The 550,038-nt window shown below is 39.9% G+C and overlaps 2 protein-coding genes across 7 annotated transcripts; both read left to right on the forward strand.

Annotated features, from left to right (window-relative positions):
* The first annotated feature begins 97,680 nt into the window (after positions 1–97,680).
* Positions 97,681–394,989, forward strand: DOCK10 (dedicator of cytokinesis 10). Of its 6 annotated transcripts, none has more exons than XM_061148622.1 (56): positions 97,681–97,818; positions 225,534–225,653; positions 241,873–241,962; positions 262,768–262,850; positions 276,085–276,157; positions 276,423–276,545; positions 276,790–276,924; positions 287,169–287,352; positions 288,797–288,882; positions 289,158–289,241; positions 289,361–289,516; positions 298,018–298,239; positions 298,428–298,550; positions 300,556–300,638; positions 307,527–307,649; positions 310,001–310,080; positions 312,106–312,293; positions 312,792–312,857; positions 314,584–314,676; positions 319,503–319,626; positions 319,823–319,944; positions 320,322–320,408; positions 323,273–323,365; positions 323,803–323,921; positions 326,756–326,825; positions 330,157–330,270; positions 333,850–333,921; positions 342,867–343,013; positions 348,815–348,898; positions 351,587–351,683; positions 352,545–352,589; positions 353,670–353,845; positions 353,972–354,088; positions 355,787–355,898; positions 356,602–356,723; positions 356,810–356,924; positions 357,016–357,082; positions 357,307–357,354; positions 357,945–358,046; positions 360,450–360,574; positions 362,069–362,181; positions 363,953–364,090; positions 365,121–365,303; positions 366,073–366,183; positions 367,562–367,777; positions 369,293–369,350; positions 369,667–369,765; positions 373,290–373,396; positions 375,156–375,278; positions 375,399–375,512; positions 383,025–383,171; positions 385,274–385,484; positions 387,167–387,357; positions 389,200–389,300; positions 389,945–390,083; positions 394,235–394,989. In XM_061148622.1, exons 1-56 carry the CDS (start codon positions 97,696–97,698, stop codon positions 394,349–394,351), a joined length of 6,561 nt encoding a protein of 2,186 aa, XP_061004605.1. In that variant the 5' UTR covers positions 97,681–97,695; the 3' UTR covers positions 394,352–394,989. The 6 variants fall into 6 exon arrangements, with proteins under 6 accessions (XP_061004605.1, XP_061004608.1, XP_061004602.1 ...); XM_061148625.1 differs by lacking the exon at positions 97,681–97,818 and adding an exon at positions 111,316–111,444; XM_061148619.1 differs by lacking the exon at positions 97,681–97,818 and adding an exon at positions 163,779–163,975.
* A 33,829-nt stretch (positions 394,990–428,818) lies between these two features.
* Positions 428,819–439,205, forward strand: CCDC195 (coiled-coil domain containing 195). The gene is made up of 3 exons (XM_061147894.1): positions 428,819–429,074; positions 433,907–434,150; positions 439,094–439,205. Exons 1-3 carry the CDS (start codon positions 428,819–428,821, stop codon positions 439,203–439,205), a joined length of 612 nt encoding a protein of 203 aa, XP_061003877.1.
* Positions 439,206–550,038: the final 110,833 nt, after the last annotated feature.

The following is a 550,038-nucleotide window of genomic DNA, read 5'->3' on the forward strand; positions in this document are numbered from 1 at the left end:
AGGCATTTCCCTGAAAACCAGAGCTTCCTTGTAATGTTATCCTCAAGGTCCATATTAATGGTACACACAACACAAACAAAACCATGTTATAATGAATATTTTCGCGCACACTCCCAGAAACTCAAAACCTCCTTGGCGGGTATTCAAGATTGGCCCAACGCTTGATTCCAGCCTTTCTGGATTTCACGTTATGGTATAGTTCCACCCTGTAAATGTGAAATTCTCAATGAAACCATATGCAATCGTATTGCAGTTGTGTACATGACATGAAAGCTGAGCTGCTCTGACAACGTCAACAGAGAGAAAATGAAAATTCCATCTGCCACCTGGCTACGTGGGCTCTCAGACGGAAAGCAAGTGTGTATTTGGGATGACACAAAGACTATCTTATGAGAGACTCCTTTTCACTTTAGTACATTGTTGTGACATAGATGTAATCTTAAATTAAGGCACAGAAATTTGTTTTTCAAAAGAGACTATTCTTGAAAACCTCTGGATACTTGATCTACTCTTTGGGGTGGGGAAAAGCTTAAGTCGATAATGAGAGAAATGGGAAGTATTATGCTTTCATCTGGTCCCTGTTTTTTTTTCCTTCTCCCATTCATCAGCTTGATAAAGTAGTTTCAGTCATGATATATGAATGCACAATGCTGAAAGTATGTTTGACCCTTGTATAGAATCCACTCCACCATTTTTCCATCCCCAGATTAGCTCAGCTAGGTTCAGGGGGAAGAACAAGATTGGGAAGGAAGGCTGGAAATTTTGGACAAGGGTACAAATGAAATTAAGGAGGGCATGGTAACCCACTCCAGTGTTCTTGCCTAAAGAATCCCATGGACAGAGGAGCCTGGTGGGCTACAGTCTATGGGATGGCAAAAGAGTCAGACATCACCGAAGCAACACAGCATGCAAAAATGAAATCAGGTTATGGTGTCAAGCTGAGATTCCTCAGTCATAGTCACAACATCTTTATGCTAATATAGGTTTGATTTATTGAAATTAGCCCCATCAGTGTACCCTTCATATTGCAAATTCAACATAGGTACTTGTCACTACACCCAAAGTAAGAACACTTTAAAAACTCATTAAACTGATTACATTTGAATAATCAAACAACTTTTATAATGCACAATCCAAACTATGACTTTATCTCATTCTGTTTGTAGCTATCAAGATTACTGATGGATATATGGCTGAGTCCCTTCAGTATTCACCTGAAACCATCACAACATTGTTAATCAGCTATATCCCATTACAAAATAAAAAGCTAAGGAAAAAAAAAAAAAAAGATTACTAATGGAACCTCTAAACAGTCACTAAGAATGCATTCCATAAAGGAATTTCCCAGTATTGCTCCTTAGTATCTACTTTGTTCTCAACATTAACCTTAATTCAGAAAGACTTTCACATGACCGCTGTTCAATCTTCACCAAAATGCTATCATGGCCCATGGTTTTATCAAAGGTCTGATCAAATGAGCCACTTAATGCTATCGATTTATCTATGGCAGATAAGCTTAAAGGACAAAAGTCAAGTACTTAGAGAATATAAGAGAAATACCTTAAAAAATGTTTTTCCTTGAGATAATTCTATTTTTAGGTTGAGTATTCTCTTAAGTTGTATACCAGAGAACCATCTGTGCAATACAGGTCAAGCTAGACATCATCCACACAGCATCAGCAGGGAACATAGTCGGTGGAGGTTTTGCGACTCCAGTGGACTCACATGCTATTTGGAAAAACTGAGTAGAGTGCTGGTTACCCGGTGCAGCTGTGGTTGCCATAGGGATGGACTCCTGTGAGTATCCCATCTGCTACAAGAGGGACAGCTTGGAAACCCCTCATAGGTCTTAAGAAGAAATGAAGCAAACAAATGATTCATCTGGTTAGGAAGTCTGGTTTTGTCTAAGGAGCTATTTCAGCAGATTTCAAGCATATGCGTACCATGAATCTTTAGTCAAACCAGAAAAATCTTCAATTTTAAAACGAGTTGCAAAAATGATCCAAATTTCAGTCAATTTCTTTGAAAATGTACATGTTCCTCAAGCACACCGTGTTGCAACCTTTTTGTGTTAAATTTAGCAATTGCACTTTTATTTGTGTTTAAGTCACATTTTCCAGAACAATTAATATTAGCTTCTAAACAAAATGAAGGGCTCATTGAACAGGCTCATTTAGGAGAACACAGCAAGAACAGACTTGTGTGAGGAGTCCATATGGAATGTGGGGGTCTCGCCCATGCTGAAAAATGTTAACTCAAAGTTGTCTGAAAGTATATTTTCAGCATTGTCCCTCATTAATAAGCAGAACAAATGATAGAAAACTTGGGCCAGTGCTCATACTATTTTTAAGCACATACACCCATGCAAACTTGCAGAATTAAATAAGGTCCAGTATAATGCATTTTGAAGAATTAGAGCAGTTCCTGTTTTTTAAGTTCTTGAGAAGAAACCAAATATTCTAAAGGGAAATTGGGTTGTCAGACACTGATGTTTCAGAGAACATGAAATATTTGAAGATGTGAATGAGAATGCCATCACTGTACATTTCTCTGACCTAATAAAACAAGGTTTTTATAATTGTGTAGTGGTGGAAATATAATAACTCCTGACTCAGGTGAATTTCATTTTAAATAAATGTGCAATTACCTCATATGGCTAATGCAGCAGGACCATGTCTAGATAAACTGGATCCTCAAAAAGTTTCCTCTGGAAAAGTATATCTGAGTAAAATATGTTCTTTTAGAAGTTGTCCCCTGAACAGCTTAACCATTCAAATATATCAACCAAAAATTAGATGTTGTTTGAGAGTTCTTTTTATTCAAAATGATACCTCCACAGGCCACCTCGCCAAGCTGACCCTGAGCAAATTACCCTGCCTTCCTAGGAGGCAAAGAACTTAGATTCAGAGACTCACAGGAGAGGCAGAAGGGATATATGTTTTTGTTCAATCACAGAAAAGAAAAAGCTAGAAAACAGTTATGTTCTCAGTATGCCATCGTGTCCAACTCTTTTGTGACACCATGGAATGTCGCAAAACAATTTACATTATATATATATATATATTTTTTTTTTATTAATTCTCTGAAAATTCATGATCCATTCATGACTAAAGGGAGTTTACTGTTTCATGGGGAAGAAAATCAGAAAGACAAGGCTTAGGATAACCAGGGACTAGACAAAGATGGCCAAGTTATTGGCTTGACAGTTTTATAAATATGAAGGTATGTGTTAGTCGCTCAGTTGTGTCTGACTCTTTGCGACCCCATGGACTGTAGCCTGCCAGGCTCCTCTAACCATGTAATTCTCCAGGCAAGAATACTGGAGTGGGTTGCCATTTCCTTCTCCAGGGAATCTTCCAAATCCAGGGATCAACCCAGATCTCCTGCACTGTAGGCAGATTCTTTACCCTCTGAGCCACCATATATGAAAGGGAGAGATGAAAGGAAAACAAGGGAGACTTAACTCAAAAGCAAATAGTGAAGAAACCAATTTTTGTAGGATTTTATTTTAAACAATTAAGCTTGACCATCTTCAAAAAAGAGGGTGGGGGAGTCAAAACAACATCAATGAAACACTTTAGTAGAGATTTGACAAAACAAGGCAGAGTGAGCAAAGATTTGGGTCTATCAGGATTCTAGAAGGAATGTCCAAGGTAACCAACTGTAAATAAAATCTTCCTCCAACACTGACCCCTCCCCTCCTCTTCCTCCTCCTCCTTTCTTCCTCTCCTTTCCTTCTTCTCTGTCTTCTCCTCCTCTTTCTCCTCCTCCTTGTTCTTCTTCTCTCCCTCTCTCCATCTCTCTCTCCTTTCTTCCTTCTTCCTCTTTCATTCAACAAATATATTCCTCATGCATACAGTTCTAGATACTAGGACCCAACAGCCAAATTTCCCTTTCTCCACAGTTATATTCTAGGTGGAGGAAGACAGACAATTAACCACATACTCTGTGCTGATAAGTGCTATGAAAATTGGTGGCCTGTGTAAGGGAAAGACATTGTTAGAAGCAGAACTTTCTTAAATACCTTGATCAGAGAAGACCTTTCCAACGAAGGGATATTTGAAGGAAAGAAAAGGAACTGAACCATAAAGGTATCTGTGTGAAGCATCTGGAATGCAGAGGGAATGAATGGTACATTCAGAGGTGCAAAGCAAGCACATTTGGTTCTTTGAAGAAGAGCCAGGAGGTCATTGTGCCTGCAGCATAGTGAGCAAGGAAGTGCTGACCAGGGATGAAGGAGTACAGGTCACGGGGGGCCATACTGGGAAGTGTTTCTAGGCCAGTGTGAGGATTTTTCTTTTTAATGAGTAAAGTAAAAGTTGTGAGCAGAGGAAAATGGGGTACTGGTTTCCATTTTTAAGGGAACTTTAAAAATTTTACCTAATATTATTGAATCTCTAAATACCTTTATCTAAAATCTCATAGAAAAATATCAATTAAAATAATTACGTTATGGAAATAGACGTGAAAGTGATAGTAAGGAATGTCACCATATGCACACATGAAAAGATTGCAAAGAAATTGTTTTTTAAAAATTAAGACCTAGACCTTAATTAACAGCCAAACACAGACCAGTTCAGTGTTTTTGTTGTTGCAAGGGCCCAACAAGAGGGAAGCTGTGGATCTCCTAATCTAACACTCCCAGTTCATTGAGGAGGTAGTGCAGTCCTCGAGAAGGGTACTGCTTCTTTGGTGGCACAGACAGGAAAGGTAGATCCCCAGACAAGCCCTCCAAGCTCTCCTCTCCACCCTGTTTCTCATTCCAGAAAGTAAGGTAATTCTTTGCGTATCCTGAACACACAGGTCGGAATAGATACAAATTAACTCAAAAGCCAAAGTGAATAATGTTTTTGCAGAATATCTATCAAGCAGGACCTTAAATTCTTCTATTAGAACCCAGATATTATACAGATTTGTTTGCCTGTTTGTTTTATTTAAACAGAATCAATCAATGGAAGTTTGGAGACTAGGGCTTTGACTTCCTAACCTCTCCTGTCAACTTTGAACTATTAATTAATAGCTAATGCCTTTTTTTTTCCAGAGATGGTGTTCATGAATCTCTGTGTAGAAAAACCAATATGGAAAGGCAAGCAAGAGTTTGCCAAAGACAATGCCAATACTAAGAAAAAAGAAAAAGAAAGAAAAAAGAAATCAACAGTAAAACTTGATATTTGTATTACTTTATTGATTTTAAGTTAATGAAAACAAATTATTGGAAGAGCATTATTTTATTTATTTATATTTAAAAGATAAAAGAAAAAATTGACTCATTGACATGCAATATTTAAAAACCTATTTAAGAGATCAATATTTATAGAAATTTATTTAAAATCATAACAAATAAAGACAATTTTGTAAGCTTTTTTGGTAAGGCAAAATGTACATTATGGGTAAAAGATTAATTGTGACAATAAGCTATTATTTTTTCCCCTAAATGGCTACTCAGCATCCAAGCACAGAATAGCATAAAGAGCACCCAGTAATGGCTATCAGCCCAAACTTCAAAATTACACTCAAGATTTTATTTGTACTTATGATTAGACATGACAGAGTTCACAGCCTTCAAGATATTGAAGTTGGTCTTCCAAATATTTTAAAACAGTTAATTTTCTTGTAACACAGATATAATAATAGTCATCAAAATTTGCATAGTATATTAAGCTGAAAATGATGCCAGGAGTATATTCTTTCTACCTGCTAATTTTTTTTTTTTTTTTACTAATTGTGAAGATGAAAATAGAATTATAAATATTCTAATACCAATTACATAGTATTATGTATTTATTACTCATTTATGTACTGATATATTGTGCATTTACTATATGAATTTTGTGTATGTACTATGTATTCTGTATGCTGTATGTGCTGAACTGAAGTGAAGTGAAAGTCACTCAGTCATGTCTGACTCTTTGTGACCCCATGGACTATACAGCCAATGGAATTCTCCAGGCCAGAATACTGGAGTGGAGAGCCTTTCCCTTCACCAGGGGATCTTCCCAACCCAGAGATGGAACCCAGGTCTGCTGCATTGCAGGTGGATTCTTTACCAGCCAAGACACAAGGGAACTCCTCTGTATGTACTAATTGCATAGCTTTTCATATTTTCCAAGGTTGTGGGGAAAATTCATTGTTTGTGGACCAAGGACTTACTCAACTACAATCTGGTGTTTCAGGGATGAAGACCTCAGGCATTCTAGGTTTTCTAGTAAACATTAGTGTAACTCTAAAATTGCATGGCATGAGCATTTAATAACTTTCAATCCTTAGTCTTGTATTATTTTAATGCGTATAGTGTACCTACATGAGCAAGCAAAGAAAGGAAGCGATTTACAGAGATCATAATTAGAAAAGAGAATGTAATATCATTTTTGTATCATTAAGGTTTCAATCTCATGTTATGGCCTCAACTGAGTATTTCTATGCAATGATTATTACTATTATTACACTACTGTCACTGTATTAAATAAACTTGGATGGCTTACTACAGGTGTTAAAGCACTTTCATCTGTGTATTCTCTCACTTGATATTTAAAACAAGCAGTTGGAGTAGATATTATCATCTCCATTTTAAACATGAAGTTATTGAAGTTGAATGACTAACTGGTACAGTGAGGATTCAGAGTGAAGTTAGTACAACTGTTCTTTTTGGGGTTATCTGATGGGAGCTTTGTGATGGCTGTAATAGATGTGGGAATGCAGATGCATGATCCACAGCACCTATATTTAAATAATTTATAATACAGTTGGGAATGAAGCACAAAAATTCCATCTAACAGATAAGAATATACTCAATTAATTCATCCACTTAGGTTCTTAGTAATAAGCAATAGTAGAAAAGTTGAACAGTGCAAGCTGAACATGGAAGTGAAACATTTTCCCACATGCCAACAATAGGCTACTGGAATGTGAAACTGAAAACACAATATAATACCACCAAAAATGAAATATTTTGGTATAAATCTAACCAAAAATATATAGGATCTATGTGTGGAAAACTATAAGACTGATGAAAGAAAGAAAAAAATGTTGGTGGGGGAGGGTTCCAGAGAAAGCACACCTTAAGAAATCTGCCAAATAGAGAAGATAAGAAAAATTAAGAAAATCTTACTCAGTCATAGAAAGAAATGATGTTGTACCATTTGCAGAGACATGAATGGATCTAGAGACTGTCATACAGAAGGAAGTAAGCCAGAAGGAGAAAAACAAATATCGTATATTAACACACATATATATGTGTGTGTGAACTGTGGTGTTGGAGAAGACCCTTGAGAGTCCCTTGGACTGCAAGGAGATCCAACCAGATCATCCTAATGGAAATCAGTCCTGAAAATTCATTGGAAGGACTGATGTTGAAGCTGAAACTCCAATACTTTGGCCACCTGATATGAAAACTGACTCATTTGAAAAGACCCTGATGCTGGGAAAGAGTGAAGGTGGGAGGAGAAGGGGATGACAGAGGATGAGATGGTTGGATGGCATCACCGACTCTATGGACATGAGTTTGAGCAAGCTCTGGGAGTTGGCAATGGACAGGGAAGCCTAGCGTGCTGTAGCCCAAGGGGTTGCAAAGAGTCGGACACGACTGAGCGGCTGAACTGAACTGAACACGTATATGTGGAAATCTAGAAAATGGTTTAGGTGATCTTATTTACAAAACACAAATAGAGACACTGATGCAGAAAATGAAAATACCACAGGGGAATGGGGGGATAAATTGGGAGACTGGGATTGATATACATACTCTACTAATACTGTGCAGAAAATATCAACAGATAGCTAATGAGAACTTACTGTATAGCACAAGGACCCCTACTCAGCGATCTGCGGTGACCTAAATGGGAAGGAAAACCTAAAAAGAGGGGTATATGTAAACACAGAGCTGATTCACTTTCCTATGCAGCAGAAATTAAAACAATATTGTATGTTATACTATATTTGTGTGTATATATATAATACTATATTTATTAGAGCAACTATACTCCAATAAAAATTAATTATAAAAACAAACAAAAAGAAAATTACAAGTCGGGGAAAGGGTGAAACTGACAAGATGCCAGAACAACCTATGCAAGCAATCTAAGTTGTATCATTGTAGACACACTCCCATCCTGACACACACACATTTACTGGTTTGTCCACCTGGAGAGGAGGGCATTGATACACCCATGGAATCATAGCTAGCTGTGATTGTTGTATGCTCTCCAGTGAGGAGCAGGGGTGGGGAGGTGCTCACTTAAACACAGAAATTACTCGGACATATTCAGATCCTCAAAGCTTTACACTGCATGCACTTTGGGGTAAGTGAGAGCACATTTTGGATTACTATCAGTTTAGCAAGATCAAGGAATAGCATGTTCAAATTATCTTTCAAAGAAGAGGTTCTTGTTAGAGAGAGGTTAATAGGAAAACACTTCAAAAATGATGAACAAAGCTGAGTATCAGGATGAGGTAGATATTTTTCACAGAAAGATAACTAGCGGTGGAATAATGAGAATTCATGCATAATCAAAAGCTAACAAAGAGAGATTAAAAAACATTTTAATGTGTTTCACAATCCAATTTTTAGGGGTAAAAGACTGTATTCGATACTATGCTATTGAAAGATAGCATTTTTCCTTTCAATAAATAATTGTATGGGTTTCCCTGTTGGCTCAAACGGTAAAGAATCTGCCTGCAATACAGGAGATCTGGGTTCATTCCCAGAGTCAGGAAGATTCCCTGGTGAGGGGAATGGCTATCCACTTCAGTATTCTTGCCTGGAGAATGCCATAGACAGAGGAGTATAGTGGGCTACGGTCCATGGGGTCACACTTGGCAAGTTAGTAGATTTGTCAGTGCTAAAAATTATTATTGTTTTCACCAATAAAAAGGACACAGGAGAAATTCAACCACAGAGGGAAAAGAAAAACAAACATAAGACATGACCCTACTCATCATGCTACCTTTTCTAAAATATAAATTATTTGTGAATCACATCTATAGTAAATTATGGCAATGATAGTTTATATCTACTCAGTGATTGTTTCCATTTTGATTTTCTTTAGGAAACTGTCCCTTCCCTCATCCCAAGTGGTTCTAATAATATGAAATAAAGTGTCCGTTCATCCCCCTAGACAGAGGTGACCATATTACCCAAGTCCTGTCAATCATGGTGCTACATCTCCCTGTCAACAGTAATTGGTTCAAGACGTGGGTGTGTACCACAACCAGGACCAATCAGAGAACTGTTATTCTATTTATTGACCCTGAGAAATAAAGAGCTTTTCTTCCTTTTAGGCATCACCTTGTACAGATACAGTTTTGAGGGTCTCCACAATTCTCTTTACTGCAGCATGAGAGAATGAAGTTAACCAGAGAAGAGCAAATCTAGAGATGGAAAGAAAAAGATACTGGGTAATGTTATTTTGATTAAACTACTGGATCAATCACACATAGACCTCCTGGCTTTATGGGGCAAAGTCTATGAGTTTGGATGTTTTTTAAAATATTTTTTGTGTTTTGTTTTGTTTTGACTTAAGCAGAAGTTTAGGTTGAGTTTCTGTCAATGACAGCAAAAATTGTCCTGATCAAGAAATAGGTTTCCTTGAAAGTATGACTTTTAAATGAATATTAATAAAGCAAGATAATAACAGAGTTACTATCAGAGAAAATTATAAAAGAAACTCAGAGCCGGTTTGGTATAGCTATAGCATCATTAGGGTCCACATCTATTCTAATGGGTCAATAACAATGCTCAACCAATTACTGAATGCTTTAGATGTCTCCTCTGAATATAAACTTGAAGAGAGAACAGAGAGACTTTATATGTAAGATTTATAATGTTTTGTAAACTATAAAATGCTGTAGAAATATTAAGCATTGATGATTTCCTTCAGATAATCCATAGGACTTATACTTCTTCATTCTCTGAGAGTTTGATAAGGAAATGCATCTCCAAAGAGAAGCAAGTTTCTCTGACACAATCTCAGCTCTTTCAGTGCCTCAGGCAGGAGAATGGATTCCTGATGCTCTTGCAAGTCAATTGATGACAAACAGGAAGACTCATTAATCCAAAGTAAAAGTATTGATAGTTTGTGGCCAAAGCAGTTTGATGAATTCTTCTACGTTCTGTTCTTTGGAACATACTCCAAAATGCATTACTGTCCAGTTCATACCTGGGAAATTAACACTTCCCATGAAGTCAGGTACTAACCTCATGATTTTTAGAGGACTATTCACTGAAGTCACACCTACTTTCTCTTTTTGAAATAAGTATGCTATTAGCATGTTTATTTTCTCATATTTTTGTCTTTATAATACTACCAAATTTTTTTCTAATGATTGCTCTCTATTCATACTTTTTATACATTCATGTATGTATGTGTAATCTTTATATTCTTAAACTATAAGGTAAAGTCAACTCCTCTTTTTTCTTAGTCTAGCATACATACTTTCTCACTATCCCAAACAAATGATCATTTTAAACTAAAACCTTTGTATTTACCTGTATACTTTATTTGTGCCTTACATTTACTTCTGAATATATCCTTCTTTTTGAAGGTTTTTACATCATACTTTGACCCTATTTTTACATTTTTGTAATTTCTAATATGAAGTCTGCAATTCAATCTACTTACAAGTTGACATGTGAACCTAGATATTGATGATTTACACAGGATAAAAATAATTTAAAGCTTTCTCGTGAAGTTACCATTATGTTTTCTAACATTCTAACCTCTTTTTAAATGAGATATGATATAGTTTTCTAATCCTTTGTTCATGAAGATAAATGCCATTTTTAAAGGATTCAATGTATTTCCTCCCACAACCCCTATACAGCTGTAAATCTATTTATTCTATGTATTTGCTTCTTTAGGGATCCTTCTTGTTAACTTGGAAGACAGACAATAATACCACCTGAGCCCTGTCCCATCAGTGGTCAATAGTCAGCTGGGTTTTCAAGCATAAAGAAACTAAAAAATCAAACCTATAGCCTTCAATGTTGTGTCTATAACACCTGATGTTAAGATACTTAACAAAAGCTACAGCATCATACATAAAAGGAAAATCAAATAAAATGAAGAAAAGAGTTCCTAAAGTTTCTTTTTAAGTTAGGACAGCATAATGATACCAGATCTCAGATACTCTGGCAGGAGTTCAGATTATTCAAACTACGTGGAAGAAAGACTGGGCGGGCCTTTGTATATGAATTTATGTTTAGTCCACATGTGCAAGCAATGGAGTCGGGTTCTCTTCCCAGTGCAGTTCATGCTGTGTCTCCCTGTTGAGACAGAAAGCAAAAATTGAACCATGGGTGATTTATATCCTGGACATTCCAGTCGAAGCTACCCCATGCTACCTTTAAGTCAAACAGCAGAAAAAATAAAAAAGAGGTTTCTAATGTTAGACACACTGAGAGTAGTCTATACAATATTGAAACAACTGATAAAGTGAAAATTTTGCTTAACTTAGTTGTTTAGTAAAGGAAGCAATTGCATAGGGACCATTGTTATAGCACATATCATGTCTATGTGTCTGCTTCCATCACTAAACTACCATTTTTAAGAAAAGGCTTTTGTATAACATTTAGTTCTACTGCCAAAATTCCTGGCAGGGAGGCTGGTTGATAGTAAGTATTCTACAATTCATTACTGGATAAATGGATGAATGAATGAGTGACTGAAACATTGCTTTCACGCACCTTACTGTTAGTTTAAACTAAATTTTGTCCTTATTTTTATGCTTAGTGTCAGTCAACAATTTTAACATGGCAGTCTGCCCAGAGACCAATATGCTAATGAATCAAGAGTCTAGGTAACCATTTTTAAGTGATTCAGAATGTGAATGCCATCATGGCGAAAAAAAATTAAGCCACGTCAAGCATATGAGTAAAGGATATACATTTTTTTCCATTAGCCATGAAGGAAAAGAGAGGGGAAAGCATTAAAAGGCTCATCTTCAAACAAATCAAATATGAGACGCTCGCAAGGGATCTGTTTAAAAAAGAAATTGTCTTCTCTGACCTTTGCAACATCCATGAAAGATAATACACTCCAAGTATCAGAAAGATCAAAGGTCTGTTTACTAAGAATTAAAACTAGTAACAGAGCACAATTTTACTTTCCAACTTTGTTTTGTAAAAAGATCTTTTCGCTCTGACTTATGAAACGTTGGATTAGAGAATACTGTACCTGTCTCTGACCAGCATGGAGGTCACACAATGCAAAGGCTAACACCATATAAAAATGGCATATTTTAGAGGGAAGAGAACTTTTAAAAGATAATCAACAAGCCTGACCTTTGGAAACACTCATTCAGTTTTCACGGTTTAAAAGCACTGATGTTTGCTTACTTCTCTTTTCGCTCAGAACCTTTCTGATTACTAGAAGAGAGCACTTCCTGTCCCAACACTAATAGGTTTTGTCTTATATCTCTGCCTGTTAATACACACACATGCACCCACAAACTACCAAGGAATGAAATATTTTAATTCTCTAAACCAAAAGGATAGGAAGATTTCTTTCTTATTCAAATCAAAACTCCTTTAAAAAGTAGACTACTCCTGTTAACTCAGTCTTCATGTTCTCTATAATTTATTCATCAATAAATATTTGTTTTGGACTTAATCTGTGTTAGAAATTGTTGTCTGTGCTGGGAGATCAACAGTAAGCATAACAGACAAAAATCCTTAGACATAAATGAAGGGGTTAGACAGCAAACATCATAAATAAGCAAAGCATCTAATACATTGCTTCCATGGATGAAAAGATAAATCACGGTAAGCATATTGGAGCTCTAGTAAGGTAGTAGCTTTGAATAAAATGCTTCTAAGGTGAGCTAAGACTTGACGAAGGTGAAGGATTTAGCTAAAGGGATAGTAGAACGCTCTAGACAGAAAAGCCAGTGCAAAGCCGTTAAGGTGGAGTGTGTCCTTTGAGTTTGAAAAATAACAACAGGACACCAGTGTGGCTAGAGCACTTGAGGTCAGAGAGGACAAGAAGACACCAGAAAACAGACAGTCTTGTAGGCTACTGTAAGGACACTGATTTTACAAGATTTTAGACAGAGGAGTGAGAAGATCTAGCTCAGTACTTTAAAAAATTTGTCTTAATGTTTCAGGTAGCATTTAAGAAATATCAAACCACCCTAAACGTAGTGGCTTAAATCAATAACCACTTCTTCAGGTCACGATTAGGAGGGTCAGCAATTTGAGCAGGATGGAGCTGAGCTGGTCTTCCTAGGTGGTGCTGGTGGTAAAGAATCTGCCTGCCAGTGCAGGAGACATGAAGAGATGCAGGTTCGATCCCTGGATCGGGAAGATCCCCTGGAGAAGCAAATGGCAACCCACTCCAGTATTCTTGCCTGGAGAATCCCATGGACAGAGGAGCCTGGTGGACAGCAGTCCCTGGCGTCGCAAAGAGTCAGACATGATTGAAACAATAGCAGGCACACACAACCGCAGAGCTGAGCTAGTCTGTGCCCCCGCTGTCTCCAGTTCATCGGTGTGTGTGTGGTCAGCGGCTGGTCAGGTATGTGGCTGGGCTTCTGGAGGTCACGCAGTTGTTCTTTCACAGATAAAATATCTGCATTGCTTTCTGAAAGCCTAGCCTTCCCAATTCTGCTCCCTGTGGCTTTATCTTTCATGAGCATCACTCCAGAATCCACCCCTCTCATTCTCAACTCTGTCTCAGCTTCTGCTTCCAGAGAACTCAGATTGATACACTAGCTCATCAGCAAAACACCCATACAAGCATGATAATTTAAACAAATCATTTGTAGTATTATTGCTAACTTTCAATCAACAAATAGCACATTTACATTAAATATCATTTTTAAGGGCTTCCCAGGTGGTGCAGCGGTAAAGAACAAGCCTGTCAATGCAGGAGACACAAGAGAAGCTAATTTGATCCTTGGATTGGAGAAATCCCCTGGAGGACGGATTGGCAACCCACTCCAGTATTCTTGCCTGGAAAATCTCCGTGGACCTAGGAGTCTGGCGGGCTGCAATCCATTGGGGTCACAAAGAATCGGACATGACTGAGTGACTAAGAAGAGTATACAGCATTTATCTATCTCTATTTGTACTCTTCTTCTTGGACCATAAATATTAGAGATAAGTCAGGCTAGGAGAGAGACGTGGTGGCCGTATTAACAAACATTACATCACAAAGAGAACTCAAGTACTCCCCAAAGTCTGTAAAATACTGTCATATTTTACAGATTGTTTACCTTCTATCAGCCACACTCCATCCATAGAAAATACTTAGACTACCAATCACATCGGAAATAACTTTGCGATGCTCCAGGCAAAGAAAGATCCATAAGGGATTGATTCAGAGATGCCTCATTCTATTAATGAATCTGAATTTAGTGGGAAATTACTTTGTGCCTTCCACTATGGCAGGTGCTGTGAGCATGCAGAAGATGTATGAATCACAGCATTTAGACCCCAAAATGGCTTATAGTCTGGCCGGAAAGAGAAGATTCTGAAAAGTCAGCAAAGTGGTGAATGACCCAGGAGAGAGGTGAGAGTGCAGCCCTGAGTGTCATACAAACTACATGTGCAAATTCAGCTTCTGAAGCTCAGTAATCCTTGTGCATAACTCAGCATAATGCATCATATAATCAGATATGATGTCGCGCTTACCGACTTTGGAACCCCTCCAAATAGTGCCCTCTCCTTTTCCAAATCTGACATGCAGCTCCGTCCTTAATCTTAGGAGAAGTTGGCTTCAGACAGCATGAGGGAAGCCTTCCCTCAGTCACCCTGACATTAGTCTCCATATTAATCATCTCGGGAATGAAAAGGAATTTATCTGCACAGATGACTTGAGCCCTTTACAGGAAAGCTTGTAGGTAATGGCATCTTTTTGCTGACTGCAATAGTAATTTTTTTTTTTTTTTCAGATATGAGCTCTTAGTTATCTCACAGTAAGTGAATTAAGATTAGAAGCCCCTTTCACTAAAGCAACCAGATAGCTTCAGTGTCCAGTCAGTACCAAGTCCTGTTTCCAGCAGCTTCTTCACCGGTGCCCCAGCACCTCCCTGCCGGGAACAGAAGGCTCTTATTACGAATACTTTCTTTAGAAAAGTGGTACTGATGAACCTACCTTCAGGGCAGGAATAGAGATGCAGACGCAGAGAATGGATCTGTGGACACAGAAGAAGAGAGTGAGACAAATTGAGAGAGCAGCATTAGCATCTATACACTACCATGTATAAAATAGCTAGTGGGAAGCTGCCATGTAGAACAAGGAGCTCAGCTTAGCTCTCTGTGATGACCTACAGGGGTTGGGATGGGGGTGGGTAAGAGGGAGGCTTAAGAGGGAAGGGACATATGTATATGTATAGCTGATGCAGGTTGCTATACAGCAGAAATTAACACAACATTTAAAGCAATTACACTCCAATTAAAAAAAAAAAAAAGAATCCTTTTTATCCCTTTTTCCAAACTCCACACTCTCCCTCTTTAATTTATAAACATGTCTTATACATGCATCCACATCTGAAATTATAAGACCATCTATTTTGGTTCACAAAATAGCCCATGAATGTTTTTCTCTTATAAGGAGAACAGTGAATGAAACAAACCTAAAATGCTATGATTATACTGTAGACCATTGGTCTCCATCTCTTTCCCTGTTTTGAATTCATAGGAGGGACAGAGATCATAATAGGTCCTTTCAGAAGGGGCGGTAGCATTTCCTAGGTAGCATGATTCCCCTTCAATCATGATCTTGGATAGTCATTCAGGGCAAGGGAAGGAGCAGTGAAGCTTTCAAGATACCAAACAATTTACAATAAACTGTATCCCATTAAACTGTAACACTATGCACTGGTGTGAAATTCAGAATCTTTTAGGCTAAAATCTAATGCAAGGTAACCTGATATACCTGAATGATCTCATCTCCTGAACCCAACACAGACTTGCTGTGCCAATTTCAAAGTTTCTGATCTGTGTTTACCTTATTTCAAATTAGAGCTCCTAGCCCTCACCCAGCAGAGTTGTTGGGAAGTTCTCCGATGTGATATAAAAATGCTCAACATAACATCTAATTTTAAATAGTAGGTGCATTTAGAAAGAATAACAACTTGGATATACCATGCAATAGGCATCATGCTAAATGCTTTTCACAAATCATCACATTTAATCGAATAAGAATCTTATGAGGTAGATGCACCTATTATCCTAGGGTTGCCAGATAAAATCAAGGATGCTTGTTAAATTTGAAATTAACATGTCATGCAATATCTGAGACATACACTTAAAATTCATCGTTTACATAAATTCAAATTCAACAGGCTATTCTGTTTTTATTTGCTAAATCTGATAAGTCTCTATTATCCCCATCAAATGACTAGACACAGGGTTCTCAAGGACACTTTCTCAGGTCACAGAGCTAGAGAGTTACTGAAAAGAGATTTGACTCCATCAGGGCACTGAAACCCTGCACTGTCTTCCTACTGTCCTTGTTATGACAGGGCACAGCAGCGATAACATGAGGGGGCCTAGAGAACTCCTCACTGTGGTAGCTCAGCTGGTAAAGAATCTGCCTGCAGTGCAGGAGACCCTGGTTCTATTCCTGGGTCGGGAAGATCCCCTGGAGAAGGGATAGTCTACCCACTCCAGTATTCTTGGGCTTCCCTGGTGGCTCAGATGGTAAAGAATCCACCTGCAATGCAGGAGACTTGGGTTCAATCCCTGGGTTGGGAAGATCCCCTGGAGAAGGGAAAGGCTACCCACTCCAGTATTCTGGCCTGGAAAATTCCATGAACTGTATAGTCCATGGGGTCACAAAGAGTTGGACACAACTGAGCGACTTTCACTTTCACTTCAGGATGCCAGAGAAGTCAGTCTCTGCTCTTCATAGTCAGAGATTCCTGATGTATAGAATTGCAGTGTGAATCCAGGCAGTGTTGCCAAGGAGTACAGAACACGAGAGATCGTGTGAGTAAGCATCTTAACATTCATCACTGACACTGACTTGACCGAGGCCAATGGAAAAGCTAGAGACCAGTCATCTAAGGGCACTCTTTACCCGATATTCTGATTTCCTATCACACACTCCAACTTCATGAGTGTTATCAAATATGGCCAGCACCATCAAGTTACTAAATAATAGTATCAGGTTCTAAACAACTCTGAATACTTATCAACACAATTGATCTGGAATATCCTTCTTCAATTTTAAGAAATGGACTTAAAAATGGCAACCCACTCCAGCATTCTTGTCTGGGAAACCCCATGGGCAGAGGAGCCTGGAGGGCTACAGTCCATGGGGTCAAAAAGAGGAGGACAAGACTGAGCCACTGAGCACACATATCCTTCTTCAGTTTTAAGAAACACAGCAAAAGCCAAAGGCTGTTAACAGCTGTTACTATTTTTTAAATTCATCATAGGGAGTTTCATCCTAGTCCTTGCCCAATTCCAATGATCATATAATAAACGCATCCAGAAATATTTCTCGGCAGCTAAATTGGGTCCAGTGACAGAGACAATGTGTCTTCTCTGGGTTCAATCTTTTTGTTATATTTCAAAAAACCCATCTTTGAGGAGGAGAAGAATTAAAGAATGATATTTTACTAAATGTGATACTTACTGCAGGGGCTTCCCAGATGGCTCAGGGATAAAGAATCTGCCTCCCAGTGCAGGAGATACAGGTTCAATTCCTGGGTCAGGGAGATTTCCCTGGAGAAAGAAATGGTAACCCTCTCCAGTATTCTTGCTGGGAAAATCCCGTGGACAGAGAAGCCTGGCGGGCTACATTCCATGGAGTCAGAAGAGTTGAGTCCAACTTAATGACAAAACCACCACCACCACCACCATACTTACTGCAGTTTTAGCCTACAACAGCAAATTGATGTTTGACTCTTCTGTGTTCAATTCTCCTTTAGCTTTGCTCAGTCACCCAGGCGACGGGAGGACCCTCTCTCACATGAAAATCCCTGGGACTTAGAGACTTCCTCCATCATGAAGAAAAGGAGTAATTAATGAAGATTTTTCCCTTGAATTTGAAGGAAATATGAAATCACTGGTGTAGAGAAACCACACAAAACTTTCACCCACCCAGGGGGACTGCTGACTCTGCCAATTGTGATAAACTAGGAATTGATAGAAAAAAAAAAGAGGTAGCCAGAAAATGCCGAGAAAGCTTCAAGCTCCATTCTGTGGCTTATTCAATCATGAGGGGGAAATAACCATTTGTTCCAGCCTCGTATATCAGATGTCTTTTCCTAGAGGCAAAACCACAAGCTACAGCCAGTTCAGTGATTTCTGTCCGTCCTTTCCTCTCAGTTCATATGAATTATAGCAACTTCTTCTAAAGTGTTGGCTTGTGCCGAGACATTCTTTTAACCTCATAAAGAATTTCACAAGCATTTAGTAGATGTCACAGTGTCTGAGAAGCAAACTGTGCACCAAGGCATGCTGCTGTCTGTTATTCATTTTCAGCTATTAACAATAAGAACTTGGCTGGAAGTCTTGAGGAGCTGTGCTTCTTTGTATCATCTTGGACAAGTCATCTACAGGAATGTCTCTGGAATGTGTGTACACACACACAACATACATAGATTTCTTTTTTAACTGTATGTGTCACGAGTCGAATTGTGTCTCCCAAAAGGCACACTGGAGTCCTCATCCCGAGTACCTGTAACTAAAACCTTATTTAGTTTCCCTGATGGCTCAGACAGTAAAGCATCTGCTGGCAATGCAGGAGACCCAGGTTCGATCCCTGGGTCACAAAAATCCCCTGGAGAAGAGAATGGCAACCCATTCCAGTATTCTCATCTGGAGAATTCCATGAACAGAGGAACCTGTTGGGCTATAGTCCATGGGGTCTCCAAGAGTCGGAAAAGACTGAGTTACTAACACTTTCACTTCTTTCACAAAGAGGTAATCAAGTTAAGATGAGATCATGCTGGATTAAGGTGGTCCTTAAATCCAGTGACTGATGTCCTTATATAAGAAGAAGGAGATACAGAAGCAAACAAAGATGGAAGAAGACCATGTACAAACAGAGGCAGAGACTGGAGATAATGCTGCTAGAACGCAAGGAAAAGCATTTTTCTGCAGAGCCTTGAGAGGGGGTTTGGCCCTGGAACACCTTGATTTCAGACACTTGGCCTCCAAAACACTGAGAGGATAAATTTCTGTTATTTTAAGCCATCTAAAAGTGAAAGTCACTTAGTCATGTCCAGCTCTTTGCAACCCCATGGACTATACAGTCCATGGAATTCTCCAGGCCAGAATACTGGAGTGGGGAGCCTTTCCCTTCTCCAGGGAATCTTCCCAACCCAGGGATCAAACCCAGGTCTCCCACATTGCAGGCAGATTCCTTAGCAGTTGAGCCACAAGGGAAGCCCAAGAATACTGGAGTGGGTAGCCGTTCCCTTCTCCAGGGGTTCTTCCCAACCCAGGGATCAAACCCAGGCCTCCCGCATTGCAGGTGAATTCTTTACCAGCTGAGCCACCAAGGAAGCCCTCTAGTTGTGGTAATTTGTTGTAGCAGACCTGGAAAATATGCAATATGCATACACACACATATGAAGTATATGCAAAAGATAAATTTTTTTTTTGGTTGTGGAAAAGTCATAAGAAAAAATATACTGTCTCTGTCTTCGAGTTTTACAATCTAATTGAGAAACTTGGTTAAATTAGCAAAATTGCCAACAAACAATAGCAGTGCAAGGTAGCATCATGTGATAGACTTTATGGGATCCATTAGGACCATAAAGTACAAACTGCATTTTTACATGAAATGGGTAAGTAAGTCAGTATGGGGCTTCCCAGGCAGCTCAGCAGTAAGGAATCCCCTTGCAGTGCAGAAGACTTGGGTTCAATCCCTGGGTTGAGATCCCCTGGAGAAGGGAATGGCTGCCCACTCCAGTATTTTTATCTGGAGAATTCCATGGACAGAGGAACCTGGTGGGCTAGAGTCCACAGGGTCACACAGAGGCGGACATGACTGAAGTGACTTAGCATACACACAGATCAGTATACTACAAGATCTAAAATTTCAAGTGCTTCTTCAACATCTTTGAACTTCACAGGGCCCCAAAGACTCAACCATGATGTATTCTCCCCAGAGATGCCCCCTCACCCAGCAGAGAAGACTCTTCACCCACTAGTTCCCTATCTGCAGGACAAGCTGCTCTCCTCCTGGTCCTCACCCCCCAGGGTCTCCCATTCCATCCCTGACAGCCCACAGAATTGTTCAAACAAGATAATCACATCTTCCCACAGGAACCAGGTACCCCACCCTCCAGAGCCAGCAAATCCTGCCTCCGCAGACTCTGCAAGTCCACTCCGTTCCCAAGCGCAACCTCCATGTGGCCCTGTATGGTGTACACTGTTCTTATCCCAGAGCCTTTGTGTACGTGCGACAAATAAACTGCTGTCAACTTCATCTGATCTGTGCCACGTATCCTGTGCCCAGCTATCTCTAGAACCCTCAGGCAGGAAGTTCTCCTTCATTAATGAGATGAAGAGGCAGCAAATAAAACAGTCAGGGAAGATCATTCATTAGCAGAAACAAAAGGAGCCCTAGGTGAAGTAAGGTCTTCTCTGATGGCTCAGGGGGTAAAGAATCCACCTGCAGTTCAGGAGACCCAGGTTCGATTCCTGGGTCGGGAAGATCCCCTGCAGAAGGGATAGGCTACCCACTCCAGCATTCTGATCTGGAGAATTCCAGGGACCATGTATAGTCCTTGGGGTTGCAGAGTCGGACACGACTGAGTGACTTTCACTACCATTATTGTCCAATACATGTCACTACAAAAACAAAAAATTTTGAAAAAGAAAAACCCTTAAACTTCTGGGTTCTCCTGCAAGAAAACAGCATCAGTGTATGCTCAAAATGACAGTCATTATCTTCATTTTAGTTGCCAAGTCATGTCCAACTCTTTTTGCTACCCCATCAACAGTAACTCGCCAGGCTCCTCTGTTCTCTTGCCTCTTTATCAGGCAATACTGGAATAGGTAACCATTTCCTCCTAAAGGAGATCTTCCTGATTCAGGGATGGAACCTGTATCTCCTGCTTGGAAGGCAGATTCTTTACCACTGAGCCACCTGGGAAGCCTCAAATTGACAGTGTTCCACTTATATTTTTCTACTTATTATAACTCTGAAATTTTCTGTTTTAATGAATGTAATTTACTTGTACTTTATCCAGAAATTGAGTTCAGTACTTATGTTTTTTCTTTGCTTTTTTACATTTGAGGGCAATAGAGAATAAGGTACATTTTCCTGTTTTCAACTTTTCAGAACCACAGAGAGAAGTTATTAAAATATCCTTTTAGGCCAATAAACAGTCATAGCTTTTTAAAAGTAGAAAAATGGAAATATTGTAATATCCTTTGCATTTTTGTCTACCATTTTTCAAATGTGTTCTATGAGAATTATGAGGTAGCTACAATAGAAGCAGCTAAAAAGAGAAGGAAGAGAATTAATGGAGCTGATTGAGTCTAAATGAATAGGTTCAAGATAATATTCAATAAAATCAACTTTGAAAAAGTAAAAGTTGCTTGGTCGTGTCTAACTCTGCGACCCCGTGGACTGTAGTCCACCAAGCTCCTCTGTCCACGGAATTCTCCAGGCAAGAATATTGGAGTGGATAGCTGTTTCGTTCTGCAGGTGATCTTTCCAACCCAGGGATTGAACCCAGGTCTTGCACATTGCCGACGTATTCTTTACCATCTGAGCTACCAGGAAAGCCCAAAATCAACTTTACTGAGGTATAATATACCCATGGACAAAGGAGCCTGGAGGGCTATGATCCATAGGGTCACAAAGAGTCGAACACGTTGGAAGCAACTTGGCATAGCACAGCATAATTTACCTACAATACAGTGCACCCATTTTCATTGTAAAAAATAAATAGAATTTCTCAGATCTGCCACCCAGAATTTGTTAATATCATACATGTGATGTAAATATATCCATATATTTGCAAAATATATATCATATGGATATTATACTACATCTGAATGTATTTTTATAACTTCATAGATCAGACTTCCCTGCCAGCCTACACAATTATTTTTAAATGTATACACATAACTACATGCATATATTATATTACATGTGTATATACTATATATGTGTACATGTATATATATATTTACATAATTCACTACATGTGTATATTATGCTTATAATTATACAACTTCTAATATGATGTACTATAATATAGCCCATCTTATAGATTTCACAAGTTTGGTAAGCATATCTTATTTTAAAATTGCTAATATATAGTTATAGAGAATAGAAGGCACATAATATTATCCATCATATACGTAATAGAGAGTTTTTAATACATGTGTATACATACATATACCTATGTGTATAATATAGAGATAGATGGATAATAGATCAATAGATAGGTAACATACATGCACCTGAGCATGCAGTCTCCTGCTTTGGAAAGTATTGATGATTGATGACCAATGAGTTTCAACCAAGGTTTTGAAGGACTTGAGCTCTTCAAATGTTGAGCTCAATGAAGCTCAACATGATGAGCTCATAATGTTGAGCTCTGTGAAGAGCCCGCTGCTGTCCCAAATTGAAAACATGTTTGTCTTCAATTCACCATCTTTGAATCTAAAATTTCTAACATGGTAGAGGTTATTTCATTCATTTTCACACCATAAAGTGGAGTAAAACTCTTAACAAATCCTTTGGAGAAGAAGTTCTACCACTAGGATTTTGAAGGATGAGGGTCAATCCATAGATAAAATCATATTTTCATGAATTCAATAAGCCAGGGTGTTTTTAAGTGTAACAGACATTTTATGACTAGTTTCCACAACCCACATGATTAATTTGTAGCCATATTATCATAGTGAATGTGTCCTGAATTACATGGTATGCTGTAATCTTTTTTATGCCTTATTATATCTCATAATTTTTCCAATTTTTCTTTTAGAGACTGTAATATTAAAAGCATGCAAGAGAATGCTTGGTATTAGTTATAAATTGGTTTGAAAACTCCAGAAACATTGTCTCCATCATTTGCTAACATTAGCATAATGGCTTTCTTTGGTTCCTTTTCTTCCCAGATAATTATATTAGAATATCTTTGTTAAACGACCTTTCAGAAAGACCCTTGGACTTAGTTGTAATCATTGGTAAAAATAAGGCCACATGTAACAAAGTGAAGGAATATCTCTTTTTCAGCATTTGGAAGGAATATAAGTACAAATTCTAGATTATAAGGGCTCATCACCAGAAACTACCTCCTTATACAAGCAATAAAGAGACAGGGACAAAAGCAGCAGTTGTCAAGCTGTATCTGCTAAGAAAGTTCATGTCGTTGCCTACCCCCTGACAGAGGTGGCTGAGAGAATACAGGGTGAGATGTGCAAAGATTTGATTGGTGAAACTGGCTATTTCCAACTCACAGACCGACGGTAATGTGTCAGAAGGCACACAGACCTAAAAATCCCCTTGCCTTATCAATGACGCTAATACTATTTTTATTATTTAATCAAAATAATATAAACTTATTCTTAAATTTTAAGCAAGTATCTTTATATCTTGGAATAAATCGATGTCATCAGTTCATGACTCACATTTATCAGTTCATTTTTTCCTCATTTTAGATGCTTTTGTATTTTTATCATGTGGCTGTATAAAATGCACAATAGCTTTGAACTTCACATTTATATTCTATATGTATTTTTTATTATTTTGTGTTTAAACTATTTTTTCCAGTGTTAATCATTTGCTTTTACTTATTTCTGTATTGTCCTAATATTTTCTACTGATTTGTCCAAGTGTCCTTTACAAAAGGTTTCCAAAAAGTTCTCTCTTGCTGTTCTACTATGGTATAACTGAACTGTTAATTTTTTTTTTTTAATTTATCTCTCTGCTTCCAGCATTTTTTTTCAGGATGATGGTCTGAAATTTTTTACAATTCATTATTTCTTACAGATGCCTTTCCTAGAGTGATCTATGCTCCCATAGTCTATTGAAATATCTCACATGTTTTTATGTTCATTTTATGTTTTTAATGCCTGAATTCATTAATATCTCTTAATTTTATGCTATTCCTCCTCTTTTTTCCATTAACAAAGATATTTAAACCACCTATTGCTATGCAACCTCCTAATTATCATCTCTTCATCAGTATGCCGTCAGCTTCAATTCGGGTTAGTATATTAATTCAGCCTACTTGTGAATGAAGAGTATGTAAATATACTTTGCAATGAAAAATAGCATAAGATTTACAACTAATACCAGATACAGGTTTTAAAATAGTGAGAGAAAAAAAGAAAATGATATGAAAAAATATATGACAGATTCTCTTAAAACATGCTATTTTATATCAAAACATGATTTTGCTATGTGCCTTTATAATCCATATATTCCAATAAGACTTATAAAAGATAAAGCCCTAATCTGTAGATAGAGTCATATTGGTGAAGAGGTGTGGTCTTTTAGTGAGCAGTAATGGCCGCCTTTCATGGGCTTGCCATACAAAAGATAAACCTTTCTTCATAGAATTCAGTGTATCACCTTTCAAATGGAGTGGCTTTATTTGTATTACTACTTACCACAAGGATTGCTCCATACAGTAAATTAATGTGCGGTATTACTTATGGTTTTTTTTGCGCTTAATTATAGTTTCCCCATTTAATTACAGATTAAAGACAGTGATCAAACCACTGTCTAAGGCTAATGAATTTTCCTATCTGTCACAGAGGGAAGCTTCCCTGATCCATTTCCCCACCCCCAGACCAGGTTGAGTGTCTTTCTTCTATGTTCTCATATAAAACAACACACTCCTCTTTCATAGCACTTAATACAACTATAATTGTTTTCTTTTCTTTGTTATTGAAGTATAGTTGATTGACGATGTTGTGTTAATTTCTGCTGTACGGCAAAGCAATTATTAAATATATATATATATATATATATATATATATACAGTCTTTTCTGTGTTCATTTCAATGATGGTTCATCACAGGATAGGTGAATATAGTTCTCTGCACTATAGAGTAGGTCCTTGCTGTTTATCCATCCTATATATATTAATAATAGCTTGCATCTGCTAACCACAAGCTCCCACCCCATCCCTTCCTGCCTCATCCTAAGCCCCATGTAAGCACAGAGTTAATCGCCATTCTGATTAATGCATGCCAGTGATAATAGCTCAATAAATACCTGCGCACTGAATGTGGAATCAACTTCAGTGGTAGGCACCCAAAATCATTCCTACAAACTTCTGTGACAGCACACTTTAGGGCAGCCAACAAAAGATACTTTTGTGAATTAAACTATAGGTTAAAACGCTTCCCACCTAACTAGAAACACTCAGCTTCTAATACCATAGCAAAGAGTCAGCATCTATCATATTTCACCTGTGAGGAACATTCTTTCATAGGATTTGAGTAAATGCATTTATTATAAGTAGATGGAGTGAATAAACAAACAGAAAAGAGAAATTTTGGCTAAGAAATCTGTTTTAGTTCAGCCCAGTGACCAGTAGTATACAATTTAAGCTGGTAATCCCTCAGAGAGAAGGTGGTATTATACCTGGAAATAATCATTTTTTTGAATGGTGATTCCCATTACAGAACACAAATCCAGTCTCACAGCTGGTCACTCAACAAAAGCCTTCTGAGAGACATTCATTAGTTCTTTTGTGTGGTTTTGCAGTGGGCCAAGCACTATTCTCGATGTTTCTCTCTTCCTTTCATGTTATGTGGATACAAAATCTCAATATAGATGCTTATATAGTTCACTCTATAAAGCACAGCTGTGAGATTACTGCTTACTATCACATTAAAGAAAGAAACACAATCGCGAGGCCTGGATACAGTGAATAACTGATGAGAGCTATGATTGAAATGCCTTTTCCTCACTTTCACATTTCCAAATGTAGTAGCAAAAAAGGAGGTCATTTGCATACACCACGGGAGTGGAATACAATCTTAATCGTTTGTATACTTTAAACCAAAGCTGATTTTTGCTATGATTATCTTTGTTAAACAAACTGAAAGTTCATAATTTCTTGTTACTATTACTCCAGTCTCTATCCTAATATGTTAAAAAGTTGGAAGGAGGGGATCATAGACATTATTTAAAATCAGTTGACATACACATTTCACTGTTGAACCAGCTCTTCCACTTACAAAATGTAAATAGGTTATCAGGCTTCTGATGTCAGAAAGAGAAAGAAGAAGGGGAAGGAGGAAAGAAAGGAAGGAAGGAATGAGAGATGGTGGAGGAGATAGAAGTAGAATAGGAAAGGAAAAAAGGAAGGGAGAAAGCATTCTGAAGTCCTTTAGCAAGCGAATGTAAAACTAAAGCTAGCCCTCTGCTGCAACCTGCTGGCAGACTGCAGAACTACACATGAAAAGATAGTATCAGCAATAGCAATTTTATTGCAAAATTCCTTTTAAATCCTGTAGTCTTCATAATTTGATTATAAATCATCCAATTGGGTATACTTGAAACAAAGCCATCTGTATTGTTTCTCAGTTAGAAAATAGATTTACTCTTTGTAATAGAAAACATAAGTATAGTTTTATACTTCCTAATAGAGGATAGAAATTGATACTTCAAATCAGAACATAATAACCTGGAACTCTAGGTGCAAGCAGACCTGAGGCTTTGGGTCAACTTTTACTCTGTTCTGGCAAGGCTCACTGGCAAATCCACTTAGTCAAAACTCAGGAACTCACTTACTCACCAGATATCGGTGAGGAAACAACCAGAAAAACCACCACGTAACCACAGGTCTAATAATCTAGAAGGCTTCTTAATAATTAAGAAGGCTTCTTAAAAGTAGTGGAGGATTTTCTGTCGGGGACACACACACACAGAATTACTTTATGCAATTTTATGATTTTCCTAGTAAGCTGAAAGATAAGACTTTAGAGCCGGGAAAAATAAGAAGAGAGGTTAATCTTGTTGGCAAGGCCCCTGCAGACATGATGGTGCTCAGGACTCCAGCAAAGAAAAGCACCCAAGAGGTCCATGCATGGCCGTGGGAGCAGGCCCTTTCTTTTCCGTGTTGCTAGTCCCTTATGATACATTCACATTTTTAGTTCAGCTTTAATGACTGCAACTGGTTGAAATCTTAGTTTTCAGAATGTAATAAGTGGAGCACCGACTTCTGAATTTTTCCTTAAATTTCCTTAAAAAGTTAAATATGCAAGAACCATAGAAATGGATGAGGGACCCAGGGAACAGAAGTTGAGTACACGATGGCTTCATTTCAAGAAAAAGAAAAAAATAAAAGAAGAATCTTCAGTTTATTATTGAAGAAAAAATTGTTTTCATGAAAAGAAGAGTTCTTTGTGGATTAAGAGATTGAGGGTTTGAATGAGATTTTAAAATTCTCTAGTTCAAAGGAATTATAATAAAATGATACAAATAGTATCATTTAATGACTAAGCAGTTGCTCAGGTGATGAAGAACCTGCCTGCCAATGCAGGAGACATAAGAGACTCGGGTTAGATCCTTTGGTCAGGAAGATCCCCTGGAGGAGGGCATGGCAACCCACTCCAGTATTCTTGCCTGGAGAATCCCATGGTCAGAAAAGCCTGGCAGGTCCATACGGCTGCAAAGAGTCGGACATGACTGAAGGGACTTAGCACGCACAGTATGTCCATTCTTGAACTAACGTTTATAATGATCCTCACAAAAAGTTCTATGAGGTGCCCTTATACACTTTCACACACAAGAAAACTTGGAAGGGCAACACTCATCCCCTAACCTCAGTATCTACACAGTGATATTTCTATGCATGATCACTCTAGTTTGTTTCCTCCAAAAGAACAAGGAATCATTCTGAATTTTCCATTAGACATTATCATCTTAAGCCCTTTTTAAGAAGGCGTGGGAGATATATATATATATATATATATATATATATATATATATATATATATATGTATATAATCTCTTCTGGCACTATTTGGAATAAGACAAGATAAAAATTGACTATAAATATATAAATGATTTATTGTATATTAACTGAAACATTATTTTACCTGTAATTAAGCTTAAGAAAACTATATAACCATTTGTAAAATAAATTAGAATAAAGTGGTAAAAAAAACAATTTAAAGTTAATTTTGACAATGATGACTAATTAATGAAATTCTATCACTATGGTGGTGTTAAAGAATCCACCTGAAAATGCAGGAGACAAAAGAAATGAGGGTTCGATCCCTGGGTGGGGAAGATCCCCTGGAGGAGGGCATGGCAACCCACTCCAGTATTCTTGCCTGGAGAAGCCCATGGACAGAGGAGCTTGGTGGGCTACAGTTCATAGGGTCACAAAGAGTCAGACACGACTGAAATGACTTAGCACAAGCACTATCATTATACAGACACGGAAAACAAGAGAAGAGGCTGATAGTTTTATAGCTTTTTTCTTTCTCAGAATGTTGCTTTATGTTATAATCCTTGTACAATAAATAAGTAGATGGATACGCATCTTTTCAGATGCTCTGAGTAGGAGATACCAAGACTGGATTTAACACATGAGAGGTTTTTTGAAACAATGCTTGTCTTCATCAAAAGATAAAGACACCATGTAGGGATTATAGGAAGGAACCACGAACTGCAATCTTCGAAGTCTCACCCATGGAGCAGACCTGCTGCCTGGGACCCTTTCCCATTTGTGCTGTGACATGGGACTTCCAGCGCTGTTCAAGTCTGGATGTTGGTCAAAACCCAACTGGGTGATGTATCCCCTGCCCTTTTTGTTTCTCTTTTAATGTTAGTATATTGAAAGTAAGCTAGCTAATTCCCTAATAAATATTTGTATTATTTTTTTTTAAAAAAGACCCCAGGTAGACAGAGTCTTCAGACAGTGATGCAATTTTGACACCTCTGAAGAGAGAAGGAAAGGAAGGTGGATGGGTAGGAAGAGTCTCTGCTGCTGCTGCTAAGTCGCTTCAGTTGTGTCCGACTCTGTGCGACCCCATAGACGGCAGCCCACCAGGCTCCTCTGTCCATGGGATTTTCCAAGCAAGAGTACTGGAGTGGTGTGCCATCGCCTTCTTTTGGAAGAGTCTCAGACTGCTGTTATTCTAAAATAGTTTGGCCCACACGAGCGGAGAGTCCTCAAGCCAGAGTCACCAGTTAGAGATGTCCCATGCTGGGCCGGAAAGTAACCTGCATGGTCATTGTGGGGAAGAGTGCAGGGGACATGTGGCCTCAGGGTTTGACTGTGGAGGTGGATCTGAAGGCTCCTGGGACTCCCATTTGCCGTGTTTCCCCAGCACACAATCTGAGCTGCCGCAGGGCACACCTACATCATACTAAAATTTTAAGATAAAATTTTTGCCTCCTTCCGCCATGATGACACTCTGCCCCAATCCTTCTGGGCGTTTGTTTCTTTCTCCTACACTTTAATTATCTGGAGTAATAAATTGGCAATTCATAGAGTATATCGTGTGCCAGTGATTTTCTGTCCTCTCTAGTTTCAGTCCTGTGACCTGGTATATTAATTTAATAGTATGCCATTTATTTAAAATGACAATTTTCTAAGCTTACCCATAAAGGGATTATGCAAAGAATCATTAAGTCAACATGAAAGAAGAAAAAAGTGAAAATAAAAATCAAGAAATCAAACGGAAAGAATGCATGTCAAGGGCTTAGGAACCCTACAATGTAGGGAAAAAACATCAGTTACCTATTATATTTGACCTCCAATGTTTCCAGTTTACAACAATTTTTTCCTTTACTGCTTTCAGGTTAGAGACAGCTTCTGTGCTCCTTGGCTTCTGTAATATCTTGTCAGTAATACTGGTGCCTGGAAAGTGACCTAGAAAGGACCTCGCATGTGTACATGCTCAGTCAGGTCCAAATCTTTTCGATCCCATGGACTGCAGCCTGCCAGGCTCCTCAGTCCATGGGAATTTCCAAGCAAGAATACTGAAGAGAGTTGCCATTTCCTACTCCAAAGAATGTACATTGAATATCACAAATTTTGTTTTTCTAAATCTAACAAGGCAGCTCATTCACATACACACCGTTTCTCTCCTCCCTAAATAGGGAACCAGCTATGGTGGAGAAGGAAACTTGCAAGTTTGTTAATACAAAATTCATCTTAAATACCTTCTATGTACCTTTTAATACTAGATGGGAAAAGGAAAAGAAATAATTTTCTCCTCTTTTTAATTGTTGTTCATTTGAGACAAGTATTTCTTACTTAAAATAATTTTCACGGGTAGCCAGACAATGAATCTTCTTTCTTAGTTGGGCTGTACCAAATAGAGATACATGAGACATAGAGATTCTGCAGTTCCAGACATTAAGAAAGTCAATCTGGAGAAATTTGTCAGGTTCTGAGACTAGGTGAAAAGACTTGGAACAAATTAATGATATACCTCAGTGGTCTCTGAACTTTCAAGCTTTTACAAGTGTGTGTGGGTGCTCACACATGCTCAGTCACTCAGTTCTGGTCAACTCTTTGGGACGCCATGGACTGTAGCCCACCAGTCTCTGCTGTCCATGGAATTTTCCAGGCAGGAACACTGGAGTGGGTTGCCATTTCCTTCTCCAGGGGATCCTCCCAACCCAGGGACTGAACCTGTGTTTCCTGCGTTTCCTGCATTGGCAGGCAGATTTTTTACTACTGTGCCCCATGGGAAGCCCATTTTACAAGAGTGCTATATTCTAAAAGAAAGGCCATGCTCTGCCAATTGATTTGACCCACCCCAAAAGGGAAGTGTCTCTTGGCATGCTCAAGAGGCAGCGATTGACCTCTTGGGTGATACATCAGTGATGCTGCACAATGTCCAGCAATGCCTTTTGATAAGGAAGTTGCTTGTGGCTCATTATGATTCCTTTCTAAGCATAACATTTGTCTTTAACTGTGAAGGTCCTTTTGAAATCTTTTTGACAACAATGTTACTTGTGCCTGTTCGCGCCATGAGAAATGCAACCTTGATGATGCCACCTCTGGTTTTTGTCTCTTCTTTTTAGCAAGAATAAGTTAATCAATTAAAATTTTGCTTTTCTTGATCAAAAAATATTGATTGGTTTGTCAGAGATGTATGTCATTACACAGTTTTGTGGAAACAGTTCATAAGAGAAAGAAACCATGCCACTGCTTAAACAAATTCATAGTAGAGAAACATTGGGGATGAGGAGAAATGGAAGGAATGTGTAAATTGCCCACATTTCAGTTCAATTTCTCTTTTTCACTTGTGAGTTCATCTATCATTGTCGGATTCACATGTACAGATACCATTTTTACTTGAGTCCTGAGCACTCTTTCTGCATGTAACATAAGTTTTGCTTGTAGATATCATTTTCATCACTGTTTTATATCAGTACTTTAATTTTGTATGTATTGATTCATCTTTGAGAATTGTGACACAGTGAAAATAAACAATACCTAACAATAATGCAAATTATCAAATGTAAACAATTGAATAAGGATTACTGAGAAAATGTGTTAACTTAAACTTTCCCCTGTTATCTGAGACTATGTTAAGTGAAATTTACTAGTTAAAGCAGTCCTTGTAGCACATGTTCAGTTATTAAAAGTGGAACTATTAAAAATGTAAGCAGACATCTGCTAATGTCACAATTAATTTCACATTCCAATGTTATTAAGTGTATGCGAAAAAAAAATTTTGTTGTGTTTTCTTCTGTCAAGAACAGCTGGAAAAGAATCTGCCTGCAATGCAGGAGACCCCAGTTCTATTCCTGGATCAGAAAGAACCCCTGAAGAAGGGAACAGTTACCCACTCCAATATTCTGGCCTAGAGAACTCCACGGGCAGAGGAGCTTGGCAGGCTATAGTCCATGGGGTCACAAAGAGTCAGACATGACTGAACGAATTTCACTTTCACTTCTATCAAGAACAAAGTACCTGCAAACTCTTGTTTGAGCACCTAGAATAGTCACAGACCGGAATTTTTTTTTAAGTAGCACTGCCATAGGGCAATTGTTATTTGTGGACATTTAATGAATTGATGAAGGGGAGAAAACTATGCAGAATATGAATTTAGAACATTTCTGGGGGATTCCCTGGTGGTCCAGTGGTGGGGACTCTGAGTTTTCACTGCTGAGGGCCCAAGTTCAATCCCTGGTTGCAAAAGTAAAATCCTGCCAACCACATATAGTTGCTAGTATTTTAACTAAAAATATATATTTTAGTTTGCTTAGATAATGAAGTTTTTTATCCATGAATGTAAAATTTTCATTTTCATTCTGGTCAACACTTTTTTTTTAACATATGTAATCAGTTTCAGAGATCTGGTCCTTAGCATGATTTTTATGATACAGAGAAACCCAACGCCCTACTCATAGTCCCTGTAATTCAGAAGCCTCCCCTCCCTTCCTCCCTTCCTTTCTTCCTTTTATTTCTCTCTCTCCCCTCTCCTTTCTAATGAAGTATTTTTTAATTTAAGTATTTACATTGTTTTTTCAACATAATGCTACTGCACATTCATGTGACTTGCTTTATTGTGATATTCAGACCACTTTATTGCAGTGGTCTGGAACCAAACCTGCAATATCTCCAAGATATGACTGTATTTTCTACAAAACAAGTGGGAAAAAAAGTAGTTTCAGACTTCATTGTCAAAAGAATATAAGCATTACTGTTTAATTCAAGAATAAGAGAAGAATATTTGCCTGGAAGACTGGTCTGTGCAATTAAAAACCAGTATAAGTCTAGACATATTTGGAGGGGGGGCAAATTTTATTATCTGGAGGTGACATCACAGACTAGAATATTCAGATTCACACTCTAAGAACAAATTTGACCTTAATCATGAATAATTCAGTATGGATGGTTCCTCTTCCTAATTCTTTGAGCTCTTCTCTTTTTATTACCTTGTTAGACATGCATAGACAAGCAATTTTTTAAAAATTACAAACTAATTAAATGAGTGGGTATTTTCACAGTAAGACCTACTCAATCAGCTGTGACAACAATGACTTGCAGATGAGCATTCACATTTGAGTCGATATTATTTTGGAGATTCTTTCTACTGTCAGGACAGTGACTTGAGTGTTAGCAAAAATGATGGAGGGAGATAATGAATCAAGTATCAGTCTTATATGTGGGGTTTTCATCGTTTTTCCCAGAAGTATACTCTAAGACAAAGATTCAAGTGTATATAGTTAATTTTGCAGTTCCAGGGCACACAAGTGAGTTTCGGGAAGTCAAACAAAGAAAGGCAGGCAGTCAGGAATGGGTTATTACTAAGCCAACATGTACAAGAGCTTCTTTCCCGGTGGCTAAGACAGTAGAGAGTCTGCCTGCACTGCAGGAGACCCCAGTTCGACTCCTGGGTTGGGAAGATCCCCTGGAGAAGGGAATGGCTACCCACTCTGGTATTCTTGCCAGAGAATTCTATGGACAGAGGAGCCTGGTAGGCTACACTCCATGGGGTCACAAAGAGTCAGACATGACTGATGTAACTTAGTATGCCTGGACACATCCAATAGGCCACCGGAGCTTACAGGGAAATTTGAGGAAACAGATGTTTCAGAATTACTCTGCTGGAGTAGCCAGAGGTGTCGAGTTTTTATACATCATTTCCTGGAAGTCATTGGTTGAGAACTGATGGGTGGGGAATAAGAGTGGGTGGTATTAATGCCCCCGAATTTCCAACTATTCCAAGTGTAAGCTAGTAGCCTTCTATGGTTTGGGGGAAAGCCCTCACACTTAGAGAAGCAGATTTTAGCTACTGGGATTTGGTTCAAGGATGCTGAAATGCTGTGAGATCTGAGTCAATGGGGATCTGAGTTAAAGATCTGAGTCACTTTGTCCAATAGATTGGACAAATTCAAGGGCTACTCCTTTGCAGGACCACTGGTTTATTATGCTAAGATCGGAAGGATGTGGTGGATGATCCGCAACATGACAAGGAAATCTGATCAAGGGACAGTCATGTGGGGCTAAACACACATGACACATCTCCCAGGAAACTCGTAGAAATCCTCATGGCATTCCTTGCGAGGAGGAATAGGATTTATAGAGGTCATGTGCAGCCCCCTAGTACCATGATCTGAATATACCAGAAATATGACCTTATTTATAGCCATGGAAGAAGGATACCTAGAAATATGATTTACATAATAACAAGATGGCTTGGAGTTATAATATTCAGAATCTGTAAACTGTGGAGAGAAAGGAATGAAGAAGCTAGATACGAACATCTGTAAAAGCTACAACAACATTAGATTTATTGGCTAGCCGAAAATCAAACTATGTGACAGTGGCCCTAGGATTTACTTGGCTTTTCAGCAAATATTAAATTTGGCTTACCTAATGGGCATGACATAAAATTAAATTAAGTCATTAAATTTAACAATTTCAATTGACATTCTGTTAGGTTCACCCATGTGAAAAGAGGTTGTTTTGAGGAATATAAGAATGGTATTTTATGACTTTTTCAAATGAGGCAATAAAGCCTATGGGTTTAACCACATCTGACACATAAACCACTCATAGGCAGGAAAAATAAAAACAAAGGTTCTTCACTTGGATGAAAAGAAAAAGGCTTCTTAATCACAGAACAATCCAATTTAAATGGAAAAATAAATTTAAAAAGAAAACAGAACAGAATTTTCTAGCAATATCTTCAACATAACCTTGAAACACTGCCTCCTGTTATTCTTTTTTCCTTTCCTCTGCTTCAATAGATCAGCTGACAGCTAAAATTGGCCTATAAACCCCCCCTGGTTTGACTCCTCTCTGACCCAGTTCAGGCTCCCGAGAGGGGGATGGACAGAAGCAAAGCCAGCCCTCGGCATTTGTTTACATCTTTGTGTCTCAGCACAAATGATGAGAGCACTAGAAAGAGTCCGGGGAATAATGTTTCTTTGTTTTGATGTAGCTTGCGCACCTGTGGGGTCAGTGCAGGCATTGTTTTGTGGTTTTCTCATATGCCAGACCAGATGAGAAAGCAATTCTTGTTATTGCTTTGTGATTCAATCTACCAAGCTATTCTTATTCTCACAAAATGTGGGTAGAAATGAGTATGCAACTAAGTGCATACTTCAGAACTCTAGGCAGTTATCAATTTTTTTTTTCTCTTTTACATTTTCTAGCAGATGTTGATTAGGAAAATTCTGGACTGAAATGTTAATCCAGTTGCTATGAGATCCTATCAGTAAGTGCTGGTTTCACCATTATGTTCTGAAAAATTGCTTCTCTGAAAAAATTCTTCAGAGAATTTTAATGCATTTTCCACCATTCTACAGGATGGTTTTTTCCCTAACTTCTCTCTTTGTGGTTGACCAAATAGAAGATTTTTTAGGCTGTAACAAATCGATCTGGAGAAATGCTATTAAAACATTAATTGAAAAAAATTGTTAATGTATTTATTTAATGATGCATTGCATATTTTGGACAGTTCACTGGTATATATAAGTACAAAATTTACTACCCCAAATTATTGCAATTTATATTGCAGCTCACTGGACATAAACCAATTATAGTTAACATGCTGAAGGCATTCGTGGTAAACAAGGGGCCTGCATTATGTATTTCTTTAAATGATGACCTAGAGTTGCTCGAGGCCATTGTGATTGTAACCTAGAGTAGAACATAGGAAATACACAAGCAGAATGCTCCCAGTCTTATCAGCAGTCGAAAATTGAATTTGGCCTACCTACTAGACTTGACAGTGGGTAAGGAATCCTCCTGCAATGCAGGAGACCCCAGAGACTGAGTCATTCCCTGGGTCAGAAAGATTCCCTGGAGAAGGAAAAGGCAACCCACTCCAGTATTCTTGCCTGGGAAATCTCATGGACAGAGAAGCCTGGAGGGCTACAGTCCATGGGGTCGAAAAGAGTCCGACACGATTGACGCAACTGAGCCCAAGTGCAAACACACACCAGACTTGAGATACAGTCTACCCCACTCCTAAATTCTGAACATTTCCACTGTGGGTTCAATCTCCCTGCTGTAAATTGCTTGTCTCTTGGGGGCCACTGAGAATTAACAGTTGTCACATTTTGGGGCAGTTTGGGAAAAACACCAGGAATAACAGTCTCCCATAATCTAGCGCTGACTGCTAACATTCATCCTAAGCATTTCTCAAACAATGAAACATCTGTTTCACTTGTACCACTGTTGGTAATCTCGGGCCTCAGGGATTTCTGAATCTCACAGATGTGACAGAAATCAGATATCAACAGCTTTAGAAATCAAAATGTTCCTTTATATGGGTACAATTTCCTATTGCGTATATCTGTATTTTGTACAGACTTTTTAAAAGAGAAGTAGCTACTATTTGAAAGCAATTATTTGATTTTGTTAAGGATAGTTAATACCCATGACACTCTGCTTTGTTGGGAATTACTCAGTCTTTAAGCATTTAAGAACAAATCTGGATTCCTGTAGTGACTCACCAGTAAAAAAATCCACCTGCAGTGTGGAAGACTTGGGTTCAATCCCTGGGTTGGGAAGATCCCCTGGAGAAAGAAATGGCAACCTACTCCAGTATTCTTCCCTGGAAGATTCCATGGACAAAGGAGCCTGGCAGTCTACAGTCCATGGGGTCACAAAGAGTCACACACAACTTAGCAACTAAACAAGAACAATAAGGACAAATCCATGAAATGCAGTTTAGAATAGCAGGAGGTTTGGAATCAGCCAGAACAAAATTTAAATCTAGGCTCTCCCATTTAAGAGTTTTCTACCCTTAGACAAGATATTTAAACTTACCTTTCAGTTTTTTCATGTTTTTTTTTTTTTTTTTTTTTTTTTTTAGTTGGAGGCTAATTACTTCACAACATTTCAGTGGGCTTTGTCATACATTGATATGAATCAGCCATAGATTTACACGTATTCCCCATCCCGATCCCCCCTCCCACCTCCCTCTCCACCCGATTCCTCTGGGTCTTCCCAGTGCACCAGGCCCGAGCACTTGTCTCATGCATCCCACCTGGGCTGGTGATCTGTTTCACCATAGATAATATACATGCTGTTCTTTCAAAACATCCCACCCTCACCTTCTCCCACAGAGTTCAAAAGTCTGTTCTGTATTTCTGTGTCTCTTTTTCTGTTTTGCATATAGGGTTATCGTTACCATCTTTCTAAATTCCATATATATGTGTTAGTATGCTGTAATGTTCTTTATCTTTCTGGCTTACTTCACTCTGTATAATGGGCTCCAGTTTCACCCATCTCATTAGGACTGATTCAAATGAAATCTTTTTAACGGCTGAGTAATATTCCATTGTGTATATGTACCACAGCGTCCTTATCCATTCATCTGCTGATGGGCATCTAGGTTGCTTCCATGTCCTGGCTATTATAGACAGTGCTGCGATGAACATTGGGGTGCATGTGTCTCTTTCAGATCTGGTTTCCTCAGTGTGTATGCCCAGAAGTGGGATTGCTGGGTCATATGGCAGTTCTATTTTCAGTTTTTTAAGAAATCTCCACACTGTTTTCCATAGCGGCTGTACTAGTTTGCATTCCCACCAACAGTGTAAGAGGGTTCCCTTTTCTCCACACCCTCTCCAGCATTTATTGCTTGTAGACTTTTGGATAGCAGCCATCCTCACTTGCGTGTAATGGTACCTCATGTGGTTTTGATTTGCATTTCTCTAATAATGAGTGATGTTGAGCATCTTTTCATGTGTTTGTTAGCCATCTGCATGTCTTCTTTGGAGAAATGTCTGTTTAGTTCTTTGGCCCATTTTTTGATTGGGTCATTTATTTTTCTGGAATTGAGCTGCAGGAGTTGCTTGTATATTTTTGAGATTAATCCTTTGTCTGTTTCTTCATTTGCTATTATTTTCTCCCAATCTGAGGGCTGTCTTTTCACCTTACTTATAGTTTCCTTTGTAGTGCAAAAGCTTTTAAGTTTCATTAGGTCCCATTTGTTTAGTTTTGCTTTTATATCCAATATTCTGGGAGGTGGGTCATAGAGGATCTTGCTGTGATTTATGTTGGAGAGTGTTCTGCCTATGTTCTCCTCTAGGAGTTTTATAGTTTCTGGTCTTACATTTAGATCTTTAATCCATTTTGAGTTTATTTTTGTGTATGGTGTTAGAAAGTGTTCTAGTTTCATTCTTTTACAAGTGGTTGACCAGTTTTCCCAGCACCACTTGTTAAAGAGATTGTCTTTTTTCCATTGTATATCCTTGCCTCCTTTGTCAAAGATAAGGTGTCCATAGGTTCGTGAATTTATCTCTGGGCTTTCTATTCTGTTCCATTGATCTATATTTCTGTCTTTGTGCCAGTACCATACTGTCTTGATGACTGTGGCTTTGTAGTAGAGTCTGAAGTCAGGCAGGTTGATTCTTCCAGTTCCATTCTTCTTTCTCAAGATTACTTTGGCTATTCGAGGTTTTTTGTATTTCCATACAAATTGTGAAATTCTTTGGTCTAGTTCTGTGAAAAATACTGTTGGTAGCTTGATAGGGATTGCATTGAATCTATAGACTGCTTTGGGTAGAATAGCCATTTTGACAATATTGATTCTTCCAGTCCATGAACACGGTATGTTTCTCCCTCTGTTTGTGTCCTCTTTGATTTCTTTCATCAGTGTTTTATAGTTTTCTATGTATAGGTCTTTTGTTTCTTTAGGTAGATATACTCCTAAGTATTTTATTCTTTTTGTTGCAATGGTGAATGGTATTGTTTGCTTAATTTCTCTTTCTGTTTTCTCATTGTTAGTATATAGGAATGCAAGGGATTTCTGTGTGTTAATTTTATATCCTGCAACTTTACTATATTCATTGATTAGCTCTAGTAATTTTCTGGAAGAGTCTTTAGGGTTTTCTATGTAGAGGATCATGTCATCTGCAAACAGTGAGAGTTTCACTTCTTCTTTTCCTATCTGGATTCCTTTTACTTCTTTTTCTGCTCTGATTGCTGTGGGCAAAACTTCCAACACTATGTTGAATAGTAGTGGTGAGAGTGGGCACCCTTGTCTTGTTCCTGATTTCAGGGGAAATGCTTTCAATTTTTCACCATTGAGGGTGATGCTTGCTGTGGGTTTGTCATATATAGCTTTTATTATGTTGAGGTATGTTCCTTCTATTCCTGCTTTCTGGAGAGTTTTAATCATAAATGAGTGTTGAATTTTGTCAAAGGCTTTCTCTGCATCTATTGAGATAATCATATGGTTTTTATCTTTCAATTTGTTAATGTGGTGTATTACATTGATTGATTTGTGGATATTAAAGAATCCTTGCATTCCTGGGATAAAGCCCACTTGGTCATGGTGTATGATTTTTTTAATATGTTGTTGGATTCTGTTTGCTAGAATTTTGTCAAGGATTTTTGCATCTATGTTCATCAGTGATATTGGCCTGTAGTTTTCTTTTTTTGTGGCATCTTTGTCTGGTTTTGGAATTAGGGTGATGGTGGCCTCATAGAATGAGTTTGGAAGCTTACCTTCATCTGCAATTTTCTGGAAGAGTTTGAGTAAGATAGGTGTTAGCTCTTCTCTAAATTTTTGGTAGAATTCAGCTGTGAAGCCATCTGGTCCTGGGCTTTTGTTTGCTGGAAGATTTTTGATGACAGTTTCGATTTCCTTGCTTGTGATGGGTCTGTTAAGATCTTCTATTTCTTCCTGGTTCAGTTTTGGAAAGTTATACTTTTCTAAGAATTTGTCCATTTCATCCAAGTTGTCCATTTTATTGGCATAGAGCTGCTGGTAGTAGTCTCTTATGATCCTTTGTATTTCAGTGTTGTCTGTTGTGATCTCTCCATTTTCATTTCTAATTTTGTTAATTTGGTTCTTCTCTCTTTGTTTCTTCATGAGTCTTGCTAATGGTTTGTCAATTTTGTTTATTTTTTCAAAAAAACAGCTTTTAGCTTTGTTGATTTTTGCTATGGTCTCTTTAGTTTCTATGGCATTTATTTCTGCCCTGATTTTTAAGATTTCTTTCCTTCTGCTAGCCCTGGGGTTCTTCATTTCTTCCTTCTCTAATTGCTTTAGGTGTAGAGTTAGGTTATTTATTTGATTTTCTTCTTGTTGCTTGATGTAAGCCTGTAATGCTATGAACCTTCCCCTTAGCACTGCTTTTACAGTGTCCCATAGGTTTTGGGTTGTTGTGTTTTCATTTTCATTCATTTCTATACATATTTTGATTTCTTTTTTGATTTCTTCTATGATTTGTTGGTTATTCAGAAGTGTGTTATTTAGCCTCCATATGTTTGAATTTTTAACAATTTTTTTCCTGTAATTGAGATCTAATCTTACTGCACTGTGGTCAGAAAAGATGACTGGAATGATTTCAATTTTTTTGAATTTTCCAAGACCAGATTTATGGCCCAGGATGTGATCTATTCTGGAGAAGGTTCCGTGTGCACTTGAGAAAAAGGTGAAGTTGATTGTTTTGGGGTGAAATGTCCTATAGATATCAATTAGGTCTAGCGGGTCCATTGTGTCATTTAAGGTTTGTGTTTCCTTGTTAATTTTCTGTTTAGTTGATCTATCCATAGTTGTGAGTGGGGTATTAAAGTCTCCCACTATTATTGTGTTACTATTAATTTCCTCTTTCATACTCGTTAGCGTTTGCCGCACATATTGCAGTGCTCCTATGTTGGGTGCATATATATTTATAATTGTTATATCTTCTTCTTGGATTGATCCTTTGATCATTATGTAGTGTCCTTCTTTGTCTCTTTTCACATCCTTTATTTGAAAGGATATTTTATCTGATATGAGTATTGTGACTCCTGCTTTCTTTTGGTCTCCGTTTGCATGAAATATTTTTTTCCAGCCCTTCACTTTTAGTCTGTGTGTGTCTCTTGCTTTGAGGTGGGTCTCTTGTAGACAGCATATTTAGGGGTCTTGTTTTTGTATCCATTCAGCCAATCTTTGTCTTTTGGTTGGGGCATTCAACCCATTTACATTTAAGGTAATTATTGATAGGTGTGGTCCCGTTGCCATTTACTTTGTTGTTTTGGGTTCACGTTTATACAACCTTTCTGCATTTCCTGTCTGGAGAAGATCCTTTAGCATTTGTTGAAGAGCTGGTTTGGTGGTGCTAAATTATCTCAGCTTTTGCTTATCTGTAAAGCTTTTGAATTCTCCTTCATATCTGAATGAGATCCTTGCTGGGTACAGTAATCTAGGTTGTAGGTTATTCTCTTTCATTACTTTCAGTACGTCCTGCCATTCCCTTCTGGCCTGGAGGGTTTCTATTGATAGATCAGCTGTTATCCTTATGGGAATCCCTTTGTGTGTTATTTGTTGTTTCTCCCTTGCTGCTTTTAATATTTGTTCTTTGTGTTTGATCTTTGTTAATTTGATTAATATGTGTCTTGCAGTGTTTCGCCTTGGGTTTATCCTATTTGGGACTCTCTGAGTTTCTTGGACTTGGGTGGCTATTTCCTTCCCCATTTTAGGGAAGTTTTCAGCTATTATCTCCTCGAGTATTTTCTCATGGCCTTTCTTTTTGTCTTCTTCTTCTGGAACGCCTATGATTCGAATGTTGGGGCATTTCATAGTGTCCCAGAGGTCCCTGAGGTTGTCCTCATTTCTTTTGATCCTTTTTTCTTTTTTCCTCTCTGCTTCATTTATTTCCACTCTTTTATCTTCTACCTCACTTATCCTATCTTCTGCCTCCGTTATTCTACTCTTGGTTCCCTCCAAAGTGTTTTTGATCTCATTTATTGCATTATTCATTTTTAATTGACTCTTTTTTATTTCTTCTAGGTCTTTATTAAACATTTCTTGTATCTTTTCAATCTTTGTTTCCAGGCTATTTATCTGTAACTCCATTTTGTTTTCAAGATTTTGGATCATTTTTATTATCATTATTCTAAATTCTTTTTCAGGTAGATTCTCTATCTCCTCCTCTTTTGTTTGACTTGGTGGGCATTTTTCATGTTCCTTTACCTGTTGGGTATTTCTTTGCCTTTTCATCTTGTTTAGATTGCTGTGTCTGGAGTGGGCTTTCTGTATTCTGGAGGTCTGTGGTTCCTTTTTATTGTGGAGGATTTACCCAGTGGGTGGGGTTAGACGATTGGCTTGTCAAGGTTTCCTGGTTAGGGAAGCTTGCGTCAGTGTTCTGGTGCGTGGAACTTGATTTCTTCTCTTTGGAGAGCAATGGAGTGCCCAGTAATGAGTTTTGAGATGGGTCTATGTGTTAGGTGTGACCTTGGGCAGCCTGTATGTTGACGTTCAGGGCTATGTTCCTGCGTTGCTGGAGAATTTGCGTGGTATGTCTTGCTCTAAAACTTACTGGCTCTTGGGTGGTGGTTGGTTTCAGTGTAGGTATGGAGGCTTTTGGATGGTCACTTATTGCTTAAAGTTCCATGTAGTCAGGAGTTTTCTGGTGTTCTCAGGTTTTGGGCTTAAGTCTCCTGCCTCTGGATTTCAGTTTTATTCTTCCTGTAGTCTCAGGACTTCTCCAACTATACAGCCCTGATAAGAAAACTTCTAGGTTAATGGCGAAAAGATTCTCCCCTGTTAGGGACACCCAGAGAGGTTCACAGAGTTACATGAAGAAGAGGAGAGGGAGGAGGGAGATAGAGATGAGCAGGAGGAGAAAAAGGGGGACTCAAGAGAAGAGAGACAGATCTACACAGCTGTCTGTTCCCAGAGTGTTCTCCGTAGCCCAGTCACCTACAAAGATTCACAGAATTGGATTGGGAAGAGAAGGGGAAAGGAGGAAATAGAGGTGTTCTGAGGTAGAAAACAGAGAGTCAAGATTGGGAGAGAAAAATCCTCGGTTTAAAAATAGGGCTTCTCTTCTTTTTTTTTTTTTTGTAAGGTTATAGTGTATTGAAAATGAAAATTAAGGAGTAGTAGAGGAGTACTAGAGGACTTTAAAAGAAATAAGAGAAAAAGAAAAATAGAAAATAGAAGAGAAAAAGGAAAGGGAAAAAAAGAAGAAAAAAGAAAAAAAAAAGAAAGAAAAAAAAATTTTTTTCCCCTAATTAAAAAAATCGTAAAAATCTATGGAAATGAAAATTAAGGAGTAATGGGGGAGTAGTAGGGAATTTTAAAGAAAAATAGAAGAGAAAAAAGAAAAAAAGAAAAAAAAGTAAAACTATATCTAGGAGTTTCTCTGGAGCTGTTGTGGTCAGTGTGGGTTCGGCTCAGTTTCAGATAGCTCCTCGTTCCAGCTTACGCTTCTCGATATCTACAGTCCCTTTCCGGTGTAGTCGGTGTTTTCTACAGGGATTATAATCTGTTGCACCAGTCCCTTCTGAAGCGGTTCCCTTTGTTTATTTGGCTTCTGTTTGCCGGTCTCTTCAGAGCCTCATTTCCGCCCTGACACAGGCGGGCGGAGGTGGACTCTTATTCAGGTAGCTAGTTCCGTCGCTCTGCGGAGAGGGGCTGGCGCTGCGGGGAGGGGCTGGCGCTGTGGGGACGGGCTGGCGCTTCATCTGTTTTGAACACTTAATAGGTCTAGGCTTGTTGCGTTTGTGCTCACTCAGTTATGTTCGACTCGTTGTGACCCTGTGAACTATGTCCTGCCAAGCTCCTCTGTCCGTGGGATTTCCCAGGCAAGAATACTGGAGTGGGTTGCCATTTCCTTCCCCAGGGGATCTTCCCGACCCAGGGATCGAACCCAAGTCTTCTGCATTGGAAGGTGGATTCTTTAACACTGAGCCATCATGGAAGCCCATACTAGATCTAAGAGTATGTTTAAATAATACATGAAAGCATCTAGTGTGCTGAAAGCATAAAGTCCACACAGCGTAAACAGTGACGCAAACCGAAATGGGGAATGTGCCTACCAACAGCTACCATTTCTGCCTTTGGAGGAGAGGATGGCCACAGGGCAGGTGTCCCAGCTAGGAAAGGCAGGATCTGCGGCATCATCCACACTGCAGAATGAGAAGAGAGGGAGGTAAGCTGCTCTGCAGAACTGAGCCTAGAAAGAAAGGGGGAAGGGTGTTCTTTTTGAGCTTGAGATGTTAATTTCATATAAAAATGATTTGGGGGTAAAGCTGGAGAGGAGTCAGAGGATGCCAAAGGTGGGGAACCAACAAGATAAAAAAAAAAGAGGGTCTCTGGATGAATAAAGGTCACAGAACCAGCAATAGGCTATGACCTAACAGGTGGAGCAACTGAGGTTAATGATTTTCCTGTGCCAAAGTTCAGCTTCTAGACTCTAGAAATGATGATGTCTGATACCCAATTTCTATGGTTGTTGCCCTGTGTAACAGTATGCTCTGTCACTTACCATCCTCTGGTATTCAGTAAAGTCTCATCAACCACTAATTTCATGCTGGTCTTTCAGGTAGCTTTCAGGATTAAAGAGAGGAGGTTATGATGATGTTGGAACAGGAAGAGGGGTCAGGAGAAAACTGGATCATGAGGAAAATTCAGCCATGAGCTGGCCAGCTGCTGCCAAGGAACCCAAGAACAGCTAGGACCAAAAGTTCAGTGTGACAGGCCACAAACACGATATAAAAGCAACCTCTGAAAATTTATCAACGACAGTGACAAGGATACTGAATTTCTTACAGTTTCATCAGGGTGAGACTCATCACGTTGTAAACTGAAAAAAAAATAAATAAATAAACCCTAATTTCAGGAGAACTTGAGGACCTTTCTGTTACATAAAGTTTCAGTAAATTAAGAAAAAAAAAAAGCTTAAGTAAGAAATCTTTTTCAAAATCTGCAATCAAGTTGATTTAATAGGCCTCATTTGGTGTTATTCAATGCTTTTGAAGGGTCAGTAATCCACCTACAAGGCAATTACATCAAAAGAGAGAGAAGAATGAAAATAAATGATACTGAGCCCTTTCTCTGTGCCAGTCACCTCCGGTTATCTCTTTTTGCTCTTAAATCATTCCTACCAAGGGAATCTTATTTCTGTTTTAGAAATGAGACCACTGATGCTGTGAGAGGCTAAACAACATGCCTTGGTGAGTCATTAGTGATGGCAGAGCGGGGATGGAAGTTGAGGCCCTTTGACCTTCACCTCCCTGTGTATTTCAGGTCTCCCCAGTGAACAAGCAGCATCCCACGTCCGGAAAGCAAGGCTGGTGTCTCATCATCACGAGGGCACACAGATTCTTTTAATCTATTCTAATTGCTCCCAGAGACGACCGAGTCTAACTTCATTCTCCACTAATACACAGCTATATGAAACATATGATAATACATTTTCCAGTTTAAAAGCAGTGCTTCATCATCACCAAATGCACTAGAAAACATTTATTAACATCTGAATTGCACATAATAATGATACTATTCATAGAATACTTACGAAATGCCAGACACAGTATTCAGCGATTCACGTTTATTATATCCTCTGAAGCTTACAAAACCCATAAGGTTGATATTACTCATTTCCCTGTTTTATGTCTGAAGACATTGAGATTCAGAGGGGTTAAGCAATTTGTTGAGGGTCACGCAGCTAATAAGAGTCACAATTAGAGTCTGAGTGCAGAGCTCACACTTTTAACCAACATGCTAGAAATCCTCATATAAAGCTTTACCAGGTATTGGGCACAAAGTCTAAACTCACTGGTTCTCCTGTGGAGCAAAACTGACACAAAATATAGGGAAAATGTTACTTTTATAGATATTCACAAAAATGGACTAGAAGAAAGGGAGAGAATATGAAGGACCTGTGTTACTACTGGGTTCTCCCCCTTCTCCTCCATGCCCCTAGTTCCTCAGTCACCCTGTTTCTGCAGATGAAAGCAAGGGAGATTGGAGATTAAACAACTTGCCCAAGATCATCGACTCAGAGCCAAGTCTCTTGACCTGCAGGTCAAAGGAACTTTCACAATATACCTCAAGCCCTGATAGAAGTTAGACTATATCCCAGCAAAAATCCAAACAGTGGATTATGTTTTCAGAACTGTCTTTTGAAGATAACTTTGTTTTAGAAAACTGTCCAGCAATCTTCTCTTTATTTAGAAAGGTTTGTCAATGAAATGGTTGATTGATGATGGTTGTATTTTCGTGCTTACTTTAATATGACAACAATTTTAATTCCAGGTCTTGACATGCTCAGGAAGAATAGAATGGCTCTTTTTTTTTTTTCCTCCAGCAGAGGTGTGATTTTATGATTCCAAACTCTATTATCAACTCAATCCAGGTTGTAAATGGTAGTATTGTGTCAAGAAAGAGGAAATTTCCTACAGGATTTCATATTTTCTTCTATAAGTTTGGGTTAAAAATTTTCTTCCCATGATATTGAACAAGTTGGCACTGAATATCTGATGCACCTTCAAAACTTGAGTCCTGAGGTATCTTTGGTCTTTGGGTCCAGATTCTGACTGACTTCATTACGGATTCATCAGGGAGTTGTTTTTCAAGTTGGTCCCATTTACAGAGATTTTATACCTGCAATATACCTTCATCAGTAGAATGACTATGGATCTTGATGATAATTTCTGGATATGATGATAACTAGCCTTCCAAACTTAACAACCCTCCAGTTATATTTCTTTACATCTCCTGCATTTCCTAGCATATTACAATAAAATCCTCACAGTAGATTGGAACAGGATGGGAGAAAAAATAGACCAATACTCTGTTATAGAAGTATAGTAGAGACTACTAATTACTCCTTAAAACTCATTCTTCATTTGTAGTAATAACATTTAGTGTCACACTTGGCTGCCAACTTACAGACAACATTTCTCAACCACCTAAAGCTAGATGTGGTTAGACGATTAAGTTAAAGCCAATGGGATTGAATGTGGATGATGTTTGCAATTTGTGGATCTTCAAATTAAAACACAAACCATTTGCCTTGGAGTTCCTCTCTTTCTCTGTTGTTCTGTAAAATAGACACAAGTGTGATCCAGCCCTCACTATGTAGGTGAAAAGAATGCCTTAGGAGATAGCAAAGCACCAAGTTGAAAGAAATTGTTCATATAAGTAGTGCATGCTAAGTCACTTCAGTTGTGTTTGGCTCTTTGAGACCCTATGGACTATAGCCCACCAGGCTCCTCTGTCCATGGGATTCTCCAGGCAAGAATACTGGAGTGGGCAATTATTCTCCAGGCAAGAAGACATGCCCTCCTCCAAGGGATCTTCCTGATCTCTCAGAGATCGAACTCACATCTCTTATCTCCTGCATTGACAAGCAGGTTCTTTACCACTAATGCCACCTTGGAAGACCTCATATAGCAGAGACACCTCCTAATGTGAACTACTCACTTCAAAACCCTTAAATGAAGAAGAGATACTCACTCGGTATTTGAGGTCCATTGTTATGTAAACTTAGATTTTACCTTCACTCTAGGACTGCACCTAAATAAAGGGTTAACTCCTGAATTCCTATACCCGATGATGCATGAGCATGATTCACTGTTTTTATTAATATTAGTAAAAAAGTAATTATAATCATTTTATGTGAAGTTTTATTTTCATTGGCATTGTTAAATAAATACCTTCTCTACCAAATGTGAGGAATTAAAATGCTAGCTAAATGACCTATTCAAAGTTATGCTGTCATAAATTTATTTTTTTTTCAAACTACGCTAGCACTTGCTTTTATGGCCAACTGATTTCTTTACTCGACATTATTAATAGTATAACAGAGTATTTTTAAAGAAGAAAACATAGCACACAATAAATTAACCCAATATTTCATATTGAAGTCAAATCATTATTATGACTGAAAGATGTTAATGGAGATAACCTGTGATATTACTCCTATTAATGTTTCTCTTTAAAAGATAAGTAACAGATCTCATTAAAGTAAAATCATTTGAAAATCAACAGATTGAATCATGTGAAGATCTGAAAACTATATAATAAATACAACTACTGGGAAACTGGAGCAGGACAAAGAAATTGGTGCAATATCTACAGTGCTGGTTTTATTAATGGCAAAAGTTACTACTTTTCCACCTATTAGCCTCAGGTATTACTTTTATAATTTTATACATTTAAAGAAATCAGATGCTGTTATAAAAGTAAGTCTAAACCATCCTAATATTGACATCATTCAAGGGTAAACACATGTCCAAGAAATAATTCTAAACTTTGTATGGAAGCTCAGAAGAAAACAATCTTGGGAAAGAAGACCAGAGTAAGAAGAACCACATTCCATGATTTCAAACTATACTATGCAGCTACAATAATCAAATAAAGATTTCCACAAGATCAGACACATAGATCAATGAAACAGAATAGAGAGTCTAGAAATCAATCCACATATATGGTCAATTAATCTATGGCAAAGGCGGCAAGAATATAAAATGGAGAAAAGATAGACTCTTCAATAAATGGTGTTGGAAAAACTGGACAGCTACATACAAAGAAATCAAATTGGGCTACTTTCTTACATCACATACAAAAATAAATTCAAAATGTGTTGAAGACTTAAATGTAGGACCTGAAACCACTAAATTTGTGGAAGAAACATGGCAGTGCTCTCTGACATTGGCCATAGAAATATTTTTTCAGATATGTCTCCTCGAACAAGGGGAAAAAAATCAAAAGTAAACAAATGGAATGACATCAAACTAAAAAGCTTTTACATAGTGAAGGAAACTATCAACAAAATGAAAAGATCACACACAGAATGGGAGAAGATACTTGTAAATGATATATCTGATAAAGGACTAATATCCAAAATATACAAAGAACTCATGCAACTCAATTTTTTAAACAAAAACTGATTAACAATGAGTATAGTACCTGAATAGATATTTCTCAAAGAAAGATGTACAGAAGTTCAATAGACACATGAAAAGATGCTCATCACCACTAACCATCAGGGAACTTCAAACTAAATTCAATAAAATAGGTAAAATAATAGAATTAATCTCTTAGGGTTAGAGAGAGAATTCAGTGAATTTCATAGGGTTTAACAGAATGTTTATCCTCTGTAATTTTTCAATGAATAGTCCTCATTTTACTATCACTCACCATGTTTATGCATACCCTGTTCCTCATGTACATTTTGTCACCAAAACTTGTAAAGAAAACAAGAAAATACATCCTCCCTCCCCACCTCCAGAAAACACTTACCTAACAATGAAAGCTTACTGAATAGACATAATAATTTGAACATCTAGTTATCTGTAGTCTCTGAAAAACAAGTAAAGCTGCATTCATGAAACACTCCAGCTCCCTGAGAAACAGGGATAGTTTGAGAAAATAAGGTAACACATGCAGCTTTGCATATCTTTCATTCTCTCTCCACTGCTCAGGAGCTTATGAATCAAAGAGCAAAAGCTAGGAGAAGAAGACAATGATGTAGAAGAAGAAGGAGAAGAAAAGTTTTCTAGACCAAATAGACAGCTGCAGCCATTCCCTAGGGCTGTGCTATGCTATTGCACAAATTGAAGGGCTCCACTGGGGTCCATCACACCAGTCCATCTGGGCGGGATGCTGCAAGGCTTCTGCGGAGCTGCGCACTACAGGGTTCCATTATTCCCTGGAGTGGGGCCAAATAGTGGCCTGGGCTGACCTTTGACCCCTTAGGAATTATTGTTAGTCACAGGGCATTTTCCTTACTCCGTCTCAGTCCTCCTTGACTCTTCCCATATTTTCTCTAAGTCCAGTATTAGAAATATCAGAGGACAGCTGGGCAGGAAGCAGAGGAAAAATAGGTGTCACTCCACACTCTAGGGGTGGTCACTTTGGGAGGAGAAATGCTCAGAAGAGGCTGAGGGTCGGGCTGGCACGGAACACTTGGCATGTTCCAGAGTGTGCTGTTCCACACCTGCCAAGAGTTCCAAAGGACCACACTGTGGATGCTCAGGACAGAAGTAAATGCCATTCTGGTTCCTTTTAGAAGCAAAGGTAAGTGCACCAGCCTGCCCCCATCCCTGCTATAAATTAAAAGTAGGTAAATACACACTAACAGCAGACAGAGAGTCAATCCACTTTATCTTTTTACTCATATGCTCAGTCGGGACAGATTATGCCTCTTAAACAACGAATAAGAGGGGGGAGAAGTGGGTAGGGGTCAGGAAAATAGAGATCTACGAAGAATGAAGTAACAATGGCACTGAAGGATCCAGAAGAAGGTGGCTTCCTCCATAAAATACAATAAGAAAATAGCAAGGTAGCATGCCAGGGAAGATGGATGAGATAAAGAAGGATTTCAGGAACACTAAAGACACAATATAGGAATGAAAATTAAGCTGAAGCAGAATGGATGCTGTTTTAAATTAAATTAATTTTGTGGAGAACAAACATGAGCCATTCTCCCAGAATAAAAATGACAAGGACCAGGGGAAGACAATGGTCTGAAAATAAGAGAAGAGAAAAATCTAGAAAAGGACTGAGAAGCAATCCAAAACAATAGGCAGTAAGTAAAAATAAAATACTGAAGTGGTTTGCCATTCCCTTCTCCAGTTTTTCCTTTCCCAAATAGGAAAAGGAGTATGTCAAGGCTGTATATTGTCACCCTTCTTATTTAACTTAAATGCAGAGTACATCATGAGAAACGCTGGGCTGGAGGAAGTACAAGCTGGAATCAAGATTGCCGGGAGAAATATCAATAACCTCAGATATGCAGATGACACCACGCTTATGGCAGAAAGTGAAGAAGAACTAAAAAGCCCCTTGATGAAAGTGAAAGAGAAGAGTGAAAATGTTGGCTTAAAGCTCAACATTCAGAAAACTAAGATCATGGCATCTGTTCCCAACACTTCATGGGAAATAGATGGGGAAACAGTGGAAACAGTGTCAGACTATTTTTTTGGGCTCCAAAATCACTGCAGATGATGATTGCAGCCATGAAATTAAAAGATGCTTACTCCTTGGAAGGAAAGTTATGACCAACCTAGATAGCATATTAAAAAACAGATATTACTTTGCCAACAAAGGTCCATCTGGTCAAGGCTATGGTTTTTCCAGTGGTCATGTATGGATGTGAGAGTTGGACTGTGAAGAGAGCTGAGTGCCAGAGAATTGATGCTTTTGAACTGTGGTGTTGGAGAAGACTCTTGAGAGTCTCTTGGACTGCAAGGAGATCCAACCAGTCCATCCTAAAGGAGATCAGTCCTGGGTGTTCATTGGAAGGACTGATGCTGAAGCTGAAACTCCAATACTTTGGCCACCTCATGCGAAGAGTTGACTCATTGGAAAAGACCCTGATGCTGGCAGGGATTGGGAGCAGGAGAAGAAGGGGACGACAGAGGATGAAATGGCTGGATGGCATCTCCAACTCGATGGACATGGGTTTGAGTAAACTCCAGGAGTTGGTGATGGACAGGGAGGCCTGGCGTGCTGCGATTCATGAGGTCACAAAGAGTCGGACATGACTGAGTGACTGAACTGAACTGAAAAATAAAATAGAAGAAAAGATAAAATATGTGAACACATAGAAAGTGATCTCTGTACTCCAGGCAAAATTTATGGAAAAAAAGAAAAAGAATATAAAGAGGAGATAAATGTTTAATCATTTACATTCTAAGAGTATTTCTGAACTACTAGCCTTTCATTTAAGGATGAAATTTTTCATTTGGGCAAAAACACCACCACTACCACCACCACTTCCTTCAGAAAGAATAACAGTAATAACAATAAGTAAACCTTATTCACAGCGAGAAGACAGGAAAGTGACAGTGGCTTAGGCCAGCGGTTCTCGAAATTTTCATTTCAAGATCCCTTACTCTCTTAAAAATTATTGAGAAGCCTCACACTTTGAGGACCACCACCTTAGGCTAGAGGATATTTATTAAATAAATAACAAAACTATGGAGGGAAAGTGAGCCCAGGGTTGCTTATTTCCCTGGCTCATTGACATAGTTAAGAACTCAGGTTCTTTCCATCTTGACCTCTGTGCCATTCCACTGTGTGCCTCTCCTTATCTGGCTTCCTTGTCCCCCTAAAGCTGCCAGAGTTCCAAGCATTAACCCTCAAGACCAGAAACAAAAGAAAAGTTCTATTTTATGAACACATTTCACAGTGAAGAAATAATTTTAAGATGCCTAAAGCAGACTTTCTTTATGCTTATAGACCAAAAATGAATAATGCATCATTCTTTGATCGATTAGTTGGATGAAATCACCACAGTTGAGCTTTGTACACACACACACACACACACATACACACATACATACACACACAGACATACATACATATTTTGAGATACACATATTCCCTTTGAATTTACAAATTTATTTCTAGGTATTTATCCTAACGCAATCATCAAATATGTGAAAAGAAGAATGCACGTTGATGTTTCACATAACACTTCAATATTAGTGTATAACTTTTAAACTCAGTGATCCAATCATAAAAAATCAGTTGAAGAAGTAAATTTTTTGTGCTTCCATCAGTGAAATGCTCCCAAATCACTGGAAAAAACAATGAAGAATTACACTTATTAGCATGGAAGTCTGAGCACAGCATATTGTTAAATAAAAAGTAAAATTTACAAAATACTGAACATGGTTTGAGCCCACTTTTATAAAATATGTTCACCAGTGTGTGTAGAAATACGTCATAAAGACTATATATAAAAACAGTAATAGTAGTCAATCAATCTGGTCATAACGGAGATCATTGGTTTCTCATACTTTCTGAATTATCTGATTTAATGATGAATAATATTTTTATGAATATGAATATTTTTATAATAATTTAGCAGAGCTATATTCACTTTAAAAAGTGAAGTAATGCAGAAATATTTCTAGTTCACTAACACCATGTAAATAAATTTCATCTAAAGAAAGAGCTATTATCCCTAACTCCCCTTCCTTCTCAACATAGGAAAAATGTTACAGTTTTTTAAAAATTATTGTGCTCATGTTTTTAACTGATTTAATGTGACCAATTTATATCCTGTGTGATTTTATAGCAATAGCAACATGAATCGTAATCATCAATCACATTTGAAAATAATGTGTCTCTAACTCTCATTTCCTTAACTCATAATTAAGGTTAATCTTAGGCTGTAAAAAACAAAACAATGCCTTCAATCTCTCTATAATTGGTTTGAAAGAACAGGAATCACACCTTTACTTGAGGTCAGGATGTGTTTGTAGAATTATGACCTCAATATCAAATATAATCCATTCACTGGATTTAAGCACCTGCAACACTTCATTCAAGAAATGCTTCTTTAATTTACCTGCTTAGCAGTCAAAATAATTTCTAACTTCAATTCACTATTGATTTTTTTTCAAGTCCAGTACTGTCTACCTCTGCCTAGCATTATTCACTCATTCAGTCCCTGAAATTACTAACAACCTAACATGTTCTGGGTACAATAATGGGCCCCAAGGGTACAAAAGTAAATGAGAAAAGTCCTGCTCAGACAGATGTGAGAGATGGGGCTGGTGAAGTGGTGCTTTTATTGTTGCTGTTTTGCTTTTTTTTTTTTTAATCTGAAATGAGAAGGAAGCAATGGTGCAAATATGAGTCAATTTGTGGAGAGAAAGGCTGAGGTTAAAGAGAATATAAGCCTGAAAAGTATCTATCTGCTCTGTAAACTGGGAAGAGGTATCCTTGGCTAAGACTCAGTAAAGATGTGCCTGTCCACTTGAGTAGAAAGTTGAGACCATGGGGTTTTCTCCTGGGATAAAGAAAAGGATGTGAACCAGAAACAAGAAAATAGGTAAGTGAACTTGAATTCTCCGAAACTGTCATGGGGCGTGGGAGGGGCTTTCTTTGCGGCTCAGCTGGTAAAGAATCCCCCTGCAATGCGGGAGACGTGGATTCAGTGCCTAGGTTGGGAAGATCCCCTGGAGAAGGGAAAGACTACCCACTCCAGCATTCTGGCCTGGAGAAGTCCATGGACTTTATGGTCCATGGGGTCGCAAAGCATTGGACACGACTGAGCAACTTTCACTTCACTTCACTTCAGAACAACTGTGGGGATAGTGTGATTATGACAGAGCAAGAAGCATGAGGAGGTTCCTTTGTCCGTGTGATTTTCCAGGCAAGAATACTGGAGTGGGTTGCCATTTCCTTCTCCAGGGGATCTTCCTGACCCAGGGATTGAACCCGCATCTCCTGAGTCTCCTGTATTGCAGGTGGATTCTGTACTGCTGAGCCATCAGCGAAGCTTCTTCTATATAAAGTAATGGTTGCCCATAACGGAATTAGAGAAACTTGTTTCTCGTAGAGAAAGACTAAAGAACGTTTCTATGGTAAAAGAGAGAACAGCCCACATTGTATAACAGGGGTTCACCAACAAGTAAATACTTAATAAGTATTTCCTGAATGGAAGGAAAGAAAGAAAAAAGGCAGAATGGATAAATGTACATGCATGGCTGAGTTGCTTTGCCATACACTGAAATTATCACAGCATTGTTAATCAGCCATACTCCAATATAAAATGAAAAGTTAAAAAAAAAAAAGAATAAAAGGAGGGAGGGAAGGGGGAAGAAGAAGGGAGGGAGGATTTTTATGCATAGAGGTAATGTGCTGTTTACCAACAGCCCTGTACTAAGCCACTCTGCTAAGATTTAAGTCTTTTTCCTATACATCGAGAAGGAAAGGGATGTGCATTTTAATAGGGATTTGGGGAAGCCCTTGAGATTCATACTCCCTATTAAATAAAAATAGAAAGGAAAATAAAAAGGAAAAGAACAGACAAGGAAGCACAGAGTTTTCAGGGAGCTGCAGTGTCGCTTCTGAGAGCTCAGTACAAATAACAACAGTCATTACTGTGTCATTGTAAAACTTTCTATCTCTTTTCTTCTTGTCCTGAGGTCTTTATAAATGCATTAATAATTTATGCTAGCATTTAAAAGTAAAGTTTAATTTAAGAACAAACTACAACTAGGTGATGTATCATTAATTAGAAAGTGGTGATTAAATTAAAATAAGCAGTGAAAACAGTAGACAAAAACATCTGTAATGTTAATCATAAAACAGGATGATATTTTGCCAAGAAAATACATTTTATCTTAATGTATTTTGGTAATTATGAGTAAGGATTAAAAATAGCACTATACTTCTATAGAAAAAAGCTGGATGTTAATATTAAAGCTTTAGAAAGTCATTAAAAATGAGGCATTTGTATCAAAATGTAAAATCTTAGTGTTCTAAAGCAGTTGCTTGCCTGAAAACAACAATTTATAAAATGGAAATGGAGATAGTTTTATTTTGGTGCTGCATTTTTAAGGGTCCTGTATTTCCTACCATTTATCCTTAAGGAAACCTGAACTTCATTCATCCCAGTGAATAAATGGCAGATGAACAGGCTAAAGTAAAATGTTTACATATCAACAGGGAATAAACCATTTGTAATAAAGTAAGGAATCATAACCTTTGGCCAAGAGAGGAAAGGTGATGAATTGAAGAAAGATCCATTCATTTACAAAGTAGCTGAGTATGTTAGTAAAGTGAGTCTTCAGTAAGTACAACCTTAAAAAATTCTGTTCTAATTTTGCTATTTGCTAGATATTCCATATAAAAATGAGCCCATGCCACCTCAAACTAGGGTGACCAAACATTTTCCAGAGACTGAGTAGGGCCTTATGATGCTGGACTTTTATTTTTAAAATCAAGACAATCTTGGGCAAAACAGAACCCACTGGTCACCCTACCTAGAGATTGGTCAAAACGTGTAATAAAAATGTCAGAGAATTTCTTTCTCAAAATCCGCTTCTTTCCTCAATTCATTAATGAATGATAGCAAGCAGAGTGCTTTGACATAATAATGAACAATAAATTTGTAATCTGCACTTTCACTCATAATGTCACCATGAGCATCAACTTCTAATATAGAAACAGTCTTTCAAATTGAAGATGAAATGGAAGTTTTATTATTGATGGTAAATATATTATGATAAAAAGCTTAAAAATAAGACAAATTTAAAAGAAAGCGATTTTAAATTCCATTTTTTTTTGGAAATATACATGAACTTCTATTAACTGTGATTTAGATGATTAGAATATTTCAGTTAGAATGATTAAATAGGTCCATTAACAGATTTTTAAATAATATTTTAAAGTTAATGTGTCTTTAAAACCTGTTTCTCCCAGCAGATAGTCACTAATTGGAAAAAGTTTGTAGACATGCTCATTTGTCAAAGTCAGTGTTTAAAAAAAAAAAGAATAAATATTAATTTTAATCTACTTTGGGATCATTTTTAGATCAATTACTTTAAATATCTAGTTATTCACAGATTCTAGACTCACAGTGGTCTGACCTTTAAAGACTCACAGTTCTTGATCCATGTCTGCAATAACAACATCTTTCTCTTACTTGAAATTTTCAAATATTATTTAAAAATTAATTAGGTGACAAAGCCACAGATAGTTCAAGAAAACCTATCTGGCAACACTAGAGTGAAAAATCCATTATGATAGCTTGCAAGAAGCCAACAATATCTAAAATTCAGACAATAAACAACTTAGTAAGTTGGAAAGAACCTAGGACTGACAGAAAATCTGAGTCCTAGTCCTGACTCTGATATAAATTAACTGTGTCCTTTTAGGAAAAGCTCTTGGCCCCTCTTCGTTGCATTTTATTTCTATATAATAATGAAGTAAACTATAGGATATTTAAGTAAATTAATATATTCACTATTTTTCAAATGTATTTTATAACACCCATAAATTTTAAGAAAAGCTATGTACAATATTGTTTTAAAGAAAGGGACGACTTTGTAATGTATACAAATACCCATAATTTTTCAATCTATTTATTTTTCTAATTTTAATTATGTAGAAGGATTACTAGAAGGATTATTACTGAATGCTGACTATACCTATTTCTGAGTAATGGATATTTTTCTTTACTTCCCTCATTTTTAGTTTTTATTGCTGTAAGTTTCTGTATCGATTTGAATGTTTTACACTGACCATGTGTTGTTTTTTCCCCACTAAAGTAACAAAATTCCTTCTTATTTAAAAAAATAAGTTCATCAGCTATTAAAAATACTATTTAAAAAACTATTCTGATAAAAACAAACCTTCAAAGATTTTAAAATCCAAATAACTACAAGTCTTATAATCAAAAAGAGAAGCTTATTGCTTCTTCTCCTTATTAGTGCCGCCTCTCAATAGCTCATGAAGATCTCCTCCTTACTTCCCAGAGGCAAACACTTCCAAGTCTTTTAAAACTTTTTGCATTTTTACCCCCCTTTCTAGATTGAACTGGGTCTCCTGCATTGCAGGGAGATGCTTTACCATCTGAGCCACTGGGGAAGTTCTGTGTGTATGTCAATACCAATTTTCCAATTTATCCCTCCCCAAGTTTATCCCCTGGTAATCATGAGTTTGCTTCCTACATTCATGATTCTACTTCTGCTTTGTAAATAAATTCATGTGTGCCCTTTTTTGTAGATTCCACATATAAGTAATATCTTATGATATTTCAAATTACCGCACAATTGCACTCATCTCACACACTACGAAAGTAATGTTCAAAATTCTCCAAGCCAGGCTTCAGCAATACATGAACCGTGAACTTCCAGATGTTCAAGCTGGGTTTAGAAAAGACAGAGGAACTAGAGAGCAAATAGCCAACATCCAAAAGATCATCAAAAAAGCAGGAGAGTTCCAGAAAAACTTCTATTTCTGCTTGACTGATTATGTCAAAGCCTTTGACTGTGTGGATGACAATAAACTGTGGAAAATTCTGAAAGAGATGGGAATACCAGACCACCAAACCTGCCTCTTGAGAAACCTGTATGCAGGTCAGGAAGCAACAGTTAGAACTGGACATGGACCAACAGATTGGTTCCAAATAGGGAAAGGAGTACGTCAAGGCTGTGTATTGTCACCCTGCTTATTTAACTTATATGCAGAGCACATCATGAGAAACGCTTGGCTGGAAGAAGCACAAGCTGGAATCAAGATTGCTGGGAGAAATATCAGTAACCTCAGATACACAGATGACACCACCCTTATGGCAGAAAGTGAAGAATTAAAGAGCCTCTTGATGAAAGGGAAAGAGGAGAGTGAAAAAGTTGGCTTAAAGCTCAACATTCAGAAAACTAAGATCATGGCATCTGGTCCCATCACTTCATGGCAAATAGTTGGGGAAACAGTAGAAACAGTGGCTGACTTAATTTTTTTGAGCTCCAAAATCACTGCAGATGATGATTGCAGCTATGAAATTAAAAGACGCTTACTCCTTGGAAGGAAAGCTATGACCAACCTAGATAGCATATTAAAAGGCAGAGACATTACTTTGCCAACAAAGGTCCATCTAGTCAAGGCTATGGTTTTTCCAGTGGTCATGTATGGATGTGAGAGTTGGACTATAAAGAAAGCTGAGCACCAAAGAATTGATGCTTTTGAACTGTGGTGTTGGAGAAGACTCTTGAGAGTCCCTTGGACTGCAAGGAGATCCAACCAGTCCATCCTAAAGGAGATCAGTCCTGGGTGTTCATTGGAAGGACTGATGCTGAAGCTGAAACTCCAATACTTTGGCCACCTGATGCAAAGAGCTAACTCATTTGAAAAGACTCTGATGCTGGGAAAGATTGAGGGCAGGAGGAGAAGGGAACAACAGAGGATGAGATGATTGGATGGCATCACTGACTCAATAGACATGAGTTTGGGTGGACTCCGGGAATTGGTGCTGGACAGGAAGGTCTGGTGTGCTGCAGTCCATAGGGTCACAAAGAGTCAGACACTACTGAGCAACTGAACTGAACTGACTGATGATATCTGTCTTTCTGTGTCTGACTTACTTCACTTGGTATGACAGTCTTTAGGTCCATCCATGTTGCTGCAAATGGCGTTATTTTGTTCTTTTCATGATTGGGTAATATTCCATTCCATTGTGTATATGTACTACACTGTTGATGGGAATGTAATTGGTATATCCACTGTGAAGAATAGTACTGAGGCTCCTTGAAAAACTAAAAACAGAACTACCATATGACCCAACAAATTCATTCTTTGGTATTTATCTGACAGAAAATGAAAATACTAATTAGAAAAAACACCTGTGACCCAGTGTTCATAGAAATCATTATCTACAAAAAAAAAAAAAAAGAAATCATTATCTACAATTGCCAAGATATGGAAACAACCTAATAAACAACCTAATTGTCTATCAATAGATGAATGGATAAAGATGTTTTGTATACATATATATATTATCTAGGCTTCCCTGGTGTCTCAGATGGTAAAAATCTGCCTGTAATGCAGGAGACCCAGGTTCTATGCTGGGTCAGGAAGATCCTTTGGAGAAGGAATGTCTACCCAATCCAGTATATATATATATAAAATACAATATAATATAATATATATTATACAATATAATAGATATACACAATGGAATACTACTCATCTGTTAAAAAAAAAAAAAAGAAATTTGCACCAACATGGTTGAACCTGGAGACATTATGTTAAATCAGATAGAGAGTGATAAATACAGTATGTTATCACTAAAATAACCCAATGAACATAACGAAAAATATACAGATTTGGACAGATATGGAGGACAAACTAGTGGTTACTAGTGGGGAGTGGCAATGATCAATAGAGAGGAAGTTCCCACCTTATGAACCTTATAATGAAGTGAATTATCCAAAGACATACAGCAAATAATTATACCAATACAAACCATAACCACCCATCCCAACTATTCAGATCAGAGCTTCTTCCACTGTGTGATGCTGGTCTTTTTCTCAGTGTGAGAGTGATGGTCATGATCACAGTATTTAAATAGGAAACCCTCCTTCCTTCCAAATGTCCCTCCCACTCCCCACAGTATCTCTTGAGTATCACAGCCCCCTAGTTATAACATCCGTACAGCCCATATTTATCTGAATGTGTGCTTATATAAATAATTGTGTATTTATTTAATACCATCTCCTCCAAAAATACAAACTCCGACAGAAATGTATCTTGCTTCTTTCACTGTCATACATGTAGCTTCCAATGCAGTGTTTCGTGCAAGGTCAATACTCAAAAATAACAGTTGTCTAACTGAATGGATATAAGCAAATCTCTTTCTAAACACTATTACTATTGTTTTTTTTGCAGATTATATATATATATATATATACATGGAGTGGGTGTGCATGATTAATTATAAGCATGTGCGTGATTAATATATATAGCGCACATGCGTGCTTGCCAAGTCATTTCAGTCATGCCTGACTCTGCAGTCCTATGGACTGTGGCCTGCCATGCTCCTTGGTCCTTGGGGTTTTCCAGGCAAGAATACTGGAATGGGTTACCGTGCCCTCCTCCAGGGGATCTTCCCAACTCTGGGATCAAACTCTTAACGTCTCTTATGTCTCTTGCATTAGCAGCAGGTTCTCTACCACTAGCACCACCTGGGAAGCCCACATAGTGCATATTAGCTACATCTAAAATGATTAAACAGCATTTTCTTGTTAATACAATAATGGAGAATCAAAACTCTCCAGGAGCTATGTGGCATATTTTCTGCCCAATGACTAATACTATTTATAAACCAAATACAGAAAAGTTTGAAGATTATAATAAAAAGTGAAGCAACAAAGATCCCAAATAATATGGATTCAAATCCTGGCTGTGGTACTGGCTGTGTGATTATAGAATGACCTATTTAACTTCATTGAGGGCAGTCCCATCTACAATGACACTAGAAACATCCTTAACTTCAAACCAGCATGTAAACTCAGTAGAGGAAAAACTAGGATGTAGTGTTAGGAGCAACGCTTGAACGGAAATTACTATAAGTTGGCTCACTTAGCAACCATGCCAACCACTTTGTCATAGGCTAACACAGAGGACAGAAAGAAAAGTACTCGGCCCCTCACCTCTCAGAATAAATATAAAATAATAAAAGGAGACAGTATCAATTGACAAGAGTCTTCAGTAAAGTTCAGAAGTATGAAAGTACATTGAAGTGGTTGTCTTGGAGTGTGTGGCTGCTCTGTGGACAAGGACATGCTGAAGAAGAGAGAAGAAGCTGAAAATGAGCCTAAATACCTAGCTGGCTACTCACTGAAGTTTGCCTGTGACCAGTTTAGCCTAGGGTACCATCTCACACGCAGAAAACCACAGTAGGCCCCAGGATAAAGCCCTCAACTTAACACCAAGCTCCTCTCCTGCCCACACAGAACAAATTATGGTTGTCAAGCAGCCCCACGCATATTTACAGAGTTTGAAATCAACCTACAGAACACAACTCTAGGTCTACTAAAGCAAGGTGGCCCAGACTGCTTACTTGAACACTCGACCAGGCCGTCCTTCTTCAATCAGTTCAGTTCAGTTCAGTCACTCAGTCGTGTCCGACTCTTTGTGACCCCATGAATTGCAGCACGCCAGGCCTCCCTGTCCACCACCAACTCCCAGAGTTTACTCAAACTCATGTCTGTCGAGTCGGCGATGCCATCCAACCATCTCATCCTTTGTTGTCCCCTTCTCCTCCTGCCCCCAATCCCTTGCAGCATCAGGGTACTTTCCAGTGAGTCAACTCTTCGCATCAGGTGGCCAAAGGATTGGAGTTTCAGCTTCAGCATCAGTCCTTCCAATGAACACCCAGGACTGATCTCCTTTAGGATGGACTGGTTGGATCTCCTTGCAGTCCAAGGGACTCTCAAGAGTCTTCTCCAACACCACAGTTCAAAAGCATCAATTTTTCGGTGCTCAGCTTTCTTCATAGTCCAACTCGCACATCCATACATGACCACTGTAAAAACCATAGCCTTGACCAGACGGACCTTTGTTGGCAAAGTAATATGTCTACTTTTTAGTATGCTATCTAGGTTGGCCATAACTTTCCTTCCAAGGAGTAAGCGTCTTTTAATTTCATGGCTGCAATCATCATCTGCAGTGATTTTGGAGCCCAAAAAATAAAGTCTGACACTGCGTCCACTGTTACCCCACCTATTTCCCATGAAGTGATGGGACCAGATGCCATGATCTTAGTTTACTGAATGTTGAGCTTTAAGCCAACTTTTTCACTCTCCTCTTACACTTTCATCAAGAGGCTTTTCATTTCCTCTTCACTTTCTGCCATAAGAGTGGTGTCATCTGCATATCTAAGGTTATTGATATTCCTCCCAGCAATCTTGATTCCAGCTTGTGCTTCCTCCAGCCCAGTGTTTCTCATGATGTACTCTGCATATAAGTTAAATTAGCAGGGTGACAATATACAGCCTTGATGTACTCCTTTTCCTTTTTGGAACCAGTCTGTTGTTCCATGTCCAGTTCTAACTGTTGCTTCTTGACCTACATGTAGGATTCTCAAGAGGCAGGTCAGGTGGTTTGGTATTCCCATCTCTTTCAGAATTTTCCAGTTTATTGTGATCCACACAGTCAAAGGATTTGGCATAGTCAATAAAGCAGAAATAGATGTTTTTCTGGAACTCTCTTGCTTTTTCGATGATCAAGCAGATGTTGGCAGTTTGATTTCTGGTTCCTCTGTCTTTTCTAAACCCAGCTTGAACATCTGGAAGTTGACAGTTCATGTATTGCTGAAGCCTGGCTTGGAGAATTTTGAGCATTACTTTACCAGCGTGTGAGATGAGTGCAATTGTGCGGTAGTTTGAGCATTCTTTGGGATTGCCTTTCTTTGGGATTGGAATGAAAACTGACCTTTTCCAGTCCTGTGGCCACTGCTGAGTTTTCCTGGGATTAATATAATGTCATAAAATTGTACAGCAATTAAAAAAAAAATCCAAACCTATTTCTGCCCGGAGTTGTGAGAACAAATTGAAAACTAAAGTTATCTTTGGAAGAGAAAAATGAGAAGAGGGAAAAGTAGAGTAATGGGTGATGGCCTCATCTTTCACTTGCAGGAGCTGAAAAACCAAGAAGTTACAGTGTAATCATATTAGTGTGAAGTAGTGATATGTAGGCTCCCAAAAGAACTAAAATAGGAATGCTGAAAGGAGCTACATCTGGTTAAAGCAGTGAGGTGAGGCAAGGTGGGTACGAACCAGCTTTTTGTCATTAGCTCCTCTATATTCTTTGGCTCTTTTTCTTTGTGTCTATTATTTGATATCAAGTGTTATAAAAGAGAAATGGACTATTCACTGTAAACTTTTGAGGGCAGAATGTGGGTCTTGGTTTTTTTTTTTTTTTTTCCTGCAAAATTATTTTCTTTTTAATTTGAGAACATATCTTTAAACGGAGGTTTTCCAATTTCTCTTCCAATGTTATCATTAAAATAATGAGCAATTCTGTGAGTTAAGAATAAATCATTCAGGGGTTGAGACACTGGAATGAAACAATCAAATTACCAGGGGAAAACTGAGGTTCTCATTTAGCTACCATATATGCAAAAATATCCAAACTTTAAAACCATATGAATAGTTTCAAATTAAGAATCGATTCTGCTGAATTAATTGCAAAGTATTCCTCTTGATCAGAGAAGTGATTCTGTGCTATTTTTATCTTGTTTTTCTTTTAAGTTTTTCATCCTCATCTTATTATAAATGGGCAAATTAATATTTGAGCAGATACAAATAAGAACATTCATAATCTGCAAAATAATATTTATCTCTAAAAGACACTTAGATGCCACTTCTACTTATCAGTCAATCTCCTAAAAACTCTAATCTCTCTACCCAGCCTTCATTTCTTTTCCAGATAACTGCCCCCGACCAACTTTATTGCCTTTTAATCCTCAAGGTTTCCAGTGAGCTATTCTTTGTTTGGTTGCTGGTATTCATGTATCTCTTAGCCACCATGAGACACAGCTGGCCATCCTCCACTTCTCCATCCTTCCCTTCTTATGGTATCCAACCTGATCCACGTTTTTGGGACAACACAACCCACAGGGCACATCCACAGTGACTTATCCCTTTCCCCAACTTCCAGATCACTGCTGGATCATACCACAACCATTCCAGATCTTTCCAGACTTAAAGTTTCTCAAAGTAACAGATCAAATATCCAACCTTGCTTCTTTCTCACATGGTGACCAGTACAGTACTGGGTAGGTAATAGGTCCATAAGATAGCGAAAGTGAAAGTGATAGTCGCTCAGTCGTATCCTACTCTTTGTGACCCTATGAACTGTAGCCCACCAGGCTCCTCTGTACCTGGAGTTCTCAAGGCAAGAATACTGGAGTGGATTGCCATTCCCTTCCCCAGGGAACTTCTTGGCTCTCCAGATTCCAAACATCTGTATTCTAGCTCAGTATCACAGTCCTGGTCAATCCATCAAGCAAATGCAATAGTCTCTATTTTTGTGTAATTGTTTTCTTCTCCTTCAATTTATTTTATTTAACTTTACTTGGTTTGACTTTTCTCAGTAACCTGAATATTTTCAGAAAATTGATACCTTCATGGGATGTATAATGCATACTAGCTTTCTTTTTCAAAGCATCATATAAAATAGCATGCAAATGCAAATCCAAAATACCAAATATAAATCATTTTATAGTATTCCAAACTTTTTAAAAGGTATAATATATATCCTCATCAGATTTTCAACAGTATCTGACTTGACTTGCTACAAAAAAAAAAAAAAAACTTGTATCTAATAAGCTTATTTAAAATGAAATAGATTTTGGAAAACATTTTAGATGCTTTCCAAAATCATGAAAGATGAAAAAATTTTCATGAAGATGAAAAATTTCAGAACAAATATCTAATTTGTATTTTTTTGGCAAAGTAAGTTTTGGCTTCTTTTTTCTTTTTTTAGCTTGGAAGTGATATGATTTAATGATCATTTTAGAAAAAGTAGTCTTCTGATGTTAAAATATCTGCCCATGGATCTCTAACTAGTATATGGAGCAGTTTCAACCTGGAGTCTAAGCATGAAAAGATTTCATTTTGTTCCAATAACTGTTCTCTAATTGTACTGTATTCATCCTACCTTTTCCACTGTGTACTTGAATGACACTTTGGCAAGATTCAGTAATTTTCCACTCAATTTCACTCCTTTGAAAGGTCTTATTTTCATCAATAAATAGTCAAGACTCTAGCCACTTGTGAGTAGGACGGGTTGGGGAACTGCTTGGAGAACGGGGCTGCAAGTCAGAGGAGGGGGCTGATTTCAAACCCCCTCTCACTCTGCCCTCTTCTAGGGTAAGCTGGTCCATTGTGTTGGGATGAGGAGGAAAAGGAGGTGATGACAAGACCAGCCTCTCTCTCCTGGCTGAGCAGGTAGCTTCTCCTCAGTCAAGTGACCTCTATTCCATCAAGGTCCTTCATGTAGCTATTAAATAGTTCCCAAATGTTGCCACTCTTATGTGGATGGACCTCTTTAGGGGTCTCTACCCTAAAAGAGGCAGTTGATAGTCCTCTTTCATCAACACCTCAGTGCCTCTGGATGGTGGACTTTCCTTACCCTGGGAGTGATCTCTTGCACAAAGTACCTGAGAAAGGCTTTAGCTCAGTTGTCTGTGTGGTGTCCACTTGATTTGCTGTGAATTTATGTATTCCTGGCATGCCTCACCCAACTTTCTACCTTGTAATCTTACTAGTTCTTCTCTGCTCTGAAAACAGAGAAAAATCAGGTCCCCTTGCTAAGCAACCAGAAACACTCCCTAGACTCAAGAAAAAGGAAGATTTTTAGTGCGCTGTGAAGAAGAGAACAGATTATTGAACCTTATTTAATGTATGTTTTCAAATTTTCACTTTAGCTACAGTATAGAGAAGAATTCATAGAAGGGGATAGACAAGAGGGCAAGGGAGAGCTGAGGTCCAGGCAGCTTGATCTCAAGAGATGAGGCTTTACAGAAAGAGTTCAAGGTACCAAGAAGTAGCCATCCTGGAGGAATATGATGAAAATAGTCATCTTAAGGGGATATGATGAGCAAATAATTAAGTGGGTAAGAGAATACAATCATTGTGATGAGCATCAAGCCTATGACAGAACAAGAAAGAACAGACTGAAAATTTGAACTAAGCCAGAGAGGTGAGTAATGTCAAGAACAGGATGTTAAGGATTTCACCAGAAACAGAACTGAGTGATGCATCTGAGTTGGTGGAAAATCCAAAGTATGAGATCAACAGAAGGAATGCCTTTAGGAAATCAGAACCTGTCTGTAATATGAATGAATGCCATAATGCTGGGCAAGAAAGTCTAGGATAGGAGTTTCTTACATGATTCTTTGGAGAAAGGAACCACAATTAAGGCAAGAAGCACAGAGTGACACCCTGCCACACCCAAGAGGTACTTCAAACATGTACCACATCACCAAAGTTTCCGGGGTCATTCACAGAAAATGGTGAAAATAAGACTCTGCTGAGGGTCCACTGTTGACACTCAATAATACTTTTTGGATGCTTCAAACCATCAATGCCTTGTAGGAAGGAAATTAGGAAGCTGAATTAAGGATTTCTCCTGAGGAGAACACAGATAATGAAGTTACGGTGAATATACACCAAAATCAATTAGTTCTCCAGCACTGTTGCACGGTTTGTAAATTCCACTGATGCAGTTTGAACCAGCAAAATGAAAAACACTATAAACTTATTTATGAACACTAAAACAAGTGAGTTGTAGGACAAACAAGCTATCTTAACATTAATGGCATGTCAAATAATAAATCTTTTATTACATCCGTGCTATCTTGTTGTGAGAAACAAACCACTAATAATGAGATCTCCAGTGCCCACTCCAAAGCTTCACAATGATCCCCTTGCCCCCAGTATAAGCCCATCACAAAACAGAAGTAGGAGTCTCTAAAATTGTATGAGTGATAATTGCTGCTTCACTGCCAAACTTAAGATATGCCTCCTGCTTTGATGGAACTACCTCCTCCAACTCTTAGTTTGCAAGGTTTGTGTGAGGCCTCAGTATGGGACGCAAGGGCAAAGCATGTGACCTTAGGTTAGAGCAGTCAGTATTTTTCTTCCCAGTGGTTGGCTCAGAGATGGGAACATAACCCAGGATACCCAGAGAAGGAGTGTACTTGGACTTCCATTGGAAACTATCCTGAAAGACTGTTCAGCTGGACTTCTAATTAAAGGAGTGAGGTTAAGAAGGCTGTAGTCTCCTTGTACCCCCAAGTTCAGAACCCTATTGCTGATGGAGCCAATTTGGAAAAGTAGAGTTGAGAAATGGAGAGAAACATGCTGAAGCCAAAAAGCATGCCTCTTGACTTTTCATTACATGAGATAATGCATTTTCCTTTTTGCTTGATTCAGTTTGGTTTGGTTTTTCTACCACTATATGAGAAAATACCTTGATTCAGTATTCAATCCCTGGTGGTTCAGATGGTAAAGAATCTGCTTGTAATTCAGGAGACCTGGGTTCGATCCCTGGGTCAAGAAGATGCCCTTGAGAAAGGAATAGAAACCCACCCCAGTATTCTTGCCTGAAGAATTCCATGGACAGAGGAGCCTGTTTCACTTTCACTTTTCAATACAATTGAAGACATCCCGCAGACATTACTCCCACTCTTCACATCTCCATGGTATCTATTAGATGTTGACACAGTTCATGATCATGGGGTCTCACAGCACACTTGAGGAAAGGGTATTTGTAATATATAATAAACAAGAAAACAAGCCAAGAGTGGTTAAATACCAGATGCAACGTGTCAGCAGTGTGGTGAGCACCAAAGTTTCAAGAAGATACAAGATGGTGCATAGGATTCACCAAACCCTTCCACCATGAGAGTTGTTAAGGTTAGCAAACTTGACTATAATGTTTACAATCCATGGGATTTTGCGTTTGTTCAATTTGGGGTATAAATAGATTAAGTAACTCCCTCATTGTACATACATAAACATCCAATAACGTCACAAGTTATAATGTATATCTTCTCAATCCATCTAAAACTCTTAAAAATAACCTACAGCAAAAAGAGAACAAAAGAAAAGTAACATACAGTAAGGACTTGAGTTTCACTTCCTTAAATTCCACTGAAATTTTAGCAACCGCAGCTGGGAAAATGATTTCTTATAAGTTTTTGTTCTGAAATAATCACAGATTCAGAGGAAGTTGCAAAAGAAAAATGTACAGAGAGATCCCACATACTCCAGCCTCCCACAATGACAGTATCCTGTACAACAAGGGAACAATATCCAAACCAGGAAACTGACACCAGCATGATCTGCGGAGCTCATTCGGATTTCATCAGCATTGCATTAAGCACTCACTCGTGTGTGCATTGCAGTGGGGGAAGGACATCCTATGCAATGTCATCACTGGTGAAGATACAAGAGCCATTCCCTCACCATGAGTTTTCCTCCCACTGCTCCTCTCCAGCTACATCTGCTTCCATCTTCCATCTCTGGCAATGGCCAATCTGTGCTCAATCTCTACAATGTTGTCATCTCAAGAATTGCATACAAATAGGTAAAGAATCCATCTGCCAATGCAGGAGACACAGGTTTGATCCCTAATCTGGGAAGACCCCCATAGCTATTGAGCCTGTGCTCTAGAGCCCTGGAACTTCAACTACTGAGCCCACGCGCCATAGCTACTGAAGCCAGCATGCCCTAGAATCCATGCTCTGCAACAAGAGAAGCCACCACAATGAGAAGCCTGAGCACTGTAACTAGAGAGTAGCCCCTGCTTGCTGCAACTAATGAAAACCTGTGCAGCAGCGAAGATCCAGCACAACCAAAAATAAATAAATAAAAATTCTTCAAAAAAAGAATTACAAATGACATCAGGTAGCATGTAACTGTCTGTGACCAACTTTGTTCTTTCAGCATAACTCCCAAAGATCCACCCAAGATGCCATAGGCACCTTGACTTCAAACCCGTGTACTGAGCAGTATGCATAGTACGGATGCACCTAGTCAGTTCAATCATACACCCATTAAAAGGACACTTGGGTTACTTTCAGTTTGAGTCCATTATGAACAAAACTGATATAAACTTCCATGCATATTTTATACATATTATTGTGAGAAGTCAACTCTTCATTTCTCTGAGATAAATGTCCAAAAAGTGCAAATAAAGAATGACTTTTAAAAGACTGTCTTCAATCACCTTGCATCCCTCCAAAACTTCACTGTTTTGACATTATTGGACTTAAAGGGCAATACCATAGCTGGTCTCTTTAAGTTCACCAGATACAACATCTAAAACTTGGCTGAGGTGAGCAGGGTAGCCTGATTTTCTGATTCTGTATTTAGTATGGGGAACATTTTCTGACTCTGCTGCATGGAAACAACAGCTGGAAGTGGAATGATCAGATCTCTTTGTTCCACCCAGGCCCACTTCATTGGCTGGAAACAGCCACCAAATTGTGGCTCATGCCTCACAAGCTGGTAGTTTATAACTCTGCAGTAAAGTCGGGCTTCTCAGATGCTCAGTGGTAAAGAATCTGCCTACTAAGGCAGGAGACACGGATTCAGTCCCTGCATGGGGAAGACCCCCTGGAGGAGGAAATAGCAACCCACTCCAGTATTCTTGCCTGGGAAATCCCATGGACAGAGGAGCCTGGCAGGCTACAGTCCGTAGGGGTCTCAAAGAGTCAGACATGACTCAGCAGGCACACAAGGTATTTTTGAGGTCTCTTATCGCTACCACCTTCTAATATTTGAATTCCCAACATGATATACAACAGGTACCTAGTAACCTCAGTTCCTTCTTTGTCTTCTGTTACATCTCCCCAAAATTCTATTTATGAGCAGAGAGGCAAGTCACTGAGATGTGATTCAGTTGTTGAGCCAGCAATGAATTTCCTTTCTACTTTGGATTATCCCTGTTCACTGCTCCGCTGAGACACGAAACATTTCACTTGCATCCCAGGGGAAACACATTCAAAAGGCCAGAGGAGGAGGAAGAATGCATTTCTTCAAGTGCACAAGGTTTCCACTGACTTTATTAACAAAGCAAAGATTGTCTGTCTTACTCCTTGTTTTTTATGCTTGTGTCTGAACAAAGACACATACACAGCTGGGTTCTGGGTGTGGGCTGATGGAGTGAACCTTGCATATTCAGATACATCCACCCAGGTCCTGATCATGCAATGTGCCAGACGAAAAGGAGAAAACACAGATGCAGTCATTTCCTCCACAAGCAATGACTGAGGGCTGAGCTGCTCAGGCCCTGTGATAAACGCGGGTGATTCACAGTGGTGAGGAGAACAGATCACCTGCCCTCCTGTGGATCAGGTAGAGGTCAGATATCTGGGGACAGAGGTACAGAGTGCTGGGAGTGTAGAGAAGAGACGGGAACTTGAGTCGGTCAGTTGAAATCTTCCTGGAGGCAGTGAAAGGTAAGCTGACCTCTGGGGGCTGAGTGGGAAATAGCCAGGTGAGGGGGATGGGAGATGGGAGGGCAGAAGGCACATTTTGCAGGGAAGGTGGAAAAGGCACAGAGCCTCACGGAAGTTTTTTCAGCAACTGTAAGTGGTCTAGGCGGGGCGGGAGAGGACTGAGATGTAGGTGGACAGGAAGCAGGAAGCAGAGTGTGAACAGCCTGTGAGGTTGGTGAAAAGAAACTGCATCTATTATCTGAGCTCAACTCTTACCCAAGGAAGGGAATTTGTAAGGTTTTTTTTTTTTTTTAACTATTTCCTAAATATATCATTACTGGTAAATGAAACACATTGACTGAAAAAATCCAACCAAGATAAAACAGTGTTAGATTGTCCTTTTAGATTAAAAACCAAAGACTTAAAGGATGGGCAAAAAATCCACTGAATCAAATTCTTTTAAGCCAAAGTCTTCTACGTGGAACTCTACTAGTCTTGAACTCTGCTGCGCTCCACAGCCCCGTGTACACACCACATCTCTGCCTCTACACCAACCCCACCCACCTCCACGGTACCAGGCCCTCCACTCCTCAGAATCAGTAGCTCCTTTCTATGCCTTCCCAAAACATTTTACACATTGTTATGAATTAATGTAAAATAATAATAACCAGAGTAATAACTATTATGATGATGCTAATAATCATTAATATTTTTAATGAACACTGATGATTATGATAATATAATAATTAAATATTTGATTAATAAATTAACAACATTAATTAACACATGTTAATTAACACATAATCAGAAAGTACTCTAATGATTTTATCTTGGTGTGTCTGCCTTCACTGGTAGGCTGAGCTCCTTAAAGGAAGATCACATATGTATCAGTTCTGGATGTTCATTCAATCATTCATTAATTTAATAAACACTTATTGAGAGCCTGCTATGAGCCCAGCATAGTCTCAATTCAGGAGACACATCAGTGACCATGTGGTCAACGTTTCGGGTCCTCTTGGAGTCAAATTATAAGAAGCACTTGGCCGGGAGTTGGAAGTCTCAGAAGGCATCTTGACTACAAGGAAGGGCATCAAGAAGGACTTCTAGTTGTCCACCCCTGCTGGCAGGGGCTTCTTGAGGAAAGTGTGGTTTACATATCAGTATTCTGTTCAGTCCAGATAAAGGCATTTTAAAAGCTGATGGGCTTTCCCACTGAAAACCTTCTCCTCCCCTTCTGCTTTTCCCTTGTGAGAAGTGAGACTCATGATCTCAAGGCACTATGGGCCACAGGAGGGTCTGGGGCCCACATGGGCCACTGGAGATAATACACCTATCTCTCCTGGGCTGTAAGCTGCCCCCTCAGCCAGGGAGCAATGAGCCTACATAGGTCTTGAAAACTACATGCCAAATTGATCAAAGTTCTTTGGATCAAAGTTCTTAGGAGCCCCTGGTGGCTCAGACAGTAAAGAGTCTGCCTGCAGTGCGGGAGACCCAGGTTTGATCTCTGTGTCGGGAAGATCCCCTGGAGAAGGAAATGGCTACCCACTCCAGTATTCTTGCCTGGAGAATCCCATGGACAGAGGAGCCTGGAAGGCTACAGTCCATGGGGTCACAAAGAGTTGGACACAACTGAGCGACTTCACTTTCTTTGGATCCTATTGAGAAGTTAGTTCACTAGCGAGAAGGTCTACTCCCTGGGAGGCCTAGAACAAGTCGAGTTTCAGCGCCTGTGAATTCAGGGATTTGCCATTCTTTCCCAGTTCTGTGCATGGGCCAGTCCATGGCTCTATTTACCCATGTGATAATCTGACTGTAAAGACCTCACTACCTCTCTCTGCCTATTAAGTCTTGTGAAGGTAGGGTTTACAGATTCATCTCAGTAAGTCTATCTAACTTTCATAGTCTCCTGTTTGAGAGTTCAGGAGTCCATCCCTTCACTTTAGGCTCTTGATCCTTCTGCAGTTTCATCTGATCCCTCCCCGGAGCTCCATATTAGGAGGGGCAGTCTTTGCTTGTCCCTAAAGGAATGGATGACAGCTTCCCTTATTGCCCCATAACAAGAGATGCCACCCAGAAGATTTTTATTCCAAATAAATCTTCTCCAAGTTGAATTGCCTTCTGAAATCTCCAAACATGGAAATGTATACAAGCTGTTTTCTCTTCAAAGCCCACCTCACCATATATACCCTAATATGATTCCCAAGTTGCCTTAACATTCGTAAACATGTTTAATGATAGCAACCACCTGCACCACTTTAAAACAGATTCCCATTCTCTTCGCCATTCAGAATATGGTTTACTAAGTTTGCATGAGACCAAAGAATCCACACTTCTTAACAGGACCCCAAGTCATTATTATCACCATGTGAGACTAAGAAACCCTGCCTTCAGCAGTCATATGCTGGGTATTGATTTAAAGTCCCTCATGAGGATGGAAATAGAGAATGTTTATGTGGAGTGCATATGAGCTTAAAACATTTAAGAGTTCAGATATCGCTCCAAATTACTGATTTCATTTCTTTTGGATATATATCCAGATGTGGGACTGCTGGGTCTTATGTAGTTCTATTAGCAGTTTTTTGAGGAATTTCCATACTGTTATCCCTCATGAAATGAAGTGAAATTCGCTCAGTCATGTCCAACTCTTTGTGACCTCATAGACTATACAGTCTATGGAATTCTCCAGGCCAGAATACTGGAGTGGGTAGTCTTTCCTTCTCCAGGGGATCTTCCCCACCCAGGGAATCAAACCCAGGTCTCACATTGCAGGCAGACTCTTTATCAGTTGAGCCACAAGGGAAGTCCAAGAATACTGGAGTGGATAGCCTATCTCTTCTCCAGCAGATTTTCCTGACCCAGGGATCAAACCAGGCTCTCCTGTGTCACAGGTGGATTCTTTACCGCCTGAGCCATGAGGGAAGCCTGTTTTCCCTTAGAGCTATACCAATGTATACTCTCACCAACAAGTGTACAAGGGTTCCTTTTTTCCACATCCTCACCAACCTTTAACCCTTGCTTTTTTTATGATAGCCATTCTTATAGGTGTGAGGTGTATCTCATTGTGATTTTGCTTTGCATTTCCCTGATGATTAGTGAGGTTGAGTATTTTTTTCACATGTCTGTTGGCTGTTTGCATATCTTCTTTTAAGAAATGTCTATTCAGGTCTCCAGCACATTTTAAAATCAGATTATTTGTTTTCTTCCTATTCATTTGTTTGAGTTCCTTATGCATTTTGGATATTAACTCTTTATCAGATATTATGGTCTGCAAAGATTTTTCTGACTCCATCTCTTCACACTGCTGATTGTTTGCTTTACTGTCCAGAAGCTTTTTAGTTTGATGTAATCCCATTTGTCTACTAAAGGAAAATTTTATAAAAGATCTCCCAATTCTTAAATTTTTAAAATGTCAGTGTAGTAGAAAGTACATGGGATTCATATTTAGGAAAACCTTGATTCTAAGCTCTGGTTTCTTCCATTTACAGATTATATAACCTTGACCAAACACAAACCTTTCACACGCATTTACTGAATAACATTCTTTGCCAAATGCTAGGCTCCAAGAGTTCATGGTCCAGTAGGAGAGACAGAAAGTAAGCAACTACCACAGCGAAGTGTTATATTTGCCAGAATGAAGCTTTCAATGGGTTTAAGGTACTTACAAGGCAACTTATTCAGACTATGGAGCTCAAGGAAGTCTCCTGTGAAGAAGGGATGTCTCAGCAGATTTACTGCAGCAGCCCCCAAACTTTATGGCACCAGGGACAGATTTTGTGGGCTTCCCTGGTATCTCAGCTGATAAAGAACCCGCCTGCCAACACAGGAGATGCAAGAGACTCGGGTTCAATCCCTGGATCAGGGAGATCCCCTGGAGAAGGAAATGGCAATTTGCTCCAATAGTCTGGCTTGGAGAATCCCATGGACAGAAGAGTCTGGTGGGCTACAGTCCATGGGGTAGCAAAGAGTAGGACATGACTGAGTGTGCACTCACACACACACACAGTTCACCCAGTAATGCGAGCAATGGGGAATGGCTGAATTACAGGTGAAGCTTTGCCTACTGGCCTGCCACTCACCTTCTGCTGGGTGGCCCGGTTCCTAACAGGCCACGGACCAGGAGCAGTCCATGGACCAGGACTTGGGGACCCCCGATTTCATGGATCACCAGAGCCTCATTTTCCTCCTTCTGTAAAATGGGAATAAAAGCTTTACTGCACAGAGTGGTTGTACAGCTTAAATAAATTAATCTAGCACATTATTGGCACTGAACAAGTATTAAATAATCTCCCCCTGCCCTTTTAGGTTAAGGAGTTCTAAAAGCCATCAATGAAAAGGAATACTGAGAACATATCAGAGAGAGAAGCTTCTCCAAGTATAATGAGGTATAAAGCAATAATAACTAATGGACCTAAGCCTCTCATTCTAAATATAAAGTGAAGTCTCCCCAGGTGCTGCCTTCTCTGCTTGGTCTTCATTTAATTGTACATTATTTCAGAGCAAGAATTGCTTCCTCTATACTCTGTGCCGGGCTGTGCCCATATCCAATATGCTGTTGGATGGGACTAAGTAAATTTTATTTAAATTAAACTGACATACACACTCATCGTCCATATTTTTCAAGTCATGTCTAATCATTAATCCAATCAAGAACCCTATAAGGAGGTTATAGTCTTTCCATTTAATTATTCCTGGTTTATAATCCACAGTTGAGGAAATCCGGCGACTGAAGCCCTCTTCTTGGCCTAATCAGTAGCTAATGAAGATTTAAATGAAGGCTTCCTGGTTTCTTTTCCTTTAACGGAGATGCCAGTCCATTTTTTCACTTGATGGCTAGTTTATTAAGAAAAGTCATTAAAAGGAATTAACAATTCTATTCTCCTCTGATAGACCCACATTTTCATTTCAGAAGTCGACCTCAGCTTGCTTCATGTAATAACAATAGATCATCTTTAAAATTTGCATGCTGAAAAACAAGAATAGATTTTAAAGCTGCAAAAAATTCCTTTAGTAAAATAAATAAAAGTCAGTTTCTATGTAATACTAAGTGGTTGGTTTTGTTATTTTAAGGCTTTTGAAGTAGCTGAAGATTTTAGATAGTTGGAGATTTTTGGTTTTGTCTGGTTTATCATTTGTTGATTTTAGCTTTTATGCTGTGACCATATTTATAAGACATTGTTGGGGACAAAAGAAGCATGTTTCAGAATTTTTCAATCAAAACTTTGCTGAATTCATTATAAAACAAATATACCTAGAATAAGCTGGTGCACAAGCTTAAATTTTGGAGATTCCACCTAAAACAGTAAATTTCTAGCTTCTCTTGAAAAATAGTATATGTAGCAACACAGGGTTCACATTCCTGCATGAATACTTTTTGCTGGAGCTGAGTGGCAGCTACCTCTGTAGACGGGGTAAGTAATGGGTCATTAAACAACTTCCTTCTTCCCTCATCTACTGGTCCTTTCTGCCTGAAGGTAGTCTGAGTTTGGATCACCAGCCCTATCCTGACACCCTCATGTTGCCAAGAAGGAAATCTATCCAGAGGAAATAGAATAAATGACTTCTAGGGCTTGGATACTATTACATAATAAAGAACCTCCAAAGCTGAGCAACAAAAAAACAATAAGCATGTGTTTTGCTCATATGTCTCAGGGTCAGCCAGGCTGAACTAATCTAGGCTGGGTTGGTCTGGGGTGGTTTGGCTTTTCTCCACTTGTCACTCATTCTCCTCCTGGCAACAGCACACCAGTGAGGCAACTTCTACTCAAGGCAATGACAGAAATGGAAAAGGTCAAGGGAAACACAGGCTTCTCAGTTGGCTAAGTGATAAAGAATCTGCCTGCCAATGCAGGAGACATGGGTTCGATCCCTGGGTGGGGAAGATCCCCTGGAAAAGGAAATAGCAACCCACTCCAGTATTCTTGTCTGGGAAATCCCATGGACAGAGGAGCCTACAGCCAATGAGGTCGCAAAAAGTTGGACATGACTGAGCGACTGAGCACACACAAAGCGGAACACATGAGCTCTCATACCATCTAGGTTCATAACTAGTAGCCTTTGACATCTGTCTCTTTCAAGTGAGTGAAGCAAGTCAGGTGGCTGATAGCATGTCAAAGGAATTGGGAAATGTGCACTGCCCCTTTAACAGTGGAATTTCCAAAGCACATCATGGATGGAACAAGGGTAAGGTTAAATAAATAGAGCCAGTAACCCATCTACCACTGAAGGGGTACTCAGTCATCCCTTGCACAGTCTCCGTCAAGCCTACCTTCACTCATTCATCTTTCACTTCCTCCCCGAGCCATCTGATTTGGAGACAGCTGGTCCTATCTCATGATATAGACAAGGAAAAGAGACAGAATCAGAGCCCTGAGAAGAACCTACCTCTTAACCTAGTGTTCACTTCTCAATTTGATGACAGAGCACTATTATTTAACCTGTGTAAAGTAAAACAATCGCTTATAGATTTTGCCAATAGAATTTCATATCTGGAAAGAACTACATTAAAGCTTGAAAGGCATTATAAAGCTGGGCTACAAATCACTCATTAGAATGAGTTCTAAGTACTCAAAGCAATCTTTTCTTTAATAATTCTCAGAGTCTGATTGCCCCTTATATGGAAATGTGGCACTAGAGACCTCCATTTGGGGAAAAAGAAACTCCTACAAATTGCACGGCATCATTTACTTTACGCTGAAAAATCTCAGCAGGCTTCCCTTTACTTTCAAAATTGTAGTTTTTCTTGTTCTCTGCTTCTAACACTTGATACTTTTTAAAAAGCACTGTACTTAAAAAGCCAATAAAGCATTGAATCAGTAATGAATGAAGAAAGGAGAAACAAAGCTTAGTAAATGAATTTTAACATGCCAGTCTACTTCTGGTTCAGTTGCTCAGTTGTGTCTGACTCTTTGTAGCCCCATGGACTGCAGCACGCCAGGCCTCCCTGTCTATCACCAACTCCTGGAGTTTACCCAAACTCATGTCCATTGAGTCAGTGATGCCATCCAACCATCTCAACCTCTGTCCTCCCCTTCTCCTCCCGCCTTTGATCTTTCCCAGCATCAGGGTCTTTTCCAGTGAGTCAGTTCTTCACGTCAGGTGGCCACAGTATTGGAATTTCAGCTTCAGCATCAGACCTTTCAATGAATATTCAGGACTGATTTCCTTGCAGTCCAAGGGACTCTCAAGAGTCTTCTCCAACACCACAGTTCAAAATCATCAGTTGTACAGAACTTTTGCTATCTTTATAGTTCAACTCTCATATCCATACATGACTACTGGAAAAACCATAGCTTTGACTAGACAAATCTTTGTCAGCAATGTAATGTCTCTGGTTTTTAATATGCTGACTAGGTTGGTCATAGCTTTTCTTCCAAGGAGTAAGCGTCTTTTAATTTCATGATTGCAGTCACCATCTGCAGTGATTTTGCAGCCCAAAAAAATAGTCACTGTTTCCACTGTTTCCCCATCTATTTGCCATGAAGTGATGGGGCCAGATGCCATGATCTTAGTTTTTTGAATGTTGAGGTTTTTTTTTTTTTCAATGTTGAGTTTTAAGCCAGCTTTTTCACTCTCCTCTTTCATTTTCATCAAGAGGCTCTTTAGTTCCTCATCACTTTCTGCCATAAGGATGGTGTCATCTGCATATCTGAGGTTATTGATTTTTCTCCCAGAAATCTTGATTTCAGCCTGTGCTTCATCCAGCCTGGCATTTCACATGATGTACTCTGCATATAAGTTAAATTTAAATAAGCAGGGTGACAATATACAGCCTTGACACATTCCTTTCCCAATTTGGAACCAGTCTGTTGTTCTCTGTCCAGTTCTAACTGTTGCTTCTTGACCTGCATACAGATTTCTCAGAAGGCAGGCAAGGCGGTCTGGTATTCCCATCTCTTGAAGAATTTTCCACAGTTTAACATGCTAATTTGGACAATAACCCATAAATGGCCATAGGGATCCCTTAATTCCTTACAAGAGAAGTTCCATTCAAACAAACAGAAGCTCCTTTTCTCTGGAGTCTGAGTGTCCACACAGCCCCACCTCCTCTCTTAGCATAGGGATGAGCAGTCCAGGAAAGGTCCCTGAGTTCTGTATGCTGACCTTAGGTGCTGGGTACTTTAGTCTCTAAGTCATGTCCAACTCTTTGGGACCCCATGGATTGTAACTCGCCAGGCTCCTCTGTCTGTAGGGTTTCCCAGGCGAGAATACTGGAGTGGGTTGCCATTTCCTTCTCCAGGGGATCTTCCCGACCCAGGGATTGAAGCTCGGTCTCTTGCATTGGCAGCTGGGTTCTTTACCACCAAGTCACCAGGGAAGCCCATTAGAAGCAACCCCCAAATACCCAGCTTCCACTGTTTTTCTAGGACCCAACCATTGTAGCTTTAGCTTTCTAGAGGCACTCTTGTCATGCAGGCAAAATTGACCTCCCACCCCACAAAACGAAGAGGCACAAATATAGTAATCAGAAAACTGGAAGGTGCCAGCAGTTCACAAGCTCTCAAGCTTCCAAAAACATCCCCAGTCCAAAAGTTCATATGTGGACCACCCTCACCACCTTCACACACCTCGCAGTGATCAAATCCTTTCAACGCCAAGACCTATGATCCCCCTCCAGACTTATTTTGTTTTGTTGGCGGGAGGTAGACTGCTGAGGAAGCAGAAAAGACAAATGGCAGTTTCTGTATCTCTCCTCTCTGCTTCCAAGTCTAGAGTAAACTATTTTTCTTTCCCTAAAACCTTTCCTACCTGTGATATAAATATTGGGTTGATAGCTTTGCTGGTTCGAGGCTTTACACATTAGCCAACCAGTTGGGTCAGGCCATGGTGCCTCCTCGTGGGCTTGGCTCACACCTCCGTCTCCTGTGAGTACATCACGATAACACCACCCTCCCCCAGGGATCGTGAAGTGCACGGAGGTACGAAGCTCACCTAACACCTGCACACTGAAGAATTCCCCAAGGAGTGTGTCCCCCCATGAATTTCAATATATCCAGCAGGAATGAGAAAGAGAATTTAGAGATACAGCACTTTATTATCTGCTTTCAAGGATTTGAAATCACTTAAACCACACAACCAGGGACCTTCCTGGTGGCTCAGATGGTAAAGAATCTGCCTGCAATGCAGGAGACCCAGGTTCAATCCCTGGGTCAGGCAGATCCCCTGGAGAAAGGAATGACAACCCACTCTAGTATTCTTGCCTGGAGACTTCCAAGGACAGAGGAGCCTGGTGGGCCCCAGGCCATGGGATCACAAAGAGTCAGACACAGCTGAGCAGCTAACACTTGCAAACCACACAACCAGGGAGAAAATCAGCATTTTCCTTTTGCAAACCAGGTGGGGAGGAGGCTTGAAGTTGTGAGACATGAAGACACTTTTTCAAAGTCACAAACATAGTTGGGAGCAGAGCTTTCACCACAGGGTGGAGATGGGTAGGTGGAGGAAACTCCTGGACCCTGCCAGTCCCCTTTGTCCTTGATTAAATTCTACAATCATAACTTCTGTTAAACTCGCCTTTCAGTGTCTGTAAATATAAGTAAAGAGCAAAATCAAAGCTCTCTTTCTTACAAAACATTTGATTTTGCCATTATAAGCTTATACTTTTGCTGGTTTGTTTCTCTGAGATGGTTTCTGTACGTATTTTAAAGATATTTGGAAAAGCATTACTGCTGCTTGACTATATTTTTCTACAAGAATTCTTTAGGACAAATTGGTTGGTGCCAAGAAGTCTAGAATCTAGGAGCAGAGTTTTCCCGTGTCTTGGTTTTGGATGATTTCAGAAATTGTGTCAATGTGTATAAAACCTGCCTTCCTCATTCAACAGTGAGAGAGACAGACAGAGGAAGAGACTGAGAGTGTGAGTGTGTGATGAGCAAGGTTGAGAAAGGCTTGCCATACAGCTCACAGTCCTGTGGTTTAGATTTCCTTCTGTTCTTCAGCAGCCAGGGTGACGCAGGAAACCAATGACCAAGCTGTCCTGGGCATGGTTGCAATAAGACCTTCACCACTTCACCACTGCCTTTTCCTACTTTTTTCTACCATTAAAGATATACTTTTGTAAGAAAGGAGTAATAACATAAAATTTTGTGACTATGAGAGTCTTAGTCCTAGTTTTGGTGCTAATGGGAAACCTCCTCTAAAATCTAACCACAGTCTCTAGATCCCTTTTAGCTATTTGGCCTGCTTTGTAAACTTCTTTGTACTATGTGAAAGCAATAAACATGCTGATTAATAAGACTTAATAAGAAAGAGGCAATCATAGCAATGCCTTTGTGGGCTGAGTGTGGGTTGGTCTGCTGACTTGGTCTAACCCAAAAGAATATGGCAAAGAAGATGGCCTGTCTCTTCCATGATTATACAACATAACATAGTGACTTCCGTCTTGCTTGCTGACTCTCTCGCTTTGGGGCTTTGATGAAGCAAGTTGAATTACTGGGAAGGTCCATGTAGCATGAAACTGATAACAATCAAGGAACACTGTCCAGTATCCTGAAAGATATGGAATTCCACCAATAACCATGTGAGTCTGGAAGTAAATCCTTTCCACCATAACAGTGAGACTCCAGTCACTATATTTTGATAGTAGCAGCATAGGAGATTCTGACTCTGAGACACCCAGAGTTAAGTCTAGATCCTCGACTCATAGAAATAGTGAGATAATAAATGTGTGCTTTTTTAATCCAGTAAATTTGGGGAAAATTTTTACACAGCAATAAATAATGAACACACTTAGCCTTAAGCACAAAACATATATCAACTACCTCTTGAACGACAAGTACTTTATCTTTTTCTCATACTCTCGAAAGGACAAACAAAATTACTGGAATTGAGTAATGGATAGGAAAGTGGCGATACCCAGATAAGGCAGGAATGTTTTAAAAGGCCTAAAATGTATACAGATAGCAACAATGAATTGCTGCAAAAGTTTGATGTAAACTCACTAATTGAACATCAAGATGAATCTGGGCAATGCAATGTGAATTTTAGGCCCAACTACCTAGTCGCTGAAAGTGATATCATTGGCTCTCTTTCTATCAATATTGTAGCTAAAAAAAATTAACCTAATCCTGAAACGCCTTGAGAAAAAAAAATTTCCCTTAATTACATTCTTATCAGAGCCCAGAATTTCTATTGCTTCTTAAAGTAAAAATAAAGGCATACATCAAAACCACTTAAGGTTAATGACCTACATACATCAGGATGAAGAACCCTGAAGATGCTTGAATTCTTGCCTATGGATTCAGCAGATGGTATACCAGATCTGGCTTTGTACCAGCTCATAAGCAACAACTGTATATACATACACTATGTTATGTTTTGTATTGTCTTGGTAGCTTGAATTTGGTTATAAGAGGAAAATAATATATGGCAGGCAAAGCAGAGAAGCAGACAGAAACTGGATCCCAGAAATAATTCTGAGCCAGTAAGTTAATCAGGCCTGGAAAGCTGCTCTACATCTGGACCTTCATCTAGTTACTAAAACAAACAAAATATCCTCTTCATTATTTTTGCATATTTGAATTGCATTTTCTGTATCTTAGTATCTTAAACTGAATACACCTCAACAGACACACATGGAGGAGAGGATAAAAATTAAACATGTACTCTTTTTTTTTTTTTTAAGTTCCAAACCACTGTCTCCTCTGTGCAACTTGCCTTGTTAATCGCCTGTCGCAAGGTGAAAATTTGATTCTAGGTCACAGTTTTAATGGGAAACACTAAGGATAATTCTAAGATGAGAGAATCAAAGTTGCTTCTAAAATGATAGTCATAATGTTTCAGTATTGGAAAGTAAGTATAACATTAGTTTGGTGTGGATATTTTAACAATTTTTTTTTTATTCTTGATATGGCTTTTCCAATACCCTCAAGCAAGCGTGTAAGCAAGATTTACTAATTGACAAAAGAATCAAATATTCCCCAGTGAGAAGAGAAAATATAGAACTTGGTCTTGACATAGCTCTATGGTAGGAGCTTATGAAAACCACAGCTATCAATTCCATTTTATAAATGACAACATGATTCTTGACTATCACTGTTTTTCAACTGGAAAAAGATTAAACATACATGTTAATCCTCCTCCAAGTGGAGATAAGAGGAAACTTATTAGTGAGGTCAATAAAACAAAAGGCTATTTTGAAAAAATAATTTAAAATATATTATCAAATGAAAAAGTAAAACCTAAGCATTTAGGTTGCTCACAAAGTTATAAACATAATATATGGGAGTAAAGAGATACATTGCAGGAGGCTGAAAAATGCCCCACCCCTCTCCTTCCCCCTCTCCCATAGATATCCACGTTCTAAACCCTGGGACCTGTGGATGTTACCTTATGTGGCTAAAAAACAAAAATGTCTTTACAGATGTGATTAAGAATCTCCAAGATGAAAACCTTAGGTTGTCCGGATGGGACCCAAATGCCATCACAGGTATTCTTTTGAGAGGCAGAAGGAGCTCTTAGACAGGGAAGAGGAGAAAGTCGTGTGAATGGAGAAGAGAGAGTCTTAATGATGCTAAGTTGCTGGCCTTGAAAATGGAAGACGAGGACGTGAACAAAGGAGAGCAAGAAATGCAGCCCTAGAAATGGACAAGGCAAGTGAAACTAACTCTGGACGTCTGACCTTCAAAACTGAAAGAAGATAGAAGATGCCTTTAGCTAGAACTAGAAACCACATCAAGTCTGTGGCACAACAGCAACAGGAAGCTAATAGACATTTTTTTTAAGTTTACAAATAAGTTTTTCTTCAGGCATACTTTTACTACACCCAGAGATTTACAGCATGTGACTCTTTAGGATCCCATCAACTTATGGGGTGTCCTAGCAAGTTCAGTTCAGTTCAGTCACTCAGTTGTGTTCAACTCTTTGTGACCCCATGGACTGCAGCACGCCAGGCCTCCCTGTCCATCACCAACTCCCGGAGTTTACTCAAACTCATGTCCATTGAGTTGGTGATGCCATCCAACCATCTCATCCTCTGTCGTCTCCCTCTCCTCCCACCTTCAATGTTCAATGGGAACATCATCAGGGTCTTTTCAAATGAGTCAGTTCTTCACATCAGGTGACCAATCGCCTGGCTGGACAGAGAGGCAAATAATTCCTTAAAAACAAATGCTGGACTTTGTAAATATTTTTCTGCTATAAAATTAAAAATCATAGAGAAGTAATGAAATATTTGGGATTTACTGTTATAAATACTTGAAAATATTTCTTCATGTGATAGCAATATCTGTCTCAATTGGATTTCAAACAGTAATGGGTTGGAACAGATAATTTCTCCCAAACCATCTTTGCATATATTCATCCTCGAATTTTGGTACTTAAAGAGATACTGTCTATACTGATGAACTAACTATCAAGTTTAGACTGTTGTTAATTTTTACTTCTAAAGTCTAAATATCTAAATCACTCCCTAACCTGTTTATTTCATTTTCAAAGGTTCTGATAGAGCTATCATTCTTAAATGACAGAATTGTGAAAGTTAAGAATGTGTTCTTCCATGTCTCTATTTTTGTGGCTGAATGGCAGCTTTATTTATTTATTCCAAAGGTGATACCAAACTCTGATTTCTGACTCTCAAGGAAAAGAATATAGGATGCAGGCTGCTCTGAACTCCACAGGAGGCCAATGCAGTTCCCACCATGACACAGTCTCCTAACAATAATTCTTGACAACACCTGCCACAGTTATTACTAATAATCAACTCTGCAGTTACTTATATGTTTTTCTTTATCAGCATGGTGCCCAGGAGAGGAGGATGCATACATATCTCATTTACCTTTTATCTTCAATGCCTAACATTGCTGACCCAGGGATCAAACCCGGGTTCTCCTGCACTGTAGGCAGATTTTTTACCATCTGAGCCACCAGGGAAGCTTCTAACATTGCCTGGCACCTAATATTTATCTGTTGAATGAATGGTTACAATAAATATATGATGTTGTTGCTTCTTGAGTTCCCTAAGTTATACATTATTCCTGATATTAATAATTGCATCAATGGGTGAGAAAGTTGTGTCATATGGCATTTCCCCCACTTGAGAATATATCAATTTTAATGATACATTTAAAAAAAACTTTATATTATTTGGATATTACAAGGAGGATAAAGTCAGGAACATTGGGGACAGGTATTAAACACATCATGAACAAAACATTACATGACATAGAGAATACAGTATCAGTGTCTAGCACTGTGAATTTTAAATTAATAATGTAAATGCCAGATAGGGATTTTAATCTCAAATAATTTACAACCTCATAATAAATGAGCATTACATGGCTTTTTATTCATATATATAGTAAGAAAATGTTATTTTATCTGCTTTTAAGATAGTTAAAGTAAGCTCCCAAAGTAAAATATTTATAAATCACTGTAGTCAAATTTTGATCATGACAATATATATTAATAACTACTCAATAAATTTACATTGGATGAAAATGATATATAAAGATTCTGTAGAAGATACCAAGAAAGATGACATCATTCTTGCCACAAAGAGATGAAAATTACTCACTAGTCTATGCCATTCCCCCTTTCCTTCAAGCAAATGTTCATCTAATCAAGCTCCTACTCAGACTTCAAGATGTGCCTTAAGAGGGACCTTTCCGAACTGGTTTCCTGACTGCCTAGCAGGACTACTGACTTCCTCCATGTCATCGTTCTCTTGTTCAGTTCAGTTCAGTTCAGTTCAGCCGCTCAGTCGTGTCTGACTCTTTGTGACCCCGTGAACCGCAGCACACCAGGCCTCCCTGTCCATCACCAACTCCCAGAGTTTGCCCAAACTCATGTCCATCGAGTGATACCATCTAAGCATCTCATCCTCTGTCATTATTTCCTCAAAGACAGAACTTTTCTATACCAACACCTAAAATGGTTACTTCAAATACTGTCTACTAAATAAATGTTTACAGCATCAATGGATGATAAAGTTCATTTAGCAGAATTATAATGGGGAAAGTGGGAGATTTGGTCAAATTCCCTCCAGCCTCAATCTTTTCTCCTATTCATGCTGGCTTATGGTTTTCTGTGGTTTCTGACACTGTGTTTCTCCTGCTCAGATTCAGAAATTATATTATTATATATTAAGTTATATTATGTTATTTCTAACTTGGCTTAGCGTTCCCTGTTCCTTCTTCCTGCTCAGATTAGTGACAAAAGGCCACATGGAAAGAGGGGCCGTAAGGAATAGTCCGAAGGCAGCTCAGCAGCAGACATGTGAGTCTGTCTCAGACGTTCCAGCCTCAACAAGGCTGCTGGCTGAATGTAGCCACGAGTGATCCCAGTCAACCAGATGAGGCAGAAGAACTGATTCCAACCAACCCCAGAATCATAAATAATAAATCACTGCTGTTTCAGTCCACAGGGTTTTGGAATAGTTTGTTATATAATAATAGATATGGGAAATACCACTTTATCACTCTGGGTATTTCAGGGGAAAAAAAGAAATGTAATAGGGAACCTAGTTTTACACAATCATTAGAAGGGCAAAATGAGCCCCTCCTGGACTACGGAGTCTGAGGTTATAGAAAGCTCCTAACTGTCCAGATATCAGGACGATTCCATCGCTGCTACTGCAGTTGTGGACACAACTGCCTCTCAAACCTCAAAGCTGGTGATTGAAAACTGGGCTCTTGAGTTGCCTCTACATACTCATGTCCCCCCAGCTTTCAGCTCAGCCGCCACAGTGGCTGGAAGATGGCTCATGTCATTGCTGCCTTCGGGATCTCTCACAATGGCATCTAACCAGCACACCTCCCATCAGACTCAGAATGCTAGATTCAAGAGATTTGGAAAAATGTGGATTTCAGCTTTCCAACCTCAGAGGCTGGAAGGAGCATGGAATGATGAGAGAAGTCTAGTATCCGTGACCACAGCCCTCTGATTCTGAATTTAGTCAGAATGACACACAGAAACGACGTAGGAAGGGGACTGTGACACATCTGATTTCCCATCCTGGTTCTGATGCTAATTAACTGTTTAAACTTTGGTTGGTCAGGGAACCCTCATGTCTGACTTGAAGGGTTTTTCAAGAACTCAACACAGTTTTCATAAAGTTCCTGGCACATAGTAGGTACTCAGTGATTGATAATGGTTATTTTTAAAAGAGGAGAGGACAAGTAAACAAAAAACTACAATTTACAGAAAGTATTGTTTGATAGTATAAAAAAAGATATCTAACAGATTGGGAGAAGGAGAGAAGACGTCTTAAAGAAGGTGATGTTGAAATTTGAGATCAGTCAGTTCACTCGCTCAGTCATGTCCGACTCTTTGCAACCCCATGGACTGCAGCACACCAGGCCTCCCTGTCCATCACCAACTCCCGGAGTTTGCCCAAACTCACGTCCGTTGAGTCGGTGATGCCATCCAATCATCTCATCCTCTGTTGTCCTCTTCTCCTCCTGTCCTCAATCTTTCCCAGCATCAGGGTCTTTTCCAATGAGTCAGCTCTTCACATCAGGTGGCCAAAGTATTGGAGTTTCAGTTTCAACATCAATCCTTCAGTGAACACCCAGGACTAATCTCCTTTAGAATGGACTGGTTGGATCTCCCTGCAGTCCAAGGGACTCTCAAGAGTCTTCTCCAACACCACAGTTCAAAAGCATCAATTCTTCAGCACTCAGCTTTCTTTATGGTCCAACTCTTACATCCATACATGACTACTGGAAAAACCATAGCCTTGACTAGATGGACCTTTGCTGACAAAGTAATGTCTCTGCTTTTTAATATGCTATCTAGGTTGGTCATAACTTTCTTTCCAAGGAGTAAGCGTCTTTTAATTTCATGGCTGCAATCACCATCTGCAGTGATTTTGGAGCCCAGAAAAATAAAGTCAGCCACTATTTCCAGTTTCCCCATGTATTTGCCATGAAGTAACAGGAACGGATGCCATGATCTCAGTTTTCTGAATGTTGAGCTTTAGGCCAACTTTTTCACTCTCCTCTTTCACTTTCATTAAGAGGCTCTTTAGTTCTTCATTTTCTGCCATAAGGGTGGTGTCATCTGCATATCTGAGGTTATTGACATTTCTCCCGGCAATCTTGATTCAAGCTTGTGCTTCTTTCAGACCAGGGTTTCTCATGATGTACTCTGCATATAAGTTAAATAAGCAGGGTGACAATATACAGTCCAGTATATTATTGTTCCATGTTCCATGTCCAGTTCTAACTGTTGCTTCCTGATTTGCCAAGAAAAAATGGCAGAAAAGAGAGTTCTGTATGCTGAGGTCTCTCTCTGGCCCCATCCATAATTCTATAGGTAGGGCCATGACTCCAGTGGTTATATGCTTATTTCTATAACACTTCATAAGAATGGCAATTAATTTAATGTCATTAACCTCTGATTTTCTCCCTTTCATGTTTCCAGCTACATGGTCTAGCATTGGAACAAACATTGGACTAAAAACATATCTGGGTATCAATCCTACCTTTGCCACCAAGTAATTCTGTCAGCAGCTTATTGGAGATACAGCACTTAGCTTCTGAGTTTTCACTTCCCCTTCTGTAAACAAAATCAACAGTTAAAAAAGCAAAAACAAACAAATAAGCATGACTTAGATAATTTCTGTGACCACTTCCAACTTTGATAGCCTCAGAAATACCTTGATCCATTTATCCCCAAGCACAGTGTGGTAGTTTTTATCAGCTGACTCACCATCCATCCATCAGGCACTCTGCCCCCACTGAAAACAGGACTCCAATGAGAGAATATGTATCCAGCAATGAGATAAAAGCCTATTTAGTGGATTTCCATATTAACGACTAGGTTTGGCCTTCACAGATATACTTCATCAAACTGATCAATATTGGTTGGATAAATGCTGGAGCCAATGAAAGAGAAAAAAAAGGTAGTAAAAATCTTCATGACATGCGTTATTGATCCTCAAGAATCATACTTAGATGCTTTCAAGTAGATTCCATCCAAGCATCTTTTTAACAAAAAATAGGGTATTTGGCAGGTGTTAGGAAGCCTCCTGTTAATGTGAGCTCGGAGCTTTGTACCCATGGTGATGCTAATAGTACCCTTTTAAAATATACAAAAAGTACTTTGACTTTATTAGGGTTTTTTAGACTAGTTGCATAATCATTCTCCTATTGCTTTGAAAACATCTATAAAAATAGCTATTTTCTTCTTTTTTGCCCCTCTAGCAAAGAAACAAGCAAGCAGAAAGGGGAGAAGACTCAGGATTAGCTCAGAACAGAAATATGTTTTCAAGTCTACACATGAGAAAATGCTAGAAGGTAAAGCTAGAAAAATCTTAATCTAGTCATATTAATAAATTCAAATGATCATGTGGGGAAGAAAAGAAGCCCACTGGCTTCCGTTTGAATAGATGTCCTCAAGACTAGCCAATCTACCATTTTTGTTTCAGTGTTTGGAATTGTAGGCACAGCGTGCATTGTTTTTCTCCCTCCGCTTTCTCCCTTTTCAAGAACTGAGCTCTAGGCAATGCTGTTATGTTTCTATCTCACTTCTTTTTAATGCATGGAGGGCAGAGGCAAAGCAGAGCATATGCACAGGAAATGGGTTAATGTGAATGCAAGCACACACCAAAACCACATGCCTGAGAAAAGACAGTGACAATGTCAGATACATTTAAAAAAAAAAAGAAAAGAAAATTTTCCTGAACATAAAATAGCTTTTTTACATCAACTACATCCACCAAAAACATTTTTCTCCAACTATCTTCCACCCACCTAATCGTGGTACGGAAGTAATGCTTTGAAAAACCTAAATGAGCATAGACTAAATATCAGTATGTTTCCTTTTGGGGCTACCTCTTAGGGAAAAAAACCCCACATCCTTTATCTCCTTTAAATAGTTACTTCGTATTTGTTAAGTATATATTTGGTGTAACATTCTTTTAACTCAAGGAAAAAAAAATAGCAAATGGTGCCATGATTTCTGATTAGTGTTATCAACTGCTGCTGCTGCTGCTAAGTCACTTCAGTCGTGTCCGATTCTGTGCGACCCCATAGACGGCAGCCCACCAGGCTCCTCTGTCCCTGGGATTCTCCGGGCAAGAATCCTGGAGTGGGTTGCCATTTCCTTCTCCAAGTGTTATCAACATGCAATAGTAAAAACAACAAATCATATATACATACATATTTGACTCATATCCAGAATATATACATTAAACTTTAAAATAAATAAGAGAGATGGACAACCAAATTTAAAATGAGCAAAAACTGAAATAGATTTTCTTTTCTAATTCAGAATTTTTCTCTTAAGAATTTGACTATTTGAGATATTTTCCTTGTCAATTGAGATATTTACATATCAGAGATATTCACTTTTCTTATTTTTTATTATATTTACCCAATTCTATTATTTGCCCATTGGCTTTTATTATTTCTTCTGCCAAAGTAAAAATTTAAGTTTTTATGTATTTAAATACTACATTTTCTTCCTTCTATAATATCTGGGATTCCTGTCTTCATTCAGAGAATATCTTAATTAAACTATCTAATAATGAAACAAATAAACAGTAAAATACAGTTCAACTAATAAAATCCAAAACCAGTTCTTTGAAGAGACAAATATAATAGATAATCCCCCTGAAGAATTCAATTAAAGAAAAAAAAGAAAGTTAGAAATTCAAGATTCAGAATGGGAAAAGCCTTTGGAGATAAAGAAACAAATTAAATGTCAGTGAAAAGAAACAAGGGGCTTCCTTCCTTCCTTCCCACCAGGAAGCCATGACCTTCCTGGTAGCTCAGTGGTAAAGAATCTGCTTGCAATACAGGAGACACAGGAGACGTGGGTTTGATCCCTGGGTCAGGAAGATCCCCTGGAAGACGGCATAGCAACCCACTCCAGTATTCTTGCCCGGGGAAATTCCACGGACAGAGGAGCATGAGAGCTACGGTCCATGGGGTCACCAAGAGTCGGACGCGACTGAAGTGACTCAGCACAGCACAAAACGAAATAAAACACGCAGGACAATGAAGTTAATCTCTTCAATAAGTTCATTCATGTTATTAATATTATCAAAAAGGAGGCAGAGAATGGCTTTAAATGAAAGACTTGAGACATGACAACCAAATCAATGTATCTTCTATGATTAAATTCTGGGTTGAACAAAGTAGCTCTAAAGAAGCAGCATTTGGGGAACAATTGGAGAAATTTGAATATGAACTGGGTGGCAAAAGTTATTAAGAGACTGATTTCAGTGTGTTAAATGATATTGCAGTTATGTGGAAGAACATTTTTACTCTCCAGAGATAAATGCTGAATTATTTAGAAATGTAAGATCATGATTTCGCTAATTGAAAATGGCTAACTAGAGCTGGGAGTTATATGGATGTTCATTGCACTCTTGAAATTTTTTTGTGCTGTGCTTACTCACTTCAGTCATGTCCAACTCTTTGTGACCCCATGGACTGTAACCCACCAGGCTCCTCTGTCCATGGGGATTCTCCAGGCAAGAATACCAGAGTGGGTTGCCAGGCCCTCCTCCAGTGAAATTTTTTAGGTTTGTTTAAAATCTTCATAATAAAATTTTTTTTAAAAGTCAGTAAGGGGAAATAAATATATGTTAATGCTATAAAGGTCCGTCTAGTCAAGGCTATGGTTTTTCCAGTGGTCATGTATGGATGTGAGAGTTGGACTGTGAAGAAAGCTGAGCGCCAAAGAATTGATGCTTTTGAACTGTGGTGTTGGAGAAGACTCTTGAGAGTCCCTTGGACTGCAAGGAGATCCAACCAGTCCATCCTAAAGGAGATCAGTCCTGGGTGTTCATCGGAAGGACTGATGTTGAAGCTGAAACTCCAGTACTTTGGCTACCTCATGCGAAGAGTTGACTCATTGGAAAAGACCCTGATGCTGGGAGGGATTGGGGACAGGAGCAGAAGGGGATGACAGAGGATGAGATGGTTGGATGGCATCACCGACTCGATGGACATGAGTTTGAGTAAACTCCAGGAGTTGGTGATGGACAGGGAGGCGTGGCGTGCTGCGATTCATGGGGTTGCAAAGAGTCGGACATGACTGAGCGACTGAACTGAACTAATGCTATGTGCAATTCTAAAGCAAATGTTTTTAAAACCTGGAAAAATGGTGATAGTCTTAGAAAAATACAAATTCTTAATAATTAAAAGAAGATGTATAAATCTTGCCTAAACACATTGCTACAGAAAAGATTTGAAAGTGATTATAGATCGCCTACTTAAAAAAATGTACCAGGACCAGATGGCTCCACAGCTGGATTCTATTCAATCTTTGGAGACCAAATGATCCCAGTGTTTTTTAAATTATCATCAGCCATGGAAAGGGACAGAAGTTGCTCCAATCCACTCCAGGAAGCTAAAGTCTTTCTGGCAAAATGTAATGAAGTCACTTCCAGAAAGGAAAAGGTGACCCATCTCAATCATGCAGATAGCTGCATAATTCTCAAAGACATAATAGAAAACAGACTCATTTTTCTGTTGCTCTCTTTAAAAAAAGAAGTAATTAAGTTATAATTTGGTAAGTGTGCATGCTCAATCTCTTCAGTCATGACCGGCTCTTTGTGACCCCATGGACTGTAGCCCGCCAGGCTCCTCTGTCCTTGGGATTCTCCAGGTGTTTGCCTTACCCTCCTCCAGGGGATCTTCTGGAACCAGGGATCAAACTCAAGTCTCCTGCACTGCAGGCAGATTCTTTATCCACTGAGACACCTAAGAAGCCCATAATTTGTTATATAAGGTGTATTTCTGTGAGAATAGTAAGTAACCAACATATTGGAGAAGCGAAGGAGGACCCTGAAATGCCTAGAAGAATAAAACAATACAAGGGTTTAATTATGCATGGAAGCAATTGAAAAGTTCCCATTCTATATTTACTAACCATTTCCTTCTTCCTCATATCAAGGCAAAATCTGCCTCCGAGTAATTTTTACAGATGGAGAAATAAAGGTCCTGGGACATTAATTCCCTAAGGCCAGACTACAAATTAAATCCAAAGCAGGATAGAAAACCCAGTGACTGGTTTCCGTCCAAACTGTTCTTTTCTTTCAAGCATGTGCCTCTCTTTGAGATATGCCCCCAAGGATTCTGGTGGACTTATCATGCTCTGCATGTGGCATGTGGGCAGAATATATAGTCTGGCAGAGAGTTTCACATTCAAATCATATTAGGGTAAGTGCAGTTTTCTTCCAAGGAGTGATCTGTCTTCTAAACACCATAACAAATCCATATCAAATTTAATTCCTTTGCCCATAAACAACACAGAGGCACTCTGCTTTGTCAAATGGCTCTGGCAAGGACTAATAGATGCCCATAAATATCACACCTCTCAAACCATATTTTCCCTGTTGCTTTTTAATACTCCCTTGGCAAAGTGAAGAAAAATGTACCTTATGAAATAGGATTCAGCCAAAAAGCCACTGGATAGAAATCCAACTGTTTAATTTTTCTCTTTATATTAGAGAACAAAGAAATGTTTATGGTAAAGTCTTTTTCTTATATTCTTGTTTGCAATTCTGATATACCCACTCCAGGATTCTTGCCTGGAGAACTCCATGGACAAGGAAGGCTGGCAGGCTACAGTCCATGGGGTTGCAAAGAGTCGGACACAACTGAGTGACTAACACACACACACACACACACACACACACACACACACACACCCCAATTATAGTCACTACAGTGTCAGGGTAAGTCACCTACTTCTGTGAAACTCTTTTCCTATGATTAAAAATAGGATAAATGTACTTTTCCTTTAATAGGGAAACAGGGAGGAAGACTTGATAATATCCCAGAATCATTTTAACTTAGATATTTGTATATGCCTTCTCTATTAATTAACAAAATGTTCCTCTTTCTAATTTCAATGTTATTAAATTATCTCTCAATTTTATCTTATGGATGATGGGGGCAATAATGTATGCTTCATCTGACTTTTAGAATGAATGACTTTTAGCATGGCTAAACTTCACCTAGTTTAGGATGAATCATTTTAAAAACAAACAAAATAGTGATTATATTTTGTAAATTGTGTAATACTAGGCAAACAAATAGTTAAGCCTTGAGACAGGCTGATGGTCAGGATGACACCTAGGATGCAATGGACTTGGTATCACTTAGGAAAGGTGCCTTAACCTCATAGAAATTAGTACAAGGGGTATTCATCCTAGCTTCTACAGTCTCTTAGTATCAAAACCTGGACTCACACCCAGGTCTTCAGACACCTGGACCAAGACTGATGAAATTTTCACACTATTATATCTCTAGATATAGTAAAGATGGTACCGTTTTCTCATTTATATTTATTACTGATAAAGTGTCTAAAAGCTTTCCTTACTCATAAGACCAGTGTAATCAGCCCTGGACAAAGTCAAGGAGAAGGATGGTAGGAGGGGACTACTGACAATTTCATTTTCCTAGTTGTAAAGAGCTTCAAAGTGTATGAGGACAGGTAATCAGTGCTTGTGTGTGTGTGTGTGTGTGTGTGTGTGTGTGTGTGTGTGCGCGCGCGCGCGCGTGCACTCAGTCGTGTCTGCCTCTTTGCAACCCCATGGACTGTAGCCTGCCAGGCTCCTCTGTCCATGGAATTCTCCAGGCAAGAATACCAGAACGGGTTTCCATTTTCCAAACCAGCAGATGTTCCTGACCCAGAGATTGAACCCACATCTTTGTCTCCTGCATTCGTGGGTGGATTCATTTACCACTGTGCCACCTAGGAAGCCAATCAGTGGTTACTGCACCTGAAAAAAAACCATTGATGCTTTTGAATAAGAAGGGAGAGTATCTGAGCTTTAAAGAAGGAAAGCAGGGAGGGAGGGAGAGGAGGAAGGAAGGAAAAAGCACCAGAAACTCCCATGAGACATTGTTTTTTCAATCTTAGAGCCATAAGAAAATAAAAGATGTTAATATGGGTCCTATTGGATAGGCACCATTTCCAGAATATTACAGCGCACACGCCTAACTAGTGTTTTATAAATCAGTTTCTCTATTTGAAATTAAGTTGTTTGAATGTAAAGACCATTTACTTTGCTCTCTGCCCCATGGCTTAGATTGAGATCCTGTCCAGAGTGGATAATTCATAAATGGCTATCAAAAGTGGGGTTATCTCTTTCTGATTAAATGGCTTGGTCCAAGCCAACTCAAATAAAAAAGGAGAGTTAGAACTTGATAAAATTTGATTGCAGACTATGTGTTCTACATACTAGAAAATACAGAACAGTAAAAGCTTGAATTTAAGGTAATTGAACAAAATTGCCACTTCATGACATTTTTTAACTTTTAAAAATTTTATTGAATCTGTAGTTAATACCCTTTTGTCATTTCAATATTATTTTGTAAAATATTATTTTATTTACTTGTTTGTGGATAGCTTATTATATATGTGATACAAAATCCAACAAACACATAGAGTGTATGGTAATACATATTAACGTGTATATTAATAATATATATCGGCACGCCTGTCCTCCAACTGTCAAGTTCCCCTTCCCAGAAACAATAACTGTAATCTGTTTCTTGTGCAACCGCCAACACGATGAATTTTAGAACATTTTCATCATCCCCCAAAGAAACTGTGTACCCATTAGCTGTCACTCCGCATTTTCTCCCAACTCCTCCAGTCCTAAGCAGCCACTAATCTACTTTCTGTATCTAGATTTGCTAATCCTGGGCATTTCGTTTAAAAAAGGTATCATAATTGTGTGATCTTTAGTGACTACCTTATTTCATTTAGCATAGTGTTTTTAAGGTTCATCCACGTTGTAGCATATACTAACATTTCATTTTTTTATTGCCAAGGAATATTCCATTGTATGAATATACCACATTTTACCCATTCAGTTGGAGGATATTTACATTTTTTTCACTTCTTAGCTATTATGAATAAGACTGCTGTGAACATTCTTGTAAAACTTTTTATCTAAATGTATGTCGTCATCTCTCTAGGAGCAGAATTGCTGGGTCCTGTGATAACTCTATGTATACCATTTTGGTGAACTGTCAAATTGTTCCAAAGCAGCTGTGCCATTTTATACCTCAACCACCAAAGCACAAGAGTTCCAATTTCCCCACATCTCCCCAACACTTACTATTTTCCATTTTTTCATTATGGTCCTCCTAGAAGGGGTGGCATCTCATTAGGTATCTCGTTGTAACTTTGATTTGCATTTCTCTGATGACTAATGACATTGAGCACTGGCTATTTACATATCCTCTTTGGAGAAATGTATGATCAAATCCTTTGTGGATTCTTCCATTAGGCTATTTTTTTTTTCCATTAGGCTATTTTTATATCCCCTACCAAGGGAGTACATTTGTTACAATTGATGAACCTACATCAACACAGCATAATCATCCCAAGCCCACATTTACATATATTAGGATCTTCATGGCACCTTCATAGATTTGCCTTTACGAAGCATCTTAGCCACGTCTCTCCAGGGAGTTGGGAGATGAGTGACAAGCAGAGTGTCAGAGAATCCCAAAGTAGCAAATCTGAAATTATGGTTCTGCAGCAAAGAATGTCTGTGTCTATGCAGACACTCAGCTCTCTGTCCTTGACATCCAGAAGACGGTCTAGCTGAAACGTACATGACTGTCAAGGACCAGGGAGAGTCCCAATATGTATCATTACTGAAACGCCCTGATGATAAGTCACTTACATTTACCCTCCTTTTTGGTGTGACCCATGGAATAAACATCATACAGGGTACGGGTAGGACAAATTGGCATTTGTTCATCAAATCCTCTCACACCAGTGCTCTGGGTAACTATTACTATTCGTAGTAATCAGAGAAGGGTGAGTGACTTTCTGTTACTTGATACAGTTGAAGAATGCATTGTATGGGTTATTCAGGGTTTTAGAGAAGGTCAATACTTCACCTGCCATACTGAGGACACATCCTGAGGAATTCTCATTTACATCAGCCTTCCCTTCCCACACACCTTTCTGTCTGTCTATGCTTTAGGTAGGCTGAGCTCTCTGAGAGTGCCAGCCCGTCTAAGCCCCTGGGAAAGTCATCCACAAACCAATATTAGCATGCAACTCCGGTGTGCCATGCAGTGTTCTGAAACCAGGGACAAAGACGAGATGCTTTCTCTTGGGAAACTCAAGTTCATTCCAAAGTGCTCAATGAATTATCTCCCTGAAGAAAATATGCATTTGAAAGTATCATCACAGGGCACACCTGTTAGTGGAGGGTGTGGTTGGAGGGAGTTATTCCCACAGAGATCTTCATATGTCACCACAAGGCAACCACCTACTTTGCTTACACTTAGAGGTAACATATTGGTCTCGTATTGGCTACCCGTGTGAAAGCATATAACGCCAGACACAGTAGTTTATTACACAGGGTATCGGAGAGTCGACTGATGCTTCATATGGCACTTCTCAAGTCTTCCAGAGTCTCTGCCTATCATGATTTCTAGAATGTACCAAAACAATGCCCCATCAGTATCTCTGGCTAATCGAATCCCAGATTTCAGAGAGCTCACCCACCTCCATTTATCAGCCACTTAAGAATTCTTTACACCCAAATGCAACCTTGTGTTAAACCATGTATTGGCGTGGGGAAAACCTCAGGGTCACAGATTTATAAAAAACTGTTGAGGAAACCTAGAATATTTGGAGTGTCGGTACTTCAGCAGTTGTCCGATTCTTTTGCAACCCCAAGGACGGTAGCCTGCCATGTTCCTCTGTCCATGGGATTTTTCAGGCAAGAATACTGGAGTGAGCTGTCATGCCCTTCTCCAGGGTAGTGCACTGCAGGCATATTTTTAACCGCTGAGCCACCGGGGAAGCCCAGAATACTTGGAGTGGCTGTCCCCAATCTCTTCAGACTGGTATCCTAGGGGCTGCGGAGCTCGTCTCCATCCCAGCCCCACATATAGTTGGAGAACCACTCAGGATAAGAATTCTTAGAAGACTTTAATCAGATAGCTGGGAACAACGTGCAGGCCAGATGAATGTGGGGCAAGAGTGGGAGCAGAGAAACAACACAGATAAGTTCCACCCCATACCTGACCCACACTACCTGGTAAAACCACAGTCCGTTCTAGACAACTCACCCCATGTGATTCCACCCCCGCTTCCCAGCCTCTTACATCACATTACTCCGACTTACTGGTTTCTAGCTTGCATCATCCGAAACTCCCTTGTTCACAGATTCGTATTCTTTATTAATTTGGTTATTTGCTGCCTCCCACCCCCAACTCAAAAGCCTTATCACCCCCACCGCCTTAAGATGGGGCTTGTAAGCTCCTCTCTTGGTCCCGTTTCCAGAACAAGGTGAACCGGCACATAGTAGGTGGTTCCTGAATACTGGCTGAGGCATGAATGAACTGGGGCACTTATTCCAGAGTCCTGAGTGAGGCGTTTTAGGCAAAGGAGACTTGGAAAGCCTGACGGGGGAGATGCTGCGGAAATCCCAGCCATCAGACCCTTTTTAAGCCTCTGACCTGTCTCCATGGCTGGAAGGGCGAACGGGCTTGGCCCGCGCCCCCTCGCTAGCCCGGGGAAAGTCGGCCAAACCGGCGAACGCGGCCAGAGCGCCAGCCCTGCGAGGAGCCTCCACATGGGGACGAGGGCGGCGGGCAGGCCCCACCCGGAGCCCCGGGGCGGCGGGCACAGCCCCGGGTGGCCTGCCGAGCCCGGGGGCGGCGCGGGCAGGAGCCGCCCCACGCGCGTCCCGCGGCCCCCGCTCCAGAGGCGCAGCCGCTGGGCCGGGGCCGCTCGCCGAGTTGGCCGCGCGCGCCCGGAGGAGCGCAGAGTTTGGAAAGTCGTCGCGAAGCTTCGGCGGAGAGCAGGGGGTGGGGGAGTGGGGGTGCTAGAGAGAAAAACCCGCCTCTTGCGAGTAGAGCGAGGAAGAGGGGGGGAAAGGCGCCGAGTTCCGCTTCCTGAACGGCGGTGGGTAGAGGAGGTCGGCGCGGGCCAGGCCGGCGGGACGCACACTCCGGGCCCGCGACGGGCGATGGCCGGCGAGCGGACCCGCAGGTTCACCCGGAGCCTTCTGCGACCCGGGCAGGCGGCCGAGCTCCGGCACAGCGCCGCGTCCGCCGCCGCCGTGGCCGTCAGCAGCCGGCAGCAGCAGCGGGTGAGTGCCGCGCGCCCCCTGCGCCTCCCCCGCGCGCCCCGGGCGGCCGGGTACCCCGCTCCCGCAGCCGGGTCTCCGCGAGCCCCTGGGCGCCCCTGCCCCGGCCGCCCCCCGCTTCCCCTCCCCCGCAAGCCCTCCCCCAGCCTCCTCGCCCTGCGCCCCGCCGCACCACCTCCGCGAGGCAGCGATGCGGACGCCTGGGGACCGAGGGGGCGCGTTTGGGGACCGGGGACATTCCGAGGAGAGACCGCGCGGACCGCAGAAGCGCAGCGTGGGAGAGGATGTGCCTGGGTTGGAGGCGTGGGGGCGGTGAGAAGGTGACGGGAACGCATCGCGAGTCACACCGGTGCTAGGTTGTGGGGTCCCAGAAGCTCGAGCGGTGGGCGAGTCTACGGAGTGGAACCCCTCGGTCCACAGGTCTGCGCGCCCCCTCCACCCCTGGCGACTGGTGCGTCGGAGGGGAGGAGGCGATCCGAGGTCCTCGCCCGGGCTAAAACCTGGGAGTCTCACCTGAACGCTATCGCAGAAACAAATGCACTTCTCACCCACCTCCCTCCACGGGGCAAAACCCCACAAACCGCTTGATGGTACTTCAGAAAGGGCTGAGGGAACCAGACTGGAGGAGACGTGGGTCATTAAGTATCCAGTGGTTTCTGGTATTTTTCTAAGATGTTCGTGGGGTTCTCCCGCCAAGATCGCTTTACTGGTTACTTCCTTATTGAAACGCCTTCTAAGAGAGCGGGGTGATTGCCGCGGGAAATCCCTGGGGCAGCCTCCAGCCGTGCTCATCTGATTCCCAAATCATATCCATAGCTTCCCAGAGGCTCAGAAGTTCCAGTAGGTGACACCCTCCAGGGTGGAAGTCTCAGGAGGAGAAAAAAAAAAAAAAAATCTACTCTGGTGGGAAAGGGAGACGAGTGGCAACAGCCTTAAAGCAAGACTTGGGTTCAGCAGCCACACTCTTGGCCTCCCTCTCTGGACCGGAATCCCACTCTGTGGCTTCCATTTTCCTTTTTGCCAGGAAATATCGTTAGGAATTAAACGGCTTCTTTTAAGACTGTCAAAGAAAGTGTTACTCTTGCCAGTCACCCATGAGGAGGGAGCCAAGGGCTACCCAGAGCCAGTTCCCACAGCCAGGACTTTTCTTTAGAGCCATAGGTCTGGAAGTTAAACAGAACGGAAGCTAATTGCCTGGCAGAGGACTAGGCATCGGATGCCCAAGAGGGTGGCGGTGATTGGAGTGTGAAATGAGTAGGTGGCCATACCTTCTCTCTCTCTCTCCCTTACCACTCACTGGCTGCAGTCTGCAGTTACCCAGAGGGAATTCAAGGCTTAGCAGAAAAAGCGGCTGCCCTGATTTTGATATCAACATGGACATTTTCAAGGCAGGAAGGATAAACCATCAAAAAGAACATTTTTTTTTTTCCTGAAAAGAAGTTTCAATTGGAGTAAAAATAGAGATAGTAATATCTTCCAGCATGCCTAGAGAATAATTTTTACTTTGAAATGGTTATTCAGGGTGGTGGCTTTGTCATTCTCTGGCATGTGCCTTAAGATAACTTTATTTTGCTATTAATTCATTTTACCAAATCTCAGTAGTGATCCTGTAGAGAAATGCAGCGAACTAAGTAGCATTCAATTGGAATAAACAGCCTAAATGCCGTTTTTGATTTGGATTTTGTTTTCAACTGGGTTCTCCTGGAGTTTTTGTAGCACTTGACTTTCTCTAAAGAATATGTATCCTAGATACTTTTGTATGCAGACGCACACATTATTTTCTCCAAATTTATGTCAGATTTGAAATCCTGGGGAGTCTTGTCAAAATGAATAAGCTCAATGTCTTAAAAAGAGTTGGGGCAAGGGGTGATTCGCTGGCAGAGGCCTCCCTGCCTCCCTCAGCTCACTTCAGCACCGTGGCCAACACTCCTGAACAAGCTTTTGCCAAGACATTTCAAGGGATCTTACGCATCTAGTCAGGCAGCTTGGGCAGCGATTTTGGCAGCAGGAAGCCATGTGCTTGGCATCCATCCTATCACTTCACTCTTTTTTTTCTTTTTTCAAGTGTCACGTTAATTTTTTCATCACTATACTTTAAATCTCCATTGTACAAAGTGACCAGGAAGTGTGCCCCCGTAATCGACCCACCTCTGAGGCTGTACCTTTCATACCAGTGTCTTCTTGGGCTCTTTTGATACTAAACACGTTTCTCATTCCAGTGAATTGAGATGGGTTGGTTTTCAGGAACTTCGTAAAAAGAAAACAAGGATATTGTACCATCTTTATTTAGTAATTTAAAATTTCTTTCTTTCCCAGCAAATAACTACCTCATTGAAGTTAAAAGTTCCAAACATAACTTATTAATAGTCTTCAAATTTGGCTCAGATTGCCCAAGATGAAAATACTCTGCTAAATACAGATACCTTACAACAGCTTTAACAGTTAATTGTCTATAACACACACCAAGGTTTTTCCTAGACTAATTTTAAGGTGATCCATTAGTATTCCTTATACAGGTGAAAAAATGATCCTCAGTTTTCTTGGTTTTTTTTATTTTTAATATTAACGTTGGAAGGGACATTCAATTTGCAAGTCACCACCATCAACTTAAAAAAAATATAGTCTAGTCGTCATCAGCAGGTGGAGGTAAACAAGCTGAATTGCGTAACTCCAGGAGGTAGGGCCTTCAGTTTATATTCATGTATATATGTGCATGGGCCTTCCCTCGTGGCTTCCACAGTAAAGAAACCTCCTGCAGTGCGGGAGACCTAGGTTCAATCCCTGGGTTGGGAAGATCCCCTGGAGGAGGGTTTGGCAACTCACTCCAGTATTCTTGCCTGGAGAATCCCCATGGACAGAAGAGCGTGGCTGGCTCCAGTCCATGGGGTTGCAGAGTCAGACACAACTAAACTGAGCACACATACGTATGCATAGAAGAGTTCAGTGTTCCAACAGAAAAAAGAATTTGTCAAAAATAATTAACTCTTAAAAGGAGACAGGAAGATGATGCATTCTCTGAGTTGGCACCCAAACTCGATGGGATTCTGTGAGGCAGAACATCCCTTTTGAACCTAAGACCCTGTAACTGGACAATCCAGTGAAGATGAAGGCTAGCTTACATCGATCCACTTCCTTAAGACTCTTTGTGTTCCTTCAAGTCCTCAAATCCTAGTTGTCAGGGGGAGAAAATGAATAGACTCGGGGAAGAAGATTACCGGCAGCCCACTCCAATACCACAAGTAGAATTGTGTGTATTGGAGCAAGCTGTCATCTATTGAAAAAATATTTGAGAGACACTAGAAGGTCTTGCTGAAAAAAACCTGTCTCGCTGCTAGATTCATAGAGTACCCTTTATGAAATCTCTCTTTTGGGGGCCAGAATCATCCAGAGTGTTATGGAGGGATTGCTGTAGACTTTGATAAGGATAATAAGAGGTTATTATAAGGAGAGATGAGGTTGTCAGACAAGGTTTTGGACTCTGTGTCCTATAAGCATAATAGAACAGGAAATCTTCAAACTGTGTTTGAATTATGGAAGGATGCTGAATGAGGGCACTTACTAAGGGGCCTGCTTTTAGGCCAGTTGCTGAGGGAAATAGAGGTGGGTTCCAAGGCAAGCTTGATTTCAGTTTTAACCCAAGACACTGCAGAAGCTCATGTGCAAGCGGACTCCTGGTGAGGACCCACCTTATTCTGCGTTCCTCTTCAAACAATAATGCAATTATCTGCACCCTCAAGTTCATTGCAGCATTTTTCACAACAGCCAGGATATTCCATTGCAATGGATTTGTAATTTTCCATTGTGTATGTGGATACCCACAAACACACACACATTATTTAACCTTGTAAAAGAGAGAAATAGAAGGAAGTCCTGCCATTCGTGTGATTATATTAAGTGGAATAAGTCAGACACAGACAAATACTGTATGAACTCATTTCTGTGTGGAATCTAAAATGGTAAAACTCACAGATGCAGAGAGAGTAGAACGGTGATTGCTGGAGTGGGGAGAGGAGTGGATGAAGAAATGAGAAGCTGGTCATCAAAGGGTACGGACTGGTCAGTTCTGCTTGATAAATGAGTTCTGGAGCTCCAGTGTACAACATGGTGACAGTAGTTGAAAATACTGTTTTGTACACTTGTCATGTACTCAGATCTTACCTCTTCCCAGCGCACACACACGTACAAGATGGTGACTGTGTAGAGGTGATGGATAAGTCATTTCATTTCATTGTGGTGATCATTTCACAATCTGTACATACATCACAGTGTCAAATTGTGCTCCTTAAGTATATACAGTTTTTATTTGTCAAAGACATCTCAATGACGTCTGAAAGAAAAAAGGAGTAAGAACAATGAAAAACAGGAACGAAATATACATTTTGAAAAAGTATATGTTTCCTCCTTAGTTATCCTGAGATTATTTTTCATAGAAAACAAGTGAATCACAACTCATGCAGAAGCCAGTCTCAGGATCAAGTGAAGCTGAAGTATTTTCCTGAACCCCCCATTTATGGTAGTCCAAGCTTCTCTAGTGAGGAATCTCAGTTCAAAAATGATTAGGAATATTTCTCCCACGTCAGGACTAGAATCTCTTATTGTTTTGGTTGAATATACCTACTATGTTGGCCTCAAAGTTGTAATGCCATTAATTAGAGATTCTTTTTTGATAAGAAGTTCTTCCTTTAAAATGTATAAGGGGATTTGTACTTTCACATGAATTAGTTCATTTAGATAGCTTTCTACTGTTCATTAAGGGCTTCCCTGGTAGCTCAGATGGTAAAGAATCAGTCTGCAATGCAGGAGACCAAGGTTCGATCCCTGGTTCGGGAAGATCCGCTGGAGAAGGTAATGGCAACCCACTCTAGTGTTCTTGTCTGGAGAATTCCACAGACAGAAGAGCCTGGCTGGCTACAGTGCAAACTGTCGGACACAACTGAGTGACTAACACACACTATTCATTAATTATAAATAAGATTGGTGCTCTTTTATCCATATATGTTCTATTTGATAGCAATTCAAAAGAAAAAAATTAATTTCTGTTAACATCGCATCAGATCTGTCACTTTGAGAGATAGGTACTCTAATGTGTGGAACGTAATTGGTCAGAGTAATGGAAGGCTGAGTAACAGAGAGGGTAAGGACTGGCTAGGTAAGAGCCTGGCTAGGGTCAGATGGTGGGAAGGAAGTACAGAGGCTGGTGGAGGTTTCTGCGTGACTGCGTGTTAAGTCACTTGAATCATGTCCGACTCTTTGTGACCCATGGACTGTAGCCCGCCAGGCTCCTCTGTGTATGGGATTCTCCAGGCAAGAATACTGGAGTGGGTTGCCGTGCCCTCCTCCAGGGATCTTCCCGACCAAGGGATCGAACTCAAGTCTCTTATGTCTCCTGCTTTGACAGGCGGGTTCTTTACCACTAGCAGCACCTGGGAAGTCCTGGTGGAGGTTTATCGAAACCAAATAATCATTTGGTCAGTTCTTGCTTAAAGCCTTTTATGTGGTTCCTCGATGGGAACATATCAGTTTGTTTACATGTATTCTTTAGGACCTTTATTCTGTCATTACATAGAAATTTCTTTGCACCTCATGCTTGAACTGTATCCAAATTTATTAACTTCTTTTTTTTAAAGAGGAAACATCCTGCCAGAAGAGATTGTACTTAATCAGTATGTTTTGTCCCTCCCCATCCAGCCAGAAAGGCCAAGTGGTAAAGAATGGACAACATTAATTCAGTAATCTCCCAGATTCCATATCCAAACTTTGGTTTTGATGCTTCCTAACTTCCTCTGTTCCCCAGTGATACTCCTTTTGATATTTTAGAGAGCTTTGAATAAGAAGCAGAACCTTTGACCTACTGAAGATCTCTGATTGAGAAGGAGTGAATATGTAACTGTGTTTACAGGGGCAGGAGGAATTCTTAGAAGGAAGAAACTCCCCTCTAAACTTGGTGATATTTAGGTAGTTGAGAGTAGGAAGGGTTTTAAGAAACTGAGTGGGAGATACTAGAGTTTCTGAAAAATCCCATGCTGGGAGTGAGAGTCAGTGAGAAGATGCAGGAAATGATAGTGAAGGAAAATGAAGCATTTGTTTTACTGTCAGTATCTAGAATGAAAGCAATATGCAAAGCACAAGCCTGTTTGTTTGGCATTCCCTGCATCCTTGCTTTGTTTTCGTTTTTCTCCACGGGATTCTTCACAACAAGGGTGTTTACATTTTAGCAGAAATCACAGGCTTTAGCAGAAATTCCAGTCCCACGTTTATAGTCTCAAATGAGGAAAGTCCCTTGCCTGGTGAAGACGTCAACCCGAACTTAGCTGACAAGATCAAGGTTGAATGTTTTTGACTTCTCAAGGGCATTGCACAAGGAGCAACAGTGGGCTCTAGCAAACTTCTACATGGGTCAAAAACTGAAAGAATGAATAAACATGCTCACCTGTCTTTTTCTTTACAACCTTCTTCTCTAAGGCCTAACATAAAAAAAGAGCAGTCATAAACGTTACATAATAAACCATTTGTTGAGAACCTCCAAAATGCCTGACACAGCATTACGTGTTTTATTTAATTCTCAGAGCAATCCTATGAGGAAGTCATTATAGTTACAGATTACACAGGAGGCCATTGAGACACGTAGGGTTAATAGATTGCTCTGAGTTAAGTAACTGACATGGAGCCTCTTTTGCATCCTGGATAACAACCAGTTTTGTAGCTGCTTCCAGTAGCATCTCTAAGTTGGAAGACACCGGACGCTGACTTCGCCTTCTGATGGGCAGCGCAACCTAAAGAAGAACTCTGTCCTTCCCTCTGGCATTGCAGAGCACCCACGAGTGTTCTCTTGTGTTTTCCTCTGAGGTTAAAAGCCACAGCAGAGGCTGTTATAGTTACCTGTATTAATAATAGACCCTCCCAAGGCAACCGGAGCTCAGTTATTAAATCCTTAAAATATGAACTCAGTCATCTCCATGCCATCTATCTGGCAAAGCCATAAACAAATTGTGAAAGAGGGTGGGGTTACTTGTTCTCACATCCTCTTCTCTCCCAGGACGGGCTGCTTCTCCATTCTCGGTCATTTCACACACTCCTGCAAGTGCCTGAAATTTTCCAGTGTATCGTGTGTCCTTGATGATGCATATTTCCATTTGACTAGGCTGGGCTGAGAGTCTTTTCTCACATGCTGTCTTGTTTGAAGGAGTGATTCTAAGTGTCTTACAAAGATTGATGTAAGACCGCAACAACCCAAAATATAGTAAAGGGGAAAAAAATCAATATTAGCAACAACAACAAAAAGCCAGGTTAGGAAAGGTGCATGTAGTCAGGAGTAGGTTAGTGAAGTAGGATCAGTATATGAAACGTATAACCATAGTCTTGCTAAAGGCGCATCCTAGCGACCAAGTCAAAGACGAAAACATGATGATTCGACATGAGATTAAGACAGCGTTGAGATAAAAGAAAATAATTCGCTCTAGACATGGTCAAGTTTTTTTTCTTTTAGTCTTCAAATAAGCACTTTATTATCAAATAGTTCAACATCAGAACGATATTTCTAATTCCAAAAGAAGTTTCTTCACGTAGTATCATATTGTGAAATACGTTAGGGGTCTGACACTAAAGCCCACATCCCGTTCCAGTTTCTCATATGTAGTTGGGTAACTTGATCTATAAAGTATAAATTCATCTCATTCTTAGTAGCGCTTAGACATGGTCAGCTTTAACTGGACTGAGATTCTGAAAATTTCTGTAATTGTTCACAAAGGACATCATGATGCTATGATGGATCGTCATTCCTTAGAATGTGGTCCAGGGCCAACAGCATTGGCATTGCCTGGATGTTAGAAATGCAGAATCCCTAGCCCCATACTTGACCTATTGGATCAGAATATGAATTTTAACAAGATCCTCTGGTGATTTGTAAGCATACTGAAATTTGAGAAAGGCACACACACACAGCTACACGTTTAGACTATTTTTGCAGTGTATTGTCAGGTAAAGGCAATTGTCTGAGGGTCTAGTATAGTGCAGACCTATTATAACTCTTTGAAAGAGTCTCTCGAGGCAAAGATAAAGATCAGACCACCTAGGGATGAAAATGAGATTGATTCATTGCTAAGTGACTTTAGAGAAGTCCCTTGCTCATTTGCATTCTGTTTGCTTCTCTAGCTAACAGCATAATTGTAGAGTGAGATTAAGGAAAACTCTCTACAACATACATGACAGAGTTGTGATTGGAGTCTATGAAAGTTCTCACCTTGATTAGAACACCAAAGATGGGTCCCAGGGTGAGGCCAGGGTCACCCCACTCACCAGAGAATTTGAAAGCAAAATCACTCCAACTCAGGTAGGACATGCAATGGTGATTCCTTATTGGTTTTTTTTTTTTTTTTTTTTTTTTTTTTATGTTGCCATCATACTGAAACTTTTAGTTATTTGAAAATAAATGGTTATATCAGAAAATCTGACTGCTGGAATCAGAAAAGGATGAACCTTTTCTTCTTTCAGTCATTGATTCTCACAAAAAAAAAGGCTTTTCTTGTTCACGGTTGAATGTCCTAAGGATGGGATTCCGTGGAGTTAAAGCCCTTGATATCTCCACAGGTTGCAACAAATGTGGTCCAGGAGCCCTGTGATTGCTGTCCTTCACCACCATCTTGAGAGACCCTTTCCTCCTCACGACTGTCCAAGTTGAATTTCCTTCATGCACTTTGAACAACTTGGCCAATTTGGGATTTGGTATAGGAAATATCAGATCCTATTGAGACTGGAGACCAGAATTCCAGCCCTGTCTCTGGGACTCTTTGCAGAGTCACTTCCATTTTTGGAGTCTCAGTTTCCCCATCTGTGAAATTAGGGGACTAGAGAGAGTCCTTACATTTGCCGTGTCTCTGCCCTGGAGTTCTCACGGCTTCTTCTCATCCCTTGAGTTCTTGGCTGTCACCCACTCAGGAAATTCATCCTGAATTCCCAGATGCAAGCATCTTCTCCAGCCTCCTTCTACTGGAGTCGTCTCTGACCCATTGCTGTGCTTCACTTTCCTCATTCTTGTTTCTCTTCTCCAACCTTTCTGCCTTCATATAAGCGCCATTGAGAGAAACTTGTCTGTTTCACTACTTTTAGACTATATTTATTATATGAAAATGGCTTCCCTGGTGGCTCAGTTGGTAAAGAGTCTGTCTGCAATGCGGTAGACCCTGGTTTGATCCCTGAGTGGGGAAGATCCCCTGGAGAAGGAAATGGCAACCCCTCCACTATTCTTGCCTGGAGAATTCCAGAGACAGAGGAGCCTGGTGGACCACAGTTCATAGGGTCACAAAGAGTCAGACACAACTGAGTGACTAACACTTTCACTTTATTATATGAAAATAAGGAGGGGGAAGTCTCCGTTCCCACTGCAAATGAGCATTTAAGGAAAGTCAGGAGAGTGGGCTGGGTGTATACCAGTGAGGGATCGCATGGAATTATGACTTCAAAACCAGGTTGTCAGTATCTGCTAAGGATGTTCCTTAAGTCATCTTCTTCACAGTCTACTTGGCAAGTGATGAAAATGCAATTATATAGAAATATAGTGACCACATCGTAAATGGTAGGTACCTGACTTGTATAGTCTCTCTCAACCCTCATGACAACTGTGTGGGGAAGAATTGGTGTTCTTATTGTATAGATGAGGAAAGAGATGCCTGGAGATCAGAAACTTGCCCCAGATCTGGTAAATGACTGGTAAGTGATGAATCCAGGAGTCACATGCAGGCAGCCTGACTCTGGGTCTGCATTCACCACGATAACTCCGTTCTGCAGATCGGCAGGCAGGCAAGCAGATCTCATTAAACATGCCGTTAGCATCCATGCGAGAGAGGAAAGAGAGAAAGGAAGCCTCAGAGTACCAGCCATAGGAAGAGGTTTTGAAAAAGAGTTTCTGAACGAGAGAAGGACTGAGGTTACTTTTGCTCTGATGAACGATTTTTCATTTATGACCTCTCAGCAGAGTCGGATACTGAGAGTGACACCACCTCTGACACTGTCAGTGCCGTCCTTTCCCAAGAACAGGACTGGCACGGAGTATGTTAAACTTCGCAAACAGTGGTCCCTTCATCTCTTGAAAGGGGCATCATTTGATTCTTCTCCTTCTTTGGAAATACATTTCTGGCAAGATAAGCATAGAGTAGTTGGATTGCAGCATGACGTCTGTTACTTTGTCTTTTGTGGTCTTGATTTTAATGTTCATGTTTACAAAGGAGAGGGCTTTTTTTTTTCTCCCCACTGAAATGAGATTTGTTCGCCTCTTGTCATTCGCAGCAGCGTCAGTGGGCTGGAAAGAAAAGAAATGCTTGTGTTTGCTGGACTCGACATGCTGACCTACATTAAATGATGTAGAAATAATAAAATTTAATGAATGTGACCAAGTTAGTGGCAATAGAGCAAAACACTTGTCTTTGAAAACATTAATATTTTGCAATTGGATTTTGGTGGGAATGTCTGCCTCTGAGAATAGCAGAATTAATGGACCCAGATCATCAAAGGTTCCTTTAATTGTGCTGCTAAGTGTGAGAATAGTCACTTTTCCTAATTCAATTTCAGCATAACTCCCTCTCCTGACATATAAAAGTGGGGAAGCGAGTCAGTTCTTTATGTTAAACACCCAAATGGCAGAGTTTAATAACAGGAGATGGAGGAGAGTCTATTGAAAAAGGTGAAACCATTTATGATGACCACAGTGAGCTTTTCTTCATGTAATTATTTTAGTAATCACCAATCTAAATGACTCATTAAGGCTGTCAAAATGACCAGTGCTGTTTGGGCTTTCAGATCACACATTCTATAAACAGAACACAGGCCTGAACATCTGACTTGGCAAACAAGCAGACAAAAAACTTGACAAAATGTACTATTCAATGAAATATGATAATTAAGTTATTTTTGAACACTCGTTGTTTATTTGATTAGCTCTTAAAAGTCCCTTTGTCATACTCTTCAGAAGGAGAAAATGGGAATTAACTATAGCTGAGTAACCTTCACAAAAATGAAAGTGCTATCAGAGCTTAGGAACTTTTTCGAAAAAGAAAATTCAAATCTGGAGAACTAATATTTAAAATCATTTACGTTCATGTTTTTTACCTTATTTTAAAATCAGACATTTATTCAAAAGAGGATTTTATTTTCCAATGTAAAGTGTTCCATTTTGATTTAAAGTATGTCTACCTACATAGCTATAAAACTTCCCTGTGAAACTGCCAGTAATAAAATTTATTGGCATACCCGTATGCACAGATAAGACTCTTCTAGGACCTTTCTGAGTGCTAACAGGGAAGGTTCATTTATTAACTTCCATTTTTTGAAGTCAAAAGCCATTATGTGGTTACTAGTCAATCAATTTGAAAAATGTATCTTTTTATCATTAGGAAGCAGTGGTTTCCAGGCTGTGTAACCTTGGCTGTGTCTTTAAGCTTCTTTGGGTTTCAGTTTCCTTGTCTTTAAAATTAGAATGTTGGACAGTAGGAGCTTTAAAGATGCCTTAGTCCTACAGATGTAGGGGATTATTCTTCTTCTTAAGATGTTGAATAGAGGATTCATTGTTTTCATTTTAACAACAGTATTATTGATTAAAATAGCTGATTTTAGCAACTGAAGAAATGACTCCAAATGACCTACAACCAAAGTTGTACTTCAGAGATGAAAATGGTAACATAAAGTGGTTATTTGAGGATGTGATGAAGGGAAGAGCTGTTTATACACAGAGCATGGGGCTAGTAGCATCTGAATTGGCAGACGGACAGGCAGCAGTGACTGAGGCAGGCAAGACACACTCCTCTGACCCGGTAAAGGCTCAGAAGCTAGCATGTCAACTCATTTTCCGTTTTCTGTTCCTGCAGAGAACAAAGATAGGCTTCATCTGCTTTAGGATCATTTCTCTGGTTCCCATGTCCAGTCTTGGTAGCAGCTCTCTGGCTTCACATCTGTCCCAGGCTCCTTTTAGCACCCACGTGACTACCATATAGACCAGGGTGGGGGGAGTTTGAGCCATCCCTCCACGCTCCACGCCTTCTCCTTGCCATCAAAAAGCAGCCAGAGCCTCTCTTTTTCCAGTTTCATCCCTGTCACCTCTTTCTCCCACCTGAGAAAGGTAATATGGGCTGTCCCTGCCCTGGTGTGATTGCCGAGGTATTGAAAAGACAGCAAAGTTTGCCCTTCCCAGATCACTGTCTTTAACAACCTAAACCCTAACGAGGTCCAGCCTATTTCATTCAGCAGTTAGAAGTCAACCTTAAAGACACAAGATGGTCATTGACTTAAATTCATGCTAAAGTGTAAATCCATTTCCCAGCGGGTATAGCTCAGACAGTAAAGAATCTGACTGCAATGTGGTAAACCTGGGTTCAATCCCTGAGTCAGGAAGATCCCCTGAAGAAGGGAATGGCTACCCACTCCAGTATTCTTGCCTGGAGAATTTCATGGACAGAGGAGCCTGGCCGTCTAGAGTCCATGGGGTCGCTAAGAGTTAGACACGACTGAGCGACTAACATTTCACTTTTTTTCTTCATACCTTGGAAAGAGGCTTTAGGGGAAAAGGGCATAAGAATGTGAGGCTTGTACCAGAAATAATGGCCCTTCCTTTATTGGTAACTGGTAGTCTAATCTCTGGCATGTAAGTACACGACAAATGTCCAGTTGCCTTCCCTGAACCAGGAGGATGAGTTTCCAAAGCCCTGAGATACTTTCCAGGATAAGCTCCGTGGTTATTGTTTCTATATTCCCAGGATAGCGAGATGTCTGGCATACATACAGTAGGTGTTTACTAAATGTTTGTTAAATGTAAGAGAGAATGTCCCCCTTGGAGATGGCAGAAGTACAGGTTAGGTTTGTGAAAGGGAACCTAAATGCCTGGTTTGCAGTGAAGAAATTCTCAGGTGTGTTTAAGAAGAAATACTTTGGCAATAAAATACGGGCATGCGGTATCTGCTGATAGTCACAAATTGAATTGACGTAAGCTGAACAGACTTGAGGGGCTTCCCAGGGGCTCTAGTGGTAAAGAGCCTGCCTGCCAATGCTGGAGAGATAAGAGACAGGGTTTGATCCCTGGGTTCGATCCCTGGGTCAGGAAGATACCCTGGAGGAGGACATGGCAACCCACTCCAGTATTCTTGCCTGGAGAATCCCATGAACAGAGGAGCCTGGTGAGCTACAGTCCATAGGGTCACAAAGAGTGGGTCAAAACTGAAGTGATTTAGCATGCACGCACTAATGGAATTGAATTCAAGATTCTCACCAAAGGCTATTTGAAGATTTTTTAAAAAAATTAGAATGTCAGTTGGTGTGAGTAGATGCTCTTGGATAGGAAAGGCTCAGCCCAGCAGTTGTGCAGGCTCTTTCGATACCAGCTCCTCCCCCGAGGGCACCCTGGTGACACAAACAGAGCTCACTCTTTGGCCAGGGGTGGTGTTGTCATTCCTTCGGATGCTGTTAGCTGTCACGAGACTGGGACAGAATAAAACTCTGGGCGGGTTGCAGAAAATGATTGATTAAAATGCAGGAAGTGTGGGCGACGAGTTTTGACAGCAGTCTGATCCCAGTCCCGTGACGGAGTGTGGTTTGTTTTCAAGAAAACTCATCGTAAATCAGCAGAGCTATATGATTTTATCAGCGAATGTGAGTGCTATTTTAGTTCTTTAGAGCTCCGCTTCTTCTCTTTAGGTCAAGGAACATTCCTGACGCTGTTTCTGAGGGTTGTAATAACTGTGCTCTGTATTTTCTTTTTAATTCCAATTTTCATTGAGTAGTCTCTTTTTACAGCTCTGCTTTGAAAACTTTTATTAAGTTAATAACTCAAAATATAAAAAATAATGGGGGAAAAAAGCCAATTTCTTTTTTTTTGTTTTGCGCCACCCACTGGTAACGGGTTTCAGAGTGTTTATTTGAAACATTTGTCTGCTCACAAAAATATTCTTTGACACACGTTTAAGTTAGTGTTGACTATTTAAATGTTTAATGTGTGATTCAAGCTAAATTTTATCCTGAGAATCCTTTCTTCTGGGTGTGTATGTATAGCAACTCCACATGAAATGTATGTTGGGAATAAAAAAAGAGAAATTGCGCTACATTTCTTGGTGTCCTACCATCACAAACAGTTAGACCTAGAGGAACACTTAGTCTAAAATAATCAGGAAGTTGAGTCACAGGGAGGTTTAAGTGGACATGGTCAGGGTGACAGAGCATGGTTGATGGTCTCAAACCCACTGCTTTTTCTCCCTCAGCCCAAGGCACCATCAGCAGGCAGAAGTATAATTTAATGTCATAAAATGAAAGTCTAGAATTTTACTCATATTTCCGTGGGACTTTCCTGTAAAAGTGAATAAGCCTTAAACCCAACAGAACACTGCTTTCAAAGGAGTTTAAACAGTGAACATGCACTTAACCTGAGTGTGCACACGTGGCTTACTTCCTGAACATGTGACATGGGTGTTCCCTGTTGCTGCTGAGACTCTGTGACCTGTGTTTGGCAGCAGGTTGAAGTTGTGTGCCTCTGATTTGTGAGTGCAGAGAAGGGTGTGGTTGTGTCTTTGGGCTTGTGTCACTCCCGGAAGCTGACACGATGCGTTTTGTCACCACCTGGAGTGATCTGAATGGTGACTTGTGACAGCCCGGGCATCTGTGGCTTTATGGAGACACCAACCCTATCGCTAGATTTCTAAAGCTGCCATGACAACATTGTTACAGACTTGTGCTTAAAGAACACATATGTATTATCTCCCTGCAGTGTGGGTAGGAGGACTTCCCCAGTGGCTCAGATGGTTCAGAAACTGCCTGTCATGCAGTAGACGCAGGTTCAATCCCTAGTTTGGGCAGATCTCCTGGAGAAGGGCATGGCAACCCACTCCAGTATTCTTGCCTAGAGAATCCCATGAGCAGAGGAGCCTGAAGGCTACAGTGCATGAGGTTGCAAAGAGTCAGACACGAGTGAGCAACTAACACACACACACACACACACACACACACACACACACAACAGCGTGGGTAGGATGACCACAGAGGTCTCGCCAGGCTAAAAGCAAGGTGTCCAAAGGGCCGCATCTTTTTCCACAGACTGGAGGGCAAAAGTGTTTCCTGCTCATTCAGGAGGTTGGCAGCATTTCTTGTGACTGTAGGGTCAAGGTGCCTGTTTTCTTGCTGGCTGTAAACTGAGGGCCATTTCCAGCTCCTAGAGGCCAACACATTCCTTGACCATGGCCCCTGCTTCCAGCTTCAAGTCCAGCAATGGTGGATTAAGTCCCGCACATACCACATCTCTCTGACTCATTCTTCTGTTTTCTCTCTTGCTGTGAAGGACTCGTGCGATTACTTTGAGCCCCCTGGATAATGTAGGATCACCTTGATCACATTTGCAAAGTCCCCTTTTCTAGGAAAATTGGCATATTCCTGGGTTCTGGGGTTGTTGTTCAGTAGCTCAGTTTTGTCCAAGCCTTTGCAACTGCATGAATTGCAGCACACCAGGCCTCCCTGTCCTTCACCATCTCTGGGAGCTTGCTCAGACTCATATCCTGTGAGGAAGTGATGCCATCCAACCATCTCATCTTCTGTTGTCCCCTTCTCCTCCTGCCTTCAATCTTTCCCAGCATCAAGGTCTTAGGAGGTAGACATCTTTGGGAAGCCTATCACAAATGTGTTTAGAAGAATCATTAAAAGGACACATTTCTCCCCAAGTACTGTCTTCTGATCCTAACACAAAGAGGATGAAACAGTGTTTTGTAAAAGACTTCACTTCCAGACGTGGACCTGTTCTATTTGAATGGTATTGGTTAGATAATAAACCATAGCTTTTCTCCTTGTAAAATAAGGAAATGCAAAATTCTCACGAGGGTCAAATGATACCAATGACTTAAGAGGTTTTAAAGCTACCTTCATGTGCATCGCCGTAATCATCATCCATCTAAGGAAACATTGCTCATTTGTCTTTGTGCTCATCTGCGTAGGAACAGGCATCTTGGAATGAGGATCTCTGTGACTCAGTCGATGACAGAGAATCCCCAAATGTGTCTGTAGGGGGCCTCCTCTGGGCATTCAAAGGACTCTGAACCCTGTTAGAGTTCAATTTAGGACCTAGTCTCTGACCAGGCCTCATGATTTTATGTGAAAGTCACTTTGATCCATGATAGATCTCACACCTACCAGACCTTGAACTTCCTTCTCCATGTTTTTTTTAGTATCATGTATTGAGGAGCTTGGTGGACAGGAGCAGACACTGTGCATCAGTTCCTAGCAAGCTGTCTATAGTTTTGTGTATAGGACTCAATAACCATCAGTCAGAAAGACAGGCTGAAACTACCTTTTAACATTTTACCAAATGGCTAAAAGAACCATTTAACACAGGCAGTTTTATTCAAAATGATACCTTTGATTCATTAATAAGCAGAGCCTCTGTATGGTTTTGGTCATGGAAGAGTGGATCAGGAATTCGTCAGTATGTGTTCAGTTCACAGACTACCTCGAGGGGAAATGGACCACTTCATGTTGAGGTTCACCAGGGGTCTAGCCTTACTCCTTCTCTCAGCCTCTCCCCCAAAACCTCCGTCTGTGGTTCATCTTGCCCCACAGATTCAACAGCTCACCCAGGCACTGATGTTTCCATCTCTGCCTCCACTTCATACTCTGTATCTGATCCCTACCCATTGACGCTTCTATTCTGGGGTCCCCCGAGTTACTTCAAACTGGACAGGATCCATATCTAATACATTTATCCTCGCCTCATAAATCTGTTCTTTTTTCCCCGAGTTTCACATCCCAGTTGATCCTTTAATCTCAAACTGAAACCATGCTGAATTCTTTCCATTCTCTGCCACCCCGTGGGGGATTTTGGTCCGTTGCGGACAGCTCTGCCTCCTAAATATTTCAAGCTTCTCCCTGACCTTACTAATCCAGGTAAGTCACTCATGATTTCTTGCCCAGATTGTCTTTTTCAGAGTTCTTGAAGGGTTTTTTTTCCCCCCAACATTCTCACTACTTCCCTTCTCTGGTCTCCCCACCCAGTCAGCCACCTTCCACACTTTGTCTCCCTTATCTGTTGAGCACCAATTCTGATCATGATGCATTTCTTCCTGTGTGTCCTCATGCTCTTGATGACTGCCTCAAGGGATTAAATCCCACTTGGTTCCAACCTGTCTTTCCAGCCTCATTTTCTAGAAGGTTCTTTCTTCTTTACACACTACAGCCACTTAAGGTTCTGGGCATTTCCCATGGATGCCATGCATTTTTATGCCACCAGCTGCTCTTCTTTCTCTTCTTGTTCAGCCTCCACTTGCCTTTCATGACGCAATTCATGCTTTTCTTCACCTGTTACCCTCCCCTGAGTCCATAGACAGTCAGTCCCTTCCTCTTCTCTGTTTCCATAGCACTTCTTGAATATGTGACTTCGTTTTCATTGTAATGGTTTAATTATTGTCTCATCAGTTATAATTTTATTATAATGTAATAAATGATTCTTTGTTAGATGGATAAAGAGATGTCTGTGCATATTGACAGCTCTTTTAAATGTTCTAACCACTCCATGGCCTTTAAAAGGAAAATGCACTGCAAATATTGCCTTGCAAGAGAAGCAGTAAGGCATTATCTTCCTCTTCCTTACTTAGATGCTTAAATATTACCTAGCTTTGGAAATAATAGCCCAGCATTCAGTCCAGTACTTCTGAAAAAATGAAACAGGTTCAGAGATCTTTTTTTAAAGGACTCATTTTAATTATTGCCTTTCAGTGAATGGCTGTGACTGTGAGGAAAAACTGCATTTTATCTCTGCTATTTCTTTATTTTTCAAAGGGCACACCCTATCATTTTTCATTGGAATTTTTAGCTCCTCGCACATTTCTAACATTCTAAATATTTTTTCTCATTGCAATGAGTTAAAATAAATTGTACATTAAATTTTTTTTATGAATTATCCAGTTTCCTGCAGGAAATAATGGAGACTTTAAATTGCTCCAGTGCTAACATTGAAAATCTTCAGTGTGACAGTTCCTGACTCCAGCCTAACCTCGCCGCCTGGGTCAAAGGTCCAGGGTGCCTGGTGTGCAAAACATATCTGGCCAAGCATGACCTTTCATTGGTCATTCCCAGCCCAGAATGCTCTTTTCTCCTCATCCGTCATTTCCTCCAGCAATCCTTCCCTTATCTCTAGCCAAACCCTCGTAAGCCTGAATTGTACTGGGTACCCACCTCCTGTGGCACATACTGGTTTCCTGGTTATAAACTGTGAAATGCTTCATACATAAAAAGAATATCTAGAACATACATTTACTCCTGGAAGACTACAATTAAAGTATTGATTGTGAAATGCTGCAAGCAGCACCTTCGAAGGCCTCTACCTGCCTCTGCTCACCCTAAGCTCCTCCTCCCTGAGAAGCAGTCACTAAACAAAAAGTGCTCATTATTCATTCTCCTGCTTCATTTTTCTTTTTACTTTTTTAAAATTTTGGTTTCAGTGTAGGTATGGAGGTTTTTGGACGGTCTCTTATTACTTAAAGTTCCTTGTAGTCAGGAGTTTTCTGGTGTTCTCAGGTTTTGGGCTTAAGTCTCCTGCCTCTGGATTTCAGTTTTATTCTTCCTGTAGTCTCAGGACTTCTCCAACTATACAGCCCTCCTTTCGAAGACAATGGGCTGCTTTTCTGGGCGCCTGATGACCTCAGCTAGCGATCAGAAGTTGTTTTGCGAAGTTTGCTCTGCGTTCAGTTATTCTTTTGATGAATTTGTAGGAGAGAAAGTGGTCTCCCCGTCCTACTCCTCCGCCATCTTGGCTCCTCCCCACTTTTTTAAAATTTTGAACAGTGCTTAGATTTATTAAAAAGCATATAAAAATAGTGGAAAGAATCTCATATCTACTTCTCACCTAGATTCCCCAAATGTTTACATCTTACCACACTTAAAACTATTGTTTCTCTCTACCCCCCCAAGCTCTTTTTGTCTCTCTCTGTCTCTTTAACACATACACACATAAATACACAATGTTTTTGTCTCTCTCTGTCCCTTTAACACAATGTTGTTTGAGAATAAACTGCATACATAATGCCCTTTTATCTCAAAATACTACTTCAGGTGTATTTCTTAAAGCAGTTCTCTTTGGTACCTAGACTATAATGATAAAAATCGAGAAATTAACAGTGGTATAAATATAGTATCTAATTCCATCCCTGGATCTTTCTACTCCCTGGAGTAGGAAATGGCATCCCACTCCAGTATTCTTGCCTAGAGAATTCCGTGAACAGAGGAGCCTGGAGGCCTACAGTCCATGGGGTTGCAAAGAGTTGGACATGACTGGGTGACATACACACATAGACTTTATTAGGATTTTGCCAATTGACTCACCATTTCTTTTTCTGGCCCAGGATCCAAGGATGGCATTACTTTCTGTCACGTCTCTTTAGTCTTCTTCCATCTGGAACACTTCCAGTTTCTCAGTCTTTCTGCCTTTCTTGACCTTGACGCTTTGAAAAGCACAGTTCCATTGCTCTGTAGAATGGCTGTTAGTCTGGTTTTAGACAGATGCATTCTCGTGATTAGAGTCAAGCTCTGTCGGGCAGCTATGTAGCAGAAGCCATGGGGCATCTTCAGTGCAAGCCTGCGTGGGTGGCAAGGGGTAGGGGGTGGACAGGGTGTCGGTTATCCCATTGCTGGTCAGTTAGCTATGATGGTGTCTGCCAGGTTTATCCTCTAAAGTTACTAGGTCCCTGCCTTATTCAGCTTGGACTGCTATAACAAAATACCATAGAGCAGGGGACTTAAGCAACAAATGTTTATTTCTTACAGTTCTGGAGGTTGGGAAGCCAAAGATCAAGGCACAGGCAGATCTAGTATCTTATGAAGCTTCTCTTTCCCCTCTAGGACCTAAATTTCTCCCAGAGGCCCCATCTACAAATACTAGCATGTTGGAAGGCTAGGGTTTCAACATAAAGGATTGGAGGCAGGGGACACAAGCATTCAGCCCATAGCAGTTGCCTCTGTAATTAACCAGTCACTTATGGGGAGACCTCTGAGACTCCCCTGATTCTCCTTATACATTAACCATTGTCATAGCATTTGCAGTTGATATTTTCCTAAAGCAGTTACTGCTGTGAATGGACATTTCTAATTTTCCTTCTGTTGTTTGCTATTTTAAGTCTCCTGATGCACAAATGCGGGAACTTCTCCAGGGCACATCTTCTTCAACTTTAGCAATGCTGCCGCATTGTCTCCAAAAAGACCCTATCGCTTTCTACTCTCACACATACTTCCTAAACTTACTGTCAAAACTTTTTGATTTTTGTTGGTTTTCTGCGTGTCGTATGACATCTGACCTTGCTGATTTCATTTGCATTTCTCTGTTTGCAAAGTAGAACATCTTTTTATCTATTTACTGACTATACTTGTTTCCTTTACGTGCTGACAATTTAGCATGTATTTGTAAGACTTGCATTTAATATCAGCGAGTGTTCCAGACATTAATGATTGGATGATTATTTGAAATTATTTTGCAGAGGGAATTTTTTGAATTTAAGTTGCATTTTGAAGTTTTCAAAGCTGTTCTCAAAACTATGCTGGTAATTAGGATCAGTCCCCTTCCATCATCAAGTTCATGGACTTCATTATTCGGCACATAAGTGTCCTGTATACAGTTCTCATAATGAAATTCACAATAGTAAATGCAAGCAGGTATCTCCATTTAAGAAAATTCCATGTATTTGCACTTTTGCCCAAATCTAGGGATAGAAAGGCTTTTTGGGCCACAGAGTTTCCTGGCCTCAAGCATCTCTTGTGCAAATGTTTTGTTTTAATCAAACAGAATTCCTCAGTATAAAAATGTCTTACTCATTCCCTTTGACTTGTATTCAGTCATAGTAAATGCCCAGCCTGAAGTCTCAAATTTTTCCAGGCACAAATTCTAATAGTAATATATAGTTTCTATGTTAGAATGTTCCTTTTGACTCTCAGTTTAGGTTAAATTCTACACTTGTATGACAGTGTGTGTAGGGATGACAGAGGATGAGATGGTTGGATGGCATCACTGACTCAATGGACATGAGTTTGAGTAAACTCATGAGTTGGTGATGGACAGGGAGATCTGGCATGCTGCAGTCCATGGGTCGCAAAGAGTCAGACACGACTGAGTGACTGAACTGACTGATGACAATGTGTGGTTGTGCAAGTGAGTTTGATATAAAAGAAGACTTGTTTTTACTGCCACAAGGTTGCTATCAATCAGGACTATGATGTGGAACTGGGTGTGGGAACCCAATGGTATAGCTTCTTGCTGACAAAATTAAACCTTTGAGAATAAGCGAAGGGAGGGCAGAAGTGGAGCTGGCAGTTCACTCTGACCAGCCAGAGAAATGGGCTGAATGGTTAAGTAACTTACTAAAGATTACACAATTTTAAATGGTAAAAGAGAGTTCATAATCTTAGCCACTGTGTTGTAAATACTATTCGTGTAGGTATGGATATTACAACATTATACATTTTAGAGCATAATGGTAAAAGTGTAAAATCAGGAAAATACCATTTTGAATGTTATTTGAGTAGAGACTCCAACCTGATTTTTGTCCTTTTGTCACTTACTAAATGGAAAAGCAATTTCTGCAAAAGTTCCTTAAAATAACTTATTGAAATGAAAATATGTATAACTTTGTAGAACATCCTAAATTATTTCATGTCTGGGTCCCATCTTCATGTTATGCAGTGAAATTCCAGCTGACTTGAGTTTCCAAAGTGAACCCTCCTAGTGTTGTTCTGCTGACATGACAGTTTATATCTAGGAGTGGCCTTGAGATTCCTGAAGACACTCAAATTCATATGTCTTGGGGAAGAGCTGGGAGAGAAATAAAACAAGCAAACAAAGCAATAACAAGAAACCCTTCTGACTCTTTCTTCTACCATCTATCACAACTGAATTAGGAAATCAAACTTCAAATTCAGAAAAGCTGCAATCTGCCAATATATATCATCATGTATAGGAAGTAGCAACCTGCTACAAATATTTGATGTGCAAACCTCACCATAGAATAGAATGAAGCTCCACCCTGTGGGGTGCAAAAGCTTCAGGGATAAATCCTTGCCTGAATTTCTTTTTCCTATGTTTCTCCCAGCTCCATAACATGTTTTAAACACTTCATGTAAATAAATAGAGTAGTTTGGAATGAGGAAATAGTCATAAACGGGCGTCCTGAGTGAATAGGTCAGGCTATAGATTGAGATGAGGAGGCATTTGTATTTGCATAGCTTTAGCAGAAATGAAAGACTGATGGACTGATGATTTATCCACTGTTTAACCAACTGCCTAATACTCTTGTCAAGTTCTCTGATGGACATGGCATATACTGCTGAATACAACATTTAGGATCCCTGCCATTTATGGTTCTTGTCACTTCAGTTGTTCAGCACAAGACAAAGTTCTTCAACTCCCCTCATATATAGCAAACTTCCTTGATTTTCGCTCAGCTCTCCCCTAGAGTGCAGTTCCTGAAACAAATTGCTGATTGTTTCATCTTTGCAAGATGTGTTTAAAGCCAGTGGGTATAAACAATATATATCTGTGTCACATATGCATTCTATCACATTTATGGAGTCGTCTTCATACAATTGCATGAAGGGTGTGTATGTGTCTGAAACACAAGATCCTTGGGAATGTAAACGAATTTAATGTTCTTTAATAGGAGGAAATGCTCTAGTGTGTCTTAGAAATTAGATTGTCCTAAGTGATAGCAAATGTTTCATTCATCTCATGTTGAAGTGCTTGCAAGACGTTTTTAGAAAATGATATCATTTTATGATTGCCATCAGCTTAATTGTCCTTTGGAATCAAGACAGCTACCTCTACTCAGAGGAGAGAAAACCTGCAAAACCTATCGTAGACATCAATGTCACTTCTGTTCATCCAAATAATGTAATAAAATAATATTTTTGGAGAACAGTTATAATAAAGCAAAGTATAGGGGAAAGTTGCTTCTAAAATATTATGCTGCTGAGTTGTTTGGCAGGGAAAATATCCTTTGTGATTAGCTCATGATTTTTCCACTGCTTTGCCAATATATTCACCGTCTTGCTGCAACTCATCTGTGCTGCTCTATAGAATACATTGACCACAGAGGAACATAAATGTATGTCCTATTCTCAATAAAATGTTAAGAATGTATAGTTAGAATTGTATGGCTCCCCTTTTAAAAATTTGGCATACTTTAATATTGATATCAAGACTATCCATTTATGAATCCTTACCAATATGAGGGTGGTAAAACAGGGGAGCAAAATAGTGTTGGATTATTGACAGTCTGAAATTATGAAAAGACATAGAGGTAAGTGGCCTGCCTACATAGACAAATAGTTATGTTTATGTTGAGTCCTTATCTCTGACTGAGCTAGATTCACAAGGAATTAGGCACTAGTACAACATATGGATGGCAGATACGCTTGTAATTGACACCCGTGTCTTCAGGGCTTTAGCTTGTTGGTTTACATTTGTCAATTGGTCACATCGCTTGACTGAAAGCATGGGCACTTACCTAAATTATACTCATATTTTGGCTGCCGATCCTCATCGTAATGATCGTGAAATCAGTAGACCATGCTTTGCAGAATGAGAGCTGAACGTTAAACACTTTCAATCTTTTTTCCACTCTCACATTCCACCCTGATACCCAAGCCAGAGCTCATGGTTATGTTCGCTGAGGCACTCCCAGAGATGAGAGGATGAAACCGCCCACTTCAGAATGGAAGATCTGGCAGCAGAAAAATGTGGATCAAGCCTCTCTGTTTGACAGAAAATAGTAGGCATTGAACAGCTGGGGCCAAATGGAAGCCAGGAGGGAGTAGACGCCAGGAGTAGCAAAAAATGGGTTTAAAGAAGAAAACCAGGCAGGAGCATGGGGCACTGAAGTGGGGTTGGCTTGAGGATTTGTATCTCAGCCAGAAAAAAAAAAAAAAAAAATTAAACCACACTCTCTTGAGCTTTGAAGTTGCCAGCCCCCAAATTCACAGTTGTCTTCTTTTTCGTTAACCATGAGACTCTGCTTCAGATCTTGGAAACCCAGAACGTGTATTAGTTGGGGAGTGTGGTATTTCTCCACATCCATTCAGGAAGCTATCACATCGTGTGGTCACGGTGACAGCCTTTGCTCATTCAAAATCCCACACACCATAAGAGGGGTCCTGAGGATGTGGAGGGCTGCACAGGCAGAAAACCTGATCAGCAACATGTCAGATGATTGGTCTCCACTGTGGCCCAACCCGTAGGGCTGTTTCCTGTCTTACATTACTACCTAAATGCTCTTAACAGTTCAAAAGGGAAGGTTTAGAAAATGGCAGCCACTCAAAATTAGATTGTTGCTAATGGGTAACAGAGCTTTACGTACATTTACACGAGAGCTTGGAAAGACCTAGAATTCCCCCAATTTCGGCTGCAACTCAGTGCTCTTCCATGAAACCAGCTGAATGCCCTGACCTAGGGAGAGAATGATGGTTAAGATGAAACATGCATTGCTCACTGCACAGGCCCCTGATTCAGTCCTGCAAGGAACAGCAGCTTACTCCACAGCAGTCTCCGGCTCTGTGCTTCTCCCCTCCAGCTGCTCAGACCCAGAGATAAACAATTTAACCCCCATGATTGCTATGACACAGAGAAGAGAATAGAGGAGAGTGAATATTTTGTTAAAAATCATGGTTATCAAAAAGTCTTCTTCATGCACTGTGTTTTTCTTGGAAAATGTCTGAATTCAGCACTTGGAAAGCAAGTTGTCACCTCGGTAAAATATTCCTCAAAGCTTATGTTCTATAGAAAATTCAGTCAAACATGAGATGTGGCATCGCTCTAACCTAAGGGCCACCCCACCATGACCGTGCGTGCATTATTCCAACAGAGTAGCTAAGGAGGAGGGGCTGGCCGTGGGGCCTGGCAACCAGACAGTGGCCTCTGTTCTCTGCTGGCAGGGGTAAGGAAGAACAGATGCAATTATAAATAGAATTAGAGCCCAAACCAGGATTCCTTGGAAAACTCAGTCAACACAAGGTTTCGTTTGATTCAATTTTCTAGATGATTTCATCAATGATTAGCCTAACTTTGTTAGTGGACATCTAACCGGAGAGCCAGCTTAAACATATTCAGCAAGGCCAGCATTTCCTTTCTGCTTTTCTTTGAGTGGGAAGTGTATCTCCAGTTTGGCTTCTTTGGCTAGGCAGTGCTATCCACATCTTTTTTTTTTTTTTTTTTTTTTTTACAAAAAAAGTCACTTAGAAACTCTGGAAATCTGAAAGAAAATGGACAAGCTGGAGAAGTATGCTGAATAATTACTTTAGATGTTTTACCCAAATGGTATACCAGGCCAGACTGCTGAATCAACTTGTCAGTCTCTGACTGTCTCTGTTGCCGTTTCTCTCACTACATGCCAAGTCACTTCAGCTGTGTCCGACTCAGTATGATCCCATGATTGTAGCCCGCCAGGCTCCTCTGTGGGATTCTTCAGGCAAGAATACTGAAGTGGGTTTCCGTGCCTTCCTCCAGGGGATCTTCCCCACCCAGAGATTGAACCTATGTCTGTTAGGTCTTCTGCATTGGCAGGCATGTTCTTTAACACTCGCACCACCATTTTATTTCTACTTCTTTCCATGTAACTTATATCTCTTTGCATGAACAGTGAGACTTGTTTCTGTGGCCAGACTGTCTTCAAGCATAAAAGTTGGGTGGTTAATTCCATCCTACACTGATCTTTTTGACTGACTCATAATGAACAACCTTTGCAAATACATTTCATAACCAAAAGTTGGACTGAATCATTCAGCCACTCTTCCCATTTCCTAAAAGTGAAATTATTGGATAACCGTTTTGGTTAAGAAATCCTTTCAAAAATTTTTCTGGGTTTAATTTTAGTCTTCTTTGGACTGTAACTTAGAAAGTTAAAAATATAAGTAAGAGGATTTGCTATCTGGGGAAAGAATGTACATTTAAATAATAGCGTCACTTAGTTTTTAATAATGTATTTACCTTCTTGTTCATATCAATCAACATTAAACTGTCTCTTTTAGTCAAAAGTTTCTATACAAATACAAATTATGATATGTTATTTAAAACGACCCATGATTCGAGTATTAAATCTGAGAAGCTGTCTATGTAGTGTGTCGTTGTTGTTCAGTTGCTAAGTTGTGTCGACTCTGTAACCCCATGGGCTGAAGCAGACCGGGCTTCCCTGTCCTTCACTATCTCCCGGGGTTTGCTCAAACTCATGTCCATTGAATTGGTGATGCCATCCAACCATCTCATCCTCTGTCATCACCTTCTCCTCCTGCCCTCAATCTTTCCCAGCATCAGTATCTTTTCCAATGAGTTATCTCTTCACATCAGATGGCCAAAATATTGGAGCTTCAGCATCAGTCCTGCCAATGAATATTCAGAGTTGATTTCCTTTAGGATCAACTGGCTTGATCTCCTTGCTGTGGACTCTCAAGAGTCTTCCTCAGCACCATAGTTTAAAAGCATCAATTCTTCAGCTCTCAGCCTTCTTTATGGTCCAACTCTCACATCCATACATGACTACTGGAAAAACCATAACTTTGACTATATAGACTTTTGTTGGCCAAGTGAGGTCTCTGCTTTTTAATATGCTGTCTAGGTTTGTCATAGCTTTTCTTCCAAGAAGCAAGTGTCTTTTAATTTCATGGCTGCAGTCACCATCCACAGTGATTTTGGAGCCCAAGAAAATAAAATCTGTCACTGTTTCCACTTTTTCTGCATTTATTTGCTGTAAAGTGATGGGACCAGATGCCATGAGCTTAGTTTTTTTGAATGTTGAGTTTTAAGCCAGCTTTTTCACTCTCCTCTTTGACCTTCATCAAGAGACTCTTTAGTTCCTCTTCACTTTCTGCTGTTAGAATGGTATCATCTGCATGTTTGAGGTTGTTGATATATCTATCTAAGTTGTCTATATATTATAAGTGCAAACAAAAACAGAAAATTTTTTAACATGTAAACCAACTATTTTATTTTTACTTGTGTATTTTATATAGTAAAGGCCATGAGAAGACATTTAAGAAGAAAATTATATGCTAGTGCCAAACCTGCTAACTAGACCTATTAAAGCTACCTGACTCTAATGAAGCAGCCATGATACACTCGATTACAAACAGAAATAATGCATAATGTTTTGTGGGTTTTTGTTTGTTTGTTTTATTCTGGCTGTGTTGGGTCCTCATTGTGGCACACGGGTTGTCTCTAGTTATGGCACTCAGGCTGTAGTGGTCCAGTGGCATATGTGGGATCTTAGTGCCTGACCAGGGATGGAGACCACATCCCATGCATTGGAAAGTGGGTTCTTAACCACTCAGCCCCCAAGGAAATCCTGTTTTATGGCTTTATAGTTTGCAAATAATTTTGACGGCATTATCTTAAAATATTCCCATCTCATTTAAGCCTCAGCAAATACTCTGTGATGGAGAAGTTGAAGCCTAAGGAGGAGTGAAACTTCTTGCCCAAATATTCTTATTTTAGCTCATCAGTTTTCTTTTTCATCAATGACATTTTATTTTAGTTGACATTTCAAGGTCCCTCCTCCACCTTTTCAACTGCTATCAATGTAAAGATTTTTAAAAGTCTTTCAAATAAAAATAGAAAAGAAACACAAAACAGTAAGGGGGGCTGAAAACAAGGGATGAACTGAGGGAGTAGCATTGAAACATACACATTCCCATATGTAAAATTAGATAGTCAGTGAAATTTACTGTGTCACACAGGGAGCTCAAATCCAGCGCTCTGTGATAACCTAGAAGGGTGGGATGGGGTGGGAGGTGGGAGGCAGGTTCAAGAGGGAGATGACATATGTATGCTCATGACTGATTCATGTTGATATATGGCAGAAGCTAACACAATATTGTGGGCTTCCCTGGTGCCTCTAGTGCTATAGAACCCACCTGCCAATGCAGAAGACATGAGATGTGGGTTTGATCCCTGAGTCAGGAAGATCCCCTGGAGGAGGGAATGGCAACCCACTCCAGTATTCTTGCCAGAAGAATCCCTATGGACAGAGGAGCCTGGTGGACTACAGTCCATAGGGTTGCAAAGAGTCAGACATGACTGAAGCAACTTAGCATGCACACAATATTATAAAGTAGTCATCCTCCAATTAAGAAAAAATACAAGAAACAGTTAAGTGACAGAACTGGAAATAGAACAGAGGTATTGGCTCTGAATAATGGATGCTCATGCAAGGTGGACATCTGGAACCAGGCTCAAACCTGGGAGCCAGAAATTGAAATGGAACTCCACTGCCCTGAAAAAGCCTGGAAAAAACTGCCACCCCTGTCCCAGTCCTAAGAGTCTAAAACACAGCTTCTCAGCCTTGGCCAGTCTACCATCTGGCCTTGATCTTGGGTCTTTCCAGTAACTGTGTGATGGAGCCACCAAGCCCCAGGTGGAAGGTGAGATGGCCTCCTACTCTGACTTAAGTCTGTAGACTGAACTTGCAGAACGTATGAGGACAATGAAAGCTAACAAAATCAACAATCAAAAGTTGAATTTGGTCCTGATTATATGGAAATAATGCTGTAATCTGGAAAATACTTCCTTAAAGTTATAGTGAAAGTCTGCCATCATTGAAGTGTGGTGATCTAATAATGGTTCAGTCACATGAAGTGCAAAGTTGCATTACTGTAAAAATAATGAAATATATTTTGGCTGTCTTTTGGCTTTTGTAGGAAAAGTAAAAGGAAACTATTTTATATTTATAATTTTTAGTTATTGAGTATATTAGTAAGTTTTAAAAAATGGTTCACTATTACAGGTTTTGTATCACACACTAAATTAAGAAAATCCTGAATAATCATTAAGTGGTCACTTCCAAACTACACCCTCCTCCCAACTCAGATTCTCTTTCCAAGAGTTAATAAGAATTTTCTTCACCCTTCAGATGAGAACAAGCAAATGATAGAAATCAGTCACCAATTACATTCAGTTCAGTTCAGTCATTCAGTTGTGTCCGACTCTTTGTGACCCCATGGACTGCAGCATGCCAGGCTTCCCTGTTCATCACCAACTCCTGGAGTTTGCTCAAACTCATGTCCATTGAGTCAGTGATGGCATCCAACCATCTCATCCTCCGTCTCCCCCTTCTCCTCCTGCCCTCAGTCTTTCCCAGCATCAGGGTCTTTTCCAATGAGTCAGTTCTTTGCATCAGGTGGCCAAAATATTGGAGCTTCAGCTTCAGCATCAGTCCTTCCAATGAATATTCAGGACTGATTTCCTTTAGGATTGACTGGTTTGATCTTGTTGCAGTCCAAGAGACTCTTCAAGAGTCTTTTCCAACACCACAGTTCAAAAGCGTCAATTCTTCGGCACCAATTACATTATAATCATATTAAAATATTTTGTGTCTGCTTTCAATGGAGTTTACTTTAGAATATTCAGGGGGTAAATATAGTAGCTATATGAAGAATAATAAAACAAGTACATACAGATTTTTTAAATCATGGCGATGAAAGCCCCTGAAATAAAGGAATAAACTTCAGACTAGACCCAGTTCAAGAGACAACTCATGTATTCAAAGATAGTATTGAATTCATACAAAAGAAAACTCAAAGAAATTAAGGATATGAAAGAGAGAATTGATAAATTCAGTGATATTAAAATTCAGAAGAGAAATAAAATGTTGAGCTTCTCAACCAGCAGAGGAAAAAAAGAATTCAAAGCATATCATTCCTACCTAATACCAGAACTCCGCTAGGGGATCAGATGGTAAATAATCTGCTTGCAATACAGGAGACCAGATTTTGATCTCTGAGTCATGAAGATCCCTTGGAGAAGGGAATGGTAACCTACTCCAGTGTTCTTACCTGGAGAATTCCGTGGACAGAGGAGCCTGGTGGGCTACAGTCCATGGGGCCACAAAGAGTCAGACACAACTGAGTGACTAACACACACACATACACACCAGCCTAACACATAATAAGAAGAAAAATATACAAACAGAGGTCATGATTAGTAGACATCTCATAATAAAATTTTAGACATTAATATAAATATATCAGTAACCAATCATAATAAATATAAGCTGCACTCATTACAAAACAGAATACACTCAGTATTTGTACTAAAACTATGATATACTATAATATTCTACAGTAATAGCATAGCATCTTTTGTGTTTTAAAATCTTTTCTATTTTTTGTAAGTAAATTACCTCACTCTTAGTTGGAATTTTTCAATAACTGAGCTTTTTATCAACACAGAAGTGCCCAAAATATCGTTTTAAAATTATTCATTGTCTCCACAAGATATATGAGAAAATTATTTAGGCCACCATTTTATTTAGTTACCCTAGGAAGTAAGTGATATGATTTAAAAATTATCAGAGGCAAAATGTGGACATAATATCCATATTTTGATTTCAGAGGGTTTTTTTTTTAATGTTTTAAGTGTCTGTTTCCAATGAATTTTCAAGTTGTATTTCTTTTTTTAAAATAACCTTTATATTCTGACTTCTGGGAATTTTTTTTAATGATATCACCTACTTCTTACAGTTATATCACCATAGTATTTTATGTGATCATAATAGGAGCCAAAATATCATCATAGTAGCCAAAAACACTTTTCTGATGTATCTTTTGGAGACATTGAGAAATTTCTGAAATGACATTTTGGATGTTCCTGTGTTGAGATGAGCTTAGTGGCTAAAAAAATTCTAATTGAGTGAAAGAAAATTTTGGATTTTATCTAAAAATGCTCTAATATTAATATGTTAAGATGCGGAGCTAATGCTAATAAATTAGTTTTATTCTACAATTTGATACAATATAAATTATATTCAAGGAGAAAGGAATTCTAAGTATTATACATCTAAAATTCTGAAACGATTTCTTGGTGGCAGATGTCTTTAATATTTCATCATTATTACAACCAAATATCGTCACTAAAAGAAGAACTTCTTATCCTGGGAACTGTGAGGCCCTAGAAGAAAAAGAGGACATTCATTTCCGTGGAGAAATCAAGCTATTGTTTAATTTCTGTGCACTGTGATGAAACTCTGTCAGGGTGCCCTGTCATGCCGAGGGGCTCCCTTCCCTGGCTAAGCTCAGTGAAACTCTCCTGAAGGGGTCAGTATGGTTCTCTTATGGGGCGTCCGCCCATCCAAAGCAGTGTCTTCATAAGAGGAACTAAACAGGGATATTTCCTAAAGATTTTTTAAATCATGGCTGTTGTGTAAAGGGCAGTTTGCTAATATACACAGAAAGGGGAAGGAAGAAAAATATGTAAGGTTCTTAAATGCTTGGAAAGCTCAACATTTCTGGAGCAGTACTTTTCCTCTGCTATTCCTGCTACCTCCTCCCTCTCTCCCTCTCTCTCTCTCTCTCTCCCTCCCTCCCCATCTTTGCCCCTCTCCCTCTCTCCCTCTCTCTGTCTCTCTCTCACACACATACTCTCTCTCTCTCTCTCTCTCTCACACACACACACAGAGCCCTACAGCCTTGCTAAATTTTCCATCTCAATTTTATGATGTCCGTGTTTCTGGAGATTCAGTGTCTGAAGTGAAGAGAACCAGAGGCAACTGTAGATGATTCCTCTTTCAAAAATTGGCATTAAACACATCCAGGATGCCATCACAGATGCCTGTTATAAAGTAATATCGGGGCAGATAGATTAGGTTGCCCCAAACCAAGCAGAGTGAAGCATTGAAGTACTTATTTTCTAGATCAGGGATCTCCAACCCCCAGACCATGGACCAGTACCAGTCTGTGACCTGTTCGGAACAGCAGGAGGTTAGCAGCAGACAAGCAAGCAAAGCGTTATCTGTATTTACAGCTGCTCCCCATCACTTGCATTTCCTCCTAAACTCTGCCTCCTCTCAGATCAGTGGCGGCATAATAAATGTAATGCACTTGAATCATCCTGAAGCCATCCCCTCCCTTCCATCTGTGGAAAAATTGTCTTCCATGAGACTGATCCATGGTGCCTAAAAGGTTGGGGACCACTGATCTAGATGATTTGAGAATCTAGCTTGATTGACGCACACGTTCTAACTCTCCACTTCACTTTGGCCACAGCAATCTGACCTGTATTATTTCATTCATATCAGAATCATGATTTTACCAGTCAAGGGAAACACAGATTAATGAATGAGATTTATTATATTTCTCTTGGAACCCTTTCTGAGAGATATTACTTTAAAATACTCTAAGCCTCACCATACATTTTATAGAAGCACTTTTAAATCTTCAAGCACAATCTGTGTGCTTTTGAGGGATCAAGGAACTTTGTATTTGGGAGGTTTTGATGATGCTTGTTATCTAATATGTAAATGATTGTTTCCTTGTTTTCCTTTAGGGGTACTAAAAACTCTGTATATTTGCATTTAAAGGTAATGTCATTTGATTTTAACAAGCAAATTATCTATGTACTTTCCTTGATATTAATTAACTTGAAGAGTATTAGAGACTGAATTATTATTTAACTCTGTTGTAGCTAGTCAGAAAAATAAATTTCTAAATGTTTTTATTTGCAAAGAAGGCTTATGAATATTAGAGTCTATGTGACTTGAGGCAACTAACAGAACCTTTATGAACTTCAGTTTTCTTTTCTGTGAAAATGGGGTGGTAATTACACCTACCATAGAGAGTTTTTGTGAAGACTGAATTTTTAGAAAAGCAAATAATTTTTTAAAATTTTCTAACTTTTTAGATTGAAGTATAGTTAATTGCAGCATCACATTTGTTTCCGGTGTACAACAGAGAGACTTAGCATTTTTATAGATTATATGTCATTCAAAATCATCACAAAATAAGGGCTGTATTTTTCTGTGTCATACAATATGCTCCTGTAGCCTATCCATTTTATATGTAGTGGTTTGTACCTCTCAGCCCCCTTCTGTCCTGTTTCCTCCTCATCCCCACTGCTAACCACTAGTCTGTTCTTTGTATCTGTAAGTTCCTTTCTGTTTCATTATTCGTTCATTTTTTTAATTTTTTAGATTCTACATATAAGTGATAACCTAGAGTTTTTCTTTCACTAAGCATAAAACCCTCTAGGTCCATCCCTGTTATTGCAAATGGCAGAATCCCATTCTTTTCATGGCTGAGTAATATTCCATTGTGATATCTATACCACTTCTTCTTAAGCTAGCCTTCTGTTGATGGGCACCTGGGTTGCATTTCTATCTTGGCTGTTGTAAATAGTGCTGTTCTGGACATTAGGGTATGCATATTTTTTCAAATGAGTGTTTTTGGTGTTTGTCAACTATATACCCAGGAATGGAATTGCTGGGTCATATGGTAGTTCTATTTTTCGTGTTTTGAGAAACCCTCCATGCTGTTTTCCACAATGACTGGCTGCACTCATGTACATTCCCACCAACAGTGTACTGGGGTCCTTATCTCCACATCCTTGCCAGCATCTATTATTTGTTGGTTTTTGTGGTGGCCATTCTGACAGGTGTGAGGTGATAACTCATTGTGGTTTTGATTTGCATTTCTCTGATGATTGGTGATGCCTGACATCTTTCATGTGCCTGTTAGCCATCTGTGTGTCTTCTTTGGAAACATGTCTATTCAGGTCTCCTGCCCATTTTTAAATAGGGTTGTTTGGGGGTTTTAAATATTAAGTTGTATGAACCATTTATATATTGTAATTATTAACCCCTTATCAATCATACCATTTGCAAGTGTTTTTCCCTCTAAGTAGATTGTCTTTTCATTTTGTCAGTGGTTTCCTTTGCTGTGCAAAAGTTTTAAAGTTTGATTATTTCCCATTTGTTTGTTTATTATTTTGTTTCTTTTGATTTAGGACCAGGTCCAAAAAATATTGCTATGATTTATGTCAAGGAGTGTTATACCTATGTTTTCTTCTAGGAGTTTTGGTTTCCAGTCTTACATTAAGTCTTTAATCCATGTTGAGTTTGTGTCTGAATACGGGGTGAAAAAAATGTTTAATTTCATTATTTTGCATGTAGCTCTACAGTTTTCTCATCCCCATTTGTCTTTTCTCCATTGTATGTTCTTGCTTATGTTATGGGTTAATTGATTTTAAGTGCATGAGCTCATTTCTGGGCTCTCTATTCTGTTCCATTGATTTATGTGTCATTTTTGTGCCAGGACCATGGAGTTTTGTTTACAAAGCAGTATTATATTGCTTTGTAGTAAGTCTGAGGTCAAGAGTGTGAAACCTTCAGCTTTGTTCTTTTTTCTCAAGATTGCTTTGGCTATTCAGAGTTTTTGTGTTTCAGTATAAATTCTAGGATTATTTGTTCTAGTTCTGTGAAAAAAAAAAAAGTCATGGGTTTTGATAGAGATTGCATTTAATCTGTAGATTGCTTTGGGTAGTATGGACATTTTAATAGTATTAATTCTTCCAATCCATAAGCATGGTATATCTTTCTATTTACTTGTATCTTTAATTACCTTCATCAGTATCTTAAAGTTTTCTGGAGGACTGTCACCTCCTTGGTTAAATTTATTCCTAAGTATTTTATTCTTTTTACTTCAATTATAAGTTATAAATAGGTTATTTTCTTTAATTCTCTTTCTGACCATTCATTATCAGTGTATGGCAAAGCAACAGATTTCTGTATATCAGTCTTGTATCCTGAAAATTTACTGAATTTGTTTATTAGTTCTAATAGTTTTTTTGGTGGAGACTTTAGGATTTTCTGTGTACAGTATCATGTCATCTGCAAATAGTGACAGTTTTACTTTTTTCCCTTCCAGTTTGGATGCCTTTTATTTCTTTTTCTTGTCTGATTACTGTGGCTAGGACTTCTAATACTGTGTTAAATGGAAGTGGCAAGAATGGGCACTTTTGTCTTATTCCTGATTGTAGAGGAAAAGAAAAAGCAAATTGTTTTTAACATTGTATATTTTAAACAAAGTTCATAATTATTTACCATTATTATTGTTATTTATGAGCATCAAATGAGAAATGTGGTTTGTAAGTTGTAAGTGCCTTGTCAACTCTAAGGAGCTGTATATACTAGTTTTATTGTCAATATCTCTTTTTGATTATATGATGGAAAAGCTAATTTCTATGGGCACTGTAATTTTTTGAAAGCTGACTATAAAGCTTAGAAAACAGATGTTGCTACGCAAGTAGATTAAAGGATTTGGGAAATGTCTTCCTCTTTCTTACTTTGAAAATAAAGTGAAAGCAGATGGAATTGAGTATAAAATTATTACTGCAATAAAATGAACTTAGAAGTATATTTTGGATGATTTATATAGTTTCCCTAATTGTCATGCATGCCTCCAAATACTTTCCAAAGTTCTTTATTTAACAGAGAAGTGATTCAGGATACTTCCAGCCTTTGTGTGAAAGGATCCTTTGACCATCATGGTCTAGTCCAGAGCAGAGTCAAGTAACCTGGACAGAGAGCATTCAGCCCTTAGTGTAACCTATGGCCAGTCAAGTCAGTGTCTGGATCTCAAGCTTCCCTTCATGTAGTCAGATGGGAACTTTTTTTTCCCCCTTTGACTGTTGTGGATTTCAAATTCTGAATGAATGGGACCTCATTTTGAGAAATCTGGAGACATGGCATTTATAATATTGAATTGCTACTGATAGTAATAACACCATGTAAAGCCATTTTCAAGTTCTGTCTCCTTAATGAATTTGGGTGGCAGTTTTTTGGTTTTGTTTTCCCTCTCAGGGAGTACACATGAGCTAGTTTCCATTCAGATCATACCTGCATCAAGCTTGCTCCTCCACTGGGCTGTTCTCAGTGGGGCTCATCTCAAAGAGCAGCTCAGGGCCCATTGATTCTGCGTAGCTCTGCTCACGCTGTAGCTGAGAGCAGTTAGACCATTCTTTCAGAGCCTAACACTTTGGGTGCCTGTTTAAAATACCAGTGGCATTTGCATACTGATGTGGCCTCCCTGCCGGAAACCAGATGTCCCTCTAAGGTTCAGAGTCTTTGTTTCACTCAACTCCACCCAGATCTGGACTTGACTAAATTTCTTTCCTAAAACACAGAGACTCTTCTGTTTTGTTTACTCTGTAAAATCAGGGCTGAATAAATGTGTTTCATTTTTTAAATATATCATAAAAATTTCATTAGGAAAGCCATCGATATACCAAAATCATAACTGCAGACCTCTGTTTGCCTTCCCGTTGGTTGGTGACACTGATACCAATATTTCTGTAAGAGCTGATTGTTTTTCACTTGTTTTTTTAAGCTAACTTGATTATCCAACCTCTTTCCTCTCTGATTAATGAAAGGGAATCCCTTTACGAATCTAGAACTTCTGGTGTGAATACCTCTAGCAGGTTTGTTTGTGTGGCAGATACAATGCTTTTATTTAACTTTCTTCCAAGAAGCAAAGAAACAAAATGTTTCCTGTAACTTCTCCACTTTCTTTATGAAGCCATAAGTTCTTTCTGGCAGCTACTGTGACATTGCTTTTACTGGTTTTGTCATCATCTTCATTGGCATGAAATCTTTGAACCTGATCATTCGGCAAGACTTGCTTACTGTGAAAAGAACCTGGACTATCCACATATGCTATTACAGATATCATATCAATATTTTCCATCACTATTTAACATTATCGGAAAAGACATGCCCTGCTGTCAGGCAGAGTGAGTCACAGTCAGGCTCACTTCTGAGACTTAAAACATTTCCCTGTATTTTCCTTCAAAATATCTGACTTGTCAGCTGAGTGGATACCAGGCCTTTATTCACAACGGGTTTAATTTAGACCAGTGTGGATGACGGTGGATGATGGCCCATATGCTCTGGCTGTGCTGTGTCACTTAGCTACTCTGCTCCATAAAGCTAAACACTTCTTCAGAAAAAAATTTTTTCACGATTTAGCTCTGTTTCTAATCCTGGATTAGTTGATGTCTCTCCTATAGAACAACTTCTATTTTCTTTGCTGTATTCTTTTTTCAAGGTTGAATCAAAGTTCTCTTTATTGACACCATTTTATATTTCATCCTTAAACCATGTTGACCCCCAAATTGTATGAACTGTCTGGCTTGAACCAAGGAGTGCCTGATGTGCCTGAACTGATCTTGGAACAAATAAGAACCTAAAGCTCCTTCCTCATCCCACCTACGCTTCCTACAATGGTAGTTCTCAATGTGTTCCCTTCATCCCTTTTTTCCCAGTAACATCAGTATCACTTGGGAACTTGCTGGAAATGCAGGTTAGCCGTCCCAATCCATCACCTCCTAATTCAGAAAGTCTGCGGTAAGGTCCGGCTGTGTGTGTTGCAGCTTGATGAGCAATACAGTTGAGAGTAGTAAAGTTGGTTATCCCCATCCTTCCTTCTTTGGCTCTTTCTTTTGCTTTTCTGGTCCTTTTTCCATTTCTCAAATTCCACTCTTCAAAGGAAGCTGCTACCAAGTGTGTACCAACCAGTGCCTTGGATGTTTGTTTGCCCTGTGTGCCTTCTTTCTTATTGGACCCTGGAAGACTGTCCTCTTTCCTGGGAAATGGGGTGCATTAAGCTCCACAGTTCTTCACACATTCTGTATGCAGGTCCTTGGGGGTACATTTGCCCATTGACTCTGGGCTCAGAATCATGATTCACTTTGGCCAGTGAGACAGTAACTAACAATACACATACGGAAGCCTAACAAGCTCCTGAATGCCTCTGCTTCCTCTTTTATTCCTTTGCCTTCATGATGAGAAAATGCCTGGGCTGGCTTCTGGAAGGTGATGCCTAATGGAGAACAGGGGAATCTGCCAAGACCCTAGAGATTTGGAGAGCTACCTGGCTGACCTGTGGCTGACAGTAGGTCAGTAGATGCCTCCTCAGTCAATACCAAAAAGAGTCCAATACCAAAAGAAGCCCAGCCAACCCATTGGCTCCTTAGCAATAAATAATGGTTGCTTTTTTTCCTAAGCCACTGAGTTTAGGGGTAGTTTGTTACTCAGCAAAAGAAATTTAATGCCTCATCTAAGGGGAAGAAGGCAACACAAAGACCCTTCTCTGTCTCTCAGAAGTAATGTGCATAGCAGCTTGCGGGAATCAACCACATCGTTAAGTATGGGCAAAACCCTAGCAAACTCTTGAGTCAAAATGAAAATTCATAGCAGGTCTTTTTTAAGTCACTAGTTTGAATCTGTTGTTGTTGAAGAGGTTTCCTTCTTAAGCAAATTCTGAATATAGTTTTTCAGCCTTTTTTAAACCTTAGGACCTGCTTTTGTCCTCTTCCCCTTTACATCCTTCCATCTGTATATCTTCCCTGCAGTCATTCTGCTAACCTTGCCAAAGGCCACCCAGGTGAAATGAGATTTACAGAGATACATCTTTCACAGGAAGAATGATTGCAAAAGTCATCTCTCTTTTGGTTGAAGCAAATACTTGCATTCTGTGGATATTTTACACTCTTGTTTTTGAAATCTCAATGAGGGAAATCCCCTAAGCATTTTGACTAACTCAGAAATCCAGCTGAGAGTGTTTTATTGTTCCTACAGCCTCCCTGCCTGGGTTCACGCCTATAGAACTTAATATCATCTGGTTTCAATATTTTGAGTCAGTTATTGGTGTTTTATTTTGGTAGCTAGAATATTACATATTAGCTAAAAATCTAATACTTAGTTTATGGAGACTTCTTATGGGGACATGAAATTTTAACTAGACTCTATTTAAAGTCAGTCACCCATGACCCCTTACTTAGGAGTCAGCCTGGTTTTTCAAGTAGTTCTCCCTAGAGGGCGCCATTTGCTCACTTCACAACTTGGTCTGGAAAGGTTGGCTGCTGGCCATGTCATGTGAAGTTGAAGACGTTTAGGTTCAAACATTGGAATCTTTTAATAAATCTATCAGAAGTGGAGCCTTGATGTTAGCATAATGAATGCATAATTTACTGATGCATTTGGTTTGAGTGTTATAGCAAATGAGACACAGCTATGGAAGGAGGCAACAGTGTTTACTCGGCATGGTTGTTGTCGGTCAATTCTAGTTCATGTCTGTGTTGGTACACAGGGGCCTGTGGAATATTATGGATGGCTGGATAGAACACTAAGAATTCATTCAGTGGACCTGAGCTCTCATTCTCTGTGTCGCTTGTAGAAGGTACTTACCATATTTGTACTTCAGATTCTGTGGAAAGCTGATCTTGTTTTTCTTCACAATCCCACCAGCTTTATCATATGATCTTTGGTCCATAACAATAGTTCTGTACAGTTTGGTAGAGGAAGTGATACGATAACGGCTAATTCTAAGGAAATTTAGGTAGTTACCCAATGAGTTACCCACTGAAATTTTGGTTAGCCTGCAGGAAATATCTAAAATTTTGGGGGAAAAAATACAGCTTAATTATTAAAAGCCGTAAATGCCAATGAATATGTTTTTATTTCTCTTCTTAAAACATGAATCGTTTCATAAAATCAACATAAGATATTGGTATAATAGCTAGTTCAGAAGAACAAGTGTCAACTAGCCAAAACCTATCACTAGGCATAAGAACCAATCGGGTCTTCGCTCCAGAAATAGTTGTTGAATGAATGGCAAGGTGGCTAATTTCATTCTTGGTACAGCTTTTATTTTCTAGAATATTCTTTATTATCTTGAGCCAGAATTAATCTCTGTGAATTTCCAGCTGTGGCTTTAAATTTACTCCTTTGGATTGTACTGTATTTGCTATACCTAGAAAGTTACTTTTATTTTTTTCCCACCCCACTGCTAAAATGGTTGGATGGTAATAATTTCTGAAAGCATGTCCCTGGCCATACCTATAATTAGGCATAATTCTTTTTTATGACTATTTTCAAGTTTTATTAATAGATAGCAATCCTCTTATCTGATAGAGTTATTGAGTTGGCCACAAAGTTTATTCAGATATTTCCATAAGAATGAATGAACAAACTTTGTATACATCTTTTCAAAGCTAACCATCATTCTTCAGAGCTTCGCTACCCATGTTTTTTCTCGTTGTCCTCATTGCTGTCTTCTAAGAGCCCTGGTTTGTCTATATCCTTCCTACGCTGTCACTGAGAACTGAAGAGTTGTCAGTGTTTCATAAATGCCAAGAAAACCAGGATTACCTTCATCTGTGCTCTAATACTATTTTTTTTTGCTGATACAACTTTATGTTACATTCTTCACCAAAGGTTAGTTTATACTAATACCCAAGTCTTTTTCATGAATGCATTGTTAAATCATGTTTCTATATTATTGTGATTTTTTAAAAAATTATATTAGGATCTTTTCATCTTCTTTGAAGTTTATCTTCTTCAAATTTGTCTGCATGTGGGGACATTTTGGATTCTGTTTATATCCATCTGCTAATTACTTCTTTTGACTTCATGTTGTCTGTAGCAGAACTGCTCCTGTGACCTCATCCCATGTTCCGTATGTGTATGTGTGTAATTTAACAGAACTAAGAGAGCAGTGAGATTAATTCTGGAAACCATGCTCCAGGTTGTCAATAGAAACACTTTGAAGGTCTTTTCAGATAGCTTTATAAAATTCATCCCATCATTACATCTCAGGCCCGGGTAAAAGGAAACAAAATTATTGTGACCTGATTTGATATAAGTGGTCTATCTATATTGACTCTTCATGACCACCTTTTCCTTTCCTAAGAGCTGATAAACCATTGTGTTAATAGCCACTCTAGAAATTTGCTGGAAATAAACATAAAACAAGATGCTGGAAAGCAGAATGTACCTCATATTCCTTTTATGAATTTTGCGATGCATTTGTGCATCTCAAATCTTCTGGCCTGTCCATACATCTGCAGAGCCCCTAATGGCAGCTGAGTGAGTTCTCTCAATACAATACAAAGTAGTTTCATGGGCTTAAAGTTCAAGTCCTCAAAGCTATTGTTGAGGGCTTCATTTTCTCCGTTTCGAGGGTCATTTACCTTTTTTAGGCAAAGATCACTGATTCTGAGAAGACAGGAGCAGTATGAAAGATGAATTTTGATATCCATCCATACTTTTCTTCAGTTTTAAGCAGCAGGCTTATCCCTTGCTTGTTGCTTTTCTTTCCAAATGTAAATTAAAACTATCAGTTGTTTGGAAATATACTCAAATCACTTATGTTGGATGCTGTGTGCTGGGCATAAGAGGAGAATAGAGGGGCATGCAGGAGAGAGAAATAACTTTGGTCATAGGACCTCAGCAAATCTACTTTTTGGTTTAATTCTAGAATAATTACTTTACAATATTGTGTTGGTCTCTGCCATACATCAACATGAGTCAGCCATAGGTATACATGGAAAAATATGTGAGATTTTGACTGGAAGCATTCAGATGGACTCTAAGTGGGGAAAGTGGCAGGAGCAAAATCATAAACAGGAAAGTGCTTACATATTTAAGAAACAGCTAGGACACAATTAATTTGCCTAGTAGGTAAGATAATAAGGGCCTTGCAGACTGCTTCTCATTTGAATAACTTGATGGACTTAGATTTTAAAGGTTTTCAACTAGAGCTATGATGTAAGTGACTTCATAAACTTAACCTGAAAGATAGAAAGATAGCAATTAGAATTCAATAGTAGCACATGCCACTTCAGCTAAGAATGCAACAAATGGAAAGGAGAGAAACAGTCCATAATGTAGAGGCAGGTAGAAATGTGGACGTGAATTTCCTAAGTGGTAAAGAATCCATCTGTCAGTGCCAGAGATGAAAGAGACCCAGATTCGATCCCTGGGTCAGGAAGATCCCCTAGGGCAGGAAATGGTAACCCACTCCAGTATTCTTGCCTGGGAAATTCCGTAGACAGAGGAGCCTGGTGGGCTACAGTCCATGGGGTCGCAAAGAATCAGACATGACTGAGTGACTCAGCATACATACTTGAACAGATATTTAATATATATACATACATGTTATATTTGTCCTGGAAAGCTATTATTTGTTTTGGGAAATTTCTTTACCTGTCCCCCCTTAGTACTCTTTCCCAAGGTGTGAAAAGCAGACCAATGATCATTCTCAAGATTATTTTTGGTCATTTCCCACACAGCTTTAAATAACATTGAATCACACTATGAAAAGTTATTTTCTTTTTAGTTCTTTTTCAATACTTCTGGTTACATTGAGGATAAACATCTCAGTTTAGTGTTGGTTTCCTTACCACCTGCCTAACATTTGCTACTCTCTCACTTTTTACAGAGAGAGAGAGTGGGTTTGGACTTAAACTTTGGGAGGCAGTGGTATTGAACTAGAACTGAACGGTAACATTTCTTTAATTTTGCCCTCGTAGTTTAAAATTACCTTATTCTGTTTCTGGCAGCTGATACTATTCTGTTGATGGTCAATTTAAAGTAAATTTATGAAAAGAAATTAAATCATTGATTCAAATGGTTGTGTTAGGTATATAGCAGGTAATTCAATGATTTGGCAAAAATAAAAATGACAGTACATGTGTGACTAATAGTCAATCAGCCATGCTCTAGTATAGTACAGATGTGAGAGTTGGACCGTAAAGAAGACTGAGTGCTGAAGAATTGATGCTTTCGAACTGTGGTGCTGGAGAAGACTCTTGAGAGTCCCTTGGACTGCAAGGAGATCAAACCAGTCAATTCTGAAGGAAATAAAACCTGACTATTTATTGGAAGGACTGATGCTGGAGCTGAAGCTTCAGTATTTTGCCCACCAGAGGAGAAGAGCTGACTCATGGGAAAAAACCTTGATGCTGGGAAAGATTGAGGGTAAGAGGAGAAGGGGGCGACAGAGGATGAGATGGTTGGATGGCATCACCGACTCAATGGACGTGGGCTTGAGCAAACTCAGGGAGATAATGAAGGACAGGGACGCCTGGCGTGCTGCAGTCCATGAGGTGGCAAAGAGTTGGACATGACTTAGCGACTAAACAGCAGCAATGCTCTAGTAAATGTCCAGTTGGAATTGCCAGAACTTTACATTTTTTAAAGATTTTTTTCTCTCTACTGAATTCACCAATTATTGAAATCATGTTCTTGTGTCTCTGTCAGCTGGCCTTGTGCCCTTTGGAGAATGGATTGGAGTTAGATGTCCTCCTTGTGGGGGGACAGCAGTGGCATCCTGTTCTCCTTGAATCATAAAATCACTGTTTTGATTCCCAAAGATGCATCATTATTTTGTGGTGCTGGATTCCTTGCAGTTTGGTTCAGTCACTCAGTCATGTCCGACTCTTTGCAACTCCATGGACTGCAGGATGTCAGGATTCCCTGCCCATCACCAGGGAAAGGACTACCCTGGTGTAAGGTAATAAAAACTCTATCTCATGGCAAAAAGGTTTTATCCTAAAGAGAACGTGAGATCCCTGTTTCTCAATTCGCTTCCGAATTGATTCTAATATGTCTAATGACCTCTTTTCCAAAATTAGTTTCATGAAGGGCTTGATTGATTTCAGGCTCTTTATAGATTTAATTTAGTGTTCATCCTCCATTGTATTATGGCCCAGCATGAGTAAAGATGGTGTGTATGGTTAGAGAAACAAAGCAAGGCCAAGACTGCTCCTTTGGGGGTCAAGTGTAGAGCAGCTTTTATCCCTGACTCTGAAGCAGGGCCATACATGGACTGAATGGCTGATGGACAGACCCTAATGGCTCTTTTAATGCAAACAATTGATTCTGGAGGCAGGAAGCTTCTGGAAGGGCTACTCTGAAACTCTGCATCAGCACACTCTTGGCATTCTTGGTTTTTTCTTGGGAAAATAAATGCTCTCTAGACTGTTAAACCAGGCCTGTGGCTTTATGCTTAAAGCCTAGATTTTTGAGTTGGAAAGATGAGTTCAAATATGGCTTTGTTTTTTGTGAGTTTGCAAGTGCTCAGTCGTGTCCAACTCTTTGCAACCCCATGGACTGTAGCCCACTAGGCTCCTCTGTCCATAGAATTTTCTAGGCAAGAATACTGGAGTGGGTTGCCATATCCTACTCCGGGGGATATTCCCGACCCAGGAATCGAACCTGAGTCTCTTGTGTCTCTTGCATTAGCAGGTGGATTGTTTACTACTGCACCAAGCCTGCCATAACCAATAACCACAGATGGGCAACTTTACATTTAGAACAACAGGAATTTTTTACAGGCCGGAAGTGGTCAGCGAATCTACTAGTCAGCAACTCTGCACTCTTCCTGAGGCTCCTGGGGCAAATCGTTCTTGTGTCTTCCAGTTTTTGGTGACTCCAGGCATTCCTTGGCTTGTGACTGCAAACTCCAGTCCCTGATCCTTCTTCACATTGCTGTCTCTTCTTTTCTGTGTCTTCCCCTCTTCTGTCTTTTATAAGGACACTTCTCAGTGGGTTTTTAATATGCTGTGTAGGTTTATCATAACTTTCCTTCCAAGGGGCAAGCATCTTTTAATTTCATGGCTGCAGTAATTTTGGAGTCCAAGAACATAAAACCTGCTCCTTGCTTCTTGAAAGGAAAGCTATGATAAACCTAGACAGCATATTAAAAAGCAAATATATCACTTTACCAATAAAGGTCTGTATAGTCAAAGCTTTGGTTTTTCCAGTAGTCATGTATGAATGTGAGAGTTGGATCATAAAGAAGGCTCAGCACTGAAGAATGGATGTTTTTTAATTGTGGTGCTAGAAAAGACTCTTGAGAGTCCCATGGACTGCAAGGAGATCAAACCAGTGAATCCTAAAGGAAATCAACCCTGAATATTCATTGGAAGGACTGATGCTAAAGATGAAGCTCCGATACTTTGGCCACCTGATGAGAAGAGCTAACTCATTGGAAGACCCTGATGTTGGGAAAGATTGAAGGCAAAAGGAGAAGGAGATGGCAGAGGATGAGATAGTTAGATAGCATCACTGACTCAGTGGAGATGAACTTGAGCAAACTCCAGGAGATAGTGAAAAACAGGGAAGCCTGGCGTGCTGCAGTGCAGGGGATTGCAAAGAGTTGGACACGACTCAGCAACTGAACAACAACAGTCAGTGGGTTTAGGGCCCATTCAGATAATCCAAGATTATCTCATCTTAAACCTTAATTTAATTACATCTGCAAAGAACCTTTTCCCAGAAGACGGTTGTATCTGCAAGTTTCAGGGATTAGGATGTAGACATATCTTTTTGAGAACCACATTCAACCCACTATAAGAGATAATCATATGTGTACATCACAGATTAAATAAGAAAATGCTGAGCAAATAGGACATGTTCAAGAAATGTTAGTCATCATCAGTTTTAGGATTATCAAATAGCTTCTTGGATTTGTCATTATAATATTTACTTTTGGTAAGCTAGCTGAACTCAGGGGCTTACCTGGTAGCTTAGATGGTAATGAATTTGCCTGCAATGCAGAAGATCTGTGTTTGATCCCTGGGTAGGGAAGATCACCTGGAGAAGGGAATGGCAACCCACTCCAGTATTCTTGCCTGGAGAATTCTATAAACAGAGGAGCCTGGCAAGCTACAGTCCATGGGATTGCAAAGTCAGTCGAGAACAAAGACTAACACACACACAAGTAACTGAACTTAATGATGGGCTTGGTAATGATTAAACCTGAGGGGCAGGTATAAGAGTCTAGTTGTCTTTGAACATTTCATGGGAGAAAACATGGCTTCTGTCCCCAAACTGGTTTGGAAGTCATTAACCTTATATTATCAGGTTAAATACACATCATGGAACTCTAAAGAGACACTATTTCTTATAGTTTTAGCAGACAAGGAAGATCATTAGGGATTAGGGATACAAATGAAATACCAACTCCACAAAATCTGGAACAAGAGCTGCTTTTAGATAAAGCCTTTTATTTGAAACTAAAATAAGTAGAGAGTATCTCTGTGCTTTGAATATATACTTTTTTGAACTAAAGTTTCATTTGATTAAATGTGAAGTCAATGAAATCAATAAAGCATGACTTCAGGATTGTGTGTCTTTACTCTGATTCTGATTGAGAGCATTGTACTGCTAGAGATAATTCTACTGCTAAGATCCATCTTCTGGTGGGAGGGTGGAACAAAGATCCACCTTGCACCCTCAGGGAGCTCAAAATCTCCTTGAGGGTATAACTCCAAACTCCAACTCTAAACTATAATTGTAACCTCCTGAAATTCTTTTCCATTATTAATTAGAAATGGCATTTGTCATGTTACAAATTTTTTCCCTGGTCATTCATCGGTTCTTACCTGTCCATCCCACCCCAGCGGCACTGATAATGGTTTATACTGATTCTTCAGTGTGTTCTGGGCATCTCACAACACTCTAGACCCCTCCTGGGAGCTGTGAGTAATGAGATGCTCTCCACTGGTTCCTTTTCTTTACCCCAGATTCCTGGGGTATCTGTCCGCCTGAGTCCACGACCAGCTCCTTGAGGCATGGTCCAGCTGTTGTCACACTGTGATAAGTAGTCACAAAAACACTTTCTGTATTTCAGTCTACTCGCCAGTTAAAGAGAGCTGAAGAGTTGACCAAAAGTCAGCCACTAAAACCAAAGAAATAAATGGAAGTAGTTCTTTTTCACGCCTGTCAATAAAGGGCCCTAAGCAGAAGCAGATTTATTTCTGAGTAAAGTCATTGAGAAAGATTTGTGTGTGGTTCTTGTTCCTGTTGTTATTGCATTTCCTGGCTGATGCTTGCTTTTATTCATCATGCCACTTAGGGATGAGACCTGAAGAGATGATATGATGATGAAATGATACTGAGGATGACAGTAGGTTACAGACCAGTAACAGCAGAGGATGTTTGCACTTGAAGCCTCTTCTCACGATGGACACCAGGGGGCAGTGCTCATATTAAGAGATTTCTGCCTCAGGCAGGAAGTGAATCCATCTGCGTAAGTGCCATGACTCCAGGAGAGGTAGAGCCCTTCTTGTTTGAAACCCTTTTCCTCACTTTACTTTCCAAACATCATTTATTCATTCATCCTTAATGAGGCTCAAATCTCTTAGTCTCTAAGAAACCACATCTAAACTCTCCTGGCCCAATTGACTGCCCCCTCTCATCTTCCAGGCTTCTCTGGTGGTTCAGTTGGTAAAGAATCTGCCTGCAATGCGGGAGACCTGGGTTTGATTCCTGGGTTGGGAAGATTCTCTGGAGAAAGGAACAGCTACCCACTCTAGGATTCTGGCCTGGAGAATTCCATGGACAGAGGAGCCTGGCAGGCTACAGTCCATGAGGTCACCAAGGGTTGGACACGACTGAGCGATTTTCACTTCACTTCACTTCACTCTCATCTTTCATAGTACTTTGAATAAAACTTGACTTTAGGCTCTCTGTTGTATACAGTCGTGTACCTCTGGTAAGCCCCACCCCCGGATACCAACATCCCCAGCACCTGCTTTTGCCTCCTGTATACCTGTTGCCAAATGCACATACCTTGAAAGATTGGCAAAACTACTATTACTTGTACTGTTATCAGCTAACTTGCAACTTTAAAGCTAGTCATTTAAAAATGCTGATAAGACACCATTGCCCATAATAATCTTTGGCTTCCCACTGTTAATAGAAAGCAGCACTAAACCAGGTCAGCAGGTTAATTCCTTTAGTGCCAAATTAACTCCCCACTTTCGAGTAATTGCTTTTCTTTTGAGGAATAGCTAGAACACTGTTGTAGCCCCTCTCCCCAAAGAGAAGACAGAGAGGCCGTGATGCATGGATTCACCATTCCAGTCCCTACATCCTGCCCCACTCTTGGCAAAAAATACCCTCCAGATGTTGTAAATATGTTGAAATTCTGTTGGCTTCCTAGGCAGATTGGTGTTATTACTTTCTGTGAGCTGTGGACAGGAAGTGCTCAAAACAAAACAGTTTAAATGTGGAATAGGCTGCTCCAAGATATGCTTATTTCTTTTTTAAGTGGAAAAGGGGAAAGAAGGATTGCTAGGCAATGGGATGAAGTTCAGTTCTATCAGATTTGCTGTACTTCATTGTGTCCATAAATGACAATCCTATACTACTGTACACTTAAGCGTCCATTAGAAGGATAGATCTCATGTTGGCTGTTCTTATCAGAAAAAGGAAAGAGAAAAGAGAAGAGTAATTAAGTGGGTTGTTTCTTTCCCTGTTAAAGCATTTACCTTTTGGTCTTCCATACATGGAAAGCACAATTCCATTAATGACTGTAATAAACAGAATGTATATTTTCAAACTAAGAGTTTGGAAAACTAAGAGTTGCCCAGAGGTCATGATTCTTTCCTTGTGTTTTTAGAAACCAGATACACAAACCATTAGGAACTGCAGCAATGAGACTGAAGCATGGCCTGTAAAGCTAGTTACTGTGTGTGAGTGTGTTTGTGTGTGTATCTGTGTAACAGTTTCTTGGGGCCAGCTGTATTTTTGCATAGAATGTGTGTGATGTGAAAAGCCATATGCACTTACCCTTTGATAGTCTGTAGTTTTCAAATTTAAGATCACTTGTCAGTTTAACAATGATTGGATCAGTGCCTTGTAACACCAGGCAGGATGTATTCTGAAGAACCATCAGAGGGAACCTGTTACATCACACATAATAAAGCTTTCGGTCTACTGCTGAGCTTTCCCAAGCACTTGGCATTCAATAGAATAAGTTCTAATATTTACTGCTATATATTGTCAGGTTGTAATTATCAGGTTGGAAACCTAGGAGAAGTTGCTTCTTTGGACTTAATCTTTTCTCCTCTGAAATTTTGGACAGTGCACCAGATGGCGCTCATTTTAGGATAAAGAACCCATCCATTCTCTACATCTGCATCTCCTTTCTTACCCTGCAAATAGGTTCATCAGTATCATTTTACTGGATTCCATATATATGCATTGTTTGTCTCTTTGTGACTTCCTTCACTATGTATAACAGGCTCTTGATTCATCCTCCTCACTAGAACTGACTTGAATTCATCCTTTTTATGGCTGAGTAATATTCCATCGTATATATGTACCACATCTTCTTTATCCATTTATCAGTTGATGAGAGAGTGGGATGAATGGAGGAAGTAGCATCAACATACATACCCCATCACCTGTAAGATGGATAGCTGGTGAGAAGTTTCTGTGTAACATAGGGAGCCCAGTCTGGTGCTCTATGATGACCTGGAGGGATAAGATGGGGGAGGGGAGGGAGGCCAGCGAGAGAAGGGAAGTAGGTATAATTATGGCTTATTTGCATTGTTGTATGGCAGAAACCAACACAGCAGTGTAAAAATATATTTTAATTTAAAAAATTACAAATGATCCATTCAAAAACACCATTGTGGTATTTATGGGTAAACTTTTACTAATAGGATATTGTATTTTATTTGAGATTGACACCAGAATGTAATCCCCGAGGGGCAAGAGCTCTCATCTCCATCTTCACTGCCCTAGCCTGAGACAGTGCCTGGCATAGATTGACCTTCAGTAAATATTCATTAAATGGAGAAGATTTCTTCTTTTCCGTTCCTCCCCTCTCCCTTCCTTCCTTTCCTCTTTCCATGATTGTTAAGAAGGAAAGGACGGAAGGAAGGTTGACAGATTAACACTTCATTAAACTGAACCTGCTCGCTGGGGTAACATGCAGAAGCAGCCTTGAAAGTTTGCACATGAAATTTCATGCTATGGGTGATATTTCAAGAGCAACACTTTTGTAAGAGAAAAAAGTACATTGCAGGATGTCAGCCATCTTTTTTCCATCTAGAAATCACTGGCAGAGGTTATTGATGACCCTTTGGTGAAGAGAAAGAAGTCAGTGAAGTGAGTGTCAGAGTGTTAAGAGTGGATAGGAGAAGAGGAAGGAAAAAAATAGGGCCTTTAGATGATGCTTTCCAGTTGTTTGCCTGGAAGGGAAGGTGAGAGAGTTCAGGAGCCGTAGAAATTTCAGGGTTGAAGAGATGTTATTTTTGTTTGTATGATGTGTGGAAGAAGCTTTTATGCTGCTGAGGGGAAGGAGCCAGTAGAAGGGAGAGGAGTGATGGATGGAGCAAGATGCTGGAATTGGTGAGTGCACAGAGATGGGTCATTGCTTCTGACACTGAGGATGATGTAAGAAGGATGTGAGTAAATATTTACAAAGAACAACAATAATACAAAAAAAAAAAAAAACCAAGGTGCTGAGCCAAGTAAAACCAGATGCTTCCAAGTGATTTTAGTAAGTTCATTTGCCACTTATTCATTCATATTCATTCATCTGCTTGTGGTGACTCACAGACAAGCAGTAAGAGAAGCAAAATTTTAAGAAAATAGATGGAAAACATATAACTCATGTAACACTTATTGGGAATTGGAAATAGATTGCTGGGTTTTGTTTGTTTGTTCATTTGTTTGTTTTAGATTGCCATTTTTAAACCACCTATGTCTGACTCTGAGCTTCCCTGGTGGTTCAATGGTAAAACTCTGCCTGCAATGCAGGAGATGTGGGTTCATTCCCTGGGTTGGGAAGATCCATGGAGAAGGGAATGGCAACCCACTCTAGTATTCTTGCCTGGGACATCCCATGGACAGAGGAGTCTGGCGGGCTACAGTACACAGGGTCCAAAGAGTCAGACCTGATTGAGTGACTAAACAGGCCCGCACAATGACTGGCTCTTGGAATACCACGAGGCTGCAAGTGATAAGAATTAGACCTGGGGTGTGGCACAAGGTATTAAAACAAGGAATCTCACAAGTCTGTGGGATATCTAAGGGCGTACACCTTCACAGATTTTGGAACCTACACTGGAGAAAACACAGACCAGAGACAGCCAGAAAGACATGTATTCGATCCACGGAATGCTGTCTGTATCCCCAGCCCCACACACCCCCATCGCCCTCCTCTTCTGGAGCCCCCTGGGTTCTCCACTCTCTTCCGGACACCAGTCTTCCCTCTGGGAATCTGTCTCCAGATCTAAAATCCTCTCCGTTGCTTTGGACTGCATTGCATGTCTGGTAATGACTCTCTTTCCAGACTCTACTCTGGTCCTCCTTGGCTTGCTGGGAGCTCTGGACTTCCGTTCTTGTGCTTTACCATTCCTGAGATGAGCCCCCTGTGTCATCAAGCCTGGGTTTCACATATATTCCCTGCATGAGCTGTTCTCTGACCCTTGTCCTCCCTCAACCATGCTTACGAGCTGGGCTTGTTGCCTATTGCACGTGCATGGCCATGAAGAAGGAGGCAGCAAAGATTACCCTGAAGTCTGAGGAACAGTGGCGCAGCCATTAAAACCAACAGACAACTACTGTATATAAAAGAGATAATCAACAAGGATCTACTGTATAGCACAGGGAACTCTACTCAACAGTCTGTAATAACCTGTATGAAAAAGAATGGATCCATGTATATGCATCACTGAATCACCTTACTATACACCTGAAACCAACACAACTTTGTAAATCACTTATACCCCAATATAAAATAAAAATAAAAACACGCAGAACAGGACAGTGGCAAGGCAGAGGCTGACTCAGAAACAAGGCACAAAGGCAATATTGAACTTGGCAGGGAGCAGAATATCTAAATGGAAATGTGGAAATAGACCTTCACGGGGGTGGAGGTCTGATTTCTGCTGAAATCAGAAGTGAGGATTTACAGATCCCAGGTTAGAGGAATCCAAGTTCTCAAGAGGCCACATGAACACTGAGTTGGAACTCTTTCCTTTCCTTCCTCTGCCCCAACCTTAGTCACCATGATTAGTGAAACTTCAGATCTTGCTTTTATCATTCTTCCATCTAATGTCTGGGGCTCCCATCCCCTCCCAGCCTGGAATTTAACCTCCTTCCTAGCCAACCACCTCCATGAAGAACCAAGTTCCAAAGCTGCTCAGCACTTCTTATCATCATGTTCAAATTAGATCCCTTGACCCTTAAGTCCTGCTCATGTTGCTAACATTTATTGACACCGTTGTACCAAATACCTACCTAAATGATTTCACGTGGATTACCTATTTTGATTTTTTTTACCTGATTTGATTTTCATAGCAACCACGTGCGGTGCTATGCTGTGCTGTGCATAGTCGCTCAGCCATGTCCAATTCTTTGTGACCCCATGAACTATAGTCTGCCAGGCTCCTCTGTCCATGGGGATTCTCCAGGCAAGAATACTGGAGTGGGTTGCCATGCCCTCCTCCAAGGGAAACTGCCCAACCCAGGAATCGAACCAGGGTCTCCTGCATTGCAGGCAGATTCTTTACCAGCTGAACTACCAGAGAAGCCCCATAGCAACCATACATGGTAGAAATTATGACCAAGGTGACCATGCATCCAATTTTGTCTCTGCATAGTCCCTATTTATGCCTAATATTCTGGTGTCATTATTAATAGCACCCTCTACAAGGGTCCTGGTTTGGACCAGCAATTATATGGTCATTGTAACTGTTACCGTGCTTCCTTTCCTCAGTTTACAGATGACACCTAGAGACGTGAAGTCTCTTATCCATCATCATATCTCATCGCATCGCTGATCCATGGCTGAGCCAGGACTTGGACTCTGGCATCAGACCCCACAGAGACAGCCTGGAAACCACTGTGTTCTTATCCATGTTTGTGTGTGCATGTGTGCTAAGCAGCTTCAGTCATATCCAACTCTTTGCATCCTCATAGACTGTAGCCCCTCCCAGGCAAGAATACTGTAATGGGTTGCCATACCCTCTCCTCCAAGGGATCTTCCCAAATCAGAGATCGAACCCTCGCCTCCTGCGGCTCCTGCTCTGCAGGTGAAATTTTTCCTACTGAGCCACCAGCAAAGCCCCTGATTCATTTTTACTGGTCCCTTAAGTTTTGATGGATGACTGGTCTTTAGGATTTATTTTGCTGCTGATTAATTCTGATATTCTATGTCATACCAAGCAGCTTAGCCTTTCACCCCCTCTCCCCACGACTGGTGACCACCACGTCCCACTGCATCTGACCCTCAGATATAGGGTGAGCTTTTCCCACTTGGGGCTGGAATGGAGAGGAGCAAGATGGGGTGCTTACTGGAAGCTGTAGGAGACTTAAGAGAAATTTATTTTTAGGGATGTAAGATGTGAGCAATTTGGCTCAAAAGACCTGAGCAAGAATTTTATTGAAAGAGAAACGGTTAAGCCAAGTAATGTCCCAGGTTTTTATTTTGGACAGCTTGCCCATTGACTCAAATTATCCCACAATCAATGCCAATGAAGCAAATAGTATCAGTTACAATACTGTCTAAAAGGCCTGAGAAAAGCTATGCTGCATACAAGTGCACCTCATCTAAACAGACTTGGGTTTTGTCAAAATTGAATTTTAAAAGTCAACAGTGGTCTTTTCATGCAAAAGCAAGTTGATGGTCATGGGTGTGAACAATGCATACTTAAAATCCTTCCATTGCATACACCTTTTTCTTCCAAAAAAAATCCCAAAAAGTAAAAAATGCAACCATGGTCACTTTCCACATCCTGGAAACAGTGGACTTACTAAGATTCACACAGTTAACCAGGTTTTCATCACCAGTGTGCCAACATCCACTTCCTGTCATAACTGAAAGTAGCTTGCCAAGGGCCCTTCTGATCACACACCATCTCATCCAGACTTTGTCACAGGTGTGTGGCTCTGCCTTTTTGTGGAAATAGGTAGAAATCTGAAACCATAGCTTAATATCAATAGCAGGTGGTGTGATCTTGTGGCACTGTTCAGAACACTTGTTGACATTTCACATATGTACTTTTACACAGATTAGCTCACTTAATTTCACAACAGTCCTCTGAGGTGAGTCTGAAAGCAAAGAAGAGTTATGTGACTTGCTGAAGAGGACCAAGCTAAGACCCAGACCTGACTTCCCAAACCATTGCCAAAGGTTGGCAGAATCCTCCGTGTGTGTGTGTGCACGTGCTCGGTCCTGACTCTTTGTGATCCTAGGGACTGTAGCCCTCCAGGCTCCTCTGTCCATGGAGTTCTCCAGGCAAGAATACTGGAGTGGTTTGCCATTTCCTCCTCCAGGGGATCTTCCCAGTCCCATCCCAGACAGAGATTGAATCCATGTCTCTTGCATCTCCTGCATTGGCAGAAGAATTCTTTACCTCTGCACTACCTGGGAAGCCCAAGTCCTCCTCACCCAGCACATACACTACACAGTGCAGCCTCTGATGATGATACGGTTAAACTTGTTTCTCAAGCTTATATCCCCTTAGCTCCTTCAGAGGTGGTCATAATATAAATCTATAGGCTATTCCTTTCCAAATGAATTTGATATATTAAGTGAATTACAAAGTGATCTGAAATGCTGTGTCCTTGTTCATAGATGTGTAATGATTGTTTTTGTTTTTCAGTTGCTTAAGTCATGTCCAACTCTTTACAACCCCATGGACTGCAGCATGCCAGGCTTTCCTGTCCTTCCCTATCTCCCAAGGTTTGCTCAAGTTCATGTCCATTGAATCAGTGATGCCATCCAACCATCTCATCCTATGTCTTCCCCTTCTTCTCTTGTCCTCAATCTTTCCCAGCATCAGGGTCTTTTCCAGTGAGTCAGCTCTTCACATCAGGTGACCAAAGTATTGGAGCTTCAGCTTCAGCATCAGTCCTTCCAATGAATATTCAGGGTTGATTTTTTTTAGGATTGACTGGCTTGCTCTCCTTGCAGTAGAGGGGACCCTCAAGAGTCTTCTCCAACATCACAGTTGGAAAGCATCAATTCTTTGGTGCTCTGCCTTCTTTGTGGTCCAGCTCTCACATCTGTACATGACTACTGGAAAAACCATAACTTTGACTAAAGGGACCTTTGTTGACAAAGTGATGTCTTTGCTTTTTAATATTCTGTCTAGGTTTGTCATAGTCTTTCTTTCAAGGAGCAAGCATCTTTTAATTTCATGGCATGCAGCCATGACTGCCTGGCTACAGTCACTATCTGCAGCGATCTTAAAGTAAAATCTGTCACTGCCTCTACCTCCTCCCCATCTATGTGCCATGAAGTGATGGGATCAGATGCCATGATCTTACTTTTTTGAATGTTGAGTTTTAAGCCAGCCTTTTCACTCTCCTCTTTGTGTAGTGATAGACTACTTTAAAAGACAAAATATGTTCATAGGAAATTCCTTCTATTATCCCCCCACGTTGGGTGCAGATTAGATCTTTATTAAGATTTGTGCTGAAATATTTGGCATTGCTTTTGAGGAATGGATAGCATCATATCCTGATCACACTTAGATTTCTAAAGACCTAGGGGCACTTGCAGTTGAAGTTTGGGAAATTTCATCCTGTGCGGCCAGACTTACAGATTTTCAGAAGTAGAAGCTCACCAGTGTGGAGGTTGGGATCTCAGCCCCAAGTTATCCAGCCACCCTGAGAAAAATCATTGGCAGTGCAGCTTCATCCTCTGGCAGCTGGACCACGTGCTGGCCTGCTTCTAGGTCCAAGAAGGCAGGTATAGTCTAGGCTGATGGGAAACGTGCCACAAGTTGGTCGGGGCTTCTGTAGCCCCTCCCTCAGTGCAGAGCAGGGCTCCTGTGTCCTCCTTGGCTAGGGGTCAGAGTAGGCGAAGAGAAGAGAATTCAGTTCCCTGAAATTTGAGTCTTCCTTCTGTTCCTTTCTGCTAAATAGAAAACAGGATGACAATACTTTGCCTAAAGGGTAAACATGAACATCCTGTGTTCTGCCTTGCAGTCTTCTCTTCTAAAATACTGAGAGCCCAGAGATTTCTTCTGCTAGAGAAGGTTTTCTGCTTCTCCATGACTGCTACCATCACCCAGCGGGGAGAGGCATGACTGCCTCACTGGGTGTGTAGCTGTCAACTCTGAGAGTCCCTGGACAGAGCTTCTCTATTTATTGGGTCCTTACTCCGTCCTGGGGCTTCCCTGATGGCTCAGAGGGTAAAGCGTCTGCCTGCAATGCAGGAAACTCAGGTTCAGTTCCTGGGTTGGGAAGATCCCCTGAAGAAGGAAATAGCAACCCACTCCAGTACCCTTGCTGGAAAAATCCCATAGACGGAGAAGCCTGGTAGGCTACAGTCCATGGGGTCACAAAGAGTCGGACACAACTGAGCGACTTCACTTTCACTTTACTCCGTCCTAGGAACAGTGTTAAGTGTGTTAAGTGCTTCATTTGGATTATCTCATTTACTCCTTCTCATCCTTTCAGGTGGGTTTCCCAGATGGCACTAGTGGTAAAGAACCTGCCTTGCCAAGGCAGGAGACATAACAAACACAGGTTCGATCCCTGGGTCCAGTTGATTCCCTGGAGGAGGGCGTGGCAATCGACTCCAGTGTTCCTGCTTGGAGAATTCCATGGACAGAGGAGCCTCTTGGTGGTCTACAGTCCTTAGGGTCGCCAAAAGTCAGACTAAAGTGACTTTGCACGCACACACACATCTTATGGGGTAGGGATAAAAAACTATCATCAGTCCCATTTCGCTGAAATGGAAGCAAAGATCAAAAGGTTGTTTGCTTGGGGTCAGTAATCCAGGTAGTGACAAACTCAGGTGTATGGTGCACCAAAATGATCATATCATACCTCTGAAGAAAAACCAGCCAAGTCTTATTGTTACCATCCCATCAATCTGCTCCTGTTCCATAAGACATTGCTGTGTACACATTAGACCACATTGGAGTGATTATTCTGGCTACTGGGCTGGATCAGGATGGGGAGCAAGGAGATCCTACTGGCTTCTGACTTGAGAAATGACTTGATCACCAAGAAAAAGGAAATGGGTTCAGTTGAACCTCCATCTGCTCCCTCAATCCCAATATTTTTCTCTTCATGCTCACTAGTTAGAGTGCTTCTACCTGTTTTTCCACATTGCTTGTGATTCACTGTCGCCTTTTTAAAAATATTGGTGGGGAAATGAGAGAGATACCAACAACATCTCTTCCTATCTCTTCTCCACTCCAAAGCCCAGACATCCCTTATTGGACTTTGTGAATCTATAGATAGAGAAAGCTTTTAGATTCTAGACCTAGAAGGAACCTGAGGCCATCTCTTCTTACTCTCTAACTTTGTTGTTACTGTTGTTCAGTTGCTAACTTGTGTCCAACTCTTCCAAGACCCCATGGACTGCAGCATACCAGGCTTCCCTGTCCCTCACCATCCCCCAGTGAGTTTGCCCAAGTTTATGTCTATTGAATCGGTGATACCTTTCAACCATCTCATCCTCTATTGCCCCCTTCTCCTTCTACCTTCAATCTTTCCCGGCATCAGGGTCTTTTCCAATGAGTCAGGTGGCTAAAGTTTTGGAGTTTCAACTTCAGCATCAGTCCTTTCAAAGAGTATTCAGGGTTGATTTCCTTTAAGATTGACTGATTTGATCTCCTTGCTTTCCAAGGGACTCTCAAGAGTCTTCTCCAGCACTGCAGTTCGAAAGCATCAATTCTTAAGCATTCTGCCTTCTTAATTGTCCAGCTCTCACATCTGTACTCGTGACTACTGGAAAGACCTCTAACTTTATGGGCAAGCAAAGTTAGATCCAGAGAGACAGAAGTAACAAGACCTGTCTGAAGTCTTAATTAGCGTCAGAGCCCAAGCTCCATTCACTGCTGTTCCCATCACATCCCCCTGGGATGCGGGGTACCCAAGTCCTCCTGCAGAGCCGCAGTAGCTTCATTTGTCTGTAGCAGAAACTGAAGATAATAGGAACACCAACTTGAGAATCCACAGCCTGCAGTTTAGGGTTTAAAGAGAAGCTGAACATTATCTTATCAAGTTAATCTTTTGAATATAGCCCTGCCCCTCCTACTCCTGCTGGGTTTAAACCTTGCTTTGTCCTCATTTCCTTTCAACAGCCGGAGCTGGGAGCTTTGCACCAACCCTAAAATGACAATGTTGGGCTGCTCCCCTGAGTCCTGGCAAAGAATATGGAGTTGAGATTAGCTCAGGTTGACACCATCCTTTTCAGCTCTCAAATTGGTTTGGAAAGCACATTTGAAAATTACTTAAAAAACTGCTGTTTTCATGTTTGGAAAGCAGTTCATGATTATTGTAAACGAGATTTAACTTGGAATGTTTAGGATGTGGGTGGTTAATTCCTGCCACAATTCAAAGGGGAAAGAAATGAACACAGAAAGGAAAATAGAACAAGTACTGAAGGTACAGTTAATAGCTCATTGATCCAGCCACAGCAGAGAACACTTTTTTCATAGCTCACTTTTGAAGATCACATAATTGACCCCATTTAGTCATAAACTTTTAAGAATTAAAAGCAATTGCTGCTGGAAGTTTGTCTCGAATGTTTCACAGGTTTCTCTTCCTTCTGGAGCTGTCACGGATGGACATAATTTGACTTTTCTTGTTGCAGAGCATGGGCCCTAGGCACATGGACTTTAATAGTTACAACACACAGGCACAATAGTTGTGGCCCGCGAACCCTAGATCACACAGGCTTCAGTAGTTGTGGCGCATGGGCTAAGTTGCCCCATGGCATATGGAATCCTCCCAGACTGTGAATGTCTTCTGCATTGGTAGGCAGATTCTTATCCACTGTACCACCAGGGAAGCCCTAGCTCTTTCTTTTGTCAGGGCTTATACTTTTAAGTTAGTCAGACTCAAGCGTATACCCTGGGCTCAATGACTGGTGAAGAGGAGCCAAGGACACTTCCTACTGCATCTCACTCTAGACCTTGACAGTTCATTCTAGTGCCAAGACTCTCTTGCTGGTGTATTTATATGTGACTGTATTAGCATTGAACCTTGACTTACAGGTCTGTTACCTACCTTTTTTGGCTCTTTCTTGGAATAATGATAATAAATGTAATAGTTTTATTCAAAATACAGCTAAAAGAGTGATAAAATCTACCATTTATGCCATTGTTTTATTCATAGCATGTCTTTTGTTATAATAACTCTGCAAAAGAGAGCATCATGGTTCTGTTGTACCAGTTAAATAAATCAGGTTCAGAGGATTCGAACTCAGAATCACTTCCCAGGTACCAAGCTAGAATCATGCACCCTCATCCTTGCCCCAGGAACACAGTCCACAGTCCCATTTGATGGTGTGGGTCTTAGTTGGCTAGTTTAATTGCTGGGACCCTTGAAACGCTTTGAAGAAGTTAGAAGCTGTCCGCACCCCATCAGTTGCTTGAATCATGCACCCTCATCCTTGCCCCAGGAACATAGTCCACAGTCCCATTTGGTGGTGTGGGTCTTGGTTGGCTGGATTAATTGCTGGGACCCTTGAAACCCTTTGAAGAAGTTAGAAGCTGTCAGCACTGCACCCATCACGAGGGACATCCTTTCAGTTCTAAGTGGCTGTGCCCTATTCCCATTGGCCCAGGGCAAGTCACAGTTATATTGTGTCTGGTCAGAGGCTTTTGCAAGCTTCATTCAGCAAGGTCTTTGGAATCCTGTGTATGGTGGCTATAAGTGGTACAGGTATGAAAACCCCTTCTCTAACCCACTCCTGTAAGCATCCCAGATTAATGAATTGGGTACTGTCTCTTTCTGGCCCTGCAGAAGTTGTTTCTGTTGCTTCCCAGGACTTGGCTGTGATCAGAATAGTTGAGGTTGCAAAATAAGTGCCCTCTGGGTAAGTGAGGTATTATTATATTATTTTAAATGTGTTTACTCATGGAAAAGGACTGGGAAGGGGTTATGGAACTTGTCTCATATTACCATGGGACCCAACTTCAAAGCTCAGAGGAGGCATGCCCATTCCTCCATCACCCAGCAAATCGTGTGTCCCTCAGCAAGGAAGAGTCAGAGATTTCTTTTTTTTTTTAACCACTAGTAAAGGGGACAGGGAAAAAGTAAACAATGTCTGAAATCCTTAGATCTTTTTTCTCTTCCAGTAATAACTAACCCATGTGTATTGAATCCTTACTTACCATATGTCTGGCACTGTGCCAAGGACTGACAGAACAATTGGATCCTCATGAGTATCCATTCATTTGACAGAGGAGGAAACTGAGGCTTAAAACTTTTGTTTTATGCCACAAAGGTAGCAAGTATCTCAACTGGGGATTTAAATTCCCTGTCCACTTCCCAGGCTTTTGCCTAGCTGCTACACTGTACTGCCTTCTACCAAGAATAAGAAAGATTGACTCTGACCAGAGAAGAATGCAGTCAAATGCAGAAGCCTGAGAAATGTAAGGTGTGATATTGACGAAACATTGATATTATCCACGTACTCTGCAAGAAGCTGCTGAGGAAGCTGCTTGAGAGAGCAATGAAGGAAAATTTTCTGAAGCACTTAAACATACCAAAGAGAAATCTTCTTTTAGCTGCACTGGTGCCCAAAGGGAGGGAAATGAAAAAAAGACGCGCTTGGCAACAGCACTTGGATTTTTTAAATGAAAGAACAGTGTGCCTGTTTCCAAAGTGATTAATTGTACAACTCAATAAATGTCAGCAAGTGGAAAAGATGCCTGTAAAGGGGAGGCACTATAATTAAGTGCAAATGAAGAGATAGGAGCTGAAAGAAGAGAACTCTACAAGTCACAAATGGGGGGAAAGGGGTCATGGTTGTTATCAAAATTGACCTAAGTCCCAAGCTCTTGAGTTGAAGTAGCACCAAGAGAGGCAAAGATGCAAGTTGGTAAGGAATAACTGGGCCTCAGGGAGAATCACTTTGCTGGGTTGTGTTTTCCACCTTTTTTTTTAGCTAAGAAAGCACTGATCGACTCCCTCCTATCCGTTTAATTGAATTTATATACCTGAGGGGACTTACCCATCTGGAAATAGACAAGTTAAAAGATTCTTGCTAATCCCTGCCCTGGAAAATGGCCAAGTCCTTGAACTGGTTTTACTCAGCTTGGGGTTAAATCCTCAGTTGCCTTTAGTCTATGAGAGTTTTCCTCCTTTAGGGTCACTTTCACTTGGTCACAATTGCTGAGCCAGAGAAGCCCAACAAGATTCAGACCTTGATGGTGATAATAATGAGGAAGAGGAGTTTATTTTTACTCCGTATGGATTGACTGATTCACTCCACAAAGCACCGAATTCCCATGGAAAGGCTGTGCTCCAACTTAAAGAAGTGGCTGCAAGTTTCAACCCTTGCCCTTCGTCTCCAGTTTTCTGACCTCGTACAACTCTGTGTAGAATAGCGCTGGTGGTGAAGGAGGGGCAGCAAAGCCTGGAAGACAGTTCCACTCCACCAGCTCCAGAGTCCTCACCAAATTCTCACGCTGGCCCAGAAAAGCGAATGGCTCGTTCCCTGTGAACAGCGGTGTGTTCAGGCTGTCAGCTTCCCATGGATTCGAGGGCAAATGGTAGCAGGTTTTCTCCTGGAGCCAGGTCCAGGTTCAAACAGTGTCCTAGGGTGATGGCTTCATTCTTGTTGGACAAAAGCAGCCTCTTTCCTGGGGATATTTCAGTGTCAGCCAGCATCTTACATACATCTTTGTATGTAAGGACAGATTACTGCATCAAGGAGTAACAAAGGAGTCGATCATGATTTCATATTCCCACTATATGCTTTCAGAGCCAGCTTGAATAGGTGAGTGGTTTCTGCCAATGAATGCTTCACACAGTAAACACATCTTTTTAAGAATTCTCTTATCAAATTCATTACATTTTTAAATGTTGTAAGTTCCCATCAAAATGTAACTTAAATGGTCACCCAAAACATTCTGCTAACACTACTAGCTGCCTTCTGAAACTGTGATCCAAGGAAACATCACAGACTTTCCTATGAAGGACAAACCAGCTCTCAAAGGGGGTGTTCCAAGGTTGCCTCCATATACGTTGCCATGTGCCAAATAATATTTTTCTGGTATAAATCCACCTTTGGAAGATACAAGGTTTACTTGGCACATATTTGGCTTCAGAACTGGGTTTAAAAAGCTCATACCCTATAGCCAGATCTAGCTTTCCCAGTTACTTGGTGTGATTCTAGCAACAAGTTACTTAACCTCTCTGTGCCTCGGTTTCCTCAGCTGTAAAATGGGGATGATCAGATCATGACCTCATAATAGAGCTGTAAATGGATTGATATGTGTAAATATTAAATAGAACTGTGCTTGGCACATCATAAGTGCTATGGGATGGCTTACTTTATTGTAAATATTACTGTTATTATTCACTGAGCACCTACTTCATGGTTACAGAGTACATATAGTAAAGCAAGTACAAGACCAGCTCTTACAGAAAGGGGATGACAGCGCTTAGAAATGAAATCCATCAGAACGTATTTTCAGCTTGTTTGTGAGGAAGGAAACCCACAGGGTGCAGTAATAAGGACTGAGGTTCTGAACTATGAGGTGTGGTCTGTCGGAGATGCTTCTTGGGGAGAGGAGACCGATCTTCCACTCTCCCCATCAGCAGAGGTAGCCTCACATTTGTTCAGTGATTGATGAGGTAGCTTCATGGTAAAAAACCCTCCTGACAACACAGAAGAGGCAGGAGACTGGGGTTCAGTCCCTGGGTCAGGAAGATCCCCTGGAATAGGAGACAGCAACCCACTCCAGTATTCTTGCCTGGAAAATCCCTTGGACGGAGGAGCCTGGTCCATGCGGTCCATACTGTCCATGCGGTCGCAAAGAGTAGGAGACAACGGCACACACATACACATATTGATCTTTTCAGGTACTCTCCTCCCACCAACATCCTAACAGACGTTAAAGAATTATTTCCGTGTTACAGTGGATATTCTCAAGGCTCAGAGAGGTCAAGCAACTTGCTTGAGATGACACAGTGTATGGTTGGCAGAGCCTCAACTGAGCAGGAATCTGTCTGACTCTGCAGCTCATGGGAGCCTCTCTGCTGCCTTCTGCTGCTGCCTGTCCCACCAGGCTGCTGCCTGGACTAGACTTGATCTGTGTTGCCCAGTCAGTACGTTGCCAGTCCCGCTATGAATGAAAAGAAAAGTGAAAGTGAAGTCTCTCTGTCGTGTCCAGCTCTTTGCGACCCCATGGACTGTAGCCTTCCAGGCTTCTCCATCCATGGGATTTTCCAGGCAAGAGTCCTGGAGTGGGTTGCCATTGCCTTCTCTGGGGGATCTTCCCAACCCAGGGATCGAACCCAGGTCTCCCGCATTGCAGGCAGATGCGTTACCCTCTGAGCCACCAGGGAAGGCCTTCCCTCTGTGAATAAGTCCACATATAAGGAAGGACCCGCTTAGTTTGGGTCGCCTGAGTACTCTGCCCTCTGGCTCCAGGAACAAGAAGCAGAGCCCTGGAGGCCCACCTCTTCACGTGGTCAGCCCCATTCCTGCGCACAGGTTGACACGTGTGCCAGTTGCCACCTTCAGTGTGAGTGTGAGCCAGGTGTGCCGGCGGCAGACACGCCCGCCTCCACTGGCCAAGGGGTGCTGACCCCTGCGCTACTTGTTCTGGAAGCGTCTGCCGTTCTGCTGTTGTCACATGCTCTCAAGTTCTGTCTCCTGGGGTTGGTGGCAGGGCGGGTGTCAGTTAGCTACTTTCTCACACCGAGCTCCTACCTCCCTGGAACTCCGATCCCCTCCAGGGCTCTATTGAGCCCTGTGGCTACTCTTTCTGCCATGTCCTCCTGCTCCCGAAGTTCTTGCTCATCCTTCATTTTTAGTTATCGCTCAGTGTGATCAGGTTCACTTTTCAACTTTCAGAGAAACTTTCTGAAAACCCTCATCTGTTCAAAGATCCATCCCTCCAACCCTACTTTCTCACTGTAATGAATATATTCCCCTTTTATACTGCTTTGTTGAATTTTCACTTGGACTTTGGGAAGGAGGAAAGGAAACACATCTATTCATTTCTTAATTACAATATTTGCATCTGAGCTCATGTTGGTTTTCTAAGATAACCTCTTGTTATCAGCAACAGCATTCCATGCACATTTAATGTTTGAAGGCCAAATTAGTGATTCATTTTATTAATACTTCAAAGAAACTAGCAGATCCCTTCAGGGAATTGATTCTTCCTTTTAAAATATTTCCTGCGTATCAACATCTATGCCAAACATGAGGGGAAAAATGGACCTTATCTCTGTGGGTTGATCTGTCTCCTCCCCGACTTTGCCACATCCCTAGCTTAATTTCCTCTTTCAGACATCTCAGAACCCAATCCTTTTCCTGCACTTTTGAATTTGCGTGTTTGAAGTTTTTCATAAGAAACCATTGGACCATGTGTCCAGCTGTCATTCTCTGGTTTTCATCCTTCCAGCCTCTTTTCCATTGGATAACTGTGGTTGTGTATTGAATTCCCAAGAAACTAATTCTTGGAGGTTCCCTTTCCTTGATGATGGAAGTTAGAAGACAGAGAGAGAATTTGAAACTCCCATCAGAAATAGCAGTCCATCAATAATAGGGCTGAATTCCTCAGAGGCAGTTCAGAGATCGATGAACACAGGACTCTAATAGCCAGAAAGCACATGATTTATCTCCCCAAAGACTTTGGCATCTGCCAGATCGTCTGACTCCAGAAGCCACCCCAGAGGTTAGCCAGCCTTAGGGAGAGATGGCTAGAAAGGAGTTTGGGATGCAAACTGCCTCTTCCCTGCCAAGCCCGTGGTGTGCAACTTAGGGATCCACCTTCCCTTATTAGCAGCCCACAGGAGCTACCGGAATGTTTAAGCGCCTCCGGTCAGTGCCTTGCTGTATTCAAGCTCTCCGGCCCCGAGCAGATGACCAGAACCCGAGGGAATGACTGGAGGGTGATAGGTCATGGGGTATGGGAGTGGGTGGGCGAGGGTGGGCACTGACATCCAGGGAGCGCCGAGCAGCAATCAGATCTGAAAAGGCACATTCATAATCACGGAAGCCCATTCCATATTTTGTCTCTGGTGGGACACCATTTATATATATATATTCAATATGCAAGCCAGGCGGGCTAAATTGTAGCCTTTCTTCAGTAAATGCCCTAGTTGTTTAGAGTTTAAAAAAAAAAAAAAATGGTTTAGATTAGCACCCGGGCACTCTGACAAAGGTCCAGAGGGACTCAAGGGACTTGCCAGCATCATTAGCATTTTTTTCTTCTTTTTCCAGCCGCACTAAAATATGTTTGCTCAAAACAGAAAGAGATGAAAAACTACTTGCAGCCAGTACCTCTTAAAAGAAAAAAAATATTTTACTCCTCTGGCAAACATACCAATTATAACGAAGCTGTGTTGTGACAGATTACTGAGCAATTAATGCCTAATTGAGCCTTCTGCTAGATGCTTCTGTGAAACCCACTTTACTGAGGCCCGAAGTGGCCACACCTTAGAGAAAAAGAAACCTCCAAACTTCCTGTAACACCCTCTGTGCTGAGGGGCCCAGAAACCAAAGAAAACATTTTTACTCTGAATCTCCGAAGAGTTACACTGACAGGATTAGCTTGACAGAAAGATCTCGACATTGTAAATCCTGCTGGGGATTTCATAGTTTCCTCATTTGTAAGCAAGATCTATTTTCCATGAGATATTTTTAGTGCAAGCATCCCTGTTGTCTTATTTTCTTGCAGTATACCATTAGATCTTGAGGCCAGTCCAAGCCAGTCACGTGACTCCTAAGCATCTCACCGTTCCCTCCTAAGTGACTAGTCTCTCAGGAGTCAGGGAATACTAGACTCTTAACTGCCAGAGACCTTAAAGTCCTTCCTGAAGCCTTGAATTCTTATTGATAGGATGTGCAAATTCTTAACAGCTGCTCTTTTTTTTTTTTTTCTGAGAGGTCAGCTCAGCAAAGCTCGCTGCCTGACCTCAGTAAACAGAGATATTTTCAGCCATGCGAGCCGCCTATGTAAATATAAAAATGTATCAGGCTGCAGAACTGCATGTGTGGGAACAAAACAACCGAGCTATTGAAAGAAAATCACAGGGGGAACACTAGTGTCACTCACATGGCTTCGGTTAACGCGTGCATACTTCAGATAAATCATTTTGATTCAGCGGACTCCCCATTTTAGATGAGTCCATTTCATTTCTGGAACTTACGAGCTACGATAAGCAGAACCCCAATCACTTAGTGAGGTGTCTAGTAAAATTTCCTTCTGGAAGTTTTTACATTAAAAAGACAACAATCACTTTCACTCTTTATATGACACTCCTCTGCCTTGGAAAAAACATGTGAGTGTGAAGTCAGTTTTTCAGTTGTTTAATGTGAAAAAGAGTGATTTGTTTGAGTGTCTGAGAGGGAAAGATATCTTTATTCAGACCTCCAAAACGGGAATTGGAGAGAATCACTGTAATGAACAGGAAACATGCTCTTGAGATGAATTGAGAAATGCTCTGTGGGCAAAATGCTCTAATATTCTTGAGTGTGTTCAGTTTCAGTGGATCAAATCTTTCCCATCTCTGCATCCAAGCTATTTGGCGGTGATCAGATGATCAGAGCTCAAGGAAGTGATTGGAGAGTGAGCTGGCTGCAGCTGCGATGTAGGCTGTTTTCAGGGACAAGGAGCCACTGTTTTTCAAACATAGCATCCACATAGAAGTTATTTTCTGGGCTCCACGATGCAGCGATGGGCTGCACTGCCAGCATTGTTCTGCTTCAGGCTTTTCGCTCTGTGGTCCAGAGGAGCTGTCCACACATTTGTAGACGACGCCAAGAGGAACCGTCCCACGAAATTTTGCCTCTGGAAATTGACGATGAAATGAGTAGACCCAGAACCCTCATCATAATGGTATGGTATCTGTGGCAAAACAGCCTCAGTTGATGAAGCTGTGATTATAGAAATGAGGCTGTCATTTGGGATTTGGGTTTTCAGCTTTAGATAAAGAAATGTGTGACCAAGAGTTTACTACTGTGCTGTACTGTTGCGGGAAAATCTTTTCAGAATGATTTCATATATTAGTCACAAAACTGGTTTTCTTTCTCTTATATCTGTCTTGAAAATGTGCAGTTTGGAGGTCTGTTAGAAACTCTCTTCTGCCTAATGTTTTGTGTTGTTGTTATTAACTTTTGTGCAGAAATTTTTGAAGCCTGGTTCAATTAAGTGGATTTTATGTTGTGACTCTAATTTGAAAGTAGAGCCCCAAATAGGTATTTTTATATCACATGTGACTCATCCAGTTGTGTTGGCAGTTAGATCTCTAACTTCAAAGCATTTGAGGCTTTCATTTCTGGCGCTGCAAGGGAAATGCCTTTCCAAAATGCTTAACTTAGGCATAAAATCAGAATGAAGTTTTTGAGAATTTTGTGGAATGCATGGCGTTTTCATTAGAAAGATGTTTCCTGCCACTTGACAAATGACATTTTTGTCTGTGCTTTAATGATTATAGTGTTAACTCCTTCACGTGTATCTGGTTGATCAGCTAGAAAAAAGTGGAGGGTAGACTCTTTCCTTACCTTCGGTTCAGGGAGAGATCTGCTTAGTCACTGAAATCCTGTCTTAGGATAGAAGTGGTGTGCTTAAGTTTCCAAAATTGAGGAGGCATTGAAGTCTGCGTGGTTTCAGCACAATCGACTTTTTTCTCTTAGATTTCAATGTTCGGATATCAAGGATGCAGTAAATAATGAATGATAAATACCTGTTACACCAGAAGTTTTTAAAGGAAAGTCATTTGGCTTGAGCTGTGCGTCTGAGTGACAGAATACGAAGCTGTAACATTCTAGGCCAATCTCTCCAACAAATCAATATTTGATTTTCAAAAGGCAATACTGTCCTTCAACTATGGGGCTATGATTATCTCTTGGAGGGAATACTTAGTGGGAATATTTTCATTTTCTCATTATCCCCATGCTGTGTTGTGCTAAGTTGTTTCAGTTGTGTCCGACCCCATAGGCTGTAGCCTGCCAGGCTCCTCTGTCCATGGGATTCTCCAGGCAAGAATACTGGAGTGTGTTGCCATTCCCTTCTCCAGGGGACCTTCCCAACCCAGGGATCAAATCCGTGTCTCTTACGCTTCTGCATTGGCAGGCGGGTTCTCTACCAACCACTCTTGCCACCACACATTCTATAGCTATGTATTACTCAAGCCATCTAAGTCTTGAAAACATTTTTTCCTAATTTTACTAAATTTTTACAACTAGAAATTTGCCCCCAAAATCATATTTCAAAGTAATTGAGAAATAAAAAGTAATAATTCACCTAATAACAGTGCCCTGTTTTTTCAAAGATCCATTTATTCATATGATACTTTTATGGACATTAAATGAGGTGGTGATGATTTACTGATGAGGAAAACAAAGTTTAGAAAGATGGAATACCTTGGTTACATCACACGGCTGCCAAATGCCAGAGCCTCAAGTCACACTTAGATCAATAATTCCAAAAGCCAATATATTTTTTCACTCTCTTCATATTTTCTAAGGAAATAATGATAAAGCTGATAGAAGTGAATTTTTATGAGAAGTCTGATGGAAATGTTGGACCACTCAGAGTAAAATATGCTCATACAAAGTTATTTTGCATCTTGAATGTTTCCAAGGGGCCACTTAAAAGTTCACACACTCAACAGTTCCTGGCATGTTAGTTCTAACTGCTAAATACATATTTGTCAAGAGAAGAAATTATATACATACATATATGTAAAAAAAAAAAAAAAAAGTTCACACACTCTCCAATTGGGCTAACCACTGTTCTCGGTACTTGGAATCCATCAGTGAACAAACCCATCAGAGATCCCTGCCCTAAGTTACAGTGTTTTACAGTGATAGCACATTTTGCAGATCTCTTTATGGAATTACTATATTAGGGTTGTGATGCTTAGTGTTCTAATTTAAGTCAATGAAACTATCCCCTATCTTCCAAGATGGTGGTTTGAAAACTTTAATGAATTTCACAGTCACCTAGGAGTTCTTGTATATACAAATCCTTGTGTTCCTGGTCCCAGTGACTCTACATAAGAAGATCTAGAGTGGAATCAAGGATTCTTTGCTGTTAGCGAACTTCCCACCCCCAACCCAACTCCGGTTATTCTCAGGTTCTGATGGAGGAACAGGGTGGCTGACACACGGAGACACATCACTCTGGAAACTGATCCTCTAAACCCTCCACCTGGAGCCCCCCTTTAACCTGATATGCTAATTGTCTTCTAACTGGCTACAACCTTCTGAAAGTGGTGAAGTGTTAGTCACTCAGTCGTGTCTGACTCTTTGCGATCCCATGGACTATAGACCTCCAGGCTCCTCTTTTCATGAAATTCTCCATGCAAGAATACTGGAGTGGGTTGCCATTACCTTCTCCAGGGATCTTCTCAACCCAGGGACTGAGCCCAAGTCTCCTGCGTTGCAGGCAGATTCTCTGCCATCTGAGTCACCAAGGAAGCTCCACAAACTGAGTTTTTAAATTCTCTTACTTTCCCATCAACCATTAGTCACCAGATTTTGTATATTAATTGTGTGTGTATCTGTGTGTGTGTAAGATCACAGACGCTAGAGCCAGAGATTCTAGGTTGGAATCCTAACTTCATCCCTTTTTGACTGTGTGACTTTCTGCACACTTTTTAGCAACGCTGGGTCTCTTTTCCTCATCTGTAAGTTGGAGATAATAGTTCCCTCAACCCAGAGCTGTTGTGAGGGTTTAATGAAATAAAGGGTGTGTTAAGTGCTTAGAATTATATCTAGATATGTTAGTAAGATTCTTAATAAGTAGGATCTAGGACTCCCTAACTGAAAAAAGTGACATTTGCAGAAAAGACCTGAAGGAGGTGACAGGTGAGTCAGGCCACCCTCAGGGGAAATGGCTCAGGCAGAAGGACCAGCCAGGGTGAAAGTCCCTGATATGGGAAGAAGCTTGGGGTGTTTGAGGACCAGCGAGGAAGTCACTGTGACTGAGTAAGCCAAGGAGAAGGTAGTAGAAGAATGTTGTGGAGGTAATGAGGGACAGATCATGTGACGCTTAGCAGGCCAGGATAAAGACTTGGGCATTTTCCAAAAGTGAGAAGGGAAACCCCTGGAGGGAGCAGGCACAGAAGTTAAGAGCAGGCACTGGGCAGCCAGAATGTCAAGGTTGGAGTCTTGTCTCTGCTGTTCATTGGCTGTGTGATCTTCACTTGTCCTTCCAGTGCCTCATTGCCTCACTGATGAAACGCAGAGAGTCACGGTACCCACCCTGTAAGGTTATTGTGAGAATTCAGTTCCATTCTTGCAAAGAGCTTGTGCGTGGTGGGTAGTAAGTGCTATATTAACTATAAACTTGTTAATTTGGATGGCCTTGGGCAGGGCAGTGATAGGAACTGTGGTTGCCAAGGGTCCAGGGTAGAAGCAGAAAAAGAAAAAGTCACTCAGTCATGTCCAACTCTTTGCAACCCAATGGACTGTACAGTCCATGGAATTCTCTAGGCCAGAATATTGAAGTGGGTAGCCTGTTCCTTCTCCAGTGGATCTTCCTGACCCAGGAATCAAACCGGGGTCTCCTGCATTGCAGGTAGATTCTTTACCAGCTGAGCCACAAGGGAAGCCCAAGAGTATGGGAGTGGGTAGCCTATCCCTTCTCCAGTGGATCTTCCCGACCCAGGAATCAAACTGGGTTCTGCTGCATTGCAGGCAGATTCTTTACCAACTGAGCTATCAGGGGTAGAAGCAGGGAGACCATTAATCAAGAAGCTATTGTAATGATCCCCACAACAGACCTGAATAGTACTTGTTGAGATTATGACAAGTGGCTGGATTTAGATATATTTTAATAATAGGACCAGTAGGATTTGCTTACAAATCGAACACAAGTGAGGGAAAGAGAGGAATGAGGGATAAATATATGGTATTTTAGGGTTTTTTGTTGTTGTTTTGTTTTTTGGCCTGAATAGCCAGAAGACTGAGTTGCCATTCAAAAGGGGAAGCCTGCAGGAGAAGATTTGGCAAGTGAATCTAAGTTCACTGTAAGACATGTCAGGTTTGAAATACCTGTGAGGTCTATACATGGAGATTTCAAATAGAAGATTGGATATATAAGTCAGAGTCCCAAGGAAGAGTCTACAAAGAAGATATAATGCCTGGCACAGTGTAAATAGCAATTAATGATTGATGAATGAATAAAGGATCTCTCTACTAATTTTCTATAATACATATAGTGTGTCAATCCATTTGTAGCTAATTGTATCTTTACCTACCTTCATTGAACTTTTAATTGCTTACTTACTTTTCTATTCATATTTTTATCTCACTGGTAGATGGAAAACCCCATGTAGGCAGGAACTAAGTTGACTTTATGCCCTAGTGGTACCCAGTACAATTGTTTTTATAAACTAAAACTTAGTATCATTGATGATTTGAAATTTATAAACAATTGACCCCCATATGAAAAGCTCAGTTGATAAAAGCTGCCTTCTTAACTCTTCATGTAGTGTCCAGGAATAAGTTAAGAATGAAGACAGCTACTACAATAAATGCAAGGGTCTGAATGTTCTTCAAAACACAAGTCATCTGGCACACAAGTCATCATTATATCGAAGAATCTCATTGCTGAGTCCAAGTCCTGAGTCTTCACGGAGAGATCAGCTTTGGGCTGGCACTGATTATGGTTTGGCTGCAGAGTCCAAAATGAAAAGCCTGGTAGACATCAAAATAAATCATTGTAGGCCCTCGGCCTTTGCAAGGGACACGTGAATCCGAACAGCTGAGACTATTCCAATGGCCTGTTAAAATGCATTCAACTTTAACTGGGTAAAAATGAGGAAATTCCTTCAAAACTCTATCTCTTCAAAAATTTTTGCTCTGATGGGAGAATGAACAGAAACCCTTTCATGAATTATTTTTTCTTACATCCTTTATAGCATATTTTGTTGAAGGCCACAGACACTAATTTAATTTATGGAGATCTGCTATTTTCTGGGGAACGTCTATAATTTCTGATGTAATTCACTAATCACCAGCCCTGGAAGTTAACTTCCCTTTTAAGACCTATTTCCTCTCCTTCCCAACCCCCAAAGAATATTTATCTGTTTATATGGTGCAGGATAGGGATAAAATAGAAGGAGAGCAAGAAGCAAGTACTAGCCAGGCTCCTGGTCTCTCACTATATGACCAGCTCCTGTGCACAATTCTAGGGTCTAAACTCGAAAGTGAAACATTTTTTAAAATCCATGAACATTTTGGGGTGTCTCTGACATAGTAGAAACCATAAAATTTAAATTTTTGAATGCCAAGGATCTAGTGTATGTAACATGTCAAACATGGCTTTGACTTTAATTTTGATTGAACACAGGAAAATAGAGTCTAAGGTGGTGAGTTGGGAAGATGAACCCTCTTCTGTGAGTCACGGACCAGCACTTACAGGATTTGCATTTCAGGCCTGGGAATTTCAGGTGCTATCCAGACCTGCATTACAAGTCACCCTTTTGTGGCTACCAGGTCCAGGGCTCTGATGAACTATAGGTTATAGGTCAAATCCTGTCCACAGTCTTTTTTTTGTATACCCTGTTAACTAAGAGTGGTTTCCACAACTCAAATTTTATAAAACAAAAAAGGAAGAAAAAGAAGAAGACTATGTAACAGAGACCATATATGGCCCACAAAGCTTAAAGTATTTACAGTTTGGCCTTTTATAGGAAAAGTTTGCTGACCTTACTGTGGTGAATGATGTGGGCTCAACCAAAATGGAAACTTCTTCTTTTTTTCTTTTTTTTCTAAACTTATTTGATTTCTACAATGTACTTTCTCTCTGTTTGTGTGTGTGTATGTTAGTCGCTCAGTCATGTCCAACTCTGCGATCCCATGGACTGTAGCCCACCAGGCTCCTCTGTCCATGGAATTCTCCAGGCAAGAATACTGGAGTGAGTAGTCATTCCCTCTTCTGGGGGATCTTCCCAACCCAGGGATTAAGCCCACATCTCCTGCATTGGCAGGTGTATTCTTTCCCCTCTAAGCCACTAGGGAAGCCCTGGTCTTGGCCTACCTTGATGCAAAGGAACTTAGATTTTTCCTGGGCACCTTTTGTTCACCCAAGGGTCTGAGAACTGTTTTAATTCAATGATGAAGCTTTAGATTTGGAGTCAGAAGCCCTGTGTCTGAGTCTCAAGCCTGTCACTTAAAAGCCCATGTGATCCAGACATGATGATTTATTTGTCTGGGTTTCTGAAATGGTGACTACTATCTATTCTGTCCATTGGAAGCACCGGAGTGTTTATTTTTATGGATTCACTTTGTAAATTAGTGGGCATTATACTAGAACAATGGAGAAGGTAATGGCACCCCACTCCAGTACTCTTGCCTGGAAAATCCCATGGACAGAGGAGCCTGGTAGGCTGCAGTCCATGGGGTCGTGAAGAGTCAGACATGACTGAGTGACTTCACTTTCACTTTACACTTTTATGCATTGGAGAAGGAAATGGCAACCCACTCCAGTGTTCTTGCCTGGAGAATCCCAGGGATGGGGTCACACAGAGTCAGACACGACTGAAGTGACTTAGCAGTAGCATACTAGAACAAAGTCTTGCAGGTAGGGGGCTAACTTAACAGTATCAGAGATCCATTGTAGGTCACTCTCTCAGTGAGAGTTCATTATCCACTGAGTGACTCATCTGTGATACAAGGACACAGCTTACATTAGGGTTTTACTGTATTTGCTCCATCTCTACCCCAAAAGGCTGGAACAGTGAGTGTGGCCAAAAGAGAGGGAATTGTCAAGCTTCTACTTGACTAGCTTTGATTAGCTTGATCTTCAACAAATCTCCACATTTGTGTCCCCTCATGTAGAACAAGAATAATAGTCCTTCCTTCCTGCTCAAGTTCTTTGAGAACCTGAGATAAGGAAAGATGCTAAATGAAGGAAATGAATTATTTGTGAAACTAATGATGCCTTATCTTTGGAACTCACATTTGTTTACATTTATGTCATGAATAAAATCAGGATCAGAGAGAAATATACACTGGGTGCTACTTCAAAGAAAATAAAATAATTTCTATTCTTATTCTACAATAAATATTCTAATTTAATAAAACTTGTAACCAAAGGGATTTTGCCCAGTTTCAGCTTTATGCATTCAGAGGAAATGACTTCCAAACATTCTCAATCCTGAGTAAATGTTCTTATTTCATTTTAGAGAGGTTGAATTTTGAATATACTAATGTAAGATTCCCCTGGGAAAGGAAGTTTGTGTAATGGAGTGTGAATTGAAATGGTTTGCCATAGATAGATGGGTATAATGTGGAGCTTAAAAGCACAGGGAATCTTTGGCAGCTATTTTTCCTTGTGAACTGAATTTGAGCTGAATCTCAAAGCCACAGAAAATGGACAAATGAATTAAATGGCTTCTCTATGGATATAAGAATTAATTGAATGTAATTGAGGCTTAGTAATTAGCAACACAAATGTTTGAAGCCAAGGCTTACTAGACTCAAATTACATCTGGTCTCATCTTGTCCAAATAATCTTACATCTATCTAGTTATCCAAATAAGATATATTTAGAAATGATAATAAACAAAGACAAAATATTCCAAATGTAAAATTTAAAACTACCACACTGGTAAAGAAAATCAGAAAATCAGGTATATGGGGCAATGCAGAGACTTTCACCAAAAACAATTATCAAATTCAACTATGTGGAGATATAGATATATATTTATATTATAATAAAATATATATTAAAACATATAGAAAATTACGCCTTTAGTAGGTATAACTGTTTGAGGACAGACTGTATGAAGAGTCAAACAATTTTGTTGCAAGTAGAAATATGTAGTTATATGGCTAGAAAAAGTAAAGACTCAAGAAATAGTGGTAGCAAAAAGTTCTTTAACTTTTTAAGATACTCAAATATTAAGAAAGTCTGATTATGTTTCTTTTTGCTTTTATTTCTTTCTTTGCTTTCTAGAAGAGTAGATTTAAGGCTTATCTCCAAGTCCCAGGTTTCAATACAATGAAATCTTGTGCCAACTGAGTAATATACTTGGGGATAAAAATGCATATTTTGGCAAGCCAAATGCAAATAGAGTATTTTTGTCATGCTTCAGCAAATTTCTTCTAGAAAGTTGTTTTATTCTTTCATATTTTCTTTTCATGGAGCTGATTTACTTAAGGACTAAAGTCTAGGGGTTTTGAAATTCATTTCCCATAATCTATTCTGGAATGCATTTTATTCTCTTAAGACCTTGTCCAACAAATTCAACATGTTGTCAAACGAATTTGGATTGTTAATTATCTAAACATCAGAAATTAAGTAGACAGCAGAGAAACAACTGCACCTTGCCTTTGACAAGCACAGGTGGCAAGGGCTAACTACTGCTCTTTTCTCATGGAGCTTCGAGTTTGGCGGCAGAGGCAGAGAAGACACCAACAAATGTAAAACTGTAATCATGCTCAATGCTTCAAATGAAAGTTACATTCTACCTTAAGATTGTCTCCTTTGAGAATCCATCCTCAACCAGGCCACCAAGGAAGGCTTCCTCTAAGGAAGTAATAATGATAGAGCAGAGATCTGGAGAGTAGTGGAAGAACCCTTGGTTCATTGCCCCTATTCCACCTTCAAATTCAGCAGCACTGTATCGTCAAACAACTCTGACTCTGACCCCTGACTCTCCTACCTCCCTCTTTCACTTACAAAGGACCCTTGTGGATTACATTGGCCCCACTGACAATCCAGGACCATGTCAAGGTCAGCTGATTAGCAACCGTAATTCCATCTGCAGTCTTACTTTCCCCCTTGCCATATAAATAACATATTCACAAATTCTGGAGCTTAGGATATGGACATCTCTGGGGGACTGTTATCTGTCTACTAAAATATTTCATGGAGTTACTTTCAGAGTTCAATGAGTGAATACAAGTAAAGAATCTATAATGTACCCAGAACTTAGAAAGACCTAAGTTTTAGCTATTATGATTGCTTCCATTGTCTGGTTGATACTAAGAGAGGCTCACCAATTTAATATACTTTAAAGAGTTATTTTAGGAAAAGGAATTGAACTGCTAAAAGGAAACTTAATTTGTGCTTCATGGAATGTGGAAAAATGGAAATTCAAAGTTAGCTTATTTACAGGAGCACTGTAATACTTACTGAATAGATTATTCAAAGAACACCTACGCTTATTAGAGATTCTCTTCTGTGTTATCCATCAGTTGCCACTTTTCTGAAATTTAACTTTTAATTTCTTTTTGTTTTCACTTTATTATTTATGAAGGAATACTGCATGTTTCGAGTTCTCCAAATTATACCAAAGTTAGAAATGATAAGGAACAAAGAAAAAACATACAAAATTTTTTTTTAAAAAGTCTACAATTTAAAACCACCACAATAATAATTTTTAAAAAAGTAGAACATCATGTGAGAAAGAAAAAAAGATAATACTTTTAGGTTCAATAATGACAATTGAAGTTATTGGCTTACAGATAAAGAATAGATTGTATCTTGTCATTTTAAACCTATTTCAGTGTTTTTTGATGTGAGCAGATTTTATAATTATTGAAGATCTATAACATTAAGAAACTTAAGGGTCCTGGCAGTCCAGTGGTTAGGACTCTGTGCTTTTACTGCCCACTGCCAAGAACTCGGGCTCAGTCCCCGATAGAGGAGCTAAGATCCTGCAATCCACAAGGCCAAAAAGAAGAAAAGAAATTTAAGAATTTGAAACTATAGAATCTAGATTCTTCTACAAATTGATACTCAGTTAAAGGTTTGATGAGTGAATGTACGCTATCTCTGACAGGTCAGAAAATTCATAAAAGGAATCTGTGAGGGGGAAAAGAAGATATGAGTTCGTTTGGTAAATTACCAGCATCCTTGCCATTTATTGGTCCTATATGTTATCAAAGGTCTTCTTGGCTTTCCTGCACTTTAGGAGAACAAACTGAATGAATATCCCACAAAATAACTTCAGATTGTGTTTTATGAGTCAGAGAAAGTAAAGATGGAAATTGTGCCCACAAAATAATAGCTCTCTAGTGAGTTCTTCCAGCGATTTGTCAAGCACTTTGCTAACAACTTTGCAGTTATCGTTTCTTCTTGCCACAACAACCCACTGGAGGATATTATTTTTATTCCCATATCATTGAGGAAAAAACTGAAGCATACAGAGTAGCTCTGTCCAATTGAAATACAATGTGAACCACATAATTTTAAGTTTTCTAGGAGCCATATCTTAAAAAGAAAAATAGATGAAATTAATAATACATTTTATTGAACCCAGTATGTCCAAACTCTGGTTATTCTGGCATATAATCAGTATTCAACTATTAATGAGATATTTTACATTCTTGCTTTTTCTTAAGTTTTCAAAATCTGGTATGTATTTATACACATCACACATTTCAATTGGGATGCTAAATATTTATCACAAGTACTTGCACAATATTCCGATTACATAAAATTTACAGTTGAAAGAGTAAATGCACATAGCTAAGTTGTTTCAAAATCAAAGTTTTCCAGTAACTGGATAGAGTACAGTTTGTAAAGTTAAGCCAAAATTAATGAAGATGAAGTAAAACTAAAAATTCAGTCACACTAACCACATCTCAATACCCACATATAACTAGAGGCTGCTGTAGTGAACTCTGCAAGTATAGTGGTTACTGAACTCGCCCTCGATCACCCTCTGGTAGGAATTGAACTGGGATTTGAACCTGGGGCTATTGCTTGTAGCGATACTGCCACATTGCCTCTGCCTTGAAAGGCCAGGGAGTGGTGAGCAGCACCAGCCTCTGCCCACCTTTACCAGTGCATTCTCTATTGCCTTGCCATGGACCTTTGTTACTCTGATTTAAATAAAACTAAACAACAAAAAAAAATTCATTTACTTTCTTTAAAGCATGAAGGGAGTGGGCAGGGGAAGTGTATCTATTAATATGAAGATTTGGGGTGAATTAAAAATTTGTCTTTTTTCACCTGTCCCTAGTAAATTTTTCTAAGGTATGTAAATATCCTTATCAAGTTGGGAAATGAGTCAAATATATATTTTTTAATTGATTAATTAGTTAATTAATTAAAAATGGACAAGCTACCCAGGCTAGAGATGGAGTCAGGGACAACCCAGTGTGGCTCTTATTGAACATGCAGACTACCACTTTCCCTGCAACCTAGAGCCACCACCTCCCCACCCCCCCACCCCCCCAACCCCACTTTCCGTATCACCAACCTTCCTACCATCTCTGGCTCTCAAGCAGCCATGCCCACCCCACCAACTCCACCCACTTTTTCTTCACTCCTGCAGCCTGGTCACGCTCACTTTCCCCACCGCACCCTCCTGCCTTCTGTCTCTATCGATTCAGGTATCTGCTGTGGCATTCCTTTGCTGTGTCCAGTGTGGCAAGCTGCTTGGCAATTTTCTTAAAAATTCAGAGTTTTCCAGGTAGATTATACAGAATAATAACATGGTATGTTTGGGGGATGATAGAATCCAGTTGCTTCATTTGTAGGGTAAAAAACAGAGCCAAAAAGGTAAATGCATGTATCTGTGACTTTCATAAGGGTTGGTGACAGAACAAGGACCTTTGCCCGGATCTTAAAATTATGAACCTTCACTCTTTTAAATTCCACACTCTTCCTTTCTTAATCCAAAGATAATGGGCCAGAGCATGGGCACAGTTTTAGGTAAAACCACATAATTCCTAACTGCAGAATAGTTATGACATCAGTAGCCTAGCCAATTGTATCCAGTCTTGATTATTTTAGAAGAATAAATTTATATGGATTTGAAAATTAATTTTGTCATTTAGTAAATAAGGACTCTTACTCCAGACTATTCTCTTGAATTTCAGTTCAGTTCAGTCGCTCAGTTGTGTCCGACCCTTTGCAACCCCATGGACTGCAACACTCCAGGCTTTCCTGTCCATCACCAGATCCTGGAGCTTGCTCAAACTCATGTCCATTGAGTCAGTGATGCCATCCAACCAATCTCATCCTCTGTTGTCCCCTGCTTTTCTTGCCTTCAATCTTTCCCAGCATCAGGGTCTTTTCCAGTGAGTCAGTTCTTCACATCAGGTGGCCAAGGTATTGGAGTTTCAGCTTCAATATCAGTCCTTCCAATGAATATTCAGGGTTGATTTCCTTTAGGATTGACTGGTTTGATTTCCTTGAAGCCCAAGAGACTCTGAAGAGTCTTTTCCAACACAACAGTCAAAAGCATAAATTATTCGGTGTTCAGCTTTCTTTATAGTCCAACCCTCACATCCATACATGACTACTGGAAAAACCATAGCTTTGACAAGATGGACCTTTGTCAGCAAAGTAATGTCTCTGCTTTTCAATATGCTGTCTAGGTTGCTCATAGATTTCTTCCAAGGAGCAAGTGTCTTTTAATTTCATGGCTGCAGTCACCATCAGCAGTGATTTTGGAGCCCAAAAATAAAGTCTCTCACTGTTTCCATTGTTATCCCATCTATTTGCCATGAAGTGATGAGATCGGATGTCATGATCTTAATTTTTTGAATGTTGAGTTTTAAGCCAACTTTTTCACTCTCCTCTTTCTCTTTTCATCACAGGGCTCTTTCATTCTTCGCTTTCTGCCATAAGAGTGGTGTCATCTACATATCTGAGGTTATTGATATTTCTCCTGGCAATCTTGATTTCAGCTTGTGCTTCATCCAGCCCAGCGTTTCTCATGATGTACTCTGCATATAAGTTAAATAAGCAGGGTGACAGTATACAGCCTTGATGTACTCCTTTCCCAATTTGAACCAGTTCGTTGTTCCATGTCCAGTAATAACTGTTGCTTCTTGACCTGCATATCGATTTCTCAGGAGGCAGGTAAGATGGTCTGGTATTCCCATCTCTTGAAGAATTTTGCACAGTTTGTTGTGATCCACACAGTCAAAGGCTTTGGTGTCGTCAGTAAAGCAGAAGTACATGTTTTTCTGGAATTCTCTTGCTTTTTCTGTGATCCAACAGATCTTGGCAATTTGGCCTCTTGAATTTCCCTGAAGGACTAAATACTCAGAAAATGAGTTCTGGTTAATCTGCATAATAAACCTATATCCTGGCTGTCTTGGTAGTCCCAGAGCAGGAAGAGCAAAGGAAAAAAAAAAAAAAAAGATAAATCACTTTCTCGTAGTCTCTTCAGATTGAAGAGTTTACGGAGTTCTACTTTGAGAACAAAGTGTATCTGTTACCTTCCAGATCTCTGAACCACAAAATACTGTGCTGTGCCAGAGACAAGTATGTAATGACAAAACACGGGATTTGATGTCAGACCTGTGCCATTCAAAAAATGCGGGACTCTGGGAGAATTCCTGGCATTCTTTGAATCTCAGTGTCCCAGTTTGCAGCATGGCAGTGAGTCTTCACGGTGCTGTTGACCATCTAAATGGAAATTGAGGAAAATCACTTAGCACGGTGCTTCCATTCCCAAGGGGAACATACCTCTTTTTCATCAGTGAAGTGAGGAAAATATCCAGTGTGCACCTGCATCATAATCAAAGTAATAACTTTTGTAAGGGAAGTGTAATAACTTCTGTAAGTGAAAATTAACACTATTTGGTGTTAATTCCAAAGGAGACGTTTGGGTATGTTTGGCTGTTCCTCACTTTTCCAGATAAGGAAACTGAAACGCTAGAAGAGACAGCGAGTAAGCAGGGGGACTCAGTGAAAAAGCCAGTGAACCAAATGACATGCCCCCAGCAAAAGCCTTTGGGAGAAATAAGTGGACCAAAATCTAGAGATCAAGATTAAGGACAAAGAGATGTAGGCAGGGAAGAGGCTGACTGAACAGGGAGAGAAATGAAGTGTAAAATGCCTTTTCCTCTCTCAAATCCAAGTTGCATGAGGTTGTTAAAGGGTTCTTTTGTAAGGCTTGCGTAAAACCAGTCTGCTTTTGTACCACTGTCAAACTATGGAACATTTCAATCGGTGTCATTCTTCTACTCTGTTTTTGTTTTTTTTTTTTTCTTTTTTTCCATTGAAGATATTTGTTCTTTCATGATGGCTACCATACTTTGTCCCATTTTTACCCATGCTGTTGAAAAAGCATGCTGGTGGGTTTTCAGTTAAAGATTGTATTAGTATATCCCTCTTATTTCTTTAGTTATGAAAGTTGAGTGGAGCATGGCAGATCTGTAACTGATGAAATTGGAGTGGAATCACATCTTCAGGGTCTGATTAGAGGATTTTGTTTTGATTGACAATCACCAATTGTGAACCAATGAACACTTTTAGAAATGTCATCTTAATGAATATCCCTGTCATGCAAGGGAGGGTGCTAAGTCACTTCAGTCCTGTCTGACTCTTTGCAGCCCTATGGACTATAGCCTGCCAGCCCCCTCTGTCTGTGGGATTGTCCAAGCAAGAATATTGGAGTGGGTTACCATGCCCTTGTCCAAGGGATCTTCCCAATCCAGGGATCGAACCAGTGTCTCTTATGTCTCCTGCATTGGCAAGTGGCTTCTTTATCACTAGTGCCACCTGGAAAGCCCAGCCCTGTAGTAGTCATTTGCAGAAATGTGAGGAATAAAGAGACAATAAAGAGACGCTCTTCTTTAAATACATCCTTTTTGCTCACAGCTAAAATGAAATTATGAACTGTAGCTAAATTCATCACAAAGCAGTAAGCACCATTGGAATCACTTAAGTTCTCCTTCAGATTCTTTTTAGATCTGCCATAGAGACAGTGTATTTCACTACAGATGTGTTAAGGTCGTTGAGGATCATCAATACTGTAGATTACTTCTTTAAAGATTGAGATTGAAAAGAGAAACAGGATTGTGAAGTTATAGTGTTCCTAAGTAGGGCTTTTGTGGTGGCTCAGCGGTAAAGAATTCATTTGCCAGTGCAGGAGATGTGGATTTGATCCCTGGGTCAAGAAGACTCCCTGGAGAAATGGCAGCCCACTCCAATATTCTTTCCTGAGAAATCCCATGGACAGAGGAGCCTGGCCGGGCTACAGTCCATGGAGTTGCAGAGTCGAACTCGACTTAGTTACTAAACAACAACAACAGTACTAAGTCAATTCTAGAGCATTATAGAAGCCTCGGTTAGGGAGGACAGCTACTTCTTCAAACAGCTGCACATTGTTAAAACTCCCTTGGCAAAAGCAGAGAGCCCAGGCTCAAGCTGAGACCACAGAGAAGTAAACGGATTGTGGCCGAACAGCTTCGCCCTGGTGTTCTGCAGAAGCCACTGTGCTTCTCTGAAGCTTTGCTGCCTGGACTTGGCAAACCCTGCTTTCATTTTACCGCTGCAACTTTCTGCCTCTTTTTAATTGTAGTTTGTACCAGTAGATCTGTGTGCTTGTGTGTGTCTATGGCTCTGTTTTGCAGTCAAAGAAACTTCCCAACACTGTGTTGTCTTTAAACATTCAGCATCATTATACCCATATACACACAGTTAATTTACATGTCTGAATCCATGGAGCTGTATAAGCCAGATATGGATAGTATGTCAGTTAGCTAGTAGCCAGAGTTTTAAATGGAGCCTGGTGTGTCTGGAAAATGAAATCTACTTCCTTATTTAGCCATTTAAGACTGGATCTGTTATTTCAGAACCTTGTGATGATAAAGTCAATGTCAATAAAATTTTTGAGATAGAAATCTTAGCCGATATTTTCATCACCGACTCAATGGACATGAGTGTGAGCAAACTCCAGGGGATGGTGAAGGACAGGGAAGCCTGGTAGGCTACAGTCCATGGGGTCACAAAAAATTGGACATGACTGAGCGACTGAACAACAACAAAATTCTCATTTCGTCTCTTACATTATAGCAATAAATGTCATTTTATCACTATCTTACGAAGACCAAAAATGCAATAGCAAATGGATGTGTCAGTCCCAAACAGATTAAAAGAAGTAACGTGCTGAAGACCTCATAAGGAAGTGGAAAATGGAGTCTAGGGGCTGATCGGCTGTAGGAGAATATAGTGTAGACCCGGACCTCATACCTTCCGAAGCACAGCCGTTTCTGGCAGAGAAGGGCTTACTGAGCCCCAGTACTTGCCCTGACTTGGATTATTTTGTGCTTAGACTTTGTGCTTATGCTTTGTGGTTTAACGAATCCAGAGTTTAAACTATTCTTAGTTCCTGGAGGTTATTTTCTGATGCTCTTCTTTAAATACCACATGGGAATTATTTTAGTCAGTGAAACTAGACACACTATTTTCTGTTAGCTTTGTCCTTGCATTTTTGTTTCTCATGTGCTCGATTTCCCAGCCAATGCTCCCTTTTATGTGCCTGATCATGGCCGTAATTTAACATTGTTTTACTTTCCTGGTGGTTATCTGTCTCTACGTTGAAAGGTGCAGACTTACATGAACCCACTGAAATTCAGTTAGTGATTTCTATGTAGGTGTTTCCTCAAAATAATGACTAGAAAGCTCCAGTCGCAGAAGGGCAAAAGTCAAGGCAGAATAAAGTCTTATCAGTTTTTTCTCTTTTATATTTTTTTATTTCCTATAAATAAATATATACCATGTGAGCAAGGTAAATCATGTATATCTGTATAAAATGAAACAGTGAAAATACTTGAGGTATCTTACTCAAACCTCTTGCTCACATTTCTGCATTTCTCTCATGCCCCTACAAATAATCATCATTGTTAATAACATCTACATATATGTAGTTTTCCTTGTTTTGCAAAATTAATAAGGCTTTTAGTATGTGGTTCACCAAGAGATCTTTTCAATCACAAAGGTAAGCATGATTATGACCCAGAACACGAGGGCACAGAGTCAGTTTTTGGTCTAATTTCTCATTGCAGTTTGGCCAGGGGGCCTGTGATAGTCACTGATGTAACTTACTTTCTGTCATTTACTAGCAGTAAGTATTCGTGTGTGCTCAGACGTGTCCAACTTGTTGTGACCCTGTGGACTAGCCTGCCAGCTTCCTCAGTCCATGGGATTTTTTTCAGGCAAGAAAACTGGAATGGGTTGCCATGTCCTGCTCCAGGGGATCTTCCCGACCCAGGGATCGAACCCACGTCTCCTGCATCTCCTGCATTGGCAGATGGACTCGTTACCATTGAGCCACCCGGGAAGCCTCACTTTCATAGTCACCTAATTAAATGGCAATTTTGGATACTTGATTATAAAATAACACTTCAGATATATCTACCCATTGCCAAACCACTGGGCAAACCCTGAAATTTTCACTTATTATGTAGTTCTTCATATTAGATAAAGACTAACAGATAAATGGAACTTTATCTGTTTATCCTGTCATATTCTGTGCCCAATGAGTGGGGTCATTTCATGAGCTTTTACTATTTTTACCATCTACAGTATTTTGGACCTAAGTGATTTGTGTATAATTCCTGTGTCTTTCACTTTAAATGTGGTTAAATGTGAGCCTCTATGTTTTTACCTGAGTATCTGCTTAGGGTAAAATATTTAACTAGTTGGCATTGAAGAGTTCAATCTATGTTGTTCATAGCCTCAATACAATATAGTTGGCCATAAACCTGACAAAATAGTAAGGTCCATTTCCAAAGAAACTTGCTACATAGGCCATTATGATCTTTGTGACACTTAGCATTTTTCTGCAACTTTAGAATGAAAGTCATTCTGCTTTGTCTCGGGTGCACTGTGTGATACCTACATATGATCAGTTTCACAATTCACCTATAAGAGGCAGTAGTCTTATTGACTTCCAAAGGAGGAAAGAAACACTTAAGACTTTTAGAAATTAGACGCACACATTTCCTTTTTGTTGCCCTGGGAATTACCTTCAGGAACTTACAGGTGCAGAAAAGTAGAAGCTCAGAAAGTCAGTCTTATGTAAATCTTAATAGAATTTGTGATAATTTTATTATTCAAAATAGCCCCTGGATGGACCTAGAGGTTATCATACTGAGTGAAGTCAGAGAGAGAAAGACAAATATCATGTGGTATTTCTTATATGTTGAATCAGACTTCCCTGGTGGCTCAGATGGTAAACATGTGTAATATCATTTTACTGCAAGGAGGCCATGATTTTTAGAGTGGTTTATGTTATATCCTAAAGGAGATCAATCCTGGGTGTTCATTGGAAGGACTGATGTTGAAGCTGAAACTCCAATACTTTGACCACCTGATGCGAAGAGCTGACTCATTGGAAAAGACCCTGATGCTGGGAAAGATTGAGGGCAGGAGGAGAAGGGGACGACAAAGGATGAGATGGTTGGATGGCATCACCGACTCAAGGGACATGGGTTTGGGTGGACTCCGGGAGTTGGTGATGGACAGGGAGGCCTGGCGTGCTGTGGTTCATGGGGTCACAAAGAGTCGGACATGACTGAGCAACTGAACTGAACTGAACTGATGTTATATTCTAATGCAAAGAAGCCTTGCTTCTTATCAAACAGAGTTCTCTCTCTTTCTCTCTCTCTCTCTTTATTTTATTTTATTTTTTTGCCACAGAGTTTGTGGGATTTAGTTTCCCAACCAGAGATTGAACCTGGACCCTTGATAGTGAAAGCACAGAGTTCTAACCACTGGGCCACCAAGGTTGTCCCCAGGGTTCTCTTTCTAAAATTAGCATGAGGTACAGAGATAGGGCCATGACTGGGGCAACATCCATATATATTCTCCTAGCAGCCCACCTAATTTTTTGGTATTAAGAATAGGCAGCCCCTTCAGAAATGTCTTTTGAAAGAATTTGGAGGGAAAGAGAGGGCTGTGAGTGGATGGTTTATAAGCTGAGCACTTTGTTTGCCAAATATCTGAAGGCGTCACTGAGTCTGTTGTGCCCACTTGCATTTTTTCAGGATAATGTTAATCAATTAGCTCAATTCTGCTATAGATAGTAAGTAATTACATTCCCTGGAAACCACAGTGGCATGATTAATAATACATTCTAATTTCCAAAAGTAGCATTTCACTCAGCATTTAAATGTGGCTCTTTGAAAAGTAAGCTTTTTTGTATATAAGAAATATGGGTAGAGTGAAATTTACTTTTTTGAAAATAATCCTGTGAAAATGAAAATATTATAGTTTTCCATGAGGACTTCAGGCCCCTTCTGTGTAAATGAGTACAATTTAGGATGCTTCTTTAAGCATTTTCAAATAAGTTCTTAAGAAATAATGCTGTAGGCTTCAGAGTTAAGTAAACTACATGGGAGTTTTAGGGAAGCCATGTAAATTCTTAAGAATTATAGAGCACCTGCTAAATTACAGTTCTGAGACAAAGATCTCTCAAGGGTAAAAAGGTAATTAAGCCACTGGCTCTGTATCTGAGAAGATACCACAGCAAGAGGGCATTTGCCCTGTGCTAAATAAGTGAATACAATCTAAAGAGAAATAAGGTAATTACCACGAGAGAAACACAAAGAAACTGCCATGAGGTTTCAACAGAGGGATAAAGAAGGCAGGAATCCATCCTAGAAGAGCTGGATTGTGGACTATATAAAGCAGAGTTCCCCAACCTTTTTGGCACCAGAGACCAGTTTCGTAGAAGACAGTTGTTCCACCGACTAGGGAGATACGAACGATAGGGTGCGGCTGTAAATACAGATGAAGCTTTGCTCACTCACCCACTGTTCACCTCCTGATGTGCAGCCTGGTTCCTAACAGGCCATGGACTGGTACTGGTCCATGACCTGGGGAGTGAGAACCCCTGGTATATGGCATCGTATTGGTATTGGGAGATGAGGACAGATAAACAAACTGCCAACCAGTCATGTCTGAACATTGACCTTGCCATCGAAGGTGCTTAACAGTGGCTGTTGTGGGACATGCAACCAGTAAACATTTACTTAATATTTTCTACATGCCAAGCTCTGCCCCTGCCCCTACACAACATGAAATTTGGTCATTTTCGGCATTCTGACCAGATCTCCTTAAACTTTGCGCACGCTGTGAAGTTAAAGCCCTTGGCATTGAATAGGTCTGTTCTTCTATGCACGTAAAAGGTTGAATGATTATGTTTTGGGGAAAATGTACATTACCAGATCCTCAATATAATTGTGTCTTAAAGTCAACCTAATAATTATTAATATTTTTCAAGCAATTAAAAAGCTAACTAATAAGAGTTGTCTTCTACAAAATGAGTATCTCTTATCTGACATAGTGATGTTGAAATAACCCACCAAAGAGAAGCATTTTTGCTGTGGTCATCTACAGTAGAAGTAACTTGGCAGTATAAGTGGGCAGGACAGTCCCATCTCTCCCTATAACCATTCTGCGTTCTTCCTTCTTCTCATCTTGTGTTCATGAAATGTGAGTTCTTCGAGCATTGCTCATCACTTCTAATGGAGAAGAAAAGAAGAAAAATTAATGAAGAGAAGAGAGTTCTGCTTTTGTGGAGTGCATGTTGCTGAAAGGAAAATGAATTTGTTGATGATATTCAAGACCAGTAATCATATTTACCTGGAAATATTTGAAGGCCAAGATTTAAACCTATGAAATAATAAAACCAGGTTTTATTCCTGGTCCCTTGTTTCCTATGCTTCTTTAAGTCCTGAAGAAGGAAGTGGTGAATTGGGTGGTGTCTATTTCAAAGAGTTTTGTTGAAAAATTAAGCTATGTTGAAGAATCATTTGTATTTAGAAAATTAAATGTTGACTGCTTATCAAACAGCTTTTCGTTTTATAGCAGCTTATCATTTAAAGAGTTCTTCTAATTCACCTTAAATTCTATGGCACATTTTTTTTATTTCATCCATATAAACACAGAGATTCTTCTAAATTTCACCAAAGAAAATTCCCACAAGAGGCTTATTAACATGCTCTAGCCCACTGCATCCTTCATTGTCATCCTCCTCCCAAATATAACATTTTAAATAGGTATTTTGAAAATATAAGATGTAGAAAATTGCTCTTTCACTTTTAGATCAAATGGTAAAAACATGATGATTTCAGACCAAATCATCTTTATGTCTCTGAGTTCATACAGTTGTATCTCCCAGTAACCACACACACATCCCAAGTGCCTCCTTGCCTTCTTGAACTTTTCTGTTCTACTTTGCTCTGTTCTGCAATGGATGTGAATATTATATTATCCCTCTGCAGTTATATGCATATGAAACCTTGCTTCCCAGGCATTAAGAAACAAACAGGTTTTATAATAATGAGCTCCAGATATCTTTAGAGTGAAATAGTGCTTCCCTGAATCAACCCACATAGGAGTAACTGTACTCCTTACACTAAGGCCAACCTTATTAAATTTTATAGTAGGCAGATTAAATTCAAGCTGAGAAGTTGCTAATTGTCCATTGTTGATAATATATCAAAATGGTTTGGGGAAAATGGGCTTGAACCTGTACTGGAGAAATTCATTATAACTTTGGTTTTCTCCCTTTTCAGTCTTTCATACCATCATTACTGTTGTTATTAAAATAAAAATTTCCCATTCTATATTATACTAACTCCAAATTTTCAATTACTTGTCATTCATGGTTTAAGAAAAGCTGGGAGCAATGCCAGAATCCTATTAACATTCTTCCTCTTTATCATGGTTCTCTACATTTTTCTTTTATTTTCTTTTTCTTGAAGAGGGCAGAATTTGGTTGACAGTCCAACTAACTACTGAAACAGTGAGGCTAAGCTAGAAGCATTTGTCATTTAATACAAAAGATGTCAGCAAAAAAAGTTTCGGCATCATATTTGGATTAGACTCCTAGGACATTTTAAAGTTGTATTGTTTAGTATTGAGAACAGAGAGGCCAGAAAGGTACTCCACTGGGAGACTGGATGAGGCAGTGAGGGGTGACTCATTGTCTGATCTCAGCCATCGCAGTAGGGAAGCCATGACCCTGGAAATGGTGGAATGCGTGCGAAAATGGCATTGGTGCTTTGGAGGGAGGATTTCTGGGATAAATCCATTACTAAATAATCTCAGGCAGGAGCGATGGCAGCACAACTGTCTGAGTGAGCGAGTGCCTAGTCACTCAGTCGTGTCTGACTCTGTGACCCCATGGACTGTAGCTCTCCAGGCTCCTCTGTCCATGGGATTTCCCCGGCAAGAATACTGGAGTGGGTAGCCCTTCCCTTCTCCAAGGGATCTTCCTGACCCAGGGGTCAAACCTGGGTCTCCTGCATTGCAGGGGAATTCTTTACAGTCTGAGCCATCAGGGAAGTCAATACAACTGCATGCTGCTGCTGCTAAGTCACTTCAGTCGTGTCCGACTCTGTGTGACCCCATAGACGGCAGCCCACCAGGCTCCCCCATCCCTGGGATTCTCCAGGCAAGAATAGTGGAGTGGGTTGACATTTCCTTCTCCAATGCATGAAAGAGAAAAGTGAAAGTGAAGTCACTCAGCCATGTCAGACTCTTAGCGACCCCATGGACTGCAGCCTACCAGGCTCCTCCGTCCATGGGATTTTACAGGCAAGAGTACTGGAGTGGGGTGCCATTGCCTTCTCTGATACAACTGCATAGTTGCTAGGAAATGTGAGGTATGGCAGAATCAGCTCTTGGCCATCTTTAAAGGTGCAGGAAAAATACAACCATAACATATCTGTAAAGAGTACCATGAAACCATCAAATTATTCAAGACTCTTATGGTCTTTCATCATGACTTACATGATTATCCACATGAGGACCCTATATAAAGAAGGGAGAATTCTCTTATTTTTCCAAGGATAAATGTAGAGAATAAATAAAAATATTTGTTAAGCTTTCGTAGCTATGCTCTCATAATAAGGTTTTGGAGCTATCAAGTGTTTTCAAGATTATTTACAATGTCTTGTCTTTATTTCATTGAATGAGAAAAATGATCAACTCACTTGCTGAGTTCCTTATCCAGATATATGATATATTCCTTAAAATGTAGGGTGGAAATAATTTTAAGTTGATAAGTAAATAACTTAGTATCATGATAACCATTAATATTAAGTCTTTGATCTCTCCCTCATTGTTAATATTGCAGAAGAAATTGGCTACCCACTCCAGTATTCTTGCCTGGAGAATTCATGGACAGAAGAACCTGGTAGACTATACACCCCATGAGGCCTCAAAGAGTTGGACACAGCTGAGCAGACACACATGCACACACACACACACGCATTGTTAATATAAAATTACTGCTTGAAAAATGTTTGCTTCTTCTCTGAAACAAATATTTCAACACTTCTTAGCATTAGGTTCACATCATTTACATGAAGAGGTGATGAACCTTGCCACACCAATTTCTCCCATGAGCTGATTCGGCCACAAAGTGGCTTTTATCTGGAAAAATTACAAAAGACATTAGTGCACTATAATGCTTTCTATGGCTTAATCAGTGTCAGAAATATTCTCTTGTCCCATACACTCAAGGAGGGGGTATTCTGACAGAAATTTTAGAACCAAAACATTAATCTCATTAATTCATTCAAGATATTTGGAATTCTCAGGAGTAAATTAGGGATCTGAGATAGACCTGGGTTAACTACAAATCCACTGGCAGTAGAAATCTTGACGTTTGTCGTTTAACATACAGGGGTGAAGTAAGGCTCCAGAGATTATAGTTACATTAGTCTCACAAAAGTCATGATCTTTTTTCTAAATTTATTTTTTATTAAACTATAGTTGAATTACAGTGTTGTGCTATTTACTGCTGTCCAGAAAAGCTACTCAGTTATTTATATATATATATATATATATGTATGTGTGTGTGTGTGTATTCTTTTTCATATTCATTTCCATTATGGTTTATCACAGGATATTGAATATAGTTCCCCATGCTATACAGTCAGACCTTGTAGTTTATCCATTCTGTATATAATAGCTTGCATCTGCTAATCCCAAACTCCCAATCCAACCCCCTCCTACCTTCCTCCCCCTTGGCAACCACCTATTTCTCTATTTCTCTATTCTCAACCATCTGTTTCTCTATGCCCCTGATTCTATTTCTGTTTCATGGATAGGTTCACCAGTGCCGTGTTTTAGATTCCACAGGTAAGTGATATCATATAGTATTTTTCTTCCTCTTTCTGACATATTTCACTTAGTATGACCATCTGTAGTTACATCCGTGTTGCTGCAAATGGCATTATTTCATTTTAAACAGTATGACCTTAGATGTGACTTTAAGTCAGATGTTCCAAACTCAGATACCTACAGGCCTTGCAGAGAAAGTGAATCAGGTTAGACAAGGAGACAAACAAGAGTGGTGGGGAGCAGAGCGAACTGAAGAAACCATGGCTCATCTCCAGACTATGGCCATTGCTTCACTCGGGCAATTTTTTTCAGTGTCCAGAAGGAGGATTAGTTACAGCACAAGGAAATCTACTCAGTATTCTGTGAGAGAAAAGAATCTGTAAAAGAATGACTATTATGTCTATGTATAACTGAATCAATTGCTGTACCCCTGAAACTAACACTAGCTTCCCTGATAGGTCAGTTGGTAAAGAATCCCCCTGCAATGCAGGAGACCCCAGTTCGATTCCTGGGCCGGGACGATTTGCTGGAGAAGGGATAGGCTACCCACGCCAGCATTCTTGGGCTTCCCTTGTGGCTCAGCTGATAAAGAATCCGTCTGCAATGCGGGAGTCCTGGGTTTGATCCCTGGGTTGGGAAGATCCCCTGGAGAAGGGAAAGGCTACCTACTCCAATATTCTGGCCTGGAGAATTCTATGGACTGTATAGTCCATGGGGTCACAAAAAGTTGGACACGACTGAGCAACTTGCACTTTCCCTTTCACTTTGAAACTAATGCAACATTCAGTTCAGTTCAGTCGCTCAGTTGTGTCCGACTCTTTGCAACCCCATGGATGGCAGCACGCCAGGCCTCCCTGTCCATCACCAATACAACATTATAAATCAACTATACTCCAATAAATTGTTTCTTAAAAAGCACACACGTACACACACAAAATAAGGGAGGATTAGCATGACTAGATTTTAATTTTCCAAGAGAAGCAAATAGCCAAAGCTTTTTATATACAATCTTCCCATTTTTAAATGCTGGCAACTAACTAAAATATTTTAAAACACTATTGGCAGGAAAACACAATGGTGGGATGGAGTTGAGTCATAGGCTGCCTGATTGTCATTCTGTTACACATTTTTATTAGTTTCCCTTCAATTCAAGGTTCCAGCTTCAAGGAGCCAGTGAGAACTGCACTGCCTGTAATATGTTGCAGTATGTTTGGCTCATAGGAATGGAAAATGATTTTGATGTTAATGTCTGTATAGGGTTAGAGATTATATTTTGACTTCAAGAAATTGTGGAGTCCAACTCCTAATTCAGAAGGATTTCCACAGATATAATTGAATAATAACAGGTCAGACTATCCTTTCTTGACTGTAAAACAGTGAGAGGGGAATGTGGTTATAAATATCAGACACTTAATATAATTTTCAGCAACATAATGCAAGTAGAAGATGTGGCGACTAGTGCCACATCAAATGCAACAAATCCTTTAAAACCTTGTTTACAAACCAGACTAGAGATGTCACCCTTTACAGAAGGGAAGGGAGGAGGGCAGGGATGGAGAGAGGATTCAGATGCCCCATATTTTCACCTTAACTGGGTCATGAATTACTTTCCCTGCTGACTACCGGGCTTATTGAGTGCTTACTACACAACCATGAAAATCTGTGCTTGCCTTATCCTGTTAGGCTGAGATTTCACAGAGGCCCAATAAACTCAAAGCCACATACCTAAATAGATGTTACTTTTGGTCCAGTTTGCGGGGGGGGGGGGGGGGGGGGGGGGCGGTGCTGGTGGTCTTCCCTAGTGGCTCAGATGGTAAAGAATCTGCCTGCAATGCATGAAACCCAGGTTTGATTCCTGGATCCAGAAGATCCCCTGGAGAAGGGAATAGCAGCCCACTCCAGTATTCTTGCCTGGAGAGTTCCATGGACAGAGGAGCCTGACGGGTTACAGTCCAGAGGGTCACAAAGAGTCAGACACAACTGAGCAACTACACAACAATAACCCAGCATCTCCCCTCGTTCAGACTTTCCTCCTTCCTCACGTAAACCCCTGCAATTCCCCTCTACTCTGGAAAAGAAGCTGCTGTCACCTTTCTTTCTCAAATATATTAAATTCTTTCTTACCAGATGGCTTACTACAAATGCTGGTTGCAGAGACCATTCCCTGGGCTATGTGACACAGAATAATAAGCGTAATAAGTGCACTGTAAGAAAATGCTTCTGTGCAAAAATCAGTGTGGGAAATATTGTTGAGTACACACTCCTTGAGAGACTCACCTTGCACTTTGGAAATGTAAAGCTCTGAGACTTTTTCAGTGAGGAGTCTAGTTTAGCTTTGTTCCACCCATTGTTTCTCAAGTTTATTTGACATTGAATATCTTTTACTTGGAACGCTGGCCCACACATCTTGAATTTCTAGAGCGCACTTTGGGAAACAGGAATTTGGACAAGGGGGATGCCATCTAAGGCTTCTGAGCTGGGGAATAACATGGTCAGACTTGGCTTTAGACAGGAAAATGGCAGCAATGACAGGGATGATTAAGGGAACACATATAATCATTAGATTTAGTGATAGGCTGGCTATGCAGAAATCAATGGGAAAAGAATCTGAAAAATAATGGATATATGTATTGATATTAATATATGTGTAATGGTGATTGCAGCCATGAAATTAAAAGATGCTTACTCCTTGGAAGGAAAATTATGACCAACCTAGACAGCATATTAAAAAGCAGAGACATTACTTTGTCAACAAAGGTCCGTCTAGTCAAGGCTATGATTTTTCCAGTAGTCATGTATGGATGTGAGAGTTGGACTATAAAGAAAGCTGAACACCAAAGAACTGATGCTTTTGAACTGTGGTGTTGGAGAAGATTCTTGAGAGTCCCTTGGACTGCAAGGAGATCCAACCAGTCCATCCTAAAGGAAATCAGTCCTGGGTGTTCATTGGAAGGACTGATGTTGAAGCTGAAACTCCAATATTTTGACCACCTGATGCAAAGAGCTGACTCATTTGAAAAGACCAGGATGTTGGGAGAGATTGAGGGCAGGAGGAGAAGGGGACGACAGAGGATGAGGTGGTTAGATGGCATCACCGACTCAATGGACATGTGTTTGGATAAACTCCAGGAATTGGTGATGGACAGGGAGGCCTGGTGTGCTGCGGTTCATGGGGTGGCAAAGAATCAGACACGACTGAGCGACTGAATTGAACTGAATCAGTTAGCAGCACACCTGAAACTAACACAACATTGTAAATCCGCTACATTGCAATAGACAGTAATTCAATTAAAAGAGGAGAATCAGATACTCAACCTTATCACCTACATGGATGATGATGTTACTAGCGTGATGACAGTCATGTGAAAGGAAGTCAGCCCCAAATATTCATTGGAAGGAGTGATGCTGAAGCTGAAGCTCCAATACTTTGGCCACCTGATTGAAGAGCCGAGTCACTGAAAAAGACTCTGATGCTGGGAAAGATTGAGGGCAAGAGGAGAAGGGGGTGACAGAGAATGAGATGGTCAGATGGCATCACTGACTCAATGGACATGAGTTAGTGAAGGACAGGGAAGCCTGGAGTGCTGTAGTTCATGAAGTCGCATAGAGTCGGACACAACTGAGTGACTGAGCAACAACAAAGTCACATGAAATAGTATTTGGATGGAAAGGTAATAAGCTTTCGGTCGGTTTTAGCATTTAAAAGAATATTTAGGGTAAAAAGATTTTTCTTTGTTTGATTTTTAGGGTTTCTAATACAAATCTCCTTTTATAGCACATGCCAGATCATCTCCTCTAAGCTCTATGAAGGCAAAGAAGTTATTTTATTTTTCTGATTTCCCTAAATACTGAGCACAATATTGGTACCCATTTACAAAGAAAGTTAACAGATGGTGGCAAAAATTACACACTCACAAACAGAAAATAGCTTTAGCTGAATCAAGGGAGTAAAGAGTGAAGGTAGGATGAGCCCTGACCCATCAGACTGAGGCAGAACTCACTGAAGGCCTTGTAAATGCAGGAAGGAGGAGGGCCCACCCCATCAGAGCTGGAACGTGCAGGATTCAGGGAACCTTTGGTATAAGTCACAGTTTGGTGTCATTCTTCTCAAGGCTCAGGTTTAGAGAGAAGAATTTTCCTTTAATCCAGGTGTGGTCGGTCACTTGTTGGACATCTCTGGCAGATGAGGGGGGAGAGGAGATGCCCCCACAAGAAAATGAAAAAGTATCAGTAAAATGAGTAGGTGCAAAACCAGCACCAACATTCTTTTCGATGCTCTGTTTACAAACTGTGTCAAGGACAAGGTCACCCAGTGCGAAGGCACAGCTATTGACTTTTGAAGTGAAATCTAGCTGGAACCAGAGAGTGAGGCCCAGGCAGCATTTGGGGGTCACCATCTGGACTCGGCATGCAGAAAGAGGCGCTCTGACTGCACATTGCTTTCTTTTCCAGTTGGTCATTGAGGTTAAAATAAAACAGACATAAAGCTGACTTTCTCAGCCTGGTCATCAGACTATCTGAAAAGGGATAATATGAATTTTATTTTAGAACATAAAGATTTCAGAGATGAAAAAGGCTGTAGGTCAAAGAGGCCCAGAGAGGTTACTGCTTTGTCCTAGGTTGCTTAGACCAACTGTGAATGGTCTGGTTCTTCTTTTTTTTCCATTCTATTTTTTTAAATTGGAGGATAATTGTTTTATGATGTTGTGTTAGTTTTTCTGCTGTACAGAAGTGCAAATCAGTTATAAGTATGTATATCCCCTCTTGAGTCTCCTTCCTACTCCCACCCCCATGCCACCCCTCTAGGTCATCACAGAGCCCTGAGCTCACTGATTTCTTGAATACAAGCCTCCCGACTGCCATCGGATACTCTTCTCAGCATGAACACAGATGCATTCTGCCTAGAAGAACAAAAGAAATGGCTTCTCGGTGGCACTCACTCAGTAGTTATGGGCACAGAGAAATAAGACGTGAACACAAATTCAAAACTATTTTCTGAACCAAAACCCTGAATGCCAACCAAAGCAAGAGGGAGGCCAGTTTTAAATGCTGCCAAAGAGTTTTTGATACAGTCTCGGTAACAGATCTTCCCCATCTGTGACATCCTTGCAAACAGGAGCAAAGTCGGAATAAATGTGTCCATGTCAGTGTACTCTGATACCTTGCTGTGGCCTCGGAAAGTTGTGGAAAAGAAGAGAGAGGAAAGGAGAGCGCGATGCCATTTTCTCGGTTCACAACGTCAAATGGGTAATTACACTGTTGGTATTTGCCGCATGTCTGCAAGAGACTCAGCACAGTTCAGACATAAAGACAACACTGTTTATTGCTCTGGGAACTTACCGTCTTGCTTAAGGCAGAAAAGCAACCATGAAAAGATGAGAAAAGCATATGATACTGGTTAAATCTTGGCTTTCTTTAACTTCCTTGGCATTTGGGTCTTTTGTGCAGGATGGGGGGAGATGACAGAAATAGGATTATTGGAAGCTTTTGTAGTTGTGCACAGTGGGGATTTAAAAATGAAATCACCAGTACTGCAAGACACAGCACAAAGAGGTCAGTTGTGGAAGGATGGTGTGCGCATGGAGTGAGGGGATGTTTAGCCTACTTGTATATATCTGAGCCGAGGGGGGTCTCCTAGCCACTCCTTCCATTTCTGGAAGATCCTTTCCCTTTCACTGCCACGTTCAAAGTAGCTAGTGCCTTCTGGTGCCCCCACCCCACCTCTCCAAGCTCAGTGCATGAACAACTGGGACAGCTGTGCCCCCTCAATACACACAGCCCAGCTTATGACCACTCCTCAACACAACCAAACTTAGAGCTAACATCTATTGAGCATTTTCTTATATTCCAAACATTGAGCTAAACACTCTGCAAATATTCTCTTTTTAGGCCTTCCAGGTGGTACCAGTGGTAAAGAATCTGTCTGCCAATGCTGGATCCATAAGAGATGTGGGTTCCATCCCTGGGTCGGGAAAATCCCCTGGAGCAGGGCATGGCAATCTGCTCCAGGATTCTTGCCTGGAGTATCCCATGAACAGAGGAGCCTGGCGGGCTACAGTCCATGTGGTCATAAAGAGTCAAACACGACTGAAATGACTTAGCCCGCACTCACGCAGTCAATGAGGCAGATACTATAATTATTGCCACTTTACAGATGAACAGTTCATGTTCAGAGAGGTTGAGTAACTTGCCTGGAGACCTCCAGCAACTAAGTGGGGAAGGCAGGAATCAAACACATGCTCACTGACTCCAGCACAGTGGCCTTACACACAGTGGCAAACACCACACTCCCAGCTTTATCCTTCCCACTCTTAAAATGTGTAGCTTCATCTCCAGTTGCTTGGGGCTTGGCCTAGGTGACCAGCTTGCCACTTTTGAGGTGTCATGCTAAATTACTGAAGATTATAATGGCTTCAGATCTTTTCCATAAAAGTGATAGCTGCACTTTATTAAGAACACCTCAGAACAGAAACAGAAACCAGATTCAGAGACTAATTCTGATAGTGGGGTTTTGAAGCATGTAGAGAATAAGAGAGGGAATTGACTTGAAGCTTAGTAACCCCAAGGTTCTTCCAAGCAAGTGATTCTCAACTTGGCTTTCAATTGGAGCTCTCCATGATCTAAAGAGAAACCTACATCATCTGTCAGGAAGTCTCTGGACCTTAGTTGCTCATTTGTGTGTGACTCTTTGCAACTCCGTGGATTGAAGCCTGCCAGGCTCCTCTGTCCATGGAATTCTCCAGGCAGGAATACTGGAGTGGGTTGCCATCTCCTTCTCCAGGGGATCTTCCCAGGGATAGAACCTGGGTCTTCTGCATTGCAGGCGGTTTCTTTACTGTCTGAGCCACCAGGTTCTTCTGAAAGCCATCATCAAAGCAATACTGAGGCAGAATAATGTGCATGAAAATTTGAACGAGAGCATTTCAACCAGGAGTTATTTTCCCCTCCTCCCCAACTCTGAAGAGGACACATGATGATGTCTGTAGACATTGTTGGCTGACACAGCAGGGGGATGGGGGAGTTCCTGGCATCTAGTAGGTGGAGGCCAGCCAGGGATGTTATGAAACAAACTGCAATGCACAGGACAACTCCCTACAGAAAGGATGGTCTGGCCCAGATCGTCACTAATGCCAAGTTGAAGAAAACTTGTTTAGACATAACGGAGAGGCCAGTATGAGCTGGGTCGCAAAACTCCAAGCAGAGAAATGGCTAATCTAGTAAAATTGAAGGACGAATGGGGCATGTCTAAGGCCCAGTTTTTGACAACTGGTTACACTCCAGTGTTCTCTCCTCAACCCCACAAACGTTTACAGTGACAGAGCTGGTTAGTTGTGCCTCCTTGAATACACACAAGAGAAAGGGAAGATTTGATCTTATAAGTAAGACCTCAGTCTAGTGAAAAAACAATCGGCACTAGGAGTGATGCCCCTTCGGATACTAGTATATGATTTTTCTGGCTAAGAAAACAACTAGGTGAACCAGCTTCTGAATCTTCATTTCTCCAACTGTGGTCTGTGTAGCATCTTCAAATGAATCATGTGGTGTTTGTTAACAAAGTCAGACTCCTGGACCTCCTATCAGACCTACTGAGATCCTGGGTAAGTCTAGGAATCCACAATTTTAATAGCCTTCATTGGTACTTCTTAGGCTTCTCTGGTAGCTCAGCTAGTAAAGAATCTGCCTGCCATGAAGGAGACCCCAGTTCAATTCCTGGGTTTGGAAGATCCCCTAGAGAAGGGATAGGCTGCCCACTCCAGTATTCTTGGGCTTCCCTGGTGGCTCAGATGGTCAAGAATCCGCCTGCAATGTGGGAGACCTGGGTTTGACCCCTGGGTTGGAAAGATCCCCTGGAGGAGGGCATGGCAACCCACTCCAGCATTCTTGCCTGGAGAATCTCCATGGACAGAGGAGACACAGGCTACAATCCGTGGAGTCGCAAAGAGTTGGACATGACTAAACGACTAAGCACATCACAGCATGGGTGATTCTTGCAGACACTGGAAAACACGTGCTCTGGGGATTCTTATAAAGGTGGCTTTCAAAGTCCTACCATTTTTCAGGCCTGGACTCAGGTCTCTGTGCCTGTATAAAGTCCCCTCATGTGCTTTACTCATAGTCTTCACTTGACAGTTTCTGCCTTTTTATATTTCTGTAGTTATTTTGTGTGTACCTCAGTTCCCCCACCTGGACTATAGGTGGGCACTCTGACTTAATCCCTTCGATCACAGATACCCGGCACAAACCAGGGGGAAATGATTGACATACGATCAGAGCCTCTTCAGATTTGTACCTTTTCTCATAAACCAGATTCAACACACATGAGTGCCCTGTTCAAGCCATACAATCTTTATTTTCCTGTTCTCCTCTTTTGTCCACCTAGAGAGGTGCAGAACAGAGAGTGAAAAGTCAATTTGTCCTCTAGTTGATGAGCGATTGTATGTCCAAAGGTCAACAATTCACTCTGGTGTGCACAGCTAAATAAAATCCAAGTTAATTTTCTGCAAAACACAAAGACGCTGGCTTAGTGATAGAGTCGCCCTGCCAGGGCAGGAGACATAGGTTCAATCCCGGACCTGGGAAGATCCCACGTGCCCTGGAGCAACCAATCCCTTACACCCCAACTACTGAGCCTGTGCTTTAAAGCCCCGGAACTGCAACCCCTGAGCCCATGTGCCACAACTACTGAAGCCCGTGTGCCCAAGAGCCTGTGCTCCCCAATAGGAGACCGCCATGAGAAGCACCCACACTGCAACTAGAGAAAAGCCCAAGCAGCAACAAAGACCCACTACAGCCAAAAATAAATCATAAAAAATAAAATTAAATTTAAACCATTAAAAAAAAAACACGAAGAAACTCTTGATTGGAAAGCCAAGAACCTTCCATTAGTCTCCAATGTCTACAATACAAGGCACTAAACAAGGGCTTCCCAGGCGGCCCAGTGGTCAAGAATCCTCCTGCCAATGCAGGAGATTCGGGGTTTGATCCCTGAGTCAGGCAGATCCCCAGGAGGGGGAAGTGGCAACCCACTCCAGTATTCTTGCCTGGAGAATTCCATGGACAGAGGATCCTGACGGGCTACAGTTCATGGGGTCACAAAGAGTCAGACACGACTGAGTGACTGAGTACACACACAAGGCATTAACACTTGAAGTATCACATTGGCTTCGTCTCTCCTCCCAATAGAGGCCTCAAAAAGACACGAAAGCTTTACGACGCCATTAAAGAAATAGTTTGTGGGGCAGGGAGATTGCAGAAATTGCAGCCCGACTGTCAACTCCACTAGCGCGCACTCCTTGGTCTGAATGTTTGGCCACTTGGATGCTCAGGGTGTGGCATGTAAATTCTTTTTCAGAATTGCTTAGGTGAGAGTACTTCATTGCTCTCCCTTTGTAAATACACATCCATTTGCAGTTAAAAAAAGAGACTATCACAACACTGAAACATTTGTAAGACTGAAACATTTGTAAGATGCTGTATGGGCTTCCCTGGTAGCTCAGACAGTAAAGAATCTGCATGCAAGTCCGGAGACCTGAGTCCAGTCTCTGGGTCAGGAGGATCCCCTGGAGTAGAAAAATTAACCAGCTTTTGCATGGGAGCTTTGAAGAGTTGAAAGACCTAGGCTCTTTCATAAAACACATGATTTCCGAGGTAATTATTAAACATTGATTGGACATTCTTATTGAAAGCAAGGTAATTAGCAATTGGAAAGACCGCAGGAGGGCAATTTGGGTGCTTGTTTTATTTTAAAAGAAACAACTCAGGTCTCTAGTTGACTTTGCCAGCAGTGGGAGGCTGGGGTGGGATCCAGCCAGCCAGCAGAGGGATGCATGTGTCTTCAGGGGAAAATTACTGTCAGGCAGTAGTCCCTAGCAGATCAATGATAATGGCATTGATTCGGACCCTAGACTCCATTTGTGTGCCTTCATCTGATCACTTATGAGAGAAATTGTCTGCCTGGACCCAGAATGCCTTTCAGTCTTCTTTAAAAGACAGAGGAAGAAGAGTCCAGGGAAAATAAGCTGCTTGGGAACTGATGATGTTTTTAGTGGGAAAAGAATGCTATATTCTAGGTGAAGAATCAGCTGCATGTCTTTTAAAATAACTTACTAGAGAGCGTTAACAATCCAGGCTGGTTTATTCACAGGAAATATAAGCTTAGAAAATCATATAGAAGCTTTGGTGTGTTTGTTGTTGTTACTGTCATGGTGTTAGGCTCTGGCTCTGAGTTTGGTGGTGTGGGGGTGTGAGTTCAAATGTAGTCTCTATAGGTAATCTCCCTGATGGATCAGATGGTAAAGAATCCACCTGCAATGCTGGAGACACAGGTTCGATCCCTGGGTTGGGAAGGAGGAATAAGTTTCCTCCCTGTAGGAGGAAATGGCAGCCCACTCCAATATTTTTACCTGGAAATTCCCATGGACAGAGGAGCCTGGCAGATTACAGTCCATGGGGTCGCAGAGTCACGCAAAGAGACACGACTGAAGTGACTTGCAGCAGCAGCTAGCTTACACATTGCACTCCATAAGCGGGCATTCTTGCTTCTTAGGGATTTCCCATTCTGCCTCAGACCAAACTAAAACTGACTTCTGAAGAGTGGCTGGATGCCTTTAGCAGAAGCAGAAAAAACATCAACATGGGTGATGAGTATCTATATGTGCTTGCATACTAAGTCACTTCAGTTGTATCAGACTTTTTGTGACCCCATGGACTATAGCTCTCTAGGCTCCTCTGTCTGTGGGATTCTCCAGGCAAGAATACTGGAGTGGGTTGCCATGTCCTCCTCCAGGAGATCTTCCTGACCCAGGGACAGAGCCCATGTCTCATGACTCCTGCACTGGGATGTGGGGTTTTTTTACCTCTAGCACAACCTGGGAAGCCCCAAGTACCTATATACCCATCAGGAAATTGAGAAAGAGGGTAAAATTAAAATCAATGTTCCTCATTTCCTAAGCATGTCATTAAGATGCTTACTGGTAAGATATGTGAATATCTACAGGCCATAATATTTTTCCTGGTGGAAGGCTGTGACCAATGATAAAGTCCACAATGGAAAAGAAAAAACTAAAACCCCTTCTCTAGTTGCTATTAGATTCTAAGAAATGGGCTCACCAAACTGTGTGAAATGAGTTTCTTACCTACCTTGTCACCATCAAATCCTAATTAAGTGAAAATTCTTAACTCCTGAGGCCTACTTAAGTTCAGTAATATAAACAAATATGGTTACAACTTAATACATGTTAGAAGGGCCATGAATAACTTATTTTAATACAACAAAGAACGTTTATGCTTTGCACACAGACACTCAACAAACACACACACACGTCACATACTCAGCTTACACCACCATACACGCACACACACAAAACTGCAATCTGTTTTTGCATTCTCCCTTGGTGCAGTTCATCTTGCAGGGCTCTATTTTCTGTGAAGTTTCTAAATATCTCATGTTATTAATAAAACTAATGCCATTTGGATTAGAGGGTATTATTGTTTTTTAGTTTCTCAGTCGTGTCTGACTCTTTGCGACCCCCATGGACTGCAGCAGACCAGGCTTCCCTGTCCTTCACCATCTCCCAGAGTTTGCTCAAACTCATGTCCATTGAGTCAGTGATGCCATCCAACCATCTCATCCTCTGTCATCCCCTTCTCCTCCTGCCTTCTGTCTTTCCCAGCATCAGGGTCTTTTCCAATGAGTTGGCTCTTACTCTACAGACATTGCCCATTGAAAGCTCTACAGTTAGAAATAAGAGGTTTTATTGCATCCATTGAAACTCCTTCAAGATATCTAAGCCTCTCTCATCGCTAACTCTGAGCCATTCAGTCTTGACTTTTATAGTGGGAAGTAGTGAGCCTCAGTGCTAAAAGCTTAAAAAGCACTTCTGCCTGGGGCCAGGCTCTGGAGAGACCATAGAGAGGGAGGAAGTAGCTACTTGTGCTTTATTTCCTTTAAATAAGGTAGACAGTAGTGAGCAGAACCTAGAGAGGCACTGTGGACCAGCCTTGTTGTGTCCTATGAGAGAAAGGCTGAAAAGCACCCAAACTCTCAGGCAAAGGGAAAGTCTATTGGAAATGGAAGAGGAAAATGAAATAAAATGAGTCATCTAAACATTCTCTAACAAGGAAGTAGTAATGACAGTAAATGCTGAAAAGCTCTACAGGTAAAATAAATTGGAATAAACCTAAAGATGCTTGCTAGTAAAGAAAGCAAGTGGGAATGAACAGGAAGTACTTTACCAGCTGCTCAAATTAAGCTCTGTGGATTCAAGTATGATGTAGTGTGTGGTTGTCTAAGTCTTAACCACCAAGGTTTCAGTTACTCTGCATGCCTAACGGAACTTTCTGAGTAATTTTTGTTGAGTAGATTCAGATGCGTTGTCAAAGAAACAAGAATCTCTTGTCTTCTGATTTCTTCGATTCAGTGAGAATGTCATTTGCTATTTGTACAGCCTGTTCAAATGTACTAAAAACATAAGCATTTTAGAGGTGACCTCAGAGCTTGTTGCTTTAGTTTATTGCCTTTGTTTTCTGTGTTTATCACTTTGATTACTCTCCACCAATCTTCATTTTCCAAATTTGTCTCTTTGGTTCTGCCCTCCCTCCCCACAGCCACCATTCTCTCTCTCACCTTTATTTCATTGCCAACTTTTCCAGGATGTGACCTATAAGTCAAAAATATCTATTTCCTCTCATTCATTTCTTGGCTCCACTGCAACCTGCATCCCACCTCACTGTTCAGTAGAAACGGAACTCAAAGGTCAAGTATTGTCCTCACCTACACCTTCCTCTCAGTGCATTCTTGATGTTAACCTTGTCTTCAAAAGATAGGTGCAAAACCAAATTGTGATCCAGAATAAGACCATGTAAGAGACAGTTTCCTAAAGATACCTCTCCGCACTCCCTACAAGACTCTCTGGTGGTTCAGTGAAACACTCATCTTAGTACTGGTGTGAAGGGACTTTGTGTCACTTATCAGCTGACCTTAAAAGAGAGAAATTATTCTGAATTGTCTGAGTCCAACCAATTTAATCATATGGGGCCTTAAAGAGCTAAGGCCAACTAGAGTAGAAAGATGCCTAGGAGAGATGTTTAGGAGAGAAAAGAAAAAATCAGATTGAGAGTGTGAGAAGGATTCAACTCATTATTGCTGGCTTAGCAAGGGACAGTGAGCCAGAGAATGCAGGCAGCTGCTGGAAGCTCATAATTACTCCTGGCTGACAGACAGCAGGAAACTAAGACCTCAGTCCTATACCTGCAAGGAATTGAATTCTGCCAACAAACTGAATGAGCCTAGAACCAGGTTTTCCTCTGGAGCCTCCAGAAAGGGACATCACCCTGCTGACACTTGGATTTCAACCTTGTGGGGCTCTATGTAGAGAATCAGCTGAGCTGTATTATACCCAGATATCTGTCATACCCACAAAAACTATGAGGTCGTAAGTGAGTGTTGACTTAAGTCAATAAATGTGTGGTGATCTGTTACAGCAGCAATGGAAAACTAATATAGACTACTAGAACTTTTTCTCAAATTTTTAATATCTTAGTATTCAAATTTCTATTTCTTCCAAAACATGGTTAATATTTACCATCTTAATTATATTCCAAATATATTATCTATTGAAATCACAAACCTAATTTCTCTATCTGGACACCATGGGGCCAGACTTTGAATACACATGTAAGAATTTATACATCTGCGTATTTTGTTCTATACATGCATGTGCATATATAGGGGTGTCTATACATAAATACATACCTAGGCTGTTGTTCAGTCACTAAGTCGTGTCTGACTCTGTGACCCCATGGACTGCAGCACGCCAGGCTTCCCTGTCTTTCACCATCTCCCTGAGTTTGCTCAAACTCATGTCCATTGAGTCGGTGATGCCATCCAACCAACTCATCCTCCTTCTCCTGCCCTCAATCTTTCCCAGCATCAGGGTCTTTTCCAAAACCTAGGTAGACCTGGTAAATATCAATCACAGTCAATAAATAATAGTTTACATATACACATATATAGGAATCTTAGCAATTATAGATATACATATGTGTATTTTTCCACAATGTTAAGTAAATAATATTATTTTGTGACAATCTTGTAAGCTGTATATTAATTGCTTCATTATATATGTTAGACATAGGAAGACAGAGGTCATGTAGCTAGATAGAGTTCATCTAGTAAGTGGCGGAAGAGAATTCAAATATAGATCAGTCTGGATCTAAGACTGCAAGGTCCTTAGCTTTCATCTTGCTTATCTCTCATGCTGGATCAGGTCCTACACCCATCTCTGCCCAGATGCCTTGTGTCAGCCTCTTTCAGCTTCCTTCTACAGGACGTCTGGATGCCACACGACACTGCTAGTTTTCCCTCTGTAGCTCTATGCCTTCTCAGTTTCCTAAATTGCCTTCTATTTATCATATATAAAAGAATCTCGATTGTGTTGTCAATTTTATGCTACTCTCTTCTCCAAAAATTCAGTTTACTTTTAAACTCTCAATTGTAAGTCTTTCAGTGACTTTCAGCTTAATATCTCCAGTCCTGACTCTTCCCTGAGTTCCAGGCATGTGTATTAATATAACCATGGTGCTAAAAATGCCTGTTTTTCGAGCTTCTTGACATTTCTAAATCAGTATTTGTAGGAAAAGAAGTCTTCTCTTCTTGCCAGCCTTCGTCCCTCAGTCATATTATCCATCATTTTGGTGGCCAAGCTCAGAAGCCCATTAGCCTCTTTGGACCTCTCTTCTGGCTAAGAGCATGAGTTCTGGACTGGACTAACTAGGTTTAAATCTCATCTGTGTTACTTGCTTGGAACCTTGGACCAATTGCTAAACCTCTCAGGACCCAAGTATCTTCCTCTGTAAAACCAGCTGGTGATAAAAGTCATAGTAATATCTCACAAGGTTGTTGCATGGTTTAAATAAGACACTATATTTAGACCAGCACCCAGAACCCAGTCCTTGCTTGATAAATTTCAGCTCTCATTCATTTTCCATTTAATTGAGTCGGACACAACTGAGTGACTTTCGCTTTCACTTTTTTGTCTGTAAAGTCTACGGTTAAGTTTCTGATGCCAACTTTTCTGCCCACCAGCACTCCATGTTAATATCTGAATCAATGCAGACTACCTCTGAATCATATTCCCCAAAATCTAGCCTACATGTAATTATAAAATGAATCTTCCAAAGGCACTATTTTAATTATCATTCAAAAATCTTTCAATGGTTTTCTGTAACTTTCATGATACAATGGAAACTTTCATTATCTTGGCTTTCAAAGCCTTCCCTGAATTGGCCCGACTTCTTTTTTTTCTCTTTTTCCGACTTCTATTTTAAATTGTTTCTACGTTTCCTCTCCCACTCAACCTTTGACTGTAGACAGGCTGGACCTCCTCTTTATTCCTAAATATTAGTTATTGTCCTGCCTTTTAGCTTTTGTTTTTTTTGTTTGTTTGTTTTTTGTTTTTAGCTTTTGTGATAACTAATAATTATGGTAAATATGTGCCAGGTAATGTGTTGAAACTTTCAAGGGTGTCATCTCATTTGTCCTCACAAAAACACTATGGGTTATCTACTATACTATTCCTATTTTACAGATGAGAAGACTGAGGCCCAGAGAGGGTGATATCGGCTGAAGGATATACAGTTAGGAGGTGGTGGTGGACTCAGGATTTGAATCTAAGCTGATTCCAGATTCCTGGTTTTAACCACTGTATCTTATGACTTCTCTATGCTTCATTCCCCTTTCCTAGAGTGTTCTTTACTCTTTCCCTATCTATTTGACTCCCACATATTCAAAGTCTCCCTTATGTTCTGTCCTTACTATAAAACTTTCCCAGTCTCCTTTAAAAACTCTAGTGAACTCCTCTATCTACAAGCTTCTTGAGGCTAAGAAGGATGTTACATATTTCTCATGAAGCCCAGCAATACCTTGAGCATAGTAATTAATTAATTCTGATCATTAATTGGTACCAAATTTCTTTCCTAGTGAAACTTGACAGTGATTCCTTGTGGTGGAGCCAGCTGATTGATTTCTCTTTATTACCCATTTTTTCCCAGTGACTGAGTTAGGTTCTTTGATTGCCAACACATGTCTGAACTTAAGCAGAATAGGAAATTTTTTGAATGGTATCATGGAATGCTGAAACAGCAGACTTGGTCTGAAATCAAGGATAGCGCAGCCCAGCAGAGGTCCCCGACAGGGCAGCACATGGAACACTGAACTCCATGCTGTTGGATTTCCCCTCCTTCGCAGTCACCACAGGTTGTGTCTGTCTGGCCTCCCCCCCATGATGCCCAGCTATGCCTTTTTTTTTTGCCTGTGTTCAAGGGAGCTGCAATCAACAGCTTAGCAAGGAGAGAAATGAGTCATTCTCATATTGCAGAAGTTGGGGAGTGGGAGGGACTCCAGGATAAAGAACTGTGGCGCCTAAAGAGGAATAGAGGAGAGACGAGATGCAACTACTAGAAAGAGAGGAAGTCACTTATGAGTTGCTCAAGATTACCAAATGCTTTGTTATAAGACAACATTCCCATCTTCTAAAATTAGAAGTTGGGGATTTAGGGTAACATGAAGAAATAAGAGGGTCCCCCAGATGGGCTTCAGAGATTTGTGACCCCTGGCCACACACACACAGTTCCTGAGTCCTTACATTTCCTCAGTGAGTGAGTCCAGTTCCTGTTAGATTCTCAAATAGGTTCATGATCCAAAAGGGTTGTGAAATACTACTTGCAGCTATTGAAATAGAAACATAATCTTACCTCAGGACATCAGGTGACTCAAAGGCAGAGTCTCATAATATCATGTAAGGAAAAAGTTAAATTTGAAAATTCTGAATATGCTATAATGTACCTGCTCATCTAACAGATGCCAGAGTTACTCAGAAGGTCAACTCTCTTTAGAATGAAAGACCTACAGTGGAATTTCTATCTATCCCATGACCATGCATCAAAAGGGCTTCTGCTCTGTAGAATCCTTGGATGCCTTCTTAACCAATTGCAGAATAACTGTACAGCTTACCTCCTCAGTTGTTATTTTTATAGCATCTTGCCATTTTTCTCAGAGTTTTTGAAAGATCCTTCCCCAGTCTCCATACTTTGGCAGGGAATGAGCAGTATCTCTTTATACCTATCTCTCCAAATCTCTGCATGACAGGGTAGATAAGGGTAATGAGTAGCTAGAGTCTGTAAGAAGAAGAAGGCTCCTTGCAGATTAAATAATAATTAATAATGAAAGTGTTAGTTGCTCAGTTGTATCCAACTCTTTGCAACCCCATGGACTATAGCCCACCCAGATCCTCTGTCCATGGAATTCTGCAGGCAAGAACACTGGAGTGGGTTGCCATTCCATTCTCCAGGGGATCTTCCCAACCCAGGGACTGAACCTGGGTCTCCTGCATTGCAGGCAGATTGTTTACCATCTGAGCCACCAGGGAAATCCTATGAGGTTTATCAAACAAGCAAGTGGCATCTATTTAGTGCCGTGTCTTTTTGTTGTTTGTTTGTCCGCTTGTTTTTAGGTTTTTTTTCTTTCCCAATTGTATATGTATTTTTAAATATTTGTTTATTTTTGGCTGTGTCCGGTGTTAGTTGCAGCATGCTGGCTCAGTAGTTGTGGTGTGCGGACTTAGTTGTGCCAAGGCATGTGGGATCTTAGTTCCCCGACCAGGGATGGAACCCATGCCTCTTGCATTGGAAGGAGGATTCTTAACCCCTGGAGCACCAGGAATGTCTTGTCTTTGGAACAAGCTGGTTAAGTGGGAGCTACCTTGAGGGTCACCACCTTCATTACAGAATCAGAACTGTGTTTGCAGAAGTGGCTTCTCAGGGCGAGATGAGTGTCTTATCCATCATCTTAATGACCTGACTTTCCCCACCACCACCACCCCCACCACCAAAATATGGCGAGGGAGGAGCATCCAGTGTTTAGAGGGGAAAGCCGTGGTTTTAGAAGAATGGCAGAGAAGGCTTTCTGAGGAAGCGACATATGAGTAAAGACCTGAAGGAAGTTGAGGAAAAGCCACATGGATATGTGGGACCACTGACTTCTGGGTGGCAAGTTGGTGTCACCATGGCAGCCAGCCTGGGCCTGCGCCATTAAGTGTGTCAAGCTCTAGAAAGAGAAGAGAAGGCTCTGGAGCAAAAGCTCCCACAAAACCCACAACTCACTGTGCTAACTCATTGGTCCTCTCCTCTTGTCATTGTCCCATTTCCACCTGTATCCTCGGTTCTGCTCCAGCTAAGATGTGAGCACCAATAGCAGCCTTGTTATTTTTCTTTCCTACAGTTCAAAACTCACAGAACATTGAGAGCATTTTGCACAGAAATTGCCCTTCTGGTTGGACTTCTTATGTGTGTCTGCAGTGCTCACCACACTGCTTTCTGTGCAAAGATGCCCCCAACAAGTGTCTGTGAAACTGACTCCCTCACCTAAGAGTGGGCAGTTACTCCATAATGCCGCCTGCTCAGAATTTGTCTCCTGGGAGAGTTGGTTCAAACTTGTGTCTCAGTGGTCATGAAGATCAGTCCTCAATGGAAATATTCCTTCAACCATCTTTTAAACCTCAGATTGCTTCCTAGACAAGCAATGGTTCCTTTAGCACCTACCAAACTGATGAACACCCCCATTAAGGAGGTCTGTCCTGTAGATGAAGAAACAAACTCTTTAAGAATTTGAATGACAGTCTCACACAACACTTATTTTTTGAACTCATCTTTCTAATGTTTAATCTAATCAATTATTCACTAGTCCCATGGCCTCCAACTACTTATCTCACACACTTCATCACAAGTTCTCTCACTCTCAATAAAGTTACCTTTTTAAAAAAAAAAAAAAATAGTTGAATGCATTCCCATATTCTATGTTTATTTATAAACTATACAGTCCTTGCCAATAGCTAACATTTCAAAACACAGTATACATAGGGGACAAGTTCATTGTTAAGCATAAGGTATGCAAGTCCCTCAGTTCTTTTATTAAACAGTTATATACTGAGGATCTTCTGGAAGCAGACACAGTTCTGATCACTACACAGTGAACAAAGCAAACAAAATTCCCACACTCCTGTGGCACAGAATCTAGTGGAGGATGAAAGATCATAAGTAAAATAAATAAGTAAACTGTACAGCAGTGTCACATGACAGTAAATGCCATGGAGAAAAATAAAATAGGAAGGAGCACTAGAGTGGGTTTTAGGGGGGAAGTGCAATTTTAAATTGCGTCAGAGAAAGGGAGTAAAGATCTAAAGATTAGGGAATTAACTGGTGACTGTTTGTAACCATATGACATAGAGAATGAAGGTGTCCATGTCAATGCATTATATAAATATTAGTAAAGCATAGTTTCTTTTTTTTTTTTATTTTTATTAGTTGGAGGCTAATTACTTTACAATATTGTAGTGGTTTTTGTCATATATTGACATGAATCAGCCATGGATTTACATGTATTCCCCATCCCGATCCCCCTTCCCACCTCCCTCTCCACCTGATTCCTCTGGTTCTTCCCAGTGCACCAGGCCCGAGCACTTGTCTCATGCATCCAGCCTGGGCTGGTGATCTGTTTCACCCTAGATAATATACATGTTTCGATGCTGTTCTCTTGAAACATCCCACCATCGCCTTCTCCCACAGAGTCCAAAATTCTGTTCTGTACATCTGTGTCTCTTTTTCTGTTTTGCATATAGGGTTATCATTATCATCTTTCTAAATTCCATATATATTCTTTATTTAGATGACCAATATAAATGGAATTCTAATATTTTCCCTTGTGCCTAAGTGGAAAGACCACTGATATAATGAGCAACTGACTTAAACAGGTATATTATTGCAGTTCACTTTTGAGATCTAGCAGGTTGCTGTTTCCTTCTCCAAGGGATCTTCCCCACCCAGGGATCAAACCTGGGTCTCTTGCATTGCAGGCAGATTCTTCACCATCTGAGCCACCAGAGAAACCCCAAAAAAGATTATTGCAGTTCACCTTTGGAATCTAGCCACAATGATGAAGTTTGGATGGCTGTAGCACTAACAGATACAGCAGTGTAGAGTAAATTAGCTCTTTGATTCAGGCTCAACTTGGTTCCGAGGGCGAGTTTAAGATCCTATGGTTTATTTATCTGTGAGCAATTCTCTTAAACATCGAGAGTCATTTTGTGCTTTTTTGTCTTGCTTTAAAGCAGGTGATTAGGGAGAACACATGCACAAAAGTGCATCTGAACAGCTGGTGGTTACTCACTCACAGGAAGCGGTAACTTGCTTTTCTTTTCCTTTCTGTTGAGTTATGTTAATGTAGAATGAGCATTTCCCTTTTTACCAGAGAAGAAAAATTTGTTCGGCCTGGTGAAGCTTCAGGAGGGAGAGACTTAAGGGAATTGATATTTTTAAATATCTTGCTACTCAAATAACAGCAATACAATGAGCTTCCGAGGAAAGGTTTTTAAACGGGATCCCAGTGAATTTTGGAAGAAGAGACGAACAATGAGGAGAAAAAATCAAGAAGAAATCCACAGATTTACCTCTGTAGGTATCTGAATGTTGATGTTTGCTTTTCATCTTCTCTTCAATACTTTAAAAAGAAAAAAAAATAGTTCTGGCATGCTAATCTAACCTAGGGTGATGGGCAAAGTCTTAGATGGAACAGAATATTCAGCCCAGCTCATAAATATCCTTTTTTACTTACATCATTATTTTTTAATTGCTTCCATCATTATTTTAAAACATATTGGAAGAGGTTTGAAGTACTTAAAATACTACTAACTTATTTAGAATATTGGAACTACTACCATCATTATTTTAAAACATGTTGATAGAGGATTTAGAGAGTTAATATTGCTAGAATATTCTCCTTTTATAAAGAAACGTCTATAATTGCCTCAATTAAGAGCCCAATTGATGATGTGCTACAGTGGTGTTTTTAAAAAAGTATTACTGCTCTATTTTTATCGTATGCCACTCATGATTTGTTTTAAAGTTCTTAGAAAGAGCAACCCAAAATAGGAAAGGAAATGTAAATAACTATTTAATTAAGTGAGCTGAGGGAGAGAGTAAAAATCGGTAAGTTCTAAAGGTTAAAAAGATTTGGTTTTGTTTACTGTTAAAAATGTTTCTGGCCTAGGGTTGGTAAACAAAATGAGAGCTCTGAAAATGTGTCCTTATTACAGAATCCTAGATTTCTATCTGTCAGTATCAGGGCAGATGGTTAGAGCTTCAGTGATTCATATGTAATGTGGAAGACCCACTTTATATGATGAATGATTGGCTACTCTTTTTATAGGAATGTTTATTTTACCAGGTAGGTTTTTTTTTTTTGCTTGTTTTTCTTCAAGGCAAGGGTTCTTGAGCTCAGCACTACTATCATTTTGGGTTGGAGATTTCTTAGTTGTTTGGAGCTGTCCCATGCGTTGTGACCACGTCTAGTGACAGCCTGGGCCTTTACCCAGTAGATGCTGGTGGCAAACTCTCCCCTGTTATGACAAGCAAAAATGTCTCCTTACATTGCCAAATGTCCTCTCGAGCAGGGAGAGTGATGTCCAGGTTGAGAACCACTGCTCTAGAGATAAATAGTGTTTTTGTTCATATAAACATTTTTTATCTAGAAACAGAGCAACTTAAAAAACTGTATGTATTTGATCATATAATGGTTGTTTATGAATAGCCATTGAAAGAATATGAAAAATCAAATTAATGAATAGTCACTCAGGCTTTGATAGACCAAAATCAAGTACGGAATACTCCATCTCACGTAGCAGTGGTTCTCTTTATACTTACAATCTGTCTGGTGATAATTTAATGGGAGTAGAGTTTACTTGGAGATTTGGCTCAGAGCGTTGATGCCTTGCTGATTCTATCTCAGGATCTTAGTAGTACAGGTCTCCCATTGGCAAACATGGGCAAATGACCCCTTTGACCTGTTCCCATCGGATGTGCCCAGGTCTTTCCACTCAGTGTTTCCTAAGGAGACTATGCTGAGTTCAGACTCTAACCTCTTGGTCCCCACTGACCCCAAAGGATGCTCAGTTGTGACGTCTCCACTGGCCCCATAAAAGCCTCATCAGTTGTTTACCATTAGCCTGTTAAAGAGGATAAGTGTTTGGAAACTTGTTTGCCTTGAGATTATGTTAACCTTCAGACCAATCCAAAAAATGTGGTTTCCTAGCTGCCTATCTCTCAGTGAAATTTAAAAGTCCTAAGGTTATGTCACCACAAGACTTACTTCTTGTGTCCACTGGAAGAGATAACACACAGGAGAAGAATGTGTCTATCTTACAGAGACCACAAGAGAACAGGATTTGACGTTAGGACAGTCCCAGATGTCTCCCATATAATGAAACTAATCACTCCATGAGTTATCTTAATTGAATTGGAAGGTATTGCTACTGAAAAGTATGGGGAAAGCAGCCAGTAAGGATGGTGTGTTTTCCCACAGCATTCAGTAGCTGTGCATTCACATTTAATTAAGATCATTCATATAGTGATTAGCTTTCTTCTGTGGAAGGCGCTGGGGACTCCCTGATGCTGTTGCCTGCTTTTGGTCCTCCTAAGATAGGCATATCTTCTTTCACAGCTTGTCTCTTCTATTGAGTAGGGGATTGTAGTATTATCCTGGGACTTGGCTTTCATTTTGGAAAAAAAAAAGAGAGAGAGAGACTCCAAGAAAGTGAAGCATATAATTAGAGGGCTAGGGGGTCATTCTGACTGTCACCCACCATTCAGGTGACCTTGGGCAGTTTACTTAAATCATTCTGAGCCCTGCCTGGTTGCCCCTTTCATAAAATGTTCCTAATGATACCTGCCCTGTCTTAAGATTTTTTATTGGAATTCATTTGGATCTTATGTATTCTGAACATGGTTTGAACACTGTGAAAAATTATGAGCTGCAAGTGTTGTGGGTTACTAATAAAACCAAGTAAAATATCAAGGGCTAGGGAAGGGGGGGATATAATTGCAGAGTGAGACTGTTTTTTTCAGAAATTGAAACATTGAAGCCACTGGACTGTTGGTGACTCCTTCCTTCCAGGACCCTTTTTCAGTGACAGAGTCACTCAGTAGACAAAATTCTGAATTGCTGGTGTTGAGGGGGGGCTCTGACATCATTCTATGTGTCAGTGGGGGTTTTCTTTGAAATACCATTTCCCACCCCACCCTCACCATAGCCCAGCTTAGCTGAAACCCACCCAAAACCAGATTGGACTTTCCACAGCACACTCATCTGAGCTTTTTAAAAGTTAAACCAACATTTCTAGACCAGCTTCTGAGATGACTTGATAGGTGGTAAGGAAGAAGCAATTCAAACATCAGAGTGCCCAACAAATGAACATAAGGCTTACAGTTAGGTCAGAGAATAAAATGATTTCTTTTGAATTTTTAGATATACTCATATATTGTTATGAAAGGAGAAATAATGATCACTGGAAATAATTATCATAGATTGCAGTTTTATAATGATCATGTGTATTTTGAATTCCACAAATCCTTTGGTTTCTTTTTTTGAAAGTCGCTCAGTTGTGTCCTACTCTTTGTGACCCCATGGACTAAGTCCACGGAATTCTCTAGGCCAGAATATCTCCAGCGGATCTGTCCAGCCCAGGAATCACAGTAGTCTAGAATACTTAACTGGAAGTCTATGACTTCCTCAATGGTGTACAACTCAAACTTTATATTCTCATGATCTAGGCTAACAGTTTTGTTTGTTTCTTTTTCCTCAAATGCTGTTTAAAGCTGTTTATTTAACTCTGTTGAAATTTTTAATTGTTTTGGAAGCTTCCCTTATCAATCCAGTTTTCAACTATCTTGTCTAAGAAATCGCTTTCCATGTTTAAACCACTTATCACAGACAATATACAATATGAGACAGTGCAATAGCATTAAAAGAGAAGTTTGAGGAAAATGAAACTTACTTGTTAGATCATCAAGTAGAACTACTTCCCTTAATTTTTGAAGTCTGTTTGGTGTTCTGTAGTTGAAGTTTTTCTCTTTAACTGCCTTTCTATTTTTATTTTTCTTTTTTTATCCAATCACTCAGTATGATCTCTGGTGCATAGAATGAAAGTTAATAAAAAGGTAACTTCCTAAGTTTCATGTCCTAATCTGGATTAAGTGTACTATTAAGTTGAGTTATGATATCAATCATCTGTACTACCAGAAAAACGTGAAATTCATTTAAGTAAATGTGAGTTATTATTTTTACTTTGTTACTGGCTTGTGGTTAATTAATCTGCAGGATTTCCAAGTGTTTGGAAAATTTGAGCTACAAATGACAATTTCTCCTCCTCTTTAGTCGCTTAGCAGTCATGTAGCCTGTTAGCACTTTAATAGAAAATTGAAATTGTAGAAAGCTACAAAGGAAGTAATCTGAATGACTTTAATGTATCTCCCACATATGTCATGTTATTACATTTTGTCCTATTGTCTTTCAAGTCTGCTTTTTATCTTTACTCTTCCACGTTAATGTGGACAGCTTCTCCCTGATCATCTGTGTTGCCTTACTTACTGATACTTTTTTATACAAACATTCACTGTTACCTCTTGGGCCTATTTTATAATGAACCAGTTAGCTGAAAGGAAGCATGGGATGGAGACCCAGAAACCAAGAGGATGGTTCCAGGAAATGATGAAATGAGACTGAATCAGGGTTGAAATACAGCATAAAGCAGGGATGAATGCTATAAATGGACAAGGCAGAAGGAAGCCATGAAACAGGACTAAACGGGGGATCTGAATTCAACCCAGACCATGGAAATGGAGAAGTGTAAGTTGAAACTGGATCTGAGGACTCTGCCTGTGGCGGCAGCGATGGGGAACAGCTAGCTCAGGTGCCGCAGAGATGCAGAGAGGATGCTTTTAAGATGGACTTAGGATTAGTACCTGCAACTGAACCAAAAATGCCCTTACTTTCCTCAAGGCTGAGTGCCGGGAGAGGGAGATGAGTGAAATCCAGAGAGAGACCAAGTAGAGAACTGCCAAACAGGGCAAAGCTTGACTTCATAACGATGCTCTTTACAACTAGCTGATCAGGAAGTGGACCGTTTGTTGGGGCAGGGGGCAGGGGGGGAGGGTACAGTGGACAGGAAGTAATACCATGATCCCCCAAAACTCTTTAATTTCCCTAATGACAGCAGTACAAAACTTTCTTAAAACAGAGGTTCCCTCAGTTGGTGGCAGTTTCCGCTGTGATTTCTGACACAAATGTTACCTAGCATTCTCAGTGGAAAAAACTCAGTTTACTGCCTTTCTTTCTCTTCTGTGTCTCTTTTACTGCTCACACAGAACACTGCATTTCTGATGCTTCTAGTCACCGAATGTGTTGCGGTTTTCCCCCACACCAAGAAATTTTCTGCAACACTGATCTCAAGTGGCCTTGACCTTCTGTGGCTTGAAGCAGGATTTCAGTTCCCAACCAGAGACTGAAGTCAGCCTGAGGCAGTGTGAGCTCAAAATCCTAGCCACTAAACTACGAGGACAGATAGACAATGGCTAGGCCCTGGCCCTGAATTTCCACATAGAGACAAAAAGTAGTGAAATAAGTAAAGTGTTTATTAAGAGAAGAAAAGAGTACAGTACTTGTGGAGACCATACAAGTAGGGTCAGAGGAAGGATCATGCCCTCATGGTAGTTTAATCACTTCTATGGGGCATTTCTTCCTGGTTTTCTCTGGCCAATCATCTTGCTTTGCTTGGTCCTGAGTCTGTGTTTGATGTATCTCTGGGTTCTCCCAGATGTGCACGCATATCTCTTAGCCAAGATAAATTCCAGCAAAGAGGCCTATGGGAAGGTTGACATCACCTACTATGGGGTGACACCCCCTCCTTTTGATGTCCGAGGAGACTTTCTGTGCATGTGTGGTTGGGAAGATCTCCTTGACTTCAAGAATGAGGAATGTGTGGTCTTTGATCTCTTATCTGGGAGGACTCAGCTTCTCCTCCCTCCTATTTTGGAGTCTGTGTCCACAGGGGAGGAACTCCAGCTGCTCAGCCTGGGACTCATCTATCTCCTTGCCTCATCACCAGCTGGGTGTCCTAAATTTAACCCAGCTCTAACACTATCTACCTAGAGATTGCATCAGATCTCACATGTTAAGAGCTCAGACCTCCAAGGCAGCCCCCACATCCCACATCAGATGCCAGCCGTAAGTCTAGATTAATTGCCTGTGCTTCTGACCAACCCACTTTACTTTGGAGGTTCCAACCACCCACTCCTTGAACTTCAGACACCAGTTGCGAATCCAGGTTGTTACCTGTCCTTGTGATCCACTGGCTGTAAATCACAGGTTCCCATGATCCCTTCTTGGAATTGACTAATTTGCTAAAGCAGGTCACAGAACTCAGAGAATCATTTTGCTCACTAGATCATGGGTTTAGTATAAAAGGATATAACTCAGGAACAGCCAGATGGAAGAGATACTTAGAGCAGGGTATAGGAAAAGAGGACCAATCTCCCCCAGACCTCCATGTGCTCACCAACCCAGAAGTTCTCCAAACCCCGTCCTTTGGGGTTTTCATAAAAGCTTCATGACATAGACATGATTGATTAAGTCATTGACTATTAGATATTGATTCAACCTCAAATCCTTCTTGATCTCCCAGTGGTCAAGGAAGTGAAACTGAAAGGTCCAGCTCTCTTATCAGCTGGTTAGTTTTCCTGAAAAATCACCCCCTCCCCGCCATCTCTTCTAGGCTTGATAGGAATATTGAATGAGAGAAAGTGTTAAATACTTATGATAGGCCTTTCTGCTTGATCATGACAATAATAGTAGGAAAAATAAAAGCCATCATGAGCATGTGTGCTGTGCCTCATCACGTCCAACTCTGTGACCACATGGACTGTAGCCAGCCAGGCTCCTCTGTCCATGGGGATTCTCTAGGCAAGAATACTGGAGGGGGTTGCCATGCCCTCCTCCAGGGGATCTTCCCAACCCAGAGATCGAACCCAGGTCTCTTGCATTCTAGGAAGATTCTTCTGAGCCACCAGGGAAGCCCAAGAATAGGAGTGGGAAGCCTATTCCTTCTCTAGGGGAACTCCCAACCCAGAAATCGAACCAGTGTCTCCTGCATTCCAGGCAGATTCTTTACCACCTGAGCTACCCATTAGCGTACATGGGGTAAATGATTTTTAAATGGTAGTGTTTAAAGTTACTACTAGTATTAAATTGTTCAGTGTGCAGATGTTATTTCTACAAGTAAAAATATATGAATTGGTTTTAATACAGCAAATGTTTTAAGATGAAAATGGCAGAAAGAAGGAAGGTGATACGAGGCCAGCAATAGCTCAAAGGCACCTAGTCGGTTATCTGTAACACAACTTCCAGTGCAATCTGGCACCTCCTATAGAGAAAAAATTATAGTTTGTGAGTGTCAGCACTGAAAGAAAATGTGAATATAAACATTTTTTGGTCCCGGTTGCTCTGGTAACTAGGAGAGGGATGATTAAAATGGATTATGCTTAGTAGAAAATTAGAGATGAAAATTTTACTGAATTTATCACCTTGGAAAGCCAAGAAGGTATTTGTCGCTCATTCTCATCATGTGTGATGTCTGATGTATTTTTTATAGAGTAAGATGACATGAGACTTCTTTAGTAATACATGAGTTTATTAAACCTACATTCTGGACTTCAAGAAGTCATTGACTATAGGAGAGGTTCTCCTTTAAGATGATTCAATTCCAAACAAAGGTAAGTTGAGCAAACAGTAGTCCTACTACTGTAGGTGCTACTTCTTGTATTATTTCATTTTAGGTTTCTTTAATTGCAAGTAGGAGAAATCTTCCCTGGTAAACAAATATATCCAGAGAAGGGAACAGAAGGAAGAATGAAGGGACAGGCTGGCCAAGAACAGGAATGGACTTAGCAGCTCAGGGCAGTGGGAAACAGGAGCGGTCTTGGTGTTTGGGATTAATGGACTGCCCTGTGAGATTTTGGCATCTCTCCTTCACAATTCAGAGTTCTGGAGGGAAGATTTTAATGGGCTGGGGTCACATGTCCTTGACCACAGAAAAGCAGGACCCTTTTAATTATCACACCCACCAATGCTGCTCTTTACACAGAAGGAGAAAGAAGTAAGTCCTCAGAAGGAAATTTACATGCTGATACTAAAAGAAAGCAGGATGGATATGTGTGTGTGTGTGTGTTAGTCATTTAGTCCTGTCTGACTCTTTCCTACCCTATGAACTATAGCCCACCAGGCTCCTCTGTCCTTGGAATTCTCCAGGCAAGAATACTGGAGTGGGTTGCCCTTTCCTTCTCCAGGGGATCTTCTCAACCCAGGGTTTCCCGTCTGGCAGGCAGATTGTTTACCTTCTGACTTAGGTCAAAAAAACAGCAAATGTCCACTCTGCATGTTCAGTTTGAAGTAGCCAAAGGTTAAGAAAGGAAATAAAAGAATGAGCTGACTATCATTATGGGAAAAATGTATTAAAAGTATATAATTCGTGTTATTAAGTATTTACATTCATGTATATGTGTTTATGTACACACACACATACCCACATACCTCTCACATTTGATCTGTTAGTTTATTTGTGTGACTGTTACAGTACTAAAATAGTGTCAGAGTTTCAGCTGATGGCAGCTTTCATCACTGACTTCATGTAAATTAATCTAAAAATCTGGTCAGTTAGCTCAAAGACATTAATTTCCCTGGTGTCAGGAATACTTGTAATTGGGCTATGATGTATTTTTAATGATATTTATTATCTTTCAAGTGTTTCTAGAAAGCTAAGTGAGACATGTAATTTAATTTGATTTAGATCTTCTTGAATATTTTCTACTTCTTTGCAAGTACCAGTGTTAGGTGAAGATGCAGCCACTTTTCTTTTTTTCATTTGCTAAACAAAAATGAATGAATTTTGACATGCTAAGAGGTATATGTGGTCAAATTACCTTAAAAACATAAGACTGAGAAGATTTAAATTCAATTTGAAAGTATACCTTCCATCATAGATCCTATAAATCTCTTCAGTTCCTTGATTTTCCTAATGAATTTATGAGTTAATAAAATAGAACATCCTGATTTTCTAACTGTAGGGCTTCCTGGTGGCTCAGACAATAAAGAATCCACCTGAAATGCAGGAGACCTGGATTCAGTCCCTGGGTTGGGAAGATCCCCTGGAGGAAGGCATGGCAACCCACTCCAGTGTTCTTGCCTGGAGAATCCCCGTGGGCAGAGGAGCCTGGCAGGCTGCAGTCCACGGAGTCACAAAGAGTCAGACATAACTGAGCAACTAAGCACAGAATAGAATATCCTGATTTTTCTAACTATAAAAAACTGACAGGAAAATTTTTTCTAACACAGAAAATTGTGTTGAATAATATGATTATAATCATCCTATTTGCCAACAACAAGTTTAACCTGATTTATTTCACTGAAGTGGACCAGGACATTTAAAGAGTTGCTACTGGCTGATTTCTTCTGAGGTCTCTGTCCATTTTTGTTACCAAGGGAACCATTTCCAAATTCAGCTTAATCTGAGTTTGCCCAGCTGTACAGTTCTTAACTTTGAGTTAGCTGGTGTTTTTCCATTCTCACGAAACTGTGTGCTTGAAGACAGAGAAAAGGTTAAAGGGTCAGCATAAGATGCCTTATTCCTTACTTAATCATTTCCTGTTCCATAAGAAGAGCTAGTCTTGCTTTCTGAAACTCAGACATTTGAGAGGTTGTCTGGTGGAACTCCCTTTGATGAAAGGCTGAATTAAATCTGTCACACAACCACAGGCTGACAGATGTGGCCATGGATCCAGCTGTACACGCTCTCTGCAATTTTCTTGTTTGTTTTAAACACAAATAGTGTGGAAGTTGGTTCCATTCCAGTTACACAAAGGCCAAAGGGTCCTGATGAACTTAAGATCTAACGAATCCATGTGTCATTTATATCTTTTATTTCCTTTAAGAAATGTAATCCGTTATCTTGATAACACTGAAATTAATTAACAGCTGTGTTGTTTCTAGTTTGTTTTGGCGACATGGAGATTGGTTAGTTTTTTTTGTTTTTTTATTTTTTCAAGGTCTGTCTATAAAGACCCTGTGGATCCTCACCCTTAGCTATTTGTCTATGTGTCAGAATGTGAAGACAATGTTCATTTGCATCTCATGCCCTACAATAGGCTTCTGTATTGGTCCTGAAGTAAATCCTGTTTTTATTTGTTTTTCTGGGTCACTAGCCAGGATGAATAGTTTTGTCAGCTGACAAAGACATTCAGATATAGAATTAATTCTGTTATAAATACTCAAATTAGAATAAAGATCCGGATATCTGAAAGTAACAGGGGTGATCAAGGAAAATAGAGGAAGTCTAGACTAACATCACAGGAGGTACTGCATGTCACAGAAAATATATGAAGTATCTCAAAGGTAGGGGGAAAATCTCTTTGCATAATAATGTTTCTTGAAAAGATAAGATTTTTTTGAAAAGCAAAACCAAGCAACTAGTTTAGATCAACAAACTAGAGTAACCCTAATGTGAGTAACCAAGGTTTGGCTCCCTAATTACACTAAACAGCACAAATATGTGGCCCCAAACTCAAGGTGTTTGCTATGGAGACTGTTCTCCATTTCTCATCCCATCAGACCCATTTCAAACCCTTAGCCATCCTGTTAATTCTCTGTTGCTAGCAAACTTGACTTGCATGTATGTAGGTTAGAACTCCAGAAAGAAATTCTAACTTTGATTGTTGTCTAGATATTTATCTTGACATGCATGTAGGTTAGAGCTCCAGAAAGAATTTCTAACTTTGATTGTTGTCTAGATATTTATCTTGACATTCGTGTAGGTTAGAGCTCCAGAAAGAAATTCTAACTTTGATTGTTGTCTAGATATTTGTCTTGGCAAAGCTAATGAGTTTAATGCTAAACTAATCCTAAATTTAATCTTTTCCTTTTGATCTGAAAATATAAATACAAGAAAATTTTTTCTAGGCTGATTTCTCAAGGAAAATAAAAGGCAAAATTTCAAAGTCACTTTCATTTGCTGATATACATAATTAGGTAGATTGCCTTTCTTCTTACTGAGCATAGGGCAGCCTGACTTGATTCAGAAGATACTATACACAGAGGAGACACAGCCCTATTTTTAATTTCAGTGCTTTCCCTTATGTTATTACTTCTTTTGCTTCCAATAGAATCACTAAATATCAAGGATTGTTTGTTTCTAAAGGAAATTTAGATAATAAACATTAAAAGCATGTAGGACAGTTTCTAGCACATGAAAAATTTAGTATCGTTGGTTTGGTTGGTTTGACTTGATGTTAAGATATATTTTGGGGTAAACGTGTGTGGTTCTTTTCAATCGTTTTTGAGTAAAGAGAAATCTGTATTTGCCTGGCATTGGTGGTTCCCTTAACACCCTCACATATTTCGTCTCTTTGATCTTTTTAACAACACTGCCAAAAGCAGGAAGTTGCTCTTTGATTTGAGTCAGTCTCACTAAGTCTCAATTTAAATGACTGTCCAAGTTACTTAGCTGGGAGGTAAAAGACCCTGGGCTTCCAACTAGAGATTCTGACTTCTGATCCTTTACAAGGGGGTCCAATGCACAGAACTGTTTAAGAAACTTACCAGGTGTTTACAGTTCCCTACAGAGCTCAAAATACTTTCGATAATAAATTGCTAATTGTTTTTCCCTTTCTTGCTGACATTAGCTTCTAGAAGCACATACATAATCTGTAATTATTTTCCCTGGTCTCCTATCACCAGTGTTTTATCTCTCTTTTTTTAATTACTTGAAGTTGTTAGTGGTTCAACTTCATCCACTTTTCTAGTTTCCCTCTTTGGTGGATTTTCAAAGGATAAACACTTTTAAAACCAAGCAACTCCCCAGTGTTTTCACAGAAGCATGAGAGTGTTGAAAGACCAAGTTCATTTTCACCACGATGAAACAAATGGTCATTAAAGAAAATTTGGAAAATGCAAAAACTCAAAATAGCAAAATCCTAAATTCCCATCTAAATAGAATTGATAACATATGGAGATATATTTCTAGTTTTTTTTCCTCTAAATTTTTAAAATCTTGTGCAGTTATTCAGTGTGCAGTATTTAATCCCACTTTTACTTAGAAACAATGCATGAGAAATTTTGCTTGTTTTAACAAGCATATATATTTTTTCTTAGAATGGATGTGCTGTAATTTTCTAGTCATTCCTTACCTTTAATAATTTATTGTTTCACATTTTTAGCTGTCCTTGGCCTTCAGATTTTATCACCTGTCAAAGATCTAGGTGTTCTGAACCCAAATTCTAATGTCACGGTATGTGAGAATCTAGAACCATTGTCAGGATAAGTGTGACCTCCTTTCACTGTCTTTCCTTTTGCAGCAATGCCATATTGAACATGGACTCCAGCCTCCTCACATTCTCCCACGAAAGCCAATCACGTGCAAAATGTTGTGACTTAACTACCTTTACTGAATATTTGAAAAGTTACAAGGGGGAATCATGGCTCATGGCATGTACCACACAGTTACTCATTGATTTTTTTTTCCAACTCCTATCCTATTTTCAATGTCTTTTTAGATAGAGCCTCCACCAGCCTGCCTGCCTTTCTTAGCCCTCTTTGATTAAGGCAAATGTATTTTCTCTGTCTTGTTACAAAGGAAATATTGCAAAGATAGTCTTGTTTCATCTTAGATTATATGTGTGACTATTTCTTTAAAATTAATGTCCTAGATGAAATCATGAAAACTTATTTATTCAACATATGTTTATTGAATACCTACTATTTGCTCTCTGTATCCATTAAATTTACAAAAGTGCTTTAAATCTATGACTAGTGAAAATTTAAAACTCATGGCCTTTATCTACTCAACACTTATGTAATAAGTACTATGGGTATAGTGTTGTTCTAAGAGCATAGCAAATATTACCTCATTTAATCTTACGATGCAGCTCCTACTAAAAGGTCCGTTTTACAGGTTGGGAAACTAGAGGTACAGTCTGATGATGTTGTTCAATCACTCAGTCGTGTCCAACTCTTTGGGACCCCACAGACTGCACACCAGTCTTCTCTGTCCTTCACTGTCTCCCAAAGTTTGCTCAAACTTATGTCCATTGAGTCAGTGATGCCATCCAACCATCTCATCCTTTGCCACCCCCTTTTTCTCCTGCCTTCCATCTTTCCAGCATCAGGGTCTTTTCTAATGAGTTGGCTCTTCACATCAGGTGGCCAAAGTATTGGAGCTTCAGCTTCAGCATCAGTCCTTCTGATGAGTATTCAGGGTTGACTTCCTTCAGGACTGACAGTTAATCTAACTAAAAAAAACGTGTCCCAAATTCCATAGCCAGTAAGTTTCAATGCCAGGACTAGGAGCACTGAAATTCTGGTTCTGGAATGCATGTGACACTCTCTGTTGCATCTCAGCATGGAAAACATATATTCATATCTCCCTAAAACAAAGCTGGGTGGTCTAGGTTCTTTCTTAGATTATGGAGAAAGGTCTAGGTCGAACATTAAGTTACTGGATTTTTTATGCATTACATACTTCAAATGCTTAGATCCTCAGTGTCTAAGTACTTCTATACTCATTTGATTTTGAATTATAATTATGAAAATAATTCAGATCTTTGTGATGGAATATGCATTACATACTTCAAATGCTTAGATCCTCAGTGTCTAAGTACTTCTATACTCATTTGATTTTGAATTATAATTATGAAAATAATTCAGATCTTTGTGATGGAACACTGTGTTCCTGAAATTAGAATTTTTAGCTAAAGCATGGACAGTGCTTACTTGGACCAGTAAACAGCTCCTGGCAGCCTTGGTTGTTACCAAGATGGCAGGTTTACCAACTGCAAGGCTTAAACTTGGGCTGTTGTTCCATGAGAAGTTGTGGAATAAGGAGCAGGGAAGAAAGCATTTGTTTTCATGACAGGAGCCCATTCTTCTGCTGTGAAGGCGAATTGGAAGAGAGCTGTGGGTTTGGAGGGGGTAGATCAAACAAATGTCTTCAAACCATATCAGGAGAATAGCCCTATTCCCACGGCGATACAGCACCACTCTGCCACATAATAATGGGCACTGGTGGGTGCCTTTTCCCATGCCTCGAGTGATTTTTAGAACAGCTAATGAAATTCATTACTCATCTGAGAGGAAAAGAGTAAGAGTAAAAAGTGCTATAAAAATCCAATCCAATTCAGAGTAATCTTGGCACACACCTTCTCCCAGCTGGTGCATTTCCAAAAGCAAGAAGCACATTAAATTCAGGAGGGACAACCCAACCGCTGTAAAGCTGTAAATCTATGCTGCTCAGTTCCCAGTTTCACTCAACGTCTCTGTAAGGAGCAGTAGTGAGAAATTAACTGATCCCATCATCCTTGTATACATCTGTCTCTTTGACCAAAACACAGAACCAACAGCTCTCTTGCTCCAGAGAGAACTACTGGTTGCGTAACCTGGATTCTCACCATCACAGATGCAGAAAGCATCCTTGGCAGATATCACCAAATCCCAGGCTTTAGGTACTATGGAAGGTATCAGGGTTATTTTTATGTGTAAACTTCATATATTCCAAATAATGGAACATTAAACATCTTGAATATTACACACCATTTAACACATTCACTGGAAAGATAGGATTTTACTTATCCCTCAGAGTCCAAAACTTGATAAATTATATGAAGCAGAGCTGCTAGGCTTTGCAGCCCCAAGTCAGGACAAGCTCAGTGCAATGCTTTAAACAGGGAAGGTTTAATAATGTCATTCATTAATTGTCTGGCATGTCAGAGCCTGAAATGAATAAGTAAAAATATACCTTCCAACAGATGCTTACAGGCAATGCCATTTATTGTGTATATTAAGAAGAGTTTAGGATTTAGTTTTCCTATGGTCTTATTAATATCCCATGATTTTGAATTTTGGTTTTCCTATAGTACTAATTTAGGTGGGATTAATTTTGAATAGAGTTTGGACCCTAGTATAATAGATAAAAAGATCATCTTCTTTAAAAGGTATCCTTGACATGGGGTTGTTTATTAATGCTTGAGTTTTTTACTAATGGGAGATAAAATTAAAAGGAATGAGAACAAGATTGTAGAAGACCTTCTAGAACATCCTTATGTCATTTGCCTTAACCAATAAATTGCCATGTGCACCAAACCATACTTGCACACTCCTATTCATGCTGGTGTGAAAAAGGGAGAGAAAAGAGAAAGTGTTAGTAGTCACATCTTGAGCTGTTGGTAGAAGGACACGAGACACTTGATCTGAAGAAAGTGAGGAAACAGGGTGTAACCGACCAAGGTGATGGCAGAGATAAAACACACTAACTCTTCTATAATGCATTTTGTTTTACTTGCTACATTTCCTACACATTATTGGGGGGAGGGGGAAGAAGTTCCAGAATAAGCCAGGTGTTTCAAACTTGAAGGCTTATTGGGGCAGCTGACAATATAAATGTGACATTATGATACAAATGAACTTATTTACAAAACAGATATAGACTCAAAGTCTTAGAGTACTTATGATTACTAGGGGGAAGGGGCAGGGGAGTAAGGATAGTTAGGGGGTTTGCGATTGACATATACACACTGCTATGTTTAAAACAGATAACCATTGAGGTTATAATTTATAGCACAGGGCACTCTGCTCAATGTTATGTAACAACCTAACTGAATCACTTTGCTGAACACCTGAAACTAACACGACGTTGTTAATCAAATATACTCCAATATAAAATAAAAAGTTAAAAAAAATAAAATTAAATTAAAAGTTAGAAAAAGATAAATGCGATATTGTAGGGTAAGAGGCAATAGGCTATTGAGGACTATTGCTGACCTGTAATGATATACCACTACTCAGGCACTCAAAGCGAACTAAAAATATAATAAGTGAGCCAAAAGCCACATCTGGAGCCTACATTTGCCTCTTGAGCTATCAATCTCTGCTCCTTGGAATTAATTTTTGCCTGGGAAAATAAGCAATTGGAACTTAAAATAAGTCTATAATAGAATACTCATATCAAAAGGCAGGGAAAAGATAATAGAAGGACTTTTTTTTTTTTTAATTACCCCTCATGCCATAGTGTCTCTGTACCTTCTACTTGAAAATATCTTTCACTAAATAGATTATGTTGGGCAAGTAAATTTCTTCTTTTCTCCCAACTCCACATGGAGTTCTGTATTTTCATTTGCTAAATCAGCAATCTTAATTGAAGGGCCCTTCCAGAGTGAGTATTCACTTTTCATAGTCCTCAGTTTACTTAAGCATTTGTAGAATGGGTTTGGTTTGATTTTAATGCAGAAAGCACATAGAAATTCTTGTTGTTGGTCCACTGTGTTACATTTTGTTTTGTTTGTATTTGGAGAAAACATTGACCGCTACTTTGAGGAGCTCATTAGCAGTTATTAAAATATCGGTAACAGTTTCTGGAGCTTTACCAGCACAGATCTTCCAAAGAAGGCTTTAGAAATTGAAGCTAAATCTGCAGCTTTGCAGAGTGGGGAGGCATGGGGTGATGGGAAATGGTCTGTTGATGTCACTGACATGGCCAGTGAAGCAAATTTTTTTTTCTCATTTATGAGGAAAAGGGGGCAACAGAGGATGAGATGCTTGGATGGCATCACCAACTCGATGGACATGAGTTTGAGTAGGCCCCAGGAGTTGGTGATGGACAGGGAGGCCTTGCATGCTGTAATCCATGGGGTCACAAAGAGTCGGACATGACTGAGCACTTAACTGAACTGATGAGATCACTTTAGCATGGGTATTTCATGGCAACCACTCTAGCTTCCAGGAGCCCCCAAATAATCCAATCATCTCTTTTTATTTAGTTTGCATGAATGCTTCATCCAAGGGCTAAGGGAACGCAGACTGTGTCCTTGGTCTTCTGTAATATTTTATTCTTTATTTTGGACTCCAAATTTCTCACTTTGTGAGTTCTGTTTGGGATAAACACATCAACCACAGAATGAAACAACCACCTTCCTCCCACTGGCATTTATTTCTTGCGCAGCTTCTCTGAGGGAAGTGCTTTCCCCTTGGCTTCAGGACTATAATGTGATGAGATTATCTGGCTATTTTTTCAGACTCTTCTCCATTCTCACCACATTGCATCCATAATAATTGTGTTGTTCTATTTTACTAGAGAATTACCCAAACTTCTGTCTATATCAGCAAAGAGGCTTAGAGCCAAGCAATTAATCCTGACATAGGATCCATGTTTCAGTGACAACTAAGATAGTCTGTAATACTTTGATTGCTAGCGAGGAGACAGTGTTTTGAAACAGACCCAAGTAGACCTCTCAAGGAAGTAACTAATTCACCAAAAATGATGATGATCGTCGTAATACTAGAGCGAGTAAGCAGAAGGCCTTTCTTCATATTGACAAAGATCAAGTTTACACAACTGTCTACTCCAGGGATGTGACAGGGCTGAAAACCATGTGCATGAGGGGCTTGGTGCCAACAGCTTACGTTACTGAGTGAGATGTCAGGTATGTCAAGATCTCATATTATTTCAGATCTGGAAATAATACTTTGGTGGCTTCGCTCCAGATGTCTGGAGTCTGCATGACTCCCCTGGAAGGACTGCACTGTGTCAAAGCTTTGGTGGTTCTAAGAAATGAACTCCAACCAGATGTTGAGAAGAAGCAAGATTTTACCTGTCACTGGTTAATGTGATGTTTTCTTTGTCTACAGCAAGAAAAGCCTCGGCTTCTCGAGCCTTTGGATTATGAAACTGTCATTGAAGAACTTGAAAAGACCTATCAGAATGATCCCCTTCGAGATCTCCTGTTCTTCCCCAGTGATGACTTTTCAGTAAGTGTTATCTTTTCAAGCCGTCCGAGTACAGAAGGGCCCCACAGGTTGATATAAGATCCTCCCGTATTGGGTCACTGTCTTTCCTTATAGACTTGGGGAGCTCAGCCTTCTTCCTGTGGTCATCCTGTATCACCATCATCACGGAGGGAACTATCGCTATCATCATAGTGATGTCACTATCATTATATCTGAGGATAGAAAGTGCCCAAGGGCCTTCTAATGTTGGCAGATTAGAGGCTCAGTGATACAGTGGCCACTTGGGATGGGAGGGGCATGGGGTGCTGCCTGGCTCCAGGGGTACTTGTGTCCTTGTCAATATCTGGGTTTCTCACCACTTACCTGGCCTCACAGAGCACTCTCTCCCTTAAGCCATTTGTAACTGAAAGCTTCTAAGCAACTGAAACCAGCCAATAGAAGAGGTGGGAATCTCCTGGCCATAAAGATACAATTCTTTAAAAAATTCACCCTTAATCTTGGTTGTCCTTTGTTGAGTGTTGTGGACAAGGAAAGGTGGGCAAGTGTATCTTCATGGAAAGGTTTGTGATCTGAGACATGTCTCCTTTAGGACAATGCTCACAGGCACACAGAAGGTAGTGGAGTGAATGAATAAAAAGGAGGTTCATTTTGGAGACACACACAGTAAAATTATGGATGATGAGCACCCAGGTGTCCCAAACATTCCATCTCTGGTCATCTAAAACGTGTTTAAATTCTTAGTGAATATCTGTATAACAGAGATCTCAATGGGCAGATAGCGAGGTTTCCTTTTTTTTTTTTTTCCTAAGAGAAAAGTAGTCTTAAGCATTACAAACCTGATCATCTTAAAGTAGATGAAAAGGCAACTTCAAGGTAACCTTGAGAAACAGCCATTGTCCCTGGAAGCCTCTGACAAGTTGCTGGGGTCCCAGGTCTGACACTTCCTCATGCAGCCTCAAAGCCCCATTCTTTCTCGTGTCTTTGGGACACACCTGGCTTCTGGCTTCTAAAGGTTTGTTTTTTTCACATTTATCCATGGATTAATAAAAAAGTAGCTACCTGGAAGTCAACAATTTTCTCTTCCAAGTACCAAGTAATGGGAGAAAGGAGACAGATTTGTAGGCAATAAAAAGAAACTCTTCCAATCTGTTTTTTGGACTTTTAAATGTTTCTCACTTGAGCATTTGATACCTTTAAGAGACAGATTTGTAGGCAATAAAAAGAAACTCTTCCAATCTGTTTTTTGGACTTTTAAATGTTTCTCACTTGAGCATTTGATACCTTTAAGAGAGACTTATCTTAGGCAGAAATCTCATTTCCGTGGTCAGATCAGGCCACAGGGCCTGAACTGCTAGCACAAAGTTGAACCAAGTTTCATTTTTTAATTCCACATCCTCCTTTTTTTTCAGATCAAAGGTAAACTTTGATGAACAATCTCTTTTTGTCAAGCAGCATACACCAAAAAATTGACACAAAAATGGGAGCCCCTTTTCTCCTAGCTTTGTTATTGAGAAATATGTCGAAAGGTACTCCAAGTTCCCCCAACTCAAGAAGAGAGTTGAGGGACTTCCATCGCGGTCCTGTGGTCAAACCTTTGTGCTTTCACTGAAGGTGGCTTGGGTTTAATCCCTAGTCTGGGAACTAAGATCCCACATGCCATACTGCAAGGCCAAAATAAATGATATAAAATATATATTTTAAAAAAGAGAGTAGAGGCATGAGGGTTTCCCTGGTAGCTCAGCTGGAAAAGAATCTGCTTGCAATGCAAGAGACCCCAGTTCATTTCCTGGGTTGGGAAGATCCCCTGACAAAGGGATAGACCACACACTCCAGTATTCTTGGGATTCCCTGGTGGTTCAGATGGTAAAGAATCTGCCTGCAACGCGGGAGACCTGGATTTGATCCCTGGGTTGGGAAGATCCCCTGGAGGAGGGCATGGCAACCTACTCCAGTATCTTGCCTGGAGAATCCCCATGGACAGAGGTGCCTGGCAGGTTACAGTCCATGGAGTCACAAAGAGTTAAACACAACAAAGCAAATAAGCACAGAGGCATATAGATGCAATGTATCATTTCATTAATTTGAATTCATTTTTTGGCATCTTTCCACATTCATTTAAATAAAGCCTGGTCTGATTACATCCTTCGCTATCCTTAATGCTATAAACAAAGGATATCGAAACATACTTTGTTATTTTCCTGAGATAAACATTTCAATAAATACACTGAGTTCTTTCATCTTGTACGTGCTAAAGACCCTTCTATGACCACCCCCTTTGCCTTCCAAATGAAGTGCTTTGCAAGGGATTTTCCAAAATCTGGTACTCACCCATTTCTCAAAGCATGGTCTTCCTCCCCCACAGAACCCCTCCTACCCTGTCATACACAGTCTTCCTCAGTCCCAACTGGGGTAAAATACTAGCACAGTTCTGAATGGAACACTCTATCACTCTCACAAAATGTCCTTCCTTTATTCATTCAACAAATTACAAAATGTTATACCAAATGCTAGATATTAATCTCAGAATGGGAAAATAGCAGTGATTAGGCAAAAATTACCTTGTTTTAATGAAGCTTGCCTTCTGATAGAAGGAATCAGGCAAAAAAAAAAAAAGACAGTAAATAAATTAATTAGCAAGATAATTTGGATAAAGACCAGGGTTCTGTGAAGAATGAACAGGGCCAAGTAATAGAAATAATGAGGGGAAGAACTAAGCTGGACTGGATGCTCAAGGGCACCTCTGACAAGCTGACATTTGAGCTGAGGTCTGAATTCCCAAGGAAGACCAGCCCTGCTAAAAGCGGAGAAAGGAAGGAGGGTTTCAGGCTGCAAGAAGTTGCTGCAAAGGCCCTGGAGAGATCTGAGATTGAAGAGCGGTATGGGTGGACCAAGAGAGTGACCAGAGTTGAGGTTAGGCAAGGACAAGGTAAGACATTTGCATTTTATCTGAAAGGCAAGTGGCAGGTCACTGGAGTGTTTCAAGAACAGCAACACATGACCTGGTGTATGTCATTAAAAGCTCATCTGGTCTGTGTAGGGAACACACATAGCAGGGTGTAGATGAAGCTGGGAGTGCAAATGGGAGCATAGCTTGCAATTAGCAGGTGCTCAAGAGACATTGGATGCCATGCTCTTATCAGAAAATATCATATTAGACAAACAGCTAAATTTTCATTTGCATGAAGCAGTGTTTTGACAAACAAAAGGATAGTGTTGAATACTATTACATCAAGTTGCCGGCTTTTGAACAATATTCAGATGAATTGTTTTCCCGCTTTCCTACTCTAAGGGTTGACAAACTATTGTTTATGGGTGGCCTGCCACTGAAATTGGCATGTCTCATAACTAAGAATGTTTTTTATGTTTTTTGAAAACAGCACCCTATTGTATTTTCTTCAAAGAATTTTGTTAAATAGTTGAAGGGGAGAAAAAGAATATTTTATCATCCATGAAAATTATATGAAATTTGTATTTGGGTATCCATAAAGTTTTATTTGCACCCAGCGACCCCCTTTCATTCAGCTGTTGTCAGTGGCTGCTTTCATGAAATGGCTGCAGAGTTACCACAGAGGTGCAGCCCAGGGGGGCTCAGTGGTAAAGAATCCACCTGCCGATGCAGGAGACGCAGATTTGATCCCTGGGTCTGGGGGATTCCCCAGAGGAGGAACTGGCAACCCACTCCTGTATTCTTGCCTGTAAAATCCCATGGACAGAGGAACCTGGCGGGCTACAGTCCATGGGGTTGCAAGAGTCGGACAGGACTTGACCACAAGTACGAGCAGTAATTGCAACAGAAAGAGAGGGCCCTAAGGGGTTTACTATCGGACCCTTTACAGAAGAAGTTTGGGAATCCCCACTATACATCACCACCTCATTTGTTTTGGGGGTTTTCTCCTCTCCTTCTGTGTAAAGTGAAAAGTGAAAGTCGCTTAGTTGTGTCCGACTCTTTGAGACTCCATGGACTGTCCATGGAATTCCCCAGGCCAGAATACTGGAGTGGGTAGCCTTTCCCTTCTCCAGGGGATCTTCCCAACCCAGGGATCGGACCCAGGTGTCCCGCATTGCAGGCGGATTTTTTACCAGCTGAGCCACAGGGGAAGCCCAAGAACACTGAAGTGGGTAGCCTATCCCTTCTCCAAGGGATCTTGCTGACCCAGGAATTGAACTGGGGTCTCCCGCATCGCAAAGTGTAAAACCCTTCCTTAATTGCCCTCTGCCACTGTGTGCTCCATCCACAGCCTGCATCACATTCAGAGGTGTAGCTCAGCAACAGCAAGGCTTCCGTTTACCTGGCTAGGGTATCATTTCCCAGGCCCATTCTTGAGTAATGGGTAAGGATTCTCTGGGCTTCCCAGGTGGCGGCTCAGAATGAAAGGAGGGGAAGCAGTCCCAAGCTCCCCACTCTCCTTCCAAATGTCCTTTCCGGTTGTGCCTTATGGCTGGAAGAATCCGGCTCACTTCTGTGTTTCCACGTTACCAAGCACCCACACTGCAGCAGACATGATTCATCACTTGGTTTGTTTAATCAATATTTATTCAGCACCCACGAGGCGCTGAATATAGAATAGCACTTCCTAGACAAGAGAGACTGACAAGGAAAGCCAAAGCCCTGTGTTTAAGGAGTGTGTGCCCTAATATGGATGAAAACTAAAGTCGATTAAGAAGGCTCGTGGTGAAGAAATAGCAAGAGACAAGGGCTTGATCTAGTCCTCGATACCCCTTAAAGCAGATAATTTTTTACCAAGGCACTAGTCCATGTACACTGCTGGCCCAAGCCATTATCATCCTTTTTCACCTGTATCCCCAGAAATAGCCTTTGACTGGTCTTCCTGTGTCCTTCTTTTCCTTGCTTTGATATATTCAAAGGAAGCTTTTGGAAATACAATCAGATAATGCCATGGACCTGGAACAATGGACTGGTTCAAAATTGAGAAAGGAGGACATCAAGGCTGTATATTGTCACCTTGTTTATTTAACTTATATGCAGAGAACATCATGTGAGATGCTGGGCTGAATGACTGACAAGCTGGAATCAATATTGCCAGTGAATGACCAACAACCTTAGATATACAAATGATGCCACTCTAATGGCAGAAAGTGAAGAGGAGCTAAAAATTCTCTTGATGAAGGAGGAAAGCAAAAAAGTTGGCTTAAAACTCAACTTTCAGAAAACGAAGATCATGGCATCGTTGCCATCACTTGATGGCAAATAGGTGGGGAAAAAGTGGAAACAGTGACAGATTTTATTTTCTTGGGCATCAGAATCACTGTGGATGGTGACTGCAGCCTTGAAATTAAAAGACACTTCCTCTTCCCTAATGGCTCAGGTGGTAAAGAATCTACACAATGCAGAAGACCCAGGTTTGATCCCTGGATCGGGAAGATCCCCTGGAGAAGGAAATGACAACCCACTCCAATATTCTTGCCTGGAGAATTACATGAACAGAGAAGCCTGGAGGGCTATAGTCCATGGGATCACAAAGAGTCAGACACAACTGAGTGACAAATACTTTCACTTTCCTCTTTGGAAGAAAAGCTATGACAAACCAGGACAGGATATTAAAAAGCAAAGACATCACTTTGCTGACAAAAGTCTGTAGTCAAAACTATGTTTTTTCCAGTAGTCATGTATGCATCTGAGAATTAGACCATGAAGAACAGAACACTGAGTGCTGAAGAACTGATGCTTTGGAATTGTGCTGCTGGGGACGACTCATGAAAGTCCCTTGAACAGCAAGATCAAACCAGTCAGCCCTAAAGGAAATCAACCCTGAATATTCATCGGAAGGATTGGTGCTGAAGCTGAAGTTCCAATACTTTGGCCACCTTATGTGAAGACATGAGTCATTGGAAAAGACCCTGATGCTGGGAAAGAATAAAAGCAAAAGGAGAAGGTGGGGACAGAGGGTGAAATGATTAGATGGCACCACCAACTCAATGGACATGAGTTTGAGCAAAGTCTGGGAGATAAGGAAGGACAGGGAAGCCTGGTGTGTTGCAGTCCACGGGGTCACAAAGAGTCAGACACAACTTAGTCACTGAATAGCAACAACAGCTATGCTACACTTCTATTTAAAACTTTCCAGTGGTTTCCCATTGCCTTTAGAGTCAAATCCAACTTCTCATCTGACTCCTGATGATTGCTGAGCACTTATCTTCCAGTCATGTCTCCCTCGGTCACTAGCTAGTCACCTAGCATTCTTTGCGCTCACTGACCTTGCCAAGCCCACCTGCTCTGTGGGGCTTTTCTGCACTCTGCACAGGGAGTTCCTATCTTTCATTCCTGATTCAGTTCAAATGCTACCTCTTCAAAGAACCATCCTTGACTTCCAACCCACCTTACCCCAGCCCCACCCTGGGTCCCTCACATCCCCCATTTGCTTCTCTTTATAACACTTACCAGTGCCTAGAAATATCTCAATTTGCTTTTTCACTCCTGTCACGTGTTTCTCACCATCAAAGAGTAGCCTCAAGCAGGAATGTCCCTGTCTTGAACATGGCAAGGCCCCCCGCAACGGGAATGGCACTTGGCACCAAGCAAGTAGAAAACGAATATTTATTTTATGAATTATCTTTCAGACACATGTAGATTTTTTTATTTTTTATTTATTTATTTCTGGCTGTACCGTGTGGCGTATGAGAGCTTAATTCCCCGACCAGGAAATGAACTCGTGTCCCCTGCATTGGAAGCAAAGACTGTTAACCATCAGATTGCCAGGGAAATCCCTTAGGTTTTTGTTTTAGAATATAATTTTGAGTACTTTTAGGAACCGAAAAGGCCAGTCTGAAATGAAATTTGAGAATAAAGAGAATGAACTCATTGACTTTGTTGAGATCACTAATATGCTACTTTTGTCTTTGACATATCTTAACGTGTCAAGATCATAATCCTCTTCCCCAGAGGCTCATTCCGTGCAGTACACTGACTGGCACTTAGCCGCCATCAACGAAGGCTGATTTCCTCCCTGTAACAGCATGTACTTATTCACTTGCTTTCTGTTTGTTACTAGGCAAGGGAGAAATCAATTCATATCTGTATTTTAAGTACCCAACACAACACCTGGCTCATGGGCCTTCAATAAAGATTGTTGGACTTTGAATTAGTGTCGTCTTCTTCTAGGTTAAGGAACCGAAGTAGAAGTATTTTCCTCTTTTTGGCCCACGAGGTAGAAACACTTCCTCTGGTGTGTGGGTTCTGGAAGCAGGCAGTGTGATCTTCTGTAGTGCTCGCATCATAATGGTTTCTTAGAATAAGCCGTCTAGATGTGTTTCTTAACTCATTCATTTCAGAAACATGTATTGCTTCAATAATTCTGTTTGCTACTCTGTTTTTCTCATCTTTCTTTTTGAAACTAGTAGTAATAGAAACTGAGGACGAAAAAATAAAGAACTTAGTCACCAAATTGTGGCTTCACAAATAGGCAAGGAGAGTAGGGAAAAAAAACAGTTTCAAGGATACACTGAATCATATCGTAGAGTGATTCAGTTGAAGGAGAGGCTGACACAAAACAGCAGAACAAAAAAGTGAGAAAGCCAGAAATGTGTTTCTTTCTGAGCGAAAGATACAAAAAGCCTGAAGTGGCATCATTTCTGGGAGATGTAAAAACCTTATAGAAGAAAGTGCAGGGGTTCGAAAGCAATACTGATGCTGTGGAAAGGCCACCCTATCACCTGTATTTCCATCCTGCCCACCCCAGCCACACTGCTGGTTCCACTCAGTTTCCTGGCCCACCTTCTGTGAGCTATGTTGTAGACAGCAAGGATACCGGCATGACCAAGAAGCCGGTTTGAAAGGTTAGACTTTCAGCACTGGTCAGTGGCATTCTCAAAGTCATAGGTTTACATTACACTTCCAAAATAGCCTGTCAAGAAAGCTGACATGATCTTCTCAAATCCTTTCTTCATATCAATAGTTCAGAATTAGAGTCTCAGGGCTGACAAATACATCCGGCATTTTTCATGACTTATTAGCAGAACTTAGTGAGTTGTGATTTAACATTTGTTCTTTCATAGAATGTTTTTAGCTATAAAAAGCAACCTGGTATGTGGGGACTTCCATGCTCAACCACATGGGTCATTTTGTCAGAGGAAGCAGAAATACAGACCTTAATATGTCTTAAATGGAAAAGCAGAAAAGCCGTGAGTGTTTATTTTCTTCTTCTTTCGTCTCTTACTGAGACACAGCCTAACATTTTATAGGAATGTCAACCTCTTTTTAATCCTTGGCTTCTTAGCCTGAAATCAGACTTTAAATGCCTCTTGGTGTTCATGCAAGAACACTGATTGAAATTTAAAAGCTAAGTAAGATTCTTTGTCAAACTAGATTATTCTAAGTTAGAATATTCCTCTCATTTACAAGCTAATGAAGCTGAGATTTGGAAAGGCTCTTGTTCAAGGATATAGTGTAACTATGACGACAGAAATCAAGCATAAGCACCTTGATTTTTGCTACTAGAGTTTCTGTCTAAACAGCATGCTCTGAGCCAACTGCTTCTTATAAAAATAAGGTGCATGACTTGGGAGAAATATTAACCCCCTGAATCCCACAGTGAGTGGTACCATGGTAGTATTTCAGAGAAGGGGCTCTAGAGGGCTTACTTCAATTCAGTAAGGATTTGTGAAGATGAGACTGCTCTGGACTTGATTGTGCTAGGAATATATGTCCATATAAAGACTTTTGTAGGAATATTCATAGCAGTATTATTCATAATCCAAAGTGGAAACAACCCAAATGTTCATCAACTGAAGAGTGGATAAACAAAGTGTAGTATGTCTATACAATAGAATGTTATTCAGCCATAAGAAGGAATAGAGTACTGATACATGTTATAACATGAGTGAACCTTGAAAACAATCCAAACGTCCATCAAATGAAGTGGATAAACAAAGCGTGGTATATCCATACAATGGACTATTATTCAGCCATAAAAAGAAATGAAGTACTGATACATGTTACAACATGGGTGAACCTTGAAAACATGCTAAGCAAAAGAGACCAGTCTCCAAAGAGTACCCGTGATATGATTTCATTCACATGAAATGTCCACAGTAGGAAAATCCTTAGAGACAGAAAGCTGGTTACAGTTGCCTAGAGCTGGGGAGAAGGGAGAAGGGGAGTGACTTCTAGTAGATATGGAGTTTCTTTTGGGGGTGATGAAAATGTTCTAAAATTAAATAGTGATGATGATTGCATAATCCAGGCATAGACTTAAAACCACTGAGTTCATTTTGAAAGGGTGAATTTTACGGCAAATCAGTTATATTTCAATAACACTGCTATTTTAAAGATAAGGATGTTTTGAGGTGTTAAGATAGGTGTGATGTGTAGGTGGTCAGAGACAGGATACCAAAAAATCATAAAACCACATGTCTGCATTCAGGTACATCATTCTTTAAAAAGAATAAAAAAATATACCAGAGCCGCAATGAAGAGCATGGCAGTACATTTCATTTGTAGTAACATTTTATTGCCAAAGGGGATTTAATGTGGCTTGCTTACAAACAAACAAAACCACACATGTGAAATGACTGGCTGAGTTAATCACTAGCAAAGCTTGAGTCTAAAATATTCTTTAGTTTAGCTGCAGACTTCATGGGTGATACAGACAGTAAATGATATAGTTCAAAGAAGAGAAGATGCATGATGGATGAATTAGAATTTTCAAAAGAATTGATATCTATATTAAGCCTGAGATTAGAAAAGAACAAGGTAAAAGGAAGATTTTTGAGAGGAGAAGGAAAATGGGTAAGTCATGTGTAGACATGAGCCCAGCCTGAAGAAGTGTGAGCAGCCTTCAGAAACAGTGCCATGGCGAGTTGGCTGCGGGGGGTTGGCTTGTGTCTTGCATCTGTTTGCTCCCCCATGAAGCCTTGTCTGCAGGCCTCACAGGAATCAGGCTGTTCCCCTATGCTTCCTGGAGAGTGAGCTCAGACCACAACCTCTGAGTCTTTGCCAAGCGCAGACCCCGATGCAATATTATCTTTCTATTGTTGGAACACTGTGATCTATTAATACTGGGAGTTTTCCATACATAAAATGTTTTGTCCTTACTTCCTTGGAGGAGGTGAGACACATTTTGGAGCCTAGAAAATGAAGCACAGAAAAAGGAAGTGACTTGCTCAGTGGTTTGCTTGTCCAAGAGTAAAACGGTTTTGAAACAGATTTCCAAAGTTCCCTAATTATATACTTAAATACTATGGTGGATGAGTCATCAGGCTTGACTTGGTTGGATGATAACGAGGGTCCAGTTATGGGCAACTGCTCACCATTCGTGCATTTCCCATACAATTTAACTTTAGCAAAGCAAGAAGGACCTTTCCCTGAAAGCACATTGAAAGTATTAATGGGAAATGCTCACCTATTAAAAAAAAATTAAAATCACAATACTCTTCTGAATGGGGTAAAAATATATTTCAAGCAACAGATGTCATATAAGTGTCTGCTCTCTTAGGATAAAAAGCAGTATCAGTGTTTTAATCTGAGAAATTTATGTGAAGACTACTTTAAAACACATGCTTAGGTTGGAACTGACGTGAAGTGTTAGTTAATAGTCCTTATTGAGGGGATTGTTGACTTCTCAAGCTCCACTGATGGGTTACTCTAAACACCATCATTTTTGTCCACTGTTTTGAGCAGCTGGGATCAACGATGCTGTCAGAGGGATCTTTGCTCAACTCCAAGATAGGAAAAGCAACTTCTCTTTTAGACTCTTGACAGTGGCCTTTGGCTGATGAAGAAATGGCCTCTATGTGCTTGGAATGAAGTCTTCTGCAGTCCCCAGCAGAATGGTGGCTGTGACAAAGCCACAAAGACGACCCACTACAGAGTAAAAGGAAGCGGAGAGGGTCAGGGCTGCAGTGGAGGACGTCTGAATGTCATAGACCTGAAACTACACACACAGGCCTGCATGCCTTGTTTCATAAATAAAAGGACAGTTTTTATTTCCAAATGCCTAATCTCTGGACAATAGGCTCCTTATAAGATTCTACCACCAGAAGAGGAGCTTGGCTGAGCGCCAGTGGAGTCTCAGCTCCGTCTCATGCTGTTGAGCTCTGCTAATTGTCGACCAGAGGGTTTATAAAAGAGAACAGGAAGTCTGTTGTGGCCAAGGCAATTTGTAGTGGTCTGAAAGCATCTAATTCTCAGAAAAGAAATTCTTTGTAGCCATGTTAATACCCTTAACAAATATGACTCTGTATACTTTTCTTATTTGACCAATTTATTTTTGCTTCAACAGAGAGACATGAAAGGAATTAAAAATGAGCAAGATGGGAATAAGGGGTGAAGAGGTACAGACTGTTATGTATAAAATAAGCTACAAGGATATATAATACAATACAGGGAATATAGCCAGTATTGTGTAGTAACTATTAATGGAATATAACCTTTAAAAATTGTGAATCACTATGTCATCCACCTGTAATTTATATAATCTTGTACATCAACTGCACTTCAATTAAAAGTGAAAAAAGGGATTAAAAAATGAGTAGAAACTCTCCAATTCTTTTTTTTTTTTTTTATTTTACTTTACAACATTGTATTTGTTTTGCCATACATTGACTTGAATCCGCCATGGTTTAGTTCTTTTTAGTTTGTTTGTTTGTTCTTGTTTTTTGTTTTTTGTGTTTTTGTTTTGTTTTGTTTTTTCATTTATTTTTATTAGTTGGAGGCTAATTACTTTACAATATTGCCGTGGTTTTTGCCGTACATTGACATGAATCAGCCATGGATTTACCCCCTCCAATTCTTAAAGTGGAAATTTCGTGGAGGCCTTCTGCTTTTTCAAGTAAAGTCTCCAATATTATGACAAACTATAACTGAGGTCAATAGTGTCTTATTATACATTCCTTTTCTTGTATCTGTGTACTCTGTGCAAGGTATTAGATTTGCAAGTTGTAAAACATTGTTTTACATTTATCATGTGGTTACATGAGAGTGGCTCAGCCCTAGCTGCCTTAGTTAGTAAAGAACTAGCATCATCTCATATCTAGAGGTCATCAGGAATCACACGTAACCATTATACATATGATTAATTTTTATTACCCCAAATTCAATGAACTTCCAATCTCATACATCAAGTATGAGCATTAGCCTATATATTTGGGGCCTTAATCTTTACTCTGGTGACATCACAAATCAAATAATCGTGTGATTATCATTACTGGAAACCCAAGCCCACCTTCCAGAAACCTGCCATTAAGAAAAAAAAAAACTTCTTAAACCAGCTCACTATTCACTCTATTGAACTATACCACAGACTACTGATCTTAGTGGGACAACAGGCTTATGGTATAACTAAACAGGAAACTAAACTGCGGGCCTCTTCACTGTCCATCAGATTTAGAGTATTTTAGAGCAGCTATTATTTTTTTAAAGGCAAGAAATCAGTAAGAAACTTGTGGACAATGAAAAAGAGGAGTCTTGCTTTAATATAAAAGTTTTATTATAAAATAATGGTTGAAATATAGAAAAATTTTTGAATTAGAGAAAAATATCCTTAATCTTGCCAGTAGACCACAGTATGTAATGTTCCCTGGAAACCAATCAAGTTACATTGTGTATCTACAAATTATCTGTCCAAACAGGAAATAAGTTATCCCCAGATAATTGAAATCCAGCAATAATCCCCAAAGCTCACTTTAGGCACGGATTCTCATCTTCTACTCTAGCGTTTCAATGAAGTTTGTTTACTGTTTATATTCTACCAGAGTAAATAACATAAAAGAAACAATTTGAAAGAAGCAATTCAAAAGGAATAAAAATGTAAAATCTAAATAATGGTAAGTCCTACATTGACTCCCGAAATGTAGGACTTACTATGAAAACGCAAATTTCTGAAGTGCTCCATACTTTGGGGGCTTCCCAGGTGCCTCTGTGTGTCTATGTTAGTTGGTCAGTCGTGTCCAACTCTTTGTGACCCCGTGGATTGTAGCCCACCAGGCCCCTCTGTCTGTGGATTTCTCAGGCAAGAATACTGGAGTGGGTTGCCATTCCTTCTCCAGAGGATCTTCCCCACCCAGAGATCAAATCCACATCTCCTGCATTGCAAGCAGATTCTTTACTGTCTGAGCCAGATGGCGCTAGTGCTAAAGAACCCTCGTGCCAATATAGAAGATACAAGAGACCTGGGTTCAGTCCCTGGGTTGGGACGATACCGTCGTGTAGGAAATGGCAGCCCACTCCAGTAGTCTTGCCTGGAGGATCCCCTGGACAGAGGAGCCTGGTGGACCACACTCCATGGGGTCACAAAGAGCTGGGCACGACTGAATCAACTTAGCACACACACATTGGCCCCAGCGTGCTTCACGTGGGAAGTAATTATTCCCTGTATGTGTATCTACACTTGGCTTGAATCAATAGCCGTGGCCTCTGAGCACTTCCAAACTTCCTTCACACACTGCAGTCAAATCCTGGGGCAAACACCCTGACAGAGAGGCTCTTTATCTGTTTCAAGATGAGCTTTTATTTTTGCCATATGATGTATCTTGAATATAATCTTCTCATTATTTTGTGTCCCCTGATCATGTTATATTCACATGACATTCTTCTCAGGGTCCAAACCACATCTTGCCAATATGCACATACGTGCATGCACACCCACACACTCACTCACTCATAGATACACTCACACACTCACTCACTCACATGTGACACACACTCACCATGCACATACACACACTATCAAATACAGCCTACTTCCATGCATAGTCACACAGACACTACACACACATACACACACACCAGGCACACATCACACACACATGCATTCACACAGACATACACAACAGGCAACCACAGACACATACCACACACACTCAACAAGTAAGAATCTGAGCACCCAGCCAGGCACTGAGGTTATAACAGTGAACAAAACCGACCAGATTTCTTTCCCACCAGGAGCTTATATCAAGAGTAAAGAAAACATTGAAGAAAATATGAGCCTAGAATTAGAAGATAAGGAATGATTCTGCCCCTGGGGGCAGAGCTGCAGTTGCCATTGTGAACTCAAAAGACTAAATTCCCTGGACCCCTCTCCTTCCCATCTTCTGTGAAAGTAAGGACAGATTTTGAGACTCTCATCTACTTAAATAATATAGTCTAGAAAAAATGCCCTTCATCTGTTGTTGTTGTTGTTGTTTAGTTGCTAAGTCATGTCTGACTCTTTTGCAACCCGGTGGACTGTGTAGCCTGTCAGGCTCCTCTGTCCATGGAATTCTCCAGGCAAGAATACTGGAGTGGGTTGCCATTTCCTTCTCCAGGAGATCTTCCCAACCCAGAGACTGAACCCTTGTCTCCTGCACCGGCAGGCAGATTATTTACTGCTGAGCCACCAGGGAAGTCTGCGCTTCATCTAGAACAGCTCAAATGAACCCTGAAAGTGAAAATGTCAGTAGCTCAGTCGTGTTTTACTCTTTGCAGCCCCATGGACTGTAGCCGGCCAGACTCCTCTGTCCATGAGATTCGCCAGGCAAGAATATTGGAATGGGTTGTCAGTCCCTTCTCCAGGGGATCTTCCTGACCCAGGGCTCGAACCTTAGTCTGTTATGTCTTCTACATTGCAGGCGGATTCTCTCCCATCTGAGCCACCAGGAAATTTGTGCTATATGATTTGTAGATTTGACAGTGTACAAAATGAAAGATCCCAAATGTTGGTACCATGTATGCTAACAGACTCATCATCCCAGCATCCTTGTAATCACCAATGAGAAAAGACTAAAGGGAGCTGGTGGATGGGGTTGCTAGGTTACATGGCATCCCATAAGATAAATACAGAAGAAACAATCTCTGCATTACATTTGAAATGTTTTAAGAGATACTTTACCCTTTTTGTTAATGTATATTCATTTAATAAAAATTGGTTTGTTTAGCTTAAAGTTGAAGATGTTTTGTTTCTATGAAAATAAAGACACCAAAAACATGACTTATTTTCTTCAAGGTCTAGATTTACTGAATACCCTTTCTTCTCTCCCACCCTATCTGTGGCTATACGCACACGGCTTCTCAAAGGGGCCAGATTTACCCTGTGGATATTCAGGAGATTATTCACAGTAGGATTGACATTATGCTAATTTTGTAGGTTTTCTTATTCATTTCAAATGTATTTTATCATTAACAGCAGCAAAAGTACCAGTATAAATAGTCAAAATATACAGATGCCCAAATTTTGTTTTCTCCAGGGAAGGAAACAGCTTAAAATTGTGAGCTCCACAGAGAAAACAGTAATCTGTAATATCATAATCTTCCATTGTACATTGAGAATACATCCCAAGATGCCTATTGGATGACTGAAACTGTAGATAGTACTCTATACATACTATTTTTTCCTATACATGCATACCTATGATGATGTTTAACTTATAAATTAGGCACAGTAAAAGATTAACAACAGTAATAGTAAAATAGGAAAATTATACTATAATAAAAAATATGTGAATGTGGTCTCTCTCTAACAATATCTTCTTATACTGTACTCACCCTTCTTCCAGTGATTATATGAAATGATAAAATGCCTAGGTGATGAGATGAAGTGAGGTGAATGATATAGTGACATAGCATTAGGCTACTATTTATTGACCTTCTGACAATAAATCAGAAGGAGGGTCATCTGCTTTAGGTGATCCTAGATCATGGAACCCTGAGGAGGTCAATTAGGTAAGATAGTGGGGGCAAGCGGAGTGGAGTGGCTTGAGATACCATCATACATCTCAGAACAAAACACTAGAAGTTTCCATTTAATGTTTTTGGACCCTGGTTACCCACGGGTAACTGAAACCACAAATAAGAAGAGACTAACTATAATGCTTCCTGGTGGCTCAGACAGTAAAGAATCCACCTGCAGTGCAGGAGACCCAGGTTCTATTCCTGGGTCAGGAAGATACCCTGGAGAAGGGCATGGCAACCCACTCCAGCGTTCTTGCCTGGAGAATTCCATGGACAGAAGAGACTGGTGGGCTCCAGTCTATGGGGTCACAGAGTCTGACACAACTGAGTGACTAATGCTTTCATACTTGAAACTGTAATGCGAGTGGTGGTGATCAAAAGAGGTATGAATCTTCCCTCATAGTAATTCATGTAAATTCATGTAAATTCATGTAAATTGCTAAGAACTATGGACGTTTCTGTCTTCTCATATCCTCAAATACTGAGATCTAATACACTTTCTTATTGTGTCTTGGGTATAGTGGTCTGCACAATGCTTTCAAGTTGGAAGATTTAATTCCCTTTCCTTGTTCTTCTCAGACCACCACAGTATCTTGGGACATCCGAACCTTGTATTCAACAGTACCTGAAGATGCAGAGCACAAAGCAGAAAATTTACTGGTGAAAGAGGTAAATGCAATGCTTCCAATCCATTATTTTAAAAAGTTTTGTTTTCCCCTACGTAGTTCTTAATGCAACTTAATATTTTTGCTGTCCCCCTCGCTTTTTCAATAGAGAATTCCAAATGCAGTTGTTAGTTAATAACGTCTTTCAGCCTTTATTACTTATTTCCTGTGATTCGTTTTTCATTGTCTGGTGACCATTTGAGTTCTGGAATTTTAAAATTTTGTTTTTACTTAATTTAAAATCCCCACATTGAAAAATAATTGAGTATTCCTAACAAAAAGATTTAATTTTATTTTACTTATTTGGATTAACTTGTGGGAAATGCCATATTATGTGAGAATTTTGGATAGCAAAGTTTTTAAGAGAGATACTTCTTTCAAGTATTAACTATGGAAATAGTTAATGACTTCACTGGTAGCTTAGTGGTAAAGAATGCGCCTGCCAATGTAAGAGACGAAAGAGACACAGTTTCTATCCCTGGGCTGGGGAATCCTCTGGAGAAGGAAATGGGAGACCACTCCAGTATTTTTGCCTGAAGAATTCCATGGACAGGGGAGCCTGGTGGCCTCTAGTCCACAGGGTTGCAAAGAGGCAGACATGACTGAGCACGCACACACACACACAGAACTGTTTAAAAGGACAGGACAGCTTAAAAAGACTGATAAATTCTGTTGGTATAGCATCTATTTGCATTTAGTTGGTATATGTGTTAATCACTCAGTCGTGTTCAACTCTGCAACCCCATAGGCTGTAGCCCGCCAGTCTCCTCTGTCCATAGATCTCCAGGCAAGAATAGTGGAGTGGGTTGCCATTTCCTTCTCCAAGTTGGTATAAAACTGCTTCTTCTAGCCAGACTACAGACAGCTTTGGGGCAGGGATTGAACCCACACTTAACAGCTATTTCTCATTTGTTTGAAAGTGAAAATGAAAGTGTTAGTAGCTCAGTTCAGTTCCATCCGTGAGTCATATCTGACTTTTTGCAACCCCTTGGACTGCAGCATGCCAGGCTTCCCTGTCTATCACCAACCCCTAGAGCTTACATAAATTCATGTCCATCAAGTCAGTGATGCCATTCAAAAATCTCATCCTGTGTCATCCTCTTTTCCTCTGGCCTTCAGTCTTTCCCAGAATCAGAGTCGTTTCAAATGAGCCAGTTCTTCACATCAGGTGGCCAAAGTATTGGAGTTTCAGCTTCAGCATCAGTCCTTCCAATGAATTTCAGGACTGATTTCCTTTAGGATGGACTGGTTGGATCTCCTTGCAGTCCAAGGGACTCTCAAGAGTCGTCTCCAGCATCACAGTTCAAAACCATCTGTTCTTCGGCACTCAGCTTTCTTTATAGTCCAACTCTCACATCCATACATGACTACTGGAAAAACCATAGCTTTGACAAGATGGACCTTTGTTGGCAATGTAATGTCTCTGCTTTTTAATATGCTGTCTAGGTTGGTCATAGATTTCTTCCAAGGAGCAAGTGTCTTTTAATTTCATGGCTGCAGTCACCATCTGCAATGATTTTGGAGCCCAAAAAAATAGTCTGTCACTGTTTTCCATTGTTTCTCAATCTATTTGCCATGAAGTGATGGGACCGGATGCCATGATCTTAGTTTTTTGAATGTTGAGTTTTAAGCCAACTTTTTCACTCTCCTCTTTCACTTTCATCAAGAGGCTCTTTAGTTCTTCTTCACTTTCTGCCACAAGGGTGGTGTCATCTGCTTATCTGAGGTTACTGATATTTCTCCTGGAAATCTTGATTCCAGATTGTGCTTCTTCCAGCCCAGCATTTCTCATGATGTGCTCTGCATAGAAGTTAAATAAGCAGGGTGGTAATATGCAGTCTTGACATACTCCTTTCCCGATTTGGAACCAGTCTGTTGTTCCATGTCCAGTTCTAACTGTTGCTTATTGACCTGCATACAGATTTCTCAGGAGACAGGTCACGTAGTCTGGTATTTCCATCTCTTTAAGAAGTTTCCATAGTTTTTTGTGATCCACACAGTCAAAGGCTTTGGCATAGTCAATAAAGCAGAAATAGATGTTTTTCTGGAACTGTCTTGCTTTTTTGATGATCCAACTGATGTTGGCACTTTGATCTCTGATTCCTCTGCCTTTTCTAAATACAGCTTGAACATCTGGAAGCAGCTTGAACAGCTTGAACACCTGTACCTCATGGTTCAGGTACTGTTGAAGCCTGGTTTGGAGAATTTTGGGCATTACTTTACTAGCGTGTGAGATGAGTGCAATTGTGCGGCAGTTTGAGCATTCTTTGGCATTGCCTTTCTTTGGGATTGGAATGAAAACTGACCTTTTCCAGTCCTGTGGCCACTGCTGAGTTTTCCAAATTGGCTGGCATATTGAGTGCAGCACTTTCACAGCATCATCTTTCAGGATTTGAAATAGCTCACCTGGAATTCCATCACCTCCACTAGCTTTGTTCATAGAGATGCGTCCTAAGGCCCACTTGACTTCACATTCCAGGATGTCTGGCTCTGGGTGAGTGATCACATCATTGTGGCTATCTGGGTCATGAAGATCTTTTTTTGTATAGTTCTTCTGTGTATTCTTGCCACCTCTTCTTAATATTTTCTGCTTCTGTTAGGTCCGTGCCATTTCTGTCCTTTATTGTGCCCATCTTTGCAAGAAATGTTCCCTTGGTATCTCTTATTTTCCTGAAAAAAAAATCTCTAATCTTTCCCATTCTATTGTTTTCCTCTATTTCTTTGCATTGATCACTGAGGAAGGCTTTCTTATCTCTCCTTGCTATTCTTTGGAACTCTGCATTCAAATGGGAATATCTTTCCTTTTCTCCATTGCCTTTCAGTCCTATCTGACTCTTTGCAACCTCATGGACTGTAGCCCACGAGGCTCCTCTTTCATGGGATTCTCCAGGCAAGAATACTGGAGTGGATTGCCATTCCCTTCTCCAGGGGATCTTCCCAACCCATGGATCAAACCCAGGTCTCCAGCATTGTAGCCAGATTCTTTACTATATGCGCCACCAGGGATTGAATGAATAAATGTAGCCAGTCCTTCCTTTACAGAAAATGCATGATAACATTTAGCCGAGCACAGATCACACTGAAAGTAGTGGAATCTAAATGCAATCTTTAATCCTAAGAAAATAGTATATCCCAGTTAGGATTTAATTAAAGGCACATAAAGTAGCAAAACCCTTTCTCAACTTTTAAACATATTTGTATGAGTAGAAGCTTATTAATCAGATTATACCTAATCTGATTAATCATACATATTTTATGTTGGACCATTCAGTCCGCACCATCTTTGCCATAGAGTTGTCTTTTTCTCCCCAATTCTGTCATTTCCTTCGTATCTTCTCAAAGTTCACATTAAATTACAACATCTTCTAAGAAGGTGATGAGAAAAAATGAGTAAAATGTCATTCAGAAAACATCAGGATATCTGATTATACTCTTCTCACATTTACTGATAAAAGTATGACATCAGTTCCATGGTATTTTGTTTACAGTTACCTTAGAGGAAGTTTCTGTATCTCTTAGCCTGTCATTGTTTTTTTTCTTTTTTTTTTTAAAAAAAGCTGGTAAATCATTTTCTGCACAAGCAAATCAGAATCATTGAGACCAGGTCTACAAAAGTCCTACAAGTAAACCTGTGTTAACTTAGGTAGGACTTGAAATATTTATGATGTTGAAATTCCTAACAGGGAATATTTAACTAGGTCTTTTTATGTTTTCTTTACTAAACTATCGTACTTTTTGTTGTTGTTGTGACTCAGTAGCTCAGTCATGTCTGACTCTTTGTGACCTCATGGACTGCAGCATGCCAGGCTTCCCTGTCCTTCACTATCTCCTGGAGTTTGTTCAAACTCATGTTCATTGAGTCAGTGATACCATCCAACTATCTTATCCTTTGTCACCCCCCTTTTCCTCTTGCTCTCAATATTTCCCAGAATCAGGGTCTTTTCCAGCGAGTTGACTCTTCACATCAGTTGGCCAAAGTATTGGAACTTCAACTGCAGCACCAGTCCTTCCAATGAACATTCAGGGTTGATTTCCTTTGGGATGGACTGGTTTGATCTCCTTGCAATCCAAGGGGCTCTCAAGAGTCTTCTCCAGCACCACAGTTAGAAAGTATCAGTTCTTTGGCACTCAGCCTTCTTTATAGTCCAACTCTCACATCTGTACATGACTACTGGAAAAAGCATAGCTTTGACTATATGGACCTTTGTCAGCAAAGTGATGTCTCTGCCTTTTAATACCCTATCTAGTGTATTAAATACACTTTCTTCTTAAAAATCTTTAACTTTGTTGTTCAGTTTATTTCCACATATTTTATAGTATTATTGCAAGATTTTGAATAGGCTTCTTTTCTTACTACTTATTCCTGATATTTTTTTAAAAGCTACTAATTTTCAAATTTAAAATTTCTTTTTTCTAGTAAGTATGTTGTTTCCTTAATTTTTGCCTTATTATCTAATATCTCTAAAACAATATTGAATAATAATTCTAATCAGGCATCCTGTCTTATTCTTGATTTGGTGTTTTATGATAGTTTCAGAGACAAAAGAAATGTCTAAAGAAGGTCTTTCTGGTCTTTATCATGTTTAAGAAGGACCTTTTTTAGTCTCCACAGTGTTTATCAAGACTGGCTACCCTGTTTTATGAAATTCATATGCAGCCTATTGATATAATAGCTTTTTTGCTTGAATTTAGTGCTGTAATAAAATTAATAGGTTACTGTCCTATGAATACATACTTGTGTTTCTGGCTTAAACTTTCTTGTTCAAGTTGTATTTCTACATTAATTCTTTGCTACATTAGAATTGCTAGTTTTTTCTAATTTTTGCATTTATATTCATGAGTGAAATCTGGCACTAGTTTTCTTTTATTTCTTTGGTATTAGAGAAATGTTAACTCTTAAAAATAGACATTCTCCATCTTTCTCTGCCTTCTGAAATTTAAAAAAATAATAATAATAAGCCAGTGAAAGAAACCAGGTATTTGAAACAGACCCAAGTGCATATGGTTTCTTGATAAATGGTAAATGTGGCACTTCAAATTTCTGGTGAAGGGTGGACTGTTCTACAAATACCACTTGGCTATCCATTTTGGACAAAAGTAGTTAGAGCTGTATCTCACAGTACATGTAGAAATTAATTCCAGATGAATTTTTAATATCTTAATTTCAAAAACAGAAGCTATAAAAACATAGGAAGACATTTTAAAATGAAAAGTTATGAAAAATGCATGCATTTAACAAAGTCTTGAATTTTTATGATGAATGGTGCCATCAGTAAAGCCAAAAGAAATGGTTAGTGAATTTATTCGCAACTCATGATATCTTTTGCCACACTCCCCCACACACATTCCTAATACACAAAATTCTATCAATTAATAAGAAAAAGGTAAATAACCCAAGAAAATAGGAGCACAAAGAAAGGAGCAGGAAGTTCAAAAAGTGCAGGAGTTTTAAGTTGGCCCAGAGGAACGTAAAATTGCCAAGCTACACTTGTAGTCATAGAAATAAAAATTAAAACAAAAATGATGTGTAATATCTGAATGAAGAAATGAGAGTAGGCATATAGGGAGACAAACACTATCACATAGTGCTTCTAATTCTCACATGTCTGTGGCATTTAGAGATACTCAAATGCATATATATATACAATATACATATTAGAAAAACAAACACTAGAAATAAAAGTATAACTATAAGCTTGAGTACAGTGTGCATGCATGCATGCTCAGTTGCTAAGTCATGTCCGACTCTTTGCAACCCCATGGACTGTAACCGAAAGAGTCCTCCGTCCATTGGATTTCCCAGGCAAGAATACTGGAGTGGATTGCCATTTCCTTCTCCAGAGGATCTTAACCCGGGGACTGAGCCTGAGTCTCCTACATTGGCAGGAGGGTTCTTTACCAATGAGCCACCGGGGAAGCCCATGAGTACCAGACCAGTTTGTGATATCAGCCAATGTAAGTGGGGTTGAATATGTTTTGGCACATCTACATTTTATAATAATAAGTAGCCAATAAAAATTATATACATTTAAGTGCATTAACTGGAATGCCCAGTGTATATATTGTGTATTGTTGTGGTTACAAACAAATTTTGGTAACAAAAAATATTTTGAAAAAGTTAGAGTATATCTAAAAATACTGCCAAAATTGGAAACAACTTGAGTCTATTTCCTAAAATTGACTCCAAAAGTTAAAATCCAAGTATGCTTCCAGTCATTAGGTAGTCACTTGAGAGACTTCAACACCCTAAACTTCTCTATTGTGAATCTCAGGACAGAGCATCTGTCTTGATAGTGTGAATGAATCTTCTTACCATGTTTTTCCCACTCTTGTGGATCTAAGGTAGAAGAAAGTGGATGAAGCCTGGGAAGAAACTCTTTTATTCCCTGCTAATTTTTCCGGATCACTAACAGTGATCCTGAAGTGATCCTGTGAAGATCCCCAGAGTTGTACTTGTTTTTAAGGATGGAGATAAAGAGAAAACTTATGCCTTGGGATAGAAGACAAACATCACATGATGATAAAGGAATATGAATAGTCGAGTCTGGAGACAGTAGATAAAAAGAAAGGGTCCCCAGAGAGCTGGGTTAAGACTGAGAAATAACCCCAGAGAAGTAGGCTGCCAAGAAGTCTTGACCTCAGTAGCTAATAGCTGCTGATGGTTATTGACTAGTTACTTTGGGCCAGATACGCTACTCAGGCCTTTCCTTGCAATAATTACAAACATACGTTTCATCATCATCATCACCTTCTAATGATGAGGAAACTTTCATAGAAAAACTAAGGAACGTGTCCAGAATTATACAGCTGGAAACAGACGGGTCCAGCATCGCAACCCATGCTGTCCGGCCCCTGGCCTCTTAACCACAATGCCGACTGCCACATGTGCTTTGCTATAGCTGCCCTCTGGAAAGAACACTTGCCTCAGTCTTCGCCCTAACAACCCCCTGTAGCTTTGTAACCCTGATGCCTGTAGTTATTGGACCATACTTTGCAAAACACTGACTGAATTTTTCCAACCAGAGTAAGCCAGCCCTGAAGTGAATTCACATTGCCGTTTTTGTAGGATTTTGTAGAAACACGTGTCCCCTTACAGTGGATGATGTATTTTACTAAGCAACCTTTGGGATCCACCCTGTGCTCAGCTGCCCTGCTGCTCCCCACTAGGTGGCAACGATAAATGCCCTGATTGCTAGGCAACAAACTGGCATGAATCTCATTTAAACACCCCAAGTTCAACACTCATGTTGCCTTCTGCCTCTCTACACTCTACTTTGACAACTCTGAGCCTCTTAGGAAAGGCAGTGGACATTCTTTCCTTTTTCAAATTTTGAATGACTTTGTGCTTTTAATGGGAGTTTAAATACAATGGACAATCTCTTCCTTTACTGTTTTATCTGTTATTAATTCTCTTTTGTGTCCATGAAATGTAAGGTTAAGTATTCCCCCAGACAAGAGTATAGGTGTACTTCACATCCACTAAAACACTTCACAGTTACGTGAAACTAACACAAGTCAGAGTTCAGCAACATTCTATATATAGGTTAGATATGTAGGTATATATATGTATATATACATATATATATGTAGAGAGAGAGAGCATTTTATGTTACAGAACTGCTACCTCATTTTAAAGCATACAAAGCAGGTTCTGAATGATCAATAACTTGCCCACATTCATACAGAGTGGGAATTAACACCATGCTCTTACCCACTTTTACCTCTGACCCTTTGAAAAATACCTTTAAATCATGCTCTTAATATTCTGATCTAATGGGACTATTTTCACTGTGCACAAGGGAATATATCCTTCATTTAGACAAAGATTTCATCTTTCTGCCTCAGTTTTTCCATCTTTAAATGAGGATATTAATAATCCCAATACCATGTTTCTAGAAATAAATATAGCAATAGTATGAAAACACTTGGAAAATAACTGGGAAGCAATGTCTTTATCTGATCCTCATAAATAGCCTAAAATCAACATCTATAACTGTAAAAATTATAAAAGACTTCCATGATAAAACAAGCACCACTTCCTTCCACTGGAAGGTCAGGGGAGCAATTAAAGGGATCTATAAATAGGAGGCAGACTTCTCAAGCAAAACATTTACAGCAAAGTTTTCATTTTAATGTACACAAAACATTAGTTAACGCTAAGCTCTTGGTTTGGTCTCTCTTAACAAAGAAGATGAGCAAGTAGAGAATTGAGAATAATATAGTGACTCAACAGGAAGCAAGGGTCCAGGGACCACTTCATCTGAATAGCTAGGAAATATAGTAAGTACTAAGGTAGCAAGTTACTCTGCCAGCAAAGCCTTCTGTGATTTCTAGAAACCAACGTGCATCAGGAGTAGACTAACAATGAAGTGAGGCATAAGTCATGAATTCAAGAATCCAAGTCTCACTTTGGTCAAGACATAAAACACTCATAGATTCAAGAGTCGTAGAAGCATTAAAAGAATAGAAGCAAAATATCTATATCTACATCTGTATCTGAATATGTATACACACACATACACAATGATTATGTACTGTCCTCATCCAGAAAGTACTAAGTTACTGAGGCAAGGAAAAGTTCAGATTTTTAAACAGAGTTTCTAGACCAGAAATAATTGAATTTTCCAGGGGAAAAAAATGATAAAAGAACCCAAGATTGAATAGGGAAAACAAACTAGATTCAGAGAAGACAGAATAAATGTCATTGAAATCACTAGGCTTCCTTAGAAAATGCACAATAAAAACCAGGAAAAAGCTGATTAAGATCAGAGCAGACACTAATTTCACATAGGCATGGAGTGTTCTGCAGAAAGCCGGAACTGCAAGATGTTCATGGTCACAAACACCCACAAAGTTCCTTAACTAGCTAACATCCACAGAGTCTGCCTTCGAAGAGAATAATGGCATGAAATATTCCCCAAGATTTTTTTGACCATGGAGAAATTCTGCTTCCCCCCTGGGTATCTTGAGAAATGTCTCTCAGAAATGCCGATGTAAATCTGATGGAAGAAAATCAACAGGAATTGGGGGCACGGTACAGCTCAAGTCAAAGAGACTATTTTAATAGCCTAGTTGGGTTAAAGATCTGTACTAACATGTGGCAGATAATGGTGGTAACAGTAAAGACCTGTTAAGGAGATAGAATTCACAGGAGTTGGTGATGGAAAAGAGAGAACTGTGTTGGCGATGACGCCCACATTTCTGGCTTGGGCTATTAGCTTGATAGTTGTGTCAGTAGTTTAAATAAGGTACTCAGAAGAAAGTACAGATTGCTCAAGCAGAGATGGATGAAGAAAATAAGATGACATCTCTGGGTGATGTGCAGAGCAAGAGATTCAACAAGATACATACATAGGTCTCAATATAGTAGGAAGGGGTGGGCTCTGGCTCTGGCTTTAAAAATGGAAACTTTGAATCTGGAAGAGCTTGCCCAGGAAGGCCACGAAGCAGGTCCCTGAGTGACGTTCCCACGTAAGAGGCTGGGAAAGAGAGCCCAGCACAAGAAGTGGACCAGTGGACCAGGAAGTAGGAAGAAAACAAGGAGAAATGATTTCTCAGAATCAAAGAACTGTCAGGAGCGAGAGTGAGGCAATGATATAAAACACCAATGACGTGTCAAGATTGGGTAATTCACTGGATTTGGTAATTGAGAGTCACCAGTTGTTCTTTAACAGAGCAGTTTCATAAACTTTAATCACAACCTCATTACTGCTGGGTGAACTCTGAAGAGAAGTAAAGTGTGTTAGCTTATCAAAGAAGGTACATATTTGTCCCTTTACCTAGGAGGTGCCTTGAGACTAAACCCAGTAAAAGTATTGGAACTCTTCAGGTACAACTCTGAATTCTATAGTTAAAAATAGCTCAGTAGACTGTTAAATTATGTACCAAAATATTGAAAATGAAATTTCTTTCTCTTCTTCTTCTTCCTCTTCCACCATCTGGACTCAGATAAGTGGTGTTCAATTAATTCACAAGAAAATTACAAATAGTCAGGATAAAAGCTGCATCATGTTGAGAGAAGATTTTAAGCAACATGGGTCCTAGCATTTCAAGAAAATTATGGGGAGAGGGAGATTAGCCTTGATTTTAAATGTATTTCATGCAGTGTCATTTTGTTAACTGAAAGAAATATATCTAAACAAAATGAAATGCATCTTGTCAGGCAATTTCATTTCTTTTATGGTTAAAATAATTTTATATATTTTATCTTTAATTTTGTACTGCATATTGTGTACTTTTGATAAAGAAACCATTCTTTTGACCAAAATGCCTTTATACAAATAGTTTGAATCTTATATGTAGAATAATGTGCAATTAAACTTACCCAGAAATAAGAATAAGTCTTTCAATAAATAATTCCAGGGTTTCTTTGCATGTATAAATAAATTAAGTAAAAATATGAAAGCTGTTTTCTGAATCTGAAACATTGGGCAGAAAATGAGTGGTTCTAATGCATTCATTAACCTTGGACCAGAGCATAGTAAGCATGGTTTTCTTCAGTCTAGAACCAGCTCCTCTGCTGTGACATCAGGGGTACACGCACAGTTTGTACCAAGGGGCTCGCAGGAGTCCATTGGACAGCAAGATCAAACCAGTCAGCCCCTTTGCAGGCAGATGCTTTAACCTCTGAGCCACCAGGGAAGCCCCAATCCTAAAGAAGATTGACCCTGAATATTCACTAAAAGGACTGATGCTGAAGCTGAAGCTCCAGTACTTTGGCCACCTGATGCCGAGAGCCGACTCATTGGAAAAGACCCTGATGCTGGGAAAGATTGAGAACAGGAGGAGAACGGGGTGACAGAAGAGACGATTCAATAGTATCCCCTCCTCAATGGACATGAATTTGAGCAAACTCTGGGACAGGGAAGCTTGGCATGCTGCAATTCATGGAGTCGCAAAGAGTAAGACACGGCTTAGCAACTGAACACATTGGGGGAAACACAACTATCAAAATAACCTCTCCAAATTGCAAATAATTCACAATATTTTCTTAATAAAAGTAGTGCAAATAAAAAGATTTTTGTTTCTGTTTTGAAGAGGCTCTTAATTCATTAGTGAAGGTCTTGCTGGAGGTTAAGGGAATTTTATATTGTATGTACTTTTATAAGTATTTTTATAAGTACAGCCATATTTATTTTGCAACTTTAAGAATTTAATGGAAAATGATATCAAAATTTGTTAACCTGTATATAGACCTAGTTTATATAATGATTTTTTTCTGTCATGGTCAGGATTAAATAGATCATCCAATTTTTTCTTTTTTCTTTTACACTAAATACATGATAGTAAAGCTCAGTGATAAAGAATCTGCCTGCCAATGAAGGAGATGAGGGTTCAATCCCTGGGTCAGGAAGATCCCCTGGAGAAGGAAATGGCAACCCTCTCCAGTATTCTTGCCTGGAAAATCCCATGGACAGAGAAGCCTGGCAGGCTATAATCCATGGTGTTGCAAAGAGTCAGACTGAGTGCACACACATACACACACACAGAGAGATAAACATACAAATGTTGATTAGGGTAAATTCAAATTAATCTACTCTTTAGTGGCATTAGTATAGAATGTATATGGAAAATGCTATTTGAAAACAATGACATCAAAATTTTTTGTGTTTTACATTAACCACCCTGAAGAAATGTATTTCCTAGTTGTTCAATTCCCTAGAATAGTAGTCTTTTTTCCAAATATGCAAGTGTTAGTCATTAGTCATGTCCGACTCTTTGTGACCCCATGGACTGTAGCCCACCAGGCTCTTCCATGGAATTCTCCAGGCAAGAAAACTGGAGTGGGTTGCCATTTTCTTCTCCACCAAGTATGCAAAATGGTTCCAATTCTAAATTGACTTCCTCTTCTTCACAATAAGAGTCATCCTATGTTTGGTGGTAAGTGAATAAAGACAGAAATATAAGTCAGAGACCCTGGAACATAAAAAAAAAAAAGATTGCTCATAAGTTTGAACCTAAAATTTCAATTGCATTGAATTACAATATAATTTTTGAATTATGTGAAAAGAATGATTAAATCATAATTTTATCAAAGGTTTCTCATTTGTTTGTTGTTGTTGTTGTTTTTAGTACCATCCATTTGTTAGGTCCTGACAAAATACTTGGGATTGCTAGTTAGAAAATTAAAGTGTATTCCCCCAGATTAGGCACAAATATGACTTATGAAAGTCTAATTTTAAAGTATGTTCAGTTGCCTTAATGTAGCACATTTTGAAAAGACAAGCCAGTACCTTGATTCACTTTCAGTTTAGAATCAACCAAGACAGCAATTTAGGCTACTCTATAATTCAAACAAAATAGTTCAAAAATTATTTTCACTTATGGTTGGCCTTTGCTATGACATTCTGTTTTACACTGTATAAGCATATTTATATACATAGCAACATTATCTAATATCAAATAATATTTTTAAAAAACCAGACTCAAAAACCTATTAAATAAGATTCCATCATGACTTCTGAAACTGAGTCAGAGCTATAGTCACATTTATTTTCTCCATACTCATTTCCATTTCTCTCTCTAGAGTGTAGTATAAGTTTTAAAAGATCATTAGCAGTTCACCTTATTTTTATAGTGCAGAAATTAATGATTTAATTTTAAAGGAATATATAATGTGATAAAAGAATGCCTTTTCCTTTTTTCTAAAATACTGATGTGTTTATTGGGTGACCAATATCCTGATTTGCAAGAAGTTTCATGTTCTATCTGTTGGCCTGGCCAACAGCATTTCTTTTTGTTTTGAAGTGCCTCAATGTGGACAATAAATTATCCAGCCACTCTTTCAATACATAATTCACCTGAATTCACTTAACTTCATGATGCTGCATTTTTTAACATTTACAAAATCATCATAATTATTTCTAAATGTTATAAAGAATGGCATTAATATGAAAATTACCACCATCATTTTACACATACAGATTCATCCCAGTGGTAAATAAGGGCCAAAGAGAACACCTTTTGTGGTCGCATAAACCATCCTGGCAAGGCAGGAGTCATGTAATTAAGTAAGCCTTTCTAGCCAGGAAGAAAAATAATTTTGAATCTAAAAAGCCATCTATTGCCTGCTTATTACTCTGTAGTCAGAATCTAATAATCAGCCTTTTTAAGAGCTGGACAGATTACATTGCCAAACTCAAATTGCTGTTTGAGGTAGGTAACATGATTTGAATTGATTCTGATGATTTTTCTAAGTTGAGTTCAGTTCAGTCGCTCAGTCATGTCTGACTCTTTGCGACCCCATGGACTGCAGCATGACAGGCTTCCCTGTCCATCACCAATTCCCGGAGCTTACTCAAACTCATGTCCACTGAATCGGTGATGCCATCCAGCCATCTCATCCTCTGTCATCCCCTTCTCCTCCAGCCTTCAATCATTCCCAGCATCAGGGTCTTTTCCAATGAGTCAGTTCATTGCATCAGGTAGCAAAGTATCAGAGTTTCAGCTTCAGCATCAGTCCTTCCAATGAATATTCAGGACTGATTTCCTTTAGGATTGACTGGTTGGATCTCCTTGCAGTCCAAGGGACTCTCAAGAGTGTTCTCCAACACCACAGTTCTTTGGCAATCAGCTTTCTTTATAGTCCAACTCTCACATCCATACGTGACTACTGGAAAAACCATAGCTTTGACTAGACAGACCTTTGTTGGCAAAGTAATGTCTCTGCTTTTTAATATGCTGTCTAGGTTGGTTATACATTTTCTTCCAAGGAGTAAGTGTCTTTTAAATTCGTAGGTGCAGTCACCATCTGCAGTGATTTTGGAGCCCAAAAAAATAGTCTCTCACTGTTTCCATTATTTCCCCATCTATTTGCCATGAAGTGATGGGACTGGATGCCATGGTCTTAGTCTTCTGAATGTTGAGTTTTAAGCCAACTTTTTCACTCTCCTCTTTCACTTTCATCAAGAGGCTCTTTAGTTCTTCATTTTCTGCCATAAGGATGGTAACATCTGCATATCTGAGGTTATTGAAATTTCTCCCAGCAATCTTGTTTCCAGCTTGTACTTCATCTAGCCTGGCATTTCGCATGATGAACTCTGCATATAAGTTAAATAAGCAGGGTGACAATATTCAGCGTTGACGTACTCCTTTCCCGATTTGGAACCAGTCTGTTGTTCCATGTCCAGTTCTAACTGTTGCTTCTTGACCTGCATACAGTTTTCTCAGGATGCTGGTCAGTTAGTCTGATATTCCCATCTCTTTAAGAAGTTTCCATAGTTTGTTGTGATCCACACAGTCAAAGGCTTTGGCGTAGTCAATAAAGCAGAAGTAGATGTTTTTCTGGAACTCCCATGCTTTTGAACTATGGTATTGGAGAAGACTCTTGAGAGTCCCTTGGACTGCAAGGAGATCCAACCAGTCCATCCTGAAGGAGATAAGTCCTGGGTGTTCATTGGAAGGACTGATGCTGAAGCTGAAAATCCAATACTTTGGCCACCTCATGAGAAGTGTTGACTCATTGGAAAAGACCCTGATGCTGGGAGGGATTGGAGGCAGGAGGAGAAGGGGATGACAGAGGATGAGATGGCTGGATGGCATCACCGACTCGATGGGCATGAGTTTGAGTAAACTCCAGGAGTTTGTGATGGACAGGGAGGCCTGGCGTGCTGCGATTCATGGGGTCGCAAAGAGTAGGACACGACTGAGCAACTGAACTGAACTGAACTGATGCTTTTTCAATGATCCAACAGATGTTGGCAATGGATAACTTTCTAAAAATGGAAAGAAAAGGGAGAAAAATGAAATGTTTTGTTTATAGTGCTTTAGGATACCCTTTATAGTTGTCCAATCTTTTCTAAAGTATTTAGATAGTCAGAACTTTTAAGGTGTCCTATTTAGTTGTTTCTAAAGGAAAAAAGAACATGGAAGATTCATTCATTAAAAATATGTATTGAATGTCTCCTATCAGTAAAGGCACCATGCTGGAGCTGGTATGCTCCCTGCTCTTATAAAAGGCCATGCCTACTTGAATAACCCTGGAGCATCATCTCAGTTACTAGAATTCCCTCCATGAAGCTGGGACCCTAATGCTTTCAGTTCCTAGGCAGACAACATGTTAAGGACATAGTCATATTGTCACTCCAGTGGACTGATGGATTTCAAGGCCCCCTCTAGAGATTCTGATTCAGTGAATCCCCTATAGGGCCCAGGAACCTGCATTTTAATTAGTAACCCCCCATGGACACAACACAGTTTAGGAAATACTATCCTAATGGTTTAAGAGCCTTTGACCAAGTTGACCCTACTCAAATTTTTGTGTGTCTAAAAAAATAATAGGCAGAGATGGCAAGATAAAGGCTAAACAAGCAAATGTAATAAATGAATAAAATGTGAACCAGGGCATTGGTCTTTGGAACAATTAACCAGCTCAACAAACTTTTGTTGGACATCCAGCCTTCATCTTTGAAGCTGACTGTGGCAGCCCCCCCATTTTCAAGGGGAAAAGAAGTGGGTATTTTGAAACCAGTATTGTGGGCTAGGTATTAATAATTTTTAAGGAGAAAATAGGACCATTGCCTCATTGTAATAAGCAGAGTTATAGTCTGTGGCTTTGAATTTCAACAGGTCATTTCAGTTTCATTTTTGGACAAAGAGGAGTTGTTGTCATAATTATAATAGTTCTTAATGATCTTCTTAGAGTGAGTATGTGGGCTGGAACAAAGAATAGAGAATAATTTTCTATGTGTAACATTTCTAAAATGCCTAACTACGTAGGAGAAACATTTATATGTTTGTAAAATCCACTGGCTTCCTCAGACTCGGAGAAATCACTGATTTTGAAAGATTCCTGAGGGTCATCTAATTCAACCTAATTCAACCTAAATCTTTATTTACCCACTACCGGATATAAGAAACCTAACAAATAAATTCAGGAGTTTGATAAAAACAGAACACTGTGATTATCAGAGCTTAGATAGCTCTCTAAAACTATACTTGAATAAATCAAGAAAAACAAGTCATTATTCTCCACTACTGTGAATGTGATTTATAGATTGAGTCAAACTCACTGACAAAACTGATTTTTTTTAATCAAGTATTTATTGATTATTTACCCTCAGTTAGGTATTTTAAAGTAACTGAACCTAAAGAAGGTGGTATTATTTAGACAGATTAAAAAATTAGAGAAACTAAATCACTTAATTGAGTGGGAGGGGGGATCGGGATGGGGAATACATGTAAATCCATGGCTGATTCATGTCAATGTATGACAAAAACCACTATAATATTGTAAAGTAATTAGCCTCCAACTAATACAAATTAAAAAAAACTAAAAAGATAATTCACCATCTTGTATTAAAAATTTAAAAAAAAAAAAGAGATCTCCCAATTGATACCAAAATTCAAAACCAGGTCTGTCTGACTTCAAGACAGAGACAGAAACACCATAGGAAACATTTGGCTTGATCGTACAGATGTGATTTGGAAAAAAAAAAATGTCTGCAGTTATCAAACACTTCATAAATGACTTCAATAGACTTCTTAGGTCAGACAAATCCACTTTGAAATCCTATTTCTGTCATGTGTGGAATCTTGGGCAGAAGCCTGCGCCTCTCCTTGCCTCTGTGGTCTGTAAGATGGGAGTGACAAAATCTCATGTAGTGCTTCTTAAGATCGTATATAAAGCACCTAGTAGTACAGTATCCGACACACTTGCCACTGTAAAACAAAAGAAGAGGTTTTCACCAGGCTATACCTATGTAAGAAAGTCAGTCAGCTAGTCAGTTCAGTCGCTCAGTCATGTCCGACTCTGCAACTCCATGGACTTGCAGCACGCCAGCCCTCCCTGTCCATCACCACCTCCAGGAGTTGACCTCCCTGTATCACCACCTCCCAGACATGAGCTGAAACTTGTGTCCGTTGAGTTGGTGATGCTATCCAACCATCTCATCCTCTGTCATCCCGTTCTCCTCCTGCCTTCAACCTTTCCCAGCATCAGGGTCTTTCTTAATGAATCAACTCTTCATATCAGGTGGTCAAAGTATTGGAGCTTCAGCTTCAGCATCAATCCTTCCAATGAATATTCAGGACTGATTTCCTTTAGGATGAACTGGTTTTATTTCCTTGAAGTCCAAGGGACTCTCAAGAGTCTTCTCCAACACCATGGTTCAAAAGCATCAATTCTTCAGTGCTCAGCCTTCTTTATGGTCCAACTGTCACATCCATACATGACTACTGGAAAAACCATAGCTTTTTAGCCAGAACTTGTCAGCAAAGTAATTAATGTCTCTGCTTTTTAATATGCTGTCTAGGTTGGTCATAGCTTTTCTTCCAGGGAGCAAGCATCTTTTAATTTAATGGCTGCAGTCACCATCTGCAGTGATTTTGGAGCCCAAAAAAAAATCATCTGTCACTGTTTCCATTGTTTCCCATCAATTTGCCATGAAGTGATGGGACTGTATGCCATGATCTTAGTTTTTTGAATGTTGAGTTTGAAGCCAGCTTTTTCACTCTCCTCTTTCACTTTCATCAAGAGGCTCTTTAGTTCTTTGCTTTCTGCCATAAGGGTGGTGTCATCTGCATATCTGAGGCTATCGATATTTCTCCTGGCAGTCTTGATTCCAGCTGGTGCTTCATCCAGCCAGGCATTTCACATGATGTATTCTGCATATAAGTTAAATAATCATTGTGACAATATACAGCCTTGACATCCTCCTTTCCCAGTTTGGAACCAGTCTGTTGTTCCATGACTGGTTCTAACTGTTACTTCTTGACCTGCGTACAGATTTCTCAGGAGGCAGGTAAAGTGGTCTGGTATTCCCATCTCTTAAAGAATTTTCCAGTTTGTTGTGATCCACACAGTCAAAGGCTGTACTGTAGTCAATGAAGCAGAAGATACATATTATGAGACAGAAATTTCTAATCCAGTCTAATGTCCTGAATGTTCAGTTGCTAGGTCAGAGATCATAATAAATAAAATGAGTTACGAAAATCTTGTTGGAAGTCAATACTAGTTCCAACCCAAGAATGAAGCCCTGTAGTTCTTGGTTCAGTTCTATATCCTCTTTTATATTCTTATAAAGAGTATATATTAGTTTGGCAGGTTTTTTAATTAAGGATCTTTAAAATTCTTTGAACACTCTATCTTAAGAAAATAATCCAAAATGGATCAAACTTGGGGAAAATGAGAGGAATAAATGTGTGAAGAAATACTCTGAAGCATTTTTTTCTGCAATGGCACAAAATTTGAAATAGACTTAAGAATGACTCACTCATTCCCATTTATAGTGTTTGAGTTAGTTGCTTAGTCCTGTCTGACTCTTTGTGACCCCATGAACTATAACCCGCCAGGCTCCTCTATCCATGGAATTCTCCAAGCAAGAATACTGGAGTGAGTAGCCATTCCTTTTTCCAGGGGATCTTCCTGACCCAGGGATCAAATCCAGGTCTCCTACATTGCAGCTGATTCTTTATCATCTGAGCCACCAAGGAAGCCCTTCTATAAGCCTTGCTCAAATGTCACCTTCTTTGTAAGACTCACCCTAGTGATTCTATTTAAATTGTCCTCCTTCTCCCAGCTCTACCATCCTCCTTCATCTGCTTTCTTTTTCACACTACACTTACCATTCCTGGTGTGTTAATACAATTTACTTATTTTTGTGTCTGTTGACCAGCTTTTCACAAGGGCTTATGTTTTAAGAGGTCATGAATTTTCGTCCTTTTCACTGATATATTTGCATCACCAAAGAAAATTCCTAGGTACAGAGTATTGTTTCAAAAACATTTATTAACCATATTAATGAACTAAGAGACCAGGTTGATAAATTAGGGTATGAGACTTTATTCTACTTATTTAAAGTGTCATAAAATTTGAAAAGCAAAAGTAGAAAATCTTTAGAATATACCATTAAGGGAAGGATTGAAGGCAGGAGGAGAAGGAGATGACAGAGGATGAGATGGTTGGATGTCATCAGGGAATCAATGGACATGAGTTTGAGCAAGCTCTGGGAGTTGGTGATGGACAGGGAAGCCTGTCACGCTGCAGTCCATGGGATCACAGAGTCAGACACGACTGAGTGACTGAACTGAACTGATACCATTCAGTACCATACCATACTATTCAAATAAAAATAGTATTTCAATTCAAATATTCAAGGACAATTAGGTAAAACTATGCACCAGGATAAAAAAAAAAAAACACCATTGAAAGGAACTGCCAGAAAGGGATGAGTTTTACCTTTTTGTTTTCCATTTTGTACCATTTGAGAACCACAGCAAAGTGTTGAGAAAGGGAAGAAAGAAAATGAGAGAGGATGGGAAAGAATGATGAATTGGGATGCTGTGGGTCTTTTGCTCCTTGCCTGAATTCCTGGCATTTTTATCCAGAATGAAGATGGAACTTTCTAGCCAAAGAACATATCAGGGCTCAGATTTCCTCTTATTTCCAGAAACATGTGGTTTGCACAATTGGCTCGGAAATTAGCAAGTTAAAAAATTGCATATTAGCTACATATTCAGTTTTATTCACATTCCTCTTCTCCATCCAGAGTCAGCACACATCCGCTGGATTCCCTGTGGCTGTTATCCATGTCCATCTGTCTCATGGCGCTTGTGTTTTTATCTCTTCTTTTCTCCTGTCCTGCTGCCGCCACTCTCCCCCTCCTATCTTTGTCCTAGCCTCATGCATTGTTTGCCCTCAGCCCCCATTTGTGTGTGGCATTTCCCTGAACAAATAAAGCTATGGTATGAGAAAGTTCGAGGCCAGAGAAATCCAGAGCAGCTGAGGACTCCTAGCCCTTCTGCCTGCCTTCCCTGTTCATCTTGAACCAGGTGCCCACAGCCGGAGCTCTGCACCTACCCTTCTGTACCCATCTCTGGGCCATTCCCTCCCACCGTCTGTTCCTGCTGAGACAGGGCCAGTGCTCTCTTTGCTGTATGATTCTCACAAAGAGATCTCCTTGCCTGTCCCTTCTCGGTTACAAAGACAATCAGAGATCTTATCTCTCATATTGCAATAAGTTTATGACTCCTCGTGTTTTCCCACTAATGCTAGAGGACAGGTGTCCTTATGAGTGTGCTGTTGCTGTTTAATTCCCAGATTCATGTAATTTTAGAATCGAAGGGAATCTTAAAAACCAGCTAGTGGAATCCCCATTACCAGTCCACGGTCAATACTGTGCCAAGTGCATAGATGGTGTTTGGGGAATATTTGCCATCAGTGAATACCATAAATTCAGCCATTATGAACCACTGTAAGATGCTTCTTTTTGCACTGTTAACTCGGTGTTTTAAAAGGTTTTTGGTCATCTTTTATTCACATATATTTATTTAAAAGTCAATGAATGATCAGGGAGAAGGCTGGGCTCAGAAGGCAATGAGGTAAAGCTGAAAAACTAAAGTTGGCAACAGGGTTGTTATAAAGAGGAAAAGGATAGGTTTGCTGATGCAAGAACAAGAGGAAATAGGCTAAAATTATGATGAAAGGATGACATTTAACTAATAACATCTTTCACTACGAAGAACTGTTAAAGAAAGGATTGCCAAGAAAAACTGAAAAAAATGACAGTACTTGAGGTTAGTGACATATCCGGTTATGATTCAGCAAATGATTAAATTAGGCTTTCCTTGATGGAGAAAAGTAGAGTAAATATGTTAACTGGTTCCTCCTGTAAGAGTCTGGGAAGGGTTAGATTTCCCTTCCACTGAAAAATGAAATGATCCTAATGAGCATGTTCTTACCTACCTTAAAATCACTCACATAGCTACCTTAACATTAACCGGAGATTATGAACACTGAATTCACCTTGCTTCTTGACAGGACTGCTGATATTTGAATGATAAATTTTAACTGTCATTTTTTTCCTTTCAGGCTTGTAAATTTTATAGTTCCCAGTGGTATGTAGTAAACTACAAATATGAACAGTATTCTGGAGACATTCGACAGTTACCTCGGTAAGAACCTTTTACGAGTAATCCTTGGATTTTTCCGTATATAAACTATGTTCTCTAAGTTCTGTCACTGTTTATGAATATGTGTACATTCGTCTAATACCAAGGTATATTTAAAAAATTTAAAAATAAGAGTCACAAGAGAACATTTTGTTGAACAAAGTATTATTTATATCTTCACAGAATTGGGTGACAGATAAATATACTCATTTAGGTATAGCCTAGGGCTTCCCAAGTGGCTCAGTGGTAAAGAATCTGCCTGCCAAGCAGGAGATCCAGGTTCAATCCCTAGGTTGTGAAGATCCCCTAGAGAAGGAAATGGCAACCCACTCCAATATTCTTGCCTGGGAAATACCATGGACAGAGGAACCTAGCAGGCTATAGTTGTGTTCGATTCTTGTGACCCCACAGACTATAGTCCATGGAATTCTCCAGGCTAGAGTACTGGAGTGGGTAGCTATTCCCTTCTCCAGGGGAATTTCCTAACCCAGGAATCAAACTAGGGTCTCCTGCATTGCAGATGCATTCTTTACCAGCTGAGCTACCAGGGAAGCCCTGGCACGTAGTAAGCATGCAATAATTATTTATTGGATACGTAAACTGAGTGGATCAAAAATTTTTAAATCTAATAATCCTGGATGGGCTTGAAGTTGCTTAAATTCAAAAAACTGTGATGAACTGGAATCTCCCAACACACTGGTTCATCAAACTAAAATGATGCATATTATCCAGAAAATAAAACTTAAGGCAGAAATAAGTTAATTTTTTACTAACCCTTTCCTCAAGTGAGACTTTGAGGTCATACACATTGCACATAACTTTTTAATGGGCGCATGGTTTAGATTTGGGCACCACTTTCTAAGATCTCCCGTGCCCGCAGAAACATCTTTTCCAGACTGGAATACTTGGAAGTACTGCATTCAACTCCAAATGCAAAATTTGAAGAAGGTAGAGTTATGGAGTAGCACTGGGAAAGTGATATTTAAGCTCAGATCTGAAGGAACAGTAGCTACCAGCACTGTGATCTCCAGAAAAGGGTTCCCAGAGGAAATAACAAGGACAAAAACTGTGAGCTGGGAATCAGAGTGACAGTCAGAGAATCTGGACCTAAGGGTTGATTAAAACCCTGGAACCAGGCAAGGGACCTTGTGGGCCCTGGAAATGAGCTTGGGTTTTATTCTCATGTCAACAGAATTCTATAGAAATTGTAACCTAGAGTGTGACATGATCTAGTTTACCTCTTTAAGAGATGACCTGCTCTACTGTATGGAAAATGGGATTGTAGCAGTAAGAATTAAAAAAAAAAAAAAAGAGGGAAGGAGACCATTTCTTTGGAGTTGAGTTCCTGGGAAGAGCAAAGCAATGTTCCTCTAAAACAGCAAGTCTTTATTCAAAACAGTGAATGTTTGGTTTTTACCAAATCTCTGAACATTCCTTTAGATTCAGATCACTCCTAATAGATAACCTACTGTAATTTCATGTTGAGATGGTCTTATCACACCCTAAACTTTCATGAGTAATTATTACATTCAGAATGTCTGGACATTAGTCACGCACGTAGCTGCCATTGAGAAGCAAAGCATTTTTTTTACCATCAAGTCTTCCTCTTTCTAAAAATAGCTCTGAGAAGTGTTTGCAACTTGGAAGCCATGTCCAAGCACTTAGAAGACAGTTTATAAAGGGAGAGAGTGTAGACAGAGGTGTTTAGCTTTCATTTGGCATAAATGCCTTCCTACTGTCCTTAGGTCTACTGAACACTTTAGTGTCTTTATCTCCAAACACTTCATCTTTTCTTATATCCCTGATGCCATAAAAATATATGTTAATTTAAAAACTCACATGTACTATATTCTTCCTCCATTAAAAAATAGAGAAAGCGCCTCCAGTCAGGACAGGGTCCAGATGTCATTGCTGACTTGGAATTCTTGTAGAGCACAAGAAGAAATCCCATGAGAAGAAATGCAAAAGTCACTTAAATATTGCTGAGAATTTCTCTCACTTTAACTAAAGGATGTGAAAGTTGATACCAAGAAGGGAAAGAAGATTGCCACTAAGTAAGAAACTGTAATGAACTATGTATGTATATTCAAAATGAAAATCAGAAGTTCTAGAATAATCCTCACATATCCCCTAAACAAATGAAGATTGCAATATTGAATAGCAAAAGTATTTTTTTAATGATTTTACAAGGCTAGGCACTCCCCACTAGACTACAGATATTTAGGTCAGTAGTGGAAACATAATTTACTTGGGCCCTCTGAGGCTATTAGAAGTAAATCAGTTTCATACCTCCTGGATTAGAATTCTCCTATGTCTGCTACCAATTTAAACTGATCATTTCTTTTTATGGATTGCTGAGGCCATAAAATAAAAACTTACAATTATGGAGAAGTGAAAAAAGATGTCAGATTATCTCCCTCACTTTTAGTCCTTGAATTTAAAATTGTGTTATTATTAACTCTTAAGAACCTCAGTTTATTTGGTGTCTGTTCATAGGAAGATATTGGAAACAGACTCTATTTAAGGATAGAATACAAAAAGTAAAGCCTTCACAAATTAGAAATAAAAATCAGTACCGAAATTGGTGTTCCTTAGGAGACAAGAATGTCATTTAAAAATACATATGATGTCAAAGGAGCCAAGAATATAAATGGGGGAAGGATATAAACATTGGGAACAGTGACAGCCACAAGTGAAAGAATGAAATGAGGCTACTATCTTACACCATAGGTGAAATTAACTCAAAATGGATTTACTACTTGAGTATAAGACCAGAGACCGTAAAACTCCTGGGGTGGCGGGGGGGTGGGGTGGGGGGTAAAAAGAAAAGACATAGGTGATAAACTGCTTGACCTTGGTTTTGGCATTTTTTTTTTTTATCTGACTGGAAAAGCAAAGGCAACAAAAGGACAAATAAACAAGTGAGATTCTATCAAACTGAAAGCTTTTGCACAGCAAAGGAAATCATCAAAATAATGAGAAAGCAACCTACTGAATGGGAGAAAATATTTGCAAGTCATATATCTGATAAGAGGTTAATATCCAAAATGTACAAATAATTCATACAACTCAATGGTAAAAAAAGAAAGAAACACAATAATCTGATTTTTAAAATGAGCAGAGGATCTGACTAGACATTTTCCCAAAGAAGACACACAAATGGCCCACCAGTATATGACAAGATGGTCGGTATCACTAATCAGCAGGGAAATGCAAATCAAACCACAATGAATTGTCACCTCACGCTTGAGAGAATGGCTATAGTCAAACCACCCAGAGATAGCAAGTGCTGCTAAGGATGTGGAGAAAAGGGAACCGTTGTGCATTCTTGGTGAGTACGTAAACTGGTACAGCCACCATGAAAACTCGTATGGCGAGTCCTCAAAGAATTAAAATTAAAACTACCATATGATTCAGCAGTTCCACTTCTGGGTATTTATTGGAAAAAAACAAAAACACAAATTCCAAAAGAAGCATGCACCCCCCCAAGTTCATTACAGCATTGTTTACACTAGCCAAGACACAGAAACAGCTTAAGTGTCCACTGATGGATGATTGGAGAAAGAAAATGTGTCATATACACATAATGGAATACTATTAAGCCATAAAAAGAATGCAACTTATCAGTTTTGACAACATGTGTAGACCTTAAGGGCGCCATGCTGAGTGAAATAAGTCAGAGAAAGACAATGCCACTGGATCTCACTTATGTGGAATTTTAAAACAAAATAAAAAGAAGACAAGCTCACAGATACAAAGAACAGATTGCCAGAGGTGGGGTGAAGAAAATCAGTTGGTACAAACTTCCAGTTATAAAATAAGTGAGACCTGGAAATGGAATGTACAGTTTGGTGTCTAGAGTTAACTATACCATATGAAATATTCTAAAGTCACCAAGAGAGTAGATCTTAAAAGTTCTCATCACAAGAAAAAAAAATTTTTAATAGCTAAGTATGATGAAACTCCAACACTTTGGCCACCTCATGCAAAGAGTTGACTCATTGGGAAAGACCCTGATGCTGGGAGGGATTGGGGGCAGGAGGAGAAGGGGACGACAGAGGATGAGATGGCTGGATGGCATCACTGACTCAATGGGCATGAGTTTCAGTAAACTCCGGGAGTTGGTGATGGACAGGGAGGCCTGGCGTGCTGCGATTCATGGGGTCGCAGAGTCGGACACGACTGAGCAACTGAACTGAACTGATGATGACGATGTTAACTAGACTTACTCTGGTCATCATTTCACAATATATACAAATATAGAATCATTTCTTTGTACACCCAAAACTAGTATAACATCATCTATCAATTATATCTCAATTTAAAAACTATGAAACACACAAAAAATATGATGCCACAGATTTTGCTAATCCATGGGGTAAAATACAGGGATAATACCACATATTTAGAAGTTTTACCACAGATGGGTAGATATAAGGAAGAAAAATTCATAAAGTATATTTCTTGACAGAAGAGCAAATAAGAGCCGGTTTAGCTGGACTGATTTGGAACAAAAAAAAATTTTTTTAATAAAAGAATACTTCTTGTCGTACATTGACAAAACCCACTGCAATGTTGTGAAGTAATTAGCCTCCAACTAATAAAAATAAATGAAAAAAATAAAAAAATTTAAAAAATAAAGAATACTTCTTGAGTGTCAACTGTGAGCTGGAATGTTCTGGGTGCCGTTTTTACGTTATCTCATTTAATTTGCATGATCCCACAGAGTAGGAACTGTCTTCCTTGTTGTATAAAGGAAACCAGAACACTAAGAGAGTTAGTAATTTGCCGCCAACCTCACTCCACTCAAGTATCCCCACACTCCTTGTTTGGGGCATAGGACATAATTTGGGTGTAAAAATGAGAGAGAAGACTGACCAAAATGGCAGCTACTGTGGGTCCAGACACCAGAGGGTCTGCTGAGCTCTCTAAACCTGGAGCCCAAAGGCCCACAGTGCCACTGGGAGAAGAATTCTACTTTCAGCCAGCAGAGGGGCTTATCTTTGAATGATCTCCAGAAGAGAGACCAGTCATTGGTTAATGGCCCCACAGATGTGAGACTGAGCAGCGATAATCGTTACTTAAAAACAGGCATGCTGTGCCCTGTGGGTCAGTGGGAAGGGGAATGGGAAAGAAGAGTTCTCAGTAGCCCACATGCCTCAGCAATGGTCTAAAGGCTCTGCCAGCGCACTCCAGGGCATTTTCTTACAAGGCTGACCCCACCTCCTCTCTCCCTCCCTCCAACCCCACCAGCAGGGCACTCCTGGATGCTGCAAGCCTAACCTTCCTCAAGATCTTTGCTCACCATTCACTGTGCCAGAATGATCCCCCAGATCATCACAGGCACGGCTTCTTCTCCTTCTCAACAGAAACGGCCATCTGTGACCACCCTTTCTAAACCTGGCTTCTACCACCTCTACCTTGATCATCCTTTTCTCTTTGTTGATGTTGTTTAGTTGCTAAGTGGTGTCTGACTCTTTTGAGACCCCATAGACTGTAGCCCCCCAGGCTCCTCTGTCCATGGGGATTCTCCAGGAAAGAGTACTGGAGTCAGTTGCCATTTCCTCCTCCAGGGAGTCTTCCCAGCCCAGGGATCAAACCCATATCTCTTGCATCTCCTGGTTTACAGGCAGATTCTTTACAGCTGAGCCACCTGGGAAAGCCCTTCTTCTCTTTAATTTTCTTCAAAACCATTTCCATCCAGGGAAATTATCATGTTAATTTCTGCTTTATTATCTACTCTCTCCTTCCTTAGAGGGAGAGCCTTCTCAACTTGGGGATTTAATTTCTAATACTTGGTTGGCATTATCGCAGGTCTTCTATGTGACAAGTGCTGTCTGGTAACTGGATCATTTAGTGACAAGGAAGAACGCCTCCAAAAATTAAGACCACTCTCAACTCATAGTGAATTTGATCAAGCAAACTTAGATTTAAGAAAAGCTGACAGTGAAAGAGCATGCCCATTGACCTATCCCCCACCTGGGATATGACCTAAATTCACAGTCACTGATCTGCACGTATTTTTTAATGAACAATACGGTCTGCATGCATATCACTAAGGATTAGTGCAGTGGCTGAGTTTTGCTATAGACCTCATTTGTCTCTAGCAAAGAGACTTCATCTTATCTATCATATAATTTTTTGTATCATAATACTTAAGTGAACTAAAAAGGAAAGCTTAAAGAAAATTTGGTTTTTATGAAAGTTTTGAGACTTCACACGTTGTAGTATTGTAACATTCCAACTTGTGAAACTTTACAAATTTAAAACATACCTGTTTTCAATGTTTGTAGGAAGCCCCTTTCTCTCTTTTCAAAATCATCTGTCCTTGAAATACCAGGGGAAAATACTTGAGAAATTCATCCTCAGCATTTCTTTGAGAATAGTTGCATGTATTTTTGTATAATTTTTAATTAGTTATTATTGGAGTATAGTTGCTTTACAGTATTGTATTAGTGTCTACTCTATAGCAAAGTGAATGACTCATACATATGCATAGGTTCCCTTCCCCTCTTGGGCTTCCTTTCCATTCAGATGACCACAGTGGATTAAGTAGAATTTCCTGTACTGTACGATATGTCCTCATGAGTTATCTGTTTCACACAGAGTATCAATAGTGTACAATTTTTTAAAATTTTCCTTCGTATTAAAAAAATTCAAGAAAAAAAAAATTCAAGAGATGTCATGTCTATCACTCTTGAGATAATTTCTTCAACAGTTTTTAAAAAAATCCCCCCTATATTTTATTATGCAAATTTTCAAACATACAAAAAGTTTTGGAAAACTTATACAATGAACACCCATATTCCCACCATCTGGAATGTATCTTTTACATTTTGCTATCTCTGCTATATATGTATTTTATGACATTATCTGTTCATCCCCATCCATCTGGCCATCTATCAGTCCATCTTATATTTTGACCATTTCAAAGTGAGTTTAAAATATCAACATAGTGTATGTTGCCTTTCTAAACACTTTAGAATGCATACCATTAGCTAGAGATATGTATGTTTATAGTTTACTTTTTTTTCTTTCTTTTTTTTTATTTTTTATTTATTTATTTATTTATTTTATTTTATTTTTATTTTTTTTTTTCCAGTGGGTTTTGTCATACATTGATATGAATCAGCCATGGATTTACATGTATTCCCAATCCCGATCCCCCCTCCCACCTCCCTCTCCACCCGATTCCTCTGGGTCTTCCCAGTGCACCAGGCCGGAGCACTTGTCTCGTGCATCCCACCTGGGCTGGGGATCTGTTTCACCATAGATAGCATACATGCTGTTCTTTTGAAATATCCCACCCTCACATTCTCCCACAAAGTTCAAAAGTCTGTTCTGTATTTCTGTGTCTCTTTTTCTGTTCTGCATATAGGGTTATCGTTATCACCTTTCTAAATTCCATATACATGTGTCAGTATGCTATAATGTTCTTTATCTTTCTGGCTTACTTCACTCTGTATAATGGGCTCCAGCTTCATCCATCTCATTAGGACTGGTTCAAATGAATTCTTTTTAATGGCTGAGTAATATTCCATGGTGTATATGTACCACAGCTTCCTTATCCATTCATCTGCTGATGGGCATCTAGGTTGCTTCCATGTCCTGGCTATTATAAACAGTGCTGCGATGAACATTGGGGTGCACATGTCTCTTTCAGATCTGGTTTCCTCAGTGTGTATGCCCAGAAGTGGGATTGCTGGGTCATATGGCAGTTCTAATTCCAGTTTTTTAAGAAATCTCCACACTGTTTTCCATAGCGGCTGTACTAGTTTGCATTCCCACCAACAGTGTAAGAGGGTTCCCTTTTCTCCACACCCTCTCCAGCATTTATTGCTTGTAGACTTTTGGATAGCAGCCATCCTGACTGGCGTGTAATGGTACCTCATTGTGAGGGAAGCTTTAGGAGAAAAGACACAAGTTGTAAGTGAACCATTGGATGGCTTTGATTATGTACATACCTGTGCATCTGAAAACACTACTAAGATAAGGGATATAATCATCACCTGCAAAGAGCCCATTGCTGCCGCTTCCTAATCAATCCTCACCCCTACTTTCCTCTCTCCCCAGAGACAACCATTGTTCTAATTTTCTTCACTACAGATTAGTATTACTAGTTCTAAAACTTCATCACATTGGAATCATGCTGTATGTATTTCTGTGTTTCCAACTTCTTTGACTCAGCATGAGGTTTTTAAGTGTTACCCACATTGTTACACGTATTGGTAACTCCTTTCTCCTTCTGAGCAACATTCCTTTGTGTGGATCTACTACAGTTTATTTTTGGGCTTCCCAGGTGGCACAGTGGTAAGGAACCTGCCTACTATTGCAAGAGATGCAAGAAACTCCGGTTCAATCCCTGTGGAACTGTGGATACAGCATTTTGAGCTAAACTGCATAAGTCACTTTAAGATCATGCGCTTTTGTGAAACTTTGTCTGTCCTTTTAAGGCTATCTCAATTACCAGTTCTCTACTGAGAGATTTGTGGGAAAACCCTCACAAGCATTTAGCCTTATACATTTGAGATTCATGAAAGCCCGACTTTGTTTCCTTAATTCTTTGTTATTTCATTACTAATTTGAAAGGCTGTTCCTTCTCTCCTTTCTTTACACTTTTATAAGTATCTTTGCAGAAATGATAGTTGGACTGTAGAACATGGCCACTGTTGCAAGCCACAATTATCAATATCTATAAAATTATTCTTTTATGAGAAAGAGAAGAAAGGCAAAGTCACATGACAAAAGAGGACAGAATAAAGAATTCAGAAATGACTACTGTCCAGGTCAAAGGGAGACTGACAGAGAAGGACTAGCATATAGTTTAGGGCCACCGTGGAGCCAAATATTGACCTTTCGCGTTCAAAGTTGTCTTTGTTGCCATATCTTCAGTTTTCCCTACTCAACCCTTTATCTTTCATTTGGGATTTTTCCTTAATAGTGCCTTTACTGCCCTGCCATCATTTTAAGAATCCTGGAACACTCATGTCTCCTCCTCTACAGACAAAATACTTCAAGTAATTGCTCTGAAATCAGCCCTTTGAAAACTTGCCTTTGAATCTCAGGCAACCTGTCACCTGTCATGGGAGCAGAATTTGAGGAAAGGGTCGTGTTTCACGGTTTTCTTTTGCCAATCAAATGAAAAGGCGAAAGGAACTGATTCTGGTTCAAGGAGTGTCAGGATGTTGTTAAGGAGAGGAGGAGAATTTTGGGTGTGATAGAAAGAACTCAGGAGTCCCAAAGTAACAGTGTGGTCTGCTACATCAGTGTTCTGCCTTCTGACTTGCATGCATGCATGCTAAGTCACTTCAGTCGTGTTCAACTCTTTGCAACCCTATGGACCGTGGCCCTCCAGGGTCCTTTGTCCATGGGATTCACTAGGCAAGAAAACTGGAATGGGTTGCCATGCCCTCCTCCAGGGCGTCTTCCCAATCCAAGGATAGAACCTGTGTCTCTTACGTCTCCTGCATTGGTAGGTGGGTTCTTTACCACCAGCATCACCTGACCCTAACAAAAGAGGCAGAACAAGTTAACATCAGTGGCAGCTGGGCACAGAGAGACTTGAGTATCTCTAAGGTTTTGCAAGAAGCAGAAAAGAACTAGATACACCAGAAATCCTTTGGAAGAGAAAAATGGCTGCCATCATACTTAACATGCTTATTAAAGATGATTTGGACTAACCTGTCCTTAATTAAGAAGTAACATTTCAGAGATAAGGTGTCTGACCTCATCTCTTTCACTAAGTGTTTCTGTGAGTAACTGTTATGAACCTCATCTTCTTCGCAGCAAAATAGCAAGATTAGATGAGACATGGATTCCCAGTATTTGTTTACAAAAGTCTGATTATATATGTATACAATTTAATAAAAAGCGATGTGCTACTTCGGCTTCTCATGTGGCGCAATGGTAAGGAATCCGACTGCCAATGCAGGAAACGTGGGTTCGATACCTGGTTGGGAAGATCCCCTAGAGGAGGAAATGGCAACTCACTCCATTATTCTTGCCTGGGAAATCCTATGGACAGATAAGCCTGGCGGGCTACAGTCCATCGGGTTGCAAAATAGTCAGACATGACTTAGCAACCAAACAATAACAAATGTGCTACTTAGTACATATTAAGACTTTAGTACAAAATTTCTGCACTCTTGGTGTATATTTTTGAGCTTTCTAATAAATCATGGATGAAGAAGGTTGTATTATGTATTAATATGTTTTTGAAATTTGAACTAACACATACCCAAGCAAGTAAATTCATACACATTAATTAACAAATATTTATTGATCACTTACCATGTGTCAGAACCTGTGGGGATAATAATTTTGAAATACACATTTCCTACTACTCTTCTTTTAAACCTCCGGCTTTTAAATTAGACTGTTACTATTTACAGCTATTTATCTATGGGTGCTGGGATGTCCTAACAGGACTGTGCAACCAAAACAAAATAGAGAAATAAATTGGGATTAGGGCTGAACTGAGACTCCAGATGTCATTTATAATAATCAAGAACTGTGTGCACCAAGACAGCTTTATATTTATTAGTTATGAATTTTGGTAGCAAGCAACTTTCATTAATTTGAATTTATAAAATAAATTAATTTGAATTTATAAAATAAATTCAGTATTTATTTCTATAATAAATAATAAGATACTTTTAAAAAACCTATTGACAGCCATAGAGAACAAACATATGGACACCAAGTGGGAAAAGTTGAGGTGGGATGAATTGGGAGATTAGGATTGATATATATATATACACATTATTGATACTGTGTATAAAATAGATGACTAATGAATACTTACTGTATAGCACAAGGAACTCTGCTCAGTGCTCTGTGGTGACCTAAATGGGAAGGAAATCCCAAAAAGAGGGTATAGATGTACACAGAGAGCTGATCCACTTCACCGTACAGTAGACACTAACGCCACATTGTAAAGCAACTATACTCCAATAAAAATTAATTAAAAATAAATAAATAAAAGCCTATTTAACATGTTGTCTCAGGATTTTGATCACTCAGAATGTGTCCACTGCTAAAAAAGAATATCACCACGATCCCTTACAAAAACAAAGTTTTAAAGTATGCCTTTTCATACTATCCCTATTCACCTTGCTTATCAATAATTCAATCAGCAATGAATCTTGAGCACGTCTACAACGGGAAAGAAAAAAACTGAGATGTTGATGGGACTTCATTAGAGTCTCTGGCTTTAAGAAATGTCTAATCAGATGGAGGGCTAAGACAAGTGTCCAAATAGCAGAACCAGGCAAACATCATAAGAGACGTATACTCAGAATCTACAGGGAGAGGGTTCTAATTCTGTAGATCCAGGATACCTTCATGGAAACTACTTTGGGGGCACAAACTCTTATCAGGTTATGATGGCATATTACTCAGCCTGAAAAAGGAGTGAACTCTTGATACACTCTACTGTATGAAGGAACCTTGAAGACATTATTCTAATAAAGTAAGCCAGACACAAAAAGATAAATGTTGCATTATTCCACTCATAAGATGTACTTAGAATAGTCAAAAACCTAGAGACAGCAAGTAGAACAATGATAACCCAGGGCTGAGGAAAGGGGAAAATGGAAAGTTATTGTCTAATGGATACAGAGTCAGTTTGAGAATTAAAATGGTCTGGAGACGGTCAGTGACGATGGGCATATGATATGAATCTACTTAATGCTACTGAACCGTGCACGTGAAAATAGTTAAAATAGAAATTCTTCTGTTACGTATATTTTACCACAATAGGGAAAAAACAAAACAAAACATTTATCAGGTATGGAGACTGTGGTTCTGATCTCAGGCTTTTCACAATTTAATAGTGAGGTCAATGTTCTTTTTGTGCTCTGACTTCCTCTACTGTGAACGGGAATTGGACATTTCTAGGTCTTTCAGAAGAAGGGTAAAGGATATTTTGAATTCATTTGAATCCACTGAATTTCTATGTGAATGAACAGTTGGTGATTTTATGAATACCTGTGTAAATGTGCTTCCCTGATAGCTCAGTTAGTAAAGAATCCGCCTGCAATGCAGGAGACCCCAGTTCAATTCCTGGGTCAGGAAGATCTGCTGGAGAAGGAATAGGCCACCCACTCCAGTATTCTTGGGCTTCCCTTGAGGCTCAGCTGGTAAAGAATCTGCATGCAATGTGGGAGACCTGGGTTTGATCCCTGGGTCAGGAAGATCCCTTGGAGAAGGAAGTGGCTACCCACTCCAGTATTCTGGCCTGGAGAATTCCATGGACAGAGGCCACAGTCCATGGGGTCTCAAATAGTCAGACATGACTAAGTGACTAACACTTTAACTTTCATGTATGTATATACATATAAAAAGTCCTTGGTTATTCACCTTACTGTGTGAAATACCATCAAGATAGGAAACCATTTGCAATGGAATTACTGAATGTGCTCGTGACCTTTTTTCTCAGTAGTCAGATTCTGAGGTTGCTTCTACATAATATAAATGATTTCAAAGAAAAAAACTCTACCTTGCAAATCCTCCATGTAGGATTTTCTGGCTTGGTATAAAGGAATGCCTGAAGTTTGGATGATTCTATCTGGTTTCCATTCAACCATGTGTTATGAGATAGAATTAAGTCAAGGAAAGTTTATTTCTGTCTTATTTTACCATTTATAGAACCAAGTGAACACTCTTCCTCCTTTGGACTGGTCAGCAATGGTCTGACTGAGAGGTGTTTCTGTGCTACCGTGGAAATGCCTAAAGTGAGCATAAATGCCACTAAGTCACGTTGATGCAGACTTTTGGGAGACGCCAGGGCTGGGGAGCAGCACAGCCTAATGGCCAGAGTAGTGTTTGGTTTTCAAATGACCATCCTATAGCCTTGGGCCTGTCACATGAAAGCAAAGGGGAAAAAAAAATAATGAAAATATTGCTATGTTATATTCCACTTCAAAATGTGGAAGAAGAAAAATATAAATCACCAAGCCCTTAAAAATTGTCCCATTTGCCTTCATCTAATTAAAAAGGACATGTGTAAATCTGTGCAAATAGTAACTCTGTGATTTAAAATGGAGATTTATTTACTGGAGATAAGATATAATGGTGTAGGGGGCGAGTTAGTACTTCCAAAGAAAATGGCCCCACACGAAATTACATTATTTTATAAAAGTCTATAAGAAAGCCACCACAGTAGCTGTTACTCAGCTGAAAGCAATGTCTCAAATGACAAATCAGAATCTTTTTTCTTCTTTTTTTTTAATATCAGAGCAGAATACAAACCAGAGAAACTTCCTTCACATTCCTTTGAGGTTGACCATGAAGATGCTGATAAGGATGAAGTAAGTAAATGGTTGAAAGTGAAATGTTTAAAACATGAGGATAATTAGTTCCCGTCTAACATGTTTGAAATTCAGACTAGTTTCTCCTAAAGCTGCAGTAACCGTTGGTGTGAGGGTTTTTAGACAAAACGAATCACGTTTGTTTTGAAATTGAACATGATTATTTAAGATGAGTCAGAGAAAAAGGGAGTCTCATTTTTAAGTGCAGTGTCTAAGATCTGGGATTCACAAAAGATTGCCGTGATGCTAATGATGCCTTTTACAGGATACTACTTCCCACTCATCTTCCAAGGGCGGAGGGGGAACGGGAGGGACCGGAGTTTTCAAGTCTGGTTGGCTCTACAAGGGGAATTTTAACAGCACCGTGAATAACACCGTTACTGTTCGGGTAAGGAGACATAGAGACTCATTTTTGTTTCTGCCACCTTTCTTGACACCCACCCCCTCTTTAGTCACAAAACTGAGGTGAGCTATTTGCATTGAGTTTGTGTTTCATGTCATATTTTATTTATGAGAAAGGAAGATGCTCTTCTCAGAACAGTGCTCCAGAAATGTAGCACTCTTGAAGGGGTTAGAAAATTCTAATTTCCATGAATTTGAATTACCTCCTCATATTTTTTTCCTTTATTTAGTCATTCAAAAAGCGCTTCTTCCAGCTGACTCAGTTGCCAGATAATTCCTACATCATGAACTTCTATAAAGATGAAAAAATATCCAAAGAACCCAAAGGCTGTATCTTTTTGGATTCCTGTACAGGTGTAGTACAGGTGAGTAGAAATCTCTTTTTCCCTGAGGGTTTTTTTAATTGAAAAATGCATTCATCCAATCATCATTCATTCATTCTAAAAATATTTATGGAGTACCTGATATGAGCCAAAAACTATTTCAGACTCTTAAGGAAATTCAGTGGAGAGGGAACGCATCCTAGAGGCTTGCTTTCACAAAACGTAATTCAATAAAGTAAGGAAAACAGAAAATAGGCAGAAAAAAAAAGAAATGAACAGAATGGAATAGTTGGTAAAATCTGGAATAAAGAAAATAAACAAGGCTACAGAAAGGGGAGAGACAGATGGTGAGGTTGGAAAGGAATCTTTATGCTCCAGAAGTGATAGAAACATTTATGAAGAGAAAATATTTGATCTAGAGGTTAAAGCATGAGCAGGGGCAGCAAGTACAAAGGTCCTGAGGCCAGAGCAAGTCTGATATATGCAAGGACAAGAGGAAAATGACCACCTGTATAGCTACAGTGTAGAGATCCACTGAGCTAAAGAATGCAGTATGGTTATATGTAAATCGCATAGTTCAAAGAAAGCGCTTCATTAATGCTACCTTTATTATTAGGTAATATTGCAATTGTAAATTTACAGCGTATATACACTTCATCCTCCTTCTAAGAGCAGGTTTCTTCAAGGGCAAGGATTGATTGCATTGATTCTCAAGAGTTGAATCACAGAAACTGAATCTCAGACATGGCACTTTTAACCAACAATGCTCTTCTGCAGTAATTTGTCCTCAAATTATTGTCCTTAGTATTAAATTCGACATGGACCATTTTGGCAAGAAGAAGCAGAAAAATTCCATATGCCTCATTTGGACATCTTATTCTTTCTACTCTGATGATCAAACATTTTTATTCTTTCTCACTTAAAAATTGAAGCAATCAAGTGTTTTAGTAGTCTTCCCTCCAATTTAACATTAAATGCTGGCTCATTGAGATTGAGGACTCTGTTTGTGGTCACAAGCCACTAGGAACAATTCTTTGTGTTTCCAACAAACCATGGGCATTCACATAGCTTGCTACATGGTTTAGATTACCTCTTAGATTCATACCAAGGGCACTCAGACATAGGGATGCAAAATAGAATTCTCTTCAGCCACTTAAGCCTCATCTATTTCTGGATGGTTTAGCTGTTAAAATCTGGAATTTCTCCAGAAAGTAATAATACTGAACTTTAAAGGGAAAGAATTAATTAACTGTTGCTGAGCTCTCCACTAGAACTGAAAGATAATTGCTTTTTAACACAATGGCCAACTTTCCATATGGAAAGGGCAGTAAGGATCTTAATGGAAGATGGAGATAGTTTTCTATTGTTGGTCACAAAGGAGACTCTTTGGCTTTAGAAATATGAAGTAGGACTTTAACAATAGGGTTAAAGATCAATAGCTACATTTTATAGACATTGAGCTGAAAAACTGAATATTTTCTTTTCCCTTTGTACCTCCAAACTTGCTGTAACCAATGAGTCATCATCTTTTAAGAAGTATCATTGTATCCCTTGCTAGGTGTTAAGTTTGCAGAGACATAAATTCGTGTGTGATTTTTTCTTCCAAGAGTGGTATAACTCTGTTGAACACAGAGTCAGTTAGTGCTCTAGTCTGACCTTTCACCTCTTCTCCATCGCCTTTTAGACCATGTTTCAGTCTCTGATTAAGCAGTGCCTTGGAAAGAGAATGTCTCCCAAGGAAAAACATAAGAGTGGGGTGTATACAAGTCAATGTTTGAATTCTAATTTCACCCTTTACTATCTAAGAGCCTTGAATAAGTTACTCAAGCTGTTTGATTTCCAGTGTTTCATCTGTAAAACTAAAGTAAAAAGGGATCTGGGAGACAGTGTGTCTTCAGCCATCCTTTCCCAGTCTTTCCATTAATTATAAAACTCACAACTTTATGAGAGATAAATGTCCCATCTTGGGAAAGCCCTTCTAGAAAATACTGATTGACCTGGTAAAGAATCTGCTTGCAATGCAGGAGACCCGGGTTTGATCCCTGGGTTGGGAAGATCCCCTTGAGAAGGGAATGGCAACCCACTCCAGTATTCTTGCCTGGAGAATTCCATGGACAGAGGAGCCTGGCAGGCTTCAGTCCGTGGTATTGCAAAGAGTTGGACACAACTGATTGACTAACACTTAAAGCTGGCTAATTTATCCACTTCTTTCTTCATTCATTTATTCACTCATCCAACAAGCTTACTTAGTACTTATGACATGCTAGAAATGTGTTTAAGCATTAGGAATTCCTTGCCAAAACCATAACCAGAGGAGGACATAGGCTCATAACTATTACACAATTTCTCAAGAGCTATAATGGTTTCTATGGAATGTTCTAGGAGCACAGAACAGTGATAAACTCTTCTGGGTTGGCTAGAAGAAGGCATAGGGGGGAAAAAAAAAAAAACAGGCACATAGGTAGGAATTCCCAAGGTAGATTCTGCACGTTAAAGCAGAGTTGAATAATCCTACTTCATTTTCCAATAAATAGTCATTCACATATCTGGGATCATGCACTCTATCTTTTAAAGAGTTCAGCCCTATATCCCTGTCTTTATGTTCTTCTTTATCATAAGCTTGTTATCCTTTATAGAAGGAGGGACCTTTAGTTTCTTGAGATCCCTTTGGGAAGATAGACATCTAGGTCCTTGTCACCTTGTACCTGGATCCCAGTTCTTACATATTTGCTTACAGCTCTTTCTGACTTACAAGTTTTTGCATCTGGAAAGAAGATTCTGAATGATACAGTGCAAGTTTAGTCATTGTTCTAGCAAGCTTTCAGGTACAAAATGTGCCTGAAGATGAAACATGTACACACAGAAGCACAAAGCAAATGAATAATAGGATGAGTCAGACCTATTTTGTTAAGAATCACTGTCAGTTTCACTTGAATAAAACAGAGAAGAAAAACAAAGAGTTTGCCTCAGAAAGTGCTACCTACCACCCAGCATTCTCAGTGCGTTCCAGCTCATAACACTCTTTTGTGAATAAGCCGTTAATAGTTGCTTCATTCAAACCCATCCTATAGCACCATGCTTTCTTAGGAGTATACCTTGGAATTCTCAGAAATATTTTCAAGGGTTACTTCAAGTAGAAAGAGACTCCTACCCAAAATTCTCAGAGACTGCGAGCATTAGTCACTCAGTCCTGTCTGACTCTTTGCTGTCTCACAGACTGTAGCCCACCAGGCTCCTCAGTCCATGGCATTTTTCAAGCAAGAATACTAGAGTGGGTTGCCGTTTTCCCCCTCCAGGGGATCTTCCCAATCCAGGGATTGAAACCGAGTCTCTTTTGTCACCTGCATTTTAGACAGATTGTTTACCTGTTGAGCCATCAGGGAAGCCCCTCAGAGACTTTAGGTGATGTTTATGGTTAGGAATTTCCTGATCTTGGTAAAATAGAGACCTAATAGTAGTTTTCCACTTTTTTGTAATGTCATGAAACGGTACTAGATCTGTTTTATACCCCTCATTTCCAGTCTGAAGCAGAACTTCCAACTTTTGCTATTTCAGTTTTGATCTGAGACTAGGGCTATTTAAACCTAATGTATCCTGTCTTGTTCCTTCAGAGTCTTCTCATTTATTCATTCATTCATTTATCCATCCATCCATCCCAGATCCTGCCACTGTGAATAGAGTAAATAGCCCAGGAATCCCATATACCTAGTGCCCCAATATTAACAGTCACAATGACTGATGTCACTTTATACATAAAGGCTTAAAGCTGAATGGGCTTCCCAGGTGATGCAGTGGTAAAGACTCTGCCTGCCAATACAGGAGACCCAGGTTTGATCCTGGGTTGGAAAGATCCCTTGGAGAAGGGCATGGCAACCTGCTTCAGTATTCTTGCCTGGAAAAATCCCATGGACAGAGGAGTCTGGTAGGCCGCAGTCCATGGGGTAGCAAAGAGCCGGACACGACTGAGCACGCACGCACGCATGTGGAACTGAACACTGTTAATTTCCTCCTAGGTGCTGGATCTGCCACCTTGTGGATATAGGTCCCAAAATAATGGCCTTTGAGGCTTAACCAAAGTCTAAAAATTCAGATGGTTTCTGCAGCACAGGCCACTATAGGAAGGAAGCAGAGTCACTTCCTTCTCCTGTTTGAGATAACACAGAGCATCTTAGACTGTGTGTGCCCACATAGAGACAGTCATACTGGGAAGGGAAAAAAAAATGTGTACCTGCCAATGAAAACAAATTTAGAAGTCACCTATAACCTATAAACCCCCCAGCAAACCTTGGTGGTTAAGAATCTCACTTCCCGTGATAAAAATAAAAACCAGAATGACACTTGTAATCTTCTTCATCTAATATATTATTTGACAACTGTTCGTGGAAAATGCATTATTATTGTCTCAATTTATTAAAATAAAGCTCAGAGAGATAAAGTGACTTGCCCAAGCAACAGAGCTAATAAGTGGAAAAATTAGATTTGAGGCTGAGGAAAATCCAGATTTACAGAAAGATGCCCAAGGAAATACTTTGGTGATCATATATCTAGTGGGTATGCTTGCATAGATACATATTAATACATTTATCCTACATAAGCCAGCAGGCAGAAGAAACACTCTGAAGATAGATGTGTGTCATTTTAAGCCATGAAATTTAAATGTAGGATTTATTTCAGCAAATATTTATGGAAAATTTTGCTACATGCGAAGCTTTGTGAAAAAGCAAAACATAAATTAGATGTGGTTCCTGTCTTCAAAGAGCTTCTCGCCTCTGGGAAGATGCACCAAAAAAACACAGAATAAATATAACGTGTGCATGAGTAATTAAACATGTGACACATCTCAAAAATTAGGTTCTGATATCATATGCAAGAATGATATTACCGCATGATACCACACTATATTATACAAATGTGTGTATGTGTACTCAGCCATGTCCAACTCTTTGCGACCCCATGGACTGTAACCTGCCAGGCACCTCTGTCCACAGGATTTTCCAGGCAAGAATACTAGATTGCCATTTCCTACTCCAATGTGATACATATATTACATATATGTATTTCACATTATATTGCTTGTTTCCTGACATTACATTGCACTAGGATGTAAGTTCCATGGGGACAAGCACATCACTAGAACATTTTTTAATGCTCTCTACCTAGCACATAGAAGACAGCCAATACATTTTTGTATGTATTGAACGAGTATGTATTTGACTGAAAGAACATACAGAAAATGGAAAGGATTGCATGGATGGTAGCCAGCAATACCAGTAACCTGAATTTGATATTGTGTGGCTCTTCTCCTATTTCTGCAAAATTCTATAAAAGATGCTAGCGACAGGTACAATGGCATATTTTGCTTGGATAACTCCCTTCAATATTCCATCCTCCATTGGCTTTAGTGGTTTCATTGGAGTATCTATTTCAAAGCTTTTCTAGGTGAGCAATGTGAAAAGCAATCCATTTGCCACAACTCATTAAGCACATCGTATGGCATTAGGACGTATTTCCAGTTTCCTTTTATTTATGAAGTCATGTAGATAGACTGTGGTGAGCTTGAATGAACAAAGATGTTGCATCAGTCACCAGGGATACTGATTTCAGGAAAATAAAGGAAAATTTGAGGAGTGAGAAGAAGAATATGATTACTTCTTGATTATCATTTTAATGACTTAACATTGCATTTCACGGTTATTAAAGTGTCCCATTGGTTTTCTACTTCTGGCCCTTTCTTTTTTGCTGTTTTATATGCCATTATCTTGAAGATTACAGAGGGTGAGATAGAAAACCACTTAAGGCATCTTAATCTTCCCCAGCATAAGCTTCTCTGCACTGGAAGTAGTTCTCTTTCACTCCAAGGAGAAAAAGATAATTTGGCTTTTGAAAGAAGTTGTGAATAGAATGTTTATTTCATTTATAAATACCCCTTTTTGAGAAACAAGGGCTTGTTATATTTTGCTCAAATTTTAAAAAGTTTTTAATATTGTTGAAGTTGTCAGCCATATTTAATTCACTTAAAGTACAGAAGGCAATTTAGAAAATCATTTTTTGTAATTTTTTATTAGCTCCTTGACATCTCCATTTGAAAGTATGTTGCAGCTCAATCCACTTTTAATTTGGACCTAATACAAGCATTTTATACAGCTTTGCATCTACCTTTCCCCATTATTTACAGCATCAGATTAGTCAAGCAGATTCTTTCATTTGTTTGTTTTCAAGAAAACACTGAGATTTGTTTGCATTCTGCTGCACTCAGCTACTTTAGATCTGCTCTGAGCACTTCTATTTCTTTCCTGAGTGTCTGTTCTGTTCCCGTGGTGGTTTGAAGGTATAATACTGTCGTGGGAAGCATGTCTGTCTTTTATTCCTGCTCTCAGCCATCTCTCTTTGCCCTTAGACCCTCTCTGTCAGTTCAGGTCACAGGCAGGTTTATGGACCTCCTTCTTCAGCACCCAGGGAAGTATGTGGGAGGGTGTGTGAAGGAGTCTGGCCCTCCCTCATGAGGGGAGCATAGCTTCTAAGAATTTGCATTCTTAAAGAAACTACCCACATGTTTGCTTTGCATAAGAAATGTTGGGGTCACTGCCTTTCCAGCCACCGCCCCCCCCACCCCCGTTCTGTTAACACTGAAGCCAAGATGATCTCAAAAAGCTGGGTGTGGATTACATAAGTTTATGCACTTGTCAAAAGCTTGATTTGTGTATTTCACTCTATATAAATTTAACTTTAGTAAGGGAATTTATACAAATATATGTATATATATAAAACTGTGGCATTTTACTAGTCAAAGTTATCCTTTCTGTATTCTCACAGAACACAGAGGGTTCTGTAAGAATAGTAGTATTTTCATGTTGCAATTCTGATGCTGCAGTAAACAATCCTGTTCTCAAAATGAATGTTTATACCTTGATTTTTATTCCTCTACTTCAGTACATTCATACAGAAGTTAAGCACATTTCTCTTCCAATTTCACATTTGGGTGATGAATTGGTTAACACCTGTCTCCTTTGTCTGGGCAGAGACCTTGTCTGTTTTTGCCCAGCACAAAATACAAACCCAACAGAACCTCTTTAAGAATGAACACTATCACTGCACTGAGGATAACTAGTCACCTTCTGCCCTGTTCTCATGGGCTATTGAAAATGCCAGTCTGCAAGGGAATCCTTACAGGGCAAAGAAATAATAATAACTGACAATAATGGGAAAGTATGAATATGAGCAAAGCACTTGTCCTTGGCAGAGTCTAGAAAGTGCCACTTGAGCTGTGAAACCCCACAGTGAGGATCACGGTTAGTTTTTTAGCTAATTATTTTTCCTCCTTCAACCCCCAAATTTTTCTTTTTCCTGAGGCTTGTAGGAAGACACTGCCCCAATGTCTACTTTCAGAAACCAGCACCCCCAGGCATGGCTGCCCCTTTAGAGTGTGATAATGCCCAGCAGGTGGCAAAGAAGAACGGCAGCCAATGAACATCTTCCTTGTGCTGGGTTGTCTCAGTTCAGTTCAGTTCAGTCGCTCAGTCGTGTCTGACTCTCTGCAACCCCATGAATCGCAGCACGCCAGGCCTCCCTGTCCACAGCCAGCTCCCGGAGTCATGCCCATTGAGTCGGTGATGCCATCCAGCCATCTCATCCTCTGTCGTCCCCTTCTCCTCCTGCCCCTAATCCCTCCCAGCATCAGGGTCTTTTCCAGTGAGTCAACTCTTCGCATGAGGTGGCCAAAGTATTGGAGTTTCAGCTTCAGCATCAGTCCTTCCAATAGGGCTGATCTCCTTTAGGATGGACTGGTTAGATCTTCTTGCAGTCCAAGGGACTCTCAAGAGTCTTCTCCAACACCACAGTTCAAAAGCATCAATTTTTCAGTGCTCGGCTTTCTTCATAGTCCAACTCTCACATCCATACATGACTACTGGAAAAACCATAGCCTTGACCAGACGGACCTTTGTTGGCAAAGTAATGTCTCTGCTTTTTAATATGCTATCTAGGTTGGTCATAACTTTCCTTCCAAGGAGTAAGCATCTTTTAATTTCATGGGTTGTCTCAGGGGGTGTTAAAATATAAAGGGATTACTTCCTGTCTCCATCACTTGCTGTCCATGTATTCCAAGCAGGTTTTCATTTGTCTCCTCAAGCCTCAGTGTTTTCATATGCTAAATGGAATGATAACAGTGTCTCTCATAGAGTTGTTATGAGATTTAAATAAAAATGATGACTGTAAAATCCTCAGCACAGTGCCAGATATATAACTGGCAAATGTTTAGTGTCACGTTTGTAGTAGTAATCGTGCTATTGTGGAAGTTGAAAGGAGAAAGCTATTTTGGGAAGTTTCTCAGAGCATCCCAAAGGAAGAGAAGATTACCCGAAGTATATTAAAGATTATTCTCTTTTGCCTCCAAGAAACAGCAATCTTGTTCTCAGAAAGAGTTTATATCTTGACATTTAAGTTGTACCCCCACACTATAGTGACACTGTCGTCTTAGACTTCTACTCTTATTTGCATTTTACTTACTTTAATTGTATAGAGTCTTGCTTTACTACAGCTGTGAGTGCTCTTAGGCTTTAGAACAGTGTAGGTGAGAATTGAATACTTGTATCAGAGTTACCTGGGAGTGATTTGAAGATGTAATATCTTCAGGAATTCTTTCAACCACCCCAGGTTACATAACTCTAGTTATCATTGGGGGAAGTTTCTACTTTGCCTTTATATTTCTAATCTCATGGCAGAATGCTATAGTAATCTGCTTTTGTATCCCCACTACTTTAATTGTGCTTCTTTGATCTTTAAACAGCTCACTTCTTTTTATAGATTTCACCTTCTGTGAAAGTCTAATCTAAGATAATTACTCATCGAATCAGACCACTTCAATTCTCTGCACAACAGAGAATCTCTGTTTTTCATTTGTTAGTTTATTTCTTCAGTTGTTCATTCATTCCCAAGGATTGGAACCTCTTCTGTCCCATTCATAAGAAATAATTGTTTTGAATGCACTGTTGTTGAATCCTTCTGTGTGATGTCGCTGTGATAGCATGTAGTGGAACTCCAGCTCTCATGAAGGCAGTTATAAGGGAGGAATATGCTGTGCAAACAAACAAATGAAAGTGAATAAGCATGTAAATTTTGTGAGTACCCTGGAGGACAAGAATCCTGTCCCCAGCTAGGGGAATTGGGAAAGTTTCATTGAGCAAGGATAACTTTAGTTCAGATCTGAAGAGTGAATACAAGTCACCTAAGTACATGAAGGGCAAACATGGTGTTATGTGTATAAATACGTACCTGGTGACGGATGGAACGGTTGTTTCAGGCCTTTGTGGCAGCAACAAAGTCTATGATGGGAGCACAGCCAACGAACTAGAACAAAACCTCATGGGTTGGTCACAAAATGCAAGTGGAGATGTCAAGTAGGACGAAAGTCTGGAGGTTGATGAAGAAGCCAGAGGCAGAGAAAGGAATTGTGAGCCCCTGGCATGCGGATGTCATTTAAAGTCATTGGACCGGATAAGGAAGAAAAGAGTCTAAGGCGGAGCTGAGGTTAGCATGACAAGTCACAAAGTAAGCAAGAGCCAGTAGAGGTGACTGAAAAGTGGTGGCCATTCAGGAGGAAAGAACACTGGAATAGTGTAGTAATGGAAACCAGAGAGAGATGGGTTTCATGAAGGAGGAAGTAGCCACTGTGTCAATTCTACTGAAAGGTCAGCAAAGATTGTATAGCTCCTAGGACAGTACAACAATGTAGAGTTCGTTGGTGACCTTGGCAAGTGCAGCCTCTGGGATATGATGGGGTCAAAAGCGCAACTGGAGTGAGCTGTGGACAGAACACACGGTGAGAAAGTGAAGGTAACAACTCAAAGCAACTGTTTAAAGAAGCTTAGAATATACTTCCCCCATGCCTGAAGATGAAATGTTTGAGCCCACATGCTCACCCAGTCAACAGCAACCTTAAAATATCTCTTTGTACAAAAATCCTTGAAAGAAACCAAATAAAATAATTCTTGTAGATGTAGATGTGGTATACTCAGTCATGTCCGACTCTTTGTGATCCCATGGATTATAGCCCTCCAGGCCTGTCCCCATCCAGGGATCGAATCTATTCTCTTATGTCTACTTCATTGGCAGGCAGATTCTTTACCACTAGCACCACCTGGGAAGCCCCAAATAATTCTTACCCATCTAAACTTTTGTCTGTTTTGGAAAATCTAACTTGATGTCACCTCCTTGTGTGGAAAACCCCATAAAAAAATATCTCTCACTCTCTAAGACTTAGTTGGTGTTTTTTTCTTTTTATGCTGCAGAATAACAGACTAAGAAAATATGCCTTTGAATTGAAAATGAATGACCTGACCTATTTTGTGTTGGCGGCTGAAACGGAGTCAGATATGGATGAATGGATCCACACCCTCAACCGAATCCTGCAGATCAGTCCTGAGGGGCCCCCTCAGAGCAGAAGGAGCGCAGAGCTCACGGATCTGGGGCTGGGTGAGCACACTGCCCCCCTCCCTTGCCAACTGTGACCTGTGCATTTGGTTCATTTTAGCTGCCAGTAACCCTGGTAGCTGTCAGGTCTAGCTCGTCCAACCCTGAGCTATTTGCTCCAGGAAATCACCCTCAAACCTTTACTTTTACTGAATAGTGAAGGTCACCTCACAGATGTATGATTTTTTAGTTGACCGGCAATGATTTGAGGCCGACATCCAGCAAATGATATTGGGAATCATTGATCAGCAATACTAAAAAAAATGACCATGTCTAATGGGATGTTAGAGGGGAGATTCTGTGCTTTATAGATCCCATTAAATTTAATTAATGAACATTACTGTGTAATGACAAATATGCATCCTTTCCTTATAGTTGAAAAGCATCTTTCATGTGTGCTTTTGACCCCATGGAGATAAGGCAAGTTGTGAAAGTTCCATAAATTTTGCATGAGATCAGAGATTTTTATAAGATAAAAAATTTTTCTTCTGCCCATCCCAGTTCTTTCATCAGACTCTAATCCATTCTAGGCAAAGGGAAGAGAGCAAGAGAAAGGGGAAAAAATGGTGAAAAGAAGAGGAGGAAAACAGGTTTATATTAATAGTCATGTGGAAGACAAGTTTATTCTCAGACTCAGTCACTCCTCCCAAAGGAAAACTTCTAAGACATTTTGCACAATACCATGGTACATTAAAACCAGAGAGTCTTTATTTTTTTAGTTAATTTATTTATTTGACTGCACTGGGTATTAGTTATGACACTCAGACTTAGTTGCCCCAGGGCATGTGGGATCTTAGTTCCCCTATCGGGGATTAAACCCACATCCTCTGCATTGGAAGGAGGATTTTTAACCCGTGAAACACCAGGGAGGTCCCCCAAAGGGTCTTTAAGTTCTGGTAGCCTATCATGTAAGAGAGTCATGGGATAATTAAGAAGAGAATTAGTGTTGATTTTAACACCTGCTATATACCGTAGTAGGTGTTTTACACTCATGATTTACTTAATAATCATCAACTATAATATTAATGTTTACAGAGTCCTAGAGAGTTTAACTAACTGAAGCTAGAATGTAGGTTTTATGTTGATGGCCTGAGAGTCAGAATTATCAAAAATATTTTCATATTTAAGAAAGCTTTAGTATACATTGATGAAGTGAGACAAGACAACCCCAAGTATAAATGTAGTATTGTAAGGGTCCAGAGTTCTTATGGGCACAGGATGGTGTCATGAAGAGTGTCCCCAAATGATCACCAGGACATCCGATTTCCAGGCCCAGTTTTCCCAACTATATGGAGGACTAGAGCCAGGGCACAGTGAAGACATCTGCTCACCAGTGTCCCTCCCTCATTGCTCTCGAGTCTAACCCAGGTTCGACATGTCACAGGCTTGAAAAATGAGTGATTCATGAGGATTATTTAATGACCTGGTCTTGATGTATCTTTTCAAGATTCCCTGGATAATGCTATAACTTGTGAAAGCACACCGGAGGAAGCTGATTCTTCAGAGAACAGCCTGCACCCAGACTTCACGAAAGTAATAAAGCTGACATTTTTCTGTGCAAATAAACTCGAATTACTTTTTATTTATCACTTTCATGGAAAAGATGTAAATCCTTTCTTTTAAGATTTAGACTAAGAAACACAACAGTCAGAAAACAAAAAGCATGTTTCTGTAAGATTGCAGAGTGTTGATGGATGATATTAAAACAGTGTTAATACCAAGGGACTGTTTCTTAGCCACGTGTATGGGGCTGGGCTGTAGGTTTCCGGCCAAGTAGAAACTAAGAACTAACACTGTTTTCTCTGTAGTACCTCACAGAAACTGAAGAGACTGTCAAAGCAACTCGAAACATGGAGAGGCTAAATCTGTTCTCGCTGGATCCAGATATAGATGTAAGTCAGAATTCTCTTTAAGCAGACGTGAACTTGACTTGTACAGTTGGGGTTTATGATTTAGAAGCTCTTTTCTTATGATGGGTGTCTGTTGAGTAAAACTTTTCAAACTTTTTTAGAGCTTGAAACTTCAGAAAAAGGACCTTTTAGAACCTGAGTTTGTGATCAAACCATTTGAAGAGAAAGCCGCCAAGAGAATCATGATCATTTGTAAAGCTCTCAACTTAAATCTTCAGGGATGTGTGACAGAGAATGAAAATGATCCGATAACGAATGTAAGTTTCTCTTCTGATACATCCTGTACCCATCAGCCAACATCACACCACCCTTATTAAAATCTTTTCTATTCCTGATGATTCCAGGCACTGAGTTCACACCTTCTATTATACCAAGGAATGTGATTGACAGCATTTTTCCACTTGACTAAAGTGCACAAGTTCTGAAGTGGAATTGTCAATTACACTGCCACAAAATTTCCCTTTTAACATAGAGAAGAAGTAAGAAAGGGACTCTGCTTTATGGTTCTTTCCTTTAAATCAGCCCAATAGTTCAGAGTTTCCAGATATACTGTTTGTATCTTCCTAATGGAACTTGAGATAGCTTTTAAATCCACATTTTTATTTTAATGTTCATATGTTAATTTTAATGTATATTAGAGAATATTTATAATGAACAAATTAACCCTGTGATTTCACAGCTACTATTGCTTACAACAAGGCTAAATAGTGAGTCAAGTAGAATAATATATAAATATTAAATAAATAATACATACAAATGGTAGGGGGAAAAGGTGCTTCACTGATACTTGGGAAACATCACTGTACTCATTAAATCAATACAAGATTCCTCTTCTTACTAAATGGGCTCTCTTGAGAGTTCATTTTTAGTATTCTAGGGGACAGTTCTATACAAATTGTGAATGTGTGGGTGGGAAGGGCACATTTTGTTAGCATAAATATTATCAAAGTTTTAACTATAATGAAAGAAATAAAAAGTACTCAATCTTAACATCAAAAATCATTGTTACTATATTGGCGTGTTCCTTTTCATTCTTTTTTAATGCATTCTGTTCTTATTTCTAATAAATCATCCCTCAATTGTCATCTTTCACCTTAAAGAACTTATTTCCAAATCCATGATACAAGCCACATCTGCTTTTAGAAGGTAGAAACAGTATGACATTTTTCTGCAAATTGTACACACAATCCGTACACCTCTCTATTTATGATATCGGAAAATGAGCCTTGTTAGTTTGACGGTGAGTAGCGAGCAAATGGATGAACCCTTTCAGAAAGACTGTAATCTGCTTCCCTTGGGTCTTCAGGTACCTTAATGTTTCTCTGAGCCTCATTCTTCCTATTCTAGTAGCGGGGTAATGGTGTGTGCTGTAGACCTCAGGTTTAATGAGGAGAATTTGTAAATATGATGCATGCAAAATATTGATGTTTTCAGTGTTACCTATGAGATTCTTGTTGACAAATGAGCTAAAACAGAAATGTATTTCTGGTAAGAATCTTCCCCCCAAATGAAGCTTCTTCATATTTTATAAACTGTAACTTGCCCTAGGTATGTGACAGAGTGAAAGTAGTTAAAGTTGAATTTATTCATTCTCCAGCAAATACTTTATTCAGTGCACCTAATGGAGCCAGACTTGTTCTGGTTCATTTCAGTTCAGTCGCTCAGTCATATCCACCTCTCTGTGACCCCAAGGACTGCTGCACACCAGGCCTCCCTGCCATCACCAACTCCCGGAGTTTACTCAAATTCATGTCCATTGAGTTGGTGATGCCATCCAACCATCTCATCCTCTGTCGACCCCTTCTCCTCCCACCTTCAGTCATTTCAAGCATCAGGGTCTTTTGCATTGAGTCAGTTCTTCACATCAGGTAACCTAAATATTGGAGTTTCAGCTTCAGCATCAGTCCTTCCAATGAACACCCAGGGCTGATCTCCTTTAGGATGGACTGGTTGGATCTCCTTGCAGTCCAAGGGACTCTCAAGAGTCTTCTCCAACACCACAGTTCAAAAGCATCAATTCTTCGGCGCTCAGCTTTCTTTATAGTCCAACTCTCACATCCATACATGACTACTGGAAAAACCATAGCTTTGACCAGACAGACGTTTGTCAGCAAAGTAATGTCTCTGCTTTTCAATATGCTGTCTAGGTTGGCCATAGCTTTTCTTCCAATGACTCTTTGTGACCCCATAGACTATACAGTCCATGGAGTTCTCCAGGCCAGAATACTGGAGTGGGTCACTTTTTTCCCTCTCCCGCAGATCTTCCCAACCCTGGAATCGAACCGGGGTCTCCTGCATTGCAGGCAGATTCTTTACCATTTGAGCTATCAGGGAAGCCCCAGACTTGTTCTAAGTACTGGAGAAACAGCAGGGAATGAGATGAACAAGGTCCCTGGCCTCTTGGAGATTAGAATCTTTGGGAAAAGACCGAAGTAAATAAGGAAATAAATGAATTAACAAGAAACTTGCAGACTGCAGAGTTCTTTAAAGTAAATCAATACAGAGAGAGATGATACAGAGGAACTGAGAGGAGGGCTACTGAGGATAAGATGACCACAGGAGACCTCTCTGAGAGGGTGACATTTGAACAGAGACAAAGGTTGAGAAAGGGAAAGCATCAGGTCAGGGCAAAAGGTTCCAGGCAGAAGAAAGAACAAGTGTGAAGTTCCCTTAGACTGGAAAACGTTAGCAGATTCCAGAAACTGAAAGGAAATAGTGAAGGGAAGGGCAGACCAAGAGGGGATGGGAGAAACAGCACAGAGTAAGAGTAGAGAGCGTCTTCTACACTGTAGTGAAGTTTGGATTTATCCTTAGTGTAATTGGAGGCTATCCTAAGGTTTGAAGCGCTTTAAAATGGTTTGACCTAATTCTAATTCTTAATTCTAATTTAAGAATTTGTGTTCTTAAAACATCCCATCAGAGGAATGGACTGAAAGAAGCAGGTGACCAAGGAAAACAGAAGTTTATTTCTGTTCACTGTGAACTGAACAGTTCACAGTGTGGCTTGCTCTAGGACTGGCAAAGAGGAAGGAGAGGAATGGATGGATTTGACTGATGTTTTGTAAATTGAATTGACAGATTTTTTGGATATATGGGATATGCAGGATAAGGAGAAGAGAAATCTCAAGGATGAGTCTCTAGTTTTTGCTTTAGATGCTTATAGGCATAAGGGTGCCATTACTAGGAGGACAAGACTAGAGGAAGAGCAGATTTGGGGAATACAGGCCAAAAAGTACATTATGGACATGTGAAGCTTAATTGGCCTATTCAGTATCCAAATCGAGATGTCCATTAGGCAGATTCAAATACATGTTTGGAACTCAAGGGAATGGCATGAACAGAGATATAAATCTGAAAGGCTAGTCCAGGTGGTAACACACAGGGAATCATGTAGAAATTTATATGTATGTAGGAAATATTAAATGGATGAATACTGAAGTGACCAAAGAAAACTCAGAAGGAATGGTCGTTGATGTAGGGATAAACCAGGAAAGACTGACTCATGATGCCAAGAAAGAGTCAGCTGTGTGGAATGGTGCTAAGAAGCTGAGTAACATGAAGCGAGAGAGGAGCATGGTAGATGTGGCCACATGGAGGATGATTATAGCAGGAAAAATGTTCCTTTATGTGAAAGTGTTAGGAGGAGTATTCAGAACATATTTTCACTTGGGATTTTTTAAAAAAACCTAGAAACTTAGTCTTGAAACTATTTAGAAATATCAGAAAAATTTAACCTAAATCATAGTATCACTTAGTCAGTTTATTAAATAAAAATGAATTCTTTTTTGACCAAATACATCCTTGTGGTTGTTGTTTAGTTGCTAAGTCATGTCTGACTCTTCTGCAGCCCCATGGACTGTAGCCCACCGGGCTCCTCTGTCCTTGGGATTTCCCAGACAATAATGCTGGAGGGGGTTGCCATTTCCTTCTCCACGGGATCTTCCCAACTCAGGGATCAAACCCAGGTCTCTTGCATTGGCAGGCAGGTTCTTTACTGCCAAGCCACCAGGGGAGCCAAAGTACATCCTTAAGTGTGATTCAAAACTCAAATTTAGAAACAAACATCAAAGAGAATGGGCTTTCTTTCCAGTGCCAGGGGCATGTGACTCCCTCCACATGGATTCCTGTGTGTGCATGTGAAGTCATATCGGTTGTGTCCGATTCTTTGCAACCCTATGGACTGTAGCTCTCAAAGTTCCTCTGTCCATGGAATTCTCCAGGCAAGAATACTGGAGTGGGTTGCCATTTCCTTCTCCAGGGGATCTTCCCAACCCAAGGATTGAACCCGCATCTCTTAAGTCTTGTGCATTAGAGGGTAGGTTCTTTACCACTAGCACCACCTGAGGAGCCCGTTGGAGTCCTATCTTTATATTAAAGCCCATATTCAGAAGCTAAATGTTTGTATCTGGCGCAGTCTCGGGCAAGAGAATATGTCCAATTCAAAGAGCAGCTTTTGGGAGCGCTTTCATATCTCTCAGACCAAAGGGATAAGTTGTTTTCAAGTGCTCTGTATGTCTGTATTATTTTTAATTAATTTTGTAATTGATACAAATGCTAAAACAAAAACTAAGAAAATATCTTTAAGAATAATTTCATAGTGCTTATAAAAAATGTAAAAAACTGGTAAAACAGCCTCATCTGGACTCAACTTCAATTTTGTATGTAATGACATTGTTTTAAAAAATCTTTTTGTGATTATTCAGTGACACTCATTTATTCATGTCGCTATTTTTAAACTCATTGTTTTTAACTCAGCGAACATGCTTTTAAACTAATTGAAATGTTTCTCCAAGTTGCTGAAGAGCCAACAACAATGCAGTTGCATTTAATGAATGAGCTTTTAAAAAGACTCCCCAAAAGAACTTTTTCATGATGAGGAAACAATACTTGACAGCATATAATTTTTCAGTCAGTCAATTGAAAACCAACTTCAAGTTGATGGCTTTAGAGTATAAAATATTTCTTTGAAAATAGAAATCGATCCAAAAATCTGAACTAATGAAGCTGCTTTACAGCAGAAGTACATTTAGAATTTCATGTTCTTAAATTTTTTAAAGAGTACAGAGTTTAAAGAGTACAGAATTTTAAGCAAGAAACCTCTGATGATTCCTTGGGCTTTGTAGGTGCTTTGCTAAACAAATATTTATTGAAAAACCAGTGATTCAAAATGTAAGATGTGACATTTAAGTTGAAAAGGTGGATTGGAAGAAATAAGTGAATCACCATATGAGCTTTATTTTTGATTGATTATCAAAGCAGGTAATTTATTTCCGTTAACAAAGCAGAAGTGAAAATCAAAAGGCAGCAATCTGCGAAATAATAATAATAAGGATTTTTTCCTTTGACCTTCAATGTGTTTTGGGTTCCTACCTGAATTATTTCATTTAATTTTGTATTTTTCAACTCTTGGCAGACTACCAGTACCACAATCCAAGGGTTTTTCTAAGTTAAATTGGTAAAATATGAAACTTTTACATTTTGTCTTATTTTTTTTTTAATTTGTTGAATTTGATTTTATATGTATAATTCTAACAGTAAGGGATCTGCCAAACATTGCTAATATTAAGGAATTAAACTAATACCCTTATTATAAGCTAGCCATATTCTTGCATTTCAAAGAACACAAGATACTTATTAAACATTCAGCAAAATCTATGGCATGAGTGAGTCTGTACAGTGATAAACTTGCTCACAATGTATTTTTTGTATATAACCTACCTATCCACAGAATATCGGTGGATGAGAGGCATCAGTTTAAGATTAAGTAGCATAAAAAAAAACTTTAAAAACTTTTTATAAGTATATACATTTTAAGAAGTCTATAGTTAATTACATATGTATGTATTTACATATGTATATATATAATTAGTCATGTGTATATATGTACATATATCTGTGAATATAATTACATATCTATATTTCTGTCCTTCTATTTAAATTCTGTTGCATTTGACATTTTTCTAGTTGAAAATTATTCCTTTATTAAATCTTTCTTCTTCAGCGTCTGTGATACTCTGGCAGCATTAAACGTTTTTATCAACTTGTTTTAAAAAATCCCTCTCCACTCCCCAGTCTTCTTTGTAAACTGGTTTTCCTACTCCCACCTCTATCCCATGCATGCTCATATTTCCTAAGATGCCATTCTGCCATTTCCTAGGATTTTCTCTTTTTTTCTTTTCATGCTTGAACAGGAACCCACATACCCAAATCTTTCGTTTTCAGCTCTCCAGCCCAATTTCCTTGACTGAGCTCAACACCCATATACCCCACTGCTCCTGGAATGTCCTACAAATGACTTTCTGTACTGAAGAATTCATCTTTGTATCTTCATCCTATACATTAGTGAATGGCATTGTCATTCACTTGATCTCTATAGTCCCAAACCTGAGAATTTTCTTTAATTCATGCCCCTGTGTACCGTCTCTCCAACCAACCAACACACACACACACACACATGCAGTGAGTTTCCAAGGCTTCTGGTACCTAATGTACCTCCCTAGTGTTTCTCAAGTGTATTTTCTACAAACACATCCTCATGTTGTGTTTCCACTCTGATCTCACTCTAAACCTGTGTTTGTTCATGTCTTTGTGACTTTGCCTATGTCACTCCACCTACTAGAAGCCCTTATAAACTCCTCTTTACCAAACTTCTACTTTTTCACTCAAACAAGAAACTCTTCCTTCCATCTTCCTTTACGTTCTCATTTTCCCTTTATTCACATCTTCCTCTTCCTTCCTAGCATGGTAGCAAGAGGTCGAGGGGGCAGTCACACTGAGGCTTGGAGCTGGGTGAGCCCAAGAACCCCAGATGTTTCGGGGGAGAAAGCCACATGGAGACTCAGAGGTGCCTTGCCCTTGGACTTATCAGGAAGTGGGGCACTGTGCAAGGTAGTACAGAGGAGGCAGCTAGAGAAGATGCTACTATGATTGGGAGATTGGTTACTTTGAAACCAAAGGTAAACTGATTGAAGAAATAAGTAATTAATGATGTCAGGTTTTTCACGACTGGAAGAAATATTTACAAATATGAAAAAGGGAAAACCTAGAAAGAACCTTTGAGGATCTCGATTGGAAATGGAGCTACACAGCATGAACCCATGAGTTTTTCGCAAATATTCACATACAGATAGTGATAAAGAAATCATTGTTAACACAGGTTCATGTGCCTGAAGTACAGTGAGGCCGAACAAACTTAAACAGGAGTTTGGAGCAGAGAAGGGTTATTTCAAGGCCATGCAAGGAGACTGGTTGGCTCATGCCCTAAAAAGCCTCTAGCTCTCCAAAAGGTTTCAGCAAAACATTTTTAAAGGGAAGATGACAGAGGCATCTCAGGGTATGTGATCAGCTTGTGAACAGTTCTCTGATTGGCTGATTGTGAGGTAGCAGGGTCCTGTCACAGGGGTTAACATTATTCATCCTTAGGCTCCAGGAGGCCTGGGGTTATGTGCTCATGGTCATCAAGTAGTTCTTCCTTTTTTTGGTGGTCGCGGGGAGTTTCACATCTGCAGAACAACTCAGGAAATCTGCATGAAATACTATTACCTAGGGCTTCCCAGGTGGCTCAGTGATAAATGAATCTGCCTGTCATTGCAGGAGATATGGGTTTGATTTCTGGGTCAGGAAGATCCCTGGAGAAAGAAAGAAAGTGAAGTCGCTCAGTCGTGTCCGATTCTTTGCGACCCCATGGACTGTAGCCTACCAGGCTCCTCCATCCATGGGATTTTCCAAGTAAGAGTACTGGAGTGGGTTGCCATTTCCTTCTCCAGGGAAATCTTCCCGACCCAGGGATCGAACCCGGGTCTCCTGCATTGTAGGCACAGGCTTTGCCATCTGAGCCACCAGAGAAGGCCGTGGAGAAGGAAATGGCAACTTACTCCAGTGTTCCTCCTGGGAAATCCCATGGACAGAGAAACCTGGCGGGCTACAGTCCACGGGGTCACAAAGAGTTGGACACGACTGAGTGACTAAACAAGTATTAATATTATCTAGGTACTTCAGAGAGGTGCTAAAGCCAAGGATACGGGGGAAAGCCTTTCCTGGGAAGGCCCCATGGGGTCCTGCTCAGTCACATTTGTCCATCCCAAAGGAAATCAGTCCTGAATACTCATTGGAAGGACTGATGCTGAAGCACTTTGGCCACCTGATGGTAAGAACTGATTCATCTGAAAAGACCCTGATGCTGGGAAAGATTGAAGGCAGGAGGAGAAGAGGCGACAGAGGATAAGATGGTTGGATGGCATCACCAACTCAATGGACATGAGTTTGAGTAAACTCTGGGAGTTGGTGATGGACAGAGAAGCCTGGCATGCTATACTCCATGGGGTCACAAAGAGTTGTACACTGCTGAGTGACTGAACTGAACTGAACTTTCAGAAGGAGAAACTGTTCTCAAACAGGATACACTGTTGTTATATAATCCTTAGTACAGAGTTTAAACTGAGTTGTTGGTTGTGTAATCATCAGTTCTTGGTTTAAAGAAAAAAAAAACGTTTTATGTGACTAAGACTAAGGAATGTAGAGGGGAAAAAAAGACATTTGTCCTTTCCTCCTCCTTGAGAATTCCAGACCCCTATCTCCTCCTTGAGAGCCCTAGGCCCCTCTCTCCTCCTCGGGGACCCCAGACTTCTTATCAACCTGCCTAGGAATTGACTCTCTCAGTAGTATTTTATCTATAGTGTTATTAAATACTGTACTAAGGAGGCTATTGTCTGTGTAATGGTTTTATGTCAAAACCACCAATTCTTTCTTCTTCCCGCAGATTGAGCCTTTTTTTGTGAGTGTGGCACTTTATGACCTCAGAGACAGCAGGAAGATTTCTGCTGATTTCCACGTGGATCTGAACCACACTGCTGTCAGGCAGATGCTCTTAGGGGCATCCGTGGCTGTGGAAAATGGAAACATAGACGCTGTCACTCCCAGACAATCAGGAGAACCTCACATCAAGGGATTTCCAGAAGAATGGCTAAAATTTCCAAAGCAGGTTGCACTTCTGTTTATCTCTCATAGGAGGGAAGATGTTTGTTCCATTGTTCTTACCAATAGATTACATAAGATGAGCAGTTTTCTAAATAAAAATTCCCCTTAAAGTTGTACTATAAAAAGTAGAATTTTGTCTATGTCTTCATTGTGGTTTCCTAGATGCTTATTATTTGTTTTCTTTGTATACAGGCTATATTTTCTGTAAGCAATCCACACTCTGAAATTGTTTTAGTGGCCAAAATTGAAAAAGTTCTGATGGGAAACATTGCAAGTGGTGCTGAACCTTATATTAAAAATCCAGACTCCAACAAGGTAATGCATGATCTTTTTATAAATGATTTCAGTTACTTTCCAGAAATAAAAACCACACTGCTGATAGGTTACGGTGAACAATGTCAAATTCCTGATCTCCAAAGAAGATTTAGCTTTGGGACCAGTGACCAGGCTTGATCACCCAAGAGCTTTTGTGTAGCAGAGTTTTATTAAAGTATTAAAAGGGACAGAGAAAGCCTCTGACATAGGCATCAGAAGGGGGACAGAGAGTGCCCCCCTCGCTAGTCTTAGCAAAGGAATTATATACTTTTTCAATTGGTTATTACAATAAATCAAAAGAGTGTCTCAAGGTTGTAAAAATTTACCAGACCCACTCCCACAATTTACATTTTAAGATGACAGGATTAGAATTTAACAATAGAAAGATCTTACCAGACCCACTCCCGTAATATCCATTATATATCCATATAATCCATACCAGGATTAGTCAGAAGGTTTACAGGAAGGAAAAACTGTCCTCAAGCAGGATACATTGTTGTTATATAATCCTTAGTACAGAGTTTACACTGAATTGTTTGTTGTGTAATCATCTTAAAGAAAAAAAAAAGTTTTCTGTGACTAAGACTAAGGAATGTAGAGGGAAAAAAGACATCTGTCCTTTTCTCCTCTTGAGGATTCCAGACCCCTGTCTCTTCCTCGAGAGCCTCAGACCCCTTTCTCCTCCTCGGGGACACCGGACTTATCAACCTGCCTAGGAATTGACTCTCTCATTGCCTTGATGAATTATCAAGTTTGATAAATATGACTCTTGAAATAGTCCCTTGTTAGTGAAACAAGAATCCAGTTGGAAATTTTTAAAGTGTATAGTCTCAGCTTATGCTTTTTGATACAGTAATTGCAACTGAGAATCTATTGGTGAAAATAAATTTACGAGGATAAAATTTTAACCCCCAAGGACTGAAGTGTTAACAATAATGAAAAGTTAGGGTTAATCTGACTGGAAACAAGGAAATACAGTTTACTAAGACATCAGCAATGCTTATGCAGAACTAAGTGAAAAAGTAAAATAGTTGTTTACCAAGTTATAATAATACCTAAATGAAGAAAGAAAGAGGAAAGAAAATGCCATAAGTTCCTTAAATGGTGGGACTACAGGACATTGTTTCTGCTTTCTTTTTTCAATTACTGCATTTTTTAAATAATTGAGTATTATTATTTTAATAGAAAATAAATACAAAAAGTTTTTATTATCCACCTAAAGATGTATATTGGAAAATAATGTGTAATAATTGAATTTGAGGTTGTGTGACAGTTTAGGACCATGTCTAACGTATTTATGAGAGAGTGCTTTAAAACCCAGCCTGCCACCTATTTTTGTAAATAAAGTTTTATTGAAACACAGTTATACTGATTCATTTAAGATTATCTATGGCTGCTTCCCTGCTGTGGAGACAGAGCTAAGAAGCCGAGACAGAGAGTACATGGCCCGCAGATCCCTACAGAACAAATTTGCTGACTGCTGTCATAACAAATAAAAATAAATATAGGACAAACTGTGAATGTAAATTTGATAACTCTTTCCATTCAATATTTTAAGGTCTCTTAAGTCAGGAAAAACAGGGAGAGTGAAGTTGGTATTCCAAGATAAAAGTGTTTTCTGTGTTTAAAATTTCTAAACTAAGAAGAAAGAGAGACTTCCCTGTTGATCCACTGGTTAATACTCTACGCTTCCAAAGCAGGGGGCACTGGTTCGACCCCTGATCAGGGAACTAAGATCCCACATGCCACGCGGGATGGCCGAGAAGTAAAAAAGGAAAAAAGAGAGGATGTTTAAAAAGTAATTAAAGAAAGAAAAACCTTATGCAATAATTTGAACACAGACAACATCATTTTGCTCTTTATAGGATAGAATCTCTGGGCTAGTAAAGCAGGATGTCACTGATTTTCAATATGAGATAACACAGAAAAGTATTTATTCGCATTTTACATGGACTATTTCTATAGTGTTGTTCTAAACAATGTCTCTATTTATTTTTTTCCTTAGTATGCACAAAAGATACTAAAATCCAACAGGCAGTTCTGCAGCAAGTTGGGGAAATACCGCATGCCGTTCGCTTGGGCAGTGAGGTAGGTTGACAATTGCAACCAACAGAATAGAAATGCATTTATTATCTACATTGAAAGCTTCAGTTTTGAACATGTCTGTGTTACCTGTTATTTTTAACATGCCAACACCTAGAAGAATGCCAATATGTTCATCTTCATAAATAAATACCTGGAGTTCCGTAGAAACATGTGTTTTACAATTTAGCAAGTCAGCTCATAATAGACTGGGCCCATGACACGGGTGCATGGTATGCATGACCAGGTATCCAGTGGTCATAACTTCCATATTATATAATATTCAGATGGAAGCACTGCAATTTCTTATGCAGCTACATGTTTTCATCTGTGCAGAAAACACAGGTCTATATATGGATGGTCAAATGAAACCGTCAGATTGATCCCTGAAACTCTCTGATTTTGGTACTTAGTGTAGCCACGTTTATCAGTACCAGTTGACTCTCTGAGCGAAATGCCGAGTTATGTGGACACTAATTGTGGAGTCACCCACCTGGATATATACCTCTGCATAAAGAACAAAAATTGCCTTTCAGATCTATTTAAACATCAATTACTATTGTCTCTCGGTCTTCTTGTGTCTTTATCAGTACTTAATTTCTTAAAGGAAGAAGAGCCTGGCATAGACATGGCAAAAGGTCAACAGTGTACAAACTGAATGAACTAATAAGGATTAATTAGTGCTACCAAAAAAGAGCACCTATTAGGTATCCATATGAATATTGATTACACCGCAATGCAAAGAACTTTAAAATACAGGAGGAAGGGGGAACTGGTTAGTTATGCCATTTTCAGGTCTTACCGTATCCAATGAGGTGTTGAACCAGGGTACACTCACCAATATTTTTCATAACTTTGATACTGGTATTGAAAGTTGGAGATAGTCCTTAGGCACAGGGAGGAGAAGTGTGGAAATCTGGGGCAGCAGTAATCAAGGTAAACTCATGTAGTCTGTAGGAATCAGTTTGCCCTAAGGCAACCCTCTAAGGAGACAGAGACAAATGTGGTCCAGATTAGGAGCCACTTATAGACTGTAACTTTGAGTCAGTTTCCTTTCTGAGTCTCAGAGTCTCCATCTACAGAATGAAGCTGACAACACCTGCCTTGCGAACGGTAGTGCAATCATAAGCACAAAGGCATCTGTCATAAAGTGCATCATAAATATCATTTTATCTCCTTTAATATCTCTCCCCACTCTGTATGAAAACAGATGCTGTTTAGGAACTATGAACCCTTTATAATGAACTTAATTCTTTTTATTCCTCATAAGCTTCAAGAAAAAGGATAACTAAGATGCAGAGAACAAAAGTATAGACACCAAGAGGGGAAAGGGAGGTCGGGATGAATTGGGAGATTGGGATTGACATATATACATAATTGATACTATGTATAAAGTAGATAACTAATGCGAACCTACTGTATAGTACAGGGAACTGTACTCAGTGCTCTGAGGTGAACTAAATGGGCAGGAAATCCAAAAAAAGAGGGGATATATGTGTACATATAGCTGATTCACTTTGCTATACAGTAGAAACTAACATAACATTGTAAAACAACTATAATCCAATAAAAGTTAATTTTAAAAACAGGAAAAAAAAAGAAAAAGGATGACTAGTTATAATTTGGAAGCCAAACTTTTTCATGTTAGTAAGTATTGTCATTTCCCACAGGAAACTCAGTTTGGGCAAGTGGAAGGAAGGGCAAAGGCAGGATGTCCTTTTGCAAGGTGAAATATTCCAATGTAGCAAAATTATAATAGTGAACACATGTTCTTTTTAAGTATTGAGAATTATCCTGAGCATTGTTATAAATAGATACTTTAGAGCTAGAGCTGTATTCTAAGTCTCAACTCTATTTACCGGTCAAGTGAATTTAGACAAGAACTTATAGTCTCTGTTTACCTAGGTTTTTTCGAATATACAAAAGAGATGTGTCAATACCTAATTTACAATTTCAGGGATCAGCAAGTACAACTATGTAACCAACAAAAGATAGCCATTATTAGAAGTCATTAATCTGATTATTGAAGTCCTCAGACTTCCCTGGCAGTACAGAGTTAGGACTCTGCATTTCCACTTCAGGGGGCCCAGGTTCAATTCCTGGTTAGGGAGCTAAAACCCCACATGCTGCTCGGCGTGGCCAAAAAGAAGTAAAACAAAACAGACAAAATCCACAAACAGATAGTTCCAGAAAAAGAGCTGCAGAAGGATCCTGAACATGTGAGATGTCCATTCGTAATTATAATAAGAGACAAGAAAATTCTAAAAATAAAAGTTTTTAAAAATAAAAGTCTCTATAAAGATCATATTCACCCCCCAGCTAGTCTTTTCAGGTCAGTTTGGGACAGTGAATAATAATGTGGGAGAAAGAAGTGAAAGAATTGCCCATTATTGAAAGAAACTGAGCAGTTAGGAAAAGCAGCAAGATTTCTGCTTTGGAGTTGTCTGGTCAGATGTGCTGGAGGAAAGATAGATGAAGTTTCTAGGGAGGTTGGTGATATTACCAACTACTGAAGTATTTTTATCTAGGACAGGAAAGCCAACAGAACCACAAGTTCATGCCACATGAATGCCTGATCAGTGGTTTGGTTGTAGGTTAGGAAATACCAGCAATGTGTGTATATCAATATAGATTTACATTTACTGAAATCTCTCTAGCAACTGAGAAAAATGGTTAGCAGTGTAGTTTTCGAGATTTCCTGCTAGACCACTTGGGAAAGTGTTATTTAGGGGCTTCCCTGGTGGCTCAGATGGTAAAGAATCTGCCTGCCAATGCAGGAGACCCAGGTTCAATCCCTGGGTTGGGAAGATCCCCTGGAGAAGGAAATGGCAACCCACCCCAGTATTCTTGCCTGGAGAATTCCATAGACAGAGGAACCTGGCGGGCTACAGAACAGTTGAGAAAATCTAACCACAAAAACAAGTACAACATACAAACAAAGAAGATTTTAACTTCCCCTTCACAGTGTAGAAACTGCTTCAAATAAATTGTTGATCAAGTCAGGGGAGGGCTCCTTGCTACTCATGTCATTTTGACATGAGCCAGCCTGCTGTCTTATTTGAATACCCTATTGATACTGCTGGTTCTCTGACTCCTTTTTCTTTCCATTATATTTTCTTGATTGCAGCTCTGAGTGTACTCTAAAATCCTTTGGCCCTTAAAATCAACTGCCACTAAGAAGCCTAAAGTTGACAATAAGCTTACAAAGTCATAATATTTCTGCCCCGATGCAATCATCCCACCAGCTGCAAGACACACATATTCATCACTGTGAACATTTTATCTAGGGCTAATTTGGTGCATGATCTTATTTTCGGCACCAGCTGCAGTGTCATTTTATAGTAAAAAAGATTATATTGAGAGTAGGTAAAGAGAACACGTTCAGATGGCTACATATGGTGTTGTACACTCATTGATTCAGGAGAAAGTTGACCTTTACAAATGTGCCGTGCTGTTAAATCAAACTCTCTCCACCAAAGTAAGGCTCAGAATTATGTGGGCCTAAATCCAGGACAAGAATCTTTTTTTTCTTCCCAAACTTTAAACTTTCGATTTTGTATTGGGCTATAGCTGATTGACAATATTATCTTAGTCTCAGATGAATGGTGAAGGGCCTCGACCATATATATACATATATCCATTCTCCCTCAAACCCCCTTCCTATCCAGGCTGGCACATAACATTGAGCAGAGTTCCCTGTACTATACAACAGATCCTTGTTGGTTATTCATTTTAAATACACCAGTGTATACATGACCTTCCCAAAGTCCCTAACTTTCCCTTACCTCCAGAAACCATAAGTTTGTTTTCTAAGTCTGTGAGTCTTCCTGTTTTGTAAGTTCGTTTGTATCATTTCTTCTTAGATTCCACATATAAGGGATGTCATACCATATTTCTCTTCCTCTGCAGGACAAGACTGTTTTTGATTTCTTTTCTCTGTCCTATGCAACATTCCAGATGGACCAGAGTAAAACGCTGGATTTTCTTTAGAATTAAACAAGACTAAAACAAAAATTTCATTCTTTTATCTACACATTTATAAAAGACAGTGAAACAACACCCCCAACAAGTGGTTGTCCAACCTCTGTTCAGATCCTTCCAGTGTCAAAAACTCAAGTATGTCCCAGAGTGGTTCTGTCTTTTTATAGCTCTAACGATTAGACAGTTCTTCAGAGATATATATGTCTATATACATATGTATACACAGGGCTTCCCAGGTGGCACTAGTGGTAAAGAACCTGCCTGCCAATGCAGGAGACATAAGAGACACGGGTTTGGTTCCTAAATTTGAAAGATACCCTGGAGAAAGGAATGGCAACCCACTCCAGTATTCTTGCCTGGAAAACTCCATGGACAAGGGAGCCTGGCAAGCTGTAGTCCATATGGTCACAAACAGTTGGATACAGCTGAAGCTACTTAGTATGCATGCATGCACATATGTATACATATATAATATATACACATTTTTAAACTGCTTGATAGTCACTTGTATGTTTTGTCTTCCAAAGCCACAAAAATGTGCTTCAGTTCTTTCTGGGTTGTTCAGTCGCTAATCCCATGAACTGCAGCATGCCAGGCTTCCCTGTCCTTCACTCCCTGCTGGAGTTTGCTCAAACCCTGTCCATTGAGTCAGTATGCCATCCAACCATCTCATCTTCGGTCGCCCCCTTCTCCTCCTGCCCTCAACCTTTCCCAGCATCAGGGTTTTTTCCAATGAATCAACTTTTCGCATCAGGGCCAAAGTATTGAAGCTTCAGCTTCAGCATCAGTCCTTCCAATGAATATTCAGGATTGATTTCCTTCAGGATTGACTGGTTTGATCTCCCTGCTATACAAGAAACTCTCAAGAGTCTTCTCCAGCACCACTGTTCAAAAACATCAGTTCTTCATTCTTTCTATATATCACAGCTATTGATGCTTATGAATGAAGCTCTCATATACCTAAGCTTCTTTTCCTTTAGGCTAAACACAGCATTTTTTTTTTTCAATCACACCCAACACGTCAAGGCTTTGAGATCATTGCACACCAATCTTTGCTCCACTCTGGCAGTTGGAACGGGACATGTCTCAGCAACCCTGAAACCATCTGTGTAAATGAATGAGTTCTCCGCTTTCCTGCCAGTTAGCGTATTTATCAAGCAGGGACAGAGTGTGTGGTGCTGTGATCAGTGCTCCTCTGTGACACTGTGCTCTTCACAATGTTTCCAATGTAACTGAGCTAGTTCCACAACAGAGCTATGGATAAGAGCAAAAGTCAGTGATACAGCTCAAGTCTACCAATAGATTTCAGGTGACTGGTTAACCCTTAAAAAAAATACTCAATTTAACTTCCTCCTATGTTGGAAAAAATGACACATATTCAGACAAAAGTCCTGGATAATATATAAACGAAAATAATCCTTGAGTTAAATATTTTCATTTTGTCTCCCACAGTGTTATTTAAGAGAGGACCTTTTTTTTCTCTCAGTTACTACTTCACAAAAAAACAACAGGAGAAACGTTGAAGGATCCTAAAAATATCATTCTGAGAAATCCCTGGCCCAGCCCTTGTAGTGAAGAATCCACCTGCTATTGTAGAAGATGCAAGAGACAAGGGTTCAGTCCATGGGCCAGGAAGATCCTCTGGAGAAGGAAATAGCAACCCACTCCAGTATTCTTGCCTGGAGAATTCCATGGGCAGAGGAGCCTGGTGGGCTACAGTCCATGGGGCCGCAAAGAGTCAGACACGACTAAACACGGCACATAGCTGATTCATATTCATAGCTCCTGCAGTGTTATTTTACAGAGGACTTTTCTTTTTTTCTCTCTCAGTTGCTACTTCACACACACACAATAGAAAAACTAAGGAGAAAGGCTGAAATATTCTAAAAATATCATTCTGATCCTCTCTTTGCCCATTTTCTAAATTACCTGACACTGAACTCAATCTCTATGATCAGATAACCATTTAAATGACCTTCTCAGCCTATGTATTGAAATCTTTAGCTCATTTAAAGAGTAGTAATAGTCTCATTAAGGTTCTTAAGTTAGGAGAAATAAAAATTCAGCATTTCTCTAACTCTAAAGAAAAATCAATTATGCATATGTTTAATTTTTCTTCAGTGGGCACAGAGTATGATAAATTATAGGGAAGAAAAATGGCACTAGACTTGCTATGTAAACTTGCTTTTCAAGAAATGTTGCCTTGCATTACTATATTATTTGGATGAAAAAACTTTAGGCATTTTAACTAAATCTATATAATTCCATTGAAATAGATCAAGGAAGGAAATAAATTGTCCAGGTTCATGGTATTCTCTTTGTTTAATACAAAATGCTTACTCAGGTGTTTTCGATTTTATCTTTGTCTCTGTCCTAAACTTTAGGACATGGGCACCTTTATCTCCATGAAAATGTTAAAGAGTCCGCCTCTCTACACCCATATACACCACCTTATCCCATTTCCTTTACTCATAAATTCTAATGGCACCACCCAACCCAACATGACCCTAGCTTGCCCAGGAAATAATGAAAAAGTAATAACCTGTGTCCTTATTCCTCTCCACACTCCTAATACTCTATGGCTTTGAAGCATTACTAAACCATAAATAAATGTAATTAATATGAGCTGCTTTCACTTTAGATACTAGGTTGAAAATAAGAAATTAAAGATAACAAATACAGTATATAAATGAAATTTTTGTCAAAGAAGTTTTCTTGTCTCTTTACTAGATAAGTTCCTTGGAGTTTTTTCCATTTTAAGTGGGAAGGTGAATCACTTTAGTCAACTTAAAAATACAGCTTGGTAAACGATACCCTATAAATACCAAGAGGGGAGCATTGTGGTTCAGTAGTAGAATTCTTACCTCCCTCCCACACCAAATATCAAACTGAAAAAATATTGTTTTCTTTCAGATCAGTATTTAAGGACAACCAGGGGAATGTGGACAGAGACTCAAGATTTTCACCACTGTATAGACAAGAAAGTAACAAGATTTCATCTGAGGACCTCCTGAAACTAGTATCAGATTATAGAAGGTAGGACTTGGGGGATACTCTTGAAATCAACAAGAATCATTTACATTGCTACTGTTGATTTATTATTTCTGAAAAAACAACAATTAATTACCAGATTCTTCAAATACCAAGCTCCTTCAGAAAACAGATGCTTTGCAGATGACTTCACATATACCCAACTGACACCCTAAGAGTAAATTTGCCAGAATAATATAGGAGAGTGAAACATTAAACTGTATCAGTTATTGATAGCTATGTAACAAATCACCCCCAAATTTAGTAACTTAAAATAACATCACTTTTACTCTTGAGTCCATAGTTTTAGCATGGCTAGGTGAGACTTTGTCTCTTCTATTTATGGCATCAACTGGAAGAGGGAAAATGAAGCTAAAGGACCCATTTTTCAGATAGTGCATTTGATGACTGGCAAGTTGGTGCTGGCTGTTGGCTGGGAGCTTGGCTGGAACTGTGGGGTGGAGAGCTTGGTTCTTTAACATGGGAGCCTCTCCATCAGATGCTGTGGCTTCCTTGTGGCATGGTGGCTGGGTTCTAAGAGGAAGCATACCAAGAGACAGACAGAAATGTGATGATGTGATGATGTTAAGCTCTTTCATGATACATAACTTATCTAAAACTATTAGTACTCTGACACACTCAGGATGCTTGTACCCTCTGCCTCTTAACCAAATATTAGCTGTCTGCCTCTCCCATCTCAGAATCAATAATTTCTTATCAATTAATTTGTCTATCCAGAACTAAAATAATATACTACTATGAAACATGATTAATATTTTCTGTATCTTCAATAAATTATATATTTCTGTTTAACTAGAATAGAAGTTTGCCCAATGTCCTTTTTTGTTCTGGAAAAAATATAAACCTTTGAAAGCAAAATAAAAGTAGAATTGAGCCAATATTACTTTTTTGTGATTCTACAGGACCACTCCTTAAATGGGGAGACCCTCCCCTTTTCAAACTTCATGATCAAAACTCCTATAGCCACTAAGTAGAAAATAAGTATACTTTTCCTCTTTTCTTTTTTCCAAATGTATTAAAACATGAGAAGTTGTAACACAGCCAAAAGGAATGGGCAAAACGGAAGACCATATTGTCATGAAACCCATGTTATTGGTGTTTAGCAAAGAAAGTAATCATTATAACATTTAGAGGGCATCTAGAATACCCAGTGCCATACTGTGAGATTAAATTATTTCATAGATACCTCACATCTTATGACATGTATTCTTAGTAGTGTGCTGGTAAATGTCTACCCCTGACCCTCTGGCAGGGAAAAGCTGATTTGTACTGATAGCAAAATTCTATGGTGTAAATTCTCCTACCATTGCTGATTTCAAGCTACCAGTGGGGCTTCCAAACATGGAGTTGGGAAGAAATGTGCACACCATTATATGACATTTCCACCACACAGTTAGATGTAAATAACCTCAAGATCATGGATCATCTCACCATGTGGTAAAACAGTTACTAAGTGATTAAAGTTTACTTATTACCTTGGTGTTTAATGTAATGTGTTTAATGGTAAGTTTATATAATTTTATTTTTAATAATGGCTGTGTTTTATAGTTAGCAGGCAAAATAACTGAAAATATAACCATCAACTCTCATAAGCTGGAAAGAGCTGACTTGACCCACCGCTATAATTATTCTGCCTCTCAGAGTAGATTTCCTGAGAGGGGTAACATTTGAAACTGTGATCAACAACTTCTACCTTACTATAAAGGAAAATAGCGGAGAAGGTTTTAGGAAGGAGGAAGGGAAAGAAATTCAAGGACTCATAAATTAGAATGAATGCGGGAACAGGGTTAGGTGATGAAGAAGAGTCTACATACACTTTCAAGGGTGGAAGAAGAAGAACCAGGGTCAAGGAAAGGTCCCTTTTCCTCCTGGATTGTTGGTGAAGAGGGAAAAAGCAGTTGTAACAAAAAGCAGCCTTGCTTTAAAAAATTCTCAAAAAATTCCCCATGAAAGTGAATCATTTAAACCAATTCAAATACTACTACCTTTTATTAACAAAAGCTACCTACCATTTACCAAAACTAAGAATTTATATTGTACTCATTTGGCTATATAAGTGGTTATCTGAAGTGGTGCAAACAAGTTTAAAATATCCTTCAGAATATCTATAACTTGACCCCTCCCTGATTTTTAATTTTTATTTGCAAAATCACATACATTTTAGTTTTCAACTAGCTAAATGAAATTATTCACAGGTTATTTAGGGTTCCACTGTTTATTCTTATCAAAGCTCAGAATTACAGTTGACTGGTTTTTGTTTTCCTTGACAACTAGCATTAACTTATTGTGTGTTTGTATGTACGTGTGTGTGTGTCTATGCTGGCATACTTTCACAGAGCTGACAGAATAAGCAAAACACAGACCATTCCTGGAAGCCTGGATATTGCTGTCGACAACATTCCTTTGGAGCATGCAAGTATGATGATGATGTCATGGTTTCTTTGTAGTTTGAGTATTCAGTGACTTTTTGGTTGGTTGATTGGTTGGTTGGTTGGTTGGTTGGTTGGATAGATGGTTTGTTACAAAGATTTGTTTGGGATTTTTTTTCTTAAGGTTTGGGATAACTAATTCATTATCGTGTAAAAATTTGGGATTTCTTTCTCCATTAGGACAGTCTTATAAGTATTATAAGATAGGAACTATATTCAGGGTAACCTAGTATTCATCTGGTATACACCATACACCTAGCAGGATATTACACTATATCACTTAATCCTCAAACACTGAAGGGTTGCAAAGGAAAAAATTCAGTTTCAGTTTATTGATAAACCTAACCCACATTGGGCAATGCCACATTTTGCTGCCAAAGGGCTACTCCAAACGCCGTGTGCAGCCGCCCAGGTGGCCATGCCGTAGCTATAGCTGGAATGTTTCTAGACTCTCATTACACAGAGATCACGTATCTTTCTCAGAATATGGTCCATTTATGTTAGTGAAAATTTAAATTTCAGAAGCAATTTCATTAATTTATAAGTAAGATCTTCAGAATTTATTTATAAGTGGTGAGATTATTTTTTTTTCCTTCTTATTACGCTTTTTAGTGACTTTCTCGGTGGTGCAAATAATGAGTAAAGGCATTCAAAAAGAGCTACAAACAGGAAAAGGATCATTATCACAGGATATTTGAATTACCATGAGCACTATTAAGTTTTTCATTCTTATGATTTTTCCACAAGTCACTGTAATATGAAGAGAAAAAAAAAAAAAGCATTCTCACTTAACCCATGGCTCCAAATCACTTTTATATTGATTGGGGTGAAAAACCAGAAGATAAATTAAGCCATTTCCTCTACCTGATGTGTGGGACGTAGATGTTATTACTTAGGGAAAAGAAAAATAGCGAAAGAAAGCTAAAATAGTCTCTTTGAACGAGCCAGAGAACATCAGAGAAATCTAAACATACAATAAAAAAATTATAAATGATTTTTTGGGGGGAAAAAAAAATCTTGTAATCTGATTCCCAAGCATATTTAGCTAACCATTTTGCTTGTTTGGACACACAAAGATTCCAGATGGAGTAAAGGAAGGTATAAGGCCTTGCTGTCTTTCAGTACTGCAGGCTGAAGCCTCCAAACTATATAGTGACCAGTTTTGATTTATATATTCCTCATGGTCTTTTCCCCCTTTTAGGCTGTTTTTATAAGGTTAGAGTTTAAAAGATGGTAAAAACTGAAGAAAAAATTGTAACTAATAATGCAGGGGGTGATTACGACCAATGTTGTGAAGTCATTCCATAGGGAAAATTACTATTAAGCCCATTGGTACTATCAATAATAAATCCATTGGACAGAGTTGTGTTCCATCACAGATCAACTTTTATAGTGTTATGGTTAAGGTCAGTGGACTACTCTTTATCTTATATATGTTATTTGCTGAGTCATGTCTGACTCTTTGTGACCCCATGGACTGTAGCCCACCAGGCTCCTCTGTCTGTGGGATTTTCCAGGCAAAAATACTGGAGTGGGTTGCCATTCCCTTCTCCAGGGGATCTTCCCAACCCAGGGGTCGAACCCAGCCTGGTTAGTATGCTCAGAGGATCTCTAGCTAAAATTTACTTTTTATATGAAACTTACTACAAAAAGAAAATAGTTATAAATCCAAAAGATTTGCCAGTTTGTTTTTTTTTTTTGGCAAATCTTTTGGATTTATAACTATGACAAAACCCACTGCAATGTTGTGAAGTAATTAGCCTCCAACTAATAAAAATAAATGAAAAAAAAAAAGATTTGCCAGTTTTTTGAGACATTAGTTTTGATGTTAAATATATCACTAATTATCTGTCAAGCTTGCCTCCTGCAAATTTTTCATGCCAGCATAACTTAACGTAAATTGGTATACAAGTATGGAATTTCTGTTTTGAATAGATTCACTTTTAAATAGATTAAGTCTTGTTCACTTATGACCGTATTCAATGACAAACTTTTATTTCTGATTTTTAAAGACTGTGTAACATCGTCCTTTATTCCCGTCAAGCCTTTCAATGTGACGGCAAAACCAGAACCCACAGTGGAAGTGGAAGAATTTATTTATGACTCAACAAAGTGTTGCCGTCCTTATAGAGTATACAAAAATCAGATTTACATTTACCCCAAGCACCTCAAGTATGATAGCCAGAAATGTTTCAACAAGGTATGATATGTTTCTGAAATATCATCCTCTCTCGCTACCCTATTTAGACCATATTAAGATGGCTTCTTGAAAGTTCAAATACAAATTACTATGGGCCAACACTTTGGGATAGAAAACCATTTGAAGAAAATGTTTAATGAGAGGCAGAGATGAGTTTTACCTTAAAAGTGTTTAAGGATGCACATTTTGTAGTATATGAATAATCCTTTCTGAAATCAGCCCTAAATAATTTTGTTCTAGACTCTATTTTTAGTTTATTAAGAGAGACTCTGAAAATAGCATACCTGCACTTTCAATATGAGTCTTTTATTCCCTTTTAAATAATTTCTCCAAATCCTTCTGCTATTTCTAAGCAATATGAATAATATCACAAGAAAATGTTGGCTAGTCTACATTTTTCAGATTTAATTAGAAGCTACTTATTTGAGGCACTTGGATTGTTTTGTGATGCTATCTAACAGGAAATTACAATGTCCATTTCCTCTGCTGTAATTTCAGGCACGAAATATAACCGTGTGCGTTGAATTCAGAAATTCTGATGAGGAGGATGCCAGGCCCTTAAAGGTGAGCCAAGCCCCTGAGGGAGCACAGTATAAAGAGGGAGGCAGGTGCCCTGGTTCCCTCCACCACCGAGAGCCTTTTATTTTAGTGTGCTTAAAAGAGGAGCACTTAGTACTTTTGTTTTAAGTTTCCTAACATGTGCCTGATTGAATAGCCACCATTAACTAGGTCTATTAGAAATGCCAGTCTCATGGCTCCGCTTAGCTTTTCATGATTTGGAAAAAAGGAAGGCATTCTAGTGTGAAATCAATGCAAAGATTCCCCGCTGGAAGTCTTTGCCCTTTTCAGAGATTAGCCTGCATCTCATGAATTCACTGTACTTGATTTCAAATGCCACATCCCAGCTGGCCTTCATGTGGCCTGTGCAGAAGGGCTGATCCTACTGGCCTGATGGCTAATGCAGGTGCCCCGTGGGATGCTCACTTTTATGGAAGATGCATGTGGCCATCTGCCTGAGGACCTGGGAAATGGCCCTGGGAAGCTGTTCTCTGCTGTTGATCACATGATTTAAGAAGATCAATAAAACTATGAGGTTTGTATGAACTGGGCTGTTTGAACCTATAAAACTGCAACTAGATGGCTTTTTTCAGAGTTCATATTTGATGTGTGCTGTTTTTATTTTAGGTACTTCAAACAACATAAAGTAACCTATAAAAATAGAGTGGAAAATTCTTTTTAGTGGGCCTGCAGCCAGATCTTCCCAGTTTCAATGAATCAGAGGAAAGAGATAGTAAAGGACAAAACTAATTTCTAGCTAACCCCCACAATTATCTGAGATCATCTCTTAAAGCACTCTGTCAGGGACCAGTTGTATTCTCCAAACTCAGAAGGGTGGTAGCATTTTTCAGAAGAACAGTAATCAATTTGAGTGATTGAATGAATCATGCAGAGTAGAAAGAAAGAGTTCTTTAAAATTGTCCTAAGGTACTCTCAGCCTCCTCAGGTTCCAAGTTCCACAATAGCATTAGCAGCAGGAGAAAAAAACTAAAATGAAATGAAATTGTCAGGCGAACAATGGCAGTGAGCAGATGGCAAACACACCAGGCCTGTTAGAGCGTTGCTTATGAGGAAAATTCTTAAAAATGAAAAGTACTTGCAGGTATGTGTGACCTGTTTCACTGCATTCTAGAGCATTACTCAGAGATACAGCTAACTTCAGTAGAGGGACTCTGAACCTTGGGCTAAAGGGACTTTTATAACAAGGAAGTACCATATCCCCACCCGCTGGCCCCATTAGGACCTGGGATAGAAGAAAAATACAATATGGTAGAGCCTGGAACCAGCCCTAGGATTCCGGCATTCTTGGTTGGGGGCTGGCATGTCAAGTACTGGGGTCAAACCAAGCCTTGTGGTCACCCAGGACTGATAACCTTAAACTCTAGATCAGAGTTGGATACCATGGGCTGCAGGAATCAGAAGTGAACAGTCTCTTATCTCCAGTAATCAAAAGTTAGGTAGTGAACTGACACAGGTATTCAGTTTTTTGATGTAATATCTACAGAGTGAATTAAAGCCTTCATATTTTCTTCAACAGTGCCTCATTGTAGAATAAATACAGGACAGCAGATCAAAGAAGTTCAAGGTTAATTAGATGTCAGCTAAGCCTGGAAAGTTATCACAGAATTTATCTTTGTTCCAGAATGGGGAACTGAAAAATGTTGTGGCCTTTCTGTGCTCAGGGTTAATTTCAGACCCTCATAATTATTCAACTCATGATTTTTTTAAACAGTGTATTTATGGAAAACCCGGAGGGCCTCTCTTCACCTCAGCTGCCTACACTGCAGTTCTGCACCATTCCCAGAATCCAGATTTCTCGGATGAGGTAAGGGTCAAGACTTCCCTGCCCTCAGCAGCTCCTTAAAAGATGTGTGAGTGGGTGAGATAATACATGATGATAAACACTCTCTTTTGACTACACCTCCGACTCAGGACATTCCTTAGCAGGTGTTTACATAACCAAGCTTCCAAAGCTACATTCATTGACAGTTGCCCCAGGACTATGTTGAAAATTCATTTATTTCAGCATATGATTGTCTTTTTAAAATGTGGAATTTTTATTATATCATTCCTTTCAAATTAGATGAATTTTTTCTTTTTGTTCATTGTCTACTGTAACAAAGATCATGTTAGATAGTTCTTACCAATCAGTAGCAGCATTTCATGTATTAAGGAACAAAACAAAAAAGGCTAGAATATGAGCCAGCATTGTTGCTTATAATCTTTATAGTAATCGAAGGAGCTTGGACCCCCTCCCCTCAGGACGTGCTCTGCCGTTTCTTAAGACTCTTTTATTATGTGTCAGGCACCATACTGTCCTCCAAGTACGCACCATCTCCTTTCATCCACTCAGCTTTCTCCAGAGAACCAGAGCCAATAGGAAGATAGATAGATAGATATAATTTAGTACAAGGAGACTTAAAAGTCCCACAATCTATCATCTCCAGCTGGAAACCCAAGAAAGCCATTAGTGTAGTTCAAAAGCCTGAGAACTAGAGTGCGTATTGTGGATTCCAGGCCAGGTTTGAAGGCCTGAGAACCAGCAGCACCAAGGGCAGGAGAAGATCAGTGTTCCAGGTCAAGCAGTCAGGCAGGGAGGGAATTCCACCTTCCCCAGCCTTCTTGTTCTATTCTGTACCTCAATAGGATGATGGTCACCCATGTGGGGAGGGCCATCTACTTGGTTCAATTCAAATTCAAATGCTGCTCTCTTCCAGAAACAGCCTTACAGACACGCCCAGAAATCACATTTAACTGGCTATCTGGGCATCCCATGGACCAGGCAAGTTGACACATAAAATGAACCTTCACGCCTTCCTACTTTACAGATAAGGAAACTGGGGGTCAGGGAAGCAACTCTGCCAAGGGCATGTAACTATGAAGTGACAGTCAAAATATAGGCCAGGCCATGTGACTGCAGAGCCTGAAGCTTCACCAGTCTGCTATAACACATGTAAAAAACTCACTGGGAGACTTCCCTGGTGGTCCAGTGGTTAGGACTCTGTGCTTCCACTGCCAGGAACCTGGGTTCAATCCTTCATTGGGGAACTAAGATCCCATAAGCAGTGCAGCGTGGCAAAAAGCAACAACAATAACAACAACAAAAAAAACTTCATTGGGTTAATGGTAAATTACTAAACATATGTCAGCTGGTAGTACAAATAGCTTCAGAAAAAAAAGTTCCAATAATTAAATAATTTCTAACCATTAAACTAAGGTCTGAACTCATGAAACCTGTCAGTATGATGTCTGGGATTAAAAATATCACATCTTTTGTATTAATTTCCTGTTGCTGCTCTAAGAAATTATCTCAGTTTAGTGACTTAAATAACACACATTGATGATCTTGTAGTTCGTTGTGCAGGTCAGAATTCTGAAATGGGTGTCCAGGGCTGAAATCAGGTGTCAGCAGGGCTCCATTTCTCCTGGAGGCTCTGGAGAGAATCCTTACCTTGGTTTTCCAGTTTCTGGAAATGCCCACATTCCTTGGCGTTTGACCCTTTCCAGCAGTGTCATCACTCTGACCTCTGTTTCTCTCCTCACATTTCTTATGACCCTGAACTCTTCTGCCTTCTCTGATACGGACTTTTGTGATTACATTGGCTCTACTGGGCTAATCTGGTTTAATCTCCCCATCTCAAGACCCTTAACTTGGTCGCACCTGCAAAGTCCCTTTTACCATGTAAGGAAACATATTCGTATCCTCCGGGGATTAGGACATGGGGGACATCTTTCCATGCTAAGTTGCTCAGTGGTGCCCAACTCTTTGCAACCCTATGGACTGCAGCCCACCAGGCTCCTCTGTCCTTAGGATTCTCCAGACAAGAACACTGGAGTGAGTGGGTTGCTATGACCTCCTCCAAGGGATCTTCCCGACCCAGGGACCGAACCTGCATCTCTTATGTCTCGTGCATTGGCAGACAGGTTCTTTACCACTAGCACCACCTGGGAAGCCCTGGGGGACATTGGCGGGGGGGGGGGGGGGGGTACTATTATTCTGCCTATCACTCTTGGTTACACTCGGACCATTTTTAAACTTATTAAAAGAACACTGATGAAACCACAGACCTAAGGAACCTTTTCTCCTTCCTCCACATCCGTTTAATGCTCTTAATTTTTTCCCTATAAATTTAGGACAGAGGTGAAAAAAAATTAAGAGAAAAGTCTATTAGCATATTACTGAATATTTACTACAGTATTGACCCCTTGACAAAGCCCATCTGAAAGGCTCATTCTGTGTCGACGTATAAGATTAAAAGGAAAAAAAGGAATGTTCTTAGAGTTAAGTATGGCTTTTAATCTCTCTCCCTCTCATGTACTTCCTGGGATCCTTGTAAAAGCCCTGAGCTTCTCCACAGGAGAATGTGTATCTAATGAACAGCCTAGTGAACTATGCCATGCAGATTCAAAACCATTTTCTTCTTTGTATTGCAAAAAAAAAAAAAAATGATTGCATTAATTATAAGCATAGCTATCAATTCTTCTAAGACACTGTTAAAAATATAATGTGAATATCTGCAGTACTTACTTCTGAGGAGTATTTGCCTTAATATCTAGTTTAACTGGAATTCTTAAACACCTGTTTCATTCCTATGTGCTCTGGCTAAAAAAAGAAAATTTCATTCAACTGCATTGTTAGTTATTGCATGCTTTGAACTATATATTGGCTTTTGTTACCAGGTTAGCATGCTGGCATGTAACAAATATATGTAAGCTGCAAACCATTCTAATTTAGAAGTTCTCAAACTTTACCAGGTGTAGAATCACCCAAAAGGCTCGTTAAAACACAGATTACTGAAACCTCACCCCCCCCCCAATATTTGGATCTTGTATATGTATGGGATGGGGCCCGGGAATTTACATTTTTAGACAAGTTTCTAAGTAATGCTGATACTACTGTCCCAGGGATGACACTGAAAATCTATTAATAAATTCTCCCCTGAACAGTGTAAAAATAAATTGACTAGCTATATAGATGCACAGAGTCTAATAAATAAATTGGTAGATAATTTGCTTGGGTCTCTGGCTTTCCCTGGCGGCTTAGCTGGTAAAGAATTCGCTTGCAATGCGGGAGACCTGGGTTCAATCCCTGGGTTGGGAATATCCCCTGGAGAAGGGAAAGGCTACCCACTCCAGTATTCTGGCCTAGAGAATTCCATGGACTGTACAGTCCATGGGGTCACAAAGAGTTGGACACAACTGAGCAGCTTTCACTTCACTTTCACTATCACCTTATTGCTTGATTTGATGTTCTAGAAACTACCTAGTTGCTAATATTGAGCTGAATGTAGGTTACCTGCCTGGGATCCTGGGATTCCAGTGTGACAGATGTTCTTGTCCTGGAAGGTCCTAGTAATTACTGACGAGTCTGTCCTCCTAAATGACTCAAAGCCCCCTAACGTCTCTTGCCTTGGTTGCTTCCTCTGTACCATCCTACTTCACAAGACTGTTGAGGGAATTAAATGACAGAGGCTTAAAACCTGACAAGTATGACATGTAGAGGATTTCAAAACCTTTCTTTCCAGGAACAAGGAGGATGCTCCTCATTACATATTATGTTGTATGTATATTGTTTAGTCACTCAGTCATGTCCGACTCTTCTGTGACCCCAATGCCAGGCTCCTCTGTCCATGGGATTTCCCAGGCAAGAAAGCTGGAGTGGGTGGGCATTTCCTTCTCAAGGGGGTCTTCCCGACCCAGGGATCAAACCTGCACCTCCTGCATTGGCAGGTGGAGTCTTTACCACTGAGTCACCTGGGAAGCCGTTATTATGTATATTCTTCACCTATATCAATTTTATGCTTATGTTTATTTAGAATCACCACCTATAGAACTGGAGCATGACCTCTGCACAAAATGACTCACTACTTAGTTACCACAGTGTATTTTTTATGCAGTATACACCACATGTATTTTTGTGTTATTTTTAAAAAAGGGGTACAGTCCATCATGTCCAGCTACCATGGTTCTCAACAAGAGGCCTATGAGTCACCTGGGGATCTTGTTAAAATGAAGATTCAGATTCCATGTGTCTGGAGTAGTGTCTGAGTTTCTGCACATCTAACCAGCTCCTGAGTGATGCTTGTGCAACTGGTCCATGCACACCCTTTGGGAGGCGAGGACAACTTAATTCATGTCCTTGATGAAAAGTCCTTAATCTGTGCCTTATTTACATTGTACAGTTATGTCTCCTTGTGTGTTTTTCATACGTGTATATCTGTGTGTGTGTGTGTGTGTGTGTGTTTAATTCACGGCGGAATCTGTTGTTTAGTCACTCAGTCGTGTCCAACTCTTTGCAACCCCATGGACTGCAACATGCCAGGCCTCCCTGTCCTTCAGTTTGGAGTTTGCTCAAAACTATGTCCCAGAGCTTGCCCATGATGACATAAATTACCTAAGGAGAAAAACTGGGCAGTCTAAATTACCATCATCCACCACAATAAAGAAGTAAAAATATAATCTTGACGCATTAGTGCTAGCAGGATGGATAGTACTAAGAATTAAATCAGTACTTCTAGTGCTGACTATTAAACGTGGACCTAGATTTCGGTTAAAGACTTTTTAAAAGGTTAAAGTGCCTATGCTTTGTCTTGCCCTGACCCGAGGAAAATGATTTGAGTTTCAGCCCAGCTACTATCTTTTTCATTGCAGGTGAAGATTGAGCTCCCGACACAACTTCATGAGAAACACCATATTCTGTTCTCTTTTTATCATGTCACTTGTGACATCAATGCAAAAGCTAACGCCAAAAAGAAGGAGGCGCTGGAAACACCAGGTACTGACCAGAAGCAATCCGACATAGCCATACATGTCATCTCTGGGACTTGAATTGGAAAGTACTTGAAAAGCTCTGATTTATTTAGCGTTTTTTAACTAAGTTTTGTATTCATAAATGGTAAATCGCTTTGTTTTTACTCCTCACCGTGAAGGTTTGTACTGAAAAGTTTTCTCTCTGTTTTTCTTTTGTACAGTTGGATATGCTTGGCTTCCTTTGATGAAAGATGATCAGATAGCTTCTCAAGAGTATAATATCCCAGTAGCAACAAGCCTGCCTCCAAATTATTTAAGCTTTCAAGATTCTGCAAATGGGAAGGTACTGGGTAGCATATAACTTAAGAGAAAAGACACATGGGCAAAATGGCATGAGGTTATCTTCCTTTGGCTATTTAAATTAACCCCACCTTTATGTATTCATCCACTGTAATTAGGAATCAACTGTACCTGTAATATTTCAATACCTTGTTTCGTTTGTGGCCAGTAGAAATGATCTATTCAAAATGATCCCCTGATATCATATTGGTATCATTTACTAATACTGCCAAATGTATTTGCATCTCTCATTTTCCATCTCTATAGTAATGTGAACCTAATGGATCAAGGTGGCAAATTAACATAAACTAAATAACCTATTTATTGATATTTCCTTTCTCTCCAATTGCCGCAGTGACAGTAACAAACTCTTTTTTACAGCACGCTGGGAGTGATGTTAAATGGGTCGATGGTGGTAAACCACTTTTCAAACTATCGACATTTGTTGTATCAACAGTGAACACTCAGGTGAGCATGTTGTCCTGATATTATCCAACTGCAGACCAAAATTCCAGAAGTGTATTTATCAAGACGACATTTCCCTTGGAAGATGGTTTGCTTCCCATGACAACACCCAAGTGTTAAAAATGTGAAACATTTAAAATAAAAATTGTGGACCTTTCCCTTAAAACTCAGTCTAATTTCCAATGCCTACCCAAGCCTCCTCTCATGGAGCAAAGGCCATGAAGTGGGAAAAACTGTATCTGAGAGTCACTTTGGTCAACTGCTGACCCAGTGACTTTGGACAAGTCACTTCACCCCTGCAATCCCATGTCCTCATGAGGAAAATAATAACAATAAAGGAAAATCTCCACCTAAGATTGTAGTGAGGTTCAAAATGAGAAAGTGCATGTGACAATGTCTCATGAACTACAAAATGCTGTACAGAGGGAACGAGTACCACTGTCATATTGCCATAAAATTCACCCCTTCCCTTGCAAGGCAGCTTATTTTTAGCACAGTGGGAGAACTTTTATGATACTGATTATACACTACAAAGCAAACTGTTACCTGTACATAGAATATATATTACTCCTCTTTTAAATTCAATGTACATTTGGTTGTTGTAGTTGTGTATGTATGTTTTGTTTTGTTTTTTGTTGTTGTTGTTTTTTATTTTGTTTTTTGGTGTTTTGGGGGGGTTTTTTTTGTTTGTTTTTTTGTTTTTTTTGGTTCAAGGGGCTTTAGCACATACTTGGTTGCTAAGAAAAGTGAAATAATCCAGGTAACACCATTTATTGGATCAAAATGTCTTTCCATAACCACTGGTGCCTCAAGCCAAATTGAGTCCTCTTTCCCAGTCCTCTGTCCATAACTCCTTAAATCCTTCTTTTCTCTGATGCTGTCAGCCCCAGTCAAGTCCCACAAGATGATCATTCTCCACCAAATCCTGCGTTTATGTATCTCAGAATCCCGAATTTCTCTTTGTCTTGCTTCCAGCTACTTTCCTCCAAACAGCTCAGGTCTCTCTGTGACTCACCGTTACTTACCTTTCTCTACATCAGCTTCCACTGCCCACACACTCGTCGCCCTGGGGGACACCGTCTTCCTTCCTCCATAGCGGTAGTTACATCAGTTTTCGAAGACCGAAGGCCCTCTCATGCACTCTGCCCTCTGTCTGCTTCATTCCTCCAGGACACAGGGATTTTGTGACTCTCTGCCTTTCCTCAGCCAGGAAAGCTATCTCTCTCTCTGCCTCCCCTCCCCTCATCAGTCTTTCAGCTCCTGTCCATCCTTCAAATCTTGGTTCAAATATCATCTCCTCAAAGAAGTCTTCTCTGTCCGCTGACCCCTCAGATATGCTGTATCATCTTATCACACACCCTCTGATACCCTGTTTTCCTTTGAAGCACTTGTCTAATTGTGAGAAAATAGGTATGTGTGGAAACTATGGTGCAGTATCCATCTCAGGGGCATTATGGAAGGACCAGAGGAAGGGTGTGGGTTTTCCTTGCCCAGAGCTCTGTCCTCCGTGCCTGCTGTGGATCTGACAAATAACGTGAAACTGAAAATATTACTTACACACACACAAACCACAGATGCCCCTCTAGAGCTGACAAATGCCAGAGAAACACCCAGAAGAGTGTGAAAAGTCAAAAAGCTAGTTGCTCAGTCATGTCTGACTCTCTGTGACCCCACAGACTGTAGCCCGCCAGGCTCCTCCATCCATGGGATCCTCCAGGCAAGAACACTGGAGTGGGTTGCCATTCCCTTCTCCAGGGGATCTTCCGGACCCAGGAATTGAACCTGGGTCTCCGGCATTGCAGGCAGATTCTTTACCACCTGAGCCACCACGGAGTCTGTATCCTGCTTCCTGAGTATGTAACTTTGACCCCCGGCATTTCCCATGTGACATTTGCTTCAGGAAACAACATTAAAGGACAGATTGGTTTGTTCCAGCTGCCATTAGAAAATACCACAGATGGGGTTGCTTAAGCAACTGAAGTATATTTTCTCACAATTGTAGAGGCTGGTCATCTGAGATCAAGGTGTCAGCAGTGTTGTCTTCTTCCAAAGCCTCCCTCCTTGGCTTTCTTCTGTGTGTGAATATCCAAGTTTGCTCTTCTGTAAAGACATCAGTCATATTCCGGATTAGGACTACCATAGTCCCGTGGACGGAAGAGTGTGGTGGGCTACAGTCCATGGGGTCGCAGAGAGTCGGACACGACTGAGCGACTTCACTTTCACTTTTCACTTAACTACCATAATTACCTCTTTAGAGGCCTTATTTTCAAATTTGGTTACAACCTGAGGTACTGGGAGTTGGAACTTCAACACATGGATTTTTGAGGGGACACAATTCTGCCCGTAACAAAGGACAGGAGTCAACTTTTATTTCACGATGGCAGGTGGACTTCCTAATTTTTTTTATTAATGCTGACATTTTAAATCTGAAAATATCCCTGTGCATATTAAACTGTACCCATTCTCATGTGTATTAAAGAATATGTAAGAATAAATGATAGAAGTCTGTGGAAGAAGCAGGAACAGAAAGATGATAGAAGGCAATTTAAGAAAGAAAGAAAGAAAAAAAGAGGGAGGAAAGGAGGAGGAACAGAGCCCAGAGAAGGAGTTCTCTAGCCATTGTCACATGGCCCAGAAGGAAACAAATCTCTGAGAATGAAATAGGAAGGAGAGCAGACTTTGTGGTTCAGGTCAAGCCCTCGGTGTGCCAGAATATCCATGAAAATGAGAGGTCTGTCTCTCTGCCTTCTTGGTAAAGCACCTCACATCAAGTCATCTGTCCTGCAGAAGGACTGACCTCCCATCATCATGATTATTACACAGCTTATGTGTCATCAAAAATATCAATACTCTTTTTGCTGTTTCAGGATCCACATGTGAACGCATTTTTCCAACAGTGCCAAAAAAGAGAGAAAGATATGTCTCAGTCACCTACCTCGAATTTCGTCCGCTCTTGTAAGGTAACATGACGTGCAAATAGTTGCCGTGGTCTCCAGGATGGAAATGGGCAAAATAGACCTTTACATTTTGCATTGAGTAGCAAGCTTCAGGGTAATCATTCTTGAAGATTTTTAAACACCTTATCAATTCCAAGAAGAAATTATTTTATTTCACAGTTCCTAAAAGGTGTCTGTCTGTATAATGGAACAGTAAGCAAAGATCAGTTTCTCCAAAATAAAAATGATTGAAAATCAGAGTCAATTGACTCTAAATTAGTTAATTAGAAGTAGAGTCTTTGCAACATTTACCCTCATGCCTGTATGTCATGAGAAATGCCATGAAAAATAAAGCCAAACAAAGGTGAACTACTGCATTCATATTCAAGTCCAGATGAACATCAGTCAAATGTGCTTTAAATTTAATCAATGACTTTTTTTTTGTCCTGCCAATTTAACAGAACTTACTGAATGTGGAAAAGATTCATGCAATCATGAGTTTTCTGCCTATAATCTTGAATCAGCTCTTCAAGGTTCTGGTACAGAATGAAGAAGATGAAATAAGCACCACTGTGACCAGGTATTCATAGCAAAGCCTTGGGAGAAGAGATTTTATAAGCTGTGATGACAGGCAACTTTAATTATAACTGAGTGGCTACATAACTGTGTATGCTTACATTTTGTTTGAACACATAATGTCAAAGTTAAGTATGTCTCACTCTTGAGTTCTTACCTTCTAATCATCTATTATTATCATCCAAGTGGAATTTTAGACCTCTTTTTTTAACTTTTCCTTTGTGCTTTTTTTAATTATGCTTTTTATTTTGAGATAGTTATAGAGGCACATGCAGTTGTAAGAAGTAATACAGAAGAGAGCCCATGTTCTCTTTAGATGTTCCCAGTGGTGACATCTAGCAAAACTATAGGACAGTATCAATCCCAGAATATTGACATTGAAAGAGTCAGGAGATAGAACATCCCCCTTCCCAGAAGGATCCCTCATGTTGCGCTTTTATTGACACACCTACTTCTTCCTCATCTCAGTCCCCGCCCCTTATTCCTGGCAACTGCTAATCTGTTCTCCATCTCTAAAATTTCATTACTTTAAGAATTTTATATATACTATATTGAAATTTTATATGTAATATGAGTACACATATTTTTATATGTATATTTACATATATGTATATATGTAATACATTATGTATTACATTACAAGTTGATAAATTTATTGTATATGCTATTTTAAATTTATATGTGTTATATATTTTATATATATGAATATGGATTTATGAGGGCTTCCCAGGTGGCGCAGTGGTAAAGAATCCTCCTGCCAGTGCAGGAGACACAAGAGACACAGGTTCAATCCCTGGGTGGGGAAGATCCCCTGGAGGAGGAAATGGCAACCCACTCCAGTATTCTTGCCTGGAGAATCCCATGGGCAGAGGAGCCTGGGGGGTTACAGCCCTTGGGGTTGCAAAGAGTTGGACATGACTGAGCATGCACACACATACAGATACGGAATTATATGGCAGTGTGTAACCTTTGGGAATTGGCTTTTTTCACTCAGCATAACTCTCTGGAGATTCATCCAGATTGTTACATCAATCAATAGTTCTTTCCTTTTTTTGTGAGTAGTATTCCATATCATAATATGTTTAAAACTTACCTGTTGAAGGATAGCTGGATTGTTTCCAGTTTTTGGTAGATTTGGGGTGAACATAAGTTTCCATTTCTCTGAAATGAACAGTTGCTAGGTCACATGGTAGTTATATGCATTGGGTTTTTTTTTTTTTTTCATATTTATTTATTTATTGAGTCTTAGTTGTGACACACAGGATCTTTAGTCTTTGCTGCAGCATGTAGGATGTTTAGTTGTGGCATGCATACTCTTAGTTGCAGCATGTAGGATCTAGTTCCCTGCCCAGGAATTGAACTCAGGCCCTCTGCATTTGGAGCTCAGAGCCCTAGCCACTGAGCCACCGGGGAAGTCCCATATGTGCTGGTTTTAAGAACATACCAAATTATTTTCCAGAGTAGCTGTACCATTTTTTTCCCACTAAATCTTATTTTTCTTTTTACGTTCAATTTTTCTTTCACTGTTCTGGCTTTAAATTGCCTTCACTACATTCTTTCAACATTACTAATCTGTCTGGTGACTTTAGCAAATTACAATCTTCTCTTTCTAGAGATAGGGTTTTCAATTAATTATTGAATCATATATTCCTAAAGTTCATTTTTTTAAAAAATATTAGTCACAGCATTCTGGAAAAAAATTACTCTTGACATTGAAATGTCTCTAGTACCTTCATAATTCCCATGCATATTATTAGCCTCTTTCAGAAAGACAGTCATAGCTCAGCTGGTTGAGAATCCACCTGCAATGCAGGAGACCCTGGTTCGATTCCTGGGTTGGGAAGATCCCCTGGAGAAGGGATAGGCTACCCACTCCAGTATTCTTGGGCTTCTCTGATGGCTCAGATGGTAAAGAATCAGCCTGCAATGTGGGAGACCTGGATTTGATCCCTGGGTTGGGAAGATCTCCTGGAGAAGGAAATGGCAACCCACTCCAGTATTCTTGCCTGGAGAATCCCCATGGACAGAGGAGCCTGGCGGGCTAGAATCCATGGGGTCGCAAAGAGTAGGACACTACTGAGTGACTAAGCATAGCATCATTTTTAAAGTAAAGCTCTGAAGCTAGAAAAGTAAAACATCTCTAACATTTCTACAACCAGCCAGTTCTGGAGCCAGATTAGAAGTCCCCAACTGTGCCTTCAGGTTGTGCTCTTTTCAGCATGAGTATATGCATCTGTTGGCAAAACTCCTAAATATTGCAGCAGGTAGACCTGTTAAAATTCTGAGATATTCCTAAGCACTACAGCCATGGAGTAACTGCAAGTATTAATGTGAAGAAATCAACCTGTGCCACCATTGCTACTGGACTCTAACCCAGCTAAGGAGTAAAAGCCAAAAACTTACATCTTAAACTAAATACTTTTTCCAAAAGCACGTATATAACACCTCTAAGTTGGAAGACAAGCTCTTTAAAAACAGAATGTGATATTTAGGGGTTAAAGATCTTAGTTTTAATAAGATACTAAAAACAATTCCTTTTCCAAAAAGACAGGGTCAGCAGACACAAACTGTAATAGCATACACAACTTGGACAAAAATGTCTCCAATGCAATATGGTAGCCATAAGACATTACTTTTATCTTCGTGTTTAGAGATTTCAAGGTTGGAAATGGCTAATGGATGTTATAGATACTGAACACCCAGTACTGAGTTTGAAGTTGGTTCATTCATACATTCAGTAATGATTAAGTGCCTAGCTTACCAAGCACTTCAGTGACAAACCAAGTGGTATTTTGCTGCCTTCTCCAGAAAGACCACTCAACAGCTTTGCTTTTCCAGGGTTCTGACTGACATCGTGGCCAAGTGCCATGAGGAGCAACTAGACCACTCTGTCCAGTCCTACATTAAGGTACGAAATTGCCACTTGGGCGTTGATTGTATCCCCTTGTGCTGTGTGGCTTGTCTCATTTCCTGTCTGCAATAAGTGGAAAGTTCCCCTCTTTAGCCGAATGGTACCCACCCCAGTCATATTGAACTTTCCCTTTAGTGACTTAGAACTCCTTCTTTTTGCCTTGATGGGCTTGCTGCATTGTTTCAATGTATAAATAATGCATACATGTGCAAATGAATATTTATATGGGGAGAAGAAGCAAAGAAAGAGGAGGAGGAGAAAACGAACGTACGGTCTTTTGAAATCAGCATTAGAAATAAATGAAATTCCTCTGTAAGTTTAAGGAAGACGTCTCCTGTTGGTTTGTTGAATGCGCTGTGTTTCTTCTGTAATGTTTTCTTAGCTCTTTTTATTGTCTTCTCAGGCATTATTTCATTTTCCCAGTTACTGTCTATTTGTACCTGCTTCTGGTATGTTAAGTCCTTTTTCCTCCGGCATGAACCACCAGCCCATCCCATCAGTGTTCACTGCTTCCTCCAGTGGCCCTCGTCAGATGTTCACTTGGACGTGTTTATATTCCATTTTCAGTTGGCCTGTGAATTTATGCCAGTGAACTTGTGATGATGTTTGCACATTATAGTTCCAGCCTAAAGGTCATCTTCTTGAAGGAAAAGAAAAAACCCATCCAGAGATAAATAAAAGTATCTTATATTCCTTTATATATAAAGGACCTAAATTTCAACTTTTATGCATAGATTATCTCTTTTAGAGACATAAAACTTTTTAATTAAAAGAACCTGTTCCATGAATATATATAGGTAGACATACACCCATGTAGTTTAGATATCTGAAAAGGCAACCAGAGAAGAATTTGGGGTCTTTTCTGCTAAAATTTTGTGACAGCAAGAAATAACTAGAAATTTTATTCTGGAGTGAACCCCTCTGGGATATTACCAGTGAGGAATTACTCCCATTACAGTTTTATATTAACATGTTTTCTATCTGTCAGAAAAATTAAATGTCTTCCCAAATATCTAAGTATGAGTGTGTGCCCTTAAAATAGCCCATATACAAAAAATAGTAATTTCACTATAATTTCCCTGTGGTATGATTTTACCCAATAAGATCTACAACTCAATTGCCAAAGGCCAGTTCCACCTACAAATGCCTTTTTAGTTGGCTCTCTAAGAGGCATAGCTTCTTTTTATAGGGTATTGATGAATTTACTATTCAACAGAATCATCTATAGAATTTTCATTCTCTCAACCCTTATCCCAATTTTCCATTTCAAGCTCCAGAGGGCATGAAAGGAAAAGAATACCCCAATCTCTATCATACAAAGTCATCTCCTTTTCAACACACGTATTATTTACCTTGTTCCAGTAGAATTACCAAAAATTGTGTTTAGAACCCACAGATGTGACTATTTTTGTGACAGCCGAGGTTAGTTCCTGATGAGAGCCTTATATCAGCTCGTAGAAGCGATCTGTAATGCTCTTGGAGCAGTGTCCTGGCAGTGCTTCCTGGAGCAGTCTTTATTTTTAACCAGGATATTTAAAAAATCCTGACGAGACCATTTGATTTTGTGATGTAGGAAGATACTTATTGAGTTTGCTTTGTTTTCTCCAGTGGACCACGTTTTGTCAGTGTTTTAAATCTAGAAATACACCTACGTGGATTTTCAAGCGGATGACAATTCCTAAAGATGTTTCGTAACATAATTTCATATGTCTAAAACAAAGACAGACAAATACATATAACCAACTAAAATTTATTCTGGAAAAAGCACTAAAGTAGAAAATGGAAAACTAGATTCTAGTTAGGGTTAGATAGTTAACTCGGAGTGATCAGCCTGTCTGAACCTCACATTTCCTCTCTGTGAAGTGAGATGGGTGGACGAGATAAACATCCTACTATCTGACTCTGTGATTTGACTCCTGCTATAGTACATGGCTGACAGCCTGACCGTGACCAAGGAGTCTGATTTTTTTTTCACCCTTAGTGGAAAAAAATTATTTTCTAACATATACAATAATATTAAGCTCCACACCTAAGAGTTTAATGAAAACTGAGGTCAATACCTGCTTTGATGTCCTTGCAAGTGTGATAGTTGATTTGGTTCATACTTATTCAGAAATATACTAAACACCATTTCAAGTTCAGTGGTGCTAAATGCTGCTAACTCACTCCATCTACGATATCCAAAATGCACACATACACCCACCATGTCTTTTTCAAAGATGTATGTCTAAAGTCGATCTAATTAGATACCATCGTTTATAGCTATTCATGGGATTGACATGGTTTAGCCAAAATTTTAAAAAATTTCAGAGCTAGTCAAAATGCCCTTGGAGCTAAGTTACTGTGCATGGGATTAGGTAGTTGATTACATTACCCTCGTAGGAGTCATAATCCATGAGGGGGAAAATTGTACTACTCTTGATTTTAGTTAGTTTCATGCGTCTCTTAGCCTTATTTTTCTCCTTTGGGATGAGCTTGGAGAAGTCAGACGCCTCAGGAGATTTAGGCATCAATGTGCTATGAAGTCAAAGACATAACTATAGACCCAAATGCAAAGTGCCTCTCCTTTGCTTCTTGTCTGTCTTCACCCTTGACTATAGTGAAGTCCAAACTGTGAATATTATAAAGAAATCATCTTCCTTGAGGCAAACCCAACCCATAAGTAAAACATTATAAGCATTTTGTATTTTAAATACATGTGCATGAATTGATACTTAAAATATATGAAGAAATATGAAAAACTAAACTATGACATGCACTCACTGTGCCAACAACCAGTCTTTTAAGGAAAAAGCCAGCAGCATTTGTTATCTTACTGACGGCCAATGTTTATGAACCTCTTGGTTGCCGTGTCTCAGCACGAGATGGTAGTGGATCCTGGGCTTGTGGGCAATTCTCCTACTGGCCTCTGAAAGGCACCAGTTTCCCCACTTGGCTATTTGAGTGGGTGCTCTACCCTTTCAGGATGAAGAAATGCTACCATGCCACCCACCTGTTGCCAGTGGAAGGAAGGAGAAGGGGAAATGTGCCCTAAGTAGGTGGGTCAAAGCCCTCCGTGTTTCCTTGAACCCGCTAAATTGCTCTCTGATCTTCTTTTTGATTTCTACTAAGAGTGTTTCAAGGAGAGCTTAGGTGAGCAAGGCTCTACCTGTACAAAGCCCTCAGTAGGAGCAGGTGTGTATTACACGTACCATTGGGCCTTCATTTATTTCATGACAAAATCTGGCATGAGCAGATAATTTTGAGACATGAGTTATTCATGGAACATAATTTTTGACCCTTTGTGTTTAAGTATTTAACTTTTTTTCGCTGTTTGGATTTTCTTCAGTTTGTGTTCAAGACTACAGCATACAAGGAGAGAACTATACATGAAGAACTGGTTAAAAATATGACTGGTCTTTTGCAATCAAATGACTCCACAACAGTCAAGCATGTCCTGAAGGTAAAGAATTTAAAGATGGGCTTTCATTGGGATGGCTTACACTCAACTCTGAAGATGATAGGATTCATTGATTTTTATAAATCATTTCTCTTATGGTTCCTAGTATAAGCTTCGTGTTGGAACAGTAGCATGTAACCCCATGGACTGTAGCCCACCAGGCTCCTCTGTCCATGGGATTCCCCCGGCAAGAATACTGGAGTGGGTTGCCATGCTCCTCCAATGTCAAGAGAACAGATCATCTTTAAAAGTAGAATGAACTCAGGTCCTTTGGCCTAAAGGCAAAATGAATGACTCTTAAGAATGACCTAAAACATTCAAAAGTACTAAGTGTACCCAAAATTAAGTTTATGGGGTTTTTAGGCACAGTAAGAGGAAAAATACCAACAAAAGGGTTAATGGTGTATTAATGAATAGACTGACAGCAGAGAGGAGGCAGAGAAACAGCTACTCTTTGACCCCCAAAAGTTGCAACACATGCATTTGTAGTAACATAAAAGATGGTGAGAAGCTTATAAAGCTATAACTCTCAGTTATTATAGACTTGTGAATGTAATCCCCTGCTAAATTAATTATCTATCATGACTTGACAGATAGATGATTGATGAGTAAGTAGCTAGGGAGGGCTGAGGCTGGATCAATAAGCATCAGCATTTCACTAAAATCAAATTTGTCTAGGTCAAGTGGTTTGTTTAAGTTTAAATTAGCTGTATGAGTATATTCATTCAATTTATCCAGCAAATATGTTCCAAGTGCCTTCCATTGCAACAAACACCATCCTCACCATCCTTGGCACTTGGTATACATTTAGAGAATAGAATAAAGATCTCTGCCTTTGGGAAGCTTACACAGTACTGCAAGATGAAAAATAATAAACGACCCACATAATAGCAAAGTTAATTAAATTGCATGTTCAGGGGCTTCCCTGGCTGTCCAGTGGTTAAGACTCCACGTTGCCCATGCAGGGGGCTCAGGTTCAATCCCTGATTGGGAAATTAAGATCCCATGTGTGGCAAGGAGAGGTTGAGATGAACTGCAGGAGTCACACTGATATATATACACTACCGTGTGTGAAACAGGTAGCTAGTGGGAAGCTGCTCTGTGACACAGGAAGCTCAGCCTGATGCTCTGTGATGACCTAGAGAGGAGGGGTGGGGTGGGGGGGTTGGGGAGAAAGGGAGGCTCAAGAGGGAGGCAGTGTATGTATACAAACAGCTGCTTCATGTTGTACAGCAGAAATTAACACAACATTGTAAAGCGATTCTAATTTTTTTGTTTTAAAATAAAAAAATAAATTTAAAAGTTAAAATTTAAAAATCAATTTAAAAAAATCCCACATGCCAGGCAATGTGGCCTAAAGATAAAAAAAAATAAAAATAAAGTCTTGTGAGGTTTTTAAAAATGTTGGGAAAAAATTGCATGTTCAGCAGTGAGAAGTAGCATGGGAAAAGAAAATATCAGGCAGGTAAGGGGATGGGGAGCCCTGCAGGCAGAGTGAGGTTTACAGTTTTAAATAGAATGGTCAGGACAGAGCTTGTGGAGAAGGAAAGACCTCAGCAAAACATGTGAAGGAGGTGAGGGAGCTGGAGATGTTTAGGGTAGAACATTAAAGGGAGAGGGGAACACATATAGTACTTGTCATTCTTTGACTTATTTCACTAAGCATGTAATGATGGTCCATCCATGATGTCACAAATAGCAAAATTTATTTCACTTATATGTGGAATCTAAAATATAAAGCAAACAGGTCCGTCCATGATGTCACAAACAGCAAAATTTATTTCACTTATATGTGGAATCTAAAATATAAAGCAAACAAGTGAGTACAACAAAACAGAAACAGACTTGGTGATACAGAGAACAAACTAGTGGTTATCTGAGGGGAGAGGTGTGAGGGGAGGGGCAAAATAAGTGAAGGGGATTAAGAGGTACAGACTGCTAGGTATAAAATAAACTACAGCAATGTAATGAACAGCACAGAGTATTGCCAGTGTTTTATAATAACCTTATGAGGAGTGCAATCCATAAAAATATTGAATCATTATTTTGTACACCTGAAGCTTACATAATATTGTTAAGTCAACTGTATTTCAATTAAAGAAAATAAAGATTGAGTGGAAGAGCTGTGTAATGTCGTAAGGCAGCAGCACCCCTGGTGGACATGGCTAAAGGATGGCAGGAAGGCCAGTGTGGCTAGAGCCACTTAAGCAAAGAGAGGAGGCAAGATGAAGTCAGAGAGGCACCAGGAAATTAGGCGGGTAGCGTAAGGCCTGTGGGCCATTGCAAGGGCTTTGGCTTCTGCTGGGAGAGAAACTGGGAGCCATGAGAGACCTTTGAAGGGAGAAGTGACTTGAGCTGACCTTGGTTCAAAAGGATCTCTCTGATGACTGCATAGAGAATAGACTGTAGCGGGGTGAGGGTGGAGACAGGGTCACTGGAGAAGGCTGCCTACCTAGCATCCTTGGGTATTCTTTGCTGCTGTTTGTGCTCAATTGTGTCTGACCCTCTGTGACCCCATGGACTGTAGCCCACCAGGGTCATCTGCCCATGGAGTTTTCCGGGCAAGAATCCTGGAGTGGGGTACCATTTCCTACTGCAGAGGATCTTCCCAACCCAGGGATCAAACCCACATCTCTTGTGTCTCCTGAATTGGCGGGCAAGTTCTTTACCGCTAGCACCACCTGGGAAGCCCTGGGTATTCTTTGACCTTCTCCAAGTGCACCCCTTCTCATGAGACAAAGTGTGAGGGTAGTCAAAAGGAATGCCGCCTGGAGCTATAAGGATTCCTAAGAGCCCCCACCTTTAGAGCTTGTAGGTTTATTCCTGGGCTTGTAGGTTTATTCCTGGGCCAGCTTACACCTCTTTGTAAGTCTGTACTAAAGAGGAAAATTGTTGCCTGAGGGTGGCCCCAGAACCAAGGCAGGAGCAGCGTTTGATGGGAGAGAGGGACTGGTTTGTGGGCCGCACTTGGGCTTGCAGGCTGGACAATCACACCAGGTCCCTCAGGGCAGGACAGAGCCGCAGATGAGAGGAAGGGGTGGCCAGGGTCGTGCTCCTCCTATGCTCCCACATTCAGGTACAGTATTCCAAACTGTCATGAAGTTGTATTTGTCAAGGTAGGAAGATCCAACATACTTTATTTAACACTCAGTTAGCTTTTAAATACTTACACACATACAAATGCAGCTTCCGTTTTTTACTCTTGCCTCTACCCATAGTAATGTTAAGGGTGGGCCTGCTACAACATTTAGTTTTGTTTAAGGAAAACAGATAGAACACCCCATGAATAAGTATTTCCTAAGCTGACTGTCTAACCAGCCATATCAAGTAAGCCAGTGTCTTGTTTTATACAGTCTTTGAGATGACTGGAAACAGAAATATCTGGCATTTACATTTTCCTTTAGAACTATGTTAAGGATGATCCTAACGTAATGGAGACTGTATTATTGCTCTGATGCATTTAATTGCAAAGAATACATTCTAAGATAAAGATTTTGTAATATCACATGTTGTAAAGAACAGAATTATCATTACTTTGCCATAACATAATAAATTTCTGGTTGTCTTTTCTTTTCCCAACAGCATTCCTGGTTCTTCTTTGCAATTATTCTAAAATCCATGGCACAGCACTTGATTGACACAAATAAAATTCAGGTAAGATCACATGTAATGAAATAGCATCCAACAATTATGCTCATGAATATTCTCTTAATAATGAATATTCTCTTATTAATTCCATTTTTATTTGTTTTATAAACCTTACTGATGTATGCTCACTGCTTTAAGAATTTTTTTATGTGGGCCACTTTTAAAGTCTTTATGGAATTTGTTACAGTATTACTTCTGTTTTATGTTTTGGTTTTTTGATCGCAAGGCATGTGGAATGTTAGCCTCCCCCAGAGAGAGAGAGTGTGTTAGTCACTCAGTCATGTCCAACTCTTTGTGACCCCATGGAGTGTAGCCTGCCAGACTCCTGTGTCCATGGAATTCTCCAGGCAAGAACACTGGAGTGGGTAGCCATTCCCTTCTCCAGGGGATCTTCTCAACCCAGGGATTAAGCCTGGATCTCCTGCATTGCAGGCAGATTTTTTTTTTTTTTCCCAATTATTTTTATCAGTTGGAGGCTAATTACTTTAAAATATTGTAGTGGTTTTTGCCATACATTGACATGAATCAGCCATGGATTTACATGTGTTCCCCATCCTGAACCCACCTCCCACCTCCCTCCCCATCCCATCCATCTGGGTCATCCCAGTGCACCAGCCCCGAGCACTTGTCTCATGCATCTAATCTGGACTGGCAATCTGTTTCACACTTGATAATATACATGTTTCAATGCTGTTCTCTCAGATCATCCCACCCTCACCTTCTCTCATAGACCCCAAAAGTCTGTTCTATACATCTGTGTCTCTTTTTCTGTCTTGCATATAGGGTTATTATTACCATCTTTCTAAATTCCATATATATGCGTTAGTATACTGTATTGGTGTTTATCTTTCTGGCTTACTTCACTCTGTATAAGGGGCTCCAGTTTTATCCATCTCATTAGAACTGATTCAGATGTATTCTTTTTAATGGCTGAGTAATATTCCATTGTGTATATGTACCACAGCTTCCTTATCCATTTGTCTGCTGATGGGCATCTAAGTTGCTTCCATGTCCTAGCTATTATAAACAGTGCTGTGATGAACACTGGGGTACATATTTCTCTTTCAGCTTTGGTTTCTTTGGTGTGTATGCCCAGGAGTGGGATTGCTGGGTCATATGGCCCAGCAATGTCCAGTTCTATGTCCAGTTTTTTAAGGAATCTCCACACTGTTCTCCATAGCGGCTGTTAGTACATGTTAGTGCATTCCCACCAACAGTGTAAGAGGGTTCCCTTTTCTCCACACCTTCTCCAGCATTTATTGCTTGTAGACTTTTGGATAGCAGCCATTCTGACTGGCGTGTAATGGTACCTCATTGAGGTTTTGATTTGCATTTCTCTGATAATAAGTGATGTTGAGCATCTTTTCATGTGTATGTTAGCCATCTGTATGTCTTCTTTGGAGAAATGTCTGTTTAGATCTTTGGCCCATTTTTTGATTGGGTCATTTATTTTTCTGGAATTGAGCTGCAGGAGTTGCTTATATATTTTTGAGATTAATCCTTTGTCTGTTTCTTCATTTGCTATTATTTTCTCCCAATCTGAGGGCTGTCTTTTCACCTTGCTTATAGTTTCCTTTGTTGTGCAAAAGCTTTTAAGTTTAATTAGGTCCCATTTGTTTATTTTTGCTTTTATTTCCAGTATTCTGGGAGGTGGGTCATAGAGGATCTTGCTGTGATTTATGTTGGAGAGTGTTTTGCCTATGTTCTCCTCTAAGAGTTTTATAGTTTCTGGTCTTACATTTAGATCTTTAATCCATTTTGAGTTTATTTTTGTGTATGGTGTTAGAAAGTGTTCTAGTTTCATTCTTTTACAAGTGGTTGACCAGTCCCAGCACCACTTGTTAAAGAGGTTGTCTTTTTTCCATTGTATATTCTTGCCTCCTTTGTTGAAGATAAGGTGTCCATAGGTACGTGGATTTATCTCTGGGCTTTCTATTCTGTTCCATTGATCTATATAATCTGTCTTTGTGCCAGTATCATACTGTCTTGATGACTGTGGCTTTGTAGTAGAGCCTGAAGTCAGGCAGGTTGATTCTTCCAGTTCCATTCTTCTTTCTCAAGATTTCTTTGGCTATTCGAGGTTTTTCATATTTCCATACAAATTGTGAAATTATTTGTTCTAGTTCTGTGAAAAATACCGTTGGTAGCTTGATAGGGATTGCGTTGAATCTATAGATTGCTTTGGGTAGTATACTCATTTTCACAATATTGATTCTTCCAATCCATGAACACGGTATATTTCTCCATCTGTTTGTGTCCTCTTTGATTTCTTTCATCAGTGTTTTATAGTTTTCTATATATAGGTCTTTTGTTTCTTTAGGTAGATATACTCTAAAGTATTTTATTCTTTTTGTTGCAATGGTGAATGGTATTGTTTCCTTAATTTCTCTTTCTGTTTTCTCATTGTTAGTGTATAGGAATGCAAGGGATTTCTGTTTGTTAATTTTATATCTGCAGGCAGATTCCTTACTGTTTGAGCCATCAGGGAAACCCTTTAGTCCCCCAGTCAGGGATTGAACCCACACACCTTGCCTTAGAAGGCAAAGTCTTAGCCACTGGACCACCAGGAAAGTCCCTGCTCATTGCTTTCTATGTGGGAGACATGATTGTTGTGTCAGTACATGTCCTTCAGAGGCAGATGGCAGGACAAAGTTAGAAAAGCAAAATGACTGTAAAGGATAAGAGGACAGGCCAAAGGACTAGAGAAGTCTGATGCCTGTGAAAGAAGATGGCAAAGGAAGGAGGATTGGCTGGAAACAGCCTCGCAGTGAGAAAGTTTTAGCTGGACCAATGGGCTGTCTGAGAGCAAAGAATGTTCATGAGAAAAGTCCTGCATTGGGCAGATGATCTGACTCTGGTACCTTTGCAAACTTGGAGCAGCCAGGGAGAATGTGACCTTGGTGACCATGGCATGGTCTCTTGAGTACATCCCCAAAACTCCGTAGCTGTTTCATTCATCACAGCAGATTTTGTATCAAAGGAATATCTGAGCTGTGCATATCCTTGGCTGCCGCCTGTGGTCCACGGTCCACAGATTACACTATATTTTGCAAATGTCTCTGATTCTGCCCCTCCATAGCTTCCCTGGGCCTCTCTTCCCAAAAAATGAAGGCTAGTGGGACTTGATTAACTGTAACCTGTTACTATGGAGAAGGAAATGGCAACCCACTCCAGTACTCTTGTCTGGAAAATCCCATGGACAGAGGGGCCTGGTGGGCTACAGTCCATGGGGTCGCGAAGAGTCCGACATGACTGAGCGACTTCACTTTCACTTTTCACTTCCATGCATTGGAGAAGGAAATGGCAACCCACTCCAGTATTCTTGCCTGGAGAATCCCAGGGATGGAGGGGCCTGGTGGGCTGCTGTCTATGGGATCGCACAGAGTCGGACATGATTGAAGCAACTTAGCAGCAGTAGCAGCAGCAGCCTGTTACTATGGCTGGCCTCAGGACCGTATGTGGTTCTCATCGCCCCCCTCCTCTGCCATTCATTCTAAATTCCCCTCACCCTCAGCCAGCAGCTCTGAAGGTCTCTGTCACTTACCTGTGTTGTGGCCCAAACACTCATTCCAAAGAGGTCCAGAGTGGTCTCAGCCTTTAGAAAACAAACTCTACTCTACTCAGACCATTTGTAGTTACAATTGGGTAAGGAGGATCAAGAAGCTCCCAAGTGGATTCCCTGAGTTCCACACATATTTCTCTCTGTTCTCTTTGTGGGTAAGACCAAGCAGAAACTGCAGACACTATACCTCCTTCACTGGGAGACTAAATCAGAACAGTATTGCATAGGGTGGGGATGGTAGTGAATAGCGATATTTATACTCATTTATATGAGTATATTTATACTTCATTTATACTCTTGGTGGGGGAGGGGCAGTGTCCAAGGCCAAAACCTATAGAGCCCTTTGGAGAAGGACTTTAGAATCATTACATTAGACAGTTACTCAAGCTGCAGGACACTTTCTTTAGGGACCCTGTCTCCTCTTTAGTCAGTGTGTACCAGATTTGAGAACTGACTCAGGTCCACAAAGACAGAGGCCAAGTTATGCTTGGCCTCTCCACCACGATAGCCCCACAGGTCAAGCATCTAGTGTATGTTTACTCCAAATGCCAATTGTGTCAATACAAATTATACTTTTAGACCAGGTAAATGGCTGGTGGTCGGATCTTTGAACCCAGTGGACCTGCTGCTAACAAAACTTAGGACTACTTTATTAATCCTGTGAGTTTCTACTCTAAGTGGGTAGACATGATGGTATTTTGGTCTCCAGATATCAACATCAATTCAGATCCTGTGTCCACTAGAGCTTCAAATGTTTGAGTATTCCCCCTAGTGTAATCACCTAAGAAAAGCCCACAGAGTCCTTTGGAGAAGGACTTTAGAATCATTACATTCGACACTTACTCAAGCTGCAGGACATTTTCTTTAGGGACCCTGCCTCCTCTTCAGCCAGTGTGTACCATATTTAAGAACTGACTCAGGTTCAGGAAGATGGAAGAGTCACGGTTATTTGTTGGAACAGAGATCCTTGTCTTCTGATGGTCCATTCTTGTCTTATTGGTGGATATGAAGCAATGCCATTGTTGCCTGCTGCCTGTCTTGTCCCTAGGGATTCCACACATCATTAACCAGTCCTAAAGCTTCCTGAGAGTCAAGCCTCCTTGGCTGTGCTCCAGACTTCCCATCTGTCTTGATCATCACAGCCCTGGAGATTAGGTGCAATCATGTGACCTCTGTATATAGGTGACCATCATCCTCATGGCTGTTAGTGAGCCAACACTGTATTTGTCTCTCCCACCTGCAGAGGGGAGATCCCACTGAATGTCTTAGGGATGTCAGTCCCCACCTTCTGGATGGCTTTGGTGCATAGTGGGTCTTCTGGGCTCATATTTCCATTCCTATATGTCCACCTCCCTCTGCCTTTTTATTCCTTCCTCTATCATCTGCCAGGGCAACCCAGGTATTTTTCATCCTGCTTAAAATGAGCCATCTCCAGGACTCTTAAGAGCCACCTAACAGTGAGTGCTCCATTCCCTGAATTCTTGTTTAAGCCCAAGTCCTGACAAAGTGCCCTCAAGTCAATGAATTTGAACTTGTCCACTCTTTCATTCTGGCCATGTTGATCAAACACCCTCAACATTGTCTCAGTGGTACTCCCACATGGCCCTTGCTAGTACATGTTGTGCTGTTTTGAGTTGTTCAGTTGTGTCCAACTCTTTGCGGCCCATGATCTGTAGCCCATCGGTCTCCTCTGCCCGTGGAATTTTCCAGGCAAGAATACTGGAGTGGGTTGCTATTTCCCACGCCAGGTGATCTTCTCCCTGACCCAGGGATCAAAGCCAAATCTCTTGCTTCTCCTGCATAGGCAGGCGAGTTCTTTACAACTACCACCACCTGGGAAACCATACCTGGTACATGCTAGCTAAATCTTATTAACTCCTTGGGGTGTACATGCTTCCTTACCTTATTATGCTGAGCAGGTTCACAGCTGAGTTAGGCTGGGGTTTGACCCCAATTAATGGCCGGGGCTTCAGTAGAGGAGGAAGGACAGCTCCCAAAGGGTCTGCCTGTTGCCTTGCAGGCTTTTGCAGTGTCTTCCCACATGCGAGAAGTGCTGCCTCTTAATGGGGAGAGATGGGGCACTGAGGATTCAGGGGGCTCTGCAGAGCCACCATCCTTGGGTTTTCCATCCATACACCCCATCCACACCTCCAGCCCTCAGATCTTTCCAAACATGGTCTTGACATAGCATAAGAGACCTGCCCTGGCTGCACATCTGATCATCTCTAGTATTCCAGAACTCTGAATTCTTAAGTCTTATGTTTGCTTTTCAGCTGCGTCTGCTCTTCTACTTCCAGAGATAACAGCCTCCCACCTGGGAGCAAGAGAAAATCTAACATGAAGATAAGGATGATTCCTGTGTCTCTGTTGTTAAGCTATATCAGGACACCTCAGCATTATAATCCTTGCTCTGCCATTAACATGTTAGATGATAAAAAAGACACTGAACATCTCACAGCCTGCTTTCCCATCTGTAAAAAGAACAGATTGGACTAAAATCTTTCAGTTCCCACTAGTAATATATTTGCTCAAATCGATAGGTTACAAACATCCTATGAACAACCTTAGAATAGAACTTCTCATGGACAGCAGTTCACATTCACTGAGTCCAGTTCCCTTTTCATTACCCTCTTCAGGAGCAGCCACCACACCCAGTTTTCTTCTAAGGGCACATGACCATCTAATGTTCTAACCATCTCTATTTATCACATTAGGAGAAGACCAGATGCCATCATTTGACTTAAAAACTTTCTCAATAAGCATCTCCCAAGCTATTTGCATTTTCTTATTTTTTTTAAATTGTGAAGTGAATGGCTTTCTTCATTATTAAAAAAAAAAAAATTCCACTATTAGGAAGATTTGAGGAAGTCATATCCTCTAGTCTGGTCCTCTGAGAGGCAGGTAGCACCGCCCTGAGACCCCTGCTTTCTTGTCCAAGCCAAATTCCTATTTATTAGGGCTCCCCAGGTGGCGCTAGTGGTAAAGAATCTGAACCTGCCTGCCAATGCAGGAGACGCAAGAGACGTAGGTTTGATCCCTGAATGGGGAAGATACCCTGGAGGAGGCCGTGACTACCCTTGTGGTAAAGAACCCTCTGAGAAGCAGACAGCACCTCCCTGGCGCCTCTGCTTTCTTATCCTCGTCAATTCCTATTCACTAGGAAGTGCCGAATGCCTTCTCAACACTGAGCTCTGGTAGCAAAAGACTCCTTGCATTGGCTGCATGTTTTGTTTTCCATCACCCCTTCTTCCTAATGCAACTCTCAAATGCCTGAAACTCAGCCCCTGCATTCTGCACCGGGTCCTTGGGACCTCTGCCCTATCATCGCTCAGGTTTTCCAGCAGATTCCAGCTTGCAGCTGGAGATCCGACCTTCCTGTCACCTCACTGCCTTCCTCGCCTTCCTGAGACAGAAAGCCAACTGTCCCCAGCTTAGCAGTTCTCCCCTCTCAAGCCCTGGGGATAGACTTCTGGAGAAGAATTTAAAATACTACTCATTGGGAATTCCATGGTGGTCTAGTGGTTAGGACTCGGCACTTTTCACTGCTGGGGACAGGGTTTTGTCCCTAGTCGGAGAACTAAGATCCTACAAGCCATGTGGCACAACCAAAAAAAATTAAATTAAAAAATAAAAATGTTACCTGTGTATACTAATCAGCCTGTCTTGGGGTTAAGAGTGGGAGTAGGCTTCAAGGGGAATTTGAAAGGAAGGCAAAAAAAGGTGGGGGGGAGGAACAGAGGAATTATCAAGGTCCAAGATGTTAATTCATGTCCCTGTGAAGAAAATTTTGGCACTGATGTGTTTAATGTCTCTTAGAGGACTAACACAGTGAAAAGAGGGAAATGACAATTGTGCTTTGATTATCTAAAACCTGATTGCTGCTTTCACAGGTGAATCATTTACCCTTATTTCTCAAGGTATATGGAGCAGAATGAAAAATGATGTATGCAGTTAAATCCATTAGGTTTATTTGTTGTCAATTTAATTTTATTTCAGTAGTAAACTTTGAATATATACAGAGAGTAACCATGAGATTCTCAAAGTGACAGTCATTTCCTGGTAAAAATGGCTAAAAAAAAGCCAGCCGAAGTCAACTGCAACATTCTGTAGTTAATCAGTGTTGGTGCTACGCAGTTTCTGTAATTTTAGCCTCCATGGTTTTTATTCTTGCATCATGGAAGGTTGAATGCTTAGAATTTAAGAAAATAAAGGTTAGTCAGACTCTCAATTGTCTGTTTCTGTCTATAGTGAAATTGCAAGTCTAATTTTAAAGCCATCTTGTAAAGGTGAATGAATCTTACCTATCTTGTGCCAAGAAATTCTATAAATTCATGAAGCAGTGACAGGAATGGGAAAACTCAGCTGCCTGAAATTTTCCGAGTTAAAATAGGAGGGGTAGGTTTCTGGACCTGAGTGCACTCTTTAGGGGCCTATGAAGTTTTTCTCTGTATGTTGTATAATCTCACAGCCAAACCATTTTTTATCTTATGGCAAAAGTGTTTTGACAGTGAAGTCTCGCTGACACCTGCTATGGGTATTTGCTAAGACCATTGAGTTAAGACCAGCCGGTATAGACTTCCATCTATAAGATGAATAGTGTTTGAGCATCTAATGGAAAACATGGTGACTATAGTTGAGAGCACTGTATTGTATAAGTGAAATTTGCTAGGAGAGTAGAACTTTTAAATGTTCTCTTCCCAAAAATATGTATGTGAGCTGATGAATGGCTTAATTAACTAGATGAGGGGTGGGGATTCTTTCACAAATTATTATGTGCATGAAAACACCAGAATATATGGTTTAAATATGTTATAATTTTGTATGTCAGTTATGTCTCTTATAAAACTGAAATAACTTTTATAAAAAAGCTAGCTAGTACTCACAACTTAGAAAACATTTCAAACTAATATCTGTACTCATTCAGTTATTCATTCATTGGTTTCTTATAGTTGTTTATTGGAGGACCCTTATTAATGGTTTTAAAAATCAAAATAATTGATTTTTAAATTAGAAAACAGTGAATCAAAGAAAATCTAGAATAATAGTCATTGAACCATTCATAGTATTTATTTCCTGAGAAGGCAAGAAGGGGTATTAAGAGGTTATAAAAAATGTTACATTTCTATGTTGTCTGAATAGTTTGCAATTCACATATGTTATAATTTATAATGTGAAAGTTTTATTGGCCAAAATAGAAGAAAAATTCACTGACAAGTGGAAATCGTGACCTTGAAATTGAAATGGCTTCTAATTTCGCTATTGCTTTCAAGTTTCCAAAAAGACTTTTTGTTTGATAATAAATAGAATGAAGTAAGTCTTACAGGTTATGCTTTCCAGGCTTAGTATTTCACAGATCTCATTGTAAAGAAATGATCCATTCTTTCCTTAGCTTTCTCGGCCTCAAAGATTTCCCGAATCTTTTCAAAATGAATTGGACAATCTTGTCATGAGCCTTGCTGACCACATGATTTGGAAAAACAAAGACGCACTTGAAGAAACAAGAAGGGCAAACCACAGCGTTGCCAGATTTCTTAAGGTACCTTATACAAAGTCATGATTCTATTCAAGCCTGTGTGGTAGTGGCTATGAGATACTCTACGTGTTAAGTCACTGGTTCATTTATGATGAAAAGTCAAAAGACTACCATGATTAGATGAATGCTTTCATCTATATGTCTTTCTTGCTTGGAATACTTTCTGATTTTTTTTTTTTCCAATTTGGAGTCCTATAGAACAAAAATCAAGGTTAGAGAAAAATATTTGCTTGAATATTGCCAAATGTAGGACTTCTAAATATTTTTAAAGAGAAAAATGAGATTTTTTAAAGGAGAACCTGTCCTGAGGCAATATTTTTGTCTCAGACTTTTCTATCCTTGAAGTGATATTTTGGCACGGCTACAGCTGTCACAATGATGCCAAATAGCCACTTTGGAAAAACTTGGGGGAATTGAGCATTTTTGTTGTTTTACTTCCAGGCTCTTTTTTACATGATGAAAATATTATAAATTAGCTACATAAGAGGAAAATGATCAGTTAAAGTATTGAGCAACATAAAATGAAATATATATATATATGTATACATATATATATTTAGCAATATTTCTTTATATTAAATTAGGACGAAAAATGAGCTTAGTCCAAAAATAGCTAATGTAGAATGATGGTGTATCACTCAGCAGATAATACATCCAATCAGAAAGATAATGTTTTTCTTCTGTTCCTTCTTTTGCCCAACTATTGACTATTGGTGACCTTGATGAAGGCACTTTTCTTGATTTTTTTTAGTAGACACCAAGACATACTGGATAATTGTGGGAACTTATCAATAAATACTAGTAACAAAGAGACTATGGAGATAGATGGAAAATTAGCTGAAGTTGTCATTAGTGAATTTTAATTCAGTCTAATTTCTTTTTTGATGTATTAAATGCTATTTCAAATTATGTACTATGCATGTTTACTCTTGAATTTTCTTCTTTAGTGTCTTACATCTTATTGTTGCTTATTTCTTGCTTCAAGAAAGAGAAAGGTGGTCAGGATTAAGGAAGAAGAGAGTAAAATAGAAAAAAAATTTACTCTAATTTTCTACCACATTTTAAGACCTATGAGAATAAAGTTTGTTACTATTCTAGTAGTTTATTTGAAATGCTTGATGAAAAAGAAAATTTGGAGAAATGACATGTTGTCCAATTTGTAAGCACACTGCATTTAAGAAACATCTGCAGATTATTCTTCCCTAAATTGCAAAAAAAAAAAAAAAATGTTGCATAAGCAAGTCTCTTAAAAAGAGAAAAGACCCCTTATCTACCCTCTTTGGCTTAAATGTTGTGTACTTATTAGAAAAAAATATGCTTTCCTTGGACCTCATTTATGCAAAAGTAGCTTCTGGTGGTACATAAAGTAATGTCTAACCTGAATGTCCAAGGTGAAAAGAGACACAAAGTATACAGCTAATGGTGACACCGGTGGTTTGTGAAAGCTGTGGGTAAAAAAGCATGGATTGACAATAGATAAACAAATATAGTCTGTAAGATATATGGATCCATGAACTGCAAACTGAAAGCAGTACTTTTGTGAAGTTCATAAATGGAAACACTAACAGTATATTGTACATTATGAAAATCCACTGTACAAGCATTGTTTTCAGATTACTGTTTTGATGGAATTTGTTTGACACAGAAAGCTTTTTTTAAAATGTTTGTGAAGTTTATTGTATGAATCATTTGAATGTGGACAGGAAAAGAGAAAAGAAGATGACACAATTTTTTGATGTAAAATTGAATGTAGTCATTTGGCATAATGCACGTGAATTGATGAACTTTGAGTGTTCAGCTGCTCAACACTGCCCCTCTGTTGGCGTTATAAAACTTATATATTCCCAGAAAATACTTGTTCACTTAACTTGGGTTTCAAATGGCTTTTATCTCTTTTGGTTGTTGAATTCTACGTTAGTAATACTGTAAATTAGTTGTCATCAGAATTTAACAATTGAAGTATCATAACACCTTGGTTGTACCAAGATTGTTTTCCAAAAATGGAGAATGTGGTACCTCCAGGGTGACCACATGAAAGTGTCCTAGGTGAGAAAGTGTCCTGCTTTATCTTGCATCATGGGAAAATAATGTTTTTGTAGCACTTAGGCCAGAAACCTTGTCCATTTCTCTGACTGTTCTCTCCTAGAGATAAATAGGATGCAAATGCATCCATGGCTACATAAGTAGCTTCTGTAATTTTTCTTTGCACTGACAATCTGGGTCACAACTCTAATTTACCTTAGAGTACCTGTCTAGATACTCATCTCTTGCAAATATAATACCAAGGAGGTAGCAAAGGAAAGTTCATTCTGATTTTAATTTTCCTTCTTAGACAGCCATGTCTTTTTACCCACTCTTCTGACTATTCTCTATTTTATTTCAGTTTGCTTTTGGAAACCATTTGGCAATCATCTAATATAAAAGACAGATTTTGGTAGCAAAATATTTTAAAGAAACATCTGTGATATTTCTCTCTGAATATCAAAAAAAAAAAAAAGATGGATAAGCAAGTCTATGAAAGGGAAAGTCTTCATATTTACTCTGTTTCACTTAAATGTTCTGTGTTTGTGAAATAAATAAATGTTTTCTATAAACTCCATCTATGCAAAAGTTGCTGTAGCGGTACATAAGTTAATACCTAGTTAATGCAAAGTTAATACCTAGTAAAGTGCTGCATAAATTAATCCAGATGAAAAAGAAAAAGATGGACCAAGTGGTTTTTAAAATATAAAAGGAAAAGGGTATCAGATTGCGTGTTTTGTAATTTGAGTTCATAACTGATCGCTAAACAAGCTATAGAATAAAATTCTCATTGGTTCTCACAGTTTGTGAAACAAAAGAAATAATTTTTTATTACAATATATCTTTGCATGTTTAATTTAGAATATTTTCCTTTATTAAGCCAAACTGAGAAAAAGTCTGATAGGATATGTTATTCTTTATATCAACAATCTGCAAATTTTTTTCTGTAAAGGGTCAAATGTTAAATATTTTTAGTTTTGCAGACCATACAGTCTCTGTGACAAGTACCCAACTCAGCTAGAAACAATCATAGACCATTCTCTGTTAGTCACTCAGAGTTAGAGTTAGTCGTGTCCAGCTCTTTGCAACTCCATGGAGTGTAGCCTGCCAGGCTTCCCCATCTTTTGGGATTTTCCAGGCAAGAATACTGCAGTGGGTTGCCATTTCCTTCTCCAGGGTATCTTCCTGACCCAGGGATTGAACCCCGGTCTCCTGCATTGCTGGCAGACTCTTTACCATCTGAGCCACCAGGGAAACCCATAGAACGTTCACCATGACAATATATAAACAAATGGGTGCAGCTGTGTCCCAATAAAACATTATTTACAAAAACAAACAGTGGGCCAGTATTGGCTCATGGAACATAGTTTGTCAAAGCCTGCTATAACTCATTTTCTGCTAATATGGAAGGTTAATATAAATTATTTTAAAACAAAAGCAGAGAAACCCCTCCATGCCTTAACAATGAGTGAAAAATCCTCTGCTTTTGGGGTTAAGAAGATGCTGAAATGGGCCAGAAACAGGGTTCTGATGACAGGAGAGACACATTTGATGAAGCTTGACCCGCAGGAGGGCTCTCTATAGGAAAAAGGCTGATTCTACTGACTTTGTATCTTAGGAACAACCTGCCCCCCTTATCACTCACTATCCCTTGAAAAGAGGGTGACAAATTCACCACATAGAAGGTCATATCTCAAGAAACTCTGAGTTTTCCTAGACCCCAGGGTAGGCACCCTCCTCCTCATTTTCCCCATTCATGGGTGGTGGAGTTTGGTCTCCTTTGAAAGCCACCAGATTAACTACAGTAGCCTCTGGAAGGTGGCAACTGGAACCTTTCAATGACAGGACTCACAGATTCCTCCTCCGTCTAATCAAGGTGCCCTGTGACTTCACCAAAGTGCTTCTTTTCTCATGCTCTTTCTTGAGAAGGTTCTAGAACCCACAGTTATACTAGATGGTCTTCCTCTCTGCAAAGTGAGACCCAAGCTTCTTCCCAGCAGGAAGGAGATAGCAATAGCAGAGGTCTCCAGGGAGAGAGCTCCACATTGGGAATATTCCAAGGGTCACCAGTTGGTACTTCATTCTACAGATGGAGAACCTTAGAGAATGTGACCCACTTGCTGAAAGCCTGCATAGTGCAGAGGACATCAAAGCCCTCTCCCTCCCCTCCTCCCAAGATAGGTTCTCTACATCTTCTGCAACCTGTGATTATGCTCTGGTGTTACCTTTCATCACTGTTCTATTGGGAGATAGGAGGACCAGGGAGCCATTGACTTTTTTACTAAAGGGAGATGATTGAAAGAACTTAAATTCATACTGAAAATGAAAATATAAATGAAGTAGTATGTAATGAATAGGTACATGAAAAAAAACTCAGAATACAACATAGAAAAATGGAAAGGGAAACAACACAAACATATGATTGACCAATCAACTGGAAACATGTTACTAGAGAAGATAACTCAGGTTTATACATGGGCGTATTTCCGTGGGAAATCTTCCAGTTGGTATACTACCTATAAGGCTGTCCAGGTGGCACTAGTGGCAAAGAACTCACCTGCCAATTCAGGAGACATGAGACGCGGGCTCCATCCCTGGGTCAGGAAGATCCCCTGGAGGAGATGGAGGAGGGCATGGGAACCCACTCTGGTCCTGGCAGGCTACAGTCCATAGAGTTGCAAAGAGTTGGACATGACTGAAATAACTGGGCATGCACACACGCATACTCCCTATAACAGTATTTTATGTCCAGTCCTTTCTGAGAAAAGAGATATGTTTGTAAAACTGAGGAGAAACTAAGAAATGCAAAACCGTTACGATGGACCCTACTGGACTCTGGATGAGAAAGAAGCCTTCTATACTGAGTGATACAGCAGCTGAGAAATTTTCCCACATGATACACATGCTTGCACACTTGTGGATGGGTAGAATGAAACACACATGCAGTGATGATCTCCATAAGCTAATCTACTATAGTGCCCAAGATGCTGCATAGGAAACATGGTCCGTGCCCACTTCACACTTTTCCAGTGCAGGAACTGGCCCCTGTAGCTTGGTTACTGGTTACGTGGCCATTAGTCTTTGGGATAGAGAGTAGATGCTGAGCTGACTTGCAATGCTTGCCTGACTCCTCTAAACCTACCTACTGCTTGAGACTCTCCTTATTATAGCTACGAGAGTGTGAAGACAGAGTGAGACAGACAGTGAACAGCTCACTGAGAAATCTCAGGCTCTCTTACCTTCAGTCTTCAAATTCAAGCTGCCTTGGCTGAAAAGAAAAGCTATTGAAAGAGGCCAGTGAGATTGCAAAAGGTTTCCCTGACGTGTCTCTGCTGCCCCTGTTCCTATCTGATGTTGTACAGTTAATGATCTTCACCTAAGGAACTGTGGGGAAAAAATATTAAAAAACAATAATAAAATGTAGCAAAGTGGTTAAAAAATAGACAAGTAAAAGCTAAAAATTTCACAAAAAAAAAGAAAGCTAAAAATTTCTATATTAAATGGAAAGGGCTTTGCAATATCTCATTGCAAAGCTCCAAGAGATGTTTTATGAAAAATGATAAATATGGGTTTGTCACTTTCTGGTGTGTGTCCTATATCTGGTATTTTAATTAGCTGCCATATGTGGATGAATGCTTAAGCATATTGTAGATATTGTTCAAACATTCATTGTATAACACATTTAGTGAAATGTTATTTTGCTTCAATATTTTTAATCATCTTTTCTAACATCTTTAATGATCCTTAAAAACATCTGAATTTAGAATTTTTTTTTTTTTTAGCGCTGCTTTACATTTATGGACCGGGGTTTTGTGTTTAAGATGGTTAACAATTACATCAGCATGTTCTCCTCTGGCGATCCCAAGGTAAGAACCACATTCAGGGGTGATGGCTTTCTAAACTGTTGCATTACAAATAAATACACTGGTCTCTGTGTATAATCTGTCTAAAATAATAACCTATCCATTATTTGTATCAAAAAATAATTTCTATACAATGAAAGGCAGGCTTTTAAAATGGCTCATCAGTTCAGCAAGTCTTCCAAGTCCTCCCTTCATGGGGGACAAATGGGTATGGAGTTAAAAGTGTTTACATTTCATTTCTGTTTCTTGTGGGCTGTGAGAGGAGTGATTCTGGCTGCAATTCTTCTTCTTCAGGTTTGCCCAGGGCTGTCTTGGTTTTAGCAAGTTCCACTTCTCTGGAAATTTTCAGTCTTGGCAAAATGGAACAGTTGATCACCTTACATAAATATTGACTCTGTGTCGGGAGACAGGAGACAGTACTAATATCTAGGGAGCAGTGGTTCCCAAAGTGTGGTTCCTAGACCAGTGATCTCAGAGCTGAGCTACTGCGGGTGGGGCCCAGAAATCTGGAATGCAGCAAGATTCCTATCACCTTCAGGTGATTTCTGTGTTCTTTCAAGTTTGAGAACCACTGAGCTATATAATATGGCATATGCCAGAGGGACATAAGACTGGAAATGGGCCAGACTCTGAAACTTGTATCATTAAGCATTAAGGCTCTTTGTGTTGCAACCAACAGAAACTTACTCCAATTTGAGCAAAAGGGACTTTGTTAGAAGGATATTGGGAGAACTAGGCTTGGAAAAGAACAGAGACCAAGGCACTTCCAGGGCAAAAGAGTAATCACAAAGGATGAACCTGGGGCCAAGGTCTGCTGCTCCTTAAATAATGAAATGGGACCATTTTCTCCCTCTTAACACTCTGCTTACATGTATATAGTGGAATATTACTTGGCTGTAAAAAATGAAATAAGAACATTTGCAGCAATATGGATGGACTTCAAGATTATCTAAGTGAAGTAACTCAGAGAAAGACAAATACCATATGATACAACTTATATGTGGAATCCAATTTTTTTAAGATACAAATAAATTTATTTACAAAACAGAAATGGACTCACTCAAATTTATGGTTGCCAAAGAGGAAGCATGGGGGGATGTGATAAATAGGAGATTGGGATGAACATATACAGATGGTAACATATAAAATAAATATCTAATAAGGACCTACTGTATAGTGCAGGGAACTCTAGTTAATAACCTACTTGGGAAAAGAATCTAAAAAAGAATGGATATATATATATATTATAACTGATCCACTTTGCTGTACATCTGAAACTAACACAGCATTATAGATCAACTGTACTACAATAAAAAAATTTTTTTAAAGATTTACACTCCAGAGAGGAAGCATGTAACCGGTCTGCTTTGGGTCATGTGGAAGAGAAGGCACCTGAATTAATAGCTCCTCATTAACCTTTCCCCATCAGGAGGAAAATAAGTCCCCAAGAGAAGTCATCTACGTTTTGGGAAAGAATATAGAAATACATTTACAAATATAGAAATAGAATGTATTTACATTTACAGAAATAAACAAATATAGAAATTCCAAAAGTAAATGATGATCTTCTTGGAGCATTTCATGTTAGGCTTAGGAGCCTGAATGTTATTTTCTAGCTGTGGAGATTTAGCAAGGAGAACTGCGTGATTATATGTCATTCAGTTTTGAAAATCCAGTTCTCCCTGTAAATATTTTTTGAAAAAATGTCCTTCATTAGTGCTCCAATTATGCATGAAATTTGCAGAATATCCTTTTAGGTATGATTCCGGTGACCCTAAATTATATATCTTATCAAAGACCAAATGGAACATACTCAATGAAGAGTGATTACCATGTAATTTAATTATGTTCCTTTTCACTTTGATGTACAAAGGATTAAGTCAAATACTACCCTTGTTTGAGATGTCAGTATTCTAAATTACTGACTAAAGTTGTCACAAATTATGATTCTAAAATATCTGAGCAAATGAAATATATTTTATTTTGTTAGATGTTTTTAGTGAATACAATGAACACAAGCTAACTGAGTCTTAAAAATTGATTACTTAGTTTGCATGAAAACAGAATGGTTATGGACTTGCTAATTGTTCCTATTTATGCAGTTGTATTAAGCTGTTTTGGATCATGTTTGCACTTCATTTATCACTGTCCTACTCAAAACATTGAGATGACAGACCTGTTTGCAAGAGCAAGAAAGGGGTGGAATGAGATAATGTACTCTCAGAATAAATGGAAGATGGAGAGAGATTTACTCTTAAATTTAGATTATCTGCACCATTGTCTTCCTTAGCGCTGGATCTTAGAAGTTGATTGGAGTGATCTGTTCTTCAAGCTGAATGTAGTTGTACACCTTAGTACATGTGATGAGGCACTGTTTTTCTCAGAATAAATATATTTTGCTATATGCTAAAAGAAGTGAAAAAATAAAACTCAATAATATTGTGTCACATAGAAGCTCAAGGTAGGTTGCAAATGAAATCACTTCCTGAACAGGCCTTGACCAATCTCCAAAAATAGGGAGCCTGACTACATTTACCACTTCGGAGGGGACAAAATCCTTTAAACTTAACAATGATCCAGTGGTCATACAAAAGTAACTCCACTTCCTTTTTAGAGATAAGATTCAAGTGCAGATTTTCTATTGACTTTCTTAGTGTGTGAATAATAGTCATTCTTTTGCCTCTTTTTCAGACCTTATGCCAGTATAAATTTGATTTTCTCCAAGAAGTATGTCAGCATGAACACTTTATTCCGTTGTGTCTCCCCATAAGATCAGCAAACATTCCAGGTAATAAGTCCCAGATTTTTATCAGTTCCTACAAAGGGAACACATCTATTTGTTTGTCTTACCTTTTCTGTTTGTATTCCTGTTTCCTCAGTCTTGGTTTTGTCTGAAATTGTCACAGGGGCATTAGACCCAGGTAATCAGGTTAAAATGTAGAAAATGATAGCATGTGGTAAACAGTACAACACTGTATTTCTCAATTTTTGTTTATGTTTTCTTTTTCATCAAAGAGAAGCCCAACACAGCCATACAATTGGTGCTTGTAAATCAAAGAATATTAACTTCGTAACTAGTGCCAAGTTATCACTGCATTAGGCAGGCTGGTTAAGACAGTCAAGGGGATCAAAATCTGTTTCAGTCATTTGGATTCTCTGTTTACTATGTACTTCCCAGTAACTCAGCTAGGAAAGAATCCACCTGCAATGCAGGAGACCCCGGTTCAATTCCTGAGTCGGGAATTTACCTTGGAGAAGGGATAGTTTACTATTTATCAATAAGTAAAAGGGATTGTTTACTATTTATCAGTAGCTCAGAGACCTGGTAGTCTCTTTGTAGATCTGATATTTCAATAGTAAACATAAAAACATGTTTCATAGCAAGCAGATTTCTGATAGAAGGAAAAAACAGTGCCCAAGAAGAAGGCTAAGAATTAAAATAATTCTCTTCATGACATTCTTTCTTAAGAAAAGAAGTAAACAACCAAAGGTACTTGTCTTGAATAGCAAAGCTTTATTGAAGGAATTCACTTGTATTTTAGGACAACATATTTTAATTTTTCAGTATAAATTACACATAGTTAATGAATATGGTGTTTATCTGAATATGTATGTATCTGAACTTTTTATTTATTTATATTAAATTCAGATCCTTTGACACCTTCAGAATCAATACAAGAATTACATGCATCAGGTAAATGATTTTTATTTTCTATTACACTATCTCAGCATCAATAACCACTTTGTATTTCAATAATATTGATGAGTATAAACACTTCATATTTCCAGTTTCTAGATGTTAATAGTCATATCATCTAATCAAATATATAATCAAATATATAAAAATATCAAATATCATCTAATCAAAATAGTCAAAATTTGAGTGAGCTTTTCTTTTATCACAAATAATTAAATGCTTCCTTAGTTTGAATTCTTTCATACTTTATTCTCCAGAGTTTGAACGTTTTTTAATTTCCCAAAGCATCAGGAATTTCCTTAGTGTAACCATACATGAAATTCCTAATCATATGTAATAACATGCTTATTCAGTGAAACTATCTTTATATAATATTTCTATCAATAAGTCACAGCCTGGTTCTAACCCTTCTCTCAAAATTGAGATCATTAGGATCATATCAGTTTATTTTTACCCCAGCCAAGTTCATAACTTGAAATAGTCTGGGCAAATTTTTTTCTAGGTATAAATGGGCAATTTGCAAGTTTTGTTTTATTTCTGGCTCCTCACTGTTACTCAGTATTTCATGGAAAAATGTATTTAACCTAAGCCCTTTGATGTTAGTTTCCTGAACTTCCACATTCCCTGAACTTCTGCCTTCAACAGTATTTTCACAGACTGAAAAAAATCGATGTGTTTACTTTACTTCTGGTCAGATATGTTGTGGAGTGTTCTAATAGTTCATTATTCCTAACATGTAGTCCTGAGTCAGAAAGATCCCCAGAGCAGGAAACAGCAACCTACTCCAGTATTCTTGCTGGGAAAGTCCCATAGACAGAGGAGCCTGGCAGACTTTGGTCCATGGGATTACAAAAGATTTGGACATGACTGAAATGACTCAGCGTGCACACATGCACTATTTTGCATAAGAATACACAGTATTTACTGAATACCCCTCTTCACATTTTTCATACAAGACTGTATTGCTGAATCCCTGCTAATATCGAAAGGGGTTTATAGCTGCTTGTTCCACCTCTCTTGATTGTAAAGTGATCATTTAACTTTCAGTAACATGATCTTTTTACCTTCCTCACAAAGATATGCCTGAATATTCAGTCACGAATGAATTTTGCCGCAAACACTTCTTAATCGGAATTCTGCTCCGAGAAGTTGGCTTTGCTCTGCAAGAAGATCAAGATATCAGGCACTTGGCTTTAGCTGTCCTAAAAAATCTAATGGCTAAGCATTCATTTGATGATCGATACAGAGAACCAGTAAGTGATCTTTCTTTCTCCCTTCTCTAAACACCATTTAATGGTTCACTGCATTAAGTGCCTATCAAACCTACAAGTCTATTGATTTTTATGTGAATCATTTCTTTTGACTCCTTTTCTACCTAGGAAAAGCAGGCCCAGATAGCCAGTTTATACATGCCCCTCTATGGCATGCTTCTGGACAATATGCCAAGGATTTACCTGAAGGACCTGTATCCTTTTACCGTCAATACATCGAATCAGGTAAGTTTGCATACTATTCCAAGTGTCTGTTTTAATAAAGAGCTTGCCTTTTTTTTATATGTATATTTTTGGCCTGGATAACCATTTTCCCCTAAATGTGAGCAAACTAAGGATTAAACAGAACAGCGCTTCTTGCTCAGTGGTTTTTTTTGGGGGGGAGGGGGGCGGTGTTTGCTTTTGGTTTTTTATCTGTTTTTTTACTGCAGTATAACTGCTTTACACTGTTGTGTTACTTTCTGCTGTACAATGAAGTATGTCAGCCATATGCATACATATATTCCCTCCCTGTTAGACCTCCCTCCCACCCAAGCCCTTCATTTTGCCCGCCCCGGGTCGTCACAGAGCGACTCCGCTGCCTGTGTGACGCATGCAGCAGCTGTCTAGCTGTCTGTGTTGCACATGGGAGTGGACATACGGGGCTTCCCTGCTGGCATGGATGGCCCTTTCTCAATTCTTTCCACCCTCTCCATCCCCATCCCTCCTGTGTCCACACATCCATTCTCTACATCTGCACCTCTGTTCCTACCCTGCAAATAGGTTCATCTGTACCATTTTTCTAGATTCCATATATAAGCATTGATATAGGTGTTTTGAGGTGTTGATACAGTGTCTAGAAGTTAGGAACTATGTCTGAAATTTTTTTTGACCTTGGACCAGTATCAGTTACTATCTATGTAACCTTCAATAAGCTATTCAACTTTTTGCTCATTTATAAAATGGAATAGAATACCTCTATCACAGGATTCTTAGGAGGATTAAATGTGTAATAGAAAACATGCATCATAGAGACTGGCACATTATGAGTACCTAACATCTAGTTTTTAATAATAATATACATTTAAAAATCCATGATAATAATGATAATCTAAATGTAATCAATGAATTTATGATACCACTCATAGGTGGAATCCAAAACATACAACCAATAGTGAATATGACAGAAAAAATAAGCAGACTCACAGATATAGACAACAAGCTAGTGATGACCAGTAGGGAAAGGGAGGAGCCATAGAAACAGGGGTTAAGAGGTACAAAGTGTTATATATAAAATTATTATAATTTTATAAGCTATAAGGATATATTGTACAACATGAGGAATGTAGCCAGTATTTTATAATAACTGTAAATGGAGAGTAACCTTTAAAACTGTGAATCCCTATGTTCTATACTTATATAATATTATGCATCAATTATAGTTCAATTAAATTTTTTTTTAATCTGTGAATTTATCAATAACCATTATAGTCATTTAGTCCAGGGGTCCCCAACTTCTGGGATCTGATGCCTGATGATCTGAAGTGGAGCTGATGTCATAATAATAGAAATAAAATGCACAATAAATGTAATGTGTTTGAATCATCCCCAAACCATCCTTCTGCCTAGGGTCTGTGGAAAAACTTTCTTCCACAAAACCGAAAGGTGCCAAAAAGGTTGGGGACCACTGATTTAATCTGTATCTGAAAGACTTTCCACTACATAGTTTAAAAATTTAAAAATCACATAAGAAATCAAATTGTGACTAAGATTATGGTTTGACAGTATTCACTTTCTTTGCCTACTTTGGCAGAAGCTTTTGCAAAAATATAAAAAATCACATCTCATATCATCTAATTGAAAATGTAATGTAGAAAACATTTGTAGGTTTATGATGTTGAAATATGTTAATTCCCACTCATCTCTTCTGTGCTTTGAATACAGGGGTCTAGAGATGACCTCAGTACCAACGGAGGATTCCACACCCAGTCAGCTATGAAACATGCCAACTCTGCAGACACATCATTTTCTAAAGATGTTTTAAATTCTATAGCAGGTACTTCAGACCTTCCAGATGATCGTGTTTAACACTCATCTGTGTTTACATTGTATATCACTGTGCTTTTTACCCACTCATTCATTGTACATAATGTATGAGGCAAAGTATTCTGCATTTATATAGCTAAAGAGTCTTGTTACATGTTTCTCTGAATGTCATCCAACAACTTCCTCTTCTACTTAGTGTTCATTTCTACTTGGATTAAGAAGCAGTCTACTCCGATGTCATCAAATTGTTTCATTCTGGAAACAATCATGATGTTTTCATTGCATACAGCCTTTTAAAATATAATAGCCCTTCCACTTCAAAGATTATTTTTAAGAACTATTTTGGAAATGTCATCTTAATTTCTTACAAACTGTCAAAAATTGAAAGCTGCTTCCTCTAAAGCATCCTTAAGAACTTTTATTAAGCATTTCAAAACAGAAACGTTCTTTAAAAAGCTTTGTAAGAGATCAAAGGAGCATACTTTATTTCCAGTTATAATGGTCTAAATGTTCTTAAATCCTTCATACTGGCATGGCTGTTAAAATAATATTTTAAAAGTTGCATATCTTTCATGCCAATCCCAGACTCTATTGTGTCAGCCTTTCACAATACCTGAATGATCAGCATCTTTTTGGTTCATTTTAGCTTTGTGTGTGTGTGTGTGTGCCCATGCATCTCATTACCGTCTGTGTGCTGTGGCTTGTGTTTACAGCATTTTCATCAATAGCTATTTCTACAGTAACCCATGCTGATTCCAGAGCTTCATTAGCAAGTCTTGACTCCAACCCAAGTACCACTGAGAAGAGCAGTGAGAAGACCGACAACTGTGAAAAGGTACGACTTCCCTCCCGAACTTGCCAAGCGCGTTTCAAGTCAGCTGCCTCCTCCTCCTCAATCCTTGTTGTTTCTTTCACCCCTAGATCCCAAGACCCTTGTCTTTGATAGGCTCAACTCTCCGATTTGACAAGTTAGATCAAGCAGAAACCAGGAGTCTTCTCATGTGCTTTCTACACATTATGAAAACAATTTCGGAGGGTAAAGAGAGCTCTTTAAAATTAAATTTTAAGAAAAAAGGAAAAAACTTTGAACTTCCAAGAGTCTCATGCTACTTGGTGTTTCCTTTCAGAGACTCTGATTGCCTACTGGCAAAGAGCCCCCAGTCCAGAGGTGTCTGACTTCTTCAGCATCTTGGAGTAAGTTTTAGAGTTGATTACTTAAGACTTTTTTTCTAGAACCTTCAAATGATTTTAGTATACCATTTTTCATTCTAAGTATCATATGGTGAATAATCTATCAATAATAATGTATAAAGTATCTAAAGAAAACTGTATTTTTCTTTTAATGTACTTGGATGAACACTTTGTATAGAGAAAAAGGTATGAATAATTAGAATGTGACTTCTTTTTTTCCTTTCTAGCGTCTGTCTTCAAAATTTCAGATATTTAGGGAAACGGAACATAATAAGGTAATCATTTTAAAGTCCAAAAGATTAGTTTGATCTTTTGAAAAGAATCATAGTCCGATCTTTTGAAAAGAATCATAGTCCGATCTTTTGAAAGAAATCATATATATATATATGTTAGAAATCTTAAAATGCAAATAGGATTTTAAGGTTGACCTCACATTAAGCAAAGCATGTTTGATGATTACACTATACCCATAGTAGATCCAAGAATAGTTAACATTGTCCAAAGGAAAAGCACAAAACACACATTTCTGAAAAGAAACCACATTTCATGTAGCTTTTCAACCAATTTGTCTCCATATGAATGTAACTTAGAAGATGCATATTTAAGAAAATACTTCCAATATACTAAAAAAAACAGCTAATCCGGAATAACTGTGCGCTCATCCTTTCCCATAAGAGACAGCAGTGCCCCCCCACCCCAGCACATTCCCTAAATCCTCAATTTCCCATTCCCAGAAAAAAATGTAGTTTTTTCATAACATATGAAAGATTTCATTGTCCAGTAATCTCCTTGTCAGTTGCCATTTTTTGTTTATATATCAGTTGCAAACACTGAGCTAAGATTAAAACTTCAGTTTTCCTTGCAGAAAAATTGCTGCTGCATTTAAATTCGTGCAGTCCACCCAGAACAATGGAACTCTCAAAGGATCGAATCCCTCCTGCCAGACTTCTGGCCTTTTGTCACAATGGTACTGTCACATTTGCTTGATATTTAAAATTATATTGTGAGTGTATGTGGATGTGTATGTGTGTGTATATGTATTGGGTTCTCCGGTGGCTCAGTGGTAAAGAATCCGCCTGCAATGCAGGAGCCAAAGGAGACGCGGGTTCAATCCCTGAGAAGATTGCCTGGAGGAGGACGTGGCCTTCCACTCCAGTATATTCCTGCCTGGAGAATCCGTGGACAGGGGAGCCTGGTGGGCCACAGTCCATAGGGTCACAGAGTGGGGCATGACTGGAGCAATTTAGCACACACACACATATATATATATAGGGTGTGGATACCCACACTGTGTACACACACATGCATATGCATGTATATGTATATGTATATTTCATACATATGAAATATCCCTTCGTGGCTCCTGAGTTTGATCCCTGGGTCAGGAAGATCCCCTGGAGAAGGAAATGGCAACCCACTCCAGTACTCTTGCCTGGAAAATTCCATAGACAGAGGAGCCTGGCAGGCTACCGTCCATGGGGTCGCAAAGAGTCGGACACGACTGAGCGACTTTACTTACTTACTTATATGTATATTTCAAACCAGACACAGATTTCAAATAACTCTGTACGTTTCTAAGAAGAAACTTTGCAAGTACTTCCCTATCTGCCCCACTAACTTGTAAAGACCTAAGAAGCAAGAATTACGCCTTATTTCTGTGACCTTGTACAATGCCTTGTGTGGTTGTTGTGTGTACTGTCATGTCCGACTCTGTGACCCCGTGGACTGTAGCCTGCCAGGCTCCTCTGTCCATGGGATTTCCCAGGCAAGAATACTGGAATAGGTTGCCATTTCCTTTTCCAGGAGATCTTCCCACTCCACAGATTGAACGTGGTCTCTGGTGTCTTCTGCATTGGCCGGTGGATTCTTGCATAGGGTCAAAGAGTATCTTAATTTTATTAAGCCTGGAAAGATATAATTCCGATAATCAATGACTATCTTCATGTTTGCTAATCTCTTGGTGACAAAGTAAACTGTGAGGTCGTATCTCCCCTTTCCTTTCAGTAACTGTAATAATTTAACCATATTCTTAGAGTTTAATGTAATTTTTTTAAGGGTCAAAGGCAATAAGGAAGCATATCTGGCCCTATAAGCTCATGTTAGTTTTTTTAGTCATCAGACTGATTTGACTAGCATAAAAAACCTAGGATCACCCCTCATAAACTACCCTACAGAAAACATTAGCCTGAAATGCTGCCTTAAAGCTCCTCTGGGTCTAGTCAATCCAAATTCTTTGCTAAAGTTTTCTCCAGCTTGATTTATTCTTCCCAGGGGTATCATAATAATATACAATACGAAAATGGCTGTATTTTAGAAAGAACTTTAGAAAGTAATATGGAAGTAGTAAATGGCTAATAAATCATAGAATAAATTTTGCCTCTTTATCCACGGGGACCACTTGAGTGGCCCCCTTATGAGAAAGCAAATAAAAAATGTAATGGGCATGTTTTGACAATTGGTAGTAGGAGAGAGGACCATAAACAATGATTTTAATGACGATCGTAACCCAGCTGAGGTCACTGCTGTTTAGAGGATGTCTGGTAAGTTAGATTTCAGGGTCCTCCCTGAACACCTGATTTTTTCCCCAAATCCCTTCCCCCAAAACCATGGCTTTTCCTCCAGGAGTTACAGACAGAAGGAGACTGGAAGTAATTCAGTCCCAAAGTTTAAGCCATACAGCCCCAAACCCATTATTCCCTGGAGCTGCAGAAATGACCCAGACTCTCTTGGCTACTGAAAACCAAAGTCAGATTTCTTGAGCCCCGATCCACTCAGAGCACTTGATTTAGCCAGAACCAAATAAACCTTGAGAAGTAAGACAAAGAGAAAACCATTGCTTCTTTTTGAGGCTTGACTCTTTAGTATCTCCTCCTCTAAATACTAAGAAGAGACAAAGTGTTGTTTCAGACCAGATTTTGCTTTTTTATATTTTACCCCCTAAAAATAACTGATACCAATTGAGTTATGTAGTATTGTACTTATAAATGTTTATCAATATGCCTTTCTGAGCATCCAGTAGCCAACATAATATCTATGGAATCCCATGACTTCATTAAATAATAATGAATATGATTATGCAGAATTTAATTCTGTATCTATTATTTTGGCAGATGAATTCTTTACCACTAACGCCACCTGGGAAACCCATTATCCTTTAGTATCTATTATCATTCTGAACACTTTTTTGGCTTAAATAAAATTTCTCCAAAAGTACTTTTAAAGTTTCTGTCATCATGTCACCCCATAATTAATGGTTTTTCGTAAAAAGTCTCTATTCAAAATGTTAATATGACACAACCAAGAGAATTTGAACAAACATTTGGCTTTCATATCCCTACGACTTTAACCATTTTTCTCATTTCATTTCCAGGATGCACACCACTTCCAGTCATGAAGGACAGAAGCAGCACAGATCACAAACTTTACCAATAATTCGAGGCAAAAATGCACTTTCTAACCCCAAACTCCTCCAGATGTTAGACAACACCATGACCAGTAAGTAAACCGGAAACAATAGCAGCAAGATAGTTATCATTTTTCTCTAGACATGTGCAGGAAATAAATTCACTATGTTTCAGAATGTAGGGAGTGTTGCTGTGCTCCTCAGACCACTGGTTTTCAGGCTTGCTGTAGCCCTGGGAATGTTCCTGAGAGGAAAGAATCAGCAGGGAGTAGCTTGAAAACATAGTGTCCTGGGACTCCCTATTGGTCCAGTGGTAAAGACTCTGTGTTCCCACTGCACGGGGCATGGGTTTGATCCCTCACTTGGGAACCAAGTGACTCTGGGTCAACCTGATTATTATCCACTCTTTGGGAAGAGGGAAAAGTTGCCTGTGTCCCAGAAGCAGCAGGCGCACCATCTTGAATCCAGTGTTGCACACATTCTAGGTGTGAATGAGGTAAAAAATGAGATCCAATGTTTTCATATCATGTAAGTGTTCTTGATTATGGACACATGACCAAAGTTAGCTATTTGACAGTATTTGCCTTAACCTATAAATATATTTAGTACCTCTCTGAAGAGGTCATACGTGCATATCATCCACTCAGACTCTACGTTTGATCTATTAACCTGGAGCATAAAACTTGACCCAGACTAATTATGGAGTAAATATGACTATTCTGACAGCTGAACCAATGGAAAAAGAAGTGGGAAATAAAGAACAGACTACTCTGATTCTTTAGAAACTCCATACCTGACCAATGAAAAGGGCACACACACTGTCTTCATTGGTTCAAGCTACTAAAACAAGATGCATCAGACTGTGTAGCTTAAACAAAAAATATTTACTTCTCCTAGTTCTAGAGGGTAGGAGATCCAAGGTGAATGTGCCAGCAGGTTTGATGTCTGCTAGAAACCTGCTTTGCAAATGGCTACCTTATAGCTGTGTCCTCACATGGTGGAGATAGAGATGATCCCTCTGGTGTCTCTTTTTAAAAGGGCACTAATCCCAATCATGAGGGCTCCATCCTTATAACCTAATTACTTCTCAAAGACCCCCCCCCCCCAAATACCATCATATTGTGGACTAGGGCTTTGACCTATGAATTTGCTTTTTCATCCTGTGCTGACTCAAGGGACATGACTTTGAGCACACTCCGGGAGATAGTGAAGGGTAGGGAAGCCTGGTATGCCATAGTCCATGGGGTTGCCAAGAGTCAGACATGACTTAGTGGCTGAACAGGAACAACAGTGTGAATTTTGGGGGGAACACACATATTCAGTCTACAGCATCCACTGAAAACTCTGTCTAGTATTTTTGCTTTAGCCGATAAAGAAACTGTATAAATGAAAGCATTTTGATTTACTAAATTACTCATCAAAACACCAGTAAAGATTGTATGTCTATACATAGGATGTATATTGTATCTACATTGTACATATTGTATATATGTTGTATATGACTATGTTGTAATAGAAGAAAGTTTTTAATAGGGTACAAAGACTTATCTCAGACCTTTATGCATTTTCTACTTTGGACTTTGTAGGCAACTCTAATGAAATAGACATTGTGCACCACGTGGACACAGAGGCCAACATCGCTACAGAGGTTTGCCTGACTATTCTAGACCTGCTGACCCTCTTCACTCAGGTCCACCAGGTGAGTGTGACCACAGCATCTTCTGCAACAAGATAAAACTAAAGATGGAAAAGTCATGTGAAGTCAAGAATATGTTTTTAAGACATTTAATGAAACCCATTAACCTTCCATAAATCAACCTGTGAGTGGAAAGCATCTTAAAGATGAGATTCAGAATTTATCAGAAGTTGGCAAATGCACAGCTGATATACACACAGACATTTCATTATTTTCCAATAATAGACACTCTTTCATCCTTGTTTCTCCTGTTTTATGTCAGGCAAGCTGGGCTGAGTGAGAATGTGATCCTACTTTTTCAGTATCAGAGGGAGAGACAAATGATTCAACTAGATACAACAGATAAACAGACTCAACCGCTAGAGAAAACCGAGTGATAATGTTGAGCATCTCTTTGAATGCTTACTTACCATCTGTAGATCTTTGGTGAAATGATACCACTACCAGCTCTTAGAATGGCTACAGTTAAAAAGTTTTGGCAAGGATATGGAGAAACTGGAAGTCTCATTCATTGGTGGTGGAAAAGCAAAATGGTACAAACACCTTGAAAAACAATATGCTGAAATAAAAAATTAAACAGAATCTATCATGTGACCAGCCATTTCAATACTAAGGATTTACCCAGGAAAAATAAGTGTTTGCTCACACAAAGCTTTATATATGAATATTCATAGAAGCTTTGTTTTTAATAAAACTGAAAACAACCCAAATGTACATCAGCAGATGAATGGATATTCTAAAACAGTGATATAGCCACACAGTAGGATACTGGTCAGTCATGCTCGGTGAAAGAAGCCAAACAGAGCATATTCTATATAATTCCTTTTAAATAAAATTTTATAAAATATGAACTATAGAATTAGTATGTCGTTACACCTCAATGAAATTACTAAAAACTTTAGCTCAACCTAATGAGCTTTTGAATGTTAAGGGTTTAATTAGAAAAAGTTGAATTGGTAGAATAAAGACTATACCAAACAGAATGATTGTACCAAGAAAGTCCTACTTTCAAGTAAAAAGTCAGCATGATGGTAGAAAAATCAAAATCCATGTTTTAATTCTTTATTGCTCAATGGAAATGTCAGTCAAATCCCATACATCTTACAGACTCTTTTATCAGTGCCTTCAAGGACCTGCCTGTCTAAGACCTCTTCGTCTTCTACCTCTCTCCTGACTCCACCCCCACCCACCATGCTTTGACTACACAACAATTTTTTTCTCCACCTTGAACTCACAAGCTCCTTTTCAACTCAAGTCGCTGGTACCAACTTTTGTTTTTTAACTCAGATAGTCCTCCCAGATCTGGCCAGGGCTGACTTTTTCAGCTCGCCTGTCAATTAATCCATTAGAGGAGTCTCAACCATTCTACATAAAGTAATCCTACCCGCCCAAAAGCATTTACTTTCCTTCATATTATCCTTCTATTCTGTTTTTTTATTTGGTAACTTTTCAGTCACTACTGTATGTACGTTTCATTGGGAACAAGAATAAGACCTTATTTTGCAGTTCATTTCCAGCATCCAAAATTGTGCCTATCACATAGCAGATTGTTGTTGTTGAGTTGCTAAGTTAGGTCCAACTCTTCGTGACCCCATGGACTACAGCACACCAAGCCTCCCTGTACCTGACTATCTCCTGAAGTTTGCCCAAGTTCATGTCCATTGAGTTGGTGATTCTATCTAACCATCTCATAGCCAGTCCAGAGAAAATATTTTTTGAAAGAACACAGGTGTCCTTTCACTCATCCTAAATAAGTGCTGTGTTGAATTTCCAGAGACAACTCCAACAATCTGAATGTCAGAATTCAATGATGAAAAGGGTCTTTGACACCTACATGCTTTTTTTCCAAGTCAACCAATCAGCCACCGCACTGAAGCACGTGTTTGCCTCCTTGAGGCTGTTTGTGTGCAAGGTAAGAATCCAGGTTCCATGGAGAGCTCAGTGACATGTTTATTACTGATACTGAAAGTGGAAGTGTTAGTCACTGGGTGTGTCCAACTCTCTGTGACCCCGTAGACTGTAGCCGGCCAGGCTCCTCTGTCCATGAAATTCTTCAGGCAAGAATACGGTAGTGGGTTGCCTTGCCCTTCTCTGAGGGATCCTCCCGACCCAGGGATTGAACCCAGGTCCTCTGCATTGCATGCAGATTCTTTACCGTCTGAGCCACCAGGAGGCCCATTACTGACAATAAACAAGCATTAATCCTTACGTCTCTCAGTAGGGTGGGAAGAAGGTTTGTTTGATTCTGTTGATTTATTTGGTTTTATTAGACTGTTTGATTCATGGTTTCAGAATAAGTTCACAGCCTTGTTGGCCTATCTGCTGGATATCAAAAGGGGATAAAATTGGCATTTGGCTACCAATTCTTTGGGTTCTCAGTGTTTGTGGCAGAGAGTTAAGTAAAATGTACACCATCAACTGTGATGTTAAATTTTCCACTTCAGAAGAGTGCCCTTTGAGGACCTGTGATTTTACAATGTTGAGTGAACAGAAACTATCTCAAAGCTCTCACTGTGTTGCTTTGAGTAATCATCCATTATTGATGCAAAGGATACTTACAACATGTTATTTTGTCAGTCATGTCTAACTCTTTTGTGACCCCATGGACTGTACCCTGCCAGGCTCCTTGGCCATGGGATTTCCCAGGCAAGAATTCCCAGGAAGTGGGTTGCCATTTACTCCTCCAGGGGATCTTCTGGACCTAGAGATCGAACCTGCATCTTCTGCGTTGGCAGGTGGATTCTCTACCACTGAGCTACCATGAAAGCCCCAATACTAGCATAGACTTGGTAAATAAAATTATATCCTCTTCCACCTACAAATGATAGAAAAAGTCTAGGTTTAAAAAAAAAGGATTTTGTTCTAAGAAATTATCAAATATGAGAATGAACAGAGCAAAATGAAGGAATTTGCTCATTTCACCAGCACTTCTGTCTCCATAGTTTCCTTCAGCATTTTTCCAAGGGCCTGCTGACCTGTGCGGATCATTCTGCTATGAAGTCCTAAAATGCTGTAACCACAGGTCACGGTCAACTCAGATGGAAGCATCAGCACTTCTATACTTCTTTATGAGGAAGAATTTTGAATTTAACAAACAGAAGTCAATTGTACGGTCGCACTTACAAGTAAGTGCTGCCAGTTTTCATTAATGTTGTTGTTACAACCACTCATCTGTTTCAGCATTGATACAAGCTTCCTGTTTCCAGGGCAACCAGATCCCCATTCCTTCATCAGATTCCTCTTTAAGGATGCTCATCACACTCAGTTCTGATTCACAGAAAGAGGGCAGCTGGACAGAAATTAGCAAAGTCCATAATTCCACTTATACTTTTCCTTTTTTCTGCCAGGGAATAAATAGAATCATGTGGAACAGAGGTCCCCAACCCCAGTTTGGTCGATGGCCTGTTAGGAACTGGGCCACAAGGCAGGAATTGAGGGGAAAGCAAGCGAGTAAAGCTACATCTGTATTTACAGTCACTCCCCATCGCTCCCCTTACTACCTGAGCTCAGGAAAACAAGTTCAGGGCTCTCACTGATTGTTCACTATGGTGAGCTATATAGTTACTTCATTATGTATCACAATGTAATAATAATAGAAATAAAGTGCACAGTAAATGTAGTGTGCTTGAATCATCCCAAAACCATCCCCCCTGCCCGTGTCTTCCACAAAACTGGTCCATGGGGCCGAAAAGGTTGTGGACCACTAATAATAGAATACACAACTTGAGAAACCATGACTATTTCTAGGATGCCAAATTCCACCAGATTCTGAGCACATTCATTGGGCCTACAGGGATAAATTCATGATATATCCACCCAACTCAGTGGTTTTATTTACACCTACTATTTTAGAGTTACATACTTTTGAGGTTCCAATTTTCTTTTCTCTTTCAGCTCATCAAGGCCGTAAGCCAGTTAATAGCTGATGCTGGGATTGGAGGCTCTCGTTTTCAGCATTCCCTTGCTATTACCAATAATTTTGCTAATGGAGACAAGCAAATGAAAGTAAGAAATACATTGTGGACTTTTTTTAAAGAAATTGGGAATAAACTAAGCTGTTGGATTCTTTTTATGAGATGTCAAAATCCCAAAAAAACACAAATTCTGCATTTTGTTTATTGACACTTTGAGTCCTGACATTGAGTTTGCTTCCACTTTGACCATGTAATCTGTTAAGTGATATTACCAAGATATGGGGCTGAATGATATGGAACAATAAAACTAACCACATATATCAAATATATATATATATATATATATATATGCATATATATTTGTATATATATATAAAGCACAGTGATTCTCTCATAATCCTGTTCTTGATCAAATTCATTTTACCTTTCTTTTAGAATTTTGTGGGGATATCTCCTTCAATCATTATACTGAAAAGTTCTGGGGTAGAGCCTGGTGACAGGCTTGAGTGAACCCAGGGATTAAAATAATGTTTTCAGATCTCTTTCCCCTACCACCTCTATTTTTTTGCCTCTCTGTCTCTCAGTTCAATTTTCTTCTTCGTTTACTTCATTTACAGGTAGGCTGTCCCCATGAGCTTACTCTCTCAGAAATTCTGAGGACACTGGTAGTAATCTGTGAGTGGCAAATTAAAGTCCCTAGACCGAGTCTCTTTGATCCAACCTTGTATCATATGCCCAGTCCCTAAATCAATCACTACGATCTGGGGTATCAAAGATATGATTGATTGGCCAGGCCAGTATCATGTCCAGCCCTGGTGCCTGGGAAGGAAGTGGTGTTATTGTTCAGTCACTAAATTGTGTCTGACCCTTTGCAACCCCATGGACTGCAGCACACCTCTGTCCTTCACTATCTCCCAGAGTTTGCTCAAATTCATGTCCATTGAGTCAGTGATGCTATCTAACCATCTTATCCTCTGCTATCCTCTTCTGCTTTAGCCTTCAATCTTTCCCAGCATCAGGGTCTTTTCCAGTGAGTCAGCACTTCTCATCAGGTGGCCAAAGTATTGGAGCTTTAGCTTCAGCATCAGTCCTTCCAATGAATATTCAGGGTTGATTTCCTTTAGGATTGACTGGTTTGATCGCCTTACAGTCCAAGGGAAGGAAGCAGACACATGCAAATCACCTGAACCAGAGCCAGAGAGGATGCTAGCGGATGTCAAAGGACAGCTAGGATGCTATTACTAGAAGATAGGCTAGAAGACAAAGTGGACTCTACTATGACTCATCTTCAAATGTGCACAACCACAATCACAATATATGGAATTTATCCACAGAGAATGTACATATTTGTGAACAGTATACAGAATGCACCAGACCATGATGCCAGGCTATAGCTAAAAGCATAACTTGAAGTGAGTTAACTTATAAAATCTAAACAGATAATGACCCAGGCTCTTTGTTTTCCAAAGAACAGCAATTTCCCAGCAGAGGTGAAGGACCTGACTAAACGAATAAGGACTGTTTTGATGGCCACAGCTCAGATGAAGGAGCATGAGAAGGATCCAGAGATGCTGGTGGATCTCCAGTACAGCCTGGCAAACTCCTATGCCAGCACCCCTGAGCTGCGGAGGACCTGGCTAGAAAGCATGGCCAAAATTCATGCAAGAAACGGAGATTTATCTGAGGTGATCAGCGAAGACTCAGTCCTTCTTTGTCAGCATAGTCCTCTTTATCAGGACCATTGGATTGTCATTTACAACAGGAATATAAAAAGTTAACATATTCCCCCACTAATGTCAATATGATCTGATTTTATTGGGTCGACCAAAATATTCATTCGGGTTTCTCTCAAAGAGTAGATGGAAGACCCCAAATGAACTTTTTGGCCAACCCAATATGTTATGTGCAATACATTTGCATGTAAGATTCAAGGAAGCCTGACTCCACGTAAATGATATCAAATAAAAGCCAGAGTCTAGGGGGACCAGCTGCAGTTGTAGGATGTGCAGTGGAGACCAATGCTAAAGCCTGAGGCTAGGGAGGATGATTGTAAGGGTATCTGGAAATTAAAAGTTATATAAGTTACTGTTGTGTGTGTTAAAACTTCTTCCCTGGAATTAGAGTGAAGTGGGAAAACTTATCATCATGGTGAGTAAAGGCAGTTTCGAGTAATCTGTCCTCATGTGCATCTCATCGAACTAGCCATGGAAAGGTTCACAGTTCTAAGGGCCACGCTGATGAGAGCCCAGTGTGTGACAGTTATAAATCAATAGCTAGCTTTTCTATGTCTGTTTAAACCCTGGTGGATTTATGGGCAACAACTCATAGCACCCACGTGGGGCAGTTCCAGACACTCAGTGGGGAAATTCGACTTTGTTCCCAGAATTTCCCTGCTTTGAGAAGAGATGAGTTTGTCCAGGAAACCTGTAATTCTTCTAAATGCAGGTGAAGGGCTCTGGGATGGATGTAGATCTGAGCAGAAGCCTCACTGGATAGCAGTTTGGTGAGCACAAAAATGAGCGACTCCAGTTCCCTTGGACCATGTGGAGAAGTTCTCCACAAAACTTCAAAAGGAAATGCTGAAGTCATTTGGGTTCTTCAGCCGGTCAGCATCTAGTGTGTGTTCAGCAATGTTCTAGGGCTTTGCAAGAGATTTTAAAGAGCAATAAAATGTCACTCAAATAATCTGTTTGAAGAAAACATACACAATACATTAGGTCACACTATTTTATCAATTGCCTCCTCTTGAGGCTACCATTTTAAAGATGACAGAAATTCTAAGGGGGGCCATGGCTGGAGGTTAAAAAAAAAAAGTTAGAAGACAGCTTATTTTCACTTCCAATTTATATCCAGATGCTATTTAGAGAAAGAGGAGAAGCATAGATATTAATGCAGGAAGATAATTCTGTAGAAAAATTCTTCAAATCAGCTCATTCACCCACCTGGAAACTAAATCAAGAAAAGCAAACCAAAAAAAAAAAAAAATTCCCAAATATGCTTTTTATTCTTGAGGGTGTACTTTTTGGAAATCTAATTGATTCTTATTTTTGGTTCTACCATGAAAAGGATTTCTCTGCATATTCTGATTTGGAATACTGACCCACCTTGGAGGATTAATCTGAATTAGACTGATGGTAAAATCTTTAGTATGAGATAGATGGTAAAATCTTCCTCTCACACTATTTGCCTTTCTCTTACAGGCGGCCATGTGTTACATCCATATAGCTGCCCTCATCGCAGAATACCTGAAAAGAAGGGGTAAGACCATGTGTGGGGAGAAATCAACATGTCAAAACCTGATAAAGTAATAAATACAATGTATTTATTAGTTTTAAATTTGATTAATCTCAGTGTTTTAGCAGTGTTTATTTTCACAGATATTTCTAATGACGCTGTACTTTTAAGTTTTACCTTTCTCTTCATGCCATCATCATGTTAATTTTATGCACAACCAGGCTAACTGGTCCACTTAGTGCCAAATGAGAAGGCTTCACTGGTTAACGATTCATAGTTTCATAAGCTTAATTAACATAAACTTGTAACAATGTCCTAACTTCGTCTTGCACTGCCATAGGTTACTGGAAAATGGAAAAGATTTGCGTACCATCCCTGCTCCCGGAGGATGTCCACCCCTGTGATAGCAACCCATTACTAACAACTCCCAGTGGAGGAAGTGAGTGACTTAACTGGGCTCCTTTACCCCCAGGGCACGGTGTGGAGGAAACCAAGTCCTGATTCAGTTTCACGCCAATGGAACTTTTAAATGTATTCCCAAAAGCAAAAACTGTCTCGGACCTACATAACATACTCTGTCAAAACCCAAAGTTCTCAGCATTCAGAAATTCCATTATCAAACTTTATGAAGTTTAGGGACCTCAAGAGTTCTCAACAAACAGAAGTGCATCTTATATAATATGATGACCATGTTTTGTTACCAATTTGCATGCTAGACTGTCTTTGGGATTTTATTCTGAAATGGATGAATTGTTTAAAGTTGCAAGAGAAATCCATTTTACTGTTGAAATGTCATATAGTTATATGACAGTTTATTCAAAATAAGGAGTGCAGAAAAGTGACAAATAAATATAGTATATATACAGGACCATGGGCTTCCCAGGTGACTCTGTGGTAGAGAATCCGCCTGCCAATGCAGGAGACGCAGGTTTGAATCTTGAGTTGGAAAGATCCCCTGAAGTAGGAAGTGGCAACCCACTCCAGTATTCTTGCCTGGCAAATTCAATGGACAGAGGAACCTAGCAGGCTACAGTCACATGGGGCCACAAAGAGTCAGATGAGCAACTGAGCGTGTCCACACACATATCAGGACTATATCTATAATCTACATGTTTCAGTTTCTTTAAGTATACATTGATTCTGACAATTTATAACATATAGTAACTTACAGTATAATCTTCCTTTAATTAAAAATATTTCCATCTTTAACAGCTGATAAACATTTTGTAATAGTAACCAAAGACTTATTCTTTGTAAAAAAAAAGTATCCTTGTAAAATTTTGTTCAAACTCAGTTTATGAACTTCAGTCTATTTCATAATACTATCTTAACTTTCAAAATGAAATGGAAAACTCAGTGTATGAACAAGAGAAACAAATATTTAAATGTTTAGATTAAAATATCTAAACAAAAGAGAAATGGACTTTGGTTATAATATTTTGGAAACATAATTGGTCCTTTATTCTTTTAAATATGTATGTATCTCCCAAAGAGTTTCAGTGGATTTTGCAAATAAGATATTTGAAACAAATGACCAAAGTGAATTCTGAGACAGTAAGCTCATTTGTTTGAGGGCCTTGAAGAAGACACCAGACTTGGCCTCATGACTCATGTCCACGATAAAATTCAAGGGTCTCCTTGCTCAGTTTCGTGCTTCCTGTTTATACAGACGAGTCATCAAAACCATCCTCGTTTTATTTAACATGCCCTTCTTCCTCATCTGTTTTTTTCATAATCAGATACCATACAGTTCCATAAAAACTATTTTGAGAAACCTGATAAAACTAAGTGTCAGTTTGAGAAGTTGTGGGAACTTGTAGCCCAAAATGTCGTCTAAATCTTGAATATTCAAAAAAAGATCTAAATACATTTAGACCAGTGGTGATATTGGAATAATATACCCATTGAGAAAAATATATACATACTGACATTTGGACAATGAGAAGGCTGGGAACCCAACCCGCGGGGATAACTTTACAGTTGGCTCTACATATCCACATCCGTTGATTTGACCAACCACAGGCAGTGCAGCACTACAGTATGTACTTACTGAAAGGCATCTGCACCTAAGTGGACCCATACAGTTCAAATCTGTGTTGTTTAAGGGTCAACTGTATGTGTTTTATAAACTTTAAATATTGAAGGTGATTATTTGTGATGCATTAGCATATATTTGTATTCATTGCCATATATCTCAGCTCATTGGCGTATATTTGAAGTCCTCAATGTGTTTCTATGTTGTGATGTTCTAAGTCAGAGAAGTAAACTATCCCTTCACTACAGTGCATACATGATAAGAAGACAGTTGGCCCTCTGTACGCAGGAATTCCAGGTCTGCAGATTGAAACAACCACTCCATCAGTGAGAATCCACAGATACAGAGGGCTCATCATACTATGTCCTTTAAAATAAAGGTCTTGAGCATTTGTGAAAAGGAAGTTGTTAGTCCCTCAGTCGTGTCCCAATCTTCCTAGGCTCCTCTGTCCATGGAATTCACCAGGCAAGAATACTGGAGTGGGTAAGCCATTCCCTTCTCCAGGGGATCTTCCCGACCTAGGGATCAAACCCAGGTCTCCTGCATTGCAGGCAGATTCTTTACCATTTGAGCCATCTGGGAAGCCCAACATTTATTTGGTGGTGTTGGGTCTTAGTTGTGGTATGTGCGATCTTTAGTTGCGGCATGCAAACTTTTAGTTGTGGCATGTGGGATCTAGTTCCCCGACCAAGGATCAAACCAGGGCCCCTTTCAGAGTCTTAACCACTGGACCACCAGCATTTGTAGAGTTTAATATCTGCTGGGGGTCCTGGAATTGATTCTCTGTGGATATTGAGGAACAACTATAGAGGTGAATTTAGGTGACTCCAGAAAATACAGCTTCTTCAGTTGTACTAACAACCATCATCATCCAGGAAGTAGTATGTCATGACTTTTCCTGCTCTATTCAATCCTCATATATTTTAATACATTTAATTACCAAAGAAAAATGCTAATAAAAAATTAGAAAGTAGAATTTTTAATACAAAGATTCAATTGCAATAATTATTATCATTTCTAGCATGTTTTGGGGTGATAATTTAGTCACATAGCCAATGATCTGATTATTAAAAATGGAAATATCCACAAAAGTATTAATTATAATTTAAAATGCACTTGCTCCAAGGTAGGCAACTGCACTAAGTTCTGTGCTGTGGCAGTATGTCAATTAGTTGCTAACAAGGAGTCTATGAGTTAGATGCTGTTATCCCCACCTGTTTACAGGTGATAGGACCTAAAGAAATTAGGCAATCTGCCCCAGATCCCCCTGGTTAGCTTGTGATGGGGCCACGTTCAAGGGCTGGTCTGTCACTCCAGACTGTGCTCTTAACCTCTCATATTCCTTTAATGTTCTAATCTGACCCCTGTCTGGGCACATTAATCATTATCAACTATTTTCATATGCATCTGCAAAGTTCCATCTTTCTTAGTCTTGGTACCCATGAAGCTAAGAAATCTTGAGAAGTTTTCTAAATAATGCAAAAGAATGAAAGTTAGTGAGTACTGTGTATTGTCTTTAGAAGGCAGTGATGATAACCTGGTGTTTTCTCAAATACTAATGCTTTGAATCCTTTCAGCATCCTTGAGATTAGATATTAATGTCTCTGATTTAACAAACAAGGGATACAGACTCCAAAAAATTAATTAAACCAGAACATTGAAATACATCAATCCACAAGCCTGTGTTCTGTCCATATTCCCATAATAGCTCCTTAGAGAAAGCAGGTCAGCTGAGAACAATACAAAAATTATAAAAAAGGGAAAACTGGTTGCCTGGCAGAGTATTTATCAACAGTCATAATCTAACCATCTCATTGATTATGTGAGTGTTATAACCAACACATGTAACATCATGAACAAAGTCACTATCTAATCCAAGCAGGATTTGGCTCAAATAATAATGTTGCATTTTCCTTTGTCCTCTTAAGGCATGTTCTCTATGGGCTGGCCAGCTTTTCTGAGCATTACACCAAATATTAAAGAAGAAGGGGCAATGAAAGAAGATTCCGGCATGCAAGACACACCATACAATGAGGTTAGATGAAAATTATCGAATATATTGTAATTGAGTAAGAAGATACATTGAATTGTAACATTAAACTTAAGTATGGAGGAGAAGATTTCATTCTGAAATCAAAGTTACCTTATAAAATGACTTAGGCAAAATAAAATGCAGGCTAAAATTAAGCTAGATTAATAGATGTCAGATTCCACTGATAAAGTATAATGTTCAATGAAAATTTAAAGTAATTTTTAATTCTCTAAGATGGACCCAAATATATACAATCAGCTATTTTACAAAATATAAAAGCTCTGGTCTTTTGGTAAATATGGTAAGGGATGCTGAAAATTTTTTGAACTGGTCACATTTTTTAGTGCATTGGAAAATTTATTAACAAATAGACTTGAACAGAAAGTCTCACTAGTTTCTGCAGAAAACCTCCTGGTATGCAGACTACAGTTATTTTTCAAAAGAAGCTTTCTACCAGGAGTTACTTAGCAACAATTCAAGTGAAGAAAATAGAGCTCCCCTCCTCAAGTAAATAAAATATTTCAAAAGCTAATTTTTATTCATAATATTACATAGGTTTAAAAAAGGATTCAGAAAACAAATCTTGAGGGAGATGTTAGAGAAATCTTACATAAGGCTGTACATTAATTTAATGTACGTTGCAAATAGTAAATGTAACTACACATTTACATTAACTATTTCAAACCATTTAAAATCTTTTCTGAAAAGACACTGAAAACATTCCAACAGTATTATCCACTTGCTTTAGAAAGTACATAATTTGGTTCAGTTGAACATTTATTAAGCTCTCAGTATATGTGAGACATTGAGACAAAGATAAATAAGGCAAATTTATTTGGGGAGACAAAGATAATAAGGCATAATCCCAGTTCTCAAAGAGTTTAGAATCTTGTGAAAGATAAACATCCTTCAGGGTTGGGGTAACCAGTCTAAGACCCAGTAACTAAATCTAGGCATCATCTACAGCTGCAGTTAAAAAGGGAGTAATTTTTTGCATGACAATAATTAGAATACAGATGATGGAACATAAATAAAAGCTCTGCAGACTTTTGCACTGGGTCTTGACATTTGCTAGGACTTAAAAAGTGTCAAATGAGAAACTAAGGTTCTCAAAAGAGCAGCAGCAACATCACAGGCAAAAGTGTGGAAATTACAAAGCATCCTAAGAATGGTGTGGTACCATCTGGTACAGCCAAAGTGCCAAGTCCATGCCAAGGTGCTGAAGGAGAGGGCCACTGAAAGGGAGGTTGGTACCTGATTCTGGACCTCCTTCAATGTCATGCTAGAGAGTTTAGGCAGCAGTTTGTAGGCACTGGAAAGGTTTGGGACAGTGGCAAGCTCATGATCAGGTTGATGTCTTTGGAAGAAAGATTACTAGAGAGCTACACACAGGACCAAACTGGAGAGGGGAAACAGGTTAGCTGCAAACTATTCCATGGTGTCTGGGAGTGAAGAAACAGGAGTTTGATCTAAGCCTGCAACTATGGGAATGGAAAAAAAAAAAAAAACACTGACAGATCTGAATACTTTTCATAGATTTAAATTAGCAAGTTTGAGAGACTAATAAGGTTATGGAAAGAGGAGAATCCTAGAAGACACCACTGTACCTCCCGGGATGGATGTAACTGCCAGTTGCAAAGATGAGGAATGCAGAAATCCCACTATGAAAAAGATTGACAGTGCAATAGTTTTGAAAGCAAGTTTCAGGGGTGAGACACAGTCTTCATCGTGTAAAATCTCATTTTCATTTGGGGAATTGCAGAATATCCTGGTGGAGCAGCTGTATATGTGTGTGGAGTTTCTTTGGAAGTCTGAGAGATATGAGCTCATCGCTGATGTCAACAAACCCATCATTGCAGTCTTTGAGAAGCAGAGAGACTTCAAAGTAGGTGTTCTAAACCCAGGAGTTAGTTCAGATATCCTTCATTACACTGGAGAATTACTTAGGATTTTCTATTTTTTATGTTGGCATCATCTTCATGAAACTCTTTGTTTCTGTGTTCAGAAATTATCCGATCTTTACTACGATATTCATCGGTCATATCTGAAAGTTGCAGAGGTGGTGAATTCAGAGAAGCGACTCTTCGGTCGCTACTATCGTGTGGCATTTTATGGGCAGGTAAGTTTGCTACTAGTATGAGCTTTAATGTTGAGTAGTTGATTGCTGTCTTTCATTCTTAACAAGACATCTAACTATATGTGCCAAAGGACTCAGGGGGGGCGGTGAGGGTAGGAATATGTTTGGGTATATTTGAGTGTTTCTGTAGGTGTGAGGGTCTATATGTTTGGCCAGAGAAATGTACTAAATTGAAAAATAAATGAGCAGAGCCCTGCTTGTGTTCTAATACAGATCGTTAAAACAGTAGTTTTGAACTTCTTGGAGAAAGAGATCACTTCTTCTTCAGCACCCTCCTCCAGTTCTCCCCAAAACATCTAAATATAGGTTTGCATCATATTTGAAAGTGAAATTTAATTGATAAGCAATGCAACCCATAGCATTCCAGTAAATAAAAAGTTCCTAGGGGGCTCTACCATATTAAAGCCATGAACCTTTGACTTATTTTCTTTTCTCCTACTTTCAAACCATCACTGCTTCTCAGCAGAAAGTGATCTGCTTGTTTTGTTTCTTATACTGCAGGTCAATATTATTTCAAAGTGATTTTTCTCAGCTTACTGCATAAATAATGAACAAGATAGAAAATATTAGCTAGCCATAGCATTGGCCTAAAAGTAAAATGAACTTATGTTATATGTTAATTATGAATGTCTCTGAGCAGTGCTTTAAGTGGGATAAACCCAGGCGCCATCCTGTTTCTTTCCTGGAGGGCTTATAACCCCAATGTATTTCAGCAGCCATATTTCAGACTGTTACTTTCATGGAGAATCATTCCATCCCTTTGTTTTCACGTTGGAATGACTCTCAGCCCTCTGCCTTCCATTTTTTCCTCCCCTCATGTAAGGCACAGTTTCACATGGCTTCTTGTCCTCCTCAATATCTTTTAAGGCTGCAGACAAAGGCATCAAATTCAGCATGGTCATTCTAGATAACTTACCACCAAAGTCTTTTGGAAGATATACATTATCCTATAATCACCAAAGGCAGCTTAAAAACTAAAAATTTGAATTAATCAAGATAGCTGCTCTCTCCTTGGAAAGAAAAGTGTGGCCACTTACCATGAACAAATTAATCCAACATAGATTTCCCCCACTGCACAGGAGCATCAGGACTGTGGATACAGTCTACAGAAAGAAGCTAAGTTTGCACATTTCGGAATTCCCTGGAAAAGAATCTGAACTATCTGAAGTGAGAGTCTGTATTGGGAGAGAAAAAGGTGGAAATCTGCAGGAGAGGAGGAGAGAGAAAAGGACATGATCTTTCAAATCAGCAGTAAACAAAGAACAAATAACTCTTGACCTTAGTGAAACCTTTGCAAGAAAAATGGCAGAAAACCCCATCAGGAAGGGAATGTGGGAGCTAAGGGATTGTAGAAGACAGACAAGGGTTTTCTAGGAATGGCCACAAACTAACTAAGCAGTACAGAAGTGACAGACAAGATGTGAGGTCAGCAAACCTAGATTTGAGTCAACAACTGTTCAGGTGATCTTTCCAGTGAAAAAGTAATGAACTGCCATTAGTATTCTCTGGTCACAGAGACCAGATGCCTACCTGATGATTTCTCCAACTGGCGTCTAAGATGCTGGTTACTAGACAGGTGGAAACGAAACAATTATGCTCCTTTCCAATGAGATTTTAATGCAGATGTTTACTTCTTTCTTCCTTTGGTCTTGATTGTTCCAGGCTGTGGTAAGTTCTCTCTTCTCTCCATTTGCATGCCCTAATAAGCCTCACACTTCCCTCCGTATGGTTTTACTGAACCTTAACTTTTTTGTGCCAAATGAACGTTCAGTACCAAGGTAAGATAATCCCACTTCCATTCATTTTGGAGTCATCCTTCATTTCTGGAACTAAATTGTGTTTATTCCAGTTATCTGAATTACAAAAATGTATACTTTGCTTTTCATATCTAATATCTTTCAGCACAGAGGTCAGTGTAGTATGAAAAGCTATATACACACACATATGCACACAGCAAAACATGGGCACCACATGCTTGAAATATATGGATAGCAGACCTAACTGTTGGAACTTGCCTGCTCAGTTCAGGCCACCAGAGTTGCAGCTGGTTAAGAAGAGGGCAGTGGGCAGAATTTCAAAAGCTGTAGTGATGGCCATTGGTGGGTATCTTCTGGGGTCCTGAAAGGACTATGCCTTTTCCAAATAAAATGAGTATTGTGGAGAAATATGACTCTCTTTAGTAGTGAGCTCTGAGCATTCTTAAAAGTGGTGGTATTAATTCCCAGTACAAATGATAAACAGTAAACTCAGTAAATCAGGTTAAGTCTCCTGAGATGCGAAAAAAATCTATGTAAAAAAAATTGGAGGACAAGCCAAAGGCAGTAACATGACAATACCTAGAGATTTGTGACACAGGATTTTCCCTGTTGTTTTGAATTGTATGAACTTTCCCATATTCAACCATTTTTTACTTACAAAGATGGCAATTTCATGTGGCTCAAATAATTATTTTTGAAAAGAACTGGAAGTGAAAGTGTTCATAGCTCAGTTGTGTCTGACTCTTGGTGACCCCATGGACTGTAGCCCACCAGGCTCCACTGTCCATGAAATTCTCCAGCCTAGAATACTAGAGTGGGTAGCCACTCCCTTTTCTAGGGGATCTTCCCCACCCAGGGATCGAACCCAAGTCTCCTGCATTGCAGACAGATTCTTTAATGTCTGAGCCACCAGGGAAACCCAGCTGGCAAGGCAAATTCTTTCAATATTCACACATTGTCCACAGCTCTGCTTCTCTGACTAGTACATACTTTTTTGTAATTCTTAAATCCCTTTGCCCATCCATACCATATCAGTATTTTCTACCTTCATTTGTAAATTTGGGGTCATGGGTCCTTAACTCACCTACTAAAAGAATACTTGAAAACCCCTCTAACTAAATAGACTGGGGGGGGAAGGGGAAGGATGGGAGAGAGCTACTTTCAAATGTCCTAACCTTGTTCTTTTTGCAGATTTCTCAGTAAAGTGTGCTGACCGTGTACCTGACTATTTTGTGTGCTGCTAGTATTTTCAGTTGTCTTTGATTTGAAAGTCAAAGTGAGCTTAAAAAGCAAAGTGTCGTGTTAAATCTGCAGACCCAAGTACATGCCTGAACATGGTACTCTGTAAACTCACAGCCCAGCTGCCTTTGAACAAACGAGAACTAATGGAGGTCATTGTGATAAACAGCCATTTTGATGACTCCTCAGTCACCCTTGTTCAAATGATATTCAGACACCCATCCCCAGACACCAAACGGAGAACGTGGACTAGTGTGTTCAATGGCAGCAGACAGCGCACGTCACTTCATATTTGATGATAAAGAAATAACCGAATAGATTGGCACATACCTCGAACGTGTGCAGAATGAAAGGGCCAAAGATCTGAGAGAAACTCTTGACTATTTCACTAGCATAATCCCCATGGTCAGACATAATTTCCTTTTCATGATAGTACCTTATATCCTTGTAAAATTCACTTTTTAATATTCAAACTGATGTCTCAAAATCATGCTGCAAGGATTTTGGGAATACAATATGCGATCAGCTCGTTGCCTCCACAAAGGCCTTTGTGTAAATATTTTAGTGTCCCCTGTAGACGAGTGCTGTCTCTTTACAGGGTTGACTAGAGTAATGTTATGTCTGCAATGAGCCAGACCCTGGAAAAGAATTTGGAAACTGTTCTTTTGTGGCAAGAACTTTAAAAACGCAAGTCTTGCATAGCATGACTTTTGTAATCCAACACCTGGCATCATTGACTATGGAAATTTTACACAGAGCTGACTACATGAAACATCCCCCCAAGTGTCCCTGAAGTATTCATTTTCAGAGTAATGAATTGCCAGTAGTGATCAAACAAGCACTGTAACCAATGAAATCCTTAGGCTCTGGTATTTAGCATGAAAACAAGTACGTGAATGCTCATTGCATAACTTAAAACATCAGATGGCCCTGGGATGAAATGAGTGAAAGGCCTGGGGGAATTCGATTCTATTCATCAAAGGATTGATTCTGTCATTCCATGATTCTCAATCATGCCTACATGGGTATAGATACATTTTAAAATCTTGATAGAAAAGGGGATTGGGGGTCGGAGGGAAGAGCATTTGTATTGTGTACAACCATCACCTTCATGTCAGCGTATGATATACCCTTCTGGCTCCCCTATTATATGAAAGTCACTGAGAAACATGTATACTAATAATTGTGTTCATATTTCAGTTCATATTTCTGTGAAACCATTTCTCTGCATCTGTGAAGTTTTTCTTTTCTTAGTATTCAGCCTATTATGATTTTCTGACCCATCTTTTATACACTAGATTCCTCTTTGGATGCATTCCTCTGTGAACGTTGAATCAGTGGAATATAATAGCAGGGGCACTTACATGTGATGTCCCAATAATGATCTAGAGCTATTGCAGGATTCTGAAATACCTACCAAAACATCTAAGAAGAAGCCGGTGATTTTTGTTGTCAATTTGTTGAAGTATATTTTTATCATAACCTTGTTGCCTTGAAGTTTCATAATCTGTACATGTTAACTCTACTGACTCAAACTTCGAGTTTAACTAGGACACGTGCTGATTCTTAACTGCGGCAGATCAGGGGGTTGTTGCTGTGTAGTGACACTTTAAAAAGTCGGACTAGCGAGGGAAATGCAGAGGTCACATTTCCTGATGCTTTGAAATGCACTTTTCTCATCACTTTGGAGCAAAAGCAAAAGAGGAACTGCCCCAAGGTTTTCTTCACCTTGTGTCCCTATTTATAAGTCAATTATTTCATGGACAGAGCATTAAACTTCCTTAAGATAGTGCCCTGTTCCTCACTGGGCTTTGCTTTGATGGTTTCCTTGGGTAAAAGGCAAGCTCATATCCTAGCCATTTTCAGAGCCACATTTCTCTGGCTCCATAAGCTCTTACAAACCCTGGCAGACAGCAGATTAACATTCACTCTACCACACCAGCTCCTTTCTATTCATCTTATAAAATAGTCTCAATAGGTTTGTAACTCCATGTTCTATAAATACATTGATTAATTCTAATCAAAATTCTTTCTGATCAATCACTTACCAAAATATCAAAATAAGCATCAATAGTCCATTTACAATAAGGAAAAGTGTAATTCCCAAGCAAGAGAACTTGAGTATATATTTTTAAGCACTCAAAACTCAGTTAAACTATTTACCTCATATTGTGTGTATATGTGTGTGCTCGGTATTGTGTGACTCTGCGACCCTATGGACTGTAACCCACCAGGCTCCTCTGTCCATGAGATTTTCCCAGCAAGAATACTGGACTGGGTTGCCATTTTCTCTTCCAGGGATCTTCCCGACCCAGAGATCAAACCTGTATCTCCTGCATCTCTTGCATTGCAGGCGGATTCTTTGCCGCTGAACCACCAGGGAAGCCTTGCCTTTTATTAGCCAGAACTCAAATTGCTTTGACAGTGTTTTCCTTTATTACTGTTCTCACTGTTATTCTCCTCTTCATATTCTCCTCTTCAATCACCGGTAGCCTACTGTGTCCTGGGCACCGTCCTTAGGGTCTCCTAAGTCTAAGTCTGTACTGTTTCCCATCCTCCAGACCAAGGAGTAAGAATGAAAGAAAGTCACAGGTCATGACCAAGGCCACAAAGGTCGTAGTGATGACAATAAAACACTGTTCTTACCACTCCTTTTCTGCTAACTCTGGACTCAGAAATTTGTTAGGGGAAAAATTCACAGTGAAAATGTTTCTTTGTGCTAGTTTTCACACCTTGATGAGAAAATCTTTTCCTGGAATTTGGAAACATTTTTCTCATTGAAATGGAAGTGGTAAATGTTGCTTGAGCTATTGCCCTGTGGGGATTCTGGTTGATGGCCTCCGAAGTCAGTTCTCTTTCATGTCAGTCTGTCAATTTTAGCCACTTACTTCTGACCTTGAATCAGACAAAACTCCATAAAGCATCAACAGAAAAAAATCTAGCAGGCTGGAAGTCATGTGGGATAGGGTCAGACCTCACTACCCCTGCAGAGTCCAGAAGAATGCTAAGGAGAGGCTTTTCATGCTTTTAACATCACACATCACTGTTTTAGCAGTCTGGAGTCAAGGTACTCACAGTCAGCTGTATTGGTCTTGAACATTTCTCAGAGAAACTGTTCAATAAAAACACCTGTACCAAAAGCAATGGAATCTTTTCCAACTATACTTGGAGCAAATACAAGTGCAAATACCTGCTTTTAAAATGTATGCTCTCTAAGAACTGCCTCATCCATCTGTTTATTCATGCAACTAACGTGCAGGGATGTCTCTCTTAAGACCAGGCACTGTGCTAAACATTGGACATGCCGCGTGGAACAAGACACATTCCTGCCTTTAAAAAAAAGCCCAGAGTCGATTAGGGAAACAGCAAGGAAACAGGCGATTACCTGCTTAACAAGAACCGTGCTGGCGAATGTGCCTTGTTCCTTGTCGTCAGTCACAGCCCATTTATGATAGCAAGTACACTCTTCGTGATGGGCAAACACCAATGAAAGCGCTCTGCAAGTATAAAACACCATACCGATGTTAAGTCGTAATCAGTATTCTTTGATCGCCTCACATTAGCTGTGAAAAAACAAAAACAGCATTGGAATATTTTCCCCATTTTTTTAATATAATGAGTATGTTTTTAATGGTCAAAAATGTAAAACAAGCCAAAAAAAAAAGATGCCTCCGTTATCCTCAAAGGACGCTTCCCTTCCCCAAACCTGATAAATAAATTAACAGAGCTTAAAACCTACTTGCTCCTATGACATAAAAATGATGACATGGTTAATCTACTACTTTCAGTCTTATGAGGTCTAGCTTTGCATGAATGTAAGCAGTCTATCAGTAAAGTGAGTTGAATGACGAAATTGCATACAGCCGAGTTGCATGGGGCCCCTTATGACATATTAATGTAAAATAATTTTTAAAGTAACAAAAAAAAAAAAACAAAAATAATAAATAAATAAAGTAACAGTACTTGGGAGCATCACACAAGTAATTGCTGTTATGGCTTTTCATCTCAGAGGATGTGGGATGCACATCAACCCATTTAGATCCCTTCATGTGCCCCTATAGTGTTTCCTATGCTAGTTTCCAATACTTTCAGAAGAGTTGATTAAAAATGATACTGCTCTTTGAAAAAAAAAAATACCAGAGTACTCCAGACTTTGTGTCCTACACCAAACTACCACAGGAGGGCATTCTTGCCCTAAAATATATGCAAGCAGGGATTACCAGTGATTTCTACTAATAGAGAAAAATATATGGAAGATACCTCTGGAGGTTCTTTGGTCTGACTGGGGAATATTTGCATTAATGACTGATTCTAACATGATATTTTGCTTTCTTCACTTGATTTTTCTCTGATTGTGAATTTTATAGGGAGCTAACCTGTGGCCTGGATGACAACCAAAAGACTGGCTGTATCATCTAAGTAAATGGTTTTGTTTAGCTCATGACTTGCAGTTGGAGTTCTCTAGTAAAATTGGTGGTTCACTATATGTCTTCTGTAGGGATTTTTTGAAGAAGAAGAAGGCAAAGAGTATATTTATAAAGAGCCTAAGCTGACAGGTCTCTCTGAGATTTCTCAAAGACTGCTCAAGCTCTATGCAGATAAATTTGGAGCAGACAATGTGAAGATAATCCAGGACTCCAATAAGGTAGGAGACTATTTGTGCAGGTGCAATTTCCTTTTCTCTTCACTACATTTATTAAAGTTTTCAATTTTTGCCTGACTATGCAAAGTAAACCACCTAAGCTGTTTTGGTTGTTTGTTTATTGGTTGACTGATTGGTGATGGGAGGGAGAAAGTCCAAAACTTTGTACGTGTTTACTTGAGTAACTTTTAGGTAATCTTTAAAACAACTTACCAGCTCCTCCATCCCTCCCATGGTTTGTTTGCATTTGAATAGCAACCAAGGGGTTAAAGTGATTGGGCCCCATGATGGACTGGGAGAAAATAGCAAAAAATTATTCAGTCATAGAGGTCTTCCTGGGTCATAAGAATTTTGAAATCTACCCTCTTGTGACAGTACCAGACTTGCCAATCCCATTGTACTAAGCTACAAATATCCAGCTAACTTCTTCCTGGCTCCAGAAAGCAAACACTTACATCCTCTAATGAGATTACTCAGAATCTTTCTAATACACTTTTATTCATTTAGCCAACCTTAATCGAATACCTACTGCATTCCAGGCCCAGAACTAGGAGCTGGGGCAAACAGTCTCTTCCTTCCAGAGCCCACAGTTCACACGGGGCTAGGAAGGGGAGGATGTGTGCAAAGAGCTAGTAAATAGAGTGCAGTGAAGTACCATAGGAGGCAGCATCTACACCTCCAAGTCATATGGGGAACGCTCAGGGCTGGTGGCTCCCTGATCAGCTCATTCTCAGTTAGGATGCTTCACAGAGTGCGTGATGTTTGAGCTGCGGATTGTCAGGTGAGAGGTGAGAAGGTATTTGCTGGAAGCAAAGGGTATCTGAGAAGCCAGCACATGCAATGATGGCAGGAATTTAGGGGAAGGTGTGTTTGAGGAATGGGAAGTCTTTGAAGCACAGATTGGATAGAAAAGTGTGACAGAAGATAGAGCTAGAGAAGATGGTTTGCACTCTATTGTATTGGCCTCTGTTGGGCTACAAAAAAGGTCCTTTATCCTTTTCCTCTTTTACAAAGCTGGTATTTAGAAGGGTCTGGATATAAAATTAGATTGCTGGATCTGAGCGGAAGTTGTTAAAAATGTGTTCATCATTCTTAACTTGAAAGGTGCAGACTCCTTCCCCATAGAGAGGGACAGAACTCGAACCACTGTCATGGTGGCCTTCCTACATGGAAAGTAGAGGCAGCTCCTAGTGGTGAGAGAAATGCCAAATTTGGTGTCAGAACAGCTGGAGTCTTCATTCCGCCATGCTGCCCCTTAGCAGCTGGTGATCCATCCTGGAGAGGTTGGATGGTCACTCTGAGTCTCCATCTTTTAATCTGTAAAAATGGTTACAATTATATCCATCCTACAGTAGCATTGCAAGTTAATTCACAAGCCTCCTCAAATCTCTTCAATTAGATAAGCAGTGGATGGGTGAACGGATGGAGAAAGTTGGAAGAAGTTTAAAAACTCTTCAAGAAATCATTAGAAAAGAGGCAAGGAGCAGGGAGGACCTTTCGCCTGCTTTCCATGCTATTTGTCAAGCCTATTCACCAAGGCAGAGTTAATTCAAAAAGTTATATAGAATAACTTGTTGCAGATTAGAGAAGACAAGAAATTGAAAAGAAAAATGTTTGCAATCCCGTGACAAGTTATCAGTTAATCTTCTAAACCAATGAGGAACCTCCTAACACATTACAAGCCTGTAGCTCATGACTCCAGTCTAGGTACATGGCTAATTGTAGAGGAAAAAAAGAGATATATTTCCACTCTTAACACTCTTGATTCAAGCCAAAGATGAAGATGTTGAATACAGAAAAGAAAGAAAATAAAAGATTAAATAATATGGCATAGCCAAGTGCTTTTATTTCAGAGCCCCAGGGACTTAGCACACTGGCTCCCATTTGCTCTCTGTCACCATCTGGCTGCTTGACCACAGTCCAGCCAGTTACTCTTTCTGGAGTTTCCATTCACCCAGCCCGCAGATGATGTCATTGGCCATTTTCATCCAAGGGAAAAGGGACGGCTCAGGACGCCAAGCTGCAGGGGTTCTGGGCTCCCCACCTTTCTTCCAGGAGTACCCCAGGCCCACCACTCTTTCTCTGCCCACAATGTGTTAAAACAGGTGAACCCCAAGGATTTGGACCCCAAATACGCCTACATCCAGGTGACTTATGTCACGCCATTCTTTGAGGAAAAAGAAATAGAAGACCGGAAGACGGACTTCGAGATGCACCACAATATCAACCGCTTCGTCTTCGAGACGCCCTTCACGTTGTCAGGCAAGAAGCATGGTGGCGTGGAGGAGCAGTGCAAGCGGAGGACTGTCCTGACAAGTAGGTGCCGGTCCCCAAGTGCGTGTCCCCCTGCAGGGTCCTGGGTTAGGCTGGACTCGGAAATCAAGACAATTCAACCTTGGAGCATGCCTTCATTCATGCTAAGTCGCTTCAGTCGAGTCCAACTCTATGCAACCCTGTGGACTGTAGCCCGCCAGGCTCCTTTGTCCCTGGGATTCTCCAGGCAAGAATACTGGAGTGGATTGCCATGCCCTCCTCCAGGGGATCTTCCCAACCCAGGGATCGAACCCAGATCTCTTACCTCTCCTGCACTGGCAGGCAGATTCTTTACTGCTAGTGCCGCCTGGGAAGCCCCTCAATCTTGCAGACAAGGACCCAACCTGTGCTAACTTGGAAATGTTTGCCAGGAAGCCCAGAGTTCCTCGTATCCCTTCTCTTTGGAAACAAGAGACCCTTGACAAGTCAGCCAAAACAGAAACTGTCATAGAGTTAAAGTCACTTTATCCACCACTTCCCTTTAGATCTTCCAGTGGTGATGGTCATGGTGTCTTGGGGAAGGCACTCTGAGCATTCCTCTCCTCTCTCCCTGAATCTGCCCTCAGTTATTGCAGAGTCAACTGCTCTCAGAATTGTGTGCTTTGGGGCAAGATTCTAAACCACTCTGGAATTCAGGTTTCTCATCTGTGAAACGGATGCAGAGGGTTTTCCTCCACCATCCCTTCCATACTATCTAGATCTATTCTGTGAGCTGGTCATCCTTTCCACAGACATTCAATAAATGCTTATGGGTGTCGGACAGTGTTCTGAGAATTCAAATAGATAAAACACAATTCTTGCCTTCAAGGCACTCACTGTCTGATAGGAAAAAGAGCCAAGTAAAGCAAGAATTTTAGGTGAACCCAGCATGAGAAATGAAGTGGGAACACCCCAGAGGGGAGCTTAAGGCACTCGGGTCATAGGAAATGAACACAGGCATCTGAATGAATGGGACCCAAGGCATCTTCAGAGGTGAGCAGTCCTGGGTTTTGCAGTAGGTACGTGGCTAGCAGCCACTTCCAAACTATGAGAAAACACTCACCTTCAGTAAACTTTACCAGAACTTTTGTAATAAAAAAAAGAAACTAGAACAAAGTTATTATAGTATATGCTTGTTGTTGTTTAGTCGCTAAGTCATGTCCAACTCTTTTGTGACCCCACAAGGCTCCTCTGTCCATGGGATTTCCCAGGCAAGAATACTGGAGTGGGTTGCCATTTCCTTCTCCAGGGGATCTTCCCAACCCAGGGGCTCAACCTGCATCTCCTGCATTGCAGGCAGATTCTTTACCTGAGCCACTGGGGAAGCCCCATAGTACGTGCTGTCCAGTATCTATTTAAGCATTCTTTATTGTGGTTCAATGTAGTTTTTATTTGAACTACAAGTTGTGGTGGAAACTATCATCTTTTCTGTGTTTAGAGACTCTGAAGGTCTAGTCAAGCCTTGGCAATGAGGAGATGTTGCTAGTGAAGTGGGAAAGAACTTTTGCCAGGCAAAAGTAGCTGGGAGAAAAGTAAGAGGTGTGTGAGAACTCGGCACATGGGAGAAAAATAGCTCACATACACGGAAAACGTGCAGGATGGAATGCTCTGAGTGCAAAGGCTCAGGGTCATCCTGACCTTCAGGGGAACCCGTGACTTTTCACTAGCCCTTGACCTTGAAATGCTCTCGTATTGCTTTTGTGCAGCGAGTCACTTGTTCCCCTATGTGAAGAAGAGGATACAGGTCGTTAGCCAGTCGAGCACAGAACTGAATCCCATTGAAGTGGCGATTGACGAGATGTCCAAGAAAGTTTCCGAGCTGAATCAGCTTTGCACAATGGAAGAGGTGGACATGATCAGACTGCAGCTCAAACTCCAAGGCAGTGTCAGTGTCAAGGTGAGCATCACCCGGAGCTGAGATGCACATGGTCAGTGGAACCTGGTACCAAAGTGATGCCCCTTGGAATTCTTTGACAAAGAGTATAAGAGACATTTTTCTATTTTTGATACCACCCAACACCTTTATCTGAATCTTTAAAATGTTGTTTCCTTGTGGAGGTTCATTAGTGGTGCCAAACACCTAGAGATAAAATCTTTCTTATTTTTAGCTAAAATAAAACTTTTTTTTTAACTCTCCTTTCCCATCTTCTCTAGATAAACTGTGTTCTGTATTCGAAATTCTAACAAATGAATTAATGAATGAATTAGCATGGCTTTTTTAAATCTGTCATGAACAGACTTATAAAATTGTCCAAAAACAAAAATGTTTAAATGTTTATTCATTCATAAATGTGCATCAGTATTTATCTGTCAAGGTCCTGAGAGGAAGCAGATGGCTTGTTCACAGTGAGGAACTGAAGAAAATATAATTAAATAGACTCTTTGAGAATGTATAAGCAGTATTTAGGGAAACCAAAGAGGGTAGGCACCGGGGCATAAGACTGAGGGACTATCACCCTCCCCAAACCTGAAGACTTTGGGGAGAGAAGAGTTAGTGGAAGAAGAGAGAGCGGAGAGCCAACTCATGATAGACAGACACAGATTCTGCTAGGGAATTGCAAGGAGGAAGCCATGGGCCTAAATACTCTGACAGGGCTGAGACTAGGGTGCGGTGAGCGCGGCATTTCCCTTGGGCACAAAATTAAGGGAGCATCAGAAAATTCAGTAATCAAGATAAAATAATACTTTAATGCTCCATTTCTAAAAATCAAAAGTAACTTCACAAAACCATATTGAACGAAGTATTAAAATTTTCAATAAAGGCAGGCCAGTGCCACGCTGGAGGCTGAGGCAAAAGGAAAACTCAGTACCGTTGATCTTGATGCTGACCTGGCTCTCCTCTTCCCTGCCCACCTCTTGTCTGTAAGCCCATGGCTGACTCAATGATAATAATTTCTTTAAAGCCAGAAGGCAGAAGAGCCATTGTTATACTCCAGATGGGACAGTTTCCCTCAGCACATGGCTGAGCAGAGGAAGGTTGAGAGGGATCCAAAGAAACTAAGGAAAGTCCTCTGTGCCGTTTGCCCTCTCTACCACACTGGCAGTAGCTGGTGAGCAAAGCCATCTGAAGATGCCTCAAATACAGCCTTGGCTTCCTTCTCCTTTCACCTCATTCCTTCCTAGCCCCACCATCATAGGCAAAGATCATAAGCTCTAAAGAACACAAACCCCTTCACTAATGAGAGCCTATGCATGCTTGTGAGCATGATCAGGGCCTGGCATTGTGCCTTCATTCAGCAAATCTAGAAAGTCCCTTCCTGGACCAGAATCTGCCAGACTATCCAGCGAGACACGATAAAACAGTGGTTCCCAGTGCGATGCCGAGATCACGACCACTGTGGAATGTCTCTTATTAGTAGCTGTGTGTTTGCTTGAATGTTTATAGGGGGAAAAACAAACATTTGACTTCACAGGTGTTAAATTTATATAAGTAGATAAAGATAAGTCTAGTTTTCAGAGTTATTAAGAAAATAACAGTGCTTGCAGAATTTGAAGATACAGCAAAAATGTGACATGGTGGCCACATGACTGAAGTTTAGGAAGGATGGTAATGAAGTGTGGAGTTCAGATGCGTCCTTTAGTAGCTCATTGACTGGTCTAGAGACAGCAGATAAGACAGATACAAGGGGATGTGAGAGAATTAGGGGGGCCACACGATGGAGGCTCCTCTTTCTAGCCATGGAGAGGACTCCATGGAGGAGGTATTACCATTCTTAGCCAATTCTCTTCTCCCCAATAGGTTAATGCCGGACCAATGGCCTATGCACGGGCTTTTCTTGAAGAAACCAATGCAAAGAAATACCCTGACAACCAAGTAAAGCTTTTGAAGGAAATCTTCAGGTGAGACTTTCTCTGTTGAGTGGTTCTTCCTTGAATTCCTTCAGACAGGGCATTATGAATGAATGCCCCCAGGGAGCCACCTGACCGTTCCTCTTCAACCTTCATCTCCATAGTCTAGTTTATCAGCAGCCTGACTTCAAGTTGCCACTTTCTTATTTTGTTTTCTTTTAATATTTATGTATTTGCCCACATCAGGTTTTAGTTGAGGATCCTCGCATATGCAGGATCTTTCCTTGGGATGCACAAGCTCTCTAGTTGTGGCACGTGGGCTTCCTTGCCCCACGTATATGTGGAATCTTAGTTTGCCTGACCAAGGATCAAACCCACCTCCTCTGCATTGCAAGACAAATTCTTAACCCTTGGATCACCAGGGAAGTCTCTAAACTGCCACTTTCTGAAAAATGAAAGAAAGTGAAAGTCACTCAGTGGTATCAACTCTTTGCGACTTCACGGACTATACACTCCATGGAACTCTCCAGGCCAGAGTACTGGAGTGGGTAGTCTTTCCCTTCTCCAGGGGATCTTCCCAAGCCAGGGATCAAACCCAGGTTTCCCACATTGCAGGCAGATTCTTTACCAGTTGATCCACCAGGGAAGCTACTTTCTAGGGTTGCTTGTTAATTTGCTTATTGCCGTCACTAAAGGCAATTTGCAGATGCGTGTGGCCAGGCCCTGGATGTGAATGAGCGCCTCATCAAGGAGGACCAGCTGGAGTACCAGGAGGAACTGAGGTCCCATTACAAGGACATGCTCAGCGAGCTCTCGGCAATCATGAATGAGCAGGTGAGGCTTTCCCCATCCGTGCATAGGAAGTGCCCATTTTGTCCCCCATGCCACAAAGACTGAAAAGAGTCTCTTTCTTTTCCTGCTACTGAAATCCCTGCACTTTCACAGACACCTTGTTGCTGAGCCGTTCTCTCCCCCGCATGCATCACCTCTTGACTCAAAGGAGAGAGATCAGGTTGGAGAAAAATCTGTAGAAAAAGATGAGAACCCAGATGCTTTCCAGTTTTCAGAGACGTTTATCCAAACCAGATGTGTGTTGGTTTTCTAGCACAGATGACGCCTAATTAGACACCAAGAGCGCTCGGTGACGTTCCTGCTCGAGTTTATTACCACGCCCCGTGCCCCTGATTCAGGACCTCAGAAGCCCCAGGCTGGGATGTGCAGTTCCACAGTGCTGCCACTAGGGGTCTCTGCACCATTCTCAGGAAGAAGGCGGGAACTTTCTTGGTCAAGGTTGCCTCTACAGGGGCTGAGCCTCTGGAAGATATGCAGATTGGGATAAACGTAACCCTCCATCCCACAAGCAAGTCACTCATGAGTTCAGTATGTTCCGTAAGACTGCACAAAATGTGGGCTTTCAATAATCACTGCTTTGGGGGGTATTGAGAATCAAGTGATCAAAACCAAGTTCAGTTTGTTTGGACCTACTTGCAGCATCCATCAGCCCTCACACTCCACCTGAACGTCTCTTCACCCATGGTCCCTTCAAGGAGTTAGATGTGTTCTCTACAGAATAACTGAGGGGGAGAACTTGAGCTAACCTCCCAATAGTGCCTCATGCATGGTAGCCATTCATTAAGTATTAATTCCTTCTCCTTTCCTGAAATGGAAAATAGTGTTTAGTGTTATTAATAAGTAACACTGTCACAAAACATGAAATGTGTCATACCCTTCTTTTATTCTAATTAAATTTCCCATTTTTTTTTCTCTTTTCCATCTCCTTCTACCCACATTTTAAGTTCTCTATAGCAGCTAGAGAAAGAAATGTTTATTTGACTTATGTTGCAAAGGAAAAAATCTCCCTGGATAGGATTTCTAGTGGAGAAAGTGTTGGTTTGGAATTGTTAAGGGGTGATGGGAATTAAATACTCAGGAGTGATGCCTTAACAGATGGGGAAATCATAAATCTGAGAGTGAAATAAAAAGAACAAGGAATGGATCTGTACATTGGAAAAGATGACAAAGAAATGCTTGTTTCCAACTGTAAATTGCATCTGACCTTGAAACTTTGGGCAAAAATGCTTTTCTCTTTTTTTCCTGGCAGCTCTGTCGCGGTCCATGTTTATACAGCTTCTGTTCCTCTGTGTCTAGTATTTCCCTCAGTACTGTAAGCAAAAGTGGTATGTTTTTCTTTCCTTATGTCTACTCTGTCCTTTGTGGCCTTCTGGTCTACCTGTTCGTTTTCCCCAGACACCTCCATAGTCACAAGTGTTCTCTAAATGCTTATTTAATTAAATCAACTTTATTTCCATTTCAAGGTAGGTCAATATTAAAATAAAAAGCCTATTAAAATCAAAAAGCTAATTAACAACTTAGCGTTTAAAAGAAAAATATATATCCTATCAACTTCTAACATATATTTGAGCTCATTTGTATCCAAAATGAAGATTCATTATATCTCAAAAAAAAAAAAAAAAAAGAAAACCAGTACAGAGACAACAACCAGGTGATTTAGAGGAAGGAAAATAAGTTTTTTTCTAGAAAGCTTTTGCTAAGAGAAGCAGAATTTGACTCTGGGCTTCCTAGAAACTGACGTAAAGAAACTAATGGATTACACAGGTCTTGTTATTTAGCAAAAGAAATAGATCTGTTGGCAGAAAAGATAAACTTTCTCCTGTTCCTGAGCCTCTATAGCGATTTGTCACATAGGTTTTATATATGGACAATGACTACAGTGTTCGTGATATCCTCAAAAAAAAAAAAAGAAAGTTGTCCTTAAAAATGTCTTGCTCTATTATATGGCCATTCCACATTTCCATCTTAGATTAAAATGAGGAAAAAATACTCACTTCTAACTCTGAAGAGGAGATTCTAGAAGAGGCACTATTTAATAGATAATTATCAACCATAATTTTAAGTTAACCATAGCAAAACTATGTCTTCTGAAGCAAAATAAGCTGTCTTTATGACAAATATTGATAAGTGTCTGAGTTGGTTGTAATGTCAGAAATAGCAAAAGATGGGGTCCTTAAAGTCCAAAGTAGTTTTAAAAAGTGGGTGTAAATCTCAATCCAGATTTATAACAAAAAATGTTTGCTCCTTTCCTCAATATTTTTACTAAAAAGGCATTTGACCCAAATGTTTGGGTTGGCACTCTAGTAGAGTGAAGGGTAGTCAAACTTTAGCATAATCCTATAATGCATGAATACCTTTACATACCTCGATACTCATCCATGTATTTTGGAAACAAATACAGGTATAATTACAGTGAAGAGAGGAATTCTGCCATTAAACTTGTTAACAATAGAAACAGAGTTAGAATGAATAGACAAGACATAGAAAGACAGAAATCAAATTGTTTATGCAGTTTATTCCAAGAGTGTCCAGAAAAGTCTAAGGTAAAAGGCAAATACTAAAGCCACTGCTTAATGAAATAACCTTCAATATAAGGAGTGGGATGGAGCGGGATGAAATAGACACTCATGTGTAAAAATGGAGATGTGGACATGGAGCTGCTAAAGTGACAAGCAGGCAGTAATTACCTTTTCAGACAGCCAGGATGCCAAGCTATTTTATAAATGGCCAAAAACCATAAAAGCCTCCTTTGATGGAGGCCAAAGTAATACATATAACTATTGGATGAAATGTAAGATGCTGATTTGCTGTCTGTTTCAACGTTTAAAAGGATGACAGCATAGTGAAGTCAACGCTGGTAATGGATAGCAAATATAAAAAAAAAAAACAGGTGAGGGAACGCATCTATTCTGTTAAGGAGCCAAGCAGGCGAGATCCAAAGGCATGTTGCTTTTTGAGTTTCAGATACATTGCTTGCCAATGTATTTAAACAGAACTTGTGATTCTGATCATAAGGAGAACTTGTTGGTAGTATAAGGGACATGGATGCTATGGGGACAGAGAAGCCATTCTCTCCCGGAAAAGCAGTACAGCCAAAGCCTGGTAATGTGTAAAGTTACTGAGAAAACCAGGAATTTTAAATATTCATTAAGCCTCTTCTGCACCAAGGTTTTAGAGGTGCCTGGGGTATCTGGTATTGTTATTGTGTTCGCATATCATTAGTTGAACAGATCTGACAGGGAAGGGCATATTAACATTATTTTCAAAAGTAAAATCAGGTCAAGCTATATATTTTTTTCCCTCCTATTTCCATTAATTCAAACATTTAAATGAGGCTTCAGATGTTTTCTTGAGGGGCAGATTTTGACAATACTTATTATGACCTTTGCAAATAAAATAAATTTCCAGAATTACTCAAACACATCCGTAAGATTCATTCACATTTAAAAACATATCTGATAGTTGAAGAGAATTAGGAAACTACTTTAAAGCTGGTCAGCATGGCTGAGATGTAGGCTGGGGGAAAAAAGCTCTTCAGATTATACAGAGTGAAGTAAGTGAGAAAGAAAAACGCCAATACAGTATATTAGCGCATGTAAATGGAATTTAGAAAGATGGTATCGATGACCCTATATGCAAGACAGCAGAAGAGACCCAAATATAAAGAACAGACTTTTGGACTCTGGGAAAAGGCGAGGGTGGGATGATTTGAGAGAATAGCATTGAAACATGTATATTACCATATGTGAAATAGATGACCAGTCCAAGTTCGATGCATGTAACAGGGCACTCAACGCCGGTGCTCTGGGACAACCTGAGGGATGGGACCAGGAGGGAGGCGGGAGGGGTTTTCAGGATGGGGGACACATGTACACCCGTGGCTGATTCATGTCAGTGTATGGCAAAAACCACTACAATATTGTAAAGTAATTAGCCTCCAATTAAAATAAATTAATTTTTTAAAAATCTCAAAGAAGTTTGATAAGGGCATTTTCAAAATTTGCTGGTTCCTTGTGGGGGAATTTTTTTTAAAAAATCAGTGTTCTGGGCTTTGCTTTTGTATTTGAAGTTATTAACACAGACCTCTCTATTATTGTTTCGTTTTGTCGCGTTGTGTTTTGTCCTGTCTGAAGATTACCTACCGGGACGACCCATCAAAGCGAGGAGTGGAGCGAACTTGCACTCGAGTAATTAACAAGGCGGCTCCCTCTCTGCCCGCGGTCTCTGTCTCACCCAGTGGAGAAGTTTGAGAAGTCCACAGCATCGGACACTCCTCCTTCAAGGGAACTGTCTGAATTTGCAGCTAATCTCGGGGAAGAGAAAGATAACATTTAATTTATTTGAAGTGTTTATGGTGGTGTTCATATTGTTTTTTACCTCGCTAGCTTGAGAATTTTGCCAGCCTCCAGATTTGCACATTTCTTACAATTTTTTTTTCCTTTGAGTGACGTCGATCAAGCCAAGCTGAATATTTGCTATGAAATTCCAATGAATGTGTAATTCAAAAGCTGACTGTAAGTCTGCTGTCGGTCACATTATGTTCAATACCCAGTCCTCGCACACATATTTTAAAGGTCAAAGTGAATGTTTTTGTAACATTTAAGCATATTTCAGATGTAAATAGAAGATTGTAAAATATATGGTTTTTACCAAATTTAAAAGAGCCTTTTTAGGTATTACTTATGACAGTGCTAAAATTATATGAGTAACATTTCAGATACTGTTGTATTAAAATATTTGTGTATGTGTACAAAAGTGTTGATAAATACTAATCTTTAAAGTTTGTGGAGTTTCTTTCTTTGTAATATATGTGCTCTTAAAAGCAATGAGATGTGAAATTATGGAAGCCTTTTGTTGTTCATAGAAATAAAAAAATACAATTACTTTGCATTTGGTTCCCTCTTGAAGAGTGGGAGAGTTGCCACTAAAAGTGGTTCATGGGACTGGGCAGCCGCTGAATGCAATCCTACTTATGATTTATGATGCCTTAGCAAGAAGTCAGGACAAGGACTTGAACCTCAGCTGGACAAAGATTCGAAGATCAACTAGACAGACCAGGGTTTTCCAATCCCAAGAGATAACTAGACTGATTTGAAGAAGATATGTTGAGTCAGAATCTTAAGGGTTACAGTAATTTTTAGGACTCTGCACAAATATTCCATTCTATAAATCTGTGGTGGGATTGCACTTCCGTAACTTTTTTTTTTTTTTTTTTTTTTTTTGGTGGCACTGGGTCTTTGTTGCTTTGCACTGGCTTTCTCTAGTTGCAGGAAGAAGCAGGGGCTACTCTGATACAGTCCACAGGCTTCTCATTGCACTGGCTTCTCTTGTTGTGGAGCATAGGCTCTAGGCAAGCAGGCTTCAGTAGTTGCAGCACATGGGCTCAGTAGCTCACCAGCTTACTTACTCCACAGCATATGGAATCTTCCCAGTCCAGGGATTGAACCTGTGTCCCTTGCATTGGCAGGCAGATTCTAATTCACTGTGCCACCAGGGAAGTCCTTGTGCCTTTTCTGAAGCTAGACTTGACCACTCTTTAGCCATTGAAATGTCAACCAGTCCAAGTCCTGCTTGCTTGACTACACATACACCCTGCACTAGACCCACAATGTTCTACTCACTTAAAACCAAAGCAAGGGCTTTGCTGATGGTCCAGTCGTTAAGAATCTGCCTGCCAATGCAGAGGATCTTCATGACCCAGGGATTGAACCCGGGCCTCCCACATAGCAGGCAGATTCTTTATAGTCTCAGCCCCCAGGGAAGCCCCCACCACATAAACCCAGCCCGTATGCATCAGGACTCAGCTGAATTCACACCTGTGGTGGCCACTGTGTTAGGACCCCCAGAGCCACCTTTCAGGGCTGAGACTTCTGTTCCCCCAGCAGCCGGCTCTCTAGGAAACTCACTCTCAACAACTGGTTGATGGCAGGAAGGGCAAAGGCCTGGCCTCATTGTCCCAATTCAAGATGACTCTAAATGGCCATCCAGGCTCCCCAGCTCTGACCTGAGAGCAACCTGAGACTACATCACAGTTCATCTCCTCCTCTCCACAAATCCTTTGAAAAGGATTCTGAGGAGACATGGACTCCCAGCACATTTCCTGCATATAACTCTCCACATCAGAGTCTGTTTCTTGGGGGAACAGATCAAGTCAAGAGTTTTTCCAGATGCTTTGCTCACGTGGATTTCTAATTCCCTGTCCTGTCTTAACACATACACCCATGTCATCCATTTTTCTCCCCTTGATTATGTTGTCAGTTATCATTTCACATGTCTGTGTGTTTTTTCCAACCATGTCAGGGCCGGCTTGAAGGAAGATTATGTCTCGATCTTCTCTGCAGTCTTGACAAATCAATTTATTGCCCTGAACTTCAGAGTTTTGGAGTCATTTCTCAAAGTTGTGTTGGAATGGAGCTGTTCCAGAGAAAATGCTAGGGTAGGGACAGGGGAGCCAAAGGGGGACAAGTAGACTGTGGGAGGGTAGATTTGGAGCTAGAAGTCACTGTCGGAACAAGTGTCAGTGAATCTCTTCTATAAGGAGGTGTACACTTTTTTTAAGTAATCAGCATTGGCTGCTTTTGGTTTCTTTTCAGTTCTCAGCCTTAGCAGGGTTTTGCCACTGAAGTATTTGGCACTGGATACGTACATCTGTGGAGCAAACTCAGGCAGCATTGTTAACAAGATGATCTTCTCATTTGGAAGCTACCCAGCTCCTCTCTGCTCCCAGCTCCTCTGTATCTTCGTGCCTTCCCACCATCCAGTGACCTAATGTCGCCTCTCCCCAGCCCCTGCTCCAGCCCTCCACCCAGTCTTGTCTTCCTCAAGCAGAATCCCCACCCCTTCTCCATCTGTGTTTGTGTTGCTTCCAAATGGATTCCAGTTCAAATACCAACTTCAGTCAAAACGAAGCTGTTGGGAATTCTCTGGTGGTGCAGTGGTTAGAACTCAGAGTTTTCACTGCCAAGGGATTGGGTTCGATCCGTGGTCAGAAGACTAAGATCCCACAAGGCACTGGATTGAGGATTATGTGAGACCACCTCTAGTCCCAGAAGATATGGGCAATTGGCCAGGTGCTGGTCAGGTGAGTTAGCAGTGCTGTGCTGTGATTTTCCCATTCCCATGTGAAACCTGCTGGAACACTAACACCAAGTTGCCTCAAACTGTTGATCCAACGACTGATCGAAGGAAAAAGTGGTATGGTTTCCTGGGGAAATTGGTATCCTCAGAGGACAATCTTTCACTCAAAAGAATTAATTTTGAATTGATGAAATTTTAGGTCTTTGGATAATCTTCCAGTAAAGTTCTTCCTCAACCCCCATCCCTCTCCACCATCTCACTAAACTAGCCATCATCTCTGTCTAGGATATTCAGTTAAATTGCATCTAAGTGAAGAAATAAATGTGTTACAAAGAGCCACACCTGGTTAACATCTGAAGTCTCCGATATGTTCTTGGGCCAATCACTTTAACTGTCTGAGAGAGGGCCATGATTGCTACTGAACAAGTGGTTCTGAAAATTAATGCAAAAAACAGCCATTTTTTGGTACTTTGTAGAGTGGTGTACATAGACAGCATATGTTCATTGAAATTTTTCAGTTAGCAATCCTACCAGGTCACCCTATTTTCCCACACCATTCCAAAACAATCAGCATCTGATTCTTCTGATTCTCAAACAACAATCAAGGTCTGATGGCTGCTAAGAGAGCCACACGTGTATAATGTGAAGAGGAGAATTCTGATAATGTGAGAAAGTTTGTCTGGGATCTTGAATTTTCTAAGGGTAAGAAGAAGTTTAAGAAGAGCTAAGAGTTGGCATCTGAGAACTCTCTAGGAGTGTCCTTTGCAGCTCTGCCCTGGTTATGTGCTGAGATTTAACAAGAAAATGCACGGTCTACTTTAGACAAAGAGTCCCATCCCAACCAGAAGTACCTTTGCCTGTGATGGAACAGGATAAGTGTCAAATTACTTAAAAGTACATGAGAGGAAGTGCTATGAAGAGAGAATAGATAGGCAGATATATATATGTGTGTGTTTGGGTTCAGAACACGGATGAGTAAAGTGTTCCAGGTGAATAATGGAGATGGGGAGACACTAGTAAGATAAAGAAATCCCCATGAAAGCTCTAAACACCTTTGCCTTCCCCTTGCCTCGTGACATTCCTGTAGGGAATGCATGTGGTCGGGGAGGGGAGGAAAGAGAAGAGTAATTTGATGGAGAGATCATAAATCACAAATCTCAAGAGAGATGCTACAGTGAGCACATAAAGTTGATCTGAGAGGGATAAGGAGGGAGAGATAAATCAAAACATGCCCAAATGGGGTTCACGAAGGTCATTTGGAGAAGGTAATGGTGATTGAGCCTGAGTAATTGAGCAAAGGTTTACAAAGAATAGCTTTAAATAATACTAATGTCAAGGATTCTCCAGAGGAATCTGCTTGCAATTTTCCTTACATCATTAATATTAATACCCAACTATAAAGCCATTGTTTCTTGGATTTATTCCTAATGTATAAAGAATATTTGTATTTAAAAGCTCATGACTTTCTTTGTATTTCATCAAAAGCCACACAACTGTAACTACTAAATCCAGGGTAGGTGGACATTTCTAAAGTTATAAATAAGACAGTGTGCTATTTGCAGGATATTTTATTGAACAGAATGGCCCGAGAATAAGGAAGTCTGTTTCATAATACTTGCATGAAATTTAGAGGATTCCTTTAGATTTCTATGAGACTTCCCTTATGCCATATTATTTTTCCCTTTGGATGAGCAATTATTTTAAGAAATAAGGAATAAAAGCAAAGTTCTAGAAATCAAGTCAAATCAATTTATGACAACAACAAAAAGGAATTTTTGCTTTTTAACAAAAGTCAAGTAAAATGGAAATCTAGCTTGAAGACTCTGGAGTGTTCTACAAAAATATTTCCAGTTAGTGTCCCAGGCCAAGGCAGAGGCCTTTCACCACTTCAGCTCAAAAACACCCCTTTGGATTCCGAAAGTCAAATTGACCCATCACATTCTATCTAGTGGTTTCCAAGTTTCAGCCTCTCCCTCTAAACAGCTGAGCGAAAGACATTGCTGCTGGAGATTTATTAAATGGCCGTGTGTGTGTGTATGTGTGTGTGTGTGTGTGTGTGTGTGTGTGTGTGTGTTTTCAGTCATGTCTGACTCTTTGCAACCCCAAGGACTATAGCCCAACAAGGCTCTTCTGTCCATGGAATTTTCCAGATGAGAATACTGGAGTGGGTTGCCATTTCCTTCTCCAGGGATTCTTCCTGACCCAGGGATGAAACCCACATCTCTTGAATCCCCTGCATTGGCAGGTGGATTCTTTACCCCTGAACCACCAGGGAAACCCATTAATTTGGATATTTCTAAGCCAAAGGATTTGGGACGTGTATGTGGCCACTTATTTTGCCTTCAACATTTAGAAGGGCTGAAAATAAGAGTCCTTTTCAGAAAGAAACTGTTTCCATTAGGATTCTAAGCCCAAGAATTGCAGATGATGATTGAAAACAATCTATACCCTTTTTTTTTCTGAGGGATCTTGATTCTGATACTATGGATTTTTATTGTTACTACTGGGAGAAATTGAGAATGGACAGTATAGTAAGTCCCTTACGTACAAACCTACGAGTTTCAAACTTTCAAACATGTGAACGTGCCTTCCCATGCCCAGTCACGTTAAATTAGTTCACGTGTCTGGTGTACATTGTCCCATGCGTGCATCCCCCACAAACGGCTGTGCTTTTGTGTACTATGCTGTACAATGCTATATTAAGGACAGTAGTACAGTACGTCATATGTTTATTTCAAGCCCAGAACCTACACCATCAACAAGTGTGAGTGAAACCGCAGCTTGCCCTCCATCTTCTATTGCTGAAGACCTTTCAGCTCTACCATTTCCTACCTCCAGTCGTTCCCCAAGTCAGTGACTCTTCCTGCCGGTTCACTCAATGCCAGCCCTTTTAAACCACCTGTTGTACTACACTACTGTGATTTTCAAGGTATTACAACGTTAAAAGCATTTTCTTTATTTTTCGTGTTTGTTTTTTATGTATTATTTGTATGAAAAGTGTTATATACCTATTACAGTACAGTAGTTTAGAGTCGATTGAATTAGTTGGGTACCTAGGCTAACTTTGTTGGATTTACTAACAAATTGGACTTACTAACATGGCCTGAGAACAGAACTTGTTGGCATGTAAGGGACTTACTGTAACAGTCTTTTATAAACTTACTTCCTTCTACAGTGTAACTTGAGTGTGTAACTGTGCTAACAGAGATTCTCTTCAAAGAAGCAAAGTGTCTTTCTCCATCTTCCTTTCCCATCTTACTTCTGGTCCTGCTCAGAGTGAGTCAGAGCCCCAAGAGGGAATGGGTAGGTGCCACATCCCAGAAATGGGGATTTCCTAACATCACACATTTGGTGAGTATGAAATGAGATGTTTTAAAAATGCATGCAACAGAAATGAATCTAGCCCAGAAGAGTAAGCCAAAACTTCTCTGACTCCCAGGCAGATCACCAGCCCTGGGGAGTCTGAGGTTTCCCATTTTCTCCCATACGATGAGGCATCTGTTTGTTTCTGGAGCATATCATGGCAACATTGTTTTACACCTCTCAAAATAGCTTCCATTTGGCTGTAGTCATATGTGCATCATTAAAAGTGGGATTTTCATATCAAGTTGTCGATAAGATAACAGGATGTCTTAAATTTGAACAGTAGGTTTTAATATTCTGGTTACTGTTGATTTTTTCCACTCTCATCAAATATGCAGTTTTTGTACTGCTTTCAACAGAATCTGAGAAAGAGTGTTTTTGGCTAAAATGCAGGACCCTTGGAGGGTGGTGTGGCTGTGATTCAGTTCCTTCTTCTGGAGGAAGAAACAGCTCATGGCTGGAATTACAGACAATTGCCTCATTATTTCACCTCAGAAATGGCCTTGAGTGCAGTGTTCATCTTAGGTGAAGTCTATGCTTTATCTTCTAATCGGTTTCATCTCTTTATTGGGATTAGCAACTCCTTGGTTTGTCTATGTAACATATCAGATGATAGGCCCTTTGAAGTATAAATATTAGCCCCACAGTCTCTTTTCAAGAATTAGGAAATGTTTTCCTTGTTAGAATTTCCCACTTATATTTTCTGTACTATGATATCTTAACATCTGAGTATCAATTAAAATTGGATCTGAATGACTTCCTATAGCAGTCCATTGCCAAGGATCAGCAGCAAACAACCTCCTCCTGGACTCATAGAGCTAAGATGTTGCATGATTCTAGAGTAATCAAAAAACATATCCATAGACGGAGACAGAAAACAAATCACTGAATCCAAGCATGTAACTCCTTGAAAGCCAGGTTTGCATCTTGTGTACCTTTGCTTTCCAGAGGCCCAGCAAAGCACCTGGCAGAGAGAAGGGTCTCAGTCAACACCAGCTGAATACAGCGGTGAATGGACAAGCAAATGAATCGAGAAAACTCGCAAGGTTAATTTCCTCTAGCAATGTCACACTGACTATGTGCTAAGTCCCCTCGGTCGTGTCTGACTCTTTGCAACCCCATGGACTGTAGCCCGCCAGGCTCCTCTATCCATGGAATTTTCCAGGCAAGAATACTAGAGTGGGTTACCATGGCCTTCTCCAGGGAATCTTCCTGACCCAGGGATTGAACCCAGATCTCTTATGTCTCCTGGGTTGCATCTGGGTTCTTTACCACTTGTGCCACCTGGGAAGCCCTAAAGACTCTTCAGTTTCCCTACTCATACCATATTAAATCAGAAGGCACAGTGGTCTTTAGCATCGGCTCTGGAGCAAGTATAGAACCTCAGCTCCACTACTAATTGCCTGTGTTAAGCATCCTCAGTTTATTATCTGTGTCTCAGTTTTATCATCTGTAAAATGGCAATAATAAATATGCCAATTTCGCAGGGTTATTAAGAGGATTAAAAGAAAGAACAGAAAAAAAAAACTTAGCACATAGCCTGGCAACAATAAACACTCAATCTCTGTGAACTATAATTGTTAATATCCTACCAAACAAGCTGCCCTGTGGAAAGTGACTTTAAATTATTTAAAAATAATATTTATCAAAGGGATGATTGAATTAAATGAATAATTAATGAATGCATAAATTTGAAAATGAGTAATTCACACTGCCTCCATACACAGTCACTAATGAACACGGTACCAGTTGGAAGCCCCGGGGTGGTTTCCCTTTCTGTGAGATGGCTGAGCACAGAAATGCCTCTTCTCTTTTCAGAGACTGCTGGCATAGTGCATGCCATATTGTAGGCACCCAGCAAATGTTGTTCAAAGTGCACAAATACTGCTAATTATTTGCCTGTGTCTCTATAGAAAGATGCTACCTATTGGCTTGACTTTGGATAAACTCTCTGAAATTGCCCATAAAAGACAAAAATGAAATTAGCATAATTACTGACAAAGGAAATAAATATTAAAAAGGCATGCTTTCTAAAATCCAGCTGGATGAAACAGTTATATGCTCAAAATTTTTTTTCTTTTTTTTAATTAGCAATGTCAAAAATAATTTAGCATAGATTTGCTTTCTGTGTTAAGAGAATCAAGCTGATCATCCTTAGTGACAGAAAAACATTAGGAGGATGTGAGGTTTGAGAGTATTATTTAAATGCCTAGAAGCTATGTAAAAGTCAAAAAGACTGATTTATAACCCTGACTTGCTGTGTGTTTCAGGAGCTGAGATTGGAGACCCGTTCAACTGATTAATATTCACAGGAATAATTCGCAGGAATAATAATTAACATCAAAAGATGGGCTCTAACTATGGCAATACATGGAACTGACAGCTTTTCATAACAATGCTATGAAATAATTAAGTAGAAATAAGTATACAGATATTATTGTGAAAAAGGTAAAACAAAGTTCAAATGGAGATCATGAAGACATGGGGAAGTGAGAATAGGGAAACTGTAAGTAAGCTATTCATTTTCTGGTTTATTCTGAAAGCTAATGTCTACACACAGACACACAGGGAAAAATTAGTCTGATAATTTCCACTATAGAGCAAGAACTTACGCAAATCACGATAAGTGGAAAATGGAAGAAATGAATAGAAAAATAGAACTGTTCAGAGCAGTTATATTCTACAAATTGGAATAAATAGATTGATGATCTGTAGTTCTGCAAACACACAGTCTACTCAGAAAATCGGCAGAACTTTCAGCTGGTAGGCTTTCTACTCTACCCCGGGGTAACTCAGCAAGCTACGTGGGATCTACTGTTACACAAGGCTGATGTTCAAACTGTGCCTCCTTGTGGTACTTTAGAATATTTTGAAATCTATAAGGAAAGAAGACTAGAGAGAGAAAGAAAAAGAAGAAAGGGAGAAGGCTAGGACCAAGGATAGAAGTGCGGTTTGAATTCATTCAATGTTCACCACCAGCACCAGCTTAAGCAACTTCACCTGCATTGTTTCGTTCATCCTCTCAGCGCCACTGTAAGGAGTCCTTATCGTCATTTTATGGATGAAGAAATGCCAGTTCAAGGAAATGAAGAAATTGGTTCAACATCACGACATAATATTATGAGAAGCAGAACTTGATTGTGATCAGATCTGTCTGTTTGTCCGCCTTTCTTCCATTTACCACTGGTTTGAGTTTGGTTGAATAAAAACCGAAATCCTGCCCAATGGCCATACCAAGCCATAGCCCCCCATGACATCAGATGTCCTTTCTGAGGATATTCCCAATCTCCTAGAAGACAACAGTCTGATATTATGTGAGGTTAGAGATAAGCTACTGCCTACTCTCTCTCTCACCCTAGGGAAATTCACATAACTATGTTTTTCAACCTAAATGCCATGGGTTTTTACAATAAGAAAGAGTATCTAAGTAAACTCAAATGTTAGCATTGCCTTTATTATATCTTTGCTAGGTGAGGAAGTTTACTCTGAAGGGCAGATTTATCACCAGAAGGCTGCATAGAGAATGTGGAGTCGAGTATCCAGAGATGGATATTTTTAAAGATATTTTATTCAAGCTGAGTCTGATAAAACCTGCTGAAAAACACTCTGACTTGTTTTATTTGAAAAGTTCTTTTCCTTCTCAATGGTGCACATTTCTATAAACTGAACTATTCACATTTGCTTCTCTTTCAAAATCTGTGTCAATTAAACCCTGAGAAAATGTATTTTTCACCACCTGCCTTTTGCCTGTAGTTCTAGTGACCATTCTGATTTTCGTTCCTAACCCATTTCTATTTGACTTTCATTTTCCAATTCTCTTTTGAGATATATTCAGTTTCTATAGTCATTTCGGTTTGTCACCCATTGGTCTTTGATTTCATGCTTATTTCCATCAGCGATGCTTAATCATTTATGCACTTGCAGCAGAGACAACCAGCTGTCTTCCAGGTTCCAGCCATCTTTCTCTGTAATACAACCATAATTTTATGCAGGAGACAAAAGTACTGAGTCAAAAAGACTACTTCTCAGCCAAACTTGTGTCTACGTGATTAAGGTCTAGCTAATGAAATGCAGGAAGAAATTGTTGAATGACACATCAAGAAAAGCTCCTTAAAAGGGTAAAAGTTAGCTGAGATGGACCCTCTTTGCTTATCCTCACTACCTTCCTTCTGCCTGGAACGTGAGGCTGAGTTCTGACAGCAATCTTAGCCCCTGGGGAAAAATTGGTAGTCACACATTGAGAATGGCAAAGAAGAAAAATAGGGTACTGGGTTCAAGATGATGGTGGAGAGCCGTGCCAGTCTCAGAATGCCTATTTCTGGAGAAAACAACTGAAAAATTCATCTCATTAGCCCAGCATTGTTGTTACCTGCATCATAATGTAATTTCTAACAAATGTACTCCCTAGAAAATATCAAGTCCTCTTTGGGTCACCTATGACACTTAACTACTTAACTTTTACCTAATCCTTTGAGGTAGGACCAAATGAAATATTAAAAGGTATTGAGAGTATTTGGTTAAAGACAAATTCTACTGCAGTAAATTTAACTTTGAGTCGAGCTTCAAGAATACCGCAGTGCTAAAAACATTTGCCAAATAAACATTTCGATACACAACTTAAATATCACATTTACTGAAATGCCCATTATCTCAAGGATTGATGTAGATTTATAAAGTGAAAGGTAATCATTAAATATTTCATTCATGGTTATGTACTTAAGGGTGTTGGTTTGCAAGAAACAAGGAAAAACAAAAGTATTAGTTTAGCTAAGATAAAAGTTCAATGGTAGAAGTGGTTTCCAACACAGCTGAATCTTCAGGATACTATGTTTCTCCAGCTTTCAGCTTTTATTGACTTTATTCTGAGGCAACCTTCTCCTGGATGACTGCAAATTCAGCCACTAATAGATACAAGACTCTAGTTTATCAGCTTAAAAAAAAAGTGGGAAGAAGTCACTAGTTCCAAAAATATGACAAATTAAATTATCCTTCAGTAAACATTAATTATCTCCCTTTCAACTTTCATGTGAGTTTTTTATGTGATAGCGGCCATGTGATTTGCTTTGTGTGTGCTTTGTAATTCAGTCATGTGCAATTCTTTGATGAACTGTAGCCCACCAGGCTCCTTTGTCCATGGGGTTCTCCAGGCAAGAATACTGGAGTGGGTGGCCATTCCCTTCTCCAGGGGATCTTCTCAGCCCCGGGACTGAACCCAGGTCTCCTGCACTGCAGGTTGATTCTTTACCATTTGAGCCACCAGAGAATTCCCTTTGGCCAATGGAATATTAGTAGATGTAATTGACCTGAATTAGAGCTACAATAAGCTTGCAGAGTGGGACCTAGTCACTTGCACTTTGACTTTTATTCTTAGAAAACCATGCTTTGAGTTGAGTAGCCATTTAACCAAGGAAGATGAAGCAGAGCTTGGCTGAACCTACCGCTTGGAGCCAAGTCCAATCAAAGCCAGATTCAAATAGTCAAATACCACCCAGTGATCACACATGTAAAAGAGAAATATGTACTTACCGTTGTATGCAACTAAGATGGGGGGTAATTGTCACACAGCATTTATGGTGCATCAGCTAACTGAAGCATGTTTTTCAACAAAATTCTCAGAGCTTAATCTCATGAACTCAGAGCAGTAGTGCCATTATCACAGAAAACAGTATAAAGATTCCTCAAAAAATTGAATGAAAGATGACCAACTTCCACTCACATTATCTCTTTAGCAGAAGACCAGCAATGGATCTCAAAGTGTGATCATCAGCATGCCCTAGGAGCAGCCCCAGCATTACTTGGGAACTTGTTAAAAACGCCTGGGTCCCAAATCAGACCTACAGAATCATACGGTCTGAGGGAGACAACCAGCTTTTTTTTGCTTTAACATGCCCTCCAAGTTATCCAAATTCAACATAAAGTTTGAAACCCATTGACCTGGCTTGTACATCTACCCCTTAAACCATCAGAGTGCATAAATCATCAGGCCTGGAGTTGTGGGGTGTGTCTGCAGTACCAGAATTACTTCAACCAGTGGGACAAGACCTGGGAATATGCATTTCTAACAAGTTTTCTGATGCTGATGTTACTGGTCTGAGAAACACACTTTAAGAAACACAAGACTGGTTCAATAAGAGTGGCTACTGGGGAAACCAGCATTCCGTTAACAAAAGAAGAAACACAAGCAGGCTCGTGGATGGAGAGCACATGTCAATCACAGCTGCACTCTTATTAAAAGGAAAAAGTTCTGACAGAAGACATCAGACAACCACCAATATTCTCCAACAATTCTGCAGGGACAGGCAAAGCTGGAGCCAAAGAGAAGTCTCATCTGTCTTTTTAGTTCATGAAATTGATTGAGACATGAACTGATTTTTTTGTCTCTTCAATTTTGCTGAAATTCAATACAGATTTGAGGAATCAAATAAAAGACAGCAGTTTTTGCTGCAGAGAGTCATGTATCACCTCAAATGTGATGTGAGTTGTCACACAAATCTTTCTTAGTACAATTCACTGAAGATAAATATAGTGCTTAAGGAGGCAATGTCTATATATCAAACAATTGAGTCATTTTGATCCATTCTCAGGAAACCAAGACAACAGCCTATAGTTTTGAGCAATCCAAGATACAAAATAGGATCACAGACCCTGGTTATGGTCACTATTTTTAATCTGTTCCTAAAAATTATAGAATTTTAGAATTCAAAGAACCTTAGAGATTATCCAGCCCACATACTACAAACCCCCAGGCTATTGGACACATTCCACTCAGAAATGTGTTTCTTTGTCCTGCACAAAAACATTTTTCTTTTCATTAAAATTATCACCATGTTTAAAATTCTTCATCTTTTCTGGACAAGTCTGAAGATTCAGCCACACACCACATGGACATAAAGTCTATGTTTCTTCACCTTGCAGTACATCAGAGCTGAGGGCTGGCTTCATGCTTTTGAAGGAGCATTTCCCCTACTCCCCAGTCTGACAAAGACATTCCACTCTGTTGTTTTACAGCCAGGCTGCTCCACTCATTTACAGGGCCTGCCTGTGTCCCACAGGCATGTAATTTTCTCATCTCCCATCTAGACAAACTCCTTTGTTTTAGCAACAAGAACACCGAAGTTCATGATGATGACCAACTTTTATTCACATTATCTCTTTAACAGATCAGATTTGCACCATCAATTTTTCACAGTATCAGAAAACAGTGTCTCCTACAGTCATTTATTCACCATGGAAAACAGGATTGCAAAAGTTCACCATTTAAATTCTGCCCAGTTAACACTGAGGTAGCTGGTTCATTTCAGTATATGGCTAATTTCAAAAGCCTAAAGAATTAAAAAAAAAAAAATACCATGAGCAACACAAGAAATCAGCCACAATACATTTAATGTGAAATGAATCTTATTCAGATTTTGTAGACTTTGTGCCTTCAATAGTTTCAACTCCTTTGGTGAGAAAGTGGGCCTTTTTTTTTTTAAATTAAAGGGCAAGTTTTAAACACACTGATTAGGATCACTACTACTTTAAAAAACAAGAAGGTAACAAGTGTTAGCAAAGATGTGGAAAAAAGAATCCCCATATGCTGCTGGTAGAAATGTAAAATGGTGCTGTTATCACAGAAAACATTAAAAAGATTCCTCAAAAAATTGAAAGTAAGATTACCATATGATCCAGACATAACACTTCTGGGTACAAATCCGAAAGAACTGAAAACAGGACTGCAGAGAGATATTTGCACATCCGTGTTCATAGCAACACTATTCAAAATACCCAAGAGGTGGAAAAAACCCAAGTATTCGCTGATGGATGAAAAAATGTTTTAATGTGGTCTATACATACAATGCATACATATAATCTATAGGGTTTCCCTGGTGGCTCAACGGTAAAGACACTGCCTGCAATGCAGGAGAACTGGGTTTGATCCCTAGGTCAGGAAGATCCCCTGGAGAAGAGGGGCACGGCAACCCACTTCAGTAGTCTTGCCTGGAGAATCCCATGGACAGAGGAACCTGGCGGGCTGCAGTCCATAGGGTCACACAGAGTTGGACATGACTGAAGTGACTAAGCAGCAAAAGCGTACATAAAATACATAAAATAAAGTACGACTTAGCCTTAAAAAAGGAAAGAAATTCTGACATGTGCTACATCATGGATGAAGAGTGAGGCTACTCAGCTAAGTAAAACAAGCCAGTCACAAAAAAAGACAATTACAAACTTCCCAGGTAGAGCCAGTGGTAATGTACCCACCTGCCAAAGCAAAAGACGCAGGAGACGTGGATTTTATCCCTGGGTTGGGAAGATCCCCTAGAGGAGGAAATAGTAACCCACTCCAGTATTCTTGCCTGGAAAATCCCGTGGACAGAGGAGCCTGGAGGGCTACAGCCCACGGGGTGTCAAAGAGTGGGACATTGAGCAGGTACACTCAAAGGAGAAAAACAAATATCGTGTAATTCCATTCTGTGAGTTATCTAGAGTAGTCAAAATCACAAGAACAGGAAGGAGAATGATGGCTGCCAGGGACTGGGGGAGGGAAAGTGGGGAGTGGTTGCTTAAGGCGTCTAGAATTTCAGTTTCACAAGATGAAAAAGTTCTGGAACTTGGCTGCACAACAATGTGAAAATGCTTAACACAGCCGAAGTGAGCAGGTAAAAAAATGTCTAAGATGGTAAATGTCATGTCGTGGACTTTTAGCCACAATAAAAAAAAATTTTTTTAAAGAAATTTCATAGTAAAGTCTGCTAGGTTCAGGGGGATCTGGTGTAATTATTTCAAAGGCCAGAGTGATGAGATACGAAGATGAAATAGAAAGACTATGTGTGTCCTATTCTGCAGAGGCTCTCAGGGAGGAGAACTTCCATTCACACCAGCGTGGCTAAGCAAATTCAAAGTCACGCTCTCGAAAGATCCTCTCCAACAATTAGATGACAATTTTATCTCATCCTGAAAACTACAACAAACTTTTTTGCTACTTAGTGGATCTTGGGTTTACTCCAAAATGTGTTACAAAGTAAGAAATTCAATTGCTATATCTGATAAAAGTCAAGCAAAATATTAAATCTATTTTTGACATTTGACTAGTCTTTATCTTGGGAATTTAAAATCTACTTTGGGTTTTTAGCACTGACATATATACACTGCCATGAATGAAGCAGATAACTGGTGGGAAGCTGCTGTTTAACACAAGGAACCACGTCTGGCTCTCTGTGATGACGTAGAGAGGTGGAATTGGTGGAGGCGGGTAGAGGGTTGGGAGAGAGGCTTAAGAGGGAGGGGATATAAGTATAATTATGACTGATTTGAGTTGATGTATGGCAGAGATCACCAAAACAAGGTAAAAGCTATTATCTTCCAATAAAAAAAATTTTTTTAATCTGCTTTGGGTTTTTAATACTCTTCTTGATTATTTACTCCTATTCACTAATCCTAGAGATCATTATTCCTGGAATTAACAGCAATTAACTAACTAGCTGTTCATGTTGTAATAGTTCTGCCTCCACAGGGCCATCCATCACTGAGGAAAGGCAAGACCAGTGTCAGTGTCCCAAAAGGCAGCCCTAATGCAAACCACCCTCTGATAATTCTGTCATTGTAGGTCTATTTTTTTCCATTGAATCTGAGTATCTGTACTCTGCTGGTGTGTATATCATTCTGTTTCACCAGCTTTCCACACTGTCTCGGTGTCTCTAAGGACAGCCAAGAAAAGAACTGCCCTGTCAAATGCTCCAACCACAGCTCAATAGCCTGAGTTTGGTTCACTGGAGACATCTGAAATGGAAACTGGAATCTACCCAGGAAATAGATTAGTCAAATGCTCTAGGGCTAGGCCATCTTGAAAACACAAACTACAGATTTTTCTGAAAATTATCGAGTCACAGTTATTATATGTGTCTTGAAGCTTAGCCACTCCAATAACTATTTATCATGATATGGATAGATTATCATGATGGTGGTATTGTTCAGTTGCTAAGTCGTCTCCAACTCCATCGACCCCAGGGACTGCAGCATTCTTGTCAATTCTATGGGTGTTGGAGAAAGGACACTGGGGAGAGAGGGGAAAAAAAAACTGGGACTAGTTTTTGCTCTCAAGAATTTGTGTCTTACCCAAGGAGATACATGCTATGTATCCATGTGTCCATGTTTCCAGAAAAATGCATGATAGAATATCAAGTGTCAAGATTCACCATATCTGCTACATTTATTAAAAGAATCCAGAAAAGGCAAAGACCAAAGAGATACGGAATTTTTAGAAGGATTTCATGAACTCGATAGTGTTCCAAGCAGACCTTGAAAGAAAGATGGCATGCAAAAGAGACAGCAGACTACTTGTGCGTCCTCAGTTCAATTCTACAATGAACATTTCCTGCACTCGCTTTATCACACGCCTATCCATCTGTTCATTCCTATGACCACCCATCTTTCCATCTCATTTTAAAAATATATTTTAGAGTACATTACTCACATCAGTATCTCACCCCTAAAAGCCTTAGCATGAATAACATTGGAATTTAATATTTGTTCATCATTTGAGAGAGGTAAATTTTACATTAAAATGAAATGCACACATCTTACTCTTTGATGTGTTTGAATAAATGTTTGCTCCTGAGTAATATAGCCCCCCTTTCAAGATAACAGAACATTACCATCACTCCAGAAGGTTTCCTTGCACTCTAACTGCCTTGAGGCAATCACTGTTCCAATTTTTATGGACAAATTAGTTTTGCTTATTTTAGAACATCAGGTAAGTGGAATTATATGCTATCTTTTCTTCCCAGGTGGTGCTAGTGATAAAGAACCTGCCTGCCAATGCAGGAGATGTAAGAGATACGGGTTCAATCCCTGGGTCAGGAAGATCCCCTGGAGAAGGAAATGGCAACCCACTCCAGTATTCTTGCCTGGAGAATCCATGGACAGAGGAGCCCGGTGGGCTGCAGTCCAGGGGTCACAAAGAGCCAGACACAGCTGAAGTGACTTAGTACATGCTATCTTTTGGATAAGACTTATTTAGAGCACATTGGTTTTGAGAATCATTAAAGTTTTTACATGTATTTCATTCTTTTTTAAGTGCTGGGTGGTATTCCACTCTGTAAATGGACTATAATTGGTTTATCCATTCTTTCGTTGATAATCACTTCAGCTCTTTACATTTTGGGGCTATTATGAGTAAAGCTGCTTTAAATCTTTTCTGTATAGATCTCTTCATTTCCCTTATGTAAGCACCTAGGAGTAGAACTGCTGGGCCAAAAATAAGAAGGTAGAAATGATTTTACAGCTTATACCAGGACCTCATTTACAATAGAGGACAGACTAAGAATAAAACTGGATGATGGGTTTTTAAATTAAATTTAGTCTATAAAACTCTACACTGTTCTGTGCTGTGCTTAGTCGCTCAGTCATGTCTGACTCTTTTGCGATACCATGGACTGTAGCCCTCCAGGCTTCTCTGTCCCTGGGATTTCCCAGGAAAGAATACAGGAATGGGTTGCTATTTCCTTCTCCAGGGGATCTTTCCAACCCAGGGATCCAATCCGAGTCTCCTGCTTGGCAGGCAGATTCTTTACCACTGAGCCATCATGGAAGTCCACTTTCTATATTAGCCTGTATTTTAAGCAATCATTCTAAAAGTTAACCCACCTGCAATGCAGGAGACCTGGGTTTGATCCCTGGGCTGGGAAGATCCCCTGAAGAAGAAAACAGCAACCCACTCCAGTATTCTTCCTGGAGAATCCCATTGACAGAGGAGACTAACAGGCTATAGTCCATGGGGTTGCAAAAAGTTGGACACAACTGAGCGACTAACACTTTTTTTAATGCAACCATTCTCAAAGCTTTAAAATTCAGCAAAATGAAGAAGTGTTCAACTTGAGTAATTTCTTACTCTTTCTATTAAAGAGACAACAGTGAGAACATGCAGTGATCGTTATTATGTTTTGTGTAAATTCTTTCATGCTAGTAAAGGTAAGTAACAATTTCCCTAATAAAAAGAATCCACCTGCAATGCAGGAGACACAGGAGACATGGGTTCAATCTCTGGGTTGGGAAGATCCTTTGGAGTAGGAAATCACAACCCACTCCAATATCCTTACCTGGGAAATCCCATGGACAGAGGAGTCTGATGGGCTACAGTCCATGGGGTTGCAAAGAGTCAAACAAAACTGAGTGACTGAGGACACATATGACACACACTGGTGACTTTTCTAAGAAAACTTTTTTTCACCTTAGATTATTTTTTTCAAATTAAAGTATAATGTATCTAATTTTATAGTGACTTGGATTCTAGGGAGAGTTAGATATCCCATTCTAGTATTAACACTTTTGAGCTTCTTTGCTTTCTGATGAGAAAAGACTGATGCAGTTACTAAAAATACTGATTCCCAGGTGTTTCCCCTGGAGATTCTGATTTAGTAAGCAGGAGTTGAGGCTCAGATATGCAGATGACACCACCCTTATGGCAGAGAGTGAAGAAGAACTAAAGAGCCTCTTGATGAAAGTGAAAGAGGAGAATGAAAAAGTTGGCTTAAAGCTCAACATTCAGAAAACTAAGATCATGACATCTGATCCCATCACTTCATGGCAAATAGATGGGGAAACAGTGGCTGACTTTATTTTTCTGGGTTCCAAAATCACTGCAGATGGTTGCAGCCATGAAATTAAAAGACACTTTCTCCTTGGAAGGAAAGTTATGACCAACCGAGACAGCATATTAAAAAGCAGAGACATTACTTTGCCAACAAAGGTCCGTCTAGTCAGGCTATGGTTTTTCCAGTGGTTATGTATGGATGTGAAAGTTGGACTATAAAGAAAGCTGAGCACTGAAGAATTGATGCTTTTGAACAGTGGTATTGGAAAAGACTCTTGAGAGTCCCTTGGACTGCAAGGAGATCCAACCAGTCCATCCTAAAGGAGATCAGTCCTTCATTGGAGGGACTGATGTTGAAGCTGAAACTCCAATACTTTGGCCACCTGATGCGAAGAGCTGACTCATTTGAAAAGACCCTGATGCTGGGAAAGATTGAGGGCAGGAGAAGGGGACAACAGCGGATGAGATAGTTGGATGGCATCACCGACATGGGTTTGGGTGGACTCGGGAGTTGGTGATGGACAGAGAGGCCTGGTGTGCTGTGGTTCATGGGGTCACAAAGAGTCGGACACGACTGAGCGACTGAACTGAATTGAACTGAACTGAGTTGAAGCCAGCAAATAGCATCCCAGAAACTGTAGGCAGCCCATCTGAGCTTCACTAGTCCATTGAGCCTCCCCTGGGCTCCTACATTCTGAGACTTAACAGGCCATTTTACCCTGTGAGTTTCATTGCCTCATTTTTTAAAAAAAGGAAGAAACATTAGTACCTAGAAAGATAGTCAGATTTTGAGACTCCTGCCATGACCCTCCAATCAATGCAGGTACACTTAGAATGGAACTGGAAGCTCTGACATCATGCTGTCTGCAAGACCAGTGTGATAGAGCCTCTGATGCCCTCTGTGTCCTCCCTTCCTGGCATCCAGGTTCACTCTGCTGCAGCCACACGAGCCTTCTGGTCCCCACATGTAACAAGCTCAGGCTTAACTCAGCGCTTTGCACTTACTGATCCATTTGCCTGGAAAGATCTTCTCCCCACCCCCAGGCGGTGACACGTTCTGCTTCCTCATTCATTCCAGTCCCTATTCACAGATCACCTCCACAAAGGGGACTTCTCAGAACTCCATGACTAAAATCCAAAGCAGCATTTCTCCTCTTTCTTCTCATCCTTCCCTACTTCCTTTCCTGCTTGTTGTTTCTCCTAGTATTTATCACTACCTGGAATTATACATAAATTCTTTATTTATATATGAATTTGTTTAACAGGTATTATGCTCCATGAGGGTCAGTATTGTTTGGCCGTTCAAGCTGCTCTAACAAAAAACATGATAAACTGAAGGCTTGTAACCGACATTTATTTCTCCCAGTTCTGGAGATTAAGAAGTCAGAGATCATGGTACCAGCAGATTTGGTGACTGGTGAGAATCTGATTCCTCAGACACAAGGCCTTCTTGCTGTGTCTTTATACGGTGGAAAGTACTCTGAGGTCTCTCTTAAAAGGGCATTAATTCTAGCCATGGGAGCTCCACCCTCATGAGCTAATCACCCTCCAACTGCCTCACCTCTAATATTACACACTGGGGGCTAAGGTTCAACATATGAAAGTTGGAGGGACTTAAGTGTTCAGATTGGCCACCTCATGTGAAGAGTTGACTCCTTGTAAAAGACGCTGATGTTGGGAGGGATTGGGGGCAGGAGGAGAAGGGGACAACAGAGGATGAGATGGTTGGATGGCATCACCGATTTGATGGACATGAGTTTGAGTAAACTCCAGGAGTTGGTGATGGACAGGGAGGCCTGGTGTGCTGCGATTCATGGGATCACAAAGAGTCAGACACGACTGAGCAACTGAACTGAACTGAACTGAAGTGTTCAGACTATAGTAGCCAAAAATGTTCATCTCTTTTGTTTAAACTTCTTTGAGAATCTCAAATAATATTTGGCTTACAGTAGGCCTTAAATAAAATTCTAGTAAAATAATATTAGCACTTACAATCTTGATGGAGAAGGCAATGGCACCCCACTCCAGTACTCTTGCCTGGAAAATCCCATGGACGGAGGTGCCTGGTAGGCTGCAGTCCATGGGGTCACTAAGAGTCGGACATGACTGAGCGACTTCACTTTCACTTTTCACTTTCATGCATTGGAGATGGAAATGGCAACCCACTCCAGTGTTCTTGCCTGGAGAATCCCAGGGACAGGGGAGCCTGGTGGGCTGCCATCTACGGGGTCGCACAGAGTTGGACACGACTGAAGCGACTTAGCAGCAGCAGCAGCATAATCTTGATTACTCAATGTATGTGCTTATGAAGTGTTGATCACTCAGTCATGTCCAACTCTTTGCTACCCCAAGGACTGTAGCCCACCAGGCTCCTCTGTCCATGGGATTCTCCAGACAAGAATACTGGAGTGGGTTGCCATTTTCTTCTCCAGCTTAAAAGATCAATTTGTAAATAAAAAACACCATTTTCAAGTTTTTTTTTTTTTACCGTTATACTATTATTGAAAATATATAGCTTCATCTACAGATATAAAGTTATTTTTTCACAGAGAATGTATTTGATGTCAATAGTAGTATTAATTTATCCTTCAACACTCAGTGCATTTATTAAATAAATGAAGTACTGTGCAACTACTGCATGCAATAAACTCCTTTAAAAAATCAGTAGTTTAGGTTATCCATTAATAAATGCTGGAAAACCTACAAATAATTAAAACTTTATTGCAATTGTTTTAATAATTTCAGTATTATATAAAAGCATCTTCCAATCGGAATAAGAATTTGGCATTTTATGCTTCTATATTCAGGATTCTATTTAGTCGCTGTTGCTTTTATGCATTTTCATAATTGCATTTATTAATGACATTAAGCTGAATGTCAAATTCTTCCCAATTTCTTTACTGACACTTTAACACAAATAATACCTAGTAGGAAAGTAGAGATATGTTGAATTCCATTTATTTTCATTCAAAAGCTTCAGTCTTGGGAATCCCCTGAGGGGCAGTAGTTAGGATTCAGAACTCTTACGGCCAGGGCCCAGGTTCTATCCCTGGTTGGGAACTAATATCCCACAAACCATGCCACGTGGCCTAATAAAAAAAAAAAATAATAATAAAAAACGTTTCAGCCTATTCAGTGTCCATATGTCTATTCCTCTCTTTATGGGTCATATGGACACATTGCTCATTGGGAATAAACAGCCCAAACCAACCTCATTAGTCACAATATGTAGAATTCTAACATATAAGGGCAAGAATTAACAGAGACCTTTCCCTTTTCGTTGAATGTTTACACTCATTGTGTGTGTGCCTCCTATGTCACTTCAGTCTTGTTAGACTCTTAGTGACCCCATGGAGCCTTCCAGTCTTCTCTGTCCATGGGATTCTCCAGGCAAGAATACCAGAGGCTGCCATTTCCTTCTCCAGGGGAGCTTCCCAACCCAGGGATTGAACCCCCATCTCCTGTGACTCCTGCATTGCAGGTGGATTCTTTACCACTGAGCCACCGAGGAAGCCCATTTACACTCAGTACTACAGGGCTTATTGCTCTATAAGCAAATACAACTGGGCACTTTCATGGTATTAATGTCAGGACCAATAGGAGTAATAATCACTTCCCTCATTTGAAAATTCACCGTGTGCCCTGAACTCTTCTGAGCACTCAGTTATACCTCACAGCCACCCTCTGGTATGAGTAATTCTTGTGCTCATTTTATGGAAAAAGAAACTTAACCAGGAAAGTAAACATCACACACTTTGTATTAAAGATGGAAACTCCAGCACTCAAACTCTGAATAGACATGTCTGTCCACACTTATTCTGCCTCAGGATGGTTTTCATGACCTGGTTTTCCACTGGAGTAAAGACAAACAGCCTGCAATTTTAAAAGATACCACATGGTTGATATGGTAGAAAAAGAGTTACTTCAAATCCAGTTTTAATATTTAGGGAAACAGCAAATTATGTAATTAGAGGGAAGTTCAGTTCAGTTCGGTCACTCAGTTGTGTCCAATTCTTTGCAATCCCATGGACTATAGCACGCCAGGCTTCTCTGTCCATCACCAACTCCTGGAGCTTGCTCAAATTCATGTTCATCAAGTCGGTAATGCCATACAACCATCTCTTCCTCTGTCGTCCCCTTCTCCTCCTACCTTCAATCTTTCCCAGCATCGGGGTTTTTTTCAATGAATCAGTTCTTCGCATCAGGTGGCCAGTTTTGGAGTTTCAACTTCAGCATCAGTCCTTTCAATGAATATTCAGGACTGATTTCCTTTAGGATGGACTGGTTGGATCTCCTTACAGTCCAAAGGACTCTAGAAACTAAAAACTTTAAGCTTATAAGTTAACTTTAAGTAAATTTATTCCTGCAGTTGGTGTTCTCCTGTCTGAATGGTAAGACTTTTTTAATTTTAGTTAAAATTTAACTGTCTATTGGCTTTTGTGTACATTTTTTGAGACAGAATTCTTTATTGAGACAGAATAAAATTTACCATACATGCTACAGTATAAATGAATCTTGAAAACACTCTGATAAGTAACACAAAAGGCCACAGGTTCTATGAGTCCATTTATCAGAGATGTCGAGAATATGAAAAAAACAGAAATAAAGAGTAGATTGATGATTGCCAAGGGCAGGGAAGGAGGTGGGCTTGAGGAGTGGGCAAAGAGTTTTTTTTAGTGATGAAAATGTTTTAAAATTAGATGCCAAGGATATTTGCACAAGCTTTTGAAAGACAAGGTTTAGAATATATCTGAGATAGGACCAAAGGGTCATTGATCATTCTTTGTTGAGGGGGAGCACTACCCTTAATTTCTTCAACTTTTTATGGAAAACCTATAACCATACCATGGCCACATAAACCTAAGAACAGGTAAGAAAGGGAGTGACAGAAAAAAGCATAAAAGGCACAAGAACTCAACTTAACGCACTGTGGCACCCTGAATAGGAAGGAAGTTTGAAAGGGAGGTAATATATGATATTACCCGATTATTATATGATTATGGCTGATTGATTTTGCTGTACCAGAGAAACTAACACAACATTGTAGAGCAACTATACATCAATTAAATTAATTCATAACAAAATCAAACAAAACAACATACTTTAAATATGTTTACTACTCACCAGATGGTAAAGTCACCCATATTTAAATTGAACTCTTATGCAATGTTTCTTAAACTAAGACTGTTGCTTTTCATAATTTTAATAAAAATGCATAAGATTGTTCTAAAGAGAAAAAACAAAAAAGAAAACCATGAAAGTGGCTTTCCAATAACAAATAATAGCAGAACTATCCTTAATGGTTAGAAAATAACACACCAAAAGAAACCTTTATATCCATGAACTATTTGCATTTACAATTACAGCCAAATGTGTCTCAGTGCTTAATTACTTTCTGCACGTATTTTTTTTAAACACTGAAGAAGAAATAAATAATAACCCAGCAAGATTCCTATTTCTATATCATTTCATCATGAGCCAGTATCTCCAAACCATTGCCTTTTAATCATTTACCTGAGTTGCATAAAAAAAAAGCAAGACTAAAAACCCAGACTTACTTTTCTGACAAGAAAACTAAAAAAGGAAAAATAGAGGATCCAAAAGGTCAACTACAAAACAAAAATAATTTGATTGACTATTCAGCTCAAAATAAATAGGAAAAAATGATCATGGTAACATAAACACAGAGACTTGGATGAAAAAAAATTTTTTTCATTGGTATCTTTTAATCCTGCTGATACTTTTGAAAGCCTAGCTTCCAATACATTGCTATTCTACAAATAGCAACATACATAAAAAGCACAGATGAGGGACATGTCTCTGAACAAAAGTAACATGTTTTCCTGTTTCAATCACAAAAGCCTAGTACTGAAGACAACCTCAAAACTGCTTCAGCAGATGAATGGCTATCTAGAAAAGCAGATGGCCATTTACTTAATTTATAAGCATCTCCAGAGACCAAGAATTTGCATTGAACAGAACAAGAGTAAAACTGTTAAATATCTAATGGAAAATAATCTTTACCAAAATCATACATCCAATCAAAGACTGCATATTTTGATTGCGTATTGACTTCCACCTGCACATTTCTACATTCATTGAACCAAGTCTAACATGAATCTCATATAAGAAGTAGACCAGAGTGAATAAAAATCCAACCATAGTTTCACTGAGTTGCTCTGACAAACCTAGACAGCATGGTAAAAAGCAGAGACATCACTTTGCCTACAAAGGTCCATATAGTCAAAGCTATGATTTTTCCAGTAGTCATGTACGGTTGTGAGACTTGGACCATGAAGAAAGCTGAGCACTGAAGAAATGAGGCTTTTGAAGTGTGGTGCTGGAGAAGACTCTTTAGAGTCCCTGAGACAGCAAGGAGATCAAACCTCAACCAATCCTAAAGGAAATAAACTCTGAATATTCATTGGAAGAACTGAGGCTAAAGCTGAAGTTTCAATACTTTGATCACCTGATGCGAAGAGCCGCCTCATTGGTAAAGACCCTGATGCTGGGAAAGACTGAAGGCAGAAGGAGAAGGGGACGACAGAGGATGAGATAGTTGGATGGCATCACCAACTCAGTGGACATGAGTTTGAGCAAGCTCCAGGAGTTTGCTCAGGGGAACAGGGAAGCCTGGTATGCTATAGTCCATGGGGTTACAAAGATCAAACATGACTTAGTGACTAAACAACAGCAAATCCTGGGAAACTCAGACACAGCGCTTAGCCCCTTTACAACCTTGTAGGTAGCAGCCCCATAGTCAAATGACTCCTCTGGCCTGTGAACCCATTTCCTTGGGCTGGCACGTGAACTGTGTCTGTGAACGGGAAGTCTGCAACAGTCTATTATAATGGCCGTGGAGTTGGGGAATGTAAAGTTTCATGAAAACCCTATTTCAAGTCCTCCAACCCAGCCAAACAGCACAAAACCACATGCAGTGACTTCACACAGATTTTATCCAGAGTCAAATAGTGCCAACATTTGCATTTTTCATATCTATAGAAGAACTAGCCAAAGGGCCCATGTTTTAGGACACTAGCCAAGTTTTGAAGAACTAAATGAGCAGGCATTCATAGTTCTACTCCTATTGGCAGACTATCTTCTATTTATTTTTAAAATGTACTCAGAGGAAATTGCTATTCATTCCTTCTTTTTTACCAAACACACCCTAATAATATAAGGAACAAAGAATGCTCTTTGTTCAGCTACAGTGGCACTAGTCAAAATAGCACAGTTTATTTTGAACAGTCTCTAGGATAAACTAAAAAGAGAACAAAAAGTAATAGTCCATTTACTCTTGTCTTTAGAGTAAGACTTTCCCATCACCACACAAATCACAAATTTCCATGAGACATTTCATCCTCAGGTAAACCTAAAGATGTCCTTCCATTTAAAATAATCAGACACAGTAAATAATATTTCTTGAAAAGAAAAGTTGTTTTAATGTCATGAGCCATGCAGTTTCCCAGAAGGGAAGACCCTTCCAAGCAGGTCACAGGAAGACCACTGTTGTCACACTTGGGACTGAAAACTCTTTACGTGCCTTTGGTAGGAGAAATTCCTTTTTTGACATTATATATTAATGGATTACAAAAATTTTTTTCGTAAATCATCCTGTCTCTTCACATTTAATACCACTTACTAAATATTAGCTCTAATCATTCTTCACCCAAAGCACAAAAGATCTTTTTAAAATTTAAAATAAAAGCCAGAATATAAGGATTGTAGGGGTGGTGAGGGGAGGCTTACTATGAAATTATATGAAATCATGTGTATGAAACTTTTGAAATTTGTTAAGCACTATACAACTTAAAGAATCTCATTCAATTTTAAAAATTAAAAGCAATAAAATCACATTCTTCTGGTGGAGAAAGTAAAAAAGAAAGAAAACTAAATTCCTCCATGTGGTATGCAAAGCCTTTCAATATTTGGCTGAATTTTTTGCAGGGCTCCAGTGTTCCCACTCTTTATGGCCTAAGAGGCCTCCCCTGACCACCAGAAGAGAGTCTCTTAAATTCTAGCCAAGATATAATTATAAGTTTTATACTTAAAAAAAGTTAACCATTGTAATGTAAAAATAGCTTTTAAAAATGGAAGCAAAATGAATAGTCCCAAATTAGAGATTAAAGCATTATTAAAAATGTTTTTAAAGCAAAAAAGAAGAATCCCCTGGGTGCCTTCTTCCTAAGACTACGCATAACCCAAGTTTCAATTTATGTTTTATTTAATGTATTTATTTGGTTGTCTCCCTTTTTAAGGCATAAAGCCTGTCTGTGTCCAGTATGGTACATTGCTGCGCTGTGCTCAGTCGTGTCCAGCTCTTTGTGACCCCATAGACTGTAGCCCGCCAGTCTCCTCTGTCCATGGGACTTTCCAGGCAACAATACGGGAGCGGGTTGCCATTTCCTTCTCCAGGGGATCTTCCCAACCTAGGGGTCGAACCTGTGTAGCTTTATGTTTCCTGAATTGGCAGGCAGATTCTTTACCACTGAGCCACCTGGGAAGCCCTAGTGCATTAGATAGATGCTTAATAAGAACTTGAAGAATATATAAAAGAACGAAAAATAGATACATAAATGAATTGCTTCAGTCTCTCAAAAAGAATCTCACACACACACACATGCAGAATTTTAGCTTCTAGAAAAGAAAACTTTCCAGGCTATTGCACTACAAAGTTAAGAACTTCATATACGTTGTTCATTCACTCCTTGCTAAACTACTTGGTATCCTATCAGCCTGGATTTAAAAGCACTGAATGACAAGGTATAAATGATGTCCCCCTGTTGGCAGGAGCAGAAGTACAGTTTAGTACTTATTGACTGGCACCGTGATATGTCCTGACTGAATCCCTCCACGGGCCAGACACTGAAAAAGAAGACAGGGATTGAGAGAATGAGAGCGGAGGTTTTGGAGAACAGCCTGTTTCAGAGACTCAGCTTGGAAGAGGCAAATCTACTTCCCATGTTCCACTGGCTAACAGTCCTATCACTAGGAAGTGGTAGAGACTCAATTGCAACCCAGGGCCATTCAGCTGTAAAGCTCACTCGCTGTCCATCATGGTACAAATAGCACCTACGGAACAAGCTTGCTCTCAGCATAAAACAGGGCAATGAATGGGGAAACGCTTTATAACTATTAATGCACTCCACAGTGTAAAACAATATTATTATTATTATCTCCAGGAATGTTGTCATTTCTTACAACAAAAACATCGATCAAAGCACTGAAGTCTTATTTCACTGTGACCTGTTGGTGTGGTGAATAAGCGTCAAAAAGTAAGGGCTAAATAGTCAATCCAAAAATAAATGGATGGAGAACATGGAAGATCAAGTGTACAAACACAGCAACTCTGATATGGTTAGATCTTGAAAATTTCAGAATGTTGACTGACTACCAAGAATCTTTATAGTGTTGTGTGCTCAGCCGTGTCCTACTCTTTGTGACTCCATGGACTATACCCTACTGGGCTCCTCTGTCCATGGGATTTTTACAGGCAAGAATACTGGACACAGGTTCTATCCCTGGGTCGACTCCCCCCTCCCAGGAATTGAATCTGTGTGTCTTGCATCTCTTGCATTGGCAAGTAGATTCTTTACCACCAGGGCCACCTGGAAAGCCCTCATTATAGTGTTGGCTTCTTGTTTTTCTGTTTACTTTTTTCTCCTCCATCTCAAACATAACTCTCTGTATTCCTTCTTATCCAAGATGCTGGCCAATGAGAAGCATAATATTAGTACTCACAGGATACAGATCAGCAGAACCGCCTCCACCCTTCCTTAAAGAAAGTGCTAATAAGCAAAGGGTTAGCATCACAAAGGCTAAGGAAGTAATTACTTCTAGGGACTGGTAGCAGATGTATACTATCCAGGGGACACTACCCTCCAAGGCTTCTAAAGGCAGAAGCTGGTCCTAAAGAAAAACTTTATAATATTGTGCAACATGAGTCAATGGAATGGAATCCTCTTGGGGAAAGAAGAAGCATCTTTTCCAAAGTCAGAGGCCCTGATGCAGACTTTGGAGTCTGTTGAATGTTATTAAAATAAATGAGGCCAAAGCAGAGACATCAAGCTATGCAAGACTTCAGGTGAAACTGGGCATTTTTCAAGTCCCATTTCATTAATAATTAAGAGCAACCAAAGTTCAACAAAGCCACAGATTTCTCTTCATCTATAAAATAAGAGACAGTGGAAGACTAGATTTATTTCTGGCAAATTGGCTTCATAAAGGAGAAGAGTGGCTAAATAGGTCACTTTTTTTCTTTTTCTTTCTTTTCTTTTTTTTTTTTTTTTTTGCTATTTCTAGAACAGTTTTCCTCTAAAGAGTAGAATTTATACATGTATCATGTTTTACAGCAGAAACCAATGAAACATTGTAATTATCCTCCAATAAAAATAAGTTTGACCCTAAGATGATAATTGTTGATGCAAGATGATGGCAACATAAAGGATTCGTTACACTGTTTAAAAAATAAAACAGAATAAAACTTATGAGTAATGGCCTCCTGGAAAGACATAGCATTCCTCTGACTCTGTAATCTTCACAGAGCTGAACATGATGGTGAATGACCCTGAACTCATCTCCACATGATCAAAAGGAAGATTATCAATGCTCACAGACTGTTTTGGGGGGCTTTCTAGCCCAACCCATCTCGGAGATGAAACGGTATGGTCTCCATCAGTCACAGTGGTTTCTTGTGACAATAACTTTTAGAGAAGAAAGAGATTTTAAAACCACAATAGGCAAACAGAGACAGCCTAAATTAAGAATCCCTGTTTAGACAAATAAAATTTTCTTTGGAAAAAAATTCAAAATATGAAATTGATATGGGAATTCAAGAGGCCACAAGAAACACTTGTTTGATCTTCTTTGATAAATTGTTTGAGCTTCTTCCTGTAGGACTTTGAGGGAGCCAGGGGTAGGGGTCGGGGGAGAGGCGAGGAAGAAGGCTGTATAGGTCAGGAAAAAAGAACCACCTGCTCTAGGGCTCAGCCTGCCCAGTACTGAATGCTGCCGCTAAATGCTATCATTTTGCATTTTTCAAGTACTTTTCCATATGGTTGTATTGATTTGCCTGTGAGTATGTACACACACAACAGCATATTGCCTAATATACATAACCTACTCTAGAATAGCGTTGTTCAAAGGACCTTCTCAGTCCATCCAAATCAGGTGGTGCTCTCAAACATAAGGAGAATACAGCTCCATCGGTGCCTTTGTTCTTTCCATTCACGTGCCTTGAACTGTTTCCCATCATTTTTCTCCCTTTCTTTCCCTGGGCCACTTTTACAAGGACTTTTTTCCTACCTGCTCTGTTTTAAAATAAATTTAAATTGAATTCTCACTGCCCTTGCCTGACATTCTGTGCTCCTTTATTTTTCTCTATAGACTATATCTCTTCTTACACGCTTTACATTTTGCTTATTTACTGTGTTTCTTTGCTGCTTTCCTGACTAGAATATATATTCCCTAAAGATAGGGATTTCTGTCTCTTTTGTTCACTAACTATGGTCCAGAGCTTTGCATGGGGCATGGCACATGGTAAGAAGTAAATAAATATTCATCAAATGGATGAATGAGGTAATAACGATAGAAATTACAAAATATTTAGAGCTAAAAGATGATGAAAGTATTCTGTAATAAGTGGAAGACATATGGTACAACCACAAAACATTCTTGAAGTACTTAAGAGGGAGATTTGAATAAATGTCATAATAAAGATTCAATACAGGGCTTCCTTTATTGGTTCAGTGGTAAAGAATCCGCCTGCTAATGCGGGAGACATAGATTTGATCCCTGGTCCAGAAAGATCCCACATGCCATGGAGCAACTAAGCCCCTGGCCACAACTATTCAACATGTGCTCTGGAGCCCAGGAAGTGCGACAGCTGAGCCCGTACACCCCAGAGTCTATGCACTAACATAATAACAGAAGCCTCTATAATGAGAAACCTGAGCAGTGCAACTAGAGAGTAGCCCCCACTCGCCACAACTAGAGAAAAGCCCCTGCAGTAATGAAGACCCAGCACAGCCAAAAATAAATAAGCAAATAAATAAAAATTATAAAAATAAGAAGATTCAATACAGCCAAGAGAGATGTCAATTCTTCCCAATTATCCATAAATTCCAAAACAGATTTTCATGAAACTGAAAATCAGGGCTATGCAGAGAGACATCATTTGCAGTTACACAGGTATTCAGTGCAAAGCTAGAATCAGACCACACAGATAGATTTCATTCCCTACAATTCCAATCCTCTCCATCCTCCTCCTCTGCTCATCTACGAAGCCTTCCCACTACTTGTCTAATACTAGAGAGCAGATAGAATATTCAACCAAAAATGCTTTCATTTTAAAACCTGATGTTACTCAACAAACATGTATAGAAAACTTACTAACTTCAAAGCACTTCAGAGCGTTTATCACTATAAATTCATTTAATCTGAAGATAGCTATCCTTATATCTCCTTTACAGATAAAGATACAGGCTTAGAAAAGAGGAATAACTTGGTCTTGCCACTGACAGTTCATAGAGCCAGATCCGTCCAGGATATCTTGTGGGAGGCTTAACCTGAGTGTGAAGTGAAAGTCGCTCAGTCGTGTCCAACTCTTAGTGGCTCCATGGACTGTAGCCCACCAGGCTCCTCTATCCATGGAATTCTCCAAGCAAGAATATGGGAGTGGGTAGCCATTCCTTCTCCAAGGGATCTTCCCAGGGATAGAACCCATGCCTTTTACGTCTCCTGCGTTAGCAGGTGGATTCTTTAGCATTTGTGCCACCATGGAAGCCTCGGCCCTCAGTAAATGTTCATGACAACAAGTTGATCTTAGAAAGCTGTATTACTTTTTTGGTCCTTAGTTTCTTATGGAAAGAAGGACTCTGTCTCCTGGAAGCCATGCTCCTTGGAAACCAAGAGATTGTATCCATTCCCTCAAACTTGTTTTGCTGGCTCCATGCAGTATATTTGAAAGGTTGAATTAGTTGCCCATTAAAAAATTGCAGTGATCTCTCATAGTATCTGGATTCCAACTTCTTTTGAAAATTCTAAATAACTGGAAACACTAGAACTAGAAAAACACATGCATTTCTTCATAGCAACTGATGGTTGGAGCTCAGCAGTTGTTGAAGTCACCATATCATTCAATTATTTTACCTGCCTTTATTTTATGAGTTATTATTAAATAATAATAACTCATAATAAATTTATTATGATGATTTAATAATGAGATAGTGACAGAATGGCAGTTAGTAACTTACCCAGACCTCCATCCTGTGCATTATATCAGTCAAATTTTTTGCACCTGTGCCAATTGCAAGGAAGTCTTGAAATTCTTATTTTCATTGGAAACTTACACAGGCCCATGATCATCTATCAGATGGCAAATGCCACTTCCCATATCTGGCTCCATGTAAGTTTCTTCATGCACAACAGTCAAGATTATCTCACATCTGGCTGAGCAGGGAAGCAGCTCATCCCTTCTATGTGAGTTGACCCAGAGCATTCTTAAACATCCCTTTCACAGGCTTATCAGTATTTCATGGAAGCTGTGCCCGTCACAAACTTTTCATCTCCTCTTTCCTTTCCACATGACTGCTCCACCATTGTGTGACACTCAAATGTCAAAAAGATGGCGGGATGGCAGCCTGTCAAATCCACTCCTGAGTCGAGGCTCATGGCAACAGCAGATGCTTCCGGTCACCTGGGAAATCACTGTGACTATAGCTACATATCAAGTTCAAGGTCAAAGTGAACTCTTGGCAAATGCTGCAAAAGTCTAATTTCTGAGCAGCTGTTTAAATAATTTATAACAGCAGAGTGTACGCCTGCTTGAAAAGTGAGACATAAGACTTCATGTAAGTGACACTTTTCTTTTATGTCTTAGAGGGCAAGGCCATTGGGTATCTCCACACGGAAGGACACACGGTTGGATGGTGATAATGCAGTCAAAATCCCCAGCTACTAATCTGACCTTGCCTATCCTCTGTCACTGACTAAAACCAAAGGTTCTGATAGATAAAGAAGTCACATGTCAACCCTACACACCATATTCCAGCAAAGCATGATTTTATGTCCAGATGAAAGACACACTCTGACATCATCTATTTGAAGAAGATGGAAAGCAGACACTTGCTGCCAACTCTCCATTCTCTGGAAAGCAGACGTGCTAACACAGTTCATCTCCTTTTTAAAACCTTGCCCACAAATGTGGGAAAAGTTAAAGACTGACTCCATTCCCACAGGGCTAACTCATGCTGGAGGCTGGTGGCATGATGTTTACTAGCTGATGTAGAAGATGAGGGAATTAGCTATGTGGATACCTGGGGGAAGCCCTTTCAATCAGAGGGGGACAGCTGGGACCAGTGTTACAAGGCAGCAGTGTGCCTGGAATTTTTATGGAACTAATGCTTAGGCCAGTGTGATTGGGGCAGAGCAGAGGGGTAGAGCAAGGGAGTCATAGCAGATGAAATCAGAGAGGAGGCATTTCAATAACCTCTAGCATGCTGGGCACATAAATGTTTACTGAAATTCATTTAAATACATATAGAAGTAGTAGATCAAAACAACTGACTAGTAAACATGTCATAAAATTTAAATACATATAATAATTCTGTATGAATGAAAAAGAAATAATACTTTACCCAGTAACTCCCACATACAGCCTTGGATCAATCAACCTGACCATCCTATTTACTAAGATAAGCAAAAAAGCATCAATATATGTAGAAAACATAAGTAAACAAATGTGCAAGGAAAAGTACCACCATGAAAAAGTACCTAATCATTTGGAACCTATTGCAGAAGAGCATTTATGCTTAAGCATGAATTGAATTTCCAAATGGATACAGAGCGCATACCTTTCATTCCCAGTGAAAAAAAGCTCTTCAGGAAATAGGTCATGAAAGCCATTAACTATTGCATGTTCTTCTCATTCAAGATTAATGTTGACCTGTATCTTCTTACATTCCCAAAATAGCCCTCAGCAGTATTTGCCTGAGCAAACACTCTGAAACCAAATAACAGCAAAAATGATCATAAGAAATCTACCAAGAAGTAATTATATCATCCTTGACATTATCTTAAGGGATTAAGGTATAATTATTGACATCTCATTTACATAATCTCACTGCAATTCATATGACTTCCTATGTTAGTTAAGTTTTGACACCTAATCAGGAGGTGTCAAAATTAATAATTTACCCCAAAAGTACAAAACTATGATATATTCTACAGAAAAGACAAGGAATAATTCTTATGTGCCCACTTTGATGTGCTCATGACAGTTGGCAATTCTATGAAACATCTGATACCAGAAATAGCAACAGAGAAAAAACTTGAGTGGCTGCTCGGATGGTGAGTTCATGACAGAAACAAGAAATTCTGTTCCTTGCTGGAAATTTTCAGAGTGTCTTCTGTAGACCCAAAGCAATATTCCAGAACTGTGGATTGATATGAAATGAAAGATACAAAGAAAAGCTCTGTTCTGAAAAACAAAACCCAGGATGAATAAGTCATGGAGATCCTTTACCTCCCTTGATAGCCTAACTCCCCAGGTGCTGAAAGATGGCAACAGAAGAGTGACATCTATTGTTCAGGAAAGTTTAGGGGTGGGGTCAACCTGTTCCACTGAGCAGATAGTGCATTTGGTTCATAAGCAAATGTTGACCTCTCTCCCCAAAGGAGCAACCAGAGAACCTGAAAAGAGGCAATGGCCGCAAATATCCATCTCATGAAAGTTATCCAGGAAATGCGGGCAGAGATCCACAAGCTGGAGAAAGAGAATCAAGCCCTCCAGATGAAGCTGACGTTGAGCAGTCAGAGAACCCCAGGCTCAGGAGGAGAATCAGGAGATGAAAAGGAAGACACAGACCTCGGGAACCTTGAAGAAGTGCCCAGACGATCTCCAGCAGCCCTTCATGGTGGTGTTGCCACTGATTCAGCCCCAGGTGTGAGAGAACACGAAGGTACTGACTGCCTATAGTTATTTGGGGCTCTGCCCACCTTTGCCATTATCTGTTAAACAGTTGGCTTAGTGTGCCTCTCACATAAGTGCATAGTTTGGTATTAACAGTGGTGTGGTTTTTTTCCTGGTATTGGGTTGGCCAAAAGGTTCTCGTTACAGAAAGATGCTATGGAAAAATCCAAATGACCTATTTGGCCAAGATAGAGAAGTTTTGAATCCCTAGGCAAAAATTTCTTTAACATCTTCAATTCTCATATTTTAACAACATTAAAACTATCTCCAGTTATTCCTGAGAAGTTCAAGATGATGGATACGTGGAAATCGGTCATATGAAAAAGAATGCTTTTTCCCCTTTCTTGACTTCAAGCATTTAAATGCTAGGTAATAGAACACCAAATGGGTATGTGTCAAATGGAGTGCTCGTTTATTAATCCAGAACAGTAGTGCACAACAGTTAAGTGTACGGATATCAGAGTCAGACAAATATGGTTGCCAATGATTTGACACTCATTAGCCACCGCTTGATTTAGAGCTAGTTATAAGGAATCTTTAAGCCTCATTTTGTTCATTCAGAAGTGCTATAGTACCTATCTCAGGTGGTGATGGCTGGTTGTAATAATAAACTAAGAGCTTAGTACAGCATCTAACAAACATATAACCAAGGCAGATACTGTTTCTTATCCATGTTTTAGAAGATCTTTACTGTCCTTTATGAATGTATGTTGCACATAATTCAACTTACTATATGCAGGTTGGAGACTTCAAGACTAAAAGTCAATGTCTGATACATTCTTTAAAAAATCTAATCTCTCACCTTTTATGGGAAAGAATTTTGACTGTGAAGACTATACATGAAATTAGAAATCAGGAGAGTGAAAAATATTGAGTTGGCCAAAAAAGTTCATTTTGATTTTTCCTTGATTAGAGAAATAGCCAAATGAGATTTTGGGCAACTCAATAAGTTCTACATTCAAGTTTTCGAACTTGCCTACATATAACATTTTCAAATAAAATTGATACATACTTGAATACTCAAAGTGCTTAATATCCTCTGTCAAAGGCTTCAGGCAAGGCTATTTAGAGGTACTGAGCAGCTTAGCAATGGAACATGTCTTATCTCCAGCTGGTTTTTTTTGTTTGTTTTTTTCTGTTAAAGCGGTCTCTCTCTAGTGTGGGGCCCTATACTTCAAAGCTGGAGATAGATTCCAATCGGGGTCTTTTTCCTTGTTGTCAAGTACAGCTATGGATCTGAGTTATTCTGTCTGTTGGTTATTTAATAAAACTTAGAAGTTAGACCTTATCTTAGTGGGGAAAAAAAAAGATACAGACGTGTAATATATCCTTCCTCCAGGTTTCCTCCATCTCTGAATTCCTGACATTTGGAATGAATAACTCTGTGTTATAGGAGTCTGTCTTGTCCATTGTAAGATGTTTAGTAAAGTATCTGCTTCTTCCCCTTTGGTCATGATCATCAAAAATGTCTTCAGACATTCCAATTATCACCTGGAGGATATTTCCCCTAGTTGAAAACCACTGCCTTACTCCAGACATAAAAAACTCTTTCAAAACTATTTTCCATGATGTTTCAGTTCAGTTCAGTTCAGTCACTCAGTCATGTCCAACTCTTTGTGACCCCATGGACTGCAGCAAGCCAGGCTTCCCTGTCCACCACCAACTCCCAGAGCTTTCTCAAACTCATTTCCATTAAGTCGGTGATGCCATCCAACCATCTCATCCTCTGTCATCCTCTTCTCCTGCCTTCAACCTTTCCCAGTAGTAGTCTTGATAACATTTGATAGGTCAGGAAAATATTATTTGACTTCAGTACAAAGTTTTTATTAGCAGTTTTAGTAAGATATTGCCAATAGGCAAATTCATACTTGCAACTTATTCATAAGAATGTGATGCTAGTGAAGAACTTAAGCGATCATCCCCTTATTTTACCATTTAGGATATAAGACCCAAAGAGATTAAGCAACTTGTCCTATCCTCTTTTGAAAACAAAATAATATAAACCTATACTCTGAGAAGGGATAATGTGAAATTAGAGGCGTGTCTCACTTTAAGAAAGGGAACCATCAAGCTGGGTCTGGGAGCAAATCACTTGGGACTAAATCCTCCTGGACATATCGGTGACAGTGTGCAAGCATTTGGCAGGTATGAAACCCAATCCACCTCATGGAGATGTTGCTCTCACCCCTCCTGCCCTTCGAATTCTCACCTTGGGTCTATTAGGGAAGAGATTGTTGCTCAGTCGCTCAGTCATGTCCGACTCTTTGCAACCCAGAGGACTGCAGCACACCAGGCTTCCCTGTCCTTCACTGTCTCCCAGAGTTTGTTCAAACTCATGTCCATTGAGTCGATGATGCCATCCAACCATCTCATCCTCTGTTGCCCCTTCTCCTCTTGCCCTGAATCTTTCCCAGCATCAAGGTCTTTTCCAACAGGTCGGCTCTTCACATCAGGTGGCATAACTATTGGAGCTTCAGCTTCAAAATCAGCCCTTCCAATGAATATTCAGGGTTGCCTTCCTTTAGGATTGATTAGTTTGATCTTCTGCTATACAAGGGACTCTCAAGAGTCTTCTCCAGTCTCACAGTTTGAAGGGAAGAGATAATATACTGCAAAGAAGATGCAAGAAACAACTCTTTACCCAGAAATTCCAGCATTGCTGCTGCTGCTACTAAGTCACTTCAGTCGTGTCCAACCCTGTGTGACCCCATAGATGGCAGCCCACCAGGCTTCCTTGTCCCTGGGATTCTCCAGGCAAGAATAGTGGAGTGGGTTCCCATTTCCTTCTCCAATGCATGAAAGTAAAAAGTGAAAGTGAAGTCATTCAGTTGTGTCTGACTGTGAGCAACCCCATGGACTACAGCCTACCAGGCACCTCCGTCCATGGGATTTTCCAGGCAAGAGTCCTGGAGTGGGGTGCCATTGCCTTCTCTGCCAGCATTGCTAGACCTCTGATTCTCTTCAATCTGCTCCTACCCTTATCTGACAAATAAACTTCATTTGACAATAATCTTTGAAATGGTGCTGATGATCCCATGATGTCATGCGGAACATTCTTTCCCTTCTATTGATAAGACACTAAAGAATACAGATTATTTGTGACCCAGGGACATAAACAAAGAACTTATTTTCTGGTCAGTCATGTTGGAGTATAGGTCTCATATAAGAGCAAACTTAACTTTGCAATTGTTGGTATAATTTCCTCTGTTGTATTTTCCTATCATTTGGTATAAACAGATTATTTTATAATTCTCTTAAATAGAAACTTTTATGTTTGTCAATAGTCATAAATCTTTTTTAGATCATTATAAAAGTTATGTATCATGGCCAAAGGAAATGTTCAAAGATAATTTATGAATAGTATTTGCAGTTAACTACTTCAGTTGGATTTGAACTTAAACTCCCCCACAGACTCTTGCCTAAAATCTGATCTTCTGCTCTTCCATATTATAAAAAGCAAGGGCAGCCTCTACTTCCTGTAATAGCTATATAATTTGCTGTTTGTGTTCTACAGACACGGGTCACAAAATTTAAAAAAGAGAAAATTGTGCTTCTAGGACTCTGAAAACCTAAACACGATGCTGAACTTTCTTACACTTTCCTGCTAGTTAATGGCAAAGCTGTGATGAGAAGAATAGAGTCAACAAACATTCATTAAGTACACCAGAAAATGAATCCAGTCCATGAGGTCAGTGTCATTAGCCCCAGTGGTAATAACTAGATGTCTAAGTAAAGGCTGAATGATGGGCCCCAGGTCAGTTAGCAGAGTGTTAGATGTGAGATGCAGACAAACCAAGATGCCCTAAAATAAAGCTCTTTTACTCAAGATGCTTTCATTCTAAGGACTGGAGATATGATTTGCCTCAAGGAAATAGTTTATTAGGAGACCTTTATGGATAGAAATTGAGTTGGAAACCCTCAGAAACTAAAGACATAAAGCTCTTGAGAGAAAGAGAAAAAATTCCTGTTTCCCACACAGGCATTACTTCTTTTTTTTTTTTTTTGGCTGCAACTCAAGGCATGTGGGATCTTAGTTCCCTGATCAGGGATCAAACTCACACCTCCTGCATTGAAAGTGTGGCATCTTAGCCACTGGATCACCTGGGAAGTCCCAAGACATTTTTACTTCTTCCCACTTCTTTGCCTTGCTTTCATCTCTCATTCAACAGAGAGAGATGACTGCCCAACTAAAGCAAACACACACATTTCAGGCCAGTTGGCATCAACCAGTTCAATTATTTGTGATCATTCAGGTGATGAGGGGCTATGGATGGGCACGTTCTTCTAGAATGAGGCTCAAGAAGCCATCCGGAACCGCGTCTCTACAAGCTCATGTTCTTCCCATTCTAAAGTAGTATTCTATTATTTCATTGTGTGCAAGTTTCTGTTCATAGTCTGTATTCTCAGGAAGGTCTTCCCTTACTACACTATTTAAATAGCCTCCAGACCTTGCCCTCATCTATCTCTAGCACCTTGCTCTCATCAGTCTTATTCATCCTCCTAAAATCTATTGCTAGCTGAATTTTATCATATATCTGTCTATCATCTGTCAGCCACACAAAAAGGTAAGCTTTATGCAAGCAAATATTTTGTGTTTTCACTTGCACACATCCATCTGTTTAAAAAGTGCTTGGCTCAGGGTTGGAACTCAATTATTTGCAAAATAAATCAATGAATGAATATCTTTTATGCAAAAAATTCATCTAAAAACAACAGTTTTGTTTAGTTAGTTTCAATAAAGTACTAGTAATACAGTCTTCCATTTGGGGATGTTATTAAAAAATAGAATTTTTAAACTTGAATTTTGTGTCTCCCTTACAGGCAATGTCATGATTGTTAGACGCTATTCCATTTCCTCACCAATTCTTTCATTAACTGCAAGTGACCCTTGGAAGACTAGGAGAAAACATCCAAACTGTGGACTTCTAGAAGTTCAAGGGAGAGTCAAATCACTGGTTTCTTCAATTAAGAAGCAAGACAATGAAGAAAAGATGTTTACCTCGGATTCTTTTACTACCAGTGGTTGCAGCAAAGGAGTCTTTCCTGAGCATGGTTTTGGTTGCAGGTAATGTACAATTAATTCCCCTGGAGGAGGGCATGATAACCCACTCCGGCATTCTTGCCTAGAGAATCCCCATGGACAGAGGAGCCTGGCGGGCTCCAGTCCCTGGGGAGTCGGACATGACTGACTTACTAAGCACAGCGCAGCCCAAGGTACAATCCGCCCCGAGACAGTTTATAGTTGCATAGTGTGATGGCTACTGAGACATTCCCCTGGATAAGCAAGGTCATATACAGTGGAGGAACTATAAACAAGGAGGCTATTTAGCCATAATAATTTCTTTCACATTTATGAGTTTTGAGAACCAAAAGAAACAAATTTATCTGAGATCAAATGGTACTCTCTAATAGATGCCTGTAAGAAGTGGAAAGTAATCAGTCTTCACTTACTCATCAAGCATGAATGATGGTACTCTGGGCTGGGTGCTGACGATCCAAGATTCAGCAAAAGCAAAACATTATGTTCAAAACTTTCATTTAGGGAAAAAGACACACAAGCAAACTGATCACTACAATAAAGTGTGTCTCAGGAAGAAGACACATTTACACTGGGAGCCAAATGCAAAATTTCTCTCTGAGGGAGAACTGTGCTTGTAGAGGAAGGCGACTTCATGGGCTTTTGTGGGTACAAGAAAGGACCCTTTAGGCATTAGCCAAACAGGCTAAGAGACAAAGACAAAACTGGCCTGTTCTGCAAAATACATGAGTTGGTATTTAAGGAGTTAGAAGCAGCCTACAAATGGGAGGGAGGGAGAAAACATTTTAGAAGTAGGCTGGGAATCTTTTAGAGGAGAGTTGGCCAGTGGTCCCTGGTGTGGGTAAAGCCAAGAGCTCTTTTGGAACAAGACTGTCACCATCAAGCACTAGTGTGTCAGAGTATCACCTCCCCTCCTCCACCCTCTGTACTTCTACCTCCCAATTCCCAGTTAGGCTCTGACTCTTTATCAAGAGTCTATACACACTATAGATAATCAACAAGGACCTACTGTTTAGCACAGGGAACTCTACTCAATATTCTGTAATAACCTAGATGGGAATTGACTCAGAAAAAGAAAAAAAAATGATACGGTTACTTAAAAAAGAAAGAGTCTATACACATTTTTCTCTTTTGAGGAGAAGGAGAAAAATCAAGAAAAAGGGACCTGGTTTCATGATTAACTTATCATGAGGAAGAGAAAATGGAACAAATATGGTTGTTTAGAGAATAAGTGAGTCATCTAATTCAGCAGTGGCAGGAAATCAAATCAAAGTGGTAGTCATAATTAATAAGCCATCAGGAATTCTCATAAATATGGAAAAGAGCACTGGTCTTCCCACGGGATGTAGGATACAAAGGTTGAGCCAGTTTTATTTCACTTTTATGAAGCAGGATGAACATCATGTTTCACTTATAGAAATTTCTATTACAGGAGGAGAGAGGAACCCGGTCAGGAAGGACAGGCAAAGACAAATGTACAGCATACCCCACTAGAGCAAAAAAGAGAAGAAGATAGAAGAAATCATGACTATGGAGAAAACTAGAAGCAGGGAAGTCAGTGAGGATGGAGAGGTTGGCAGTATCCATTGCAGAAGGCATTCCATGGAATGCTGGGAGTACGTGCTTTATCCAGTAATTATTGGAAAACTGATAAAAAATGTCTTCACGAAAATTTTCAAAATACACAAATATTCAGAAACTAATATTACAAATACCAACATATCCATCTGCAAGAGTTTTGTCATAGTTTATCAGATATTTTTATATATAAGAAAAAACGTGTAACTAAGAAAGAAAAGGGACATCTCTTCCCCTGTCCTCCTAAGGGGCAAGCATTACCAGGAATTTTGTTTCTATCCTTTAGGTCTATTTTTTATGCTTTCATTATACACATTCATTCATTCAACAAATACATCTTAAATGTGTACTATGTGCTGGGCAGGATTCTAGGCACTGAGGATACAGCAGGAAACAAAATTGTCAGAAATCTCTGCCAATGTGGAGTTTTTCCTCTGTAATATGATGATCAATCAACATGAAAATACATGAAGCATATAGTTAGACAGGGAAACAAGTAACCCAATCAAAGGAAAAATGAAGGGCTTGAGAAGCAAGCATTGTTGAAATGTTAATTGAAATGAATTGTTGTAGCCAGAAAATATGACAGCATTTGAATAAAGACGGGAGAGAGAGTTCTGGGGATATGAGTGGGGCTTTGGAGTGGATGGGTGAGGGGACTTGCCAGACACTGAGAACAGTGACTGCCAGAGGGCTGGGTGGGCTCAGAAACGACCGGTGTTTAAGGAAGGGCAAGGAGGCTGGCTTTGAATGCAGTGGAGGGAGCAAGCAAGACAGAGAGCAATGAAAAAGAGAGCCAAGGATGGCCATTCACTCTTTTCAGTGTTCTAGATCTATTGCAAGTGAACTGGGATGTATAACATACTCTTTTCATTAGTAAATGTTTTAATATATAACATATATATGGAACTCTGTTTTGAAAGGACTATAGGAAAATAATACAGAAAACAAGAGGACCAGTTTAAAGCTAAAAAGTAATTTAGGCAAGAAATGATTATTTATTGGCCAACAGCAATAACTGAATGTGGTTTCTAATCTTGTTTTGAAGATGGAGCCAACAAGATTTGTTAACAGAGCAGATGTAGGATATGGAAACAATAAGTGTACACCCAACCATTGTGTTCCAATGGCCATGTGTTTTCAAAGAGGGAGAAGGGAAGAAAGGCAGAGACGTACCCTTTGTCTGAGTAAAATTGTGTGTATGTAATAGACAGTCATATGAAAGCACTAAATGTTCCTTGTTTTCAAAATTGCAAATTAAAAAATATAAATACAATATACAAAGTAAAAAGTATAAAAAGGAATATCTTCCATAATCCCACTACCTGAAAAACCACCATTGAGATTTTTATTTTTTTATTTGTTCTATTTATTTATTTGGCTGTACCAGATCTTAGTTGTAGCATGCTGGATGTAGCTCCCCGACCAGGGATCAAACCCAGAACCCCTGCATTGGGGGCTCAGAGTCTTAGCCACTGGACCACCAGGGAAGTCCCCATCACTGAGATTTTAATGGCTATCTCTCCATGCTAGTATCTAGGTAGTTTGTAATTGTACACTGTCTGTGTTATAATGGTTTAGTTTTTGCACTTAAATCAGTACAGGTCCACAGACCTACAACACTACACTGAGAAATAAAGTAATATTAATTTTTCCATTTCAGTTTATATTACTTTCTATGATAGTTTGGGAACCTAGCCAATGTTTATAATGCATTACTTTTCTGAAGCAAAATGTTTTCCAACTTCCAAGCTGCCAGTGAATAAACTATTAGAACACAATCCATTTCTAATTTGGAACCTACTTTAATTTGAAAGATTGAGCCAATTGTAGAATTGTGTTAAAGCAAGAAAGTCAGTAACGGCTGAAAATCAACAGCTGGGTTGGCATAAAACCCAGTAGATACAGAGAATGGTTTCGTAGGAATTAAGCATTTTCTTTGGTAGTCTTTTTTTATTTTGTCTTTTACTTTCTCAGGGATTAACTAGTAAAGTAACAACTCATTACATTTTTCCTCTAATTTGGGGAGTAAATTCATTTCCTTTCTAATAGCTTTCAAACAATCTTACAAAGATTTATCAAGAACCAACCATATGTTTGAACTAGCTTTCAAATCAATGAGATATCGTACCTAATTTGCTCATGAACTTTTCAACTGTTATACCAAGAAAGTATTTTACAGAAGAAAGCCAGTATCAATATTTCTAAGAACCCATGCTCTCCAGAAACTAGAGATTGTATTTTAATTTTTTCCCTCACTTTGACATAAAAATCCTATCTTTTCCTCCTGCGTTCAAGAAAAAAATAATAACCTTAGGCTGTTGGAAAGATTAGGGAAGAGGGTCCATATACACAACTGAACTTAGAAAGGCTATTTTACTAATAGGACAAAACAGACACATTAAAATAAATACATTGTCTTCTTTTTCTAAGCAAAGTCATTAAGAAGACAGCCTCTGGAATCAGATGACTAAAATTCCAACTCCATCATTTGCAAAGAGCATGGTCTTGGAAAAGTTATTAGTCTGTCCTGTGCCATAGTTTATTTTTTTGTAAAAAGAGAATCATAATAGCCATGACCTCATAGTTTTTGTGAAGAATAAATGGGAGAGTCTAGTGAATGCTTGCTAAGTGGCAGAGCAGTTATTATTTTATTGATCCCAACATATGGAACAATTGGCCTTCCTCCCAAGGGAGGGAGCAGATGTGTGTTCCCCACAATACAGCCGCTAAATGCCATTCTGTGGAATTATGGCCTTATCTAATTAAAGAGAGAGATATCAAAACTAGAGAAAAGACAATCATTCTAAACACTATTCTTTAGACTTATTCCTGGGAGCACTTTATCCTGGTTTATGTCAAAATTGTACATAACACTGTTCAAGGAGAAAGGAGCAGTGGGCACAATGAAAAGATTTAATCCCCCAGATAACACTAGGTCTTATGGTGTGGTGGATAGTCATCAAAATCCAAAATGGTGCGTTGATCTGGATTTAGAAAATAATTGTCCCAAATTTCTGCTTCATTTCAACTGAAGAGCTTTGATATGCAGGACCCTTTGTTGAGAGAGCATATTAATCTTTAACTTTAAACATCAAGCTAAGAATCCTCAGATGTACAGTCCTCCCCTCAAAAGTTTTAAGTTTTAGTTTTACCAGCACTATCCACTGGTTTAATCAAAAGGCCAGTTACAACATATTTTCTTACATTCCAAATTGTTTTCTTGAACAACTAAACAAAAAAATAGTATGGTATATGTAAGTTGAACGTTTAACTCTTTAGGCATTATTTGGTGCTTGGAAAAATAGTACATGTTTTGTAGAAATAGTAAATGTTTTGTGTAAAGCCTCACTCAATTTTTATTTCTCTCTCCTTTATTCTGCTTTCTTTAGGGACAAGACAAAGACAGTCGGTTTCCTGTTACCCATGAACATGTCTTCATATTCCAAGGATTCAAGTTCTTTGAAATACTCACCAAACCAGCTAAGTACTATTCTAGAGTAGGATACTCAAGGTGGTGAAATTTAAGACACAGTTGATTTCCAAAATGTGGGAACACTGAGGCGTGTTTGGAAGTCATAGTGATTTATCCTTAGAGTTAATTGTGGGCTGATATTTCACTGATACAAGCTCATTTACTCTTTTAATATCCTGCATCATTGGCACATGAACACAAACTCAGAGCAAAGAGCTCTGAGAATATGCTCACTAAGGGCTTTCAATAGCTGAGTCCAAGATCTCTCTTAGTAAATGTCTCACTGTACTTGAAAATATGTGGGTTATTGTCAAATACCTTTTGATATTGATTTCTAATATAATTCCACAGTGATAAGAGAACAGACTCTGTATGATTTCAGTAGCTTTGGGCTGTGAAATTTTTGCACCCTGTTTTATGTCCTTGGATCTGTTCCAGGGTCTCCTAGTTTAAAGCCTATGGCAACTTGAATAGAAATAGTTTCCTACTGTTGTGTGAAAATTGTATAAATCTTAATTATGTTGAATTGGTTCACAATGCCTTTTGGGTCTACTATATCCTTCTACTTCTCTGCATGTTCATTCTATTAATTTTTGAGAGTTTGATATTGAAACTCCAATTTAAAAATCTTAATTTATCTACTTTAAAAAATAATTGTAATATATTGTGGAAATATGTTGGAATATAGTGGAAATTAACTTGTTCTGTATTTTCCAAGTCTCCCGTAAATGTTTTATCATAGTTTCATAATTTAAAAAAAGAAAAACAAAAAGATGTTCACTAAGACACACAAAATACCCAGCGTTGGGTCAATGGAGTTGTCAAAGGACTTGAGCAAGAAATGGAAGTCATTATTTTATGTTGTCACTGAATATTAATGTTGATGTGTGCACAGTGGCTGTGGCAGTCTCTCTATGCAGCCTCTGAGCAATTAAATAAAATTAAATTAAATTGCTTGCTAAGGGTTCAGTATCTGTGTTATGCTATCATGAAATTCTTCTGTTCCCATTATGGGTCACTCTCCAGATGAAACTATAACACATCTAGGAAAAAAATTCTATATCTGACTAATAACATAGAAGTCATAGTGATTTATCCTTAGAGTTAATTGTGGGCTGATATTTCACTGATACAAGCTCATTTACTCTTTTAATATCCTGCATCATTGGCACATGAACACAAACAAAGCAAACTCCCACAGCGTTATGTTGTGGACTCAGAGTAACTGGGAGCTAATGGTAAAGACACTCATCTTGGTTGGAAGGAGAGAGAGAAATGTTAAAATCATCATTGCGTAGGGATTGGAAATCTGAAATCCCTCAGGTCCCAAACCTCTATTCAAGAGTCCCTCCCCCACTGCAGGTTTACGGCAATCATGTTTTAATACCAATATGCCTTTTAAACAAATATGTTAAAATCTCCTATTTTCAAAGCAGAAATAGAGACGCAGACATAGAGAACAAACCTATGGACAGAGGTTTGAAGAGGTGTGAAGAGAGATTGGGACTGACATATACACGCTATTGATATTACGTATAAAATAGGCAACTAATGAGAACCTATTATATAGCACAGGGAACTCTACTCAATGCTCTGTGGTAACAAAGACAGGAGGGAAATCCAAAAGAGAGGAGATATATGTATACATAAAGCAGATTCACTCTGCTATCCAGTATAAACTAACACAACATTGTAAAGCAACTATACTGCAATAATTTTTTTTTTTTTATCTCCAAAGTGTTAGAATGTAGATTTGGGGCTCCCAACAGGAACCAGACAAGAAATTCACATTTTAAACAAGCCTTCCCAGATGATTTCTTCTACAGCTATGATTTCGATCCACTGTTGTAAACAGTAAGAATCACAGAATTCCCCAGATGAGACCCCAAGTTGAAAGGGAAGCACTGAAGCAAGGAAACGGTAGAAATGGTCCAATCTCTTTCCAATAGAGGATTTTAATAATCACAAAACGGACTCCTAAAAGGGAGATGGAGGAATCAATGACTACCCTGAAGTAAAATCAGCATAATGGGTCAAACCCATCTTTTATTTATGATATTAATTTAAGATTAACGATATTCTCAACATTACAACAGATGAACAACAGGGCAAGGTTAGGGAGAGATACAAATGAGATGTAAAAACATTCATCTGGGAATAAAGGTGCGTGCCGCAATTAAGCTATTAACCTATGTGATTATTGGAATTTTTAGTTCATGCACCATTCTATTTTCTGCATATTTACAAAATGGAGAATTTTGTGTTGACATCAAAGAAACATTTTCCAGTATTTTTTTTAAAAAGCAATGACTGACAACCACCCAAGTTACAGTGTCATAACTGGCAAAATTATAATGACAAATTACCCCAATGCCCAGCTCAATTACTAATTTGTGATTGGCACTACACACACAGTCTGTGACCTGAACTGAATGAACAGTTACATGAGACTATCCTTTCCCAGTGAGAAATACCGCACCATCAAATATTATACTTTGAAATTAAGTTACTTAATATTATGATGAAAGAAACAGAGTTCCAACTCTGTTCCCTGACTCTGTAGAGTTTGATAGTAAAGCCTCTGAGCATATTTTTAAATACAATGAACTACAAAGAACACAAACGTATCTAAGTCGTGCTCTGATCTACCAATTATATCTCTTCTTCTGTGATCCAAACTTCTGTAAGTCAGGAGCCCAAATATCCAGCAGGGACAGGCAAGTGACCGAAATGAGTGAGGGCTCTGGAGAACAAGCGTATGCACACCCCAGCCAAAGGGGGCTGCAACCATTCACCCTTGGGAGGCTGTGTGAGAAGTAGACACTGCATTGTCATGTGGTCTATTGTCCAAGGGGTGTTAAAATCTGAATTTTTATGCAAAAATCTCCTGATTCATAAATACTGGCATCATGTTTGATTTTTAAAACATTATAAAAATGAAACACAATATATCCAAAAACCTTATTTAAGATATCAGGTTTTAACCTCTGATTTAAATGCAATTTCTTTTTTTTTTTTTTCCTTAGGCTTTTTATTTATTTCCTTATTGGAGTGTGGTCGCCTTACAATGTTGTCAGTATCTGCTGTATAGCAAAGTTACTCTCTTTCATAAATTGACATCTTGCAAATGTCCATCAACAAATAAACATATTGAAATGAAGGAAATATAAACAATGTATTCAAAATCAAATGTAAGCCCAGATAACTATTCTAGCACCCCAATTCTCTCTGCTCCCATTTCCTTGAGCTATTTTTACTCCCTAAGCTGTGAATCCAGAACAAACTTAACTGGAAAGATACCTGTGTACAGGCACAATATGACACATTATGGAGTTCATTTTATTACTTTTCAAATTCTAGCTTATCCTCTAGAAAACACATCCTAGGAACCTTGAAGAATCCTGGCAGGCACAATCATTGAGCCTAATGTTTTTGCCTCCAAGATAAAAAGCAAAGTACAGTAGTACCTGCTGATTTTGAGAAGTACTACCCATAGAACTTAAAAGAAATTATAAAAACAGTCTGAAAGAGGACTATGTGGTTATTGTAATCAACAAAAATGTTTAGTGATAGTGGTTTTTTTTTAAGAGACAGTTCTTCTGCCTGAAGTAGTACTTAATTTTTAAGTATTGATGCAGAGAAATCTTCATTCATTCAAGCTGTGTTTGAAAAAGCACATAGTTGGAGAATCCTCTTTTTTATATGGGAGTTAATAAAAGACCTGTTGTAGCTTTAATTTTTCTTTGATTCCTGCTTTTATATTAGCACCGTAAGACAGTCAAACTATTTCATGACTACAGTAATCTGCTCACAATTACTTTTTAAAAGCTGAGAAAAGAAAGACTGAATTTATCCAGTCTCATACATACATACTTAATACTTTGACATTATTAAAACTACTTCGAAAGTTGATCTTGAAACAATTCACCCTCAACTCAGAGAGAGATTACACTTGTTCCTGTCCAGTTTTGCTAAAAGATAATTCTATGTGGCCCTTGGGTTTGCATTCAGGAAATAGCTCCCCATTTTTTCTTTTCCCTAACTAGAATTTGTCCTCTTGTAATCACCTTAAAATTCTTACATTTGAGATGTCTGAATCTGAGGACCAATTGAAAGCCTATTCTTTCTAGATTCCATGTGTATGTGTTAATATACAATATTTGTTTTTCTCTCTCTGATTTCACTCTGTATAATGGGCTCTAGGTTCATCCACTTCATTAGAACTGAACCCATATGAAGGGAGCAATGGAGATGCAGACATAGAGAACAGACTTGTGGACTCAGTGGGGGAAGGGGAGGATGGCACGAATTGGAAGAGAGGCATTGAAACAATACATTATCATATGTAAAATAGATAGCCAGTGGGAATTGGCTGCATGACGCAGGGAGCTCAGATCGGGTGCTCTGTGACCACCTGGAGGGGTAAGATGGAGCGGGAGGTGGGAGGGAGGGTCACGAGGGAGGAGACCTATGTATACCTATGGCTGATTCATGTGTGTGTATAGTAGAAGCCAACACAACATTGTAAAGCAATTAAAAATAAATAAGTCCTCCAATTAAAAATAAATAAACTTTTTAAACTTTATTCTTAAGAACAATACATTCATTCTGCCTCTGCTCAATACCATTTTTGAAGACCATATGCATCTTTGTTAAAAGTGTTCCAAAAAATACAGTACCCCTCTCCTTTAGGGAACACAGTGATCAGTCTTAATTTTAATCATCCATGAAAATTGTCCCTAACTCCGTCCATTAATTCCCAAATCCACACCCTTTCTCTTTTCTTTCCTTCTCAGCCTTGAGGATTTTTAATTCACACAGTTACTTCAGACCAGGAACTCACTTCTGATGGGACGATAAGGAGAGTAAGCAAGACTTTCTAAGTAGGAAAAATATTCACTTTCTGAAACACCCAGAAAGTTCTTGGTCTTTGAAACAACATTTGGACCAACAAATCCCATCATTTCATATAAGAAAAGCTTTCTGCATTGAAAAGCAAGTAAGTGAATAAACAGCTTAGAAGCAAATACTTCTTCGTCCCAGTTGCGACACCATTGAGTGCACTAGAAAAAGTAACTTGCCCATGGTCACAATTAAATGGACATCCAAGAAGTGCACCAGTTACTCCCTTCCTAACTATATTATCTCATCTATCATGTGGCTGGTTCTATATCGCCCATCAGAGATGTGGTCTTTTTCATCTCTGCCATTGGCTTTGATTCTGGTTCTTTCCAGATCGATCATGGAAACCTACCATCACATCATCACACACAGACACTTCCTCTCATCAAACCGAAACTCCCTCTGGCATCAAAACTGTCCCAAACCAACTCATTCAATTGTTCCTCCCCAATTCAGTCTTTCTTTCCCCAATGCTTTACATTTCTAGAGCTGCACTGAGGCTCTGTCCCAGCCCCAGGAATCTAGCATTCGAAGGATTCCCTCAAGAGGCCATTCCAAGGAAAGTTAGCTCTCAGAAAACTGGAACTGAAACTAGAAATTGCCTTGGCCCTCCCAGTCTTCTCTCTCCCGTCCATAAAACTAACTGTGAAGCAGCAGTTCTCAATCCTGGCTGCAAAATCAAATAAACTGGAGAGAATTAAAAAATCCCATTTCCCAGTCTCCATCTAGACAAATTATGCCAGCATCCCTAGGGATGGGCTTTGCCATCAGTATTCCTTAGAGCTCCTCCCTTGGTTCCAATGTACAAGCAAGGCTGAGAAGCACTGTTGTAAGGTTGAGGGGCCGCAAAGACCACCCCTGCATGTCACAGATCCTGAAGGAAGACATGCACAGACCTTGAGATCAGACAGCCCTGGGCTCTCACTCCCACACACATTTCTTTATTTATGGTTGGGCTGGGTCTTCGTTGCTGCACAGGCGTTTCTCTAGTTGCAGCGAGCAGGGGCTACACTCGAGTTGTAGGGCCAGGACTTCACTGGGGGTGTTCTCTAGTTGGAATGCAAGCACTTCTCATTGTGGTGGCTTCTCTTGTTGTGGAGCATGGGCTCCAGGGTGTGAGGGCATCAGTAGTAGCGGCTCCCAGGCTCTAGAGCACAGGCTCAGTAGTTGTGGTACGCAGGCTTAGATGCTCCACAGCATGTGGGACCTTCTGGGATGAGGGATTAAACTCATGTCTCCTGCATTGGCAGGCAGATTCTTTACCACTGGGTCACCAGGGAAGTCCCCATGGGATCCTAGGCAACATCCCTGGGTCTCTCAGTTTCCTCATCTATGCAATGGAGACATACTGACATTCTCTGGCACGTGGAGATTTAGTGAGCTAAGTCATTTAAAGCACCTACTCCAATACCTAGCCCCCAAGAAATAATTCATGCAAGAAATAAGCATTCAAGAAATAATAGAGATACAGACATAGAGAACAAGCACATAGATATCAAAGGGGGAAAAGGGAGATGGGATGAGTTGGGAGAGTGGGATTGACATATATACTCTATTGATGCTGTGTATAAGACAGATAATAATGAGAAATGACTGTGTGACACAGGGAACGCTCCTCAGTGCTCTGTGGTGATCTAAATCGAAAAAGACGGGATATATGTAGGCATATAGCTGATTCGCTTTGCTGTACAGTAGAAATGAACTCAGCGTTATAAAACAACTCTACTCCAATAAAAAAATAAAAATAAATTTTCAAAAGAAATAACAGCAATCGTGGTAATACTAGCAACGGTATGTACAAGACATAGTCTTCGTCTTCAAGAAAAAGATAAGCAGAGGTATCCCCCCTCCCAGCCCTGGCCAGGGAATTAGTGGCAGGCCACGCCGAGATACCCCATCTCCTCGTTCATGCTCCAGTAGCCTTTCCATGGCTCCACAGTTCTGCCCTGATGAGCTCAGCCCTCCTGTCACTGAGTTTGGGGGCGGCAGAGGATTTATGCAATAAATAGGACTGGACATGGTGCAAGCATTCTTTCCTGTGAAAATGGTGTGTTTTAAATCTGCTTTTTGTGGGCTTCTCTGGTGGCTCAGTGGTAAAGAATCTGCCTGTCAATTCAGGAGACACAGGAGAAGCAGGGGTTCCGTCCCCCAGGAAGGCCCCACACGGTCCTGCTCAGTTCCTATCTATCAGTTTTATCAAAATAACTCATCTGGCTTGCTGTGGTCTATAGCCATCCTCCAGGACCCATCAACTTTCTTTGGGGTCTGTACTCATGGATTAAATGGAACCCTGCATCATTTATATTTTTAAGGATGCCCTTAATCTCCCCATGCCCCTTTGATGCAGTGTCATTTCTTGTCTGCTATTTTGTCCAGGGATTGAAAGAGAGGGTCAGAGTCTTCTCCTTGAATCTCCGGTCTCTTGGCAGATCTTATTCCCCAAGCTGAGGACTCAATGTGGCACAGTTGAAAGGAAGAAAAGAGGAATATATGGATGACTCTAGCCTTCTCCCTGAAAAGAGGAAAACAAAATATAAAACCATTCACATAATACACAGAAATCTCTCAAGAGAAAAAAATCTTAATAAGGCTATATTTTTGTAATCCTAGGAGAGGCAGTTTATGTCTAAAATTTTAGAACATGAATAATTTTCAGAAGAAAATAAGTTGAGAGAAGTTAATCATAACAAAGAAAACAATAGGTGTTTTGTTAAAAGTAAGTATGAGAAGAAAGAGGGAAATATACAAGTCAGGGGTTTAAGAAGATGAAAATCACATGACCTTTTTCTGCACTTTTATTTACTGTGCTTACTGTGTTCTCTGCTATTCTCCAGATTAAATAAAGGACTGGAGACTTTATTGTCTAAGATGTGTCTTGAATCTCTCCTGTTTATGAATGACCACACTTGCTATCTGTCTCCTATGTATACAAGGAAAGTTATCTTAGAAAGTAAATATAATGAGAAAAGAGGTTCACTGAACAATTTTCAACCATATCTGACCACAGAAACATGGGAAAAGCTTTTAGAAAATACATTCCTGGGAGGATGCTGAAAACACGAGATTACCTGGAGGTACCCAAGTGAAGACCTGAGTCCTCTCTGCCCCCACTTTATAGCGGCAGCCCTGCTCCCCTTGCAGATCAAGGTCAATTACCCTTTCTTGGGTGAGGACTCCTCTCACCTGCTGATCCCTGGACACAAGGAGCTCCAAGAGCCAGGCAAGAGCAATGACTGGTAGCCCAGTGGAACCCTCACTAAGTCTCCTGGAAAGAGATCACCCACTTTGGAAATCAGTTCCTCTAGCTCTACAGAGTCCAGAAGTGCCAGGATACAAAGCACCCAGCCGTGAATCTCCCAGGCTACATGGCAGCCGTGGTCCACCCCTCACGCCACAGGGATGCAGTTTTCCAGAGACCCATGTTCAGAGAGCAACTCCTCCATGTGAGCCTCTCTTCCTGGGGGAAGACAGAAGAGGGAGTCTAGTGGAGTGAACTGCACCCCCAGTCATCCTCTCCCATCTGCACTCTTCATTCTAAACCCCTTGCTCTCAGACATCACCTCTGCTGGACTTGGTGGCTCAGCTGGTGGTATGAAGACCATCACCGCTCAGCCCTGATGCTCTGCGGTGCTGACAACTATACCTTACTCAGTGCAGGATGCCCCCTGCTCCTGGAAGCCGCCTCCATCTCCTCCCATCTCCTTCGGGGCCCGCTGTCTGTGCCACTGTGGGGCGCCTGTTTACTGCCTGGGGGCAGAAGTCATCCTTACATCATTATTAGCACCCTAAAGCTTCTAACCTCAACTAGCACAGTGTTCGCACATATCCGATGTTCAGTAGAAGGTTCCTGATTGGCAAGTTCACAATTTTTACCATCGATGAGTCCTTCAAGCAACTGACTGACTGACAATGTTTATAAGACAGCAGTGACAGCTTCACTTCCAGCATAAACACACACCATTTGGCTATTTTTAAGTTGCACGTCACCTTTTTGAGAACACTGAAAGTGCAAGTGAAGTCGCTCATTTGTGTCCGACTCAGCGACCACATGGACTATAGCCTACCAGGCTCCTCCATCCATGGGATTTTCCAGGCAAGAGTACTGGAGTGGGTTGCCATTTCCTTCTCCAGGGGATCTTCCCAACCCAGGGATCGAACCCAGGTCTCCCGCATTGTAGGCAGACGCTTCAGTGAGCCACCACACTGAAACCTGAGTCAGTTGTACGAGGGCGTGTTAGAGGATACGCAAGAGTGTGTACCGGTGTAAGAGTGAACTGGACTATAAGAGAACATTAGAGGAATGACAAAAAATCAACAGGACTAGGTTGTTGTCCCCATGGTCAAGGTCAGATTCTCCCTAAGATTTCACAACCCTTTCTATAACCCATCCCAATGTGCCGTGTAGCTCATTTCCCCTCAAAGATAAGGGCTTTCTTATCATTTTTCTATTCCTAGTATCTTACTCAGGGCATTTGCTCAGTATATACAAAATGAGTGAGGGAATGAATGATGGAAATAGTAGCAGGGATGCACAGAAATCACTTGATTAGGAACAAGAAACCATGTCAGAACCAGGAGAGGCAGCGAGCGATAGGAATATAGACCAGAATTGGGCAGATCTATGAATAGCTCTTCACATAATCTCAGATTTAAAGAAAGTCCTTTCTCTAAGGCTCAATCTCCTCACCATCTGTCAAATAAATAGTGAGGGAAGAGGGGAGGCTAGTTCAAGGAATAAAATCAATATATAAAGAACCTAGAGGGAATTCCCTGGGGTTAATCTGAGTTTCCATTGCAGGAGGAACAGGTTCCATCCCTAGAGTTGGGGAACTAAGATCCCAAAGGCAGCCAGAAAAAAAAAACAAAACAAAACCTAGAGCACCATACAGATTAAAGCAAAATTTCCATAAATTTTAGTCACCGTTATTCTTTCGGCAATTTGTGTGTTTTTAAGCCCAAGACCATTGTCAGAAATGGATGATGCGGTCATTTGGAACACACACAAAAGAAAGGAAATCCAGATCTCTTCTACATAATATTTATATTCTGGGTTTAAGGTGGGAGGAGTTAGTGCTCCTGCAGGTCTTCTAAGGTGGGTGTGTTGGGTCTCCTGATAAAAAGCTGTTAAGACGATCCCGAAAGGAAACTATCAGCTCCTCTGTGGGCTTGGGTTTTCTGGCTTTGAGAAAAATGTCCAAAAGGGAACAACCTCAAAACGTGTGCTCTCCTTTCAAATATTCAAACAGCTTTTGTATACAATGCTATCATTTTTTTAAATCAACATATCACCTTTTTAGTCATAAAAACTCACAATTTGCAGATTTAATTCAAAAAGCTAGATTTTTAACCATAAGTACCCCATTCCAGGAAAATGGTTAGAAGGAAAAGCTGTTCTGTCAGAACAAGGTATTAGGCTCTACCCCAGGGGTAGATTGGGAACTTATGGGGGCTTCCCTGGTGGCTCAATATGGTGAAGCATCTGTCTGCAATGCTGGAGACCCGGGTTCGATCCCTGGGTCGGGAAGATCCCCTGGAGAAGGAAATGGCAACCCGCTCCAGTACTCTTGCCTGGAAAATCCCATGGACTGAGGAGCCTGGTAGGCTACACGACTGTGAGACTTTACTTACTTACCACAGCAAGAAAGGCAGGCTCCTTCCCCTGTAGCCGTCCTGCACTGAGAGCCCTACCTTGGTAACAGATCCAGAAAATTCCATGCCAATACTAGGAAACCACCCCCCACCCCTTCTCCTTAACCCACTAATTACAGATCTGGGAATCTATCCCAAGGAAACAATCAGAGCCTTACAAAAAAATATTCAGATACTCATCGTAATGTTATTTTACAAAAGCAAAAAAATAGCTTCTATTTCCAAAAATTAGGTATTGCTTTAGTAAATTTGGGGACATGATGGATTTTAAAGTTTTGGGAGAAATTTTTTTCTTTGGGAGAATATTTTATGACATGGAAATACGCACATGACATACTAAACTTAAATGGTACAGAATAAAGCATATAATTCCATCTTGTTACAAAAAGCAGGACAAATGCCTGTGAGAACATACACACAAAGGATAAAGCATGTCCAAACCCCAAAGAGTTCATCTCTGAGGCAAAGATTTAAGAGTAAATTATTTTCTCCTTCACCCTTCTATTTTCCAGTTTTCTTTATCATGAACTTTTATGATCAGGGGGAAAATGTAATTGATTACACAGAAAAATAACTCAGAGCTTATGTCATGCTGACGGAGTGGACTGGTAGCTTAACCTTCATGCATGAGTAACAGCAAAATTCAAACATTCCAGAACCTCACATTTCTAGCATGGCTGCTTCTCCCCAGACTGTGACATCATCCTTCTCTCAGAATGAAAAAAATATATATATATAATTTTATCATATATACATATATACAAGAGGAATTAAAATATTGGCTATTTGTAAATATCTGAATAATTGAGATATTGAACATTACTTCACAGTGTACAATACAAAGTTTTGGTCAAATAATATGTCCATCTTCTGGACATTCAGAAACAACTTCTTTTTAACTGAAGTGTAGTCAATTTATAGTGCTGTGTTAGTTTCAGGTATAGAAATAACTTTTTAGATACTCATACCGATCTGCTTCATTCTGAAGAGGTGAAAAAAAACTTCAGTTCCATGTTCATAAAATCAGTAAACTGGGTTTTCCCCAAATGTTACTTTAGTTAAGCTGTATCAAATAACGCCTCAAAAATTCAGAGCATTCCTTCCCACTGAGACAAAATGATTTGGCAATCTTCTAGTCAAAAGATTTCTCTGCAGTGTGACGCTATCAATCATTTGGAGTCAGGACTTGTAAAGATAGAGTGCTAAATTATCTGAGAAACACTCATCATCCAAGTCCACATGATGTTGATAATAACAGAATTTATTCTTCCTATATTGATTTTTTAAGCATGAACTTCTTACATAGCTATTATGATCATCTCTCCTCAGCTTGACTCATATTTATTAAAGAAGGCAGCAAGTGAATGGAATTCCAGATCTTGGCAATCCCTTCACCTAACTGAGCTTCACATTTATCATCTGTAAAAGAGGGAGTTGGATTGATAGAGATGAAGCCTTGATTCCACTAACATTCTGTGACCTATGACCATTGCCACAAGCTGATTTTAGGTAGAAAAACAGATGTGAACAAATAAGAAGCCATATGCCCAGAACCTAAAGAGATCAGAATGAGCTTATATGAGATTTGGCTACAAACCTGAAGAAATCCCTCCAGCAGTTCAATGAGAACTCTAGATTTCCTCTTGTTTCTAAGTTAGTTTGGTATGTTTCATCACTGGGAATTTCTAGGACACATCCATGGAACTGAGGGTCTATGTTCTATACATAGTGGATCCTCATTATTCACTGCGAAGTCACCATGAACACTGAATTAAAAAAATACCAAACAATCGCCCCTAGAGGAAGTACAGGGTTAGCTTCCTGCAAGCCTCCCATCACAAAATTTTCGTCGACCAAATCATATTTAAGCTTTTTTAATGTTTATTTCCGTTTAAGACACCTTGTTTAATGTATGTATGTGTGTGCTTAGCACTCGGTTGTGTCCAACTCTTTGCAACCCCATGAACTGTTTAATGTATATGGTGATTCAATAACAAATTCACAGCCAACAACACTATAACTCATGTCCAAAAGAAGCTTGTCAATCACTTGGGTTTTCTCCATGAGACACATCCATTGCAGTTTTCTTGCACTCGGAAACACTAGATAGCACTTCAGCACTACTTGCTTGGGGACCATTTTAAATGTCAAAATCTCCAAGCACAAATGTGAAAACTGTGACACCAAGGGACCATGGAAAGGACATTTGCTTACAGCCCAAGAGCAGAAGGCAGAGCATCAGCTGGTGCAGTGTCAGCTGGTATCATGAGTCTCTAGGAACTCAAATGTTTCTGTCACTCTGCACATGTCCACAAACAGACACAAAAGCACAGGGACTACTGATCTGGGTGTCATAGATGTTAGCAAGAGATGAACTTACAAATACAGAGTCTTTGAATAATTGAGGGTCCGCTGTATTTGTCATCTCACCGTCAATTGAAACAGAAGACGAGAAGGAGGATGGAAATCTGGAGGAAAGGACATTTGTGAACTTTAAGAGTTTTGAAAAAACATGATGCATAGTGATCATCAGATACATGTCTTTTTGGTGTCTTCAGAGGCTGGTGCTTATAATTTCCCTGATCGCTCAGGTTCCCCTCCCCTGCTCCATTTTCAAAGCCAGAAATGAGGGTGGGTGAGTCTTTCTTGCATCTCATCTCTCTGACCTCCTGTTCTGCCTCCCTCTCCTACTTTTAAGAACCCTTTTACTTTTACTATGCCCACACAGATAAGCCAGAGTAATCTTTCCATCTCAAGAACCTGAATTTAAAGACTTCTCCAGGGCCTCTTTTGTCACGTACTGTAACACACTCAGTTTTCAGAGAATGTGGACATCCTTGGTAGCCCATTATTCTGTCTTACCACAGTGCTTAAAATGCATACATATAGTTATGTATAAATTATACTTCAATTTAAAAAATAGTTTTTCCAATAATAAAAAAATATGTTGGACAGAAATCTTGATAAAAACCTGAGAATATCGCTTATCTTCAGAAGCCTTCACCAATATTTATAGCAGAAGCCAATGGAATCCAAACTACTGAAAGTTAATTCATAGCTCACTAGATGCTTTAGTCGCTAAGTCATATCTGACTCTTTGGCGACCCCATGGACTGTAACCCACCAGATTTCTCTGTCCGTGGGATTTCCTAGGCAAGAATACTGGAGCAAGTTACCATTTCCTTCTCCAGGGAATCTTCCCGATCCAAGGATTGAACCCATATCTCCTGCATTAGCAGGAGGGCTCTGTACCACTCAGCCACCTGGGAAGCCCAGCTCACTAATTAGTCGAACATAAATAATCAGTCAAATTTAGGAAGAAATCAACTATCCAAGCTTATGTTCTGACTTAGCTGAAGGACATATGCAAAGTCTACATAAGATATAATGTAGTATACAAAAATGCCAGGCAGCCTAAGAACCAATTCATCTGTGTTTATCTCATGCTCCTTATGCTTCCTTACCCAAGAGACTGTTCACTGATATTTGATGATATGGATCATTTAAATTGCAGCTAACTTTGACTTTGAACTGGATAAACAAGCCAAGAGATAAATCACAATCTAAATTTCAAAGGCTTTAATTTTGAGCTTCCTCCTTAACTACGCAGTTGATTGAAAAGTTTGTGAAACTAAAATGTTTTTTAAAGGCACAGATATTAAGTGAAAGTAAAATAATGAAGGATGTAAGAGTGTTATCAGCCTTATTTTTAAAGGTGTTTTAGTTACTGCTTTGTTTGCATTCAAATATATTCACAACAGATACCTGCTACTTAGATTAAAAGTAGTTACCTAATAAGAAAGTAAATACTCCACCATATGGTCTCAGATATACTTGCACTATTCTGCCAACATGTATTGTCATATTCGCTCGAGGAAAAAGAACTCAGTGGATTAAGCTAAGAAAATAATAAAAAGTGAAAAGCCATACCTTTGGCACTATGCCAGCTTAATCCTGCTTACCCAGGCACCTGCTGCCCTGCTAGAGATCTGGGTCATCTTGATTAAAGCACAGCCCCTAAGAGTGGATATTGCACCAAAGATCTTCCACTGGAAAAAATATTGCTTCACCACTGGTTATAAACAATACTGAGTCTGAATATTGGGTTTTCTAGGTAAAGAGACTATCCATGTGTACCATTTGCCACGTGTCTGAGCACAGGAAATCCTTTTGGTCTCAGAAGTTCAAGGAGAAAGGGACCTTTATGGACCTGAAATGTAGCCCTAAAAGTAAAAATTCAGGCACTGACATTGGTAGACAATCACTTAGATAGGACACGCCACTCTGTGAGTCACACTACCGCTAAGTGAGAGAGATCAAGTGTGCACCCAGGCAGCCTGACTCTCATGGGATTAATTAGTATTTGTACCATTTGTTGCACAATCCTGTGGCTTCCCAAGCCTCAGAAATCATGGTCATGTGTACTGTCACATGTACAGTTAAAAAAGTCTGTGTCCTCTCTCCCTGCATTGAGCTGGGGCAGGCGGAAAAAACACAGTGCTCGTGGGCTGGATGATATCCTGAAATGCCATGAAGGCCCAATCACAGACTGGCTCCAGCTCAAAGGGCCCCAAAGAGGTGCAAACATCCTAGGAAACTGTTTTCATCCCAGCAAGAATTTCCAGGCCACACTTAGGTAGTGTGATAGCTCCAGAAGCATCCCAGATTCAGTAGGGTAATCCAGGAAATAGAAACAAAATTCCACTAAAATAAACACACCCAATTCCCCATATGAGTCCACAAGGGATGTCAAGCATATTGGGAGAGCCAGCACTTCTTGGACTAGACAGACTTTAAGAAAGGTGGAATGCTGGGACTTCCCCAGTGGCTAAGAATTCGCCTTCCAATGCAGGGAGTTCCATCCCTGGTCTGGGACTAAGATCCCACAGGCAGTGAAGCAACTAAGCCCAAGCACCACAACTACTGAGCCCATGACTGCTGGAGCCCATGTACCACAACTGGAGGGAAGACCACCCCACAAATAAGACCTGGAGCAGCCAAAAATTAATTAATTAATTTAAATTACTTTTTCTAAAAAAAGAAAGATGGTATAAGATTCAAGGTGATGCATCTCCTCTAGCTTCTCTTGTTTTCCAAGCTGAGGGGCCATGGACAGAGATAAAAGTCCCAAGAACACTCCAGCCTAAGATAAGGGATAACTTGTGTGTGTGTGTGGGTGCGTGCGCGCGCACATGCACTTAGTTGCTCAGTTGTGTCTGACTCTCTGCCACCCCATGAACTGTGGCCCGCCAGGCTCCTCTGTCCATGGAATTTTCCAGGCAAGAATGCCAGACTGGCTATTCACTTCCTACTCCAGGGAATCTTACCAATTCAGGGATCGAACCTGGGTCTCTTGCATTGCAGGTGGGTTCTTTACCATTGCATCACCAGGGAAGCCCCATGGGATAGCTTATATCTGCAGCAATTGCCTCTACCAGAGCCTATCCTTCAGGGACATGTTATTACCACTCATCTCTTCCAGAAAGTCCATTCATTCATTCATTCTGGAAACCTTAATTGAGCACCAACTACAAGTGAAGCTAAACAGTGAAAGCTATGGTCATGTATGGATGTGAGAGTTGGACCATAAAGAAGACTGAGCACAGAAGAATTGATGTTTTTGAACTGTGATGTTGGAGAAGACTCTTGAGAGTCCCTTGGACTGCAAGGAGATCCAACCAGTCAATCCTAAAGGAAATCAGTCCCAAATATTCATTGGAGGGACTGATGCTGAGACTGAAGTTCCAATATTTTGGCCACCTGATACAAAGAGCTGACTCATTGGAAAAGACCCTGATGCTGGGAAAGATTAGAGGCCAGAGGAGAAGGGGATGACAGAGGACGAGATGGTTGGATGCAATCATCAAGTCAATGAACGTGAGTTTGAGCAAGCTCTGGGAGATGGTGAAGGACAGGGAAGCCTGGCTGCTGCATCCATGGGTTCACAAAGAGTTGGACACAACTGAGTGACTGAACAACAATGGGTGAAGCACTGCACCAGTGTGGGATCACTGCTGTGAACTAGACAGACAAACCAGCCCCTGATGGGTTGGAGCTTGTATTACAGTTGAAGTAGACAGAGAGATTTACCCACAAAGCAACCCATATAAATCAATAAGTAGGAGAAATGGGTGGAGATCAAAAGGTTAAAGAAAAATTTCACTTTGCTTGAAACGAACACAACATTGTAAACCAAATATACTATAAATAATTTAATTTAAAATTTTTAAATGAATTTTTAATCAACTAGTTAATGAATTACTGTAGGAATAAGTGTTGAGAAGAAAAGTCATTTGAGCGCAAAAGAGAAATTAATTAAAGGAGGAGATGAAACCAGCTTTTTTTGAAGAAATAGAAGAGTGCCCAGGGAGCGGGAAGAATAATTTATGCTCCTAGTGCAGGTAGTCATCCCACTCCCAAATTTACAGGAACCATGTTCCATCACCAGTGCCCCTTGGTCTTTCCTGAAAGGAGAATAAAGGGTTTGCAAAATGACCCTTGAATATGACGTTACCTCCCCTTTTCAAGACCTCAAACTGAAACCTTCATTTACACACCTTGACCTCATGAGGAAGAAGTACAGTGTGAAGACCTGAACAGCCCCCAAGCCCAGACTCTGGCCATGACTCAACCTTCCAGGACACGCTCTAGATAACTGTGCCTCCATCCACATCGCTAGTCTGGGCTTCTGTAAACTGCAAGTGTTGGATATAAAGTCCCTTTCATCATTCATGCAACTTGTGATTAGCTGACAATTGCAAGCTTGTATTACCCCTCAATCATTTTTACTGCATCACATAAACCATATTATAAGACATAATTTCTAACCCAGATTGTTGGCTTTTAAGAGCTCACCCTTGTGGTTTTTTGAAATGGGTAAAATAGGGGACCACTTCAAATGGTCCCTCAACCCCCACATCCCAACTAAGCAAATGACTTTCCCATAAATGTCCTACCTTGCACTCGCCCATTTGATTTGTCCTTACCAGTGAGTTGACTTCTCATTTTCCCATATTATTAATTCATTTGGCATTCCCCCTGCCTCCCAAGTGTTATTCATGCATGGATAAGATGTCTCCTTTGGAATTTCCTTCTTCCATCATTTTCCCTTCCCCCCAGACAGACTGAACCACCTGTCAATATCAGACTCCAGGGAATCTTCTTCCAAACTGACACTACAGTACACTGCACCAGCAAGGGACTTTATAGGCAATTTCAACTAAGGCGCTCTAGTTCCCACTCGAGGCCCCCAAGTGTTCCAAACTGGGTCAGATCTTGTACTGTAAAAGGCAAATTTTTATCATCCCATTTATAGTAAGTCAAAAATAAGCACAATTTAGCTATAGTGTTAGATCTCAAGAGAGCAATTATTAATGGAGAGAGAAAAGGGGTAGATGATTGGGCCAGTATTGTTCTGGGGGCCAATATTGTTCCAGAATGGTGTTCAAAGGCTTGTCCACTTTGGTAAGTCACCCAACTACACACTTAGAATTTTTATACTTTCTTGTATGTATGTTACATTTAAAGTTCAAGAAAAAAGCAAAAGCCAAAACCACTCACCATACTTCACATAGTATCAAAACCTACATTGATAATTTCTCCATTATAGAGAGAAAACTTGGAGCTAGACCCCCTATTTTAATGCTATTTTATTGCTGTGTTCTTTCCTTGTTTATAATAGGATAATGACCATGGTACCTAGGCCTGTTCTGAGCATTGGATGGGTTACCATCTATAAAGCCCTTAAACAAATGAAAGAAAGTGAAAGTCGCTCAGTCGTGTGTGACTCTTTGGGACCCCATGGACTGTAGCCTGCCAGGCTCCTCTGTCCATGGAATTCTCCAAAAAAGAAACTAGAGTGGGTTGCCATTCCCTTCTCTGGGGGGATCTTCCTGACCCAGGGATTGAACTTGTGTCTCCTGCATTGCAGGTAGGTTTTTAACCATCTGAGCCACCAGTGAAGCCCTTGTACCACCAAGGGCAGTATTTAAATACCACTTCTCATGTCTACAAAAGATGACCAGAGTCCTTACTAGACTTTAACAGTGCAACCCTTAGGCACAGGGTCTAAGCCTGAGGTGTCCTGGAAGGTCCAGACCCAGCCTACCTGGTCCCATGAAACTCAAACTAAGTCAGTGTCACCCAATCAATGTCACCATAATTCACCCAGTTGTTAAAGCTGAAAACCTAAGGGTAATTTGGATCCTTGCTTTTCCACCCTTATCCATTCAGTCAAGTGTTGTCAATTGCAGGTCCAAGTCTGCCTTCTTCTCTTACCTGGACTCCTTCCCACCTCATCTGCCTGCTCAACACTTGCTTCCTCCTACACCCTTGTATGCAGCTACCAAAAATAATCTTCTGAAATATAAAACAAATGATATTATTATCCTCCTCAAAACCCTTGAATGGCTTCCCATTACACTTTAGAGAAGGCAAGATTCTTTCAATCCTTTGCTATTGCCCACAATAACTTCTGCCTGGTTCTCACCTTCATGGAGTACCCTATTTTACAGATAAGGAAACCCAGGCACAAAAAGTTTTAGAAACTCACCACCCGGACTTCCCTGGTGGTCGAATGGTTACGACGCAGCATTCCCAATGCAGGAAGCCTGGATTCAATCCCTGGTCAGGGAACAAGATCCCACACACTGCAATCAAGACCCAGTACAGCCAAATAAATAAATAATTTTTTTTTTTTTTTAAAAAGAAGAACAAAGAAACTCACCACCAGGATTACAAAGCTAGTGAGTGATGGAGGCAGGATCTGAACTCTGATTGCAGAGCCATCACACTTGACCCCCATACTAACAGTCACAAGTTTTCTCCTGCCCCAAGGTCTGCACTCGAACACTGAGCACGCATACATAGTCTTCACTCAGGCTTTTCCCCTCTACTGAGAACTCCTCTTTCGGTATTGGATTTATTCTTACTCTTTAGATCCCAATTTAAGTGCCATTCTGTCAGAGGTTTGCCCTGACCATGCTATGCAAAGTAGGCACCTCCTATCATTAGCTTCATCCTTTCCTATGTTTTGTTATTCAGTCGCTCCATCATGTGCGACTCTTTTCGACCCTATGGACTGCAGCACGCCAGGCTTCCCTGTCCTTCACCATCTCCCAGAGCTTGCTCAGACTCACACCCATTGAGTCGGTGATGCCATCCAACCATCTCATCCTCTGTCGTCCCCTTCTCCTCCTGCCTTCAATCTTTCCCAGCATCAGGATCTTTTCTTATGAGTCAGCTCTTCGCATCAGGTGTCCAAAGTATTGAAGCTTCAGCTTCAGCATCAGTCCTTCCAATGAATATTCAGGATTGATTTCCTTTGTATACTTTGCAACACTTATGTTAATGTCTAATTATTTGGTCCACTCACTTGTTTTCCTCTGCCTTTGTCCTTAGTATCCAAGCCCCTTGAGAACAGGCATTATGTCTACCTTATTCTCCGCTAGTTCTCTGGTTTCTGGGACAGAGTAGTGCTTGACAAACACTAGGTGGATGAAGGATATGTGATTTCCACACTAGAGGACAGTTATCACCTAACCAGATGGAGGATTATCCCAGCACTCAGCTCACTGTTTTTTGTTTTGTGTTTTTTTTTTTCCTATTCTTTCAAGTATTAACAGAAGAAGTTCTGTTATGTTGTGAGTTTTTTTCTTCTTTATTTTATATCAATTTTATCTTTTCAAACATGCATTCATTCAAAACACTCAACAAAACAATGTTCCACAGACTCATGAAACTTACATTCTAATGAAGATAGACAGGAGACGTTAGACAAGATAAAGGAGTAAAGCATAGAGTGTATTCAAAGGCGATAGCTTCTATGGATAAAAAAGAAAAAGTGTGTGCAATGTCCTCTACATACTGCCACACTGGTGGCCCCCGTGGATTTTTACCCACTGGTTTTCATGTGCTTATGTAGTAAGTTCCCTTCCACATCCCCTCAAGCCTTAGTCATATGACTTGCGTTGGCCCATGCGAATTAGCAAGAATAATACAAGCAGAAGTTCAAAAAGTGCTTGCATCTTGACTTTTTAGAATGCTTCTTCCATGGAAGCCAGCCACTACGTTGCAAAGAAGCTTGGACTAGACTATTGAATCAGAGACACCACAGAGACAGGCGCCCTGGAGGAGAAGATGCCATCCTGGATGTTCAAGCCCTAGGCAACATCCCAGTGGAATTTAGTTGCAGTCAGACCACACAGGTAGACCAGAGTCCCATACTCTGGTGCCAGAAATCCTACTGCCCAAGCAAACTAGCTAACCTCTCAGGGTTCCTGCTTTCTCATCCACAAAAACTGGCTTTTGAAAGAGGTGACCTCTAGCCTCTCTCTTAATTCCAACTTCCTAACATTGTAGATGTTTTAAATTTAAGTGAAACATACAGACTGTATCAGTTTCATCATGGAAAAGCAGAGTCATGAGGTGAAATAACCTAACTTGCCTCCAATGAGCTACTGTGATATCTAAGGTATTTCTGTTTCTCTTTTCAAAGACAAGATGAGCTTTGGGGCGGGCCTCAATAAATAATATACATCCTTCTGCCGTGTTCTTTCTTCTTTTTTCTGCTTACTCATAATTTCCACAGAAATTTTAGTGCTGAAAAAGTAAACATAAGATCATTGCTCTAAGGCCTGGTGAGAGAGGAAAAACATGACTAGAAAAGTGAAAATTTTCACGTTAAAACAAATTTTTATAGGCAGGTTTGAAAAAAATGCATTGAGGGAATTCCCTGGCAGTCCAGTGACTTAATGGACATGAATCTGAGCAAACTCTGGGAGGTGAAGAATGACAGAGATGCCTGGTGAGAATCAGACATGATTCAGCAATTAAACAACAACGACCAGCAACTCTGAGCTCTCATTGCTGAGGTGCCGGGTTGGACGCCTGGTCAGGGAACTAAAATTTCACAAGCTGCACAGCACTACCAAAAAAAAAAAGAAAGAAAGAAAAGAAAAATGTGTTGATGTCCACACTGAGTCAATGTTTCTCCCCTGGGCTGTATAACACATATTTTCTGCATAGCATGAGTCTTCTTTACCACTTGGTCATCTGAAATGAAATCATTCAGGGGCCAAGGTATTTGAAAATCTTACTGCCAGTCTTTCCTGCATGAGGTTCCAGGAAGAGGGGCTGAAACTCAGCAGCAAATGCAGAAAGTGATAAGGGAAAACTCAAGAGAACTGGAAGAGGAAAAAAAATCCTTGTCCATAGAGAGAATAATCCACCATAAATTAAATCAACCAGAGCTATTGTAATTCTTGTCCAAATTCCTGTTGAAACTGAAATCCAAGGAGAACCTAACTGTAAGACATACAAAGGCAGTGGGATTTGAGAAGTGTCTGTGGAATAAACCATTCTGGGAAGACTGGGGGGATACCCCTGGCAAAATGGGTGGGAGATGAAGAGAAAAGCAGAGCTCTGTGAAAAGAGAAGACATGCCAGTTTACCAAGGTATCTAACAGAGAAGGAAAAGAAAGTATTTTTGTCTGCTCTCGGATATGCTTGTGTAGAAAGGAGACCAGAGAGGTTATAGGAGCAGCAAAGGTTATCGCACTTGTTCTTAAGTCAGTCACCTGTTGCTGAGTAACAAACCATCCCCAAACTTTGTGACTTAAGATAGTAATAGTGTATCATTTTTTACAGAGCATCTCATGGTATTTTCACTCTGAAGTTTCTTCTGATGTTTTGCCTCTTTCATGCTCTGTATGCAGCTGAAAGGTTGGTCCGCTTATTTAATAGAAAGTCCAAGATGACTCAGTCGAATGTCTGGCAGGTAGTGTGGCTGTCTGCTAGGGCGTCTTACTTCTCCTCCCTGTGGTCCTTCATTCTTCAATAGGCTGGAACTGCTTCCTATCCGGGGGTCCCAGGGCTGTATTCTGAGAAAACAAGCAGGCAACTGCAGGGTCTCTTGAGCCTTAGCCCACAGAATTCTCACAGTGTCACTTCTGCCACATTCTATTGGTCACAGCAAGTCCCAAAGCCACCCCAGGATGAAGGGGTATTTTCTTTTTTTTTTTTTTTTTTTTTTTTATTTTATTTTTTTTTTATTATTATTATTATTTTTTTTTATTATTATTATTTTTTTTTTCCAGTGGGTTTTGTCTGAAGGGGTATTTTCAAATGCCGCTCCACCTTTTGATAAGAGAAGCTTCAAAATCTTGAGCAAGATTTTTCAATTCACCATGGAATCTACCATTTCAGCCCTCTGCATTGTCACAAGCAAAAATTATCTTAACACTCTGATGGACCGCTGAATGAGAGTTAACTCTGTGTTACTTGGTGGAATTCCCAATGATTCCAAGTTTGAGTATAGGCAGCCTGCAAATGGTTGGAGGATCAGTGGAAAATAATGAGCCCATGGTACATTAGGGGTTGAAATTTACAATGAACATCACAAGAACTTGCAATGATACCTGGAAAACCAAGTACACATCTTTGAAAATTACCTCATTTGAAATGGGAACTCTCATCACTTGATGAGCAAAAATTCTTTCAAGAATTTTCTGATAAAGTTAACTATTATCATTAATGCTTGTATAATTATCTCTTTTTAGATTATTGGCTGTGATGAATCTCTCTTATTTAATAAGTGAATTCTTCATTACTTAAAAGAAAAAAAACACAGACTTTGGATAATAATACCATGTTTATTTTGTGAACAGGCTTAAATCCCTCCCTTTAGAAAATGAATACAAACAGCTGCCTGCCGTGAAGTTCCTTTCAAAAGCATAACGCTACTCGGTTGGGCTTTGCCAGGATGTATTTGTTTTGCCCTCAAGCAATATAAGCTCTACATATGTTCACAAAACTCAGTATACCCAGTTCTTTATAAGATGCCTTCTTGGAACAATCCAGTGTGATGCCTCTAATCCTAAATCAGAATAGACAATATATCTCTGGTTACCGATTTCTTAAATATACAGTTTAAAAAAAAAAAAAAACAGGGAAGTAGTAACAATTCTTAATGTGTTACTTGATACAAACCTCTTGAACAACCAACTAGATTATTTTGTTAAATAAATCCAACCTTAAAGAACATGGAATTAGCCCTAAACATATGAAAAACATATGCCCCAATCAGTAATGCTGAAGAAGCTGAAGTTGAACGGTTCTATGAAGACCTACAAGATCTAGAACGAACACCAGAAAAAGATGTCCTTTTCATTATAAGGGAATGGAATGCAAAAGTAGGAAGTCAAGAAATACCTGGAGTAACAGGCAAATTTGGCCTTGGAGTACAGAGTGAAGCAAGGCAAAACGCTAATAGAGTTCTGCCAAGAGAACACACTGGTCATAGCAAACACCCTCTTCCAACAACACAAGAGAAGACTCTACACATGGACTTCACCAGATGGTAAACACTGAAATCAGACTGATTATATTTTTTGCAGCCAAAGATGGAGCAGCTCTATACAGTCAGCAAACAAGACCAGGAGCTGACTGATGCTCAGATCATGAACTCCTTACTGCCAAATTTAGACTTAAATTGAAGAACATAGGGAAAACCATTCAGGTATGACATAAATCAAATCCCTTACGATTATACAGTGGAAATGAGAAATAGATTTAAGGGACTAGATCTGATAGACAGAGTGCCTGAAGAACTATGGATGGAGGTTCATGACATTGTACAAGAAACAGTGATCAAGACCATCCCCAAGAAAAAGAAATGCAAAAAGGCAAAATGGCTGTCTGAGGAGGCCTTACAAATAGCTTTGAAAAGAAGAGATGCAAAAGGCAAAGGAGAAAAGGAAAGATATACCCATTTGAATGCAGAGTTCCAAAGAATAGCAAGGAGAGATGAGAAAGCCTTCCTCAGAATCAACCTGCCTGACTTCAGGCTATACTAAACAGTAACAGTCATCAAGATAGTATGGTACTGGCACAAAGACAGAAACATAGATCAATGAGACAAAATAGAAAGCCCAGAGATAATCCATGCACCTATGGACAACTTATCTTTGACAAAGGAGGCAAGAATATACAATGGAGAAGACAATCTCTTTAACAAGTGGTGCTGGGAAAACTGGTCAACCACTTGTAAGAGAATGAAACTAGAACACTTTCTAAAATCATACACAAAATAAACTCAAAATGGATTAAAGATCTAAATGTAACACCAAAAACTATAAAACTCCTAGAGGAAAACATAGGCAAAACACTCTCTGATGTAAATCATAGCAGGATCCTCTAAGATCCACCTCCCAGAATACTGGAAATAAAAGCAAAAATAAACAAATGGGACCTAATTAACTTAAAAGCTTTTGTACAACAAAGGAAACTATAAGCAAGGTGAAAAGACAGCCTCCAGAATGGGAGAAAATAATAGCAAATGAAGCAACTGACAAAGAATTAATCTCAAAAATATACAAGCAACTCCTGCAGCTAAATTCCAGAAAAATAAATGACCCCAATAAAACATGGGCCAAAGAACTAAACAGACATTTCTCCAAAGAAGACATACAGATGGCTAACAAACACATGAAAAGATGCTCAACATCACTCATTATCAGAGAAATGCAAATCAAAACCACAATGAGGTATCATCTCATGCTGGTCAGAATGGCTGCTATCAAGAAGTCTACAAACAATAAATGCTGGAGAGGGTGTGGAGAAAAGGGAACCCTCTTACACTGTTGGTGGGAATGCAAACTAGTACAGCCGCTATGGAGAACAGTGTGGAGATTCTTTAAAAAACTGGAAATAGAACTGCCATACGACCAAGTAATCCCACTGCTGGGCATATACACTGAGGAAACCAGATTTGAAAGAGATACGTGTACCCCAATGTTCATTACAACACTGTATACAATAGCCAGGACATGGAAGCAACCTAGATGTCCATTGGCAGAAGAATGGATAAGAAAGCTATGGTACATATACACAATGGAATATTACTCAGCTATTTAAAAAAAAATACATTTGAATCAGTTCTAGTGAGGTGGATGAAACTGGAGCCTATTAATACAGAGCGAAGTAAGTCAGAAAGAAAAACACCAATGCAGTATATTAATGCATATATATGGAATTTAGAAAGATGGTAACAATGATCCTATATGCGAGACAGCAAATGAGACACAGATGTAAAGAAGACTTTTGGACTCTATGGGAGAAGGCGAGGGTGGGATCTGATAGAATAGCATTGAAACATGTATATTATCATATATTATCATCGATCCAGTCCAGGTTCGATGCATGAGACAGGGTGCTCAGGGCTGGTGAACTGGGATGACCCTGAGGGATGGGATGGGGAGAGAGGTTCAGGATGGGGAAAACATGTACATCCATGGCTGATTCATGTGAATGTATGGCAAAAACCACCACAATATTATAAAGTAATTAGCCTCCAATTAAAAGAAAAAGAAAGCCTTCCTCAGTGATCAATGCAAAGAAATAGAGGGAAACAATAGAATGGGAAAGACTAGCGATCTCTTCAAGAAAATCAGAGATACCAGGGGAACATTTCATACAGAGATGGGCACAATAAAGGACAGAAATAGTATGGACCTCACAGAAGCAGAAGACATTAAGAAGAGGTGACAAGAATACACAGAAGAACTATACAAAAAAGATCTTCATGACCCAGATAACCACAATGGTGTGACCACTCACCTAAAGAAAGACATCCTGGAATGCGAAGTCAAGTAGACCTTAGGAAGCATCACTACAAACAAAGCTAGTGGAGGTGATGGAATTCCAGTTCAGCTATTTCAAATCCTGAAAGATGATGCTGTGAAAGTGCTGCATTCAATATGCCAGCAAATTTGGAAAACTCAGCAGTGGCCACAGGACTGGAAAAGGTCAGTTTTCATTCCAATCCCAAAGAAAGGCAATGCCAAAGAATGTTCAAACTACTGCACAATTGCACTCATCTCACATGCTAGTAAAGTAATGCTCAAAATTCTCCAAGCCAGACTTCAACAGTACGTGAACCATGAACTTCCAGATGTTCAAGCTGGTTTTAGAAAAGGCAGAAGAACCAGAGATCAAATTGCCAACATCCACTGGGATCATCAAAAAAGCAAGAGTTCCAGAAAAACACCTATTTCTGCTTTACTGACTATGCCAAAGCCTTTGACTGTGCAGATCACAACCAAATGTGGAAAATTCTTCAAGAGACAGGAATACCAGACCACCTGACCTGCCTCCTGAGCGATCTATATGCAGGTCAAGAAGCAACAGTTAGAACTGGATATGGAACAACAGACTGGTTCCAAAATGGGAAAGGAGTACATCAAGGCTGTATATTGTCACCCTGCTTCTTTAACTTATATGCAGAGTACATCATGAGAAAGGCTGGACTGGAGGAAGCACAAGCTGGAATCAAGAATGCCAGGAGAAATATCAATAACTTCAGATATGCATATAACATCACCCTTATGGCAGAAAGCAAAGCGGAACTAAAGAGCATCTTGATGAAAGTGAAAGAGGAAAGTGAAAAAGTTGGCTTAAAACTCCACATTCAGAAAACTAAGATCATGGCATCTGGTCCCATCACTTCATGGCAAATAGATGGAGAAACAATGGAAATAGTGACAGATTTTATTTTGGGGGGCTCCAAAAGCACTGCAGATGGTGACTGCAGCCATGAAACTAAAAGATGCTTGCTCCTTGGAAGAAAACTTATGACCAACTTAGACAGCATATTAAAAAGCAGTGACATTACTTTGCCAACAAAGGTCTGTCTAGACAAAGCTATGGTTTTTCCAGTAGTCATGTATGGATGTGAGAGCTGGACTATAAAGAAAGCTGAGCACTAAAGAATTGATGATTTTGAACTGTGGTGTTGGAGAAGACTTTTGAGAGTCCCTTGGACAGCAAAGAGACCCAACCAGTCCATCCTAAAGGAAATCAGTCCTGAATAGTCATTGGAAGGACTGATGTAGAAGCTGAAACTCCAGTACTTTGGCCACCTGATGTGAAGAACTGACTCACTGGAAAAGACTCTGATGCTGGGAAAGACTGAAGGTGGGAGAAGAAGGGGACAACAGAGGATGAGATGGTTGGATGACATCACCAACTCAATGGACATGAGTTTAAGCTTTGGGAGTTGGTAATGGACAGGGAAGCCTGCATGCTGCCATCCATGGGGTCGCAAAGAGTCAGAGACGACTGAGCAACTGAATTGAACTGAACTGAATATGAAAAGGTCTTGTAGGTCTTCATAGAACCGTTCAACTTCAGCTTCTTCAGCATTACTGGTTGGGGCATAGGCTTGGATTACAGTGATATTGAATGGTTTGCCTTGGAAATGAAAAGAGATCATTCTGTCATTTTCGAGATTGCATCCAAGTACTGCATTTTGGACTCTTTTGTTGACTATGATGGCTACTCCATTTCTTCTAAGGGATTCCTGCCCAAAGTAGTAGACATAATGGTCATCTGAGTTAAATTCACCCATTTCAGTCCATTTTAGTTCGCTGAATCCTAGAATGTCCATTTTCACTCTTGCCATCTCCTGTTTGACCACTTCCAATTTGCCTTGATTCATGGACCTGACATTCCAGGTTCCTATGCAATATTGCTCTTTACAGCATCGGACCTTGCTTCTACCACCAGTCCCATCCACAACTGGGTATTGTTTTTGCCTTGGCTCCATCCCTTCATTCTTTCTGGAGTTATTTCTCCACTGATCTCCAGTAGCATATTGGGCACCTACCGACCTGGGGAGTTCCTCTTTCAGTATCCTATCATTTTGCCTTCTCATATTGTTCATGGGGTTCTCAAGGCAAGAATACTGAAGTGGTTTGCCATTCCCTTCTCCAGATGTCCTTTTCATTATAGGGGAGTGGAATGCAAAAGTAGGAAGTCAAGAAACACCTGGAGTAACAGGCAAATTTGGCCTTGGAGTACAGAGTGAAGCAGGGCAAAGGCTAATAGAGTTTTGCCAAGAGAACACACTGGTCATAGCAAACACCCTCTTCCAACAACACAAGAGAAGACTCTACACATAGACTTCACCAGATGGGCAACACCGAAATCAGATTGATTATATTTTTTGCAGCCAAAGATGGAGAAGCTCTGCACAGTCAGCAAAAACAAGACCGGGAGCTGACTGTGGCTCAGATCATGAACTCCTTATTGCCAAATTCAGACTTAAACTGAAGAAAGTAGGGATAACCACTAGACCATTCAGGTATGACCTAAATCAAATCCCTTATGACTATACAGTGGAAGTGAGAAATAGATTTAAGGGACTAGATCTGATAGAGAGCCTGACGAACTATGGATGGAGGTTCAGGACATTGTACAGGAGACAGGGATCAAGACCATCCCCATGGAAAAGTAATGCAAAAAGGTAAAATGGTTGTCTGAGGAGGCCTTACAAATAGCTGTGAAAAGAAGAGAAGTGAAAAGCAAAGGAGAAAAGGAAAGATATTCCCATTTGAATGCAGAGTTCCAAAGAATAGCCAGGAGAGATAAGAAAGTCTTCCTCAGCTATCAATGCAAAGAAATAGAGGAAAACAATAGAATGGGAAAGACTAGAGATCTCGTCAAGAAAATCAGAGATACCAAGGGAACATTTCATGCAAAAATGGGCTCAATAAAGGACAGAAATAGTATGGACCTCACAGAAGCAGAAGACATTAAGAAGAGGTGGTGAGAATACACAGAAGAACTGTACAAAAAAGATCTTCATGACCCAGATAACCACAATGGTGTGATCACTCACCTAGAGAAAGACATCCTGGAATGTGAAGTCAAGTGGACCTTAGGAAGCATCACTACGAACAAAGCTAGTGGAGGTGATGGAATCCCAGTTGAGCTATTTCAAATCCTGAAAGATGATGCTGTGAAAGTGCTGCACTCAATATGCCAGCAAATTTGGAAAACTCAGCAGTGGCCACAGGACTGGAAAAGGTCAGTTTTCATTCCAATCCCTAAGAAAGGCAATGCCAAAGAATGCTCAAACTACCGCACATTTGCATGCATCTCACACGCTAGTAAAGTAATGCTCAAAATTCTACAAGCCAGGCTTCAGCAATACGTGAACCATGAACTTCCAGATGTTCAAGCTAGTTTTAGAAAAGGCAGAGGAACAAGAGATCAAATTGCCAATATCCGCTGGATCATCAAAAAAGCAAGAGAGTTCCAGAAAAACATCTATTTCTGCTTTATTGATTATGCCAAAGCCTTCAACTATGTGGATCACAATAAACTGTGGAAAATTCTGAAAGAGATGGGAATACCAGACCAGCTGACCTGCCTCTTGAGAAACCTGTATGCAGGTGAGTAAACAACAGTTAGAACTGGACATGGAACAACAGACTAGTTCCAAATAGGAAAAGGAGTGGGTCAAGGCTGCATATTGTCACCCTGCTTATTTAACTTATATGCAGAGTACATCATGAGAAAGGCTGGGCTGGAGGAAGCACAGCTGGAATCAAGATTTCCAGAAGAAATATCAATAACCTCAGATATGCAGATGACACTACCCACATGGCAGAAAATGAAGAGGAACTAAAAAGCCTGTTGATGAAAGTGAAAGAGGAGAGTGAAAAAGTTGGCTTAAAGCTTAACATTCAGAAAACTAAGATCTGGTCCCATCTGGTCCCATCACCTCATGGGAAATAGATGGGGAGACAGTGGAAACAGTGTCAAACTTTATTTTTGGGGGCTCCAAAATCACTGCAGATGGTGACCGAAGCCATGAAATTAAAAGATGCTTACTCCTTGGAAGGAAAGTTATGACCAACCTAGATAGCATATTAAAAAGCAGAGACATTATTTTGCCAACCAAGGTCCATTTAGTCAAGGCTATGGTTTTTCCAGTGGTCATGTATGGATGTGAGAGTTGGACTGTGAAGAAAGCTGAGCGCAGAAAAATTGATGCTTTTGAACTGTAGTGTTGGAGAAGACTCTTGAGGGTCCCTTGGACTGCAAGGAGATCCAACCAGTCCATCCTGAAGGAGATAAGTCCTGGGTGTTCATTGGAAGGACTGACGCTGAAGCTGAAACTCCAATACTTTGGCCACCTGATGCGAAGAGTTGACTCGTTGGAAAAGACCCTGATGCTGGGAGGGATTGGGGGCAGGAGGAGAAGGGGACGACAGAGGATGAGGTGGCTGGATGGCATCACCGACTCAATGGGCATGAGTTTGAGTTAACTCCAGGAGTTTGTGATGGACAGGGAGGCCTGGTGTACTCGATTCATGGGGTCGCAAAGAGCGAGACACGACTGAGCGACTGAACTGAACTGAACTGAACTGAATATGAAAAAAAGAGGACACTGATAAAAATATCTCTAATTTAGTGCTTTTATTTAAGAGGGATCTTATTTTAAACTGTTGCTGTTTAGCTGCTAAGTCGTGTTGCAATCCCATGGACTGTAGAGGATCCCAGGATCCTCTGTCTGTGGGATTTCCCAAGAATAACGGAATGGGTTGCCATTTCCTTCTACAAGGGATCTTTCAACCCAGGGATTGAACTCAAGTCTCCTGCATCTCCTGCACTGCAGGCAGATTCTTTACAACTGGGCCATCAGGGAAGCTATTTTAAATTAGTGCTTCTCAAATTTTAATGTGCATAAGAATAACCCCGGAACCCTTTTAAAACACAAATTCCCAGGCAGCACCCTCGAGATTCTAATTCAGTAGGTCCCAGTGGAGCTTGAAAATTTGCATGTCTAACCATCTTTCCGTTGAAGCTGAAGCTTCTGGTCCAGGGACCACAGTTTAAGTAAAACTGTCCTAATCTCCATCAGGTGTGAAGAGTCTGCAAAAGAGAATACACTTTTCATTTTTCACCTTTGTTCAAAAATGCTACACAAGCACCCTGCAATATATTCCTCCAATACCGTAACCTGTGAACCCATTTTATTTGTTATCTTTATCTATTGCTAAAAGTAGATTCTATTGAGATGTGGGTTGTGTTAATTTGGTTGTTGTTACTGTTACAAGTAAACCTTTCACACAGTTCCAGTAATGGCCTTTGGTGTTAAAAATCCAGATTACCTAAAGAATAGCAACAATGTGTCAGATTGCCAATGTGGGAGACTGTTTAAAGGCCAGAAATTCCTTGCTCTCACACTTCGCATTCTTTGCACAGTGAGTGACTGTTGATTCTCCCATTCAGATTTGAAATCTATTTTTCAACATCCTGAACTTGAACTGGCCATATGACTTGCTTTAACCAATAGAATCCACTAAAAGAGCCATTCCGTAAGTCCCAGCCCCTAAACCTCAAAAAAGCCTTGCAGTTTCTGCCTTTTTCTTTTTGCAAAATGTCTTGAAACTGCTCAATGAGGAAGCTAATCTAGCCAAGTGGAGGATGAGACACCGTAGAGGAGAACCGAGGCACCTCAGCCAACAGCTAGCACTTCCCGGGTGTGCAAAAGCAGTCACCCTGGACTTTAAGTCCCATAGACCTGGAAGCTGAATGTTGTTGCATGAATGAGCTCAGCTCACATCAGTGGAGGATCTGCTCAGTCAACCCTCAGAAGCATGAGAAGTAACAAAATACTATTTTAAGTCACTACGTTTTGGGGTGTTTTGTTAAGCTGTAAGTTACTGGCACAGCTATCCTGCATATTTCAGTGAATCTGGAGAAGGAAAGATCCTGAGAGTCTGTAACTAGGAAAAGAATAATAACATGAAAGCACCTCACAGTCAGCAGTGCCTGTAGCGAACAGGCAGAGTCCCGCAGATACAAGCAGACAGACTAGCGGTAACCAGCGGGGAGGCAGGAGGCGCATTCACGGATGACTCCTGAAAAAATCATCAATAATTTTTCTGTGTCTGAGGGAGTAAATAACAATAACATAGTCAAGAAAAAGACCCTCTGCTTCTCCACTTTCACCTGAGGCTGAGAAGATATGAGCAAAGCTTGCTTAGACGCAGAGTACATGATCATGTGCGACTGAAAAGAAGCGTTTCCCAACACACAGTTAGGCAGAACACTGGTTCTGGAAGAAAAGAAGCAGATCTTTCCAGAGTAGAACCCCAAAACTGAGCATTTACTTTTTCAAGGGAAATGGGTAGGATTTGCACTGAAGTAATACCTTCCTCCCTATCCCTCAATCAAATGACCTGAATAAAGACATCTTATAATATTACCTTGCCTTTCTAAAACCGTTTATAAATTTTTATCTTTCATTTCCAAGGGATTTTCTTTGACCCTGGTAAGTAAGATATCAAATATTGTATTTCCCTCACTTAAAAAAAAAAAAGTTGACTCTTAAGTCCATATTAAAACTTGCCCAACATCTAATTGATAAAGTAATCAATATCCCTTGTACTTGAATCATCCCAAGTTCAATAGATCACAGTGAGGAGATTGAGGACCTCTGACTTCAGACAGAAAATGAGTAGCAAGGAGTCATTTAGAGTTCAGTTTCTTGCCCCATTTCCCCAGTGTATTTAGTGAGTCTGAGGTAAGACCCTGAATCTGCACTTTTTAAAAAAAATTTTAGTTGGAGGATAATTATTTTACAGGGTTTTGTTGATTTCTGCCACACATTAACATGAATCAGCCCTGGGTATACATATGTCCCCTCCTTCTTGAACCTCCCTCCCACCTCCCACCCCATCCAGACACCCCTCTAGGTTGTCACAGAGCACTGGGTAAGCTCCCTGCATCAGACAGCAAATTCTCACTGGCTATCTAGTTTACATATGGTAATATATATGTTCAATGCTACTCTCCCAATTGATCCCACACTCTCCTTCCCCCACTGTGTCCACAAGTCTGTTATCTATTTCTGTGTCTCTGTTGCTGCTCTGCAAGTAGGTTCATCAGTACCATTTTTCTATATTCCATATATATGCATTAATATACAGTATTTGTCTTTCTAACTTCACTCTGCATAACAGGCTCTAGTTTCATCCATCTCAGTTCGGCTGACTCATATTCATTCTTTTTTTATGACTAATATTTCATTGTATATATGTACCACTGTTTTATTTACTGAATCTGCACTTTTAACAGGTATCCCAAGGGGGTTCTTATGCAAGTGGTTCTCTGGTCAGTCTTTGGAAAACACTGGAGGAGTCTGAAAAGACAGTGTTGGAGTGACCTGAATCCAGCTGCAGCCCTACCCATCACTGTTGTGTGACTTGGGGAAAGTTGATGTCTCTGATAACTTACCTCAGAATCTTCATCTATAAAGTGGGACCATAATAGTACTGTATTCATTTGATATAACTGCTATAACAGTGTACCACAAACTAGATGGCTTAGCAACAGAGATTTATTGTCTCACAATTTGAGGGTCAGCAAACCTGAAATCAACATGTTGGCAAGGTTGGTTCCTTCTGAGGGGTGTGAAGGAGAATCAGCTCCAGGCGCCTCTCCTACCTTCTTCTGGTTTGCTGGTAATCTTTGGCATTCTTCGGCTTATCCATCTCTGCCTTCATCTTCACCTGGTGATCTCCCTATGTGCAGTCTGTGTCCATATTCCCCCTTTCATAAGAATATCAATCATAATTGGATTAAGGGCCCACCCAAATCCAATGTGACTTCATATTAACTAACTAATCTGCCCTATTCCCAAATAAAGTCACATTCTGAGGTCCTGGGGGGTTAGGACTTCAACGTATGATTTCTTGAGTGACACAGTTCAATCCAGAATGTTTCCACCTCTCCAAGTTGCACTGAGATAAATGTACATAACATATTTAACACATAATGCTTGGAAAGATTGAGGGCAAGAGAAGAGGGCATCAGAGGATGAGATGATTGGATGGCATCACTGACTCAGTGATATGAATTTGAGCAAACTCCAGGAGATGGTGAAGGACAGGGAAGCATGGCATGCTACAATCCATGGGGTCACAAAGAGTCAGACACAACTTAGTGACTGGACAACAACTAGCATTTATAAGCCTAAATAAATGATAGCCATTAACTAATAGTATATCATTGTGTATGATTGTTGTTGAGTTCCTGTCATGTCTGACTGTTTGTGACCCCATGGTTTGTAGCATGCCATGCTTCTCTGTCCTTCACCATCTCCTGGAGTTTGCTCAAATTCATATCACTGAGTCAGTGATGCTATCTAACTATCTCATCCCCTGCCACCTTCTTCTCCTTTTGCCTTCAATCTTTCCCAACATCAGGGTCTTTTCCAATAAGTTGGCTCTTCGACATCAGGTGGCCAAAATACTGGAGCTTCACCATCAGTTCTTCCAATGAATATTCAGGGTTGATTTCCTTTAGGATTGACTGGTTTGATCTCCCTGTGGTCCAAGGTACTCTGAAGAGTCTTCTCATTGTGTATATCATATGTATATTATATCTTGTGCATTCCCTTTCTATCTTTACTACAGATTGTGACATATAAATAGAATGTAAACAAGAATGCAAACATTGGTCCTTTCAAAATTCTCTTTATATACTAGAAGAATAAATGATCTGGCATGTTTTCTATGTTTTAGAAAATACAAGAAAATAGACAATTATGCAAATCCTATGAATGCACTCAGGATCTGAAAGTTTCTGGGAAACAGGGCAACTGCCTTGGTGTATTCTTCTGCTTTAAAAAAAAAAAAAAACAAATAAAAAAAAAAAAACACCTTTTTTTAAAATGCTGCTTTTAATTATACTACTTGGGCCCCAGGGTACTGAGTGTTTTCTAATCTTTTGCCTTTTGTATAAGGGTTTTCCAGTCGTTTGGAGATTTTATTTTCTTAGTTATACCTTAGTTAATAGAATTGCTGAATCCCTTGGAAATTAAAGTAATCTAAAGGGTTTATTATTTAACTTGATAATTAAATTCCCCATGTTCTCTCCTAATGTGGTGCTTCATACAAAGACAAGACCCACCATTAAAAACGTAAGTAGACTTGGATAAGAACAATTCTCAGAGTAACAACATCTACTCTCATTATTTCCCAGCAATGTATCCACTTTGTAGATAATGTGCTGAAAACTTAAACTCTTATCAAAGAGAGCAAGTGAGAGCTAAGTTACTGGCTCTGCCATTTAACTCTTTAGTGACTTTTTGTGGAAGTTTGAGAGCTCTCAAAACATATATTTCTTGGCTGGAATGGCAAGGACAGGTAACTATGTAATGCTCCCATGTTTCCATGAAGTTATAAAAATTCCCAGCTGGGGTCATCAGCATATGGTCAAAGTCTGACCTTTTGCAAGACTCAAGGAAATATTCACCAAACTTCTTCAGAAGTATATTGGAGAGTTTCCCTGGTGGCTCAGTGGTAAAGAATCACTCGCCAGTGCAGGAGACACAGGCTCAGCCCCTGGTCTGGGAAGATACCACATGCCATGGAGCAACTAAGCCTGTGGGCCACAACTGCTGAGCCTGTGCCCTAGAGCCCGGGGGCCACAGCTACTGAGTCCATGCTCCTGGAGCCTGTGTCCCACAGTGAGAGAGGCCACCGCGATGAGAAGCCTGTACACCACAAGGAGAGAGCAGCCTCCGCTCGCCGCAACTAGAGAAAGCCCAAGTAGCAGTGAAGACTCCGCACAGCCGATAATAAATAATGCTGTTTAAAAAAGAATGACAATTGGGCATAATTTGCTCTTTAAAATACCTCCCTACACAGTCCCTCAATCAAAGACCTGAGAATGATAATTTATGGTCTGCACCTTTGTAAAATCCTTTATAATTTTTAAAGTTCATTCAAGGGATTGAATTTTGATCCTGTGAAGTAAGGTAAGGCACACTTTATTGGACCTTCTTTAAAAAAAAAAAAAAAAAAGAACTCTAATGTCCATCATTCTTTTCAATCTCGTGGGAGACATCTATTTGTTTTAGCCAGGCCAACATCTAGCACCTACCTATAAATAGGTTGCCAGTCTTCTTTCAGGGAACTTTCCCACCTCCTTTGCCATATGATTGGATGGGCTGATCCCAACCCCCACCAACCAAACCTCTAGAAATGAGCATATGATTCATATTAACCAATTGGAGCATTCCATTTTCCAGGCCACAATTACTGACCCAGGAATGGACCAGTGACATTAGATGCTTCAAAGAGAACTGGCTACAGTCTCTTTATTAGAACCATTGGGAAAGATGGGTTGTTTTCCCAGAGGGTGCTAAGTTGGTATGATGTCATCCTTGTCTCCATAAGGGAGAACATGCCCAAGAATCAAACTAAAACAAAGAAAATCAGGATTAGGAATTGAGAGAGACCTTATTGGTGATGTTTAGACCTGGATTTCTCTGTGCCTGAAACACGACTGCTTGGCTTTTCAAATGCTTGAGCAGATATAGATACTCTTTTTGCCCCCTTGAAGCAATGTTTCAGTTATTTGATACTAAACTAGTTCAAGTCTCCACTTTATTGATAGCAATGAGATGTAACATTCCTGGTATTAATAAGGACAATCATGGATAGGAAGCAGACCCACTGAACTGTGATTTCCTTTTGAAATGATCTCCACGCTTGTGGTCACATGATGATTTAATAAAATGTTAGTGACTGTACAAATAAATATGCTCAAAGGAATCATGTGACCTTGTAAATCAATTCATTGCCTTCCCTTTGTTCCTCCAGTTCCTCCTCAGGTCTGGTTTTCAGAAGCTCACATTGAGATAAGTATTCATGGGCAAGGGACTGGTTTAGGCTGTGGGGAAACTGGTAACAGAAAGGAGAAAGCCAGACAGGCAAGAGGAAGGAGCCTGGCCAGGCGCAGTCTGGCAGAGTCCAGAGAGGGTGCTGCCAGCTTGGAGGGTGAGTCACAGCTCAGAGTGGTCCCCATTTGAGGCAAGGAGGTGGGGTTTTCCTACTCCTACACTTGTCATTTGCTGGCACAGCCCCCAAAGAGTATAAGTTTTATGCGCAACCAAAAGCATTCAATAGCCCAAGGGCAGACCTCTGAAAGGTTTCAGTGAACCTTTGGGACCTCAGTGAATGGTCCTCTCAAGAAACCATTGGGGGAAAAAAAAAAAAAGAAACCATTGGGACAAAAGCACAGTGACAGAGGAGGAGATTCAAAGCTGGTTAAAAAACAGACATGTCCGGGCAGATCCTCAGTATTACCTCACTTTCACCTCCCTTTTCCACTACCAGGGACTTCAGGCAGTTTCTTAAAAAATTCATTCTTAAAGAAAAATTCATTCTTTAAAAAAATGGAGAAAGACTATTACCCAGGCTGTCAGTCATTATTCTTAACTTTCTGCCATTAACACCTAATCTTTATCAATACCAGGAGGACCATATTCCACACTACTGAAATTACAACTGTTGGTCAGACTTCAAACAGTAGTACTATTACAGCTCAAAGCCAGATTCTTCCATTCCTAACTCCTCTGGCTATTTAAGTCAAGAACTTTGAAGTTTGAAATTAGTTGCAATTCCTTGGTTTCAATTCACAAATGCTCTGGGTGACCTGAGAAGATTCGCATCTAATTTATGAACAAAGAATATGTTTTTGCTCCATCCTTCCTCAGTCTTCAATCCTTTTGTATATTTGAAAGAGCATATATTTTAGGTCTTAATACATTGTGTAGTCATGTTTCAACAAAATATGAGCATATTTTAAATCTGTAGTCCACGTCTGACAGCTGGTCAAAGGCAGAATACATAAAATACCGATGTATGTATATTTATACACACACATCCTCGTTTTCCAAGGACATCAGATAAATTATAAAGTTATATAATTGCCATGTTATATGTATTTGTACCTATTGTCCATGATATCTATTTATCAGTATTTAAAATCATCCACATTCAATGAATTTTTGCCTACTGAATTATTTACCTTACTTTCTCCTTCCATCTCTCAAGGCATAAAATTTTAAGATTTGCTGTCTCCTTGACTGCCAGAAACTTTTCTAACACCTATATATATATATGTAATTGCCAGAAACTTTTCTAACACCTATATATATATATATATATGCCATCCACTGAAAGCCTAAGAAATTTTCTACATTTTTTTAAATATGTTAAGAACCTATGAATCATTTTACTACCAAGTTATAAAAGTCTGAAAATACGAGTGAGCTGATGAAAATGCCAAGGTTCCTTGGAGCGTCTCTGATGACAGAAGTGACTGTTTCCCTCTCTTTTACCGAAGAATACATTCTTACTATTTAAGAGAAAGGTTTCAATCATTATACTCCACTGCAGAAAGAGCTAAATACAACTATGGGGTTGGGATAAGGTGAGAGAAAGAGAGAAATTCTTAGGTCTTCTTTTGAAAAGCATTTCTCTAGATAAGCCTTGCTTGAATGAAAGAAGGCGAATAGACACTGTTGATCTCTGATTCCTAGAAGTAGAGAAAGGAAAGATAAATTGCAGGGGTAGGAAGTAGGTGTCAAATCAGTCTCATTTTGCACTTATTATTCTTTTTCTGACTGATTAAGCACTGGTCTTCACGAAAGTTCTGAGGGGCCTCATGATGCCAACTGGAATAAACTATATGAGAACAACTCATAATCAGTTGACCCTCTGCTGTAAAACTTACAGAGGATTTTCAAGGGGATACTGTTCCAGATGAAAGAAAATCATGTTATTCCCCAAATACTAATGCCATTTTTCTCTTCCTTACTTTCTTCTTGTATTCGTGTGTGCTAAGTCACTTCAGTCGTGTCCAACTCTTTGTGACCCTATGGACCATAACCCACCAGGCTCCTCTGTCCATGGGATTCTCTAGGTAAGAAAACTGGAGTGGGTTGTCATGCTCTCCTCCCAGGGGATCTTCCTGACCCCAGGAGCAAAGCTGTGTCTTTTACATCTCCTGCATTGGCGGGCAGGTTCTTTACCGTTAGCTCCACCCAGCCCTCCACCCAGCTCCAGCCCTTCCTCTTGTATGCATGTTCACAGTTCTTTAAGTCAGCATCATGGTATTATTACAAAACAAATTTGCTGTCACAACACTAGTTTCAGGTTAATCAGTGGGCATGCTCTCCTTTACTGAGACCCCCACCCCCCAAAAAAAGTTTTAATTAAAAAAAAAGTGTTGGTACTCTAGGAAACATTCATGCCTGCTCTCCTCACTTCCATGCAAAAGTCAGTTTCCCAGACCTCCTGATTCTTTTAATCCTCATTTAACTCCTTAACTCCCTACCCCAGCCCCATGCCATGGAGCAAAAACCAACAGGCTCTTAAGCACTCAAGAGAAATTTTAGATGTTTTGATCACTTCTCTGGTTTTACAAAAATAAAATATAATGTGTGCTTAGTCACTCAGTCATGTCCAACTCTTTGCGACCCCATAGACTGCAACATGCCAGACTCCTCTGTCCATGGGGATTCTCCAGACAAGAATACTGGAGTGAGTTGCCATGTCCTCTTCCAGGGGATCTTCCCAAACCAGGGATGGAACCCAGGTCTCCCGCATTGTAGGCAGCTGTCTGAGCCACCAGGGAAGCCCATATGTACTTATATAACCATATATACATATATCCCCTTGCTTGCTGGCCAGAGGCAAATGTCACTGGATTTACATATACTTTACTGGTGCAACCCAATGGTGACTGTTCTTGTTCAATTGCTAAGTCGTGTCTGACTCTTTGTGACCCCATGGACTATAGCGTGCCGTGTTTCTCTGTCCTCCACTGTCTCCTGGAGTTTGCTCAATTTATGTTCATTGAGTCAGTCATGCTATCTAACCAGCTTATCCTCTGCTGCCTTCTTCTTCTTTTGCCTTCAATCTTTCCCAGCATCAGGGTCTTTTCCAACACAGTGACTAGCAGCTTGCAATTGCATGGTGAGATTTGGGAAGCTGTTCTGAGCATGGTGCTGAATTAATTAACCCATCATGGAGGGGTCAGCATTCATTCCTCAGATTATAGGGACACATGCTCCTCACATTCAAAACTCTTGGAACCATCCTCTGATTGTTCTTGGGAGCATCCTCTGAAACCACATCCACTAGAAAAAAATTGCCAGCCAAATGGGGACAGTATGAAAACCTCAAGAAAAAAAACACATTTAATTGACTCCTGGGTTCAACGCTATAAGCAGGGAACTCAAGCTCTATCAGACTTCAGGGTCAAATTCTACTCTGCTCTATGAGATAAAAGAACTGTGACATAAAACTATCTGGATTGACATATATGTTACTCTCCACTGTAACAGAGTACTACTTTAGTCATAAGAATGTACTTAATTGTTGTTACTGAGCTCAGAACCTTAAGGGTTCTGCCAAGGATAAAGCCTATACTGTAAAATAAAAGATATCTTTAAAGTTTGGGGGAATGCCCATTATGACCTCCCACATTTTTACCTTAACTTATTGTTTACTTGACCAGTGAATGTCACATTTGCTACCTAGATTAGTTGAGTTAGTCTTAGAGAAAAAATAATGTTCAGTATGTTACATGAAGGGTATTGCGTGCTTGTGTATGTGTGTGTGTGTGTATTTGATTCTTAGACTCAATTTAACACGTGTCCTGGTCCTTTTCTAAGTGTGTATGTGTGTGTGTGTGTGTGTGTGTGTGGTTGCTCAGTTGTTTCTGACTCTTTGTGACCCCATTACCTATAGCCTGCCAGGCTTCTCTGTCCATGGGATTTCCCAGGCAAGAATACTGGAGTGGGTTGTCATTTCTTTCTCCGGGGTATCTTCCTGACCCAGGGATCGAACCTGGATCTGCTGCATTCCAGGCAGATTCTTTACCATCTGAGCCACCGGGGAAGCCCCCTTTCCTAAGTACCAAACTCTAAATCTATAACTATTATCCTTTCTTTTACACCAAATCTAAAATTATTATCCTTTCTTTTCTAAAAGCAACCACATCAAAACTCAACACATTATAGTTTTTGTAATTTTAAGTGCTTAACAAATGCTGAGTGATTTCATCACCAAAAGATAATGTATACAATTTTAGATTAATAACCATTCCATCCAACATTCCTTAAGATCAATAGAGACAATTGTAGGTTCTGTTTGATTAATACTTTCCTTTATTCCCATGGCCTTATAAGGAATGTAATGAGGGAAAATATTTGTCAATATGCTATTTAAGTTGGAATAATATTTAGTTCCCAACAACAATATGCAAGTCAGACCTTGATACCAAAGTACTTCTTTGTGCATCTTGGTAAATTTAAGTCAGTGATCCAGTATTCCTGTGCTTAGCCAGAGAAGATTTTCTTTTCCTCCTGGTTATCTACCTTGTATCCTGAGTTTTAAGTGCTATATCTTTTAAGTCAATTTCACATCCTGCCTTAAGGCTCTCAAACTTGTATTTCACTGATACTATAACTCTTGTTTACTGATTTTATGTCTGACTCTTAGAATTTATGGTCTTAAAAAAGCTGCCAGTTAAGAGCCAATCAAATTTCAGCTCACTTTCAATGGAGAATCAAACAACATTCCTAAATATAACACCTTAAAAGACAGGTGATTTTTTTTTTCTTTATCTTGAATATAATTTTCTAAACATGGTGATGGAAAATTTCAGAGAACTGACACTGACTACAAAGCTCCATTATTTTTTATTACCTATTTATTAAGGGTTCATGTACATTAAAAGATTAGATGACTTCAATATTTGATTACCAGCATACTGTTGGATGTAAATTATACTGTTCTGAAAATGACTCTCCAGTGCTAAAAAGTTATGAATATTGAAACAAATGCACTGAATCTTCAGTGGCCAAAGTAGACCAATACAAATATTTTCAGTGAGTGACATTTTCATAACAAAGTAAATTTTGATTTTAAAAAATTGCACTTAAATTGGGATGCCAGCTTTAACTCCGTTCAAACATTCATAAGTATGTTTTATTAATTACGTGTGTAATTGTATTTTCCAAAGGATTTCTCCTACGCTCCATGCAGATACTCACCACCCACCGGGACTGCGCCTTTCTCACTCTTAAAAGTCTATGAAGTCTATCAACTGACTTCAGCACATTCATAATCAGACAACATAAGAACAGCACAAGTAAAATTTAGGGGACCTAGTATCTTAATACATTCTGTCCAGTCTTGACAAAATAACCAGTTGCAGCAGTGCTGGCAGCAAATAAACAGAAATGGGCCATCAGTTTCTGTCATGTCTGTTATTTACTGTTTTGAACTTTCTGCTTTTGAAAGAGATTTGTCGTTAAAATCTGCTGCTTTATTTAATTAGGGTAATGGGGAAGCCTCAGAAGGGAGGAAAGCTGAATTACCCAATTATCTGAATTAAACTAATTAGCCCTACATGATAAAGGATCCCCACTGCCTCCCTCCCAACCCCCACCCCCAGCGAAATTTAAAGTCATCTCCCGTCAAATTTGGACTTTCTTTCCATCCCCAGTCCTGGTGAATGGGAATCTCATCTGCAGAAATCTAGTCCATTTTTGCAGTTAGTCTCTCTCCATCTCCCCTAGAGGGCGATCCTTCCTAATTTTAAAAGGATTTGATTCCAGTGAGAGAAAGCTGAGAGCTCACCAAACTGCAGAATTGGAAAGTAATCTCTTGCAAAGACTATGATGGGAAAAAACTCACTGTGTTCACATCCCCTGTGACTCACCAACCAGCTGAGTCTCTGTTTTTCACATGATGCTTTCTTTTTTCATTCCCTCATCCATGAAATGTTGAACCACTTTAACTATCTTGATGTAAAGAAAGAAATTACATAATCCCCTAAAAATCCCTTTTAGCTATATAAATCCTACCATCTCCATTGTTTGGTTTTGTTTCTTAGCACTAAAATAGTAAAAAAAAAAAAAAAAAAAAACCTTTCTGTAGGTCAAAATATTGACACAGTAGGTATCTTATCTCTTGTTTCCTCTTTCTGGGCTTTTTTTTCTTTTGTATGGTACTGTTTTTAGAAGCAGAACCAAGTCATATAGTAAATGATAAAAGTAGCCTTAGATTGTGGATTCACACAATACATAATACCTGTCCTTTATAAAGTTTCCAAAAAGACAAACAATTATCCAAGGGTCATTTTATTTCTCAGTGGCAGAGCCAGAATTTCTTCTTAGTTTTAAAATGTTTATCTGACATTTGCTTGCTAATCCACCTTCATTCTGTAATTCCACCACTAGGTTCTCTGCAAAAACAAGAACTAAGATTTTTACTGAGCACTTTCTATGTGCCAAGCCCTGCATTAGGCACTTTATCTGAATTTTATCATGTAATCCTTAGAACAACTCAAAGATACGTTATTACCCCCTTTTACAAATGAGAAACACAAAGATCAGAGACAATAAGTAACTTATCCAAATCTCTCGGTTAGTAGGTTTCACTACAATTCAAACCACTTCTGTCTACCCCAGGGTTTATTTTCTCATCTCCTACTGCCTTATCAACCTGGGAAGACTGTCTCTGAAGCTTTCCGTCAAGGACAGTAAAGAAAACTCAAAGAAATCTCAGGAAACATAAAGAATCAATTTCCTTAAGATTCCCCCCTGGAAAAATTGACTCATACTTAGTTTAGAAAAACTAATTTTTTAGCTTAGAAAAATTCTATTTCCTGATTTCATAAGATATAGGAGAGTGTTTATGTTTAATCTAGCCAGACAGACTGGATTGAAGTTTCAACTCTTTCCTTAACAAGCTGAATCATTTTTAACAAAGGCCCATGTGTGTGTGCTAAGTCACTTTAGTTGTGTCCCACTCTTTGCAACCTTATGGGTCATAGCCCATCAGGCTTCTCTGCCCATAGGGATTCTCCAGGAAAGAATACTGGAGTGGGTTGCCATGCCCTCCTTCAGGGATCTTCCCAACCCAGGGATCTAACCCACGTCTCTGAAATCTCTTTCATTGGCAAGCAGTTTCTTTACCACTAATGCCAGCTGAGAAGCCCAACAAAGGCCCAGGAAATGCCAATTCTTTTTGTTTTAGGTCAAAGAAGAGAAAGGTTTGATAATGGTAATTATGAGAGGGGCTCGCCAACCTGAAAAAAAATAAACAGAAGGATAGGTTCATCATTTAAGTTGAACAGATAAGATTTTTAAAAGTCCCATGCAAACATGCCAATTTGGTTTTGGTTTCTGCTTGTTCAGTTCGGTGGTATGGCTTCCATGAGTGCATAAGGAGGTTTTTCTGGGCAAGGAAAAAAGTCCACCCAGTTTAACAGGTTATGTGCATATTTCACTCCAAATGCCAAACCCCACCCCTGCCCCTTTGAAACAAAACTGAAATGCCTTATTTCTTTAAGAATGCTTGAGATACCAATGGCGTCTGTGCAAATAAAAGGTAACAAATTGATTATACAAATCTCACTTCCTTTCTCTTAGATGTTTCACAAAATTCAGTATTTCATCTCAGTATTCTAACCCCGCCAGACACTTTATGTTGCCCTCTGTCCTCAACAACTCAATCTGAACTCCAGGGGTGACCCTGTCCTTTGGAAATAATGACCTGCATCTGCAATTCAGGGGTGCTTGCTAAGTCACCTCAGTCGTGTCTGACTCTGCGACCCCATGGACTATAGCCCACCAGGCTCCTCTGTCTATGGGATTTTCCAGGCAAGAATACTGGGGTGGGCTGCCATGCCCTTCTCAAGGGATCCTCCCAACCCAGGGATCAAACCCCTGTCTCCTGCATCTCCTGCATTGTAGGCCAATTCTTTACCCGCCAAGCCACCTGGGAAGCCCAGGTTGCTTTATATATAACTGGTTTAACTCAGTCCATGAGTCCATGAGTCCATGAAGAAATCAATTTGCTATTGATCTACATCTACACATCTTTAACCCACTGCATGGCAGCCTTTAATTTATGGCCCTAATTTTATTTTTTTAAAGTTACCTATCACAGTAATACTCACATGACTTTTTTTCACCTTCTTACAGGTGTCTCAGCCTTGTCACTATTGACATGTTGGATCCAGTAATTCTTTGTTGGGGGACTGTCCTGGGCACTGCAGGGTGTTTTGAAGAATCCCTGGCCTCTGCCGACTAGATGTAGCAGCAAACCTCTCCCTCAGTTCTAATAACCCAAAATGTCTCCAGACATTGCTAAATTACACCTGTGAAGAACCATTGATCAACTAGTATTATCCTATAACTTTAAAATAGCATTAGATTTTTGAGTTTCATTCTAAATATTAAGAGTAATTATTAAGGTGTTATTTTTACCTCAATTTTGAACTTTTCTCTGCCAGTGGATGCAGTATCCAAAACTGCATTCTCTCAGTATCCTAAACCCTTTAGTCGGCATTGTTGAGTTATGAAAACCATAACCAAATAGCTGCATGATGGTATGACAGTCCGGGTCATACTGGAAAATGAAAGTAAACTCCAGCATGGTCCAGGCACCTGCTCTGTAGTTCAGTTTATTGTACTGGCTTATATGATCCGATCCTAGCAGTCCTCCTCTGTGTGTCTGTGTGTGTGTGTGTATACGTGTATGACGTGTGCTCAGTCATGTCTGACTCTGCAACTCCATGGACTATAGCCTACCAGGCTCCTTTGTCCATGGAATTTTCTAGGCAGGAATACTGGAGTGGGTTGCCATTCTCTTCTCCAGGGGATCTTCCCAACCCAGGGATCGAACCCACGAATCCTGCAGGTGGATTCTTTACCATTGTGTCACCCAGGAAGCCCTCCCCTTGTATATGCTCCCCCCAAATGCCTGCATCAGGCAGGACCCACAGGAGCCTCAAGACAAAAGCAAGCAGTTGCCTAACTATAAATGATGCCATAGCTATGCACGTCAGGTACAACCCGGGCCCCAGGAAGCAGTGAATTGAACAATACTGCCTCTGTCACCTGACTGCCAAGGAAGTAAAAACAACCTGTATATTCAAAGCACAGACATCTGTGGCATTGGGGCCAGCCCTACATCAGGTTCTGAAGTATGCCCAGGTCACTCGGGTCACATGCTTCATCTTTCAGCACCCTCCGTCATCACAAGTCCAACCTGTCTCCTACCCCAGGGGAGCTTCTGGGGCAGCCCCCACCTGGGTTTCCGGTACTAAAACATCCTCTCGTTTAAATGTACTTTCCTGGACCCCACTTGTAGCTGATCTCCCAAACTGACCTGTAGTTACCAAGATCCAAAGCACTAAACTGAAGGCTCTGAGCCAGGTCCAGCCCCATGGAACATGGATCTCTTTGGTCAGCAAGGTGTTCTGTTTTGCTTCTTTAGTCTAACTGCCAACATTTATAAACCCGGAAATTTTATCTCAAAATTCCAGACTTCCAGCTTCTCTTGAGAAACTTGCCTGTGACACTACTGGCATTGAAACAGCTGCAGCTGAGCCATACGACCTGTTTAGACAGGTCGGATCATGTGTTCCTTGTCCATTCCTGAGCCTGCTCCCCTCAATTCCTGGTGTTACCTGCCCTCACCCCCCAAAGGTGTCTGAGTATGTTATCTTCTCATTTCAATCCGAGATTCACATGCCGAATCTGTAATTATTTCTGGAAAACAGGATCAGCAAGACGAATGAAAGATGTACTAAAATTGAAAACAATAACTTTTGAATGCTATTCATGCACTTTTCCTAGACTTCATTTTTTCCAAACAGACAGGTAATCATGCGCCTCTTACCAAGCACCATTTTTAGGTGCTGTAGGCAAATGCCAGTCACAGTTTGAAGCACTTTACAAGAGTTCATCTAAGTCTCACAGCAGCCATTTGAAGGAGGTACCATTATTGTCCTCTAAGGGAGATAAGGAAACTGAGGCATGGATTGGTTAAGAAATGTGTTCCAATGTCAGGATCTGTGTGGCAAAGAACTTGGGTGGTCTGACTCTAGACTCCAAGCTAAGTGTGCCTTGACTTTTAACTGCCTCTCAAATGGACAGTTCTCACAATAACTCAGAAGCAATGGGTATTACTATCCCACCTTTAAAGATAAGGGAATTGGCATTCAGAGAAATTGAGGAAAGTCTTCTAAAAATAGTTGTCAAAGCGCTTCAGAGAAGAGACTACTCTCTCCACCAGTGTCCATGGTCAGCCTTAAGCAGTGGTGCTGGGCCTCCACTACCATGAACCACCCAGACTGCAGGCATTTTCCCCCCAACCCCAGACCCTAGCCAAGGGAGTGAGTAGGGGTCTGCTCTGCTCTGCTCCAGTCCCCATGCCTCGTGCAGGATCAGCACAGGCACAGGAAAGTGTCAAAGCACCGGAAGCCAAGATATGCCAAGGGAGGAGGCCACACCCCCTCGAGGGTGGGACCCACCAGGGTCCATGCTAAGTCCGCTTAACTTGCCCTGCGGAGCGGTTCCTGTTCTATTGAGGTGAAGAGAAAGCTGCAGAAGTGGGATGGGAGAGTAGGGGTGGAAACTGGAACAGTTGGAGAAAAACTGAAACAAAAGTTACAGAGTTGGACAGAAAGAACAAAACTTAAAGGATTCAGGAAGTATTAACATCTCTTCTCCAGTTCGACCAAATCTTTATCCTCTTCTGGGTTCTCATTGAATATCACACATACTGACTTAAATGAGCTTGTCTTGCACAACACATGGAATTGTTTCCTTTCAAAACACACAGTGGAGCTGAGAAGAGAGTCGTAGATTTCCCAGCAGACAAGTACTCAGCCAAAGCCTTGGAGTCATTCTAGATCCCTCTGTTCCTTTCACTTCCCAAGGTCTATCCGAGTTGGTCCAAGCAGCTCTTTTCCAAAACTTATCCCAAATGCATCTTGTCTCTATCTCAACTGCTAAAACCCTTGGCCAAACCCCAATCACCTCTCACCCGGATTATTGTCTTCACCTCCTCACTCTTTTTCAAGGTTCCCTTGTCATTTTCACCCCTCCGATCCACCTTCCAAATAACAGAGTAAATATCCCTACAAAACACAAATCAGATCACATCATTCCAATTAGCAAAACCCTCCATCCTAAAGTCAAATTTCTTGCCATCCTAGAAAACGCAGTCTCTCCATCTTCACCATGTTCTCTCATTTGCTCACCACTTGGAATTCTGATCGCCTTTGCTGCTCAGACATCAAATTCATTTTACTTGCATATACTCTGCCCCCAGCTCACTTTGCCTACATTTTCCCATTGCTATTGCCTCACTTCCTTCAACTTTCTTTTCTAATGTTATGCCCTTAGAGATTGCTTTCTTGACCATTTCTCTCTCTTTTAAAAATAGTTTTTGTTTATTTATTTGGCTGCGCTGAGTCTTGATTGCAGCATGCAAGATCTTTTAGTTGAGGCATTCACACTCTTACTGGCTGTCAGTGGGATCTAGTTCCCCAACCAGGGATCGAATCCAGTCCCCTGCATTGGGCGTGCAGACCAACAGGGAAGTCCCCTTCACCACCATTTCTAAAATAGTCATCATTCATTGTCTAGCCACCAATCCCAGCTGTCTCCATTTCCTCAGGGTACTTTGCTTTCCTGCTATTGTTATTTTTTAGTGCTTAGCCACATTCCAAAATTAACTAATGTAAGTATTTGCTTCCCTGTTTCTTTCCAGTCTCTCTTCACTAGAACATGATCTCTGAGTACAAAGACCTAGTCTGTCTTGTTTGGGGGTGTATCTTCCAAACAAAGAACCATGCCTTGCACACAGGAGTTGCTCTGTAAATATTTGTTTAATGAAAGAACAAAACTGCAAAATCACCGTATTTTTAGCTTCGAAGAAATAGAGTAAGAAGATAAAGAGGAAGAGGAAGAGGAACATAGTTGAGTTTTTCAAATGCCTACAAGAGGCCAAGCACAGTGCCTCAAATGTACTAAAGTCCCTAATAAATTGTTGCTGTGTTTGTTCATCCTGTACTGATCCACACACTCGATTGAACTTCATGCACTCATGGATTCTTTCATGGATTTGAGGTAGACATTAGTGTCCCCATTATACAGAAAAGGAAGCTGAGGCTGAGAGGTATTAAATAAATGGGCCAAAGAGCTGGATCACTTCATGGCAACAGGTGGGGAACAATGGAAACAGTGACATACTTTATTTTCTTGGGCTCCAAAATCACTGCAGATGGTGAGTGCAGCCATGAAATTAAAAGACACTTGCTCCTTGGAAGAAAAGCTATGACCAACCTAGACAGCATATTAAAAGGCAGAGACATTATTTACCAACAAAATCTGTATAGTCAAAGCTATGGTTTTTCCACTTGCCATGTATGGATGTAAGAGTTGGACTATAAAGAAAGCTGAGCACCAAAGAATTGATGCTTTTGAACTGTGGTGTTGGAGAAGACTCTTGAGAGTCCCTTGGACTGCAAGGAGATCAAACCAATCACTCCTAAAAGAAATCAGTCCTGAATATTCATTGGAAGGACTGATGCTGGAGCTGAAGCTCCAATACTTTGGCCACCTGATGGCAAGAACTGACTCATTGGAAAGGACCCTGATGCTGGGAAAGATTGAAGGTGGGAGAAGAAGGGGACAACAGGATGAGACGGTTGGGTGGCATCACCAACTCGAGGGACTTGAGTTTGAGCAACTCCAGGTTTTGGTGATAGACAGGGAAGCCTGGCATGCTGCAGTCTCTGAGATCACAAAGAGCTGAGCGACTGAACTGAACTGAAAGAGCTGGGAGGTGACAGAACTGACCCTGATGCCAGAGATGGTTTCCCTCCCACCAAGCTATGATTCTGACCACTGTCTCTGAGGTTTACTGCCATAACCTTTCATCCTTACACTCTCTCCTGTAAAAAATGAGCTGAATTAAAAAGAAGGAAATAATGCCATTTGTAGGAACCTGGATGGACCTAGTGATTGTCCTACTGAGTGAAGCAAGTCAGACAGAGAAGGAGAAATATCATATGACATCCTCCCTTATACCCCTTATATGTAGAATCTAAGAAGAAATGATGGGAATGAACTTACTTACAAAACAGAGAGACCCACAGACTTAGAGAATGAACTTATGGTTGCCTGTACACACTGCTATATTTAAAATGGATAACCAACACGGCCCTACTGTAAAATACGTGGAACTCTTCTCAGTTATCTGGCAGCCTAGATGGCAGGGGAGTTTAGAGGAGAATGGATGTATGTTTATGAATGACTCAGTCCCTTTGCTGTTCACCTGGAAACTATCACCAACATTTAACTCCCCCCAAAAAAGTTTAAAATAAATAAATAGAAATAAAACCAAGAAATGGGCTGAAAAGAACTTGCCTCTTAAATCCTAAATGTGACCAAGGCAAGAAAATAAAATTCAAAAATTGTTTCAACCTCTTGGAAGTAGAACGCCTTTTGATGGCTAAGCGCCCCTTGATTATCTGGCATGTCAGAACAAATTATGTCCATGTTGATAAAGTGAGGTCAACATTTGAACACCTGATGTGTCCATTCCTGCTCCTGTCCATCCAGCTTAGCCTCTGTATCTGTGGTCCCTAGTAAACCACACACTAGGATCATCATTTTTTCCATCGATTATGTCTTATCTTGCAAAGGGAACATAATGTGGTCAGACAGAATGATCACAGACACACTAATAAATTGACTTTTCCCCTTTGAAGAACCCTTTCCAGTAATCAGTTTCCTAAGGATTTGATGCTCAATTTTTTATTTTATAAAAATAGCATGCTGAGAATGAGAAATGGTATTTGTTGTTGTCGTTATTATTCAGTCACCAAGCTGTGTCCAGTTCTTCATGACCCCATGGACTACAGCAAGCCAGGCTTCCCTGTACTTCACAATCTCCCAGAGTTTGCTTAAACTCACGTCCATTGAGTTGGTGATGCCATCCAACCATCTCATCCTCTGTCACCCCTTTCTCCTCTTGTCTTCAGTCTTTCCCAGCATCAAGGTCTTTTCCAATGAGTCTGCTCTTCGAATATGGTGGCCAAAGTATTGGAGTTTCAGATTCAGCATCAGTCCTTCCAATGAATATTCAGGGTAGATTTCCTTTAGGATTGACTGTTTTGATCCTGCTGTTCAAAGGACTCTCATGGATCCCCTTCATGGATCACTGCCTTGTTGTGGCAAAGGGGCTTGCATAACTCAATGAAGCTACAAGCCATGCCATGCAGGGGCACCCAAGACGGATGGGTCATAGTGGAGAGTTCTGACAAAACGTGAGCCACTGGAGGAGGGAATGGCAAACCACTCCAGTATATATGCTGTGAGAACCCCATGAACTGTATAAAAAAGAAAATGGTACAAGCATCCTGAAAAACAGTTACACAATTTCTTTTAAAAAACTAACTATATACTATGACTTAGCAATTGTATTTATCCCGGAGAAGTGAAAATATATGTGCACACAAACCACGACACAATTGTTCATAGCAAACTGTAATGGAAATAACCAGCAGACTGTGGTACCTTCATGCCAGGGAATTGTGCTTAGTAATACAAAGGAATGAACTAACTGCTCATACATACAACTTGAGTGAATCTCAAGGGTATTATGTTGAGCAGCAAAAAGCCAGCCTCTAAAGGTCACATACTATAGAATTCCACTTATGTAATCATCTCAAAATGACGCACTTACAGAAGTGGAAAACAGAGTAGTGGTTGCAAAGGTATGGTCGTGGTGGGGGAGGGTCGGGTAGCAAGAGGAAACTCGCTGAGATGTTGGAATAGGTCCGTATCTGGGTTGTAGTGGTGGCTACACACATCTGTGCTGTGCTGTAGCTGCTAATTGCATTCGACTCTTTGCAACCCCATGGACTGTAGCCCAGGCTCCTCTGTTCATGGGGATTCTCCAGGTGAGAATACTAGAGTGGGCTGCCATGCCCTCTCCTCCAGGAGATCTTTCCAACCCAGGGATTGAACCCAGGTCTCCTGCGTTGCAGGTGGATTCTTTACTATCTGAGCTGCCAGGGAAGCCCAAGAATACCGGAGCGGGTAGCCTATCCCTTCTCTAGGGGATCTTCCTGACCGAGAAGTCAAACCAGGGTCTCTTGCACGGCAGGCGGATTCTCTACACAGGTCTTAGATTCACATAGAACTATGTGCACACGTGGTACCAGTGTCTGTCCTAGTGAGTGTTTCTCACTTGATGCCATAGTGCTTTGTACACATACAGAAAACACTTCTCTCTAAAATCAGACATTCTAATAGAAACAACAGAGATAAACTGCTTGTATAAATTGCAACATTTGATAAATGTTCTTGGGATAGTCCCAGGAAATGCTTTTGCATTCCAAGTCAATCCAAATCAGAGCACTATAATACATAGGTAGATATAAAGATAAACAAGTTTGACTGAAACCTCAAGAGAGTCCCTGGTGAAATCTGAAACTGGCCCCCAGAAAGGGAAATCGAGGAGAGAGAAAAAAAGGGTCAACTTCTCCAGGCTGGTAGGTGGCTTTGAAATAAGCAAGGGACTTACGTAAGAGGTTTGTCTTGGGTGACTGCTGTGAGTCGATCTTTTCACCCGCCCACCAGAATATTGAGTTTATGTAGAGACCTTACTACCTGGGTTCAGTCACATATTCAGAACAGATGGTCCCAATAGTATTCTCTCATGCTGATGACCTTGAAAATCCCCCCGCCCCCTGCTCTGGGAACAGTGGTCAAAGTGTACATTCCAATGACAGGGGAATGTACCAACCTGTGTACAAGCCTCTACTTGCCGGGGGTTCAGCTTGCAAGTCAAGCAGTGGTCACGTTCTCTCCATTTCTTCCAGCACCTTCAACTACTGGTTTCAGCAGTTCTAGAAGCGATGATTGAAAATACATTTGTTCTAGGATGGTGTTTTCCTATGTGTTTTCCCTCCTTAAACGAAGTCAGCTCAGCCTCAATGTCTATTTCCTTCTGTGGTTTTGTCTGCCATGGCAAGAGCCCGGGCAGGTGATGTAAATATATGAGTCAAATAGGACGTAGTGTGACTTAGAGCGAACCAAAGAGCATGCCCCACCTCAAATCATTCAAATTCAAATATTATAAAAAGAGAGGAAAACCACACACATTGGGCCAGCTCCACAAACATGCAACCTCTGAGCAGTACCGCTCCCCTCGGTAAACAACTTGCAGGTGCATAGTCACTGAGGTGGGGCCAGGCTTGTTTGTTTTCTTTTGAATCAGGATGAGGAGGCAGCCATAAGGAGGAAGTGCTGAATTTTTTAGCCACGAAATAGTGAGGGTGCCTCCCAGAGACACCCACCTGTGGAACTGTTTACTTCATAAAGAGGGTGGCAGGGAACATCAAGATACCACTGATGAAAGGACTCCGGCTAAAGCTCTAAAAACCAGCAGTCGTATACTGGGACACTGGAGTGTAAAAGGTTGCTACAAAGCATTGGTGAATATTCTGTTTCCTCCCACTCACAGTAATCCAAAACCAGTCATCTGTAACATTTATGTTGTTATGGATAAATGGTGAGAAAAGCAGAAGAAAACTTGCGTTGACAGTCCCTAAGATCTGTGGCCCGTTGCTTTCTGTCAAGTTGCTGCGGACCCCTATAATTTCAAATCCCAATAACCACAAAATCTGTGATTTTGTGATTGCACGTGCCCATCCCCCTGGTCTTCAAACAAAGTTATCCTAAATCTTTTAACGCAGGCTGGAAATCTGGAAGCTGCCATTGTGTGAAATTCAGAAGCTCATCTGATTCAGGATCCAAATGGTTCATGGAAGAAAAAAAATGTAGCACTGATGCCTGTTTACTGCTAAATGTTATTCAAATGCTTGACATCTGGTCTATTACAAAATCCTATGTAATTTGAGGTCCTGATTATGTGATTGTATCTTCCTCTGTTTCCTTTGGACCAGGATGCTTTTGTAAATGCCTCCCTTTTTAATTTCAGAAAAACCAGGGATTATTTGGACTTTTTTTTAAACTACAGGACAAATATAGATCAGATTTGCCACCTTTCTGGGTTCTCTTTTATCAGTTTATCTATTCAGCAGTGTTTATTGAGCTGTTACTATGTAATAGCAACCATGATAGATGCCAGATATAAAACAATGAGTAAAAGATGGTACTTATCCTCAGCAAAATCCTGCAGAAAGAAATAGAGTAGGTGGACATTGCCAGTTGTCTATCTAGCAGACTTTCCCTTAGGCCTTCCAAACATAACTCTGACTGAAGGGTAAATTCATTTCTCTCATCAGCGATTAGGCAGGTGAAAATTCTTGCCAATGATTTATGAGAAGAGGTATGCTGGGGGGCCGCCACCATGGTCTTCAGAAGAAACTTCTGGAAGCTTTTGCCTTACTCTGATGTTACTGTTCATGGGTCATGTGTCTGGAACTGCTGCATCCAGTACAGTATGAGAATGAGGGTGAAGCCGATCCATAGAGAGGCGCAGAGCTGAAACAGTCAGCAAAACGGAGCCAGTAGATAAAGACAATTAAAAATGTGTCCTATGTCTGGGCTTCCCCTTATGGGAACCACTGAGTTTCTTTGTCACTGAAGCCAATATGAGTTGGGTTTCCTCATATCTGCAAAGAAAATAGTTTGTTACACCTTTACCAAGATCCCTTCCCATGAGAAGATCCAAGTACACACCGTCTTTTTTTTCAATAATGAGAGTGACATGTGATGTCATGAACTACTGTGGATGTACTTCTTCTAACTGGGCTTCTACCTCTCAGGAAAGATACTTGAGGTTACCAGGCACTTTCTCCTCTCTCTTTGCCCTTGTGTTTACAATCTCCCTTCACTTATTCCCAGTTAATTTAACCTAAACTACAACATGAGAAACACAACAGGAAGGTTTCTTAAACTACGACTGTTTCTGTAGGTTTATTTTTGGTTATAAAAATTATTTTCAATGGCTATATACTTACAGTTAGAAAATTAGATATATATTTACAGTTAGAAAATTCACAATTAGTCAATTAAAAAGTGGAACTTGAACTCAAGTTTTCTGACTGCCAGCTTAGTGCCTTTAAAAATAATGTTCTTGTGAAAACCTTGACCTTCCTGAAGAACATGACTGACAAAGGGTCTTGTATGAGGAGTTACTCTGAGAAATGCCAGTGACACAGACTCTGTCACTCATTAACTTAGATTATCATTATTTTAGACTATAAAGAAACTATTATTTCAGTTTTAACACAATAATCACAAATAGTTTAAGGGCAACACCCACATGACTTCTCCCTGCCCCACATGGCTCAGTCCAGGGTAATAAGGTCTGAAGTATCCCAGGGCTTACCTTTTACAGAAACAGGAGTCAATAGAGGGCAGTAGCTTGGAGCAAATCCCATCATCCCTGGAGGCTCAGCATCAACAGGGGTGAAAGGGAAGCATCCTGCTCTGACTTGCTCACCTCCAACAGGGTCAGAAGGGAGCCCCAGATCGTCCACTTTGCCCAGTCCCTAACATTCAAAGCCTAACCACCTCCGCCTTGAATCCCCTAGGATGAATCCCATTATGCCCCATATATACATGCCAATCACCCTAAGGAGGCCCAGATTCTCAGGTCATCTGGAATCTTCCTCACTCTAACCCCCACAGAGCTCTGCACAGCCCCTGTTGAGTCCCAGCTTCTACTCTCCCAAACTCTTTCCCATACTGCCCTCGGCAAATCCCAGTCCATCCTTCATAACACCTATATCCACAAGCTGTCTCTGAATGGTCCCTCCTTTTTCTTGCTCCAACTATAACCTGGCTCTTCCCTGAGGATGCTGTTTCCCCTGCAGCCTCTTGGCCAATGGACCTCTTTTCTCCCAAGGCCCTTGTATTACCTGGTTATGGAATAAGTATCTCAAAGCTAACATACACAAAACAGCTCCTGATCTTCCTCCACAGAACTCCACTACAGACTTCCTTATTGGACTGACTGATGGCATCTCCACCCTTCCAGTTGTTCCAGTCAAAAACCTTGGCAACATCCTTGATTCCCTGTTCTGTCACACCTCATATTCAATCTGTAGGGAGATTCATTGGCTCTACTCTGAAAATACTACATCCAGAATGCAAACTCTTCTCTCTACCCCTGGTGATCCACACCATCCTTTACCTAGATTACTAAGACAGCATCTTTGAAAGTGTCACTGCTTCCATCTGAGTCTACTCTACCTTGCTGGCGTCCATTCTCAAGGCAGCAGCCATAGCAACCCCTTAACTATGTAAGTCAGAGGATGCCACCACCTCTGGGCAGGAAATCTAGCAAAGGCAGCCTGTTTAGAATGGAGTGTACAAACCAACGTCCTCATGGTGGCCTACTAGGCCCCATATGACCTGGTCCCTTGGCCCATCAGGTCTCTTCTGCTCTCCCAGAATTACTCTGTTGTACACATTCTTTGGACTTCCCTAGTGGCTCAGATGGAAAAGAATCTGCCTGCAATGCAGGAGACCTGAGTTTGATCCCTGGGTCAGGAAGATCCCCTGGAGAAGGGAATGACAACCCACTCCAGTATTCTTGCCTGGAGAACTCCATGGACAAAGGAGCCTGGTGGGCTACAGTTCATGGGGTTGCAAAGAGTCATCATGACTGAGCAACTAACACACACCCACACCCACACACATTCTTCACTCTCCAATGCTCCCAGGAGGAACTGACAAGTACTGTCTCTCTTAGGACTTTGAACTGTTTCTTCTCCTTGAAACACTGTTTTTCCTGATATGCCCCAACACCACCCCAGCATTCCTGCTCCCCATACCCTGCTCTATGCTTTCTCCTAGCTCTCATCCCTTCTATTAACTAAGTAATTTTCTTATGTATCACATTTCTGTACCCCCAATAACCTGAGAATATAATGGTGGGAGCTGGAATCTTTGCTTGTTTGGTTCACTGAGGTGTCCCAAGTGCCTACTTAGAGCGTAGGACTGACTCCTGATCATCTGCCACAAACCTGCTTCACAATGAACACCTCTACCCCCATCTCAGTTAAGGCAACATCATCCTTGCAGTGGCCCAAGTCAAAAATATTGAGGGCATCCTTAAATCTTTTATCTATTAACACCCACATCTGATCAGACAGGAAGTCTTTTGTGCTCCACCTTTAGTATAATTACTTGTTAATTTCATGTTGCAAGGACTGATTGATCCTCGTGCAACTGGTTAATATGTCCCAATAATAGAAAACCATGACGGAATCTCAATATATTGAATCCTTTTACATATCTCACACACTGATACCTACCAAATACATAGATAGGTATGGGTAGTCCTTCTAAACATCACTTTTGAATCTAATTTTGTCTGGCTTGACATCTACAAGGTATAGACTGCATTAACTCCCTAAGTGGAGGAAGCATGTGCAAGAGACTTTCTAAACCTTGTAGGTCCAATTTAGTCCTTCTAGCTATGAAAGCTCAGTAAGTATTAGTTGATGGTAAGACAAATGTAAGTTCACAATCTTCAAACCATGGAGTTCTCAAGATCCTATTTGAAAGTCCATCTAATCCAATGAATTTTTACTGCATGACTGTACTAGAAATTTTACTGGATGCTGGAAAGATCAAAACACATAACTCTCAAGATGCACACTGTCTGATAAAGAACACAGTCATTTAAACAAATAATTTCAATATAATGTGATAAATAAAATATGAACATGGATACAAGGTGAGAGGAGTTAACCCCGAAAACCCAGGGAAAGGCAAGAGCATGTCAGAATTTATCAGGAATACAGTGTGGGGGAAAAAACATTCCAGGCATGGAAAAACTGAACAGAACTTTCTTGCTTGTTGTTAAGCTCTCTTCTTCATTATTAGGGATGCTGCTTTTGGGCATGGGAGTGCAGATGGGGAAGGGGATTCAATTCACGGACCAGAACACACACACACATTAGGTAGGAAGCTTGAATTAAACTGTTTTCAAAGTCCCCTGCAAAACTTTTATACATAATGACTCAAATGATCAAAAAAGTACTCTATTAATTTATTCAAGTTTTGACTCAATATTTTTGGCAAGGTTTGCATGAATAATACTATTTTATGTGGCTGAGGCCAGAACTGAAGTATTAATAGACTGTTTTAAGATTTAAATGTAGTCATAAACATGTCTCCAAGATAAGATGCATGATAATTAGGAGAAAAAAAAATAATCTGGGGCTGTTTCTTTCTGTGAACCATCAGAACCGCAAACAGCTACAATCTGTCTTTGCATTTTCCTTGAAAGTAAAATTGAGAAACAACAAAGAATAAAACTGCCAGTACCTATACCACAATCTGAGAATAATTCTGTTTTAATTCCGTTTTGAGAAATTTTGACCACTTGCTATGGAAATATTTTCTTCTGGAATCTGTAAATTAAGCCATTGCTTTTCCAATAGGCATGGGTAAATACATTCACAAAATTAAAAATAACCAACAAATTTCATCTTTCTTTGAAAACAGTGTGCTTCTTTTAACATTCCTTAAGTTATTCTTGGGCTTCCCAGGTGACACTAGTGTTAAAGAACCTGCCTGTCAACGCAGGAGACTTAAGAAATACAGGTTCAATGCATTTGAGTGAGTCCTAACGAAGTAGATTAAACTAGAGCCTATTATACAAAGTGAAGCAAGCCAGAAGAGAAAAACAACTATCATATACTAATGCATATATACGGAATCTAGAAAGATGGTACTGGTGAACCTATTTGCATAGCAGCAATGGAGACACAGACAATGAGAACAGACTCACGGACACAGTTGAGGGGGTGGGGGAAAGAAGGTGGGATGTATGGAGACAGTGATATGGAAACATATATTACCATATGTAAACAAACAGCCAGTGAGAATTTGCCGTATGTCTCAGGGAACTCAAAGCGGGGCTCGGTAACAACCTAAAGAGGTGGGGCGGGGAGGGCGGTGGGAGAGATGTTCAGATGGGAGGGGCATGGGTAAACCTATGGCTGATTCATGTTGATGTTTGGTAGAAATCAACACAATACTGTAAAACAGTTATCCTTCAATTAAAAATAAATAACTTAAAAAAAGAGAGAGAGAGAGATGTTGGTTTGATCCCTCAGTCAGGAAGATCCCCTGGAGGAGGAAATGGCAACCCACTCCAGTGCTCTTGCCTGGAGAATCCAATGGACATAGGAGCCTGGTGAGCTACAGTCCATGGCGCTGCAAAGAGTCAGACACGACTGAAATGACTTAGCAGCAGCAGCAGCAGCAATCTACTCTTAAAAATATAACTGGATTGTAATGCTGACATTAGCACATACTAGCCAGTTTTATCTGAGAGCCTGTTTTCCTAACTGAAAAGGGGAAATAGCAAAACTTACCTCATCTCACATACTATTTGTGAGACCCAAATCAAAATCTGAAATTGTATCATAAACACTAAAATATCATATACGAACAAAACATATATGAATGGTCACAGGAGCATTATTTGTAATATCCAAAAAGTGGGAATAACTAAGTCAAATGGCCAACACTGATGAATGGACAAACAGAATGTAGCACAGCCACACCATGGAATATTATTCAGCTATAAATGGAATGAAGTACAGATCTTCCTTGACTTATAACAGGGTTACATACCAATAAAGCCGTATCATAAAATATATTTAATAATACACCTAACCTACCAAACATCATAGCTTAGCTTAGCCCACTTTAAACATGCTCAGAACACTTACATTAGCCTATAGCTGGGCAAAATCATTTAACACAAAGCCTATTTTATAAATGAAATGCTGAATATCTCATGTAATGTATTGAATACAATACTGAAAGTAAAAAACAGAATGGTTTTAATTATATCAGCTGTTTATCCTCATGACTGTGTGGCTTTCTGGAAGCTAGGTCATTGTCACAACTCAGCATGAGAGTGCATCATACCATGTATTACTAACCCAAGATCAAAATTCAAAATTTGAAATATGGTTTCTACTGAAAGTGTACTGCTTTTGCACTACCATAAAGTTGCAAAATCATCAGTGAAACCACCATAGGTCAGGGATCACCTGTAACGATACATGTGTTAAAACTTGCATGAACCTTGGAAACATTATACTAGTGATAGTAGCCAGATACATTTACAAGATTTATATGAAAAGCCACGTTTATATGACTCCATTTATATGACACTTCCAAAGGAGGCAAATCCATAAAGACAGAATGCAGATTAGTGGTCGCAGAGCTGAGGAGAAAGACGACTAGGGACTCACTTTGAATGGGGGTGGGGGAGGAAGGGAAAGAGAAAATGTTTTGACATTAGGTCATGGTGACGGCTGCCCAGCTCTATGAATACAGTAGAAACCCCTGAACTGTACACTTCAAAAGGGTGAGTTTTTGGTACATGAATTATGTATCAATTTTAAAAATTATACAATACACATATAATATATAAATATAACTACTTAATTATTACTTTCATCAATTAGGAGTCTGTTTCCATTAGAGGTCCCTTCTCTGAGAATATGCTATGGTTCCTTTTGTCCTCCCTCAAAATCTCACTCTAAAGTACTTAGAGCTGTCTTCCCAGCTCCTGGACAGTAACAGAGAAAGTAATTGGTATTTCAAAGAAAGCAGGAGTTGGGAAAAAGGACTGGTGTTCACAAGCATGACCATATACAAGAAGGGCTTTCAGGGGGTAGATATAGTGTGACATGACTTTTCACTCAAAGTTGCACTTAATGCTTATTTTGAGCCAATAATTTCACCTGGGTAAAAACGTGTATATCTGTGTGTGTAAAGAAAAAACATGAGGATACAACACAATCTGACCAGGGCTATTCTCTTCCTGCCATTAAAGTTTACCAAGTTCTTATAATTTACTGTATTTTTGAAGAACTTTTTCTTAATTTCTAGAAATTTTGAATAACCATTTTTTTAAAGTCAGTAAAAGACATATGATCAAAAATATAATATTAAATTATATAATATCATTACCCAAATGTGGCATAATATTTATTTTCTACCCATAAACTATTTAATTTGGTCATTTTTCTTATGAACAATTAGGGACTCTGTATCACACCCCCAAAAAATGTATTCAGTAAAATCACAGCATGAATTTCATACAGAATTAATTGTTGTTATACTAATCACTTTTTAGCACCCAAAGGGCTAGCATGGAGCAATGAAAGCAAAAAGAATCTTTAAAAATAGCTTCTTTGAGAATATAAATAGGATACAAAAGTAAAAAGTTAAACAGTGACTTACATAAAATCCTCTCCTTTCCATTGTTTTTAGTACATGAACATGAAAAGAAGAGGAAGTGAAGCACTGTAATAGCAGCTATCTCTGGGTAGGTGGATGGTGGGTGGTCTTAACCTTTTCCTACATATCTGACTGTAATAACGACATCATAAAAGAGGATGTGGCCAAAATGGCGGAGTAGGAAGACTCTGAACTCACCTGCTCCCACGGACACACCAAAATTACAACTACTTACAGAGCACTTATCTTTGAGAATATCTTGGAGAATATTTGAGAATATCTTGGAGAAAGAAATGGCAACCCACCCCAGTACTCTTGCCTGGAAAATCCCATGGATGGAGGAGCCTGGGAGGTTGCAGTCCATGGGGCCGCAAAGGGTTGGACACGACTAAGCGACTTCACTTTTCACTTTCTTTATCTTTGAGAAAAACCTGAAGAGTAGTAGAAAAGAATTTTCACAACTAAAGACAGAAAGAAGGAATCACAACATGACAGGTAGGCGGGTCAGACATGATATAGTCAGGACCCACAGCCCTGGGCCAATGACTCACAAACAGGAGGGGATCACAGTCGTAGGAATCCTCCCCCAGGAGCTAGGGGCCCAAGCCCCTCATCAGGCTCCCCAGCCTGGGGGATCTCTACTGGGAAGGTGATCCCCCAGAAGTCTGGCTTTGAAGACTGTCAGGGCTCGTGTTTGGGAGAGTTGGAGGGCTACAGGAGACAGCAACTTCACTCCTAAAGGGGCACACAAAACCTCACGTGCTCCGAGTCCAAGCAGAGACGCTAATCTGAAAAGAGCCTGAGCTAGAACAACCTGGAGAGCCTCCTGGAGAGACAGAAGGCATCTGGGACTCCCCTGGAGACGGAGACCCTGGAGGCAGCCATCTTGGGAGCTTGTTCTAGCACAGCCACAGCAGTACCAGCAGACACCATTTTGGAACACTCCCTGTAACCCATTAGCACTGGAGACCCAGCCCCAGCTTCTAGCTGGCTGGCATCAGCCTCCAGGTCCCCCGGCCACACAAACGGACCCTCAGAGAACTGGCGCCACCCACCAGTGGATAAAAGAAGCTCAGTGTCCCCATGGCCTCACAGCCCATTGCTAAAGAAGCCTATCCACCTTGCAGCAGGCCCGTAGCCACCTCAAGAGACAGGACGTCACAGCCAGCCAGGCCCAGGGTTCAGCCCCACCTACTGACACGCCCAGAGTAGTCAGCCCCTGCACAACAGAAGAGTGCATCCAGTCTTCACAAGGGGCACTCTAGAGCATATAGCTCCTCCGACCAGAAAGGAGTGCGCCGCTGGGCTGGTACATAGGCTGACTCCTACATAGGGCCAATTCTCCAGGATAGGGAAATGCACCCAGATTACCTAACGCATAGATGTAAGTACAGACAACTGGGCAAAATGAGATGACAGAACATGTCCCTACTGAAGGAGCAAGACCAAATCTCAGGAAAAGAACTAAATGAAGAGGCCATAAGAAATCGATCCAACATGGGTTAAACTGGGAGGTTGGGATATATACACACTATTGTGTATAAAATGGGCTTCCCTACTGGTGTGATGGTAAAGCATCCACCTGCAATGCAAGAGGCTGGAGTTCAATCCCTCTGTGAGGAAGATCCCCTGAAGAAAGGAATGTCAATCCACTCCAGTATTCCTGGAAAATCCCATGGACAGAGGGGCCTAGTGGGCCACAGATCATGGGGTCCCAAAGGAATCCGACACAACTTAGCAACTAAACATCAATATATAAAAGAGAAAACTAGTAAGGACCTACTGTATAGCACAGGGAACTCAGTACTTTGCAGTGGTGTATATGAGAAAAGAACCGAGAAAAGAATGGACATAAGGGTATGTAAACTGAATCACTTTGCTATACACTTGAAACTAACACAACATTGTAAATCAACTATGCTCCAATAAAAATTTTAAAAAGTAATAATTACCTGGCCATAAAAATTTATTCACTAGCATGATAAGAAATAAAATAACTTTTATTAAAAAAAAATTTACTCAATAAAGAATAGTATAGCAGGGCTGAAAGGGTTTAGATACACTTTCGATTCCTTTTACTATTAATAGAAACATTACTGAGAAATCGACCTTTTTTTCTTATTTGGTAATACATAATCTTGGGCTTCCCTCATAGGTCAGTTGGTAAAGAATTGGCCTGCAATGTAGGAGACCCCAGTTCAGTTCCTGTGTCAGGAAGATCCACTGGAGAAGGGATAGGCTACCCACTCCAGTATTCTTGGGCTTCCTTTGTGGCTCAGCTGGTAAAGAATCTGCCTGCAATTCAGGAGACCTGGGTTTGATCCCTGAGTTGGGAAGATTCCCTGGAGAAGGGAACAGCTACCCAATCTGGTATTCTTGCCTGGAATAGCCCATGGGGTTGCAAAGAGTCAGACACGACTGAGTGACTTTCACTTTACTTTACTTCATATGTATAAATTAAGCTGAATTTTGTCATATAAAATAGCAGCTAGTGTTTACTGTTTCCTTCCATCTGGTATATATAGATTTAATATGAAGTGTGTATAAAGGTTTCCTAATAAGTAAACAGATTTGCTAAGCCATAGGAAGAGACTAATCTATAGCACATTTCCTTCCAGCCATGACATATAACTGCAACCACAGCCAACAATACATGCCGTGTTGCAGGTGAGTTGTAGATAAAAATGCTAGGCAAGCAGTCTTTGGGATACATGTGCCAGGACTGGGAATTGCTTTTTGTTCAATTCAATTGCAATTGACAAAGGAAGGTTCTTAATAAAATGTCAGAATTCTGAGACATTCCTGGTAATGGGCTAGAGAAACATAAGGATATTATCAAAAGGGGTTTTTCTTATCACTTATGAGGGAAGCCAAAGTGAAAATGTTAGTCCCTCTGTCGTGTCTGACTCTTTGTGACCCCCATGGACTGTGGCCCACCAGGCTCCCTTGTCCATGGGATTGTCCATACAAGAATACTGGACTGGGTTTCCAATCCCTTCTCCAGGGCATCTTCCCAAAACAGGGTTCAACCCTGGGTCTCCTGCATTGCAGGCAGATTCTCTGCTGTCTGAGCCATCAAGGAAGTTCCATACCTGGGAAACTGGAAATCTGAGGAGAGGGAGATTAAGACCTGAATTTTTGCTTTCAAAAAATTGGTAATAAAGTCTAATGGAAACATGTGGACAGTGAATACACATGCAAATAAGTCAACAGTGGAGATTTTAACATAGCAATACTTTCCTCTATACATAGATTTCTTTTTCTTTTTTTATTTTTTATTAGTTGGAGGCTAATTACTTCACAACATTTCAGTGGGTTTTGTCATACATTGATATGAATCAGCCATAGAGTTACACGCATTCCCCATCCCGATCCCCCCTCTCACCTCCCTCTCCACCCGATTCCTCTGGGTCTTCCCAGTACACCAGGCCCGAGCACTTGTCTCATGCATCCAACCTGGGCTGGTGATCTGTTTCACCATAGATAATATACATGCTGTTCTTTTGAAACATCCCGCCTTCACCTTCTCCCACAGAGTTCAAAAGTCTGTTCTGTACATCTGTGTCTCTTTTTCTGTTTTGCATATAGGGTTATCATTACCATCTTTCTAAATTCCATATATATGTGTTAGTATGCTGTAATGTTCTTTATCTTTCTGGCTTCCTTCACTCTGTATAATGGGCTCCAGTTTCATCCATCTCATTAGAACTGATTCAAATGAATTCTTTTTAATGGCTGAGTAATATTCCATGGTGTATATGTACCACAGCTTCCTTATCCATTCATCTGCTGATGGGCATCTAGGTTGCTTCCATGTCCTGGCTATTATAAACAGTGCTGCGATGAACATTGGGGTGCATGTGTCTCTTTCAGATCTGGTTTCCTCAGTGTGTATGCCCAGAAGTGGGATTGCTGGGTCATATGGCAGTTCTATTTCCAGTTTTTTAAGAAATCTCCACACTCTTCTCCATAGTGGCTGTACTAGTTTGCATTCCCACCAACAGTGTAAGAGGGTTTCCTTTTCTCCACACCCTCTCCAGCATTTATTGCTTGTAGACTTTTGGATAGCAGCCATCCTGACTGGCATGTAATGGTACCTCACTGTGGTTTTGATTTGCATTTCTCTGATAATGAGTGATGTTGAGCATCTTTTCATGTGTTTGTTAGCCATCTGTATGTCTCCTATGGAGAAATGTCTGTTTAGTTCTTTGGCCCATTTTTTGATTGGGTCATTTATTTTTCTGGAATTGAGCTGCAGGAGTTGCTTGTATATTTTTGAGATTAATCCTTTCTCTGTTTCTTCATTTGCTATTATTTTCTCCCAATCTGAGGGCTGTCTTTTCTCCTTACTTATAGTTTCCTTTGTAGCGCAAAAGCTTTTAGGTTTCATTAGGTCCCATTTGTTTAGTTTTTCTTTTATTTCCAATATTCTGGGAGGTGGGTCATAGAGGATCTTGCTGTGATTTATGTCGGAGAGTGTTTTGCCTATGTTCTCCTCTAGGAGTTTTATAGTTTCTGGTCTTACATTTAGATCTTTAATCCATTTTGAGTTTATTTTTGTGTATGGTGTTAGAAAGTGTTCTAGTTTCATTCTTTTACAAGTGGTTGACCAGTTTTCCCAGCACCACTTGTTAAAGAGGTTGTCTTTTTTCCATTGTATATCCTTGCCTCCTTTGTCAAAGATAAGGTGTCTATAAGTTCATGGATTTATCTCTGGCCTTTCTATTCTGTTCCATTGATCTATATTTCTGTCTTTGTGCCAGTACCATACTGTCTTGATGACTGTGGCTTTGTAGTAGAGTCTGAAGTCAGGCACGTTGATTCCTCCAGTTCCATTCTTCTTTCTCAAGATTACTTTGGCTATTCGAGGTTTTTTGTATTTCCATACAAATTGTGAAATTCTTTGGTCTAGTTCTGTGAAAAATACCGTTGGTAGCTTGATAGGGATTGCATTGAATCTATAGATTGCTTTGGGTAGAATAGCCATTTTGACAATATTGATTCTTCCAATCCATGAACACGGTATGTTTCTCCATCTGTTTGTGTCCTCTTTGATTTCTTTCATCAGTGTTTTATAGTTTTCTATGTATAGGTCTTTTGTTTCTTTAGGTAGAAATACTCCTAAGTATTTTATTCTTTTTGTTGCAATGGTGAATGGTATTGTTTCCTTAATTTCTCTTTCTGTTTTTTCATTGTTAGTATATAGGAATGCAAGGGATTTCTGTGTGTTAATTTTATATCCTGCAACTTTACTATATTCATTGATTAGCTCTAGTAATTTTCTGGAAGAGTCTTTAGAGTTTTCTATGTAGAGGATCATGTCATCTGCAAACAGCGAGAGTTTCACTTCTTCTTTTCCTATCTGGATTCCTTTTACTTCTTTTTCTGCTCTGATTGCTGTGGCCAAAACTTCCAACACTATGTTGAATAGTAGTGGTGAGAGTGGGCACCCTTGTCTTGTTCCTGATTTCAGGGGAAATGCCTTCAATTTTTCACCATTGAGGGTGATGCTTGCTGTGGGTTTGTCATATATAGCTTTTATTATGTTGAGGTATGTTCCTTCTATTCCTGCTTTCTGGAGAGTTTTAATCATAAATGAGTGTTGAATTTTGTCAAAGGCTTTCTCTGCATCTATTGAGATGGTCATATAGTTTTTATCTTTCAGTTTGTTAATGTGGTGTATTACATTGATTGATTTGTGGATATTAAAGAATCCTTGCATTCCTGGGATAAAGCCCACTTGGTCATGGTGTATGATTTTTTTAATATGTTGTTGGATTCTGTTTGCTAGAAGTTTGTTAAGGATTTTTGCATCTATGTTCATCAGTGATATTGGCCTGTAGTTTTCTTTTTTTGTGGCATCTTTGTCTGGTTTTGGAATTAGGGTGATGGTGGCCTCATAGAATGAGTTTGGAAGTTTACCTTCATCTGCAATTTTCTGGAAGAGTTTGAGTAAGATAGGTGTTAGCTCTTCTCTAAATTTTTGGTAGAATTCAGCTGTGAAGCCATCTGGTCCTGGGCTTTTGTTTGCTCGAAGATTTTTGATTACAGTTTCGATTTCCTTGCTTGTGATGGGTCTGTTAAGATCTTCTATTTCTTCCTGGTTCTGTTTTGGAAAGTTATACTTTTCTAAGAATTTGTCCATTTCATCCAAGTTGTCCATTTTATTGGCATAGAGCTGCTGGTAGTAGTCTCTTATGATCCTTTGTATTTCAGTGTTGTCTGTTGTGATCTCTCCATTTTCATTTCTAATTTTGTTAATTTGGTTCTACTCTCTTTGTTTCTTAATGAGTCTTGCTAATGGTTTGTCAATTTTGTTTATTTTTTCAAAAAACCAGCTTTTAGCTTTGTTGATTTTTGCTATGGTCTCTTTAGTTTCTTTTGCATTTATTTCTGCCCTGATTTTTAAGATTTCTTTCCTTCTGGTAACCCTGGGGTTCTTCATTTCTTCCTTCTCTAATTGCTTTAGGTGTAGAGTTAGGTTATTTATTTGGTTTTTTTCTTGTTGCTTGATGTAAGCCTGTAATGCTATGAACCTTCCCCTTAGCACTGCTTTTACAGTGTCCCATAGGTTTTGGGTTGTTGTGTTTTCATTTTCATTCATTTCTATACATATTTTGATTTCTTTTTTGATTTCTTCTATGATTTGTTGGTTATTCAGAAGCGTGTTATTTAGCCTCCATATGTTTGAATTTTTAACAATTTTTTTCCTGTAATTGAGATCTAATCTTACTGCACTGTGGTCAGAAAAGATTACTGGAATGATTTCAGTTGTTTTGAATTTTCCAAGACCAGATTTATGGCCCAGGATCTGATCTATTCTGGAGAAGGTTCCGTGTGTACTTGAGAAAAAGGTGAAGTTGATTGTTTTGGGGTGAAATGTCCTATAGATATCAATTAGTTCTAGCTGGTCCATTGTGTCATTTAAGGTTTGTGTTTCCTTGTTAATTTTCTGTTTAGTTGATCTATCCATAGTTGTGAGTGGGGTATTAAAGTCTCCCACTATTATTGTGTTACTATTAATTTCCTCTTTCATACTCATTAGTGTTTGCCGCACATATTGCGGTCCTCCTATGTTGGGTGTATATATATTTATAATTGTTATATCTTCTTCTTGGATTGATCCTTTGATCATTATGTAGTGTCCTTCTTTGTCTCTTTTCACATCCTTTATTTGAAAGTCTATTTTATCTGATATGAGTATTGCGACTCCTGCTTTCTTTTGGTCTCCGTTTGCGTGAAATATTTTTTTCCAGCCCTTCACTTTTAGTCTGTATGTGTCTCTTGTTTTGAGGTGGGTCTCTTGTAGACAGCATATATAGGGGTCTTGTTTTTGTATCCATTCAGCCAATCTTTGTCTTTTGGTTGGGGCATTCAACCCATTTACATTTAAGGTAATTATTGATAGGTGTGGTCCCGTTGCTATTTACTTTGTTGTTTTGGGTTCATATTTATACAACCTTTCTGCATTTCCTGTCTAGAGAAGACCCTTTAGCATTTGTTGAAGAGCTGGTTTGGTGGTGCTGAATTCTCTCAGCTTTTGCTTGTCTGTAAAGCTTTTGAATTCTCCTTCATATCTGAATGAGATCCTTGCTGGGTACAGTAATCTAGGTTGTAGGTTATTCTCTTTCATTACCTGAAGTATGTCCTGCCATTCCCTTCTGGCCTGGAGGGTTTCTATTGATAGATCAGCTGTTATCCTTATGGGAATCCCTTTGTGTGTTATTTGTTGTTTCTCCCTTGCTGCTTTTAATATTTGTTCTTTGTGTTTGATCTTTGTTAATTTGATTAATATGTGTCTTGGGGTGTTTCGCCTTGGGTTTATCCTGTTTGGGACTCTCTGGGTTTCTTGGACTTGGGTGGCTATTTCCTTCCCCATTTTAGGGAAGTTTTCAGCTATTATCTCCTCGAGTATTTTCTCATGGACTTTCTTTTTGTCTTCTTCTTCTGGGACTCCTATGATTCGAATGTTGGGGTGTTTCACAGTGTCCCAGAGGTCCCTGAGGTTGTCCTCATTTCTTTTGATCCTTTTTTCTTTTTTCCTCTCTGCTTCATTTATTTCCACCATTTTATCTTCTACCTCTTTTATCCTATCTTCTGTCTCCGTTATTCTACTCTTGGTTCCCTCCAGAGTGTTTTTGATCTCATTCATTGCATTATTCATTTTTAATTGACTCTTTTTTATTTCTTCTAGGTCTTTATTAAACATTTCTTGCATCTTTTCAATCTTTGTCTCCAGGCTATTTATCTGTAACTCCATTTTGTTTTCAAGATTTTGGATCATTTTTATTATCACTATTCTAAATTCTTTTTCAGGTAGATTCCCTATCTCCTCCTCTTTTGTTTGACTTGGTGGGCATTTTTCATGTTCCTTTACCTGTTGGGTATTTCTTTGCCTTTTCATCTTGTTTAGATTGCTGTGTCTGGAATAGGGCTTCTCTTTTTTTTTTTTTTTTTTTGGTAAGGTTATAGTGTATTGAAAATGAAAATTAAGGAGTAGTAGAGGAGTACTAGAGGACTTTAAAAGAAATAAGAGAAAAAGAAAAATAGAAAATAGAAGAGAAAAAGGAAAAAAAAGAAAGAAAAAGAAAAAAAAAATTTTGTTCCTAATTAAAAAAATCGTAAAAATCTACGAAAATGAAAGTTAAGGAGTAGTTTGGTAGTAATAGGGAATTTTAAAGGAAAATAAAAGAGAAAAAAAATTAAAAAAAAATTTTTTTTTTCTACTAAAAAAAAAAAGTAAAAATATATCTAGGAATTTCTCTGGAGCTGTTGCGGTCAGTGTGGGTTCGGCTCAGTTTCAGATAGCTCCTCGTTCCAGCTTACACTTCTCGATATCTACAGGCCCCTTCCGGTGTAGTCGGTATTTTCTAGAGGGATTTTAATCTGTTGCAGCGGTCCCTTCTGAAGCTGTTCCCTTTGTTTATTTGGCTTCTGTTTGCCGGTCTCTTCAGAGCCTCATTTCCGCCCTGACACAGGCGGACGGATGTGGATTCTTATTCAGGTAGCTAGTTCCGTCGCTCTGCGGGGAGGGGCTGGCGCTGCGGAGAGGGGCTGGCGCTGCTTTCTCCGTCTGCGCTGCTCAGGCTCCTGGCTGCTCTATATGGAGCGCACCCCGCACTGCGCGAGGTTCCAGCCCTCGGGTGTTCCACAAAAGCGCGGAACAAAAAGCTCCGCCTGCTCTCTGTGCCTTCCCCGTCAGAGCGGTCCAGGCAGCCAGGGGCTTGGTGGGCGCACTCTCCCCAGGTGCGGCACACCCACTCCCTTCCACGGTCCCAGTCTCAGTTTCCGCAGGCGCCAGTCGGGTGCGTGCGCCTTCTGCCCTCCGTGTCCCCAGCCCCAGTCCCTGCCCGCGCCAGTCGGGTGCCTGGCCCTGTGTCTCGCCGCGACTCTCCTGGCGGATGTCAACCATCCAGCATCTCAGGAGGTCTTTGATTAGAAAGTGGAGGCCTGTTTGCAGTGTGGCAGGGGATGCGGTCCTTGGGGCCGAGCCTGCCCCTTTCCCCTCCCCCCTGCCTCCTGCCTCCGGCGGGGCTGGGCCAGTCGGCAGTCTGCGAGCTCTTCTCTGGACTTTCTTGGTCCCTTTGTTCTGCGAACGGCCGGCAGTGTGTTCGGGCTGGTTAATTTACTCTCTCTCTTTTGGTCTCCCACAGTTTAAGTTGGCAACTCACAAAAGCTCCCTACGATTGTCCTCAGGGCACTCAGGCCTGGACCCTACCCCAAGCAATGCCGCCTGCTCCTCTCCTTTCCGCCCCCAATTGCTGGTGGTGGATGCGGGTGTCTGGGGTACTTTTCTGCTGGGAGTTGCTTTTAGGCTCGTAATCTGTGGGTTTTATTTATTGTTTCCCTCCCAGTCAGGTTGCCCTCCGAGATTCAAACACTTCCCCCAGGCCCGCCAGTGCGAGGGTTTCCCGGTGTCTGGAAACGTCCTCTATTGAGACTCCCTTCCCGGGACGGATCGCCGTCCTTAGCTCTTTTGTCTCACTTTTTATCCTTTATATTTTGTCCTACCTCCTTTCGAAGACAATGGGCTGCTTTTCTGGGCGCCTGATGACCTCAGCTAGCGATCAGAAGTTGTTTTGTGAAGTTTGCTCTGCGTTCAGTTATTCTTTTGATGAATTTGTGGGAGAGAAAGTGGTCTCCCCGTCCTACTCCTCCGCCATCTTGGCTCCTCTCTCCTCTGTACATAGATTTCTTTGATACTACATCTCTGTGTTGTTGTTGCTTGGTCGCTAAATAGCTCAAAGTATTGGAGCTTCAACTTCAGCATCAGTCCTTCCAATGAATGTTCAGGGTTGATTTTCTTTAGGATTGACTGGTTTGTTTGGTTCACTGAGTTGTCTCAAGTGCCTACTTAGAGTGTAGGACTGACTTGAACTTGCAGTTCAAATAAGAAATGTGCAGCTTGCAGGATTTGGTTATTTTAGAATCCTAGACTCCAAATCAGGGCAACACACCACCTTTTATCATCTTTTCATAAATGTTTTGTTTTTGCTGGCTATTTATTTCATTGTGTTTATTATGGTTTCTGTAGATCTGAGACAACACTAACTGTATATGTCCCAATAAAAGTGCGTTATTATCTAACCCATGGGGTAGACTTTTTTCTTTGTCCAGAAGGCATTCACTGTCTGCAGGATGATTCTTCGGGACCCCAGAAACCCCTGATGAGGTCTCTGTATGACCCAAGAGTAACGAGACAGAGGAAAGACAGCCATTCTGCTCATGGATACTGTCCCAAGTGCCTTTGGCTGAAGCTACCTTGGTACTGGCTCATTGAAGAATTAAGGCAAAGCTTGCAAAGAAAATAGAAAACACACAGAACCTTTTGGTACAGAGGGCAATTTTTTTTTTCTGGAAAATTTGAGTCTAAAAGCCTTTAGGTGAGACACAAACTCACCACGACCCCCAGCTGTCTTACACTTGACTGCCTCTGACTTCTCTGATATCTCTGTGGCCCCTGAAGGCTCCTGGAGCAGGTCTCTCCCACCAGGTTGCTTATATTTATTCCAAAGCAGCATTGAATACAGAAAGTAGGGGTGGGGGTGGGGGTATCAAATATTGTAGCCCTTGTCAAGATGCCAGTTCTTTTATTTTTTAAATAAAAAATTATTTTATTTGTGAGGCTGCCAGGGCTAACAGGCGGCCCGGACCTAAGTTTTGGTTTCCCCTGAAATGGTAAGATTCCCCACCCTCATTGGGCCGCCTGGAGCCAGGCAATCAACAGGCGCCCAAAAGGGAACAAAGGGAACATGAGGGAAAGCGGAAAAGCCCGCGAATGCCTAAGTTTGAACAAAAGCCCACGAAAGTTTGTACCAATAAAATTGCTTTGCAAACATGTAACCAATCCGCTTAAGCCAGCTACCAACTGCTTAAGTTCACCCTATAAATTTATGTAACAGCTGGGGCTCGGGGCTCTGCACCACTGCATTGGTTGTGGCAGGAGCTCTGGCTCGAGTCAGTAATAAACTTCCCTTTTTTTGCGAGTTGCATTGTCTTGGAAGCCTTCTCTCTTCCCGCTCGGGGATTCGGACATCGGGCAAAACATTACTGAAGTTTAGTTGACTTACAATGTTGTGATAATTTCTGCTGTACAGTAAAGTGATTCAGTTATGCACATATATATGTTATTTTTTCAATTTTTTAAATTGGAGAATAATTGCTTTTCAGTGCTGTGTTGTGCATGCTCAGTCACTCCAGTGATGTTCGACTCTTTGCAACCTCATGGCCCGTAGCCTGCCAGGCTCCTCTGTCCATGGAATGTTCCAGGCAAGAATATTGGAAGAGGTTGCCATGCCCTCCGCCAAAAGATCTTCCCAACCCAGGGATCGAACCCACAGCTCCTGCATCTCCTGCATCACAGGCAAGTTCTTTACTGCGAAACCACCAAGGAAGCCACAATGCTGAGTTAGTTCTTAGCAAAATGAATCAGATATACATATACATATATCTATACAACTATACATATATAGTCCTGAAAGATAATGGTGTGAAAGTGCTGCACTCAATATGCCAGCAAATTTGGAAAACTCAGCAGTGGCCACAGGACTGGAAAAGGTTAGTTTTCATTCCAGTCCCAAAGAAAAGTAATGAGAAAACATGCTCAAACTACTGCACAATTGCACTCATCTCACATGCTAGCAAAGTAATGCTCAAAATTCTCCAAGCCAGGCTTCAACAATACGTGAACCGTGAGCTTCCAGATGTTCAAGCTGGATTTAGAAAAGGCAGAGAAACCAGAGGCCAAATTGCCAACATCCGTTGGATCATAGAAAAAGAAAGGAATTCCAGAAAAACATCTACTTCTGCTTCATTGACTATGTTAAATCTTTGACTGTGTGGATCACAACAATCTGGAAAATTCTTTAAGAGATGGGAATACCAGACCACTTTACCTACCTCCTGAGAAACCTGCATACAGGTCAAGAAGCAACAGTTAGAACAGGACATAGGAACAACAGACTGGTCCCAAATTGGGAAAGGAGTGGGTCAAGGCTGTGTATTGTCATCTCGCTTATTTAACTTATATGCAGAGTACATCATGAGAAATACCAAACTGGATGAAATACAAGATGGAATCAAGATTGCCATGAGAAATATCAATAACCTCAGATATGCAGATGACACCACCCTTATGGCAGAAAGCAAAGAGGAAATAAGGAGTCTCTTGATGAGGTGAAAGAGGAGAGTGAAAAAGCTGGCTTAAAATTCACCATTCAAAAAACTAAAATCATAACATCTGGTCCTATTATTTCATGGCAAATAGATGGGGAAACAGCAGAAACAGTGAGAGACTTTATATTTTGAGGGGCTCCAAAAGCACTGCAGATGGTGACTGTAGCCATGAAATGAGAAGATGCTTACTCCTTGGAAGAAAAACTATGAAATACCTAGACATGAGTATTAAAAAACAGAGACATCATTTTGCTGACAGAGGTCAGCACAGTCAAATCTATGGTTTTTCCAGTAGTCATGTAAGGATATGAAAGTTGGACCATAAAAAAGGCTGAGCCCCAAAGAATTGATGCTTTTGAATTGTGGTGCTGGAGAATACTCTTGAAAGTCCCTTGGACTGCAAGGAGATCCAACCAGTCCATCCTAAAGGAAATCAACCCTGAGTATTCTCTGGAAGGACTTATGCTGAAGCTGAAACACCAGTACTTTGGCCACCTGATGCAAAGAGCTGACTCATTAGAAAAGACCCTGATGCTGGGGAAGATTGAAGGCAGAAGAAAAAGGCAACAGAGGATGAGATGGTTGGATGGCATCACTGATTTAATGGGAATGGGTTTGAGCAAGCTCCAGGAGATGGTGAAAGACAGGAAAGCCTGGCATGCTGCAGTCCATGGGGTCACAAAGAGTCAGACACGACTGAGCGACTGAACAACAATAACAACAGCATACATATATCCTCTCTTTTTTTTTATTTCCTTCCCATCTAGGTCACCGTTGAGCATTGAGTAGCATTCCCTGTGCAATACAGAAAGTTCTCATTAGTTATCTATTTTATATATAGTACCAATAATGTATATATGTCAATCCCAACCTCCTAATTCATCCTACACCCCCTTCTCCGTTGGTATCCATGTTTGTTCTCTAAGTCTGTGTCTCTACTTCTACTTTGCAAATAAAATCACTATGCCATTTTTTTAGATTCCACAAATATTTGTTACTATTCCACATTTGTCTTTCTAACTTACTTGATTCGGTATGACAGGCTCTATCTAGGTCCATTCACATGCCTGCAAATTAGACGCTCTGTTTGTTTAAACCTCATTATGGCTAAGAGTTTATGTCTCACTTTCCTGGGTGAGGGGATAACCCCATGAGGAGACATCTGAAGCTTTCAGAGTGAGTTTCTTCCCAACCCCCACCTCTTTTGTTTCCCATCCTGGATCCTCCATTCAAACGTCTTCCCCTCTAATATCCCATCTCCTTATCTTTTCAGGGTACTTCTTACCCCTCCCTGAAGAAATAACCAGGTAAATTCCATGTGCTCAGGCACCAACTGTCAATGACAATAATGATGGTTAACAGGGATAGAGTTTATATTATATACTATATAATGCTAAGGGAATTGTTAACCATAGTTTACATATGAAGACGTTGAGGCTTCAGGCACGAATGAACTTCTCGGTGCCGCAGGCTATGGGATTCCAACCTAAACTGCCTGTCCTGGGCCCTCCATCACAATACCTCTTCTGCTTTCTCCCCCATCCATCCAACACTTTCTGCTCTAATGAAGAGAGAGCTGAGCTTTGACTCAGGCTATGAAAGTCTACCCCAGAGAAGGGAAGGCAGAAAACAGGAAAAGTGGGAGTCTTTCTTCAAACCCCGATCCCACACCTACCCACTCTTATACCTCCTCTGCTGAGAAGCAGAACCAAACACATTAACCAAGACAAAGACCCATTTCCTTCTGACACTTGGCCTGAGGGTCAAGAATAGAAACTCATATTCTCCCATTATTTATGCAAAGTAATATCCTAATCTTTTTAGATCTAGAACGCAATTGCTCTCATTTTTCTTCTCATCACACATCACAAAGAATCTTTGTGAACCAGATAGTGAATAATACAAGGAAAACAGCACCTTTCCTAAGACAGGAGGAGGGGGAAGGGAAGAAAGATGTAGGGAAGAGTTTCAGTGTTCCTTTGATAGTTTAATATACAATTAATTTAGATTAAATATTGATGTCTTTTTAATATGATGTGTAGAGTCTTTAAAACTTATACACAAAAGGGGAAAAAGACACCAAGAAAATGCAGCCTGATATTTGGTCCAAGGGATTCAGAAACACCTACAAATCTCAATCTTGGCTCTGTCCCAGTGGATCCCAAGAGGCTGGCTTCTTTCAGGGAAGCTGGGCCGTGTAGGCCACATTGTGAGGCCTGCTAAGTTGACCCAAACCTCGTGTCACCTGGAAGTCCATCCACGTGATTGATGGTAATCACAGAGACTTTTTATAAAAGTTAAATAAATGAATAAGAAAATAAATAAAGGCATACATGCATTCATACATTCGTAATGTATTCAGGGTAGAAATCCATTCAAAGCTAATTGCTAAGCAAATTAACAGGCTAGCTGAATTGCCCAGAAATTGTTATTTTGTGTGGGTAGCAGAAGACAGTGTGTTAAATACAACCTATCGTTGACCCTAGAGGAACTTGTATTTAAGAAGGGGAGGAAATTATGCCTCAGAGCATTCATTTTTTAAGCTCTTTACTATCTGTTTGGGTGAAAGACCATATAAAGGCCGGTAATCACCATTATCACTAATTATCTGTCACTAGAAATCTTTTTTAGTTTACCATTAGCATTAAATGTGAAGCAAGAAGCAGGCTTATTAAGTCCTAGAGGAGATTTTAATTCTCTATAGACATGCATAGTTTACAAAACACTTTGGATATTCTAATGTGGACTCTATGTCCACTTACTTAGGATCCAGTCCAGCTTCACTTTTGTGTGTGGAACTGCCTGTTTGTTCCTCAGACCTGGTGTTGTGTGACCTGGGCTCAATTAGGTTCTGACCCAGTTAGGTTCTACCTGGTTATCCAGTTACCAGGGAGACTGATAACTGTCGGTTTGTGCTAGACGAGAATGCTCATGGTATGGATGTCAAAGACCTCAAAATTCAGAGATTCTAGGCCCTGAAAGAGAAAAGCTATGTATGCTTGTTGTTGTTGCTAATTGTTCAGTAGTGTTAGACTCTTCCTGACCCTATGGACCATAGCTTGCCAGGCTTCTCTGTCTATGGAATTCTCCAGGCAAAAACACTGGAGTGGGTTGCCATTCCCTTCTCCAGAGAATCTTCCTAAGGCAGGGGTTGAACCTGCGTTTCCTGCATTGCAAGCAGATTCTTTACTGTCTGAGTCAACAGGGAAGCCCTTCTGTATGTTTACCAGACAGTGAATAAAACCCTCACTCACTCACTCTGCTTCATTCATACAAGTGTTTAACACACAGTGGAACCCAGGGAAGAAGCTTGAAAAATGTTAGTTGTTTGTAAGTAGAATGACTTGTGGCTTATTGGCTTTGTATTTAATTAAGTTGTTTCCAGTTGATCTACTGACTTTATTTTTCAAGTGTTGAGATATCAAATAGTCTATCTTTCTCAAGAGCTTACTAAGCAGACTCAGATTCCAGTTGCCATATATCTAGATTGTCATTTCATGGTGTGATCTCCCTCTTGAAACACTGTAAACTAAATTAACCTGCTACTTGACTCTGGAGCCTAGGAATTACCCAGCAACCAAAGAATATTTTGTAGAAAAACATGGCAGCTTTCCTCCATGGTGTTGTTAGGTACTTAGAATAGGAAAGAGGAGTCTAAGATGGCAGTGGCTAAAAGACAGACAAAGAAAGGGGAAAAACCCACAAAAAGGGAACAGAGGAAAAATCCGTGGGCCAGGGTGAGAACCTCAGGTGAAATAAACACACCCGCTTCCTGACTAGCCCTAATACGCATAGGGCAGGCTCATGGAGGAGGAGATAAAACATAAACAGTGGGATCCAAGATGGGTTGTGGCCTCTTCTTTGGAGGTCAGCCCACCCTCATGCCTCTAGGGTATACTATCCTTAGTAAAACTCTGAGCTGTAACCAAGCTGTAACACTGGTCCGTCATTTCAAATTTTTGTTGCTGCGAGACAGAATGGAGCAAATTACACACTCTCCCAACAGAGTGTTCTCTGAGATTACAGAGACCCTGGAAAGTCTAAATGCCTCAGCTTACCTCTTAAAACCCTTAACAATCTGATACCATCCTGTATCTCCAACTTCTTTACCTAATTGTTCCCTGTATGAACTTGGGCTACAATAAATCCAGACTATATCATGAGCTCTGAATCTCAGAGTTAATCTAGAAAATTTACTGACTACAATCATTTTACTGACCCTTGTGCTGTACCTTTCTTCATGCTATTTCATCTTCCAAAAGTTAATTTCTTCCATATGCTACTCACATTTTAAAGTTGTCATAGATAGGTTTTCAGAAATGTGTCTTCCCCAACTCCCTTTCTTGCCACCTGCCACCTGCCACCATCCACCACCCACCATCCATCCACTCCATTCTACTAGGGCTGCAAAAGAAAGGGGTATAGGTGCCCGTGTTTTTACCATGTGTTTTCATTCCTACTCTCAGCTGAGTGAATCATGTTGAGTACATAGCTAATCAAACTGGACCAATCAGAATCTTCTCCTGGGAATCTAGAATTAACATAGAGTCAATTCAACATAGAAAGTTATGTAAAACTCATCTAGAGTCTCTTCTTGAATCAGTCCCTTATCAACCCAAAGTCATGCACAAGACAAAGTTATGGAGGATCAGAAAGCAAAGAAAGATGGTTGGCCAAACAGAAGAGAGCATGCTTATGAAATTATGTGCAGAAGAAGAATTATACAGCCACCAAAAGAAAAAGCAACCTTGGCAGCTCCCCAGGTTACAGCGCCATTCCCAGCTGTATCTTATTTATGTGAGAGCTCCATTTCCTAAAAATAAACCTTCCTTTCAGTTGGAATTAATTTGAATGAGTTTCCATGCCTTACAACCACCGAGATTTGCCTTTTAAAAAATAGCTCTACTTAGGTCTGGTCCCCTTGTTGCCTTTCTTCTCAAACTGCGGTATGGGGGTGAGGTAGTGGTATGCTGACCAAACCTTGGCCAGGTAAGATAAGATAAGCATGGCAATTTCTCTGGAGCATTTATTTTCCTGGCAGATTTTTGAGGAAATGTTAATTAATGGAAAGATTATTATTACATTTTTGGATTTAAAAATTGCATTAAATTTAAATAAAATCAACAAGCTTAAAAAAAGAATACCTCCACTTAGATGACAACTCCTCTATGGTTGTTGTTCAGTCTCTACATCATATCCAACTCTTTGCAACCACATGGACTGCAGCATGCCAGGTTTCTCTGTCCTTCACTGTCCCTCAGGGTTTGCCCAAACTCGTGTCCACTGAGTCACTGATGGTATCCAACCATCACTTCTGTCACCCTCTTCTCCTCCTGCCCTCTATCTTTCCCAGCATCAGAGTCTTTTCCAATGAGTTAGCTCTTTACATCAGGTGGCCAAAGTATCGGAGCTTCAACTTTAGCTTCAGGATCAGTCCTTCCAGTGAAAATTCAGGGTTGATTTAGGATCAACTGGTTTGATCTCCTTGCTGTCCAATGGACTCTCAAGAGTCTTCTCCAGCACCACAAATCAGTTCTTCGGCATTCAGCTCTCTTTATGGTACCCTCTTCTATGGTACTTTGAATTGTCCCAACTGAAACAATTCTTGCCTTGCTATGCTACCTTGTCATGAGCTGCCTGATTTTCTATTCTTACCGTCTCCTAGTCTCTGCACATACACCCCTCTAAGCTTAACCCCAAATCTAAGCCCTGGATAGATCACGTATTATTATCTGGGGAAACCAGAGAAGGCCTAGTTCAATTGCCCAGTACTACTAGACTTCAGCTTATTTCTGTCACCAAACTCCCATCTTTGTCCTTGGTTTGATAATTTGGTATATTACACCTTTCTAAATTGATCCTAACTGGTTGTCTTCTGAGAGTCCAGTTCTAAGGCAGAGGTTGTGCCAGACCTCTCTAACCTTAGTAACCTCTTGGTACTGGCAGTGGTGCTCAAGAAGTGACTTTGGCATATGGTATTATCTTTTATCACAATCTGATAGGGAGGCAGAGTGGCTTGCTTCTAGTGGGTAGAGTCCAGAGATGTTGATAAACATCCTACAATGCACAGGACTGTTGCCCACAACAAAGAAGCATCCAGCCTAAAAGGTGAATAATGTGAATGTTGAGAGTACTGGGTAAATGACCTTAAGCCAGTTATTTAACAACTGTATGCTTTAGAATTTCCCTCTATAAAAATACAGATCTATTTCTTGTAGGGTTATCACAGTACCTAACATAATGCCTTTAGTACTTTGTCATGATTATGTCTGTATAATACAAAAAATCTTTTTAAATAATTATACCATTATCTAACTATTCCTTCCTTATTCCACCTATACTTTGGGTTTGGAAAAGTTTTTGGCAGTGATGAATTCGATGTTTACTCATCAGATCTCTTAAGATTCTGGTCTTTGATCACATTTGTCTTGATTTTTTTAATAAGATTTCTTAATGAAACTTTTTATAGTGGTAAAATACAATAGCATAAAATTTAAATTTAATCATCTTTGTTGTTGTTCAGTCTCTCAGTCATGTCTGACTCTTTGTGACTCCGTGGATTGCAGCATGCCAGGCTTCCCTGTCTGTCACTCTCTCCCAGAGTTTGCTCATACTCATGTCCATTGAGTCGGTGATGCCATCCAACCAACTTCTCCTCTATCGTCCATTTTTCCTCCTGCCTTCAGTCTCCCCCAGCATCAGGGTCTTTTCTAATGAGTCAGCCATTTGCATCAGGTAGCCATCTTAACCATTTGAATCATCTTAACCAGTAAAGCAATCCAAAGAATGCTCAAACTACCGCACAATTGCACTCATCTCACATGCTAGTAAAGTAATGCTCAAAATTCTCCAAGCCAGGCTTCAGCGATACGTGAACCGTGAACTTCCAGATGTTCAAGCTGGTTTTAGAAAAGGCCGTCAAGGCTGTATATTGTCACCCTGCTTATTTAACTTATATGCAGAGTACATCATGAGAAATGCTGGGCTGGAAGAAGCACAAGCTGGAATCAAGATTGAGGTTATTGCATATCAATAACCTCAGATATGCAGATGACACCACCCTCATGGCAGAAAGTGAAGAGGAACTAAAAAGCCTCTTGATGAAAAAGTGAAAGAGGAGAGTGAAAAAGTTGGCTTAAAGCTCAACATCCAGAAAACTAAGATCATGGTATTTGGCCCCATTACTTCATGGCAAATAGACGGGGAAACAGTGGAAACAGAGTCAGACTTTATTTTCTGGGGCTCCAAAATCACTGCAGATGATGATTGCAGCCATGAAATTAAAAGACGCTTACTCCTTGGAAGGAAAATTATGACCAACCTAGATAGCATATTAAAAAGCAGAGAGATTACTTTGCCAACAAAGGTCCATCTAGTCAAGACTACGGCTTTTCCAGTGGTCATGTATGGATGTGAGAGTTGGACTGTGAAGAAAGCTGAGCACCGAAAAATTGATGCTTTTGAACTGTGGTGTTGGAGAAGACTCTTGAGAGTCCCTTGGACTGCAAGGAGATCCAACCAGTCCATCCTAAAGGAGATAAGTCCTGGGTGTTCATTGGAAGGACTGATGCTGAAGCTGAAACTCATGCAAAGAGTTGACTCATTGGAAAAGACCCTGATGCTGAGAGGGATTGGGGGCAGGAGGAGAAGGGGATGACAGAGGATGAGATGGCTGGATGGCATCACCGACTCGATGAACTTGAGTTTGAGTAAACTCCAGGAGTTGGTGATGGACAGAGAGGCCTGGTGTGCTGCGATTCATGGAGTCGCAAAGAGTTGGACATGACTGAGCGACTGAACTGAACTGAACTAAACTGAACCAGTTTTAAGTGTCCAGTTCTGTGCTATTAAGTAATTCGTATTGTTGTGCAACTATCACCATCATACCTGTCCAGAACTCTTCGTCTAGCAAAACCGAAACTCTGTACCCATTAAACAATAACTTCTCATTTCCTCCTCCCTCCTAGCCCTGGCAATCACCATTCTACTTTCTGTCTCTACATACTTGACGACTCTAGGCACTTGTATAAGTGGAAGAGTACACAGTATTTGTCTTTTGATGAATGAGTTATTGCACTTAGCATAATACTGTTAAGGTTCAGCCATCTTGTAGCCTGTGCTAGAATCACATTCCTTTTTAAGACTGAATAACATTTTATTTTATGTACACATTTTTTGCTTATACATTCATCTGTCAATAGACAGTTGGGTTGCTTCTATATTTTAGCTTGTTGTGAATAACACTGCTATGAATACAGTTATACAAATATCTCTTCAAGACCATTCTTTCAATTCTTTTGGGTACACACCCAGAAGTAGAATTGCTGGGTCATTGGTAATTCTAATTTTAATCTTATAAAGTACTGACATTTTGTTTTCCATAGTGGTGTACCATCTTATTAATACAGTCCCACCAACAGTGCACAAGTGTTCCAATTTCTCTACACTCTCATCAACACTTGTTATTTTCCATCTTAATGTGTGTGAAGTGTGAAATTTTGATTTGCATTTGTGTAATGACTCGTTGGAAAAGACCCTGATGCTGAGGAAGATTGAAGGCAGGATGAGAAGGGGATGACAGAGGATGAGATGGTTGGATGGCATCATTGACTCAATAGACACGAGTATGAGCAAACTCTGGGAGATCGTAACAGACAAGGAAGCCTGGCATGCTGCAGTCCATGGGGTCGAAAAGAGTCAGATACAACTTAAAAACCGAACAACAACTGTTAATGATGTTGGGCAGCTTTTTGTGAGCTTGTTTGTTATTTGTATATCTTCCTGGGAAAAAGGTCTATTTAAGTCCGTTTGTCTACTTTTGAATTTTTGTTTGTTTTATCTTCTTGAGTATTAGGAATCCTCTACAAACTCTTTAATACTAATCCCTTATCATATATATATATATATATATATATATATATAATTTGCACATAATTTCTCCCATTCTGTGGATTATCTTTTAGTCTGTTAATAGTGTCTTATGACACACAAAAATTTTCATTCTGATAAAGTTCAATTTGTCTGTTTTATCTTTTATTGTCTGTGACTTTACAGGCAATACTCAACAAATCATCCCCAAATCCAGTGTCATAAAGCTTTTTTTCACCTGTTTTTCTGAGCTTTGTGGTTTGTATCTTGGGACAAAATTTTGTAGCCTAAATATGTCCTGTGTAAAACATACATAGATGAATTACTCATCTGCAAAACCCAAAGGTAGGTAGCTACTGTGTCTGTACTTTTGCACATGTGTGTACCCAAGTACTTGCGCATGTATGTTAGGGTATCACTTGCTGAAAAAAAATAGAAAAAGTGTTTAACACTAGGTACAGAAAAATATGGACATACTAGAGTGTGTAGGCTAATGGCTAAACAAACAAACCCCCAAATTTTCTAACTGTTCAAGCAAAAAAAGAAGTTTATTTCTCACTTGTGTAATATCCAAAGCAAAATTGTTTGATTGATGGCAGGCTTTCCTCAAAGTGATGATCCAAGGACCTACACTTCTTCCTTCTTGTGCCGGCTTTCATAGGCTGCATGTTCATTTGCATCAAGCTTGTGAAAGGGGGCAGAGAGTGAAGAAACCACGTGTTTCACCTTAGTTTAGAAGTGACATACATAACTTCTATTCCCAAGTTTTTGGCAATATCTAGTCACTGGGCCCTTCCTAGATGCAAAGTAGCCAGGACCTGAGGTCCTTAAGAGCATAACTGTTGTCCAGTGATTGCTCTGTCTTTGGGATCCAATATGGTAGCCACCAGACACATGTGGGTATTGGACGCTGGGAATGTGGTTCATCCAAACTGAGATGTGCTATAAGCATAAGGTGCATACCAGGCTTTGATGACTTTAGCATGAATGAAAGGGTATAAATATCTCATTGATAACTTTTAGTGGTTACATGTTAAAATGGCAAGATTGTGAATTTGTGAATAACTGGGTTAAATAAACTATGTTGTTAGAATTAATTTCACCTGTTTCTTTTTACTTTTTTACCAAGGTTACTAGAAAATTTTAAATTACATATGTGGCTTGTGTTCTATTGAGTCGGCCCAAAATTCATTTGGGTTTTTTTCCTGTAACACTTAAGACCCAACTGAACTTTTTGGCCATTCCAATATTTCTATTGGATAGTCCTGCAATGGAAACCAGCCTTCTCTGTTACACAGATTATCTCACATGCTTGAGATAGGGAGTGTATCTGAGCCATTCATAGAATCCAAAGAAGGGGACTTGGAAAGCTCTCTTGAATCAAGATGTGTGCTCTCTCTCTTTCTCTCTTTCTTTTTCTCTCTCTGGGAGCCACATGCTCACTGGTGTCTCTCTCAATACCTACTGACTTGACTCTTCTCTTTCTGTCTGTCTCTTTCATCCCTGTTGCAATCAGCTGGGGTCAGGAGGATGAGGTCAAATGGCTTGCTGCCCATTCACCAGAAGCAATGGAAACAGGTTCTCAGGAAAAGGGCATGAGCAGGTCAGGCAGACTGATTGACATGTTTGCTCAGCATGTAAATGTGTAGAGACTACATGGTCTTGGCAGCTGTCAACATTCCCCAATTTTTATATTTAAAAGACTATATTTACTCCGAGGCTCTTTGTAAGAACTCTGTGTTGAATAGATGATAAATTTAATCTGAGAGTATACTATTTAACTCAAGTCGTCTCTAATGAGAACATGTAACTAATTTTTATTTCTGGGGTTTGTACCAGTGCCCAGAAATAGTCAACCTCATGGACAAAGCTTAAATTTCCAGTAGCATACTTTGGGCTCAATATATATTCACAGAATGTCAATTTAGCCCATAGGACCAAGTTCGTTAAACCATATGCTAAAATTATGTGAGAGTACAAAACTAATAAATGAGTGATATACCCCCAAATATAACTCACATCTAGAACTGGAACATTTAAATTGTAATGTCTTTCTCTGGAGCGTAATTAATGTCTCCAAGTAGCCTCTGTTAGAATATGTACATATGGACTAGAGAGATTACCAGATGTGTTTATATTCTCAGGAAGAATTTATATGCCAGACACTGTCCTAAATCTATGATCACCACTAACAATTTATTGAAATGGGTTTTTCAGATTATTCTCTTCCATCTAGAAAAAAATGGGGCCCATAAGGAATGGAATTAACTTTTGTTAAAACAGGATTTGATTAGCCTCAAAATATATCAGACTTCCTAGATGGCTGAAGAGGCAAAGAATCTACTTGCCATGCAAGAGATGCAGAAGACATGGATTCAATCCCTGGGTTGGGAAAATCCTCTGGAGAAGAAAATAGCAACCCACTCCAGTATTCTTGCCTGGAAAATCTCATGTATAGAAAAACCAGGCAATCTATAGTCTGTAGGATCACAATGAGTCAGACAAAGCTGAGCATACACACAAGCGCACATGTACAGGGGTCACTGTAGAGACTGGACAACCAGTACATGCACTAGGATCCTGGCCATCAGGGAGGGAAGAAAGGCAGGAGATGATGAAGAAAGAGTGGACGGAAGTGTCACCAAACAGACATTTTGCATTCTTTATTTTTCTGATGCAACTAGAGCTTTGACAGTGGTAGTCCTTTTGCAGGTGCAATTTCATAGCCTTGCTCTGAGGTTATGTCCTTCAAAGTAGGTAGGAGTCTCCTCAGTTTCTGAGGTTCTTTTGGACTTGTGTTAGTCAGTGGATGACTTTCCAGAAACGAGCTGACTTTTCCTTTGGCATTTTAAGGATGCTGAGTGTGGCTGGCTGCAAGCTGAGCTGTTGAGGATACCTACTTTGCCTTTTTCTCTCCTACAGAGCTTACTCAGAGTCCAGTGGGCGTGTGGGTCTGCCAAGAGAGGCTTCTACTACGCAGTGCATGGAGCTGGACCTTAAGTCTCCCATTGACATAATGACCTGCCTCCCAAGAAGCCTAGCCTATTCCCAAGGGGGATCCTCTTACCCCTTCAGTAAGAGGAGTTGGGGTATAGTTGCCAGCTTGGAATCTAGACAAATTCCAACCAGGACATTTGCCAGAAAGTGGGAAGTAGCAATGCAAACAGCTCAGGTATCTTCCACTACTTGTGGATGGCTTTGAGGGCTACACATAAATCTTGATGGAATCACTGGCCTTATGATTTATGTAACAAATTTATGTATGATTTATGTAACAATAGTAGTTCTTAGCTACAAGTTCCTGAAATCAAACACACATCTTACAAATATGCACAACATTTGACTACTAGACCTAGATTATTAGTTCTATGAAGGCAAGGATCACTTCTGTCTTTACTGTCTTGTTTTTCCTACTATCCTTAGAGCTAAACACTGAATGAATGAATGAATGAACAACAAATTTACTTATACTCTTGGTGATATGTTGTTTATATTTATCATTTTTGCTATAGTCTTTAGCTTTATAGTCTATAGCTTTAAGGAAGAATAAGATCTGTTCTACTTTATTCTGTGTCTAGGAGACAGATTTATCAGGGAACCACTTACTAAAAATTACTGCTAATAAACAATTGGATGGGAACAATTAGAGTTTTAGTTGTAGAGAGCAAATAATCCTTTGCTCTAAAGAATGGACTTCTTTTTCCACTTGCCATGTGAAAATAAGAAAATAATGGAGATCACAGAGAAATAATAAATAGTATTTGTCTCAACCTCTATCATGTGGGGGGAAAAAAAGAAACACTTTCACATACTCTATTTCACTTTATACTTAGTAGAATCTTCTCAGAAATAGAGCTGAGACTGTCATCTGTTTTATTAATAAAAGAGTAATTTAAGATGCAGATAGTTGTGGTGTATGTCTCCAGTAAAACCAACAGGGTTGGGGTCACTAATTGCAACATGTGGCTCATCTTAATTTTGAAATCTGGATACAGACTTCTGTGTTGAAACTCATAGGTTACAGACACAATTGCAGCCAAAATCATTATTTTATGTCTGACTTCTATGCATCCCTCAGATCTCAATTCAGATGTCTCTTCCTCAAGAAGTCCTCTCTCTATTTCTCTATAGGCTATGTCTGGTCTCTCTAGAAATGCTCTCAAAGTACCTGGTAGCCTTTGTGAGTGTGTGCTAAGTTGCTTCAGTCATGTGCAATTTTTTGTGACACCACGGACTGTCCCCCACCAGGCTCCTCTGTCCATGGGATTCTCCAGGCAAGAATAGTAGAGTGGGTTGCCCTCCTCCAGGGGATCTTCCCAACCTAGGGATCGAACCTGCATCTCCTGTGACTGCTATATTGCAGGTGGATTCTTTATCCCTGAGCCACTGGGGAAGTCAGGTAGCTTCTGTACGTGGCACTTATCACACTTGTCTCTTACGGGCTTTTTTGGTAGCATTATTTGATTACTACTATTATTATTATTAATATTATTATTATTTGGTGGCATTATTTGATTACCAAGAAGCATGCTGTTTTACCTTGTTATTCTGGAGGTTAGCACACAGTAAGCTTTGGTAAGTGAACACCATAGCATTAATAAATAAAGGAATAAGGACTTACTGTACAGTACAGGGAACTATACTCAATATTTTATGAAAACCTATAAGGGAAAAGAATCTGAAAAAAATATGTAGGTATGTGTATAACTGGCTCCCTGTGTAGTACAGCTTAAACTAACACAACACTGTAAATCTACTACACTTCAATTAAAAAAAAAAGAAATAAAAGAATAAATAAATGTTGACTTTTAAAAATGGAGTTTAATGTCCAAGGAGGAATTCAAAGAAAAAGTAAGAATTAAAATCCATTTTCAGAGGATATGAATTGATATTTACATTTCAGAAGTCAGAATAATTTTAAAAATTAAAATAAATGCAGCAAAGAGATATTTCAAACAGTTATTACTAAATTAATAAAGATATATTATTTTTACAAGTATGTATATACACAGACTACTTAAAACATTTAAAATAATTTCTTAACATCCATAAATCTGTAATACAATTTGAACATATTTTTTAACTTGACTTATGTGCTTTCTTGATAAGAGCAACAGTTAAATCATGAATTTTATTTATTTTTTCTCCCTAATGATCTGTTTTTAAGATAAAAAATTTGATTCATATTATCTATAGCAATATGCTTTATTAAAATGATGCTGAGAGAGGAAAAAATGGCTAGAAAATTCAAGAAATAAAAATAATGCTATAGTATATATGAATTAAGTTTATAGGAAATCTTATTCTACCTCCTACTTAGAAAAATTTTATAGGCCAGTAAGACATCAAAAAAATTTTTTTAAGTTGACTAATGGAAGAAAACAATGATACAGGTTTTTCTAACTTTTCTTGGTCTATAATAAAAATAAGTATCATTTAATAGAATTCAAATTGTAAGACATTTAAATGTGGAAAAAAAGAAGTACCTAAAAATAAAACGTCTCATTAAAACTGTCAAAATCTTTCAGTCTAAACACTGGTAAGATATTTACAGAAAGATTACAATTTTCTTAACTTTTTAAAAATATCCACATATATACTGCATTAAGATAGCTTCAGATTTAGACATAGAAAATAATATATAAATTAGCAACTGCAAAAATGAAAAAGGAGTTTGGGCAAAATGCTTGAGACAATTTCCTTAATATAAAGACTTAACATAAAAACTTAAAAGTATAAATATAAAGACACATAAATACATATATAAAAGTGAGAATTATGTTAATAAGGGATTAAAGTCAAAGTGGAGCAAGGCAAGAGGACTGTCCGGGGACAATTGAAGGTAATGGAGATCAAGGATTTTATTAGGTTAGGAAATAGGCAAATCTGTAGACCTTTGAGGTCTGCCCTGGTGGCTCAGCAGTAAAGAGTCCACCTGCAGTGTAGGAGATACAGGTTTGATCCCTGGGTCTGGAAGATCCCCCGGAGGAGGGCATGGCAACCCACTCCAGGATTCTTGCCTGGAGAATTCCAAGAACAGAGGAGCCTGGCAGGTTATAATCCATAGGATCTGTAGAGTTAGACATGACTGAAGTGACTGAGCATGCATGCATGCATGCGTAGACCTTTGAAGAGCTGGTTTCCATAAATATGCCTGTTCCTTGGTAAACTGTGATTTCCTTCTCCTGTATTTAGCATAACAGCAGAATTTTACCAAGAGGATTACTAAAATTCTTGAGTGTTTTCCTTTGGTGAATACCATAGTTACCATGATGCTGATTTGTAGGAGCCTGACATAAATGATACGTAATGCTAGAAAATTGAGTTTAAAATATACTTCTGTTTTGTATTCTCATTCCCATAATAGAAGAATAGAAAATTGAGTTTAAAACTGCTGTGTTACTGACACTTCAAATGAGGTTTAATTAGTTTCTCTGACAAAGCAGTAAATCTTTAAATTAAAGAGTTCAGGAATTCTTAGCCCCATAAAATTCTCTAAGGAAGCTTAAATGGGAATAATAACTTTTAAACACATCTTTCTTGGTACCTCCCATGAGACAGCCAATGTTGGCCCTTGACAAACCGCAAATATAAATACACCTTGAATCTGTTAAGAGTCCATCACAGGCAACTACTAAAATCAGACTTCTTGATGTTTGGGCATTAGAAATCGACCTCCAGAATATCAGAGAATGATATGGAAATACTAATCAATCAATCAATGTCATCTTCTTCTATAACAATAGCCAACATTTTATTATGTGCTTAGGAAATGCTATGACCTACTCTAAGTGTTTTACATGGATTGAATCTGGAATCCTTCTCTCAACCCTACATGGTTGGAGCTATTATTATTTCCATTTTATGGAGGAGGAAACTAGGGCTTAAACAGGTTGAGTGACCTCCTGGGGAATATATTTTTTCTTTTTTTTTTTTTCTTTTTTTTTTTTTTAGGAATATATTGAGAGAGGATGTCTGTAGCAAAGGCTGTGGGTGTGCCAACTATAGTTCCTTGGCCTTATCAATGTAGTGCACACCCAGCCATACTTCTAACTGCCAGGGGCCTGCTGCAGGCCACTCTGTGTATATTTTTCTGCATGCAAGACAGGCCAGAAAAGCCTAGAATCTGCCCCAACCTCCTCCCAGGAGCCCTCAATCAATGATGAATGGGATTTGGTATAAAACATCTCGGGTCCCTCACCCCTCAGACACATGTTCTATATTGCCTACTAAGAGTTTCTGAGTGGAATTAAACTTTTGTTACCCATAGTCATAACTTATTTAAAAATCCATCATTTATTGGCAGTCTTCCTTCCCCTTTTTTTATCTCCTTAGTTGCTACCAGTGATTTCTGGGATTACCTCCCAAATAAACTGTTTTCTCTCATATCCTTATCTTAGAGTTTGTTTCTGGAGGAATTCAAACTAAAAAGAGCCCTAGACATGATTAGAACCCAGACAGTCTGGCCATAGAGCCTAGTGTTTATCCCTACCACATGCTTCCTATTATCCCAAAAAGATGATAGATATTTTGTAAACCTGGTCTCAAGACATGAGAGGCAAAAGAGTTTTGTCTTTGTTATACATCCCAGCTTCTTATCAAGAACTATGAAGGATCTGAGATTTTACTTTTCCTGCCAACAAGGAAATTAGCCTGCCATAGGCTAGCAGACTTTTGTCAAGACAACATGATGGTAATAGCAAACATGCATTTCCAGCAACCCAAGAGCTCTACACATGGACTTCACCATATGGTCAATGCTGAAATCATATTGATTATGTTCTTAGCAGCCAAAGATGGAAAAGCTCTAAAGTCAGCAACAAGACCTGGAGTTGACTGTGGCTCAGATCAGGAGCTCCTTATTGCGAAATTCAGGCTTAAATTAAGAAAGTAGGGAAAAATCACTAGGTCATTCGGGAATGACCTAAAACAAATCCCTTATGATTATACAGTGGAGGTGATGAATAAATTTAGGGATTAGATCTGGTAGACGGAGTGCCTGAAGAACTATGGATTAAGATCAGTTAACATTGCTCAGGAGGCAGTGACCAAAACGATCCCCAAGGAAAAGAAATGCAAGAAGGCAAAGTGACGGCCTGAGGAGGCTTTAAAAATAACTGAGGAAAGAAGAAAAGTTAAAGGCAAGGGAGAAAGGGAAAGATATAACCAACTGAACGCAGAGTTCCGGAAAATAGCAAGGAGATATAAGAAGGCTTTCTTGAATGAACAATGCAAAGAAATAGAGGGAAACAATAGAGTGGCCAGGATGGGCATGATAAAGGACAGAAACAGGAAGGACCTAAGAGAAGCAGAAGAGGTTAAGAAGATGTGGCAAGACTACACAGAAGAATGATACAAAAAAGGTCTTAATTACCTGAATAGCATGATGGTATGGTCACTCACCTAGAGTGGAACATCCTGCATTGCAAAGTCAAGTGGGCCTTAGGCAACATTGTTATTAATAGGAACAAAACCAGTGGAGATGATGGAATTCCAGCTGAGCTATTTCAAATCCTAAAAGATGATATTGTTAAAGTGCTGCACTCAATATGTCAGTAAATTTGGAAAACTCAGCAGTGGTCACAGGACTGGAAAAGGTCAGTTTTCATTCCCATCTCAAAGAAGGGCAATGCCAAAGAATGTTCAAACTACCTTAGAGTTGCACTCATTTTACATGCTAGCAAGGTTATGCTTAAAATCCTTCAAGCTAGGCTTCAGCAGTACCTGAAACCAGAGCTTCCAGATGTATAAGCTATGCTTCGAAGAGGCAGAGGAATTATAAATCAAATTGTCATCTTGTTGAATCATGGAGAAAGGAAGGGAATTCCAGGAAAATATATACTTCTGCTCCATTGACTATGCTAAAGCATTAGACTGTGTAGGTCACAACAAAATGCAAAATTCTTAGAGAGATGGAAGTACCAGACCACCTTACCTGTCTCTGAGGAGATTATATGTGAGTCAAGAGGCAGCAGTTAGAACCAGACATGGAACAATGGACTGGTTCAAAACTGGGAAAGGAGTACACCAATGCTGTATAGTGTCACTCTGCTTATTTAATTTTTATGCAGAGTACATCATGCAAAACATCAGGCTGGATGAATCCCAAGCTGGAATCAAGATTTCTGTGAGAAATATCAACAACCTAAGTAATGTAGATGATACCACTCTAATGGCAGAAAGTGAAGAGGGTGAAAGAGGAGAGTGAAAAAGCTGGTTTGAAACTCAACCTTAAAAAACTAAAGTCATGGCATCTGGTCCCATCTGCTGCTGTTGCTAAGTCACTTCAGTCGTGTCTGACTCTTTTCAACCCTTTGGACTGTAGCCCACCAGGTTCCTCAGTCCAGAGGATTCTCCAGGCACGAATACTGGAGTGGGTTGCCATGCCCTCCTCCATGGTAAATAGAAGGGGGGAAAGTGGAAGTAATGACAGATTTTATTTTCTTGGGCTCCAAAATCACTGAGGACAGTGACTACAGTAATGAAATTAAAAGATGTTTGCTCCTTGGAAGGAAAGCTATGGCAAACCTAGACAGTGTATTAAAAAGCAGAGGTATCACTTTGTTGACAAAGGGCCATATATAGTTGAAGCTATGGTTTTCCAGTAGTCATGCACGGATGTGAGATTTGGACCAGAAAGAAGACTGGTATGCTCAGTTGCTCAGTCGTGTTTGACTCTTTGCAACCCCATGAAATGTAGCCCACCAGGCTCCTCTGTCCACGGGATTTTCCAGGCAAGAATACTGGAGTGGGTTGCCATTTTCTTCTCCACGGAAATAGGCTGAGCGTGGAAGAACTGATGCCTTCAAGTTGTGATGCTGGAGAAGACTCTTGAGAGTCCCTTGGGCAGCAAGGATCAAGCCTGTCAATCCTAAAGGAAATCAACCCTGAATATTCATTGGAAGGACTGATGCTGAAGCTGAAGCTCCAACACTTTGGCCACCTGATGTGAAGAACTGACTCATTGGAAAGACCCTGATGCTGGGAAAGACTGAAGGCAAAAGGAGAAGGGGGCAGCAGAGGAAGAGATGGTTAGATAACATCACTGACTCAATGGACATGGGTTTGAGCAATCTCCAGGAGACAGTGGAAAACAGAGGAATCTGGCATGCTACAGTCCATGGGGTTGCAAAGAGTCAGACATGAGTTAGTGACTGAACAACAAGAGTTTGATGAAGACTGATAGAAGACGCAAAACTCCTGGGTCAGAGACAAGAGCTCTGCTCTATCATACACAGCAGTGATAGTAGCTAAAGAATCTACATTTGCTCCGCAAGGTCTGTTTCCCACAGGATGACACAAACAGGCCCAGATGGATAACTCCACATGCAGCGGGTTGCGTTATGGGAGAAAGGACCCTGAGGTTAGAGAACCCAAACCTTTTATACAGGACATTAAACATGACTGTTCTTTGCTCCAGAGATAGTCACTACCTCTGTCTTTCAAGGCTGTTAACCATACCAAAATCTTTGAAAAGATAATCCATAATAGAGGAAATCAGCATCTCACTTGAAATGTGTGCAGCTATGCAAGACACCCATAAAAAACTGTCTTCTTTATTCTGAAATCGCAAAAGTTTGCTCCTAGTTTCATCACACAATGGAAACATAATTATGCCTTACAGAAAATGGCAAAAACAAATGGCAACACTTAAGAACTGTTCATTGTATGGTCTTAGTTTTTATGATTGTGTCATTTTGTTTTCAAAGTATAAACGGGCTTCCCTGGCGGCTCAGATGGTAAAGAATCTGTCTGCAATGCAGACCTGGGTTCCATCTCTGGGTCAGGGAAATCCTCTGGAGGAGGGCAAGGCAACCCATTCCAGGATTTTTGCCTGGAGAATCCCTTGGACAGAGGAGCCTGGGGGGCTACCGTCCATGGGATCGAAAAGAGTCGGACACGACCGAACGACTAACATTTTCACTTTTCAAAGTATAAACCCATTTTCTTTCGACGCTGGCAATAATCCTGTGAAGTAAGTTATTTTATGACTGATGGAAAAATGATTCAGAAGATAAAGAGCTTCATTTTACTCCTCTAGTGAGTGGTGGGCCCACAGGTTAAACCCAGGATTTCTTATTCCCAAACTACCAAACATTTGACCAATAGCACTAGAGCAGATGCACATCTGCTGAGAACTTAAAACCTGAGAGCTTTAGTGGGTCTCTTCATTTCTTCAGTGCTGCCACACTCCCATGGCAGAATTTTGGGAGCAGAATTGAAGATATAAGCTGGAGGGAACACAAGTGGAGGAAAGGATGTGAATACGCTCTCTTTGTCTTTTGATGTTCAACTTCCCTTTTCTACATTCATTTTTTTTTCCTTTTGGTGGTTTTCACTATATAAATCAGTCATTGGTTTAAAAAAAAAAATCCCACAACGGCATGGATTTGGAATTAAACTGTAAAAAAAAATCCATAATTATCAGAATTATAGCATTTTCACTCAAATGGATGGATGCAATACATATTTATTTTAGAGTTTTGTGTGTTTCTCTCACCGGGGAAGTGTGCACAATTTCAGTACATTCAAAACTTCAAGCAAATTTACATTTTTGGACATACTGTTCATAGCATCTTGGTGCTGCTGTTTATGACATACACAATACCTGAGAAAAGTATACAGATCAAATTCTGCTATATTGTATGATACTTGGAGTACATTGTAGAAATCTGTTACTTAAAGGAATCTTATAGTGAATCCATTTTGTGAAAGAAACAAAAACAAAAAAACTGTACCTTGAGAGATAGTATGACTTGTGGCAAAAGCCTTGATCAAAGAGTAGAAATTCTGGGATTCTAGTGCTACATCCCCTTTGTGTCATTTGTACCAAGGAGTGGGAAAATTTAATCTCTAAACGTCTCTAATTTAAATGTCCTTTTCCTGGGGACTTCCCTGGTTGTCCAGTGATTAAGATTTCACACTCCCAATTCAGGGGGCAAGGTTCAGTCCCTGGTCAGGGGAATACATCTCGCTCATGGCAATGAAGATCCCACAAGCCACAACTAAGATCTGACACAGCCAAATAAAGTAACTTTAATAATAACAGATTTCCCTTTCCTGGAGTGCAATGACTTATGTGGTTTGCCTCTCAACTGTGCCTCTTACTGGAAATACACTTTCCTGCAAGTCATGTAACCTTATTACATCTTTTCCTAACTTGTGGAATAAGGATAATAATATGTACTTCAAATAGTAATTGCGTTACATTAAATTAGATAATGGGCTTCCCCAGTGGCTCAGCAGTAAAGAATCCACCTGCAATGCAGGAGATGGGTTCAGAATCCCTGGGTCTGGAAGATGCACTGGAGAACGAAATGGCAACCCACTCCAGTATTCTTTTTTTTTTTTCATTTTATTATTATTTTTTTCATTTTATTTTTTTTTCATTTATTTTTATTAGTTGGAGGCTAATTACTTTACAATATTGTAGTGGTTTTTGCCATATATTGACATGAATCAGCCATGGATTTACATGTGTTCCCCATCCCAATCCCCTCTCCCGCCTCCCTCCCCATTCCATCCCTCTGGGTCTTCCCAGTGCACCAGCCCTGAGCACTTGTCTCATGCATCCCACCTGGGCTGGAGATCTGTTTCACCCTTGATAGTATACTTGTTTCAATGCTATTCTCTCAGAACATCCCACCCTTGCCTTCTCCCACAGAGTCCAAAAGTCTGTTCTGTACATCTGTGTCTCTTTTTCTGTTTTGCATATTGGGTTATCGTTACCATCTTTTTAAATTCCATATATATGCATTAGTACACTTTATTGGTCTTTATCTTTCTGGCTTACTTCACTCTATATAATGGGCTCCAGTTTCATCCATCTCATTAGAACTGATTCAAATGAATTCTTTTTAATGGCTGAGTAATATTCCATGGTGTATATGTACCACAGCTTCCTTATCCATTCATCTGCTGATGGGCATCTAGGTTGCTTCCATGTCCTGGCTATTATAAACAGTGCTGCGATGAACATTGGGGTGCACGTGTCTCTTTCAGATCTAGTTTCCTCGGTGTGTATGCCCAGGAGTGGTATTGCTGGGTCATATGACAGTTATATTTCCAGTTTTTTAAGAAATCTCCACACTCTTCTCCATAGTGGCTGTACTAGTTTGCATTCCCACCATCAGTGTAAGAGGGTTCCCTTTTCTCCACACCCTCTCCAGCATTTATTGCTTGTAGACTTTTGGATAGCAGCCATCCTGCCTGGCATGTAATGGTACCTCATTGTGGTTTTGACTTGCATTTCTCTGATAATGAGTGATGTTGAGCATCTTTTCATGTGTTTGTTAGCCATCTGTATGTCTTCTTTGGAGAAATGTCTGTTTAGCTCTTTGGCCCATTGTTTGATTGGGTCATTTATTTTTCTGGAATTGAGCTGCAGGAGTTGCTTGTATATTTTTGAGATTAATCCTTTCTCTGTTTCTTCATTTGCTATTATTTTCTCCCAATCTGAGGGCTGTCTTTTCACCTTGCTTATAGTTTCCTTTGTTGTGCAAAAGCTTTTAAGTTTAATTAGGTCCCATTTGTGTATTTTTGCTTTTATTTCCAATATTCTGGGAGGTGGGTCATAGAGGATCCTGCTGTGATTTATGTCAGAGAGTGTTTTGCCTATGTTCTCCTCTAGGCCACTCCAGTATTGTTGCCTAGAAATTTTCATGGACAGAGGAGCCTGGAGGGCTATAGTGCATGGGGTTACAAAGAGTCAGACATGATTTAGCAACTAAACAACAACAAAATTATATAATATTTAATAAGCAGTTTGTACATACTAAGCACTCAATGAACTTCAGTTAGTACCATTAATTCTACATTTTCATGTATCAGGTTCACTTACAGTGAGGCTTCCTATAACACATGCATTTTTTGGACTCTTCAATTAAATCTGACTATAAGCAATTATTTTCAATAGTTGTGTATAGATGTGTCAGCTGGACCATAAAGAAGGCTGAGCGTGGAAGAACTGAAAGTTTCGAACTGTGGTGCTGAAGAAGGCTTGAGAGTACCTTGGACTGCAAGGGGCTCAAAGCAGTCAATCCTAAAGGAAATCAGTCCTGAATATTCATTGGATGGACTGATGCTGAAGCTCTGATACTTTGGCCACCTGACACAGAGAGCAGACTCATTGGAAAAGATCCTGATGCTGGGAAAGATTGAAGGAAAAAGGAGAAGGGGGTGGCAGAGGATGAGATGGTTAGATAGCATCACTGACTCAATGGACATGAATTTGAGCAAGCTCTGGAGATAGCAATAGACAAGGGAGATTGGTGTGCTGCAATCCATGGGGTTGCAGAGTCGGACACAACTTAGCAACTGAACAACAAAATAAGTTGTTTATTTTGTTAAATTTAATCCACACATTCATTCATATTTTTTCTAACGTTTTACTGAAAAAATTTTAAATCTACCTAAGGTTGAAAAAAATATGCTGTGAATACCTATCCGCGCATGGCCTGGATCATACAATTAACATTTCCCTGTGCTGTGCTTAGTCGCTGAGTCATGTCCAACTCTTTGCAACCCCGTGGACTGTAGCCCATTAGGCTTCTCTGTCCATGGGGATTCTCTAAGCAAAAATACTGGAGTGGGTTGCCATGATTATTGAGGATATTTATACTATCACATATCTGTCCACTTACTCCTGTATCCATCCAGCAAGACTTCTTTTCTAATGAAGTTCATATTCTATGGAAAATGTCAGTACACTTGTCTCCCAAAAAATATCAGCCTGCTTATTGTTAAATAGAATCCAGACTTTGTTTGGGAGTCTTTTTTTCCCACTTGGGGTAAAACTTTACATATAGGGAAACTATGCATTTATTCTTATATTCCAGGGTGATTTAAATATTTCAAATCAACTCTTTTGTGGTGACTTAAATACTCAAATTAAATCACCAATTATATTTGCTTTAATCTGTAGTATAATGCATTGAAATGCCTTCAAAATCCTGATATTAAAGAGCAAGCTTATCTGATAGGTCAGCTGAACCATATCAAGTTTCTCTTTGCAGATTGTTTGATTTGGGCATTTTCAGTTTGATCTTGTGTCATAAATCCAAATCCATTTGGTTTATCCATTTGTAAGCTAAAATATAAAGAAGTTCCACCACAAGAAAAAAAATTGTAAATTTGTAATTACATGTGTTAACAGGTGTTAACTAGACTTACTGTGATGATCATTTCACAGTATATACATATACTGAATCATCATATTGGACACCAGAAAGAAATAGAATGTTACCATGTCAATTATATCTTGATTTTTTAAAGAAGAAAAGGAAATAAACCTATAAATATGTAATAAAACTTCAAAAAATAGAAAAGACAATGAATATTGCAAGTCAATAAAATTAGCATGATGACAAGGGCCATGTTTTGGTTCTCCAGCTTTTGTTTGATTCTATCATGTTGAAGCACTTAAACTCAATAGTTCCCGTGTGTAACACTAAGGGGACAATGTGGATAATGACTGATGAGATCCCCTACCAAAGGAAGGGTTTTGGCAATCTTAGTCTTTTTGGGTGTGCTCCAAGAAAAAAGATTTCAACAAAGTATCCCCTAAAGTGTGCCTGCTCTGCGTATTTTGTAATTCACACCTACTCCCTCTCATAATATATTTGATGTAGAAAGTAAACCCTGGACAGAAAACAAAAACAAAAATGTTCCAGTGCTATTATTGGAAAAAAACAACACATAATCACAGTTGGGTCCATCTCATATATCTATCTATACACTCTGGTGAGCTAAAGAAATGAATTTCACTCCAAAATCTCTGTTGAAACTTTAGTTCCTTTCTCTAACATGGAAGAAGAGCATACTCAGCAAAACTCAGTTTTTCCTAGCTAACTTATGTCTTAAATGACATAGAGACAGTCTTTGTGAGTAAAGATCACAGCAATCATATTACATTTTCAGGTCATCACTGAGAATGGCAACAAAATACTGAGTCACCTCTCAGTATTCAAAGGGGCTTAGGCTCTAGGACCCCCACAGATACCAAATTCCATGGATGCTCAAGTCCCTTCTGTAAATTGGTGAAGTATTTGCATATAATCTGTGTATATCCTCCTGTGTACATCAAATCACCTCTAGATTACTTATGATACCTAATACAATGCAAAAATAATTGCAATGTGTGGCAAAGTTTTGCTTTTTGGAACTTGGTGGAATTTTTTTCCCCAAAATTATTTCATTCCTTTAATTGGCTGAATCCCTGGATGCAGAACCCTTGGATACAGGGTGTCAATTGTAGTTTGTTAGGATCTTAGGCATGGACTCTCCATCATTCAGCATTTGGCAACATCCACTTAGGGCCCTTAAGTACAGATCACTCAGGAAGATACCAAAAAAAAAGTTTCCACTCTCCAAATTTTAGGGAGCTTCATCCTATTATCCTGTGTGGAATAGAGTAGTGAAATAGATGATTCAGCAGAAATATTAACTATTTGTGAAACCTGCAGACTCTAGAAATGGATAAACCCGAAGTTAGAAAAAAGTGTTTGAATCCCTCTTTCATGATTTATTAATGCAGTGACCTTAGGCAAATAACCTCTCTCAGATACGACAAGTTACTTAATCTCTTTGAGATATGACTTTCTGATAGGTAAAATAAGAAAAACAATAAAACAACAGCAGATTTCTATTAAGTTCCTATTATTTGCACAGTACTGAACTTGAACTGTGAGAGCGTTGAAGATTCCTTCACTGATTTAATTTTTACAGCAATCTCATGAGGTAGGTGTTGTTACTATCTTCTTCTGTAGGAGAGCCCAGGTTGTTCAGCTTGAGGGCAGTACCTCAGCTTGAACCCAGAGCTCTCCATCATTTTATCCTAGTGGAACTGAATTGCACAGGGTTGCTTTCAAGAGAAGTGAGCAAAACTGAGGCATGAAAGACATGTAGAAGATGTTCAATTAACGGTAACCTCCCCTTCTTTCCAATCTAAATAAGAACACCCAGAACCTATATTTTAGATATTTTTTTATCTATCTATCTATTATTGAAGTATAATTGATGTACAATATTATATGTTACAGGTGTACAAGTGATTCACAATTTCTAAAGGTTAGATAGTTTCTTACTCTTAGGAAGTTAGTGAATCAAGCAAACAAAACAATAGGTCAAGAATTGATCTGACCTAAACATAAAGTATGAACTTCTATTCCCAAAGGAAAGGTTCCTTGTTACACTGGCTCTTTACATCTTTGGGGGACACACAATCTTTGCTATCAAATAGTAAAGACAGGATCAAGAGCCAGAAGGGCTCCAGAATGATTAAAAAACCTTTTGACATCAATGAAGTACAAACATTTCTGAGCTAAATATCCTGATACAAAGTTCTCACATTCCTATTCATTTCCTTGTTGTTGTTTAGTTGTTAAGTCATGCCTGACTCTTTTGCAATCCCATAAACTGTAGTCTGCCAAGTTCCCCTGTCCGTGGGATTTCCCAGGCAAGAATACTGGAGTGGATTGCCATTTCCTACTTCAAGGGATCTTCCTGACCTAGGGATTGAACCCTCACCTCTTGAGGCTCCTGCATTGGCAGGTGGGTTCTTTACCTCTAGCACCACCTAAGAATACTGTAGTGGGTTGCCATTTCCTTCTCCAAGGGATCTTCCCAACCCAGGGATCATACCCATGTCTCCTGCAGTGGCAGGCAGATTCCTTACCACTGAGCCACCAGGAAAGCCCACTCACTCCCTTAGGAGGGTCTAAAATGACCCCAAAGTCATACTTGATTCTTGGGAGATGTCCTGATTAATTTCCATTGTAATGTGGAGAGAATCTTTCACCAATAAGCAGGAAGTGGGGTGAAGAACACAATCCCAGGATTCCCCTTGGAAGACAAGCCAGGGAAAGAGGAGATCCCAGAGGGCCACCAGCCCTCTCCTGAGAGGCTCAGTTCCTGGTTTCTTCCTCGTATATTGGTTCAAGTAGGACACATTTGCATTTCATCATCACATTATTTTCCCATGTGTTTTCCATAGACATCCTTGTCTTACTGGAAACCTAAGCAAACTGATAGAGCAGTTGCATCTCCCTTTTTAGAGATGCTATCCATCTAGGAAATTTGCTTGTTTTCAGGCACACTTCGTTTCTGGGATGTAACAATTAACGCCAAGGTGTTGGTGGCTTAACATAGTCTGCTTCCCATAGGTGTTTACTTTTTTTGTGATGTATTTTTTTATTGGAATATAATTGCTTTACAATCTGCTGTACAATGAAGTGAATCAGCTGTGTGTATACATATATTCCCTCCCTCCACCCTCAACTCTTCCCACCCTTCTAGGTCATCACAGCTCATCACAGAGTCCCGAGTTGGGCTTCCTGTGCCTTACAGCAGGCTCCCACTTGCTGTTTTATACATGGTGGTGTGTATATGTCATTCCTGATGTCCCAGGTCATCCCACCCTCCCCTTCCCGCCTGTGTCCACAAGTCCATTCTCGAAGTCTGCATCTCCATTTCTGCCCTGGAACTATATTCATCATTATCATTTTTCTGGATTCCACACTGTTCATTGCAACACTATTTACAATAGCCAGGACATGGAAACAATCTAAATGTTCAACAACAGATGAACGGATAAAGATGTGGTACATGTTTTACAGTGGAATATTAACCCAGCCACTAAACGAAATGAGATAGGGTTATTTGTAGAGACATGGATGGACCTAGTGTCTGTTATACAGAGTGGAGCAGGTCAGAAAGAGAAAAACAAATATCGTATGTTAATGCATATATGTGGAATCTAGGAAAAGCATTACTTTTGAAAAAAACTCTAGGCATGCTTTATCTAGTAGTGGAACTGATGTCTTTGGGCTGAGAAAGGGGTGCCACGGGGGCTTGGAGAGACAGCACAGAAACTCATTCCATATTCCATGGCTAGCTAGCTATCTTGTCCATCCAAGCAGGTGGCTAGTTTGATTTCTCTGTGCTTTTGTGCATTTCATTTCCTTTGTTTTTGAGGGCAGCATTTTGGCTGGTGGAGAGGCCTCTTCATCACTTGTCATGTTGCTCTGTGCGGGCACCCACCTTGTGCGCATTTGCCTGTGGTGATCCTGATCTGCAGATCCCATTAAAGCAGGGAGCAGAGAATAAGCTTTCTTCAGTACCTCTGAGAGAGAAGCCTATGACCCCTGAGAGAAGTGTGCCAGTGTCTGTGTACATGTGCACGCCCGTGGCATCTTTTTGAAACAAGCTGCATCTTTCTGTGGATCCCTGGCTGTGATACACTTCTCTTTGATTTCCTTTTCTGTGTTTGAGAGCTATCCTTTCATTTCAGTGTAGGTTGAGGCCTGAGATCATGCCCCTTTATTCACACACACACATACACACACACACACACACACACACACACACACACACACTTCCCTTTCCCTAAACTTAATCTCCATGTAGAATCTCTTCACAGATAAATAAATGTGTTCTGTACTAACAGTTGACTCCCAAAATCCATTTTACCCCAATGATTAGTATAAACTAAGGTCACTCTCCTTGCTACTGAGTGGGTTAAAATATACATGTAATCTAGTCTTGGCCAATGAGCCACAAGAGAGTCTCCTGCTTCTGGGAACAGCTTTCTGGCTCATTACACAGAGAGACAATTCTCTCGTTCCTGCAGTGTTGACTTTGTTGTGTCTGTAAGTGATACAGACACAGACACCAACACAGAGGTGACTGTAGCCACCTCTCCATCAGTCCAAGACCAGGGCCAGGAAGATTGTCACAAGGCTGGGCTGGAGCCTTGATGTACCATACCTAGAACCCATGCTAACTTTGGAATTACTATGTGAGACAGCAGATTTGATTGTTGCATATGCCTATCTGAGTTGAGTTTTCTCTTACTTGCAACAAAAAGTAATATGGCTGATTCAGATGCACTACTTTTAAAAATTTTATGTATTATTTGTTTTTGGCTGCACTGGGTTTTTGTTGTTGCATGCAGGCATTCTCTAGCTGTGGTGAGTGGGCTTCTCACTGCTGTGGCTTCTCTTATTGCAGAGCACAGGCTCTAGGCTTCAGTAGTGTGGCATAGGGGCTCACTCGTTGTGGCTCATGGGTCATAGAGCATGCAGGCTTCAGAGCAGCCTGTGGTTCACAGGCTAGTAGTTGTGACTCATGGGCTTAGTTGCTTTGCGGCAAGTGGACTCTTCCTGGACCAGGGATTAAACCTGTGTCCCCTGCATTGGTAGGCAGATTCTTATCCACTTCACCACCAGGGAACTCCTCAAGTGTACTATTTTTACGGACAACCATAATTGTTCCGTGGCTTTGGTATAACCACTTGATAACTGCTAATATTCTTTGAGTTTAGACCATATGCCAGGTATTTATATAAAGGAGAGTGTGCTGGCTTGTTTTAAAAAGTGATGTTTCTCATAATCAGTTCATTCATAATCCTTCTCCATCCCTACCCATGGTCACTTGTTACCACATTAGTTAGTATAACATCAAATGGTAGATGTGTAAATGCACCAAAAACTGATGGTAAATGAGTTGATCAAACAGGAGTCTTGTGGACGACTTCTATTACTTCTAAAAGTCTGGACACAATTATGGAAAGAACTGCCTACTTATCAATAGATATAAAATTACTTTAGATTTTAATATAGCATCATACTTTCAATCAAAACCTTAAGGATGAAGTTATTATCTGAGATTAAATCAATGCAAGAGTGTCAAGAGAAGTTTGCTATCCACTAGTTTTAAACTGAGGCTTCCCAGGTGGCTCAGTAGTAAAAAATGCTCCTGCCAATGCAGGAGATATGGGTTTGAGCCCTCTGCTGGGAAGATCACCTGGAGAAGAAAATAGCAACCCACTCTAGTATTCTTACCTGGGAAATCCCATGGATAGAGGAGCCTGGCAGGCCACAGTACACACGGTTGCGGAGTTGGACACGACTGAGCGACTAAGCATGCATGCCTTTTAAATTTGCATTGTTAATATTACTGCCAAGCATTAGGATTAAATGAAAATTTAAAAACATCTGCTGAAATATAATACAGGTGAAAAATGATGAGAACACAAAAAGCTTAAGGATGAATTTAATTGGTCATGCACTTAACACTGACATGAGACATAAGTTTTCAGTTGTCATGATGTCAGTTCGAGCCTTGCTGCTCTCTTGTGCACAACAAAAGTGACATGGCAGTGGAGAGAGAAAAGTGGAAGTGCAAATAATGATGAATTGCACCACATGTAATTTATATATCCAAGGTTTATGCTTTGTATGCCTTTGAAGGTAAGAACACAGCAGAAGACAGATCATGAGAAAGGACAGTCGGGTTACACTGCTTTGCATGTTTATTTTTTCAAGTCCATTGTCGGCCCTTTAAATAAGCATAGTAGATTTACGATTTTAATCCTAGAATTGTGGTAAAATCAAATCTTAAACTACAGAAAGGGTATCTTAATAGTATAAAAGTTATTGAAGATTTTGACATGGCTGGAAAGTCAAAGCAAAACTCCCATCATGGTTTCTCCTTTCCAGTTGTTTTTAGAAGACTTGCTGCTCCTGAGTCTCCCTGGGAAGACAGATACCTTGGGAGCAACCTTCATAGGTTAAGAGACAGCTAAGAAATAGGCCTAGAGAAGCAAAAGTTGCAGGGAAAATGAAAGCTGATTGGAAAGTGATATGACTGAGAGGATAATGGTAGTGTAGGTACCAGATACAGATGACAGAAAGGCTACTGTGTAAGTGGTGATGGTACTGGTGGTCCCGGGGATGAGATCAAGCAAACAGGATACGATGGCGGCTGCAGGAACAAATGTCAAAACACAGGGTTAGAAATCAACCACGGAACAATCGTTCATGTTTTTTGAGTTCAAACTGCATGTCGGTGTTGTGGCAAATACTTTACCTCCACTGTTTCTCTTAATCCTCATGTTAGCCTTGCGAAGCTGGTATTATTATTAACCTAATTTCACTGATGAAAATAAATGGTACATTTATTGATACAACGGACATGAACTTGGGCACACTCCAGCAGATGGTGAGGGACAAAGAAGCCTGCCGTGGGGCAGTCCATGGGGTCTCGAAGAGTCAGACACAACTAAGTGACTGAACAACAACAAAAATTGACACCTTGCAGAATTTGGTTTAGAATACAGGTGGTCTGATTCCAGCACGGGCACGCTTAACCACGGTGCTATATTCTTTCATAGTTTAAAATTTTAGTGTATGGGTAATGCAATCACTGTTTGTCTACACGGTAGGTTTTCAAAATAATTTTATTTAGTTGTGCTGTGTGGGCTTCTCGCTGCGGCGGCTCCTCTTGTTTCAGAGCACAGGCTCCCGGGCTCTAGAGCACAAGCTCAATAGTTGTGGCACATGGACTTCGTTCCTCTGTGGCACATGGGATCTTCCCAGACCAGGGATCAAATCTGCATCTCCTGCATTGGCAGGTGGATTCTTTAACACTGAGGCACCAGGGAAACCCTATATGATAGTTTTAATACAAATTAGAAAAGACCAAAGAGCCCTGCCCACCACCGAGGGAAACACAGACTCACAGCTGAAGTTTAGAGGGCAATTGGCACCTCTGATCAAGGAAACAGGTTTCCTTTGCTTAAGTAATGACAGCCCTTGCAAGCGCACCTGCTTTGGATATCAGTTCTATTGACCTCCTTAGCGAGGCATCTTATTGCACACAGATTTTACAACTACATGAAGGGGTTTAAAAAAATGTGTATTTTATTTTTATCAGTTAAGTCTTATTCACAAGCACTCTGCACAGATATTCCCTGTCCCCTTCTCCATTCTGCTCTGTGTTCAGGAAGGCTGACCTTTATGGGCTCCATTAATGGGCTTGCTTGCCTTCCGGCTTCCAGTTAGCTTCATCTAGTGGGAGGTTACCAGCCAGAAGTCTGGAGGAAGGAGAGGAGTGAGGCTGGGGTATTTTCTCCCCTGTCTGCCTCCCTATTGAGCCAGAAGCTTGGGTCCTCTCCTAAGGTCTCAGCTTCTCAGACAGCTTTCTGTTCCATAGCTTCAGAGAGAATTCTGTCTCTAGGTTCTGGTGGCCACTTCTTATAGCTCTTCTAGCCTGGAAGGGATGCAAAGTTCCCTTCTGTTGTTAAGTCTTGAGATGCTTCATCATTCTGTGGTCACTCCCTAACTCTGCCCACACTTCTGTAAATAGTCCCTGAATTAAAACTCGCCTCGATTTCCCTGTATGAGTGAGCCATCTGTTTCTTGCCAGGACCCTGACTGATACACAGTGGAAACAAACTTTAACTATTTTAAGTGAAAATGGAAATTGGGGAAAGCATGTTAGAAGTCACAGAAAGGCATGGAGGTGGGAAGATCAGGGTTGGAGAATAGGCAGGAACCCAGGGACCTCTGGAAAGCTGAAGAGCAGAAATGACACTGAAGTCATTCAGTGGGAGGAGCCTAGGCCACCCACTGCCACTGCTTGTATGCCCACCAAATGTCCCTGTGTCCTTCAGCCACCAACTCAAGGAGAAGACCCGCTTGCCTGAATCTACATGACACATCCCCATGTTGAGCTGGCCAGTGGAGAGTGGGCATCAGGCCCCTTTGGCTATTGTGATAGGAAATGGACTCCACTATCCACCAAGACCACACCCAACAGTTGAATCCTTTAAAACAAGAAATCAGGAGATGCTAATAGGAAGTACCACTCCTATTAACATAACGATAAAAACAAAATAGTGTGAAACAGCCTTAACAATACGAGCATCTAAAGCAACTTTTCCCAAAAGATGAAGGTTCATGCAGAGATAGGCACTTGTCAACAAAGTGCCTCAGCAGAGAAGGACCATATCTAAAGTTCTTATACATGAAAAATCTTTACAAGGTTTTAACCTAGGCGAGATATAAAGTTGCCTGTTACATCTTAACAAGGTGTCCACATTGCCCCTTTCTTAGAACCATCCATTCAGTGGATTGTCTGCCCAAAAACCAGCCATTCAAGAGCCAGGAGGTTCAGATACCAGTAACTTCAAATCAACTTATTGCTAGGAATTGATTGATTATATCAACTTGGGGCTAGAAATTGGCCCCAACAATTAAAAAAAAAAATCTGTAAGTTTCTTAAAGGTAATTCTTCATCTCTACCATCACTATTGAAAATGTAACAATAAAGAATATAGGTTTTACTGTGAACTCAAAACAAACAGCTTATTGAAGAAGTTGAAAGATAATACTATTTTATTATATTTGTTGACTGTTGTATTTATAGTTCACACAATTACTAAATCTAGCATAAAATTTAGACTATTTACATTTATAGCCCTCTGGAACCACATTTTATCTCATCTTCAAAATTAACTTACTTCACAAAGACAGAGCTGAAGAGTTATAAATTTCAACATGCGTTTTACTCATCATGAAAGAGAGAGCAATACATATCCATAATTGTCCCCCAGAGGTTTCTTGATATAGTTACTGTTATCAGTAAGAGGAAATTATTCTTCAAAATAAAATTACATTGACACGATGCTTATAATTTTTAATTGAGAATATGTATTCTGTTAAATTAGGTTTGTTGGTTGTATATATAGACATTTTTATTTTCAAAATATTAATTTACTGGATAAATGTGGAGTAAACAGAACACTGTCCAGGCCAATGAGAAGATTTCCAGAGCTGCCAGTGAGATGATTTTGTTTAGCATGACATGTGATAAAAAATTGAGATGGGTTTTTATGATACAATGGGCATTTAAGATTTTAGTTCAAGATGTAACTTGTTTCCTATGCTCATAGGTCTTACATGCTCTTGTGTAGACGATATATATATAAAAAACAATAAAAAATAGAAAAGATCTACAGTTTTTATGTCTGTGATTATGTTGTCAATCCAATACTCCTATAACATGTCATCTTATAAAGCAAACATGAATGCTACTGCTCTAAACATGTACAAATTTAATGGCCTACAATACTTACTAGTTGCCTGGTGGAGACAAGGAAGAAAGTAGATTGAGCACTTCTTTTCAAGGAAGTGATAATATCTACAGATCTTTCCCTTCCAATTTGAAGAACATGCATCTTCCCCTAACACAGCCTTTGCTGTTTAAAGCCAATGAGCAGATCTTTCCAAATAAATTGGTAGGCTGTCAGCTGTTTTAATAAGCAATATCTGCAGAATCAAATCACTAGGTATGATGCAGTGATTAATGTGGCTTGGTATCCTGGATACCTGGAAATTCATGGCCAAGAAAAAGCTATTGCCTTCCACTGGCTTCTCACACTCTGTACTGCCCATCTCTAGACTGGGATGTAGCAAAAGAGGCTGGTCCATTCAGCCCCCTGGCTTCTCTGACTGCACGTGCTCCCTGCAAATAAATGGAAATGGGGCCACAATTCTCCTGTGTCAGGACACGGTCAGCATAAGTGGGAATACCGACTGGCAGGCATGTAACATCTAGTGGGTTCCTAGTCCCGCGCTCCTTTCTCTGCTGGATCAGGTGGCAGTTGACAGAAAAAGGAATATCCTGAAAGTTCATTTGCTATTTGCAGGTCAGGGAACACGACTGGACTAGGAGAATGGTCTCCTGCTGCTTTAGAGGATATTTCATAGGCATTTTGAGGATGCTGATTTTCTAGGAAGGAAAAGCTCTGATTTCTGGACTACAGTGTACAAAAAAGTTATTGCCAAATTCAGCATGGACCTGTTGTTTCCAAATTTTGGGGATGGGGGTGGGAGGAAGGGCTACATATTAAGTGATGGTAGGTCTCATCTGTTTTATTTACCTTACCACCTGATATATGGGAGCCATTAACTAAATATTTCTTAAGTAAATGAATAAATAAATGAGCAGTAGAATTTTTTATGGCAGTGGCAGACAAATTCATTTTGAAGAATTTTTCTGGGTCTTTGTGGTTAACAACCTAAAGGGAGACAGTAGAGAGTGATTCTTTAAAATGCAGCTAAATTTTGCTTAAGTAAAACCATAATATGAAAATCTGAGTTCACAAAACAAAAGGAGATTATACACTTCACAATTACATGGATATATGCTTTAATGCGGCGGGGTGTGTGTGTGTGTGTGTGTGTGTGTGTGTGTGTGTGTGTGTGTGTGTGTGTGTGGTTCCTGAATGCTGGCTTTTAGCGTGGTGTTAACGCTGATGTTTTCTCAGGTTCACGCTGAAAGAAGAAAAATCAGCTCAATGCATTGTTCTAAAGAACTGTTCTTCATTCACAAACTGACCTTCCTCCATTTCTGTGGTTAAAATACTTTAAAAAAAAGCAAAATAAAATAAAGCTAGTCTATACTTCCGGTTATGCACTTTCTTTCAATGCTCTTTGTTGTTGCTGTTTTACTGGCTAAGTCACGCTCAGCTCTTTTGTGACACCATGGATTGTAGCCCACCAGGCTCCTCTGTCCTTGGACTTCCTGGGCAAGAATACTGAAGTGGGTTGCCACTGCCTTCTCTGGGGGATCTTCCCAGGCCAAGGATCAAACTGGCATCTCCTGTGACTCCTGCATTGGCAGGAGGATTCTTGACCACTGAGCCACCTGGGAAGCCCTCTAACGCTCTTACTTGCCAAATAAAGTTGACAACCCTACACTGGTTCTCTAGTGTTTTAAAAAACTACTTCATTGGTTTCTGAAATCCAGGTAAGATTCATTTTGTAAAAGCATACAGCATTCTTGAAAAAACCTACATATTGAATAAAGGAAGACAGTATAAGCTGGGCCTTAATTACTGAAGACAATAGCAGCCAACAGGTTTTGAGTGACTACTCTGTGCTAAGCACTGCTTTCAGGGTTTTTAAAAAAGTATCTATCATCTAAATTTCAGAGTAGCCCAAGGAAGAAACATTATTTTTATCTCCATTTCACAGATAAGGAACTCTAGACAAACAGCCTAGCTCTTGCCTCCAAAGACACAAACTATATCCAGTAAAAGAGTAGAAGGGCTTTCCAGGTGGTTCAGTGCATAAAGAATCCTCCTGCAATGCAGGAGATGTGGGTTTGATCCCTGGGTCAGGAAGATCCCCTGGAGGAGGGCATGGCAACCTACTCCAGTATTTTCGCCTGGAGAATCCCTTGGACAGAGCGGTCTTCTTACATTACAAAGGAACTGAGCCACTGACACTGCAACCAATACAAAAACATTGGTTGTTAATATCGTCTAATGATTATGGAAATAAAGGTTCAATCAGCATACAGATTATAAACTCCTATCCGAGACTCCTAGTCACTTACATTTAAATCAGAGTCCCTCCCATTGTTAATTTATCAACAAAATTCTTGACTTATTTTTAGCTTCAGTATTTACATAGGTATTGCTTCCAGCAACATCCTTGTTGCTTAGTGAAGTGAAGTCGTTCAGTCCTGCCCGACTCTTTGCGACTCCATGGACAGTATCCTGCACCAAGCTCCTCCATCCATGGGATTTTCTAGGCAAGAGTACTGGAGTGGGTTGCCATATCCTTGTTTCTTAAGATCTGTTTTATTAGCAAATACCAGAAAACAGAACAAGAAAATGTTTCAGTGGGGCATTTCAACCGAGTAAGGGGTGAAAGCACAACACTGGTGAATTTAGTTATCAGGATTAAGTTAATTTAGGGAAAATCCAACCTTACAGCGAACAAATCAAAAAGGTATATTTCAGTTCATTTACTAAAAAAATAAAATAAAAACCCCATCTTCCAAATGCTTAAAAAGAACTAAACTTCAGCTTAAAAAAAGGCATTAAAAATAAAATCTAAAAGTATTAATATTCTATTAATATTCATCCCAACATGTTCTTACTTAAAATGATATCGCAAACTTTAGTGGGAACTCACATATTCCTCTGCAGTCAGAAATCCAAATATAACAATACAAAGAGGTAAATTAGGATGCAAAATCCATAATACACGAAAAGCAAAACTGATGAATCAAACTAGACTTTTTGAACGCAATGCCAAACTTTTCTTTCCCCAAATTATCAGCAAACTGAAAGACAAAAAATTTTGCTTTCAAAATGTATCATACTCTCTTAATGGAAAAAATGATTTGGCAGGTTAAGGTTAGGTTTCTATCATTCTATTTTCTATTTAACACCATTTGCCAAAATATTGCACTGC

Source organism: Dama dama, chromosome 8, assembly GCF_033118175.1.
Source record: "Dama dama isolate Ldn47 chromosome 8, ASM3311817v1, whole genome shotgun sequence".
Lineage (NCBI taxonomy): Eukaryota > Metazoa > Chordata > Mammalia > Artiodactyla > Cervidae > Dama > Dama dama.

Coding starts and splice junctions, on each gene's coding strand:
- DOCK10 (XM_061148619.1), top strand. CDS start 163,814: ATGGGCTGCACTGCCAGCATTGTTCTGCTTCAGGCTTTTCGCTCTGTG. Junction 367,778..369,292: donor GAAACGGAGATTTATCTGAG/GTGATCAGCGAA, acceptor TTTCTCTTACAG/GCGGCCATGTGTTACATCCA. Junction 375,279..375,398: donor AGAAGCAGAGAGACTTCAAA/GTAGGTGTTCTA, acceptor TTCTGTGTTCAG/AAATTATCCGATCTTTACTA.
- CCDC195 (XM_061147894.1), top strand. CDS start 428,819: ATGGCCGCAAATATCCATCTCATGAAAGTTATCCAGGAAATGCGGGCA. Junction 429,075..433,906: donor AGGTGTGAGAGAACACGAAG/GTACTGACTGCC, acceptor TCTCCCTTACAG/GCAATGTCATGATTGTTAGA. Junction 434,151..439,093: donor GAGCATGGTTTTGGTTGCAG/GTAATGTACAAT, acceptor TGCTTTCTTTAG/GGACAAGACAAAGACAGTCG.